This window comes from Hippopotamus amphibius, chromosome 3 (genome assembly GCF_030028045.1).
Source record: "Hippopotamus amphibius kiboko isolate mHipAmp2 chromosome 3, mHipAmp2.hap2, whole genome shotgun sequence".
Lineage (NCBI taxonomy): Eukaryota > Metazoa > Chordata > Mammalia > Artiodactyla > Hippopotamidae > Hippopotamus > Hippopotamus amphibius.
The window spans coordinates 171,702,212-172,278,927 of NC_080188.1; the positions used below are offsets into that span (position 1 = coordinate 171,702,212).

Genomic DNA, 576,716 nt, shown 5'->3' on the forward strand with positions numbered 1-576,716 from the left:
TGGCCTCTTGTGATTCCAGGGGTACAACGTTCCAGGGTCTGGTCTATGATGAAGCCTGGGTTCCAGCCACAACTCACGCCTAGGCCCAGAGAAGGTGAGGAGAACGTCATCCACGCTGAGGGGCCCATCTGACCACGGGGGACCCAGGGTTCTAAAGCCCTTTGATTCATAAAGGTGTCCAGAATCCTGATGGCCGTGGTCTCTGGTCAACCTTGCAGAACACGGCTCACCACACGTGACCTCAATGATTGGCTCCAGGAACACCGCACCACACACTGCAGTGTCTAGTGTTGCCCCCCGCCAGGGGGCTGGCTGAGTTTTGTGTGACTGATTACGGCATTGCCCCACGTAACTGATTTATGGACACCTTACCTCTGCACCGTGCTGGGTTCACACGTCTTTTCTCACTGACACGTCGGTTCCTACGCAATTTCTGATTATTCCTCTAAATAGTGTATCAGATCTTGGCTAGGATCAAGTCCGATTATACTGTTTTGCATGGAATTTCTATCATGTGAAGTTCTAGCACCTCTATTTCAGGAACACAACATAATATTCTGAACAATAAATGGTGAATCTCCAGCTACTGCAATACAGCTAATGTACAGTGAAAAGTCAGAGCAAAGGCTTCGTTTGAGGATCTCAGGCTTTTTTCTCCTGTGTGTTCACCATGACAGGGACGCACTTGCCAGGGCCTCCCAGGACCCAGGGGAACCTGTTACTATTCCCATAGCCGGACCGTTACGGAGCAGCCTGCTGTGTGAGATAAAGAGCCAGCAACCATCAGAGGCTCGCCTGCTCCCGCCAGATACAGCTCCTGGGACTTCCTTACTTGGCTGGTGTCCCTTTACTCTCTTTGGACGGAGCCCAAATAGAGGATGGCAGTTATACTGCTGCCTCTTTCGGCTTCGCTGCTCCAAGGCTCTCTACTCTTGCCATCCCAGTCCCTCGCCTCCTCTCCACCTCGGACACCTCCAAATTCACATTTACCACTGAAGCACTCAAACTGGTGCCATAGCCTCTTTGGATTGCCCTTGCTGGGAGAGTATGATGTGCATGGTGTCCATGGAGGATGGCAAATGGGAGGAGTCCATGGGTTAGTCCTGGGAACAGCCTGCATCCCTCCCACTCACATTTCTTTGGCTACAACCAACCACAAGGCCACACCTAACCAGAAAGCAGGCTGGGATATGTGGCCAAGTGTCTCCCAAGAATAAGAGCAAACCGGTCCAAGGAGCGGGTAGCCAATCTCTGTCGCACCTTCCTAAGGCATCGCATCTCTCCTATTTCACGTTAACAAGTCCCCTTGTAAGAAAACTTGATTTAGGGCTCTGAGTTTGGTGCAGAAGGGAGGCAGCCAACTAGGTCCGAAAGGGAAGATTACACCAGGTTCTTAGGCTGAGATGAGATCTCCTAGCAAATGTGAACTGGCAGAGTTCAGGTTAGGGCTGTACCTCTTTGTCACCTGAATGGCCAATGGGTGCGATGTTGAGACAGAGACTGGGATAATCCTGTTTGTGCAGGGCTTGGCAATATGACAGTCCCAGGCTGTCCCAGTCCCACTCTGCAGAAGGCCCTGCACACCTCCCTCCCCTCCTGCATCAGAACAGGGGTCTGGTCTGGAGCTTCTCTTGCTGTTTGCGCCCCCCGAGGAGCACTAGGGCCTGGCCAAGTTGTCTGACCTTTGCCAGCCCCTTCACTGGGGAATGGGCCCTGCTGATGTCCTCTTGGCTGCAAGTCCATAACCTGCTTCAGAGCAACCTTTGTGTCTAGTCCCATGAAACCCCTGAACATGACCCCTGCCTGGGGATGCCTCCTGCTGGGTCCCACCGCCAGACATGGACCACAAACCAGACTGGACCAAAGTTTTCCAGAACCTGGAAACAGTGGCCACTAGACAGCTTCCTGTGGGGTCCGCCTGGCTGGTGCCTTTTTCACATCTGATTAACTCCCTTCTCTTGGCCATTCTGCCTCTGGGATCATTAGCATTTCAGAGCTGAGTCCATGTGAATAATGGCCCAGATGGTGTGAATCTTCTTCCCTCAGCAGGCGTTCCAGGGCCTGGGCCGGGGAAAACATCTCTGCCCTGGAGCTGTGGGTGGTGATAAAACAAGGAAGCCTGTAGAGCCCGGGGTCACGTGGAGAGGTCAATGAGCTGGAGAAGGCTGTTTACACCAGTCTCCAAACACCAGGAACCAGACACAGATTCTGAGCGCTACTGTGGAGACAGTCAGGGTGAGAAAGCTCCTGGCACAGGCAACAGATTGGACCAGACTGGAAGGCTCTGGCAGGAGGCTGGGCTGTCAGTGCAGGAAAACTTGGTGCATGTAAAGACTAAGAATCAGGCAGTTTCTAGAGATTTGCTTCTTCCTTCTTGTTATGTGTCTGAGCTCTAAACAGGGCTGTGGATTTTTTCGTTTGTTGGCAAAAAGCATTGTATAGAATGTATGTAAATGGGTTGCTTGGTTTTCTGGATTTGAATTCAATGGGTTCCATCTACCTCTTGCATTTCACGCCAAAATATTTGGCTGTTCTGATTTAGCGTAGGTTTAACAAAGCTAAAAAAAACACCCCATATATCTAGATCCACTTGGATAGTCTGCACGTAAGGCTGGTTCTCGTTTAGCTCCCAGGCTCACCGTAGGGAAATTCTGCAGAAGCATCCGATCTACAGGAACAGGTGGAGAGAGCACGGGCTCTGAGTCAGCCAGTTCTCTGATGTGGGGCTGAATGCTGTCCTGGAAGCTGGGCGTCCAGCCTCTTTCTCCAGGCCTCCCGGAAATTAAACCAGCTAACGTGGATTCCTTTTGCAACCAAGAACCTGACTGATGAATGGAGATGGCCCACGTTTCTGCTCAATGTAGCCCTTGAAAACTCGCACGTGTGCAGCAGTAACTCCTGGCAGGTGACCCACGAACACGTTTCCTATGGAAATGTCAGAGACGTCTGTTTGGTGACGTCTCTTGGATTCTCCGGGTTAGTCATTTTAACTAGTGGCCGCGGTAAAAGGGGTCTGATGCCTCACGACTCAAGTCCCCCGTCAGTGTTCACAATGAGTGATTTCACTTGGCTGGTTCTTTGTAGCCAAACGTCATGCAGATCCTTTTTTTTTTGCGTCAAGACACCTCAGATGACGGCCTTTTCCTCAGGAGAGGCTGACGGCTCGGCACCCTGTATGTTGGTTCTGTAGGGAGCACTTTCTCCAGAAGGCCTGTTTCCCTGCTCAGGAGACGGAATCCACAAGCCCACCCCAGCCTTCTTCCTTGGGGTCACGGGCAGCCCCCCTGCCCCTCTCCTGCTCCTCTCCACGTGGTTCTGGGGTGTCCCTGGGCCACGTGACAGACAAACACTTTGAGAAGAACCCCCTGGGCCCTGGGCTCCACTTGAAATTGAGGAAGGAGGCGTAAGTGACACCACTCCTCTGGGGGGCAAACCGTGTGAAAATCATTCCTGGGCCAGACAGCTTGGATGGAATTGAACACTGAAGCGAGCCATGGTCATTTGTCAAGTCCCCTAAACTTACGCGTTAATTTATTCCTAATTCTTGATTAAAACAAAGTGACCCCCTTCTCGTGCCCCCACCCCTCTAAAACCTGTGACGATAAAAACCCACGCAGAAAGCCATGAGTCCCGGGGCCGGCCTGGGTCTCAGCCCCACCCCTCACTGGCAGGTCACCCTTATCCAGGCTCAGGGCCAGGCTGGGTCTTAGCAAGGAGCTAGGACTTCCCTGGTGGGAGGGTGGGGGGGGGAGTCAAGGGAGGGAGGGAATATGGGGATGTGTATAAAAACAGATGATTGAACTTGGTGTACCCCCCCAAAAATAATAAATAAATAAATAAAATTTGGAAAAAAAAAAAAAAAGACTTCCCTGGTGGTCCAGTGGATAAGACTCCATGCTCCCGATGCAGGGGGCTGGGTTCCATCCCTGGTCGGGGACCTAGATCCTGCATGAACACTGCACCTAGGAAGCCTGCATGCTGCAAATGAGTTCTCATGCTGCAGTGAAGATCCCGCATGCCAAAACTAAGACCTGGCGCAGCCTAAATAAATATTTAAAAGAAAACCCAGAGCGGGAGGCTGGGAGGGCCATGTTACCTAACACATGCCAAACTTTCCCATCACCAATGCCTGCCTGTGTCTCTGAAGATGACACGCTCCCCCAACGTCAATGGGACAATCTCCTCCATGCTGGGCCCTGGACAGTGAGTGTTTACCTGTCTCTGGTGTATCGAATGGGTCTTCATTCCAGCAGAGAGGGTTGCTAGCCTGTCCCAGCAGGCATGTTACATACCAAGTCAGCCTTCTCTGTCTGCTCCATCTGGCCCAAGTTCACCTTTACCTGGGCTTGTCACGCTACACAGCAGCTGGAACTGAACTTAAACCTACACATCCTCTACCAACACAGAGCAAGGGCGCGTCCTCTGAGCTGTGTGTGTTTCAGGCTGATACTTCACCACCTCGCAGTGTCTGCAGGTAGCACACGCCTGTTCTCAGAGGTCCTATGGGTTCCTGCCTCGGGAAATAATGGGACATACATAAATGTAACAACTCTCAGGTTTGGGGGACCTCCCTCAGCTCTCAGAACTCAGAGAATTGGAAAAATGGAAGCCCCCAAGTCCCCACAAAGGAGACTTTGCAGAGCCGACCTGGTGTCAATGAGATTCTTCCTGCTGACCGCACTCAGTAACCTTACCTGGCCTCTGTCCTGCTGCTCCCTGCCATAGAAGGACATTCTATGGGCCTTCTATTCTCCTTCCACTTGGTTACTTGTATTAGTCAGGGTTCTCCTGAGAAACCAAATCAATAGGATATTTCTCTATATCTATCTATATCTATCTATATCTATCATCTATCTATCATCATCTATCTATATCTATCTATACCTATCTATCATCTATATCTATATCTATCTATCATCTATCTATCATCATCTATCTATATCTATCTAATCTATCTATCAAGAGGTTTATTTTAAGGAATTGGCTCACATAATTATGGAGGCTACAATCTGCGGTCTGCAGCTGGAGACCCAGGGGAGCCAATGGTGGAGGTTCCCGTCTAAGTACAGAAGACTGAGGTCCCAACTGTAAAACAGGCAGAGAAAGAGTTATTTCTTTTGCTTTTTTTTTTTAAATAAATTTATTTATTTTTGGCTGTGTTGGGTCTTCATTGCTGTGTGCAGGCTTCCTCTAGTTGTGGCTACTCTTTGTTGTGGTGTGCAGGCTTCTCATTGCGGTGGCTTCTCTTCTAGAGCACAGGCTCTAAGTGCATAGGCTTCAGTAGTTGTGGCTCATGGGCTCAGTAGTTGTGGTTCATGGGCTGGACCAGGGATTGAGCCCGTGTCCCCTGCATTGGCAGGCAGATTCTTAACCATGGCGCCACCAGGGAAGCCTTAAGAGAGTTATTTCTGACTCAGCCTTTTATCCTCCCCAGGAGACTGGATGGGGCTCACCCACATCAGGAAGGGCAATCTTCTTCACTCGGTTTACCAATTCAAGTGTTAATCTCATCCAAAACACCCTCACAAATACACCCAGCTCAATATTTAACCAAATTCAGCTGACCCTTGAGCACGGGTTTGAACTGCACGGGTCCACCTATATGAGGACTTTTTCCAGTAGAAATGCTGCCGTGCTACAGTATCTGCACTTGGTTGACTCTCCAGATGGGGAACTGCAGATATCAAGGCTGACTATAAAGTAATGTGCAACGTGTTGACTGCCCAGGGGATTGGTACCCCTAAACCCCACGTTGTTCAAGAGTCAACTGTATCTGAGCACCCTGTGACCTGGTCAAGTTGACATGTAAAATCACCCATCACGTTACCTGTCTCTGCAGCCTTCCTGACCACCTCCTCATCTTCTGGAGCACAGCTTGTTTCCTTCCTTGAGTCCTGGTACATGTGGCCTGATCGCACAGTAACGGAGCTCTGGCTTGGCAACCTGGCTAGACAGCCAGCACATTTAACCTCCTCTCCAGGCCACCTCAGCTGAGGGACAAGGACCCACCACCGTCCTTACTTGTGGGGAGGAGGCGTGGACCACCCTGACCACTGCAGCCCATGTCAGCATTTCCCACCTGACGTTTGTAAAATTGGGGTTAAAAGAAATAAATAAGTAGCCTGGATGCCTGCTTGCCTTTAGGAGGGTATTGTCATACACAAGGCAGATGTGGGACTCCATCCCTTCCCCTTTCTGATTCAGTAGCTCTGACTTGAGGCCTTGATTAGCAGCCTCAGGGAACACAGCCCCATTGGTAGGGAGCCTGGGCTATAACATCATACAGATAGCTTTCAAGTTCCAGGTCCTCTCCTACTAGTTATGTGAACTTGGCACATTTTTTAGCCTCTCTGAACTTGTTTCCTTATATGGAAAATGGGATAATAATAAAGTACCTGCTTCATAGGTTTTGTTTTTGATTTTTTGGCTGTGCCACGGTGGCATGCGGGATCTTAGTTCCCCAACCAGGGATCGAACCCTTGCTCCCTTCAGTGGAAGTCAGGCGTCTTAACCACTGGACCACCAGGGAAGTCCCTAAATTTTGTCTCTTAGAATTAAATAAGGTAAAGTATGCAAGGAGGGTGGCATATGCTTCTTGTGAACTGTAGCTGCTCCAAAGCCCCCTTATTCCCAGGGGCAATGCCTTCCTCTCCTTACTCAGGGCCAGGACCTCTCAGGGCTGGAAGCAGCACTAGCAGAGGTACTAGCGATTCCTCTTCTATATTCATAGCCCTGTCCCCACCCCCAGGGGTGTGAGGATGGGGGTGGGAACTATTTAGGAGACATAGATATACCCAGGCACATGCGGTGTGCACCCAACTAAGCTCCTCCTCCTGGAACCCCTCCCCCTGCAATTGCATACTTAAAATGAAATAAATAAAAAGTATAAGAAGGACATTAATAATGGATTTATTAAGTTATTGAAACTACTAGAAGGATGAAATAACTGCGGAAGAAAATTATGTAAAACAGAATGGAACAAACCAAGACGTTCACATGTACACACATATGGTTACACAAAACAAAAAGAATTCAGTAATTTGAGAGATAAATGATCAAAATTGGAGGCAATGCACATAACAGGAAACATTTACCTTTTCCCCCCAATTTTTTTTTTTTGAGAGTTACGAGTTAAGTTTTATTTGTGGGAAAATGAGGACTGCAGCCCGGGAGACAGTATCCCAGACAACTCCGAGAAACTCTTCCCTTCCCAAATTTATATTGTAGTAAAATACACATAAAATGTACCATTTCAACATCTTTTTTTGGCCACACCAAGAAGCATGTGGGATCTTAGTTCCCCAACCAGGGATCAAACTTGTGCCCCCTGCATTGGAAGGGCAGAGTCTTAACCACTGGACCACCAGGGAAATCCCCTCAACCACTTTTAAGTGTGCAGTTCAGCGGTGTTAAATACATTCATGATGTCATGCAACTATCATCACCATCCAACCCCATAACTCTTTTCACTTTGCAAAATGAAAACTCTGCACCCATTTGTCTCTGAGTCAAACTGGGGTCTGCTCACCCCATAGGGAGCAAAGCCAATCAATTGACACCAAATCGTGGGGAAGGAAAGTACAGTGTTATTGCAGGGGCCAAGCAAGGAGAACAGGCAGCTCCTGTTCAAAAGATCCAAACTCCCTGATGACTTTCAAGGAAGGGTTTCAAAGGCAACATTAGGGGTCAGGGTTGCAGGGTGTATGATCAGCTTATGTACTTCTGATTGGTTGGTAGTGAGCTAATAGGGCGATGTTTCAGAAATCCCAAACATCGACTTTCTGGTTCCAACCAATGTGGGGTCCACGTGCTTGCAGTCAGCATGTAGTCACCATCCCCCACCTGGCAGGGGTCGGGGAGTCAGTTTCTGCAGAACAACTCAAAGATATGTGTCAGATTGTTATCTATATCCCTTCAGGAGGAACTAGGGTCCATGACTGTGTTTTAATGGTTAAACTATTGTTTAAGCTGCTATATTTTTCTCCTTGACTGCTTTTCCTTTGTTTCTGCACTCCCTCGCTTCCCTAATCAGTAGCTGAATGAGTCTGCTCTTTGGAGCTTAGGGAAGGCCTAGGAGAAAAAAGCCTTTTTCTTTTTAACAAAGAAGAAATTGGGGACACAGCGGGGCTTTTGTCCCTGGGAGGGCCCTGCAGGGTCCTGCTCAGTTTTACATTAAACAACTATTCAGGGACTTGCCTGGTGGCGCAGTGGTTAAGAATCCGCCTGCCAATGCAGGGGACACAGGTTCCGTCCCTGCTCCAGGAAGATCCCACGTGCCCCAGAGCAACGGAGCCCGAGCGCCGCAGCTACTGAGCCTGCACTCTAGAGCCTGTGAGCCACAACTACTGAGCCCCTGTGCTGCAACTACAGAAGCCCGTGTGCCTACAGCCCATGCTCCAGAACAAGAGAAGCCACCGCAATGAGAAGCCTGTGCACCACAACGAAGAGTAGCCCCCACTCTTCACAACTAGAGAAAGCCCGTGTGCAGCAACGAAGACCCAATGCACCCAATAAATAAATAAATAAATAATTAACAAAACAAAGCAAAACAAAACAGCTATTCATTCCTTTCTTCCCCAGCTCCTGGCATCCACCATTCCACTTTTTCTTTCTATGAAGTTGACTAAGTACCTCACACAAGTGGAATCATACAATATTTGTCCTTCTGTGACTGGCTTATTCCCTCAGCATAATGTCCTCAAGTTCCATGCATGCTGCAGCATGTGTCAGAATTTCCTTCTTTTTAAAGCTGAATAATATTCCGTTGTATGTTTATACCACAGTTTGTTTATCCTTTCATCCTCAGCGGACACTTGGGGTGCTTCCATGTTTCAGCTATTGTGACTAATGCTGCTGTGAGCATGGGTGTACAAATATCTCCTTGAGTCCCTGTTTTCAATTCTTTTGGGCATAAACCCAGAAGTGGAACTTCTGGTTCATATGGGAATTCTATTTTTAATTTTGTGAGGAATTTCCATCCTCTTTTCCACAGTGGCTGCACCATTGACATTCTCCCTAACAAGGGTTCCCTTATCTCCACATCCTCACCAACACTTGCTATTTTCTGTTGTTTTGGTCATAGCCATCCTAATGGGTGTGAGATGGTACCTCACTGTAGTTTTGTTTTGCATTTCCCTAATGATTAGTGATATTATACATCGTTTCATGTTCTTACTGGCCAACCCATTTACTTTTAAAGGAATAAAGCATTAAAAAAAAAAAAAAGATCAATTCTTAAAACAGCACTTAAACAGAGGGCGAAAAGTAAATGAAAAATTTGAGCAGCCGTAGTTTAGAGTCCCAGGGTTCATGTTCCCCATAAAGTTCAGTGAAAACGTTTCTTCAGGATTAAGGAAGCAAGGCGGGCTGCCCAGTACTGTGTGTTTCCCACTAGGGGGCGCCAAAGAGCAAAGGACACTGGGTGCCTCTCCCCAGGGAATGCAAGGAAGTGTCCAAAGAAGGAAGTCTCCAGTGACCTGCCCAGGAGCCCCACTGCCTCCCTGGCTGTGTGGGGATCTAGAGGAGCTAGCTGCAGTGGAACTTTCCCCTCAAGCAGGACTGGCCCCATGAGGCATAACTGTCTTCAGCAGTTCATGTTCACACTCATAAAATTGTCATACATTGCTGGTGGGAGTGGAAAATGATATAGCCACTCTGGAAGAGAGTCCGCAGTTTCTTATTAGCATACACTGACCATATGACCCAGCAATGGCAATTTACCCCAGGCATTTACTCCAATGAAATAAGAACATATGTCCGCACAAAGACTTGTTCATGAATGCTCATAGCAGCTTCATTCATAAGGTGTGGAAAACACCACCAAATCCGCCAGCAGGAGACTGAATAAACAAGTTGTAGTATTTTCCTACTATGGAATACCCTTCAACAATAAAAAGGAGTAAACTACTGATACATGTGACAAGATGGGTGAATCTTATAGACATTTTACCAAGTGAAATTCCATTCAAACGACATGCTAGAGAACAAATCTATAGTGACAGAAAGCAGATCAGCGGTTGCCTGAAGCTGGGGTGGGGGAGGAATTGCTGCAAAGAGCAGGAGGGAACATTCTGGGGTGCTGGAAATGTTCTATGGTTTGATCGTGGTGGTGGCTCCACTGGTACAAACATCCTGCACACCGATCCGACTGTATACTTAAAATAGGAGCATTTTATTGGGCGTACACCTTAAAACTTTTTTTTCAGGGTTAGAGAAAAATTATTTCTAATAATATATATAATGTGGGAAAGTAATTTATAAAATCATAGGCTTGAAACAGATTATACAGTGGAAATTCCTTTTTCTCTGAATTTTCACTGTATAATCATTCTGTTTTTTTTTCTTTAAGAACTTTTATTGAGATACAATTGACATACAATAAACTGCATATATTTAAAGTGTACAATTTGATTTTTTTTCTTATTAGTAATGTATATATGGCAATCCCAATCTCCCAGTTCATTCCTCCCGACCATCCCACCACCCCCCACCTCTCTTTCCCCACTTGGTGTCCATGTTTGTTCTCTACATCTGTGTCTCTGTTTCTGCCTTGCAAACCAGTTAATTTGTACCATTTTTCTATATTCCACATATATTTGTTAATATATGATATTTGTTTTTCTCTTTCTGACTCACTTCACTCTGTATGACAGTCTCTGGGTCCATCCACCTCACTACAAATGTCCCAATTTCATTCCTTTTTATGGCTGAATAATATCCCATTGTATATATGTACCACGTCTTTTTTATCCATTCATCTGTTGATGGACATTTAGGTTGCTTCCATGTCCTGGCTGTTGTAAATAGTGCTACAACGAACATTGGAGTGCATGTGTCTTTTTGAATTATGGTGTTCTCTTGGTATATGCCCAGTAGTGGGATTGCTGGGTATGTGGTAGTTCTATTTTTAGTTTTTCAGGGAACCTCCATACTGTTTTCCATAGTGGCTGTACCAATTTACATTCCCACCAGCAGTGCAAGAGAGTTTCCTTTTCTCCACACCCTCTCCAGCATTTACTGTTTGTAGATTTTTCTGATGATGCCCATTCTAACCTACACCTTAAAACTTTTAAGTTGACTTAGAGACAAATAAGTAGATGATGCAACGTTTCTTGCACGTTGGAATTTGTGCAGTGTATGAAATCCACTACAAAGATGATTTCATTTAATCCTCATAATACCACTGCAAAATAGCTATTACTACCTTCATTTAGCAGATACGGAAAACCACCCCCTAGTCTTTCCTCTTGTGTTTCTCCTTTACTCTCACACCATATCATACCACTCCCACCACATCTGACACTAGATGTGTGGGGGTTTTCACCCACAAGGGGCAATTCTTTGTGACACCAGCTGGGTGTCCTACAGTTTAACTCGGTTCTCACACTATGTGAAGCTAACATCAGATCCCACAGGTTACGGGCTCAGTCCTACAAGACTCTCCACCCACCCCAGATGCCCGTCCCAAGTCCAGGTTGTTACCTGTGCTTCTGACCAAGTGGCGGTAGATAGGAGAGTCCCACGATCCCCTCCTCAGGTTCAATTAATTTGCTAGAGTGGCTCACAGAACTCAGAGACACATTCTACTCACCAGATTGCTGGTTTATTACAAAAGGATATAACTCAGGAAGAGCCAGATGGGATGAGGCACAGGGAGAGGTATGAGGGAAGGACAGGGGGCTTCTGTGCCCTCCTTGAGTGCACCACTCTCCCCATGTTTCCATGTGTTCCCCAACCTGGAAGCTCTCTGAACCCCATGCTTTTGGAATTTTTGTGGAGGCTTCTTTTTATTTTTGGCTGCGTCGTGCAGCACGTGGGATCTTAGTTCCCCGACCAGGAATCGAACCCATGCCCTCTGCAGTGGAAGCTCGGAGTCTTCACCACTGGACCTCCAGGGAAGTCCCTGGGGAGGCTTCATCACATAGGCCTGAGCACATCATTACCTCTGAAGGATAGGAGGTTGGGACTGAAAATTCCAAACTTCTCATCATGACTTGGACTTTCTAGAAACCAGCCCCCGTCCAGGAGCTCACCCAGAGTCACTTCATTAGAGAAAAAGACACTCTTGTCACCCAGGAAATTATAAGGGTTTTAGGAGCTCTGTGCCGGGTACCAGGAGCAGAGACCAATATATGTTTTTTCTATCATCTCACAGGAATCAAGGCTTAGAGAAAAGCTCTCGAGCTGTGCTTGGCCGGGCCTTGTGGCCACAATGCACATCTCTCACAAAGAGCCCCGACAGTCCTTAGCAGCTCGCTTTGCAGAAGAACACCTGTCTGCTCTCAGGGGGGCTGAGAATGTGTCCGAGTAATAAAGCAAGTGTGGGAGATGCAGCTTGCACTCTGGGGATACAGATCTCCTTCGTCTGGGAGAAAAGATACATAGAGTTGGTGGGAAAGTGAAAGCTGTAGACCCGTAGGTACCTAAGGGTGTATTGTGTCTGGGTGGAAATGCGCTCCTAATCTGGGGATGGGAAGAGAGGCTTCAAGGAGTTTCCACGAACCCTTTTCCTTTCTGCTGCCCACACAAACCAAGTGTTTGTTCTGGGGTCACTTGGGAAGCCTGCCGCTTCCTTCTGTCTGTTCCTTTTATCCAGCTCGGGTTTCCCCACACAATGCAGGTGAAACTCGTGTCCTGGGGAGCAGGGCTGTCCTCTCTCCCCTCATCACCAGCCCTCCGTGTCCAGTGTAAGGCTCCTCATTCATTCATTCATGTACTCAAGGTCTCTACGGACCAGGCAGAGTCTAAGGTAGGAGTGGGAATCCAAAGAGACGAATAAGAGCAACCCGGCCCCCCCCAACCCCCCCACAAACCACAGCGCTGCCCCATCACTGAGAGATTCTGCTGTACTTATTACGGGGTGGGTGCTTTGTGACTGTGCCTCAGTCCCAGCTCTCGAGGAGCTCAGGGACGCGTGGAAGGAAAGAGAAATGCATGTAGACTTTCCACCCAGAGTGCCAGGAGCAGCCCCGGGGGTGGGGGTGGGGGGGATGCTGTGCCGGGCCCCACACTCGCTGCGCCTCCCCAGGGGCTCTCTCCGCTCCCAGAGGGCGGCCTCGCCGGGCCCTCACGTCAAGAGCCTGAGGGCACCCGGGTGAATGGCCAGGTGAGAGGGTCCTGGCAGGGGTGGTGTCTTCCAGGCCGGGACTGTCAGGTCCTCTTCCGTCCCCAGAGAGTGGCCCTGAGAGGCCCCAGCACACACGGGTTCTGCCCCCGGGAAGACGCCATCTGAGGCCATCACTGCACAAAAGAAGATTGTGCAGGACATTATTGTTGGAGCATGTGAAAGGTTTTTCCTCTTTCCCTTTGCCCTTTCAATCAGAGGGGCTGTTTGCCCTTCCCTCCAGGAAGGGTGTGAAGGGGTGGAGGACCGAAAAAAAAAAAAGAGTCTTCCAGGCTGTGGTTTCCAAAAGCTTAGCTCTTAGGGGAACAGAGAGAGTTGTTGGCATAAACAGGATGTGGGGAGGGAAGGAGGGAGGGAGAGAGAGAGAGAGAGAGAGAAGACTAGCTGGGGGCCCATCACCTCCGCACCTCATGCTTTGCAGTGACCTGAGCTTGAATTGCTGCCCTGCTACTTCCTACCCTGGAGTTTTGAGCAAGTCATTTCCTTCTTGGAGCCACAACTTTCTCACCTGTTAAATGGGGATCACGAGGGTGTCTGCCTGGCGCTGTGGTTGTTGAGAGGGTGAGCGGGGAGGAGGGCCAGCAAAGCCTGGCCCACACATGCCAGCTCCTTGTCCCTCCTCAGTCCTCCCTTTTCTCTTCTTCCCCTTGGCCCCTCGGCCCTCGGCCCTTGAGGACCGCAGGGGTCTCACCTATCCTATCGTCTGCCCTCCTCCTCCCTGCCTCCCCAGCTGGGCTCTCCCCTCCCGTGTCTGCTCATGAATTACCCAACCCCTGTGACTTGTCTTCCCTGTGACTTGCAGGACCACAGGGATCTCTTCTGCTTTTCTGCACCCCCAGCACCTCACACACTGGCTGGCCTGCAGGCATCATTGAATAAGTATTTGCTTAGTAAAATCCATCAATTTGAGTAGGAAAGCGGCGGAGAGTGGAGATTGAGGAAGAAATGAGCAGTAGACCAGGTGCAGCCTCTCCCAGAGGAGGAAGCCCTTCCGCCGGCTGTCTGCTCCTGGGTTGCAGCCATGCCAGCCTTGGGGCTGCGACGGTCCCTCTGCACAACAGGTAAGGCCGCCACCTGGGCAGGAGGGCGCCGGGCTCCATGCACGGCCAGGGCGCGGGCCTGCGGGAAGGGTGCCTCTCCCTGAGGCGCCCAGACTTCGAGGTTGAAGGGGAGACAAAGCGGGAAGAAGGTGTCTCCTCTCACCCCTCCCCTCCCACAGCCACCCTACCCATCTGGGGTCAGAGCCTGGAGTTTGCTGTTCCATATAGAATTTCACTCATTCATTTCTTCATTTACGCATGGAACCAAACACATGACGTGCTAGCCGGCGCCAGTCAGGAATGGTCCCCGACGTCACGGAGCTCCATCCTTGTGGGGTTACAGGTATCAGCAAGGAGAGAGGAACCAAGACCGTCACAGGATGTGACAAAAACCATGAAGGAGATGATCAGGCTGACAAGGGGCAGTCACAGGGCAGGCACGCGGGGGATTCTCCAGGTCAAGCGGGCGGGAAGGTTTCTCGGAGGAAGGGAGATTTGGGCCGAGCCTAAGGGCCAAACGAAGGAACCTCAAGGAATAAAGGCAGAGGAAGGTCCCGAGGTGCAGGGTGGATCCTGGTGAATGAGCTGGGTGTGTGGGAGAAAACTCGGGAGCCTGAGGAGGCTTCCTCTGAGGGCAGGCCCAGGACGCACGGGGCTGGGGCTACCGGGACGAGCCGGCCCTGCGGCCCATCTCAGAAAGGTCCGTCTGCCTGCAGTGTGGGGAGCACGCTGTGCTGGCTGAGCACGGACGCAGAGGGAAACCTCGGGGCTGGTGCCAGTCCCAGGGAGGGGATGGTCGCTTGGGCCAGGGTGGCAGTGGGCACGGAAAGAAGTGGAAAGTTCAAGAAGGTCCAAGATACACCCCGGCCGTAGAACTGATAGGATTTGCCAAGACAGCGACAGAGAGGCACCAGTAGTGACTCCTGGGTGGGGCTTGAGATGCTGGGGTGAGGGGTGCCGTGTGATGAGCTGGGGAGACTAGGACAGGCCGGATTGGCGGGATGAACCCTTGCGCGTGTGAGGAAATGGACAGTCGGACACGCACATCAAGCTCAGGGGTGGGGTGAGATCTGGGCGTTGTCACCTCACGGTGTTTAAAGCAGGGTATCAGCTGAGTCAACAGGGTTTTTCAAACTGTGCGTTGGGACCTATTATATCCTAAAGTCAACTTAATGGGCCACAGCCAGTGATTTTTTAAAAATAAACAGGATAGGATTAAAAAAATCAAAGTGAATCATAAGAAAGAGTAATTTCTTTCTATTCCTTTTCTCCTGCCCAGGGATCCTCCAGCTTCTCTCAGCGACAGGCAGCATCTTCCTGGCCTCTGGTGGGTGTGAGAAGCGTCATTCTTTTTGGCACGTGCTTGGTCAGGCCTTGCCCGTGTCCTCCCCCATCGTGCACATCCGTGCCCTTCTGTATGCCCAGTTCTCCAGTTTTAGGTTCTTCTCCTAGGGCTCTGGCTCGAGGCTGGTTCTTTAAGGACTAGGACACCCCCTCTCCTGCCCCAAGGCCCTGGGCAGAGCAGAGCAGTCCTTCCTTACCCAGCCCTCATTTGCTGGCACCTCCACAAGGGGACGGAGTCAGGAAGGAAGGAAGTGAACATTGAGTTCTTGGGGTTTGGGTTGGTTCCTGGGAGAAGTCTGATGTGCGTATTCGTTTGTTCCCTCATTCTTTCATTTTCAATACATCCAGCCCCTCTGATGTACTGGGCACTGGGAATATAATGATGAACAAAGCTGGTTCTTTGCTCCCGAGTTGCCTGAACCTGGTGGTGGAGACAAACAAGCCAAAAGGTCCTTTTCCCCAGGGCCTTTCAGTTCTGATGCTGGTCCCAGCAAGAGATTCAGATCCTTGCTGTTGGGTGGCCTGGGCATCGGTGTATGTGAAAAGTGCCCCGGCTGATTCTGACGTGCAGCCCCAGTTATGAGCCTGTGACACCTACCTCAGGGCAAAACCACGCTCTGACTAACGGCCTTGCCCTGGGAGCCCCACCCACAGTCCTTGGGCCCTGGCTTTACCCCTACCCACTGGGTAGCCTTGGCTAAGTCACTTAACTCTCAGTGACTTGATTATTTTAACTGGTAAAACAGTCCTAGTGATGTTTATCCTAGGGAGTTGTTGGAAAGGATGCAGTGAGCTAACGGCACACGGTGAGCGCTCAGGAAACAGCCTCTGCTGTTACCAAGCGCTAACAAAGGTGCCTTGCTGCTTATAGGAGAGGAGCCTCCCCAGGATGGGGCAGAGGGAAGGGGGAATGAGAAATGGGAAAATGGGGGATTGATGGAGCGGGTGGGGATGGCCCAGTCTTTCAGGCCAAGAGAGCAGCTTGTGTAGAGACCCAGAGGCAGAGCTGTGTGCAAGTGGAGGGCAGGAGATGCGGGGTGGAGTGGGAGAGGAGAGGCTGCGGAGGCTGCCTGTGATGTAGCTGAACGCCCGGGATGCGGGACTAGGGTGGGGGGGCCACGCGGTGACCGCCTCTCCCGCCCCAGCCCGGCAGCAGACCAGCGACAGCAAGACCTTCTGGAGGGCACGGGAGGAGCTGAGCTGGCCGGACGCCCTGCAGTCCTGCCGGCAGCACCACACAGACCTGGCCGACCTGCAGAGCATGAACGCCTGGAGCAGCATCCGGACGCTCTACGCCCTCACCAGCAGCACCGCGGCCTGGATCAGCCTTTTCTTCGACGTGCGCCTTGGTGGCCTGAGGTGGTCCAGCGGCTCCACCTTCAGCACGCCCGTGTGGAGCCCGCTGCCGTTCTTCGAGGAGGGCCTCTGCGCCACGCTGTACTCAATAACCGTGCTCCCCAGTCTAGGGGCCGCCTCGTGCATGGCTCAGAAGCCCTTCATCTGCTATGACGGTGTGTTCAGAGTCATATTCCAGGCCTGGTCTTCCTCCCAGGGTTGCTTCTCAACAGCAAATGAGAGAGAGCGCGAGAGAGCAAGGAGTGGGTTTGGCTCAAGTCTTTCAGACAGAAGATAAGGAACTGACAATTATCTTAACCCTTTTTTTTTGCTACATTCTTCTCTGCTGCCTTAGTTTCTATCTTTTCCATCCCTCATTCCAAAGACTCCATCAGAGAAACAGGTATAAATCAGGGTAGACAGAAAGTGACATCTGGAATGTTCCACGACGTCCCCTCCTTCTGCCAGTTACGGATCTGGGGAAAGAGGAAAAAGAAAGGGAGGGAAAAGGGAAGATCACGCTGGGGATCCTTTTGCATCTCTGCAGAAACCAGAGCAGAGTCCGAGGTCTCTCTGCTCATGAAAGCACAGTGTGGCCTTGTCTCACGGGGCTGGGGGAGTGTGGGACGGGCACGCTCGGGGAGAACCCCTGCTGTGGGGAGGCAGGTGGGTGCATCTGTGCAGAAAATGCGTGTACTCAGTGCACGCGGTGCTGGCTGTTGGGGAACAGCCCCCATCCTTGGCCCCGGCTGGTCCCGCTCTGCCCAGGCAGCCCGTGCCACTGACCCTGAGAGCACGCAGGCAAGGTTACAGACAGCACTTTCCTGATAAGTGCCAGTTTCTGCTTTTCTCTCCGTCAGGCCTGCCCCAAATCCTCAGATAGGGGTATGGAGGGCCAGCCTGATGTGTCCCCAGTTCTCTGCCACACCACGCCCGTCATGGGGCCTTGACATGTAGCCCAGGGTAGCCTAGGTTTAATCGTTCAATTCCCAAGCCAGGAGATAGATTTTTTCCAGGAGGGGTGAGCGTGCCGGGGTGGGGGTGGGAGTCCCCTTGAAGGAAGGGCTGTGTGTGCGGGGCTTTCCCTGCCTCCCCCTGGAGTCCTTGGACTCCACCCAGAAGTCCCACCTGCACCCACTTCTCTGCAGCTCTGCCGGTCCACACACCGGCACAGTTCTCCTTGGCGTCTGCCCGCCCCCCCTCCAGTCTGTTCTGTACAGAGTGAACTCTTAAACATGTAAATCAGACCAATTTGCTTAAACACGCTCAGTAGGTTCCCTCAGCACTTTGAATCACATCCTTTTTGTATCCAACCCGGCCCTGCTTGAGGCCGTTGGCCTCATCTCCCACGTCTCTCCCTGGCCAACCTGGCTGCTTTCCGCTCCTCAAACACACGTGGCCCCTTCCCACCTTCGCTCTGCCTGGGATATTCCTTCCTACCTCTCTGCAAGGCTGGCTTCTTCTCGTATTCTCTTCAAGAGCAAAGATCTTGCTGGTCTTACCCCTGCTATTTTTCCAGGGCCTACAATAGCATCTGTCACACAACAGGTGCTTAATATATACCTATGTATGGAATACACGTAGATAGGAACAAAGGAGCCTGTCTACCCTAGAGCTAGGTTTCTCCCGGCTTCAACTTGGTGGTTCCTGGTGCCCACAGAGGACCCTGGGCAGCCCCACTCCCGCCCCCATAACACGTGGCCTGTTTCACAGATCCTGCCGTGGGGCCCCATACCCTCCTGGAGCCGGCTGTCAGCTTGACCACCTTGCCAGGTACACACCCAGGGCTCCGCCCTTCCTTGCACTTGTCCACCTGGACCAGCCGGCTCCCCCCGCCCCCACCTGGCCCAGGGACCCCGTGGCTTTGGCTCTCCCAGGCTGACACCCAAGCAGAGGCTCAGTGCCTTTGTCATGCAGATGGCCCCAGGGGGCAGGTCCCCAGCCGGCTGGTGGCAGAGCCCAGGCTGCATCCCAGTCTTCTGATGCCCCCCCAGCTGCTCGGGGGTGGGGCTGGGGGCAGCGTCTCTCTACAGTTCGGGCCCATCCACCTGGTGAGGGGGATATTTACTGCCCTGGTATTTCACAAAGAGTTTCTTGGTGTCTGGCGTAGAGAAATTTCAAAGGAAACTCACTCCTCAACCTGCTTTGTAAAGTTGGTTTCCTGCATGTTGTGGAACACGCCCTGTGGCGTGCAGATACTGCAGGCTTCCAAGGCAGGCGGACCTGTGTTTGAACCTCATCTTGCCACTTAACAAGGCATCAGTTTGGGCAAGGCGTCACCCCCCCGAGTCTCCCTTTTCTCCTCTGTAGATGCGGTTAATAACATCTGCTTCTCAGGATCATAGTGAGGAGATTAAAAGATGACACGTGCTACAGGCCAAGCTCAGGGCTGGTGAGGACTAGGTGCTTAAAAAAGGGTGGCTTTAAAAGACCAGTTTAGATAGGGAAAATTAGGGGAATATCAGGCAAATCTTGACGGGGCTTAGGTGAGCAGGAACGTGTCAGACAGTGTGGGAGGCCCTATTTGAATCTGAGGATGTGATGCCCAGTTCTGCAAACAGAGTTGTTTCCTTGAACAGGTCTCTGGAATCGATCCCTCAGGTGGTGCCAAAGCACATCCTTCCCAAACTTTCCTTGTTTAGAATCACAGATGCTTGTGTGCTGCAGATGAGACAGGCCTGCAGGGGCAGGGCAGGCGGGGGCTGGAGGTAGAGGCTGAGTCTCAGTCTGTGTGAGCTCCACCGGAAGTCAGGGCCACTGACCATGGGCCTGGGTCTGCCTCCTGTCCAGCAGCTGTGCCCCTCGCCAGGCTCACCTCTTGTCCCTGGCTCTCCTGATGTTGTGAGCCCGGGCCTATCACACACTCCCTCTATTCTGCCTCTATGGAGCCTCCTGAGAGACAGTGGGGCAGGTACAGACCCTGAAACCACAAATGAGGCTGATCCCAAACCAGGATCTTCCTATCTATCTCCCTCATTGCCTCCCTGCAAAGTTTAACGCTATCATTTAATTGTGTTTACTATTTGCACGCACTGTGCTAAATCATTTATATACATGGTTTCATTTAATCCTTTAACTTAAATACATTTAGGTACTATTACTATCCCTGTTGTATAGATGGAGAAGTTGAGGCTTAGACTTGACTCATAAGACCATATAGCCAAGAGGAGAGTTCTTAACTCCTGCTTCTCCTGTGTGTTCTTTCCCCCAGCTGCTGCTATGCTAGCTCATTCATTCTCCCAATCTGGTATTTAGTCTGCCTGTAAACATGTGGGTTTGATCAAACCTAACACCTGAGGATGGGAAACAAGGGCAGGGGTCAAAGCAGGGCTCTGTCCTGGGGGCGATGAGAGCTGAGCAGGCAGAGATCTGGGACCTCAGGCCTGTGGTCTCTCTGTTCTTTGCCTGCAGCTGAGGTTCAGATCGGCAAACTGACCTTCAAGCGATTTGACCAAGAAAAGGAGTGGCTGGCAGCCGTGAGGTACTGTCGCAGACACCACACAGACCTGGCTGACCTGCAGACGGTGACTAAGGAGACAGACAAGGAGGCCTTGAAATCCATCACGAGCAACACTGAGGCCTGGATTGGCCTCTACTTCAGCGCGGCCTCTGGGTCTCTGAGATGGTCCAGCGATGTGGGTGTCAGCATCCCCAACTGGCTGCAGGTGCCTGAGCTCGGGGCAGGACTGTGTGCGGGTCTCCGCGGCTACTGGAGCTTCTCCCCCAGGATTTCTGCAGTGGCCTGCTCTTCCTCGAAACCCTTCATCTGCTTCCATGGTGCGTGACAGTCACCCCCGCTGGCCCTTGGCCCACCAAGGCTAGACGGGGATGGAAAGTGGGTTTTCTTGGCAGTCAGAGACAGTGAAGATAGACCTAAGGAAGCATTTCTAGATTCCGAGGGCAGCGGAGTTCTGGAGCAGGTTTTAGTTTAATTCTGGGGGATCTTTAAAGATCGGAACGGACCCCATCCAGCCTCAGGGCATTAGCAATTAGCAACAGCAATTACTTATTGGGCAATAACGAGGTTAAATGTGTGGGCTTTGGAATCAGACTTTATCACTTGCTAGAAATAAGGTGAGCGGCATCTCTGAGCCGCGTTTTCCTCACCTGGAAAAAATCAAAATGGTATTGATGACACACCTCGTAAGATGGCTTTGAAGAATGAATGAGAATAAAGGACCCAGCAGAGACCCTGGCACAGAGTAAGCACCCAAAAGATGTTAGCTTCTGTCAGTGTCGTCACCGCAAGCAACACGGGAACCAGAGGCCCACCTGGTTATTCTGGGTCTTGTGTGTGATACGCAGCAACAGGCTTCACCCTGCCTTGTCCTTTCCATCTCTCTTTTCTTCTCTTTCCTCCCTCCCTTCTTTCTTTCCTTCTTGTTTGTATCAGCTTTATTGAGATATAGTTCGCATACCTGAAAATGCACTCTTTTGAAATGGCCAGTGTAGTGAGATTTCGTACGGAAACCTAGGGGGTCTAGTCATCCTTACTAACTTTAGGACATTTGTATCACCCTCCGATGAGAAACTCCTTACCCTTCAGCAGTGACCCCCATTCTTCCCCACCCGCAGCCCTGGCAACCACTTATCTACTTTCTGTCTCTGTGGATTTGCCATTTTTGACTGTTTCTTTTTGTATTTTGGATTTGATGAGAACCGTGAACCTTATCTGTAAAACAGGAGCAGCTTGAAGAGCTGTGGTGAGGAACAAAGACTGTGAACGAACCTATCTTGTGACAGGCGCCCTCCCAAATTTGGCTCCTGAGATGGGAAGCTGGTCATCAGTGTCTGGTGGGACTTCTCACAGGCGTGTCCAGCGTGGCAGACCTGGGGGTGCTGTGTCCCCCCTCATCAGCCCTGCCCTCACACTCACCGTCGGTGTTTTCTTGCAGACCCCACCGTCGGACACCGGGAGTCAGCAGCCCTCCCCCGGCTCTCCTACACGCCCACCTCAGAAGTGACCATGGGGACAACACCCAGGCCAAGTACATGCCCCTGTTTTCTGCTCTGAATGGTTGCTTTAAGCCTGTTCTTGGCTGGATTCTGGGGTCTCCAGGGCCTAGGAAGTGGAGAGGGTGGCCTGCATGCAGCAGCACAGGGTGGGTCCAATGGGATCCTCCCAAAAGGGCCAGGAAGGGACCAGAAAAGAGGTGAGCCAACTGGGTGACAACCATGAGCCACTTATGGGAAGGGATCTCCCTCCCCGTGCGCCCCCGCCCCCCATGGGCCAGCTGGGGTTTGAAGGAGGAGGACTCAGTCACCATTGACCTCCCTCCATGAACTGGGCCACTGAACTTGCAGCTCCTGGGCCAGGGAACCCATGAGAGGCTGTGCAGTCAGGTGAGGTGATGAGGGCCTGGCCTGGGAGAGAGAGGGAAAACCCCCTCATTGCCTAGCTGAGCACCGCTCCCGAGGAAAAATCATGAGAGAGGCCTCCAAGGTCCGGCATCCGGAGAGGGAAGCGCAATAGAGGGGCCTGTCAAATTCCTTCCAATTTGGGGCTTTTCTGGGAGGAGAGAAGATGAGAGATGAGCTGTTGGGACTATGTGTGGGGACATGGCTGGGAATGACAGGGACAGTGTTCTTTTAGCATTTTTAAATTCCTGAAACATCTTCACAGCTATTACCTCATTTTGCTTCCCATGAGTTCTGAAGCAAAGTAGGATAATTGAGGGCAAAATCACAGTTCTCCTGGCGTCTTCACAGATTCCTACATCAGACAAAAGTATTATCGTCTTTTTTGAGGACACACAGAAGTTAGGGGACTTGTGCATAGTCGCACAGAGCTTTATTAATTCCAGGGACATGTGCAAAAGGCAGGGCCTGTTCTGAAGGAGCTGACAGCCAGCTGGGAAGAGGGCTCCTGACAGGCGGTGTTGCCTGTGTGGTCACAGGCACGGTGGGGACACAGAGAAGGGGATTGTCCCGGCTCCTGTAATTATCCGAGGATTTCCTGGAGGAGGTGATTTGCAAGTTACCTTGCAAAGGGAGTGGGAGGGGGTCGGGGGTGTGTAGGGCTGAGCGGGCAGACCCGGATTCTGCGGGTGTGGGGACCCTGTGAGCTGCTCAGGAACTCCGCCTTCCCCCTGGAGGCGACCGATTAGGTTGAGAGGCTGGGGAAGCGCCTGTCTTCTGCTTTCCCATCGGGGTCTCACCTGGCCCGCTGGTCACCCAGGCCGCACCTGGCGGGTTCAGGAGGCCCTCCCCGCTCAGCCCTGTCAGCGATGGGCGTGCAGGGCCAGGCGCGGAAGAACCGCCCGGCCGCTGCAGCGCCCTGGAGCCCGCCGTACTGCGGTCCCTCCCCGGCCGCTCGGCGCAGCCGGCCCCACGGAAGCCTTCTCTCTGCCGCAGGAACCAGCGCCGGCCGCGCGGGCGCCACGCAGGGTCAGGTCCTGGCGGCGCGGCTCCCGCAGCCCACCAGCCCGGAGCCCTCCAGCAGCCGCGCCTCCGCGGGCCCCACCGCGCTCCAGCCCGGAGGCACGGCAGCACCGAGCCCCCCGGCCCACCTCGAGACCCCCGGGCACGGCCGGCTCCGCGGCCGAGGGCCCTGGACCCCGCCGGTCACCGCCCAGGACACGTCCTTCGGCCCCGTGCCCCCGGCCTCCCCGCCGCCCCCCGCGCTCCCGGGGAGCCCCTCTGTCCCCCGGGAAGGGACCGAGACCCCTCTGCCCTCCGCCTCGAGCCCCGCTCCAGACCCCGCGTCCCCGGAGGACCCCCTGACCCAGGGCGGGCCCCGCACGCCGCGGGAGGACGCGGCGGGCCCCTCGCTCGGCTCCCCCCGCGGGGTCTCGGCTCCCCCGGGGGTGGGGGCGTCCCCGGGGTTGGCCACGTCTAGCAGGTCGCGCGGCACGGAGCCTCCGGGGGGGGGACCGAAGAAAGCACCTCGGAGCCTTCGGGCTCAGGCAGCTCGGCTGGGCCCGAGAGCACAACCCCGCGCCGGGAGTGGGCAGCCCCGAGCCAGGCCGCACGCCCGGAGACCGCTGGCAGCCCGCCAGGGCCTGAGACAGGTGCCCGCCCGCCCGCGACGCTGGGGGTTGGGGACACCGCCCTGACGCCCGGCTCCTCCCTTGGGGAGACCAAGCCCTAGCTTCCATGCCCGCCACAAGTCAGGGAGATTGAGTGGGGGCGGGGTGGTGGGTCACGTTTCCCGTCCCTGGCTGCATTCCAGATCACTCCATGGGGGATCCTGCCTGGCCGGAGCCAGTTGAGCCTCTCATCTTCCCGCTAGATAATAATTTAGGGTGGGGCGATTTAAGGGAGAAAAATCTATTTTGGCTAGAGGAGTCTTGACACTCAAGGGTTGGAATGTTGGGTCTTCTTACTGTGTGGTCTTAGGCAAATTTCCTAACCTCTCGGAACTTCATTTTTCTCATCTTTAAAGTGAAGAAAAATACCAGACGTCGAGAGGTATCTTTCAGTGCCTGGCACCAATGAATGGTAGTTATTACTATTCTAATCTCAATTCAGTAGTGAAATGTTTAGTGATTCATTCAGTCTCCCATCTCTGTCCTTATCTTATTGAATAGGCAGGGCTGGCCTCATTCTTATTTTATTAATTATAAATGATTATGCATGCTCACAATTATACATTATTAAGATTGTGCAATCTCACAGGGCAGGGGCTGTTTTATGTTCTATGCCACTTTGTATCTCTCCCAGGCCTAGAACAGTGTTTTGCACACTGGTAGATGATTTAATTCAACAATCATTTCCTGAGGACCTGTTTTGAACAAGGCAGTGGATACCAAGATGAGCAGGACCTGTTTCCTGTTTTTAAAAGAGCTTAGTCTAATAGGGGCTAATAGAGACAACCAGGACAGTTTGACAAGTGCTGCCCCAGAAGGGTGAACCAAGAGCCTTGGCAGGAAAATGACTCATCTATTCTGCCTGGAAAGGTGGTGGTAATTCGACAAAAGGTAATGGAGGATTTCATCAGGCAGCAAAGGCTAGAAGGTTCTTCCTGGCAGAGGGAACGGCATGGGCAAAGATAGGTAGATGTGAAAAGTGTGGTTTGGGAAAGACAAGCAGTCTGATGTGACTGGAGTGTTGGGTCACATATTTGGGAAGGAAGCAGCAAGTGATGAGGGGAAAGAGGTGGACTGAGGCCAAATTCTGAAGGACTGGATCCTGCAGTCAGTGTAGCCATCAGAGGTTTTTAGCAAGTGAGCAAAATGCTCAGCTCTGTAGGCAATAGAAGCAAGGTGGTTATAATGACATGCAGCAGTGCCTGTATCAGGATGCTAAAGGGAAACAGATGATTCAACATTATACATGTAACACAGTCACAGCAATGTTGAAAGGAAACATCAACCTATACTTAGAAAAAAGATTAGAAGGAAGTGTGTGAAAATGTTAACAATGGTTATTATATTCAGGCAACAAGAATATGAGTGTTCCCCACCCCCCTTCTGTGCTTCTGGACTTTACAAACATTCATTTCACTAAAGAAATGTACAACACTCTGGGTGGGGAAAGAGGGCATTTGGAGAGTAGACACAGGAAGTGTAGGTGTGGGGAAAGACTTGTTGCGTGGTCTGGGAGAGTGGAACTGAGGCCAGACCTGGAGCAGTGGAGTGAGGAGGGACTTGAGGGAACTGCTTTTGCATCGTTTGCAAGTGACATTAATTGAAGAAATATAAATACAAACATATTTTGAAATGCTCAGCTTTGTTCACTGAATCTTAGCAATGCAAATTAAAAGCAAGGTGCATTAAAAAATTTTTTCTTACTTACCAGTTTGGCAAAGATTTGGGGTGATAAAGCTGAGAAGAAAGTGAGGAGATCAGTGCTCTCAGACACTGGGTAGCACTGTGCACTGGTGCTCCCAATCTTGTAGTGCATATCCGTCCTGAAGTGTGCATACTCTTTCATACAGAAGTTCTACCCTTGGGAGTTTATTAAAGAAATAATAGTACAAGGTGCACACACACATATATACGTATCCTCCACACACAGGTTGTTTGTTGCAGCATTGTTTATTACAGTGAAAAACTGGGGGCAATCTAATGTCCATTGAAAGCAGATTGATTAAATAAGTTATGGTACATTCAATGAAATACTATGCAGCCTTTAAAGAGAATAAGGTAGATCTTTACACACTCAAATTAAAAAATTCAAGTGTGTGAAGGATATTCTACAGCAAACTGTTAATAGTGGTTGTCCCTGGATCAGGGGAGAGGATACTTTTGCTTAAATATTTTACAGTAATATACCACTAAAACAATATGGTTCAAATATTCCATATTCGAAAAGAAAAAAAAAAAAAAGACATATGCAAGGCACTGGCAGGACTTTGGTGACTGAACATGAGAGCAAGTGAGAGGGAGTAAGGGAGCAGCTGGGGCTCTGTGGGGTCCCTGGCTGGAGAGCCTCAGTAGATGGGCAACCCTAAAGGGGGTTGCTGGGGAGGCTGAGCTTGGTTTTGGATTATGTACTTTGAGTCTGAGGTGCTGCTCCTTGATGGGGATGTTGGGGGGGGGGGTCCCTGGGTGTCATGGTGGGGGCTCCGTGTAGCTGGTGGACCACAAAAGGGCACTGGGCCTCTTGGGGTAGGAGGTACTGAAAATAAACATTCGATCCCGAGAAGCTATCTTATAATACTGCCCAAGCCCCACAAATCCTGATGTCAGAGACACTTTATGAGAGATGATGTAGCTACTGGGTACATGAGCCTGTGGGGTAAGTGAAGGATTGGGAGGGACTGAGCTTCCCACCCCGGATGGTTTCTGCAGGATGGTGGCTGCCTATGCCTGTCTTCTAGTTCAGGGCAGTCAACAATCTCAGACCACCTTGCTTCTGGCTGTATTTTCAGTAACTCTTTTATTTTTCCTTTCTGTAGCTGTGACCAGTGAAAGGAGTGGCACCAATATAAGAGATACAGCTACTGCCACTCAGGCCCAACATATGAGCTCATCTAATCACCCAGATTCCAAAGAAAAAACTCCAGCACCAAAACCAGGTAACTGCTTCTGGTTATCAAGTTCCCACTCTTAACAACCAAGCAATTGAATCTGGACGGCCACTCCTCAGCACAGGGCACTCAAGACCTTTTCATGAAAGACAGCATGAAATGTTGGGAAGGGAGCAAGGATGAGAATCCTGGAGTTAGCTCCCTGACTACTGTGAAAGCTCCGGGGGCAAATCTCCTCACTTTGGAATCTCCTCTTTCTCATCTGCAAAAGGGACAAAAGTAAAAACGACCCAGGGTTGTTTCAAGTACCCAATGCAATAATTATGCAAAGGTACTTTATAAAGTATAAAATGCTATACAAATATAAAGTAATCCTATTATGAGGCTGTAGTTCCTGTGATTATAGCGCTCATGGCTGAAGGTTGAGCTTGTTTATAGGCTCAGAGAACTTAAGCGTTTTCAGGGGTAGATCTGGCCTTTACAAATGTGGGTGCAGGGAGAGGTGAGTATTTCCAGCATGGTGTGGAACATCTACCCAATAGATTTCTTAAAAGCAAGATGGAAAATGCAGAGGGGACAGAAAAGAAAATAATATCCTGAGGATGGCCAGGATGTGGGAGGAGAGCAGCGGTTACTCCACTCAAGAGATTCTTTCCTTTCAGCCGCTAGCTGGTTGTGGTTGAGCATTTTTCTGTCCAGCAGCTTCTTCTTTCTTTTTGAAACCCTGGATCACCATGTAGCATTCATGGTGTCCAGTGGGCACTCCTGACTGCTAAGAACTTGAAGTTTTCAAATGACAATGGGATAATTTCCCCTGAGCCAGGTAGCACTTCATTTTTCAGGGCAACTCTTTGGAATCCTGAAAGCAGATTTTCTTATCCCAGTTCTGATGGACCCAGAAGACATGAAAGACCAATTTTTGAGTGAGGTGAGACTTCTGCCCTCTAATTTTGATCAGTCAGATGACAATGCAAAGCAATGCTGTCAAAGCCCATACATGAAGAGAAAAAGCTTTGGAGGATTAGCACATCTGTTCCCACTGCTATCATTCTGGCGCATGGTGATAGGTTGGTTCATGTGCTCAGATCTTTTCTTACTTTCTCCAACATTTTTCCTGAACTCTTAAAAAAAAAAAATCAATACAGCATAGTCAGAAGGACCTAAGTCTGGGTCTTGGCTTTGCACTTATTAGTTGTGTGACGTTGAGCAACTAACAATCTTTCTGAGCCTCAGTTTCCTCATGAATTAGGAACAATAGTACCTAACTCACATGGTTGGTGTTATGATTAAATGAAATACACCATGAAAAAGTGCTTAGCAAGTTGTCTGGCACATAGTAACTGCTCAATAAACATCAGCTATTATTATTATCAAATTATTGTTCTGAATATACATTTGTTCTAGGCTTCCCCCCCACCCCTTCTGTTTTTTTAAAGTATTGTGAGATGGGAGATTGTGAAAAGGAAGAATTATTCCTAAATATTGTAACAAAAGTCTCAAGCTGATTTTCGAATATGACCTAAAGGCACATTTTTCAGTGATAATATTAAGATGTCATAAGATGTCAGAGCTAGAGTGTTCCTCATAGGCCAACTAGCCAATATCATAATTTTACAGACAAGGAAACGGATTGGCATTAATCTGGAGCTTACTGCAATTTACTCATAAGCCAAAGAAATAACACCCAGGCAATTCATTCTAAAACCTCACAAACTGAAGTTTCTAGGAAGAACGGTACTGTGTGTGTGTGTGTGTGTGTGTGTGTGTGTGTGTGCGCGCGCGCGTGTGCGTGCCAGATAGCAAGGAGGGAACTGGAGAGCTTTCGGTGCATTTTGCTATTGAAGGAAGAATAGGTGCAAATGATGCGATTTGGCGTCTGAAAAATTTTTAGTAAAAGTTCAAGTAATAAGACTGCAGTGCTGAGTAGTAAGTCTACAAAACTCAAGAACCCTTTTTTTTTTTTTTTTTTTTTGGCAGGTATGGGGTACCAAACCAGAAGCCAGCTACCTTTTATTTTAAATTAAAACCAATAATGGGAAAATTGGGGTCAAGGCGGGGAATTCCAGCTCTGGTCACTTTTGTTGGAATATATTTACCCCATATTAATGGAGAGAATTTCTACCTCACACATTTAAAGGATGGAATTGGTGAGGGCAAAGCAGAGTATATGTTATCAATTTTAGCAGCATTTAAAAATCCAAATAGGAGGCAAAAACAAAACAAAACAAACACCTACAGCCAACTTATCCCCATTCCATGGATGGGGACAGAGAAAACATTATAACAGACACACATACAGTGCTCAGAGCAAGAGGTGGACTAATGGTTGTTAACCCTGGATGAACTTAGAATCCTCTGGGGAAGTTTAAAAAAAAGCCTGGCCCAATCCTTAGAAAGATTCTATGTATTCAATGGTGAGTCTACAGGGGCATCTCTACTTTTATTTTTTTCAAGATCACGAGTGATTCTGATGAACAGTCAAGATTGAGAATCCCTGTTAAGTCACTTGTTTTAGTCTCCTTTGTCATCAAACTGTTTTGTGTGTGGGCTGGGACTGGTGGTGGTGGCCTAACAAACTTGATTTATGTACTTTCCTACTGGTGAAGGTGCTAACGGCAAAAGGCAGGTAGCTGGAGGGAGGCTAAGAAAAATAAAGGGTATGGCTGGACGTAAACGGTTCACAGGTGCACAGTTAAGGTCTAAGATGACTAGGAGGTCACAAGATAGCATCAACAATAGTTTCTCTCTTTTTGATATTTCAGATTCAAGAAGTCTTAAAGCTTACATTAGGTCACAAGCAAGTCAGATTGAAATGGGTCAACTTTGAAGTAAACAAGAAATAGCACATGTCTACTGTGACCTGGAGTCTCCTCACACAATTTTCTCTGGATTTTGAGTGAATTTTAGTTTCTTAATTCATAGTAAAACAGAAGTAAAAGTAACTAGATATATGAAGAGGCTAACTGTTGGAATTTCAGACCTATACTTAGCATGTAAGAAAACTACTTATGGGACCTGCATCCCAGGGTTTTAAAGAGTGAAATAGGTCAGCAGAAGATGGGAGTATTTGGAAATAATAACCCTGAGAATTATAAGCAAACAAGAACAAAAAATCCCAACTAAACAACAAAAATCCTGAAACAAACCCCATTAATCTCTTAGGGAATTAAGAGAGGGTAGTACTAGTCTGGAAAGCTAAGTGGGGCCATAATTTCAAATAAAGTGGAGGGCAATTTTTTTTTTTTTACCAGTCACAAGCTGGTAAAGAGACTTCAGATTCTCCAGAATGAGGAGCTCTCTAATGGTGTTATTACAATATATGTTAATGCCAGCTCTTTTCCTTCAGCTAAATATTCTTTACCTGTAAATTGGGAAATTCTAAGACACATTGTTCTTAATATTAACATATACCTTCAGAATAATGTTCCTGCATACATTTTGTTTCTGGTTTTCCTCCAAGTGTCCTAATCACCCAGTTAACATGCTAGAAGTCAGACAGTAATATGTCAAATACAGTAGCAACTTTAGTCTGAAATGTTTAAAGTTAAAGTTTATTTGTATTCTTTGTAGGAATATCAATAAAAGACCTCAAACGTATCTATATCTGTACATGTACAAGAACCGTCAAAAATTATTCACAGAACAAAAATAAATCTTCTTTTAGAACAAACCCAGGTAATGAAATGCAGATATGGGTCTCACATATGGAACAATCTAAGTGCTACCAGCACAAAAATATGGCTTTAAAAATAAAATAAAATCTTGGGTTTTGTTTTTCTAACATGTATTTCTCTTTCTTGAAATAAAAAATAAATTATTTAGAGCTATCATTGTAAAATAGTCATGTGTATTAACACACTCTTATTAAGGCCCTGGAGATGAAAAACAAAATCAAATTTAGGTTAAGTTCCTCACAGGTGTGATTCAGGTTAATGGGCTGCTTGCTGTCTGCTTTAAGTTAATTTTAATGTAACTAGGAAATGTTTAAGCACCAGTCAAAATTTAACCTTTACTGTTTATTTCAAATTTTCTGCAGGTCATTGCGTCAATTAGTATTTAACCTTTTGATGAACTGGCAACTGAAATTTTTCCCTTGCGAGTTTAGAAATGACATAAATAGGATATTTATTCTTAAATATTTGTAGCCCCACACAGATGACTGAGGCCCCTAAAACACAGCTTCTGTGGAAATCTTTCTACAACAGATACATCTGGTTTTAGGTCCCAAACTAAAACATTTCCTAGGGAAAAGCAAGGGCACTGAAAACTAAGAACTGAGTAGGAAATGAAAATGCATGCTGAACGGGGGCAAGAACGGCCACTTGGCTTTCCTTGGGTGGCTCATCGCCAAGCCTTGCTGGGTTGGTCACTCAAACACCTGAGGATTAACTGACCAGGAACCAAAGCTACTTTTTTCTGGATCCTACTCTCACATCAGTGATACTCAACTTTCTATGACTCCCTAAGGTATCAATAATGATATCTAGGGTTCTTGAGACAATGTCAAACCAAATCAATTTCAAGTCACTTTAACTTATATATACATATAACACATATGGTACATTTTAGAGAGGAAAGAACCACTGTCATAAAATCTAACAAAGGACAGCAAAAAACCTAGAAATCTTAAGGAAGTTTGGGAATCACTGCTCTATAAAATGGATTAACATTCAGAAAAAAGAAGCCCTAGGAAGCGTGTGTTTTGTGTGGGAGCTCACATGTTGTCTACAGAAACTGCCCTTCTATGTGTCTATGTGTTTTGAGATTGGGCAAAGGATATTAATCCTCCTGTTACCTTGAACCGTTGGGCTACGACGGCTGCTGTGCGTTAGTCCCCTTTTGGATCATGTATCTTCCTCAGGTTCTTTCACTCCTCATAAGATATTTATTCTGTCTCATGTAAATTTCATCACTTTTGTCCTTCCTAAACTCAAGAGCATTCATAACTGGGTCATGACAAGAGAATGCTTCTAGAACTAATAACCATCACTCAAACACAAAAAGAGATTCTATTTAAAAATTCAACACCCTGGCATACCTTGCTTTTAAAAAACTAGCAAAATAGGTCCTTTCAATCGACATATTGATAAAAACAAAGTATCCCAAATTCTTGGCCCTCAGGTAGGGGGGTGGGAAGGCAACTATTTACTGTTGAAGCAAGCAAGAGATTTCACTATCAGGCCTGAAAAAGAGGAGGGGAATGAAGAAGAAAGCCCTTTTGGTTTTCCATAATCTGGAAAGTGGCCCCTTTCCCTGTAGCTGAAAACACAGGGAAGGCATGGTGTGGGCTCTGGTGCTGCTAAGTCAGGCCCAGTTTCAAGTCTAGTCTGGTGTCAACCCTAGTCAGGGTCACGTGGGCCTTCGGTAATCCCAAGGAGGGTTCCTTCCCCAACTTCCGTCCCACAGCCAGCCTTCTCAGGAACTCCAAACTGGAGATGACTAGAACTAAGCCTAGATGGAAGACAGAACAAACTGTCATCACTCACTTGACGGCAGTCATCCTGCTCTGGGGCTTCCAAACGAGCTGCTCTCAGCCCAGTGCACCTCTGAGGACAGAGTGAGAACTGAGGGTCGGCAGAGTGGCACAGCCATAAATAGGCTAAGATCTAAAAAGCTCTACATTTAAAGTCAAGTTAATTCTCAAGGGCATACAGCAGCTGTTGATGGGAAATCCTACTTTTCCTTTCACGGTCCAACACCGTCACAGGGAAAGACAGAAGCAGGCCAGAGAAAGCTAATTCTGACCAACTCAATGCCACGTGAAAAACGCAAAGTTACAGCCGCATGATTACCTCACTGCCCTGACAACAGGCTGCCCTGGAGCTCAGCAGAACCCTGGTGACGGTGCCTGGAACAAAGTAAGTGCTCAAGTGTTCGCCATGGTTATCTAGTTATAATCTCCCCTCCGTCATGGCTTGTATTGCAGAGACTCAAGGACTATGATGGCTTGAAGGAAATGTTGCTCCTTTTTGCTGCTTTGGCTCAGAAAGCTTATTGCTCCAGTGAAAATAAAAAGGAAATATCAAGTTCTTTCCCTAAATCCTAACAACAGTGACCTTGTTAATGGCCAAGTCTGGTTGTCAGCTAGACAAGCATTTTGCAAGCACTTCACCTGAATTCCAAATTCCATTCAGCCTTGGTCTATGCTGCACCCCACCATGTGGTGATGTGTTAGGTATTAGAAGGAGTGCAAGACGTGCTATCTTAATCCACCTGCTTCTCTTCAATCATGCACCTCCTCCCAGCAAAACAGAGGTATGTACTTATTTGGGCTGAAGAAAAGCTGATTAACCAATACCTCCATAAAAATCATCAGCTGTTGCTGACTTTTTCCATATTAAAAAAAAAATCTTTCAGAATAAGTTCTATAGACTACAGCATTCTCTAAAGAAAAAAATCAGAAAAATATTTGGACAGGAATAGCCTCAAATGATAATCTAAAATTTGACATCTGGCAACTACACTGAACTTCTAGCTTACCTCTAGTTGTATTATTTGTTTACTCTTTTCTCTTCATTCAAGATAACCTGATAATGGAGGGCTGCATAATTTATGCAAACATTTTGGGCATCTAATCTTCCAAAGCAGGAAGCCCTCTAAGAAGCTCCAATAATGCTGACAAGATGTACTGTATCCCTCAAAAACATATTTGATTTTTTGTGTCTCTTTCAACCCCTCAATATGGTTTATCAATCCTCTGTCATCCACAACCACCACCTGAGAGCCTGCAAACCTCCGTGTAAGACATCACCTACGTTACATACTTAAGGCCGCTGAAACTGACCATTCTTTTACCAGGTTTTCTGAAGACTTTTATAAAGAATGGCTAGAGCTGAAAATAGCCGCAAACAAGAACAGACCTATGTTTACGCACCCTCTCCTCAAATACGGAGCACTACTTCGGAATTGATAGTATTTTTTTCCTATTAAAATAAGCGATTTTGGCCACAGTGTGCCCTCAGCTTGGAGGGAAGAGATAAGAATTTGTGAAATCATAATCAAGAGTCAAGAAAATAGACAAGTGCCAAAACATGTGGGCATGAAGCCTGCTGATCAGATAAGCACACCAGGTAGCTCCTGTTTTAGATCTTTGACTGGCAGAAATGGGAGTGTTAGAAAGGGGAAATGTTTTAAAAGGTTGTGGGTTGGGGGCCATGGTGAGGCTCCTGAGATGGAAGGCCCAACACAAAGATCCACCTGAGGGCCATGCTTCAGAGGTCAGAATGCAAGCCTGGGGTGCGGCAGAAAGGGAGGCTTGGTGTCTCTGTGGGGGCTTCACTCAAAAGGTGACATGATACATGTTCTCTTGTCCCCTTATAGGTATTCTGTTACGTGGAAACACTCACTCCAGGTATTATATGGCTTCCTCAGGTATTTTTTTCCCCCTCCTTTCTCCTTTTCTTAAAAAAAAATTCCTTAAAGTTTATAATTTAAAATAAACATCAACTTACTTGAGAAATGTTGTTGCTTTCTCAATATAAACAATTGCTTACCTGGTGTACCCCCCAAAAAAATAAAATAAAATAATAATAATAAAAAAAAAAAAAAAAAAGAAATATATTAACCAATGAAAAAAAAAAAAAAAAAAAAACAATTGCTTAGATCTTGCTTAAAGAGATTCTAACCCCTTTTAACGTTATATCGGACAGCACAGAAGGTAGGAACGTTTCCTATTTGTGCAGTTATACGTACATATGTGTGAATATATGTGTAAGTATACTTGTATATATAATGTCTAACTTGTAACATTCCATACTTCTGATAATCAAGGTTGCATTCAAGATGACATTTCACACCTCCAGAAAAAAGGAAGTAAATTAGCTTCCATGACTTTCTGTCCTACAATAAAGCCAACGATGACAACTAGTGAACCTTGGTTATTATTGCCAAATCTACAAAGAGCATGGGAATAACAGCTGGAACGTGCTGTCCTCCCACTTTCAGTACTTTATTTTTCATTAAGAGTAATCACGACTTTAAAGGGAGCAATGCTTCAGATCTGGATTGCTTTTCCAAATTTTACTGAGGGGATTAGAGAGACAGGAAGAAGCAATTTAAAAGTTAAATGCTGAGATAAAATTACCCTGCCCAGAGATCTGCTAGTACACTGGATAAAATCTTTATCCCAAACCAAAATTACAACTTACAAATAGAAAAAAAATTTAATAGGAAATATTCAGAGTTTCCTGCTATGGTATGGTATGATTAGCCCTTTTCTGTACGGAAGAAAGGGAGTGTATTTCAGATGGCTTACAGATAGCGTATCTGAATAATCTCTCCAGGGGAGAGTAAACCCTGTTGGTGATGACTGCTCCCACTATGAGGGAGCAAAGGGCAAGTGGGTGTGTGAAGATGAAGATGGTTTATAGAGACACAAATATTTATAGTTTTGTAAACTCTTAAGAGGAAAAAGAACACCCTTTATTACAACTGGGGTTAAAAAAAAAAAAGCCCCCTATCTAAAATGGAAAATTCCCACCTGCTACAGACAGAAGGAAATAAACAGCAACAGGAGTTCAATAGAAATCACTCCTAAAGTCCAGTTTTGATACAACAGCTCTTATCTGTGTCCTCTGGAACAGTGTCTCCCCAAATCAGATTAGCAGTCCGTCCAGAACCAGTCTTGGTTGATCAATGGGATAAACTGTTTTGTTTGCATGTTGGTATTTGCATGTTTTCCTAAAGGACAAGGGAACCAGAGTGGGGTTTTTAAACTAGCAGATGAATCCCTGAAAAATTCATTCTGATAATGTCCTATAGCGGTCCGATAATGTCCTATAGCAGTCCGTGTGCTCTATCAGACAGAGACGTGGTCTCTACCTACTGAGTTGCCGGGCTTATCTCTCATTCACATGTAGTTCCTACTTTGCCTCCTCTAACTGCAGTGCTTTCAACAAGAGGACAACAATAATAAAAATAGCAATAATTAAAAAGGTAACCTACATTATTAACTTCCTTTGGGTATATTACAGTGGTATTTTCTGTACATGGCCCAGAACTAAGTTCCCTATGTACACAGAGACAGGGGAGAAAGCGTTGACCTTGGAAGTCTTAGCCTTATGCCCTGAAAGACAAGGTTCCTTTCTTCATTGGAGAGTTTCTCGCCACCCTGCTGTTCTGAAGTAGCAACATTCTGTAAACCTGGTGGGGCTGGGGAGAGGGCTGGGGATAGGAGAGCCGGACATTTCCTTCTGTCTCCTCCCACAGTCTGTCTATTCACAAAGCCCCGTCAGCAGCTGCTGTTTTTGAATTCACCATTCTCCGTGATGGAAAGCTTGGTGGGGTTGGTGGGGGAGATGCCATTGCGGACCTGCATGCTGTACCGCTCCTTCACTTGGGTCAGTGCGCTCATCAGTCTGGTGTTGGCGGAATCCAGCGACACGATCCGTTTTTCCTACAACACACCAATCATGGCTTTATTCTGTCTCCATGCAGGCAACTACACTGTATTCTACCGAATGACTGTTCTAATGCTTTCTATCAAACAGCAGTACACATGATGCTTCCCAGACAAATGGAACGTCTCTTGCCTCTTTCTGCACCCTAGTCAGGCCAGCTTCCCCTGAGCCCAATGGGTCTGTGTTTATTTTCTCTCTTTTTTCCTTTCAGCATAGTAGGATTTTTGTTATTAATCATCCCTTGGAACCCTAGGACATCATGTAAAAATGACATCATGTGTTAGTTCCGACAATGAAACAGAGGTGTCAAGCTGCCTTGCTGTATTAAGTACTTTGGGTCAAAAGTAAAACATGGGAATTAGGTGGCAAAGAAAGAAGCACCAGAGGTTTCATTTCACAGAAGAGAAGTGCATGTGATCTATGGGTTCTTAGCCCCCAAAGGGGGCACATTGGTCACATTTGGAAAGAATTCACATGGTGCTCAAAACTGAAACAATACATGGTGGCAGTTTATAGTCACCAACAAAGTAAGGATGCAACAGCAAGAGGGGGAGAAGCAGCCAAAAGCTCAGACCAAGGAGTTATTTGAAAATGGGAAGGGAGATGTGGCCAAAGGGGGATGCCAAAAACATAACACATGAAAACAGACAGAGAACACAAGCTCCTAGACTCATTCCAGCTCAGAGGTACTCCAGGAAAACTAGCGAATAAGGAGACTGCTTTCATTTTACTTTTCAATCTCGGGGGGAAAAAAAAGCCTTAGAACCAATATTTTGGAATCAAAGACTGTTGAATACACACACACACACACAAAAAAAAAAACCGAGAAAAAAGAGGGAAAAATTGGCAATCTAGAGAAAAGTGGGCTCATCTAAATTAAAAAAATCAAAATCATCCCATCAAAATATTATTAGTCTCACAAAGACTAGGAAAGAAATCCTAATCTTAGCTTCAGCATCTAGGTAAATCATTCTAGAACCTTTCCTACATGAAGTTGCCATTTTTTAGAAAACAAGTCAGCGCTGAGGACAGTCTTTACCTGCGCCTATGAAAAAAAGAAAAAAAAAAAAAAAAAGAAAACCAAAAAAACACCACATGAGGTACAATACCCCCAAAACCAAAAAGAGCTTTCCAAAGCCAAGAAGAGCTTTCCTATCCAGGGAGTATTTTAATTTACTCAGGGAAAAGCATGGTGAGAATGGTCATGGTCCGGTTCAGAGAATACGTATAAGGGCTGAGGGTTAGATGCTGTTCCTTGCTCTTTCAACAGTAGCTCCGCAGGGCCGTGAGCAGCTGCTCTGCCAGAAACCTGCTGCCCCAGGATGCTGAGTGAAGACCACGCCCTGGGGGGAAGTTTAGCTAAAAGCATATACAACAACAGCATCAAGTAAGGCTTCCCTTTAATCTCCTGCTTTGGGGGTGGGGCAGGGATCTGTATGGCAGCAGGGCTGGTGGTCATGGTTTCAAAAGTATGAAAAAAATTAGCTCACACTTATGATCATTAAAAAATTTATTTTCCTTTCTGTGATGGAGAACTCAGGTGGTAAGATACAAAATAATCAGCATTATTAACTAACCACTGATCTAGCATAAGATGCTTTTTACTTTGGGAAGGTAACTCATCTTAAGGATAAGTAAAACTCAAAGAACGAACAAACTATAAGGCTTTTAAAAAATAATTTGAAAAATTATAGCCAATAGAGTTTACTGGGATAACAAGTATAGACGTTTTAAAAGCCAGTAAGTAACGGTTGGCCAGTGGCTACCAGGAAAAAAGCGGTGGGAGCCAGTTCCCTTGCCCATGGTTAGAAATGATCTCTAAGCAGAAAACTGCTGGATTCTCTAGGGTTGATCCAAAGAAATTAGGCATTCAAGAAAAATTGTTTGATTCTTAAAGGGTCAAAAAAGAAGGCTAAGGATGATTGTATTTACTTATTTCCTGCAAGAGTAACAACTTAAGTCATGCAACGCTTCTACTAACCAGTTGAACGTTTTCAAGTGGAGAAGCTTCCTTTTGTAACTCCCCACAAAGCCAACCTTTCTAAGTAAAACAGAAAATAAAAAAATAAAAAAAAAAATAAAAAAAATCAAACAGGGACTGTGGAAAGTCAAGTTCAGTTGGCAAAAGATGCCTTGACATTTCCATTCTGCCTGGATTGAACAGCAAAGCAATCTAGTTGCTGCCGGACAGGAAGGGATTCAAGTGTGGGGAGTGCAGGAGCTGGAATGTGTAGGAGGCCAGTGCACTGGGCCAGGGCTGGGAACTGCTCAGCTAGAGAACGGAGGGGGTTACTTGCCTGTTTGCATAATCTCATCTCCATTTATGACCTGTAATTTAACACAGCGGAGATATCACTTGCAACAGTAACTAGGCAGCTGCTTGCTTCTCCTAGGAGGAAGCCCTTCTCTGTTCTCCATCTGAGTCACATGGAGAGATCCTGGGGGGTGAAAGGTGGCACAGTCCCTGGTCTGACGTTTAAGAAATGGTCCCTTAGCACCATCACCAGGATCTCCATGGTGGTGCTACAAGGTCCCAGACAGGGTCACCAGGGGAGTACTCATCCTCTCCTCGTTCTGGTTAGAAAGCGGCTGACCCTGGTGGGGGCCTTTGGAGCATGAACGGACCTGAGGAGATGGAGAGGCTGAGTTCAGGGACAAGCCTTGTCTGTAGGGGCACAGGGCTGCTGAGAGAATTCGAAACCAGTCCTCTGGTACCTGGCCTGTCCTGTTGTGGGAAATGTTGGGTCCATTGCTAGTATAAGGAGAACAATTCATTTTAGAAATATTTTTTAACTGCCAGTGGCACCAAGACAGATGTCAGGGACATAAAAGTATGGGTTCCCTTGCTGGGAAGGTTTCATCTCCAAACATGTCCTTATTCTATTAAATGATGCCAGAAGGGCTGCTCTGCCCCATCAAACACTTAAGATGTAAGGTTTATCTTTTCAAAGGAAAAGTCATTTGTTACAAAGGACACTAAAGGATTTTCATAGTTTTTTGCTAGAATAAGATTTTAATGTATCGGTGAGACAACAGCTGGAAATTGGGAAACCTTTTAAGGAGATTATAATTTTTTTACAAACTAGTTTTAGTGTTTATCATCTGTGCTGCGCATGGTGCAGTGATTTTCAAAATGTGGTCTAATGGATTCTGCAAGTGTTCTTTAGGGATCCACAGTGAACCTCCAGTAGAAAATTTATTATGCAGTAATACATTTAGCTGAGAGAAGTCCTTGTTGTTGAATGGTCAGCAGGAGCAGCTGGAAAGCAATCTATGGAAGGTTGCCTCCGGTTCCACCAAAACAGTCCACAGAATCAAACCATTTGAAAACCACTGCCTTGAGGTATGGACTCAAACGGTTATCTGTTTTAGCCAGACCATAAGCCTGACACTGACCGATGCTTTGAGGATAAGAGGTCTCCCATTCCTGAATGGTGACATCCTCTTGTTAACTGAGAGAAGGTCCTTACTTTCCAGAGTTTTTGAGCTCTGATGAACCCGATTCCCTTCCTTGCTTTCACCTTCTATGCCTATGACTCCTGCTTCAGACCCAGCCATCTCACCCTAGATGTCAAACTGGGGGGCAGGGGTGGGGTAGCAATCTTGAGAAGCTAATGATGAGGCTGTCCTGACAGGCAACCGAGAAAGTGGAAATACTGTATGCGCACAGCCACGACTATGACCCCCCCAAGCTGCTTCTGCTTAAGACTCACACGGTTTTAGACCAGCTGAAATTATTAAGACGGTCTGTATGATCACATCAGAACTAAAATCTCTTTGGGTACAGTTATTAATAGAACTCTCTTTGCTTTATACTGTCATATTGAAAATCCCAAGTGAACACTTATCAACACTAGTTTTCCTGACGAAATTGCCTCTGTTATCCTGCCTGCTTCTCTTAAGCCTTTCGGATGAATTTTTACAGTATGTCTGTTGAGGAGGCCTTGTCTCTGCTACCTTTCCCTCCCCCACCTTGGGGACACCTAGAAAAGTTTAAAAAAAATGGACCAAGTAAGAACTTTCTTCTGATTCTTAGGAGGCCTAAATATCCAGGAACTACAGAGTTCAAGGGTCCAAAATATTCTGGGAACCGCGCTGACAAGAGAGCACCACAAGTCACACTCGCCTCCCGGGCCTCGTGTGTGTGAGGGAGTATGAGGCCCGTGACACACCCTTCCTGTGGCTGTGCTTTCAGCCGCACTCTCAATTCCTTTGTAAAATAAACCCCATCTGACATTAGCCCTGTCCAGAAACCAGATTGGGGGTAAAATGCGTGTTTAAGAATACTGGGGGCTCTACCATAGACTGATGACTGGCTGATGAGAGAAGAAAGTAGGACAAAAAGTGCTTGCTCCCATTTTTATTTCAGAGCTTAGGGAAATATTTAAGGGTGAGAAACGCAAACCTGGCTGGGTGGTTTTCAGGGAGGTGATATATTCAGTGGCCAGACCAGCCACATCCAAACTGCACCTGCCTTTTGTTATTTGTTTTACTCTAAGAAATACAACCATGGTTTGCAATGATAAAATGAAAAAGGAATTAGAAACATTTCCTGTCTCCTGGGTTTTGCTCTGATCACTGACATGAACCTGTGAGGTGCTCTTGGCAGTCGTCATGCCATTAGTGTCACAGGTAGAAGCTACAGTGAACAGAGGCCCAGGTTCTGATTTCATCAACCGGAAGAGGCTCTGCCAAGCACAGTGCCAACAAAGAAGGGCAGGCAAGTGAATCCCAGGCATCAATGCCAAACCCGGAACCAAAAGAATAACAAGGAAGGGTACCTTCTACAACCCTGTCTTTCCCCTGCAGCTCGACTACTGTTTGGGGTCAGAGGCTGATGGCACAGTGGACGTGACTGACAAGACCGTGAACATCATAGCCAAGCAATGGTCAGTGGAGGTCACAAGCCTGACACATGCAGTGTACTTTTCACAGGTACCCCCTTAGAGAATGCCTTCCTTTCCAGAAGGAAAGAAGTAAACCCCATCATGCACCAGGTTGAGATTTGCTGAGCAACTGCACTAAGCATGCTAAACTTTGCTGGGTTAACAGACTTGTCACCAGTAAAGGAAAGAAAAGGTCACAGAGGTCACAAAGAAACTCTTTTACTCTTCAAAAGGTAATCCTGAGAACTTTCCAATGACCTATTTTCCATTATGTGCCTTGGTATTTGCAAGGGGTGGGAAGTCAGGAGATAGTTATTATAAACAAGGGCCTTGCACTAGATTAAGAATCTGCTTACCTGTGCATCAATTATTTTTTGCTTTGCATCAATAACTGCTTGCATCTCAGCGTGATCCTTCTTCAGTTCCTCTTCCACAGCCATTAGCCTAAAATCGGGCGGGAAGGAGAGACCAACATCTTCAAGGAGAGAGATGGCTAACGTAGAGGACAAGAAACCCACACTCACGACAGCCCAGTACTGTCACTCCTTCCTTGTACAAGATCTGCAACCAGGCTCTATCTTCTCATCCACCTTGGAAAAAGACATCTAAAGTTGATTCTTCTACAGGACTGGATTTTCATCTCCTCAATTTTAATCCCACAGTCATTATCCCCCTCTCTTCTATCAGATCCTTTGTTCAGCACAACTTATTTTATCTTAAAATAGCAAACCAACCCATGAAAACCAAACCTTCTTTTAATCTTGTTACCTTATAACAGCTGACCTTCCTCTGCCCTTGAACAGCTAAGTTGCCTCAGAGCACATTCTACACATAGTAGGTCTACTTTCTCATCCATCATTCACATCTTAAGCCCCTGGTGTTTAACTCCATGAAGAGGCTCTTGGTAAGACTGTTAAATACTTCCCTGCTGCTAAAACAACAAACCTTTTCTATCTTTAAGTTACTTGACCTACCTACAGCATTTAACAACACTGAAGCACAGGGTCATGAACATGCTCTCTGGGACTTGACTGCCTGGCTTCCAATCCCAGCTGCAACACTAAGTGATCCTGGGCAGGTGACTTAATGAATTTGTCGTCTGTTTCCTTATTTGTAAAATGAGAATGATAATAATGCCTACTTCAGAGGCTGGCAGTAAACAAATTATTATTAACAGATTAAACAAATTTTATTTGTAAAATGCTTACTTAGAAAAGTGCCCAGCCCACAGGAAGTGCTATGTAGTGTTTGGTAAAACTGCCCCCTCCCTTAGTCTCCCCGGATGTCCTTGGCCCTCTCCCTTGATTCTCTGGCCCTAAAGACATCCCATGAAACTCCCTTCCACCTCTCTGGGCTTGTTGTAAAAAACCAACTTAGTCTTGGACATTGAATACTTATGTTTTTAAAATTCAGTTTTCCTCTAAGACCTCTCGAGTGAGTCACTACTAAATTTTATTTTTTCTAGTTGTTACAACTAAAGAAAAATAGACTACCTCTATCTTCAAAGGAAGTGCACAAAGGTCTCACATTTAGAAAAGTATAAGAGACAGTCAGCCATCACCTTTGTACCAAGTACCACAGAGGACACACAGAGTTGAAAGTGGCTTTTGGTGCCACTGCTCTAGGGTTCTCTGGGTCCCCATGCCACCTCTTGGCGGCCTGGCTAGCCCACGTCCACTGCCAGGTGGCCTCTAACCTGCTGATGATGCTCTTCATCTGGCTGTCCTTCTCCTCCTGCTGCCTGCGCAGCCGCTCCTCGCTGTCTTCCAGCCGGGCCTTGTACTCCAGCAGCAGCTTCTGCATCTGCTGCTCCTGCACCAGCAACCGGCGCTCATACTCCTCCAGCCGCCGGCTGGACACTCGCAGGCGCTCCTTCAGTTTAGTGATTTCCTGTTCGTACTAGAGCAGAGGAGAAGAGGCGCCACAGACAAGGAGAGAAATACTGGAGTTACACTGGTTTTAGACGTGAGTGACCTATTTTTTACGAAAGAAACCCTGGGCAGAGTAGCTGGATGCTGCCTGAGCTGCCATTCCACGGGCTGCTGATGTTCTTCAAAATTATCAACAGGCATACAGGGTAATGGAGCTCTGCCCACCTCCTAAAATTACATTTTTAATTTTACCTTTGCATTCCAAATCTATATCTTTATGTATCACTCTCCACATTAAACTACCAGTTGCTGCAAGCCACATCCAATCTGTGATGGTATCAAATGGAAGCAGGAAAAAAAAGAGCAAGCACTTAGAAGCCTGACAAATCATTTAAAATAAGCCAAAAGCCAGTTGCCTACAAGAGAAAAGATGTCTGCATCATCACCTGTACTGCAGGGTCTCTGACATGGCCTGACTCATCAGACTGCCAACCTCTCACCCTACTAGAGGCAGCCCTTCAGAGAGCAGGTAGCACTTCTATAATGTTCAGCAACTAAATCAACAAATAGAATTTTATGGCAGAATAGGCTATTGCTGCTTTCTCTCCAACTATAAAAGTATAAAACATCAAGCTCACAAGCTATAAGTAAAAGGCCTACACGTTCTCTGGGGCTGATTAATACTGCCTCTTGGCCCATTTTCTCTCTTTTCCTTTTTATTTTTTGTGGTGAAGGAAAGTACAATGTTTACTGCATAGTGCCAAGCAAGGAGAAAGGATAGCTTGTGCTCAAAAGATCCAAACTCCTCAATGGCCTTCAGGGAAGTGGGTATTTTTTTGTTTTTTTACATCTTTATTGGAGTATAATTGCTTTACAATGTTGTGTTAACCTCTGCTGTACAACAAAGTGAATCAGCTATATGTATATATATATATCCCCATATCCCCTCCCTCTGAAGCCTCCCTCCCACCCTCCATTTGGCCCATTTTCATGATGTCGTTCATCTGCCCAATTTGCTACTGCTTGTTGGAACACATATGTCTGTTTCCTCACTAAAGCTTTATAAAAATTTATATAAACTGAAGCTTTATAGAATAAATTCTCACTAAAGGTTTATATAATTCAATTGGTTATGTGGCCCTTTCCTGTAATGAAGCCGCTGTGGGCTGGGGTTTGAGTAACTGGAAGTCAAATTTCTGGGTGAGGTGAGAAGCATTAAGCTTTCTTGTATACGGTCTACTTAAATTCATTAGTAATTAATGATAAATCTGCATGCTGCTTTGTAAAATGCAATGTATTTTTACATAATATCCCATTTAATTGACAATCAGACAGTTAGCTTCTGCTTATCCAGCATCATGGTCCTAAACTATGCTTATTAATCCAGAAGGTCAAAGATGACAGTTTTTATACAGTTTGAAGATGCAGACTACATCAATAAGCACAGTTTAGGATCATGCTGATAATTAAGCAGAAGCTAGTTGTCTGGTTGTTAATTAAAAGAGAATGCCCTACATGATGTCAAGATACTTGTTTGATAATCCTTCTTCATGTCAACTTTTCTTAACAAAACAAAACAAAAATGAAGCAGTAGTTAATGTCTTTTCTTTCTTAGGTTTGTTTTTTTTTTTTTGGTTAATGTCTTTTTAAAAATCATCTACAGAGTTATAAGTTCTTTATCCAGAAAAGGTGAAAAGGAAAACAAAAATAGATAAAATCATTACAAAGATATAGAAAGGAAGTCTAGCCCAAGGGTAATTTTGACCTTGGTTAGTTACATAGAAACACTAAATAGTCATCTAAAATGACTAGAAATGAACAGCAGAGTTTTCTCCAAATTAAAGCAACCCATATTCAAAAACAAAAAAAAAAAAAAATAGAGCTAATCCTCTCACACCAGGTTGGTGGACACTTCTGCATATTTTCACACACAGACACTGCTGAATTATTATACATAGATACACACATAAGAGTTAACGTCAGAGGTGGAGCTGAAGCTGGGGAGATCATCTTGGCTAGATGACCCTTTGGGTGGCATCAGTATGGGGCAATAAGGCAATAAAGACAGACTAGATTCTACCTTCTCAGCATGCTTGGCTTCATCTTGATTTTGCTCGGTTTCTTCCACATCCTCTTCATATTGCCCATTGTTCAGAACCCAGGCTGCTGTCCTCTCCACTGGGGACATTGTGGCAGAGTCCACAGGTGACTGAACCTGCATCAGAAATACCTATTAGCATCTCCCAAAAGAGCACATCCACAGTTATGTTTCGCAAAGAGAGCTATTCTTGGAAGACACAACTGTGATCCCTATTTTCTGATAAATGCTCTCAGTTCTAAATAATATTTTATTACTGCCAGTGCTGGGGGTGAGGGAAGAGAATATCTGTTTGTATAAGAATAAAATATTCTGAAATACTGTGAACAGAAATCAAATCTAGGAATGTGCCTTTTTTTTTCCCTCCAAAGAGGGAAAGCCAAGGCCTTAAAATTGTTAGCCCAATGGTTTCATTAGGTAATTACCTAATAATAGTACGATAATGACAGAATGAGAGAAAGAGCACAAGTTGATGGCTGATTGCTCAGGTGAGAAAACATCTTTTTAACCAGGGATGATCAGGAACCAAGGAATTGATTAATGCTAAACAACCCACAAGGTACCTATTTATATGCCAAATTCTTAATTTTCACATCAACCATTTAGGGAAAGAGAAAAAAAAAAAAGTGATGTTGGTCATTTTTACAGAGCACTGACTTCTTGATGGGTTAAGGTCGCTCAGAAGTCCACATTTTCCCAGAAAGTTTCTTGATGAATGCATGATCACAACAATGGATAGCAACATAGTCTAAGGGATATTTCTATCCAGTTAGGACAGCTAGATAAATTGCTCTTTTCCAATACAGATATGTAGAGTGATAAGAATTCTGGCCTTGAGCAGCAATTCTGCCACTTACATTGTCACTGAATCTCTTAAATACTTTTTTCAAAATCTATTGAATAGGGCTACCACCACCACCACCACCCACCACCTATGCTGACCATCTCATAGGGAGTTCTAAGGACTGAATAATATAATGCATGTGAAAGTTCTCTGGCAACTACAGAGTACTACAGAGCTTAGATGTTATTACTATATTTATGCTTAGAAAACTGGTACTGGATATGACAATTTATATTAGGCTACTGAACATTAGTGCTTTCTTCCTAAACAATGCTGGAAATAGACAACAAATTCTTCTTCTCTGGCCTTCCTGAGAGAAAGAGAGATAGACAGAACAAAGCATTTTATGTGCGTTAGCCTTTTTATAATTAAAATGAATTTCTACTTTGAGGACCAATACTCTAGTGGAAGGGAATTTTCTCTCCCAAGCAGAGAGCTATGTACCTGAATAATCTTTATGTCATTTTGGCATAAAACCCGGTTAAACTCTAAATATATAGACACTTAAAAATAAGGGGTATTTTGACAACTCTGAGATTTAGAAAGACTAGATGAAAAAGATTGGTTGCAGAGACAAAAAGGTTATTTGGGAGAAACTTTAAAAAATATTCACACAGAAGTAGTATGAGGGTATTTCCTAAAGATTTGAAGAAGAACCTGGTGTGGCTGATTTACAAACAGATTACGGATATGTATTGATAAAAATCAGCTTCATGCCTGAGGCACACACAAGCAACAGAGTACTGTGAATGAACTTTTAGAAATTCCTTCTTTAAAGCCATTTTCTCCTCTGTGTCAAGAAAAATATAAACATGTCTTAAACTTCAGTACCCTCAGTTCTTAAAAGTCTCCCTTCATCTCCACTATGGCAGGTGTGCTTCTCATACTTCATTCATTTGTGTATCATTCTCATTATTTTTGTCATAACCATGTTATCACTGATATATTATTTATCATCTCTTTAAAACAACCTTTTTCAGTTAGCTAAGTCCTTATGCTAAGCAATATTATCAGTAAAATCATGAGTTTGATGTTATATATATTACACATTTATATATACATTTTATATTAATAGTTTGATATTTTCCTAATATGTTAAAATAATTAAATGATTAATTAAATACCTTTAATTAATTAAATTTTGAGTATCACACTTTGGGAACACTGATCTATAGGATATAGTATCATTTATATTAAAAAAGATAATAATTATCTACTTCAAAAGTTATTTTGAGAAACAAATGAGATAGCATGTAAATGCAGTTTGTAAACTACAAGGTTCTTCACACACACAGACACACCCTAGTTCTTCCCCTACTGGATTCTGAAAGTGGAACAGAATAAACTGCTTTAATATTGTTAGAGAAAAAGAGTTTAACAAGGGGTTTAGGTTTTTATTTGATATATGTATACCCGAAAGGCAAAATATTGTGGTTCTGAGTCTTTAAAAATTAATAGAAAGTCAATACTTAAAGGAGACAAATACCTTTTTAATTTTAGAATCTTATCACTTTACCACATAGGATGCAGGAAAGCTGCTTTTCTGTGAAACCAGGATTTTCTATTCAATGGCTGCTTGAGATAAAGTAGCCGCTAAAATGAATAACTTCAATGTTTGGAATTTATAACTTCAAGGAAGCTAATTCAGTAGCTTTTTGCTTTATACTTTAATGATACGTTGCTCGAAAGAACTTTCATTCCCTGTGATTTGTTACAAATAACTATTTATCGAGTGCTAATAAATGCACTACAAACTAATAGTATCCCTTAGAACATATTAAGGTGAGATCTTAGCCCCTAAAAGCATATTAAAAACAACAACTCCTTAGGTAATCTAGGCATTAACTGTAAAGTGAGAATCAGTAAAAACAAGAGTTGGTTCATTTCACTGGTGTTGGTGGTAGCTACCATATCTTCAGAAGGACTAACAATGTCCAGTGAATTATGAGAGAGTGTAACATAGGTACTGGGCATTCCAGTCTATTCCTATTTTATTGGTTGAATTTGTTTTTCAATCACTTACTAATATACCCTAGCACTTTGCATGGCATATGATAGGTGGTCAATAAGTTTTGAAAAAAATAAATCAGACTAATATAACCAATTCTTATATTTATGATAAAACCTTTGCATATTTATAAAGAACAGAAAAGTAATATTGAACAAATCAGAAATAGTTATCTACATTGGAAGACTATGGAGGTGATTATTTCAAAATTTTATTTCAAAATTATTTTTATTGTAATATGCTCTTCATATGAAAGAAATATATACTGTCTTTTACATTTATTGGTCTTATGGTCTTATCTCCTAATTAGACTGTCAACCTTTGAAGCATGGCATCATATATCATAGAATTTTCTTTTTTGGAATGGTAGTGACTATGTCATTGCACAACAGATGCTCAATAAAATATTCATTTATTAATACTTTTGATTCTTTTTGGAATTCATTACCAAAGTATAATTTATTACTAAGAGAAAGATACCCTATGTTTTTCCTCTAATCCTTTGGAAGTACCTCAAAGGCTTTTCCTCAGTGATTGTTCCATCTCCTTTACAAGCTGGATAGATAATAAAATTTATTACTTCTAGTTTATAGTCAAAGAAATTGAGAAAAGAGGTTGGTAAGTGGTTCAGATCCCATCTGGCTTAGCTACAGCCTTAGGAAGAGCATTTTCTCCATTGACTCTCAACAGTGGACCACTGAAAATGAAAGGATCAAGAAAATGAAGGATGAAAATGACAAAATGAAAAGAACAGATTCCTATTAGGAATATCACCCTTATGAGATAAAGTTTTTATAGAGAAAAATAATAATGCTTTAGGGCAAAAGGGCCTGAGAAAGCAGTTTCACGATCCTACAGTTAGCCTGGCTATGCTGAGGATGACTGAGAACAGGACGGTTCCCTGATTATCTACTAGATATAAATAAGACTTGTTGCTTTCAGCTTCTCCATAGTCTGAAATAGTCAGGTTCCCATAAATGAATAACACTTTTGCTATCAGCACTAAATTAGTAAGTAAACTCTGATAATCCTTGAAGAGGTTGGTTAGGAGAGGGTTCAACAAATCCAAATGTGAAAACAGCGGCATCATTCTAATAGGCCAATCAAATACCTATTTAAAAAACCTCTTCAAATTTGAATTTCTAAGGTTAGGTAACACAGTATATCTGTACAACTCACATGTTGTAAATAAAGTCTACTATGTGCACAGAGTACATGATATTAAAAAAAAAAAAAACCCAAGAGGCAAATCCAAACAGAGGCCGAAAAGGGTCAAAAAATTAAAAGGTGGTTTCCTCAAAAATTCCTTCTCTGTAGATTGTTTTGCTAGGATTTTATTTTCTTCCTGCTCAGTAGATGGAGAGGGCTAAAGCTAGTTACACTGCCAACAATGGTTGCTCCTCTATGCTAAGATACAAATGGAATTTGCATGGGAGAAAGCCTCCAATAATTACAGATGCCTACAGAACAATCCCACAAAGAAATCCTCCAGTTTATGGGAGAGAAGAATTCCCCAAAACAATTTGCAATTAAAATATGTAAAGGAATTTAGGTAAAAAATGTGCTGATCATATAGAACATCAGAGGCTTCATGGGAGTGAGATGAGAAAAGCAAGCAAGAAAGAGAAAGATAAGGAACAAAAACAAAAACATAAGTTTGAAAGAATAAACCATCTGCATAGAAAAAGCCAGTGTACAAAAACCAGAAATTTGAACAATCAGAATACAGTGATTTATGCTTTAACTAAATATGACAGCGGCAGCACCAGCAAAGGCACAAACAGAGATTCATATTTAAAGCTGTGCTGGGACATCTTACTGTGGCTATGCCCCACTTCATGCCAGTAAAATACAGACATTCCCAAGCTCCTTAATGGCTGTGGCTCAAATGTATTTTAATTGGTTGTCTGAAGACCATATGCATTTCCTACCTCCCATCCATCCAGACAGCTTTCTATTCATGCACAGAAACATGTTGTGCTCATATGATAGGTGTTATGCTTTCCTATAGCACAAATATTATAAATGACAATTGGTTTCAGATGAACAGACAAAAGGCTATTTAATTGATAATATCTATAAACAGTCAGTCTGAGTCATGGGTCCTGGGAATCGAGGGCAACATGACACAGGAGGGAAGGTAAGCATTCTTCTTTTGTGTCCAGGGCTGGGCCTAAATCCAATTTATAAAGTAGGTGGAAGGCCCTTTCCCCTGTCTTGCTCCTCTCTGCCAATCTGATACTCTTCTCTGCTTCTTATCTCCTCCTCAGGGCCCTCATGCTGCACTAGGCCTCCAGATAGATATTTGCCTCTACACAGTATTCTGTCTCTAAAATTACTTATCTTTCTTTCCTCCTTTCAATAAACAATTTCTCTGAAAGGGGTTAATTTCAACTCGAAGCTAGCATAAAAGTAATGTGTGGAAACTAATTCACAATAAGGTGTGAATGACAGCTTCCTAACACAAATTAAATGTATATATATGACATATATAAAAGCATTTTCATTTAAAGAAAAGGAAAAAATTATATATCATCATATAAATTAATATAATCTTTCTTCCTTTTCTTTAAATGAAAATGTATATTAAATCAAACAAATTGGTAAAATTGGGGAAATATAACAAAATAAAAAAAAAAATTTAAGATTGAAGAAAAAGTCTATTTCTCAGGAAAGAATTGACCAACTAGGAGGTTTTGCCCAGGAAGCTGGCTACCAGAATCAGCTTAAGTTTTTCATCCCTTCTTCTACTTCTGTATCCAAGGGTTCTGTAAATGTTCTTTTTTTTTTTTTTTAAACAATAATTATCAAAGTAGGGGCAAGGGCTCTGATCACAGCAGAGTAGAGGCAGAAGCAGCCAAATCAGTAAATGCCTACCTACAAAAAGGCAAATATACTAAAGAGATACACTGGTGTCTCATTGCAGTCTCCTCCGATCAGTGATTCTGCTCACAAAGAGATCTGTCATAGAACTCTTTTAACCGCAAAGCTCCCTAATACAAATAAAGTAAGATTAGGGTTCAAAAAAAATTCAACAAAACTTTTTAGGAGAAAAATCTATTTTAGATGAATGTAAGATATATATATATATGCATTCATAAGGTTCTTAAGTTTATTTCAAGAGCAAAATATGTATTGGTGCCTCAGAATGTTATATGTAAGGAAGAAACGATTAAATTCTTAAGAAACCATTTTATTTGTGAAGAAAAAAGTTTGATAATCTTATATTAAGTTTAGGTGTGACACCAGCTGGGCTTGTCCATGTGAAAAGAAATATAAGAGATTTGTGTAACTGTTTAGAGAGTACTTGTCAACAACCTGTGTTTCTATCTTTTTACCTTCCTCTGTTACCTTGCCTCTATAGGTGTTCAGTTGTTTATTTTTCTAGCCATTTCTAGGAAAAGGCACATGGGACTTGCTAGTTGCAGAGGGAGCTGGGGGATGGAGTAGAGAGCAGTTACATTAAACTCCTGGCTCAAAATGTAAAACTTTATTCTGGAAACTTAAGAAAAAAAAAATTAAGGAGGATTAATGTCCAGATTCCTGAAATATATCGCAGTTGATTCGGCCTGTAGATTTCATAGCTTAAGTGTCTAATTATTCACTCAACATCATACATCTGTTCTCAGTGCTGAGATCGTAGCTCTGCTACCTGAAGAGACAGAAAGGCCCCTGGCGTGGTTGTTACATCTCCTAAGGGTAGTGAGTCAAGCTACATTCTGCTGCCTCATCTAGCTAGAGGCCTCCCAAACCTTTCCTCTTTCCATTAAAAGGTTGCAGAAAATAGTTTTAAGTGGAAACCCTGCTAGCAATTGGCTTTCCGAATAATTTATACATAAAGAACTGAGGAAACAGCTTGCCTCGGGCCCTCACCCCTACCTGCTGTGTCTGCTGTCTCTGGATCGCTCTCACTTTGGGAACAGGGCTCTCTCTGGAGGAAGAGGACTGCTGCCGGGACCGGCTCCCATTTTGCACAGGTTCGGCCACCAGAGCTGCAGATGCCACCGACATGCTCCCGGTGCTACGGAGAGAAGCGCTGTGTGGCAGGGATGGTGGGGCTTTCGCTCGGGCACCTAGCCCAGCCTGGTCCATTTTGCGGATCTGGGCCTGCCCCGTGCTATTCTGCCGCGGCAGAGCAAGAGGTATGTGTCTTTCTGGCACAGTGTGCCGCCTGGAGAAGTCCTCACTCTGAGTGCTACGTTTGGTGAAATCTTCCATGCTGCTATTGCTGGGTCCACTGAGTTTGAAGTCTTCACTGTTACTTTGGCTCCTGGAACTGGCAGTGCTCAGGTTCTCCAAACTGGAATCCACAGAGGCCTTTGGCATTGCTGGAATCGGGTTATTGAGGTGATAGACAGGGTTCTGGAATGACAAGGGCTGGAGGCTGCCTGGTTGGTTCAAGGCTGGATGCAGGGGCCTTCGCACTTGGGGTGCACTCTGGGGAGTGCTCTGGGTTTCCCGCAGTTGTTTGATGCTGGCCACCTGGGTTATGGAAAGCTGGCTTCCGGTCAAGCGCATAGGCACATCAAGCATGACAGACGCATGCTCCACTTGGGCAGCGTGAGTGTCCTGAAGGTCCATGAGCGAGATGCTTCGGCCGTTAGGAAGGCTACTTTCCTTTTCATCCTTTTCAGAGTATGTCATGCTCTGGGAGGAGGCTTGCTGAACCAGCAATAACGTTTTCCCCTTGAAATAGCTATCTGTGTTGTCCTGGCTTGGAGATTTTAGTTTATGCAAATCACTGTGGAAAAGGAAAAGACCCTTAATTACTCTTGAGGCCAATTCAACAGAGTTAAGATCCCTCAACTCAGGCATATGAATTCTTCAGAAGGCTCACAGGCCCGGTGTGGATACTTATATTGGTTTCTAAACCCGGATTTCACCATCAGAAGTCTTAGAATAAGATCCAACATCTTTAGTTTTTCTCCGAAGGTGGAGAATAATACTGTGTAGACCACTCCATCCCTGTCTTAGATTTTCACTAGAATTTCAATTATTTCCTAGTTAGCTTTTAAACCTCCCAAGGTACTCCAATTCATAGTTAATTGGTTCTGTCTAAAACTTCGAGAAGCTCTGAGTGCACAACCAAAGGGTCCCTACTAAAGGCGCAGGTTTTGCCAATACAGAAAACAAGGTCTAAGCAACGACATTGTATCCACCTGTCCAGCTGACACAGCCAGCTCTAAAATGATTTCGACTGCAGGACATATGCTTTTTTAAAAATAAGTTTGTTGACTATAACTCTACAACATCATTCTAGAAAATAAGTATCCTAGATCGTGTGTATTGTTATGACAAACAATTGGATTTATCTCAGAAGATTCTCTCCAACTGCTTGTGAGTTTAAAGCTGTAAATTCAACATCTAAGTTAAATAGATTTTCCCCAAGTCTCTAAACATTATCTCCATCTGAGATAAGTAGTTCAAATTCTCTCTGAAATTCATACCTGTCAGTAGGGTCTTCAAATATTTTCTGCAGCCCAGAGGAAAGGCTTCCACTGACATTTGGACTGGAGTTATGCTCAGTGAAGCGTCTCAGCTGCTGTTGTATTGGTGTAGGATTAGTCAGAGATTTGGTAATATCAGCAAGAACACGAGGGAGAGGTCCCAATTTTGCCACGGTCGCCTGTAGGAAGGAATTTTCACCCTAATTGGATAATAAGCATTGTGATATCCAGCACAGATTGTTTTGGGACAACGATGCCCATTGATGGAGGGGTGGAGGTTGGAGGGAAGGGTAGGTGTTTGCATATGGGAGTGGCAGGTTCATAATGCATTGTTATGGAGCAGCAGAACCATGGCGTCGAGATGAATGGAGGAGGCGAAACAAGATGCAGCAGACGTTGAGGAAAGAAAGGAAATAGAAATTAGGATTATGCAAATAAAAATTAAAAGACATGCTCAAAACAACCAAACTATTGCCATTCCAACTAAAATAGGCATGCAAAGCAAACTAAATCTTTGGGAGGCTGGTAGGTCAAGGTGGGGAAGGGCAGGGGAAGAACCAAACACCTTCTAACCAAAAAGGACTTTAAGACCAGAGGATTGGCTAGTGTGATGAAACTTCCAAAGGAAAGGGATCATGTGAGGAAAGAAATGCATGCCAACATACAAGAAGGTGTTGCATTCAGGGGTCCAGAGCACTGCAGGGCACACAGTTGATATTGCCATCCACTAGCCATTTAATCTTGGGAACCCTGACCTATCGCCAACTGAGTTTGCATTGGCAAGACAATTTTTAAAAAATAAAATTTAAACAGCAAAGTCAGGTAAACTCTATGAGATGTGTCTAGATGTACTACTGGTTCCCAGGACCAAACAGAGATTAAAAAGGAGAAAGTGTGTTTACACAGCAAAGCCTGTTAAAAAGACCTTGACCCTGAATAAACCAGGTTGATTTCACAAGATAACTGTATCTGCATCCCACTGATGCAGTTATGTAGTGAAGAATAACTTTTTACGATTTGCTTTATCCATCACAATCATTTTTCCCTTTGGGGAATTCTCATTCTCATGGGGTCTTATGGGAACCTTCAGCCATTAGGCAGTTTTACATGGCTGCCTCCGGGTTTTCCTTGTCTTCTCAACAGACTCTTCCACCCTCTCAAATGAGTACAAATGCCATCTGAAGAACGTCTTTACTTGCTGGACTCTCTTGAGCCATGATTCATATCCAAGGAATTTACCCTCGGCAGAGTTGCAACTTAAAATCTAGCTAGCATTTCTAAAAGTGCAGAAGGGGTCCCTGAGAATAAGAAACAGCTTATTATTTTACAAATGTTCTGGGCACCAGTAGACACCCTACCATTTACATTTCCGCAGGAAAGTGGTCTTTGTTAATAGGTTTTACTCCCCCTCCCTCAACGTTTTTAAAGATAATAGGAAAATGGAGGAAAACAAACTATTATCACAGAAAAATAACTTTGTTTTTTGAAGTTATTCTAACATACCACCAAAGATATTTATAAAGTACCTGTAGCAAACAAAAACATCAATAAATAATTATTGTGATAAACCTAGCCAAAGTCAGACTGCTTTCCATAACAAATTCTATTCCTCTTTGCAAAATTCCAGAAGGAAGAAAATGATTGGCATGGTATATATTTAGTTATTAATATGACATATAATAAAATTCTTAGCTTACAGTCAGAAAATAAATGGTTAAAAATAATTGTTTTCTATATTCTTAATTCACACCTGCAGAGGAAAAGAAAACATCAGGATTTTCAGATCCCATATAACGCTATAGGTACTAATAGTTATATTAAACCCTCTGACTTGCATGTTAAAAATAAATCTCATGGTAAGTTACTTAAACACAATAGTCTCAGTATTTTTCTAAGTCCACACTTCCATTAGAAATTACTATATGAGGTTTCATCTCACTCTACTATACATGAATAAGGCTTCACACATCAATATTTGATGTTAGTTTCTAGGCAAATACACACATATTTATTTATAGAAATACATACTCCATTAATTCAGGTAACTACTTAAAAATACGTTAATAATTTCGTGGCTTTCTAGAATTTCCTGGTTTGTAGGGCACATATTTTACTCAGAAATGATAACTATTTCCTCCCAGACTTCTAGAGCAAAAGGTTGCTTTCAACAAGCAGAAAGCACGGATGTGATCACTCTGTAATACTCTCCAGAATCCAGGGACATGAGGGTTCTCTACCTCCCACCTCCTGTGACCCTTCCAGGCTACTTTACCTTATCAAGTTGGGAAACTACTTCCCATAATAAGGAATGCAAAACTGAAAGCTCTCGGCCCAGATCAATGTAACCATCAAAGCCTGGGGTGTTTGAGATGGTGTCTGGATTAGAGATCTCCAAAAGAAAGCGCTTCATTCCACCCCATTCGTGTTCTAAAAAATCATTCATGAATGCCATGTATTCCTCTTTGTTACCAAATCTGAAGTACAGGGAGAGAAAATGAGAAAGAACATATTCAGGAAAAGAAATGTGATCATTTGGAATTGACTTTACACAAAGATATATATGTGTGTGTATATATATATGTATATATATATTATTTTGGGGAGGTAGGTGACTAATTTGTTTATTATCTGTAAGTGATAAATACTAAAACATACATTCTTAATATTATGTTAATACTCAAAAACTTTGAATAGCTTTCTATTCTCTATAGTGTAAAGACAAAATCCTTTTTCCTGGTATTTAAAGCTAGTATAAATATATAATATATAAACCTTCCATATCATTAGCTTTTTCAAAGTCTCCCAAACATATATTATATTTCTTTTCTTCTCTAAGCCTTTGCTCACGCCATTTATTTCTACTAGAGAAGAACTTCCTCCCTTCTTTGCCTATCTAGGTTCTAGCTATCTTCCGGGTCTAGCTGAGTTTTTAATAGAACTTTTCAAATTATATCTTTATCATTTGTCATGTTACTGGTTCTCTGTAAACACAGCTTGCAGTGGATGCAGATATTCCACTGAATGCATAGACTACTTAACCACTCCTCTATAGAGTGAAGATTCAAATTGCTTACAACCGTTTTTGCCATTTTTAATAACACCACAATGAAAATCGCATCACACGAGTGATGAGTTGCCCCGTGTTCATCCAAAGGTTAGGCCTCATGTACTTTTAAAACGGTGTTTTTAAAAAGTGGTTATGGTAGCTACACCTACTTGGCAAAGTTGGCCAGGTTCTGGATGACCTTGGCAATTAGAGTTAGAGTCCGAGATGTGCGGTCATCGGGATACTCCTGCATGAGGTTGAAGAGACTGGGAGACATGATGGCCGGGCACAGGAAACGGAGAAACAACGAGGCACTGATGAGCCGCTCGCTGATGTCTTGCTTGCCACGGTTCAGGCACTGCTGCTTCCAGGATGCAAACACTTCTTTCAACTCACGAGGGAAAACACTGGGGAAGGAAGAAAGACCAAATATAAAAGTACCATAACCTCAGAAAGCACAGGTGATCCCACTCTGGCCCAACAGAGCCAGGCTATGAGGAGGGCCTCATAGAGAGAGCTCTGCCTGGTTCATGGCTGAGAGGTGATGGAAAATTCACAGACGTCCAGATGGAGATCAGAAACCCAAAGCCACAAAACTCAGGAATTAGTGTAAATTTGGTTTTGCAAAGTAGGAAAATGGCATGAGGCTCCTGACTAAACCATCTGGTTTGCTACAGCTCATCATAATCTCTCTGAAGACTGGTCATCAAAAATCTCCCAAAACCTCACCTATTTCTGGGGTTAGAGTAATGATCAAAAATCATTAACACATCTGTTTGACACTAGTAAATACATTTAAAAGTCCTTAAAATACTTCTGGTATTAGAGGATGTGGTGCTAATATTCTGAGGAAACACTATATTTACACAGACAGTTCAGAGGGATGTCTGCTTACAACAGAGGTTTAGATTTTAGACAAAACTATATTAGGGAAACTTTTCATTTTTCCTCTAAGCCCTTCCTTTGGTTGGGAAATAACGGTTAACACTGTGATAACTTTCACATTGAAAAATTCAAGTTCCATAGCAGGGAATGGAAGCACTGACGGCAGCTCACCAGTAAGAGTTGATGATCTTGCAGAAAGCCAGTTCACAGCACATTTTCAGGTTGCTCTGATGGTCTATCAGTTCACTGGATGAACATTTGCTGGGATCCACTTCACAGTTTTCATCTGACTCATACAAAGCTTTGATGAACTCCCCTATTTGACGAGAGAAGATGATGGACAGTATAACTATAGTGTCTTCCTGAATGGAATAAAAGAATTTAAGATTTCTGTACTAAAATGTATAATGGGGAAATTCTTTCTGAGGACTGACATGGAGGGCACAAAAGATTGTTCATGAAGGGTTACTGCTTTGGAACGCAAGCGTTACCACCTCCCATATACTATATCATGTTTATGTTCCTTATCCTAGAAGTGGAAAAACAGCACTTGTTAACATCATCATCATGCTATTTATAAAAAGAATAATGAAACTACTTAAAAAAAGTTACATCTTTAAATCTCTGAAACCACAAACATTTAATTAGCAGGAACTCATTATTTATTATATGGTCTCTCTACCAGGATGAATAATGTTGTTACTATTCTAGAAGAATAAATGACCCAAGCCTGAATGAACAGCCCACCTACGCTTTTAAGTGTTAATACTGGTGCCAAACACAGATTCAAGTAAGGGTCTCTAGGCCTACCTCTCATAACGGGGACAGTTAGTCAACACAGCACACAGCCGAGCATCTCTTTATATAATTTGGATGTTTTTACAAATAAATTTAGCTTAGAAGTCCTGTTCATGTAGCCCACCCTCTGTAGAGATATGCCCAATATTTCCTGAAAGAACAATCCTTACCTTACCTGCTTATCCTCTACTACACTATATCTTGTATGTGTTCTGTTCTATGTTTCACACTGTTTTGTGCTTATTTGTTCACACGCCTGTCTCATCTTTAGGATGAACACCAGTGGAGGTCAGGGACTGGGTTCTATTCATTTTCAGGTCCCAAGCCTATCAAGTAGCTCCCAAAGCACTTTGGGGGCTCAATAAATATTTGTCAGAGATGGTAGTATGGTTTTTTTGGTTTGTTAGTTTTTATAGGTCTTTATGAAAGAGGAGTAGATATTTCAAAGCTCCTTTTAAATCTGTTTATGTTAACTGAAGTTCAGGTTAGTTACTAATAGATTTCATGAAAGTGAGCAATAATTTCTGCAAAAAATTAATTTAGCAGCAACAATATCAAAGAGCATTTTCTACCAAAATGGTTAGTATTAAGGTAAATGAAAGATTTAAAATAATAGCTGTGATAGAGGATGGGAAGCGATTATTTGGAAGAAAAATGCTTGGAGAACAGGAATCTAAGTGACACAAAGAAAAGAAAGTGGTGCAGAGAAAAATTAAAGACTTTGGAGCCACACAGATCTAGGGTCAAATCCTGGACCCATCACTTAACTGACTGTGGGGACTTGAAAAGTAACTTAACTAGTCCTAGTTTTGGCTGCTTTACTTGGAAAGTAATGTTAATAACTCCAACCCTCTAGCGCTATGGCGAGGATCTGAAATAGCACATGAAAAGTGTCTAATGTGGTGCCTGGTACTTAGTAGGGGCTCCATACAGTAAGTATTGTTATACACAAACGTTGTAAATTTAAAATAACTTCTCATAAAGTGGAATAACCTAAATCAGTAAAAGGCTTTTAAAAATATTTACCAACTTTCACAAGATTTCTATTGAACATGTTTTCAATGTCACCTATGCTATGTGCTCCCATACAATTTACCTCATTTAAGGAGTACCTAAATTTAAAACTAAGTCATCAATGTTAAAATACTTCATGTAAAAATCAATCCACCTCTAAATTTATATCATTAAAATTCGGTTTAGTGAGTTATACCTATTCTAGGAAAATAATACTAATATTAATAAATAACTCATGAATTTTGAAAGTATTTTTCTTTTCTTCCTCTTCAAGAAAGGAACCAAATAAATAACTCAAGGGTCCAGAAGTAAATTAACTGTCTAAAGTTTTTTCTTTTTACCTGATTATATTTAAAATCCTCCAAAATAGAGAAAATTCTTTTCACTTTTGAAACTATAACCTATGTCTGATAGTGTGGAAAGTAACACATTGAAAGGTGAACTTTTATAGATCTGCACCTAGAAACTGCTTAGTCTATACAAATTACTGACACAGATTTAATAATCCCTTCATGTCTGTTCTCTTGCCTTTGAAAAAAAAAGATCAGGGACAAAGAGGAGGGGTGCTCAATACGTGGTTTAAATTTGAGTCTGTGCCTAGAATGTTCAATGGTGTGTTTCATTAACTCATTACTATCTAGCATCCAAATTTCATGTGTAGAAATAAGCCAAGAGGTACGGACATGTTATTGCTAAAAGGAAATTAGCAATGGTAGAAATCAGGCTTTTTTAGAGACTTTTCTGTATGTCATAGAAGATGGTGTTTCCTGTGTCTCACAGGACATCAACATGCAGTCTGATTTCAACTGGAAAGGTAAAAGGGGTTAACAGATGAAAGATTTAATTTAAGTCTAACTGAGGCAGAGTCTGTGCTATAAACAGTCATGCTTTTAATCAAGACAAATGAAGACTGGCTAAAAAGCAGGCGGGTATTGTTTAACATGACTGGCAATTTTCAACTCCATCTTCTCTGAGAATTCTTCAGGCAGTCTGGAAATAACATCTATTTTTTTGCCCACAGTGTATGAAATAGAAGACTTTAAATTATTCAGAGTGCTCAGCTGTACTTATTAATTTGATTTTTTGGTTTACTGAGATTTCACTGTGAAGCCTTTTTATTTAAAACTTACGAAATCTTGCTCAACTGTATTATTAGAGGCTCTTGCCATAGCAAGTACAGTATCCTATGATGAAAATAACTGAATCTTTCTCAGGGAACTGAAATTTTTGCAGTTCTTCAGGCTTACTATTGGAAAATCACTTATTACTATTTTGAACCATATAAAATAAGTGTGAATTTACACTGGCACTAAGACACATTCTGTAAGCTGTTTTCAAAACAGAATTTGTCATAAAAATAAAATACAGGAGAAAAATCAGCTACCAAGAGTCCAGGATGTTAAAAGGCTAACTAGAAAAATGGGGCGTTAGATGGGAAGAAGACAGTAGAATCTCTGTCCTGAAGAAGCTTACCAATTAATTTTGTTTGTGTTCTTGGAAGCAGTAGCCATTTTCATCACCGTGACCCTTGCTCCTGGGTTACAAATATGATAATAGAGATCTTTGTGGGGTTACCTGAATTTCTTCCCTGGCTCACAGAATTAATTTTCATGTCCCATTGAGCCAATCAGCTATTTAATTATTAACTGTTCTATCAAAGGACTTGTCTCTCCTTTTCACTTCAGAAATTATTTCATTTGGAAATCCTGTTTAGCACATTGAGTGGTAGAATATGAATATTTGATTTTTAAGAAGCAGATGGTCAACAAATATCTATCCCTTTATCTCCCCAGAATAGAGAATACTGTTTGCGATGCATCATCATTGCTTTTTATAAGGCAGTACAAATCATTAAAGCAAACCATGAGATATAATTTGTGATAGTTGACTGTAATAAGCTTTTTATGTGAGACTACGATTCTGTACCTTTCCTAATGTGAATGAAAATCCATTTTCACTATTCTTCTTGTAAATTCCCATTAGATCTTAAACTAAAGCACATGACTTAGAGAAAAGGAAAAAAATATAAAGATAGGAAGAAGGAGAAAAAATTTACTTCTCCAGAGTAGGAATTAATTGCTGCTACAGTGAGTCCAGTACAGGTAAACAGTGGTCCTGTTTCTTAAGCAGTCATTCACTTTTTACCCTGTACAACATGGCTCCTGTGCTCCTGAGGGCAGTCTCAGCCATCACTAGTCATCTTTAAGTTGCCAAATGAAATAGTCATGTTTTCTTTTTAATCTTTACCTTCCTCAATCTCTGACTCTATTGATAGTTTTTGCTCTTGGTGTCTAAGACTCAGTATTTTCCTGGTTTTCTTTCTTCTTTTTTTGCATGCGTGCATGCACGTTTCCTCTCTCTTTCTCATCACTTCTCTGATTCCTCTGCTTCCTTCTAACCATAAACCAGGTGCATTGTAAGATCTGTCTTTGGCCCTATTCTCTTCCTCCTCCTGTAATCTTGTAGCTTCACTGACTCCCTCCACGTGGTACCTTAGTCCTAAATTTCCACCCGCTGGCTAGACAGATGTCTTGGGATTTCCTACCAAGAACCCCTGGGATTTCCTACTTGAACCTCAAGTTGAATACATGTGAAGTGAAAATATCATTTCTCACTATTTCAAGTCTACTGCTTTTATGTTCTCTTTCTGTTATGAATCTCATCATCCTTCTTGTCACTCACAAAGGCCCATAATTCACTGTAATATCTGATCTCCTCCCCCACCACCTCCTGCCCCATTCCCACAAACTGAAAAGTTGCCAAGTCCTATCAGTTCAACTGCTTTAGTATTGATACTTCTCAGATCCAACTTTTCTCTTACTCTTGGAGACTACCTCATTCAGACTCTTGTTATTTCTTGCCTTCCTTACTACAATGGCTTCTTAACTGGTCTCTGCTTTCAGTTGTTTTCTTCACCAACCCATTGAAACCACTCTGTTAAACTGATTCTATTAAAACACCCTGCTCAAAACTTAAAATGGTTCACCAATGATTACTGTAAAATCTACACTCCTCAGTCAGGCAGTCAAGGTCCTCGACTAATTGGTTCCAATTGTCTTTCTAACCTTTTTTTATTGTTGTTGACGTATCTTTTTCACCTCATTTTCCAGCTCATTGGTTTTATTCCAAACATACCTGGTTCTCTGGCACCTCTACACCTTTTTGTTCATGAGGTTCTTTCCCCTATGCTAATCCCCGCCATTTCCCTGTCCAATCTCTGCTTTTGTAAACCTTGCTAGACTTCGAGCTACACACACATCATAAATGTCACAAGGGAAATTTTATCATTCCATCAAGCTAGAATCAATTTCTTTAATTATTTGAAAAGGCACAGGATTCTTTTTCTCTTTTTGGTTATAGGGATATCCTTATCTCTCTTATCTATCTATATTGTAAGCTTCTTAAGGGCAAAAATTTATCCATTCATTGCACACACCTTACTGTCTACTCTTGATAGTCTCATGTGACTATTGAGTACTTGAAATGTGGCTAGTGCAAACTGAATATGTAATAAATGTAAAATACACACAATTTCAAAAAGTTAGAATGAAAAAAGGTAAAATACCTCATTAATAATTCTTATATTGATAATGTATTAAATAATATTTGGATATATTGGGTTAAATAAAATATTATCAAAATTAAATTTACCTGTTTCTCTTTACCCTTCTTATACTGTGACTACTAGAAACTTTAAATTACATGTGAGTCACATTATGTTTGTTTAGGGTGGTGCTGCTCTACATTCTCTGTGTAGTACTGGGGGTATGGGGGTAAAAAACAATGACACTGTTCTGCAAGGAACTCACATCTGCTTTATTATAATGTATATCAAAGTGCTGAGCACAGAGCCTTACTCTAGTGATTAACACCTGAATTTCACGACCAAATATGGAGTTGAGAGTGGGTGTCCTAGTCGGTAAGAACTACTGGAGAAAAATTAGTTGTGAAAAATTCTGTAGGTCTTGAAGGCAGAAACTGGGAGTTGTGGGAATTGGCAGGAATTTCTCCATTTTTGATGCATGGTAACAAACGCTAACACTTTCAAGACTTAAGTAATATATTTATATCATGATATAAATACCCAAAACACTTTGGGGGAAACAGGTCAACTAGAAGTGACATCTCATTACTAACATGACTGTATACCTCAGAATCTCAGGGACTTGAGGGCATGGGGATATCTGCCTAAGCTGACGAGCTTTCTCTTTTGGTACACAGTGTAAGAAACCAATCTGCTCTTGCTCCCCTGGTGAGTACTGCACAGACCTCTTACAGCTGAAACTCCAACTTTAACATTTTAATAAGCTACAACTAAATAATATGCAGAATTTGAGTTCCATTTGGTTGTTTCATGAGGGTGAAATAACCTAAAAGTTGAAAGGGAAAGAAAAGAAAACAGATGTTTTCTTTCTCCATACCCAATGCATCATGAAGATACTGTTGTCCCACCAACTTGAGGTATTCCTCAATGGATTTGGTGGCAATGGTGTTCTCTCTGAAGATCAAGACATCATGCTCTCCACAACGATCCACCTCAGACATCACCAAGTCCGTCAGAAAATCCTGGTAGAATAATGTTCAATCAGGCAGAAAGCAACTGAATCAATAATATACATTAGGAGAGACTGATGAAATATCAGACATCCTGGGAACGCTGTTTAAAACTAGAGCTACCAGATTCATTTGAAAGAAAAAAGCCAGTGAGGATAAAATTTTAGGTGTCACCAACCTTAAGTTAAAAATCCCTTCAAAGGTTTTCCATTGCACTTTTGATGGAGACTATAATTCTATATTTTCTGCTTTCTATCTTCCCAGCCTTGTCTTGTGCCCTTCTCTCTCTCTACTGTGCTCCAGTCTCAAGAGCTTTTTTTTTCTTTTTTTTTAGGTCCTTGAATATATCAAGCCCCTTCTCACACACAATGTTGTCTATTCACCACAGAGCTTCCTGCAAATGCAGTTCTCAGTTCTGCTTCACTCCCACCCTGGCTCACCCTCACTGCTATGGAGTTAATTCCTCGGATCCTTTGGATTTTAGTTTGCACATCGTGAAGCTTTCTCTGACCAACATTGCCCTCGAACTCCCTAGTTAGTCAGGCCCCCTTACCCCCATTCTCACAGCACCGTATACCTTTTTTAAAAATCTGTGCTTCTCGCTGTAATCACACATTTCTGTAATGATTGGATTAACATCTGTTTTCCCCAGAAGGCTGTGAGCCCCATGGGACCAAAGACAGTGTCTATTTTTATTCACCTCTGTATTTCCAGCATTTAACAGTTTCTGACACATACTAGGTGTTTAATATATAATAGTTACAAATTGGCCCACAAATTGAAATTTCTTGAACTAAATATATGAATTGATTTTCTAGGCTAATTATATTTGTTTGTGTGTATGTATGTATTCCCCATCCATCCATCCATCCATCCATCCCTCCATCCATCCATCCATAGAGAGGGAAGGCATAAGGAGAAATAAAGCCCTCAAGAAATAGCTGCTTCATTTCTCAACAGCCTTAAGGAACTTGGTTTAAAGTTCATTGTTTACTATTGTTCAATTTGAAATGTGATAACATCATGTATTTTGAATGTCATATATTTGCTGGATATTTCAAAGTCTCCAAAATCAAAAACAGAGGGAATATGCTGATTTATTTTAAAATTAAGCATTTTAAACATTAATGGGATTTACTCTGGGGTAGATCAACACTGTAAAAGAGTTGTAGACTTAGGAGTCACTACTAAAACTCTTACGCTAAGGGACAGGAGGAAACTTGGGGGTGATGATAACATCCTGTATCTTGATTGCTGTGGTTTCTGTGGGTGCATAATCTGTCAAAGCTCACTGAATTTTTCACTTCAAATGGGTATAGGTTATGATATGTAAATTGCACCTCAATAAAGCTGTTCAAAAAAATCCTACATATATCCTTGAACCTTGAGCAAATGAAGAACAGAAAGGACATATCCATACAATTTCAAAGATGAGACTCAAAAAATTTCAATGACACCTTTCCTAACACCAGAAAGCTCAAAATTATTATCAGTAAATTCAGCCACCAAAGTGATCATCAGTAGGAAGGCAGTTATATAAGGGACTGAATATTGAACATACTGACATACTCTGATTTGTATAAAGAAATCTTAAAAGCACTTTATTGTATTGTTCAGTTCTAAATAAATTATTCTAGCTGTGAACTCCTTGAGATGTAAAATACAATTTTACCATGACCAATTTGCATATAACAGAGACTTAGCCTAGTTAAGTGAATATGCCTCACAGAGGTGCTAATTACCACAGTTCAGGCTGATCAAAGACTCTCAATTGTTACATCTGAAATTAACACAACACTGTCAATCAACTACACTCCAATAAAAATAAAAAAAAAGATTATCAATTGTTTAGTGTTCTTCATACAATTAGCATATTTCTCTCTTTCTATCATCTTTTTTTACTTCTATCCAAGATGAACTGAGATAAGGCTATCATGAGACAGCTAACAATTAAATAACATCCCTTGGTATTTTAATTCCAATTTTAGATGTTAATCTCATGAAGACTCTTGCTAATGACCAACATGCTTCTGGAATAATTCCTTCTGTGACTGGGGGGGTATAGTCATCAGTCAATCTTAATTTAAAATATAGTGAGAAATAACTCCACACTCCAGAATAACAACACACTCCAGAACTAAAGATAAATAATCTTGAACACATTGTGGGATTATCACACCAATCCTACCATTTATTGTGTCAAACAATTAAAAAGTTAGCTGTGGTATCTATATCTCATGCAAATAAACTTAAATACTTGTTAGTTTCTCCATTTTACTTCTTTACTTTCATAATCTCCATCTTTTCTGGATCTAAGAACCATGAATAGGTTTCCTTCCTCTTTTTTTTTTTTTTTTTTTTTTGGGGGGGGGGGGGGCGACCAACAGCAAAGCCTATTTCTCTAATTTGAATTTCCACAGAAGACATGCGTTGGTTTCTTCATAAAAGGTAGGGAAGAGATTCTGGGTAATGCAACCCTCCTTTTACACTTACCTTGGCTCTGCCAGTACTTTGAAGAATGTGCACTAAGGCACAGGCCAGCTCTTCTTTATTTCTCACGCTAATTACCGGTTCAAGAACAGAACACAACATGGTATAGTTGCTGGTGACAAACTCTGCAAACTCTTTGTATTGCTCCATAGGCAGAATGGTGATAGTCTGAAAACGTGATTTAATCCGAATAGAAGGTCCGCCTGTCTTTCCTTTGTTGGGTGTAGGTGTACTCACTGGGTACCACTTTTCTACAAATTGGCGACCAGTCACACTGGCAGTGGGGATGTTGACTAGCCCTACATAATTATTCTTGTCTTTTTTTTTCTTTTTTTCCACATCTTTATAAATGTGAACTGTGATGCTATGAAGAGGTGGAAGGCTGTAGAACTCAAAATGTTCACCCCAGAAAATATTGTCTGCTTTGGTCTTGCTGGTTGTACGAGCAAAGAGGGTATCATCAAGGCACAGTTCACAGAAATATTTCTTTTTAGGGGCAAGGTCCTTGGCTTCAATAATCCATAAACGGAGAACGTTTTCAGCTCGTCTGCAATTGTCCTATAAAGAAGTAACAAAGTTGTGTTTGAGAGCTGATATCCTGGAAAGAAAACATTTTCCTCCTGAAGTAGGTGATGCTATGTACTTCATTAAGGGTGGTCAATAAATAACGAAGGGAATTGCTATGTCATAGTTAAAGATAATAGCAAGCTCTTAGAGAGTCACATACATTCTATTTTACTTGGGTTAAAAAAATATTATCCTGTAATGGAAGTTCTCATATAGCCAGTCTTGTGACAACTGGATTAGCTTTCTGAAAATAAAATAGAGATAAGTAAGCAATTAAGAAATGTGTTCTAGTCCTATTTCTATCGTGTATTAGCTTCTCACTTGATCAAGTCACTTAACTTCTCTGAGTCCTCTTATCAACACTGGTAAAAGCATGATACCATCTGTAATAAGAGTATTTTGAGCATAAAATGACAAAATGTGTATGTGTCTAAAAGTTCTATAAAATTTAAAATACTACCGTATTTATCTTCAATCAACTTACTGCTTATAGAGTTATACATTTCTTGGACATTCAAAGCCACTATTACCTTATTTGGTTGAACTGTCCTGCGAAGGTTTTCCATCCACTTATCTCTCTCTGAAGCAGAGTTACAGCTGAAGCATTTGCTTCCACTTAAGTAGGTAACCTTCAACATAAAGATTAGAGATAAGGGAAAGGAACTATAAGGCTTGGAGTCTATCTTCCTAGTTGTATCATTTAAGAGTTACGGATATGCCATGAACTCAAATTATACCACGTGGTAACTAAAATGATATTTGTTGGGTTTGTGGTATCTACATGTACATCTACATTCACTTTTTCCTTTGTTATCTAATTAGCATCTACTAGAATGCAGGTATGAAGACAAAAGCCATTGAGAATTCAGCTCAGGAACCTAAAACTGGCCTACAGTTCAGCAAGAACAAAATTAAAAACCTTTAATTAAATTTAAACCTTTAGGGCTTCCTAGGTGGTGCAGTGGTTGAGAATCTGCCTGCCAATGCAGGGGACACGGGTTCGATCCCTGCTGCAGGAGGATCCCACATGCCGCGGAGCAACTAAGCCCATGCGCAACAACTATTGAGCCTGTGCTTTAGAGCCCGTGAGCCACAACTATTGAGCCCGTGTGCTGCAACTACTGAAGCCCACGCGCTTAGAGCCTGTGCTCCGCAACAAAAGAAGCCATGGCAATGAGGAGCCCGCGCACCCACAACGAAGAATAGCCCCCACTCACCGCAACTAAAAGCAAGCCCATGCACAGCAAAAAAAGGACCCAACACAGCCAATAAAATAAATAAATTAATTAAAAAAAAAGAGTAAATCCTAAGAGTTCTCATCACAAGGAAAAAAATTAAACCTTTAAAAATTATCTGTAAATAAATTTGCTCAATTCTGAGTGAATTAAAAAAAAAAACTAAACAGGGAAGAAGTTCTCTAAAACAGCTTATTTCTCATGACTGCCTTCACTATAACATTACAGAAGGCTACTGCATGAAACTGAAAAGAGTCACCAGTATTGAATTACTTTGGAATCCATTTCTCTTCTACCAGGCAACCAGTCTGTTGATTTTTAGTCATTTATTAGGTTAGCCTGACGATTATCATCAATGTCCTTTAAAAATGAAGCATGTTGTCTCTATGCCTAGAACCTAACATCTGGTTTGGCATGCAATCTGTTGAATTGAGTTCCACAAATATGGCAAAGTTCACGTGACTTTTAAACAAAAGAACATCAATAAATGACCTGTCCAAATTGTTAAAGTGCTTCACATATTAACTCAATCTAAGATTATAACCTAGTGAATCAGATCAGATGTTACATTCTGTCTAATATGGTAGCTACTAATCACAAGAGGCTAGCACCTGAAATATCAGTCCAAACTGAGATGTGCTGTAAGTGTAAAACATATATCAGGTTTGGAAGACCTGGTTTAAAAAAAAAAAGAATGTAAAAAGTTTCATTGAAAATTTTATTGTAGTTGCATGTTGGAAGTGGTAACATTTGGGTTTTAATAAAATTTAAAAGTACACACGTGCCCTGCACTGTATTTCTGTATTTCTGCTGGATAGTGCAGGTCCATAAGAAAGATATAAAACACCTCTCAACTTCTGTAACATCTAACATAGGACTCGTCACTAATAACTTTGTAAGTTTGTGCTAATTAATTAAATCATAACCCTAACAAGTATATGGATGGTTTTGAAATTAAATTTGCAAATGGCCAATTGTGTGCATTTAGTTTGGGAGGGGAAATTACCTTATAAAAAGTGATGATCATAATTTTCTGGTGAAGGGCAATCTGTTCATTGAAGAAATCAGGCCCCTACAATGTGCCAGGGCCTGGGCTGAGTGCAGGGGATTACAAAAACAAATAAGACATGGTCCCAGATCTTGAACTGCCCATGTTTGACTTAGAAAAATTATGGTTTTGGTCAATTTCCTCAAAGAATCATTAAGATTTGAGGAGGTTTGGCTTTCAGGAGAAAAACAATAACATATTGTGTGATATCTCTATCAATACTAAAAAATTAAAATACTAACAATAAATTATTATTAATCCTGTGACCTCTGCTGAGAATGCACTACGAACTCATTTATTTTGAAAGCAGACAAGGCCAAAAGGAATGAGAAGCCATCATTAATAACTTTAATCACCAACATAATTAGATTAGCAGATTTCCAATTCTTCCCCTGTAAGGAGGTAATTTTTAGCAACTGCAAACCAATTAAGACGATCAAAAAATCATCAATACTACAGTAATGCAATCACAAGAATACTGGATAGAAAAATCTCTTTGTTGTCTAACTACTCTTCTTTTTCCCTACCCTTTTCTACCTCAAAGCAGAAGTCTTGTCCAAGGATGCTGCTATGGAGTGGCTTCACTGATACGGGCTCCCCTCTCCCAAGATCCAGACATTCCACTGCACTGCACGGGCTTAGCAAGGATTCATGGGAGCGTGACTCTTTTAGTTTAGGCAGCCCACGAGACCTAAAAGGAGAAAAAGATATTTATGGTAGTGTAACTACTTGGCCAACAAGAAAATAAAAGTCAGATGCAATGGAGTCTTAACAACAAATGTATAAATGCCTAAGAGAAAAATAAAGCAGGAGCAATTAATAGTTAATCTGTAATAATAATAGGATCACATTCATTCATATACAAATTACATACATATTTGTGTGTGCACACACTTTCTTTTTTCAACAAGACACAAAATTGTACTATAATTTAACTAGTCTCAAGGGAGCTCAAAGCTCCACCACAGACATTGTTTTTATCCTCATTCCTGTGTTGGAGATGGAGAAATATATACCATCCAAGGTTATCTTACACATTCTTTTTTATGCAAAGGTGTTATCAAAAGACATATTGTTTCTTTTTTCTTTCTTTTTTTTTCATGCTATAGCTTTATCCTCTATTATTCACAAAATAGTAGTGGCTGAATCCTCATTCTGTTTCTTTCTGCTTTGGCAGAATAAACACACATACATACACCCAGAATCAAAGCCAAACTTTTTAGCACAAGACCCTACTTTTCAAACGGTCTGATTTCCATCTCAATACAGAATTCTTTTCTGGCAAGCTTTTGGTTCTATCTATGCTTTATTGTACAAATATGAATAAAGAGTAATATGCCTTGAAGAGACTTCCCACCCTCAAAAGAAATGTTCAAACTCTCATCTAGAAGAACAGATTTTTGTCAACACCATTTAGGCATTCTGGTTGATTTTGTCCCCTAGTTGTTTAAAAAGGAATGTGGGGAAGCATGACTCTTGTCATTACAGGAGCTAGTACTTCACTGCCTTCCCCTTGGAAGAATCAATGAAGCCAAACAATATAAAACACAATATTCTTGAATCCAGAACTGGATAGCTATGCACTTTTACTCAACAATTATAGTATTTATTGACTGAAACACCCAGAGTTAAATACATATATTTCAAGCAGAAGTACCTAGTAATAGGGATAAAAAGAAGTGCTTTGTGCAAAGACATTTGTTTTTGTAAAACACATTAAATAAGCAGCTTCATTCATTTCCTTGAAATAACCATGTTAACATTAAAAGGAACTGAAATACTTAATGCCAGAGTACCTTTCAGTTAAATTATAAAGTAATGAGATATAGGAAACTAGCACTAAAGGCTGCTCTTTCCCGTCTGTTTCCATTCTAACACTGTTTAATCAAACTCCATACAGTAAAAAACATTTAAGCAAAAGGACTTTAGTCCATTCTTCTTTCCACACACAAAACGTGTGTTCTGATATTCAGCAGTCTTTTTAAGGTCAAAAAGTCAATAATCATTTTTACTATTGATAATACAAAGCATGCACAAAAGCCACCTAATGTTTTGTACATAAAAATATAACAAATTAATTAACAGCTCCACATTTATTTCCTTTTGTTCTATTGGATAAAACAATGACGTTATATACTATCAACATAGCATATCAACTATAAATAACTAAATGCAAAAATAAATTTTAATGTAATTACCGTACAACCTTTCACAATATGCTTCACAGGAAGTCTGGTTGAGGCAACAGGATACTGTAACCTTTCCTAAACACATATTAAATCACAATTCCAGCCCATTTTTCCCAGGAGGAGTGCCTTGTAGGGGAAAAGCCTCTCCTGCTCTGGGAGTGAGCCTCTCAACAGGAAAGATGAAGGCATATTTAAAATAGGAGGCATGACGAAAGGCTTACTTTTATTTTTTAAAGTCTTTAGGAAAATATTCTAAAACATAAATTAATTTTATCTCAAACCAAATAAATGTCTACCTACATGAAGCAACTGTACAGCCACCTTGCACTGCACCCCCAAATCATAGTGGTGCCACAGGTCACGGTACAGCAGGTCACTTTCTGAACTACATCTCAGAAAACAACTCTGTGTTTAGAAGACAAGAACCAATAGAAGATGGTTTCCCCTGATGCCTTCAGTTACTGATAACATCTCCGGATAAATGTTTTCCGGGTGTAATTTCAAGTCTTCAGTAGAAGCAGAACAGAAACACACGCAACAGAACATGAAGTCATCTTCAAACAGGCAGCAGGGACAGGTAATATTCTTCTTCTCTTCCTCAGGCTGCATCCAGCCCCTCAGGTAACACAAACAAGGTTCCTGGGCTCTAGGCTGGGCCTGTTGCCATGGTGCTACACCTATAAGGAGATTAGAGCTGAAGACAGCAGGGAGCAGCTGCGGCTTGAGGAGCATGCTCTGCAAATGTGACCATTTTAAGACAGAAAGAAAAGAACAGCAAGGCCCCACCCATTTCCATGAACAGTTTCGGAGTCAAAAGCTGTAGGGAAAAAACTGAGGCAACTCTGGGGGTGGAAGAGAATCTCTTAACTCTGCTAGAGAACAAACCTGTGAAGGTATTGGCCTTTACCCCTACTAAAAGGTATTTGCCACGTCCCACCTTGCAAGTACAATCTTTCTCTCACATCTGTTTTATTTCCTTTGCAGTGCTTACCCTAGTTTAATGTTTCTGGGTATTATTTTCATTAACTTATCTGAGTTACATTTTTTTTTTTTTGGAGAGAGTTGGATAAAATTCTTTATTCACTGTATTTCCAATGCTGAACAAATTTCATTTTGATACTCAGGTTCAACTTCCAAATATAACCATAAACAGATATTATAACCAAGCCACCTGGAATTGGAATTCAAAATTCCTCCTGGTTATAGAAATTTCAGCTGTTAGTATATAGCTCAGGATCTCCTATTGTTCACCATTCATGTATGTTTATGTGTGTATACACACTGACACCCACGAATTGAACACCAAAGTTGCTAATATGTTCAAAATTGCTACTGAATAAATAAGCAAGCCCTTCTTGTATTGGGAAGAAAGTGTCTTGGAGAAGACAGAAGTAATTCCCAGAGAAGCAGGGTTACAGTAAACAGGAAGATCAAGCAGCCTGGGAATGGTGGGGGTGGGGAGGCATTATCTGTGCAAACATTTCTATATAATAGCATTAGTATCCCCAAGTCTCCTCTACATCATGTTTACCTCCTCCTGTTCCTTCTCATTAGTTGATTTTTCTTAGATCTACTAACTAGAGGTTTAGCACCTCTATATGGCACTACGTTTACTTCTCTAATGGAAAGTGGAAATGTGGGTTTATTGAGAGAAAAATAGGAGTTTAAAACAATGTTTCCCAGTCCAATCTGACAATGGCCTTCATCAAGGAAGCTAACCTCAAAAGTGGACATTGTGAATCCCTTGACTACTGGTTCTCTTCCAGACCCCTGCACCCCCACTCCCCAACTCCCACCATCCCAAACACCAGGTAATAATGCAGGGCTTAAATACGACTATTTTTTGATTTAACTGGGAAACTGCTTCCCACAAGCAAGTTTAGTTCTAATTAAGGAACACCATATCCTTTACATTCTTGTTTTAAGGTCAGCAGACAACTCTGAATTCTGTGTAAACTCCCAGAGCTCTAACAATGTGATCCTAAGGGTTGAAAATCTAATTGCTTTGCTGATGAAGATGACCTGCTGCTTCTGACCTATTTAAGAGATAAACTACAAGGCAGGAATAGCTTTCTATTACCCAGTACAGTGAATTAATATATTGCTTTAACTCACATCACTATCTGAAATCAATCTTAAAAGACAAAAGTGAAGAGGTGGGGGGTGGGGAGCCAACACACACACCATTTGACTCACTGAAGAACTAAAAAAAGGACTCAGAGAACTCCGCTTAGTGCCATATTAAGTAAAACACAGCTGGATTGTCCCCAGCTCAACCATCCAATTTTTTAAAAAGCACATTTCCCCTAAAGCGCCAGTGGTGCTTGGATATGCTAGCTCCATCTGCCACATGTTTATAGATTCAGTTCCAAATGTGGGAAACTTTTAATTAAAAATATAACTGAAAAAAAAAAAAAAAGCTTATTGCCACATGAAATCCTGTACTCCAGGGCAGGTGAATTTCTTCTTGGAGTGGCAGTTATGATTCCAGACTGCTTTGCTGAATTCTTGAAAAGACAGCTCAGCCATAAACTGGGTACACAGCAATATATGTTTGTATTCACCAGTATGTGTTCCTAAGGCAGTTTACCTTGTTTGAAAATTTCCCAGGTAAAAATGAATAAAATTTGGTATTCTAACACTTTATCAACAAACTTGCAAAGTGTCTAATCAGTTTTTTAAAAGTTGCATCTGAGCTTTCACTTTGGGAAAAAGACAGCTTTATTTGCTCCCCGGATTTTACTGTTTTTCAACCTGGTATCTGTGAAAACATCTAACTGATGTTTTCTGTTTGAAAGAGCAGATCCTTTCCTACACTACTGAATATAAAGGTTTCCCAACCTGGATTTAAAAAGAAAGAGAAAAGAAAGAATTTAGAGCTCATTCACCAGAGCTCTGCTTCTATGCTAAAAAAATGTCCTCCCTGAGGATCCTGACGGCACTAGCTGCGCTGATTTACCTGCTGCAGTTAAAGCCAGTCCCTACTGCTTATCTTACTCCCTGGTTTTTATGTTTGCTTAAAAAAATACCACACAACCACTCACACAAAAAGCTATTTATGGAAACATAACATGTACTGCTGATTCTCCTTCTCTCTGCTCTCAGCCTCTAGACAGGATGGTCTAATGAGCCCAGCTGCTAATGGTAAAGAGCGATGTTTGTTAGCCTGAGTTTTCACTTAAACTCATGGTAAGGAAATTTATCATCACAGTCAAAAATGACATTCAACCTATTTTGGTACACACACATGAATACTGACAATGATGGCAGACTTAGAATGAAGACAAGATTATAAATATTAAAACATGTTATGAAGGGCAGAAAACTCAACCAGCCTCCAGTATGACAGACCTAGGGAACAATCTCCTTACAGAAACTGTATCATATTGTAATACACCTTTTTTTTATTCTTAAATTGCAAATGGAATAAAATCTACTAGTGCCTATTAAACAGATTCAATGTGAACACAACTATATTGAATTAAAAAAAACACCCATGACACTAAACCAAGCCACACTCATAAACCACTCAATTAAAATACTTAACTAGTGTAAGAGTGAGTGGAAAGATTACGTCTCCCCCCGTCCCCGAATTTAGACTTTCAGTCTCATTGTTACCATAAAATAAGTATGGGTGAAAAGAGGGCAAAAAAGTTAGAGGGAATTCTCTGGCAGTCCAGTGGTTAAGACTCTGCACTTTTACAGCCAAGGGTGTGGGTTCAATCCCTGGTCAGGAAATTAACATCCCACAAGCCCAGCCTCTAGGAAAAAAAAAAAAAAAGTCAGGAACTGATGAAGTTCAATATTTACTTCTTAATCATCCCTAAATTCATGACTATTTGCTTTCCCATCAGTTTCAACCATTATTTGGTTGAATAAATGAATATATGTATGAATCCATCTATCCATTCAATATTTACTTTGTCCACATTATGTGTCAGGCACTATACTAGACGTAGACACAAGGAAACAATGGTGAAGAAGAAAGGCATGGTCCTTGTACCCACACACAGTTTATCATCTAGTGAGTTAACAATCTACTATAATACAATGTGGTAAGACCCAGGAGAAAGGACACAAAAGTGGCTCTGTGAGCACTTGGTATCAGTGAGCACTTGGATCTTCAGTTGGAGATTCAAAGAAAGTTTCTTTGGGGTAAAAGTAATGTGTAGTTGTGAACTTAAGGATGGAGTAGAATTAGCTATATGCAGATACAGAGGTACTGAGCATTCTAGAGGGAATGGCCAGCATGTAAGAAGGCCTATAGTGAGAATACACAAATCTGGGGTGCTTGAGGAACTGAAAAGAATTCAGCACTGTGGCTCTGGTGCACTGTAGATGTGTGCTGGGGCTGAGAGAAGAGGCGTGGGGAATAACAAGCCTTGAGAGATACCTTGATGGGGCCCGTAGTAAAGTGGGTGTTCCAATTCCATCACAAGACCAGCGGATGGACATAGAAAAGTTGTGGGTGGTGGAAGGTGAATGACGTGATCAGATGTGCATCTCAGCAAGAGTACAGGTTGGCTAAAACGTAGAGAAAGAGAGGGGTACGCAGAGGAGAGAGAAATAATGAAAGACTCAGAGACTGGTTCATAGGTTATGATAGTAATCTGAGTAGAGATCAAGAACTAGAAGTGGATGGATTTGGGCGGTAATTAAGAGGTAAACAGGCCTTAATGACTGCAATAATGGGGGCATCAGGGAAAGAGTAGAGTCAAGGATGAGACCCTGGGTAGAAAGATGGTAATGTCCTTTACAGAGATGGGAAGTGAGAGACAATGTTGGTTGAGGCAAGGGTGGAAATAAAATCAAGTTTAGTACGAGTCTGAGGTTCCGATGGAAGTAGATGTTTGCCATAGACTGAATGTTTGTGTCACTCCAAAATTTATGTTGAAATGCTAACCTCCAATGGGATTATATCAATATTAGGAAGGTGACTTTTGGGAGGTGATCAGGTCAGGAGGGTAGAGCCCTCATGAGGGATTAGTGCCTTTATAAACTAGACTCCAAAGAGACCCATTGCCCCATCTGAGGACACAGAGAAAAGAAAGTCTTTTGAACCAAGAAGCAGGTCCCTACCAGACACTGAATCTTCCAGAACCTTGATCTTGGACTTCCTAGCCCCCAGAACTGTGAGAAATAAATTTTTGTTGATTATAAGCCATCTAGTCTATGATGTTTTATTATAGCAGCCTCAACAGACTAAGACAATGTGAATACTGAAAGAGAACATGCAGACTGAGAAAAGATCCTAAGAAAATATCCTGAGAAATGTTAACATTTAAGTCCATAAAACTGACAGAAGAGACTGAAGAATATGAAAGATAGAAGGAAAATCAGGAGACTCAAGTATCATAAAAGCCCAGGGAAGAGAACTCTTAAGAAGGATGGACTGTCCATTACTGCCAAAGATAGAGTGTGCTAAAATATTAATAGTAGCCACCGGGTATATGAACTGAGAGATAATTGGGGACTTTGGCAAGAGCAGTTTCAGTGAAATGATGAGGACAAAAAAAGAGACTGCAGACGGCTGAGAAAATGAATGGATGTGGGAAAGTGGAGATTAACCGATGAAGTCTGATGGTGAAGGGGTGGCAACTGGGAAACAGTTACAGGGAGGCATGAGGTTGAAAGGAGGTTGAAATGGGGTTTTTTCTAGTCATTTTTTCCCCTTAAATAATAAAGTAATAAATGCTTTTGGTAATAAATGCCAAGAGCTCAGAAGGACATAAGGTAAAAAATAAAAATAAGGGTACCTCCCTCAATCTTCTATAGAAAATACTATTAACGACTCTGTGACCTCTCCCAGAAATTTTTTGTACACAACCAAATATTATACATGTACATATATGTGTGTATACATGTGTGCATGTGCGTATGTATGTATACACACACAAATGGGATTCTACCGTACTTTTTTTCCTTAAGAGTATATTTTGGAATTTTGTCCACATTGGCACATACAGATATAACTTGCCTCTTTTTAATGATCACTCTGTATCCCCTTATGTGGGCCTACAGAAATTAAACCAATCTTTGATGACCCCCTAAGTTTTTTCTGTTTCTCTTTTCTCTCTTTTTTTTGATGATTATCACCCAGAAAGTATCAGCACATACATCTTGAAGCACATGTGCCTATATTCATGGTTTAAATTTCCATATGTGAAACTGCAAGATCAAAGAGCACACACATTTCAAGTTTTGATATTGCTAATTTACCCTCCAAAATAGATGTATCAATTTAAATTCCTACCAATAGTTCATTTTCTATACACTATCATTGAAATGAGATATGGCTAAACTTCAAACATTTTTGCCAGTATAACTGGTAAGAAAATGGTATTTCACTGCTATACTATTGCTTTAGTATGAATTTCTTTAATTATGAGGTTGAGGACATTTAAACATGTATAGTGGCAATCAGTTCTCTTTTCTGTGATTTATGAACTGTTGTTTCATATTCTTTTTTTTTAAATAAATTTATTTATTTTATTTATTTATTGGCTGCGTTGGGTCTTCGTTGCTGCACACGGGCTTTCTCTAGTTGCTGAGAGTGGGGGCTACTCTTCATTGTGGTGTGCAGGCTCCTCATTGTAGTGGCTTCTCTTGTTGTGGAGCATGGGCCCTAGGCACGTGGGCTTCAATAGTTGCGGCACATGGGCTCAGTAGTTGTGGCTCACGGGCTCTAGAGCACAGGCTCAATAGTTGTGGTGCATGGGCTTAGTTGCTCTGTGGCATGTGGAATCTTCCCAGGGCAGGGCTTGAACCCGTGTCCCCTGCATTGTCAGGCAGATTCTTTAGCACTGCGCCACCTAGGAAGTCCCTGTTGTTTCATATTCTTAAGCCATTTTTCTAATTGTGTAACTTAACTTACATGTATTGATAAATACTATTTGTAAATTAAGTAAATTTGTACTTTTTCTGTCATATTTGTAATTATTTCCCTCAGTTTATGCTTAGAAAGGGTTCTCCCATTCCAAGAGTATAAGAAATCCAGCTATATTTTCTTTTACTGCTTTTTTTTAAATTTTTCATCCAGACCACTTGGATTTGGGGGGAAGGGAAGATGATAGGAGCATAGTAGGGAGTTTGCTTTATCTTTTACCAAATTGTGAAAATATAATGACCATAAATTGACTCATTAGTTATTATTGCATAGTATTCTACTCTTAGTAAGAGTTGTTGTTTGTGTGTATGTATATGTGTGTGCATGATTTTTCCTTCTTTCTCACTCATTTTCTCAGCAGGTTAGGTTTCCTATCAACACATACAACAAAGAAGATAATGGAAAAGGCACTCAACATGGAGCCAAAAGCCCTAAGTATTCATGTCAGCTCAAATCACTCACTAGCCATGTGACGTGGAACAAATAATTTATTCTTTCTGAACCTTAGTTATCTCATTTGTAAAATATGGATAATGATTTTTGTTCCTATATCTCCCACAGTTATTGTGAGAATCAAATGCAATCATCTGTGATTTTACAAATATCTCATAAACCACAGTACCATACAAATGGGACTATCATTGCAAACATAGTTTTTCACAGTGATATGATATGCATTAGTTCATTTTATGTAAACTATTCATCTGGTTGAGGTTAGGATAGCTATTCCTGAGAATATATTCTTTGCTGGAGGAATATGAAGACAGAAGGAATAAATGTATGGAACTAACTTTTTTTCTATTAAGATAAAAGCATTTTAAGGAATTTAAAATGCTATCGTGATACAATTAGAAACTTCAATTGGGTTTAGTTCACAAAACTAAGAGCTCCTTAATTGGCCCATACCAGTAAACACTGGTAAGGGAAACTCTATAATCTATAGCTAGACTATATTGATTAATTAATGGCCTGGAATCCAATAATTTCTGAGAAGCTGTCATTCTATCCAAGTACACCATAGTGAAGGAGATTCTTCTTTATTACCTAGAATCTGTTTGGATATTTCCCTTTTGTTTCAGGCCAAGAAATTAAGTTCCTTAATAGGACAGGCATTGTGGTAGTGGGTGGGGATACAAAGATTGTTTACACACTTGCAGAGCTTCCCATCTGCTGCAGTAAGCAGAAACATGAAAAGATAAATTCAATAGAAAGCAGTCAGTCCTATAATAAGGTATATACAGCTGGCCATAGGTGGGTATGTGGGGTAGGTGCTTAGTCTAGGATGATGCACAGGAAGAACAAGGAAAAGAAGTCAGGGAGCATATGACTCCTGTCTTGGGTACTGCTGCATAAGTATGAATTAGAAGTAAGCCTGTCAAAGGACAGGATGTAGGAATAGGAAATGGCATTTGGGATAGAGAGGGCAGCAAGATTAAAAGTAGAGAACTATGAAACAGTATAGTAAGTAAATGATGGACTTCAGGTAGGAGATAATGCCAAGAGTTAGGAAATGGACAGAGTCATGTTACATTCTGTACATTATGCTCAAGACTGTAGATTAATAAAAGTATTATATACATATGTAATGAGATATCAAAACTGAAGTTTCAAATTGAGACTCTAAGATAAAATGGGTATGCATGCTGAAGTGAAGTACCAGATAAACTGTAGAATTTACAAAGGAAATATTCTGGAATCAATTCCATTACCTTGAACCTCTCAGTCAGAACAAGACTATAAAAAGTGGTGAGAGTATGGAGAAGGGAAAGGAATTTGTGAGAGAGAACTTTTGGAGAAAGCTGTGAGGCTCATCCCGCCCATCCACCCCCCTCCCCCAACATATACAAGGGTTATTGGTAGGGAATGCATACAAGATGGGGCTTGATTTTATCTGGGAAATCTAGAGGATGAGAAATGACTAACTGTTGGTAGCAGAGCCCAAGTTGATACCTTCGGATTAGGCTGCACTCCTAGAGGTTTGTCAGGGCAAAGGATGGGTGAATATTTCCTGTGGACCAGAGGACTGGAAGGGTAAAGATTAGAAGAGCAAGAATTCCTCCCTAGAAACTGTGGAAGGAGTTGCAAGGAACACCTGGAATACAAATGTACCCACGAAACTTAAAAAACCATAGGTGAGAGTTCCACAGAGCTGAGACATTTCTGAAGAATTCTCCAAAGTACCCCATGATAGAAGAGTCAGCTTTAAGCATCTGCCAGACTCACAGAGTATCATGGAAGGCTAAGATAGTACTGAAACTTTCTTATTCCCTTTTCCTTCTTTTCTGTTTCTCCCCATGCCCCAAATCTGGAGGGCACCTAAAACCATACGTAGTTAAGATGGAAGGGAAGAGTAGATGAAGAGAGAAGTAAGTGGTTTATCATACTTCCTTCTCCAAAAGCAGACAGACTCTCTGCAACTGGCTTGGCTGGGGTAAGTATGTACTTTTGATTACTATCTCGAAGCGAATACCAATAGGCTCTGAGTCAAGACCTTTGATTTAGAGAAACCATGGATTAACTAAATGGATCATAGACCTAAATAATAAAAGCTAAAAATTATAAAACTTCTAGAAGAAAACATAGGTGATAATGTCTTAGGACACACACACACACACACACAAAACCCATAAAAATTGCTGGTGGGAATGTAAAATTGTAAGGGTACTCTGGAAAATAGTTTGGCAGTTTCTTATAAACCTAAACAAGTACTTATCATACAACCCAGCAATTGCATGCTTGCATATTTACTGCAGAGAAGTGAAAACGTATGTGTACACAACTGTTCACAGCAGCTTTATTCCTAATGTCTAAAAACCAGAAACCAATGTTCTCCAGTGGGTGACTGGCTTAACAAGCTTTGGTACATCCATAAAATGGAATACTACTCAGAAATAACAATGAACAAACGATTGATAGATGCAACAATCCGGAGGGATTTCAAGGACATTTTATTTAGTGACAAAAAAAAGAAGCCAATCTTAAATGGTTGCATACTATATGATTTCATTTATTTCGTTTATATAACATTCTTGAAATAACAAAACCATAGAGGTAGAAAACAAAAAGTGGTTGCTAGGGGACAGGGATGGGTGTGGGGAGGTGAGTATGACTGTAAGGGGTAGCAGAGGGAGTTCTTTTCTGGTGATGGAATAATTCTGTATCTTGACTGTGGTAGTGGTTACACAATACACAGGATTAAATTGCGTACAATATAAACACACACAAATGAGTGCACTGGTGAAAACTGAATAAAGTCTGTTGTCTAGTTAACAGTATTGTACCAATGTCAATTACCTGGGTTTGATATTATACTACAGTTATAAGATATCGCTATTGGGGGAAGTGCTTGCAAGACTCTACAACTTCTTACGAGTATACAAATTTAAAAAAAAAGCGTTAAGAAATTAGTTCTAATTAGGAGAAACTCAAGAAGCTGAGTATATACACCCTACAAATGAATACTACACTTACTCTTTGTTATCTCCTGACAAAGAATAAGCAGATTACTTTAAAACCATGCTTTGTCAGTGAGCCTCAGAATCGAAGACATTACTGCAAAGGTTTTTACTTGAAGGACGTTTGAAGGAGTTGAGAAAATTCTATTCCATGTGCTTATTTTTACCTCAAGACATTGGTTAATTTAAGCATCACTTCCAAAGCAAGGTTGGCAACCTGACAGGCATTTGAAATCCTGCAATGCTTGACAATGTGGTATGACCACGGTTTTTCAGCATTTCCTAGTTTTCCAAACTTTTCAAAGTACATTTCAACAAAAGGCATAAATATCAGAGTCTACTCCTATCCCAACACCCTTCCACATGACATGGCTTTAATGTGAAAATGCTGCCAATATTGATTCTAGGAAATCACTTTACTGGCTTTTATGTGATTAGATGGCTGGAACAATGATGACTTTGTGACATCCTATTGATTTTGCCTCTAAAATGTTTCTCCTATCTTGTCTCTAACTCTTAATTCCCACTGCCAACTGCCCTCTTTAGAGCCTTCCTTATTTCCTATAATAGGTGTTTGTTTGTTTGTTTGTGTGTTTGTTTGGCTAATTGGTCTCCCAAACTTAGTCTCTGCAAAACAAGTCATTTGAAATTCCACTGCTGAATTAATCTATACATGGCACAATTCTGATTAGGTCACTTTCTTGCTCAAAAATGTTTAACCCTCCCCTCCCCCCCATTGCTTATACAATAAAATCCAAACTCCTCATCTGACATTCAAGGACTGTCCTGTGTATGCAATACTGGGTTGAAAATAAACTCCATTCAGAATTTTGAAAACATTTCTCCACTGACATTTGATTTTTAATATTCTATTGAGAATTCCAAAGCAATCCTTTTACACCTCCTTTGTATGTAACCTATTTTTTCTTTCTAGAAGCTTAAAAAAAATTTTTTTTAAGCTTTGTTGTGCTCTTTCATGATGATGTGAGTTGTGTGTGTGTGTGTGTGCATGTGTGTGTGTGCTGGAAAGTCTTTTGTCATTTTTCATTCACTGTATTGGGAATCTGGTGGCCTTCCCAATCTCAACATTTATATTTTCTTGTTTTGGGAAATTTTCTTGTATTATTTCTTTGACAATTTCCTCTCCAAAGTTTTCTAATAAAACTTTTCTTTTACTAGAATCTTCTGGATTGATTTTCTCATTTTCTGTTCCACTTTCTGGGAGATTGACTTGACTTTAGCTTTTATATTTTAATTTCCAAGCTCTCTCTCGTTTCATTGAGGTTCCTTTTCTTATAGCATCTTATTGTTTCATAGATGCACAACCTTATCTTTTGAAAATGTTTATTATGTTTTGAAGTTGTTTTTGGCTCTATGCATTGTCTCTGTTTCTTCTGGGGTCTTTTTTCTATTTGTTTTTCTCTCTGCCTTTCATGTTGAGGAATTTCCTCAAATATCTGGAGATTCTTGGCCATCTGTTTATATTTAAGATTAAAGCTCTAAAGAACTCAATGGAAGTTTTGTGTGCTGGAATAGAGCTTACAGATTAACGAACTTCAGTTCAGAGTACTTCCTGGCCAGCTGTTTTTGAAAAAAATAATTTAGCATCTTAATTGAGATATAATTAACATACCATAAAATCTACCCATTTAAAGTGTACAAATTTCAGTATATTCAGAGTTGTGCAATTATCACCACAGTCTAAGCTTAAAGCATCTCATCACTCCAAAAAGAAACCTCATGTCCATTTGCAGTCATTCTTCATTTGTCACTTTCCCCTGCCCTATATCCCTAGCCTAGGGCAACCATTAATCTACTGTCTCTATAGACTTGCCTGTTCCGGACATTTCACGTAAATGGAATTGTACATTATATGGGTCTTTTGTGACTGGCTCCTTTCATTTTGCATAAAGTTTTCAAGGTTTATCCATGTTGTAGCATGTATCAGTATGTCATTCCTTTTTATGACTGAATATTACTGAATTGCATGGATAGATCATGTTTTGTATATCCATTCATCAGCTGACGGACACTTGGGTCATTACCACTTTTGGGCTATTATAAATAATGTTTATGAACATTTATGTACAAGTTTTTGTGGGGACATATGTTTTCACTTCTCTTGGATATACTTAGGAATAGAATTAGCAGCTGAAATTGTAATGAGGGAATGTAAATGTTGGTATCTGTAGGTCTTTTTATCTGGTTTAATTTCTCAAATTTGCTATGTGATAAATGTAAGCTTGGCTGCTGGCCTTCTAGAACTTGGTGGGAGCTGAACCTTTCCAGAGTTCTGGGGGGGTGAGTGGGTAAATCAATCTCTTTCTTATGTTAGAGACTGCTAGCTGTCTTCCTAATGCCCATCTTTTCCTCCTTCCTCAATAACAGACTCTTGTATTATTGAGGGCAACAAAGTATCCAAGCATAACATTTCCCAGTCTCTCTGCCAGATAAAAGTGACAATGAGAAGCCACTGTGTGAGGTTTCAGGGAAATTGCTCTAAAGTGAGATAACTTAGCTGGAAGAGAGGTGTCCTTTTATGGGCCCCTCTCTTCTGGTACCTGAAACATTGATGCTAAAGCTGGAGCTCCAGTAGCTAACTTGTGTTAATAAAGAGATCCTTGAAGATCTTAAGGATGGCAGAGGAAAAAGCCCACAAGGATCATGAACCCTTTGTCCTAGACTGCCCACCCTCAGACTTCTTATACATGAGGAAAACATAACTTTACCTTAAGTCATTACTATTTTGAGTATCTGTTAATGAGCAAATGATCTGAATCATAAGTGCTAAGACTTCTTTTCAAAATTTCCCTCTGCAGGCAACTATGTCTGATTTTCCTCTAATTTTAAGTAATCTATCATTCAGATTTCTCCTAGTTTCATCAAAGATGGAGCTCATATTTCTGTTTCTTATATTAAGTCATTTTTAAGACCCCCCCCCAAAAAAACCCCACAAAGTTTTTTACCTAACAACTTAAAAATTGGAACTTTCCAATCATTTCCTACCTCATGCCTTTATATACCATGAACTACTCAGTATTTCTTTTCAAGCTCTGTAATTTCCTACTCTCTTCTTTTACTCATTATTTCCATTCTGAAGAGTGCTCTCTCCATGTGTCTGTTTCTCAGTTTAAATTATACCTGTTTTTTTAAGGTTCAACTTACAGGCTACTGCCCTCTAAGTTCTTTCCTGATCCATCCAACAAGAAGCAATCTCACTTTTCCTATACCATTTCTTCCTGGATATTTACTTCTTCTATTGGACTCCTTCAGGTGGGCTGTGTCTTTAGTTCTCTATATTCCCTGGTAGCACATGGCTTTCTAGTCTGTACATAACTGTCACAACTAGATATGTCACTGTGTATCAAGAAATTTGGTTTTTAGAAATATTAATTATTTGGCAACATTTTACTCCTTCTGTCTATGCCCCACAATTTCACAAAGGAAATTCTGAGTATAAGGATTATTATAAATTGATCCCCAAAGCAACACTGGTACCAAATTCCATCAGGGCTTTAGAGCAGAGTTGACAACTTGCAGATCATTGGCTAGACAAACCTGGAGGGTCTTTTTAATCAATTAAGTCTTCATGTTAAAATACCCTATGGTCTTTTGCACAGAAAAGCTTACTGATCATACGTCGTAAACCTTCTTTAGATGAAATTAACTCATTTACAGCTGTTTTTCTGCTATCTTAAAGCAGTAACTCAGACCTCATGAGAATAATTTTATCTTTTTAAAATGTAATGAGTGCAGATAAGGTTTGTAGTTATCAAAAACCTTGAAGTATTCAAAATATTATGATCACTACTTCATTATCCTCCTGATACCCCAGCTAGAATATTTCCTCCTCTTGAAGAAGTGAGATACAGTGATTTGAACAGCATCATAATGAGAAATTTAATGAGAAAGAGATCCCTGGCTTCTTGAGTTTAATGTTCTGGTCAAATTTGGCCAGGTAAGCTGACAAAGAAAAAAAACTATGTTGCACCAAATGAAAAACTAAAACTTCTATATAATTTAGAGACATGATTTAAAAACACAAAAAACACATTGGAAGAAAATTTTAACAACATGCATAATAGTGGCTTACAATCCCTAGTAATAATAAACTCCAAATCATAAGAAAAAATATAATAATAAAACACCAAACCATAAGAAAAAGGACAAATAGCTCAATAGAAAAATGGGCAAAGGGATGAATAAGCAAATCACAGAATAAGAAAACCTGTGAAAAGATGTTCAACTTAATAGGCATTAGGGAAATACAAATTAAAACAAAGAAATACCCCCCAACTGCCTTTTTTGTGAGAGGCAATACAGCATAAAGTTTAAAAATGTAGACTCAAGAGCTAGAATTCTTGGATTTGAACTGCAGTACTGCCATTTTCTAAGCTGTGACCTTGTGCAATTTACTAATTTTTCTGTTTCAGTTTTCTCATCTTCAAAATGAGGTCATGACTGTAACTAGGGTTGTTGTGATGACTGAATGATATTTCATTTATGTAAAGTGCTTAGAACAGTGTATGGCACATAGTACATACTGTATATGTGTCTATTATTACTATTTATCTATCATACTGATAAAATGGAAATAGTTGTTTGAAGGATAAAAGTAATTTTTAAAAATTGATGTTTAGTTGATTTACAGTGTTGCATTAATTTCCAGCTATACAACAAAGTGATTCTGTTTTATGTATAAATATATATATATTTATATACACACACACATTCTTTTTTATAGTCTTTTCCATTACCGTCTATCACAGGATATTGAATATAGTTCCCTGTGCTATACAGTAGGACCTTATTGTTTATCCATGCATAAAAATAATCTTAATCTGTTGGTGGGAAGGGAAATTAGTACACCTTTTCCGAAGGACAACTTGATAATGTGTATACTTGATACCTAGTAGTTCTACTTCAGAAATCTAACCCAATCACACAAGGACAGAAAGGTACATAACAAAAATGGTCATTACATCTCTATTTTGTGCCCAAGAAGGGGGAAACAATTAAAATATCCATCAATAGAGAAGTGAAGTACATATATTACAAAAAACTGTAGCTGTTAAAAAGAATTATGTAGATTTATATGACTGACATATAGTTGTCTAAAATATTTATACTAAAAAGCTAAGTCACAAAGTAATACATGTGATATGATCCCACTTATATGAAAACAAGCAAAACATACATATGTGTGCATTTATGCATGGATTTTTAAAAAAGGTTTGAAAATATACAAACTATTAATGAGGTCATTTATATTGGACGAAAAGGAAGGTGAAGTGGGACTTTTGTTTTTTAAGCTATGCTTATGTATTGAAACTTTTTTTTTAAACAGCAAAGACACAAACATGTTTTACTATACAACTTAAAAACTGAAAAAAGGGGCTGCTTACTAGGTTTGCCTAGAGTTTCTGTCGATTTGCTATAAGAATAGAAATTTTTTCTACTTAGATTTAGACACCATATAACATTTTGGAAGAAATGGCCTGATTTCAGCAACTGATGCATGTGACACAAGACCAGGGGTCTTTGGAAAAATCTCTAATCACACCTGTAAGGTTACCAATTTGAAGAACGCAAGTTGATTAAGAGCTTATACCTTAGTTCTATTTATCTGTGTCTTCAGATGATCTGAGGGCAAGAGAGTTTTTTTTTTTAAACTGTGATACATTCAGATTTCTAGTGAGTACATCCCTATACAAGAAGAATAAAGTTTCTGAAAATTTTCTGTATAGGAAACCTCTATAAATGGAATTGAAAAATAAAAAGGATTGTCTAATATTTGAGATTTACTAGCACCTCTTTATTATGCTGCATTTGAGACAGAAAGATACTACTATTAACTGAAGCAGAACAGCATGGAAGGCACCTATAAGGAATTTAAGTCATTGGAAAGACTAAAAATGCACTGCCTATATAATCAGCAATAGCAGACTTTAGGAGAATATAATCTCTTGGTAATTCAATCCAAGAATTCCTTTAGCCTACCTAAAGCAAAACAGAATAGGAGAGCACTTTGTTTGAAATTGAGAAAGTGATATTTAGTGCAAGCTTAAAAAATAAAGTACGCCTACAAAAAACACCTCCTTTTCTCTCAAGTTTATACATGATGCTGCAGAGTTGAAGAAACTGGCTACTGAATTAGGAATGTTTTAGTTGCTGTACTACATCCTTGTCCTTAAAAAGCAATATTCTGAAAAAGTTTGTCATTCTATTTTATTGAGACATTTATAAAATGCTTTGATTTCTTACAATGATGGAAGTTGTAGAATAATAGAAATCTAAGGGGAAATATCAGAGTAAAAGATCTTTTTTTTAAAACAAAGAGGTACAAAAGAGATATTTAACAGCACAATTACACTGAAAATGGAACATACTTGCAAATTTCATAGAACATCTCTAACCTGGTTCAGGGCTAAGAAGAGCTGATAAAGCAGTAGCCTCTCATCAACTCAGTATGGGGGGCAAGTTACTAGATATAGAAAATGAGAGTAATTCTCTGCCTGGCAAATCTATAACCTGCCATTTTAGAGATTATAATCTATATTTCTCTTTGCTGTGCAGATAACTGGAAATAATGGACTTATTGCCAAAAGAAAAAATACCCAAGTATAAATAAGAGCATCATTATGAAAGGCAGACGTTAGTTTAAATCCAGGCTCTACTACTTAGCTGTGTGATCTTATGCAAGTTTCACAATCTCTTTTGCTTTAGTTCCTCATCTGTAAAACAAGGATAATAATACCATCTAGAGTTGTATTACATGAGAGACTACATTAAAAATACTTGGCACAGAGTAAGCACTCAATAAATACTGGTGACGGTGGTGATGTGTCAAGATACAAGTACCATTTCCTAAATTTTGAACACTGTAGAGACATAAAGTACTACAAATGTGTCCTAGCAGACATTCAATCATTATAGAAGGTTGTTATCCTCAGTGAGCTATGCATTTGAGGTTTGCTCAAGCTGGTAGTCCTAATTATTGAGATACAGGCTTCCTTTTCATACACATCTTCTAGATGTGACTGCAAATTAATGAGGCCAATTCTATATACTATACACAAAGAACAATGCAGCAGTGAAGATCTTGGACTTAGAGCCAAATGGCCCAAGTTTAAATACCATTTTTGCTATTTACTAAGCAGTATAACCTTGCACAAGATTACTTCTCTGTTCCTCAGATTTGTCATCTATAAAATGGTGATAAAACTAATATTACTCTTACAGGGTTATTATAAAGATTAAACAAGATAATGCGTATAAAGCACTTAGTACAGTGCTCAAAAAATGTTAGCTATAGCCATCATCATCCCTTATGGTAATCCTACAAAAGAAAGATACACCTCTGACCACTAGAACTTGATTCAATAGAAACAACACAACTGATTCCTAAATTAGTTCTTAGATATCTACACACTCTCCAATATTATAAGATTTTTAAACTGGCTGGATAATTTAAGACAACATTTTGTACCTTGCCTCAATATGAATGAGCAAGACAAAAAAATAAAATTTGTATTGGATCTTTCCAACTATCATAGATGCAAAGTCAAAGAAGACCAAAATGCCTAATCAAAATGCGCTGTAAAATTGCTTTCCTTGTTTTAAGCAAGTGAACTCCTACCTGTCATCTGTATTGCGAAGCGAGGGAAGCCGAAAGCTTGTGTTTCGGTCAAGTTTTGATTGGCTTTTGGTCCTCTTGATGGAGCCTTTCAGGCGCTTGCTGAAGAACCCCTAGAATGAAAAGGCAGAAGGTGATGGGAAAAAAGAACCAAAAGGGAATCTTGCTGTCTCCTAACTCATCTGTACCGTCTTTGCAAATAATACTCAGATTCTTACAATGAAGACCAGAAACAGAATTCAGCTTTTAATATTCTATACTTGTAAAACTACCTGGTAATGTGATAAAATTTTTCTTCTATGATAATTGGGAAAATTAAACTTTTTGATGGACTTAATTTCTTATTTCTTAAATAGTTTCTATACTAGCTACGGTAAAGAAACTTCTAACTTCTAAGGTAGTATGTTGGTGGTCTTATTAGCAGTGGCAAAATTTGGTCTGTATCACCTTGGATATGGTGTTTGTGAAGTTAAATTTTAAACATAGTTTAACTATTCTGAAGTGAAAAGGTATGTATCATTTATGAAACCAACGAAGCATCTAGATTTCAGAAGAACGAAGTGCCTTATAGTTTTTAGCCCTGCTTACCTTCTGCCACTTCTACCAAACTATCTAGGGTGCCTTGAACATCTTCCTAGTCTTAGCACCTGGCAAATACTGGCATTCAAAAAAGTTTGTTGAATAAAAGAATAAATGCAAGAATGAATGACAATGAGCATTTCTTTTAAGAAACAATTCTATTGTTGGCAGATGAAAGAACATCTTGTAGAAGTATATCAAAATGCCTTGACAAAAGATTGTAATTCAAAGAAAAGTATTTTGATGCATGGAAATGACTCTTTCTAATTGTCATGTGATGAATATTAGCTTATTGAGGCTGTGTACAATAAATATTTCCTTAAGGAGGAAAAAAAAATTCTAGACCAATACCAGCACATCAAATCTGTTGTGTTCTTTTAGTTACCACTAAAGCCCATTGTTTTGGGGTGAAGACTACATTAATCATGATAAGCTAGGTTATACTTATCTAATAACCCCACAATCTTAGTGGCACAAAACGTACTATGTATCTATGAGCAGGTCAAATATGCTGGGGACCTAGCTCTATGCTGTCCCCACTCAGGGACTTAGGCTAAGGGAGCCCCCATCTCTGTGCTTCTATAGTTGCTGCCTCAGGATAAAGGAACAGTAGCAAATTTTGTACTTGCTCTTAAAGCTTTATGTCATTAGTGGTCTCATTTTGTTGGACAAAAAAGTCACATGACCATACCTAACTTCAACAGGGAAAGAATGTACAATCCTATCCTGTATCTAGAAAGAGAACTGAAAATATCTGGTCAACAGTAGTGTGGACTACCACAAGCTCCAGGTAGCTTGTAAACACACAAGCACTGCTAGAGAAAAATGGAAACAAAGTTATTTGAATCAGAAGTAGAATTATTTAGCTGACTGAAGAAAAATGCCTGTTATTTCTTATTCTTGCAGCCCAAAGAATAAGAGTAAAAACTAGAAAATATCACATAGACATAATTCCCTAAGCTGTTTTTTGTTCCCCAGGCTACTTTTTATTATAGGTGTATGGAGATTGATTAGAGGGAAAAAACAAAAAACAGGTTTTTTTTTTTTCTTTAAGAACTTTTATAGGGTTATTTTTAAAAGTACCATATTTCTTAGAGACAGGCATTTGCCTGGTCTCCTGTATAATCTTAGCATCATTAGGGAAAGTCACTGTCATCTGTTCTCCAAGGCAAAGGCTTTATTTACTATTTTCTATGATTCAATCAAGAGGAGTCACTGCATTTGCTCATAAATGTAGTCAACAAACCAGACCTAAATTTATAGAATTCTTTTAGGATCATTTATAGTTGGTTCAAAAACCACTGGCCTAAGTTGAGATTCAGCCCAAGGACCTGACCAAATACCATATATAAATACATTTCTAACAAGACTGCAGTTAAGCAGTTACTGAGAATGCACTAGTAAATGTTCACACATACAGTACTTTACCTTCCTGTGGCACTTATTATATCATACTTCATATTTTAATCCATTTATTAAATATTTATTTATGTGTATATGTTATAGAGCATCGTACCAGGTGTTGTAAGGGAATCAAAGATAAACACAGACTCTGCCTTCAAAAAGGCTGTAATTTAATATAGGATTAGAAATAAATACAAATACAAATATAAATGACACAACATGTATTAGGAAGGTACATGCTCTTAACGCCTGGCATATTTAATCACAAAATAAAACTATCATATTTCTTTGAATCTAGGACACCAGTGATTGTAATTCACACTATTATTTTATGTATACTAAGAAAAAAGCTGCCAAATAAACTATAACACAATGCCTTATCACTTAGAATTTTTATTTTGCATTAAAGAAGTTTTTTAGAGACGTATTTTGGCAGGTTTTGTCACATATCACATAGTGTACACATAAAAAGAATATATACAAAATTGGTTAAGGTATTCCTATCTCACAAGTATATACATAAAATTATGGTTGTTTAAGGAATACAGATAAGGGAAAGTTTAAGACTGCCCAGAGTGGTTGGTGATATTTCACAGAGGTAGTAGAATCTACTACAAAATTCTGTTTTCATTTCCTTGGTATAACTGAAATATGGTTTTCACCTGAGAAGACTGTTTAAATTAGAGCCCTATTTGACAGAAGTTTTCCCTTCTCCCTACCCAATATTCAATGGTACCCAGAAAGAGGATTTTCCTAGCTTATCATGACTGTCTCCAAAATTTACTCCATAAAATAACGGTTTGAAGTAAAGCATATTCTTTGTCTTTGAGGTTCGTGCCATCTTGATTTAATACCCTTTATCACTCTTTGCTGTTCTCATGCATTAATCTCTCTTTCACCTTCCTTTATTCACTAAGGACTTTAGCCTCCTAGCTTGACTATTTCTCTGTCTCTTAGCTCCTAACGCCACGCTTGTAAATAACCAGGTAGTGATCCATCTAATAGCCTAGCTTCACAAGTCCTTAACTCCAATAACCTTTAACCTCCTCTCCAGCCACGTGCTCCTAGAAACACACCCTAAATATTATCATTATTTAGATCTTCCACCTCAGACACCTTAGATAGTAATACTCTTATTTCTGACTTTTCTTCCTGATGAGATATGTCTTTCTTCAAATACATCTGCTCTCTATCCTCACAGAAACCTCCAGTCTCTCTACTGCACTGTTTTTCTCCCTGGCCCTGCTTTTCTCTCTATTCAACCTAAACTCCTGGACCAATCACCTGAAGCTATTCAATCACCAATAACCTCCATTCTCTTAATGATCAGCTATCCAAAATCAAAACTGAATCAATGTTTAAATTTGGTCCCATGGGCTTCCTAGGCGGTGCAGTGGTTGAGAATCCGCCTGCCAACGCAGGGGACACAGGTTTGATCCCTGCTCCAGGAAGATCCCACATGCTGCGGAGCAACTAAGCCCGTGTGCCACAACTATTGAGCCTGTGCTTTAGAGCCCGTGAGCCACAACTATTGAGCCCATGTGCTGCAACTACTGAAGCCCACGCGCCTAGAGCCCGTGCTCTGCAACAAGAGAAGCCATGGCAATGAGGAGTCCGCGCACAATGAAGAGTAGCCCCCACTTACCACAACTAAAAAGAAAGCCTGCGCACAGCAAAAAAAAAAAAAAAAAAAAAAATTTGGTCCCATGATCAGGCTGTCCAGGAAGACCACATAGCTGAATGGGCTGATGCCACTAAATATTCACTATCTCCAAGTTTGGCTTTGCTTCTATTATGTCTCTGCCTGGACAACATGCAGTGAGCCTTCCAGCAACATCATTCCCTCTGGGAAGCCTCAGCGTGTATGGTACGCCCTCTTTCCCACTGGCCCCTTCTGAGCAATTCCTTATCAATTCTAAGCATAGTCAGTATGCTCTGTACCATGAACAGCCCTGGCTACAGCTGAGTGGACCAGGATGGGTAACTGACCGACAGGTAACTAACAGAATTGTCCTGGTAAGAGTTCTACCTGTAGGATATGGTATCATCTGGTAGCTACTAACTGCTCTAGCCTGACCCCTGACCACTCCCTGCTTTGTGCTTTAAACACCAGCAACTCTAAAAGCCTCCAATTCTCTACATTCACCATGAATCTCTGCTACTGCTCATATTCCCTCCCTTTTCTCTGGTTAAGTCATCCTTTCAGACTCAGCTCAGGTGTCTATTTTGACATGTCCTGACCCTGTTCTAGATTAGATGCCCCGCTATGTGCTTACAAGAATCTACAAATAGAGCCAGCCTTACATTTAGCACATTGCATACCCACTGATGTGTCCACAGTCTTCCTCACTAAAGTTTGAACTCCTCAGGACAGGGACTAAACAATTTTTGCATCCCCAAGGCAAGGCTGATATCTGGTATTTAATAGGGGCCCAATACATGTTTGTAGATCTGGCAGTGAAATAATAATAAAAGCCATCAAGGTGTTTCTGCTACAAGTGCTACCACGGAAAGAACAGGGAACTCAATCAGGAAGTGTGGCTTCAAATCCTGGGTCCAATTTCCCCTAGCTGAATGACCTTGGACAAGTTACAACTTCTAAATTTCAGACTTCCTATGTGTAAAATGAGGATTAAAAAATCTTCTTCCTAAGGCCATCCCAAAGAATAAGATAACTGAGTGCAAAAGCACTTTTAAAATAATGGAAAATGGGTACCTATAAGAATTAACTGAATATAACTCTAGGATGAGAGACTACTGGACAGGCTAGGTGAAATCATGACTTTTCCTCCTAGAAACTACCACAACAAAGGAAAGCAAGGAAACTAGAAATACATTCCACAATATCTGGGATTTGGGGCTATTTTGTTTTGTAATGTATGCCAGTGCCTATAAGTGATACTTGGTATATCATAAGTGTTCTATAAATATTTGTTGGCTGAATGAATTTACTGAAGGCTTCCTGGGTATCAAGCACAGGCCAGGTGCTTTCCAGCATGTGATACCTTTTAATTCATGCAACAAATACACAAAGCACATATTTAGTAACTTGCTTTAGGTAACACAGTTAACAGGTGAGGAGTTAGAATTTAAATCCTGTATATTGTTAGTACTTAAAAAGTTTCATGTATTCATACATTTATTTGCCAGATACTTGAGATACATCAGTGAACAAAACAAACAAAAATCTTTGCCTTCATTAATCTTATATACCAACCGAAGGAGAGACAATAAACAAATAACAAAATAAATTAGCAAAAGACAAGCACTGTAGAACGACAGAGCTGTGTAAAGAGGGTTGGGAATACAAAGTGGTCATGGCAGACCTTATGGAGAAAGATTATATTGAGTAAAGAAGAAGGAGGTGAGTTAGTCTTGAGTTAGCAGATACTGGACGGGAAAAGCATTCCAGACAACAGGACTAGGCTTGCCAAAGGCTTTAAGGCAAAAGCACACCTAGTGTGATCAAGACAGAGCCAAGAAGTCAGTGTGGCTGGAATGGGGAAAGCAGTAAGAAGGGTTGTGGGAGATGAGGTCAGAGAGGTGACAGGCTGGTGCTGGTCCCGATAGTGGGGTAGAAGGTACAGTGTGCAGATCCTATAGGCCACTGTAAGGACCTCACCTTTCACTCTGACTTCTAAGGAAATCAACAGTGGGAGACAAGACATTCAAAGCAGTCATAAATAAATATGCATTTGCTTTTCTGAGAGAAATACTTCTAGTTATGAAAATTTAATATGATTTTGAGCAAGAATGTGCAACATACGAACAGTTCATTTTCTTCATCAATTATATGTCAATAGCTGAGATACAGAGAAGCTATCCAACTCTTCCCAAGTCACACAGCTGCTAAGTGGCAGAGTAAAACTTCAAGTTCAGGCAGTCTGACTCCGGAACCCTTGCTTTTTAACCACCACATTGTACTAATTCTCCACATTCTAATTTCTCTTCAAATACTCTAGGCACCATAATATAATGCATTTTCCCCATGTGTACTATACTCAATCTCTACACACATCTTATTATAGTATTATATACCACAAAGAGGCAGAAATGCAATATGACAATTTAAAAATATGAGAGAAAAAGAAAACAAACCAAAAAACCTATTAATGTGACATCTTAGAAAAATTTGCTCCTAAGGCTCTATCTGTATAATTAAACTCGGATAAAACTGAAATTACTTTTATATGTAACTGATTCTGTGGTCACTGAGAAAAAAAATCCAAATATAAAATTGAAAAATAGATGGATGCCAATTAGGAAAATGTTTCCCTCTCTTTCACATAAAGTTACGATATCTATGTCTTATGTTAACTTGAAGAGTATATGATGCTCCTATAAACGAACCCTAAAAATCTTAGAGCATAAATGGAAACACAGGAGAAGACTACAAATAAACTTGATTTCATCCTTCTAACTGACACCAACCTAATCTGAAAGAACACCAATAAAACCCTCCAAACAAATTCTACCTCAAACAATTCTCCTTTGAAATGCTGTTGCTACCATCAACAATTCTTAAAAATAATAAAAAGCTTATCATTTAAAACAACTACAGTATCACAGCAATTGATACAACTAAAATGACTTAGTTTAAGTAGTTGGTACTCACTCTTTGTCAAAAATAAGGCTTAAAATTAGCAACTGCCAGTGAAAGAGAAAAAGCCAAATGGTGTCTTTCTCTGGAGCTTGGTAAATGTTAAGATAACAATAAAAGTTGTCCACCACCTGCAAATTGGAGTAACCCCCGAAGACTGAACTTGGCTATCAGGGCAGTAACTGAAATAAAACTGCTGCTATGCAACCGCTCTCAGAAGCCTCAGTGGTGGTAATCAGAGACACTGACTTGCCAGAGTCCTAGCACTGCTGCTGTTCCCTTAAGACATGGAGTAGAGGCAGAGAAACATGTCATCACCTTTCACAGAAAAACACAGTGACGTGCAACAGAACCCTGCTTCAATCCTGTTTGAGACTTTTCCATATCACACAAGGGATTAAACAATTCTAGGTGATTAAGTAATTTTAATAGCAGTTCCTTAAAATGTTATATGACTCATGCTAAGAAAATGTCACCCTGTCAACTAGAAAGAACCCAGGTGAGAATTGTTTTTATTCTTGTTTTAAAGTTTTAGTTTCATTAGTAAATAACCTCTGTGTATTTTGCATATTTTGGCGGTTCATATTATTATGGACTGTAATTACCTGAGAAGAGGGGCCAAGCCATATATAAATTATTCCCTTCCTTGTTTCTTTAATATAACTTAGGAACTTGCAGATGTTTCATAAATGTTGACCAAAATCTAATTGCAGAAAACTAACAAGGAAAAAGGAAAAGGAAGGGTAACTGAAAACATCAAACTCTACTTTTCAGTTATCATATTTTACTTAGTTTATCTTCCAGTTATTGGAAGTCTAAACAGAAAGGGAAACTCTAGGTAACAAGAATAATAACAAAACAATCAATTAAAATGCTTTACAGTTAATTAGCAGTTTCAATGTGAGTAATTTCTCCTCTAGTGGAGCTTTCTGATTTGGGGTTTTTTGTTTTGTTTTTGTTTATTTGCAAATTTAAGAATCAGAGGGGAAAAGAAAAGATTCTCTCATAAATTACAATTGTTTTTCTAGCCCAGAGCTGATGAATCAGAATCTTTGATGTGAAGCAGTGATCTGCATTTTTGAGAAGCATCCAATGAGTCTTTTGTTAAATGAAGTGAAACTTTTATTATGAAACTCTTCAACATATAAAAGCACTGAAGTTAATATAGCAAACATATACCCATTAATCAGATCTAAACAATGCTAACATATTGATATTAGATTAAAATATAAAAGTAAAATATGTATATTATGTGATATAGGTTATAATCATTGTATATAATATAACATGATAATACAGCTTACTGATATGCTGATTTACTAGGGGGAGCAAAGATGATATTAAGCACATCTTTTCTATCCCTAATAATATTCTTTTTCTTAAAGATTCATTTTCACTTGATAGAACACCGTTATGCCAGATTTCCTTTGATTGTTCTCTTCTTGTTAAAATTTTTTAAACTTTTTATTTTCAACTTTTATATACTATGTTTTAAACATCTTTTCTATTAAAAAATTAGGTTCATTGAAGTATAATTTATAAAAGGCAAAATTCACTATTTTTAGGTGTATAACTTAATGAGTTCTGAAAAATGTATACTACCACAATTAAGATATAGAACATTCCTATCACTCAAAAAATTTATTCATGCCCTTTATAATCAATCCCTTTCTCCTCCCTCAGTCCCTAGAAACCACTAATCTGATTTGTTTCTATAGTTTCATCTTTTCTAGAATGCTATATAAATGGAATTCTGCAGCAGGGAGTCTTCTTTCACTTAGCATACTGTTTTTGAAATTTATCCATGTTGGTGCATGTATCAGTAGTTGGTTCCTTTTTATTCCACTATATGGATGTACCACAATTGGTTTATCCATTTGCCAACCGATGGACTTTTGGGATGTTTCCAGTTTGGACCTATTAAGAATAAATCGCTAAAGATTTTGTGAACAAGTCTTTACTTTTAACAGGAGTTAAAAGCCTAGTTGGAAATTCATAAAGGATAGCAGGAAAGAAATGGCAATTAACATTAAGATATTAATGAGGTGAGTGGGGAGGGATCTTGAGAAGGGAAGGAATCTCTGATGTTTTTTCCTTTATATTTGGAAAAATAGTACAGAGAGTTTTGCTTTGCCCAGCTTCCTCTAACATTAACATCGTATGTAACCATAGTGTAACCACAGGAAATTAACACAGGTACCATACTTGATACAGGCTGGGACCTGGGACCCTTTGTTGCACTGCTTGCACCAGGACAAATGTCTCCTCCAGCAACAAAATACAAAGAAACTATAAGGAACTAAAAATAACTGCATACATGCAGTTGGGGCAAATTATGAGAAATAAGATACAAAAAGACCAAAAACCCAAATGCCACTTCTGAGGAGCTGGGAACAAAAGCACCCTGCACACAGCTCTACCAAAGGAGTGGGCAGATCACCTAGGCCAGCCCTCCAACCTGACCCCTGTATCCACCCCTACCCTTACCCCATATAAGGAGCCAGCTCACCTCCCCATCAAGGAGCAAGCAAGGAAACCTGTTACTTATTTTCACTTCTTCCTGCTGCAGCAGGGGCCCAAATAAAGCCTTGCCTGAATTTCTTGTCTGGCCTCATCAATTTGTATTGATTAAGGAGACCAAGAACCCTGGTTGGTAACAAACTGACTGAAATTACAGACTTAATTCTAATTTCACCAATTTTATCACTGTACTAGTTTTCTATTGCCACTGTAACAATTACCACAAACATGGTGGCTTAGACAGTACAAATTTATTACCTTATAGTTCTGTAGGTCAGAAGTCCAACACAGGCTAAAATCAAGGTGTCAGCAGGGCTGTATTCCTTTCTGAAGGCTCTACGGGAGAATGCGTTCTTTGCCTTTTCTAGCTTCTAAAGGCCACTCACATTCCTTGGCTTGTGGTCCCCTTCCTCCATCTCCAAAGCCAGCAATGTTGTATTTCTCTGAAAGGTTCTCAATTTCTAAGGCCTCATGTAACCAGAATGAACCCACAGGCTAATCTAGGATACTCTTCCTGAAGAGGAAAGTTAGAAACTTACACTCAGCTAAAAATAACTCTATGCTTGTTTTGCTTTTGTGAAATATGCTTGCTGCCGGGAGAAAAACAGGATGACCTAACAATCGAATGCAACTTATGATGTTTTGCTAAAAAAGGGAATGTTCTGCACCTGCTCTTGTAAGTTTCTGTTTGGAAACTTCCATGCTCTATAAACATGTGCACTATAAAAGTAAAGCTCACCCTGAGCTGGGGGCCCAGAACTCTGGAGCATTAGCTTGTGGCACTGGCTTAATAAACCTGAGTTCTCCAACCCACCAAGTGTGGTGCTTGGTTTCTCGACAGACCGATTTCTGCAACATTCCCACCTTGAGGTCTTTAGCTTTAATCACAACTGCAACAGTCTCTTTTGCCATGTATGACAACATAGTCATAGATTCTGCACATTACGATGTGTACATCTTTGAGAGGCCAGTACTCTACCTTGCACACTTAATTTATGTAGTTAATTTCTTAAGAGTGGGCATTTAGATTGTTGCCAATATGTTGCGATTACAAACAGTGCTGTAAGGAATACCTTGTACATATCTATTTTCATGTTGATGGAGGGTGTATTTTGAAGGACAGCTAAAAGTAAGGTTGCTGGGTGGAAAGGTAAGTGCATGTGTAGCTTTGCCAAAATCCCCTCTAGAAGGGTTGTACCAGTTTGCATTCCCATCAGTAATGTATGAGAGTGTTTGTTTCCCACAATTTTGCCAACTGAATTTGTCATAGTCTATAGTTTTGGCTAGCCTAAAGGGTGAGGTAGTATCTCTGTTGTTTTAATTTGCATTTCTCTGATTATGAGTGAGCATGAACATTGTTTTTATATGTTCAGAACAATTTTTATAGCTTTTGAGCACTGCCTATTCACATCTTTTTTCAATTTTTCTATTGGGTTTTTGGTCATTCATCCCTCATTTTTAAATAATTCTTCATATGTTGTGAACATTTTCTCCCAGTCAGCTGTCTTTTAACTTTGTTATGATGTTTTTTGCCATGCACTTAAAAAAAATTTTTTTTTTTGCCTCTGGCTTTTCAGTAATCATTCATTACAGAAGAATATTTTTTAAGGTTAATGAGGAATTCCTCTAGGTTTTCTCCTAGTAGTTGTACGGTGTGTTTGTTTGTTTGTTTTTTACACTTAGATCCCTAATCTATTTGGAGTTTACTCCTGTGTAAGGCAGGGGATACACCTTACATCTAATTTTATCTCTTTTCCCAAATGGCCACTCAGTTTTCCCTACATTATTTATTTTGAATACCAGCTCCTCAGGAAACCATTCTTGATTTCTCTAACAGAAGTTAGTCTCTCACTTCTGATTACCTAAGATCTTTTGTTTACACTACTGTTTTCCCGTCTTGACCAATAATTAGTTCTATTCCCATTTTATATCCCCTACTGAGTCTTAACTCCTAAAGACAAACATTATTGAGCTCATCTTTGTATTTCTTCAATGCTTAGGACAAACTGGGCTACTTAATATATATTTGCTAAATGCTAATAATGATTAACCTGAATTATTAAGAAAATTCCAACTCACTCAAGGAAGTAGGGAAAATATCTAATACATCTGAAGAAAAAAAACTCAACATTTTAAAAATAAAACCAAATTTGGTATTTAAAGAGGAAAAATTTGGTATCTGAAATACACACTTCTGTAGACTACCTCAGTTCCTGCTAATGAGGTATATGTTGATTTTCTTATGACTAGAAGAGACTGCTGATCTTACTCAAGTTCACAGAATATGAATATTAAGGAAGATGGCCTTAAGGGATAAAATAATGAGAAATGAAGGGTCAAAACTAAGAAAGAGAACACTCCACCTAAGTGAGGTCTATTAGTCTATTGGACAGTCTCCCAGAGGTTATCATGGAAGCCTGAAAAAGCATCATATAATGTGAAAGACGTTTTTTCATTGTCAGGGGAGATGAACTAGATGAATTTAATTGAAGCTTTCTAGCTCTCATTTCTAGGACTCTAAGAATAACAGCATCGCAGATGAAGGGGGGCTTTGGAGCCTATTAGTTGTTTAAAAAAAAATAAAATTCTTCCTGCCTCTGGTAAAACAAAATGTGCACCTAAAACCCATGTTATGGAAATGGTGATGAGCAAAAGATACAAAGTAAAACAATGTAATTACTCTTTACTAATGTCTATCAGCATAGGCTTTTAGTTATTTTTTTTTAAGTATAGAATAAAGTGGGGGAGGGCAAGGAGAAGTGCACCACGGAAAAGATTTTACTAGGCATATTTATATAACTCCTAGAGGCTATTTCCTAATTATACTCCTTTTTAATGCTGCAAAGATTTTTTTTTCCATTATGAATTTAGGCCCCCAAATATTAACAAATTAATTCTTAGTATATAATACCTTTTAATCTGCAAACCTGCAAGGATCTTAAAATATTTGTGTGGTATTTCATTATCATAAAAAAGGCACCATATGCCTTAGAAGAGGTCAAACAATTTGTTCTTGGTCACATAATGGAGATGCTAGCTGAACATATATTAAACAAATATGGTTTTTGCTACTCTTTTCCCTGTTCTAGGTCCAAATTCTTAAATGCTAATAATATGAAATCCTTGTACTGATACTCTGGCAGAATTAAAAAGGGAGGTGACACTGGCCTTGGATCACATGAGCAGAAGAGTGCAAAGCCTTTTTCAACTGCAGGTAGCTGATTTTAATAGACAAGTGCTCCTGAGTGACAGTGATGGTCTCACTGACTGCATAAGATATGAGCCCACGTGGCCAAGGATAGATCATCAGGTTTTGACCTTCACTTCTGTTCGTTGTAGTATCTTTTTTTTTTTCATTTAAGCTTTAAAAAGCTGAGAGCAGACCACATTCCTACACTTCCAATTATTCTTCGAGTGAGAAGCAAACTAAGATAGTCCCTAGGAGTCACTCTTTCTACCAATAATCTCACAGGGCTTCCAGTGAAAGAAAATTATTTATTTCTACTCACTGTATTCCAGCCTTAATTCTACTTTATTTCACAGATTAATGTAGAATCTTTTTTAAAAAATCCAGTGTACAATGTTGATTAATTTAAAACCATCACCTAATGATGAAGATGCTATGGCATAAAAGGTTAGCGTCTCTGCAAAGTGCATATCTTGGGCAACTGTGAATGTCACCTATTTATTGAGTTTTCATAAACAGATTAGGAAAAAGAAAAGGTCAGTGCTGGAGTTATAAGATGAATAAGATATAGTCTTGATTTTCTAAAAGAGTGTTTTTAATATTGTTATTATTTTTTAAGTTTTATTTTTATTGAAGTATAGTTGATTTACAATGTTGTGTTAGTTTCCAGTATACAGCAAAGTGATTCAGTTATAGATACATATACATATACATCTACTTTTTTTCAGATTCTTTTCCTTTATAGGTTATTACAAAATATTGAGTATAGTTCCCTGTGCTAGTAAGTCCTTGTTGGCTACCTATTTTATATATAGTAGTGTGTATCTGTTAATTCCAAACTCTTATTTTATCTCTCTCCCTCCCCTTTCCCCTTTGGTAACCATAAGTTTGTTTTCTATGTCTGTGGGTCTATTTTTATTTTGTATATAAGTTCATTTGTATCACTTTTTAAATTCTACACATAAGCAATACCATATGATATTTGTCTTTCTCTGACTTACTTCGCTTAGTATGATAATCTCTAGGTCCATCCATGTTGCTGCAAATGGCATTATTTCATTCTTTTTTATGGCTGAGTATTATTCCATTGTATAAATATACCACATCTTCCTTATGTATTCACCTGTTGATGGACATTTAGGTTGCTTTCATGTCTTGACTATTGTAAATAGTGCTGCAATGAACATTGGGGTGCATGTATCTTTTGTGTGTGTGTGCATATATCTTTTTGAATTATTTTCCCTGGATATATGCCCAGGAGTAGGATTGCAGGATCATACAATAGCTGAATTTTCAGTTTTTTAAGCTACCTCCGTAGTAGCTGTACTAATTTCCATTACCAAAACTACAATAATCAAAACAGTATGGTACTGGCACAAAAAGAGAAACATAGATCAATGGAACAGGATAGAAAGCCCAGAAATAAACCCACACACCTATGGTTAATTAATCTAAGACAAAGGAGGCAAGACTATACAATGGAGAAAAGATGGTCTCTTCAATAAGTGGCACTGGGAAAATTTGGACAGCTACATGTAAAAGAATGAAGTTAGAATATTCTCTAACACCACACACAAAAATAAACTAAAAATGGATTAAAGACCTAAATGTAAGACCAGATAGTATAAAACTCCTGGAAGAAAACACAGGCAGAAGAATTTTTAACATAAATCACAGCAATATCTTTTTGGATCCCTCTCCTAGAGTAATGCAAATAACCAAAAATGAACAAATGGTATCTAATTAAACTTAAAAGCTTTTGCATAGCAAAGGAAACCATGAACAAAACAAAAAGACAACCCCCAGAAGGGAGAAAATATTTGCAAATGATGCGACCGACAAGGGATTAATCTCAAAATATAAAAACAGCTCATACAGCTCAATACCAAAAAACCAAACAATTCAATCAAAAAATGGGCAGAAGATCTAAATAGACATTTCTCCAAAGAAGACATACAGATGGCCAAAAGGCACATGAAAATATGCTCAACACTGCTAATTACTAGAGAAGTGCAAATCAAAACTATAATGAGGTATCACTTCACACCAGTCAAAATGGCCATCATCAAAAAGTCTACAAATAATAAATGCTGGAGAGGGAATGGAGAAAAAGGAACCCTCCTAGAAGAGTAGTTTTTAAATTGTCTGGATTATGTATCAAATGAGTAAAATATTGTTGGTGTGCATTCCTAAAACTGTTCACTTATAAAAATAAGAATGTTCTGATGTATGACTATAAAACAGTCAATAACATAAAAATTTTATGAGTAAAATTTTAAAAATCAAACATTTATTATTTTCTTTCTGCAACCCAAATGGATTGTGCTGTGTATGTACACCCCATTCTGGAGACTACTAACTAGAATATTACAGACCAGGGAAGGCAACTATATACATAATGGCCCTATGATACAATGGTATCAGTATTATAATGGACAAATAAATACACATTCCAAAGGAAGAACAGGGAAGGTCAAGGCTAATGTTGCCTACAAGAGGTATGGAGACACTGGAGCTGAGTTTTTAAGGATGAGAATACTTTCAGGGAGTACAGAAAGTGGCTTTACTAAGCAGAACTATACAAAGAAACCTGAGAAAACCTGTTTGAGGACCTCTAATAAAGATGGAGCACTAAGATGGAACACTCTTTGGAGGCTTAAAGAACTGGGAGTAGGGAAGGGGGTATTGGGTATAAAGAAATGAGACTGGAAGGGCAGCCCAAAACTAGGCAATGAAAGGCTCTCTGTGCCAAGTTAACTTTGGTTTTGGTCATCCAGTAAAACATAAGTTAAACGCAAAAGCTTTCAGCAGGTAACCAATGCTTTTTGAAGGAAAAGCTGCCTATGTCTAAAGACATTCAAATGAGGGGAAAGAAGAAGGGAGAGAGGGAGGAGAGTGGAAAGAACCCACCGTGCAAGCCAAATAAAATACAGAAAATTTGGTCATATCCATGGGCGTGGGACCATATAGAGCTACTAAAAGACTTTAAGCAAGAGGGAGTCAAGTAATCATCAGATTTAAATTTTAAAGAGACCTCTCTGGCAGCAGTGTGAAAGCTAAAGTGGGTGAAGGAGGAATCAGAGGCCAGGAGATGAATTAAAATCTCTACTGTATTAGATGGAACCAGCTACATATTTTGAGGGGCTCAGTGCAAAATATTAGGTCCCTTGTTCAAAAAGCAGGAAAACAGTGCCATTAAAGGTACTAAAATAGAAAATGTTTCCCAGCAGTCTCTCTCTCCATCTGCCATTGTATTTTTAATTTGCTATTTAATGTCATGTTCCCTCGGGCACGAGGAAAAGAAATACAGACCTTCGCAGATGCCTGGGGCCCTAGCCCACAACTCACTGTGTGGGTGACCCACTGGCTACTAAGTTGCCCCTCCCCAGCCACCAAACCCATGTGCCATGCCCTGGTCCAGGGCAGGGAAATCGAGCCAGGCTTCTTCTCTTTCCATGGCTGCCACTCCAACTCACCAGGTGCCTGGAATTGGGGATGAACAAGAGGCTTGCCTCAACTGAGTTGTGGTCTTTGGCCACCTGCCAGACACCAGTGAAGATGACAGAAAAGGGCAAGGACAGCCCCACCAAGAGTGTGCAGCCTAATCCCTACCTTTCCTGTGCTTGTGCACAGACCCCGCTACGGTGAGAGAGTGACAGCTGTGGCTGGGTGAGGCAGAAAGAAGAAGGGTGCCTGGGGTTCCAAGGGGTGGGAAAGTGGGGAATGTAGAATCCATCCCAGAGAGGCAGTGGGAGATGGTACTATGCCTTGGTTCCAAGTTCCTGCACATGCTCCATTATCCAGCTGGACTTCACTTACAAAACACAAATCCAAAAATAAATCATTAAGAATTTTGAGATGGCAACCACTGAGCATTAAACGCCATGCAGAGGGCCTTCCTGAGTGCAGTCCCTGGGCACTGCACTGGTCTCATGTTCATGAAGCTGGGCCTGGCTCTTAGGTTTTTGGCTCTGGAAACTGAAGAAATTTGTAGTGCTACAATGTTAGAAATTCAGGGGGAAAACAGTTTTTGAGAAAAGACATAAGTGGGTGCAGTTTGGATCAAGCTTTAATTTAAATTACTCTGGGACACTGGAACTATGTGTTAGGAGGATACTAACAGAAGACTGTTTAGAAGAAGGTTGTCCAAAACAATATCACTTTATATTTCCTCATTTGTGGATCATTAATTACATTGCTATAAAAAGTCATAACATCCCTCTAATATGAAGATCTCATCAGGGGCTTCCTAGGTAGCGCAGTGGTTGAGAATCTGCCTGCCAATGCAGGGGACACAGGTTCGATCCCTGCTCCAGGAAGATCCCACATGCTGTGGAGCAACTAAGCCCGTGTGCCACATCTATTGAGCCTGCGCTTTAGAGCCCGTGAGCCATTACTATTGAGCCCATGTGCTGCAACTACTGAAGTCCACGGGCCTAGAGCCTGTGCTCCACAACTAGAGAAGCCACGGCAATGAGGAACCTGCACACCACAACGAAGAGTCGCCCCCACTCACCGCAACTAAAAAGAAAGCCTGCGCACAGCAAAAAAAAAAAAGACTCAACACAGCCAATTAAATAAATAAATAAATTTATAAAAAAAAAAAAAGATCTCATCACTAGCAAAAGCTAAGAGAGTATTCCACGCAAATGGAAAAGAAAAGAAAGCTGGGGTAGCAATACTTTTATCAGGCAAAATAGACTTTAAAAGAAAGATTGTTACAAGAGACAAAGAAGGACATTACATAATCATAAAGGGATCAATCTGACAAGAAGATATAACAATTGTAAATACATGTGTACCCAACGTAGGAGCACCTATATACATAAAGCAAATATTAACAAACATAACAGGAGAAACTGACATTAAGGCAATAATAGTAAGGGACTTTAATACCCTACTTACATCAATGGACAAATTATCCAGACAGAAAATCAGCAAGGAAACACTTGCTTTAAATGACAAATTAGATGAGATGAGATGTGATATATATATAGTATAAATAATGAGAACATTTCATCCAAAAACAGCAGAATGCACATTTGGTGCACACGGAACATTCTCCAGGATAGATTACATGCTGGGTCACAGAATTCTCAACAAATTTAAGAAGACTGAAATCACATCAAGTATCTTTTCTGACTACAACAATATGAGACTAGAAATCAACCACTAGGGAAAAAAACCTCCAAAAACAGCATGCTAGTAAACAACCAACAGGTGGCTGAAGAAATCAGAGAAAATTAAAAAATTGCTGGAGCAAAATGATAAATGAAAACAGTGATCTAAAATCTAAGGGACACAGTAAAAGCAGTTCTAAGAGGGGAGTTTACAGTGATACAAGTCTACCTCAGGAAACAAGAAAAACCTCAAGTAAACAGTCTAAACTTACACCTAAAGGAACTTGAAAAAGAAGAACAAATACAGCTGAAAGTAAGGAGAAGTAAAGAAATAATGAGGATTAGAGTGGAAATAAATGAACTAGAGACTAAAAAGACAATAAAAAAAACAATGAAACTAAGAGCTGGTTCTCTGAAAAGATAAATAAAATTGATAAACTTTTAACCAGCCTCATCAAGAAAAAAAGAGATAGGGCTCAAATCAATAACATCAGAAATGAAAAAAGCGAAGTTACAACTGACAGCAACAGACAAAGGATCATAAGAGACTACTTGGAGCATCTATATACCAATAAAGTGGACAACCCAGAAGAAATGGACAAATTCCTAGAAATGTATAATCTTCCAAGACTGAACCAGGAAGAAACAGAAAATATTAACAGACCTATTACCAGTTACTAATTAATTAATTACATATATTTATTTATTTTTGGCCACACCGTGAGGCCTGTGGGATCTTAGTTCCCTGACCAGGGATTGAACCTGGGCCCATGGCAGTAAAAGTGCCAAGTCCTAACAACTGGAACATAAGAGAACTCCCTGAATCAGTAATTTAAAAAAACTCCCAATAAACAAAAGTCCAGGGCCAGATGGCTTCACAGGTGAATTCTATTAAACATTTAAAGAAGAGTTAACACCTATCCTTCTCAAACTACTCCAAAAAATTGGAGAGGAAGAAATGCTTCCAAACTCATTCTATGAGACCAGCATTACCCTGATACCAAAACAAGACAAAGATGAAAGAAAGAAAGAGAGAAGAGAGAAAGAGAGAAAGAGAGAAAGAAAAAGAGAGAAAGAAAGAAAGAAAGAAAGAAAGGGAAAGAAAGAAAGAAAGAAAGAAAGAAAGAAAGAAAGAAAGAAAGAAAGAAAGAAAGAAAGAAAGAAAGAAAGAAAGAAAGAAAGAAAAAGAAAGAAAGAAAGGAAGGAAGGAAGGAAGGAAGGAAGGAAGGAAGAAAGAAAGGAAGAAGGGGGGGAGGGAGGGAGGAAGGGAGGAAGGAAGGAAGGAAGGAAGGGAGGAAAGAGAAAGAGAAGAAAATCAAATCACAGACCAAGATCACTGGTAACATAGATGCAAAAATCCCTAACAAAATATTAGCAAATCAAATCCAATAATACATTAAAAAAATCATATACCATGATCAAGAGGGATTTATCCCAGGGACACAAGAATTTTTTAATATCTGCAAATCAATCAATGTGATACACCACATTAACAAAATGAAGAATAAAAATCATATGATTATCATCATAATCATATGATGCTGCATCTATCTCAACAGATGCAGAATAAGCTTCAGACAAAATTCAATGTCATTTATGATAAAAATTCTCCAGAAAGTGGGCATAGCAGGAACATACCTCAACATAATAAAGATCACATATGATAGGCCCACACCTTACATCACACTCAACAGTGAAAAGCTGAAATTACTTCCTCTAAGATCAGGAACAAGACGAGGATGCTCACTCTTTCCACTTTAATTCAACATAGCACAGGAAGTCCTAGCCACAGCAATCATATAAGAAAAAGAAATAAAAGGAACCCAAACTAGAAAGGAAGATGTAAAACTGTCACTGTTTGAAGATGACATGATACTATATGTAGAAAATCCTAGACACCACCAGAAAACTACTAAAGCTCATCAATGAACTCAGTAAAGTTGCAGGACAAAATTCATATACAGAAATCTGCTGCATCTCTATCCACTATCAACAAACTATCAGAAAGAGAAATTAAGGAAACAATCCCATTTATGATTGCATTAAAAAGAATAAAATATCTAAGAACAAACCTACCTAAGGAGGTAAAAGACCTGTACTCTGAAAAGTATAAGACACGAATGAAAGAAATTTAAGACAACACAAACAGATAGGAAGGTATACCATGTTCATGGATGGGAAGAATTAATGTTGTTAAAATGACCATACTACCCAAGGCAATCTACAGATTCAATGCAATCTCTATCAAAATACTAAGGGCATTTTTCACAGAACTAGAACAAATAACTTTAAAATTTGTATAGAAACATAAAAGACCCTGAATAGCCAAAATAATTTTTTCTTGAGAAAGAAGAACAGGGCTGGAGGAATTGCACGCTCTGACTTTAGACTATACTACAAAGCTACAGTAATCAAAACAGTATGGTACTGGCATAAAAATAGACACACAGATCAATGGAACAGAATATAGAGCCCAGACAAAATCCATGCTTATGTGGTCAATTAATCTACGACAAAGGAGGCAAGAATATACAATAAGGAAAAAACAACCTTTTCAATAAATGGGAAAACTGGAGAGTTATATGCAAAAGAGTCAAACTGGACTATGTTCTCACACAATATACAAAAATAAATTCAAGATGGATTAAAGACCCAACTGTAAGACCTGAAACCATAAAATTCCTAAAAGAAAATATAGGCAGTATGCTCTTTGAGATCAGTCTTACTGATATTTTTTGGAGTTGTCCCCTCAGGCAAGGGAAACAAAAGCAAAAATAAACAAATGGGACTACATTAAACTTGAACGTTTTTGCACAGTGAAGGAAACCATCAACAAAACAAAAAAGACAGCCTACTGGATAGAATAAAATATTTGCAAATAATATATCCAATAAGGGGTTAATGTCCAAAATATACAAAGAACTTATACAACTCATCATCAAAAAAACAAACAAGCTGATTAATAAATGGGTGGAGGACCTGAAGAGATATTTTTTCTAAAGAAGACATACAGAGGGCCAACAGACACATGAAAAGATGCTCAACATCACTAATCATCAGGGAAATACGAATCAAAACCACAATGAGGTGGTGTCTCAGAATGGCTAACATCAAAAAGACAACAAATAAGAAGTGGTGACAAGGAAGTGGAGATATGGGAACATTTAACTACCATTGATGGGAAGGTAAATTGGTACAACCAGTATGGAAAACAGTATGGAGGTTCCTCAAAAAATTAAAAGTAGAACTACCATAGATCCATCAATTCCACTTCTGTATTTACCTGAAGGAAACAAAAACACTAATTTGAAAAGACATGCACACCAATGTTCACTGCAGCATTATTTACAATACCCAAGATATGGACAACCTAAGTATCTACTGATAGATAAGTGGATGAAGAAGATGTAGTATGTATGTATATGTATGTTTGTGTGTAACACACACACACACACTAGAATATTACTCAGCCATTAAAAAATAAAATGTTGCCATTTGTGACAACATGGATGGATCTAGAGGGTATTATGCTAAGTGAAATAAAGTCAGACAGTGACAACTACACTATGATCTCACTTATATGTGGAATGTAAAAACAAAACAGACAAAACAAAATGAAAACAGCCTCACAGATAAGAGAACAAATGGTGGTTGCCAAAGAAGACAGAGCAAAATAGGAAGGGGATTAAAAGGTATAAGCCTCCAGTTATAAAATAAATAAGCCATGGGGATGTAATATACAGCATAAGGAATATGGTGAATAATATTGTAATAACTCTGTATGGGGACAGATCATTATTAGACATCAAGGGGATCATTTCACTGTATGCAAATGTCAAAGCACTATGCAGTACACCTGAAAAGAATATAACGTACCTCAACTAGATTTTAGTTAAAAAAATTAATGATAAATTGAAATTAATAGATGTTTAAAATAAAACAAACAAAGCATTTAAACATCCAGTGGAAGGGTACTGGCACTGGTTATAAAATTAAATGGCCTGATGGTAGGAAGGCAACTCAGGGGTATTATTGTTTACCAGCAATGCTTGCACTTTGTTGACTACAAGCATAGCTAAGAAGTGCAAAAATAACCTTTCTGTATATAGCTAACCCTAGCAAATCAAGAAGTTGGCAAGGATTCCTTTATATATTTCTAACTTCCTAATTTCTTTGAAAGGAGAAAGCATCTGATATCAGTTATACTTAGTGGCTAACTATATGCTCTCCTAAGTGAGTATTAGCCCTTCAAAATGTTTATCTCAAGTTGTGATATGAAAGGAGTTAAGCCTTTATTCTCCCATTAAAACAGGAGAAAAATACCCTGGCTTTGAGGAGATAGCCTTATAGTACACTATCCATAAGAATGAACTATATTTGAGTTCATCCTATCCTCTCTCAAACAGCCTTCTTCTCCAGCGCAGGATAAGTTGGAATCTGTACTAGCTGGCACTACTGTGAACCTATTTCTAGGAGTAACCATAGATTGAAGAGGGTTTCCATGTTTCTTTGATTCTTTCAAGTTTAGGATTCTGGCAATATTCCCTGCCATGCCTGCTCCCATTTCCTCCAGGTATTTGCTATCTGCTTTCTATCCCCTCTTAAGGGGTAGTATCTAACTTTAATCCTTTATTCTTTTCTCCAATTTTTATATTTTTAAGGTATTTATCATTAAAAGATTTTAAAATTATAACCATTTAGATTGCAAAATGATTTAAAGGTATAGTTAATATTTAATATCTTCAGACTATAATTTTTCTTTCCTGACATCCCTATGTTTATTATATTATTTTTACCTCTGGTGGTAATATTTTGATAGATATATAACATGAATATATATTCACATACTATATATTCATACATATATGAATATAAATGTACTCTTTACTGAAAGGTATCACTAAAAGGTGATACTATTATGGATTTTAACTCCATGCAGATGGTCAGGAAAGAGAAGGAGGGAAGATGAATAAAGACTCTTTAAGCAGCAGAGGAAAGAACTTTAAGTGTCCTGGAATACAATAGCAATGAGAATACAAAAATTGAAATAGTATTGTAGCTCGGGTGCTATGAATTCAAACTGAATATTTTACCACTAAAATGGAGATTCTTAGGCTGGTCAGAGGTCACTCTGCCACAATAAACCAAGTATTTTGTAAAATTAGACTGGTCATCTGAACTGACTGTGGTAAACACTTAGAAAGGCGACTAATACACAACACAGCAACTTGTTTGTGAGTGATAGTGGGCCACTGAGAAACTATCACTTGCTAGTTTTTCTTTTGTTAAGCTCTTTATTGGAATATAATTGCTTTACACTGTTGTGCCAGTTTTTTTCTGCACGCCAAAGTGAATCAGCTGTATTTATACATATATCCCCATATGCCCTCCCTCCTGTGACTCCCTCCCATCTTCCCTATCCCAGCCCTCTAAGTCATCACCGAATCATCAAGTTGATCTCCCTTTGTTATGCAGCAGCTTCCCACTGGCTATGTATTTTACATTTGGTAGTGTATATATGTCAATGCTACTCTCTCACTTCGTCCCAGCTTCCCCTTCGCCATCCCCACCCCGCCCACCCTGTGTCAAGTCTGTTCTCTACATCTCCATCTTTATTTTTGCCCTGTCACTGGGTTCATCAGAACCATATTTTTTAGATTCCATATATATGAGTTAGCATATGGTATTTATTTTTCTCTTTCTTGCTTACTTCACTCTGTATGACAGACTCTAGGTCCATCCTCCTCACTATAAATAACTCAATTTCATCCCTTTTTATGGCTGAGTAATATTCCACTGTATATATGTGCCACATCTTCTTTATCCATTCATCTGTTGATGGGCATTTAGGTTGCTTCCATGTCCTGGCTATTGTAAATAGTGCTGCAATGAACATTATGGTACATGTTTCTTTCTGGATTCTGGTTTTCTCTGGGTATATGTCCAGTAGTAGGATTGCTGGGCCATACAGTAGCTCCATTTTTAGTTTTTTAAGGAACCTCCATACTGTTTTCCATAGTGGCTGTACCAACTTACATTCCCACCAACAGTGCAGGAGAGTGCCCTTTTTCCCACACCCTCTCCAACATGTATTGTTTCTAGATATTTTGATGATGGCCATTCTGACCCGTGTGAGGTGATACCTCATTGTGGCTTTGATTTGCATTTCTCTAATGATTAGTGATGCTGAGCATCTTTTTATGTGTTTGTTAGCCATCTGCATGTCTTCTTTGGAAAAATGTCTATTTAGGTCTTCCGCCCATTTGTGGACTGGGTTATTTGCTTTTTTGGTATTAAGCTGCATGAGCTGCTTATATATTTTGGAGATTAATCCTTTGTCAGTAGCTTTGTTGGCAAATATTTTCTCCCATTCTGAGGGTTGTCTTCTTGTCTTGTTTACGGTTTCTTTCGCTGTGCAAAAGCTTTTAAGTTTCGTTAGGTCCCATTTGTTTATTCTTGATTTTATTTCCATCATTCTAGGAGGTGGGTCAGAAAGGATCTTGCTTTGATGTATGTCACAGAGTGTTCTGCCTATGTTTTCCTCCAGGAGTTTTATAGTGTCTGGCCTTACATGTAGGTCTTTAATCCATTTTGAGTTTATTTTTGTGTATGGTGTTAGGAAGTGTTCTAATTTCATTCTTTTACATGTAGCTGTCCAATTTTCCCAGCACCACTTATTGAAGAGGCTGTCTTTTTTCCATTGTATATTCTTGCCTCCTTTGTCAAAGACAAGGTGCCCATATGTGCATGGGTTTACCTCTGGGTTCTCTATTCTGTTCCATTGATCTACATTTCTGTTCTTGTGCCAGTACCATACTGTCTTGTCACTGTAGCCTTGTAGTATAGTTTGAAGTCAGGAAGCCTGATTCCACCAACTCTGTCTTTCCTTCTCAAGATTGCTTTGACTATTTGGGGTCTTTTGCATTTCCATACAAATTGTAACATTTCTTGTTCTAGTTCTGTGAAAAATGCCATTGGTAATTTGATAGGGATTGTGTTGAATCTGTAAATTGCTTTGGGTAGGATAGTCATTTTCACAATGTTGATTCTTCCAATCCAAGAACATGGTATGTCTCTCCATCTGTTTGTATCATCTTTGATTCCTTTCATCAGTGTCTTATAGTTTTCTGCATACAGGTCTTTTGCCTCCTTAGGCAGGTTTATTCCTAGGTATTTTATTCTTTTTGTTGCAATGATAAATGGGAGTTTCCTTAATTTCTCTTTCTGCTCTTTCGTTGTTAGTGTATAGGAATGCAAGAGATTTCTGAGCATTAATTTTGTATCCTGTTACCTTACTAAATTCATCAATTAGTGCTAGCAGTTTTCTGGTGGAATCTTTAGGGTTTTCTACGTATAATAAAATATCATGTCATCTGCAAAGAGTGACAATTTTACTTCTTCTTTTCCAATTTGGATTCCTTTTATTTCATTTTCTTCTCTGATTGCTGTGGCTAAAACTTCCAAAACTATGTTGAATAATAATGATTAGAGTGGGCACCCTTGTCTTGTTCCTGTTCTTAGAGGGAATGCTTTCAGTTATTCACCATTTAGAATGATGTTGGCTGTCGGTTTGTCATATAAGGCTTTTATTATGTTGAGGTAATTTCCTTCTATGCCCATTTTCTGGAGAGTTTTATCAATAAATGGATGTTGAATTTTGTCAAAAGCTTTTTCTGCATCTATTGAGATTATTATATGGTTTTTATCCTTCAATTTGTTGATATGATGTATCACATTGATTGATTTGCATATACTGAAGAATCCTTGCATTCTAGGGATAAACCCCACTTGATCATGGTGTGTGACTTTTTTAATGTGCTGTTGGATTCTCTTAGCTCGTATTTTGTTGAGGATTTTTGCATCTATATTCATCAGTGATACTGGCCTGTAATTTTCTTTTTTTGTGACATCTTTGCCTGGTTTTGGTATCAGGGTGATGGTGGCCTCGTAGACACTTGCTAGTTTTTTACTGCAGACTTGAAGGTAGAAAAGAAGGCACTGATGTTCACAGGGAACACATTGACTGAGGTGGGTTCCTAATACTTTAACCAATCATTTAGACTAATAGTCCTCAACCCTGGTTGCATGTTAGAATCATCTGGAAAGGCTTTAAAAAATACAGAAGACTGGGTTCTAGTCCAGAGATGTTGATTTAACTGGTCTGAGGTGGAGCCCGGGCAGCAGTATTTTTTTAAGTTCCTTCGATGATTTTTATGTATAGTGAGTTGAAAACCACTGGTTTAGACAATGAACACTTTCTGGTCTTTATTAACTGGGTGTGAAGCGTTCTGTCTCTTTGTTTAACTTGGAAAAACAAAGATCTTATTGAGGATTCTATTCAAAACAATGGCTAATACCAACTGAGCCTGATATCTCAATACTTAAGAAAGGATATAACATTTTTTCTTTCTTTTTTTTTTAACAGGAATTTAACTTAGTGTACATTTATTCCTCTAAAGCTTTACTTTCTTCTAAAAACTATGCAAAGCTTTCCCCCTTTGACAGTCCTTTGTATCTAGTATGTCTGATTGGGACTGCTCAGGTGTCACTGTGACAAGAACACAAGAAAGGTTACATAGGAATAGTCAGCTACTGCTTTAGTTCAACTTTGCTTTCTGGTTGTCTTGGCATATATTTTAGTGCCTCAGTTCTTTCAGAGCCAAGCTCAAAGCTAATATAAATGAAGCAGCTGCGACTGCATTGTGTTACATTCACAGGGAAGGCCAACTCAGACCACTGTGTTATGGAAATGAGAACACTAAGTGGAGCACCTGGCGTGGAATACAGCAGCTTTCTTTTAGCCAAAGCTAAATTGATGGCATCGTCTCAGGAGAAGTGATACAAAAATCATAAATATCAAGAGTCATTTTATAAATAGAGTATTAAAGAAAGAAGCCTGTTACAAAAACTCAGGCAATGTGAAACAAATATATACAAGATGTTAGCATATTCCCTTTCTGAATTAAAGTACCTGGATAACTTTTCATTAGTTTACTCATTTCTTCCCAATCACTCTTGTAACATCATTTAAATGTAGTTTTAACAATATATAAAACATAAATGGATCTTTTACTTAAAGGAAAACACAAATATAACAAAGGCAAAAAGTTTAGTGGGATGTTAAAGAAAAAAATGAAAAATAGGCTCTTTAAAAAGAGGCAAAAACTATTGTTTCTGAAGAATCTAATAGTTACAACTCAAATCTGCAAAAACATATGTATGACATCTAAATGACTCAAAGAAATATCCACAGAGATAAATCATTAAATAAAGAATCCTATCTAGTTTCACTTACCAATATAAGTAGAAAGAGCATACACTATATACATAAAATACCATAGCCCTGAATTCCAAATATAAATTAAGATCTCTCTTTGTTGAAGAGAAAAAAAAAGGCAACTATTTTGCACAGGTGCACTCCTTTACTCCAAATTATCTCTTAGTGGTTATTAAATGGTTTAGTAATCCATTCAACTACAAACATCATCTGTAACACCAAGAGAGTGAGTGTGAAACATATTCACCTGATTCAGGTTCTTAGATAATTCATGTATATTTTATCCACTCAACAATTATTTGTTGAGTGTTTCCTATGTGCAAAGCTCTGTTGTTAGGCATTGGGGTAGCTACAAAGATAACTCTATTCAATGCTCTGAGGTGACCTAAATGGGAAGGAAATCCAAAAAAGAGGGGATATATGTATACGTACAGCTGATTCACTTTGCTGTACAGTAGAAACTAACACAACATTGTAAAGCAACTACACTCCAATTAAAAAAAAAAGATAAGTAGAAGAGATATTTATTATCTAATGAGGGGCAGAGACCTACAAACAACTGCAATTGGAATTAAGGTGAAGAGATATGGAATCAAAGTGGAGGAAGAACTGAATAACTATCCTTCAGATCCCTGCTTTTCTTATGCCTGTGATTAGATACAAGTACAAATACATTTAAACATTTCCAAAAGCTAAGACTTTACCTTAACCTATAGGTTCAGTGGCCATATGGGTTCCCTCTTTCATTTCTTATGTTCTTATTTTTAAACTTATTGACTCTGCTGTCTACTATCTGCATAAAGATGGATTAGACTAAGTAAGGGATATACGTGAATATACTACTTACTAGTTATCCATTTTAAATTCAGAAAATGTAAATTTGGGGGAATGAGGGAGATATACAAAGATATACAAAGACATATATCCTTTCTGCCTTATCCAGCAGCAGACAGCAGGATACAAACAACTTTTACCCACTGACTTCTGGGGATCTCTCTAAGGCTAACCACTACTCTCAAACTATCAGCAGTGTCAGTTGATAGCCAGGTGTGGATGCTGGACTGGCCTTCTATTGAATCACAGCCCCTTACCTATCACCGAGTTGAGATAGTGATAGCAAGAAGAGTCACTTAGGTTAGAGTCAAGTAATTTAACAAAACGTCCCAATATTTATATATCTTGGTTTAGCTTTTGAGCTAAGACAAATATTTCAATTAAACCAATCTTTAATGCTTTAGTGACCAACAAAATTTAGTTAAGCTTGACAAACAAACCCACTCACTGTCTTGCCCCAACCTACCTCTCCACCCTCTCTCTTGCCATTTTTGCCTACATGCTTTTTGATTCTTGCCTCAGTGAACCTTTCCCATATTCCCTTGAAGCGTGAGTCACCTTATGAAGTCTGTCTTCCCAGAATGCTATTCCCTCAGCCTGGAATACTCTCCTTCCCCTGTCAACTATTTTCATTCAGCCTTTGAAATGCAGCTGAAATACTGCCTCCTTGATAAAGCCTTAGCTTACACAGTGCATCGTTAAAAACTGGTGTCACTATGCTCATCTACCTCCTTATGAATCTGGTCATTTTTCTGTCTCTTGCTTCTAGACGTTAATTTCTCTTGTATGGAAATTCTGTTGTGTTCATTTCTGTTTCCCCAGTACCAAGTAAAGAGCCAAGAAAGTATCAATACTTTCATTAATATCAATTGGCGAATCACCAATACTTTGCCCAAAGTAAGCATTCATTAAGTGGGTCACTGTCAATGATTTCCATCAAGACTTGTTAAAAATCTATTTCGTCTGCCCTCAGTAAGCCTAAAAATAGATCTTGGAAGAATAAGGCCCTTTTGGAGAGTCCACAACTAGCTCCTTTTTGGTCTTCCTGATGGGTAGCGAACGTGCTGTTCACCACAGTAAAGACACCTGAATCTTAGAACCCCAGGTACCTGTGCTTAAATCTCACTCCTGCGCTTTCATAAAGTTAGCATGAAAATGATCTCTGAGGTACTATATAAGCAACAAAGTTAAGTATCTCAAAGTTAGGTTCCTTTTTGTACTGCTTTCCCATATTCAGAATGTCTTTTGTGATATTTATTACAAAAATATTTTGTGTTCATCTGAAAACATACTTCTTCCAGCAATACATTTAAGTGATATAAGTCACATTAGCTACTGGTATCATATGCAGATTTAAAAAATATAATGTACTTCCACAGACATCCAAGTACTGCAGTGTCTCATTTAGCCAGCATATTTTGGTTTCTCTTAAAAGAATATAAATTATTTATTTAGCATTATCAAGGAGTGAGGAACTTCATAAACCAGATTTTTCTGAAAAACAAGTTTTATAAAGCTTCTCATATCTTTAAGATTTTAAATATTCTCAATGGATATATATCACACAGTATTACACAGTTTCCACGCTAAAAAAGCCTGGTACAATCAATATAATTTCACTTTTCCTTGATGATTTAGGACTATTATTATCAATGTCGATTACTGCACTATGCACCATCCATCCTGTAATACAATGGTACCCTTAAGGACTATTGATAAGTATATCGATATTTGTCTTTATCCTAAATGGATTCAGATTGTTTTTACGACTCATTGTTTTTTATTGTCTCTGCCTCCTGCCTCTACTTACTGCCATTTTTTTTTAATTAAAAAATTTTTTTTCCATTAAAAAAAACTGCAGGGCTTCCTAGGCGGTGCAGTGATTAAGAATCCGCCTGCCAATGCAGGGGACATGGGTCCGAGCCCTGCTCCAGGAAGATCCCACGTGCCGCAGAGCAGCTAAGCCCGTGTGCCACAACTACTGAGCCTGAGCTCTAGAGCCTGTGAGCCACAACTATTGAGCCCATGTGCTGCAACTACTGAAGCCCATGCGCCTAGAGCCCGTGCTCCGCAACAAGAGAAGCCACGGCAATGAGAAGCCCGCGCACTGCAACGAAGAGGAGCCCCCACTCAACGCAACTAAAAGAAAGCCCGCGCACAGCAACAAAGACCCAATACAGCCAATAAAATAAATAAATAAATAAATTTATTAAAAAAAAAATTGCAATCAATGTGTTCTGATGGTTATTTTTCCAAACAATTGTCTAGATGAAGGCTTATGAATGGCTAAATTCTACTAGAGAGCTAAGTGCATGGGCTTTGTGACTGAAATTTGCTAGTCAGAGGCCCCTTCTTTCCCTCAATATTTCTAAATCTATGAGGTGGCCGAGATTGTAAAAAAGAATAACAAATGAGGGCATTCCCTGGTGGTCTAGTGCTTAGGACTCTGTGCTCTCACTGCTGGGGCCTGGGTTCAAATCCCTGAATAAGTGGTCTGTGAGTAGTGCTAGTCTGCATGTATATGCATCATTGGTTTATTACTTTTACTCAAAAATAATTAGTCTTATTATTAAAGTAAACCTTAAATTCGCTGTCACTTTACTGTTTCAATATAAATGAAAACTGTTATTGCTAATTAATTCAAATTTAAAAAACCCAGTCATGAACTTCAGATTTAATACAGGAAGTACTTCAATGTTACCACATTGCAGAGGAATATTGTTCTTCAGTTACTGATGTTAAAAAACAAAAACACAAAACTTAAGTATTCACCATTCTATTCTAGTATGACGGTATGAAAACTTCAAGTTCTAACTGAAACCTTTTCACCAAACTCCGAATACAGAATATAGTTAGTTTCACTATATTTGATTGGTTTCATCAGGAAAATAAGAAAGGGAAGGGAGAGAAAAGATGCTTTTTAATTCATGAAAACAAATTTTAAATAGTTATGTCTATCAGAATAAAGAAATTTAGTAAAAGGCAGGAAATCCAATATTTTAAAACTCCTGTCAAAATTTGGTTAGAATATTAATACAACATTTGCTTGTGGTCTTTAAAAATGAGAAGATTTGTAAAAATTTGGTATCACAGTAATAGATATCCACAAACTCTACAAGGCACTGAGTTATAACAAGGGGAAATCTTGCTTCTCAGGATTAATGCAAAATAAAACATTCACTTTGGTGAATTTACAAGTAAATACCAGCTTACATATCTCAGAATACCAGTTCTACTTAAAAGGTCATCCTAACTTTAAAAAACTGTATTGGAATAAACAACACAACGTATTAACTTGGCAGAATTAAGAGAAAAAAATCCTTTTTTTCCCAATAGAAAAGGCTATTTCTACTTTATACTGATTTCCACTGTACCTATAATAATGACAAACTTCATGGATGTAATTTTTTTCAAGTTTAAAAATAATTAATTTTAATAAAATGATATGATTAGAAAGTAACTATCTTTCTTATTCAATAAACAGAGAAAATGGATGAATTAAAATCTGGGTTATTCCAAGTTGTATCAAAGAGGTCCAAACTAGGGCTGCAACTGGTGGTCAGCTGACCTGATCACTTACAGACTTTCCATCTCATCATTCTTTCATATTTAATACTGACTCTCAAGTACTGCCTAGTCAGTTTAAGGAGTATTTTTAACTGGAATATTTCTTCCAGGGTATTTCTTAAGCACTTACATGGTCATCTAAAAGATGGCTTAAGCAAAGCACAGGGCAGGCTTCAGGATTAAAACTCACAGCTGTCTAATTCTCTGATAATTTGCTTTGCAACTTTATGAGCCTCATCATTCTCTGCTTAGGCTTCATTGCTAAAAACATTATACGCCATCCTTTAAAAAACAATCTTTCCAGCATCTTTAAAGAATTGTGATAGGTTTTAGTTAGTAACTTGATAAAGAGATTCTTGAGGAGCAAAATGTTTTGATTTCTTAGCAACTGTCTCTAACTCTAAAAAGAAAGGAGAAAAGCAAAATATTCTTTTAGAGAAGAGAAACACTTACTGGTACTTTGAAGGGTGAGGTATTTGCAGTATCCATAGAGTTGGGTTTCTCTGACGTACTGGTCCCTGAGATACTCCGTCTGCGGGGGGACCTTTCGGCTGGCACCTCTGGAAAAGAAAAAAGAAACATCATTAAAAACCCAAATTTAGGATCTTTAGCTAATCTGTAAAATTAAGAATTTTTTCCTCACAAAAAAAATCAGTTTGCTTTAAAAATACATTACATTCTATCTCTACATAATTTGTCTCTTTATCTCTAAAGAGATATTATCAAGACTCTAGGGAGACTTGGTCACTGTTAAGAATTTGTTTTAGCGTGACAGCTTATATATTCATCTATGCACACATAAAAAGTAATTCCCTCTGAGCTATGTTTAATATCTCTAAGTTCACTTAACATTTGCATCTCACAGTTTATGAATCTACTTCTCTATGTCAGCAATATAGGAGTTAATAGAATCCAATGAAATTTTTTTTATATTCTTGTGAACAAATTTAGCCTAGGGTTGAACATGATTTGATGGTGTCTGCACAAAGGTCAAAGTTCAGTTCTGTGCAGACAAGATGATTCACCAGCTTGCAACCAAAGGTCTATGAGAAGACTAAGAGCTGCTGCTAGGATAAAATAACATATATGCCTATGCAGATATAAAAATAGATCAGCTTCTCCTTGTTCTGGCAATATGACCTCACTAAGATTTTACTCTGGAATCCTAAATCTGTTCAAACTGACCTAACAAGCTTCAGATTTTGCAGATGATGTGGTATTCTCCAATTTAATTACTATACACTATATTAAGGTTACATTTAAAATTTTTTATAGAGTGATACATATATATGCATATATATATGCACATACACAACGCACACACAGATGATAGATATATACATATTATATACCTTTATCACAACTGCTTCCCATCTCCACTTCAACTGACAGACATATAGGAATCCAGCTTCTCAGATAACATTAGATAATCTCAACATGGACAAGGAAAAAAAAAACACACCCTAAAAAAAGTATTCTGTGTTATCTTCCAGATCTTAAAAAATAAGGAGTAAATCGTGACTCCGGAGACTGACATTTTGATTCCTGCTGTTCTCCCTTTAAAAGATAGATGCAGTTTAAACTTCCATTTCTGGCCTCCTGGCCCCTGGGATCCGTGCTACTTCCACTTAAGAGAAAGCGTTTTTTCTCTTGCTCCCTCCCTGTGTCTTGCTCTTCCCCCTCCCTTCCTACAGCTTGCAGAGAGAGCAAGCGAGAAAGCAACACACAGGACTGCAGCTATTCAATCAATCGTTCTGACTGCACATCCTCATTAGTTACTTTCAGGCTATTAGCAGACGCCCAACCACTGCCTCCCCTCAGTTACAGCAAATTTCACTGTATTACACTAATCTGCAGAAGAAAAAAACATTTCCTGAAATTTATATTCAGCTAGTGCCAAAAGGACACCATTTTACACAGACCCAGTAATGCACACAAATCAGTCCCTCCTATGAAAATCCAGTTGGGAGTGCTTACCCTATTACTATCTTTGCATGCTGGACACTGATTTTCTTTTCATGACTAAACATTTCTTCACTGTGACATCCTAAACAGTTAAGACATTGAGCCAAATCGCAACATGCCTAATGACCGAGAGGTTGACAACACAGCATCTTATATGCCTGCAGTACAAGAAAGTTTCATGCTATTACTGTGTTTTAAAATTATGACCACTAACTCTCAACTTAGCTCTAACCGTCAGTGGTTAAATGAGCCTTAATGTACAAAGCCATTTTCAGAATAAGGCACACGAATTCTAATGCACATTTCTAAAAAATGGTAGTATAATTAAGATTCATAGGAATGGAAAAAAGCACTGAGTTTAAACAAATCATTTTGCCAAAGCACACTGAACAGGACCTTCAGACTTCAGGAACATGACTTTAAAGTGTGGTTATCTAAGTCAGGCAATTCTATATGGGGGGCAGGCAGGTGGGGACAGGAAGGTAGAAGAAAATCTCATCTTTCCTGTGATAATTACTGATCATTAGAAGATACATGAGATTGAATATTACAGTATAATATATTTTAATCTCTGAATAATTGATGGAGAAACCAAAGTGAGAGAAAAATAAGTTCCATTAGCAATGATAAAATGATCTAGTAAACAGTTTTCCTTAATTTGCAATGTTCTGGCTAAGGAAAAAAAAAAAAGGAACTTATTTCCTTACTGTCTTCCAAACATCTAATTTTAGTTTTCAGGCATATGAACTCGTTACATAAATATATTTCAGTGCTTTTAGCTATTTGAAATTATTTTGGCTAAAATGAGCAACCACATTTCAAACTCTAACAATATGTACTTTGTTGTACTTTTCTTTAGATTCTTTTTCTGTATCATGAAAAAAAAAAAATCACGACTCTGATGTAGCTTAAAGAATATCATTGGGTTCAAAAAAAATTAAATTATTTTTGAAGTTTGAATAATTGCCATTAAAGAGGGAAAAGTAAGGAAACAAAAGAAGCTAAATGAACAAATGATAAAAGGAGGAAGTCTACACTTCTTGACTTTCCCAGCCCCCACAACAATGCAACTTGCCTGCTAATGCAGAAAAGGCTTTTGAAATATTAAGACTGCCTAGTTTTCAGAAGATTCGTAACTATTTTAAAGCTGAGAGAATATATACCCCCAAGAACCAAAGTCCACTTAGAAACAGGGGAGCAGCATTAGGAAGAGCAGAATTAATAATTTGCTGGATTAGTCACAGGCTGGCCTGCATGTTAAACTGGTCCAGCTACGTTTGACATTAAAGCTCCAAGCAAAAAGGAAAGCTGCTACTTAATGCTCTTAAAGCCACATTTCTGCTGATTTGGATGGAAAATCTATACCAGTTCTAGTCGGCCAAAATTAGACAGCTCTCGGCCCTACCTGCCTCATGCTACATACTACTGCATTATTTTCACCTACTGTAAAAATTAATACTCCTTTCATAGTCACAATATTTAATTATAGTTACTTTAAAATATGCTCACTCTCTAAGACAAGAGATGTAATATTGTTTTGGTAGATAAAGGTCTAAAACTAATTTGTTCACTTTCTCACCCTCTAAAAATAATATTTTTCATCTTCAGATTGAAAGGCAAAAAAAGTTATAAAAAGCCCAGTTAAGTTTTAAATTCTCTTTAAATTCTCTTCATTTCCTTTGCCACTGGGTATGAACTAAGATGAGGTGACAACTTATAATAATGAGAGATAACATTCAATACAGCTCCACATAGGATGATGTACTGAACAAAGAGAACATCTGGGTGCTTTTCTTAGAAGCTCTGCCAACTATCTGTGTGGTTATGTGTGAGCCCTTTCAACCCTTCCTGCTCTGGTCTGCATTAAGAAACTGGGTTATTCAGACTAACCAGAGATGAAGACAAGGTGACTGAGTTTATATGCTTTGACACAAAATTAGCTTTTTGGAAGAATGGGGCTCTCTAAATCCAAAATATATTATTACAACGTCATTTCCTCAAAATACACATTTTCCTCTCTGTTAATGTGCTCTCTTTTAAAAGTGTGGCAAAGTAATTGTCAACTGGATAATTATAAGGGCAAAGGCACTTTTGGTGGAAGAGTGCCTATTCAACAAACAGAACTCAACCTTACCTTTCAGACATAATAGTGTGTTCCTGGCCTTTAGTTTACTTATAATGAGGTCAATGTAACAAATGGTGTTTCAGGGAGGGAAAAAGAGTAGGATAGAGAAAGGGAGATGAAGAGGTACAGTAATTTCACTACAGTAACTATGGTGAATAGGTAGACAGATGCACTGAGAAGGTGAGTGAGAACCAATACTTAAGGAAGTGAAGAGGTCAGCCTTGTAGATTTATCACAGTGAGGGACACTGCAGACAGAGGGAGAACAATACAAAGCTTCTAGGGTAAAGTGCAGCTGGGAGGCCAGTGGGGCTGCTGTCAGTACATGGGGACAAATAATAGCAGAAAGCCTAAGAGGAATTAGGACAGGCATGCTCGGATCATGTAGACTTTGTAGGCCTACACATAAGGACTTAGCTTTTTACTCTGAAAGAAAAACTACCTGGTGAAATGCACTTTGTCCAAAGGTACAAGTCACACAGAAATACTATGGAGGTACACTTATTGGCACTTTCTTAATTTTTCTTTTTTTTAGGATTTTGAAAAATGAATGTGATTGAAGTGATTCTAGAATATTATTATGTTTGGAAAGAAAGTAAGGGAAATGCTTATATTAACTGAGGGTTAAGTTCCAAAGGCCTCTACAAATAACTTAAATGAGAAAAGTATCTGTTACATAATATCATTATGATCAAATATCTATAAATATCAACTATATTTACTTCTTGTTCAGTCACATTTAACCAACTTGCAAATATGTCATTTATGCATATACTTAACATAAACAACATAACTAAAAATGTCATGAATTCTGATAATGTCTATCACTTAGAACGAGTTACCATGTTTTGTTTTGTTTTTTTAAAGTAGAGGAGATGATTCAAAAATACTTTTTTTTAGGAGAAGATGTACTTCAAAATTATTTAAGCACCTCTTTTGTGAATAATATGTCTAAGGGCGAAATATTTTCTATTTTTATGATAATCTGACCTAATGTTAAGTGTTTGTTATGTGCTAACCACTGAGTCTAGTAACTCTCTTAGTTCTTGCAGCAGCCCCCGAGGTAGTAGCAATTTATTACTCTCTTAGATGAAGGTGGAGGCAAAATTTAAAGACGCGAATAACCTTACCAATGTGAAAGTAATTTTATAAAATTCAAAACAAACGATAAACAGAATGAAAGATATTTATAAAATTAAGATATTTATAAAATTATATGAAGAAAGCGCTTTATAAAATTTTAATTTGGTGAACAATGATGTAAGGAACCAAAATATCCTTCTCACAGCAAAATTCTCTAGTTATGACAGACCAGAAAATCATTACATGTTCACAGATGTAGTCAGCTGGCATATAGAGTATGTCTAAATACTTCACATTAATAGAAACTCAAGCCAATTCCTAGTATTTTTGGGCACAAAATTATAAAACATGAATGAATGTGAATGCTCCGTCAATCACAATTTTTCACAGGCCCCATTAATATTATTGACATTATAGTTAGGAAACAAGTGCTCTAATATTATTATCAAAAGGAAATTCTTTAGTTCACTTCAAAAACCTTTTCAAAAATCAACAACATTTCAACAAAGCATGATAGAAAATTAAATACACACCAAAATGTGTTTGTTCACCCATTCAAATCACTGGAATTACACTGTTGCTGTGAATGAATCCACTTCACCATCACCTATTTCCCCTTATATTGCATAAATGATGACAAAATAGGATGTGATAAGTCCATGGCTCAAGTTTTTAATGAAAGAGTTAGGCAAATAACTTATTTCTCCATGCTGTGAATTCTAAATTAGGAGAATTCATCTTCCACAGAAGGTACAGGAGACACTTAAGGAACAGAACAGGAAGGAAGGAGTTGCATTAGGAAATGGGTTTGTACCTCTTCAGCAAGAGGGCCTTTAGTAACAAATGGCAAATGTGAAAGAAAAAAAAGGCTTCATGATGTTTCATACTTTTTATTGGAGGATTCCTTAAAGGTAATGGGAGCTTAAAGATGCAGGTAGAGAACAATTTTATAAAGGAAAAGTGACAAGAGCAAAGAGGAGAAAATTACATCCTGCATTTATATAGTTGCTAACAACATAGCACCTGGGTGTTTTATAGACCTCACCACCTCATTTTCAGTAGGACACTTTCTGCTTTATCCCACTTTTACTGCTGTAAAGCCAAGGCACTGACAGACACTACCAGCTGCTCTGAAGTACAAATCCCCAGAGCCACTTTAATTCATCCAATTTGTATCACTTAGACTGCAGTACTTCACTCAAACAAGCAGTCCTTTCAAGTCTGCATGCCCTATACACATTTCAATACGTACAAACTGGTGGTAAGTACAGAAACGTGGTGAATTCTCACAAAATCAAGTCATCCAATCTCCCCCACCTTTTCTTTACTTCAACAAATTTATTCTCTATTATTATTTTTAAAAGTTCTTCTTGTTAATATAGTAGAAGAACAGATTTCCTTCTGGTTAAGCAATCTGAATACCCACAAGTATTCCATTTCTTCAACTCAGGGCTTCACATGATGATACTGGATGAGATGATAGAGAACACTTTTCACTGTCAACCAGAAAAACTAAGAAAACGGGTTAGGGATATTTAAATGGTTATCTTAAGTTTCAAATACAAAGCATACCTCTGGTTCTTAGTGATAACAACCAGGGATCTTAGTGGTAACAGTAAAAGTGTAACAAGGAAAACTACAACGCCAAACTATCATTTTTTTTCCTTATTACATGCTAAGTGTTTTACATTAATTTTTTCTTTAATCCTCACAATTCTCTGGAATTGGAATTACTGCCCCCATTTTACAGATGAGGAAGCAAGGAGATGTTCTATTACTCTGCCCACGTTTGCAGGGCTGGTAAAGGGCAGAATCAGAATTAGAACCCACGCAATCTGGATCTAGAGACTATACTTTTAATCAGCAATGCATGCTACCCTGTTCTCCTTGTGTTTTGTATAATGGACTGTAATGAAGAAAAAATAAGATAAACAATCATGGAGACTTCAATTTTCTTACTTCTTCCTAAAAATAACTCAAAGAATTTTAACAAGTGCACATGATTCTTCATATTTTAAAAAGAATTAAATCACACTCTTTGGAGGATAATTTACTGCAAACAAAACACCATCAAAGAAAACTCTCAATCCTGGAATGCTAATAAGAACATTCGAATCGAGAAACAAAGAGGGGTGAGGCAATGGGGTAAAGAAGGAGAAATGTTACTTGCTTAACATAATGGTGAAAAAATTTAAACAAAATAGGAATTAAACTATAAAGATTATCAACTACTGATTGCCTGAATTAAAAAATGACAAAAAGCCCTCCAAAAAATACCTGCCCTTAGGGGATGGATGAATAAGCAGAACACAAACTTTTTAGGGCAGTGAAAATGTTATGTATGGTACTGTAAGGGCAGGTACATGTCATTATACATTTGTCCATACCCACGAAATACACAACATTAAGAATGAGTCCTAATGTAAATTATGTTCTTTGGGTGATTATGATGTGTTAGTGTAGGTTTATCGACTGTTAACAAATGTATCACTGTTGGGGGATATTGATGAGGGGGGGAAACTATGCATTTGTGGGGACAAGGGTACAAGGGAAAATCTCTGTAACTTTCTCTTAATTTTGCTGTGAACCTAAAATGGAAAGATAACTACTTAGGCCAATTCTATGAGACAAACATACATAAAAAGCCTTAAGATTTTAGGCTTTATAAGGAACAATCTCTAAATAACTAGAAAGCATTGGTCAGCAAAAAATGACTGTTTTGAACATTTCCATCTAGTTATTTATAAGATTTTCTAAATCTCATAGCTTCATTTTGGTGAATAATATTTTGTCTTCAACTCTGGAAGACAACAGGTCTTTTAATTTACAGAGGTGTTCTAAGACCCGTATCTAAACTTTTTCTATAACTGACTTAAATGTGTTCTCATTATTAGTATGTTTCAAATACAATTCTCAGTAAATCTGATTTATTCATACCATGATTTCAGTGTTCATCTCTGAAATCTTTTTTCAAAAGATCTGATCCTTGATTATGCCACGGTCTTCTAAGACTAATTTCGGTTTTATTCAAAAACAGACATTAAAAGAAAGCATTGAAAGCATTGGAAACATGAACATATTTAAACCTCTAATAAAAGATGAGAACTTAATCATTTACTGAGGACCAAATATGCATGCGGCGCTGCACAAAAAGCAAAAAAGCTTTACAGTGGACCTCACTTATTAGTGAAAGTAACAGAAAAGGGAGGAGCCTATAAAGTTGATTGATACCCCTTTAGGAACCAAACACTGTCAAGTTTCTCTTCAAATATTGGCTTCATTTTGTTCTCTTTATTTCCACCATCACTCTAGTCCAAGACCTTTTATTTTCTCACGTAGATTATGGCAGGACCCACCTAACTTATCTCACTGACTCCTGTCTCTCTCTGCTTAAAGCTATCCTGCTCACCATTACCAGATTAATCTCCCTAAAACATTACTTTCTTGATGTAATTACCTTCCCAGAAATCTTAAAGACAGATAATCAGGCATTGAAAAAAAAACCACCCAGCCCCCACCTAACATAGTCATTCTTTTCTGCCAACACTTTCCAACAAATTGCCTTAGTCCGATGATCTTTGATCTTAAATCAGCCATCTTAATTCCTCTGTGTCTGTCTTTGCTAATCGTTTTCACTTATCTGCCAAATCTGAGGTAACCTTCAATACCAATTTCAATTCATCTGCTTCCATAAAACCAGGCCTAATTATTCACATTTCTTTGACTTCCAAGTAATATATCTATATAAGTTAATATCACTTGATTACATGTTCGCTAGTTTTGGGTACCAAACTATATAAATTCAGGTCTTGTGCTGCAAGATTTGAACAGCGATCCTAAATTTTCAAATAAAATAAATTTTAGTAACTAGAAATCTCTCAATTTTAAGTATTTCTCCCACAATGTTTGCATAATCCATTTGAACTCATTTTGCTTGTTTTGCAGGGACTACTGAAACAGAATAAAAGATAATTGGTAACAAATACATTTTAACTAAACAACTAAAAGTTCAGCATAGTCTGGCCACCTTTTTTCTCCTTTAATAAACACATGGGATCATACAGAATTGCCATTTTTTTGTACGTTAAAATGGTAAAATATCAGCAATTTCACATGGTTCAACTTAATGCATAATAAAATTATTAATAAATGTTCTAGTTATTTCTAATTCACATATGGCATTAAAGTGTATCATTAATCAAGTTTAAGAATCACTCTCATTTTATGTCTATTGACTTGAATCTTCCACTATAACTGAGATTTTGATAAAGAAGTTTCATGGGAGATTAAGTTTTTGCTTCTATGAATCATCATTCTATTTAAAAATTCACAAATTTTCAGGTTTTATTAAGAAGCATTCTTAAATATAAAGTAAACAAATTTGTCTTGATAATTTCTTATTAATTTCCATTTTCTTGAGATATCTGTTCAGCTTGATTTCCTGTAGTTTTTTACTTGTATATCCCTATAAGGAAAAAAATTGAAAGAACTTCCTCTTTTTTTTTTCCCTTTTCTAAGGATATCCCCTCAACAAAGAATGTAATACTTAAAAACTCTACAGTAACCATGACCACCTGTGGGGCTCAAAATGAATTCAACTGCCATGCTTAGGTTTTAGCATGGTTCTTAGCAATTTTTTTTTCAGTTTAGATACTAGAATGTCCATTTATTCATTTGCAATAGAAAACTGAACTATCACTGATTGTAAATACTAACACAAGTGGGATCCAGCATTTACTCTTTTTCAGAAGTCAAGCTACATGAGAAATCAAACCACAATAGGTGGTAGATTTTAAATTACTGATTCAATTTCTTTAATGGTTATAGGTAGCAGGCCTACTTACAGTTTTTATTCCTACTTTAGCCAATTGTAATAAATTATATCTTTCTTTAAAATGTCCATTTTCTTCAATTTTCAAATATATTAGCATAAAGTTCATGATAGTCTATTTTTTAAGTCTTCGATTTTCTGTAATTGTGTCCTTTTCCCATTTCTAACATTATTTCTGTTTTCTCTTTCATCTTGATCAAATCTTGACAGTTTTACCTATGAGTATTTTCATTGGACTTCTTTAAAAAACTCTTAGCTTTATTGAGTCTATTATGTTTAATTTCTGTCTTCTATTTCTTTATCATCTGCTGTTATCTTCATTATTTCTTTCCCTAAACTTTCTTTGGGTCTACTCTTTCTTTTTCTACCTTGTTGAGTTGAATGCTTAATTGGCTCATTTAATTTTCTCCTTTTCAATATAAAAGATTAGGGCTATAAGTTTCACTTAACTATTTTAGCAATATTTTACAAGTTTCGATACATACTTAGTTTCAAGATGTTCAGTTCTAAATATTTTATAATTTCCATTGTTATTTTTTTCTTTGACTAAAGAGGTATAATAAGTAACTTTAAAAATTTCCAAAAAGAAAAGTTTTAAGAGTAAAATTTCTGGTACTAATTTCTGACTTAGCCCATCTATGATCAAGAGAATATGTTTGTATGATATAAAGAATTTGATTTGTTGAGATTTGTTTATGTTCCAATCCATTGTTAGTTTTCATAAAGATTCCATATGTACTTGAGAAGACTACGTAATTGTTGGATTCAGGATCCTATACGTGTCCATTAACTCAAGCTTATTGTGTTTTTCATATCTTCTATACCCTTAATAATTTTTGTAGATAGGATTGTAGATTTATTAATTTCTCCTTACACTTCTGTCAATTTTTGCCCTACAAATTTTAAGGCTTTGTTATTGAGTACATGTAAGATTATAATAACTTTCTAGTGATTTTTATATTTATCATTACATACGGACCTCTTTTATTTCTACTAACAATTTTTTACATAACATTTTCATGGCTATGGTAGCTTTCTTTTAATTAGTATTTGCCTGATATACCTTCTCCCAAAATTTTATGGGTTTTTTTTTTCTTTTCGTTTTTTTGAGGAAATAAATGTATTTAAAATTTTTTACTTATTTTTTATTGAAGTATAGTTGATTTGCAATATCATGTAAGTTTCAGATATATAGCACAGTGATTCAGTCATATCTATATCTATATCCTTTTTTTAGATTATTTTCCCTTATAGGTTATTACATAATATTGAGTAGTTCTTGTAGTCATGTATTTTATACACAGTAGTGTGTATATGTTAATCTCAGCCCCTAATTTATCCCTCGCCCCCACCACCAAAATTTTACTTTTTTTTTTTTGGCTGCACCATGAGACATGCAGGAGCTTAGTTCCCCAGCCAGGGATGGAACCCGCCCCCTGTGCAGTGGAAGTGCAGATCATCAGGGAAGTTCCGCTTATGTCTCTCTTATTTACAGCATCTAAAAAAACTTGAGTCTAACATACTTTACCCTTTTAACATTTTCATATATTGCATTTTCTGATATAGTTGGATTTTATTTTTACCATCTTATTGTGTTTTCTATTTATTCCTATGCTTTTTTTTTCTGATTTTATGTCTTTTCTCAGATTGATCAAGTTTTAAAAATTCATTTTCTCTTCTACTGCTTTTGAAATTATGCACTATATTTTTATTCTTTTAATAGTTGTCTTTAACATTTTAACACGTGTACCTAAAGCCTAAAGCTAATCCTGATTTCTATCCTTCTCTTGAATAATTCAGTGATCCTAAAATACTTCAATTCCAATTACCCTTTTCCTATCTCTGACATTAATGTTGTCCACTATTTCAGTTTTACCTTATCAGAACTGTGGTTATGAATTCTCAGGGAATTTTTATCCTCCCCACTCCCCCACCAGTCCATACTAAGATAAATAAAAGTTTGTCAAGTTTTGGCAGTGAGCAGATTTTTAAATTTCCATTTTCACTCTACAAGGAACCCTGTCCTATGGGGAACAATGGGGTGGGGCTTTCAGTTCTAATTCCTCACTTTGGTCCCTAAATCTATCTCCTATCTTGTGGCCATTAAAACAATTTCCTGGAATTCTGAGACAGGCAAATGCCCCCCAGGGCAATTCACTACTTGGATTTTTAGTTGTTTTCTTTTGTTCTCTTCCTGGGAATTTCCTTTCCCTCCTGAGAGGAGAGTTCAGCCATTTGGTTTAAAACGTTTGTTTCCACAGACTCTGAGGACATAGCGAACAGACTTATGATTGACAAGGGGGAGGGGTTTGGGGGGAGTGATGGAGTGGAAAGTGGGGGTTAGCAAATGTAAGCTATTATATACAGAATGGATAAACAACAAGGTACTACTGTATAGCACAGAGAACTGTATTCACTATCCTATGATAAACCACAATGGAAAAGAATATTAAAAAAATGTACATACATATAACTGAATCACTTTGCTGTACAGCAGAAATTAACACAACATTGTGAATCAACTATAATTAAAAAAATAAAATGTTTGTTTCATTAATATGACATTTCTAGTTGTTTCTGTATTATTTTTCAGGATATCTAGTCTGCCATATTGCCAGATATGAGTTTTAATTTTTGAATATGCTTTCCCTCTGTTGTTTGGTATAATTTAAAAAATCAGATAACAGTTGCTAATACCAAATTATTAACTACAGTCAGTAGAGTCACTTAGACACTTAAAAATATTTAGGTTTTATAAAAATCACATTCATCTTTTATAGAATTATCCTATCACTTGAACAACAATGAAATGAATTCACTTATATTCAGTTTAGAAAATGTAAAGGAGTACAAAATATTTGTTGAGTATTTTCCTTCTTTCTAGAATTTGGAAAACCCATCTATAATGCACTGAATAATAATGGCAAACACTACCATTGTACCTTAAATGGTACTTGTAGGTATGAGAGTAGAGAATAGTGGTAGAAAAGGGGGTAGAAAAGGGGGAGAATAGTGGTAGATCTGCCAGAATAGCTTAGATAACTGTGAAAATGGCCAAATCTCAAAATTGTGGGTATCTGAACAGCATTCATTCATTCATTCATTCAAAAAAGTACTTAAGTATTAGTAATTAAGCACCTACTTAGCACTATCCTGGAAAATGCCAAATATTAAGAGAATATGCCTACCCTGCAGCAGCAGGGGATTGCTTAGATGGGTACACAAATAACAACATAAACAGGTACACAAATAACTAACTACAATGGAAGTCTGGATAAGACAAATGCCGTAAGATTAATACATGGCTGTTATCTCCCTCATTTTTCCTACTTTCCATTGCTAAATCTCTGCATGCATCTTTGATTCCTGTATGAGATTCCCCCTTCTCCCCCTCAAAAGGTTAATTCTGTGCCCTCAATCCCACCCTCACCCCCAAAACTATAAAGGATTTTGTTCTCTCAGTTCTCCTCCTCTCTTGTAAGTTCAATATCTTGCTCTCTCCTGTAACTAAAAATATGCACAAGTCTCCCCAACTTAAAAAAAAAAGGTACATTTTCCTTTCTATCAGTCAGATTCCTCCAGACAAGAGACCTAACCTGTGGCTCTCACTGTCTCACCATCTGCTCTCTTTCTCAATATTAAAAAATTTGACTTCTTCTTCCTCAACTCTAATGAATGAAATAGCACTGATACCTTCACAGGTTGTTGAAAGTCTCCTAATTGTCCAATCCAGGGTATTTTTTGACTCTGCTTGGGCTTTTGTAACCAATGACACTATTGACCACACTGCTGACCTTTTCTATCTTAGCACACCATCCTGGCTTTCCCCTTGCCATTAGGATTGTTCTGTATCTCCTCTTCCTTTTTGCCCCCCTTCCCCGCCACCTCTGGTGTTCCTTCAAGATTCAGTCCCTGCTCTCTGCTTTTTCTTGACAGTTTCTCAATAGTAGATCACCTACAAACGCTTCAACAATCTTTCTTCTCTAGATGGCTCCTAAATGCTGCTCTCTACCTGTGACTTCATTTCTAATCATCAGAACTACATTTCTATCCAGATGTGCACTCGTCACCTCAAACTCAATATATCTAAATAGAAATTACCCTCTTTCCTTAAAAAAATGGCTCCCTTCCCCAACCTCTCTGTTCCTGTTAGTAGTACCACCATCCTGCCAACTTCAAGAACAGTCTTTGATTCATTTTGTTCCCCATTCCTCTAATCAGTCACCAATTCTGCTGATAGATCCTTTGTAATCTCTTCATCTTTTCATCTCAGTTATTCATCTGAGCTGTGCAAATATTCATGTGCACCTGGAATGTACTGGGAGCTGAAAAGACAGAGGACTGAGCCCCTGTTGTGGAGGCATTCACGATCTAGATTAATAATAAATAAGGAAACAATGAATTATAATTTGGAGGGTTAAATGTTAAAATAGAGGCACTTATTTCATATCGGGACTACTGTAATAGCTTTCAAAGAGGTTTAACTGCTTCTAGGTTCTTCCCCCAATGTGACACTTTCAGATATGTCTTCCTAAAACACTATTTTGACCATATCTTTTCCTTGCTCTTGAATCTTTAATTCTTCGCAACTGCTTTCAGGGTAAAATTGTCACTAATTAGCCTGTCATAAAAGATCCTAAATAGTGAGCCACTGAATATCCTTCAAGTATCACCTCTTACCACTTCTTTACATGAACTTTCCATTCCTTTCAAATCAGTTTACTCTTCAGACATGAACATAATTTAATATTCCTCATGACACTCCCTTCATACAACAAACTCCACCATTTCCATAAAAATATATTCTATCTTTTAAGATTCAGATTAAATCCTATCTCTGTAAGGCAATCTTCAGTTTTCCTCATCAAAAGTGATGTCTCCCTTCTCCAAATTCTCAAAGCAATTTTTGCCTTGATAAATCATCTTACAATCAGGTACTGCCTTATTTTATTTTCTCCATTGTTGTCTTGAATTATCATTAGTTTTTTCTCACTTAATTGTACACAGTTCATGTCTTCTCCCCAGCCAAACTCTATGCTTCAAGCAGCTCTATCATATATTTCTTTCTGTCCAGCCATAATACCTAGCACACCATCTTGTTCATGAGCAAGATCTGAAACAGGGTTAAGGTTTTGGAAAGTTCAGTCTGGATGAAGGAACATTGCTGACAGAAGAAACAGCATATGCAAAGGTAGGAAAGGGCAATGTTTGTCCAAGTTAGAGAAAGTTAATCAATTTGGTGCAATGAAGTATCCTCCCTACCTCTAACCTACCACTGCCAAAAGGAATACTGGAATGTCAGGTGGAATGGCCAGAATAAGTTCTAGAGTAAGGTGTTTTATCTGATAGGTGATGTGGGAGCCATGGACTTTTTAAATAGGCTAATGAAGAGGGCACAATTTCATGACGTTTCATCAAACCAGCAGTGCACTAAATTAATAGGAAGGCCTGAACATCAGTTAAGTGGCTATTGTGCAGAGATGAAATAATAAAGCCTGACCAGTACTGAGTGCTTTTCTTTCATCTCCTCTCCTAGAGGGAAATCTGCCATAAAATTCCTTAGGTAAAGAAAGCACAGTTGCATAGGTAATCTGATTCAATGTCCCTTTCAGTTCCACCTATCCAAGATTCACCATAAAGTAGACTCTTTTCTCTTGGCATCTTCATCAGGAAAAGCACATTCTCATTAATGGTAACTACATTAGCAAATAACTCATTGCAAGGACTTTCCTTAATCTCCAAGTTATTCCAAGCTATATCAAAGAGAGTTTGCTCCTAGTTCCTCTGGAGCAGTTTAGTAAATTCCTGTTTACCCACAGATGGAGGTGTTTGCTACCTGTGGTCAGGACTGAGATTCAATCCCTAAACTAAGATTTGCTGACATCCAGAGCTCAGCAGCAGAGCATGGGATACAAAGCTATATACTCACTCTGTAACTAACTTCTTGTTACAGCCCTTGAGCAGAATCATGACTCTGACTTACCTGTGTTTTACCTATTATATATGCTCAGGTTTCCTTCCACTAGGCAGATAATTTGTAGGAATTTGCACTTTTCTTCTAAGCATGTCCTAACATACTTTGTCTTTATTATTCCCATCTGCAGATAAAGAGGGATGAGATAGGAAGGGGCACAAACTAGTACTTTTCATTTGCCCATCTCTATTTATTTGATCAAATCCTTTTTAGATATGGTAGGGTAATAGCCAAAAAAAGAAATAAATTAATCTCAAGGATAAATAATTAGAATTCATAAAAATATCATGCAAGATCTTTAGTGATGACTCCCTTCCTTGCTCACGATGCAGTAGGGTGTAAGTGGTTGGTTTTACTCAGGGATATTGGTATTTGCTTTTTCTTCAGTGATATTTCTCTATGTGTGTGGGGGAAGGGAATGTGAAGCAAGTAGATTTAGAGTGGCTTCAAAGCAATGAGGAGTTAAGAGGTACACATATTTCTTAATGTCACCCAAATACCCAAGATAAGTGAGGCTGTGATAAACAAATCAAGAATAGGATTAATATCTAAATATATATACCTGAGTCTTTATAGAATAAAAAAAAATCCTGATTAGGATGACTCTTTACATCTAAACTGCATGAAAAAAGAAATCATTTATGGAATATTAAAATCAAAGACAACCGAATTAATAAAACAGACATTTACATGTGAAATACAATAAGAGAAAGTAAAATAAGATAGAGATATCTTTTGGAATGGCAGAAGACTTTTCATAGGGCATAGAGAATATTCACGGGGAATAAATTAGAACACCATAAATTGTGCCCATTTAAAATAAAGGTATACTTATATTTAGGGAAATATGAAATAAATCAAACATATAAAAAAGATAAATTTGAAGGCAATTATTAATCTAACAAAAGTACTCACAGGCAGGATTTTTATAAGTTCCAAGCTCTCCTATTAAGATACAATTGTATTTATAACCTAACTTTCCTAGGAACTTATTATACCAATAATTCCACACCTAATAATTGCTTTACTTAGAAATTTATCAGAAAGCACCCGTAAATGGAGTTAAAGTAATAGCTGGTCCACGCGTCCTATTTTATACACTCAGTGGAAATCTTATATATGAACATTACAAATATTTCAAACCTTGCATAAAAGCTACTTCTCAGTCCATATGTTGGCTTTTCTTGCACACAAAGCCTAACTCCCACTCTTACACGGCAAGCCTCATCATCATTGTATTGAAAGGTATAGTGAAACAATGATATATTTTGGCTAGTAGAAGTTCTCTAAATACCACAAACAGCTGACCAGATGACATGGTGAGCCTTGCAGGGAGCTGGCACTCTTTGTTAAAGCCAAGCAAACTGTCTCTTATTTCTCACAGACAATGCTGGTGGCACTATTTCTACAGACAGAAACAAAACTTGAAAAGCAAACATCTTAAAACATATTCTGTTAATTCCTCTTCCCCCTTTTAAAAACACAAAAGTGGATTTTAGAAAATTCGGGGTCTTACTCCCCAAAGTCAGAGAAGTTCAGGCAATAAAGGGTTAAAAGAACAAGCGGAGCCCTACCGTACCCAGAAATGACAGAAGGCTCTTCTCCTCTTCCGTGCTACTATCCAACCACTCGGCCACATCACCGGGGGAAAGGAGACTCATTCTCCAGCTAGAAAACTTTTCCATACAGGGCACAATTACTGAATGATGGAGCGGGAAAAGAAGGATACAGAGACTAAATTCTTGGGGCTCTAACACTTAAATTGCTGGCTAGGCGGTAATAATGAGAGAGAAAATGTGATCCTCCCTCCTCTCTGAATTCTGTCTCTGTGACACCAATCTAATACAACGGGGGGGAGGGGGAGGATATAGAGAGGGTTAAAAGAGGGTGATAGAAGAGAAGGGAAGACAGATTTGTCCTTCAGTCTCTTGTTGTTAAGCTTTAGCCTGAAAGAAAAGCCAGCATAAAACTGAATAACGATTTGTGTTCAATGTCAGGAGAGAGCAAAGGAAAATAAAGAATAAAGATATTCAAAGAAAAAGAAACAGGTTCCTACACTGAAGCAGCTTAGATAACCAGACGGCACAATAGCTAATCAGTTAAGTAAATCATATCATCAAACAAAAACAAAGGCAAAAGAACAAATTCAGCATTTTGTTTTGTTCTAAGAAGAAAGGTTTTCAAATTTCCTTTCAGTCAGCCGGAGAGAACTGCAACCCCCAACCCCTTCCTGCTTTAGCTGTTTCAACAGCATTCCAGCCCCCTTTACGAAGATTTCCTGAGAGCAAAGGCAGGTTGATAAATCTGTGAATAGGAAGCTCTCATCCCTTCCTTTCTTCTGCTCCTCCTCCATCCCTCCCCCCACCTCGCATGGCGACGGCATTGATCGACAATAATGGAATCTGTAACTGACTGCCAACAGCAACATTAAGGATATTACAAGTCCACTTCATAAGAATTCGAGCCGGTGGTCGGAACTTGGGGGCAACTCTGGGCTTGTAGTCAATAGCTTTGTCTTTCTTAGTGAGAAAGAAAAGGGTGTGTGTGTGTGTGTGTGTGTGTGTGTGTGTGTGTGTGTGTGTGTAAAGAAAAGAAGGCTGAAATCTGAAAGAAGTAAGAGAAGTGAGCTTGTTGGGCTGAAGATTCAAAGGTCCATTTACGGAGCAAACAACTGTCCTTCAACTCCTGTCATACTTAAAATGTCATTGTGAAGGAGTCGGATCCAGATGGATTTTTTATGTGATTTACATTACATATTTGCATGGTTTGATTTAGGATTATTTCACAGGCTTATACCTTATTAACAGGCAGAGAAAAATCAAGCAGAAGAGGTATTCTGAGAGACCCATAAATCAGTAATATCCCTGTTCTCTGGAGATTGATTGGGTTTGTTACTATGAGAAAAGAAAACAAAACAAAACAAAAAATACTCTTAAAAAGATAGAGTTCTTCCCTGCATCAGCAAAAAATTAGCTCTGTTCCCAATAACCTACTCTTTCTTTCTATTCTAGCCATCTGCCTTCAGAGCAAATTCTTACTGCTTAAGGTTTACTATCTCAATATACGGCGAATCCACACCCTCCTCTCCACGTTTACTACATTGTTCCTCATCTGGACTCTTATTCACTTTGTAAATTCACCTTGTAAGCTGAGGACACAGCTTTGTAACCCTGGCGGCTAGAGCAGTGCCTGGCACTTAGGAGTTCGCTTAATATTTACTGAAGTTTTGGTTGGCTGCTCCAAAAGTTTCAACAGCTTCCACATTGGCAGGAGATCTTAGGCTGGATATTTTAGGATCTCTTTTTAAAATTAGTCATTTTGACAGACAGTGACTTAAAAGTCACTGCAGCAATAGTACCAACTGATTGAGAAAATAGAAAATATAAAAAAAAGGGGGGGATATTATGAATTCATAATATGTTTAAATAAATCTATATTTTATTACTCAAAATAATTACATAAAATTGAAAACTAGTGACAAATATGTATAGAAGACATTTTATTGAAATGTCTTTCTTGTTTAGCATCTAAGCATGGACTGATAATCCCTTTGTAATAACTTTATAACACACCAGTATCTTTGGAACTCCCAGGTTGAAACCACTGGCCTAGAGCATCAAGTTCAAACTTTCTGGTGTGATAATGGCTCTTGTTTTTTTCCTTGGTAGGGGCCCTCAGACTCTCCTTGGCTCAGCCATGCGTTACTATTTACCTCACTCCCATGCCTTTGCATGTTCCACTTAATCTACACAGGAGCAGGAAAAATTTTACCTGCTTTGTTCACTCGTGTTTCTCCACTACGAGCATTATCTGGCACACGGTAGGTGCTCAAAAATTTTTGTTGATTGATTTTGGTAACTCCTGCGAGGTATCATTCAATTACATATAGTTGACAACATCAAGCTGATCCATTGAGGCTCAGCTCAAACATCACCTTTTCAGGTTTTCCCTGACACTAATGCAGAGTTAACAGCTTTCCCATCCACACTTGCACTGTTATTACTCCCAGCACTTTATTGAAATTATTTGTTTAGGTAGTTATTTCCTCCACTACACCTTTAGAAGGCAAAAAGTGTGTTCTACTAATTAAAAAAAAATGTAATGCCTAGTATATAGTGGAGGACTAATAAATGTTCATTGAATGATACATTACTGAAAGGAAGACTGTGATTCTATATACCAAAGATAGATTAATACAAAAGCATCCCATATATTCCTGAAAGGAACCAGTTTAAATAATGTTGGAGAGGTCTATAATTTTAAAGGGTAGCCAGGAAGGGCATCTCTGAGAGACTGATTTTTGAGTAAAAGGTTGCTAGGTTTTTAGGAAGAGGGGAAAACCAATAAAAAAGGCCTAGAAGCAGCAATAATCACGAGACCAGTGCAGGCAGATTGGAATGACCCTACTAACCTTCATAAAAGCGTAAATTAGTCCTCCTCATATAAAATTTTCCTTACAGATAAAGCAATGAAACTTACCTGACAATGTAACCATTTTATAATGGATTGTACATTTTGCTAAAATATGAGTCAAAGGCATTGAAATACTGTGAGTAGGACTCACAGTTAAGAAATAATGCTTGACTACAATCTTTTCAACAAGTGATCAAATCCTGTAGGTTCTGGTGGTTTATCGTGTGCCTGAAGTGTAGTAAGGACTTAGTCAACATTGGTTGACTTTATTTTATTCATTATTTTCCTAATAATATTGAAAGTATCAGGAAAATGTGATTGAAAGAGTTTCTATTTGAGGGCATCTATGTTTCCGTGTGCGTGGGCACACATGCATGCACAGGTGCATGCCACTCACTGGGCTACAACTTACTAAAGTATTTTCTAGGCACTTCACTAAGTGCTTTACATATAATAACTCATTTAAATTTCTTAAACAGCAATGTAAGATAGGTATTATTTTTATTTTACAGATGAGGAAACCAAAGATCATAAAATAACTTGTTCAAGGTAACACAGGTATTCACAGAAATGAAACTTAAACTTCTCAATATCTGGCTAAGGTTTCCTACTATACTAATCTATACCCTACAAGGATTAATTTAGGCAAGTGTTATATAACTTCTCCCATAGAGGGCCAGACAGTAAACATTTTAGCCTTTGTGGGTCACACAGTCTCTTTCACAACTATCTGAACTCTCCTATTAGAGCACAAAAGCAGTCACAGTCAATATGTTGACGAATGGGTATGGCTGTATTCCAATATAACTTTATTTACAACAACAGCAAAAAAGTTGTGGGGTACAGTTTACGGACTCCTAATTTAGGCCCACACCGTCAATTCAGTCAACGTTTTTTAAGTTATTAATATATGTGTAGATGTCTGCCAGGTCCTTATGATTGAAAAATAAGTAAAAGAATTATTTGCCTGGGTTAAAAAAGTTTTATTTTCATTTTAAAAAACTGAATAATTTTATTATTTTACTTTCAAGACACTAAACACAAGCCATTTCTTTCCTCCCACTTCTTTAGTCTCATGGTCCTAAAGGAAGCGATTTTTGTTTGAATAAAGAGTATAAAACATGTAGCTCTCTCTTCAATTACTTAATATTCCTGATTTTTCCTATAGTTACCTGTACTTATGCTTTCAGATATACTTATTTGACAACATTAGTGATAATTCAGGTGTGAATGAAAGAGGCAAAATCTCTGCCCTCATGGAGTTTATATTCTAGGGGGAAGAGATAATATACAAGATTAAAAAGTAAAATATATATTGTGTTAGATGGTGAATAATGCCAAGAAGAAGAGTATAGCAAGGAACAGGGATCGGTAACATTGGAGAGGCCTACAATTTTAGAGGGTAGCCAGGGAGGGCAACTCTGAGAGACTGACTTTTGAGTGAAGGGTTGCTAGGTTTTTAGGAAGAGGGAAAAACCAATAAAAAGGCGTAGAAGAAGCAATAGACAGGAGACCAGTGCAGGTAGACTGGGATGGCCCTCATCTTCATAAAAGGAGATGAGGTCTGTGAAATAATAGGAAGCCAGATCATGTAAGGTTATAGGATCTTTGGCTCTTGTCCTTATTTAGATGTAAAGACTTTGAGGCAGGAATGATTCATTAGGCCTTATTTTTTTTTCATGTAAGAGCTTTACTGAAATATAATTCACATACCATAAAATTCATTTTTTAAAAGAGGTTTTAAATATGTTCACAAAGTTGTGGAACAATCACTACAACTTAACTGCAGAACATTTCCTCATCTCAAAAAGAAACCTCACATCCATTAGGAGTTATTCTCTATTATTCCTAACCTCTGAGTCCCCAGCAACTACTAACCTATGTTTGTTTGTTTTTTTTTTTTTTTTTAATGAATTTTCCTCTTGTGGACATTTCACACAAATGAACTCACATAATATGTGACTTTTTATGCCTGATTTTCATTTAGTTTTGCTTATGTTGCATCACGTATCACTACTTCATTCTTTTTAATGGCTGAACAGTATTCCACTGACAGACATTTGGATTGTTTCCACTTTTTAATATTATAAATAACGCTGTTATAAACATTCTCATACAAGTTCTTGTGTGGGACCCTTACACCTTAAAAGGATATACAAATAAGATGTATCATATAATCTGGTTTTTCTACACCAGCAATTTAAAAATGCTCCAGCATAAGAGAGTTATTTTCTAATTTTACAAGTACCATGTTTTTCTCCTAATTCCCCTAGGATTTCCATCCTTCTTGAAGAAACCAAAACTACTGAATCCGTCTCTTTTCTCCTACTCTATTATTCTTGCACACAAGAAAAGATTAATACTAGATAGGAATGGACAAAGGCAAGTAATATATGAAAAAAGATCTTTTCATAAATTGATAACTAAAGTCAGCAGAGTTGGAGTTTTTTTGGGGGGAGGGGCGGTAGTTTTACATTATGATATAGTTTAAAACTTACAAAAAAGATACAAGTAGAGTACAAGGAATCCTTATATACATTTTATCCAGATTCACCAACTGTTTACATTTTGTTACCTTTGCTTAACCATTCTTCCTGTGTATATTATTATTATATTGATATATATACATTTTTCTAAACTATTTGAAATGACATTATGCCCTTTATTGCCAACAGCTTCAGTGCGTATTTTCTAAAACAAAGGACATTCTCTTATATAATACAGAACAATTATCAAAATCAGAAAATTTAAAACTGATGTTGGTTGATATTTTAAGGATAAAATTAAATATACCTCTATGTGTAAAATCTACTATACAGGTTATATTTCAATATCATACAAAGTCCTTTATTTGAGAAACGAATTGTCTTCAAACAATGGTGACTGAGAAATCACAAGTAAAACTGACTGCAAGTAAAATTAATTCAAAGTAAGAGTCTATATCATATTCAAATAATGTCTGTTATATTTTTGAAGGATTCCTATTGAACTTATTAACATTCAATATACTGTTGTGATAAAGGACGAGAGGTAAGAATAACTAATTTTCAAAAAAGGCAACCAAAGGATAAATAAAGTGATTGCATTTCCATCCTGATATTCTTTTGGATATGTACAAACTTTTGCCTCTAAAAAGTGTTAAGTAAATGTCAAACCATAACTTATATTTTGGTGAAATATTTTGCTGGAATAGGAATGGAGTTCAACTTTACAAAATCTTTGGTTCAATACATTAAATAGTACTACAGACACACACACACAGACACACACACGTTCCTCAAACTACTTACATATTTTAAGTTATATATCAATGAATGTACTCACCCATTGTTTTCACTTGTCAGAAATGTTATGTTATGATTAGAGCTGAAGAAATAATGAAGATGAATTTGCATTCATTTGGATTTAAGAAGCATCACTTTTGACATGTGAATCACAGAGAAATAAGGATGTTAATATTATAAGAGGCATTCCTATTGTATGATTATTTAAAGCATGCAATAGAAGGTGCTTTGATATCCTCCAGTGAAAAGTGATATCAAAATGTAAAGCAGTTTTAAAAAAAAGGTAGCAACACTATTATAAAACAGAAACTTAAAAGTAACGTGTCAAAGACTAATGGCAGATTTTGTTTGAGGAAGTTGATGACTATCTAGAATTAAAGATAATCAGATTCATTAAACATTAAACCTATTCTTTTAAGAAAAAAAATGTAAATAAAGTGACAACTGTTAATGAACAGATAACTCTTTCTCAAAAAAATCCAGAAAGCAGATAATGTATAATTATCCTTATTTTTCTTCAAAACAAAAAGTTAAACTTTACAACTAATTGGACTCAAAGCAATTCTTGGAGTCTATTATTTAGTACCTAACACAATATCAAGCAAACAGACCCTCAATATTTACTGAGTGAGTGGTAGATGGACGGATAAACCTATACATTTAAGATTATTGCTGCTATGCAAGTAAACTGAAAATATCTTCTTTAATGTCTCTAGAAACAGCAATAGTTTGAACATTCATATCATGAATCATAAAAGATCAAATGTATCATGCACTTACAAAGTACTGGTAGTACACGAAGTGCTTTACATGTGTCAGCTGAAAATCGGCACTTGCCATCTGCCTCTACGAGAATGAAGTCACTAGCCACTGCAGCTGCGGACCTTCAACACACCCTGAAAGGAGTTCAGGGTGGAGATAAGGAATGAGGCCCTCTGTGCTCTATGAAAAACTGGCAGAAAAGGCCTTCAGATAGTTAGATATTTTCAAGGGAAGATTTTATGAGCCCAAATTCTTGCATCTTCTTGTATCTAAAAAAGCACTAAAATCCTTAACAGAGATATCTGCTCCTCATGACTAGCAGTAACCTTCATGAGACTAGCAGCAACTTTCTGCAAAAATGTGTGCTTGATTGCATGTACTCCCCTTCACCAAAATCACATACATACATACTCCCCCCCAACCTCCTCCGTACAGGTGCAGTTCCTCAGAGCTATCTGAGATGCCATCTCCCAGACTATAGTCCTCATTTTGTCCCAAATAAAACTTAACTCACAACTCTCATATTGTGCTCTTTTTTTTTTTTTTCAGTCAATACATGTTTAATCTCATTTACTCCTCATAACACCTTGTGTGGTAGTAATATTTTCCCCATTTTATATCAGGGAAACTAAGGTTTAAAGAAAACTAAGGTTTAGAGAAGTGACAAGTCATACGGCCAATAAGGAGCTGGAGGTGGGGAGTGCCAGGACTTAGATATTCCTATTCCAGAGCTGACCCTCTTCACCACATTTCATATTAGAGGTTTTTTTTCCTGTAAAACTTTTAGGTATTTTGGGAAAGGTTTGAAAGGTGAATAGTCATCAAGTGAGAGGTAAAATTGTTTTCATTGCTCAACGATCTGAGATAGTACAAGAGTAAATAAATTGTGTAGGAATCGAACGATCCCAACAAAATTAGGAAGCCAGATCCTGTAGTTTCTAAAGTGAAGGTATGAAAAGATCAACTTGAATTTCATAGGGTACAGATATTTGTTTTATTCCTTTCTACCAGTATGTGATTCTGATAGCCTGATTGTTTTTCACAAGTATCTGTTAACAAAAGGAAAGTTAGTACAATGTTTGGCACAGGGTAAGTACTTAATACTTGTTAAGTGAATGAAAAAATGAAAATATTTTTCCATGCCTGATCAGGATATGTGACTGGGTTGTTTGACCCTATGGGCATTTTAATGAGACTGTTTGATGCTGTGCTTGACAGATTTACTACTGCTAATTTTACAATGGAAACCATGTCAATTTTTATCCATCATTTAAAGTAATTTTTTCAAGTTAGGGAATGTAACATGCTTGGAGGAAAAAAATATAATGGGTACTAATGATTATGGGTGCATAATAATCATTATGATAATGAATGTATATATCATCAGAAATGTTTTGGCAACTTAAAAAAATCAAGTGGTTTCACATCTATTTTTTTATATTAAAAACCATAACTATGAAAAAATTTCAATAGATTTATTTTCACTTGGATTGTTAAATCACCATACGCAGACATGCCCAAAAAACAAACATTGCAATCAACTCTTTATTTTCCTTTTGGTTAATATCTGAATATGTTGCAAATTGGGCTTTAGTATAAGAATGAAGCAGAACTTCTTTACTATTATCTACCTGGGAAGGTTATTCATACAAAAATGGAACACATACAACTGTGGCATCTAAAGATGAATTGGAAAAAAATCCTGTTCTCAAGAAGCTCATGGTCTATACTTCTCTGGTGGTCTACCCTTACCACACAGATTTAAGGAGACAAAGTACCCTTAAGGTCTTATTTAAACTAGGCTGATCCCTAGTGAAGAGCACATTAAAAACAAACAAACGAACAAAAAAACAAACCAAAACGTACAACCCAAAGAAGGGTAAGGGGATCGTACTTTATTATCTGAAGGAATTTTAGTTTAAAATTGCCTGAACAATCTACTCCCTTACTTAGTTTGTGCACAGACCAATGTGGTTCTTCCCCTCCCTCTTTGAAAAAGAACATTTAGTAGGATATTTTCTATTGCCCCCCACATTTAAAATAAACCCAAAGTGGATTAAATATCCTTAAATTTCAAAGAAAGTGGAAAACACCTGGAGCCAGACACCTCCTCAGGGTTATTGGGAGGTGGCCTCTCTCTGCTACCTCAAGTTCTCAGTCTTTATAAGCAGGGCAAAGAGGATTCAAAGACGATCTTCTAAAATGTCAGTGCTGGTCTGGAAAGGAGTGCTTTCTTTGCCTCTCTATCCCCTTCCCACACCCACCCCCCAACCTAATAAAGAAGCACCAAAAGAATCATTTATAACAACTGGGTGTGTCTGACTAGTAATTCATTCCAGGTTAGAGAGCTGAGGCAGCAGACCTGCTGGAGAAAGGCGGGGGAGGGAGGGGAGGACAAAAACCAAGGTTTAAACTGTGTCTCCTAAAAATTCATAGGCTGAAGTCTTAACTGCCGGTACTTTAGAACAAGACCTTATTTGGAAATAGGGTCCCTGCTGACATACCTGGTTAACATGAGATCATCAGAGCGGACCTTAATCCAATATTGCTGATATCCTTATAAAATCAAGAAATTAGGACACAGAAGCATGCATACAGAGATGATGCCATATGAAGAGGAAGGCAGAGATGGCGGTAATGCTTCTACAAGCCAAGGAATGTCGAAGACTGCCAGCAAACTAGGCAAGGAATAATGTATCTCTCACAGCCCTCGGAAGGCAGCAACCCTGCTGACACCTTAATCTTGGACTTCCAGCCTCCAGAACCATGAGACAAAACATTTCTGTTGTTTAAGTCACCCAGTTTGCAGTAATTTTTTACAGCAGCCTTAGCAAAATAATACACTGATTAAGATGTAGCAGTGGAGCAGCCTGTAGCCTTGTATGTCCAGTTAAGTAAAAACTTGTGTCCCTTTTCTTAATACCCTTTCCCAGCTCCAACAGCTTTTCAGAATCAGAAAAGGAAGGGAGGGGGTGGAAGAAGTGAAAGAATCAGCTGGACATCTCCCACTCAAGAGTTAGGGTGGTGGGAGGGGAGTTTTTGGTTTTTATTTTTTTTATTTTTTTGTAGCTAGGAGGGGAGTTTTTAATCACTGAAAGTAATGCAAAAAACTATTGGCTCCCCATCATATTATTCGAGATTAGTTTTGTAGCACTTATAGCATAGGCAGGGTCTAGGACTGGAGAAAACAACCCCCTTTCCTCCTTCTCTTGGCTTACACACAGAGGCAGACGCAGGGGTTGAGGGGCCTGAAGCTTGTACAATTTGTGGGGTATCTTTAAGGAAAATCTTACAAAATTACAAACACAAATCTATCTTTTCTTGTTTTCTCCCTTTTATTAAGTTCTCCTATGCCGAAAAGATCTTGAGGTTTGGGGCAGCAGAAACTGCCACAGACAGAAGAACTTAATTCAACAACAGTAACACAAAGGTTTGTCAAAGTCCTACTGCCATTTATAATGGAATAATTCAGAGTTCACTGAGGAGAAACTCCTGCAAATGAATACAAGAAGATACGCACAAGAATGTTCAGAGCAGACTGATACTGATAGTAAAATTAACCAACCAGATACCCTGCAGTGAGAGATGGAACCCTAGCACCAAACCCAATCTAAACTCTAAATTTCTTTGGTGTATATAAACCCTGTAAAAGCCATACAGTCGTCAAATAAATGAACACAGCAACAACATGGAGAGATATTAGTCATATAATATTTAAGTGAAAAAATAAGTCCCAAAAGAATATAATAAAACTTGCCCTTTATATATAGTTAAAAACAACTGAAACTTAGAAATGGGTATGAAAGTTAATTCTCCAGCAAATAACCTATATAATCATTATAATCCCAGGTGAAATGTCAACATACTTTTTTCTGGTTTTGGCTGTTGGTGGGGGACAACTTGCTTTTACAGTTCATGTGGAAAAGTAAATGTATGAGTGAAAAGCCAAACACATTTTGAAAAGGAAGAACTAACTAATTAGAAGGAGTTTGCTACATCAGTAAGAGAAACACATTAAAATCTATAGTCATTAAAACTTGTGATATAGGAATAGAACAACAGATCTGTGGAACAGAAAAAAGAACCCAGAAAAAGACATATAGACATTTAGCTGATAATAAAGGGCACTTTTCAAATCAGTGTGGAGAGAGTAGGCTATTCAACAAAAGGTGTTGAGACAATTGGCTATACTGCTGGAAAAAAAAATCTCATTTCAAAAAACCAAAAATAAATTCCAGATAAAGACCTGATCTTAAATTGAGAAAGGCCTTTCTAAGCATGACACAAAAGCCAAAAATTACAATGGAAAAGAGACAGACTAAAAAACATAAAAATCAAAAGTTTCAAATAGGAAAAAGAAAAGACATTTTGAACAAATCTGCAAGGCTATTTAACAGTATCTATCAAGTATGAAAGTGCAAACTACCTTTGATTCTATTTCTAGGAACCAATCCTACAGAAATATCAGCACAAGCAACTGAACATAGATTTATGTACAAAGACATTTAACAAAAAGTTGGTAAAGGCAAAAACTAGAAACACTAAGTGTTCATAAGGAGGGGAGTAGATAAATCTACAGTGGAATAATATGCAGCCTTTAAGGATCTACAGATGTAAATATAATGAAATGAAAAGATGTCTTCAACATATTTTATTTTTGCTTGAAATATTAACATAGCGTACAACTTAAGTGTAGGGTTTAATGAATTATACAATACCACCAAAGCAAGAATCAGAACAGTCCCAGCAACCCATAAGTCCCTAAATACTCCATCTGATCCCAATTCCCCCTACCTAACGGATAACCACAACCTTGCCTTCTGTGCTAAACGTTCTTTGTGTCTATTTACAGTTTTAACACCCAAATGTGTATCCTTCAATATACAGTTTTCCTTTTCCCTTTCTTGAATTTTATATAAATGGTATAACACAACATATATATTTTTGAATTTGGTTTCTTTGCTCAAGATTATGTTTTTAAGATCCATTAATATTATTTGTGTGTTGGTATAATTTTTTCATATTCATTGCCGTATTTTTTTTGCATGACTATCGTACCTTTTAAAAATCTCATTTTATTGATTTTTTTCCCCAGGTTGTATCCACTTGGGGACTATTACGGATGTTTATTTATTCTTGTCCATGTATCACCATGTACATAAATATGTCTTTCTACTGGGCTAGCATTATTTTCAGTTTTACTAGATAATGCCAAATTGTTTTCTAAAGAAACTGTATGAATTTTCACTCCTACTAGCAATGTAAGAGCTCTCATTGCTTTTATACCCTTGACAAGTTTGGTTTCAATAGATTTTAAATTTCAGCCAATCTAGAGGTTGTGTGGTGATATCTTGTAGGTTTAATTTGGGTTTCCTTGATTATTAATCAGGCTAAGCGCTTCTTCAAATGTATATGACATTTGGTTACCTTCTTTTGCAAAGTGCCTATTCAAGTCTTTTGTCCATTTTGCTATTGAGCTTTGTCCTATTAATTTGTAGGAGTGCTTGATATATTCTCGTATATTTTCTTTGTTGGTTTATGTAACTTGTCTTTTTGCTTCTGAACAGTGTTTTTTGATAAAGAGAAGTCCTTAATATAGTAAAATTTATCACTTTTTCCTTCTTTACAGTTAGTGCTTTTTCTGTCTGATTTAAAAATTATTTCTCTATCCTAAAGCCATAAAGATGTTATGATATAGGCACAAACATACAATGGAGAAGAGACAGTCTCTTCAGTAAGTGGTGTTGGGAAAGCGGGACAGCCACATGTAAATCAATGAGGTTAAAACAGTCCCTCACACCATACACAAATATAAACACAAAATGGCTTAATGACTTAAATATAAGACATGATACCATAAAACTCCTAGAAGAGAACATAGGCAAAACATTCTCTGACATAAATTGTACCAGTGTTTTCTTAGGTCAGTCTCCCAAGGCAAAAGAAATGAAAGCAAAAATACACAAATGGGACCTAATCAAACTTATAAGCTTTTGCACAACAAAGGAAACCATAAACAAAATGAAAAGACAACCTATGGACTGGGAGAAAATATTTGCAAATGACATGATCAACAAGGGCTAAATTTCCAAAGTATACAATCAGCTCACACAACTCAATCACAAAAAACCCAACGGCCCAAACAAAAATAGGCAGAAGACCTAAACAGACATTTCTCCAAAGAAGACATACATCTTCTTTGGCTAAGAGGCACATGAAAAGATGTTCAACATCACTAATTATTAGAGAAATGCAAATAAAAACTACAATGAGGTATCACCTCATGCTGGTCAGAATGGCCACCATCAAAAAGTCTGCAAATAAATGCTGGAGAGGGTATGGAGAAAAGGGAACCTTCCTACATTGTTGGTGGGGATGTAAGTTGGTGCAGCCACTATGCAGAACAAAATGAAGGTTCCTTAAAAAACTAAAAATACAGTTACCATATGATCCAACAATCCCACTTCTGGGCATATATTCAGAGAAAACTCTAATTCGAAAAGATACAAGCACTCCTAATGTTTATAGCAGCACTACTTACAATAGCCAAGACAAGGAATTAAGCTAAATGTCCACTGACAGATGTATGGATAAAGATGTGGTATATAAACACAATGGAATATTACTCAGCCATAAAAAAGACTGAAATAATGCCTTTTGCAGCAACATGGATAGACCTAGCGATTATCATACTAAGTGAAGTAAGTCAGAGAAAGACAAATATCATATAATATCACTTATATGCAGAATCTAAAAAAAGATACAAATGAACTTACTTACAAAATAGGAATAGGCTGACACAGAAAACAAATTTATGGTTACCAAAGGGAAAACGGTGGGAAGAGGGATAAATTAGGAGTCTGGGATTAGCAGATACAAACTACTATATAAAATAGATAAACAACAAGGTCCTACTATATAGCACAGAGAACCATATTCAATATTCTGTGGTAAACCATGATGGAAAAGAATCTGAAAAAGAACACACACACACATACACACACAAAACTGAATCACTTTGCTGTACACCAGAAACTACCACAATATTGTAAATCAATTATACTTCAATTTTTAAAAAATATGTTAGGATATATTTTGTGTTATTATTTTGTCCTTTACATTTAGGTCTACGATCCACATAGAACTGATTTTTCTGTAACACGAGAAGGAATCTACTTCCTTTTTTATGATTCAAATAAGTAGTTAAGCCAGTACAATTTATTGAAAAGAACATAATTTCCCCACCACTTTGCAGTGTCAATTTTACCATAAATAAAATGTACATATATGTAACAGATCTGTTTCAGGACTCTGTTCCATCGGTCTATTTCTAAAACCAATACCACTTTGTCTCAATTACTATAGCTGCATAAAAAGTCTTGATATCTGATAGAGCAAGTACTACCAATTTATATTTCTTCTAGAGCTTTTGGTTATACTTGGGCTTTTGTATAGCCATATAAATTTTATAATCCATTTGTAAAATTCCTCTATAAAACCCTCATGAGATTTTTACTTGGACTGCATTGCATGTATAGAGAAATGTGTCAGAAAACTAACATCCTACTAACCAATATTGATTTCAGAAATTACAGCCCCCTTGCAATTATTCTTTCATTTCTTTTCACAATTTAAAACTTATGAATTGTTTATTTCTTGAATTTTCCATTTAATATATTCAGAACACAGCTGATCGTGGGTAGCTGATACCGCAGAAAGCAAAACCTCTGTTAAGGGAGCACTACTGTACTGGGGGGAAAACTACTGATTAAGGAGTTACGAAACCTAGGCTATAGTTCTGGCTCCGTGAAGGATTGCTGTGTGGTCAAGACAAGTTAATTGCTCCATTCACTCCTGTTTCTTTCATTTCTTTTAATAAAGTTTTATATTTCTGCTGTATTGCAAAGTAAATCAACTATACTTCAAGAAAAAATATTTTACTGCTAAAAAATGCTCATCATCATCTGAGCCTTTAGCAAGTTGTAATCTTTTTGCTGGTGGAGGGTTTGAAATGTTGTGAGAATTATCAAAATGTGACACAGAGACATGAAGTGAGCAAATGCTGTTGGAAGAATGGCACTGATAGACTTCCTTGATGTAGGGGTGCTACAAACCTTCAATATGTAAAAAGAAAAAAAAAAAAGAAAAAAAACCCACAGAAAACAAAAAACCCAGTTATCTGCAAAGTGCAATAAAGCAAAGTACAATAAAAAAAAATAAAGTTTTATAGTTTTTTTAGATGTTTTGCAAATCTTTTACTAGATTTATTTCCTAGGTAATTACCTTTTATGTTACTGTAAATAGTTATCTTTTTTAAAAATTCACTTTTAGTTTGTTGTTGGTATACAGAAATGCAGCTGATTTTTATTTACAGATCTTGTATCTAGCAACCTTGCAAACTCATGATCTGTAAAGGTTGTTGTTGTTTTTAAATTTCCTAAACAGACAATTACATCATCAGCAAACTGTTAAAATCTTGTGTCTTCCCAATCCTTATAATACTTCCTTGTCTTACTGTACTAACTAGGACCTCCAGTATAATGTGAAACAGCGGTAGTAACAGTGGGAGTCCTAGTCTTGATTCTCATCTGAAAGGGAAGGCTTTTCACCATGAAGTATGTTTGCTGAGGGTTTGTAGATGCCCTTTATCAGAGTAAGGGACTTCTTTTCTATTCCTGTTTTGCTAAGAGTTATTATGGATGGTTGTTAAATTTTACCAAGTGTGGTTTCTGCACAATTGAGACAACTTTAAGTTTTTCTTCTTTAGTCCACTGACAGTGAATTATACTAATTATTAAATATTAAACCAACTTTGCATTGGTATTATAAACCCAATTTTGTCATAATGTATTATTCTATTTACTAAAATTTGTTTAGGATTTTGGCATCTATGATAACGAATAAGATTGCCCTATAATTGTCCTTTCACTAATATTGCTGTCTGGTGGTATAGAAGCAATGCTAGTGTTATAATACTAGCTAATGTGTATAGTCTCTTTTCTTTTTCAGAAAGAATTTGTGTAATTTGAAATTATATCTTTTTTCAATTTTTTTAATGAGTGAAAGATTCTTTAAATTATATAGTGTTTTATAATTTTCAAAAATCTCACACACGTGATTTTAGATAGTAAGTCCCCTACATATGAACAAGTTCTGTTCCAAGAGCGCATTCGTAATGTCTAATTCGTTCATAAGTTCAACAAAGTTAGCCTAGGTACCCAACTAACACAACTGGCTATATAGTACTATACTGTAATAGGGTTATAATACTTTTCACGCAAATAATACATAAAAAAAAATTAAGAAAACATTTTTAATCTTACAGTACAGTACCTTGAAAAGCACAGTAGTACAGTACAACAGCTGACATAGAGGGGCGGGCAAGAAGAGTTACTGACTGGAGGAGGGAGAGGAGGTGGGAGATGGTGGAGCTGAAGGATCCTTGGCAATAGGAGATGGAAGGGAGGCTGCAATTTCACTCACGCCCGATGGTGATGGAACATATGTTCTTTGCATCTTTGCAAGTTTGCAACTTGATGGTTCATAGGTAGGGGACTTACTGTAATCCCATAATAATCCTTTTTCCCCCTGCTCCTATATTGCCCCTCCCCTCTTCCCTCTCCCCACTGGTAATCACTAGTTTGTTCTCTATATCTTTGAGTCTGCTTCTTTTTTGTTTTATTCACTAGTTTGTTACATTTTTTAGATTCCACGTATAAGTGACACCATACAGTATTTGTCTTTCTCTGACTTCTTTTAATTAGCACAAGGCCCTACAAGTCTATCCATGTTGCTGCAAATGGCAAAATTTCATTCTTTCTTATTGCTGAGTAGTGTTCCATTGTATGAAATTATATCTTTCCTAAATGTTTGCTAGAATGCTTAAGCAAAGTATTCTGGGCTTAGATTTTTATTTGAGGGAATGCTCTTAATTTCAGATTGAATTTCTTTAGCAGTATTAGGATCTTCTTCTTGTGTCAGTTTCAGCAAGTTGTATTTTCCTAAAAGTTTCACTAGTTCATCTAATTTAAAAATTTCCATGAAATTGTTTATAATAACCTGTAAGTATTTTTTACTGTACACAAGATTGATAGCAACATACCCTTTTCCATTCCTGATAATAATTATACTTTTCTTGATCACTCTTGTCAAACGTTTGTCAATTTTATGTCTTTTCAAATAACTAACTCTTTGTTGCTTTTCTATACTGTGTATACTTGATTTAATTAATTCCTATTCTAATCCCTTTTTCCTTCCTTTCATGCTCTTTACTATGGTACTATTTTTCTAACTTCAAGTTTTGCTCTAGCTAAATCATACAAGTTTCTTTTTAAAGAATTTTTACTGAGATATAACTGACATACAATAAACTGCATATATTTAAAGTGTACAATTTGACATTTTTTTCTTATTAGTAATGTATATATGGCAATCCCAATCTCCCAGTTCATCCCACCCCAAACCTCATCCCCGCTTTCCCTCCTTGGTGTCCATATGTTTGTTCTCTACATCTGTGTCTCTATTTCTGCCTTGCAAACAGGTTCATCTGTACCATTTTTCTAGATTCCACATATATGCGTTAATATATGATCTTTGTTTTTCTCTTTCTGACTTACTCCACTCTGTATGACAGTCTCTAGGTCCATCCATGTCTCTACAAATGATCCAATTTTGTTCCTTTTTATGGCTGAGTAATATTCCATTGTATATATGTACCACATATTCTTTATTCATTCCTCTGTTGATGGACATTTAGGTTACTTCTATGACCTGGCTATCGTAAATAGTGCTACAATGAACAATGGGGTACATGTGTCTTTTTGAATTATGGTTTTCTTTGGGTATGTGTCCAGTAGTGCAACTGCTGGGTCACACAGTAATTCCATTTTTAGTTTTTTAAGGAACCTCCATACTGTTCTTCACAGTGGCTGTATCAATTTACATTCCCACCAACAGTGCAAGAGGGTTCCCTTTTCTCCACACCCTCTCCAGCATTTATTGTTTGTAGATTTTCTGATTATGGCCATTCTGATACCTCATTGTAGTTTTTATTTGCATTTCTCTAATAATTAGTGATGTTGAGCAGCTTTTCATGTGCCTCCTGGCCATTTGTAGACAAGTTTTGATATATAATATTTTCAGTATCATTTGGTTCTAACTTCTATTATGATTTCTTCATTGATCTGTGGATTATTTAGGAGTGTCTCTTTGATTCTTTTAAGAAGATAGTTTTTAAAAAAAATACATTTATCTCAGTTGTTTTCAGTAGGAGGGTTATTTGGAAAACCTAGCCGACCATTACCTGGAACAAAGAACCTATAATGTATTTTTAAGTGAAAAATGCCAGTTGAACTACAACATGTATCGTTTGATCCTGATGAAAACACAGAAAAATTGTTTATGTTCATGTGTTATGCATGCGCGCACGTGCACACGCACGTGCACACACACACAGTCTGGAAGGATAAATATGTACAGAAAATAGTAAAATTCCTGGAGTGTGGGGGAAGGAATAGCTTTTATACCTGGGCCTGATATCAGCTATTACTCTTGTTTTTTAAATTACAATTTTATTTAACTTCATTATAATAAATAACTTCAGTTATAATAAATTAGAAAATTATATATAATCAAGGGGGCACAGAACTTGAGACTTTATTCAATTAATTTCTTTGGCCTTCAAGTAGGAGTCATTTGACTTCAGGAAAAATAAGATTTAGTTTATAATGTCTCACAAAGAAGAAGATCCTAAGACTCAGTTTTAGAGCCCCAAACGTACATACTTCTATTTCACTCAGATTCTACATATGCTACATTCTCTTTTTTCTCCTCTTAATGGACAGGGGAAATAGTTGGTAACTATGTTTTCATATATATTTGTATTACTCTTCCTCACATTAAACAACCTCAATGTCTAAGTTTTCTTCAAGATCTTATTTTCTAGCCTTTCCATCACTGAAAACATGTCCAAAATTTTTTAGATGTGGCACACAGAAGAGAACTAGTACTCTAATAAGGACTACAAACTAAAATGGAAAATTACTTAACATCTCTTAAGTGTTATGTTTAAAAACATAAACTAATAAACAAAGAAAAATAAATATAAATAAATAAAAGTTCAAGGAATAAGAGTGGCACAGGTTGCCAAAAATTATGAGGCATTAAATGATACACATTTGGAAAGGTCTATAATTGGAAGGCACGATTGAAAATGGGCAGGAAACTGTCATGATGGGCAGGATATACAATATCTTTAGAGGCCTAGGGACTTCCCTAGAGTTCAGATCATTCTTCAACAGCAAGATAATTTGAGAATCGATAGGTCTGTAACTTTTTAATTCAGTAATTTTTAAAAATTCGGGACTGTCACTCATCAGTTGATGATAAATAGGAGGTGGGGTCACATGTTCATCAACAGCTAATTTGGCATCAGAATCTGGCAATATTTGCACAATTATATTGTGTTTCCCTTTTTTTTTTTTTTTATTAAAAATGGGTGGCAGATTGAAAATGAAACTGCTGCTATCACAGAAAAGAAGCACAGGCCTCATAAAACTAATGTTAATTTAACTGAAATAAAGATGAGATTGTTAACCTGCCAGAATTAGAGTATCATTAACTTCAATGGAAGAGTCTACCTTCGCTTTGAAAGGGGGAAAAAAAGCACGATTAAGAATCATGCACAAAGGCTTGGTGTTTATGATGTGGGTATATATGGTACCCACGTCTTTGTATAATCCTCTACTGTTGGGTGTAGGTGGGGCCTGGGATCTGTTAATATGATGGGATGGCCACTCCCTTGATTCAGTTGTATTATATGGCAAAGATGATGGTATAGTCACTCTTGTGATTATGTTGCATTTTATACTGGACTCCATGATAGCAGACTGGAGCAAGATTCTCTCACTGGCTTTGAAGAAGTAAGTTGCCATATTCTCAGAGTGCCACAGGAATGGGACCCAAATGCGGTCTCTAGGAGCTGAGAATGACTCCCTGCTTAACAGCCAGCAAGAAAACAGGGATCTTAGTCCTACAACTACAAGAGGACTCTGAGCTCCAGATAAGAATGCACCCTTCGAATACTTTGCTTTTGACTTTGTGATACTCTGAGCAGGCAGCCAGCTACACTCTGCTTGTACTTCAGTTCTACAGAAACTATGAAATAATAAATGGGTGTTGTTTTAAGTCACTGAGTGTGTGGTTGTTATAACAGTGATAGAAAACTAATGTAAGTATGCTAACATGAAAACACTAAGCTTGAGTAAAACAGGTGAAATATGAAGGATATAGTGGAGAAGATTACTGTAAATGAATACAGAAATAGAGCTAAACACATTCATTTTAATGATTCAGAACTGGAAGGATAGAATGGAGGGGGGGCGATTTATCTGAGAAGAGAAGAAAGGCATGTTCAAGAATATATCATGTTTGTATTTTTGCAAAGAAAAAGAAGAAAATTAACATTTATTAAGTATCTTCCACATTTCACAGTGATGAAAAAGCTGTTTTAAAATGTTTTATTTTTCTTTCAATAAAACAAGTAACCATGTATCCTTTAAAAGCACAGAAATGTTTTGAAAGCAAAATGATATCAAAGCCAAAAGTACAGAAAACTCCTACTACATCTGTATCATGACCTAATTAATAACTGTATATAAAACAATGTGTTTGGTATGAGTACATTTATATCTTCATATACATTATAGCAATATATACATATATAAATTGTTACTACTATAAAATATTTAAGATATATGAAAATTAGTGTTTTATATTTTTGAATGCTTATGAATGGCACTTTGAAAGCTTATGAAAAGCCTGGTAGTACTATTATTCACATCCTGCAATTTTGTTTTTTTGTTTGTTTGTTTTGTTTGTTTTATTTTTTTTTTTGCAATTTTGTTTTGAAGATGCACTTACAGGCCCAGTCTATCTGAGGCTTTCCCCATCTAACCCTTTAAATGACCCCAAATGTAAAGTCCCTGACTGCATACACAGAGTGGGCACCTTTCAATTTAAGAATAAACATGGAGTCATTCCTCACCCCCTATGTAAACAAAATGGACTTTCAATGAATTTCACACCATCATCTGGGAAGTTTGTTCAGTTTTTTGTTTCTGTTTTTTGGTTTGTTGTTGTTTTTTTTTAAGCAAAATAGAGAGATTATAAAAATATCTTCTCTCAAACTCTTTACTAAAGGATAACATACATTCATAAAAGTGTATAAATAATGAGTGTACAGATCAATAAAATTTTTCAAATGGAACTCATCGCCATAACCAGCATCTAGATTAAACAAAACAGAAGAAAACAAAACAGCCATTACCAGCAACCAGAAGCCTCCCTTATACACCCTTTCCAGTCATTACCCCATTAGGATAATCACTAGCCTGACTTCTATCATCTCAGATGAATTTCAACTGTATAAAACTGGAATCAAATGTACATATATTCTTTTGAGATTAACTTTTCATGTTCAGTATACATTTGTGAGATTTATCCATTCTGTTGCATGAAGCAGTAGTTTGTTCTTTTTTCTTTTATATTTTACATCTTTATACCCATCAGAATAATTAGCACATACTGGGCACAACACATTTTATGTTGAATGAAGATGTGAATGAATGTTAGATGTAAAAGGTCAGTTCTGTCCTCTTGAATATCCCTTTCTGTGTAAAATCTGCTCTTTCTTCAGTGATGTCTACTCGGCTCAGGACTGGGAAAGTGCAATTAGCGTACTTTTTGTGTGAAGTGACCACATTTGTAAGCTTCTTCAGTCCTTTTATTCATTAATTCATTATGCTTAGGTTACTTCACATGACACCTGGTTCAAGTCCTGGCTCTGTCATCTATTAGGTTAGGCAGAAACAGCCTCTCTCTGTCTCAATTCATTTTCTGCTGGTGTTGGAGGGCTGCCTGCAGAGGTGGCGGGCGGCTGCGCTCAGGCTCACCGCAGGAACAGGGACACTGGCAGCAGGGGCTCCGGGAAGCGCTCCTTGGCGTGAGCCCTCCCAGAGTCGGTCTGCCATTAGCCCCACCAAAGAGCCCATGAGTAGTTTGTTCTTTTCAATGCTGTAGAGAATTCCATTGTGTAAGCAACCCACGATCTAGTCATTCTACTGCTAATGAGCATTTGGGTGGTTTTTAAGTTTTAGCTGTTATAAACATTTTTGTACAGGTCTTTTGGTGAACCTATGTATGCATTTCTGTTGGGTACATATATAGGAGTGGAATTGCTGGGTCACAGAGCATCACTCAGCTTCAGTAGATATTGTCAAATAGTTCTTCAAAGTAGTTGTACAAATATATACTCTCATCAGCAGTTTGTGAAAATTCCTTTTGTTCTAGATCCTTGAAACATTGGGTATTTTCTGTTTTTCTCATTTTAGACATTCTGATGGGTAATACTATTTTGGCATAAATTTGTGTTTCCCTGATGAATAATGAAACTGAACACCTTCATATACTGAAGAGCCATTTGGATTGGCTCTTTTGTAAAATGGGCATTGAAGTCTTGCTTTTTTCTCATAGGTATGTAGGAGTTCGTTATATATTATGATTGGATATTAAAATTAAAAATACCTCTTTTCAGATTGTCAGAGAAAAATGTAACGTAGGCAACATCTGGACTAAACCTGCAAAGCCTTAAAAAAAAAATTTCTATTCTCCTGTAACAGATTTGACAGGAGAAAAGAGAAAGAAAAACTCTACCTTTAAATATTTAATTTAAGAACTAAGCAAAATGAAAATGGGCTTATAATTTCTGACACTGGAAGAAGCCTACTGGGAAGCTGTCATAAGTCACAGTACTTTATAGCAATAAAATAGTCACATCCTTGAAGCTCATTATTTCTTATTAATTAAAATTTCATTGTCAAATACATTCTGCGGTTTGTTCACATTTTGCAGTTTCTCAGAAGACATGCTTCTGCGAAAAACTGGTAACTAATTGGTTGGAGGTTTGCAAAGCAGAAATAGAGACACAGATGTAGAGAACAAACATATGGACACCAAGTGGGGGAAAGGGGGGCGGTTGGGGTGAGATGAATTGGGAGATTGGGATTGCCATATATATATTACTAATAAGAAAAAAAAATCAAATTATACACTTTATATGAAGTTTATTGTACGTCAACTGTATCTCAATAAAAGTTCTTAAAAAAATAAACATTTTGGCAATTGAAAAAACAAACAAACAAACAAAAATAATAACTGGTTGGATTTTCTTTTTAAAAAGGACTGGAGGAAAGCCTGGCTTCTGATTTCAAATACCCTTCCATTTACAAACAAAACAAACAAGCAACTTCTAAACTTTCTAAAAAGACTTCTGCCTTTTTATATTACAATAAATTCCCCTTGAATAGTACATTTTGGTTTTGTTAATAAAAATGTATCCAAGAGAGACTGGTTTTCATCCTTTGTAATGACAGCAATAACTCCTAGGATTTCTTCCTCACACTACATTTTTGGTTTTGTTAATAAAAATGGTCAACACTGGCTCCAAATGAAAAAAAAAAAAAGCTACTTCTTTGGAAAACTTATGAATCAAGTATTTACTGAGTGCTGCATTTATAAGGAAAGGAAATGAATAAAACCAAAATTACTAAAAATATATTTCACAATTTTAGCAATTGTCACTGTACAAATATTTACAAGTAAAATAATGGTACTCGTAAAACAGAGTGACATTCATTATTTCAGGAAACTACCATGATGTTTCACTGAGCTTCAAGTGGAGGCAAAAATGCTTCAAGAAAAATCTCAAGATGTATGTAAGCTAATTGTAAGAAAGATAAAATAAAGAGCCTAATTTATTAAAAATCTCCTTATATTTCAGCTGTATAATGAAGACTTACAAAAATCAGACCAAATACTTACTATGATACAGTTTCTTTACCATATGCAGAAAGTAAATAATCTATTACCCTTTGAGTGATTTGTTTCCCATACTTTGAGAAAATGCTAATAAGAAATATAACCATACTGAACAAAATCTTAGGAATAAGCTCTTCATAATGAGCTCCTGGTACACAAAAGATGATTATCCTTCCTTGTTCACAGACACATCACATCTTGTCCTGTCCTTTGACCAAGCAAACCCAATTCTTTCAATGTATTCACACAGGCTAGATTTTTTTGTGGCTATTCTTGCACTCCCTTTGACACATATTCCTTTTTTAAACAAAATGAAATAGATTATTTCATTCATTTACCTGATGCTTTATAGTCTAGATGTGCCTAGAAAAAGGGATTATTGAAGTAGGGACCCAAACATCTTATCTTCTCCTATTTGAATCAAGAGACTAGAAATCAAATCATCTACACACGACCCAATTGAAATATAATTTAGCAAGAAAGTTATAAAATCAGAGTATTAAAAAAAGAAAGAATATATAGTTTTTCTAGTTTTCATATTAACTAAAGGTACTATCTATGAATAGTTAACTATACGACAGTACTGCTAAGTTTTTCCAAAGGTACACTATAGTCCGTGGAATTAAATGCAATACATCAGAGTAAGCAACCTGTCCAACAGGTTGGCTATCCTAGCTGACACTTGATCCTGAATGACACTGGCTTGATACTGGCAGGTAAACTTGCTTGCTTACTTTTGAAAGTCTGACAAAAAAGAGCAAGCAGAACCAGGTCATTTTTCTTCTTCAGAGAACAGAACTGTATTAACCTAAACTAACTTTACAAGTTGCTGTTTCAGCAATTCACTTATTTATAAAATACCGTACACCTGAGAATGACAGAAATGTGGAGTTTCATAGTCTAATTATTGATAAGAACTCCTCTGTGGCTCCTTCTCTACATGTTTAAGTTCAGAGATCTCTTCATTCAGCAGAATGGTATGGTCTGAAGAGGAGTGAGGAAGGTACCAGAGAAGATAAAGACCTTCATCTGAATTTTAATGATGATTCAGTAAGTCTCTCCTACTTGTCAAATATACACAGAGTAAGTATTCTCAGTGGCAATGCTTAAGGCTTCCAAATACAAGCTGACATCATACCCATCATTACATGTGGAACTCTGAGAGACTGAATCCCCATCAGCAGGCGCACGCATGCGCGTGCGTGCATACACACACACACACACACACACACACACACACACACAGAGGAAAAAAAAAATAAAGAAAAAGAAAAGACAGCTGTAAGAAGATTCATATCGCTGAGTCATGACTCATTTTCTTGACTCATTGTTCCGTAGGAAACAACAGCACATAATCAATTTTTCTCTCTCTCTGCACTAAGGAATTAGATATTTTAGAAAGTTAATGCAACTCAAGTGTAAGAATCTAGTGAACCTTACTTCACCACAGTCACCTGCTTCTTCACTAAAACTGACATACAGGGAACTGAAAATAAGAACAACCACGAACAACCACTAGAGAGCGTGAAAGAACAGAAAGAACAAAACCGCTGTAACACTTTGCCTCTTTCGAGGCTGCTGAAGGTCAAGACAGGAGAAAAAGGGGAAACACAACCATGTGGTCTACATAAAAGGATTCCCAGAGTTTTGAGTGGATAATCAGGTAACCTTTATGAGTAAAGAATTAACTTGACAACTCAGAGAGTTTTACATGTCCAGCCTCAAGCCCCTGCTCCTTGGACTCTCTTTCATGTTTACTTCAGTTGAAGAGATTTCAATCTTACAGTTTTAATGAGGATACAAAACACAGAATTATACCCAAGAAGTAGAGAGAAACTGCAGCAGGAAAGAAGTAACTCCTCTGAATGAGACAAAAGTTTTGATCAACTACAGCCAAACTTTTACCAGAAAAATGTCATGGCTATATCGCAGCACTCTTTACTTTCTTTGCAAATTTAATATGTAAACTATATGGATATATAGTTCACGAAAAAAAATTAGAAAAACTAGTATCAAGGAAAAAATCATGAATAGTGAAAATGGGCCGGCCTGCCTTCAGAAAAACAATGGTCAAAAAAAAAAACTGTTTCACATACATAAGAGTTTCTTTCCTCATGCCATTCATTTCACCCTATCCAACTCCCTTCCCATTTACAATTTGTCTTTGACTAAATGGGCACCTTATTAGCACAGTGTTTTTCTCTAAGAGAGAAAGTATGAACCTGCATAATCTGACATTTGTATTCAGGAGAGAAAAAGGAGTATGTGTTTCCTTTTAATATTTTTCCCTTTCCAATGGATGGTAGTAAATTTTATAATTGTTAGATTGATTAATAAAGTAGTTTCTTTCAAGTTAGGTCAGTAAAATACCAGCAATAGATTAATGACCTGATTGTTTCTAACATGTGGAAATACATTAAGGCCACAAGTCCATCTTTATCTACCCAACCATCCATCCATCCATCCATCCATCCATCCATCCATCCATCCATCCATCCACCATATACACACATAACATACACACATATGTCATGGTAGTCCTTTCACATACTCCAGCAGGATAAAAGATGAGAGAAAAATCTAAGCCCTGTGTAACACAACATAAATACTGTTAAGTTGGATACAGCATTAAGTCCTCATTCTCACAGCCATCAGTTCTCTTATAAACAGTATGTTTTAATAATGGATTCTGCAGTAAGACAAACAGTCTCTTGTTTCCTACTGGGTGAAGAACACAGTTTGTAATTTGATTTCCGATAGCCGAGAGCAGTAATGAAACTGTTCCTTACAACTTACTGCTTATCCCTCACACACTTGTAAATCACAATTGCATTTACACAGACCTAGTCAAAAACTGGAATAGCAGGTCAAGCCTTAATACAAAAACACTACATCCTTTCACTGTCCTTACAGCCAAATCAAGCTAACTTGTTCCCAGGAATTGTAAAGAGCCATGACAGATCCTTTTGACAGTGGCTATCTTTAACATTTAGCTCACTAGAATAGTGTGGCCTCTCTCAACCCCACAATGGTCTCCAGAAAAATGGAAAGGGCAGCAACCTCTTTTAGGGACTAAATGAAAATGTATGAAGACAGATGCTCACTGTCTGTTGTGACTCTCAAGATCCTCCACTTAAGTTACCCTCTAACACATAATTCATGAGGTGAAGTAACAGAGGACCCTTACAAACGGAGAGAAACAGAGCTGTCCCTTGGAATAACAGTTGGATAATTTTAAAATGTTATCTTACATTAAAAAAAATATAAACACAGAGAAGGCAGTGGATATGGGATGATGTTTTGCTTCCAGCACATAGATACGAGTTACCCCCTAAAAGCTTTACTAACTTAAAGTATATAGTTGCTAAGTCCCAAAGCCTTTAAAAGAAATTAAAATCAATTTTAATTTTAATTTCACAGATATTCAGATATGCCACAGCTATGTAATTGTTTTTATAAAAGCAACATACAAACTATAGTCATTTTCCTTAACTGAAAGCTGTTTTTCATTCTGATAAATATTTTGTTATATATTTTTGGTTTTGAACAAGAGTATGATATCAATATTGATGACATCCATCCCCCAATATCTCCTCCCTATAAGATTTCAACCTAGGTTTATGATGCGTTTGGTCTTTAGGCAATAATTCATGGTACCTGAGCCAGCAAATACAGTATGGATAAAGCCTAAAGCCTAAAATTATTGATAGTTGGTACCATGAAGAAATCAGTAAACTGCAAATCAGACCTGGATTTTCTTTTCAGTTCTGTTCTAATGCTGTGATCTTGAGCAAGCATCAAATCCCTTAGACCCCAATGGTCTCAATGAAAATGGAGAGTGTGGACTGCAGTAGATGATCTCTCAAGTCTCTTTCAGATTTAACTTTCAATGAGCTAATTAAAGTTTCTAACTTGTCATCTATTGGCAGAGGGTATTAAAAGCCTGCTTGGTAAAAACAAAAACAAAAACACAAGCAAAGTTCTCATTTGAACTCTTCCTGTTGTCTATGGATCCAACCTGTTGAGCTTTCCGAATGAAACAGATTTATTACATGCTACTGAGATCCAAGGAAGGCTGTTCCAGTATTATTAATGGTCAATATATTTTGCCTCCCTCAGAGAGAAATGGGCTTATATCCATTTCCAGGTATCTTAATATTTCATAAAGAATCTGGGGAAGATCCAGAAAAAGAATTCACTTCAAATTATTAAAAAACAAGTAAACTGTTGCAGTGTTAGTATTTTGCTATGATCATTATACCTTTAATTTGTCTGAGTTTCTCAGAAGGCTATTCTTGCTCTGGATTTTACACTGGATGTTGACAGTCTCCACACAGTATTCCTGTGAACTCACAGTAATGAAAACCAACCTATTTTTTGAAAGCCAACAAGCACAAAAGTAAACAATCATTCCATTTGTATAATTTTGAAAAAGCACACATTCCCTTTAAATATATATATATATATAAACTTTTAATTTCTGTTTCAGACAGACTTTAGGAACTCTTACCTGGGGTCTGCATTCTGTGAAGTTTCTGGGTGTTGCTAACATGATCTTTCCGGCATGCCAGTCAGAAACTCAAAACACTTTCTATACCGTACTCGCCGGGCTTGCTAGAGCTCGTGATCGCTTGCTCTCTCTCTCTCTCCTCTTGCTCTGTGCTTCAGACAGATTGGAATGCAGAAAAGCCAGAGCCAACGCCAGTCAAACTCCATCCCGCCCCCCCTCCAGTTCTTTTGCTAGAGAGCACTGAACAATAGCGATCCTTCCAGCTCACAGCGCCTCTCTTTCATAGCACTGGGTGCAGGCAATCTAGTTCAGCAGAAGCAAAGTGATTCACCAAGCAAAGTAATTCATTTCTTCTGTCCCAAGGGTGGATGTGTACATCTGTGTGTTTTAAGAAGTAATTCATTTTTAAAGCAATCTATTTCAAAATCTGTCCTATTTTAGGGGTAGAAAAATAAAACAAATTTCAGAGATTCTTATTTTGAATGTTATTGTGCTGGAATGAAAATATAAACTTTTCAAAGTACAAAATCCAGCTGATGCATATTAGAAGTCTGGTAACACAAATATTACTATCTTAAAATCACTCAGTGTGTCACCTATCACAACAGAAATATTTTAAATTTAGAAAAGAAAATTTTTATTTCCCTAAGACCTTTCATTCAGGTCTTAAGCTAGAACTTCATTTTAAAAATAAATAATTAACAATTAATTTTATAAGTGGAATGGCTCCTAACTGATTAGTCAACAAGTTGTGAAGAAACTATAGATGATATCACTATTCTCAGTCAATATTTTGGTTTGTTTTAAAAACTGACATATTTCCAGGGTTTGTTTTTTTTCTACATTCCAAAAAAGGAAGGCAGGTCAATGATGTAATGTTCATTATTGGTATGATGACCTAATACATTATGCAGCTGCTCAGTTGCTGAGGTTAGCATGTCAGGATTGATCAATTAAAAAATTCACTGTTTGAATCACTGAGTAGATTCCACCTGTCACTTCAGACAGTGGAACAGGACAGACATGAGAAGAGCACAGTTTCAATCTGTTATCTCCCATTTAACAAACGGCTGATGGAAACATATTCTATCTCTATGTGTTTAGGTATATGTATTATATGTAATATATCTCCCACGTACTATAAAGATGTCCATTTACACACAGATATATTTGTATATATGTATACATATATACGTATGTGAGATAAGTGTGAATGTATGTATGCTTGGCACCCTTTTTTCCCCCCAAGTCTCAATGATTCACATTTAAAGTCTCCTTTAATTCCATCATAATGTGGTTTTGGTCATCTGGTTTCATTTTCCTTCAAGGATCATAACACTCTAACACTGCATTTTCCTCTGCCTTTACTTTGGGTTTCCTATTTCTATTGTACTTCAGAAGAATCAGTCCTATAAAACGTATTGCTACTCAAATAAGAATCATAGTGGGGAAAAGACATAAACAAAAAGTTATACAGAAAAGAACAAACTAAGGGTCTGACTATGAAGACTTACAGACCACAGATTCCCACCCTGCCCTATACGAAATAAAACCCCACAACCCCTACCGTCTTCTCACCCAGGTGAGCTTTAAGCTTCATCATTATTAGTCTCATTTATAATTAATCTTAAAATAGTGCAAAGTACCCTGAAATTATTTTTACTTATTATTCCTCAGTATATTTATAAAAAATAAGTCATGATTTCCATCATTCTATCCAAGAGTCAGAGTCTAAGTTGGAGTCTAAGCAGTAAGCCCAAATTATCAGGGAGAGAGATTTCAGCTCAATAAAAGGAAGTCAGAGCCATTGCAAGGGGCTTTCCGAAGGGGCTGTCTGCTACAAGAGACAGTGACTCCCTAACTCTTCCTACACAGGTTGGCAGCCCATCTGATGAATAACTGTAGTGCAGCAGTTCTCAAACTGCTACTGAACAACACTCGTGTTCTGATGATAAAAAATAATAATAGCAATCTTTCCCAAAATGACAGAGAAAGTTCATGTATATGATTTTCTCGAGCGAGTTTTTTCTTCTTAAATATATTTTAAAATGTTAGAATCTACTACTGTTAATTAACCTTAAGGATGCCTGCAGTAGTTTCAATTTCAGATCGCTGACATTTTCAGATATCTGAAGGTGACTTATAACAATAATTTATTGTGTTCTGCAAAGAGAACTTTGCAGTTCTGATACTTGAGTTCTGATACTTGAGTTCTGATACTTGAGTAACTCTGATACTTGAGTAACTGAGAGAAGCACTGCTGAGGAAACAATTTTTCATATATCCAAATATGATGTTATTCCATTAGTCGACACTCTTTAAATGACATTACACATATTTTATTAATTTCTACACTGATTTTTTAAAAATAATATGCATTCCTATTTGTAATCCCGTTTTATACCTTCTAGCCTTGGTGTTGCTTCTTCTCTATCTAGAAGTTCCTTCCTTGCCTGGCCTGCCTGTCATACACTTATGTACCCTCAAAACCCAGATTTAAAATTATATTCTTAGTGTGGTTTACCTTATTTCTTACCCAGAGTTGATTACATTCTCCTCTGTACTTTTTTTTCTCTCCACTAGTGGTTTTTCTTTATAGCCTTCATCATTATCTAACATTATACTATGTACTAATGCTTAATGTCTCTTTTCCCCACCAAAACATAAGGCAGATGAGAGAGGGTCCTTGTCTTGTTTTCAGCTTATTGCTAGAGCCTAGAATGGTGCCGGCTTGATAGGTACTTAATAAATGATGCTCGGATGGATGGATGGATGGATGGATGGATGGATGGATGGATAGATGGATGGATGGATGGATGGATGGATCAAAGAATATATTTCATTTACCAAACCTTTTGTAAGTACTTAGACTGAGGAGTGCTTTAGAATAACCTGAGGACAAGGACCACAGCACATCCATTTTCTGATGCCAGAGCCTAGCACTGCGTATGTACATGTGGTGAAACAAGAACATAAAGGAATTTACCTCAGGTTTGTATGGTTTCAAGTAACTAATTGAAGAAAATCAAGTTATATATGAAGGGAAAACAGCCATTTCATTGTTTACCCAATTAGGACCTACTTATAATAGGTGAAATCCTTATCCTTAGATGTTGCTTCTCAGAGTAATTTTTAATGTCTATGAACCCACAGACATATGTTGTGCTGCCGTGGCCAGGGAAATGCAGCTTCTGGGGTAGAGACTGAAGAGACTGATAAAATCTTAAACTACAACATTAGGGAGGAGTTCCCTAGGAAGCTGGAGAAGCCTGAGGAAATAGCTCACCCTCCAGCCACCAGCTCAAGTTATAAAGCAACTGAAATCCATGTGCATGCAGAATATCCCTCATGGGTCAGAAGAGCCTCATAGAGCTTGAAGGAGCTTTGAAATGATAAGTTGGATCACACAACTAGAACGCTCAATTTGGCACCCAGCGTATTCATTCTGGTTACATGAGGGCACTGAGCCTTTTTATTTCTGCAAGTAGTCACTATACAGTCAATAACTGGTTCCACATTTCTCCCCTGTACAGAGAGTTGGATAGGGTTGTCTGGACTAATCCACCTTGCACAGTCATGATCCAGCACTGTACGTAATAAATGGTTCTATTAGGTTGAACTACATGAAAATGCCACTTGTGTAAGTTAAAGATAGTCAAATATCAATATCAGCAATGATCAAATGAATAATAAGAAAGATTCAAACACTGAATGAAAGGTTAGAGTAATTTTAAAGGCCTCTCCTGGTTCTGGAATTCCACCTTATAACTCAAACATCACTAAGAGCATCAATCAGATTCAAAGCTTGGTCAACACCTTGTCAAAATACGGTCCTATTATAATTTGACACAGCACTCTGTTCTTGTCCTTCTTGGAACTTATATAGTGTCTGCCACGTAATAAGTCTTAATAAATATTTGCTGAATAAACAAGTGGCTTGAAAATAGGTATAAGTGGACTACCGAAGGTTGTATCTATGTGTGTTTCCAAGTTCAATGTCAGCAAATACTCGTTTTGTTTCTAAAAGGCTAGGGTACTTTTTCCTAGTTATAAATCAATCAAATAGTATGTTTTGTGAACTTTGAAGAATATAGGTAGTATATTTTCTCCCTACCCCTTACAAAAGTAATTACAGAATTCTGACATTGGTACAGGTATAGAAGTCAATGTGACAGCCATTAAGAAACCCTAAAACCATAGATGTATGATTTTCTGAAAATCAAAGGGCACAAAAAATAAGCTAGCTACATATAATTAAAAGTTACTTGCACACCCATTTTCTTATCAAACAAAATAACAAATGAGTAAACAAGCAAAAAATCCTGTTAATACACGTCATCTCCTCTTCCAAGCAGATACACGCATCGATAGCAGTGAAACTGAGGTGTGCACCAGTCCATATGTGTGCTCCCTCTCTTGCACAGCAAAGGATTAGAAACACAGCTTCTTCTAACCATAAACACAGTTTCTTTTAACGTCTCCCCATAAACCACACTGACATTCTGATGCTGTGGCCTTCCCACTGCATTCTTTTTAGAGTTCATATTAGAAAAGGACATCATTGTTTACAACTGAAATGACAAACACCAAAGTCACCCTCTTATTCAGAAATGCCACTGAAATTCTAATTATTATTTCATTTTATTTGTATATGATGGGACCACAAAGCACACTTCTCGTCTGATAAAAAGGCATTATAAAGACCAGAGGATCTGTTACTTATAATGGTTAGTAAAGTACTCACAAGTGTTTAGAAAAGGCACATGCCAAACAAGTGACAATTTTTGATGGCTACACAATGTTTTTACAACTTCTGGCTAAGCATTAGAGCTTTGCCTTGCTTTTCCAGCTAAGAAGATTTTGTAGACTGCATTTGCTTACCTGAAATGGCCATTGGTTAGGAGAAAGCATTATAAAGAGCAGGCAAAATCACACATCAGTCACCTTTCTCAATACTCAGGCTTTCATATGAATAGGACCATACTTGAAAGAAAAATAAGCAAAACCTATGTGGAAAAATCCAGGCAAATCTTCTTCTAGTCTTATTTCAGTGTATGAGTAATAATATACTACAGAAACAAAAGCAACATTTCTATTTCTATGAAAAATTCATTAATAAACAGCAAAAAGCAACTAAAAGCATTCTGGGATATTAATGGATACCTCAAAGTGCTCAGAGAATCAAGGACAAGCCTGTGACAACTGGCTATCCTCATTTAAAAGAAGAGCTTAAACTGAATTTTATTAAAGCCCTCAAAAACTTCAAAAATAAGTAAATTTTCTTCAGTGGCTTTAAAAATAGATACATAACTATCTGTTAGGCTTGTTGACTTCCTATTACGCTAATCTGCTGTCACAACTGAAGTAATATTAGTCTATCTTTTCTATATAATGCAGATAACACTTCAGTTTCAGTAAAAATATGTCATTAGGCATTTGTTTTTGCCTCAGTTTTAAAGAATATTTTCAGGACTTCCCTGGTGGCACCGTGGTTACAAATCCACCTGCCAACGCAGAGGGACAGGGGTTCGAGCCCTGGTCCGGGACGATCCCACGTGCCGCGGAGCAACTAAGCTTGCACGCCACAACTACTGAGCCTAGGCTCTAGAGCCCCTGAGTCACAACTACTGAGCCCGAGTGCCAACACTACTGAAGCCTGTACACCTAGAGCCTGTGCTCCACAACAAGAGAAGCCACTGCACTGAGAAGCCCACCTACTGCAACAGAGTGGCCCCCCGCTTGCCACAACTAGAGAAAGCCCGTGTACAGCAACGGAAGACCCAACGCAGCCAAAAATCAATTAATTAATTAATTTTAAAAACAGAATATTTGCAAGTGCCATTTACTACTTACAGAGTCTTGGAAAAGAATTGCCTTGGTTTCATTAAATGTTAAAAAAGTAAACAAACAGGGATACTAGTAGTATCTAGCTCACAGAGTAAAGTAAGTAAATAAATATTTGTAAAGTGCTTAGAACAATCCCTGGCAGAAATCACTATATAAGTATTTGTTGAGTAAAATAAAATAAAAATAGTATTCTGTGTGTTTGGGGAGGGAGGCTATAAAAAGTCAGGGGGGGAATTTGATTTGACATATTCTTTGCCTCAAAAAGCTTACCTTTTTGTGATAAAAATCTTTGTGGATTTCTTCATTTACCAGGACTCACAAGCCATCATTGCCTTGGATTGTCTAAATCGTATTCTTTTCCTTCCATTTATAAAACTGTTTAATTCTTTTACCAGAGAACACTTTTAATGTGTTCATTACATGGTCTAGAGTATATCCCCCTGCAACTACAATCATGTGAAAAAGTCTGTAACTTTGTCAAAAAAGTATTACTCTTACCATGAATATTAGAAATAAGACACTACATACCCTATACTGTAATCGCAGATGCCTTGATAAGAAAATTCTGACATTATAAATTACCCAAGGAGAGGTACGAACGAAATGCTCTTTGAAATAATTTCTCAGTAGGTATTGCAGGATAGTAGCTTGTAGAATTTGGGGTATATATTTCAAGCAGCAACAGCAAAACAAAATAACACATCACTTATGTTCCTCATATTATGGGCTAGTATTAGCTCAATCTTCTTGACTTATCCAATGAAGTAATTCTGAGAAAAGACTGTGTAGGGCTTCCTAGTCACCTGATAGTAATGCTGTAATAAAGTAGAACTGAAATTAACTAGTGCCTTCACTTTAGCAGTCAACAACATTTATACTTTTGCTGCCACAAACGACTCTGGTAACTTGAGGCAATTTAGTCAACAATATTATCAACCAAGATTTATTGAATGTATAATAAATGCTGATCTAAATATTGTCAGAGATAGATTTTCCTGTCCTGTTGGTAGTAAGCAGTACACACAAAGTGGTTAAAGGAAAGGATGTTAAGTTTTTGTCAAATTAATTTTTTGCTGTGCACTTCATTTCTGATTATATATTTACTATCTGTGACTATTTTTTAATGAAAGGAATTGTTCTCACAAAAAATGTGGCATCTAGAATGTTTGTCATAATCTATTAAACTATGCATAATTTGTACTTAAAGTCTGAAATTTCAGTACCCTGCTTAAAACTAGTTGAATTTTAAACGTGTTCATACATCAGTTTGGAACTGAAGGTTTCTTTTCTTACAGAAAATATAGCAAAACTTGTGGAGAGAAAGAAACAAACATTTAATGAGCACCCAGTATGTGCCAACTTTCTGCTGGGTAACAATTTTAATATCTTATTTTTCACAACCCTACAAAGTAGTAACTATCATGCTGATTTTACACATTCAGAAGGTTGTTTCCTTAAATTACACATTGCTTTATTAAGTAATACATGTACACTGCAGGAAAAATGTCAACTATACTTAAAATCAAATAGGCTAATAAAAAAATAGCAACCCCATAACCCACCCCACCAAAGGCATTCCTTCTTTCAATTTTTAGCCTTTTCTTTTGGTATTTATCTCAACATTTCTAAATAAAAACTAGTAGTATAAGAATATTATTTAGAGATGTTGAGATTAAATTGAGAAGGTCCTAAAAGCCTTCCATCCTCTTAGCCCAGTTTGCACTGGACACTCTCTCAGCCAGCTACATGGCTGCCATCCTGGGACTTTCCTTCACCAATATTCTGAGGATTCCCTTCATCTTCTTCTTGTCCTTTTCAATGTACCCCTTCTGCTACTTGACAGATCATTTAGCTTGGCATACAATTTCAGTTTAGAAGTCAGGTTCACTTGGAGCTTTAACAGCACCACTCCATGGCCTTAGCCTCTAACACTGCTGTCAAGAACTTAGATGCCACTCTTATTCAAATGCTGTATTGCATATTTTTGTTTCTGTTTTAAGTCCCTGAAAACTTTTAGGAGGTCCTCCTCATCACATATGTTCTGAAATTTCCCAAAGATGTGCTCTGACATAGATGTGCTTTATTTATTCACTCTGCTGAGCACTTAACAGATTCATTTAACCTGGAAACTCATAACCTTCAGTTCTGGGAAGTTTTTTTTTAATATAAATTTATTGATTTACTTAACTGGCTGTGTTGGGTCTTCGTTGCTGCACACGGGCTTTCTCTAGTTGCGGCAAGCAGGGGCTACTCTTCGTTGCAGTGTGTAGGCTCCTCATTGAGGTGGCTTCTCTTGTTGCGGAGCACGGGCTCTAGGCATATGGCCTTCAGTAGTTGCAGCACATAAGCTCAATAGTTGTGGCTCACAGGCTCTAGAGCGCAGGCTCAATAGTTGCAGCACACGGGCTTAGCTGCTCCGCGGCATGTGGGATCTTCCCCGACCAGGGCTTGAACCTGTGTCCCCAGCATTGGCAGGCAGATTCTTAACCACTGCGCCACCTAGAAATCCCAAGTTCTGGGAATTTTTCCTTCACATCTTGACCCCTTAAACAGTGAGATTTTCCCTGCCCATCTCATATAATGTTCCTCTGCCCCCTTCCCCATCCATAGCACTCTCTAGATCCTGCACCCCACCTCAATTTTCCCCCATTGCATTCGTCACCATATGACATAACGTAGAGCTCTTTATCTTTGTCAGCCTACCCCTACCAGAATGTAAGCTCCACGAAGATAGGGATTTTGGTCTGTACTGCTGACTATTTTGAATGCTTTATTCACATAGGCCAGAACAGTGTGCAGCACATAATAGAAATTTTAAAAATATATATGATGAATGAAAGGATTATCTCCATAAGGAAAGATGATTTGTTAAGTCAGTCACTCTGTAGGGCTTTGAATTGGGAACAAAATCTAGTGTGAAGAGAAAAAAGCAAGACAAGGTCTCACAGCTGCCTGTCAGTAATTTAAGTCAATTTAAAATGAGAAATAGCCAGGACTTTGCTGGTGGCGCAGACAAGGGTTCGATCCCTGGTCTGGGAAGATCTCACATGCCGAGGAACAATTAAGCCCGTGCACCACAACTACTGAGCCTTCACTCTAGACCCCACGAGCCACAGCTACTGAAGCCTGTGTGCCTAGAGCCTGTGCTCTACAACAAGAGAAGCTACCACAATGAGAAGTCTGCACGCTGCAATGAAGAGTAGACGACCCTCTCCACAACTAGAGAAAGCCCACCTGCAGCAATAAAAACCGAACACAGACAATAAATAAATAAATAAATAAATAAATAAATAAATAAATAAATAAATAAATGTATGTGGCACTTGGTTAAAAAATAAATAAAATAAGAAATAGCCAATTGGTAATTGCGATTTGTACAAAGGGATGGGGAAACACTAGAATAAAGTGGATTCTGAGTCATACATATTTGGGTTTGAATTTTGATTCTGCCATTCATTTGGCATTAGTATTCTTCTCTATAAAATGAGGATAATAACAGCACCCATTTCACAGGACTACTGCCAGGAGTAGATGCGAGAACGCATATCCAGTCCTTGGCATGGTCACTATTTTATCATCATTGTGTCCATCTGGCCACACTGCCTGTTTCTTCATATTCATAAGTATTCTTTATTTTTATTTTAAAAATATAAAGAAATAAAACTGATAGAGCAATCAGTGATACTAAGAAACAGGAAGAATCACACTTAAAATAGCCATTTTATGGTATTGTATCCAAAAAACATGATAGGAAGTGAGTTGAGATAAAGTCTATACAGCATACTAATTATTTAATAATTTACCGAATTCATCAGGAAAAAACCCAAGTGCATTAGTTTGCTAGGGCTGCCATAGCAAATTACCACAAACTGAGTGGCTTAAAACAGCACAAAATTCTCTCTCTTGGTTTCCTGGAGACCAGAAGTCCAAAATTAAGGTATAGACAAAGCTGCACTTCCTCCAAAGGCCAAAGGGGAGAATCTTTTCCTTGCTTCTTCCAACTTTTAGTAGCTTCAGACACTTCTTGGCTTGTGTCTATGTTACTCTAATCTTTGTTTCTGCTTCACAAGGCTTTCTCCTCTCTATGTCTTCTTCTCTTCTGACTCTTATAAGGACATTTGTCATTGGATTTAGAACCTATCCAGATAATCCAGGATGGTCTCCAGAGATCCTTAGTTTAATTACTTCTGCAAAGACCCTTTTCCCAAATAAAGTGACATTCACAGGTTCGGGATACCAGGATGTGGCCACTTGGAGATTACGACATTTTTGAAGGCCATCAATTCACTACACCAGGTATATATTCTGTTCTTCCTATTGGATTTTTACTATATATTCCTCTTGGATTTTCTATATTGTTTTTGTAGCTACAAGAATCAGTAAAGTTGTCTTCCTGCCCATCATGCCTTCAGATTCAACAACAGATTATGATGTTATTAATTACAGTCTCCATGGTATTTTAACAGTTTTCTGATATCCAGTTTCTAATTAAAAATACTTTCTAGCCTCAAGAATCCACCTAACTTAAATGGATACTAGAATATAGTGCACTTTAAAAAAAGCTATTAAGAAGTTCTCAATGACAGCAACTAAACTTGGATACATACGAATAGTAGAATTTTAAAGAGTTTGGAAATGTTTAAGTTTCATTCAAAATAGAGAAGAAATGTTAGTTAGAATGAAATTATTCTATTTACCCGGACATTACTACTGCATCAAACTGATCCTTCAGTAAGGGTCTTACAATATTTACATGATGGTGTGACAACAGTACTGCAATGGACTAAATGTTGGTATCCCTCCAAAATTCATGTATTCAAATTCTAACCCCCAACTTGTTGGGATTAGGAGTTGTGGCCTTTAAGGGGGCAATCAGGTCATGAGGGTGGAACTCTCATGAATAGAATTGGTACTCTTATAAAAGGGATCCCAGAGAGCTCCCAGGCCCTCTTGCCACCATGTGAGGATATAAGAAGTCAGCAGTCTGCAACCCAGAAGAGAGACCTTAGCAGACATCAAATCTGTTTGCTGTTTAAACCACCCCATCTACGGTATCCTATTACAGTAGTGGGAACTGACTAGGACAAATACTATACAAGAATGTGTTATTTGGCATAAATACAACAGAGCAGTTAAATTCATTGCTAAGTTTGGGGAAGCTTATGAAAAGTTCAGTATAATTCTAATTTGTTAACTTTGGTTAACACATTTAGTTATGAAAGCTCATCTTTACCTATGATCCTATGCTGTATCACTGATGTCAAAGAAGAGGGCACATTTTCTCCTCACTCCTATTCTGCATGTGGTTTCTTTTTTGGGAGGCTTACGTACCACTGTGGAACTTTCTAGCTTTTAGCAGCTACGCCAAGGCTATTTTTATCTAATTGTTTTTTTGTGCACTGCTGATGATATTCTGCTTTTAAATATATTTTTCACTCTCTTACTTTCAGTCAATCCCAATGTATTATTTCACAGGTTCCCTCCCTAGCTCATCTGGTTCCTAATACACACATCTGAATACTTCCCTACAATTCCTATTTTTAAAAATTAATTACGAAAGGCTTGTTTAAATATGTTTTTGACTCTTTGATGGCACTACTTTGATTAAAGTAAAACGGAAAAAAACCAAAGGCCTCTAAGTTGAAAAAATGAACTGACATAAAGTAGCAACCTTTATTACCAGTGTTCTTTCTAATTCAGTCTCTTATACTTCCTTCCTATCCCAAGAATCCATCTTCTTTTTTCCACCTTGAATTTTTCCTGTTATTCTCTACTCTGTAGAGTTAGAAATAACATGCTAAACACAGATAAAATAAAAATTATTTTGTAAGCAAAGGAAAAAAATGAAATGGATGGGAATTTCCTGTTGTGATATATTAACTATTAATTAAAATGGGAAAAAGTTAATGTGTAAATTTTTGAAGACAACAGGAAAGAAAATTTCAGAGAATTCTGTAGACTTCAGAGAAAAGAAAGTAACCAGAACAATTCAGCAGACACAACAGCTTTATGAGAAACTTGGGAGCTTCCTTTCTTAAGTATTGTTATTGTAGAAATTAGATGGCAGGTGAGTGCCAAAAGGGTCATAACAAAACACGCTTCATCCCCAGAGGCAGCTCCAGTCTGTTTTGGACAGAAACTCAACTAGATTTTCTACCTATCTGATTTACAAATCTTTCTGTTTGAAATATAAACTAAAAAGACTTCAGTAAATAGCTGAGCCAATCCTGCTCCTCTCCCTCCAAAAAAAGAACAGGAGGAGGGGGTAGGGAGGGTTGGGGAGACAGAAGGGGAGGAGGGGTAGAGAGACAGAGAAGGACGAAGAGTGAAGGGGGCGGGGGTGGGAGACCGCTGGCAAAAGTAAAGTAAGCAATGTTTAGATAATTTTGCTCAACTGATCTTTTTTTTTTTTTTTTTTTTACTAGGAAGTACTTTAATCTTTTTTCTTAGAAAAAAAAAAAAAAATCCAAACACTAACAGTTCACGACATTTCAACAACAAAGTATACTGGTTGAGACGCTTCCAGGAGCTCGGGATTCTGGAGTTTTAGGAAGAAAAGCTGGTATCCTTGCTTCACTATAGATGGATGGCATAGGTCATAAATGGGAGACTTCTGGCTACTAAGCCAGTTTCAGAACCCAGTGGAATGACACTTCCTTCTATAGTCTTTTTAATCTTCATTCCTGTCTCCCCTATCCTTCAGAAATGCCACCACATAAAGCCCAGTAGCAGTTAGCTTAGGCTCCAGTCTTCTCCTTGGGTCAGAAAGGGGGATGAAGAAACAGGGAGGTCACTCCTGAGTCTCCATGCTTTCCTCTTCCTCTCCTTGAGGTGGCTCTTCTGTATTCTCCTCCTCTTCCTCTCCTTCCTTCTTCTCTGGTGGCTTCTCATAAGCCTTTTCTGAAGGTGTCACTATCACTCCATCCCAGGTGGATATTTCAGAAGCAAGATAGCTGGCATCACCCTCCTGGCCAAGAATCTTCCTAAAGCCACCATGTGAGAGGATTCGGACCAGAGTCTGAGCTGTGTAGCAGACCATATCCTGCTGTTCCAGAGTCATGACTGTGTGTACTCTGAAGTTGCCACTCTCACAGGGGTCAGTGATACCCACTGACCCTGGCAGGAACAGTCCTGCAGCCAGAATCTGCAAGCATCGTCTGTATGCCACATTTAGGGCCAAAGGCTGTCTGGTGGGGTTGTTCATCACAGCATAGTGCCCAAGTAGGTCAAGCATCCAGGGAGTGAGGGGCTCAAAGCCAGGAAAACGAATCCTCAGGTCCTTCAGCAGTCTGATGAGAACTTTAACTGTGGACTGAGAAGCATTTTCCTCAAACCAGCGGGCATGTCGGATGGCTGCTAAGGCACTCTGCAACACCTTGATATCCAAGTGGAGTTCTGGGTCCAGTTTTCGGAGGTTGGGTGGCACTGTTGTAATGAGAATCTTCACTGTAGCATCAGAAGAACTGATTTCAAAGCCAGTTTCATTGGTCAGCATGGTCAAAACTTCAGAAGGATCCTGTGCCCTTAGGCTCTCCACGACCTTGTTCCCTAGTGCAGCAACGGCTTCCAATGTTGGCAAAATCTTCAGGATTACCACCAGGTCAGCCACATTGTGTCCTGTAGTCATTGTTCCCTTTTTATATGATCCGACTTGTCGGACTTCTTCAATTTGCACTTCAAATGTCCCTGGAGCCACAATCAAATTGTCAATCACATTGTTTATTTTCGTCACTAGAGAAAGGATAGAGGCCTGTTCAGCAGAATTGGGAGCAAGGTCCTGATTCCTCTTCAGCAAGGCCTCACTGAAGGAAGTTTCATCAGGCGCTGGCTTGACCCGGGGAAAGGCCATTTCACACAGATAGAAGTCAAATGGGATATGTGGCACAAAGGGCCTGAACCCTCCTCCGGGGCCTCCTCTGGAACCAAAGCGCCCGCCACGACCACGGCCTCTGTCACCCCTCATGGCGTCCTAGATCCCGAACAATGGAGACCGCACCAACCGCCCCTTTCCTCCCCCTCAACTGATCTTAATCATATATTTTTCCTTTCTGGAAAAGTTTCTATAGCAGCCAAGAGCCTAAATCAAGTCTCGAAAATAAATCTCAAGATGCACTATAAACAACTCCACTCCCACCCTTCTACCTCAAGTTACATAACAGAATGGTGAATTATGACTGTACTTTATAAGAAAGGAATTTGCCAAACTGTGCAAGTAAAAATGGAAAAAACAAACGAGTAAAGTCCTGAGATACAGAGACAGGATGCTTCCTAAGATGCCACACCTCAAATTTCTTTATTGGGTTGATTGTCCAAGCAAAATGAGAAACATAACACTCTATTATCTCACTGGTTACACGGTTTTATAAGAGTCAGAGAGAATCGAAGTTTGTTTCAAACAAAAATTTATGTTGTTGGTCATGCATTCTTCTTTCAAATCACAATAAAAAATCTCATCAGATAAGGAAGCTGAGGCTGAGGGTTAACGAAGAGAAGAGACGGAATTTGAGTCCAGTTAGAGCAACTTCAAAGATTGTGCCATTTCCACTGCCCCATGACTGCCTCTGATAAAAGCAATCCTTCCAGAGAGAATGTAGAGTCCCAGTCATAGGTGTGCACTTTCTTTCCTAAGCAGCAAACCCCCTATTTGCAAAATAACTGCTAAATCTGCTCCTGTGATTTTGATATACTAATTAATCTCTTAACCAGAACTCCAACAATAGCACACACATTTATGCTATCAAACTGAAATGCAGCAGAAAGGATAAAAAGATCATTTTCTATTATTAAAAGAATGTATTTTCTCTTACCATTCTGTATAGGACCAAGAAAATAATAAAAGCTATTTAGAACTAACAGAATCTTTTTAAAAAGCACAGATGTTATGCTCACTAACACAACCACGGTTACAATATTAACCAGCAGCACACTCTAAGAGTTCAGATCTGACATCTGTAACCAGGCGCACTGGACGCTATGACTTAACTTGGACAATGGTGCACACCAACTTTGCACTTATCAGAACCAACAGTTGTGACTGTAATATAACTGTTTATAGTCCTTGTGGCCGCATAATGATACTAATTCTCTAATTTCGTTCCTAAACTATTTCTCTGAAGTGGATGTGGTTTTCCCTGTGGGGGGGTGGGAGAGGAAATACTTCGCATGTCTAAGAATACTTTTCACTTCGAAGTGCCTCAACTGAAAAAGTCAAGCAAGGGTTTCTCTAATGTGTCTCTCATCAGTCATTTGCTCAACAATCACTCACTCACTCAACCTGCAATGATGCACAAAACAACCTGCTAGTTGCCGTGGTGACACTGAAGTAAAGATACAGTCTTGTTAAATAAGAGGTTTCAATCTAACAAAGAAGACACACACTAATAACTTGTTAAAAGCTTAAGGACATACATTCAGTACTAGAGGTTAAAAACGGAGCTGTTTTATTTCACAGAGATAAATGCTGTGAATTCTGATTAGTGGAATAAAGGAAACAATTGCCAAGAGGTGATATCTAATTGGGCCTCAGGACAAATGGGACTATCACAGATGAGGGCGGTGGAGTGAGAGAGCAGAGCAAGACAATCCAGGCTGATGGCCCAAGGTGAGCAGAAGCCCAGGTATGAGAATGCCCAGGAAACTTGAAGCAGTGCTGCATGGCCAGAACCCAAAGTATCTGTGGTGGGTAAAAAAAGATGAAGTCAGAGAGCCAAGTCTGGGTCAGAATACAGAGGATCTGTAGTGTCATTGCAAATTTGGATTTCATCCTACAGATAACAGAGATCCATTAAAAGTGTTTAAAGAAAGAAGGTAATGTGATTCAATTACTGCTTTTAAGAAGATAATGCCAAACAAGCAGTGAAAGGAGTAACATAAAAAGAAGAAAACAGAACCAAGCAGAGATACATGGGTAGTTATTAAGACATCTAGGTAGAAACAAATGAGTAATGTAAAGTCAGAAGGACTAGAAGGATGGCGGTCATATTAACAGAAGCTGCAGTCACAGGAGAACAACAGGCTGTAGGGGAGGGAGTGGATGACAAACGGAGCTTCGCAAAGAAAATGGCTTCAGTTTTGAACATTCCAGTAGAGATGTTCAGATGACCAGTTGGGAATTCAGGTCTGGAACTGAGAAATTAAAGCCAGAAATAGAGACTTAAAAGTTACTGGCACCAAGATGACATTTGGAAACATGAAAATAGGTGAAGTCATCTACAGAGAAAGGACAAAGCAAGCAAAGAAGGGTAAGGATAAAACCTTTGGGTACCTGCACTTACAAAGAGGGAAATAGTCAAGAAGGTACCATGAGGGAGAAACACAACCAAGAGAAAAAAGTCAGAGAAGTCAAGAAAGGAGAGCTTTAAAGAGGAGAGGGAAGTCAATCATTACAGACTCTGAAGAGAGTCAGAAGGTGAAGAGGATAGCAGTTACAAAACTTACCACATCTCTGATACCGCCGAAAATTTCAGTGGCAGATGAAATCAGATTTCAAGGTACAGAAAAATATGATTAGGTAATGAGCACAAATAAGCTGCTTTTTAGAAAAGGCTGATGAAGAACTGAGATAGCCCTAGAGTGTCCTAAATTCTAGTCAGTTCTAGAACCAGCTACCATACTAAAACCTTAGAATGCGCCAGTTCCTGGAGAAGGATGTTAAGTGAACCAGTGAGAAAGCAGAACTGGGAGTGACTCAAGTGTGCTATTTTGGGTTTAACCTATGTAGCTTCTAAAACAGTAAATTTTATAAATTAAATACTTAAAATAAAGTGGGAGGAAGCTGGTTTTAGTCACAAAAGTATTTATGTTGCTTATCACCTCAAGTCTAAGAGGATGCTACAACTAGTATTGAACAAGCATGGAAACTTGCTTTAGTTATTGTCTGGATGTTTATTTGCATAGATTTCTATGTCCTTATTGTCATTTCAATCCAAAATTCTCTTCCTGTTGTTGTTGTTGTTGTTGTTTTTCCCTGTTGTTTTAATTAGTTCATTTATATCAATTTGGTCTTCCTGGAGAAGTCTTCACCACAGCCTTCTGACTGCTCTGGTCTGAACTGGCTGTCATCCTTCTGTGACTGCCTCGGAGCTAGTAACCGGGTTCCCCCTGCAGCATTCTCCTGAGGGCTCCCTCTGTTTCTCCCCTGGGTTGAATCTCCTATCCTATATCCCACATCCTGCTCGTTCTTGCTGAAGAATATATCCCATTAGCCTCAGGAGAAATGATGTGTACGGAGTAATTTTTTTAACCTTGCATGTCTGAAAATATATTTGATCCTCATGTGCGACTAATGGCTTATAGTTAAATACACTGTACATTCAAATAATCTTCCTTCAGAATTTTGAGGGTATTCCTCATTGTTTCCTAGCTTCCAAAATTGCTGATAGAAGTCTGAAGCCATTCTGATTTCTGATCCTTAGTTTGTAATCTATTTTTTCTTTCGTTGGCAACTTGTAAAACGGCCTCTTCGTCATCAGAGACAAAGTGAAATTTCCCGAAAATGTGCCTTGTCGTAGGCACTTAGTAATTCCTTTCAATCTGGAACTTCGTATCCTTCAGTTGTGGGAAATTTTCTTAAATTATTTTGCTAGTGATTTCCTCCCCTTGTTCTTCTTTTTCTGGAACTCATTGTTTTGACTTCCTAAACTGATACTATAATTATTTTCTTTTTTTTCCTCTACTTTCTGGGATATTTCCTCATTTTCGTCTTCCAACCCTTCTATTGAGTTTTATTTCTGTTACACTTTTTTTTTTTAAATGCACAGCAGCATTTTGGCTTTGTGTAACATTCAGTTCTTATCTCATTTATGTAATATTTTCTCTCTCTGAAGATAATTTTTTTTTTTTAAGTTTTCTATTGCCTGCATATCTCCATTCCTCCAAGTTTCTTTTTCCTTTTGTTTTTCATTTTTATTTGTTTTGGATTTTTTTCTTTCAAGCTAGAGGCCTTCCCTCTGATGACTACTAGCCTTGGGAATGTCATTGTCCTTAGGTCTTTCTTCTTGGGCTGGGTAAATATCCCAATGGCACTGATCTCCTGCCTGGAGGGTAAAGGCAAGTGAGGCAGACAGGTGGAGGGGTGTCATCATTCAGTATGCAGGTATTCGTTTTACTCCCTTGTATTTGGTAAAGTGCCCTGTGTTCTCAGTTTTGCCTGGTATGTCCCAGTCCAGGGACATTCCCTTGCGTTTTCTCCCCCAGAGAATTAACCTGTAGCCTTCCATTAGGGTAGAGGTGGCTGTGAGAAGAGCAACTGCTCAGTGGTCTGGGGAAGAGGAGAAGACTGAGGGATCTACTACTATGTGTTCCTGATGCCATCGATTCCTGAGCTATTTGAAGATTCTGTGGTAAAAATCAGGTTGGTTCCTGGCTTTCTTCATTGCTAGATTAAGATTTGGCTTTCTCTGGTCAGCTGGGTCATTTACCATACTCAGTTTGCTTTCCCGCTTTCAATTTATTATTATGTATTATTGGTTTTTGTGGTTTTTTCATCTTTGCCATTCTCCTTATCCTTGAAGGACCATGTCTTTAAAAGGATATCCCTTTTAGCTGTAGTGGGGTTTCTGGGAGGAATACAATTATATGCTTATGTTCAATCCACCATTCTCTCCTCAGAAGTACACGCTGAATCAAAAACCATTCCTCATTGTTTCATTATCATTCCCATCCAATTCTCCAATCACCATAGTGCTTACTAAGGTTAACGCTGCCTTGGGACTGGTCAAGAGAGGCACCTCGCCTGGCATCACATTTTAGAGGTCTCTACTCGGGTGTTTTGGGGCACCAACCTCAACAGAGCTTGACTGGATCAGCCAGGCTGTCCACATGCCTGTTTGTGGGGCCTCTCACGACATGGGACCAAACTTGAAAACTCTGGCCTGAACTTCCAGATCGTTATAAAAGTATACAGTCAAAATATATGCAGTTTATGGTATGTCAACTAATATCTCAATAAAATTCTTTTAAAAAAAAACAATGTTACCTCAATTAAAAAAATATTTTAAAAGTATACAAAGTTGAAGAATATAATGTATTTTATTTAAGTTAAAAAAAAAGTTCATTAGACTAACTTAAATATTAAGACATGATACAGTTTTCTAAACTTAGCAAGTAGCTGGTCTACAGTTCCTTCATGATTTCTCCTTCCTTCATGTCTTCTTGTGTCCTTCCCCAAGTCTTCTGGATTTCCAGCAACCCCGACAACTGCCTATACAAATGACTTAACTGAATCAGAAAAGGAATGCTTTATTTAAGACACCTTCCTGCCACCTGCTGGACATTTTACAAAACAAGGACAAATCAACAATGATAATTAAATGACATGTACCCCTAGTTGTTGGGCAATACATACATTTGTGCAACTAGATGGGCAGCCCTGCCTTGAAATCACCTTTCACAAAACTGAATTAATCTCTACTATTTCAGGATGAGGCTGGTGAGAAAGATAAAAGAGCAAATTAGGAATCTAAACGTCCACTTATAACTTAGAGGAAACTGTGGTCTGACACCTTGACTTAGAACCGATTTCCTCATTTAAAAAATGACTTAGCTGTTAATCTAAATCTAGCTCAGAAGAGTAAAATAAAAAATGGCTTTAGGACCAGCAGGATGGCAGCCACTGAATGAGGCAGGGCCTGGCAGCCTTCTGGGCCACAGGCCAGTCCTGCCTATCAGCCTACCCACCATAGTCAGCCCCAACACAACAGAAGGGCCCACAGAGCCCACATAGGGAGCACCCCTAGAGTATATAGCTCTGGTGACCAGAGAGGGATGTCCTGCTGGGCCTCATTACATGTCTCCTACATAAGGCCACTTACCCAAAATCAAGTAACGTAACTGACCTACCTAATACAGAGAAAGAGAATTAGGCAAAACAAGGAGATAGAAGGATATGTTCCAAAACACAGAACAAGACAAAATCCCAGAAGAAGAACTAAGCAAAGAAGACATAAGCAATCTACCCGATAAAGAGTTCAAGGTAATGACCATAAAAATGTTCAACGAACTTGGGAGAAGAATGGATGAACACAGTGAGGAGTTTAACAAAGAGTCAGAAAATACAAAGAAGAACCAAACAGAGCTGAAGACTACAATAACTGAAATAAAAAATGTACTAGAAGGAATCAAAAGTAGATTAGATGATACAGAGGAACAGGTCAGTGAACTGAAAGACAGAGTACTAGAAATCACCCAAGCTGAACAAAAAAGAAAAAAGAATTAAAAAAAAAAGACACCTCTGAGACAACATCAAGCATACTAACATTCACATTATAGGGGTACCAAAAGCAGAAGAAAGAGAGAGGGAGGGACAAAGAACTTATTTGGGAAATAATAGCCAAAAACTTCCCTAATCTGGAAAAGGAAACGAATATCCAAGACATCCAAGTCCAGGAAACATAGAACGTTATAAACAAATGAACTCCCAAAGAGGTCTACCACAGACACATTATAATTAAAGCGCAAAAATTAAAGGTAACAAGAGAATTTTAAAAGCAGCAAGAGAAAAGCAACTAGTGAGTACAAGGGAACAACCATTAGACTATCAGCTGACTTTTCAGCAGAAATTTTGCAGGCCAGAAGAGAGTAGTATGATATATTTAAAGTGATGGGAAAAAAAAACAAAAAAACCTACACCCAAGAATTCTCCACTTGGCAAGGTTATCATTCAGATTTGAAGGAGAGATAAAAGAGTTTTACAGACAAGCAAAAGCTAAAAGAGTTCAGCATCATTAAACTAACTTTATAAAAAATGTTTATAAACTAGCTTTATAAAAAATACTAAGTAGAAAAGAAAAGATGACAATTAGAAATATGATAATTACAAAAGGAAAAATCTCACTGGTAAAGGCAAACATACAGTAAAGGTAGTAAATCAACCACTAACAAAGTTAGTAGGAAGGTTCAAAGACAAAAGTAGTAAAATCATCTATATCTACAATAAGTGGTTAAGGGATAGATAAAACAAAAGATGTAAAATATGTTGTCACAAACATTAAACATCGGTGGGGGGTGTTAAATGTAGGGTGGTTAAAATGTGTTTGAATTGGAATTCCCTGGTAGTACAGTGGTTAAGAATCTGCCTGCCAATGCAGGGGACACGGGTTTGATCCCTGGTCTGGGAAGATCCCACAGGCGATGGAGCAACTATGCCCACGTGCCACAACTACTGAACCTGTGCTCTAGAGCCCGGGAGCCACAACTACTGAGCCCGTGTGCCACAACTACTGAAGCCTGTGTGCCTAGAGGCTGTGCTCCCCAACAAGAGAAGCCATCGCAATGAGAAGCCCGCACACCACAACAAAGAGTAGCCCCTGCTAACCACAACTAGAGAAAGCCCATGTGCAGGAATGAAGACCCAACACAGCCATAAATCAATCAATCAATCAATCAATCAATCTTTTTAAAAAATATGTTCAAACTTAAGAGATCATCAACTTAAAATAATCACATATAAGTTGTTACATATGAACTTCATGGTAACTACAAACCAAAAGTATATAATAGATACACACCAAAATGAGAGAAAGGAATCCAAACATAACACTAAATTCTATGAGAAGCAAGCCAGGGCAACAATACTTATATCAGAAAAAAATATAATTTAAGACCAAGACTGTAACAGGAGACAAGACATTACATAAAGATAAAGGGATTGATTCAATAAGAAGACATAATAATTGTAAATATATATGCATCCAACATAGGAATACCTAAATACATAGAGCAAATATTAGCAAAAACTGAAGGGAAAAAATGACAGTAAGAAAACAATAGTAGGAGACTTTAACACCCCACTTACCTCAGTGGAAAAATCATCCAGACAGATATCAGTAGGGAAACACTGACCTTTAAACAACACATAAACTATTTGAATGTAATAGATATATACAAAGAACAGTCTATCCAAAAGCAGAAGACACACTCCTTTCAAGTGCACATGAAACATTCTCTGAGATAGATGACATCCTAGGCCACAAAACAAATATCAATATATTTAGGAAGACTGAGATCATATCAAGCATGTTTTCTGAACACAACAGTATGAGACTAGAAATCAACCACAAGAAAAAAACTGCAAAACACACAGATATATGGAGCCTAAACAGTATGTTACTAAACAACCGATGGATCATTGAAAAAATCAGAGAGAGAGTCAAAAAATACCTGGAGACAAATGAAAATGAAAATACAATGATCCAGAATCTATGGGATGCAGCAGAAGCAGTTCTAAGAGAGAAGTTTACAGTGATACAAGCTGGCCTCAAGAAACAAGAAAAATCTCAAATAAACAATCTAGCCTTACACTTAAGAACTAGGAAAAGAAAAGAAAGAACAACAAGCAAAACTCAAAGATAGGAGAAAGAAAGAAATCATAAAGATTAGAAAAGAAATACAAGGAGAGAAAGAAAGAGAGAGAGAGGAAGACAGGGAGGAAAAGAAAGAAAAAGAAAGGAAGGAAGGAAGGAAGGAAGGAAGAAAGAGAGAGAAAGAAAGGAAAAGAAAGAAGCAATGAAATTAAGGTTCTTTGAAAAGATAAACAAAAACTGATAAATCTTTAGCCAGACTCATAAAGAATATGAATTTAAAAAGAGTTTCCAAATAGATAAAATCAGAAATGAGAGACGTTACTGCACAGAAATACAAAAGACCATGAGTTAACTAGAAATGTACAATCTCCTAAGACAGAATCAGGAAGAAACAGAAAATATGAACAGACTGATTACCAGGAAGGAAATTTAATCAGTAATTTTTAAAAAACTCCCAATAAACAATGTCTAGAGCCAGAGCGTTTCACAGGTGAATTCTACCAAACATTTAAAGAGTTAACACCTTTCTTAAACTATTCCCAAAAGCTGAAGAGAACGGAATGCTTCTGAACTCATTCTATGAAGCCACCATCACTCTGATAAAAGCAGCCATGACCAAAAAAAAAAAATTAATGGGCCAATATCACTGATAAACATAACATGCAAAAATCCTTGGCAAATACTAGCAAACCAAATTCAACAATACAATAAAAGGATTATACACCACGATGAATTGGGATTTATCCCAGAAATGCAAGGATAATTCAATACCTGCATGTCAATCAATGTGATACACCACATTAACAAACTGAAAAAAAAAATCATACAATCAACTCTCAACAGATGCAGAAAAAGCTTCCAACAAAATTCAACATCCATTTATGATAAAAACTCTCAACAAAGTGGGTATAAAGGGAACATACCTCAACATAATAAAGGCCATATATAACAAATCCAGAGCCAACATCATGTGAGACAGTGAAAAGCTAAAAGCATTTCCTCTAAGATCAGTAACAAGACAAGGATGCCCACTCTGGACACCTTTATTCAACACAGTACTCAAAGTCTCAGCTATAGCAGACAAGAAGAAAAGAAATGAAAGGAATCCAAATTGGAAAGGAAGAAGTAACACTGTCACTATTTACAGATGGCATGATACTATATGTAGAAAATCCTAAAGATGCCACCAAAAAAACTATTAGAACTAATAAATGAATTCAGTAAATTTGTAGGCTACAAAATTAACATAAGAAACCTGATGCATTTCTATACACTAATAATGATCAGAAAGAGACATTAAGAAAACAATTCCATTTACAACTGTATCAAAAAGAACAAAATACCTAGGAATTAATCTAACCAAGGATTAAAACACTGGTAGGCAGAAAATTATAAGATACTGCTGAAAGAAATTAAAGACAACATGAACAAATGGAAAGATAAACCATGATCACAGATGGGAAAAATTATTTTTAAAATGACCATACTGGGGCTTCCTTGGTGGCGCAGTGGTTAAGAATCCACCTACCAATGCAAGGGACACGTGTTCGAGCCCTGGGCCGGGAAGATCCCACATGCCCCGGAGCAACTAAGCCCATGCGCCACAACTACTGAGTCTGTGCTCTAGAGCCCATGAGCCACAACTACTGAGCCCTTGTGCTGCAACTACTGAAGCCCGCATGCCTAGAGCCCGTGCTCCGCAACAAGAGAAGCCACCGCAATGGGAAGCCCACGCACTGCAATGAAGAGTAGCCCCCACTCTCCACAACTAGAGAAAGCTCGTGCACAGCAACAAAGACCCAATGCAGCCCAAAATAAATAAATAAATAATAAAATAAATCTTTAAAAAATAAAACAATAAAAAATAAATAAAATGACCATACTACCCAAAGCAATCTATAGATTCAATGCAATCCCCATCAAAATACCAATGACGGGACTTCCTAGGTGGTGCAGTGGTTGAGAATCTGCCCGCCAATGCAGGGGACATGGGTTCGATCGCTGCTCCAGGAAGATCCCACATGCTGCAGAGCAGCGGAGCCCCTGTGCCACAACTATTGAGCCTGTGCTCTAGAGCCCGTGGGCCAGAACTATTGAGCTCATGTGCCACAACTACTGAGGCCCACACACCTAGAGCCCGTGCTCCACAATGAGAAGCCACTGCAGTGAGGAACCCGTGCATCACAATGAAGAGTAGCCCCCACTTGCCGCAACTAGGGAAAGTCCATGTGCAGCAACGAAGACCCAACGCAGCCAATAAATAAATAAATATTAAAAAAAAATACCAATGACATTTTTCACAGAAATAGAAAAAAAATCTAAAAATTTGTATGAAAACATAAAAGAACTCAAAAAGCCAAAATGATATTGAAAAAGAAGAACAAAGCTGGAGGTATCATGTTCCCTGATTTCAAACTCTACTACAAGCTACAGTAATCAAAACAGTATAGGACTGGCACAAAAAGAGACACAAAGATCAATGTAAGACAAATAAACCCATGCTTATATGGCCAATTAATCAATGACAAAGGAGGCAAAGATATATAATAGGGAAAAGATAGCCCCTTCAATAAATGGTGTTGGGAAAACTGAACAGCCACGTGCAAAAGATTCAAACTGGACTACTCTCTTACACCATAAGCAAAAATAAACTCAAAAAGGATTAAAGACCTAAAAGTAAGACCTAGGACCATAAAACTCCTAGAAGAAAACAAAAGCAGTATGTTTTTTAACATTGTTCTTAGCAGTATTTGTTGGATATGTCTCCTTAGGTAAAGGAAACAAAAGCAAAAATAAAGAAATGGAACTACATCAAACAAAAAAGCTTTTACACACCAAAGGACATATAATAACATATACTTATATATATATATATAAATTTAATAGCCAATTTGTATATTGAGTGCTGCTGTACACAGTCATTATTTATCAGCATTTAAAATTCTATTATTTAAGAACTTCTTTACAAAACAGAAACAGACTCACAGACTTAGAGAACAAACTTATGGTTACCGGGGGTGGCGGGGATAGATTGGGAGTTTGGGATCAACACACTGCTATATTTACAACAGATAACCAATAAGGACCTATTGTATAGTACAGGGAATGCTGCTCAATATTCTGCAATAAGCTAAATGGGAAAAAAATTTGAAAAAGCATAGATACATGTGTATGTATAACTGAATCACTTTGCTGTACACCTGAAACTAACACAACATTGTCAATCAACTATGTTCCAATATAAAATAAAAATTAAAAAAATAAAATGTGAAAAAAATAAAATTCTATTATTTGAAAAATGGAAGGATATATTTCCTATAATATTAAATCTTCATTACTCTCATTTCCCCTTCTTTCAATATTATCATTACCACCCTGTGTTTTTAAAGAAGATTCTAGCATCTTGAAAATACTTCATAAATTATCTATCAATATAGATACTCCTAACAGTGAATGTCTTGGGAATAAAAAGAGAGTCATCATTAGTTTATTCATAAAGTTAGACCTCAGGCTAATTTAACAGAGACAGTCAAGGTTAAAGCTAAGATGTGAATAATCAATATCCTCTAATAATTTTGATTAAATGACTTACCCTTTCCAATAATTTTATACATGTCTTGGAGAGTATATTCTGCTTTTTAATATTCATTTTTTTAAAAATTTCCTCAAATTTTTATCACTTGGGTCAATAAACTTAGGAAAACATAGGTGCAAGGTTGGTTTTTTCCAATTTAGTTTTCCTTTTATTTGGTGGTGTTACTCTAGATTTTCTGTTTGACTTCTTCATTTACGTAAACATGAAAATTTACATAGCTAATTTTGACTCCAAAAGATTCTTGATATTCTTTTCCTACGCCTGCTAACATGTATCAAAGGCATACTATGTGAAATTATAATTTTAAGTACATTTGCCAGATATTTGTGGGTTTTGAGACTTTTTTCTTATTAGTAATATGTATATGGCAATCCCCCCGCTTGGTGTCCATATGTTTGTTCTCCACATCTGTGTTTCTATTTCTGCCTTGCAAACCAGTTGATCTGTACCATTTTTCTACATTCTGCATATATGCATTAATACACGATATTTGTTTTTCTCTTTCTGACTTACTTCACTCTGTATAACAGTCTCTAGGTCCACCCATGTCTCTACAAATGTCCCAATTTCGTTTCTTTTTATGGCTAATATTCCATTGTATATATGTACCACATCTTCTTTATCCATTCCTCTGCTGATGGACATTTAGGTTGTTTCCATGACCTGGCTGTTGTAAATAGTGCTGCAGTGAACATTGGAGTGCATGTGTCTTTTTGAATTATGGTTTTCTCTGGTACAAAATCCAGAGATTTTATAAGTAAGATCATGGTGTACTTTTAAGATTTTATCACAATGTAATAAAATAGAGGCATGAAGATCTCTGCAGCTTTGAATTACTAGATGTTTGGTTTTGAGTTTGTCAGTTCAATTTGAATGTTGTTTTTGAGAACTGAGAAAGTGTGCACTTATGAGTGTTTGCGGCTTTCTAATTAAACCAGCTTTATGATCACGTTTCTGATGTCACCTGCAAACAAGATTCTTGCTCACTTTAGGCTCTGATTTTGCTTTGCCCATTTGGGCATCAAAGCATTAACTTTACTGGAATGTCAAAGAAATGCAACAACCAGACTGGACAATGTTCTCAATTCACCTCTGTGCCATCCCCTAGCCAGGCAGCAGACAACATGCGGTAGTAGAGACACATTTTCTTCTGTAAATGGATGTGTCACAAAAATGCTGTCCACTGTTCAGATTTCACTTTTCCCCTATTTAACAGTGTTCTTGTAAGGTATCCAATGGTTTTTTTAAAAAAGGTGAATTCACATCAGTTATATTTACATTGAAAATGAGTGTTTACTAGTTCTAGTTCATGTGGTTGATTTATGTACCTCCCTGTATTGTTTGTATGCAAAGACCCTACTATCTGAAGAAGTAATTTCCGTTTGAAAATTCAGCAAATCGTGCTTTTGCATAGTTTGAATTTGAAAAATCTTTTTTTGATGAATAAATTAAAACCTAGATATTGTCACCAGCGGCAAAATAGTTTTTTTCTAGGTTTTCTAAATTTAGAAATGGGTGCTTTAGGCAAGATGTTCACATGCCTTAAGAAAACATCTCATTTTCAATGGAAGAGAATTTGCTGCAACAAAATCTATGTCAAATGCCAGGGTAAATATAATTTTTTTTGCATTTTGGGTAATCTGTAAACTGCTGAATGCAAAAGACTGAGAACTAGTGAGAGGAGTACATTCTGGGCTTAACCACTTCCCACTCTGCCTCCCTACACACACTCTTTTTCTTCTAAGTTCTTGACATTTATTAGGTTTTTTCATCACTGTGAATTTGCTCATGTTGAACAATGTGTGAAGCAGAAATACAGGCCTTCCTATCTTTTTACATTCAAGTTTTTTCACCAGTTTGAAATCTCTGAAGTATAGTAAATTGGCAGCCACTAACAAAAGTTCTTCACAGATCCTTTACATTCATAGGGCTCTTTTCTGTTATGAATTCTCTGAGGTAGAATAAAAGGTGCATGTTTTTCATGAGTGGGCATTTCTCCATAGCTGACTGCCTCACACATGAAATCAAAATGTATGCCATGGTTTTACATCTGCAAAAACCCCACACACTTGACTTACTTATTTGGAAAGAAAATTCTGTATTTTCATTCTTTTTCTCTGGTCTGTCCTTCACTAATGCTTCCTCATCTTCCTAACCTCTAAATATTCTTGAACTTTTCTCTTCTACCTGAATACGTTTCCCTGATGATTTCATTCAAACTCGTGGCTTCAAACACCAGCTATTTGCTAAAAGCCTGCAATCTGTATCTCCTGTCTGCACTTCTCCCTTAATTTCCAGACTCACGTATTTCTACTTATATATCTAATAAGATCCTCAAACTTAAGATGTCCAAACTGAGCTCCTGGTCAGTCCCACTTTCAAACTTGCTTCTCCCAGTCTTCCTTATCTTAAAAAATAACAACTTCATTCTTCTGGCTGCTCTAGCCAAAATTCTTCCCTCTCTGTTTCTCACTTCCCACATCCAATCCAACCAGCAAACCGGCTTGTTGGCTCCACTTCCAAATACAATCTACAATCTCAGCCCTTCCACTACTACCACTATGGGCCAAGTTCTATGATCTCTTATCTAGATTATTGAAATAGTATCCTAATTAGTTTCTAAACTCCCATTCTTGCTTCCCCAGTCTTACTGTAGAGGTCAGTGGCTCACCACCTCCCAGAGTAAAAGCCAAAGCTCCCATGATAGCTTACAAGACCTTTATGATCTGCTTGCCAAAGAGCTCAATGATGTCATCTCCAACTACTCTCCCCCTTGTTCATTCCACCCCAGCCTCACTGGCCTCTATGCTGTTCCTGGAACACTCTCGGCATATTCCTACTTTATATTAGCTGTTCCGTATGGTTCCCACTTGCAGGTATCCACATACAGTATTCCCACACTTTTATCAGATCTTCAGCCTCATGTCACTCAACAGTGAGGCATTCCTTGGTTACCTTAGCTAAAATTATACTTCCTTGACACTTTCGATCCCCGTTCCCTTTATTTTTCCTTTGTACTTATCACCATCTAGCACAGCATATATTTTACTTATTATTCGCTTATTATCTGCCACTGCTCAACAGAATGCAAGCTCCACCAAGGGAGAGGTTTTTATCTAATTTTCTTTTCACTGCCATTATCTCGAGTGCCTAAAATGGCATTTGGCACATAGTCATCACTCAGTACTTATTCGCTGCATAAATGAATGCTTTTAAAAAATAAAAATCAACAAAAGCCATACAATGTACCATAATAATAGCATATACTGTGAACAGTCATCGATAATCTACCTTTCTAACTATGTAAGAATTTTCTAAAGGGAGAAATCATATCTCTTTTCACTCTTAGGGACTGGCATAAACTGTTACATATATAGCAATTACTCAATTAAATATTTGACAGCAGGAAATTTTGCTTCAAGACAAATCACTGGGAAATAAAAATAGAACAACAGAATAATTATCTAATTCAACACTAGACTGACATGTAAGGAATACTGGCTCTAAAAGTAGTCTTTTTTCTCTCTCATATTTACAGGCCACAGCTCCTAGTGCTAATTTAGGACACCCACCCCAAAAATGATCATGGATGGCCATGAGTCAAGATGGCTGCCAGCCTCGTTGTCAAGGACGGAAAGGGGAGGATTGGCTCTGGACTACACATCTTAGACACCTCATCTTAGTTTGTCTTTTGGACGTGTACTTGGAATGTTTAACAATTTACTACATATTTCTCTTCTATAAAATCATAATAATTATTCAGATTATAATTACACTTCCTCAAAATCAACTGACTTGTGGATCAAAGCATGAATAGTCAAAGGATCCTAGAGAAGTGGCAAAGAGAGTCTTCAACGTAACATTACAAATAATGACAGCAAAGGAGCTGAAAGAAGGTGACTCTGAGCTAGTCCAGTTCACATAGAACTTGTATGTGAAATACAAACAGGCTATAAAATGGTTACACCCAGACAGGTTTCCAATATCACTTAAGCCCACACCTAAACTGGTTTCAACACATGCTAAAGAAGTACAATGGATGAGAGGAAAATTTGATTTTTTCACGTATGACCCCTTGGAGAAAAGTGTTTGCTAACCTGCCTAATATCTAGAAAAGCAACAATGTCACAGGATAAAAAGAGAACGAAAGGATTCAAATTCTGACTAAGAATCTGAGTTTCATCTAGAAAATGAAAAGAAATGAAGGAAAAGGCAAAAACAAATAAACAAAACAAAACCCTGATTTTCAAAAATACAACAAAATCACAAAATTATCCATACTAACAAATATAGAAACAATAAACGATTCTGCTTTATCTACCTACTAAATGTCTATGACTAAGTGTCTAAATTCACTAAGTAAATAATAATAATACCGCAATGCAAAACACCAAAGCAACTCCTACTTTTCAAATTCTTTCATTATTTTATTTAATCTTAATTATGTTCCCTTAAAATTACCTGACTGGTCTAATTATCTAAATATCCATTGGTAAGCACACAAAATACCAAAAAGAATCATTTGGTAGGAAACAGGGAAAGAGCTGCTTTGATACTGACATTAACTCCTTTAGTATATAACAACTCAAGTGGGGTTTTTTGATGTCTCCCTTCTGTTACCCACTACAACCATAGTCCTGAATATAACTTACATGGGCCATATAAAATTAGCTCAGCTAAATTAGCATAATCTGACATTACATTATACAAGACAACACCAGTAGCTGTGTGAACAGGGCACAAACCATTCAATACAAAGTTTCCAACCAAAATGGCTCCCCAGTGACTCTCAGTGCCTCAACAAGATCACCTAGTGTTCTTTCAAAATTTAAAGCCAAGCAGTAAAATCAGAAACAACACATCATCAACTTGCCTACGAGTTTATGGCAACCTGCTAATGCTCAGATAAATTTTCTCTTTGTAAAATAACTTTGCTGCTACTTGGTTACAAAGAATAAAACTTTCTAATGATCTCTATCTCTTGGTTAACATACTGTATTTTAAAGTACTTACTTAAGGGTAAATGCAGGATGTTTTGTTTTATTGTAACACTCAATAACAAGTCCATAAATTACTGGATAAAAAAACTAGGAATTTCTTTCCTTTTACATTAGCTTACCCAGTTTAGCGGCGCCCTCTGGTGGGTACTCAGGAAACTGACCCTCGGAAGGGACACTGACAGTTCTCCTCAGGCATCGCCCTTTGGTGGAATCTGTCTGCTGCTCCTGTCCTCCCTCCACAGGTATCTAGTAAACCAAAAAAGATGAAACTTAATAGTGCCATAACTACCTTCTGATTGAATAACATTTTTATACTGATGAAGGAAGAAGTGTGTAATCATCAGAGCAAAAGAGAAGAAATGTAGAAATTAAGCATACACAATGGTTAAAGTATTACCAACCTCTTTTCAGGAAGCTTTTCTTTAAAAAGAAAAGTGAAAGATCAGGAAAAAGTATGTACAAATCACATTCAAGTGTGTACCTGCTTAAGAAGCTCGGAAGACAAAACAAAACACCCACACGAATAAGATTCTTTTACATCAGAAACTGGTTTACAAGTCCCAACCTTGCCCAGTCTCAATAAGGTAAATGAAGTAAAAGTTGACCAGAAAGATTTCGCTCCAAAATTCTCTTAAAAGAAGGCTTTGTTAGATAAAAGTGGTAAAAATCATCCAAATTTTCTCCAATTTTAAGAGTAAGCACTTAGAGATAGTTAATAAAATACTACACTATTTATACATGTGTTTAGTGTATAGATACTTATTGGTACATAAAATGGCATATTTTCTTCCACAAGTGAGATTTGTTTTTGAAATCCTAAAAAATATTTTTTCTGCCATATTTTTTTTGTTTGTACATGTGTAACATGAACTATGAATGGAACAAAAGATCTCTAATGCTGTTAACTATTTTACAATTTATGCACTGATTATCACTGTAGAGTAATGGGATGGCTCTAAGCTCCCCACCCCCCCACAATTTTGGTAATTCTAAAAGACCAAGTCATCTTACTTTGGGGGTAGAGGGCAAAGACTTTTCACAATGAGATTTTATTAGTAACCTCTATCAGACTTAAGAATAGTATTTGTAATGTCTTAAATAGTTTGGCAAAATATGTCAGGAATTATGTTACCAACGTTGTTGCCCAGAATCATACCCTCACCCCTCCCTCAAATAGAAACTAACTGCCCTTATCTGAGTTTCAGGCTCAATTACAAAAGAAGGAAGCTGCAAACAGAAAAACAAGATCTGGTTAGAGCCAACTAGGCCCAAGATGGCAGAAGACCTGATCTCCAGTGGACCTTGAGCCTCAATGTCCATTCACTGTAGTACATTAGCATGCTAAACGACACACCTACGAGCATAGTGTTAGTTGAAAGTTGCCATGACAACTGGAAAAGTCTATACGAGGACTGAAAAGGGGTGTTGCCTCAGTTCTGGGTCTAACTACACCCTTATTCTCACATACCTTATGAATATTCCTTCTTCTCTTTATTCAATTCTCACCCTTTTACCTGGACCCCTCTATATACATGGTGTCTCTGCCCCAATCAGGTTGAGAAGGTGATTTGCAAACTAAATTCTCACACTTCTCCATACTTTGGCCATTGAATAAACCATGTGCTATTCCAGTCTCAACACCAGTTACTGGCTGTGTGAATCTGAGTGGAAAAAGAACCTCCCTGGCCGCGGCCCGACGGCCTAGGCTAGGACCCTGGTGTGGGTCCAGGCAATCAATTCTGTAACAATTGATCATAGTCTCTAATTCTTATGGCTCCAATATAGACATTTTAAACAAATTTCAATAATAATGACTAGCATTAAGATCTTACTGTGTGCAAGGCTAAGGAATTTACATGTGTTGACACTATGAGGAAGCCATTGTTATTATCCCCTTTTTACAGATAAGGAATAATTTGTTTCTCCAGATGATTATTATGGGCATGTCATCTGATCTAGCAAAACTAGAATAGATACGGGTTTAAATGTACATGTTTTCTGCTTTGCTTCAGTAATCCAACTCCTATGACTGGGGTCTAGGGGATGATACCAAGGGAAGCTTTCTCTGTGTTACTGAGAATCTAAAGAGCAAAATTCTAATGTCTTCATAAGGAATGAAAATTCTCATACTCTTTACAGGACTAAAAATTTCCCATTTCCTCATTACCATAACTATGGTTACTGCTTGCACATTGAGAAAACAATGGAATTAAGAAAAGTAAAATTCTAAAAAATAAGGGGATAGCAAATAATAGCATCAGTAAAGATATTAACTCTTCTAAAAGCTCTCTGTAATATAAAACTTTACGAACAGTAATCTAAGTCATCCACCCCTTTCAGGATGGAAATGATCTCTACTTAAATAATTAAAAGAGTAGCACCAAGAGGTTAAATAACTCCCTCCTAGTAAGAAAGGTAAAAATGTATCCTCTACCTGCCTTAAGAAAGAAGGAGGGTAAATCTGGGGGAAAAAAAAAATTTTGGATCTTTGAACAAACAGATGAACCTAAATAAACTATTTTTGTAATAGTTCCTCCAAAACTCCTATTACCTGAAATAATAAAGGTCTAAGCCATAGAGAAAAAAGGAGTTATTTTTGACATTTTAGGAGGGAATGACCTACAATCTTTTCTGTGGAAATTTATAAAGGCCATATCCAGGAAAAAAGAAATGGTTTCTATTATCACATACTTTGTCTCTATTACATCTAAGAAGAGAATAAACAGAATATATCAAACTTCTTATTTGGACCTAAACTCTGCTCACAATTATATTCTCAGAGTTTCAATGGAGACTCTTCGTTTCCCACTGTCGAAACTTAAAATTTGATGAACGGCTTTATTCACAGTATTGCTCTTAAAGTTTCAGGCATTTTATCTCTGACTCAGACTATAAGGGAGAGTAGTATTTACTTTTATTCTAAACATGCATTTCTTAAGAATCATTTGCTTTTACAACATCACTGATTGCTTCTTACATAAATTATTCTTTTAAAGATATTGATCTGCTTCTTAAAAGTTAGAGATATAATATTTCAGGAATCTTCAAATGAACTAAACTGGAGTTTACAAATCTTAGTATAAAGCCAAAGAAAATCAGTTTTATAATAGTCAATTTAAAAAAACAATTTTGTCCATTCTGATTGTTCTAATTTAGTTTACTAGTTCACATTTACTTGTTTATACTGAATTACTCTAAAAATTGTATATCTTGCAGGTTCTATATCTTGAGAGAAATTTTTCTTTTTCTTTCTTGTTTTTTGTTTGTTTGTTTTTAAACCTCTTTTGCCTTGTATCGTGCTTCTTCTGACCCTTCTTTTTCTTCAGGGAGAATGGTGACCATCACTATCTTTGGCTGCCTATTGTCCAATGCCTGAACTTAGCTGCTATATATATATTTTTGGCCCAGTCTTATTTTGTTTGCAATGGGAGGGCTAGTCTTGGACCAGTTACTCCATCACAGCTGGTGCCAAAAGCCTCTTATTCTCTCTTATCCAAACTACTAATACGGTCTCTTCATTGGTGACATTCTGCCCCTTAAATCTATCATTTACATAGTTACCAGAGTATTTCCAAAATGCAATTATAATCATGTCATTCTGAGGCTTAAAGGCCTTCAGTTGCTCTCCTTTGCAGTGGTTTCCGAAGAAGGGATGGTATGTTTGTGTGTGGATGTGACAAGGGAAGTATCTCTGCTTCAACCAGAGCATAATTCAGAGTTTATCTGTTGTTTAGGGCTTCTGCATAAGCTTTTCTACAAAGAAAGGGTTGTTCTGCTAAAAGAGTGTTTTAAAACTACTATCTTATAGAGTAAGTGCAAGCTCCCTGATATAGTATACCACAATTTTATACCAGATTTTCCACAATCTGGCCACTGTATAAGTATCCAGCTGAGACTCTGCATTCTAGAAACACCAAATTGCTTGCATTTCCCTAACATATTCCCCATGCTGTATGTAGTTCAGTGCCTTTGCTTAGTTTGTTCTCTTAGCCTGAAATATTTTCCCTGACTTTCTTTTCTGTTCTATATCTGCAAGGTAAACTCCTATCCATCCTAAGGCTTAGGACAGGCATTGCCTCTTCCAGGAAGCTTCCCTTCTATCAGTCCCCTAAGGGGAGGTTAAGGTACACCTCCCTGAGGTTCCTCCAATAACAGATCTTTCTCTGGCACTATACTTATACATGGAATCATAATTATTCATTTGTGCAACTAATTCTACCTAAGTTAACAGCTTAACTTACCAATCTCCAAACCTTAAAAAAGATCCAACTCACAAATGAATAAATGAATACTTGATAGGCAGAGATGGGGGCCATTTTAGGCAAAGGGAAAAAGCATAACATCAGCCAAGAAGGTGGTAAGCATACTATTTTTTTTACTTTATTTGGAACCAGGAGCAGGTCAATTTAACTAGAGCCCCTTAAGGGGGAGGAGTGGGAGAGAACACCAAAATATATTATAACCACATGGGAGAGCTTTAATACCAGGCCATGCATAATTCAGGAAGCACTGGGAAAACATTCAAGTTTTTAGATCAGAGGAATAGTAGTCTCTTAATTGGTCTGTCTCTTTCCTATCTTTCCTTCTTCCAATACATCCTAGAGATTAATATTCATAACACATAACTTGGATCCCCTTCCTTTCTTAAGCTTCCTTTGGTAACTGCCCATTGCCAATAGCATCTTAATGACACAGACTGCAGTTCTTTGGAATAAATGGATTTCTTTCTTTTATTCTATCCAGTTTACTTGTGCTATTTATCAAATGCCATTTTAAAATTATTTGTCCTAGTCCCACAACTAAATTTGGTACTGGGGAGAGGGGAAAGAATTGTGTCTTATTCTTTGTAACTCCTAACAGTGAATTCTCATATAGGGGCACACTATATATCTGCTGAGTAACTTGAAAGTAGTTCTGAATGAAACATGCCACGGGTAGTTTACCCCAGGATAAATAACACTTGATTTTAAGCTGTTTGCACAAAGCCTAACTGTTATTTTCGTCAATATATCTGAGTGTAAATACTGCTTTTCAAAAGTAAGAAAAATATTTTAAAATACTTTGAAACTGCATTATTACTACCTTGCTGCTTTTACACTGGCATCCAGCTTTTAAAATTCCAAATATAGAAACAGAGTCTGAATGAAAAAAAAAAGGAGCCACATTTACCATTTTTAATGCCTTGTTATTTGCCAAAAGAAAGAAACTCACAAATGCAGCTTTCTTTTGTATTTCTATACTGGCTGCACCCTGGTGGGTTCATGACTGTCTTCTCTAAAATGTTCCTCAACTCCTTAATTCTTGCAAGCAAAATGGAATTCAAATGGCCTCCTACGTCCTCTTTGAACCCAGGATGGTGCCAAGCCAGCTGGGGCCTATCCTGGCATCTAGGCAGGGAAGTATATTTCATGACACATAAGCAATGTCTATTTGGCACAATTTGCACGAAGCAATTTACTGAATCAGTGAATCATTTCTCAAGGTGATACTCCTGAAAGACTTCTCTTTCAGTATTCTGCCCAGATCCACTCTTCTGTTACATTCCCAATTTGGTAACTGGTGTATTTAACACTCTTCCCATGTACATTGCCCAAGCAGACTTTTTCCCATTTCTGACAGGAAATATGCAGAGTTAAGAGAGAGCATTAAAAGATCCCACACACTAAACACATGAGTGATACTAGACTAATATAATCCTCCCACAATCCAACAGTGGCTGGCTAAGGATTCAGTTTAAAACCTTACAGAACCCTCTTAACTGATCTTATTAACACAGAAATAAACACCCCCGTGATAAGCTGATTAAGGTTTAAAACAGCCTTTTAAGATAATTTTAGCAGGAAATTCCTTAAACTCCTTGTTACAAGGAATTCTAAAGTGTTCGATGCAAAACTCCAAGGATAAGAATTATATTCTTCATGATAGTGTGTGTGAAAGGTAAAAAGAGTGACAGTATATTCTGGTCCTTCGATACACACACACACACACACACACACACACAAGATTTCTCATCTTCTCTTATCATGAAATTAACAGAATATTAAATAAAATTCAAGTAGCAGGTATAACAATGCTTTAACATTTTCTTATCCTAGAGATTTAATCCAGTTTTACCAACTTAATAATGATAGAACATACCTGTCTCAGGGCATTAAACTGCTTTTGTAAACTTCTCGCCCTTTACCTGGTCTATTGCACTAATGTAACTCATCTATTTCCTTCCAATCCCTTTCACTCATCTTTTCCATGTGATCAACAGAGTTACTTTTCTAAGAAGCAAATGTGATGATGTCATTGCCCTTTTAAATACCTTTCCATGGTCCAAATCATTTCCACAACAAAGTCCAAATTCCTGAGCATGGCCTTTAAGGCACTTCATTATTCAGCTCTTGCCAGCTATCATTTTTTCTCTTGCAAATTATATTCCAAGAATTCTGAACATTTTGCAGATTGCCAAAGAGATATAAGATGTTTCCTGACTTTATATCTTTACATATACATGGAATATCCTTCTCTTCTTTTCCTTAAGAGACCTCTAGGACAATGTTAAATGTACCAACATTCACATTATAGGGGTCCCAGAAGGAGGAGAGAGAGAGAAAGGACCTGAGAAAATATTGGAAGAGATTAGAGTTGAAAACTTCCCTAACATGGGAAAGGAAATAGCTACCCAAGTCCAGGAAGCACAGAGAGTCCCAGGCAGGATAAACTCAAGGAAAAACATGCCAAGACATATAGCAGTCAAATTGACAAAAATTAAAGACAGAGAAATGTTATTAAAAGCAACAAGGAAAAAACAACAAATAACATACAAGGGAACTCCCATCAGGTTAACAGCTGATTTCTCAGCAGAAACTGCAAGCCAGAAGGGAATGACATGATATATTTCAAGTGATGACAGAGAAGAACCTACAACCAAGAATACTCTATCCAGCAAGGATCTCATTCAGATTTGATGGAGAAATCAAAAGCTTTACAGACAAGCAACAGCTAAGAGAATTCAGCACCACCAAACCAGCCCTACAACAAATGCTAAAGGAACTTCTCTAAGCGGGAAACATAAGAGAAGAAAAGGACCTACAGAAACAACAGAACAATTAAGAAAATGGTAATAGGAACATACATATGGATAATTTCCTTGAATGTAAATGGACTAAATGCCCCAACCAAAAGACACAGACTGGCTGAATGGATACAAAAACAAGACCCATATATATGCTGTCTCCAAGAGACCCACTTCAGATCTAGGGACACATACAGACTGAAAGTGAGGGGATGAAAAAAGATATTCCATGCAAATGGAAATCAAAAGAAAGCTGGAGTAGCAATACTCATATCAGATAAAAGAGACTTTAAAATAAAAAAATGTTACAAGAGACAAGAAAGGACACTACATAAAGCTCAAGGGAATCAATCCAAGAACATATAACAATTGTAAATATATATGCACCCAATATAGGAGCACCTCAATACATAAGGCAAATGCTAACAACTATGAAAGAGGAAATCAACAACATAGTGGGGGACTTTAACACCCCACTTACACCAATGGGCAGATCATCCATACAGAAAATTATTAAGGAAACACAAGCTATAAATGACATAATAAATCAGCTTGATTTAACAGATATCTATAGGACATTACATCCAAAAACAGGAGATTACACATTCTTCTCAAGTGCACATGGAACATTCTCCAGGATAGATCACATTTTGGGTCATAAATCAAGCCTTGGTAAATTCAAGAAAATTGAAATCATATCAAGCATCTTTTCTGACCACAACACTATGAGATTAGCAATCAATTACTGGAAAAAAACTGTAAAAAACACAAACACATGGAGGCTAAACAATACACTACTAAATAACCAAGAGATCACTGAAGAAATCAAAGAGGAAATCAAAAAATACCTAGAGACAAATAATGAAAACACAGCAATCCAAAACCTATGGGATGCAGCAAAGGCAGTTCTAAGAGGAAAGTTTATAGCAATACAATCCTACCTCAAGAAACAAGAAAAATCCCAAATAAACAATCTAAACTTACACCTAAAGAAACTAGAGAAAGAAGAGCAAATAAAACCCAAAGTTAGCAGACAAACTGGGACATTTGTAGACATGGATGGACACAGAGACTGTCATACAGAGTGAAATGAGTCAGAAAGAGAAAAACAAATATCGTATATTAACACATATATGTGGACTATAGAAAAATGGTTCAAATCAACAGGTTTGCAAGGCAGAAATAGAGACACAGATGTAGAGAACAAACACATGGACACCAAGTGGGGAAAGCGGGGAGGGTTGGGGGGGAATGAATTGGGAGATTGGGATACCAAATTGTACACTCTAAATATATGCTGTTTATTGCCTGTTAACTGTATCTCAAGAAAAGTTCTTAAAAAGCAAAAAAAAAAAAAAAAAGATAACCCACCCCAGGCAATAGTTTACTTAATCTTTTCTCTTATGTTAATATCACAATCTTTTTAAAAAAATTATATTGAGGTGAAATTCATGTAACATAAAATTAACCACTGTAAAGTGAATAATTCAGTGACATTTAGTACATTCATGATGTTGTGCAACCACCACCTCTATATCTAGTTCCAAACAATTTTAACTTTTACTTTACCTCAATGTGTTCTCAACAAAATTGCATCTTTGCAACCACAATACTGCACACATAATACAAACTCAATAAATAAAGATGGAATTACATATTCAACAACAGAAAAACATGGATTATTTTTCTCCTCTTTTATTATCTAGTCTTAGAAAAAAATATGTGATTACACCTCTTGTTGTGGGAAGACGCATCACATAAAAAAGAAAAGATAAAAGGTTCATCTCCCCTCAAACTTAAATTTAAAAAATCGATATTCAGGAATCAAAGTTTATAATTTGGCTTTTTCAAAATTTATTCATCAAATATTTGTTGAGAATTTACTTACGTGTCAGGAATTGTTCCAAGCACTGAGGGATACAGCACTGAACAAAACAGACAAAATTCCTGCCTTAAAAGCTTATATAAGAGAAAAGAGGCAATAAACATAAAAAAGAAATTACATAGCATTTTAGAAAGTGGTAAATGCTATAGGGGAAAAAATAGAGCCAGGTAATTAGATCAGAAGTTCTGAATGGAGAAACAGGGAGGGGTCACAATTTTAAATAAGTTGGTAAGAGTAGGCCTTATTGAACAGGTGATATGCAAGCAAAGAGATGAGGGAGGTGAGAAAGTGAGTCATGCAAATATCTGAGGGAAAGGCCAAGGCTAAGGTCTTGAGGCAGGAACATGCCTGATGTACTTAAAACAGTGACAAAGCCATATCCAAGTAGAGGGGTATGATGCGCAGGTGGATATGAGTCTAGAGAAACGGGATGTATAGACTTGAGATAAAAAATTAAGATCATCAGCTATAGAAGGTATTTGAACTCATAAGACTGGATGAGATCCCTGAAGAAGTGAGGTCCACGGATTGAAATCTGTAGCACTTCCCTGTTGAGATTTGGAGAGTAGAAGAGAAATCTGCAAAGATGACTCAGAAGGAACTGCCAGAGAGACAGGAGGAAAACTAAGAGAGCACAGTGCCATGGAAGCCAAGTGAAGAAAGTGGTTCTAGGAGACGGAATGAGTGATCAACTGCATTAAATGCCACTATCAGATTAAGTACAAAAAGAAGTGAGAATTGACCACTGAATTTAGCAATGTGGAGGTCACCAGTGAGCTTAACAAGAGCAATTTTCACAAAGTGGTATAGGTCAGAGTATGAATGAAGCAGGTTTAAGAGAGAACGAGAGGAGAAGAATTTAGAGACAACGAGTTTAGAAGTTTCGAGAAATTTTGCTGGTAAGGGAGGCAGAGAAAGGGGTGGTAACTGGAGGTAGAAGTGAGATTAACAGGCTTATTTTTTCTTTTAAGATGGGAGAAATAATAGCATGCTGATAAGAATGATCTAGCAGAGAGCGAAGAGTTGAAGATGTAAATGAGGTAAGGGAGAATTGCTGGTGATACCTCCTTGAATAAGTAAGAGCAGGCATAAGGGGAAGGGCTTACAGTAGGATTGTGGGCAATCCAACCACAGTGAAAAGAAGGAAATCAGGGTATAAGGAAACAGTTGCTGGTGGATGGGTAGACATGGTAACAGAGTTCTCTTTTGAGTAGCTGAATTTTCTCAGCATAATGAGCAGCGACGTAATCAGCTGTAAGTGAGGGTAACAGAGAAGGAATTAGAAGAGGAAGCGTGAAAAAAATCATCTTAGAGGGACTTCTCTGGTGGCACAGTCATTAAGAATCCGCCTGCCAATGCAGGGGACACGGGTTCGAGCCCTGGGCAGGGAAGATCCCACATGCCACGGAGCAACTAAGCCCATGTGCCACAACTATTGAGCCTGTGCTCTAGAGCCCACAAGCCACAACTACTGAGGCCGTGTGCCTAGAGTCTGTGCTCCACAACAAGAGAAGCCACCGCAATGAGAAGCCCACGCACCGCAACAAAGAGTAGCACCTGCTCTCAACAACTAGATAGAGCCCGTGTGCAGCAGTGAAGACCCAATGCAGCCAAGTAATTAATTACTTAAAAAATCATCTTAGAAATCATTCTGGATTGTGCTACTTAAAGTGTGGTCCAAGGTCCTGTGCTATTCGGCAAATTGTTTGTTAACGGTTCACAATAAACAATTTAGCAACACAGAAATTGAGAGGAAGTGTGCCTGGTGTGATCAGTGGATTCATCTCATTGTACAGCACACTCTCCATGAACATGTACAATTTTTGTAATTCTATTCCATTTTTTCCTATTTTATGACTATTATTGAACTGTAATTTCATTTTTGTTCAACCTAATAAAAATTTGGACTTAGAGTTTTGTCTTTTTAAAACTTCATTTTCCTTCACAATTCATATTATTGTATTTTATTGTTTATGATGAGGTAAAGAAAAAATTGGTCCCTCACCACACACAGATTGAGAAGCACTAGTCCAGGAGAGCTGCACAGTAACTGGACTAGGAAATGTTTTGTGATTACCAAGCAGCATTAGAGGCTCACATGAGATTTGCAGCCATTAGTTTAAAGACTGTCAGCATGTGGAGTGATTTTCTCCAGACACATTATGCTGCATGCAAGCAGGGCAGGATAGATAAGGAGCAAGATTTAACTGACCTGTCACACTGCCACGTGAGTATGATGATGCAAAAAGGGCAAGGAGGGGCTTCCCTGGTGGTGCAGTGGGTAAGCATCTGCCTGCCAATGCAGGGGACACAGGTTCGATCCCTGCTCGAGGAAGATCCCACATGCCATGGAGCAACTAAGCCCGTGTGCCACAACTACTGAGCCTGTGCTGTAGAGCCCGTGAGCCACAACTATTGAGCCTGTCTGCCACAACTACTGAAGCCCACTCACCTAGAGCCTGTGCTCCGCAAAAAGAGAAGCCACGGCAATGAGGAGCCTGCACACCACAATGAAGAGTAGCCCCCACTCGCCATAATAGAGAAAGTACCTGTGTGGCAACGAAGACCCAATGCAGTCAATAAATAAATAAATAAATAAATAAATTTTTAAATGGGGGGGCAAGGAAATCGTATGCAAAGATTAAAAGGACTAATCATGGAATTCAAGCTGGGAGAAGGGGAAGAGAGGATATCAGAGATATGAGGGGCAGAAAAGGTGAAAGGATCAACGGCCCACAGGTCCCAAAGGATTGAAAAACTGTTGGGAAAAGGGATGAGCTAGAAAGATAGCAGGTGATGGTCAGACAGTAAGATGCACACACTTGAGACTATGAAGAAGTTGTAGCAATGGCGTAGGGTAGAGGAAAAGATTCTTGGAGGAGAGGAGTTCGAGAAACTTAGAGCCAGTGTGTTGGAAGAATCATCTCTGCAGATACTGGAACCCTCGCAAGTCAAGGCTGGAGCAGTGCTGGAGATAATGATAACGAGCCCGGAGCTAAAATCAACAAGAAGTGAGGAGAAATGGTGGCGGGGGCGGGGAGGGAGGGAAGCTGGAAGATGACTACAACATGGGACTCAGAGTTTGGGCTTTATAGGGAAAATGAGGGAGAACAAACAGGAAGCAGCCGTGAAAGGCGAAGGATGCCGACTACAGGCAGCATGGCATGAAGGCTGTGGGAGGAAAACGGCCATCACTTGACAGGCCTTCACAGATGACAGTGTCCTCAGGGAAGCTACAGGCTCTCACGAGACCAAGTTAAGGAACTCCTTCAGAGAAGAGGTGGAAGAAACAGCTGATTTGGCTGATGACAGACTGAGCTGCAGAGGGCATAGTGAAACGGTTTCAAGAGGTGGGAAAGGATGAGTGGAAGGCAGGGAGAGCAAAGGGGATCCCCAGAGTCATATGCAGCAAAGAAGATAAGGGGTCCCCAGACGTCCAGGGCTACTCTTGATAGCTGACATAAAAAGGGATGAAGTACATAAGAAACTGTTTTAGAAATCATTCATCACAGACAGTTATTTTATGGGACTGAAGGGGGCCCGAGCCTAGATTACTCAATTAATCAGTAATATTCAATCCGTGGATTATACCTTGGTTCTAGATAAAGCATGCTCTTGACCTTATGCTATCTATCTTCAGGCTATTTAATTTCTTACCATTACTAAATTGAATAAAATGTAGGTAAGGACAAAAGGATGGTACACAATATGTTCATATCACTCCTTATTAACAGCTCTGATAAAAGACTGCTGACAGTCAATTGGTTTAAATGTGCATTTTGAATTATCTGTTTATTTAAGTTGGATAATTAGAAATATTCTATACTAATATTCACTCTACCAATTTTTATTATGTATTTACTTAATAGAAACAAAGCAACATGTACTATACTGATCCAGAAAAGGCTGACCTTTATTGAATTATTTTAATAAAATTAAGTTTAATTATATTACAATACTGGAAAAGGGTCCTGGGTAGGGAGATGGTAACAAAAGCAAGGGACATTTTTCAATGGCTGGAAAAAAAGAATAACCAAGTTCATAGAGGGCACATTAGCCCGGCTTTTGCAAGTAAGAACTACCTATGAAAATAAAAGAAACTGAAATTGTTTTATTGTTATGACCTTGACTTTATGATGCTGAAGAATGCTGAGTAAGAGAAGAGACGGAAAAGGAAAGGGACAGAGGGGGAGTAGAGAGAGAAGAGAAAAGGGAGGTAGGAATCCACAGACAAGAATTAAGAAATGTATTTTTTGTGCACTGCTTCCTCTGAACTAACTTTTCCAGAGGGATGACTTATGAAACTGATATTCTACCTATAGCTTTCTAGTTATTTATACATATATTTTCGGCAATTACTCTTTCTCCTTCATTGAATGAGATCTCTTCTTCTCCTTCCCTCCCATTATCCCTCTTCTTTGTCAAGATCATACTCACTCATTTTTTTATGTTGTGGACTTTGGGAGTAGGATGGTTTTTTGGCCTTACCAAGTCAACTATATGATAAATCACCAATAAGCAAATGAGTTACTTGGATGTGGAATGATTTGTACATTGTAATAGTTTGAGGAGTAAAGCAGTGATAGCGTATGATAAGCTCAAGGGTTTTTTCACTTAGAGGGACAGAAAGTTTATCTAGAACTAGATGTCTGTGCTAATTACATTCTGTCTGCCTCTCCAGATCTACTCTCTGCCCTTCTCTCCCTTGCTGTGCTTCAGGAAACAAATCTCTACAGAACACATCAAAAGCAATCTTTTCCTTTGGCTTCAAGTTAGGTTTGGCCAGTAGGTAACAGTGGCAACAAATCAGAAAGCAGGAAGAGAGAGCTGGCATGTTTGTTCTCCCTTGCTTCCTCCCTGCTGGCCATTTTTGTTTTGGTAGAGGATGTGTTCTTTTGTGTATAGCCATAGCAATTGTTATGCTGCCCTCTCATGCAACTACAGTTCTCTGGGTTCCAGAAACACTGCTCCCTTCCCTTGCCCTGAAGGTCTTTCTGCTGTTGCTAGTTCATGGTACTTCACTGGGGGGGTCCCCTATGCTGCCCACACCTCTGTATAGTCCCTTCGTTAAACTTCTTTCGATTAATCCGCTGACTGTGCCATTTGTTACTTGAGAGGAGCCAGACTGATATAATTTCCAATAGCCCCTCTGGACCACTTTCAGGGCCAGATTTACGCAGTCCAACTCATTCTCATTCCAAATTACTTAACTCAATAACTCTTTCACTATTCCTTAGTGAAAATCCAGCCCGGTCTTGTTGATGCCACTCCTTTGTGGCAATCACATATCATCATGATGATGCTGGCAGTTCTTGAGACCCACTTAACAGTGTATCATTCATAAAGCCTCCATTTTCATAAATGCAACTCATCAAGATGCAGATAAAAACTACATTATTTCAGGAATTTGGTCAGAAAAGGGAAGTAGCTTTTCCCAGTAACATCCACCTCACCTCCTTCTCCTTGTTGAGCAACACCAGCTGGCTGTCTGTGAGGATGCAGTACTTCCGCTCCCATGTTGTTGTGTCGGTGTAGGGTGACTGGCCACAAGACAGACGATGGGTAGGTGGCCCTTTCACATCTATGTGACAAACACAAAAAACAAAAGTAACAAATCATTACCATGTTTGGTAAACTCATATTTCAAATGTGAGAGTCTTTAAAGTCAAAGGAGGTCTAAACATAAATCTAAATGGTAAATTGAAAACTTAAATTCCTCTGAAGAAAATAAAAAGTTATATACAGAGGGAAATTTTGCCCTATACTCTGCAGAAAAGAGGGCTGAAACACTAGGACGAATTGTCAGTACAAACTTTACCCAGTAATCACCACTGTACATGCACTAAAATAATGGGAGGTCACTTCAGAGCAAAACCAGTATCATTCAAAAGAAAGAAGGGGGGGGGGGGGGGCAGTGACTCAGAGACAAGAACAAAAGGTAGAAAGCCTTTAGGAAGAAGATGATACTGCATGTACACCCAATAGTACCGCTGAGCCAGAAGTGAAAAAGTGAAGTTATTGGCAGCCTATATCTTCAAAATGGCCTTATTTCTAGTCAGTCATAAGATTTAGAAATGGTTAAACTATAGCATTATATTACCACTAGAGGCCAGTAAGATCTTAAAAACATGGAAGGCAATTTCCTCAAGGAAAGCGCTAAACCTATTACCATCATGTCTCTCAAAGGTGGAGGCACACAATATCAAAGTTAAATGTTTCAACTCTTCTAAACATCTCATTTCCTATGCTACTTTAATTTTTTTCTTTTATTGAGCTATAATTGACATGTAACATTATATTAGTTTCAAGTGTACAATGTAATGATTCAATATTTATAACTGCAAAATGATGACCCCAATAAATCTAATTACCATCCATCACCATAAAAAATTATTTTTTTCCTTCTGATGATAACTTTTTAAGATTTATTCTCTTGGCAACTTTCAAATATGCACTACAATATTATAATCGCCATGCTGTAGTTGACATCCCCATGACTTACTTAAAAGTGGAAGTCTGTACCATTCCCCCTTGCCGCCTTCCTCTTGGAAATCACCATTCTGTTCTTTGTATCTGTGAGTTTCGTTTTGTTTGTTTGTTTTGGTTTTTAGATTCCACATATAAGTGAGGTCATACAGTATGTGTTTTTTCTCTGTTTGACTTATTTAGCATAATACCCTCTAGGTCCATTCATGTTGTCATAAAGGACAAGATTTCGTTTTTAAAAGGCTGAGTAGTATTCTATTCATCCACCAATGAACACTTAGGTTGTTTCCATATCTTGGCTATTTTCCAATCAGAGTTTTCATGTTCTTTGGATAAACACCCAGAAATGAAACTGTTGGACTGAATGGTAGTTGTATTTTTAATTTTTTGAGGAGCCTCTATAGTGTTTTCCACATCCCCACCAACAGTGCACAAGTCTTCCCTTTTCTCTACATCCTTGCCAATGCTTGTTATTTCTTGTCCCTTTGATAACAGCCATTCTAACAGGTGTGAATGATATCTCATTGTGGTTTTGACTTGCATTTCCCTGATGATTAGGGAAGCTGAACACATTATATACTTGTTGTCCATCTATATGTTTTCTTTGGAAAAAATGTCTTCAGATTCACTACCCCTTTTTTAAGCAGACTGTTTTTGGTGGTTTTCTTGTTTGTTTTTTGTTTGTTTTTGTTTTGTGGGGTTTTTTTTGGCTGAGTTGTATGAGTTCTTCATATATATTGGATATCAACTCCTTATCAGATATATGATTTGCAAATATTTTCTCCAATTCAGTAGGTTGCCATTTCATCTCATTGATGGTTTCCTTTGCTGTACAGAAGCTTTTCAGTTTGATATAGTCCCGCTTGTTTATTTTTGCTTTTTCTACCTTTGTTTTAGGGGTCAGATCCAAAAAAATCACTTAAAAAAATTTTAACATGAACTATTTTCTCATTTTGGCTGTTGAAAAACTTGGAACATATCTTAACCATAAGTACACGTTAGATCCATTGAGTAAGGCTTTTATGATGGTTCAATACATATTAAAAGTTCTTTAGCCATGAAGGACTAATTCCTCTCAGGAGTATACTGCAGGAAACATTTAAAATACATTAGTTATTAATATTTAATTATTACACTAGAGGAGTACCTCAAACTGAAGAAATTAGAAAACAAACACCCATGAGTGCAGGAGAGTTGTAAATAATAAATAAGCACATTTTACCTATCAGGTAAGAATCTTCATTACTGTTACTTTCTATAGACTTTTAATCTTTTTATCACAGGATGATAAGTGTTCCTGGTATTGACTGACTTCAAGGAAATTCAAATGATTTCTTAGATGTTTTATGCTATAATTACTCAAATATGTATGACTATAGCTGGAGATCTTTAGAAAGTAAACAAGTCAGTATCTAGGGAATTAGATGTATGTCTCTTCTTATATTCCCTTATGTGTCCAATATTATCTTCAGTACTCCTTCTGGCTTAACTTCTTTGCTCTCTAAAAGTCTATCTAAACTTGTTGCTCTGCATGTTTGGGGAGCTTATGAACTACCCTCCAAAATAACTCAAAATCCAAGAGTCAATAACATTACCAGGGCATGGCTCGACATGTTACTAATTCTCAGAAGTTCACTGTTTTTCCCTTTTTCCCCTTGTTTTTCCACTTCTGTCTCCTCTGAACCTGGCATGCCAGTACATGCTGCATCAATAGCTTCTCCACTCCACACCAACTCTCTCTTCCCTACACTCTTTTATTTCAAGCATTTAAACTAATTTAAAGCTTTCTTTATACTTCAAATTTTCCTAAAATTATCACAAAAATCTTTAAAGGAACTGACTCAATCATTTTTGACACAGATAAAAGATTCTTGCCTGAACTTAAAAGCCATGTCAAAGCTGTTTTTCTTCACATGATTTGGATAAACAAATGGGTTAGATTTTTACCACAATGTAGGCCTATTTTTAGAGTCAAATACGAAGACCACTTCAACAGAGAGGGATGCACCTACTTTATGTAGAAATGTGGTGGTTTTGTGGCCTAGACAAGTTTTCATTCAAATGACTAACCTTCTTATGTAAGTTGGCCATGGGTGACCTAAACTGCCACCTGCAATTTAATCTGAATAGTAATCTTATGATCCACACTGACCAAGAAGACAGTGATAGACTCTGTCCATAAAAATTAGAATACAGGAAACTATATTACAGCAGGAAACCCAGTTTTCCTGACAAGATACAAATCTGCATCAGCACTGAATTTAGGAAAATCTAGATTATCTTCCCTGTGTCATCCTGAGTAATTCTCTTATATCTCCCTTGTGTTCTCCCCTTCTCCAGCTGCAGCTTTGTTCCTAGTTTCTTCATGGTATTATGAAACAAGACAATGTCTCATAAAGCACATTGGGGACCCTGAATTACTCCTCTCCAGTGCTAAAGGTAGAATGAAATAGGGAGCAATACTTCTATATTTTACATTTTTCTGTCTGTCTAAATTATGAGGTTGATTAGCCATGTTATAAATTTTATAGTTTCACACTTTTTTCTAGTATCTATTATCCACATTTTGATCATTTTATAAGAATGCATGAAAGGAAGAAAATAAGAAAGAAGTTGAATAAGTCAGGTTTTTTGGTTCTTTTTAGCATTTCTGGATTAAGGTTTGTAGGACACTTTAAGTAACAATTTAAATAAATTTTTTAAACCTATCAATTTAATTTATTCATTCTATCTTGTCCTCATTTCCGTGAAGGTTTAATAGTACACTTGTAAAGCTTGAGACTGTATTAACAGGACACACTCAGATTACTGCCTTATTTTACTTTACCAATTTTACCAATCCTCACCTCCCACCCTCTCTCTCTCCTGCTCTGGTGACATACTTCTAATTTCTGACTTCCAATTACATTTAGTATCTAAAATTCACTACAAAATATGATAACTACCTTAGAATTATAAATAAGAATCTTAATAGCAAAACTGGAAAAGAAATTTTAGATTTGCGCTATCCCATTCCTATAAGGATGCTAAGGATATCGGATGCTGGACTTACTACAAAAATTGAATAGTTTTAGAAACATTAAGAAGAATCAGCGGTTACTCAATGAATCCCATTGGAAAGTACTTCTTTGAGACTGGATATTATCATGTAGACTAGCAATTATCAAAATTTTTTGATCTCATGATCCCTTCAGACTTTTAAAATTGAAGACTTCAAAGAGCTTTTGTTTATGTGGGTTATATTTAATCAATATTTACCATATTAGAAATTAAAACTGAGAAATTTTAAAAATATTTATTCATTTAACAACAAACCTACTGCATGTTAACATAAATAACACATTTTTGATGAAATGCAACTATTTTCCAAAACAAAACAAAATAATTAGTGAGAGGAGTGATACTGTTCGAAGTTTTGCAAATCTCTTTAAAATCTGGCTGAATAGAAGACAGCTGGGTTCTTATATCTGTTTCAACATTTAATCTCTTGCTTTTACGTTGTTTTGTTTGAACTATAAGTAGAAAATCTAGACTCACACAGATTTGTAGTTGGAAAAGGGAAGGGTATTTTAATAGCATTTTCAGGTTGTTGTGGATCATCTTTTCTAATACTATAGCAAAAACTGACAATCAGTTGCTCCTTAAAAGTAAGTAAAATGTGGAATTTGACACCACTTCAGTAAACTTTTCATACTCTGTTAAGTTAAAACTCATTGGTGTACCTTGCCCTTTGAATGGATCTTTTTACCCATATCATGACTTTGGGACACCCTGCACTGATCATTTAGAAAAAGATGGTTCACTTAGTTCTGAAGATCTTCCAAACATTGTTGACACCTTTCATTACATAATATCAAAAAATCACATTCATTAATCTTCAGAAAGTCTTGATCATCAGAAAAGTCTTTAAGTGCTGGGAAGCTGTAAAGCTCCATGTGGCAGATTCAAGTTTTCCAAAATACTGATCTTTGTTTTTAGTTTTAAATTTTATCATTGTCAATACTGTTGGTTTTTTCCCCTTAAGAGACAGGTTTGTGTCTTTTTCCCCCCCCAGAAAATGACTGATAAATAACCAAGACTGAATAACTATAGTTTGCCTTTCAGTTGTTCTTTCAAGTAACAATGGTGTTTTCCAGCTCGCTCTGCACAAATGCTCTCCCCGGTGATAACCACCGTACTTTGATGTGCAGCTTAGGCGTACTTCCCCTCTCATCACACAATGTTAAAAAGACAGACTCTAAAGTTGAGATTTAATAAAATTAAAGATTTTCACTGAATTCTCAAGGATATTCTTAAGTAAAACTGGTTTTTTTCCCTACTATATGTGGCGGAGAAGATTACATGACTACTGGTATAGTTTGGTGCCACTGCCTTGATTCCTGAAGCTGCATCAATAGTTTACTCATAACTGCTTTTGTATCAGTGCAAATGTCAGCACAGTAAAAACAAACAAACAAACAGGCAAGTTTTAGTATAAAAATAATTGTAACCTAGCAGATCAGGGGGACCCTCGGTTTCTAGAGTGCCACAGCTCATACTTTAAAAACCACTGCTTTAGATAATAGGAAGACAATGAAAGATTCTAAGAAAATGTGGCAATAGTTTGTAACGAAGTAGGGAAAAGACCAGAGGTCTTATACAATGGATGGGAGACTAATGTAATGACCTGGGTATGAGATGACTACAGTCACAGATTGCTGAAAATGGTAATAGAAAGAAAGCGACCGTGTGAGCCGAATTTTGAAACAGGAATCAACAGCACTGGTAACTCTCTAGCTGTTTGTGGGGGAAGAACAGCACAAAAGAGATGAGAGAATGAAATAGCAATCAATACAAATATAGATTAATAAATGCTCATAAAACAGGCTGTGTAACACTAATTCTGCTTTTGTTTTAGCAGGAAAGTCCAAAACAAAAATTCTTCAAAAAAGGCAGAAAGAAAACCCAAAAGGGAAGCTTTTAAATTTGAATTAAATTTGAGGGATTCAATGCAATCTATTATATCCAAATAATTTCAAAACAGCATTCAAAATACCAATTTATTTTGTCTACCTGTAAATTTAAAAGTCAAACTCTGGGCCTCTTCAAGTACTAATATAAATTTAGTAAACTACTTGGCAAAGAAACAACAGCAACAACTAAAAACCTTCTCTTCTGTGTGTAACCCTTCCTCATAACTCTTCCTTGTAACCAGAGAAGGGAGCAAGATGGCCTGTCGCATCATTTGACCAAAAAGAGGAACCAAAATGATATGATTGAGCTGGAAATTCCATTAGGCTTATCTATAAATATCCACAAAGTAACTTTTCTCTTAGAGGGTAAGCATCTTGTCTCTTCCAGACTTAGAGAGCATCTCAAAAGACTTACAGTAGGAGAGTAAGTAAAGGGATCTGACTGGAAGCAGAAATAGGGATAAAGGAGAGTGGAAAGAACAAGCCTATGATCCAAACATGGAGAGTGTAAAATAAAAGACTGCTGTGGGAAATTTTATTTTTGTATATCACAGCTCCTTAGAAGTTCATCTGAGTTGCTTTTGAATTACATCGTTTACTAGCTACACTGTTTTTAAAAATTCCAACATTATAAATTAAATGCAATTGGTAAAACCCTAAACCCATCCAAAACAAGCTTTACAGAGGATTCTATAAAGAAAATCTTCCAGCTAACACAACCCTAATGTTTCATTCAGTCTCAATAGCCTTTCACCAAGTCTTAGTACCAACCTAAAAACAAAAACAAAAACAAAACATAGTTTTGGGAAATCTAAAATAGGGAAGATTTTAATACATTAAAAGAGAAACACATTTCTAACAAGTAGCTGTCAACTGCAGAGCTCTGAACTGCTGCTGTGGAAAGATCAGTACTTTCATGTATGTGTTTATTCCCATACCAGAGCTAACATGGCTTAGAAAAGACAAATTTTTCCCAATATTCAAATTTTCAATGATCAGACTTGTTTTGCTTCTGAATTTGGCCAGAACTCAAAGACAGAGTGCAAGCATTACTTTATAAAAACCTCAGAACTGGAGTGACCACTTTCTTATAGAAGTAAAAAAGTCTAAATAACTTTAAAACAGAGCTATTCACTTAAACAAGCTAAGAACACATCAATTTCCCTAAATAGACAAAGGGCTATTCTTTTTTTCATCAAAATGTCCAGACAGTTTTAACAGAAGTTCAAGTTTAAATAACATTTCTATTAACAGGCCAACAAACATGCTGTATTTTTAAAAGGCAGTTCTTTATTTTTCTGATAAATAAAAAAAATCCTTGCCCTGCCATAGAGCTTTTAAAAATGTGGTGTATGCTCGGCTATGTTCTATAGGCAATTTCTGCTACAACAGAAGAAATGTTAGAGCTGTCACGTGGAGATGATTTTTAATAATGCCACTAACTGTAGCATGCTGCTCAGCAGCAGTCCACTAGATATTAGAGCTATACGACCACATTATTTTAGAAATGTGTTAATGCTGTCTGCTGGAGACCTAGTGAAGCTGCCATCCATTACTACCATCAATACACTCTATCACTCTCCTTCATTCTTAAAGTATGGAATGGAAAGACAAAGCCAATTAGGACACTAAAATGAAGCTTAATTTTATTTATTGTATCCTCCCATTATCTTTCCACCCACCATAGTCTGTAGTAGGAAACTAGGTAGTTTCCAGAAGAAACAAACAAAAAATTTTCTTAGATTGATAACCATCCAAACACTATGAACTCTGCTTCATGCTGACATACTGTGAATCTTTAAGCTGGCAAACTGCATTATGGTGCATATGACTCAATGGCCCCAGTACATTTAAAAACGGTCACACTCACCTTAGTGAATAAGATATGTTTAAGATAAAAAAAACAGGTCAGATTCAATATGTTTAAGATTAAAAAAAATCAGGTCAGAAATGGTTACCTTTATGGAAATTTAAGTTTTATCTTAAATTCCCTATGAGACCATAACTATTTGCTGAAATGAATTTATATTGTGTCTTTTAACCTTAGCTAACTAGTTTCCTTCTCAACTATGGAGGCTTAATTTCCATGCTACTTGATCATTTGTGTCTAGTCAGGAACTCCCCTATGCTCACCATCACCCTTTTTATGAGTAGAGAGGACAGGGAGGAGATAGCATATGACTCTTCTTTCTGGTGAATTATTTCCTTAGGCCTAAAGTTTGCAAACTTTGCTGCTTCCCTCCCAGTCTCAGCAGCACCAGGGCCTAAGCATGGGGGTTATATTCTAACTCTGATCCATCACAGTTAACTGATAACAATGTAATAAGTTCCTTCAAGGCATGACTGACTTAACATTCTTTATCAAGTATTCCTTGACAAAGGTAACACTTTTCTTTGCAGAAGAACTAATTTTAGTTTGGGAAACATACCTATGATGGTTCCACCTTGCTTCTCCCTTCCACATCACTGGTACACAGTTTGCACTGCACCTGATCACACATGCCATGAAATGAAACAGCAAGCAGATCAGATCATTTCATTTCCCTTCACTTTTTAGATACGCATGAGAAGAAACAAGTCCCATATTTGTCACATTGGGCCAAGCACGGCTAAAGCAACTATATGGCTGGGGTAACTGAAGGGAATGTTATGAATGATGCCACGTTAAGATGACAAATGGCAGTCAATCACAGCTTGCTCTTCAATCCTAACAGACCACTCACATCTACAGTTCATACTCTTACCTAAACAGAAAAACAGAAATACTCAAAATAATTCATTTGTATCCTCATCCTTAGAAGGGAAGAAAAAGGAGGGGAAGGGGGCCTATATCCAAGTTTTCTTAAACAGTCAAGCACTGTGCAAATTTTTTATTTTTTATTTTTTATTTTTTGGGGGTACACCAAGTTCAATCATCTGTTTTTATACACATATTCCCGTATTCCCTCTCTTCCTTGACTCCCCCCCCCCGAGTACCCCCCACCCTCCCCGCCCCAGTCCTCTAAGGCATCTTCCATCCTCGAGTTGGATTCCCTTTGTTATACAACAACTTCCCACTGACTATCTATTTTACAGTTGGTAGTATATATATGTCTATGCTACTCTCTCGCTTCGTCTCAGCTTCCCCTTCACCCTCCGCCCCCTCCCATACCTTGAGTTCTCCAGTCCATTCTCTGTATCTGCGTCCTTGTTCTTGTCACTGAGTTCATCAGTACCATTTTTAGATTCCGTATATGTGAGTTAGCATACAATATTTGTCCTTCTCTTTCTGACTTACTTCACTCTGTATGACAGACTGTAGTTCTATCCACCTCATTACATATAGCTCCATCGCATCCCTTTTTATAGCTGAGTAATATTCCATTGTATATATATGCCACATCTTCTTTATCCATTCATTTGTTGATGGGCATTTAGGTTGCTTCCATGTCCTGGCTATTGTAAAGAGTGCTGCAATAAACATTATGGTACAAGTTTCTTTTGGGATTATGGTTTTCTTTGGGTATATGCCCAGTAGTGGGATTACTGGATCATATGGTAGTTCTATTTGTAGTTTTTTAAGGAACCTCCAAATTGTTTTCCATAGTGGCTGTACCAACTTACATTCCCACCAACAGTGCAGGAGAGTTCCCTTTTCTCCACACCCTCTCCAACATTTGTTGTTTCCAGATTTTGAAGCACTGTGCAAATTTAAGTATCAGAAAATATTAGTCTGGCCCTTAAAACATAACCATGGTGTTATATAAATGATCAAAATTCAAGATCCTTTTTGTATCTCATGTTCCTGTTACTGGTAGAAAAATGAACTATACTAAGAATTAATCTCAAACACTATGTAATACTCATTCTTCCTGTTATATTTAGTACCTCTTCCTATATTAATATACCCCCCACGCCTGCCTCTTTTTGAATTGAATCTCATCGCTTTCCTTTAGTGACAGCTGCTGTGGGGAAAGAATTAGAGCTTCAAAAGGAATGTGATTCTTGGAGGAAAAAGGCGGGGGGAAAAGTAAATAGTTTACCACTATTGGGAGATCAGTTTCTGGGGTTTTCACAATTGGTTACACAGCCAATACTGTGTCATTATCTCACTATGTACGGAAGCAGAAGATGGCAGACTGCATTAAAAAATAAAGCTTATCAAAAGTTTGGCAGCATTAAAAAAATTTTAATAGCTCCACCTCTCTCCACAGTATCAAATGGAATAGAACACAGACCTAAATAGGCATCTTTTCTGAATTGTGACCTGTTTGAACCACAAATCACTGAGCTTACAGTGAAAACTATCAAGGAGATAATATGTATAGGCTTCTCTAAAGAATCCTATCAGTCACTCACTGTTAAAGTCAACAAGCCAATTCAGTCAGCTAGATCCTGACACAACTCAGCTGACTTACATGAGAGTAAGTCATTTCTTTTTATCAAAAAACCAACGACCTCAAATGAGTAAGAGGGAACAAACAACTATAACATGAGACTATAAAGCAGTAAAAGGAAGCACTTAGCATTTTCTCTTCAATAAAATCAACACAAATAGAACACATACCCCTCATATCTAAATCTAATGCATTTCTGAAAATGTGTTGGATGGCAAATTTTCACATAATGGAGACTATATTCTTAAATTTTAAGTGGAAAAAGAATAATTCAGTTCAAGCCCATCTAAAACTCTCAATTAATTTCCCTAATATTAAGTATTCTTAAACCCCCATATACAATCCACCAAAATTTTCTAAATTAAAAATAAACATACAAAATCACTTACTATTTAATAAACTTGTTAGTGAAAACATTTGTGCATATATACGGTATTGGATACAAATTACCTTTTCCTTTTTTTACTACAAACGTGTTCTATAAGGTAAAGAAACAATTATCTGTTAAAGAAGCATAATGAATGTAAATAGCACAACAAAATAAAATTAACTAGAAGGTTTCAAAAACATCACTTTTCTCACAAGTAGGTAAAAATCATATGAACATCAGAACATGTGCACAGCCAAGTTTATATCTTTTAAATTTCTGTCTTTCGTTGCTCAGCTTTTATCATTTCCATCTTTGCTCCTAACATAAGAGCTTTACTAATCCTTCTAGGCTCATCTACTTTTCACAGGTTTTTCCATTACCTTAAAAGATAATTTAGATTGCATGAAATCTTTAAAAAACATGATCACGAAACACAATCCTGTTGTGAAAGCAACTGATTCAAGGACAATCGTTTACTCCATATTCTCTCATTCAGATTGATGTGCAACTTCATGTTTTTGACTAGAACACACACGCAAGTTATCTTTCAATGATATTTCAATGTGAACAGTCAATTTTAGGTTAAAAATTTCCAAGAGACCGTAGCAAATATTTAAATGGTGAGAGTTCAGATATCGAGGGATACATTCACATTATAGACAGTAAAGAGGAAAAAAATGAATATAGGGAAGCAAATAATGATGAGAATCAAGTGGGAGAAGAAATAAAAAAAAATAAAGGTCAACAGGACAAGAAACACATAGAAGAGGGAGAGGGAGATCCTTCGGGAAACGAATCAGAGTTGAAAGATATCTTAAAGGTCAGTAAATCACACTTCCTCATCGATTAATAAAATGAGTCTCAGATATAAAATTACTTGTTCAAAGTGACACATCTAGCATAGGTATTTTACAATTTAGTCTGATATGTAAACTAGGATTTTTTTCTAGCATATCATAAAGCTTCTCCTTGTTTTGCTTCATTTGGTTTTGGTTGTAATTCAGTAAGTAGTTATGTACTGTGTGTAAAGCACTGTAGTCAATCCTGGGGAATCTAACAGTGAACAAGACAGACCAAGCCACTTGAACTGATGGCATTTAAATTTAGTTGAGGGCTTAAATACTGTACAATTAGCATATGATTAAACAATTATAATAAACACTATAAAGAAGCACTATAGGATGCTGTGAGAGCACAGAATGAGAGCTATGGACTTAGTGTGGGGCATGAGTGCAGCTGGAAGCATGGTTAGTGGTGTGTCAATATGGAGGGGAGTGTAAGTATTAGCATTTCAGGCAAATGAAATCACAGGCCCAAAAGCCCTTGAGGAATAAAGTGGTTCTGCTCCTCCCAACAATATGAAAAGGACGCCGCTATGGCTGACGCATGGGGAGCAAGAAGGTAAGTGCCGAGTTCGGGGGTTGGTGAAATCATCCAGACTAAGATCACCCAGAGACCTATAAACCAAGTTAAGGATGTCGATCTTGATCCTAGAAAGGAAAGGAAGCCCCTGAAAGGTTTTAACAAGAGAGTGACACCACTGATTTGCACTTGTGTGAAGAGATGAATGGGGGTTTCATTTACTGAGATTAAGAATTGTGGAAGAAGATCAGGTTTGAGGCAGAAACTGATGAATTTAGTTTGGGTCACATTCAGTTAAAGAGAAACAAAAATCAGTCAAAAGCTAGATCTGTCTATCTAGGTCCAAGATTTCTAACCTTGGCCTACAGAAGAACCTGGAATTACTTCAAGAGGTCCACAAATGCCTTATTCAAATTTCAGTTCAAGAAATATATGGCAAAAAAAAGAAAAAGAAAGAAAAAGAAATATATGGCAGTTACTAGGATAAAATGGCAGACAACACATATAATTTCCATCCTTCTCAAAACCCCACTAAAACTACAGTAAAGATAAATTTATGTTGGTATGTAGAGACAGTGACAATAACCCACAATAACAGAGAAAACAGAAATAGAGAAGAAATAAGTGAAACTTTAGAAGATATAAAGAATATATTCAAACGGTAACTGACTTAACCAGGCCTGAGAAAATTGAGTCCTGAGATAAGAGTGAAAAAAGGTAAGAACCAACACAATTTATACCAGAGAATCCTAAAAAAGTTCAGAGACAGGCCAGCACCAGGTATCTCTCAATGGAGAGAAGAGGTGGTCTAAAATAAGAACTGGGTAAAACTGATTTAAGAATCAGAGTCTCCACAGACATAGAAAACAAACTTATGGTTACCAAAGAGGAAGGGGGGGGTAGGGGCGGTGGGGCGGCAGGGGGATAAATTAGGAATTTGGGAGTAACATATACCCATGACTATATATAAAATAGATTAACAACAAGGACCTAGTATTTAGCACAGGGAAACACACTCAATATTTTGTAATAACGTATATGGGAAAAGAATCTGAAAAAGTATATATATATGTTATATATGCACATATATGTATATGTTTATAATCACTTTGCTATATACCTGAAACTAACACAACATTGTAAATCAACTATACTTCAATTAAAAAAAAACAAAAACGAATCAGAGGACTTCCTAGGTGGCGCAGTGGTTAAGAATCCACCTGCCAATGCAGGGGACATGGGTTTGAGCCCTGTCCTGGGAAGACTGAACATGCCGTGGAGCAACTAAGCCCGTGCACCACAACTATTGAGCCTGTGCTCTAGAGTCTGTGAGCCACAACTATTGAGCCCATGTGCCGCAACTATTGAAGCCCACACACCTAGAGCCCGTGCTCCACAACAAGAGAAGCCACTACAATAAGGAGCCTGTGCACCAAAATGAAAAGTAGCCCCCGCTCGCAGCAACTAGAGAAAGCCCATGTGCAGCAACGAAAACCCAACACAGCCAATAAATAAACTAAATAAACAAAACAAAACAAAAAAAACTTAAAAGCATTAAAAAAAAAAACGAATCAGAGTTCCAAGATTCTCTCTCTGATTATTTTCTCAGTAACTATCCCCCCAACCCAGGTAAAAGAACAGAGGTTTGCTTGCTTGGAAGGGTAAAATAAAGGGTGGACTAAAGGATGACTGGTCACAGTTGAGAAGAGCATCCTGAAAATGTAAAAGGAACGCTAAGAAATGCTTGCTCCAAAGTTCTCTTCATCCCCTATTTGACTCTCGCAACTGGCAGACAGATTTTTACTCACTAGGCAGGCAATTAGAGAGCACTCTTTGGGAATCAGATCAGCTCAAGAGGAAAGAACCAAAGATACTAACCAAAGGGGCTCTCCCAACAAACAGCCCACCCAGACCACCTTACAGTAAAGCCCTCAGTAGACAAGGCCCAGCCCGACTTCATGCTCAGATCTTCCAGGCAATTTTCTCATAACCCATCCTTAATCTGGAGCAGACAAACAAGAATTACCATAGATCAGAGGAAAGCCTCTAGCATAAGAAAACAGAGATCAAAACAAACAGAAAAAGACAACTTGAAGGAAACACAAGTGATACCGGAGGTAAAAAACCAAACAGCCACCATTATCCTCAAAGAGACATAAGAAGAAATGGCATCAATGAAACAAAAATAGGATACTTTTCATAAAAAGCAACATTCACAGAACTGAAAAGAGCTTTTGTATATTAAAAACATGATAGGAAAAATGTAAAACAAAACTCAATAGTACAAGAGGAAGATAAAGTTCAGAAAATAATTCCAGAAAGTAGAACAAAAAGACAAAGAAATGGAAAAGAAAAATGGAATATTGAATAATGATTTTAAACAATATATATACATATAACTATAAGAAAGTTGGGATGATTGTATATGACAGCTAAGTGCTGATCTATCATAACAGAAAATCAACAAAAAGCTCTAAAATCGATGAATAAAAAAGCAGTAGTATATACATATTGTTTAGAAGTAAAGAGATGTATAAATGCCAGAATAAAAAGCTAGAAGAGTCAGAAGTTCATGTCTCAGAAAAAGGGGACAGAGGTAAAGAAAATCAATATATTCTGTTAAGAAAGGGGCAGACAACCCAAATGAAAAATGGGCAAAAGACATGACTACCACTTCATAAAAAAGAATATCAAAATGTCCACTTAACATGTAAAAAGTTGCCCAACTTTATTAATCATCAGGGAAATGCAAATTAAAACCACAGTGAGATATTACTACACAGTCACCAGAACAGCTGTAATGAAAAAGATTACTGTTGGTGAGGATGTAAAGTAACCACAGGTGGGGGTGTGAACTGGTACAACACTTTGGAAAACTGACAGTATTAACTAAAACACAATATATACACATCTAGCAATTCTACTCCTAGATATATACCCAACAGAAATGTGGACACATATCCACCAAAAGACGTGTGTAAGAATGCACATGGCAGCACTATTCCTAATAGTAAAAACTAGAAACAATCCAAAATATCCACAAATAGAATGGATGAATTGTGGATAATTTAGAATATGGAATATTACATGCCAATGAGAGTGAAAGAACTACACGTAACACCATATATAAAGCTCCCAAATACTGAGCAAGAGAATTCAGAAATAAAAGATGTATAATGGCTTATAAAAAGTTCAGAAAGGAAAAAATCACCCACAATATTAAAGTCAGCATCATAGTTACTCTTTGGATGTACAGTGACTGAGAAAGAACATAAGTGAGCTCCTGAGACGCAAGTAATGTCCTGTTTCTTCAGCAGGATCCAGGTTACTCAGGTATCTTGCCTTTATGCAAATTCATCAAGCTTTACATTCAAGCTATTACAGGATTTGTGCACTTTTCTCTGTGTACATTATAATTCAATAAAAATATCTTTAAAGAGATTCTAGATCTTCTATTTATAAGTTGTGTGACCTTGGACAAATTATTCAACCTAAGTAAACCTCAATTTCTTCATCTTTAAAATAAGGATGACAAATTTTAAGGATAAGACAAATTCCTATTGTCTTAGGGATTTCTGTGAGGTTCAAATGAGATAATATATATCAAGTGCCTCACAAAGTGCCTCACACATACTAATAAGCACACAACAAAAGTTTCTTTGTTAGTATTATTATTAACCACTTGGGCATTAAAAAGGTGGGGGAAATCATTATATGGTCCCATTTTGAACAAATCTAACTCATATGAAACATGAATTTAGCTGTGCAGTCAGAAGATTATATTCAAATCTGCCATTTACTATTTCCACGAATTGGGGCAAATGATTTAATCTCTCTGAGACTCCTCTTCTCAATTATAGAAGGGAATAAGATCATGGTACTGCGTGTGTGTGTGTGTGTGTGTGTGTGTTTAGAGATAATTTTTAAAATAGATTAAAAGCAGAAGATAGTTCCAAATGCAGTGTTTGAAACTATGTAAGTCCATCTATGTTTCCATATGCGTATGTGTGAATGCATGAATTATTTTAAAATATGAAGGCAAAAAGTAGCAAAAGCCTCTAGAGGAGCTGAAAGTGAATGCCTGCATGGAACAGAGACCAGCTGCAGCAGCAATGGGTAAGGAAGCTAACTGCTCTTTTGCATTTCAATCATTATAGTACACACTTGTAACTACATACATCTACTACTTTGATTTGAGATTAAATTTTAACTCCAATAAAAATTAATTTTAAAAAGATTAAATTTTAAAATAACTTTATTCAATTAAAAAATATATAGCTAGGTCCTATCAAATTAGAGAATGATTAAAGGCAAGCTCCAAACTTAAGTTGATCAGTATCAAGCTGATAGACAAGAAACAAAACAAAGTTTAAAGCACTTCAATACATCCAGATTTCAACTTCTCTATCATGACACAGAGTGTGAGCAGCAAAGAAATGCTAACTTTGAGTCTACAGATTCTTAACTTCCTCTATTAATAGTTAGAGAACCACCTGTTACTAGGGAACCACTTATTTTTAACTACTTCAAGTCTACTTAAAGACCCTAGGAATCACAAAAGAAATGCTAGCTATAAGGCTTTAATATATATATAGCATTTGGAACATCAAGTTGAAACTTACACTCCTCATATGACTCTCTAAGGTTTTAATTTCCCCTGGAAGATAAGTAATACAGTACTTCAATATACAGGAAGGTGATACTAACTCACAGTGCCCTGGCACATACTGACCTCAGCTAGGATTCTTATATAGAGCTGCTTAACCTAACTCAACCCTGATTTTCAGCATATTTGACCTATTTACAAAGATCTTTGAGAAGAGACTACCAAAGCCAGAAATTTGGCAGTGAGGCTCAGAACCATGGCAGGACCCATGTCCCCAGTTTAGGTTATTTGATTAAGTTAACACACTAGGAAAAAGCCGAGAATGATTTCTCAATTTCTGGCACAGAGAAGAAATTCTAGCTCAATAAATATTAGCTCTCATTATTATCATTGTTGTTGAGAGGCATACTGGTCGAGTGGTTAAGAGCACAGACTCTGAGTAAGACTGCCTGATAAGGAATCCCATGGCTTCCAGCTATGAGATTCTAGTCTAGATATTTAACCTCTCGGGCCTTCAGTATTTTTACTTTTAAAATGGGAACAATACAATTTCTACTTCACAGGGATGTGGTGAGGATTAAATAAGAAATGTCAAGCATTTAGACAGTGTCTGGCATATCGTAAGACTTCAATAATTGTTAGCTCTTATTCTTTTTACATCATACCTGAAATAATGGAGTCGTTTCTTAATCCAATTCAAAACTACTGATGCTAAAAATGTTGAAATAAAATGAGGGGAAAAAAATTAAACAGTGAATGATTTTCAGGATTATATGATGTATATAAATAAATTTTTCCTTGGAAATATTCTGGGAAAAAAAGACAACTACACAGGTTTGCTCTAACAAAAGGAAACTTCCATCTGTTATCATTGGACAGGTTCTGGTAGATCACTGTGCCATGAATCTACACATCATTCTTGATCCAAACTTTACAAAGGAAGAGCCAATAAACCTAGAGCCATTTGGCCACAGAAACAATTATAAGCAGAAGTGAATTTAAGAGAAGAAACACATTCTTTTTTTTAAGACTGGTTTGGTTAACTTAATGTACATCATTTAAGTCAGCCTACCAATTACATCCCAGAGAGAGAGAGAGAAGAAAAAAGAAAATAATCTTTTTAATGGCACTGTTTTAATCTAACCAATTAGCTCAAACACTCTCAGCTCTTACCACTGCACAGCTGATGGCTAAACTTGAGAACAGCAAGTAATCCTCATCGGTTTCTCTACATGCTTCAATTAGTACAAAAACATGTATATACTTCTTAAAAGCAATCACAAATATGTAAAACAATCAGAAATTTAAGAGGTGATTTTTTTTTTTTCTATTTTAAAAAAGTTGAATCCAAACTCAAAAGATTAAGGAATGGGTAGTAAGGTTGTCACTGGTTCTTAAAATTAAAGCCTGAGAGAAAACTCTCTCTCTTCAGGTGCTTTTCCAAAACTATCTGAACTCCTCTGTAGGTCCACAAACAAGAGATCCATTGTGTGGATCTGTAAATTGTGTGACATCACTGAAACACAAGCACCAATTGGTATCACAAACAGTCTGTGTTTCCAAGGATACCAGGAACTTTAAATACCCTGCAATTATGCAAAGCCCAGGAGCACGACCTTCATAACAATACCAGGAGCCTGCCCACTTTCTTTTTTGTCACTGTTTTCAGCAGAGAAAAGGCACTGATTTTGTCCCAATAATTCCTCCAAATAATATTCTCCAGAACATTCCTCAATCATTCAATTATTCATTTTTATATTCTCAACATAATGATAATAAAAAAGGGGATTAAGAATTTACATAGCCCTAAATAGAAAGATTCTCAAAAGGCCAGCCTAGGGTATCTTTAATGAAACCACATTACAGATTTTTAAAATGCAATGCACATAAACACTTCTGATTAATCCCTACGGTAATGTTCCTCTATGTTACGGAGTACTCTTTTAGTAACAGAAAAATAACTTCTTCCTTGTGTGCCTTTCCTGAAAAAGTTATTTTTCCTTACTTAATATTAGCCTTGAGCTCACACATATGGCTTTAGTATGTAAACTTGTTTATTCTAGCTAGGGTAACCACTGCAACACAGAAACACAGGCCAAGTGTGAGGGGATTATGATTATATTATTGTTAAAAGTCAAACAAGTTTGTAATCTTTTATAAAGGACTCTTTAAAAAGGTGGTAATTTAGGGCTAAATTGTTATAAAAGATCTATACCTAAGCTCTTCTCTAATATATGTCTATCCAGAGTTAGACCTAAATATTTATATCATCTTTACATCAACTTTGTGAAATGCTTTCCATTAACTACATGTGCCATGAGATTTTGAACAGTTCCAGAGTTATTTTTCTATTTAGGAGGTAAATATTTTAAGTGAGTATTTCTCCAAATGCAGGCTGAAATGGACAAGGAAAATAGGGAGAACTCACAGAGACTGCAATTAGAGACTTTCCAAGAGCTGCTTGATGAGGATGGCAGCAGCAGAGAGTTTGAAGCTGTAAGAATGGAAAGCCACACCTTGTGGGTTTTCTCCATTATACTAGCTCACATTTGGACTGTTACAATGCCAAGATTACAGGGCAAAGAAAGAGACTTTCTATTTAGCCATTTTTGTATTTTTGTTTTTAGAATAACATTGTTGATGATAAACTCCTTTCAGGGAAGTTTGTATTAGATGCCTATTTATCTTAATTCAAGTTATTAAGTATTAAGCTTATTTTAGGGAGCTTATATATTGCTTGGTACTTTTGAAGATATATATTACATTGTTTTAATCCTTAGAAAAGTCAGAATCTTAGTGAAGAAAAAATTATTTATGCAAGTGATTTATTTAACCATTCTTAAAACCCCTTTTAGTAAAAATAATGTAAAGAATGATGTATTTACGTAAAGGGTCAACTACATGATCCTCAAAATACAGGAGAGAGACATAAAATCTAAAGATTTTTTTTTTTAACTTTAGGAAGCCATTGTGAGCTTTATTTATATAAGTCCCTTAGAGCCTCTAAAAGTAAGAAATATTGCCTAGTCGTCAGTGTCCACAGGACAATTAACGAGGAAGGGTAGAGAAAGGTATCACTTAAAGTTAGCAATGCTCTGGTACAAATCTGAAGCAAAAGAAAGTTTAAAGTACACATCTCAAAGGCAATAATTACAGTAAACAACCAGATCATGGGTAATGTGCCTTCCGACCTTAAAGCTGAATTTTCACGAGGGTGTATATCTTTATCATGCCAAAATTTACATGCAGGTGCACTTCTTTATCCAATAGACCACGATCGTAAGATGTGATTAAACATTACTTTGCTTATAATAAATCACAATCAATTCTCTCAAAATGGGCATCTACTAGAAGTAATTTTTTAAGTGGAAACATCTTATCTTATTGTAAAAGTGCCTAATCTCCTTGATTAAAAACCAGCTTCACCACTGACAGTGCTTTCAAAGTGTCAAATCTAGTCAAGAGTTTGAGATAAGTAGCTAAGAAGCTACTCAATAACTCCTATAATTTCATACTTTCCATTATATCCAAGTAGGAAACAAGAAAGAATGGGGAAAAATGGCCAGGAGCCTGAAATAGAAGGGTAAATGGAAGAAGCAATGTCCACTGAAGCACAGAGCAAAGAAGGAAAAGGCAGCATATTACTGAGGCAGAGTGAATCCTTCTTTTAGCACTGCAGGCCAAGGACCCAACTGTGTGTTTTCATAACTAGACCAAGAACAAGCACATGAAGATTGTCTGGATCAAGAGGGTGAAGCATATGAACCTACCCAATTTCTAGTGGCTTACTGTATAGTTAAACTCTCAGTCCTACAATAAACTAGATAAACAAGATGGCATACATATTATTAACTTATTGATGACAGAACTGAGTGCAGTGTTACATATGATGGACATACAATCAGGATCCAAAATTATCATGACAGCTGAAAAAATATGCTATAATTGATAAATACAGTTTGCATTGTCTGATGTCCTTTATCAGTCTCTGAGAATGACTTTTAATGTAGTATTGTACCATATAGATGTACCAAAATTCGAATGAATTTCCTGATGCTGCAAATATAGGTTCGTACCAATCTTTCGATTTTATAAATAATTTCACAACAAATATCACACCCAAAGTATGTATGCGTCTCTGATTATTTCTCAGAATAAGCTGTAAGAAATGTAATCACTGAATCAAAGGTTTACAATTTTTAAGACTCTTATACACATTTTGCCAAACAATCCTTTGGAAAAATATGTGTACAAATTTACACTCTCCAATGCAGAAGATGAAGACATCCATTTCAACACATTTTGAGGAAAATGCATGTCATTTAAATCTATCAATTTTAAAGGTTACAAAAATGTATGATCTTAAGTATTTACTGAGTACTGCTTTAAGCAAATCATTGTGCTAGACATTAGGGAGAAAAGTACAGAGTCCATTGTGATAGACATATAATCAGATATTAGCAATACAATGTGATACACATGAAGAAGAATAAGAATTAAATGCTCTAGGCAGACAGAAGAGGGAATAATAATTTAACAGTTACAGGCATCCAGTGACGGAACAGAAGATGTGATACTCTTATCAGTGGTTAAGGATAGGGAGGACAGCAACTGGACTGGAAACCTCTTGAAAATGATGGCGTGTATGACTACCAGGAAATTAGGTCCAAAGTATACTAGATGCCTTTTTATGTGGTCACTTTGGTTTTTAACTTTAGAAAGCCATTATCAGGTAAATAAAGTTTTTTAAAAGTTGTACTTGCATGCCTTAAAAAGTATATTTTAAAATGATACATATAAATGCAAACCTATTGGCCAATATTTTGATACAGAGCCAAACCTTCTTTTAGAATCTAAGTCTACTAATTCAGACTGCACAGTATTTTTGCACAAACCACACCCATTATATACCAACTATGATTTCCAGTTATTTTATTCTTTAATGAAAACTTGAAGACAATGATGAAATAATTGGAACACAGAATCTTTACAAACTTTTCCCCCAGTTTTTTATAGTTGATTCATCAGATTAAGAGCAATTACTTGTAAACACCTTCCCTTTATCAAGTCTTTCCAAAATATGAACATTTAACTTAATGGAAACAACTTTTTGCATTCATACTTCAACAATTTACAAAATATTTTTTTTTAAATTTATTTTAATTAATTAATTTGGCTGCTCCCCAGGTCTTAGTTGCAGCATGTGGGATCTTCATTGCAGCATGCAGACAGACTTCTTAGTTGTAGCAAGCACACTCTTAGTTGCAGCATGCATGTGGGATCTAGTTCCCCTACCAGGGATTGAACCCACGCCCCCCGCATTGGGAACATGAAGTCTTACCCAGTGGACCACCAGGGAAGTCCCAAAACATTAAAATTTAATGTAATTACAATAACAAGAAAAAACTGGCAGGTTTGTGAAGAAACTTCATTGATTCTTGGTAAGCTTCCAGCTTTACTGAAATGTACAAAAGTGAGTGTGCATGTTGGAAAGCAGCCCTCCAACCCCAAATGTCCAGTGACAGTCACAAGGTTTCACAAAAGGAATGGGGAGTTTGGGGGGATTAATCATATCAGCTAATCCACCAAGGTTTTATAAAATGCTCCAGCTGTTTTAGCAATGCTACTTATTTAGGCAACAGAAAGACTTTAAGTTATGGAAGAAAAAAGATAATGCAAAATAATTTTATATGTAAGCTAACTTGTTTTTTCTTCTTTGAAAGATTCTAAAAAAGGCTTTGTGTAAATCATTAATCAATTTTAAAATCTGACAGCAAAAGTCATAATGTTAAACAAAATGAAAATTTTTAATATTTAAAATATTGAAATAATATAATTCTAATCAACTTAAGAATAAGATTCAGAAGGACTTCCCTGGTTGTCCAGTGGCTAAGACGCCACACTCCCAATGCAAGGGGCCCAGGTTCAATCCCTGGTCAGGGAACTAGATCCCACATGCCACAACTAAAGATCCTGCATGCTGCAAGTAAAAGGTCTCGCATACCACAACTACAAAAAAGATTCTGCATGCCACAACTAAAGAGCCCACATATGGCAACAAAGATCCTACATGCCGAAACTAAGACCTGCACAGCCAAATAAGTAAATAAATAAATATTTTTTAAAAAAGGAATAAGATTTAGAAAAAAGATCCTAAAGTCACAGAATCTACCATTACATTTTTCCTTTCCCTAAAACTAAAACCAAAAAGGAAACCTCCCTATTAAATCCATTTTCTAAAGAACAACTGTCTTTTATACATCTTTTGTTGGTTTACTATCATATCATCTTTCATATTCAGGTTTAAATTTCTACCTGGCAAAAGACATTTTTCACGTTACTGTTTGACATAGTTTGATTTATACTGAGTAGATGTCTTAATGAGAATGGTAAAAATGTTAACAAAAGTTAAGACTATAGAGGAAGATAAAACTAGAAACATACATACAAGATAAAAGACATCAATCTTTCTTGGATCTCCAAGTGTGCTAAAACAAGTTTTATAAATTTATTTTTAAAATAACAAAATTAATGTCTACTATGAAGGCAAAGCAAGCCTCACATTTGAGGCAATTTGTAAGATCACTCAGTCTAAAATAGAAGATTTTTTTTTCCCCAGGAACGCAAATCACTAAAAGCCTGTTTGTGGCTGTACTCCATACTCTAGAGTCTAAAAAGCAATATAATGGTTATAAAATAAAAATATCTGTGATACCAAAATACATGTAATTTACCTGGGAAGACAGACATTTCTTTTATAATAGCTTTACTGAAATATACTTCACATAGAATAAAACCAACCCATATAAAGTGTATAATTCAGTGCTTTGTAGTATATTCACAGAACTGCAACTACCATCTCCATTAATTTTAGAACATTTTCATCACCTCAGAAAAAAAAGTTTCATCACACTTTCACTATCATACTCAATCTCAACCTCTCAACTCTAAGAAACCACTAACCTACTTTCTGCCTCCATATATCTCACTATTCTAGATATTTCAAATGACTGGAATCACATAATATGTGGGCTTTCACGCTGCATAACATTTTTAAGACTCATCTATGTTATAGCATATATTAGTACACCGTTGTATGTACATACAAATTGGGTTATCCATTCATCAGCTGATAAACATTTGAGTTGTTTCCACCCTTTGGTTCTTATGACTAATGCTGCTATAAACATTCATGTACATGTTTTTATATGGACATATGTTTTCACTTACCTTGGGAAGCTATCTAGAAGTCCAACTGTTTAGTCATATGGTTATTCTACGTTTAATTGTTTGAAGAACTGTCAGGTTGTTTTCCAAAGCAGCTGTACCATTTTACATTCCTACCATCAGTATACGAGGGTTCCAATTTCTCTACATTCTCATTAAATTTGTCATTATCTGACTTTTAAATTCTTTTTGATGGAACCACGTAAGCTCTACTCTCTTAGCAAACTTCAATTATACAATATAGTATTGTCAACTATAGTCACCATGTTATACATAAATTCTCAGACCATATTCATATTGTAACTGAAAGTTTGTACACGTTTACCAAACTCTCCCTATTTAGCCCAATTCTGGCTGCTGGTAGCCATAAAACTACTCTGTTTCTATGAGCTCAGCTTTCTTTTTATTTAAACTAGATTTACATGTAAGTGATGCCATTTAGTATTGGTCATTCTCTGTTTGGTTTATTTCATTTAGGATAATGCCCTCCAACTTCATGCATATTGTAGCAAATAACAGGATTTCCTTCCTTTTCAAAGCTGAAAAACATTCCATTATGTATGTATATGTATGTGTCTGTGTCTGTATTTATTTCTTTATCCATTCATTTGCAGACAAATGTTTCCATACCTTTGCTATCATGAATAATGCTGCACTGAACATGAGAGTACAGATATATCCTTGAGAAAATGATTTTGTTTCATCTGGATATGCATCCAGAAGTGGGACTGCTAGATCATATGTAGTTCTAATTTTAATTTCTCAAGAAACTGCCATACTATTTTCCTTAGTGACTGTATACATTCCTATCAACAGTATTAAAGGGGTCCTTTTATCCACATCCTCAGCAGCATTTGTTTTCTCATGTCTTTTTCATGCTAGCCATCATAGCAGGCCTGAGGCAATCAATATCTTATTGTGGTTTTGATTTGCATTTCCCTGATTTTTAGTGATGCTGAGCACCTTTTCATATACATGTTGGCCATTTGCATGTCTTCTTTGGGAAAGCACCTATTAAAATTATTTGCACAGTTTTTAACTGGGTTATTTAATTTTCTTTGCTATTTAGTTGTATGAGTTCCTTGTATATTTTGGATAGTAATCCCTTACTGGATTGTGGTTTGCCAATGTTTTCTCCCATTTCCATAGTTGCCTTTTCAGTTTGTTGATGATTTCCTATGCTGAGCAGAGGCTTTGTAGTTTGATGTAATGCTGCCTGTTTATTTTTACATTTGTTGCCTTTGCTTTTAGTGTCAAATCCAAAAAAAAAAATCATTGCCAAGACCAATGTCAAGGAGCTTACCCCCTATGTTTTCTACCAAGAGTTTTATAGTTTCAAGCATTATATTCAAGTCTTCAATCGATTTTGAGTTGATTTTTATGTATGGTATCAGACAGAAGATCAATTTCATTCTTTTATATGTGGATATCCAGTTTTCCCAATACCATTTATTAAAGAGGCTATTCTTCCCCCATTGTATATTCCTGGCTCCTTTGTTGAAAATTAAATGACCATATATGCACAGGTTTATTTCTGGGTTCTGTATTTTGTTCCACTGATCTATGCCACTATTTTTATTCCAATATCACATTGTTTTGATTACTGTAGCTTTCTAGCATAGTTTGAAATCAGAAAGTGTGATATCCTCCGGCTTTGCTGTTCTTTCTCCAGATTGCTTTGGCTATTGGGGGTCTTTTGTGAGTCGATATAAATTTTAGGAATGTTTATTCTGTGAAAAATGCCACTCGAATTTTGATATGGATTGCATTGACTCTGTAAGTCACTTTGGGTGGTATGGACATTTTAACAATATTAATTCTTCCAATCCATGACACAAAATATCTTTCAATTTATTTTTTTGTTTGCTTCAATTTCTATCATCAGTCTTCTATTTTTCAATGTACATATCTTTCATCGCCTAAGTATTTTGTTCTTTTTGATGCTATTATTATAAATGAGATAGTTTTCTTAATATCTCTTTCCAATAGTTCATTGTTAGTGTATAGAAATGCAACTAATATTTGTATGCAGACATACCTCAGATATATTGGGAATTGGGTTCCAGACTGCCACAATAAAGTGAACATTGCAAAAATGTGAGTCACATGAAATTTTTGGATTGCCAGTGCATACAGAAGTTATGTATATGCTATACTGTAGTCTACTGAGTTTCTAATAGCATCATGTGATTTTAAAAAAAAGTACATATCATAATTTTAAAATAATGCTATTAGAAAAATGGCACCAATAGACTTGCTTGACACAGGTTGTCACAACCTTCAACTTATAAAAAGCACAATACCTATAAAATGTAAGAAACACAACAAAATAGAGTATGCATGTATTTATTTGTATCCTGGAACTTTACTGAATTTGTTTATTAGTTCTGTTTTTTGACAGAGTCTTCAGAGTTTTCTGTATATAACACTATATCATCTGCAAATACAATTTTACTTCTTCCTTTCCAATTTGGATGTTTACTTCTTTTTCTTGCCTAATTGCTCTGGCTAGGATTTCCAGTACTATGTTGAATAACAGTGATGAAAGTGAGCACCCTTGTCTTGTTCTTAATCTCCAAGGAAAAGCATTCAGCTTTTCATCACTGAGTATGTTAGCTGTGGGTTTGTCATATATGCCCTCTATTATGTTGAGGCACATTTCTTCCATACCTATGTTGTTGAGAGTTTTTATCATAAAAGAATACTAACTTCTGTCAAATATTTTCTCTGCATCTGTTGAGATGATGTTTTTTATTCTATATTTTGTTAATGTGATGTACCACATTTACTGACCTACATATCTTGAACCACTCTTGCATGCTGGGAATAAATCCTGCTTGATGGTAGTATATAATCCTTTTAATGCACTATTGAATTTTGTTTCCTAATATTTTGTTGAAAATTTTCACATCAATATTGATCAGGGATACTAGCCTGTAATATTCTCTTCTTGTGGTGTCCTTGTCTGGTTTTGATATCTGGGTAATGCTGGCCTTGTTAAAAGAGTTTGGAAGTGTTCCCTGCTCTTTATTTTTTGGAAGAGTTTGAAAAGATTTGGTATTAATTCTTCACCAGGAAAGCCACCTGGTCCTGGACTTCTGTTTGGAGGTTTATGATTATTGATTCAATCTCTTTACTAGTAATTGGTCTGTTCAGATATTCTATTTTTCTTGATTCAGTTTTGGTAGGTTTTATGTTTCTAGAAATTTATTTCTTCTAGGTTATCCAATTTGTTGGCATATAAATGTTCTTGGTACACTCATCTGATCCTTTGTACTTCTGTGGTATCATTTGTAACATCTCCTCTTTCACTTCTGATTTTGAGTCTTCTCTCTCTCTCCCATAATCTAGTTAATAATGGTTTATTAATTTTGTTAAACTTTTCAAAGAAGCAGCTCTTAGTTTCATTGATCTTTTCTACTGCTTTCTAGTAGCTATATGATTTATTTCCACTCTGATTAGTTATTTCCATCCTTCTTTCTCTAGTTCCCAGAGGTATTAAGTTAGGTTAAGATCTTTCTTTTTTCTTAATATATGCATTTATCACTATAAACTTCCCTCTTAGAACTGCTTTTGCTGCAACCCATTAAGTTTTGCTGCATTTAGAATATATCACCCCACAACCTTCTGGCTGACAAGATTTCTGCTAAAAAAATTTGTTCAAAGTCTTGTGGTGAGTCCCCTGTATGTAACATGATGTTTTTCTCTTGCTGCTTTTAAGATTCTCCCCGTCTTTAATTTTTGACAATTTAATTATAACATGTCTCAGTGGGGGTCTCTTTGGATTCATCTTCTTTGAAACCTTCTTGGCTTCCTGGATTTGGGTGTCTGTTTCTTTCCCCAGGTTAGAAAATTTTCAGGCATCATTTCTTTGAATAAGCTTTCTGTTCCATTCTCTCACTAATCTCCTTCTGGGACCTCTATAATGCATATATTGGTCCACTTGATGGTATCCCATAAGTCCCTTAAGCTATCTTCACTCTTTTTTATTCTTTTTTCCTCTGTCTTCAAGTTTGCTGATCCTTTCTTCTGCTTGATTTAGTCTGATGGGGAACCCCTCTATTGAATTTATCAAGCCAATTATTCTTTAGCTCTATGACTTCTTTTAATATTTTCTATCTCTTTGCTGCAATTCTTACTTTGTTCATGCATTGCTCTCCTGATCTCAGTGAGCATCTTTATGACCATTAATTTCAACTCTCCATTGGGTAAATCAATTATCTCCATTTCACAAGACCAGATTCAGGAGATATATCTTTTTCTTTTGTTTGGAACATATTCCCCTGTCTCTTCATTTTCCTTGACTCTCTGTGTTGGTTTTGCACATTAAATAAAACAGCCACCTCTCAAGCCACTCCTCAAAGTCTTAACATACTAGCCTTTGTAAGAGAGAAATTTTGGACTTCCTAGGTGGTGCAGTGGGTAAGAATCTGCTTGCCAATGCACGGGATATGGGTTCAAGCCCTGCCCCAGGAAGATACCACATGCCACAGAGCAACTAAGCCCGTGCACCACAACTATTGAGCCTGCGCTCTAGAGCCTGGGAGCCACAACTATTGAGCCCATGTGCTGCAACTACTGAAGCCCACGCGCCTAGAGCCCATGCCCTGCAACGAGAGGCAACCGCAATGAGAAGCCCACGCACCACAACGAAGAGTAGCCCCCGCTCACTGCAATTAGAGAAAGCCCGTGTGCAGCAATGAAGACCCAACACAGCCAATAAAATAAAAAAATAAATAAATAAATAAATTTATAAAAAAGAGAGAGAGAGAGAAATCTTGTCAATCAGATCAATCTGAGCTCCTGGTTGCCTCTTAAATCTTTGTGATTGTCCAAAGCACCTTCTTCTTTTCTTAGTGGCTCCCAGTAATTGACAGTGTGCCAAGACACATCAGTATCTCCAAGGTGTGAGAATTGCCATACAGGCTCCCAGGGATTACAAACTGACTGACCCTTCAGCTCCCCAATGTAGGCTAATTAGAAACCTTTCAGGTGGTGGCTGGGAGAATCAGGACATTCAATAAATAACCTAAGTCCAATCAGGGAGAAACTGGGAGTTGGGTGTTTTGCTTACTCACTCTGTGGTACTTGTGCACCCAAACAGAACCACCTCTATGTTTTGTGTGGTCCGATGCCAAAAGCTTGGCCTCTGTGCACCGGTGCTGAATCAAATCCTGGACACAGAGTTTTCAGTGAAGTAGAAAAGAATAGCTTTATTGCTTTGCCAGGAGAAGGGGGACACAGCAGGCTCCTGCCCCAAAAACCTATGTGTCCCAACCCAGGAGGATTTGATGAGAAGTTTTGCAGCAATGGTTCGAGGGTGGGGTTGCTGATAAGATTAGGGTGTGTGCAGGGCCTATACTCCTCTAATCTGGTCTCAGGTAATCTTCCTGATGAGCTTCTCTGGTTCCTGGCCTTAGGTGGGTCTTCTCTGGTATAAAGAATGCTGATCTCTTTCATTTGTTGGGTTTTAATTCTATAAAGAGCTTAAAGACTTCTTATGTGTATCCCTTGAGGCAGAACTAGGATGCTGCCCTAAGGCTGCACTATTGTTTCTTGGCTGCCTCTCCCTTGTCTTTGATCCCTTCCCTGATTAGCAACTGTTCGAATCTGCCCTTTGGAACTCAGGGAACATCATGCAGGCTGTAGTCTGTTCCCTACAAGAAATAAGAGACACAGAAAGGTTTCCGTGCGCAGGAGTCCCACAGGGTCCTGCTCAGTTTCAGTGCTGGGGTACTTATGAATGCCAATCCTGCTCCCAGAGTGACGTGATATAGGAACCATTCTCTTGGGTGGCAGCCATAACAGTTGGGGTACTAGACGTGTAGACAGGCTCCTTCCAGGGAGATGCTGGCAATTTGATTAACTGCTGGAGTGAGCCAGCTGGGAACAGCAGAGGATGTGCCCACTAGTCTATCAGGCCCCCTCTAGTATCTCAGTTAGCACATGCAGGCTGATTAGAAGCCGGAAGCTCTAATGCGGTGAGTATGTGGTCAAATCCCTTCCAGGCAGCAACTGGAAACTGGCATTTTTGCCTGACTTTCTGGCTGAGCCCCATCACCCCAACTGTGGAAGGGTAGGGGAAGGAAAGCTGCAAGAAGAGCTTGTGCCTCCATTTGAAAACTGGTTTTTTGTTTTGCTTAATATGGTCCTGTGGGACTCATGAATGCCAAGTCCTGTTGGTTATCAGGGCTAGGTGATATGATAGCCCATCCCTCAGGTGGCAGCTAGAAAAATGGGGGCACTAGACAGGTGGACACGCTCCTTTCACGTAGAAGCGGGGGGACTTTTTTTTTTTTTTTAAATAAGAGCAAGCACCAGCGGAAGAATACAGGGGAAGTACCCGTTGGCTATTTCGGTCTCCCAGGAGGATCACAGTCAGCACCTATCATGCTAATTAGAGGCTGTACCCTCAGGCAGCAGCCTTTAAAGTATGCAGTCAAATCCCTTCCAGGGAAAGACTGAGATATGGGCATGTTTTCCCCTGTTCCCTTTGCACTGAGCCCCAGGGCAATAGCTGCAGTGAGCGCTCACACACCCATTAGTAAATACTTGTTTGCTATACTCCTGTGGAAGCCCTATTGGCTTTCAGAGCTAGGTGATTTGGGGGCTGGCCCCTCAGCTTTAAAAATTGGGTCCTAGATATATGATCTAAACCCTTCACTCCTCAGGGAGAGGCTGGGAGTTGAGGCTTCCCTCACAGCTGTATGGTACTACGTCTGGGATGGGATTTATGGCAAGAATTGTCTCAGGCTTTCCTACCTTTTTTGATATGAGTTTTCTCTCAGTTACCCTATATATAGGAGACACTCAGCTAATTTCTGGATTTCTTACAGAAGGAATCACTCTGTGTGTAGCTGTGAATTCAGTGTGTCCATGACGAGAGAAATTTAGAGGCTCCTATGTTGCTATCTTGGTGATGTCTCTCTCACTGTGGTTTTGATTTGCATGTCCCTGATGACTAATGATGTCAAACATCTTTTTTTCTCTCTCTCTGTATTAGTGTTTGTTCAAACGTCTTTTCATATGCTTGCTACCGTTAGTATATCTTCCTTGGAGAAATACCTATTCCTTTGCCCATTTTAAAAATTGGGTTGTCTTTTTATTTTTGAAATGTAAGAGTTCTTCATATATTCTGGATAAAAAATCCCAAGTCATATATTTGATATTCAAATATTTCTTCCATTCTGTGGGGTTGTCTTTTTTTTTTTCACTTTCTTGCTGGTATCCTTTAATGCACCAAAGTTTTAATTTTAAGTTCAAATTATCTATTTTTTCTCTTGTTGCTCATACTTTTGATATCATTTCTCAGAATCCTTTGCTAAACTAAGATCATGAAGATATACCTCCATATTAATTCTTCTAAGAGTATTATAGTTTTAGCTCTTATGTGTAGGTCTTTGATCCATTTTGAGTAAATTATGTATCTGGTGTGAGGTAAGGGTCCAATTTAAATTTTTGTATCTGCCTATCAAGTTGTCCCAGAACCATCTGTTCAAAATACTATTCTTTCTCCACACTGAATGGTCTTAGCATCCCTCTCAAAAAACAGTTGACCTTAAACACATGATATTATTTCTGGATTTCAGTTCTATTCCATTGATATATACTGCTGTCCCTGAGCCACTAACAAACTGTCTTGGTTATTGTTGCTTTGTAATAAGTGGTCAAATCGGGCAATACGAGTCCTCCCACTTTGCTATTTTTGATTTTCAAGATTGTTGTGCATATTCTGGTTCTTGGAATTCCATACAGATTTTAGATTCAGCATATCATTTCTATGAAGACGTCAGCTGGGATTCTGATAGGGATTGCATTGAATCTGCAGATCAGTTTAGGGAGTATTACCATCTTAACAATATTAAGTCTTCTAATTCATGACCCTGAGACTTTCTGACATTTATTGAGATCTCCTTTAGTTTCTTACAATAGTGTTTCGAATTTTTTTCAGAGTAAAAGCTCTGCATTTCTTTTGTCAAATTCATTCCTAAGTATTTTGCTCTTTTCTGATGCTATTGTGAATGGAGTTGTTTTCCTAATTTCATTTTTGCATTACTCATTGCCAGTGTATAGAAATACCACTGATTTTTTGTATATTTATCCTACATCCTGCAACCATGCTGAACTCATTTATTTAATAAAATTTTAGTGGATTTCGGAGATAGGATTAAGATGGCAGAGTAGGAGGACATGCACTCACTCCCTCTTGCAAGAGCACCAGAATTACAACTAACTACTGAACAATCATCGACAGAAAGACATTGGAACTCACCAAAAAAGATACCCCACATCCAGAGACAAAGGAGAAGCCGCAATGAGATGGTAGGAGGGGCGCAATCGCGTTAAAATCAAATCCCGTAAATGCTGGGTGGGTGACTCACAAACTGGAGAACAGTTATACTGCAGAAGTCCACCCACTAAAGTGAGGGTTCTGAGCCGCACGTCAGGCTTTGCAACTTGGGAGTCCAGCAATGGGAGGAGGAATCCCCAGAGAATCAGACTCTGAAAGCCAGCGGGATTTAATTGCAGGACCTCCACAGGACTTGTGGAAACAGAGACTCCACTCTTGGAGGGCACACAAAAAAATGTGCTCACCAGGACCCAGGGGGAAGGAGCAGTGACCCCACAGGAGACTGAACCAGACCTACCTGCTGGTGTTGGTGGGTTGCCTGCAGAGGTAGGGGGAGCAGCTGTGGCTCACCGAGGAGGCAGGGGCACTGGCGGCTGGGGTTTTGGGAAGTGCTTATTGGTGTGAGCCCTCCCAGAGTCTGCCATTAGACCCACCAAAGAGCCTGTGGGCTCCAGCACTAGGTGGTCTCAGGCCAAACAACCAACAATGTGTGAACACAACCCCACCCATTAGCAGACAAGCAGATTAAAGTTTTACTGAGCTCCGCCCACCAAATTGGATTAAAGCTTTACAGAGCTCCACCCACCCAGCCCTACCCATCATCAGTCCCTCCCATCAGGAAGCACACAGGAGGCTCCTAGATAGCTTCCTCCACAAGAGGGCAGACAGCAGTATCAAGCAGTATCAGCAGTATTTCGTCTTGTGGAACTGAAAACCACAGCCACAGAAAGAGAGAGAAAATGAAAAAGCAGAGGACTTTGTACCAGATGAAGGGACAGGATAAAGCCCCAGAAAAACAACTAAAGGAAGAGGAGATAGGCACCCTTACAGAAAAAGAATTCAGAATAATGATAGTGAAGATGATCCCAGACTTTGAAAAAAGACTGGATGCAAAGATCGAAAAGTTTACCAAAGACCTAGAAGAATTAAAGAGCAAACAAACAGAGATATGCAACACAATAACTGAAATGAAAAATACACTAGAAGGAACCAACAGCAGATTAACTGAGGCAGAAGGGCGAATAAGTGACCTGGAAGACAGAATGGTGATCATCACTGATGCAGAAAAGAATAAAGAAAAAAGAATGAAAAGAACTGAAGACAGCCTAAGATATCTCTGGCACAATGTTAAACGCACCAACATTCACATTATAGGGGTCCCAGAAGGAGAAGAGAGAGAGAAAGGGCCCAAGAAAATACTGGAAGAGATTACAGTTGAAAACTTCCCTAACATGGGAAAGGAAATAGGTACCCAAGTCCAGGAAGTGCAGAGAGTCCCAGGCAGGATAAATCCAAGGAGAAACACACCAAGACATATATTAGTCAAGTTGACAAAAATTAAAGACAGAGAAATGTTATTAAAAGCAACAAAGGAAAAACAACAAATAACATACAAGGGAACTCCTATAAAGTTAACAGCTGATTTCTCAGCAGAAACTCTGCAAGCCAAAAAGGAGTGGCATGATATACTTCAAGTGATGAAAGGGAAGAACCTACAACCAAGAATACTCTACCCAACAAGGATCTCATTCAGATTCAACGGAGAAATCAAAAGCTTTACAGACAAGCAACAGCTAAGAGAATTCAGCACCACCAAACCAGCCCTACAACAAATGCTAAAGGAACTTCTCCAAGTGGGAAACGTAAGAGAAGAAAAGGACCTACAAAAACAAAAACAAAACAATTAAGAAAATGGTAATAGGAACATACATATGGATAATTTCCTTGAATGTAAATGGACTAAATGCACCAACCAGAAGACACAGACTGGCTGAATGGATACAAAAACAAGACCCATATATATGCTGTCTCCAAGAGACCCACTTCAGATCTAGGGACACATACAGACTGAAAGTGAGGGGATGGAAAAAGATATTCCATGCAAATGAAAATCAAAAGAAAGCTGGAGTAGCAATACTCATAGCAGATAAAAGAGACTTTAAATAAAAAATGTTACAAGAGACAAGAAAGGACATTACATAAAGATTAAGGGATTCATCCAAGAAGAGGAGATAACAATTATAAATATATATGCACCCAATATAGGAGCACCTCAATACATAAGGCAAATAAATACTAACAACTATGAAAGAGGCAATGCAAGGCAGAAATAGAGACACAGGTGTAGAGAACAAACATATGGACACCAAGTGGGGAAAGCGGGGAGGGTTCGGGGGGAATGAATTGGGAGATTGGGACACCAAATTGTACACTCTAAATATATGCTGTTTATTGTCTGTTAAAAATAAATAAATAAATAAAACCATCTTAAAAAAATTTTTTAGTGGATTTCTTAGGATATTATACTTGAATATTTCATTTTCAAATAGAGATATTTTTACTTCTTCCTTCCTAATCTAAATGCCTTTTATTTCCTTCTGTTGCCTAGCTGCCCTGGCTAGGACTTCTAGTAAAATGTCAAGTTGAGATGAGGTCATACTGAAGTAGGACTCATGTCCGTATAAGGAGAGGGAGATTTGAAAACCCAGCAGAGGCACACAAAGAAAAAGACCATGTGGTGACAGAGAAAGAGACTGTAGTGATGAAGCTAAAAGCCAAGGAATGCCAACAATCACCTGAAGCTAGGAGAAAGGCCTAGAACAAATTCTCCCAGACATCTAGATTTCAGACTTTTGGTCTCCTGAATTGTGTGAGAACCACCTGTGCTTTAAACTACCCAGTTTATGGTAATTTGCTACAGCAGCCCTAGGAAACCAACACAGAGACTCTTACGGTAATCCAGGCACAAGGGATGGTAGATTAGGACCAGTGTGTGGCAGAAGAAATAAAGCAAGGTCATATAAGAGAAATAGTTAGGTGGAAGAAAAGACATGACTTGATGATGAACTGGATTTGGTGACAGAAAGGGAAGACAAGGTGTTATGGAAGAACCCTGAGTTTTTAGACTGCCAAACTAGATGGTAGATTGTGATTTCATGTTTCTTGATATTTGATCCTTTTTCTAAATATTAATCTTTTTGCCTTAGCTTTTATCTAAAACTACATTCTTCAGTTTTCTGGACCAGTGCCTCAGTTCTAATCTTAATAATTAATAGACTATTTCATTTCTCTTTCTATGTAGCATTTCAGAGATCTGCAACTGAAGGAAAAAGACTAAGAGAAACTGGTTGCCATTTACTAAACATCACACCAAAAAGTCCCTTTAAAAATAAAATAAAATTTATCATTCATTTTCTAATCTTCTTGTAATTACAAACATTAAAATATAGTTTTTTATTTAAATATCAATGTTCATATTGCCATCTTGATGGGATAAGATGTTACCATCCTAATATCCTCCTCCAAGTATAAGTGAGTAGCAAGATCCCAGGGTGAGTTTACTATTTGAATATTCATAATATATACCTGGATTATTCCAATTTTACATTTAAAATGCAATAATTCATAGGTTTAGAATATAATTTTTCACAATCCTATTTACAAATCTTAAATTTCTTTCAATTCCTTAGAATTACTTTTGAAATGAAAATCGTTCAGACTAAATCTCAAAGTAAATTATAAGGAACAAAAAAGCCACCTAAAATAATTTTTCAGATTACACAAGTTTTTAATTACCTTAGTCTCTTGAATAACGTAACGTTTTCCCTTTATTTAAAAAATTATAAATTAGCACAGATTCTGGACTACAATTAGAAATCAACTTGGCAAATTTAATACCTTTTCTGACCTGACCATTTGACTCTTTGAACTTTATAAAAATATTTAGCTAAATCTCACTAATTTAAAACAGTCAAAATCTTGTATAAGATTTCATTTCATATACTGCCTCTACCTGCAACCACTACCAGCTATACCATTAATGGTAATGTAAGAATAAAGTAAATAGTTACATTTTAATTTTCTCTAATGGAATGTAAGCATGTGAGGAAAAGAACTGACTTACCTTTTTCTATGCACATAATAGCCACTTGATCAATAATTACTGAACTGAATTCATTAAAATACAATTCTACTGTAGCAGGAGAAGAGACTAAATGTTCTTATAAGTTATCTTTTAGCCCATATTATATTGTCATTATAATTAATCAACCAACCATTCTTTGTCCCCACTTTCATAGTTTTTATTTCTTTGAAAAGAGTCAAATCTACATTATAATTAAAACTAAATAAGTATAAAAATAAGCAATTATTGTTCAGTCATTATAACATACATCCGATTCATATATACATATACATATATATATATCTAATATAATGTGGCAAGGAGGACCTATGTTTTTAAATGATGAAGAAAACACAAAAGAAAATGTTCTAACAGAAGTATCATCACCCACACATTATACATATATAGTAACTTTGGATTACTAGTTGTACTGATGAAAAACTGTATACATATTCAATGAGCAAGTGAATGTCAATGCAGAGATGAATAAAGTTATAAGCTTATATAGCACCTCTCTCCCACAGATCTCAAAGCATTTTCCAAAAATTTTTTTACCATCTTCCATGAAGTGAGCAGATGGCAAAATTCTTCTAGCTTTAGACTGCAAGATGTAGACACAGAAAGGTTAAGCAGTTTCCCAAAGAGTCCAAGTGAGTCAGGAACAAAACAGAAATAGAATCCCAAACTCCTGATTCTTAATCTCACACTGAAGCTACCAGACTTCACTTAACCCTTACCTTTTCTGATCTTAGGATTTTATAAAATAACAGTAGTAATAACACCAGCAAATATAAAACTAAGTGCTAGCCACTGACTGTACTAAAGGCTTTATATGCATAATCTCACTTAAGTCTCACAGCATCCCTGTGAGGTTGGAACTATAATTACTGCCATATTACACATAAAGAAACTGAGGCACAGAGAATTTGAATAAATTGATCACAGTCACACCATTAGTAGGTAGTAAAGTCAGGATATGAACCAAAGTAGTCTGACTCTATAGCCCACAATCATAATCATAAATGCTATGCTACATCGGGGCTACCCACAGGAGTCAGAAGATTTGGAGTCTCATTAAACTAGATTTTGTACTTAGTAGCAATTTGCTCATTACTAGAATGACCACATGTCCCAGATTATACCTGTTGTCCCAAAGTAAATGTTAATAATGTCCCCTTTCCAATCTTTAAAAGCCTCTCTGGGGCTTCCTAGGTGGCGCAGTGGTTGAGAATCTGCCTGCCAACGCAGGGGACACGGGTTCGATCCCTGCTCCAGGAAGATCCCACATGCCACGGAGCAACTAAGCCGTGTGCCACAACTACTGAGCCTGCGCTTTAGATCCCGTGAGCCACAACTATTGAGCCCATGTGCTGCAACTACTGAAGCCCACACACCTAGAGCCCGTGCACCGCAACAAGAGAAGCCACGGCAATGAGGAGCCCGCGCACCACAATGAAGAGTAGCCCCCACTCACTGCAACTAAAAGAAAGCCCGCGCACAGCAAAAAAAGACCCAATACAGTCAATAAAATAAATAAATTTTAATATTAGGCATGTCTTTAATAGTTTACTCATGTAAAATAAAGACACAATCAGAAGACTTCTAAAGTCTTTTTAAATTCTAAAGCAATGCAACAAAATAAAGTGCAAGGATATAAACATACCGAAAGGTTTTTGTGTATGTAAGTATTCATTATAGTCCACACAGTTATACATTTCTTATAGAGATGTAAAAGTTTACCAAACACAAAAATGTTCACTATTTAACTGACTCCTTACAAAACTCAATCCCCACCTGAACAGTATCCATACCCAAAACTTTGTTGATCACTGTTGTTGAATACCGTATGAGTGCAAAATAACTGCAGAGTCAAATTGCTAATCTTGTTAAAAAGAGACAGGATTTCAAAGCTAATGAGAGCAATGTTGGGAAAGAACTCAGATCCCAAGTAAAAGTTCTTATAAAAAAGGATACAGGGGGCTTCCTAGGTGGCGCAGTGGTTAAGAATCCGCCTGCCAATGCAGAGGTCACTGGTTCGATCCCAGCTCCAGGAAGATCCCACATGCTGCGGAGCAACTAAGCAAGCCCGTGTGCCAAAAAAAAAAAAAAAAAAAAGGATACAGAAGATTTACATCATTTAACAACTGAAGAAAATTGACATAGATGATCACAGGTTAGGCACTCTAACCAAAATGTGAATAACAAAGGATTAAGAATGAATCTTGGGGAGTAGCCCGGTGGTGCAGTGGTTAAGAATCTGCCTGCCAATACAGGGGACAAAGGTTTGATTCCTGGTCTGGGAAGATCCCACGTGCCGCAGAGCAACTAAGCCCCTGTGTCACAACTATTGGGCCTGCACTCTAGAGCCCACGAGCCATAACTATTGAGCCACACATGCCACAATTACTGAAGTCTGTGCACCTAGAGCCTGTGCTCCACGACGAGAAGCCACTGCAATGAGAAACCCGCACACTGCAATGAAGAGAGTAGCCCCCGCTTGTCACAACTAGAGGAAGCCTGCACACAGCAATGAAGACCCAATGCAGCCAATAAATAAATAAATAAATTTATAAAAACAAACAAAGAATGAGTCTTGGGCCAGACAAGATGACGCAGACTCCTCTCTTCCTGGTGCTCCCCGCTAAATACAAGTACAAACTTTGGAACTTCGAAAGGTAGCCATAAGACTCTGAAAATGGAAAGAAGACTGACCTATTAGGTATCCTCGGAATGGAATGCTTCTCAGATTAGCTTCAGTAACAAACGTTCAAGTATGTCCCAAAAGGGGTAGCACGAGAGAGGCTACAGGAACTGGATTAAGCCATAAGTTGTTACCAACCTGGTGAACACAGTCTAGTTTCCATGCTGCAGTGAGGACAGTATAGGGTATCACAGAAAAGGATGGACCCAGGAAGAAGAGATGGAGGAACTCCTAAAGGACAAGGTGTGTCTTATGGATGCTCTGGTATTGGATATGCTCAAATCTCTGGGATTGTGGAACTGAGAGTAAGTATAAAGGCTATTTGGTTCATATGTTTTGGCTTATTTATCAAAGGTAGATAATTCTAATTTTTAATATATTTTTTAAAATTTATTTATTTATTTATTTATTGGCTGGTTGGGTCTCTGTTGCTGCACACGGGCTTTGTCTAGTTGCAACAAGCGGGGGCTACTCTTTGTTGTGGTGTGCGGGCTCCTCATTGCTGTGGTTTCTCTTGTTATGGAGCACGGGCTCTAGGCATGTGGGCCTCAGTAGTTGTGGCACATGGGCTCAATAATTGTGGCTCACAGGCTCTAAAACGCAGGCTCAATAGTTTTGGCACATGGGCTTAGTTGCTCCATGGCGTGTGGGATCTTCCTGGAGCAGGGATCAAACCCATGTCCCCTGCGTTGGCAGGTGGATTCTTAACCACTGTGCACCTAGAAGTCCGATAATTCTAATTTTAATTGAATTGGCAGAACATCTTACAACCCCAGGTTGAACAAAAGAAGGTGACCCAGACCTTGCCTCAAACCTAATAACAGAAAGTGGCCTTGTCTAGGCTTGACACTAGACAAACCCAACAGCACTGGAAAGGGGGTATTGACAGGGAGGACTACAGACAGTGAGCAGCCAAGGAAAGCACTCTCCTTCCCCTGCAGACCTAAGACTCCCCTCTCCCACTGAGACACTAGGTCAAGGTACTGGAAAGAAGGATCCACCACAACAAGGGCTCAGACTGGGAACTGTTCTCCATCTCCTACAATCAGGGGGATCCTACCACAGCAGCCAGCCCTGAAAGCCTCTCTGTACCCATGGGCTGGAGACTCCATTCTCCCTTCTAGAAGCAGAGATGGCCTATTCTGGGGAAGCTCATTCCACTCCCCCCAGCCAGCACTAGCAGGGACCAGCAGGAGGCCCAGATAAACCAAGCAGTCTAAAATAGTGCTGCAAAGGATCTGAAAACTAAATTGTCTTTGGAACCATGCCCCTCAATGGTAGGCCTAAAACTACATGGTAAATCTAAATAGGGTGACTGTCTGCTAAAATAAAAGATTTAAATAGGACCCAGAGTTCCCTAATATAACAGCCAAAATGCTCAACATTCAATTAAAAAAATCATCCATCATACCAAGAAACAGAAATATCATAATTCAAATACGAAAAGAAAATCAACTGAGATGAATCAGATGTTGCAATTACCTGGGAAGGAATTTAAAGCAGCCATCATAAAATGCTCTGCAAACAATTAGAAATTCTCTTAGAACAAAATAAGAAAATAGAAAATCTCAGCAAAGAAATCAAAATTATTTTACAAAAAAACTACATGGAAATTAGAGAACTGAAAAATACAATAACAAATTAAAATCTCATTAGCATAGCTCAACAGTAAAATGGAGATGACAAAAGACAGAATCAGCAAACTTGAGGACAGATCAACAGAATTTACTAAAAATAAACAAGAGATAAAACAGACAGAAAAAATACTTTAAAAGGAATAAAGACCAATAAGACAATATCAAAAGATTCAATATTTATATCATCCGGGTCCCAGGAGAGAAGTAGGGATAAGAGTATTTGAAGAAACAATGGCTGAAGACCTCCCAAAGGGTAGGCAAAGACATAAGCCTACAGATTCAAGAGGCTAGATGAACCCAAATAGGATAAATCAAAAAAAAAAAAAAAAAAAAAATCCAATTAAACTTCATAAAGGTAAAGACAAAGAAAAAATCTTGAAAGTGGCCAGAGAAAAATGACATTACCTATAGGGGAACACCAATTAAAATGACAGTGGATTTCTCAACTGAAACCATAGAGGTCAGAAGGAAATGGGACAAAATATTTCAAGTGCTGAAAGAAAAGAATTGTCAACTGCAAATTCTATACCTGGTGAAGCTATCCTTCAGAAATGAAGGGGAAATAAAGACATTCTCAGATGAAAGAAAACTGCAAATCACTAGCAGACCCACCCTTAAAGAATAGCAAAAGAGGGTTCTTCAAACAGAAAGGAAATGATAAAAGAAGTAATCTTAGAGCATTGGGAAGGAAGAAAAAAATAGTGGTAAGTGCAGAAATATGAAGACGTATAATATTCTACCTTCCTCATGAGTTTTTAAAATATTTACTGATTGAAGCTAAAATTACAATACCATCTGATACTCAAGACAATGTTATTTTAAAGTGGAGGGGCCTAAATGGAAGTAAGATTTCCACACTTCACTCACTCAAAGTGGAAAAATGTTGATACCAGTAAATTGTGATGTCACATATGAATATTGTAAGATTTCTAGAGCAACCACTAAGAAAACTATACAAAGAGATACACTCAAAAACACCATCAACAAATCAAGAAACAAACCTGTGGGTGAAATAAGGCTGTTCTCTATCCTGGTGCTTCAATAGTGCTCCATGAGTGAGTGACCAATTGAACTGAGACAGCTAAAGATAAACACCATAGCAAGAGAACACAAAATCTTCATATGCAAAGAAGTTTCCGGACTAATCAGTCCAACTGTGGCCTCTGCATGTACCTCTCTGAATATGTATGTATGTGACAGGGGTGGGGGTGGAATTCATCTGTACTATTATCTGCATTTAGCAGTTAACCAAATGAAGAGTAAAGTTGCTCAAGATACTGCAATGATTAAGTTAGGAGGTTGCTTGTCATACTTGGCTCACTGCCCAGTGCAATCCTTGGTTATCTTTCTCTGGCAGAGAAAGGGAAGGTATTAGCAAAGGTTAATGAATCTCACTCACAATCAAAGCTAGACTTATTCTAGTTAAATTAATGTAAAGATAGAAGGATAGAGATATCAGAGTGGTGGAGGATTTGGGTCTAACTCTCAGGGTCTTCCACTTCTCAATTCCAAATCTACAGCCACCTTTTTAAAAGAGGAAAGAGCTTCCTTCTGGAAATATAATATTTAGCTCCACATATAAAGTGTTTCTCCCCATACATAAAGTGAACTTACTACTTTCTCCACAATGTACTTATCAAATAACACATGTGATAGGGTTTGAAAACTACAAAGAACCCCCAAAACATACAGTACTTTTACGAGTAATACATCTTGTCGATCTTTTGATGTCTGTACATAGAGAGCACTTTATTCTTTAACACAGTTGCTCAGCACTCTGCATTTTATACCAAGGACAGCCAAGATTTACATCAATAATACTCCTTAGAATATGTAAGTTCTAAATACATAGCACTCCAGAAGGAAGCATGATTATCAACACCTAAAATATTCAAGTGTATTCATAAATTCATTCTATTTTAAAATTTCATTTATAAATTGTAAACTATTTATTCTTTCCCCAGAATTCTCCCTTGTGCTTGACATCCTACATTTTAATTTTAAAAGTGTTGTTAAATTAGAACAATGTGGCAAAAGGATATGACAGAACAGCTTAGTCTTCCAACAAATTGAAATAGTATACATTTTTAAAGGAGCCTTAAAAGAACTAACAAATTCTTCTAATGATTTTGTTTTAAAAAACTGTAATAATTGTGGAAAGTAAAATTTAAAAAGGATATCATAACTTGAAAACACACAATTTTGTTCAGAAAAAATACTCCAAAAACAGTTCACGTTTAGCTCTGTTTACTTTAATAATTAGTGCATAGTTGCAATTAAAACCTATATACTGTTTAAAAGATTAAAAAGTTTATTTTCATAAATTCACATCTCATATTTTGCCAAAGTAAATTCTCAGTCATGCTCTAGCTCCCCCTTCATATACACATGTATACATTATTTAGTATGAAATTTTGGCAACTGCTTTAAATAATTTATTTTAAGTGGTATTTTCCCAATACTATTTACTCTTGGATAAAAGGTCCCTTGCATCTAATATGTGAAGTAGTCTAATGCTGAAGAAGAAAAATGGCTATAACTAACAAAAACGGCTCTATTAACAGTGTTTTTTCTTTTTCTTTAAAGATTTTTTTTTTTTTTTGATGTGGACCAATTTTAAAGTCTTTATTGAATTTGTTACAATATTTCTTCTGTTTTATGTTTTGGTTTTTTGGCCATGAGGCATGTGGGATCTTAGCTCCCTGAACAGGGATTGAACTGTACCCCCTACATTGGAAGGTGAAGTCGTAACCACTGGATCACCAGAGATGTCCCTGCTAACAGTGTTTAAATGAACATTCCTCACTGGTTAAAAAAATGTAATGAACACTGGGCTTTAGAAGAGATGGGATTCACAAGAAAATATTAAGTTCCTTTTGGCTGAACAAAACGATACATTTAGAATTCCACAGAGAACAGGAACAGGAAGCATTAATCAAAGGAATACAGTCCCAATCTAGGGACTAATAGCAAATTCTGAGGCATAACAGTGAATCCAATAAATTGGAATGAAGACTAAAAGAGATTAATAAACCAGCTACAATCACAATGTCTACCAGCAATCAACTCCTGTTCACTGTGGTCAACAGTTGTTCATAAAATATTACTTGAAAGGCCAAACTCTAAAGTTAATTCACAGGAAAAAAAGCAACTCAACCATTCATACTAAACATAAAAATAATCAAGTAGAGAAATTTGATTTAAATACTTTGTTTTATTATAGACTAATCCAGGCACCAAAATATAAAGAAATATTTATTACAAATGTTTAAATTGAAAAAACAATGTCATTCATCTCTTTTTAATAAACTAAAAAGAGATCTTTAGTATCTTATTTTAAGGGCACAACACCTCCATTCAGCTCAAGGACCAGCAGTATTACAAGAAGGCCTATTTCTTAAAATCCTTGGTTTAGGAAGCTGTCAAGAGGATGGAGGTAAATAAAAGTTAAATGCTAGAATGTCAATGCCTAGTCTCCACATATTAGAATCATCACACATTCTTAAAGCATGTTTCTTACTCTGTGATTCCGGAAAGTAATACTGTGAAACGGGTAAGTTCTAATAGGTAGTGTTTTGAGCAGTCCCTTGGGTAATGTCTAAACACTTTGATAAAAAATGTTCATTAGAAGTTACTTAAAATACCATCACTACTACTTAGGAATATTAATCATGTTTTTCTTGAATAAAGTTTAAAGAATGGAATCACAAAGTACCCATGGCAGCTATCATTATTTTACCTATACTATCAGTAATTTGTCAGTATATTATCCTGCCAGTAGTATAAAATCTTTGCTAGTTACAATGTATCTACAGTATATAAAGCACTGTACTAAACATATACCAAGTATGGAGTCTGTCTCTCTTTAAAAAAAAAAAAAAAAAAAAAAAAACCTTGGATCTGAGAATAAACCCACAAATGCTGACAGCAACTCATATGTTCTAACCAGCAGATACCACTTTTCTCCAGAACAACAAACCACACACATAGCATTCAAAATACTCTTTATTTTCACCCCGGTTATGGTTATATGCTGTGCTAAATTATAATCGAATTGGTATCCCTTAAGCTTCAAACTACTTTGACATTGATGACAATGCCTAAAAACATGGACACAACACAGGATTTCTGTTTTGTAATGGCAAATGAATAAATAATCATCATGAAATCGAGAAATTATAAACTAAGAAAAAAAGAAACTAAGGCTATCTCAAAGAGAAAGTTCACAAGAGAATGACAGGAAAAATGCCTGTGGTTCACTGACTAAAGCTCAGTCACTAAGAACCTGTATACTCATATGGATAAGGTTTCAAAATCATAGATTCAGAGTCATTACTCATCTTACTCTCCTCTTTGCTTCCTCACAAAGATATACCGAACTTGAGCGTGAGAAACTGGATGAAAATTGCCTCAGGCAGATAAAAACATGACAATCATCCTGGCAATGAAGACAAATCACCATGTTCATTAGAGTCAAAATACCAAGAGAAAACTCTAGATCACACGAAACTAAAAACATACTTATGTTCATATGTTCATTATAGGTGTAGGAAATTGCCAATTACTGAAAGTATTTGATTAAGACTAAAATCTTACAAATACCTTATACAAATATTTATTGAATGTACAGATGTAAAACAAATAAAATGGCAAAACTGTTACATGTTTAGATAGCAGATGGAAAACTAAATGTGACTTAAAGTCTCAAAACACCGAATCATTATTTTGGATGCAGGATATGTCCTTCACAAAACGGAAGGGTAAATACCCAAGAGAAATGAAAACATGTCCATGTACAAACTTGTTCATGAATGTTCAAAGCAGCATAATTCATAATATCCAAAAAATAAAAACAATTCAAACGTCCATCAACTGGACATTAATGGATACATAAATAAAATGTGATATATCCATATAAGAGAATATTACTTGGTCATAAAAAGAAGTGCTGATGGATGCTACAACATGGATGAACCCTGAAAATATTATGCTAAGTAAAAGAGGCCAAACACAAAAGGCTATATACTGGATGATTCCATTGATATGAAATCTTAAAGGCAAATTTATAGTCACAAAGCACATTAGTGGTTACCTAGGTCAGGGGGAGAAGAGGGCGCAGTGGGAAGTGAACGCTAATAGGTACAGGGTTTCTTTTTGATGTTATAAAATTGATTGCAGTGTGGTTGCAAACACCATGAATATACTAAAAACAACTAAATTGTATAAAAGGGCAAGTACTGTGTGATTCCACTTATATGAAATACCTATAGAGTAGTCAAACTCATCGAGACAGAAAGGAGAATGGTATTACCAGGGGCTGGGGAGAGAGAAGAAAAGAGAGGTATTGTTTAATGGATACAGAGTTTCAGTTTGGGAAGATGAAATACTATGAGATGACTAGTGGTGATGGATGCACAACATTGTGAATGTACTTAATTCTACTGAATTCCACACTTACAAATGTTAAAAAATAAATTAAATGTTTAAAATGTTAAAATGATAAACTTTATAGTATGTTACCACAATTCAAAAAAACCCAACTGAGTTGTAACTTTAAATGAGTAATTTGTATGATATGTTAATTATATCTCAATAAGCTGTTAGATAAATTAGTTGTGTACGTATAAAATAAGAATGTTAAACTTGCCACCACACTGAGTTACTCCAAGTCTATAATCGTAAAAGTTTAGTGGCTCTGCTAATAGACTCTGGTTAGCCTGGAGTAAGAGGGTCAGATGTGTCAAGGTCAGGGTGCTAGTGTTGACACACTCATTACCCTCACACTACATCCTCCACTGAGTGATTTCATACTCTGCTGTGACTTCACCAACCATGTATATGGGACCTGGTCTCTACTTTTAAACTTCTGCCTCTTTATTCCTCAGTGCTCATGGGACAGCTATTCCCAGGTTTTTGAAAACCTCTCAAACATCAAATGCTCAAAGAGGGCCACAAAATGGAGGGTGAGAACAGGGGCTTGGAGTCAGAGAGACCTGGACCCAGGGCTTACCAGCTGTGTAGTCTAAGGTAAGTAACTAAACCTTTCTGAGCCTCTGCTTCCTTACTTTTAAAATGAGAATAATTACCTCACAGGATTACTCAGAGGATTAAACCAGATAAATGCATATAAAGTACCCAGAGGTTGAAAAACTGAACATATAAAAAATACTAAACACATGTTCACTGCCTTCCCCTATGAACTTGTTCTACTTTATTCTCAAAATTGCTTAAAGGGGTCATCATTTTCTAAATCTACAAAAACTGTTACTTTTGATTCCTATCTGTCTTCTGCATTATTCTTCAAATTCTATCAATCTACCTCAGAAAAGTCTTTTTAAGTCTTCACCCTCAGTCATTATCATCATTTTAATTTAGGCTTTTCTCATGTCTCACTTGGGCCCAATTTACTTGTGTTTCTCTATCATCAGTCCACCCTCTATACTAACACAAAATTATCTTCCTAAAATGCAAAGCTTATCTCCTACGATAAAAGAGCTGTTAAAACTTTAGCTTGGCCCAGTAAAGATTCAAATAAAGAAAAACAGTTTGAGGGAAATAAAAACAAAAACAAAAAAACTTTAGCTTGGTACCCAGCATAGAATCCTTCAAACACTGACCCTCCACTTTCCTTTCCAGTCACATTTACTCATCTTCATATCCTCTACACTTTTTACTTTGTGAACTTCTCATCAATCCCTAGATGTACTCCTGGCCTTCACACTGTTCCCTCTGTCTAGAATACCCCTAACTCCTTGACTTGACTTGGGAGACTTTTATTAATCCAAATCTATTTCAAATGACATCTCTCAGGGATTATTATTTATCTGTTACGTCTGCCTCTTCACTATGCTGTAAACTAGTGTGGAGTGTGGATAATGGGCTACATCCCTTTCATCAGTGGCTGGTGATGAAGAAAAAATGAAGAGAGTCAATAAAGAAAGGAAGATCTGGGTCCAGTTACATAAAGGTATCAGAGCCCAATATAAAAAGTCATAGGTTAATTTTGCTCCAAGGTAAATGCCAGAGACCCTAGTGTTTGGTGCAAGTCACAACATAAAATTCCAACCAGTGGAATAAACTATTAATCACAATATTTAAAACCAAATCCTTCCTGATTTTTTTTTTTTTTTTGCTTTGCTTTCCTTATTAAGACTTTACTGGAAAATTATGAGCAGCTGAAAACCAAGGAATCTTTATAGGCTTAAGGAGCAAAAAAAGGACCCCATTGCAACTACATCAAAAAAATATATATACATATATCACTTGGACAAGCAGGCAAGTTTTAGAATGGTTACTGAGAATTCTACTAGCTTTCAGCCTACGTCCAAAATTAGAATATCCGATTTTGAAAACTGAGATTAACAACAAATTCTAACGCTGAGAGACAGGTCCAGATTACAAATGTATGAAGAGAGAAATTCTATTCTAGGTTGGAGGTAGCTCAGCACTCAAGATTATTGGGCATAGCCTAGAAAAACTGCTATATAGTTGATGTCACCATTAACTACCATTTGCACCTAATATCTCAATAAAGAATATCTTCTGATTATCTAAGGGTTTGATAATCAATGGCTCTCTAACTTAAATTCCTAAAAAATGAGCATGAAAAAGAACACTGGCAGCCAGGAGAAGGTGAGATATAACAGCTGAATAATCTTTTTATTTTTATTTTTGAAAATGCCACTAGGATATTTTAGATAAATAAACAAATAGCTAGGAAATTTTATTCCTTAGGATGCTGGCTCTCTCCTATAAACTTATTGATTTACTTACTGATTTGATGAGTTTAAGTTAAATTACTTTGTTTTAGATAAGAAAATCAAACCAGTTATTTGTTAAGGAAAGTCTTTGCATATAAAGCACATATTTTTTCATTTTATTATTCAGACTGCTCAGAAATTACATAACCACATGGAAAGAGTGAAATTTGATCATTTAAGCATGAGACAAAAAGGACAAAAAAATTCTACTTTCAAAAATAGATTCGCTGAAAATAAAGAAGAATGTATATGTATAACTGAATCACTTTGCTGTATGACAGAAATTAACATAACATTAAATCAACTATACTTCAATAAACAAATTAATTTTTTAAAAAAGAATAGATTCATTGAATACTTTGATACAAATTCACTGAGGGAAATAAACTAAAATATTCAAGCAAGTTATTTTTATTGATTACACCTAATAATTAGCTGAATTTGAATTTACGTAAATATGAGGCAAAAATAAATATAAATTTTATTAATGTTGGAGGTTATTTTACTTATTTAGCACATATTAATATACTGAAAAGTCACATGAAAATAATTTAAAGACAGCACCAAAATAAAGCAAGATACAGAAAAACAATTATCAATATTAGTGAATGCAAAATACTAAATCATCTTTTTAAAAAATCAGTGAATAATTAAGGCACCATCAATGAATTTACTAGAGATAATTTGCAAAGTATTATATATCATTCTAATATTCCAAAAAGGATAATATTTTATTCAAGGGGCTAAAAAGTAATACATAGTTTTGATCTCAAAATTACTCAAAATAAGATAAAAAAATTACTGTGCAATATTAAAGACAGAAACATAGTCACAGATGACTTACCAAAAAAAAAAAAAAGTGCCAGCATACTTCAGCAAAAAATACCTCAAACTAGTTATCCACCATACATAGGTTATCCTAGACATTCAATGCTAGTAGAATAATGGAAGAATGATTTAAAAAAGTCTCAATGGATGACAATAAGGCATTTAATACAACTCAGTATTCAACTTTAATTGATACTATAAAATATCAAATATAAAAGTTCTTAATGTGAGAAAAAGCATATTTAAATCTACAGTCAAAATCATATTTTCTGCAATAATACTAGTTATTAACTCTAAATATTTAAATAATAATATGAGTAACCAGTGCTTGATACTAAATGTTTAACACTATGGCTCCTGATACACCACCCTCTGCCCCCAGCCCAAACATCATCCCTCTTTGATTTGCAACATTTCTAGAGTATAAATAGTCCCATCATGGCTAATTTTAAGCTATCATTACAATGTCACTATGGGAATTGGGAATAGATGCACAAAACTGCCTTCTGCTTACTGGCTCCAACACATCGCTGGGTACTAACTTCTGTTGAGCTCTTACTATCTGACACGCCCATGCTACGGACTTTACACATCCCCTTTCATTTAACCCTCACAACAACCTACAGAGTAGATATCACTTCATCTTACAAATGAGGAAACTGAGGCTTAGAGAGATAAAGTAATTTGCCAAAGGTCACATTACTGATGAGTGGTAGATGCAGAATTTAAGCATATCTTTAATCACTTTAATTATCATTTTTCATTCATGACCTATTGTTATTAAGGGGTCATGCATGGCCTGATTTGTAAATGGCCTCATCCATTCATCTCCTTATCTGTACTGCAACAAATATCATTAAAACCATAATTCAACCCCTAATGAAAACAATGCCAGTGACTTACATCGACCTATGCACTCCTTCCCTCATGTCTCCTTAGTTCTCCCCAGCAAAGGTAAATCCTAAAGTTGGTGTTAATCATTCTCTTTAAAGCCAGGTTTAAATCCCAAGTATCTCTAAAGAAAACCTCAGATTCTTGACAACTGCATTATGTTGCTTTTTAATAATCTTTCAATATAGATATTATCCTTATTTTAAATATGAGGAAGGTAAGACTCAAAAGTCAAACATAAACTCACCAAGAATTACTTAGCAAACAGATGACATAAAGAGTTTGAAAACAGGTCTTTATGTCTTCCAAAGACTGATCTTTTCACTAAAATACTCCACTTCTACAATAAGGTGGTTTTAAATATCAGATAATTAATCAGTAATAAACTAGAGCTCAGTACAAAGATCAATGTACCTCCTCAACATCTTTAAAATTAACTGTAATACATAACGATAAAAACAGAGCCCAATCATAAGTATAATAATATTGAAGATTAATTTTTTATGTTATTAAAAAATTTGCAAAATTCCAATGGAAAAATTAAAGAAGTCAAGAACAAATGGAAGTGTGTACACATATACACACACACACACACACACACACAGAGCTCTTGGTTGGGAAGACTATATACTGTAAAAAATTGCAATAGTTCTTCTATTAAACAGTTAGCAAATAGGAAGCTAAAGTATTCCCAGAATTTGAGAACCCATTTAGAAAATAGCACTAAGACAAAACTGATTTTATATATATATATATGTATATATAATTAATATTAGAACATCTATTAAGTCTACTGCAAAAAGATTCCTGGATATATCCTCGTGAACATACAGCATTATGATTATTTTAAAGCTACCATTAATTGAGCTCTTACTGTAAGTTAGGTAATGTGCTTGACACATACTATCTGATTTAATCCTTATATCAACTTCATGACATCTGTAATACTAGCTCTATTTTATTGTAAAGAAAACAGAGAATCAGATAGGTTATGTATCAATTTTATACAGAATTTTTTTTTTTTTTAGTTTTCTAATTGGAGAAAAGGCTATTTCATTTTGCAGGAAAAAAATACCTAATTGCTTTCAGAAATAGAAAAATCTGTGAAATAAGAGGAATCCCAGGCAACATTTTAAAACAGACACAGAAACATTCAGAATATTTTAAACAAAAACACTATCAAAAAAGAAAATTACAAGCCAATATCTTTGATGAATATAGATGCAAAAATTCTCAGCAAAATATTAGCAAACCAAATCCAACAACACATGAAAAAGACGATATACCATGATTAAGCTGGATTCATCCCAGGGTCACAAGGATGGTTCAACATACACAAATCAATGTGACACACCATATCAACAAAAGAAAAGATGAAAACTACATGATCATCTCAACAGATGCAGAAAAAGCATTTGATAAAATTCAAAATCTATTCATGATTAAAAACTCTTACGGAAGTAAGTATAGAGAGAATATATCTCAACATAATAAAAGCTATTTATGACAAACCCACAGCCAATATAATACTCAAAAAGCTGAAAGTCTTCCTGCTAAAATCTGGAACAAGACAAGGATGACCACTCTCACCACTTCTACTCAACATAGTATTGGAAGTCTTAGCCACAGTAATCAGATAAGAAAAAAGAAATACATGGCATCCAACTTGGAAGGACAGAGGTAAAACTGTCATTATATTCAGATGACATGATACTATATACAGAAAACCCTAAAGACTCCACAGAAAAACTACTAAAACTGATAAATTCAACAAGGTAGCTATAAACCTGACCAAGGAGTGAAAGACTTATATGCTGAGAACTACAAAACACTGCTAAAGGAAACTGAAGATGATTCAAAGAAAGGTAAAGATATCCTAAACTCTTGGATTAGAAGAATTAATATTGTTAAATGGCCATACAACCGAAAGCAATCTACAGATTTAATGTGATCCCTATCAAATTACCCATGACATTTTTCACAGAACTAGAACAAAAAAATCCTAAAATTTATATGGATTCATAAAAGACCCAGAATTGCCAAAGCAATCCTAAGAAAAAAGAACAAAACTGGAAGCATAACCCTCTCAGACTTCAGAGAGTACTACAAAGTTAGTAATCAAAACAGTGTGGCACTGGCACAAAAATAGATGTGTGAATTAAAGGAACAGAATAGAGAGCCCAGAAATAAATCCAGACACCTATGGGCAATTAATCTTTGACAAAAGAGGCAAAGATATATAACAGAGAAAAGACAGTCTGTTCAGCAAGTGGTGTTGGGAAAGCTGGACAGCCACATGTAAATCTATGAAGTTAAAACACTCCCTCACAACATACACAAAAATAAACTTAAAATGGTTTAAAGACCTAAATATTAGACATGACATCATAAAACTCTTAGTAGAGAACAAGGGGAAACATTCTCTGACATAAATCACACCAATGTTTTCTCAGGTCAGTCTCCCAAGGCAATAGAAATAAAAGCAAAAACAAACAAGTGGAATCTAATCAAACTTACAAGCTTTTGCACAGCAAAGGAAATCATAAACAAAATGAAAAGACAACTATGGACTGGAAGAAAGTATCTGCAAAAGATGCAACTGCCAAGGATTTAATTTCTAAACTATACAAACAGCTCATACAACTCGATAACAAAAAAAAAAGAAAGAAAAAAAAAACCCAATCAAAAAATGGGTAAAGACCTACACAGACATTTCTCCAGAGAAGATATACAGATGGCCAATAGACAAATGCAAAGATACTCACCATAATTAATTATTAGAGAAATGCAAATCAAAACTACAATGAGGTATCACCTCACACTGGTCAGAATTGACATCACTAAAAAGTCTACAAATAAGATGCTGGAGAGGGTGTGGAGAAAACGCAACCCTGCTACACTGTTGGTAGGAAAGTAAAGTGGTGCAGTCACTATGGAAAACAGTACTGAGGTTCCTTAAAAAACTAAAAATAGAGTTACCATATGATCCAGCAAACTCACTCCTCGGCATATATCCAGAAAAGAGGAAAACTCTATTTCAAAAAGATATACGTACCCCAATGTTCACAGCAGCACTATTTATAATAGCCAAGACGTGGAAGCAACCTAAATGTCCATCGACAGAAAAACGGATAAAGAAGATGCGGCGTATACATAGAATACTACTCATCCATAAAAAAGAATGAAATAATGCCATTTGCAGCAACAAGGATGGGCCTAGAGATTATCATACTAAGTGACATAAGTCAGAAAGAGAAAGACAAATACCATATGATATCACTTATATGTGGAATCTAAAATATGATACAAATGAACGTATTTACAAAACAGAAACAGACTCGCAGACATAGAAAATAAACTTATGATTACCAAAGGAGAAAGGGGGTGGAGGAGGGATAAACTAGGAGTTTGAGATTATCTATTTTATATATAGTAGTTTGTATCTGCTAAACAGCAAGGACCTACTGTATAGCACAGGGAATAATATTCAATATCCTGTAATAAACCATAATAGAAAAGAATATGAAAAAGCTTATGTTTATATATTATATACGTGTGTATATATATGTTTATACATATATAAAAATGAATCACTTAGCTTTCAACCAGAAACTAACATTGTAAATCAACTATACTTCAATTTAGAAAAATCTTTAATAAAAAAAAGAAAATTTTAAACATATACTGAAATCATATAGAAAGAAATAATTTGTTACAACTGTTACTAAGTTACAAGTAATTTGCTTAGTCCTATACCTCATTTCATACAACTAAATCAATCCCAGATAGAATATACTTAAGTACCTCCAAAACAAATTTTTAAAATAATTAACTATAAGAATATATTTGTATTGTTAAGAAAAATGTCTGGAATAAATGTAAATAATTTAAAAGCTACAATGCAGAATAACTGAAAATAAGTGAAATATTGCTACATATACTCAAATTCCACTTGCTAGTCAAAAGAAACAAAAGAGAGTCTACCTGAAAAATATTCAAATATCATATTACAAATATAAACTATTTTATGGGAAAATGTACCACTTCACTAATAAAATAAAAATATAATAGCAACATTATATACCTATTAAACTAATAATCATAAAGACTTTTTATTAACTAAGTGCCTAATATGAGCTGGGCATCTTATTTCATTTGCTATTTATAATAACCCTGCAAGATAGTCATCATCATCTCATACTTTAGTGATATGAAAGTGGAGGCTCAGAAAGGTTCTGTGAAACTTTCTCAGTCATGTAACTAGACAACGCATGGGTAAAAACCTGAATCCACTTGTCCAACTCCAAAGATCTTTTCCTTTGCTCACCCTATGCTATGAGTAAAACACTAATCATGGAAGTATAATAAAACAATGCTTAAGTCCCAACTTGGTAAGGTCATGGGGGAAAACTGTACTCATAAATTGTTACAGGCATTAATAATGTGTTATATCTTTTTAGTGGAAAATCTTATAATATATAATGAGCTATAAGATAGTCATATTCCACAGTATAATCGTTCCTGGTATACTTCAAAGAAATAAGCCAAATCGGGGAAAGGGGGATGGGGCGCATATCTATAAGGAAAAATTGTAGTGGGAAAAAACTATAAACAACTGAAGTGTCCAACAGAGCCTACTTCAACATTTCAATATAATAGATTATCAGAGTGTCCAACATCCTCCACAATTTGATTATTGGTCAGTAGATAGGAATGTATATGAAAAAGTCTTAAATGAAAAAAAGGAAGACAACTTATACTGCTTATAACCATTTTAAAAATATACATAATGAGAAAAATAAATTTAGTGACATAGCCTATTTTTCTAAAGCTACTTAACTTCATAACAAATTATTTTGTGTGAGCATGCATGTGACTATGTCAGATAACATTTTAAAATTTATGCTAAAATATTGCATTGATGACCTCATAATTGATGAGAACTTTGTGCCCTGGTGTTATAGACTGAACTGTGTCAACTGTGTCACCCTAAAGTTCATATGTTGAAGTCCTAGGCTCCAGTGTGACTGTGGGTCTTTAAGGAAGTAATTAAGGTTAACTGAGGTCATAAGTGTGGGGCCCTAATCTAATAGGACTGGTGTCCCTATAGAAGAGAAAGAGACACTAGAGTTGCCTGTGCACAGAGTAAAAGTCAAGTGAGAATACAACAAGACGACAGCCCTGACTACAAGCTGAGGAAGCCTCAGGAGAAAGCAACCAGACCACACCTTGATCTTAGATTTCTAGCCTCTGAAACTGGGAGAAAATCAATTTGTTTTTTTAAGCCACCTAGTCTGTGGTATTTTGTTACAGAAGCCCTAGCAGACTAATACACCCAGAATACATTTATTGAAAAATAAAAGAATTATACTGATGTTGGATAATTTTAAATACAGTAAAGTTATATGTAAATAGTATAAATTATTAAAGTTCATTGCCTAAAATTTTTTTAAATGTATTTATTAACTTCAAAGTTGCTTAACAATAGACAACATAAATATCATATGTGACAAAACACTGGATAAACAACTGCAAGACAGCTTAAAAGCAAAAGATGAGTGACAAAATGCTAGCTGGGTAAGGGTTATGCATACTGAAATGCAATGATTCTTAGGAGAAATGGCAGGAAAGGAACATATTTCTCTGCATTTTGCAAAGAGGTCTCTTTTGTTAATTCATTATGATATAAAGAAAACAGAAGGTCCAATTACAGAGAAGATCTGAGGTATTATATAAGTTCTTATAATAACTAGACCTTACCACTATTTATTACATGTACATCTTATGAACTGAGTACTCTATTTTTTCCTCATTTAGTTACTGAGTCCTTAGAATAAGTGAGGAAGTCATTAGTTACTTAATAAAATAATGTGTTATGTTCCCAGTACTGAGAGCAGTGTCTGTTGAGTTAATGTATAAGGTCCTTTTGAATAAGATTTTTTATTAATAAATTCATTAAATTTGAGTGAGACTATTATAAGAAAATTATCTAGAAGAAAAAAAGTAAAGCTTTCTAGTTCCCATGTCAGGAGGTTTTCAAAATTTTAAAAATGTAACACAGGGAGAGAGTATATTGTTATTACTTTAACATTATAGATAAAGACAACATATTAACTGTAACCAGAAAGGAGAACTACCTAAGGTATATTTAATTTCTTTTCCTAGTTTCTTTTTCTTTTTTTTCTTTTTAAATCTTTTATTCCTATCTATACCTACTGACAGAGGAAGAAAAATAATTTAGGAATAAAACTGCCTCCCAGTAATTTCTCCTTTTAAGTGTTATACACATTCGACAGATGTAGTTTACATCCCATGTATGTTTATATTTTATAGTTTCTTCTAAGCTTAACACAGCTCATGACAGTTATATAGACTGTATGGTATTTTGTTGATTTGATATGTCATAATATGTTTAGTTAATCCTCTTTTATTGGGTGTTTCAATTTATTTCCACTGTTGCAAGCATGGTGACATCATCAGACATGGGCCCAAAGCAGCTGGAATTACTTTTGGCTATAAGAAGCACAAGTTTTATTTTTTATATTCTATCATTTGACCTATATATTGTAGCAGGTGAAAGAATATATACTGTACAACTGGAGAGTAAACACAGTACAGTAGAGAAACCTTTGAGCTTTTACCTCTTCAACTGATTAGTGATCCTGAGTATGGTATATTGATTTTCTTAAAGACATCTGTATTCTAATAATCTCACACTTTGCCGTAATACTATAATACACATAATATTTGTGAATAAATGCTACATAAACTATAATTTACATAGTATTTTCAAGTTTCATTTATCATCTTATAAGAAAGAAATTACTATTCCACAAAAGTGTAACGAGAAATTCAGAGATTAAATTTCACAAATGAGAACTGGTACAGATGGAAGTAGAATTCAGTCTCCTGGATCAATTGTACTCTTTCCCCTGTGGGGAATGAGAAATGCAGAAAAGTTCACAACCGCAGAAAATTAGAAAACCACTTCTGTAGACTCTAGGCTGGGTAGAAGTTACAATCCAAAGAGAAAAGGAAATCTCTACACAAGAACTAGCTCCAGTCTTTGTATTAAACAGTACATTTTTGTCTTAAGAGCTTGATTCTCCACTAGTGAAGCACTTAGGAGACATCATAGTTACCGTTAAATAAAAACTACTGATCTGACTGGTAGGAACACTATGTACTGTTCTTTACTTCCTGGACCTGAAATCCCTAGCACCTTAAACTCTGCAAATGCCACCATTTGCATAATTATTATGTGATCAGAATGTATAAAATATTATGAAGTAATAAATATAGGATATTTTATATCACTTTAAGTAGACCATAAATGTGTAAAAAGCAAGGACACATGCTCTGAGCACCTCACACATAAGTGGGCTGTCAACAGGTTGGCACAGTTGCTAAAAACTGAAAGTTAACTATAAAAGTCCAAAACTGTTTGTAAATACAGATATCAAAAAAAAAAACCCTATAGCCTTCTTTTATCAAATGTATACGTGTTAACCACTGAGAGGCATTGATCCTAAGAATTTCTTTTAAACTCTTAATTTCCTTTGATGCTCCTTTACTTTAGATCATCCTATGATCACCTGGCAAGGAAATAGATATACTAGTATCCAAGGAAATGTAACAACCTAGCCTTTCAAAAATTTTAACAGAATGTTAATAAAGGCACATCAAGAAAGACTTTACTCTTTCGGTAATTAGCTATAAGCCAAGAGTAAGAAGAAAATATATTTACTTAATAGTATAATTGAAACTCATCAGGCCAAGGAAAATCTAAGGGAGAACAAGGTTTAGGAGAAATACTGAATTTTTGGCACAATATATTTGGAAAATTACTCAATTTTTCACTGATATTTTTAAAGAAATTAAATTGTATTCCAATAAGAATATTATTCAACAATTCCCACAATTTTAGAAAGAGTTTAAACTTCTGCTGATGTGATCAATCTCATAATAAAAACAAGATAAAGTTCTCTAATGGTAAGAGCATACTCAAAAGTTTCAGTGTTAAGGTTTTCAAAAAAGAAACAAACATAGGTCCTCATTCATAACTGGAAAAGTTCATCAGATAAGGTCAATCATTTCCAAGGTAATCAGATAAAAATTTAAGAGTTCTTTTTGTAGCTTAAAATGCTATCATCAATATAAAACAAGTCCTAAATGAGTTTTTTTTAAATACTGACGATTCTGTTACCTGAAATGAATCAAACACAAATTTCTATTCTGTCATCTAAGGAAATACTCAAGATTTGCACCTTCTGCTCCCATATTCAAACTGTGTATTACTATGACATGAACAAATCAAAAGTCCCACTTCTTAAAAGTTATCAATACAATTCAGCCCCAAATAGTTCTCTCTAATAACATTTGTCAATTTTTATGAAGAGATAATAATAGAAATTCTACCTTTTAATTCTCAACTTTGTCAGGAGGAGATGATTTGATAATTTCTCCCTCTAAATTGCATTTAACATACAAAAGTAGATCAGTAGGATTAAAAAGGGTGAAAGACAAAACAAATAGTTTTACACAGGCCCCAAAATATAGTTCAAGAATATAACATAATTAAAAATTCCTTCTACATCCAGTTTTTACTATTAATTACTATCATTCATTGAGTTTCTAAAGTAGCATTTATTACTTTTTAAAATGGTACTAATTAAGTAAATTATTTTATAATGACCAAATATAATGGTGTAATTTATTATAAAACACAAATATTTAACATTCTAATAATAATTAAATCTGAGCCCTCCCTCTTTCCCCTTATTCATCACAATATACCTTCTCTTACTGGTTCATTGGTTGATTCTCCTTTTAGACTTAGCATCCTGGAGAAGCCATTGGAAAGAGTAGAGAAAATGCCACGGATGAAATATCCCTGCTGCTCAGACTCCACTGACCCCACTGAAGTTGGCCACCGTCTAACAAATCTGATACTGCTGTGGGGTTCTGGCTCTGAAAGAGATCTGCTGAATGGAACCCGAAGTGACTGAGTGTTGACCAGGTTCTGCTCCTCCATTGATGTTCCAAGGACCTCATTAGCAGAGGAAGAAACATTATCCCCAACCATCTTTGGCAGGACCTCTTGTTGTGGTTCATCCAAGTCTTCTTTATTATTTTGCAATTGCTCCCTTTTGCCCCCTTTCCACCTAAAGCTGGGATGTGTTTGCCACCGATAAGCACCCAGTGGCTTTCCCAGGTTGGAAACAGCCTGTTCATTTTTCTTCCTCTTGCTTTTCACTGGACCACACCATGGATAACTCTTTAAGTTTGTTCCTATCTCTGAATGTGCATAAGCAGGTTCTGACAAAGATCTTCGATAGCTTGGAGGACACGGTGATGTTTGTCTCTTAAAGATGCTCATCTTCCACGACTCCATATTTTAACTTCTCAAAACGTTAAATTTCCACTGCTCTGCAGTCTTTGCAGTTGAACCACACTTGTTCGTGCACTCCAAAACATTCAACTGCTTAAGCAGCTTTCTTTGTGTGGCTTTGAACCACAGCAGATGTTGCTGCTTAAGAGCTGGTGTCATGTTATTACCCCATTTTCCCAGATCTCCGAAATTTCAGCAAGAACCCAAAAACCTCCTGTCTGAAGCAAATTATCTTCAGAATACAACAAAAGAAGATCATCTTGCTTCCTGCAGTAGGTTATATTTCTGCACTGAGTTTTCAGGAAATGGTTTTTTTTAAAAATGAGAAGTGAAATAAAAGCGACAAAAAACCCACAGACACCTTCATGAACCAATAGCAGTTAAGCGTTCACTATGTGAATGATACTAGGTTAAAAACAGATTGTGAAAGTACTCAAGCTGACATCCACACTTTCCGGAAGAAGAAAAAAACTTGCCTAAAAGCCTGCTCTCTAAGTGACAACTCTTCAGAATAGTTTTTAAAGTCTGCATGTCAAGAAAATCCTTGCTATTTACACCACAACTTCTCTCAAAGTTAATGCTGTTTATCAACCAACAGATAGTCATATACTGTTTTGTGCAAGTAGGCACTGCAAAGATGAGGAAAAAAGGACAAAAGAATACCAAAATACAAAGCCATTTTTAATGTAAACATACTAGGGAAAATTTTAAAAGCACAGATGGATAGAAAAGAGAAAAGGGATAGAGGATATTTGCTATGAACTATAGCAAAGGAAAAGGAAAGTCTTGAGGCAACATCTTGTGGGAACTGGAACACAGGAAAGTACATACTTAAATGATTTCTAGCAGGGAAAAGTTTGCTTTGTAAATCTAATTGGGATAAGTTGTCTGGAAAAATATTCCCTATCTATTTAACCAAAGAAATTCCTTTATTCCTCTTTGCGCTATTTGCAACTTTTAAAAAAAATAGCTGACTGCTTAGAATTTTAAGGCAAGTACCTTATATTGAACCAAGATCATGAATGCCAAGTTTTGGGCTGGTTAATTTTTTTTTTCAACTGTCTGCTCATAAACTCCTGAAAATAGGGGTTTCGAATGGAAAGCCTGACAGACTTTAGACCACCAATGAAAGAGATATAACATGGCAATCAAATCACTTTGCAAGTTGTATAAAAAAATGATGATTTCATGTGGAAACCTAAAAAACCATCTATTTATTTGTAGAATATGTACAATGAAAAACAGTTCTTATACTAAGTCTCTTTCTTATTACTGCCAAAGAGTAAAGTTAGTAACATACCTATTCTTTGAAACATATTAAAATGTTCTAATTATTTCCATTATCACAAAGCAATAATCTCATCTTCATTTGTTTTATATAGTCTCTAAATTTATACACTTCTAAATGTTGAACTGCTCGGCTTTCCCAAAAGCATAATATATAAATTAGAGTATATTACAACCGTAAAATTTTCCCTTGTCTTAAAAAAACACTTTGAAATGTCCATCTGCATAAAGAGAAAAACAATAAACATTAAGCTCTAATCTCTATTTATGGCACATCAGATAATCCACAAAAACTAATCTGTGATGGAAAATAAACCTAAATGTAAAATATAAAATGATAAAGCTTATAAATGAAATCACAAGAGAATATTTTTCTGAACTGAGGGTAGGCAGATTTCTTACAATACAAAACATAATAACCATGATGGGAAAACATTAACAAATATGAATTCAAAAAATAAAAACCTTAAAATGTCTAATAAGAGATATATTAAGAAAATCAACAAGCAAAATGGGAGAGAATATACACAATACATCTCACAATTTGTACCACAAGATATAAAGAACTCCCACAACTTATTAATAAAATGAAAACCCAATTTTTAAAAATAGGCAAAGAGAGTTGAACAAACCCTTTGCAAAGAAAGCTATATGAATGGTCAATAAGCATATGAAAAAGTACTCAACCCTCATCAGGATTTAGAGAAATACAAATTAAAGCCATAATGAGATATCACTCATTCACTAAAATGGCTAACACTTAAAGGGCTAATAACACCAGATGTTGGTGAGGATGTGGAGCAACCAGAAATCTCATAATTAGTAATGAAAGCATGAAATGATACAAATGGTATAGAACAAATTTGACAATTATTTTTTTACAAAGATAAAGATACATCTACCTAATGCATATCAGTTCCACTCACAGGCATTTACTCAAGAAAAAAAAATGAAAATATACCAACTTGTATTTCAATGTTCACAGCAGCTTTATTTACAATACCCATAAACTGAAAACAACCCAAATGTCCATCACAGTAGAATGGATAAACAAATTGTGATGTTTTCATACAACGGTATACAACTCAGCTATAAAAAGAATAAACTACTAATAACAAAACAATGTGAATGAATACCACAGATATTATGCCAACAAAAGAAACTGGACACAAAAGAGCACATACCGTATGATTTCTACAGAGTTTTAAAACAGGCTAAACTAATCTACAGTGGGGAAAAATCAGGAAAGCAGTTGTAAGTGGTGGAGGGCATTATTAACAAGAAAAGGACATCAGGAAGCTTTCTGGAGTGATGGAAACTTTCTAAGTCTTGATATACATGTGAGTATGGGTGTGTTTATTTGTCAAATTCATCCAACTGTTCCCTTAAAATTTATGCATTTTTCCACAATTAAATTTTACGTAAAAAAAACTGTAAATACTGTACTCTACTCAGTAAGGTTACTTATCCAGTGTAATGGGTTAGCAATTCTGAAAGCACTTTCTGTGTATTTTAGGCTTGAGATAAGGAGTAAATGCATTGAAGAGAATGAATGAATGGATGAATGAATACATATAGACAGACAGACAGACAGACAGACATACCAATACGGGAACAAACCAATATTATGCACCTCCTGATATGACGAGCTATGAAAGAATAGCTTGTGATTTATTCCTGCCAAAAAAAAAAAAAAAAAAAAGGTATAACATAAATCTAATCACAAGCAGCATCAAATAACCTTGAATTAAAGAAAATCTACAAAATAACTGTATCCTTTGCTTCAAAAATGTCAAGGTCAAGAAAATCAGAGAAAGGCTAAAGAACTGTTGTAATCAAAGGAGAAACTAAGAAGAAACAATTGAAAGTAATGCATAATTTTGGATTTGATCCTAAAGTGGGGGGAACGCTATAAAGAACATAATTGGGACAATTGACAAAATTTGAATGTGGATTCTGGATTAGATAATAGAATCATATCAACATTAAGTTTCCTGATTTTAATTATGAAAGAGAATGTTCTTATTCTTAGGAAATTCACACTGAAGTATTTGGGGATCTGGAGGCATGATGTTTCCACTTCACTCTCAAATGACTCAAGGAAAAAACTATGCATGTAAAGGTAGATAAAATATGACCAAAGAAATGGGGCAAACTGTACACAATTACTGAATCTAGGTAAAGAGTATATGGATGTTTCTTGCACATTTGTAAATTTTCTATAGGTTTAAAATTACATCAAAATAAGATATTACACAAGTAAAAATTTTTTTAACTTCAAACTACTTCCTTCGGGTCTATAACAGATATTTTTATTATTAATACTGTAATGGTCCCTATTTCAGAATATCTTTTGAGTAATACATATAACAAAGTATCTAGTTTCACAAGTTTCATGAGGGTAATCAAGATCACCCTACCAAAATACCTCAGTGAAAAATTAAATTAAAACTATAACTTTGAGAAAAGTTGCACCATAGGAGTAGAACTTGAGCCCCAAAGTTAACATTGTAAAATTCAGAGACTCAATGTTAAATGAGAAAATACTTTTACACACTAAATAGGTAAGGTAAAAATAATTGCCATAGTTTCTAAACTTGTCAACTCAATTCTTTTGAGGAACTACGACAATTCTTCTTACCATACACTTCCCTATTTAAGGAATATGGAAGTGGAAAATATTAAACAGCACAGAAAAAGATTCAAGCGAAATCAGAAAACAAAAGAACTATAGACTGAGGAAGTGACAGTCTCTTTGTAGGAATAATCAAAGAAATGAAGAGATTCCTGTCTCTCACAGCTGGCTAATGCTGGATCTGGCAAATGCTTCAAATTATCTTCTATCATTAGGAAAGCCTAATATCATTTATGTTAGTTACTTCTCCAAGTTTTATCTTTCATCTGAATTTAAGACAATAACTTGATACACTTCATTTTCTGAATTTTATCAAATATATATAATGAATTTATAATTTTTAAGAAAATATTCACAGGTTTTATAATTTTTAAAATTAGAAACAATGACACTACTACTGCTGAAATACCACATTCATTATGAATCCTAATATAAAAATTGGCTACTGATTGAAGTGTCATACAAGAACATTACTACCACCTTAAGTATCAACTAATTATTATTAATTTTCTTAATAATAATTTGTAATATTTAAAGCACAGCTTTAAGAACCACTCTGTTAAGTCAAAAGAAACATCTGAATCCTGTAGATAAACATACAAGTACTTATATTCACATAGAGCCATATTTAAAATTGTTATTGAGTGCCTGCCATGTATCAGGCACTAAGACTAGAGGAACATAAAAGAATACAGCACTGTCCCTATCCTCTTGGAACTGCCAGTTGACCAGGAAAGACTGACATTAGGAAGAGGAGCCTATAGAATGTTAGGAAAGTGTGTTGTAAAGGAATTTTTAACCACATCTAAGGCAGAAGGGATAGAACCAATTTCTTTTGAGATTCTCTTAATCTTGAGATTCTATTGTTATACTCAATTCTGCTACAATGTGACACGCACTTCTAAAAATCAGCATACTATACAAAATTGCACAAAATAAAACTTCAAGACTTGTGAGGAAGCTGGGGTTGGGAAGCAACATTCAGAAACAATAACACATAGAAAAAGATAAGAAGCTAATAAAAACTGTAGACCATTTCACACAGGTTAAATGGTTAAGAAACACCTAAATGCTAAAATAAATAGAGCACATTACTTTGGAAAAACCCTGAAGTTTGCCTGTGGAAGTGGTCATCAGAACGGTTGTAGCTTTTGTGTTTATGTGATGGAAGTGATGAAAGGTGGGTTACCTGAAATCTGAAGGACAACTGTAACACTTAAGAGGACAGATGTGGCGCATAACAAGTGCGGGCAGCTGAGGTAGCTGGGAGTTGGTCAAGATGTATGCCTTCAGTACTTGCTACAGCATCATGGTTTACTTGGACATAGTTTTCTGTGTTCAGCTAACGTTTCTCAAACAAATGGCACAGAAACAAACACAAAATTCATGTAATGCTCAAATTGTTCCCTACTATCAATCATATGGTATAAATCCTCATTTTCAAAACAAGCATGAAATAAAATTAAATTTAAAGAATTTTTTTAAAACACCTTAAACGTCATAAAAATAAAAAAATAATTTTATTTTTAAAACACAAACCAAAACAAAACCGAGCATGATAGTAGAACTGACTATATTTTCTCTTTTCCATATAACTGGTATGGTAAAAAACCAGGTAAAAATCAATAGGAGACCTTACCATTAGAAGACAATAAAAGCAGAGGGTAAATAGCTCTTAACCTTAGTAATTTCCACTCTTTAGTTCAAACTTTTCATTTTTTTCTTTTCTTCCTCTTCTCTATATCAGAACAATAAGAACCAAAGGATCAAACTCATGATGTGGGCACAGAAGACCAAGCATAAAAAGATAATGCAATAGATCTGCTTCTAAACCACGCTTCTCACATTGTGTAACATGTAGATGAATCGCCACGAGATTGAATTAAAATGTAGGTTTTGCTTTAGTACACGTGGGTGAGGGCCTGAGATTCTACATTTCTAAAAAGCTCTTGGGTGATACCTATGCTACTGATTCACGGGCCAAACTGTGAATAGCAAGCCAAGATAGATTTGTAAATAAAAGGACTGATGGAATTCTCAAGGCTCCCATAAGATTCAGTTAAGTTCACCAAAATAAAAAATTGTATTGGGACTGAGGGTAAAGTGAGAATATTTCTCGGAAATATTCTGTGAGAGCATATACATCACATAGAGGTTTAGCTCATGGTAGTGTGCTGAGAATCAAAGATACAGCAATCTTCCTTGGAGACATCAAAGACTATCCACAACATATAAATAAAGCACAATTAAAAACTGAACAATCTTCTGCACTTTATGAATTGCAGCAGTTTTTAAATGGAAGGAAGCAAGCGAGGGAAATGTGAATGACCATCAATAGGAGAGTGACAAATCATAGTACATAACTATGCAAAAACAAATATGTGCTACAAAGGAACACTTTTAAAGAGTGATTGCCTGTGAGGAGTACAACTGAGAAATCACCTTAGATCTTTACAGTTTTATTTTTTAACTGTGAGTATATACCATATTCATAATAGTAAGAAAAAACTTAAAACAGAAATTTACGTAAGAGGTCTAAGAGATAAGGTAGAAAAGCAATATATACTATAAAAAAGTAGATTATGATCCCACTTTTTTTTTCATTTCCACTGTCACTTTATTACAAGATGGTTGAATTAATTCAAATTTAAACTGTAACTTGATAATTTTTAGTCAGGTACCAAGTTTTATTCAAAGCAAACTGCTTACTCAAAAGTGATCATGGAACAACTCAAAATGCAGAGCAAGAAGGATGAGAGAAACATCTTACTGGCCAATAGATTGTTTTAATTCTCTCATTATATGAAACAAACTTTTCATTTTTAGGAAAGGGAAACTGTAACTTCAGTAGACAGCAACACAGAGAGATTTTGTCACATAGCCTAGTTTCCATTTAGTCAGTCAACTGTTTCTAGCTGTCTCAATTGGGATAGATGCATTTACAGAACTGGCTGTGCTTGAGCCTTCTTTGCGAGCAGCTTTAGATCTGCAATGCACTTGGCAATTGTCTCCTCCTGCTGCGCAGAGATGCTCTGTACCATGTGCTTCTCCACCCAGTTTATCATGTGCTCTTTTTCCTTTTGACACATCATATTCTGCACAGAGATGTGATATTCCAAGCGATTCTTTACCTCCCTGTATACTCTATGCAGCCGTTCCCGGTAAGTGACCTCCAAGACCATGGCAATGTTATTCCTCTGGACATCAAAAAGGTAATGGCACTTTTGAACCAGTGCCTGCTGCAACTTCTCCAGATCAATTGCATCCTGGATTTGTTTGATGGAAGCCTGTTTCACATCTTCTAGTTGGGCAATTTTTTGCTCATTGAGTTTATCAGCAAATTCCCCAAGAGAGGCACCATATTTTTTAACTACATAGATAAGCAATCCTATTGTTGATATGGCAGAGAAGGTCTCTGGAGTTATCACATATATCTCTTTGGAGAGTAAATATAAGATAAGCCCAGTAAATATAAGATAAGCACACAGGGTCCTGTTACACCAGTTTTAGGATAAAGGAACTGGAAGAATTCCTCAGGGATCAGCCCAAAACGAAATATTCCTCCATATTCAGGAAGAGGTGATACAGGGGCATGACTTGACTGCCCTGTGTGAAAGATCCTTGTTGCCTGCAATACCCCTGGACCGAGGAGGGCTGCGTTCTTCAGAGAGGGGGCTGCTGCGGCGGCGGCAGAAAGTACCAGCTGGGACAGCATCGTCAGGTATCCTACACACACACCCTTCGAGCCCCAGGGACCCAGGATCCCACTTTTATTGAAGATTATCATTAATTTGTCAGTATGTACATGGTGGAATATACAAGAAGAGAAAATCTGGTGCTATTTCTTTTTTTTTTTAACTTTTTATTTTATGTTGGAGTATAGCCAATTAACAACGTTGTGACAGTTTCAGGTGCCCAGCAAAGGGACTCAGTCATACATATGCATGTATCCATTCTCCCCCAAACTCCGCTCCCATCCAGGCTGCTACATAACACTGAGCAGAGTTCCCTGTGCTATACAGTAGGTCCTTGTTGGTTATCCATTTTAAATATAGCAGTGTGTACATGTCAATCCCAAACTCCCTGACTATCCCTTCCCCTCATCCCTTCCCCCTGGTAACCGTAAGTGGGTTCTCTAATCCTGTTTCTGTTTTGTAAATAGGTTCATTTGTATCATTTCTCTTAAATATTTTCTTAACAATAATAAAATCTGTTATTTTTACATTATAAATTTCTGTAATATATGAAATTTTACGAGTGTGTATTCTTACTTCTTTTGAAAGCAGAAAGTTTAAATTAATTTTTTTTTCCACCACACAGCACAGCCTGTGGGATCTTAGTTCCCCAACCAGGGATCAAACCCATACCCTCTGCATTGGAAGCACAGAGTCTTAACCACTGGACCGCCAGGGAAGTCCCTAAATAAATATATTTTTAAATCCTAATCCCCAGTGCAGGATTCCATAACCTCTTTAACTTAGTATTTTCCAAATTATGATCCACAGAACACAACTGAGAAATGTAGGCTTACAACACTATTGTAACATTATGTCTAGATATTCTAGTGTTATTTAGCTTAAATGCTAAAATTCTTTCTCTTTTAAAGGTTAAAATAGGATATCAGTTTCTTATTAAAATGGCTTTTTAGATTTATTTAAACTAAGGGAAGCAAGCAGAGATGAAAAGCTTGAGCTTTCTCAGTTTACAAATACTAGTCTGCCACTGCTTCCTGTCTTAAGACACACCTTTTCTATACTGAAATTCTATCCTATAAATCCCACGTGCTCTTTTGTAATAGAAGACATAACATGCTACAATTAACAGAGTTCTAGAGTTCTGTTACTAGAAAAGAGAGTATACACCTCTTAGATTGACTCATGAAAAGCTTTAAAAATAGATTAATTTCTATAAACCAGAAGAAGACATCTTTCAAAAATACAAAGTCTTTGTTTATACAAAGCTAAGTAATTAATAACAAAACATCCCCTTCCCATCTCCTATCACTGGAGCACATCTGCTTCCCGATGAAACACTTCCTGTGGCAAAAACTACCTCCCTTCTAGTAGAACTCAAAGACACACCTGACACGTACACAACTGCTTCGCATTTAAGAGACAAAGATATGTTTAAAGGGGCTAAAGATTATTTTTAACAGACAACTGTTGGGAGTCAATAATATTTTTTTAATAAGAGAACATTTTAAAATAAAAACAAAAACACAGATGACTCCTGCCATTATTAAAGTCTTTTTTAAAAAATAAAAAACAAAAACTTCTGCTTTTCCTCTAATCTCTCTGATCACACCTTTTGTCTCCTTTGAGGTTCATTCTTCTCTATCTAGTCTCTAAATGTTAGGAGTTCTTCAAATTGGGTCCTAGGCACCCCCTTCTCCATATTCTTACCATGTACATCTTCATTCACAGTTACCACAGCAACTCATACCTTCAGTTCAGACCTCGACTCCTTTGAGCAACATCCTCATTTAGTCAATTTGACGTTTTGTGGCCTCTCAAATTCAAAATGTATAAAACCTAGCCCATGATCTTTCCTTTAAAATCTGGTCTCATTCCAGTGTTGCTTATTCTAATAAAAAGCACCACATCCACTCCACTGCACAAGCCCCAAACCTTAGTCATCTCCTTCTCTTACCATTCAATATCAAATCCATGAGTCTCACTGATTTTCCCTTCTAAGTATTATTTACTCTATCTACTTCTCACCATTTCCTCTATATCAGCCTACTATCACTTCTCACATTATAACAGCCTCCTAAATTAATCTATCTACATCTACTATATGCCCCTTGCAAACCATCATTTCCACTATAGTCAGAATAATCTTTTCAGAATACAAATTTATTGCATACTGTTTAAAACCTTTCAATTGTTTCCCAATACTCATGAAAACAACACAAAACAAACCAAAATTCTTCAACATAGCCTGGTCCCTACCTAACCCACCCCTTCAGCCTCCCTTGAATCCTTTCAGTCCTTCATACTAGCCACTCTCCTTCCCCACCATAAGGCTTTTGCCCACACTGCTCCCTCTATGTGGAAGGATCTTTCTCCCCTCATCAACTGTCTACTCATGCTTCAGACTTCAGTTCAAGTGTTACCACTTCCTGAAGGAGGCCTTTGCTGACCTCCCTGACTAGGTCAAATCTCCTTTTATAGGCCTTTACAGCCGCATGCATCTCCCTATCAAGGTTATAACTATATTTGGACATTTCCTTGTGAGATTATTAATCAACGACTGATTTACCCACAAAACTATAATTTCCATGCCTGTTCTATTGTCTATAGAGTCCTCAATGCTTGACATGTGATAGGCACTCAAAAAATATTTGTTGAATTAATTAATAAAATCTGAGAAAGATCTAAAATAAAAGCACCTAACTTCAGACTAGTAGTAAGAAGGGTCAGTGATCATCTGTTTGAGTTTAACATTACCTCTGATACCAGGAAGATCACATTAAAATACATACGATGGGGGAGGGGGGGCAGGGGAGAGAAGATAGTCAAATATACTGCAGGGAGTTGTTTTCCCAAACCAACCAAAGTGGCACTTTGTTTCTTCAAGGATATGGACAGAGAAGAGTATTAACAGAGGAAAATAAAAGAATTATGTGAAATGAGAAGATAGTAAGAAAGAGGCAAGAAGTGTTGCTTTAATGGTGAAGAATTTTTTTCCAGAAATGCCAATTTAGTTGATGCAGAAACCATTATCTGGCTTTTCTAGGTTTTCTTAAAAATTATTTTTAAGAAAAATTCTGTCATCACTGGAGAGAATCTTAAAAAAGCATAAAGAGATAACTACAAGCACTCAACAAGTTTTATATGTTCTTTAATGAACAACATTCTGATAACCTGAAATAAATAATGGCATTGTACGTTTGATAAATAACCAAGCAGCTTGTACTAAGGTAGACTTAACTAAGCACCAAAACTGAGGATGCCAAAGGAAGGAATTAGGAATATTTTATTATTATAAGGTACTTGTATTACCTGGGAAACAATAGAGTCTCATTTGAAAGTGGACTTGGATTAATTATAAATACATATCGCAAATTCTAGGGCAACCACTTAAAAACTTTAAAAAAAAAGAAAGAAAAAATAGTCATAAAGAATAATCAATCAAAATCACAAAAGGCAAAAAAGGAGTGGAAGACAAATACAGAAACAAAGAACAACGGCAACAATTAGAAAACAGTAACAAATATAATAGGTATTAATCCAACTATATAAAAAATTCCTTTAAACATAAATGGTCTCAATAGTAAACCAATTAAAACACAGAGATTGTCAGTGGGGATCAAAACACGAGGACTAACTATACGTTGTCTACAAGGCACCTGCTTTAAATATAAAGACACAAATATATTAAAAGTAAAGGGATTGAAAAAGATGTGTGCCATGCTAACACATATAACATATGACGTGCTAATCAAAAGAAAGCTAAAGTAGCTATAGTAATTTCAAACAGAGCAGAATCCAGAGCAAGGAGAAAAATCAGGGATAGATAAAGGCTTACATAATGATAAAAGTCAATTCCCTAAGAAAATATAAGAATCCCTAATGTATATGTACCTAACAGCACTGTCAAACTACATGAGATAAAATCTGCATGAAAAATAGACGAATCTCTTATTATAGTCGGAGATTTCAACCACCCCCTATGAGAAATGGACAGATCCAATAGGCAGAAAACCAGTAAGACACTGTTGAACTCAACAGCACCAACAATCAACTGGATTGATGGATTAATCAACTGGATTAATCAATTAATATCTATAGATTACTTCCTCCAACAATAGAATACATGTTCTTTTCAAACTCACATGCAGCATTCAAAGATGGACCACATTCTGGGCCATAAAATATACCTTAACAAATCTGAAAAACTAGAAATCATACAATGTATGCACTCAGACCCACGTGGAATAAACTGGAAATCAGTAACAGAAAGATAGCTGCAAATTCGAAAATATGTGGAGATTAAACAATTTCTTCAAAGAATAACTCTCAAGGGAAATTTTTTTTTCAATTTTGAACTAAATGGAAATGAAAATAAGACATCAAAATTTATGGAAAGTAACAAAAAAAGTACCTAGAGGGAAACTAAATGCATATATTAGTAAAGAAAAGGGACTTCCCTGGTGGTGCAGTGGTAAAGAATCCACCTTCCAATGCAGGGGATGCAGGTTCGATCCCTGGTTGGAGAACTAAAATCCCACATGCTGTGGGGTAACTAAACCAGCGCACCACAACTACAGAGCCCATGCCCTCTAGAGCTCCTGTACCATAACTGGAGAGAGAAGACCCACTCGCCACAACTAGAGAGAAGCCCACGTGCCACAACTAGACAGAAGTCTGCGCACTGCAACAAACATCCCGAGTGCCCCAACTAAGACCCGATAGAGCCAAAAGTAAAAAATAAATAAAAAATAAAAAGATCTATAATCAATAACCTAAGGATACCAGAAAAAGAAGAGAAAATTAAGTTCAAATTGGTTACGTCTAAATATAATTCTTATTGCAACAGTGAAACTCAAATATTTCAAAATTATGATATTTAAAAGTTTAGAGAACAGTCTAAGTCAGACATACCACACTGAGCATGACTCAAAAAAAAAAAAAAATGATAAAGACAGTAGATGAAGTAAGAGAGACTACATCTCAAAAAGGTCATGTTCCAGGAAGAAAGGTAACCTTGAGCTAGGCCAATCCTAACACCAGGGGAGAGCCTCCACCAAGTTGTACTGTTCTGGCAGGAGTTGGAAAACCTGAAGTAATATTTGGTCCCTGGAATTATAGGATTGTTAAGATTATCCCTGTATTCATAGAGCTAAAATTCCTAAATCTCAAAGGGCCTTTAACAAGCAATATTAACATTAACCAACTAGAAGTAAAAGATTCCTCCCATACTTTGCATTTGTGTTTGAAAGTACAGCCACATCATTAGGCAAATAAGGAATCAGTGATGACAACCACATACGCAGTAAATCCTCTTGAGGTGCAGTCTTAGGTAACACACAGAAGCCCAAGCTCCTCTTCATCAGGCTCCGCCTTTATCCTCAGTGAACCAACCACCTTGTGGAACAAGAACAAAGGAACTGATACTATGGATCAAAATAATGAAAATTCCATAAAAAATGAGGAGCCTGGCTAGATGGTCACTTTCCAAGTGTGACCTCATTTTCTCATTTAGTTCATACAGGAATTTTATAAAATCTTGTGCATTTCATAAATGCCAACACATATTTGATGCCCTACATGAGATTATTCCTCAGGCTTCACTTTTTACATTGGTCTGTATTATTATTATAATTATCCTACGATTTACATTCAGAAATTTACCACATCACTCTTAAGTGGTATAGTTCACAACTAGTATCAATGTTCTAAGATTATTTGCCAATATAAATATCAACATAATTCCTACACTTATACCTCAATTTCCTAAGCTTTTAAATTTATAATTATATAGTTATTGTCAACATTTTTTTCTCTCAGCTAAAAATCAACCCTTTCCCATTTTTTTAAAATTCCTATTCGTTCTTGGTATGTTTCATACTTCAAAACAAAACAAAACAAAAAACTCAAGCTTTAACACTCAAACTGTATCTACCTATAAGTGTGATAGGCCATCACCTATTAATGGCAGCCATACAAACCTCAAGCATGTGAGTAATAATGTTAAATTTTTTCATTTCTTCTAGTCACCCTTTCCCTCAGACAATTAGCAACCATCAAGGATATGCAATTCTTGGGGAGTTTGAGGAGAATGGATACATTGGCTGAGTTGCTTTGCTTGTGCTCCTGAAACTATCACAACATTGTTAATCGGCTAAACTCCAATACAAAATAAAAAGTTTAAGAAAAATAAAATAAAAATAAAAATTAACAAATACAAAAAAGGGGGGGGGGATATGCAGTTCTTCATCTGCCCTGCTTAGATTATTTATTATACTGTTGCCATATTCTAGTACCAGTTTCTATATGGGCTAATTGGCATGAGCCATTTAGTAGGTCACAGAGTTCACATAAAAGAACCAAATAGGCAGCAATCAGAAAATGCTATTTGTATATTTGTTTAGTTATTTCAGCTTATTATATGGTTCACTATATTATTTGTTGGGTGAGTTCTTTTGTAATTCACTCATTCAACAGACACTTGCTGAATGCCTCCTACCTCATGATGAACTGAACTAGTTGAACATGTACTCTGCCAGTTTTTGGTGACTTTCAAAATTTTACAGGGACTTTTAGACATGCTTTTCCAAACTGTAGGCCATCTCAACATGTCATAGGATGCTAGAAACATTCATTCAATTACTTCAACAGACATTTTTAAGGCACATATTGTATTCTCAGAGTTCTGCTAAGGAATGGGCATAGTTACAATGCATTCTATACCCCCTTAATGACCTTATAGTCTAGTAAGAAGAAACACACACACACATTAGTAACTGCTAAGGTAGGCTGGTTAGCCCAAAAATATTAAATACACATGGAATATAATAGGGACAAAATGGACACCATAGTCTACTCTGTGGAAAATGAGGTGATAAGAGAATACATGAAGAAAGTTCTATAGAAAAAAACAACAGTCAGTTTTTCCAGGTTTTAAAGGATGAGGAGTTCTTCAGGCCAAGGGGATAGAGTTTGAGGGTAGAAGAAAGGCACTCCTAGAAAAGAGAACAGTACAAGCAAAGCTATAAAGACATAAAACATTTCAGGCATAGGTTAGCATCCAGAGTACAAGGAGAAAGGCAATGAGAGACAACACTATTGTAGAGGTAGACCAAGGGAAGACTAGTGAGTCTCTTTTTTGCTGAAGAATTTGGCCTTCATCTTGTAAATAATGAGAGCTACTAAAAAAGTTTAAGTGAGCTAGTAATGTGATTTGTGTTTAGGCTTCTTTAGAAAGCTACTTCTGGCAATGGTCAAGAAGTTAGATGGCAAGGGACATGGCTCAATGGAAGGAGACCAGCTAGGATATAACTGGAAGTAAAATAATGAGAACCTTAACTAAGACAATAGAGTCAATGATCCCATTCCTAGTTCCAAGCCCTACCAAAGATTTCATGTTATCAAACAACTAACCATGGTGAGAAAGTATCTGGATGAGACAACAACTCAGAGGAGTATGCCTGGCACCAGAAGCAGTTCCTAATTAGGAGCCTTTGTTACCCAAAAGAGGTCCTGAGAAACTACACTATGTTGTTAATAGGCAGAGGGTCTAAAGAGATAAAAAGTCAGAGACCAGGGAAAGACAGAGTTGGAAATTCAGGTTACTAATCCCCTTCTCTTTAGCCCACTTTGGACTGGGACTCCAAAGAGTCACCCTAGGACTAAAGTGAATTACAAGTAAACCAGATTTGTAAAGAGCTTCGCTTTTACTGTTGTAGGTTAGCTCATCAAAAATCTCAAGAACTGAAATTGTATGTGATTATTCCAGTTTGTTAGAACCTCTAGTGTTTGGCAGGAAATAATAAAAATCTTACAGAGAGAAATATAACATTATCCCAAGCCTCAAATTATTTTTAGAAATAAATTTTCAAATAGGTCCACTATTCTTTATCTATACTTTCAGGCTAAATGTGTTTGAGAATTTGGAAGATTTCACATTTTGGAAAGATAACATGGTACATATACCATGTATTGTTACATCACCAGTAGGATATGGGGCATCACCCTGTTATCAATCTGATGCAAAATGTATAAAAATTTACACGAAGTTGGATAAGACTAAATAGCTTTGTGTCACTTCACAGCAGGTCTGGACAATAAATCAGTAATGAAACAACTTTTAGTTGCAGAGCTTTATGGAATTCTATAGATAAAGGACTCTAATGCTATAAATGTTCAGCATAAAATCAGAGATAACAGTGTACATGAGAAGGCAATAAACCATGATACAAACAGACAATAAAAAATACATATCTAACAGAGACATTAACAGAGATATGTATTTGAACTGCAAGGCCAAGTCTATATAATTACATGGTTATAATATATAGGAAAATAAAATCCAAGCTTTGAGATTTAGCAAATTATAAAAAAGTCATAGTAGATAAGAAAAAGAACTAAATAGAAGTCCTAGAAAAACCATTAGATACTGCTGAAGAGAGAATTAGGTCAGAGGAAACTATCCAGAAGAAAGCATGGAAATACAAAAACATGAAAAATACAGAAAGTATTCAGGAGTAAAAATATGGGAGTAAAAAGACCTAGGAGTTACAAGGAGAATGTTTAACATGCTAAATTGGAGCCCCCAAAAGAAAAGAAGAATGAATGAAGAGAGATATTGTTTGAAAGGTAATGACTAAGGATCTTCCATATTTGATGAAAGATATCAATCCACAACTTTAAGAAGTTTGAGAATTTCAAACAAATAATTTTTTAAAAATCCAGGAAATAGAGATGAAGTAGGAAAGATAATTTTGAGCTTTAAAATAAATAACAAGCCCTCTTATTACTGCTCTCAGAGTGATTCATGCAGATATTTGCCTTCATTAAGCAAAAACGGGATGCTATAGGAAAAAAAGCAATTTTTTTAAAATTAGCCTTTATTTGGTTTATAAAACTACCCAGGAATCTTAGGAACAAAAGTAAAAGTCATATTACTCCTGTCTTGATTTTTACCACTAAAAATACACAGACAAAACACTTGAAACACTTGTACATAGAAAAATGGGCAACTGTATTATGAAACCTTATTAAGACTTTGTTCCCAAACTCCCAATCTATCCCTTCCTCCCACTCTTTCCCCCAATAACCATAAATTCATTCTCCAAGTCTGTGAGTCTGTTTCTGTTTTGTAAATAAGTTCATTTGTATCATTTTTTTAGATTCCACATATAAAATTTGTCTTTCACTGTCTGACTTACTTCACTTAATATATATTACAATATTTAAAACAGATAACCAACAAGGCCCTACTGTACAGCACAGGGAACTCTGCTCAATATTCTGGAAGTATTAAATAAACTGGAAAAGAATATGAAAAAGATTAGATGCATATATATGTATAACTGAATCACTTTGCTGTATACCTGAAACTAACACAACATTGTTCATCAACTGTGCTCCAATATAAAATAAAAAAAATTTTTAAGACTTTAACTGTATTTTTAAATCATGTATATGATCAAATATCAAATGTTACAGAGAACACATAGTAAAAAGTAGGTCTATATCCCACCCTTGTCCCACAGTGCTTTTTCCAAGAATCAGCAATATGACTTGTTTCTTGTATCCTCTTATTTTTAATCAATGCACACCCAGCATTTAGGTAGGTGCCTCCTTTTTATTTCTCTCAGGTGATGACATGATATAAAAGCTATCCAGGACTTTGTTTTCTTTTTTACTGTCTCCAACATATCTTGGCAATTATTCTATGTTAGAATGACCAGTTATCTCAGTGCAGGAAAAAAAGCAATTATATTACAAGAAAGAACAGCTGGGAATTCAAATTAGTCAAAACAAAACAAAGATAAAAACAGTCTCAAATACCACCTGAAAAGTAAAGTTGGGAAAATGTCCTACAAATAAGGACCATAAAAGAGAGGCAAAAAAAAGAGGCAAAAAGAGATATGCAGATCAATCTATGAGGTCTAAAAATTAATAAGAATCCAAGAAAGAAAGAATGGGAAAATGGACCGGAGGATATTGTTATATAAAAGAAACAGGAAGAAAGAGAATTTCCCAGAACTGAAATGCAAGTCTTCAGATTAAAAGAACCCACCAATTACTGAATGAAAAAAGACCCAACCAGTGCACACTGCCACAATTTTTCAGACTATTGGGAATAAAGAGATGGGCTTAAAACTTTAAAGGAAGGGGGGATAAAAAAGTTACCTACAAAGGAATGAAAAGAATAAAAAGCACTGGACTTCTCAGGAGTCACACTGAATACCTTCAAGATATTAAAGTATTATTAGACCAGAATGACATGCAAGGACTCAGAAATTTTGATCTCAGTACACCATTTCTTAGGAAGACTTGATGATATGCCTCAGCAAAATGAGAATTCAAGAAAGTGGAATACATGGGATCCAGGATATAGGGTGTCTAATCCAGGAAAGCAATTAGAGGAAATCCCAAAACTAGGTCACAAAGTAGAAAAGAATATAATCAAAGTATGGCCTCATGTTAAAAACAACTATTTTTTATGACTTGACTAAACAGCATATTACAGCTGTTTTGGGAATGCTGTAGTGAAAGTGGGTGATATAAGAGTTCTAATGTCTCATCAGAGGAAGAATTAAATATATAATATCTAAGATCAAGGAATAGAAAACACTGTCACATTACTTATTCAAAGCAACCCAGAGTAAACCATTTAAAGAATTTAAAAGTAGTTGCCCTGGAAGTGAGAAGGGAGAGGGAGAAGAGGATTGTTGTTTTTCATTACAAGCCTTACAATTTATTAACCATATGCATACATTAGTCTGTTTAGCAATAAAAGAATAATCTAATATCCCACAACTCAATGAACATTTTAGTTTATTCTCTTCTGGTATTTTTTAATGTATATATGTGTTAGGAATATGCCTATTTCCTTATAATCGAAATCATAATACTTTTACATAACACATTTCCAATCATCATTAAAATGCTTTAAGATCATTACTTTTATTGTCTATATTGTATTACATTGAATGGATCACCACAATTTACTCATCTATTCCTTTAATGATGGACATTTAGTTTTTCCAGATTTTTCATTGGTTTGTCTTTGTTTTTAAAAATAACACTGTGACAAACAACTTACTATAGATCTTTGTTCAAATCTTTACTTTTCTGGAGTAGATTTCTTAGAAACCGAATTCATGGTTCAAGGACTTTTACCAGAGAGTAGTGACTAGGATGGGATCTTAAATTGAAAAAGAAGATAATGGTGAACTGCGAAGAACATGGATGGACTTTATAGCTAGGCAGCTTTCTATGTCCAGTGTTAGTTCCATTTCTTATTAACTGTGTAACTTTGCTTGGGCTTGTCATTTAACCATTTCCTCATCTCTAAAATGAAAATAATACTTCTCTCAAGAGTTTTTGTGGACATTAAGATAGCATGCCAAGTGTTACACACAAGTATTGTCAAAAACTCTTAGCTGAGAGTTTGACCAAGTAGAAAGGGAAACGTTGAATATTCAAGAGAGAAAATCACTGGTGTAGCAAGGTCTAGTAGGGAATAGGAAGGGAGAGGGAACTGAGGTAAAGTATAGTTTAGCCATTTGGTCTCTAAAATGAGATCTTTAAGAACAGAACAGAATGCTACTCCTCTTTCCTCTCTGGCTTTCTTCATTCCTACCTTTTCTGAAACTTTAATCTAAGCTGACTTGTTTGGGTATACAAAAGTATAAAGGGAACAGAATACACAGAGCAAGAGAAATACACTGATGAGAATTTTATACTTAAGGGAAGGGCAAAGGACTAGAACTAAGGTACAAGGCTGGAAAGGAATAGTCAGTCAAACAAAATTAGTAACATTAAAGAAACCAGAGAAGAAAGAATTTCAAGGGCAGTATGGTCAACAGTGTCAAACAGAAGTCAATAATGTTCAGGATTTAAAAGCTGCCATTAGATTTAGCAACTAGGACCTTCGTGATTTCAGTAAAATGTTAAGTATAGATGTCGGGTTCCAATAAGCTAAGAAGTCTGTTTCTGGCCTTTAACTGAATCATTCAAGAAAAAAAAAAAACACTTTATTAAAAATTCTCTAAGATCTGATATGGCTTGTTAATTCACATGAGCATCTATTTTTCCATAAACATGAACCAATGTTTGACAGTATCTGAATGACAAAAAGGATTCTAAATAACTGGCTTTACTAATTGTTAGACCATATATTTGTAACTAGTAATTCTAATATTTCCTTTCCCTTTTTTATCATGGATATATGTTAGGACCTAATCATGGTCAGCAATGAATTTGCAAGCCTTTATATATTCCCCCAATTATGAAATACAATTATATTCCATTTTCTGGAAGAAAGTACATGATAAATTGTAACTGAAATTAAAATGGCAAATGATTTGTCTCTAACTTCATAAGCATTTTATAAACTAATTGGAAAAACCCATGAAACAATTTCATGAAGGGTGTTAATTCTTTCTGTATAGACTATAGGATGATTTGATCAAATCTTAAAGTCAAGGTTTCTCAAAATACAGTGTTGTACTTTTAAAACTGTGGTAATTTTCAATATTTGGCTTAAGAACAATCCCTTTCAATTTTTTGCCTCCATCAAGATCAGCAAGTAGCTTTCTTCTGGAGATCGTTTTTAAAAATGCAAAAATCTTCCAGTTTGTATTTCCCCCTTAGGAGGCTACTGCATTCTGCATGGGCTTGAGGAACCCTAGTGAAATTATCAGAGGTGCAAAGAGGGAAAGTGTGACCAGGCTACATATGCTTAATGCAGGGTCTGGTTCCCTCTTGTCAGCCTCCTGGTGGTTGAAGCTAGAATTTCTGCCTCCAAATAAATTACAAGAGTATCTATAATAAAACCTGTAGACCTTCACATATTCAATGTGGTATGTAGCTATAGTTGCTTCATTTTCACCACTGTAAAACATGTTCCATTGTATGAATTTACCATCCATCATTCACTTAACTAATCTACCAATAATGGACATTTGAGTTATTTCCAAGATTTTGCTGTTAGGAACTTTCTTATACATGTGTCTTGGTACACATACTCAAGAATTTCTTTAGGGTAAGTGTGTGTGTGGAAATGGAATTGCTGGGTCATAGGCTATGAGCATGTTTGACTTCAGGAGGTAAAGCCAAAGTATTTTTTAAAGTGCTGTACCAATTTACAGTCCCATGAGATGTATTAAATAAGAATTCCTATTGCTGTACATCTTCAATATTAATTCCAAATGTTTACTGATCTGATGATGTGTGATGGTGCTTCCTTGTATTTTAAGCTGCATATTCCTGATTAGTTACTAGCAATTTGTGTTTCCTTTTTTATGAGATGCCACTTGAAGTCATTACTCATTTTCTATTGGGTGGTTTGTCTTTTATTAATTTATAGGAGTTCTTTATTTTAGATGTTAATCTTTTGTTTTATATTGATACACTGCAAATATCTTCTCTCACTTTTGACTTCTCCTTCTCTTTATAGTGCTATAGTAATTTTTAACATGGTTCTAATAAGTGTGAATGGCCCCAAAATTTGCAAAGCAATAGCTTCTTAGGCATATATGATACCACTTTTTTTAATCAATAAAAACAAGTACCACAAAGAGAGAAAATGTTTTTGAAAATTAAAGTTTCTACTTTATTTCTTAAATTAAAAGCCTGTAATATTTTACATCCTTCTATCATTTTCTTTTTTCATTTACTATGGTTATACTGATATCCTCAAATATTTCTGAATCTAGAATGCTCTTAAGTCTTTGGTCTCGTGGTAGTGGATTTGTATCTTTCACATGTTACAGAATCCTAAGATTTACATAAGTCCCTTGAACAGTGTGGACAATACATATTAGTAGTATGTAAAAATATGAATATACATATACGAATCGTATGAATTGAGGGGAAACTGTCAGTAACCTATTTTTTTTTATGATCATAATAAAAGGCTTGGAGTAATGAATCCAATATATTTAATTCAGAGCCCACCACAATTAACTTATTTTTTTTCCTGGATATATAAGTATCACACTTTCAAGAGTTCTATCCAGAAAATAATGTGTAGTTTGATGAAAAATTTTTAGTCTTGATGTCATAAAAAAATGATTCACCTTCTGTGTTTTTCGAGAGGGAAAATAGCAAGTATGCTAAAGGATAATAATACATAGCATTTGTTGAATACTTAACACCTTATATTAATTATATTTTTAAACTCTCACAGCACCCTATGAGGTAGGTATCATTCCCATTTTATAGATGAAGAAAATGAGGCTAATTTCCAAAGCCACAGAGTTAAGTACCAGAGCCACAGTTATTAAGTGGCAGAGCAATATTTAGCAAGAGGCAGAACAGTATTTCAACACACGCCTAGTAACTCTGAGCCCTCGTAATAACCAAAGTTGCACGTTATTGAAAAGATCACTTACAATCAGCTGTTCAAATGCAATTAATTAAATAGCAAGTATTTAATGAACTTTTACTATAGGGAAAGTAGTCTGTTGACTGCTGGCAAATTAGAAGTGGTCTGGATTGTAGGATAGAATGTAAGCTTTACAATCAGAAAAAAAGATGAGGTCTAGCTGGTCCCACCCATGACTGCCTAGCTGGCCGACCCTGAGCAAATCACTTAATATCTCTTGCTCTTACTTTACTCAAATAAAAAAGGGACTATAGTGGAATTGAATTGTGTATGTGTATCTGTGCTGAGTGAAATGGAAGAAGGAGTAGAGTCAGGGCCCAAAGTAAATAAGTAAAACTAAAATTGGGTGGAGTCAAAAATTACCCTTCACTCAGCCATAAAAAAGAATAAAATAATGCCACTTGCAGCAACATGAATGGACCTCAAAATTATCATAACAACTGAAGTAAGTCAGACAGAGAAGGATAAATATCACAAGATATCACTTATATGTGGAATCTTAAAAGAAAATGATACAAATGAAATTATTTACAAAACAGAAAGAGACTCACAGACATAGAAAACAAATTTATGGTTACCAAAGGGGAAAGGTGGGGGAGGGATAAATTAGGAGTTTGGGATTAACATATACACACTACTATATATAAAATAGACAACCAACAAGGACCTACTGCAGAGCACAGGGAATTATACTCAATACTTTATAATAACCTAGAAGGGAAAAGAATCTGAAAAAGAATATGTAAAAGCATAACGGAATCCTTTTGCTGTACACCTGAAATTAACACAATATTGTAAATCAACTATACTTGAATTAAAAAAAAGTCTGCACACATAAAAAAAATAGATTATCCTTGAAATTTCTTAAATCACTCAAACTACAATATCAGAAGTACCATCTTTTACAGTATCCTACAGAACTATTTTTATTTTTGTTTTTCATCAGTTGAATATGGCAGGTAGAGCAACAGAAAAATGGTTGGCAAACATATGGTGGGCATATTGAACCAAAAATATCTACATTTAAACCTTAAAATCATTCTTTGTGTCAAATCCTTACAGTTAGATTTGTTTAAGTTTCATATATGTGTGAAGCAATATAAGTTGTCAGCTACAAGGAAACAAAGATTAGGTCCCTCTCAAAGAGGACATTTAAATCTAGGTAAAGAAGTGATATATGAAGTGCTTGTGTTAGCTGCTGACCAGGGGTGGAGGGGTGGGGGAGAGAGAAAAGAGATAAAAGTAAAAATGTAAAGAAATGAAAAAACATTAAAGAATTTCCAAACAGAATTAAGTTTTATGAAGCATAATGTCATAAAACCATGTCCTCGGTTTTTTAGGACAGTGCTAGATTATTTAATTTTTGTTCTTTTCAATATAGAGGACACATAAAATTATAAACAAAAGCAATTTATTTTACAATTGTAAGACTTTTCCAACAAACTTCTTATCAGAAAGGATAGAAAAGAGGGTCTACGGCATCTATTTAGTCACTTGATAACATGACCTGTTCTTATCCTATGGACCATATTTAAAGAACATTACACAGCTGACAGGTGGGGTTAAAATACAACAGAAGATTATCAGTCAGTGTTTGTGAAGCAGCATCAATAAAGGTAATTGCCACACAAATCCACACTGATTTATGTCACGGCGTAATAATGTGAAATTGTTGGGATGGGTTCCCTCAAATGTGATCCAGATTTAAATATATTTTTTCATTGCTTCTTGTTTGGCTGCAGAAATTTGATCCTACTAAGGGCCTTTACTCCTTTAAAAAATAATTTTCCTGATTCTCAAGTTGTGACTCAGTCTGGTTGTGCCCATCTGCCTCCTGCCAAGGATCAGCTTCTCTGTGGGAACTGGAAATGTGCGCATACCCAAGAAGTGATGCAAGATCTGAACTTTCCCCAAGGGCAGTGCCAGCATCCTAGGACTTCAGATTTCTGCACTTCTTCCCTCTCCTAAACCAGTCTCTCAGAGATGGAATGCAAAGGAAATAGCTGTGCAGCCTCAGAGGGGGATGTCCTGAAAAATTATACACTCACTTGCCTACTTAGTCATACTTTCAAGGCAAAAGACTGTATGCCTCTAAATTCCTCATTATTTCCATCTCCTGTAGCCTGGAGGCTAAATGTAAATTTGTCCATTTGTTGATGGGCTGCTTAAGCCAGGTCAATATAGTCTATCTATCTATCCACCTATCTCTAAATGACTGATTTTATTACTTAAAGAAAATATTAAATCCACTTCAATACAGTTGTGTCATCTATAAACACTTTTAATTTTAAAATAACTTAGACATTTAAAATTTCTTCATTCATGCTTCTATTGCACTACCTAATATATTTTACTCTGTATTTTAGTTAGTGTTATGTAATTCTGACTTACTCACCAGATTTTAATCACCTCAAGCTCAAGTTCCTTTGTACTCTCCAAGGTACCCAGCAGAGTACTCAGTAAGGTATCATAAAATGTACATTAAAACAAATTGAAAGAGTATGATGGGATACCAAGTTGGAGGAGCAAGGAGAAGATATCAGTATAGCACAAAGTAACCTTCAAATTCTCAGGGCACTGGTTTTCAAGCCTCTTCGCCATCTTGACACCCTTCTCCTCTGCCAAGCATTGCTTAAACCAGTGTTGCTAGCGAATTGAGGTTTTTTCCCTCCCAGTCTGTGTTATACAGTAATAAAATGTGTATGTATTGGTCAGCTTTTCTATCAAGAATTATTTTTATAAAAATTTGATTCACATAAGTCTAACTTTCGAGACAATAAACTGTCTTTTCTTTCCAGAAAATGAAATTTTCCTCCATCAAGTATGTATTGACATTTAGAGCCTTAAGATTTTGCTTCAATTTATATATTCAATTCTTATTTCATGCATTAAACAGATTTTTTTACTTATTGCCTGCTATGTGCCACAACCTTCCTAAATCCCCAGTTCTTAAGGACTGTTTTTACATTTTCCTTAAATAAAATAAATGAATTAATAAGACAGTTGATAGAATGAAGGCCCCTTTGGAGTAAAATGTGAGTACAGAGGATGGATTACCCAAGACAGCTTGGGTAAGTCAAGGAAATCTTTGCAAAGAAGGTCAAACTTCAACTGAGCTTAGGCAGGAATTTGTACTCAGTGAAGGCTAAACTGTAAACAGTAAATGGGAAACTTTATTTCAAACAATTTCTATTGAAATCAGTCCTACTCAAAGCTTAGTTCTCAGACCTCTGGTGGTCTACAAACTGTTTGCTATGAGGCTATGTTAAGATGAATACAAAAATAGAGAATAAGTGTTTAGAAAGCTTTATAGAAATTTGACAGAGTAATTTTGTGTCTACTGGATCTAATAAAAAAAATTACAGCTTGTTTTTTATTTCATTTCTCTAGTTATCCATTTTTATTGTGTTTTGCTAAAGTACTGGTTCAAAACAGACTGAAAAAATTTGTTAAACACAGATAGTTTTGAGTAGTGCTATTATTAAATGCTTCTAATTCTGACTCTAACTCTGAAGTTGTTCCCTCTTTTAAGATTCTTTCTGGATTTAGAGGGAACTCAAGAGGCTTATCCCCTGACTTCAGGAAGAACCTCATATATCAATTAGATGATGGTCCATTTTAATTAAGAATCATGCTAACAATTCAGCCATGCTGACCAAACTCCTTAAGCATCTTAGTGGAGTGAGGAACAGCTGGTTCACATTCTTTGGCACATGTTATCAAAAGCAGAAGCAACTAGATGGTGATAGAATACTGTCCTATTTCATTTTTCAAATACTTGAAGCCATTAATTCTTACATGACCCTTCTGTAAGCCAGCCTTGCACCTCTTCAGAATCATCTTTATTCAAAGTACAGAAGTACATACAGAAATAAGACATGTTTGATTCAGATATAAATGCAAATAAAGACAGGTCTTCACTACCTAAAAATTTATGCTCTGAAATAGAAAACACACAGTGAATGTTTATTCCTACTATAAAAAGGGTTTTTTTCCATCCCCAGGCAGTGAAACCAAATAAAGTTTAATATGCAAAGAATCATGTACTGAAAGCACATAAACTCAGAAACAAAATCTCAAGTCAGAATCTTTCACCAAAATCACTAGACCATATACTCTTTGTTCTTTACTTTGCAAAACAGTTCACTCTAGTTGATGATAGATTCTCTCCTGTCAATCTTATCAGTAGCTACTTACTTTTTAGATTTCAACGAATCAGGACACCAGTTTAATTTATCAAAAGGTTTGGTAGCATACAAAGTAGAATTTGATGAAGTGTAAAAAAACACACAAATATTTAAGATACTACCATGTGGGGCTTCACACATTTTCTCTTTCTCTAATTAATCTAATTATGCTTTTAGTTTTACAGAAGCCTGGATATTTATAAGTACCTTCAGTTCTTTTGGTGTCTATTTTTGAGATATTAAAACTATAGACACACACGTAGGAAAGCCCAGTATTAGTGTAAGGTGAGATGAAAAAGAAAAATGGGCTAGACTCACTTCTTTAATCTATTTATTTATTTATTGCTGTGTTGGGTCTTCGTTGCTGCGCACAGGCTTTCTCTAGTTGTGGCGAGCAGTGGCTACTCTTTGTTGTGGTGCGTGGGCTTCTCGTTGCAGTGGCTTCTCTTGTTGCAGAGCATGGGCTCTAGGGGTGTGGGCTTCAGTAGTTGTGGCTTGTGGGCTCTTAAATGCAGGCTCAGTAGTTGTGACACATGGGCTTAGTTGTCCCACAGCATGTGGGATCGAACCCGTGTTCCCTGCATTGGCAGATGTATTCTTAACCACTGTGCCACCAGGGAAGTCTCTAGACTCACTTCTTTGCTATCCATCCATCAAGGAAGAAGAAATACAGTCTGTAGCAAGGTTTCTCAAATTCATTTTAGACCAAATGATAATTCTTTGTTTGTGTGTTTGGTGGCGAGTGCTGGGGGAGAACTGTCCTATGAACTGAAGGGTGTTTAGCAGCATCCCCGGCCTCTGCCCACTAGATACCAGAAACTACCTGAAGCTACCCTTACTTCCTAGTCACAACAATCGAAAATGTTTCCAGACACCACCCCCAGTTAAGAACCACTGACTGACACTATAGGATTATAGTTCCAAACTTTTTTACCCAACACATACTGCCAGTAAAAAAAATTTGAGTATGCATCTCTATCTAGTTATATTTTTTTACATATTGTACTAATGTTACATACATCGTAAAACATAAATTTAAACAGAATGAGATTTTAAAATATCAACAGAAGTGCTAATACTTTTAAGACCTGAACCCAGAGGATTATTTTGTGTACTCCCCAGGGATGTACACACCATACTTTGGGGACAACTGGTAGATTATATTCACAGATAGGAGATTTATTTCTTTTACTGGCTCAGTTACTGATCTATACTGAGACTCTGAGACAATTAGAGTTAATGTAATTCTAATATACAGTATAATAGGTATTACAACCTCTGTTGGAAAATGAAAGAATTCTAAAGCTTTCAAAAAAGTGTATTAATTCTTGATATTATTAAGAAGTATGATCTTGAGACCAATGACTCAGGATGAATTCTCTGGTTGCCTTTGATCTTTCCTTCTCCTACTTGTATATATAAATAGATCAAAAAATGATAGAGAGATGCAGTATTCCTACCAGTTCCCACAAAGTTCCACAACCCTTATTTTCAACTGACTCCACTATTGGACCAGGAATTAGTTATTATATCCTTACATGATAATCAATTTTTATTAAAAATATGTGAGGTATATGCACCAGGGTACATAAGTACTATAATTATAGCTATTGCTAAAAGTCTCTTATTTATGCCATAATGATGTAGCGATATGGTTTTGGAGACTATCATGAATCGTTTACTTATGGTGACTCATGGCTGATAATGATGCTTTGATATCTGTGTAATCACTCCAGATTTTACAAAGATAACATAAATCAACATTTGAAGTAGATGACAATAATTGCTATGGTTAAGTGCCTTTATTTTGGATGCTTCTAACAACCATATGGGTCTTTCTTTTATAACTGGTGCCAGTAAATGTGGGTCCATATTGAGCAAACCTAGTGGTCCCATCTATGAATCACTGAGTCAAAATAGGACAAACATCTGAAGAATAGGGGGTTATATAATTGAGAAATTAAGTACTTTTAGTGACTCCTAGAGTTCTTCACCCTAGAACAATGCAACTTAGTTCATATTTAGGCTAATATACAAATATTTGTAAAGACTGAGTATAATTTAACTTCTATATAGTTATACTCCAGAAATGTCTGTTGAATTAGAATTAAACATAGAATCAGAATGTAACTTTAAGAATTTTACTATTTCTAGGTTTTATTTAAACATGCTTTGTGACAGGAAATATTTTAAATTATCTGTAAAATAAAATTACTTTAGTGGTAGACTTTTTGGTGACATAATTAATATTGTGCTAAAAGCAAAACTACAGCCATCCATTTCCTGCCATGACCAAGTAACTGATACTGAACTTGCCCTCTTGCTGTAAACAACTAGAAAACCAGACAAAATACATGAAACAAGATTTTTCAGATACTAGAAAACAGGAAACACGGGACTGTGATCCCTAGGGAAAGGAAAACATGTCAGATAAACCTTATGACAATCCTGGGTTTTGAACTGGAGGCCTTTTCTGAATATTGGCACAGGCCAGAAGACAGGCAGAACACAATGGTCTCACTGAACCTGAGTAGATAAAAATGGGAGTTCAGGGAGACAGAGGCTGATAGAATTTGCAGGGTAAAGTATTAGAGAAAAGGAAATTACACAGAGAAAGAGATCCAGAAATCTGCATGGGGATCCCTTTGAGTGACTGGTTGCATAATTAAGCTGCATGTGTGGAGGATTAAACTTCTTAACTACTGGCCAAGAAAACTGCTAGGGAGCTATAAACTGGAAAATCCTCACAACTCAGGTCTGGAAGACATCTGAGATCTCTCAAGCCAAAGAAGAAGAAATCTTGTTTAATACCCAAAGCATGTGTAGATATCCCCAAAGGTTATGAATTAGTAGCAGGACTAAATTAGCCCAAGAAAAAAGGCTACTTTAGATCCATCCTAACACAACTTTACGTCAAGCCTCAAAACTAGCAAGCTGATTCTCAAAAAATGTAAATTCAATCATAACTAGAGGAAGACAACAAGAAAGCAAAAAATCAGCAATGTAAAATTCACACTGTCCAAAATCCAATCAAAAGTTACTATCCATGTTGAGAAGTAGGAAAATGTGAAACATAACCAGTAGGAAAATTAGCCAGTAGTTTCAATACCAGAAATGAGAGAGATGATGGACTTAACAGACAGAGACTATAAAAGAACTATTAAAATATGTTTAAGGACTTGAAGGAAGACAAGATAAGAAGCAAAGAAATGGAAGATATTTTTAAAAGGACCAAATGGAATTTATGAAACTGAAAAATACAATGCCTGAAATGACAATTTTACTTGATGGGTAGAAGAGCAGATCAGATTACATTCCACAAAAGAAAATATCAGTAGGGCTTCCCTAGCGGCGCAGTGGTTAAGGATCCGCCTGCCAACGCAGGGGACACAGGTTTGAGCCCTGGTCTGGGAAAATCCCACATGCTGTGGAGCAACTAAGCCCATGCACCACAACTACTGAGCCTGCGCTTTAGAGTCCGTGAGCCACAACTATTGAGCCCATGCACCACAACTACTGAAGCCCACACACCTAGAGCCTGTGCTCCACAACAAGAGAAGCCACCACAATAAGAAGCCTGTGCACTGCAATGAAGAGCAGCCCCCACTCTCGATGAAGAGTAGCCCCCACGCTGCGCAACTACAGAAAGCCTGCACGCAGCAATGAAGATCCAAAACAGCCAATAAACAAAAAAATTTTAAAAAAAGAAGAAAATATCAGTAAACATGAAGAGAGCGCAATTCAAAAATATACCAACTGGAAAGCAGATGTGGGAGACGAGGCTGAAAATAACGACCAGTAGTCTGTGGGACCGTATCAAGTAATGCCTGAAGGAGAATATAACAGGGGAGGGGACAGAAATAAAGTTGAATAAATAAGTCTGAAATCTGTAAAAACTTGAACTGAAAATCCATAAAACCAACAACGAATCCCAAGCAGGATAAAGCCACAGAAACCACACCAAGGCACATAATACAGTTGACCTTTGAAATACAAAGAGGGTTGGGGTGCCAACCCTGCCATATATAACCTGACAGCTGACTTTCCTTATCCCTGCTTCCGCATCACCAATTCAACCAACCACAGATCTTAGTATATACTTACTGAAAACAATCCACATGTAAGTGAAACCCCGCAATTCAAACCTGTGTTACTCAAGGATCAACTGTAATTAAATTGCTGAAAACTGGTTATAAAAGGAAAAATATCCAAGATAGATCACATCTTGGGTCACAAATCAAGCCTCAGTAAATTTAAGAAAATTGAAATCGTACCAAGCATATTTGCTGACCACAGCACTATGAGACTAGATATAAATTAAAGGGAAAACAACCTGCAAAAATTACAAACATCTGGAAGCTGAACAACACGCTACTAAATAACCAAGAGATCACTGAAGAAATAAAAGAGGATAACAAAAAATACCTAGAAACAAATGACAATGAAAATACGACAACCCAAAACCTATGAGATGCAGTAAAAGCAGTTCTAAGAGGGAAATTCACTGCAATACAATCTTACCTCAAGAAACAAGAAAAATCTTGAACAAACAACCTAACCCTACATCTAAAGCAATTAGAGAAAGAAGAACCAAAAAATCCCAAAGTCAGCAGAAGGAAAGAAATTATAAAGACCAGAAATAAATTAAAAAGAAATCAAAGAAATAACAGCAAAGATCAACAAAACTAAAAGCTGGTTCTTTGAGAAGATAAACAAAATTGATAAGCCATTAGCCAGACTCATCAGGAAAAAAAGGGAGAAGACTCAAATGAACATAATCAGAAATAAAAAAGAAGTAACAACTGACACTGCAGAAATACAAAGGATCATGAGAGACTACTAAAAACAACTATTTGCCAATAAAATGGACAACCTGGAAGAAATGGACAAGTTCTTAGAAAAGTACAAACTTCCAAGACTGAACCAGGAAGTAATAGAAAATATGAACAGACCAATCACAAGCACTGAAACTGTGATTAAAAATCTTCCAACAAACAAAAGCCCAGGGCCAGATGGCTTCACAGGCAAATTCTACCAAACATTTTGAGAAGAGCTAACACCTATCCTGCTCAAGCTCTTCCAAAATATAGCAGAGGGAGGAATACTGCCAAACCCATTCTACAGGGCCACCATCACTCTGATACCAAAACCAGACAAAGATGTCACACACAAAAAGAAAATTACAGGCCAATATCACTGATGAACACAGATACAGAAATTCTCAACAAAATACTAGCAAACAGAATCCAACAACACATTAAAAGGATCATACACTGTGATCAAGTGAAGTTTAACCCAGGAATGCAAGGATTCTTCAATATATACAAATCAATCAATGTAATACACCATATTAACAAATTAAAGGCTAAAAACCATATGATAATCTCAATAGATGTAGAAAAAGCTTTTGACAAAATTCAACACCCATTTATGATAAAAACTCTCAAGAAAGTGGGCATAGAGGGAACCTACCTCAACATAATAAAGGCCATATATGACAAACCCATAGCCAACATCATCCTCAATGGTGAAAAACTGAAAGCATTTCCTCTAAGATCAGGAACAAGACAAGGGTATCCACTCTCACCACTATTATTTAAGATAGTTTTGGAAGTTTTAGCCACAGCAATCAGAGAAGACAAAGAAATAAAGGGAATCCAAACTGGAAAAGAAGAAGTAAAAATGTCACTGCTTGCAGATGACATGATACTATATACAGAAATCCCTAAAGATGCTACCAGAAAACTACTAGACTTAATCACAGAATCTGATAAAGTTGCAGGATACAAAATTAATGCACAGAAATTTCTTGTATTCCTATACACTAACAACAAAAGAGCAGAAAGAGAAATTAGGGAAACAATCCCATTTACCATTGCAACAAAAAGAATAAATACATAGGCATAAACCTACCTAAGGAGGCAAAAGACCTATATACAGAAAATTATAAGACACTGATGAAAGAAATCAAAGATGACACAAACAGATGGACAGATATACCATGTTCTTGGATTAGAAGAATCAACACTGTGAAAATGACTATACTACCCAAAGCAATCTACAGATTCAATGCAATCCCTATCAAATTACCAATGGCATTTCTCACAGAACTAGAACAAAAGATTATACAATTTATATGGAAACACAAAAGACCCCGAACAGCCAAAGCAATCTTGAGAAGGAAAAACAGAGCTGGAGAAATCAGGTTCCCTGACATCAGACTATACTACAAAGCTACAGTAATCAAGATAGTATGGTACTGGTACAAAAAGAAATATAAATCAATGGAACAGGATAGAAAGCCCAGAGGCAAATCCACATACATATGGTCACCCTATCTTTGACAAAGGAGGCAAGAATACACAATGGAGAAAAGACAGCCTCTTCAATAAGTGGTGCTGGGAAAACTGGACAGCCACTTGTAAAAGAATGAATTTAGAACATTCCCTAACGCCATACACAAAAATAAACCCAAATGGATCAAAGACCTAAATGGAAGGCCTAACACTATAAAACTCTTAGAGGAAAACACTCTATGACATAAATGACAGCAAGATCTTTTTTGACCTACCTCCTAGAGTAAAGGAAATAAAAACAAAAATAGACAAGTGGGACCTAATGAAACTTAAAAGTTTTTGCACAGCAAAGGAAACCATAAATATGATGAAAAGACAACACTTGGAGTAGGAGAAAATATTTGCCAATAAAGCAACTGACAAAAGATTAGTCTCCAAAATATACAAGCAGCTCATGCAGCTCAATATCAAGAAAACAAACAACCCCATCCAAAAATGGGCAGAAGACCTAAACAGACATTTCTCCAAAGAAGACATACAGATGGCCAACAAACACATGAAAAGATGGTTAACATCACTCATCATTAGAGAAATGCAAATCAAACCACAATGAGGTATTACCTCACACTGGTCACAATGGCCACCATCAAAAAATCTAGGAACAATAAACGCTGGAGAGGCTATGGAGAAAAGGGAACCCTCCCGCACTGGTGGTGGGACTGTAAACTGATACAGCCACGATGGAAAACAGTATGGAGGTTTCTCAAAAAAACTAAAAATAGAACTATCATATGACCCAGCAATCCCATTACAGGGCATATATCTGGAGAAAACCATAATTCAAAAGATACATGTACCACAACGTTCATTGCAGCGTTATTTACAATAGCCAGGACATGAAAGCAACCTAAATGTCCATCGACAGATGAATGGATAAAGAAGATGTGGCACGTATATACAATGTAATATTACTCAACCATAAAAGGAATGAAATTGAGTTATTTGTAGTGAGGTGGATGGACCTAGGGTCTGTCATACAGAGTGAAGTAAGAAAGAAAAAAAAATATATTCTTTGCTAACACGTATGTATATATATATGGAATCTAAAAAATATTACTGATGAACTCAGTGGCAGAGGAAGAATAAAGACGCAGATGTAGAGAATAGACTTCAGGATACAGGGAGAGGGGGAAGGAGAAGCTGCGATAAAGTTAAAGAGTAGTATTGACATTTATACATTACCAAATGTAAAACAGATAACTAGTGGGAAGCAACTGCATAACACAGGGAGATCAACTTGATGACTGGTGATAACCAAGAGGGGTGGGATAGGGAGGGTCAGAGGGAAGCTCAAGAGGGAGGGGATATGGGGATATATGTATAAATACAGCTGATTCGCTTTGTTGTACAGCAGAAACTAGCACAACAGTGTAAAGCTATTATATTCCAATAAAGATTGAAAGGGAAAGGGAAAAAAAAAAAAGGAAAAATAATAAAGTAGGCCAGCAGGTTAGGGAACACAACATGAAGAGGAACAAACATGAGAATAACTAGATTACTCATCAGAAAAAAATCAGGCTTCAAGATGATGGAACTTTTTTTTTGTATAATAAACTGCATATATTTAGGGTGTACAATTTGGTATCCCAATCTCCCAATTCATTCCCCCACCCAACCCTCCCCACTTTCCCCACTTGGTGTCCATATGTTTGTTCTCTACATCTGGGTCTCTATTTCTGCCTTGCAAACCAGTTGATTTCTACCATTTTTCTATAGTTCACATATATGTGTTAATATACAATATTTGTTTTTCTCTTTCTGACTCACTTCACTCTGTATGACAGTCTCTAGGTCCATCCAGGTCTCTACAAATGTCCCAGTTTCATTGCTTTTTACAGCTGAGTAGTATTCCATTGTATGTATGTACCACATCTTTTTTATCTATTCATCTGTTGATGGACATTTAGGTTGCTTCCATGTCCTGGCTATTGTAAATAGTGCTGCAATGAACATTGGAGTGCATGTATCTTTTTGAATTATGGTGTTCTCTGGGTATATGTCCAGTGGTGGGATTGCTGGGTCATATGGTAGTTCTATTTTTAGTTTTTTAAGGAACCTCCATACTGTTCTCCATAGTGGCTGTACCAATCTACATTCCCATCAGCAGCGCAAGAGAGTTCCCTTTTCTTCACACCCTCTCCAGCATTGACTGTTTGTAGATTTTCTGATGATGCCCATTCTAACCGGTGTGAGGTGATACCTCATGGTAGTTTTCATTTGCATTTCTCTAATAATGAGTGATGTTGAGCAGCTTTTCATGTGCCTCTTAGCCATCTGTATGTCTTCTTTGGAGAAATGCCTATTTAGGTCTTCTGCCCATTTTTTGATTGGGTTATTTGTTTTTTTGATATTGAGTTGAATAAACTGTTTATGTATTTTGGAGATTAATCCTTTGTCTGTTGATCCGTTTGCCAATATTTTCTCCCATTCTGAGGGTTGTCTTTTCGTCATGATTACAGTTTCCTTTGCCGTGCAGAAGCTTTGAAGTTTCATGATGGAACATTTTTATGAGCAGAAAAAAACAAAAAAACAAGAACATCACAAAACCAAAAAACTGTCAAAAGAAACTGTGGTACTGAATTCAATATTTAGGGGGGAAAAACACATTTGGGGGACATGGAGCTGAGTGAATTCAGTACCACTTGGAGCTTGCTTAAGTGTAAAACAAGCAGGGGGAAAAAACAAACAAATAAATGGAATTGAAAATGGGAAAACAATAGAGAAAAATCAACAAAACCAGAAGCTAGTTCTTTGAAAGGATCAATAAAATTTCTAAATCTCTACCACAGCTAAGTAAAAAGACAGAAGACACAAATTATCAGTAACAGGGGAAAAAAGGAGAAGTCATTAACTACTGATCAAACAGACATTACAAGGATAATAAATGAATATTAAAAACGACTCTGCCCACAAATTTGAAAACTTAAATGAAATAGTTCTCGAAAGACATACCTTACCAAAGTTCACACACACACACAAAACCTTAATAACCTTATGTATGTTAAAGAAAATGAATCAATAATTATAATAGGGAAGAACAAATCTGACTCCACATTGGATCTGTTTCTTTTACTTTAAACTTTGCATTCTACTGCTTTTGCTACAAGTTAATCACTGAAGGGATGTTGCCTATAGCTTAAGTATACATAAGGGTCCACACCTCCAGGGAACCCTGTTTCCCATGCCTGAATGTTAAGCTAAAATACCTTTCTTTAAGTTCACAGGAAACATCCTGACTCGGCCCATCTGTGAATGGTTGCAGGAAAGAAGAAATGCCCTGCTGAGTCTAACTGGAATCAGGAAATATTTGCAACAACTTAACACCTTTTTTACTTCACCTCCTCACCTCCCCCTCTTTGCTCTACAAAAGAAAGTAGCATTCAAATCTGGTCAAGATGGTTCTTTGGGACACTACTCCACTATTTTCTTACTGTACTGATTTTCCTAATGATGTCATTATTCCTTGCCCCAACACCTCATCTCTTGATTTACTGGCCCGTGGTGTGGAGAGCAGTACAAACTTGGACTGGATAACATAATTAATAATCTTCTAAAAACAAAGAACCAGGCCCAGATAGTTTCAGTGGTGGATTCTATCAAACATATAAGGAACAAGTAATGCTAATTTTCCATAATCTCTTCTAGAAAACAGAAGCAGAGAAACCACCTTCTAACTCATTCTATAAAGTGAGAATTATCCTAACACCAAAATCACAGAGACTTTACAAGGAAAAAAACTACAGAGCAATCTCTCTCATAAACATTGACATTAAAATCCTCAACAAAATATTAGAAATCAAATCCAATAATGTATAAAAAGAAGTATACACTACAAGTAGGATTCCAAGCATGAAAGAGTAGTTCAATAATCAATGTAATCCACTATATGAATAGGATAAAGAAGAAAAATCATAAAATCATCTGAAGACGGGACTTCCCTGGTGGCTCAGTGGTTAAGAATCCGCCTGCTATCATAGGGGACACAGGTTCAATCCCTGGTCCGGGAAGATCCCACATGCCATGGAACAACTAAGCCCATGCACCACAACTACTGAGCCTGTGCTCTAGAGCCTGCAAGCTACAACTACTGAGCCCGCATGATGCAACTACTGAAGCCTGTGCGTCTAGAGCCCATGCTCCGCAACAAAAGGAGACACCACAATGAGAAGCCTGCGCACCACAAGGAAGAGTAGCCCCCACTCACCACAACTAGAGAAAAGCCTGCACACATCAACAAAGACCCAACACAGCCAAAAATTTAAAAAATTATCTGAAGAAAAAAAGATTTGGAAAATCCATATAATATTTTAAATCAACTATATTTCAATTTAAAAAAAGGGAAAAATCCAACACTCGTGAATTTAAAAAATCCTTCAGCAAATTTCCTCAACTTCATCAAGAACATCTACAAAATAACTTACATAGCTACAATCATATTTAATGGTGAGAGAGTGGACACTTCTTCCCTAAGATGGGAAATAAGGTAAGGATGTACACGCTTACCACTCCTATTCAACATCCTACTAAAACCTGTAACTAGTGCACTAAGACAAGGAAAGAAATAAAAGCCATCTAGATTGGAAAGGAAGAAATAAAACTGCCATTATTTGCAGATGACATGGATATCTGTGGACAAAAACAAAAAACAAAAAACGAAGAATCCCCCCAAAATCTCTCAGAACCAGAAAGCAACTATAGCAAGGTCAATTAAAAGTTAAACAAACGTCAATTGCCTCCCTATACACCCAAAAAATGGACAACTGTAATTAGATAATTTTTAAATACCATTTATAATAGCATCACACCCTCTTCCAAAAAAGAAAAGAAATATTTACGTATAAATCTAACAAAATATGTACAGAATCTATATGCAAAAACTACAAAATGTTGATGAAAGACATAAAGAGCTAAATAAATGAAGAGCTATTCCGTGTATTAAAAGACTCATTACTGAAAAAGTGTCAATTCTACAAACTTGATCTATATACATCAACACAACCCCAATCAAATTCCTAGCTAGTTATTTTGTGGATACCAACAAACTGTTTCTAAGGTTTTATAGAATGGAAAAAGACTAAGAATAACCAACATAATACTAAAAAAAAAAAAAAAAAAAAAAGAGAAAGAAAGGTGAAGGACCACACTGCCAGATGTTAAGACTAACTATAAAGCTGCAGAAATCAGGATAGCATGGTATTGGCAAAAGAACAGACAAATAGATCAATGGAACAGAACAGAGAGCAGAAAACAGACCCATACATATATAGTTAACTGATTTTTGACAAAAGCAAAAAGGCAATGCAACAGAGAAAGGATAGTCTTCCAACAAATCAGATGTCTATGTGTACAACAATATCCAGACACAGATCTAACACCTTTCACAGAAATTAGCTAAAACAGAACACAGACCTAAATGCAAAATGCAAAACTATAAAACTTCTAGAAGAAAACATAGGAAAAATTTTACGTGACCAGACGTTTGATGTTTTGCTTTCAGATACAGCATCAAAAATACACAATCCATGAAAGAAAAAAATTGATTAATTAGGACTTCATTAAAATTAAAAACTTGTATTTTGCAAAAGATACTGCTAAGAAAAAAGATAAGCCATATTTTCTGCCAAGAAAATATCTGTAAAACACATACTGATAAAGGACTTGTCTTCAAAAAATACAAAGAATAAAATTCAAAAGTAGGAAAACAACCTATTGAAAAATGGGCAAAAGATCTGAACAGATACCTCATCAAAAAAATATACAGAGAACAACTATGCATATGAAAAGATGATCTATATCATGTGTCATGGGGGAAATTCAAATTGAAACAATAAGCTAGCAGATACAAACTACTATCTACAAAATAGATAAACAACAAGGCCCCACTGTACAGCACGAGGAACTATATTCAATGTTTTGTAATAAGCTATAATAAAAAAAGAATATGAAAAATATATATGTATAATTGAATCATGTTGCTGTACACCAGAAACTAAAACACTGTAAATTAACTATACCTCAATTAAGTTTTTTTAATTAAAAAAAAAAACAGTAAGATACCACGACACACCTATTTGAACAGCTAAAATCCAAAACACTGACAATACTAACAGCTGGTAAGAATGCAGAGCAGAGCAACAAGAACTTTCAATCACTGCTGGTAAAAATAAAAAATGGTACAGATGCTGTGAAATACACTTTGGCAATTTCTTGAAAAGCTAAACATAGTCTTATATAGTCATACAACCTAGCAATCATGCCCCTAGGTATTTACACAACTGTTTAAAACATATCCATACAAAAACCTGAACACAGATGAGCACAGCAGCTTTATTTACAATCACTAAAACTAGAAGCAACCAAAACGTTCTTCAATCAGTATGGCAATAATAAGCTATTAACCAAAAGAAAGGAATGAGCTATCAAGACACATTAAGACATGACATCTTAAATGCATGTTATTAAGTGAACAAAGCCAGTTTGAGAATGCTACATAATCATACATACATATGTATTACTTCAACTGTATGACATTCTGGAGAAGGCAAAACTGTAGAGATGGTAAACAGATCAATAGTTGCCAGGGTAGGAAGGGACAGGGGTGTTGAATAGGTGAAGTACAGGGAATGGTTTTAGGCAGCAGAACCCCTCAGTATGATACTGCAACAGGGGACACATGATACTATACATTTGTCAATGCATAGAACTTCAGAGCATAAAAGACTGCACCTTAAAGGATACAAACTAAAAATAAATCATTTAGGAAGTCAGTGGATCCCAGGATTGAATGCAGAATGTGATAAAACAAACTACCTGGCATAGGAATGAAACAGAAACACTCTCACTGAAGGTGGTGGGAGGTAACAAGTGCTACTGTAAGTAACTCTGGAGTCTATAAGACTAAAAGTAAAAGAAATTATATAAAAGCACTCTATTTTATGTGATGAACTTATTTCCCATAGATGTGGATGAACAATTCTGAAACCTCTACACATGTACACTGAAACTGAACAATTAAATAAATGGGTATCGGTCTATGGGAGCCAGGTTTCTCACTGTTGGAATGGGAATTTACAGATAAGCCATGGAAGGAAGGTAGAATGATTCATATGGTAATCAGTAAGAGTTAGAGACATCAGTATGAACTTATGTTTTAGTTTATATAGAGACAGATGATTACATTTTAAAATATTTACTGATATGTGTATATACACAGGTCAGTATACACACACATATTTCCTTCCTCTGTCAATTTAGACAGCCAAGAAGCAACAGTGCCCCAGTATAAACAAGAACACTAGTGCCCAGATCTTGAGTCCTAATATCATTCTCCAATATAAAAGGAACCAGGGCTCTTTGGAGAAATAGTTGATTCTAGGACTTGGGTAGAAAAAATATAAGATGGGCCTGGAGCATCTTGTAGTGCCAGAAAAGTAAGGAACATTTTCAAACAAAAACAAAATGATGGGGAATGTCAAAAAGGACAAAGAGCCAGCAGAAAGAGCTCCCAAAGGCTAAAGCTAGAATAATGTGAACCACAAAAAATATAAAGCAGTATGGATTGTAACCCAAAGTATAAAACAGTGATATCCCCGGCCGGGGAAACTAAGATCCCACATGCTGCTGGGCAACTAAGCCACCATGCCAAAACTAGAGAAGAGAAAACCTGCACATGACAACTTGAGAGAAGCCCACGCATCACAATGAAAGAACCGTGTGCTGCAACAAGGACCCAACGCAGCCAAAAATTAAATAAACAAACAAACAAATAAAATATTTTTTTTAAAAAAGCTTCTTGACATTGGTCTGGGCAATGATTTTGGGGATATGATGCCAGAAGCACAGGCAACGAAAGCAAAAATAGAGAAATGAGATTGCATCAAACTATAAAGCTTTTGCACAGCAAAGAAACAATAGAGTGAAAAGGCAATCTAAAAATAGGAGAAAATATTTACAAACCTTGTATCTGATAAGGGGCTGATATCCAAAATACATAAGGAACTTCAACAACTCAACAGCAAAAAACCAAACTTAATATAAAAAATGGATAAAGGCCCTGAATAGACTTTTTTCAAAAGACATACAAAATGCCAAAAGATATATGAAAAAGTGTTCAACATCGCTAATCATCAAGGAAATACAGATCAAAACCACAATGAAATATCACCTCACATCTGTTAGAATAACTACAATCAAAAAAAGAGAAAGATAAGTGTTGGTGAGAATGTGGAGAAAAGGGAACCCTTGTACACTGTTGGTAGGAATGTAAATTGGTACAGCCTTATGGAAAAAAGGATGGAGGTTCCTCAAAAAATTAAAAATAGAACTACCATATGATCCAGTGATCCCACTTCTGGGTATATATCCAAAGGAAATAGAACCTGGATCTTGAAGAGATATCTGCACTCCCATGTTCATTACAGCATTATTCACAATGGTCAAGACATGGAAACAATCTAAATGTCAACAGATAAATGGATAAAGAAAATATGAGTTATATACACACCTATATACAACAGAATACTATTTGGCCTTTATAAAGGAGGAAATCCTACCATTTGTAACAACGTAAATGAACCTGGAAGACATTATGCTAATTAAGTCTGACACAGAGACACAAATACTGTATGATCTCTCTTATATGTAGAATCTGAAATAGACACAGTAGAATGTGGTTGCCAGAAACTAGGGAGGTGGAGAAAATGGGGAGATATTGGTCAAGTACAAAGTTTCAGTTATACAAGATGAATAAACTCAGTTGATCAAATGTACAGTATAGTGACTATAGTTAATAATACTGTTTTGTATACTTGAAATTAAGACAGTAGATCTTAAATGTTCTCAACACACACACACAAAGCTATACAAGGTGATGGATATGTTAATTAGCTTGATTGGGTGATCATTTCACAACATATATCAAAATATCAAGTTGTATATCTTAAACATACACAACTTTTATTTGTCAATTATACCTCAATAAAGCTTTTAAAAAAGTGTTATGTTGATAATATGTATGCCTGATATGATGTAATGAAGGTGGCACTTTACCTCTGTGTCTCTCTTCAAAAAACTAGTAACCCAAATCTAATCATGAGAAAAATGATACATGAATCTCAACTGAGGCACTCAACCATTACTCCTTAGAAGTGTCAGCGTCATCAAAAACAAAGAAAGCCTGAAAACGGTCACAGCCAAGAAACAGCTAAAGAGATAATGACAACTAAATGTAAAGTGGTATCCTGGACAGGATCCTGGAATGGAAAAAATACATTAGGTAAAAACTAAGGAAATATGAATAAAGTATGAACTATAGTTAATAATAACGTATCAATATTGTTTCATTAATTGTGGCAAATGTGCACTAGTAAGATATTAAAAATAGGGGGGAAAAGGTGTGGGGTATATGGGAACGCTGTAGTATCTTTGTAATTCTTGTACAAATCTAAAAGTATTCTATCATTAAAAGTTTATGTAAAGAAAATGTAACAACATTAGTAACTATGCATGTTGACTGTCCCTTTCAACAAACACTCAGGCTCTCTTTTTTTCTGGAAAACAGGCAGTGAATTATGAAAGAAAAATAATGCAGTGTACAAAATACAGATATGATCAAGATGCCATTTACCTTGTATTTCTACCTCTTTCTAGTCTTCAGGGTGTGGCTGGCATTCTCAATGTGTAGGGATTAGGTAGGGGTGGGAGGATATCAGCTGGCCTGATATGAACAGGAGGAGGGAAGTGAAAGGGTAGCTGATGTCCCAAAGATCTCTTCTGATTAGGAATTTGGGAAGATGTTATAAAACAGTACAAACTTGCAAATAGAAGACAGTTAAGTCCTGAAGATCTAATGCACAGCACAGAGATTACAGTCAACAATACCATATTACAGACATCAAAATTGCTAAGAAATTAGATCTTAAAGGTTCGCACCACAAAAACAGAAATCATAATTATGTGATGTGATAGAGGTATTAACTAAAGCTACAGTGGTAATCATACTGCAGTATGTAAATGTATCAAATCAACACGTTGTACACCTTAAACTTACAAATGTTATACGTTGATTATATTTCAATTTAAAAAATAAATTGGGAGTTCCCTGGTTGCCTAGTGGTTAGGATTCTGGGCTTTCACTGCCGTAGCCTGGGTCTAATCCCTGGTCAGGGAACTGAGATCCTGCAAGCCATGCAGCATAGCCAAAAATAAATAAATATTTTAAAATTGTATAAATCAGTGGCACAAAAAGCCACTTTTTTGGAAAGATTAATAAAATTTTTTTAAAAACCTCTAATCAGATTAATCAAGAAAAAAAATACAAATTACCAATATCACAAATGAAATGGAGACATCACTATAGAGTCTAGAGACACTAAACAGGTAAGAAAACATTATAAATAACATCATGTCATTATATCCAGTGACTTAGAATGGAACGTATATCTTATCTGATATCAAAACTGGCCAGAAGAATGAAATTTCAGTGTTTTCTTCTCTTCAGCTTCAACTGGTACCTTTGGTTGTAAGCTACAGTTATTTGTACACAAAGTGTGTTTCACTATACTATGAGGATGAGTCAAAAATTATCCATACTCTGGCTGTAGAATTTATTTTAATTAACTTTTAGAAAAAAGGACAAATACATCACTTTTTGACACAATCTCGTTTTTCAATACACTTTGTCCATCTATCAGCAAGCTCTCATATTCCCTCATTAAAAAATGTTTTAGGCTGAGCTCAGAGCCACAAATGCACTGCTATCTTCACTTTTTCATCAGAAGTGAATCTTCGTCCTTACAGGGCTGCCTTCAGGGGACCATACAGGTGAAAGTCCAATGGAGCAAGATCAGCACTATAAGGAGGATGCTTTAACACCTCAAAACGAAGTTTTTGCAGTGTTGACAGTGTGGGCAGAAATGTACATACGTGCACACCCTCAGACCACAAAAAATGAATCACTGCACGCTGCTCTTCTTTCATGCAAATCACAAGTGGGGTATCCATTTCTGCTCACACCACAGTTACAAATGAATTGATGTAACACATTCACACCTGCACAGCAGTGACTGGGGAGATGGTAGCCTTGAATGGAAAGCACTGATAAGACAGTGTGGCCAACAGAAGTTTTAATATAACTGGAGTGCGGATAATTTTTGACTCACCCTCGTACGTTCTTTTTTTATTATTGAAATAACCCTATTCAGGGTTTTTTTAATATTTTTCTGAATAAACATTTTAGATACTTCTAGTTGCAAAGCTAACTATAAAAGTTGCAGCTAAGGTAGGATAATGATACCTTCTTTTCTTCTTTTTCAATACCCTGTTTTTAATACCAGATATTTTGCAAGAGGGGGAAAAGGAAAGATTTATAAAATTAATAATGTGTTGTCTTTCTTGTTGGGTGTTAATGCTACTTGGCTCAACTCAGCCTTTATAATGCTTCATGAAAGAAGCTAAATACCATTAAAATAACTCAGAACATTTCAGTAAAATACATGGTTTTTAAGTGATTGGTTATAAACATACAGAAAAACTTTTTAATCTGGCACCGTATACATCTCAAAGCTACATGTAGTAACAGGATTTTACAGTAGATAGAGCATCCAGATTAATAAATATTTCACAGTCAGTCTCTGTAAAATTAGAGTGAATGAACACTCATTCTAGATGCACTGTGAAACCCTTTCTCTCTCCCCTTGTTATTTATAACAATAAGCAGTTTTGCAAATGCTGAATATACGACAGCATATTGGCTTTCTTTTTTACCCCAGAAAATTGATCATTTTCTGTGTCACATGAATAAGAGATTGTTATTTATTATCTACATTAGCTACTTTGTTGGGCTGTTTTTGTGTGCAATGATGTGGTCATTGGTTGAAGATGGTATGAATAAGAGTGATAAGAACAGATCATCAGTTGCAGGAAGGGGGCTGTCTGAACACAATCTCACTTAAGATAAGGTGGCCATTATTATTTCTATATTCTGTGCAGCCTCTTGAGAATGAAACAATCACAGTTGGTTGCTACCATTTTGATAAAACTTGCCTTACCACTTTACTAAGACTTGTTTCTCTTCCCCCACTCCAACATGGTCTGAATCAGTTGCTCTCAAATTTCAAATCTTAAAGCTCCTTTCTTCCTCCTCTACCCCTCCCTCCCCCTTTTCCCTCCCTTCTCTTCCAAGTCTTTGTCTTCCTCAAGTTAAAAGGGCAGTACTCTACTAATATTTATCCACAAAGGAAAAGGAGTACTGTACAGAAAGTATAGTCTTCAGATTTAGACTGTTATGAGTGTGAATTTTGCCTTTATCAAATTAGTTACTTTGTTTCCAAGGTCTCAGTCAGTGGTACCTAGAGCCTGCTCATATTGCTAGAGGGCCAGTCCTGCCCTTCTCTTCCCAAGTCCCCTTCACTGACTTCATCTGAAGTCACTTGATAGCTTGAAATCAGCCATGATGGGGGCATTTACCCCACAGAAATCAGCAAATGCTTCAAATCAGGGTTTTGTTTTTGTTTTTGTTGTTTTTTACACCAAGGAGCCAGTCGTTGAACATTCACCAACACAGCACTGAACAATGGCTTAGTTTCCACACTTCTCAAACAGGCCGATAATGTGAACCCTGAAAATTTGTTGTAAGAATTTCAAATAATATAAGTAAAACACCTAGAAAATGCCAGACACATATAAGGGACTCAGTATGTGGCAGATGGCAACACTGTTATGGTATCAGAGATTCTGGCTATCTGAAAGTAGAGCATTAAACAAACCATATAAGCCATGAAATCGATAATGAAAAAGTAAAATAAAACAGCCGAACTTTATTTTAGTAGGGTTGTTGGTCCTTCAGAATTTATAAATGGAAAAATTAGCAAAGTATTCCATACAATACCCCTCAACTGAGAACAATTTTTTTTTTGCATCTATTCCAATTTTCTAGGTTCCCTTTTAATTATGATCTCCTCTGTTCAAGTTGTCAGCCACCACTACATATCATATAAATGCAGACTTTTTGAGTAGTGACTTGGAAGGATTCAGAAAGCCACAAGACCTAGGAGGAAGTACCATAAATGGGAAGTCATAAATAGAGGTAATTTAGTAACTGTAATTAAGTGTATAAAAAAACTCTTAGGTTCACCATTAGGATCACCTGTTCACCATTTTTTCTGACATTGAATCAAGATTTTGGCTTCCACTGGAAAAAATTTAAATTAGGTGTGGAAAGCAATATCAAAATTTTTATATTTATTATTATAAATGTGACATTCTCCTAAACAAGGGGACAAAAGAGAAGGGATTATTGTGGACTGTAATCCCTACTTCTGGGTCTTGTGTTTGAGGCTTTCACAGTTTATTTTACTGAAGCCTTCAAAAATTTGAACAAAATCCCTTGCGCATAGTTTATGCATAACAAACTGACTTACAATACTTCATTTAAAAAGATCACTTGGAGGCCTCCAAGTGTCTCAGAGTACAAAGTGTTTACAAATCTGTCTAGAAAGATATTGTTTTTCTTCCTTCATTAAATAATGATTTGAATTTTTTTTTTTTACTGCAGCTCTTATAAATAAATACCAGTTCTTTATTTTGGATTATCACTATGTTGCAAACATCACATAAATGAAATAAATCATTTAAATAATTTTTTATTTTCACATTCTTTGTTTCAAGTCGTTAGTACCCACATTTCCTACTCGGTCCTATATATCCTCTGATGCTGATTTATTACTTGTATTGAAGTTAATTTTTTCATGGTAATCTAATGTCTAAATGTTTGCACTAGTGTTAAGAAGCTCTCAAATTCCTTTCTTATTACCAGCACAAGTCTTACAATAGCTAATGTTCCTAAAGCCAAAAATCAACTCAATAAGCAACACTCAACATAAAATTTGAAAACTGTAATCACAAGACAGACAGATAAAACTCTTCAATATGAGATTCAAGTTTTAGCTATGAATAGTTTGAAACTTTATGGAAATTATGAACATTGAGATTGGAAATGTTTATCTAGTCTAAAACATAATGGTAGTATGAGGCATCATCTATTATTAACTACAAAAAGTATTTACAGAACACTTTAGAATTAATCAAGTCCTGTGGTCATTCATTTAAATTAGCTATTTATTCTACAGTTGTAGGCCTACCTTTCTGGAGCCATCTAACACCACCAATGATCCTTCACACTGATCATTACTTGGTTTCTTTAGTTTTTCTTATACACTATCTATCCTTCCTCATTCCAGAGGGCCTTTCCAATGCTGTTCCTTCAGACTGCAATGTTCTCCCTTTAAATCCCAATTCAAACATCACTTCTTCAGAGAAGTCTTCCCTTATCTCCCAGTGAAAGTCAAGTTCCTTTTCTTGACAGCACTTACCAGCTTATAGTTATACATCCATTTTGTAACTAAACTTTAGGCTCCATGAGAGCAGGGAGACCTTGTCTATTCCTGTTCACCATTATAACCTCAGAATGTAGCATGGTCTCTGGCACATAGTAGGTGAATGAATGAATGATATACACAAATTAATACAAATTAAGTTTCAAGTTATATTAATCAACATTAGATGTAATTCAAGATTATAATATAATTACTGAATCCCAAATAACACTGATCTGGATACAGTACTATCAAAACTTAAGAAAAAGATCATATTGAAGCCTACTGGTACCACTGAGTGTATTAGCTTCTAAAGCTATCACTCAAGCATTTTACTTTTTTCCAATAGCAGAGAGACTTTGAGTAATTCTCAGGCAGTATCATACCCTGTATTCATGACACTGTTCTCTCAACTACTCATGTTACCCATGTTCCTTTAAAAAATTTTTTTTAAAAATTAAAAAAGAAAAAGGATACATTCAGAGGAAGGAGATTCTAGAGATAGCAAATTTCAGATCAGTTTTCCATATAATGGTCTACACTGATAGACTCTTCCAAACAGAACTTTAAAATTACAATTAATATATATGGTTTAATTACACATGGCTTAATTTTATATATGGTTTAATAGTATATGATTAACCAACTATGATGAGTCAAAATTGACAGTCTAAAGCATATATTAAAAAAGATCCTGAGCTCTATTCAATACTCTGTAATAACCTAAAATGGAAAACAATCTGAAAAAGAGTAGATATATGTGTGTGTGTATATATACATATATCTTTGCTGTATACCTGAATCTAACACAACATTGTAAATCAACTATACTCCAATACAAAATAAAATTTTTAATTTAAAAATTAAAATAAAATTTAAAAAGTAAAGACCCTGAGGCTGAGTCTAAGCCCAGAGAAAAGAGAACTGTGAAGGATTATTAATGACATGTCAGCCAGGAGTGCAAAAGCCCAGGAGAGTAACGGCATATATGTAATGTATTTGCCCATCCTAGTTAAATGGCATGGCTTTATTTTATTTATGAGAGAATTAAAAATGTTTATTTATTTTGTGAATCACCTTAACGTTTGTTTATGTGAATATATAACTAGGCTAAATGCCAATGGGGGAAATAGCATAGGTAAAAGGATAGAGTACTGACAGGTAATAGGATAGTATATTGAGAGGCTGTAACTATCTAAATTACTGATTGCCTAGACAAAACAAAGAGGCTTCAACTACATTAACTAGTTCTGACAGGTTTCTTGGACTTGGAAATCTTAGCATGGAATGTTTCCACTCTGAAAATATCCCCACTTTCAGTACCATATGGAAATGAAAACTTTTGACACAATAAGTTTTTAAAACATGTGAACCAAATGGAAAAAAATTATAAAATATAAAGTGTTATCACCACTACTATTGTTTGCAATGATATCACATACCTTCTCACCACCTTTACAATGGAAGAAAAGTACTAACTGATCATAAATTATCTTCTAATAAAGATCAAAGTGTAGTAATAGTCTAACAAAATAAACTGCATTAATTAATTTAGTTTTTAAATAATAACTATAAAACTCTACAGCCATTATTAATGTGTAGTCTATTTCAAAAGACTGTCAATGTTTAAAATAAATATAAATACAAAATAAAATATAAAAAATAAAATATAAAATAAATATGTTTGGTGAAAAGTGGGTACACACATGCACTCACACACATTTATGCTCATCCATGCAGAGTATTTCTGGGTGGATACAATGGCATTAATGGTTAGCTCTGGGAGAGAGGCCTGATAAACTGGGAGGGTCTAGGGTAGGAACTGGACTTCCTTTTCATCATATTTCCTTGTAGTTTTGTAATGTTTTCCATACTCAATATACCTTTCCCCTCTAAAAAGTTAATAAAAATTTTCTAAGTTAAATGAATGGAACTAAGTGGGAATAATTAATCATTCCCATAACTTAACTAAAAGGGAAAAAATGTTAAAATCATGGAAGTAAAAGGGACCTAAGATCACTCTATGCATTTTATTAATGAGAAAATTGAAACAATTAAGAAAATTTTGTTTTCCTTAAGTTAGTAGTCAAGTCAGTGACAACAGCTCTAAAATCTAGAACCTCCCTATTCTCAGTAATGTGCCAAGTACTATATTATTCTACCTCATCTTAGTTATAAAAGTATCAAAAGCGCCACAGAACAGTAGAAACCTTTCTAAAATCATCTCTTGACTGACTCTAGGTAAGCAATTTACAGCAATCAAGATTTGAGAATAATTTTAACTGATTTTGAAAACAGGCAACTCAAGCTGAAATCTGGCAAGGATGATTATTTTTTAAAGTGAGCTCAGGAAGGAGCTGAATTTAGCTCATCAAGGAACTAGCTGCTGCCTGCAATTGTCCTTGGAAAGTAAATGCCAAAGTCAAATGGTTCATGCAAGAACTCTTTAGGCTGCTTAAATCCAGAGGCAGAAGCAGGAAACTAATTAGCCTCTCATTTATTATCTGTTTAGGCCTTCTTGTCTGACCTAATTATAACTTATCTCCAACACAACCTAATCATTTAGGGAATTTGGTCTAGAAACAGCTTAACTTCATCTAACCTATGGAATCCCTAACTTAGGTGCCACCCTGATAAAAGAAGCCCCATAACTCTTCTTCCCCAAAGATATACTTACTTGAAAGATATTTTAGGGCATCATTCAGATTATGTGTTTTAGAAAAGACACATTTTGTCTCAGAAAAATTGATAAATGCTTTTTAAATTTTCCAACTTAATACAGTAGAAACTATTAGGTAAACATTAATCTTGGGTGGCAAATAAAAAAGGAAATATGACAAATATTAGAAAAGAGAATCCTGAAACCAATTCCCAAATAGTAAAGACAGAGAAAGATACAGATAGATAAGAGCTACAGATATTCCAAAAAGATTACTAGGAGGAGATACTACATGACTTAAATTAAGCATTTAGAGAAGTCTAACAATATTGCTGCCATTTTCCAGGAGGGAAAAAACATCATATGATAATGTTTTTTTCATATCATGCTCATTTATTAGGAGACAAAGACTTGTCTTGAAACTTCTTAGAATAAGTAACAGACCAAAGGAAAAGCTGCATCAACTAGGTAAAATTTGTCCTAATGCAACTGCCTGTCTTAAAAAGTAATTTCCATAGGGTATGAACTATGGTCACACATATGGGAATAATTGGAAATAAGGGTAGAGTTAAAGAAAAAAACCCTTTCTTTTTTTTTTTAAATGTCAGACTTGATTATAATACAAAACATTTCTTTTAAGCTTGCTTGTCATAACTGATATACTGGAAAGCTTTACCCAATAATTAAAATTCCTCTCCTGGAATGTGGCAGGATAAAGATTCAATGACAACATGTCAGCTTTTCCTCTAAGTTTTAATGAAATGGTTTCAAGAGATCTAAATTTTCAAAAATGGATTTCCTCAATTACAGGATTTCAGTTCCTAGTTCTGCTAGTCAAAAAGGAAAGAAGTGAAGGTAAAGGTAAAGCTACTCTAATCTCAGTCAACCTAGAGGCATGCCACTGTGCTCCAAGGTTCACAGAAAGAGAACGGACTCCTCCTTCCACACTTGTTAGATTCCATCAGGATCTCAGAGGCTCCTTTAATTATGTATTCAAAACTATGGACCATTTACTCAAATTGTGTAATTTCAGGGAGTACCCTAACCCCAGATTAGGACCCTTTGCCCTAAATAAGAACGACAGGCTTATTCACTATCAGCCAAGGCAAATGCTGCATTTAGATGTATGGTACAATGTGATGATAGCCTTTTACAGTTCACTTATCCCACGTATCCTATGGTAAAGATCATCATCTCCAGAAACAACAATACTATGAAGCCACAAATGCCTTACTAGAGACACTGGACTGTCAGAACTATCTTCCCATTCACCATTCCTCCAGGGCAGTGGTTCAAAATAGGGACTACGTGCCCCTGGAAGCACTCCGGAAATCTGTGAGGGTATTTTCAGTTACCACAGTAACTAGGAGTTGTCACAGAGGTTTAGAGTTCTCTTCTCCCCATCATTCTGGGGAGAGAGGATAAAGAAAGGGACAAGTATGTTAGATACCCTGGAATGCACTGATATTCCCATACAGTGAAGAATGTCCTACCAGACATCCATGTAGGGGAAAACCTAGTTCACAATTATCTAAGCCTAAAACTTAAATCTGTTTCACAAATAAATATAAGGTATTTTTGCACAATTTTAACATACACTGAATTTCTAGGAACACAATTACCAAAGGAATAAAGATTATATTTTGTTTTGTTTGGAACTTTACCAGAGTTATTTACCTTTTTTGAAAATCATGTTACCAATGGCAACACTACTTGTGGTATTTTAATGCCCAAGAAATAAAAAACACTTTTATCAATCTGTATTTGAAAGTACCACAATCAATGGTGATTCTATATGCAAGTGTAAGCATCTGACTACCTCACAATGTCTTCTAGCGTAGTCATACTTGAGCATTTACATATTGAAATACATATTTATTCTAAAGTACTTTTCTTCTTATTTCCCATTTATATTACCTAAGGTATTATAATTACTTTTAACTTATGTGTGAGGTAACATAAATGTACTCTGTATAAATATAGATATAGGTATATTTAATCTGTATCTACACATATATATATTCATATATATATGACTTGTTTCAGGGTAGGGTAAAGAGAACATTACAAAATATTTGCTATAACAAGTGGACGGACAGTGAGTGTGATAGAGTTGAGAATCACTGATCTAGGGATAACAACATTAAACTTAAATGGGAAAACTGCCAAGTTTCTTTATAAGTTGAATATTGTTAAATGATAGTTTATAGGATTAATTTGTGGGTATTTTTGTCCATCTCATTATGCTAGAGGACAGGTTTATAGTCAGCATCTCTTAGACCACCACCATTTCCACAAGTTACCCAGGCCATAGTCAGAAGTAGCCCTTCCTCTCACCTGAACCCTTGACACACTATTACCTGGGCCAATTTGTAGGTATACTTGATTTTGTGAAACTGGATGAGGGGAAGAAGATTAAAAGGACCTGCAAATTCATTAAAAAGACATCTCTTTCATGTATCAACTTTTCATTGACAACTTCTCCAAACAGGGCACAGTCAATAATAGTTTCAAATTTAGTCAGGCCTTGGCCAGATTCAGATTTGGAAAAGGGCTGTCATGAATGAATGTAAGGAAGAGAAGAAAGGAAAGAGGGGAAAGAAAGGGGAAAGGGAAAAGAAAAAGAATCTTGCTCAGGTTGGTAAGGCCATAGATGAAACGGAAGATGAAAAAGGCTATCCAGGAATGGGTAAAATTTATATGCCTATAAACTTCTCAGTGATTAAAAAAATTTTAGGCATAATAAATCTTTTTAAAAAGCCTTGAATGATACAATGAAGTAAGAGTAAAGTTATGGACACAGTTACTCCCATAAAGGATTGTGAAAACAGAAAGCAATTAATACTTGCGGGTGGGGGGGTTGTCCCCTCGCCTAGCACTTCAGTTTCACATCTTCCCCCAGGCCAAAACTTCATAAAATATCTCCAAATGAGCCATCTGATTAAAATAGCTTAAATTTTGATTAAAATAGCTTATATTAAGTACCGGGTAAAGAACTTTTTTTGCCACAGAAACTGTTCACGATCTTTCTACTCTTTCTACTAGGATTTGATCTACACCAACCGGTTCATTCCAATTCCATGGGGACAATATTGCTTGAACAGACAGAGTACAATCTACCCCATTTTCAAAGAGTCTGTCCTTGCTTCCCTCAGAACCACTAACTGCTCAGACTTCAAGACTGAATCTCCCACAACAATATTTTAGGCAAGCTGCTCAAGTATCAATTATTAATTTTTCATTCCTCTGTAGAGAAAGCTGCTCAGATAATATTAGAGTTTGCAGGTTGTATTAATGTTTCCTTAGCCTCTACCCTGTAGACAGCCAGTTACTGATTAAACTGCCTGAGCTCCATGGTATTGGTCCTTCTCAAAACACAACCAGGACCAGTGTGTGGGTAAGAATGAGGAGGAACAATGCACTGACAGATCAGATTACTTTAAAAGGCTTATGTTTTGTTCCTTATCTTTTCAACTTATATCTTCAGGATTAGAAATTGCTTTTGGATGATACAGATATAATATGTGGATAAAAATGCTCCATACTCTCAGGAACAATTGGTGTACAGTGGTATATGAATGTACTGACCGTTAAGTAAATATTAATTATTAATTTATTAAAAATATAAAGACAAGCAAATTTATGTTGAACAAGAAGAGCATGTACCAAGAAATTTAGCCAAAAGGAATTCACTGCTCCCATTCAAACTGGCTGAGACAAAATGTCATTAAAAATAAATGAGAAATGATGAAGGAAGAAATGGAATGATAAAAACTTACAAAAGAACTGATAATTTTAAACAGAAAAACACTCAGGCTGCTATGTATGTACATATGGGCATGCATGCATAAATGTGTGTGTATAAGTGTGTGTGTTTAATTGTAAACAGATGCTGATGTATGAATGATTAACATCTGAAACCTGAAGATCTGAAAAAAGGCTAAAGATAGAGCAGAATTCCTGAATAAATAAGATCTATGAAAAGAGCATGAAATATAAGTAAATAGCATGTCTTTCAGAGGACAAAGCAAACTGAATCAGCTTAAAAAGCGAACTCAGAAGAGCCAAGTGTTAAATAAAAGAACCACCAAAGAACTCCCCTTGAAAAGTATGCTGTAAAACAGGAGAGACGATTTAAATAGTTGCACATGCGAATGAATATTAAAAATATTATAATCCTCCTAAGAAGTGTGTTTCTAATTAGATATTCGCTTTTCTGATTATATATTTTATTGCAATGGAGGAATTAACTATGACTTAACTCTTCCCACAATAGCAGCTGTTAGATTTAACTTAGCAGCTTCCTCTTTTATGATCCTACCACAACACGTGTATACTATGTCTTAACATACTTCTAGGGAAAGACCACAGAATTTCTGTATCTCAATATAGCTAGTTCCTGATGCAATTTACTGTATCCTTTTCTATGTTAAAATAGAGAGGAAATCCTTTAATCTATTCCTTAAATGTTTAATTCTCTGGTCAACATTCTATTCCCTATAAAATGCACGGCAAGAATCCACTTTCCAACGTCTTGGAATCTTTCTTAGGAAGCAAGTAATAGAAAGTATTGCCTATTTTCAACTTATATATTCAGAAATGAGGAAAAGTTTAAACCAAGCAAGACAAATCTAAAATAAATCAGGGTGAGGAGGATGGGGAAGGACAAAGTCACATACTAACTATTTTAAGAGTGGAAATAAATGTATTCATAATCACTTAGCCAAACTGCTAATCTATTTTAAACCTTTCATTCTTCCATGACGTGTATTTCTTTAAAATATAAAAGTGGAATGTTAAGAAGGCAGCACTCTGGCAAGCATAAACACCCTAGTAATTTTTACAAGTTGCTTTTTGGAAAGGCCCACCCACCTAACTCCATCCCCATTTTAAAACTGTGCTGTCCCATAATTAAATAATACAGCCTTCATTTTAAAGGTAAAACTTGAAACCATTCTCTACATTTGGAACTCAACATATGGTTGCAAACCCTAAAATGCAAATTCAATAATAAATAAAACCGTAAGAAAAAGAACTGGTAAAAAAGTAAAAATTCTCCACAAATTTGAGAATTGTAGAGAGGAATCTTTAATTAATAATTGGGTCATAAGCAGACCAATGAGACTTCTGCACATCTCTTGCCTTATACCTCCTCTAAGGGTAAAAGATAAAGACCGTCTCTTTGATCTACTCAAAAGTTAGCATCCTCATTAAACACCCAAAAAGGAAGACAATTAGTGTCAACTATAATGATTAAAAAGAACACCTTTCAACTTCCTAGGTGGTGCAGTGGTTAACAATCCGCCTGCCAATGCAGGGGACACGGGTTCGAGCCCTGCTCTGGGAGGATTCCACATGCCACGGAGCAACTAAGCCCGTGTGCTGCAACTATTGAGCCTGTGCTCTAGAGCCCATGAGCCACAGCTGTTGAGCCCATGTGCCACAACTATTGAAGCCCACGTGCCTAGAGCCTGTGCTCCACAACAAGAGAAGCCACGGCAATGAGGAACCCACGCACAACAATGAAGAGTAGCCCCCGCTCTCAGCAACTAGAGAAAGCCCGTGTGCAGCAACGAAGACCCAACACAGCCAATAAATAAATAAAATAAATTAATTAATTTTTTTTAAAAAAAGAACACCTTTCAAAAATGAACTCATCCAAGAATGAACCTACTGAAATGCCTTACCTGAAAGACATATAAAAATAAATGAACACTTCACTAAAATAAAATCTTCTAATAAGAACTGTCACCAAAGATCCCTTTGGGTTTTTCTAAATTGTGAATACAACTTGTCAATCACAGAGGGAAAAAAGTAACCATTACAGTTGAGTTAGACTTGGAGATATTCAAATATAAATAGACAACAGGCTTTTTTTCTTTGAGAACACACTGGCTTTAAAAAAAAAAAAAAAGATAATCATAAAAATGTCAAAAATTGACAAATGTTACATTTTAAAGGGCAGGTAGACAACTGGTATATGCAGTTGCATATACCAATGCTAAAAATAATTTTAAAGATTATAGCTTCTATTGCTCTAATAAAAGACAAAAACTAAGGATAATTTCAAGGATCTTTCCTCATTGTTTTGGAAATCTTAAATTTAAATAAAAATTAGTTTTGTAGTTAAAAGAATAACTTTATAGAGCCACAATTAACTTCAATGTTACCATACATGTCCACAAAAATATTAATTGGTTTCCATATATGAGCTGTACAACACTTGAGATAGACATGACTATAAAAGAGTTCATTATATGTGACCCACTACCCGCTGCTCATGTGATGGTACAGACCGCCCCACTGACTGCTGTGAAGTTAAACATAAGCTTGTAGACAAAAATCTCAGAAATACAGAGTCCAGTGTGCATTTCCACTAGCTTCCAAAGCCAGCAGTGCTATTGTTGAGACCTGCAGGCCATACTGAAGGCAGAACACACCACAATACCAAATTTTAAAATGACACAGGAAAGTGGGAGTAGAAAATATCATACTCAAAATAGAAGTGCTCTCTCACAGATTACCAGTGAAAATTTCTGATTACGAATTGGTCCTTTATAAAGCACTTTAAAGGAATTACCTCTGGAAATTAAGGTAAAGGTGTTTAGAGAAAAATGATTTTTGGTAATAAGATTTCTGATCAATTTTCTCCTTGGAGGATACATCTATATTTACATACAATAAATATGTAGTGTTTTGCCAGTAATAAGACAATAGTTAACTTTCTGGTCTACCATTTTCACTTTTTGCTTTGTCACAGGATCTGAAAGAAGACTAAATCTTAGCTATTTGAGTGCTATCCCTGATTTCAACTCTAATCAATGTGTTAAAGCTGTAGAGAGTATTTAAGTTTAAAAGTGCACAGGGTTTTATGAAGACTAGAACATACACAGGTGGGTGCTTGAGGAATTTTCTGCCCATTCGGCCAGAAGCAGAATGCCATCTGCTTGTGCTATAAATCAAGCTAACCCTCAGCAGTTTCCAAAGTTGACAAGAAAATCTGGTTGTTTAGTTAACATTGAAAACACACTCCAAATCCAAGATGAACTGTTATTTTTAAAAATGCTCTTAGACATAGTTAAAAACTTGTTTTCCCCTTTAAAAGCAGCTGTCTGTTTTTATATCTTTTTTCCTCATACAACTACTTTAAAAAGAACTGAATGATGTGAACTGCGGATTTCAAAATACTATTCTCAAGTAACTGAAAATCTATTATTTTGATTATCTGAAAAACAAGCTCATCTTTTATACTGGAAATTGTTTCTGTCTTGTATGGTAGATATCAACAATAAGACAAGAAAAAATCACAGTAAAATCATTTCCATGACTATGTTTCACAACAGTTAACTGGAAACTATAAATCTTCATTCTCTCATTCTGTCATTTCTTTATCCTCTCGAATTTAAACTTCAAGTCTTCTGGGCTAAAGTCCACTGTCATTCTGTCATTGTGTTTAAACAGCATAAAACACTAATAACTAGTAGATTATGCACATTCTGAGTGTGCACACTACTAAAAGCCTAAAAAAACCCACTAAAGATGGAAAATATCTTGCCAGATGTTGGTGGAAGGAAAAAAAAATCTCACTGGACGTATCAATTAGAAAGTTTTTTGTTTGATTGTTTTGAATAACAACTAGAAATGCATTCCTCAGAACAGAAGCCAGAAATAACTGTAATAAAACTGTAAAAAATCCACATAAATGACTATAACTCTAAACTAAAAACTGACCTGCGTTCACTGATTTTTTTTTTCTTATTTTTGTTCCCTTTTCAAATAAACATACTAATAATGAGATATCTACCTCTGTCTTTTAAAATTATATAGAACTTTTAGCCATGCCTTATTCACATTAGGCACCTACTGATTTTAGTTCCATGAGGATGTCTATCATTTCATTTTTTGTTGATAACATGCTTTGATTTTTTTTTAAGTGCATTAATTGAAAAATCCACTAAGTGACCACACTGGTATTGTCATATAGCTATTATTGTCACACTTTGCAATACTGAGGTTGATCACAGCACATGACCCATTTAAAAAAAATCATTCTATCTTCTTTGTTTCTAGCACCTTTAGGAAACAAAATCTTGTTTTACTTTCAGGAAGCTGAAAACAGATGAATTCGGCTTTGGTAAGATCAGGCAACACATGGGAAGCTGAGTTTGTTGGCATCTGCGATGGAGATAAAGTGGGTTTGGGGAACCGTGTGTGAGTATGTATGTTTGTGCACGTGCATAAAGAAGGGGAAAGATCGTGAAGGCAATCCTACCATCTCACTCATTTACAACTAAAGCCTTTAAAGAGCAACAGGTAAATACTAGGTGATGTTTGTCCTGGTCAGACACTAGTGAGGAAGGTAACCTTGGACAAGAGACATTAACTCTCTTCTGGAACTCAGCTTCTTAATTAGTGAAATTAGGGGGGAGGTCTAGTTTAAAGTTTCCTTTCAGTTTTAAAAATCAAACATTCATTGAATATCAATTACTAGGAACATAAAAATGAATAAAACACAGTTTTAACCCTAAGGCTGATTTCATGAAAAATTCAATCACCATGTTCACGATAACTACCATACTTCTGGCCCTAAGGCTGATTTAATTAAAAACTCAAGCACCATGTTCACTGTTTCTAAATAATTTTATACACCTACATGTGCACATGCACGCACACACACATATAAAATATTCGAAGAACAAAAGCACGTCTTCTGAAAAAACTTAAAACTCCGGTCTCATGAAATGGGAAAAATAAGTAAAAATGACAATATATCACTCCACCAAAATAAGTAATTTATTAAGCACAGGACTGCCAAGATCTGAAAAAACTTAAAACTCTGGTCTCATGAAATGGGAAAAATAAGTAAAAATGACAATATATCACTCCACCAAAATGAGTAATTTATCAAGCACAGGACTATCCATGCTCAATAACAAGTCATACATATTTTTGTCTCCTTTAAAAAAGAAGAGACAAAAATCCTGCATTTCTAGAAGAAAAGGACATCAACAAATTTAATGATAGCTTATTTTCAGGAAAGCATTTAGAACAAGGAAAGGGAAATACAGTTTAAATACCACACACACACATACATACATATATACACAAACATACATACCATAATGCTATTTATCATTGCAATTCTTGCTTAGATGCTTAAAAATTAAATACGTTTCCCATGAAGACTTGGAGCCTGTTCCATTTGGAAAGAACCAACTTTTTAAATAATTAGAATTAGAAATGACATTAATCTATCTGACTGCTGGCACAATAATGATTGCCAAAACAGAAGAAATGTTATAATTGGCATTCTGAACTCAGAACTGCACCCCATTTTTGCCTACCCCACCCAGTACTGGCAAATAGTAAATAGCATTGTCAAATCTGAGAGCTAATTCCTATATCTATCAGTTGCCTTATCTTCCTTTTATGTAGTGTTTTTTGTGTTTTTATTTTTTTAATTTTTAAATTTTTTAAATTTATTTTTGGCTACATTGGGTCTTTGTTGCTGCGAGTGGTCTTAAGTTCTGGAGAGTGGGGGCTACTCTTTGTTGTGGTGAGCAGGCTTCTCAAGTGTGGTGGCTTCTCTTGTTGCAGAGCACAGGCTCTAGATGACTACGCAGGCTTCAGTAGCTGCAGCATGCAGGCTCAGTAGTTGTGGCTCTTGGGCTCTAGAGAGTAGGCTCAGTAGCTGTAGCGCACAAACTTAGTTGCTCCATGGCATGTGGGATCTTCCTGGTCCAGGGACCGAACCCTGTGTCCCCCGCATTGGCAGGCAAGTTCTTAACCACTGTGCCACTAGGGAAGTCCCATGTAGTGTTTTTTAAACTTTTTATTTTGAAATAATTTCAGACTCATGGAAAAGTTGAAAGAACCGTACAAAGAATTCTCACATACTCTTCACCCAGATTCTCCAAATGTTCTTATTTTACTACATGTGCTTTATCATTATCTCTTCTTTTTTTACAAAATAGCATGAAAAAGAATAGAATACTTAGGAATAAATTTATCAAAAGAAGTGAGAGACGTGTATATTGGAAACTATAAAACACCAGTATAAGAAATTAAAGATGATCTAAATAAATGGAAAGATATCCCATGTTCATGGATTGGATATCATTACAACAGCAACAATCCCCCAAGCAAGTTAATCTACAGATTAAACAAAATTCTATAAACATTCCAACTGATTATATTTTGACAAAAACAGAGAAGCTTATTCTAAAACTCACGGAATTGCAAGGGACTCCCAAATAGCTAAAAACAATTAAGCTATCAGAAATTAGAATGTAACTTCTAAAAAAAGAACAAATTAGAATACTCACACTTCTCAATTTCAAAACTAACTACAAAGCTAATAATTAAGACTGTGTGGTACATACACAGGACAGACATATAGCTCAAGGAAACATAAATAACCCATACATTTAAGAACAACTCATTCTGACATGGGTGCCAAGACAATTTAATGTGGAAAGAATAGTCTTTCCAAATAGGTGCTGGAATGACAGGCTATCCACATGCAAAAGAAAGAAACTGGACCTCATACCTCACACTATACACAAAAACTGACTCAACACAGATCTATGTATATTCTGGATATTAGTTCATTATCTGTATCCTTATATCAATATATGATTTTAAAATATTTTCTCCCATTCTATAGGTTGTCTTTTCACTTCCCTGATATCTTTTGAAGCTAAAAGTTTTAGAAGGAAACATATTCATAATTCTGTGTGACAACAGAGTAGGCAATGGTTTCTTTGACATGACACCAAAAGTACAAAAAAAAAAAGAAAGAAACTGGACTTCATTGAAATTTGAAACTTTCATGCTTCAAAAGACATCATCAAGAAAGTGAAAGAAACGACCTGCAGAATGGGAGAAAATATTTTCAAAATCATATATCTGATAGGGTCTTATATCCAAAATTCTTACAAATCAACCATCAATTTAAAAAACAGGCAAAGGAACTGAATAGATATTTCTCCAAAAAAGATATACAATGTCCCATTATAAGTACACAGAAAGATACTTGGCATCCTCAGTGACTAAAAAAACACAAACCAAAACCACAAAAAGATGCCACTTCACGCCCACTATGATGGATATAATGAAAAAGATGGACAATGACAAGTGTTGATAAGAATGTGGAAAAACTGGAATCCTCTTTCATCACTGGTGGGAATGTAAAACTGTACATTTCGGCATTTCCTCAAAAAGTTAGCACACAGTTACAATATGACCCAGAAATTTCACTCCTAGGCATATACCTAAGAAAACTGAAAACCCATCAACAAGCTTGTTCACAAACATTCATATCATCATTATTCATAATAGTCAAAGAGTGAAAACAACCCCCCACATGTCCATCAACTGATGAATGCGGTATATTCACACAATGGAATGAAATACTGATACATGCTGTAACACGAATGAACCTTGAAAACATTATGCTAGGTAAAATAAGCCAGTCACAAAAGGCCACATTATATGATTCCACATTTGTGAAATGTACAGAATAGACAATTCCGTAATGACAGAAAGTAAATTAGCAGTTGCCAAGGACCAGAGAGGGGGATAAGTGGGCAGTGACTATTAATGCATAGAGGGTTTCTCTTTAGGGTGACGAATATTCTGGAATTAGATAGCAATGATGGTTGCACAAGTTACTGTGCAATATACTAAAACCACCTAATTGCATATTTTTAAAGGGTGAATTTCATGGTATGTAAATTATATCTCCATTTTTTTTAACTTTTTTTATTAATTAATTAATTTATTTATTTATTTATTTTATTGGCTGTGTTGGGTCTTTTTTGCTGTGTGCGGGCTTTCTTTTTAGTTGCAGTAAGTGGGGGCTCCTCTTCATTGTGGTGCACGGGCTCCTCATTGCCGTGGCTTCTCGTTGCAGAGCATGGGCTCTAGACACGTGGGCTTCAGTAGTTGTGGCACATGGGCTCAACAGTTGTGGCTCACGGGCTCTAAAGCACAGGCTCAATAGTTGTGGCACACGGGCTTAGTCACTCCGCTGCATATGGGATCTTCCTGGAGCAGGGATCAAACCCGTGTCCCCTGCATTGGCAGGTGGATTCTCAACCATTGCGCCACCTAGGAAGCCCTATCTCCATTTTTTTAACTATTTTGGGGGCGGGGGGTGGGGAGAAAAACATGTTTGAGATCTTTGTGAGTGAAAAGAGAAAGAAAAACAGCAGGACAGACACTATGGAGAACCCTCACCTACGTGGAACAGAGAGGAAAATGAGGCCAGAGAAGCCATCGGAGAAAATGTGAAGTTTATTATGTCCCAGAGAAGAACACCACACATCGGCAGCATCAAATCCTTTTGGCAACTGATTCTGAGTGATGAACACGCTTAATACAAGTCTCACCCAGTTAAAGTTTTCTTACAACAGAAGCTTCGTTACCACTCTCTCCTCTGTCTCCAGTGTGGGCTAATCCTGTACATTATTGGAAGCAATCAAGCTATCTTCTTTCAAAATATTCTGTAAGTCAGGCTGTTCACTATCTGATTGACCTTTTCTTCATTAGACAGGATTAGTAAATATTTACTCAATAAATTTAATATAAATGGGATCCCTTTATTACCAACCTTGGCCATGATCTCATTTCGTGAGTTTAGTTATTTAAAAAAAAATCCATTCTCTTGACAATCTTATAAAGTAACAATTTTATTACTTTATTCTTTTTATGAAGTTATTTTTTTTCCTCTGGACAAGTTCTACTGTAGCTTTCAAAACTACAGAACAATTCTCTCAGAAATAACTGGAAATGAAATTTTAAAGTTCTGGTCCTTTTGATTTTTGCTTTGGCCACGTTCATCCAAAGTGGTTTTTATGGAATACATGCAGAAGGTGAAAAAAATATATATTTTCTTATTTTTCAGTAATTGTCTAGTAAGTGAAAGCATTTTAGAAAAGAACCAGTGGATGTGAAAATCGTTTGTTTTGAAACACTTTCCCTGCATCACTTTTGTTTTGTTTAATTTTATTTTCTAGGGCATCTGAAAACTACCAGGCTGTAAGCAGACTGTCTGGTCAGCCAAGACAAAGTCTTGGCACCACTTTGAAATAAGATATGCCAGGTCTACCCTCCTGTATTATGTGACTGGCCTAGTTAGAGGATATATATACACATGATAGAGAGACATCATCAATATGGATGCTATGGGGTCATATCTCATGAGCAATGTTTCTTGTACCAATGATGTGCATGCTAAGTTAAAAAGACAAAAATACGAAGGATAAAGAATTCTAAAATAAAAACTCAACATATCCAGTGTAATATTAACTTGCACAATTTAGATGGAAACACCAAGTACAGGCTTAAACTTTCACTCTATTAAAACTGTATTTTATTTTCTGAGAATAATTTCTAAATTAAGTCTTCTAGGGACTTCCCTAGTCCCTAGTCCAGTGGGTAAGACTCCCAGTTCCCAATGCAGGGGGCCAAGGTTTGATCCCTGACCAGGGAACTAGGTCCCACGTGCCACAACTAAGACCCCACGTACTGCAACTAAGACCCAGTGCAGACTAAATAAATAAATAAATAAAATCACCACCATTTATGGATGCCTATCATGTGCCAGATGCTACATAAAAACTGTCTCAAGTTAAATCCTTAAAAATTATATTATTTTCCCCATTTTACAAATGAGGTAAATAAGATTTGGTCAACTACTTTGTCTAAGGACACACAACATATTAGGCAGAGTGGGGTTTTGAATCCAAGTTGGTCTAATTCCAAAACCTATTCCTTCACTATACAATGATGTCCCACCCTCTGCTGTTCTAAAGTAGGTTTGCAAACTCAAATGCCAACAAGAGACTTGCAGTTAAAATAAAATGTATGCAGTGAGTTAAACAGAGAATAAGGTAGCTTTGCAACCAAGCATACACCTGCCTAACCCAACCTGGCCTCTTGATATATAATGTGTAAGCGCAAGAAAGCAGCCAAACAAAATACATCCAACTGGCCACTAATTTTCTGGACACATTAAAAAAAAAATTACCATTTAGAAATTAGCAAAAGATGAAAAGCAATCCTAATAAAAAGTATTTTTTGAAAAATTAGTGGTTTTCATATCAAATGTGCAGGGCTGAAACTGGTTATCACTGAACTAAAGAAAACACTGACTTTCTAAATGATAACTCCTTTAACTTTTGAATCTCATATACAAACGCTGTAGCAATAATAAACTTTATAGTAAAGCATCACTTAATACTGGCAATTCCTTATTTTTATATATAGCATTTACAAAGATGCACTTGAAGGCTGAAAGTGTGAAAGTCTAAAGATAGATATATACGCTATAACAGTGGTAATGGTCGCAGAGTACTAAAAGATATAATCAAATCTCTAATTAAGGCTTTGAGAGCCTGTTACCTGAACACCACCCTTATTACCCCAAACCAGCTACCCAGGGAGCAGCAGACAACCCTCAGAGGCACCTCAATAATCTCTGGCCTTGGGAATTAGAACCATGTATCTCTCCTTCCTATGGGCCTACAGCCCCAATCCCCGCAGGAATAAAAACTGTGTGGTAAAATAGCAGAGGGATGACAGAAAGGGAATGGCAGGACATGAGGGAATCCTGGGTGGATGGGCACCACTGTAAACAAATTCTAGGCTCTGGCTGTGCGGTGATCCAGAGAAGCACCTGGCAATGTAAAATTTCTGGGAGGCTCCCTCCACAAGGCAGGACATAGTGAAAATAGTTAAGCTATTGCCAGCCCAGTCACACTAAGCTAAAAAACACTGTGAATAATCTGGGGCAAGAAGTGCCACAACGCAATAGTTTAAAATTATCAAGATTCAGGAAACAGAATATGGAAGATGGGGATGCAAAAAGGAGTTCAGGAAGTCTATATATGTTCAGAAATAGGATTTTTATGAAAGTCAAGGCCCACCGAATATGTACTATCATTTTATATACACAAAGAAGGCTACCCATAATGTCAGGTATTATGAGAAGAGATGATACTCAGGAGTAGGTATTTAGGCTAAACAGAATTGCAGGTTTATAGATGAAATGCCACAGTGGTCTAGGCATTCACAAAATGACACTGCCAAAGATCTTATACATAATCACATTTTCCAACCTGTCCTAACATTATGTTTATTTTATTCTAATTAGTATCATCCATCTATACACATCACTGAATCAGGTTTTTTAACACTGACCTTTTTCACTGTGTTTTTAAGACTAGCATTTACTGGAAAGTCTAGTAATGTTTCATGCCTTTAGCTCATTTTCTCTCTTCTCCACCTAATCTGCAAGACCTGTTAAATGCCAATCATTCAAAACTCCATCACTTACTCTTCTAAACAGAATCTCTAAATAGCTCTAAAAAAGTCTAGTACTTTAGCTGACACTAATAATGTAGCCACTCTAATTTTTTTCAAATAAAAAAGTATGCATCTGACAACAAAAAATATACATACCCCCAATCCCATCCACAATTTACTGTTATAACCACCAAAGTTCCATATTAACATTCATATCATATTCTAAATTTATTATTTACAAGGAATCCACTAAATCAACACATAACTCATATTCATTCTAGAACTACTTGATAGAATAAAATGGGGAAGAGGACAGAAATCACACAATGCTTACTTAGAGATGAATGATTTTTTTAATGTACAAAATGAAAATTAAATTCAGGTAAATGAGAAAAAATTCTCAAAACAATAATTTATATCACTATTGTTTCTAAACAAATAGCTTCATTTCTTCACATCTATGTATGTGCTTTCAACAGCAACTAATGGATAATTTGGTGGCTCAATTCCAGTGTTTAATCTGCCTCAAATGAAATCATTTTTAAACCTCCAGTTAGAAATTTGGGACTGCAAGTTTCTATTATAAGGAGTAATTACAAGCACCCAGCTGTGAAGTAAATATTACCTAAAAGAACTTCTTAAAATACTCTTTGTAATTAAATACCTAGTAATCATTAAACAAGGCAAGAAATATATAAGGTTTATGGGGAGGTAAGGGACAATGGAGCATGATTTTACAACAGGTTTCTGGAAACTGTGAATTCAACTGGCAGATTACTAATTACCAGGGAGGAGAAGGGATCTTGGTTCTAAGATTTCTGTAACAACTTAGATACAGATGTAATAGTGCCTAACTAAATTGTTCCCTGCATAGGACAGAGGTACAATATGCTCAACAAAGCCCTGTAGTGTATACCACAGTCTGCTGAAACAGTCACCAGTGGTAACCAGTCATTCACAGGGACTTTAAGTAGAACTGACAGAGGAAGTGCAACATATTCCACATAAAAGAAAAAAAAAATTATGCTGGCAAGATGACAGCAATCGAGCAAAAATCTGTCTCCTGTGCTGTAAAAGATGTAGGAGGCTGCTTTAGAACTGACTAAAAAAAAAAATCTCCTGGAAGACACTGACAGATTTTTTTAAAGGTAACATGTAAATTATAACAATAGGATGTCACCACATTTCTAATCTTTTTTTTTTCTGGGTTATAATGTACCAAGCTATGTTCTTCAAGGCAGGGGAAAACTTCCTAATAATATCTTAAATTTTAAAAATAAAGGGCAAGTTTATCAGGGAAAAAAAACACATAAATTATAATCAAGAAATTTTGTTAGAAGACAAAGCATGCAACCAGATGAAGATGACTCAGAACCGAGTCGTTTACATCAGAATGGCATCTATATCCTGAAATATAGAATCAAGGTCCTGTTTCCTGGTACTATATCTAGGTTATTTGTCTAAACCCTTGTTTATACTTTATAGAATTAGATTTTAGTGTAGAACAAGACTGAATCAATGACAGAACCAAAGTGAATGACTCTATTCCTTTCAACAATATATCAGTCACCCAGGCTAAAAATCTGAGAGTTCCTTTTTCCTTTCTTTTATGCCACATAATTAATTACTAAAAACTAAGTTTTCTCTCAAAATGTTCCTTACGAATTAGCATAGCCTCAGAATATCTCCCTCAAATACTGATTAGTTAAATTACGTGGTAGGTTTATCATGTGTCCACTAAATCTTTGATACGCCTCCTTCGGGGGGGCGGGGGCGGGGCAGGGGGAGCTTAATTCTCTTCCCCTTAAACAATGACTTAGTGACTTGCTTCTTCTGACCAGACTATGGAAAGAGAAAAATAGGAACTTTGCAGTAGAGAAACCTGGCATATATCACCTTACCAACTGATCAAAATTAACATTACCAAGTCATATTAATACCATGTATCTCTCTCTCTCTCTCTCTCTTTTTTTGACTACGCCACACAGCATGCAGGATCTCGACCAGGGCTGGAACTGTGCCCCCTGCATTGGGAGCTCAGAGTCTTCACCACTGGACGGCCAGGTAAGTCCAATACCATTTATCTCTTGATATGACACAGTGACAAGGGTTCTTCACAAGTGTGGTATTCTTCCCAGGAAGGCATAAATCCAGTCTAATCATGACAAGACATCAGCCAAACCCAAACTGAAGGAGACACTGTACAAGATACATAACTAGTACTCTTCAAAAGTATCGAGGTCACGAAAAACAAGGAAGGCCTGAGAAAGCATCACAGGTTGGGAGAGACTAAGGAGACATGACAGTTAAATGCAACATGACCTCCCCTTTAATTTATCCTTTGTCTCAGTGCTACAGATGTGGGGAAGAGCACTCATGAGAGTCAGGCAAACTGGGGTATGAACCTGAGTCTGTTTATAACCATACAACTTCTCCAAGTTTTAGATTTGCATCTCAAAAACAAAGTTTAGAGATTGAATAACCTCCCAGTTCTTCCTAGCCCTAACTCTTTACAATTCTCAGTAACAGGTACAAGTAAAATAAATGTGAAGGGATTCTGGGAAGATGATGATGAAGGCTGCAGACTTTTGAATTTCCCTAAATTCCCCCATAAAAACAGAACATCTAGGATACCTAAACCAATAATTTACAAACAACATTTATTAAAAAAAAAGTGATAAAGTGAAATTCCCATGAACCTGAAAACATAAGCAAACAAGGCAATAACAAAAACAGCTACAAGACATGTATAACCAAAGATTCTATAGCAACACTAACTGACCTTAAAGTATATTGGCACATACTTTTATGAATACGCAAGAACCCAGGCAATATAATTCCCTTGAGCCCTTCCTGAAAACAGATTATAAACTGGCACTGTCCAGTAAGTCTCTGCAATGATGGAAATGTTCTTCCTATGCTATTCAATATAGCAGCCACTGGCCACATGTGACTATTAAGCACTTGAAATGTGACTACTATGACAAAGGAACTGAATTTTTAATTTTATGTTAAACAGCTATGCTGCTAACTTTTCATCATGCAGCTGTAGAATGAACATTAGACAACTAAAATGACTGGCATGCCATAAAGACAGACAATATCTAAGAAAATAGTTTGGCAGATTTTTTTAAAGGTTAGTTACAGAATTATAATATTACCAGGCAATTCCACTTCTAAGTATCTGCACAAGAGATATGAAAATATATGTCTGCACAAAAACTTACATACAAAAGATTACAGCGACATTATTCTTTTTTCCTTTCAGTTTTTTTCCAGTTCTATTGAGATATAATTGGCATATAATATTATATGTTCAAAGTGTACAACAAAATTATTTGATATGTGTATATATTGCTAAATGATTACCACAGTGAGTTTAGTTAACATTAATCACCTCATACAGCTATAATTTTTTTCCTTGTGATGAGAACTTTCACGATCTACTCTTAGCAACTTTCAAATATAAATGCAATATTGTTAACTATAGTCACTATACTACATATTATATATCCCCAGAACTTATTTACTTTCTAAGCAAATTTTTTACATTTTGACTGCCTTCATCAATTTCTCCTACTCTCCCATCCCCCTGCCTGTGGCAACCACCAATCTGTTCTCTGTATCTATCTACAGTTTTTTTTAGATTCCACATAAAAGTGAGATCATACAGTATCTGTCTTTCTCCGTTTGATTTATCTTACTTGGTATAAATGCCCTCAAGGTCCATCCATGTTGTTGCAAATGGCAGGACTTCATTCTATTTTACAGCTAAATAATATTTCATTGTATAAAAATATACCATTATAGGTTGTTTCCATGTCTTGGTTATTGTGAATAATGCTGTGATGAACATGGAAGTACAGGTATTTCTTTGAGAAAAGATTTTGTTTCCTTTGGATATATACCCAGAAGTAGATTTGCTGGGCCACACAGTTCTATTTTTAATTTTTTGAGGACCCTTCATACTGTTTTCAACAGTACCTGCACCAATTTACATTCCCACCAACAGTGCACAAGGGTTCCCTTTTCTCCATATCTTCACCAGCATATATTTTCTCTTTTTAATAAAAGCCATTCTGACAGGTGTGAGGTGATATCTCATTGTGGTTTTGATTTGCATTTCCTTGACGATTAGGGATGTTAAACCCCTTTTCATGTATCTGTTTGCCATCCGTATGTCTTTGGGAAAATGTCTATTTGGTTCCTCTGCCCATTTTTAATCAGATTGATTTGGGGTTTTGCTTTTGTTTTTGTTTTGCTATTGAGTTGTATGAGGCAGCATTATTAAAAGACATCAACTGGTGAATGGTCAAACACAATGTGATATATCCATATAATGAAATACCATATTGAGCAATAAAAAAAGAACCAATTACTGATACATGCCACAATATGGATGAACTCAAAAATATACTCAGTACTCAGAGGCAAGACACAAAAGAACACGTTTTTTATGATTCTATTTACATGAAATGTCAAAAAAAAAAAAAGGCCAATCTATAGAGACACAAATAGATTAGTGGTTACCTAGGTCTAGGGGCAGAAATGCGAAGTGATTATAAATGGGCATGATTAGTGTGTTGCAAGTGTTCTAAAATTGTTGTAATAGTTGCATAACTACAAATATACAGACATTCACTGAATTGTTTACTTAAAATTAGTATATTTTACATTATGTACATTATACCTCAATAAAGCTGCTTAACAAAATAGTCTTGCAAAAAAATCTAATCCGATCAAGCCCGTGGAACTACAAATATACAGGAAGTGCAGGGGCAATGACATGTTAATGACACCATAGGGATGCAATCAGCAAAACAGACTGTGGGAAACTGTAAAAAAGAATCAATTCTATTTCTTCAACAAAACATTGCAAGGCAGGGTGGGTGAAAGAGAAAAACAGGAAGAACCTACAAAGTAAAAGAGACTTCTGAATATATCAACAATCAAAATGTAGGAACTTATCTGGATCACACCCAAATAAACTAAATGTAAAATGAAATTATAAGACAAGGGACATATGATTAGTCATTGGATATCAGATGATTTTTAAGAAATGATTAACTTGGAGGGATATAATAATGATTTATAGAGAGTTCTTATCTTTTATAAATACATACTGCAATGTTTATGGATGAAAAATGTATGGGATTTGCTTCAAAATAATCTGAAGTGTGAGTGGGGAGTGAACTGGTATAAATGAAATGACTGGCCACTAGCTGATCATCGTTGAAGTTGACTGATAGTCACAAGGGACTCGATACAATTTTCTCCATTTTTGTGTATGCTTGAAATTTTCTATCAACAAGTTTTAAAATAAGAGATAAGGAGAGATGCATTCTGTTTCTATGCCTGCATAATAAAGTATCCCCAAAACTGGAGATTTCAAAATAATGATAATCATGTATTAGTCTCATAGTATCTGTGAGTCAGGAATTTGAGACGAGCTCTGCCAGTTAATTCTCACATGGGGTCTCCCAGGTGGTTACAGTCAGATGTCAGCTTAGGCTACATCCAACTGAAGGTTTGACTGGATATGGAAGATCAATTTCTAAGGTGTCCCTCATCTTACTGGCAAGTTGGTGCTACAGCTGTGTACAGTTTTTTAAATCTCTGACACCAAATATATGGTGTTTTTTCCAACACCAACTCCCCAATTCCCCAACGCTTAGTGTCCAACAATTCAATTCCATTCTAGCACTAACTACTCAGAGTTAGCACAGAGCCCACAGGTTAAAAGTTCAGTCCTACAAGACTGCTAGGTGCTGGTCACAAGTCTATAGGGGGCACCCATACTTGTGACTGACTGACTCTAAACTAGGGTTCCCACAAACCCCTCTTCAGGTGCAATAATTTGCTAGAACAACTCCCAGAACTTAGGAAAACCTTTTACCTACATTTACAGGTTTATTATAAATGATACAACTCAGGAACAGCCCAATGGAAGAGATGCATGGGCAAGGTGTGGAGGGTGGGTAGGGGGAGTGCCTGTGGAGCTTCCATGCCCTTCCTGGGCACACCACCCTCTCAGCAACACCATGTGTTTACCAATCTAGAAGCTCACCTCATCTCACTGTTCAAAAGCTCCTAAAGGGCTCAAAATCTAGCCTCCTCTTCCTTCCCCGAGGTCAGCTGGTGGGTTGAAAGCTCCCACCTTTTAATCACTCGGTCTTTCTGGTGGCCAGCCCCATCCTGAGCCAATAGGAGGCCTACCCTAAATCACCTCACCTACATAAACTCAGATGAGATCAAAAGTGGCTCATTATGAATAACAAAAGACACTCCTAATATGCAGGAAACTCCAAGGGTCCTAGGGCCTCTGTGCCAGAAACTGGAGACAATGACCAAATATATATTTTTACTACACCTCAGCTGGGGTCCTCAGTTCTTTGATAGGTGGGCTTCTCCACAAGAGTATGTAGGTGTCTTTTGGGTACAACAGCTGACTTCCCCCAGAAAGAGCAATCCAAGCGCCAAATCTGTAATAATGCCTTCCATGATCTAGTCTTAGAAGTTACAAATCATCACTTCCACCATATTTTATTGGTCACACAGGGCCAATCAGCCAAGGTTCAGTGTGGAAAAGGACTATACTAGGGTTGAATATAAGGAGGCTTGGATCATTAGAGGTCATTCTGGAGGCTGGCTATCATACTATACAATCGATTCTCGTTATTTGTAGTAGGTATATTCTATAAAGTCACTGCAAACACTGAATTAGTGATTACTAAACCATTGCTCCTAAGGGAAATAGTTGGTTAAGTTCCTGTGTGCCTCTGTTGACAACATTTCCATCAACTGATCAATATAATCTAGTTTTATGTGTGTTTCTGTTTAAAGTATCTTAATATATATCGTTGACTTATTAACACTGAACTCACAGCCAACAGCACTATAACTCATGCCTCAATGAAGTGTATCTAACATACATGCTTTCTTCATAAAGTACATCACAGCCCTCCTGAGCTTAGGAACACAAGATAGCGCTTAAACACTATGCCTGGGTGCCATTTTAAACAATAAAATCACCAACAAAAAGCACAAAAATAGGATAAAATGTGGAATTAAATAGACAGCAAAAAGGACACACGTTCACAGTATAAGAGTGAAAACAAGAAGGTAGAGGGTTGCCTGTTTGATCTCAGCTGGGAATCTGGACATCCAGGAACTCAAATTTCTTGCTGCTCTGTAAATGGCCACAAACACATCAGAGTATTGATTTTGGGTTACAAATAAAATGTAGCAAATAGGCAAATTCTCAAATACAAAATCCATGAATAATGAAGCACAATTATATATGGAAAGCATAATTGCTTCAAGTCACACATCCATTTGGGGAGTTTCTGTGATCAACTATGTTTACTAAATAGTAACTCCTTAAGGAGTATGGTCTAAAATGTAATACCCTACAATGCTTAAGGGGATATAGAGCCAATCAAATGAATCCTTTTTTAACACGAGAACTTTCAGCAAATTTTACTGATACCCCTCAAATTTTAGAAATAACTAGCTGCTTTTTATTAATATTCATTTTGCTTTTTATTTTTAACCCCAGGTAAACATCTGTAGATGTTTATTTTCTTTTCCACTGGGGAATATTTTTGAAGGAAAAAATTTACCAGATTTTCCTAATGATCATTTTAGGGTTATAAGCAATATTTAAAGTATTGCTTCACCTATAAAACAGTAAATGTACAAAAGACCTAAATAATCTCCCATTCAACCCCCACAACACTAAAAAACAGGCAAACAAACAAGCACTAATTAAAATATACCACCAAAAATATACAGTCATCCCTCGGTACCTGAGGAGGGGACTGGTTCCAGGGCACCCCATGGATACCAACATCTGCAGATGCTCAAGTACCTTATATAAAATGGCATAGTATTTGTATAACCTATGTACATCCTCCCATACATACTTTAAATCATCTGTAGGGTACTTATAATACCTAATAGTGTAAATGCTATGTAAATAGTTGCCTGCAAGGGCAAATTTAAATTTTTCTTTTTAGAACTTTCTGGCATTTTTTCCCCCAAATATTTTCAATCTCTGGTTGGTTGAATCCAAGGAAGCAGAACCTGTGGATACAGAGGGCCAACTGGACCATCACCACCTAGACACAGCTTTATAACTTTACATACAAACTTCACACATTTTGAAACCTAGATACAATAATCTTTTTTGTTTTAATCAGAAAGCTACACATCTTTAAAAATGTTAAGCCCATTCGAAACAAGACTTCATTAAATCACTGCACTGATAACACTGGAATTGTATTCAGGAGACATGAGTTATTGTACTAGCTCTTATACCAGCTTTGGTCAAGCTATTTATCTTCTCAAAGCCTCAATTTCCTTATCTTTGAAATATAAAAATTGACCTGTAATGAGATCTCTTTCAAATTTATAATTTTATAATTACTACTTCCTCATAAATTATAAAATTGCAAGAATCCTCAGCCCTTAGAGATCTATACTTAACTGTCAAAACCATACCTCTAAGGCAGCTGTGCCTGATACTTCCATCTCTCCAAAGATTACGAAAATCCCCAGTGAAGATATCACTCCTCCCCTACTCAAAGATTTTTACAGATCTTACTTCCCTTTCTCTTCCCCTTTTCTCCTACTCCCAAAAGCTCAGGGAAATGTAATACACCTAAAGTCTGAAAGACCCTAAACTACAGTTTAAAAAAATGATGCTGCTGCTGATGGTAATGATGATGAAAGAATTCTGAGCTACAGACAATCCCCACAGAAACAACTAACAGTTCTTATCTCTATACCATGATATTTGAATTCAATCCCTAATGTCCCCATTAATATAACAGCAGGTGATATTTTATCTTTTGTGGAGAAAATAATCAATGGATTCTTATTTTACTTTTAAAAATACAAACACTTAAGTCCAATAGGCTATTATTTCTTAATTGAATCAGACAACAAAATAAGGCTTTTAATTTTTTTTAATTTACTCATTTATTTAATTTATTTATTGGCTGTGTTGGGTCTTCATTGCTGCACACAGGCTTTCTCTAGTCACAGTGAGTGTGGGCTACTCTTCATTGTGGTGCACAGGCTCCTCACTGCAGTGGCTTCTCTTGTTGCGGAGCAGGGACTCTAGGTGCATGGGCTTCAATAGTTGCAGCACATGGGCTCAACAGTTGTGGCTCATGGGCTCTAGAGCACAGGCTCAACAGCTGTGGCACACGGGCTTAGTTGCTCTGTGACAGGTGGAATCTTCCCAGAGCAGGGCTCGAACCCGTGTCCCCTGCATTGGCAGGCGGATTCTTAATCACTGCGCCACCAGGGAAGTCCAAGGCTTTTAATTTTTAAAAACATCTCAGAAAATCTAAAAAAGATGAAAAGTTTAAGGAGCAAGCTTATATAATGACCTAACAAGGAGCTAATTTACAATCTAACTCTCCAAAAGAGGACAATACTTTTAAAAATGGGAAAATTACAAGTTGAACCATCTAAAGCAGAAAGCAACACTAATAGAAATCACAATGTTTATATACTGGGGTTGTGGCAATTTCCAAATCCAATCCACTAACAGCCATCTCCAGCCTAATTGTTTCCATTAGCTAATGAAGGAGGATAACCAATGGTCAGACAATAGATAATTAAGAATCAGAGTGATCCTATTTGTATGTTAAATGTAATTTATTTTAAGTGTAACAGAAAATCATTCAGACTGCACTATTTGATCAAATCTGCCTTCCATTTAGGAAGGCAGTAGAAGGAAAGACGATGGGAAAGTGTTCAAGCAGAATATAGGGTGGTCTTGATTTCATCTTTTTTTAAGGGACTACTTTGTTCCAGTGTGGCTCACAGAGAGAACATGGAATTTCTCTTCAAATGATACTCAAATTGTTTGGCAAAAAGGTAAGTTAATGATTAAGGCAAAATATAAAAAAAAGATAAAGACAGCAAACATCCTTGGGCAAATAACAGTTAAAAGAAGACCCTCAGAAAGGAAAGATTCCCGTGGTTGAAGAGGCACTGAAAGAAATATTTAGGCTAAGGAAAAAAACGAATTAAAACGACAGCAATTTTGGAATTTCTTTCATTGACAATGTGTACAACAATCAGAAACAAACAAAAACCTACTTATGATACATGTTTACTTAATCAGACTTGGGCATGCTCCTTAAGATAAGAGGTTAAAACTCCTACAAGTGGCTAGTATGTTCCCTTGTATACATCAAATACTCAGAAATATCTAAGAACATAAATTGTTCCTATCTCATTCTCCATAACTTAGGAATCTCTGAAAGGCTTCTTAGTTTTCATATCCCTATGTAGCACATAAATTAATGAATAGTTTAGAGATAACTTATGTCCTAGAATAACCTAGCTCAACATGCACATTTTTACACTGGTTTAGATCATCCACATGGCAAAATCCTCCCTAATGAAATACTCTTAATCATCTAGATTTAAAAGGAGTAAGGAAGGGAAGATGAGGGCAGGGAAGCACAAGCAAGCTTGCACTTAGCCAGCACAGTAGTCCTGTTTTTTTCCAGGTCAGAGATACAGAAGATAAGTGGAAAATTATAGTACAAGAAAATGTAATTTGCAAAATTACAAAGGCAATCTCCAAGACTGCCTCAATAAACCCATATATTTATATGCTGATATTCATTTAAGTGTAGAGTAACAGCTTTAAGTAGCCATGGACAACTCTCCAAATTTCTAAACTCTAACCTAGTAAATAGTAAAGAATAAAATAGATGAGACGCATTCAGCCTGTTGATTATGCTTTCAATACAATTATTATTTTTAAATTTGCCATTAAGGAGACAGTAGCTAAATGGTTTTCCTTCAGACAATTTAAGATGTATATATGAAACTTGCCCCTGAAGGGTCAAAATTAAGGCAAAGCAGTTTACCAAGCCTTACTCTTTTTTGTCACTTCTTTTCTCTAATCCCTTACTTATGGTTTTATACCTTTCTTTTTTAAATGAGTAAAGAAAAAAAATGAACATCAGAGGAATACCAGTTACTCCAGTGTAGATGCTTATGGTAAACTAACAATCATTTTATGGCAAGTCTGGAAAATGAAATCCACATCACTTCAGGAATAAAGTTGCTCAGTAAAGTGAGCTTTCTCCAGCTGTACATTATGTATGCAACATTGTTCTCTTACTGTATCTCACACCACCAGGGAAACAGCATCTTGCTTTGTATAATCTCATTTATTTGCCAAAGGGAAACCTGTAAAGCTTACATGTATTTTAATAGTTTGTTCATATTCACTTATCCATTTTACTGCTTACATAAACAAACTTAAGGAGAGTAGAATGGAAGGTAAAGGTGAAGACAAAATAGCCAATCCTCCTAATACAAAAGTTCAAAATAAAACAATGAGTTATAAGCATCTACTTTTGGCATAACCAATTCAAAGGAAGATTTAATTATAGCTGTAATGTTCAACTTTATAAATAATCCAAATTGTATGAAATAAATTAGCCAATCTTAAGAAAGCTGGAAACAACCAAAGCTACTGCTAAAAGAAAGCATTTTATGCTATTAAGTGACTTTGGCATTCATACCAAGCCTTTATATAGACATCTCCACCCACAGGTTAGCCTGACATTACGCCATGCTGAGACTAGGTCGGTATGGGAAAGGTTATTGCCATCTATCACTGTGAAAATTAATAGCTTTGTAATAGTTGAAGAAATAAAGGTATGGCACAGCAACCGTGCAGCAAATATAATTTGCTACCAAAAAAGCGTAGGCAAAATCCATTCATAACATTCCCTTCCCAAGGCCACCTACAAGTTAATTCATTATTTAAATGCCAAGACATCAGCAGGCACACATACTCAGCCAATAAGTCACCATCATAAAAGCTGCACAAACATTTCCAGCTCAATCATCTAAGAATAACAGAATGAGACAGGAACATGTTTCCCAAGCATCTCAACAATAAAACTTGCAACAGCTTTGAAAACAACATGACTGCATGCAAAAATAGGCACAACTAATATTTTTTGAGTGTCTCATGGAATAATTTATATATCCCAAGTTTACTCTAATTTTCTTTTCGAACATCAGAAAACAAAGAATGAAACCTAATTAGAATTGGTATGCACATAACAGCTAAATAAAGCTTGCAAAGGATAATGTCAGAATCCCCTTAGGACTCCAGAGCTTGAGTATGAAGAGTAAAAATAAGAAAGATTATTCCTCTCTATAGTGAAAAATCAAAGTATAATCTGTCTTACTTTCCAGAAGTACCTTTTTAAAGCCCTCTGAATATATGTCCATAGCAATCATCTGTGTTCCTTCCAATAAGGAATTTATAAGAAAGACCTTGCTAATTGATGACTAAAATTAATTTATTACAAACTTGAAATAATCAACAAAATTTTCAGAATTACTTATTGCATCTCAGTAGAAACAAAAGCTATAATTTCCCTGTCTATGGTAGAGAATGCTACTTTCCTATCCAATATGCACTCTCCCTTCCTTAATAATGGAACCCCGATTTTATTTGGGGCAGTAATGCACCTAGTTTAGTTTCTCTTATAGCCAGCTGTGGCCACATGTCTAAATTCTGGCTAATGAGATTAAGTAGAAATGTGTGGGACTTTCTGGAAAGGTTGCTTATATGTAGTTCGTTCAACTAACAGTGGAGTCTTTTAGTCTTGTCCCCTTCTTCTGTGCAGCTATCTGGAATTCTGACACAATGGCTGAGCACAGTGGTCCATGCAGTTACCTTAAAGATGGTTCTTGGAAGATGAAAAAATTTTAGCTACTAAAATGGTTGATGGCCTCCAAAGGGCCACAGCACATAAACAAATACATATTATATCTATGATACTAAAATTTCAGGATGGGGCCTTAAAAGGCGCCTTGAGATTTTGCTTTTCTGGTCCAATAAGTGAAGAGCTCACAAATACATAACTGCCAAAAACTGGAGGCAAAGAAGGTGTCCTTTGATAGGTAACATATAAACAAACTGTGGTATATCCATACAGTAGAGTATTATTCTGCAATAAAAAGAAATGAGCTATCAAGCCACCAAAAGACATGGAGAAACCTTAAATGCCTATTGCTAAGCCAGTCTGACAAGGCTACATGCTATATGATTCCAACCATAGAACATTCTGAAAAAAGCAAAACTACAGACAGTAAAAAGATCCATGATTGCCAGGGATTCAGGGAGAGATGGGAGTAGAAGGATAAAGGCGGGGAACATAGGGCATTTTTAGGGCAGTGAAGATATTCTGTATGATAATGCAATGGTAGATACATGACATTATGCATTTGTCAAAACTACAGAACTGTACAACACAAAGAGTGAAATCTAACCTAAACTAGGGACTTTGGTTAACAATAATGTATCAATCTTGGCTCATCAACTATAACAAATGTACCACACTAATGATGGAAGAAATTGTGCAGGTGTTGGGGGCAGACGTGGGAGGAGAGGCTGGGTGGTATGAGAACTCTCTACACTTTCTGCACAAGTTTCCTATAAACCCAAAACTGTTCAAAAAAATAAAGTGCTTTTTTTATTTGTTTGTTTGTTTGTTTTTTAATGCTAAAGGGTGTGAGTGGTGTGGGGTAGGAGAGATAAAGAAGAAAAGCTTGAGAAGCACTGATTTAGTCTAAAAAGAGAGGATCCAGCTATTTCAGTTTTAAATTTTAATCTGCTTTCAGACATTTTAGAATAATGTAGAACTGGGTTCAAATCCTGGCATTTACTAAGATGACAAGCTCTTTAACCTCTCTCAGCATTGTAAAATGGAGGTAAAAATACCAACTTTACACACAGTATATGTGAAAAGGAAAATCTTATGAACAGCAAAGTTAATAAAAGTTCATTTGTAAAGTGCTCAGACTTTGACACAGAGGAGCTCAGTAAAATGTACCCTTCCACTGTTTTATCATGAAACAGCTAAATTTGTGTACATTTCATTCCCATGAAAGGCAATGCAGTGTCTAAACTATTTTACTTACCTCAATTTACCACAAAGGAAATCACCCCAGAAAAATCTACATTTAAAACTTTTTTAAGTTTTTAAAAACTTAAAATTTAAAAACTTTTTAAAAAGTTTTTAATTAAAAAAAATGACAATTGGTAACTTTATATGGCAATTATAATATGGCATATACTCATGTCATTTAGTACCATATGAAAAGAAATAACTTCCTTGTTTTTTTCCCCCAATATCACAGGCAACTTTCTTATTTGGTAAAAACTAAACAATATTTTGTCTATAACTCTAACAAATCGGTAATCAGAAAGAAGAATGAAATAATGGTAAGGTGTTACATTAGAAAATTCAAAAGCTCAGTAATCTTCTCTCCTTTGTATTTATTATATATCTATAATGTTAAGGAATTCAGTTTTCTTTTTCAAAATATCCAACGGAAAGTGCTTTGTGTTCCACAGATAAAAGGTATTATATAATCCTAAAGTTGTAAACAAATCAGCCAATCACAGTTGTTATATTTTTAACAGATATTAAAAATAGCTAACACATATAGCATTTACTATATAGCAGGTACTAAGTGCTTTATATGTATACTAACTAATTTGATACTCAAAAGAACGCTTTTAGGTAAGTACTACCATCAAGCCTCTGAAGGTGGCTAGTCGCTATGATCTTACCAGAATGTATCAACAAAAGATTTTCAAATAATTTCATCTCTATTGTCATCTGGATAACAGTAAGACAGAGCAATCATAAACATACATCCCAATTTCAGAGCACTTAGAATATGAAAAAAATAAAATGTTGGCAGTTCAGAATCAAACAAAACAGGGCATTTCCATTCCATCTAGAGATGAGGGAACTATAGAATAAAAAGGTCCTGCTATTTGCTCAGGGTTATGTGACCACAACTCTCCATTCTGAAAAGAGACCAACACAGAGATGTCTGTGATGCACTGCAGAGAGAACATGCATGAAGTCAGTTCTAACTCATGCCACTATTCCGAAGAAGTATTTTGTAAATAACTTTTACAGCTGAGATATATCCATATGAGGCATAAAAGAACCAAAAGAAATTATGATAGCCATGTACAAGAGTATATGATATCGTTCATCTGACAAAGTCAAGGAACTTGAGGAGAATTAGCTCATAAGGCTCAAAGTTTAAACTGTTTATCAGTTATTATTCTCCCCTTTTTATAAAGGTGGCCAAAAGATGTTCAGATTCCAAACAGATTCCTTCCCTGTGCAGGCAAATGCAGACATCAATCACCATTTTTCTATTCCTACAGTAATCTGAATGCTTAACTGACATATCTAAAAATATTTAACCTTCATTTTAATTTTGTCATTCACATGGAAAACTTGTGAAAAACATAAAAGTGACAGAAAATTTATATTATAGTTTTAGGAGCTAATATGTAGAGCTCCTCTCAACTGAATCTTGCCAATGACTTTATTCTCTAGGACTGTATTTGGGAATTTACTTAAAAGGACATAACAAGCAGATGCAATGCATATACTAGACTGATACTGGTTTGGAAAAATCAATTGTAAAGGAATCTGGGGTTAATCAGCTCATTAAAAAAAAGATGAAAATTTATTGATATGTAGGGAGAGCTGAAAAAAAGGCAGAATATTAAGTTTGCAGACAATGGTAGGCACGAAAAGGTGGGAATTTAACTTTTTTTGCTTATCTAAATAAGTAAAACATAAAGTATGTACACATTTTATAATTTTCAACAACACACCTAGATTACTTCTATAATAATAATAGGGCCTTTTTTTTAAGGAAAGGAACAAAAGGAAAGGAAACAGAAGAGAAGGGAAGAAAGAAGGAAGGAGAAGAAAAGAAAGAAGGAAGATAGAGGAGGAAGGGGAAGAGGGAAAAGGGAAGAAGAAAGGAAAGGAACGGAAAAGAAGGGAGGGCAGACATGGATTCAGAATTAGAGAGACCTGGTTCAAATCCTGACTGCATCAGGTAAGAGATGTGTAACCATGGGCAAGTTAACCTCTTAACTTCAGTTTCTAGAGAATATCACCTGTGTTATAAAAAATGTTTTTAAGGACTAAATAAGACAATTAAGTGTTATCTAACACTAAAGATTCATTAAATATTAGTCATTTTCTTCCTCTTCCTTCTCCATAGCTAACAGAAGGTACAAAAATACACCCAGCTCCTCTCCTGAGTGCTTCTGGAAAGTGTAGAGTTGGAGAAAAGGGAGAGCATCTCTGTTTCCACAGTGTCTTTGGCAATCCAGAAGAGGAGAGATGGTGGGAAAAAAACAGTACCTGCTACAGACACATTATCTATTTTTACTTAGTTTTTTAAAAAGTAAGTACAATATTTGATATTGGTTTAACCAAATTATCAAAGTCAAAACCATGACATTTTGGTCACAAACAAATCATTTCAAAAAATCCTTAACTCTGCTATTGACTATTCTGAAAGTCAAAACAGGTGACTCTTTGAAAGCATTAGTCAGTATCTAAGGCTGACTCTTCCTAAAACCACTGACAAGATTTTTCATTCTGTGAAATAAAATTCCCAAACTTTCAAACAGTCCTTTCAAAGTTAATAGAGGTTAATAAATTAATCGCCATTATTCCCTACTATATATCCCAGATGCATAGCAACAGAATAATGTTAGCATGAAGAGAAAAAAGGGATGAGTTTATATGCCTTCAAAGTGTTCCAGACAATCTGCTTAGCCAACAGTAAAAGCGTGCAACACTCCACAGAAAAACAACAGAGGGAGACAGCAGAACTCACTTCAAATGCGCAATTCCTAACTTCCTTAAAAATTCAGTAATTGAAAGAAAGAGGACAGAGGAAAAAATAACTTCAATTCTGGGAGCAGAAACAGAACACAGAGGAGGGGGAAAGTCTATCTCAGTCCCTGCAGTTATTTTACAGTTCTTGCTGAGAAAGGATCAGTGATTTACATGGATTTCCTCTAGAAAATTTTATTCACTGGATTTTGAAAATAAAAAAAACTTGAAACCAAGTAATAAACATTGGATTCTCAGATTCTGAATAATAAAAGAAAAATAAATCCCTCTTCTGGGATTAACTGCAGCCTATTGTCTCAAAATTGATAAATCAGAGTTGCAGCCCTTGTGGATTTAAATTCTCCAATGACTTCCACTACCCTCAGAATTAAATACAAATTAATGCTTGCCACAACCTCAAAAAGCTTTAAGATTTGGCTCCTACTAACCTCTCCAATCTTATCCCCACTCTGTGCAAGCACAAAGACTTTGATTAGTTCTCTACACTGTCGAGCCTGTCTTCACCTATAGCTTTGCATATGTTATTCCCACTGCCTGGATAGGGCTGAATCTTTAGGTCTCAGTTTAAATATATCTCCTCAAAGAAACCTTTCCTGACTGCCTTATCTTTTCATTCTACAAGGAAAAGGAGTAAAATAATTAAGATGTACTGAGAATCTAAGAAACACCAGGCAACTCTTCACATGATTTCCACTTAATCTTCACTGAAAACCTCAAGAGATTGGTACTATTTTTATAAATGAGAAAACAGACTCAGAGATTAAATAGCTGGTCCAAGGTCACATAGGTAATACATAACAAAGATTCAAACCTGAATTTGTCTAATCCCAAACCCACAATCTCTCTGCTGTACTATATTGCTGCTCTGTTTAAAGAGAAACTATCTTACTAGGAGGAAATGTTTAATTAAGTATGAAACTACAAAAAGGATTGTAGTTTACAGAAAGATCTATAAACTGACAGTCTGGATAATTAACTATTCAGAACTCTCATTTGGTATCTGTATTTCTTTTATATTAGCAATTAGCTAGCTAGGATTATTAAAGGAACAATGGCTATTTCCCCTAAGACTCAAAGAATTCAAAAGATATATTTAAAATGTTGCTATTTCTCTTCTATATTTTATACATTTGGTATAATAGGTAAATCAAGCAATTAAATTACCTGAATGCCTGAGTTTATACTAAGAGTTCAACTAATACACACTAAGGAATAGTAGATTTCTTTGTCGTTTTAGTGAAGGGAAGATTTGTAGCGTTCTCCAATTAAACTTAATAAACTGAAACAACATAAGGCAAAGTTAACTTGAAAAAAATTCACAAGTAATCTGGAAATATATTTTATCTTGGTTTCTTGTTGTTTACATAAATGCCTAACTTTCCCAACTAGGACCACAAGATCCTAGAGAGCAGAGTCTTTAACCTACATATATCCATAATATCTTGCAATGGAAGGACTCAAAATGTTTTCTAATGCCAGATATTAGGGGGAAAAAAAACAATTTTCTTTTATATCCTGTTAGTTTTAAGATATGTCCACAAATTCTTTAGCGTTCCTCCCATTAAAATATGAAGCCTCATTTTCCTCCCCTTGAGGGTGAGTTGGCTTAGTCACTCCCTTCTAAAGAAAAGAATAAGGCAGAAGTGACAGCATGTGATTTCCAAGACTAGGTCACAAAAGGCAGTGCAGCTTCCTCCTTGCTCCCTCTTTTGAATCACTCACTCTAGTGGCCATGTCCTGAGAACATTCAAACAGCTATACAAAGAGGGCCACTCTGCTGCGACTAAGGCTTCCTGCCAACAGCCAGTGAGGAAGTGAAGTCTAACAACAGTCATATGAGTGAGCCATCCTCTTGCCCCAAACAAACTTTCAGATGACTACAGCCTGGCTGACATCGTGATCACAACGTTATGACACCCTGAGCCAGAACAACCCTGCTAACTGGCTCCTGAATTTCTGGTCCACAAAACCGTGTGAGATAATAAATGTTCATTATTGTTTTAAATTGCTAAGTTTGGGGTGGGGGTGGGGTTATATATAGCAATAAATAAAGAATTAAGAAATCTCTCAATTATTAAACTCCTCTTATTGATACCTATAAACATCTGCTTCAACCTTTTTCCTTTCCCAATATTCACCATAATTTTGGGGAGCAAGGGAGCTATTTGTTTAGAAAAGATCCTCCCACATGATCCTGTCACATTTCTCCCTTATTCAACAATTACCAATAAAGAACATAATTATCTGAAAATAAATGAAATGCCCTTTGGATGTTGAGTGCAGTAAGAAAGATAAGAGGCTTCGTCAGACTTAGCGCCCAGGCTCTGCCAGGACTTTCCTAACTGGTATGATTTATCTAAACGTCAGAGGGATTCCCCCTACTCTCTCTTTCACATGAGCCCTAAGAAAAGGCTTTCACAGGAGCAGGGCAAGAGCCCTACCCACAGGGAAGAGAGCATGAGCTCCATCCAGAACTCTTATGGAAACTCTAATGCATTAAAGTACCTAATTACATATAAGACAAATATTCAAAGTTTTGCTAGACAGTAAGTTACAGAGCAACTTAAATTACTATCCCTCCCACTAAACATGCCTCCCAACCCCCTGCAAAAACCAACAACAAAAAACAAACAAAAAATGACCAACAACAGGGAGCTATTTTCTGGTGGCACTTTTTTAAGTGTGAGAAAAGTAAATACCCTCCTTGGACACATGCCAAATTCAAGTCTGTCCTGCTGTTCACTGAACTGGCAGGTTTATTCATGACTGATACAACGAGACTGAAGTGATCATGGAAAGGCAGGTGACAGGCAGTTCGTTTCATGCCATTTAGAACTTAGAACACCCTCCACCGCCACAGAGAAAAAGAGAGAAAGAGCAGGGAGGGAGAGAGAAAGAAAGAGAGAAAGACAGAGACACATGTCACTGAAGCTATTTCCTCAGGCAAGTTTATGAAGAGATTGGAAGTAAGGAGAGAAACAAAATGGATAGAGTAAAAGAAGGATGACAGCAGACAAAGCACTGAGCAATAACAGACACCAAATTGTACTCTTAGCTCAGAGATTTCACTTCCTTACCCCAAACTCCTGTATGATCTAAAATTCCAAAATGCAAAAGATGAATGAAAGTAACATGAAAGAGGTACAAATCATACAGTTTTAGCACTCATCATCCAAACCTCAAGAAAAACCCATCCTGCTGTTCAAATTCTATCTCCAAGTTAAATACCCAGTGAGAGGGACTTCCCTGGTGGTGCTGTGGTTAAGAATCCGCCTGCCAATGCAGGGGACACGGTTCGAGCCCTGGTCGAGGAAGATTCCACATGTCACAGAGCAACTAAGCTCCTAAGCCCATGCACCACAAGCACTGAGCCTGCACTCTAGAGCCCATGAGCCACAACTACTGAGCCCACGTGCTGCAGCTACTGAAGCCTGCGCAGGCTTAGAGCCCATGCTCTGCAACAAGAGAAGCCACTGCACTGAGAAGCCCGAGCACCAAAACGAAAAGTAGGCCCCCACTTGCCGCAACTAGAGAAAGCCCATGTGCAGCAACAAAGACCCAACGCAACCTAAAAATAAATAAATTTATTAAAAAAACAAAAAATAAAAAAACCCACAAACTACCCAGAGAGATTTCTGCCCTACTTTAAACAGCTATCATTCATCAATTCATTAATTCAACACTGGGGAACTGCTTCTACTATACTGTTACTTAAAGTTGTTATTACTTTCTCTTTTAAGCAATTATTTATATTGTGAAAATAAAACAAGCTCATAGAAAAAAATTTAGAATAGAAAAAGTTATATTTTCCCACCTCCAGATCTTATTTCTATTCCCCAGAGCTAATGGATACATCAATGATGTATCAAAATGACACATCAGTTTCTTGTGTATCCGTAAAATTGGAAATTATTTACTTTTCACGTACTTGTATTCTGTTTCCTTCTGAAAGGAGGAGCCGTGCTTTATATTTACTTGCATCCTACCCAGCACCATGCATACAGTAGAAAATAAATCTCTGTGAATTTGATTTGTTACTAAAAAGTACCTACTGTTCATTTATTCCCAGAATTGACAATTTCAATAAACAAACTTGCCTGCTTGCATACATTTCATATAACTTGAAATGAATAAATCTACAAAAATCTATATATCACAGTGCCAAGAAGATAACTGGAACAAAAAATATGTTTAAATACAATAATAAAATATTTGATCCTTCTGGAAAAAAATCTTGAGTGTCCCACGTGATATCTTTCTGTAGTAACACTACACACATTTGGAGATAATTTATCTAGTAATTTATGTTACCCTGATTTATGATCTACTCACTTTTAGATTAGAAACATTAACAAGGTTGTTTACCTGATTTTCAAGCCTACAGAAGATTAGGGGAAAAAATAAGAGGAATAAAAACAAATATGTACACTGACAGTAGTAAATTATCAAAAGAAAAAAGAAGAAAAAGAAGCCACAAAATGAGGAAACAAAAACTAGAAAAGCAGATATACAGACTCAAAAAAAAAAAAATAGCCAAATTGGGATTTTAATACAGGAATAAACAGTCTTATTGAGGGCATTCTAGTACCATGTAACTGCTGATTTTAATAAAGATGTAGAGGTAATGCTGCATAATGATTAAGAGTTGAGACTGTGGTCAGACTGCCCAGAATCTACAGTAGCATTCTGCCACTCACAATTCATGTGACTGGCCAGTGAAAATTATTTTACTGCCCTGGTGGTAATTCAACTAATCCTTAGTCTAAAGACACTAATATTTAATTTGTGGACTGAAGAGAAAATAAGATAATTGATATAAATGTACAGCTTAATGCCAAGTTTCTGAAAAATACCATCACCATCACCACTCCCAAATGGTTAAATAAATAAAGAGAACATTAAATTAAGTTTGGTATTTACTTTCTAGGAGGGCAAGTCCCATCCAAGAAGCTTGCCACTGAAAGGATCTTGGCATTTAGTGGGTTATACTCTAATTATCTGGAAATTTAATTATACAAATCCATCTCATAACCTAGCAAAACAAAATTACAAATATTTCATTTTTTAAGTGTAAAGAAAGAAGGGAGGAAGGAAAAAATGAAGGAAGGAAAGAATATATGACAGGAAAAGCAAAGTCAGAAGATCAAGATTAATATTTGATTATATCTGCCCTATAAGGTAAAGAATAACCTATAGGTTTATCCCCAAAGCTAACACCCAAAGACTGGAACTAAATCAGATATACTGGAAATGACATATGACTTCTTTATATTTCCCATATGATAAACTATTCAAGTCAAGATAGTACTCAAGATTTAACTAGTATAAAATATAAGAATTAATTCTCTCTCACACACAGAGGTGATGTGGTTGAGGTTACATAAGATTTTTTAGGAAAAAAAAATGCTCTTTCATATGCCAAAATAGTAAGTCTGGCCCAGAGGAATATTTAAGAGCAACTTGCCCTAAAACAGAAAAGAAACTTAAGCATTTTTCTTTCAACATTTATCCTCTGAAAGTTGTATGCTCTGCCAATTATCAATCACATACTACTGGTATTGAAATTTGGGTAGAAGTCAATAACCGGAGACCCAGAATGATAGCAGAATAAAGATGTAGGCACTCATCTTTTAAACAAATTATGTTTAATGTGAGCCATAATTTAAAATGTGTTATACTTTTACAAACTGCCCTGATGAATTTGGATATAATACAGAAAAGACCTGTTCTATATTGGAAATAAAGGTTTTCCTTCTTCAGTTATGCAAGTTCCCATATCCTATAAAAAAATATTAGTACTTAATTCTAAAATATAAATCTTGTTAATAAGCCATAATATTTCATTTTAATTATTCTAACTTACTGTGCTGATACAAAAAGAAAAAAATGTTTCAAGATACATACACCATATCAAAAATTTACTGTCTTACCCTATGGTCAATTGTTTTTCAACAAAGATGCTAAGATCATTTGATGATGAAAAGACAGTTTTTTAAACAAATGGGGACAGGATAACTAGACTTCAACATGAAAAAAAATGAATATATAGACTCTTACCTCATACCATACATAAAAATTTACTTAAAAATCGCTCAAAGACCTAAACTTAAGAGCTAATACTACAGAACTTCTAAAAGGACCATAGATTATCATCACAACCTTAGGTTAAGTAAAGAGTTCTTATACGATATATGATACCAAAAGCCTAATTCATAAAATTAAAAAACTGACAAATTCAAATTCACCAAAATTAAAAACTTTTACAGTTCAAAAGACATCATAAGAAATAAAAAGACAAGTCATAGACTGGGAGAAAATACCTTAAAATCACATATACTTAAAAAGACCTCATATTCTGAATATATCAATAATTCATAGAACCCAATAATAAGATAAACAACCCAATTTAAAAATGGGCCAAAGATATGAATTAACATTTCACTAAAAAGATACAGGAATGTCTAATAAGCATTCAACATCACTGGCAATCAGGAAAATGCAAAGTAAAAGGTATTCAACATCACTGGTAATCAGGAAAATGCAAATTAAACCCACAGTGAGATACCACTTCACACCTACTAGGATAGCTATACAAAACACACACACACACACACACACACACACACACACACACACAAAGAAAATAAATGTTGGGGAGGATATGGAGAAATTGGAAGCTTCGGACATTGCTGGTGCAGTTGCTTTAGAAAACAGTTTGACATTTCCTCAAAAGGTTAAACATAGTTATCATATGACCCATCCCTTCTAATAGTAGGTATACACCCAAGAGAACTGAAAACGTCACAACAAAAAACTTGTACATGAATATTCATAGCAATATTAGCCATAATAGTCAAAAAGTGGCAACAACACAAATGCCCATCGATGAATGAAAAAACTAAGTGTGATATATCTATACAATGGAATATTATTCAGCCACAAGGTGAAATGAGGTACAAATTTATGCTACAATATGAGTGAACCTTGAAAACATTACAGTGAGTGAAAGAAACCAACCACACATTACATGATTCCATTTCTATGAAATGTCCATAAAAGGTAATTTAGCTAGTCAGAAAGTAGATTAGTGGTTGTCTAGGGCTGGGAGTGGGAATTAACTGCAAACAGATACAAGGGAACTTCTGGGGGTGATGAAATTGTTCTAAAATTGGACTGAAGTGATAGTTGCACAGCTGTATAAATTTACTAAAAGTCAGTGAATTGTACAATTACAATAAGTGAATTTTATGGTAAGCAAATTATACCTCAGTAAAGCTGTTTCCCAAAAAAAGATGTACAGCGTGTTATATTTCAAATCACATAAAATAAGACTCTTTTCTGTTATAATGTTACCAACATGAGATACTGAGTAATTCACCTAATCCTTACAATAAGCAAGACTTCTATTACTATCTCCATATCACGTCCAGGAACCTTAGACACATGGTGATTAAATAACCTGTTATTCAGTTAACAAAGTGCAGAACCAGGACTGGAACTCTAATTTGTCTGACTTCAAATAATAAAATCGATAAGTACTTCATTTGTTAATAAAATGCAATAAGCATTTTCTATATGGATCAATTTTTTTAATCCTGAGGTTTTCAACAGGAGAGAAATCACTGAAGAGATTAAAAATACCTAAGAAGTGACATAGAAAGAACACTTCATCGGGGTCAGAAGGCCCAAGCTGGTAAACCTTATATAAAACTGAACTGGGTTATCTCTCTAAAATAAAATGCCTTTCAATTTTGTTGCGCAAAATAAAATGTCTTCTGAAGAAAACAGACAGTTTCTTTTTTTTTTTTAAGGTTTGTTTTGTTTTTTTAATTTATTGGCTGTTGGGTCTTTGTTGCTGCATGTGGGCTTTCTCTAGTCGCGGCAAGAGGGGGCTACTCTTTGTTGCAATGCACGGGCTTCTCATCCCGGTGGCTTCTCTTGCTGTGGAGCACGGGCTCTAGGTGTATGGGCTTCAGTAGCTGTGGCATGTGGGCTCAACAGTTGTGGCTCATGGGCTCTAGAGCGCAGGCTCTACAGTTGTGGCGCATGGGGTTGGTAGCTCCGCCTCATGTGGGATCTTCCCAGGCCAGGGCTCAAACCTGGGTCCTCTGCATTGGCAAGTGGATTCTTAACTACTGTGCCACCCAGGAGGCCCCAAAACAGACATTTTCACCATAGTTTTCCGTAACATAGCCATCATGGTAATCATTTGCTCCCTCCAAATTTTTTAATATGCTTTAGTAAGTAGGGTAGAGAGGCATGCTCTCTGTCTGGCCCTCTTTCCCACTAGTCATTCATTGCAAACTTCTATTCTTCAGGAACAAAGTAACAATGCCATAATTCAACTGAAGTTATGTACAACTGTCCAGATCAGAAATTGAAGGGGAAATATGTCTATGGGCTAGGGGAATGTACATAAGAAAAGTCTACATTTGAGAATAAGTATTGAGAAAAGAAAAACAAATGTACTAAAGACCTTTTATACAAAGATTACCCCTATAAAAATTTATCTCTAGCTAAAAGTAACAATTACAAAACGTAATGTTCATTCCATTTCCTCTGTGTCTTAAGTTTCATTTATATACGTATGTATCTTATATGAAGTTCCAAAAAGATGTGTTCTTCCTAAATAATCTATCCTTGAAATTTTAAAAATCAGAGCAAGCGCTATCAGTGACTCAAAGGAATCATTTTTACTTACTATTTGGGGACAAAAAAGGTCAATGCTGTTTTCGTTATTTCCACAGGAAAAAAAGGGGACTAAAACATCCTTGTGCCTTTAATGCTTCCATTTCAGAATAGAAAGCATTTTTTTTCATGCTGCCTAATTTTTAAGAGGCTGTATATCTCACTAAAACTCAAGAATAACTCAAAGTCAAGAGAAAATGTTGAACTTAAACATACTTAAATATAGTATCTTTAAGTACTAGATAATAGTGATTGTTAGCTTTTTGTTTTTAAAGTGACTTTCTTTCTAACAATCACTATTATCTTTGTTAAGTCTCTATCTTCAAACCACTCTTCCTACCTGTGACACACAGTGGAAATAATAAAATTAATAAAATAAGAGTAGAATCAACCTATAACCTTTGGATCACGATGTGACTGAGGGCAAAAGAAGCTACACAATGAAGGACCGAAGAATGAAAACCAGTCTTAATCTTCTGGCTGCTCTAAGTGGATGTTTGCTTCCCTTGAGGCCAGGCCTCAACCAAACCACTGAGTCAGATTTACTCAGAGTCATGAGGAGGCAGGCTGCACATGACAGCATGCTGTGTAATGCATGACACAGACCTGAAGTATTAAAACAAAGCTAACAAAGTCATTTATGGGGATTGGATGAATGCAACTGCCCCCTTCTTTTCTTCCCTCTCCCCATCTTCTCCCATGGATTATGAAGAATAACTTTCAAAGGGTAGTACAAATAATAATCCCTTGAAAAGGCAGCTAGGTTATAAAATATACTTACTCTTGAAGCTTTCCCACATTTTCATTTAAATAGACTTCAAAAACAAGTGAAAGAATGTTAATAAACTATTCAGTATGACTACATATACATGGCTAAAAAAATTTTTTTAATGCACAAACAAAAAAAAGTACTGCAAAAAAGTACTGCCTAAAAGAATGATGTTTCTTTCCATCTTATCCATATAGAGTGCATATACATAGTGGATAGCCCATTCCAGCTCTCCATAATATTATGCAATAATACTGCCATAGTCTAGAATTCTGATTCTGCCTTGCTATGCCAATCTAGTCAATTAACTGGACCCATCTTTCTACCTATTGCCTTCATTTACAGTCTACAGTGTTTAAAAATATATATCTTTGCATGTGCTTGACACAAGTCACCTAAATTAGACTACAGCTTATTTGAGGGCAAAAACCATGTCTTCTACTTTCTGGTATAGAGTACAGGTTAAGAGCACAGGCTCTGGAACCATACCACCCAAGCTCAAATCCAAAAGCTATCATCAGCTTTGTGACCCTTGACCAAGATATTTACCTTCCCTATGCTTCAGTTTTCTCATCTGCAAAGTCAGGATAACAGCATATGGCTGTTGTAAAACTTATGCAAGCAATAAATTCTGAGTGCCCAAAAAAGGGTCCAGCACACAGTAAGTACCATAAAATATTAGTTACTATATTTATCTGTACCTCCTATAATACCTAGCATCAAGCTTTGCTCCTTTAGTAGATGTTCAAGTATCTGTCAATTGGCCAAAAAATGTACAACTCTTATCAGCAATACAATTTCTCTTATCACCACCATATAATTTATGAACAATGTAGTCTCTACAGTTGAAGAACACCTTCTTTAATTGTTTAAGATATTTTGCTCAATTAGTCTAAAATGTAGCATCATATATCCCTACTTTTTAATCTAGTGCTAGACTACTTTTCATACATAGTTTTTAACAGCAAACTACTAAGACAGAAAATTTTAAATGTTATATTTTTTGCTGTAGTAGGGAGACCAAACTTGATCCAACCCATTACCATTGTGGCTCCAACTCATAAGACAATATAGTTTCTAAGAACTTAAATTCATGGGAGGTTTGCATAGAATGACTAGTTATAGCAAAACTTTTCACTAGGGGTGGGAGAGATGTGAGAAAAAATCATTTCTTTGGTAATAGAACCAGAATCGCAGCTTTTTAAAACTAGTGAGTAAGATGATACCAGCAGCGAAAAGAGGATGCAAATGTGTATGCTGGGAGAGTCTGAGGAAGAGGTTTAAAAATAACTACTGGGCTTCCTAGGTGGCGCAGTGGTTGAGAATCCGCCCCCCAATGCAGGGGACATGGGTCCGAGCCCTGCTCCAGGAAGATCCCACATGCCGCAGAGCAACTAAGCCCGTGCACCACAGCTACTGAGCCTGCGCTTTAGAGCCCGTGAGCCACAACTATTGGGCCCATGTGCTGCAACTACTGAAGCCCACGCGCCTAGAGCCCATGCTCTGCAACAAGAGAAGCCACGGCAATGAGGAGCCTGCACACCACAACGAAGAGTAGTAGCCCCCACTCACCGCAACTTAATGAAAGCCCGTGCACAGCAAAAAAGACCCAACACAGCCAATAAAATTAACTAATTAATTAATTTAAAAAAAACTACTAAAGCACAGAACAAATTCTTCAGTTCGACAGTTCCAGCTATGAAGTATGAGAGAGCAGGAAACCTAGGGCAATCCAATTTTAAACTGGTTAGAATATCACATACATTATCAGAATATAGGAAAGTTTACTGTTTTTTTTTTTTTTGAAAAATAATTTTTCCTAATTTCAAAAGCGAAGCAGATTAAGATATTTTAGAAACATTTTTCACAATGTAACAAAAGAAAAAACACTTGTGATATTAAAACCACAATGAGATACCACCTTACACCCATTAGAATACTATTATCAAAATGAAAAGAGAAAGGAAAGAAGGAGGGAAGGAAGGAGGGAGGGAGGGAGGCAAGGAGGGAAGGAAGGAAAGAAATAGCAAGTGTTGGCAAGGATGTGGAGAAACTGAAACCCTTGTGCATTTCTGTGAGAATATAAAATGGCGTAGCCACTGTGAAGAGTATGGTGGTTCCTCAAAAAAAGTAAACACAGAATTAATACATGATGCAATTCCACCTCTGGGAAGATACCCAAATGAACTGAATGCAGGGACTCAAACAGATATTTGTAGACCGATGTTCACAGTTCATAGCAGCATTATTTAAAAAGCCAAAAGGGGGAAGCATCCCAAGTGTCCACTGATAGATGAATGGATAAACAAAATGTGGTTTATAATACACAGGAATATTATTTAGTTTTACAAAGGAAGGACACTGCCACACATGCTACTATATGGATGAACCTTGAAGACATTATGATAAATGAAATAAATCAGTCACAAAAGGACACATATTCTATGATTCCACCTATAGAGGTACCTAGAATAGTTAAATTCATAAAGACAGAAAGTAGAACTGTGGTTGCCAGGGCTAAGGGGAGGAAGATGGGGATTTGTTATTTTATGGGTACAGAGTTTCAGTTTGATATGATGAAAAAATTATCGAGATGAATGGTGGTTATGACTGCACAAAATGTGAATGTACTTAATGCCACTGAAGTATACATGTAAAAATGGTCAATTTTATTAACATTTTAGCACTATATGTTTGTATGTATTGATAGACAGATAGATTATTCTAGAGAGAGAGAGACAGAGGAAGAGAGAGGATAGTCCCTTAGAAAACAGTTTGACAGTTTCTTATAAAGTTAAATATACTCTTACCATATGAGCCAGCAATCTAATACTCCTAGATAGTTGCCCAAGAAAAATAAAAACATATACCCAGACAAAAACCTGCATGCCAATGAATATATGTGGTTTATTCATAATTTTCAAAAACAGAAAACAAAATATTCGTCAACTTGTAAGTGAATAAACTGTGGCACATTCATATAATAGAACACTACTTGGCCATGAAAAGGAATAAAATACTAACACATTAAAAAACTTAAAAATTAAAAATGGAAGAATCTCAAAAGTCTCATTCTAAGTTAAAGAAATCAGACATACAAAGCTATATACTCTACGACTCCACTTATATGACATCCTGGAAAAGGCAAAAGTACAGGAACAAAAATCAGATCAGTGGTTGCCAAGGACTGTTAATGGGAAAGGGGGACTGACTGTAAAGGAGACAAGGCTACCTTTGGGATGATGGAAACATTCTCTATCTCGATTATGGATGAGAATGTACATGACTGTGTCTACTCATCAAAGTTTATAGAATTATACCCATAAATGGGTAAAACATATTATATGTAAATTGTAACTCAATAAACAACAGAAGCCTGGAGTACTATGATCAACTTAAACATTTCTGCTTCTATAATAAGTATGCTTAATAAGCATTCAATATGTAAGACAAGAGTAATTTTGTACTTTGCTCAAACAGAAGTAAAAATCATATTTCTAGTTTCATCCTTCAAATTTGCATTTTATTCCTAAAATGAGGGGTTAAGTCCATCACAGCAATACACTTGAAATAACCAAAGAGTGAGCAATAAACTGAAAAATGGGTTATCCTAACATAAATAGTTCTTTGGGAACTTATCTTACAAATCATAGCAACCAGACACAGGTGGCAGTTTTGGCAGTTTCTGCCTAGTGCAAACTCAAAAGCACTCTCCTGTACACACAGAATTACCAAATATCACATAAAGCAGAATGGTCATGCATTCCATTGGATGTAAAGTTACTGTTTTCAAATGCCTTCTGTTTCTACTTAATAAAATTATTTTCTACTGCTTCCATGCTGAAATAAAACAATATACATTAGGTAAAATCTGTGTTAATCACTGTGACTGACCATAAAACCAGGTGAAAACAACAGCTAGCTGTTGTTTTCTACATCTGTAGAAAGTGTTGAGGTACTAAATTTTCTACTTTTATGAAAAATTCCATGCCTAGTTATCAGGTTCCTAACTTACCCAAGCTAGCAAGTATATTCTACACTGCATATAAAGAGACACCATCCCGTTGCCTTATGGGAAAAAACACAGGGAAAAACTTTTAGATAAGGTAATAAGAATATAATTCCAACAATCTTCAACAATCAGATACTTCAATTTCCCTTGAAATATAAAGCAAAAATGATCTGATATATGGTACATCTATTAAATATGTAATGCCACAGGAACTGGGTAAAATGCTACATATCCACTAAAAAGGAAATAAGGTTGAAGGAGGCATTTTGGGTGACCAGAACTTCCTTAATGCATTTTTTCTAATTAACATTTGGGCATCAACTCCCCCAGAATATTTTTATGACTGACTGTTAAGAAGGACCTAAAAAGGGCAGGAGATAATTTCTCAAAGACTGAAATACAAAATTCTAAACTCAAGTTTTGGGACTTCCCTGGTGGCACAGTAGTTAAGAATCTGCCTGCCAATGCAGGGGACACGGGTTCAATCCCTGGTCTGGGGAGATCCCACATGCTGCAGAGCAACTAAATCCATGCGCCACAACTACTGAGCCCGTGCTCTGCAACAAAAGAAGTCGAGAAGCCCGAACACCACAACGAAAAGTAGGCCCCGCTCTCTGCAACTAGAGAAAGCCTGTGTGCTGCAACGAAGATCCAATGCAGCCAGTAAATAAATAAAAATTTAAAACACACACACAAATATATTTTTAAAAAAAGAATAAATAAGCTCAAGTTTTTTTTCTCTCTCTATAGAACTTCCTTAATACTGAATTAAAATGCTGCTGCATTTACAAGTTTATGAAGAAAGATTCTACAACTAGAAATATTTCTACTTTAAAAAAGACAATCCACTTCAATAAAGGTGATTTAAAATTTCTTTAAAAAAAAAAGTCAAATAGTCTGATAAAAGCTGGGCATAAAACTTCAGACTATACTACAAAACTACAGTAATCAAGACAATATGGTACTGGCACAAAAACAGAAATATAGATCAATGGAAAAGAATAGAAAGCCCAGAGATAAACTATGGTCAACTAATCTATGACAAAGGAGCCAAGGATATACAATGGAGAAAAGGCAGCCTCTTCAATTAGTGGTGCGGGGAAAACTGGATAGCTACATGTAAAATAATGAAATTAGAACACCCCCTAACACCATACACAAAAATAAACTCGGACTTCCTAGGTGGCGCAGTGGTAAAAGAATCTGCCTGCCAATGCAGGGGACACGGGTTCGAGCCCTGCCCTGGGAAGATTCCACATGCCATGGAGCAGCTAAACCCGTGTGCCACAACTATAAAAAAAAAAATAATAAATAAATAAATAAATAAATAAACTCAAAATGGATTAAAGACCTAAATGTAAGGCCAGACACTATAAAACTCCTAGAGGAAAACATAGGAAGAACACTCTTTGACGTAAATAACAGCAAGATCTGTTTTGACTCACCTCCTAGAGTAATGGAAATAAACACAAAAATAAAGAAGTGGGACCCTAATGAAACTTCAAAGCTTCTGCACAGCAAAGGAAACCATAATCGTGACGAAAAGACAACCCTCAGAATGGGAGAAAATATTGGCAAATGAATCAACAGACAAAGGATTAATCTCCAAAATATATAAACAGTTCATGCAGCTCAATATCAAAAAAACAAACAACCCAATCAAAAAATGGGCAGAAGACCTAAATAGGCATTTCTCCAAAGAAGACATATGGATGGTCAAGAGTCACATGAAAAACTGCTCAACATCACTAATTGTTAGAGAAATGCAAATCAAAACTATAATGAGGTATCACCTCACATCATTAGAATGGGCATCATCAGAAAATCCACAAACAGTAAATGCTGGAGAGGGTGTGGAGAAAAAGGAACTCTCCTGCACTGTTGGTGGGAATGTAAATTGATACAGCCACTATGGAAAACAGTATGGAGGTTCCTTTTGCAAGGAAAACTAAAAAGAGAGTTACCACATGACCTAGCAATCCCACTACTGGGCATATACCCAGCGAACACCATCATTCAAAAAGACACATGCACTCCAATGTTCACGGAAGCACTATTTACAATAGCCAGGTCATGGAAGCAACCTAAATGTCCATCAACAGATGAATGGATAAAGAAGATGTGGTACATATATACAATGGAATATTACTCAGTTGTAAAAGGGAACGAAATTGGGACATTTTTAGAGACATGGATGGACCTAGAGACTGTCATACAGAGTGAAATGAGTCAAAGAGAAAAACAAATATCGTATATTAACACATATGCAGAATATAGAAAAATGGTACAAATTGACTGGTTTGCAAGGCAGAAAGAGAGACAGAGATGTGGAGAACAAACATATGGACACCAAGGGGGGAAAGCGGAGAGAGTTGGGGGGGGAATGAATCGGGAGAGTGGGAATGCCATATACACATTACTAATAAGGAAAAAAATATCAAATTGTACACTTTAAATATATGCAGTTCACTGTATGTCAATTGTATCTCAATCAAAGTTCTTTAAAAAAAAAAGCTGGTCTAAAATAAAAGCGAACCACCCCCCCAAGTTGTAGAGTGTAATTCTAAGAGAGAGGCTGTTGGGACTTCCATGGTGATCCAGTGGTTAAGACTCCTTGCTTCCACTGCAGGGGGCATGGGTTCGATCCCTGGTCGGGAACTAAGATCCCACATGCCTCACAGCATGGCCAAAAAAAAAAAAAGACAGGCTGTTGTCATCTCATACTGTGCACACCTAACAGGCTATCATACATAAAATATAAATAACATACTTTCTTAGTAAAGATTTTGCTAAAACTGTTGAAAGAAAACTTATGTTTAATCAAAATATCTGCCAATAAACACCCTAATGAAAGAGTAACCTAACAGCAACAGCACAACAATTTACCCAGCTACTCATTTACAAAAAAAAATTGGCTTCTTGTCCACTGAACTCTTATTGACAGAGAATATGGTCTGTAAACCAAGTTATATTTTAGAATACAGTCTATAAACCAAATTACATTTGAAAAAAACTTGTTTAATTAAGGCAGGGCTTCTCAAACTAGGCACTACTGACATTTGAGGCAGGAGAATTTTGTAGTAGGGGGCTGTCCTGTGCACTGAAGAATGTTCAGCAGTACCCTGACCTCCACTCACTGGATAGGAGTAGCTCCCCTCCCTCCACCCCAGATGTGACAACCAAAATTGTCTCCAGACACCCCAAACATGTTTGGCAAGAGGGCAAATCTGCCCCAGGTTGAGGACCACTGCTCTAAGGACTGAACAGCTTTGACAGCACTGCAGACTCTCCCTTCTTCTCTCCACTCATAACTTAATAAATATTAACTACCTCTCCTCCCAGTGGTTTTCAAATTTTATACCCAAGGCCCTAGAGGGCCCAGGAAATGCCTTAGAAGAATCTTCTGGGGTTCTGGATATTTCCTTTGGGGGAAGAAATTTTGAAAATCTTAACAAAGATAAACATGTCATACAAATTTCATGCAACATTAAATAAAAAACCTCAAGTTTTTTTCCTTCCTTTCTCTTTTTATATTTTAAATCAAGGCCAGTTTCAGAAAAGCTAACATGTGAAAGAACACTAGCAGTGAGGGAGTACACAGAAGTGGGGACCAGAAGGCAAGTTCAATGTGTAGCTTATGTACATTTCTTCAGTGCAATAGGAAATGAAATGTAGCCTTTAGAAGCTTTACAGTACTTTTCCTACCTGCTTTAACAAACATTAGATGTTCAAAGCCCTGAAATATAAAATGCTAAGTCCATGTTGCATCCTCAGGAGAAACCAATGAATTAATGCTGTAATTATATATTAGCTTTGTTTTAAACCTCTATTAAAAAATCTATTTTTCTCCCCTAAATGATAAAATTTTTCCCCAGATTTATTGAGAAATAATTGACATATATCACTGCATAAGTTTAAGGTATACAACATATTTGATTCTTAAACTGAAAACAGAGGGACTTCCCTGGCAGTCCAGGGGTTAAGACTCCATGCTCCCAATGCAGGGGGCATGGGTTCAATCCCTGGTCAGGGAATTAAGATCCCGCATGCTGCACTGAACAGCCTTAAAAAAAAAAAAAAAAAAAAAGATATCCTATTCTTCCTGCTTTCAAACATCTCCTAATTTAACTATCTTAAACAGAAGAGCAATATGTGTAACATGCTGAGCCATGTGTAAAGGAGATCTCAAATTTTACAGTGCATCCAAATTACCTGAGTGCTTGCTACCATGTAAATCCTAGGCAAAGTTCCCAAAGATTTTGACTGGTGGGAGATGGGGATAGCAAAGGTCCAGAGATCATCATTTTTAACAATCATTCCTGGTGATTCTCATGTAGACTGTCTGAAAGACTCATTTTTAATAACACTGATTGACATGTTGAATGTGGCACCAATGTTTTGTCATGAAATTCTAGCAATCTCTATCCACAGACTATATCATACTTGGTTATTTATTATCACTAGCCTCTCAACTAAGATCTACAAATATAGATTTTAAATACTACACAATTAAATTATCCAGAGTAGTGTGTGAGCTAAGAAATGAGAAGCAAATATTACAGATTTATTTTACGATGAATGGCTAGACTCTAAAATCTGATAAACCTGTATCATCAATTTTTTCCTCATGCAGAAACTACACTTACCACGGCTATAATTTTATCCCCCCAAATAAATGAACCTTTACTGGTTATAAAAATTCTCGCTCCCTGATAAAGGTTTTTCATGCACCGCAGACATACTTGCCTCTAACAGTACAGTGAGTTCACAAATCAGTCATTTTGACTCATTGTCTTCCTAGATACACATTAAAATGACATGCTAGGATGCAAACAGGTAAATGACTTCTCGTGTTATTTTGACATCCAATCATTTTTACTGCATTTCTACTACAGTCTTCATTCCTGAAGACCTAAAAATATTATTTAAGCCAATGGCCGTGTCAATTTCATTTTCTGTAATTTTGACTTAAGCATAGTTAAAGCAGACAGCATCATTTTCCTTTTGACTTAATGTGCCTCCCAAAATATTCAATTTTTTAAAAAGCCTTGGCTTTATAAAATACATGAACAATCCCATACTTGCCTATTTTCTTCTTATACCATATAAAAATAGGATTACTGATAAAGCACACTAATGTTTTCACATTTCACCTAAGATTCCAAACCCACTCAGTTGAACATTTCAAGAGTCTCAGGCTGGTGGTACATTCAGTCACTGATTTTTTTTTTTAGCAGTAACAACAGGAGTCAGCTCCATGGATTCCATGCTCCTTTGAGAAGACTTAGGGTGCCTTTTGTCTTCAAGGTACAGAATACCATAAATAAAAACAAGGCAGTTCTAGAGCCAGGCTTAGCTTTTAAAGGACATCTATCTCCAAAAGCTTCCAAAGTAACCAAGAAATGAAAAACATTATCAAAAAAGATTAAAACCAATAATGAGGTGAGGTTAGTGAAAAATGCTAAAGATAAAAAAGCAGGACAGGGTTTTTTGTTGGTTTGCTCTTTGTTTTAAGCACTGTACAGAAAACATAAAGCAGAGAGAGATCTAGGCTTTGAGGGGAAAAAGTATAATGACAACAAATGACAAAGAGAAAGCAGAACTACTGCACTGGAGTCTCTAACTTTAAGCAAGTCCCAACCTGCTTCAGACTCAGTTTCTTTATCTATCAGCTTGTCTATTTCACAAAGTTGCTATGAGGAACACAAAGGAAAATGTATATCATACATGCCCAAGAGCTACACAAATATAAGTTTTTAATCCCTTAATGAAGAAAATACAGGGGCTTCCCTGGTAGCACAGTGGTTAAGAATCCGCCTGCCAATGCAGGGGACACGGGTTCGATCTCTGGTCTGGGAAGATCCCACATGCCACGGAGCAACTAAGCCCGTGGGCCAAAAAAAAAAAAAAAGAATCATATTGTCATATTCCAAAATCCTAATTGTGCTATACTTATAAGATCTTGCTATTTCCTTCATTCAAGGTACATTTTATTTTTTAATAGAACGAAACCTATTTTAAAATGCAGCTTTACTAATTACTGGGATGACATTTAAGGGCTTTTTTTAAACTAAAATATAAAAACATCATACAATGCTTAAACAGAATGGGTTAGAGTTGAGTTCATCTCAGAAACTGAACCTGATTGAGATGATAGTCCAAAAAGCTATACAGGTTAAATCATTGAAAAGATTACTATTTATAATAGCATCATGACTTTAACGCTCAAAGGGCTTCCAGTTAAATCTGTTAGAGAAAGTAAAAAGGAATATTTTGATCTTTGAAAACACAAAATAATCTCACTCCAAGGTCTTCAAAAGTATCCTTTAATATATGGCATGGATCTGCAAAACTAGAACAATACTTATGTTACCTATCTAATGGGGCTATTACAAGATTAGATTGAGACATATTATCTGTGACTACGTTCTGAACAACGACTAAATCTTACACAAATGTTAGGTATTTTATAAGCCTATACTTAGCTCATCAATTGCAGACTGATTAATTAAGTCAATAACTTGTTATTGACTGATTGATTGATTTTATTTTAGTGGCTGTGTTGGGTCTTCATTGCCGCACCTGGGCTTTCTCTAGTTGCGGTGAGCAGGGGCTACTCTGCTGTGGTGCACGGGCTTCTCATTGCAGTGGCTTCTTTGTTGTGAAGCATGGTCTCTAGGCGCACAGGCTTCAGTAGTTGTGGTACATGGCCTCAATAGTTTTGGCGCGCGGGCTCTAGAGTGCAGACTCAGTAGTTGTGGTGCCCAGGCTTGGCTGCTCCACGGCATGTGGGATCTTCCCAGACTGGGGATCAAACCCAGGTCCCCTGCATTAGCAGGCAGATTCTTAACCACTGCACCACCAGGGAAGCCCAAATCAATAACTTATTTTGTTAAGTAACCTTGAGCAAAAGCATATTTAACTGTAGTTCCTTTAAAAAAAAAAAAAAAGGTAATGTTTAATAATGACTAATGATCTAAAAGTGAAATCATAAAAGACCTTTCCTTTCTACCATTATGTTACCCTAGTGAATTCTTCTTGTATATAGATAGCTTAATGTACACAGAGCTTTAATTAACACTCCCTCATGGAACCCACACCTTCATAAGGTGACAGTAGTAAAGAAATAGTACTGTTAGTTGTGAGACTATCAAATTCATTAAAGTATTTCGGTAAAAAGACAGTTATGGTTAGCTGTGAGATGATCAAAATGAACAAAATTCCCATCCAACAGGCAGCTTTCAATACAACAAAGGAAGTAAAGTAAGTAGAATACCAGTGAGATGACGAAAAGTTCCATGATAAAAATGTAATCAAAGTTTAATAGACATTCAGAGAAGGGAAAAGTTATTTCTAGATATGGGAGAAAGTAGGCAAAGAGATGTCAGCGATGTCATATTTGTGCTAAGTCCTAAAGGATGAAGAGGACTTTGAAACTTTAAATGAAATGCATGTTTCTCTGGAAGAAAAATGCTTTCAGTTCACGGCGGGGGGTGGTCAAAAACTGTATCTCATTAAGTGGTACCAACATCCCTCCAGCATTCATTCACAGTTAAACTAGAAGTTACTTTTCACATCCTTCCCCACATCTCTGTGCCCTGTATCTAATGCTTCACCAAATCTTACCCATTTTAACCTACTAAATATCTCTCAAATCTGTCCACTTCTCTCTTCTCCATCACCATCTCCCTAGTCTGAATTACCATCATCTCCTGCCCAAACTACAAGTCTCCCTGCTCCCCACCAATCTATCTTCTACACTGAAGGCAGAGTGGTCTTTTCTAAAGCAAATACACAAGGCATTACCTTCCAGACCCAAATCCTTGACACATGGCTACTTCTCTAACCTCATCTTATACCATGTGCCCTCTCACTATTTGTGATCCAGCCACCCTGGTCTTTATTCAGAGTTCCTCAAACTTGCCAGGCTCACAAACACCAAGAACATGCTACCCTCTTCATCTGGAACAGCTGACCACTCCTAATTTCCTTCACCTAGTTAACTCCTATTCACTCAGATCTTAGCCACCTCCTTAAGAAAGTCTTTTCAGGACTTCCCTGGTGGTGCAGTGGTTGAGAACCCACCTGCCAATGCAGGGGACACAGTTTCGATCCCTGGTCCAGGAGGATCCCACATGCTACAGGGCTACTAAGCACATGTGCCACAACTACTGAGCCTGTGCTCTAGAGCCCATGAGCCACAACTACTGACCCATGTGCCACAACTACTGAAGCCCACACACCTAAAGCCTGTGCTCCACAAGAGAAGCCACCACAATGAGAAGCCTGTACACTGCAAAGAAGAGTAGCCCCCACTCACTGCAACTAGAGAAAGCCCACACGCAGCAAAGAAGACCCAACACAGTCAATCAATTTATTTAAAAAAAAAAAAAAGTCTTCTCGATTCTCCCAAACTAAATTAGATCATTTAGTTATATACTGTTAGGATACTGTGTACTTTCTTATACAGTATTTGTTAGGATTTAAATTTTATACAGTAAAACCTTGGATTGCAAGTAATTTGTTCTGCAAGTATTCTGCAAGAGAAGCAAACATTTCTAATAAATTTTAACTTAATAAATGAGCAATGTCTTGCAATACAAGTAGTACGGACTGCCGAATGTCACATGATCACAACTGAGCCAATGGAGCTGACCACGGATGAACTGATGGGTGTGCATCGTGAGCAACTACAAGAAGTTATGGAGCAGATCTCGTCTGCAGAGGAGGAAGGGAAAAAGGTGGAGGAATCCCTCACTTCAAATGAGATTATGGAGATGCGTAAAATGTGGGAAACAGCGCAAAATTTTGCAGAAAAGCACCACCAGAATAAGGCTGTAGCAGTGAGAGTAATGAATCTGTTTAACGACAAATGCAATGTCACATTTCCAAGAACTCCTCAAAAGGAGACAAAAGCAAGTGTCACTGGATAGGTTCCTTGTTAAAGCTGCATGAAAAGAAAAAGGTTCCATTGAGGCAACAGATAGCAGTGATTCCGTTAGTGATAGTGAAAGTCGTCCTACACAATAACCCTCCTCTCTCGTCTCCCTCACACCAGCCACAAAGGTTTTAAAAGGTAAGTGTAGGTGCATTTGTTTATTTTTCTTTATATTTTGTATTTTCTTTAGTATTTTGTATTATATTACTGTATTGTAATCATTTTTATACGAATATTTTTGGGTTATGGAACAAACCACCTGAGTTTCCATTATTTCTTATGGGGAAATTCGCTTTGATATACAAGTGCTTTGGATTACAAGCATGTTTCCGGAACGAATTATGCTCACAAACCAAGGTTTTACTGTATTTATTTTGTGTTTATTTGATTAATAATTACCTCCCCGAATAAACTGTAAGCACTATTAGAACAGGATTCACAAATAATTAGACCTGCCAACATACACATTTGTTCCTAAGTCAATACATTTTCTTTTCAGTCAAAATATCTGTGGTGAACCAACAAGTACAGACATCATTGCCCGGCCTACACTACAACAAGCAGTCTGTACGCAAATGCTAGCCACTCACCAATTACTCCCTACTCTTGCTTCCTATTGTCTATTTGGCAAAAATTATTTTTGGACCTAATAATAAGCATGATTTAGTAGCTTGATTGCCTGCTAGTAAGAAAATTAGGAAGTTTAGTCTAAATGTAGAAAAACTGACTTTGCTTGCCAAAAATCAGCGCCTTCAGAAAAGGAAAAAAGTACTTCACTGATTTATTCAGGTCAAATAAACTTTCCCAAATTCCACTCCACCATTTACAGGAAGAGATGTGCTGTGAAATTTGTAGTCAGGGCTATGACATTAACAATTTGAGGCATATCTGGAGGAATTTAAAGTAGTATACAAAGGTTTTTTATTGCACTAAGTCAGATGACCATATGGGTGACACTAAGGAGATACAGTGACCTCATTAGAGCACTGACTTTAAATAAGTAAAAGGCACTAAAGAAACCCAACTTGTCACAGCTTCAATAGCTCAAAATCACACCTCCCTGAAGAGGTGAAAACACCAGATTTGAAATTGCAGAAAGAAAAGAACACTGCTGATCCATTCCAGCACATGTTATCATTCAGGCCCAAACCAAATATGGGTGGACTTCTATCAGTCAAGATGGATTAACAAGGACCGGATTTACCCTTCCGTCTGAAACAACTAAAAATATCACTTTCCCATATTATGTAAATCTTTTTAAAAGATAATCAACTATTTGAAGCAAAAACAATAGTTTTGTGAAGTTTACAAGTAGAAGTAAAATGTATGACAACAAGAGCACAAAAGCCTGAAAGTAAGAATTGTAAGTATAATGTTATAAGGTTCTTATATTATACATTAAGAAGTGTAATATCACTTGAAGGTAGACTATTGTAAGTTAAAAGACATATACTGTAAACTGTAAAGCAATCACTAAAGTAAAACAAAATAGAAAGTGGAATCATAAGAAATACACATTTACTTCAAAAAGCATTAAAAGAGTAAAAGAGAAAAGAACAGATATGACAAATAAAACATAAATAGTAAGATAACAGATTTAAATCCAACCATTTGATTTAAACCTAACCAGTCATTAAATACAAATAAGTACAATCACATTAAATATAAATAGTCCAAATATGATCTTTTATCCAATCCAAACTGAAAGACTGGATAAAAGATCATGATTCAACTATATGCTGCCTACAAGACACCCACTTTATACAGACACAAGCGGGTTAGAAGTAAAAGGATGGAAAAAGATATTTCATGCTAACACAAGTCACAAGAAAGCTAGAGTGGCTATATTAAAATAAGATAAAATAGATTCCAGAACAAAGACTATCGCTAGTGATAAAGAGGACAATTTCATAATGATATTATGTCTTCATCAGGATGACATAATACACCTAAATGTTTATGCTCCTAATAACAAAGGTTATACACGAAGCAAAACTTGACAGAACTTCAGAGAAAAATAGACAAATCCACAATTAAACCAAAGACTTCAACAAATCTGTCGATAATTGACAGCAAATCAAGAACACAGAAGATCTGCACAACACTATTAACCAACCAGACCTAACAGATATTTATAAAACACTCCACTCCACAACAGCAAAATACACATTTAAGTGTATACTATATTCTCAGCCATAAAACAAGTCTCAGTAAATGTAAAAGGATTCAAATCATACAAAGTATATCCTGACCACAAATTAGAAATTAGTAACAAAAAGATACCCAGAAAATCCTCAAATATTTGGAAACTATATAGATGTCTATAAGCCCATGAGTCAAAGATGATACCAAAGGAAAAATGAGAAATTATTTTGAATTAAATGAAACATTCCACAACACGTCTGTAGGAATGGAACTAATGCAGTACTTAGAGGAACATGTACAGCATGGAAATGCCTTTATTAGAAAAGAAGAAAAGTTGCAAATAAATGGCCTCAGCTTCTACATTAAGAAGCTGGCAAAGGGATAACAAATGAAACCCAAAGTAGACAGAAGAAAGGAAATAATAAAGATCAGAACAGAAATCAGTAAAATTTGAAAGAAGAAAAAATAGAAAAAAGGCAATGAAACCAAAAGCTGTTTCTTAGACCAACAAATTTGATAAACTTAAACCTATAAGACTAATGGAGGATAAAATAGGGGAGACACAAATTTACAATATCAGAAATGAGAGAGGAACATCATTAAAGATTCTGAAGTTATTAAAAGGATAAGGAAATATCATAAATAATTTTATTCTGATAAATTTGACAACAGACAAAATGGACACAATCCTTCAAAGACACAAACAAAAGTTCATCAAGAAGAAATGAATAACCTAAATGACCTTATATTTATTAAAGAAATTGAATTTGAAGTGAAAAAAATCTTCCCACACAGAAAAATCCATATCCATATGGCTTCTCTGATGAAGTGTACCAAATGTACAAAGAAGAAATAATACCAATTCTACACAAACTCTTCCAGAAAATTAAAAAAGAAATACTTTACAACACATACTGTGATATCAGCACACTCTAAAACCAAAAATTAATGTAATTAGGGAATTCCCTGGCGGTCCAGTGGTTAGAACTTGGCACTTTCACTGTGGTGGCCTGGGTTCAATCCCTGACGGGAGAACTAAGATCCCACAAGCCTCACAGCCAAAAAAAAAAAAAAAGTAATTAATATTACTAAAAAAGAAAAATTATCTGATCATCTCAACAGATGCAGAAAATGCATTTGCCAACATCCATTCCTGATTGGGGGGGGGGGGCGGGGGGGGGGGCTGGTTACGTATCAAGAAACTAGGAATAGAAAGGAATGTCTTAAAATTGGTTAGGGGCATCTACAAAAACACAAACCTAAGGCTAGCTAACATCATATTTAAATAGTAAAAGACTGACAGCTTTCCCCCTAAGATCAGGAGGGCAAGGATGTCTGCTCTCACCACTTCTATTAAACATTATCCTAGAGGTTCTAGCCAGTGTAATCAGGCAAGAAAAAGTAATAAAAGGTTTCCTGATTGGAAAAGAAGTCAGTCTTTATTTGCAGACATTATATATGATCCTCTATATAAAAAAGCTAATAGAATCTACAAAATACCCACTACAAATAACAAGTGAGTTTAGCAAGGCTGTAGGATACAAGACAAAAGTGCAAAAATCTATTTTAGTTCTATATACTAGCAACAAATAATTAGAAACTAATATTTTTTTAATATACAACCTACAACATTATCAAAAATTATAATATACTTACAGGTAAATCTAACAAAAGACATGCAGGACCTGCACACTGAATGCTTTGTAGAAATTTTAAAAGAGAAAATACAGAGAGTGATGTACTGTAATTAATATTATTAAAATATTAATTCTCCCCAAATTGATCTATAGATTCAACACAACCACAATCAAAATTCCAGCAGGCTTTTTGCATAAAATTGACAAGTTGAGTCTAAAATTCATTCAGGCATGGAAATGACCTAGAATAGCTAAAATAACTTTGAAAAAAGAAAAACAAAGGTAGAGGATTTATACCTGACCTCAAAACTTACTAGAAATCTATAGTAATCAGAATAGTATGCTTGTGAGTCAAGATAGACAGTAGAATGACAGAATATACCAAAGACCCCCCATGCATGTTTGATTTTCGACAAAGGTACAAAAGCATTTGAGGGCAGAAAAAAAGTCTTTTCAACAAATGGTGCAGTAACAATTAGATATCCATATTTTCAAAAATAAATCTCAATCCTTAGTTTGCAGTATACACAAAAATAAAATCAAAATGGATCACAGACCTGAAATCATAAAACTTTTAGAAGACAACACAGGAGAAAATCTTTGCAACCTTAGACTAGACAAAATTTTAAATAAAATATGAGAAGCACAATCTACAAAAGAAAAAGAAAATATCTATCAAAATTAAGAACTTCTATTCTTTGAAGACAGTGTTAAGAGTATGATTAAGCAAGTCACAGAACGGGAAAAAACAACTGCAAATTACATACATGATTAATGACTTGTATCCAGAATACAGAAACAACTCACATAAACTCTGTAAGACAAACCCAATTTATTTTTTATTGAAGTACAGTTGATTTAAATGTTGTGTTAATTTCTGCTATACTGCAAAGTGACTCAGTTATACACACATATTTTCTTTTTCATATTCTTTTCCATTATGGTTTATCCCAGGACATTGAATATAGTTCCCTGTGTGCTACAGTAGGACCTGTTGTCCACTGACAAACCCAATTTAAAAATGGACAAAATATGTGATTTGACATTTCACTAAAGAAAACAGATGAATGTCTGATAAGCATATGAAAAGATACTCAACATTACTAGTCATCAAAAAAATGCAAATTAAGACCACTTTGGATATTGCTACACATCTCCTACAAGGACTTAAATTAAAAAGATTGACCATACCAAGTGCTGGTAAGGCAGTAAAACTGTAACTGTCATACCCTGCTGGTGGTAAAATGACACAAGCACTTAGGAAAACAGTTTGGCAGTTTCTTAAAATGTTAAACATAAACCTACCACATGACCCAGTCATTCCACTCTTAGGTATTTGCCCAAGAGAAACAAAAGCATATGTCTATACAAAGGTTGTATGCAAATGTTCACAGAAGCTTTATTTGTCATAGCCAAAAACCTGGAAACAACCCAAATGTTCATCAAAAGGTGAACTGATAATCACAGAATATCTACTCAATGGCATACTACTAATACAAATGAATTACCTGCTAACACATGCAACAACATGGATGAATCTCAAAATGTGCAGAATGAAAGAAGCAGACTAGAATAAGTATATGTCACATGATTTCATTTATATAATGAATGGGAGGGATCGAGCAGGAGGGTATAGATGTTCATTTTCTTGACTGTGATCATGGTTTCGTGGTTATTTACATATTTCAAAACATATCAAATTATACTTTCAATATGTGTACTTTGTTGTATGTCAAATATATTATATCAAATTGTTTTTTTAAGACGTATGAATTAGATCAGAATGTAACACTATAACTCACTTCCCATTGCTATACTGCCCATAGCTCCAAGAATCACACATTTGGAAGAACTGCAATTCAACTGTAGGAAAGTTAAATTTCAGAACTGATTCACACAGCTTGCTGTGTTTAAATCATGCTTTAAGTTTCTGAGTCCTTGAAATACAAACCTTAGGATATGTTTAAATTACAAAGCGTATGCACCATAAAGATAGCCAGGTTCAAGAGGAACTAAGATGAAAACAAATCAGGACCAACAAGAGGCCAGTGTGCCTGGGCTTTTGGAAAAGAACATGTGAAATCTATAAATATCCTAAAATGTCTCTTATATGACCAAGCTCTGATCAATGCTTGGGTTCACCTGGCTCTATGAAAGGAGATTCTCTTTTCAGAATTTCTGATATCAAAGGGGAAAGCCACTTGAACTGTAAATTCTGGAATAAATAAAGCTATGCCCCGGATGAATACAATTCAGGGTTCTTAATGACTGTGTGGTCTCTCAAATTTCAGTATTCTCACTGGGTTTGTCAAACAAAAATAATAGGCCGACAAAGACATGCTTTTATAGGGAAAAAATATATTTTTATATTTTGTATTACTAATAAAAATACATAAATTTTAGATCGCTAATAGACTTTGTTACCTTTTTTAAATACAGAAATATTCACACCACTCACCCATATACAGCTTTCTTATGTTGTCTACAGTTAATAAAACTTGGACAACTCTACGAAGATGTTCAATAACATCATGACATCCAAAGCATATCCAGCACATTAAATGTCATTATTTTATAGTTACAGTGCTGTATAAAATACATAGGTAAACTACAGGTTCAAGATTCAAATTAATAAACATTACAGTGAGTACTTTTTATAATAACAGCTTAAAGTTTTTATCTGTGAGAAACCAAATTATATAGTAGTTAAGAGCCCAGACTGGAGAGTAAATGCCTGAGTTCAAATCTCACACTAGCCACTTACTTGCTCCATAACCTTGGCCTAGTTCCTTCACGTCTCTACACCTCTGATTCCTCATCTATAAAATGAGGATAATAATAGCATTTAACTCATAGGGTAGTTATGAAGATTAAATAAATTAATAGGCATAAAGAACCTAGAACTGCACCTGGCTCATGGTAGGTACCCAACAAGTTCTACATTATTGTTGTTGTTATAAATCATGCTTATGATTATCACTGTATTAGAGTCTTATACAGGACAATTAATACTTATCACTGCAAATTTGAAAAACACAAACATATCTACTAAGAATTAATATAAAAGGATTTGAATAGACATTTTTCCAAAGAAAATATACAAATGGCCAATAAGTACGTGAAAAGATGCTCAACATCACTCGTCATGAGGGAAATGAAAATCAAAACCACAACGAAATATCACTTCCCACTGACTAGGATGGCTTTAATAAAAAAGAATGGAAAATAACAAGTGTGGGCAACCATGTGGAGAAAGTGGAACCCTCTGCATTGCTGGCAGGGATTTACAAAGGTGCAGATGTTGGGGAAAAGTGGCAGTTTCGCAAAAGCGGGTACAGATAGTGGTGAGGGTTACACGACTTTATGAATGCATTTAATGTCACTGAATTCTACAGTGAATTGGTTACTCTCTCTAGCATCCTCACTTTTATCCCTTCAGCTCCCCAATGAAGAATTCAATACCCATTCTTACCTACATGGTTCCAAAAGAGGCAGGGACACTAGCATAAGAGATACTGCTAAATTCTAAGAGAACTTAGAAAAGCATAAAAATGCTACTTTAAACAGCTCGTGATATATTTTAACACGAATATATTAAACTGGAAACAGTAACTATGAACTTAGATAAAAGAGATACGGTGATTTTTCCCAAAAAAGTACTAGATTGTAACTCAGATACCAATCCTACTCGGATTCTAATATAACTTGAGCAAGAATCATTAAATCATTAACTCTACATGACTACTTCCCAATAAAATGGAGAAAAGACATCATTTTTCATAAATTTGTTGAAAAAAAACAGGGTATTTTGAGATTGCTGGGAAAAAAGCAACTTTGTAAAAACATATCATTGTACAGAATATGCTCACAGGTAAATGGAGTAACATTACTAGTTATAGGGGCTTCCTAGGTGGCGCAGTGGTTAAGAATACACCTGCCAATGCAGGAGACACGGGTTCGATCCCTGCTCCAGGAAGATCCCACATGCCGCGGAGCAACTAAGCCCGTGCACCACAACTATTAAGCCTGTGCTTTAGAGACCGTGAGCCACAACTATTGGGCCCATGTGCTGCAACTACTGAAGCCCACATGCCTAGAGCCCGTGCTCCGCAACAAGAGAAGCCACGGCAATGAGGAGCCTGCGCATCACGACGAAGAGTAGCCCCCACTCACCGCAACTAAAAGCAAGCCAGCACACAGCAAAAAAGACCTAACACAGCCAATAAAATTAATTAATTAATTAATTTAAAAAAAAAAACATTACTGCTTATATAAGCAAACATTATCGCCAGTTAAGCTACAGGCAAAGAAATATTACCATCTTCACAAGGTAATGTGACTATTTCTCAAGGTATGACAATCAAGGTGTACACCAAAAACATAACCTAAAGTGAAAGTAATTAAAAATCTCCTCAAACTGATTTAGGGTGTGCTTGAAAAAGAATGACTTTGGACTTTCTGAGCTAAACAAAACAGCAAGAAATATGGCCATATCAAATCCTCTAGAGTATCTTTCTGTTTCAGTAGGAATCACCACATGTGATGCTGTTCTTTCTTACCCATGTTATCAAACAAGATTCAAAAATTAACAAGTAAATCTTCATTTCTCTAAAAATGAAAACTACCATGAAGTCTTTATGAAGCCAGAAAATACTAAAAGTAGGGACTTTTTTAGATTTGAACCACATCTTTTGTTAGCTACTATGTTGGGCATCTTTTTCAAAGTCTGTTCGTTGACACCGGCTAATCACCAACCACAGGGCAAAACTGCCTCATTTCAAAATTGGAACGTGCACTAGAAAGGCCTTGGGCTTCCTCACTCAGGGATATTCTTGAAATTTACAAATATATAGAAAATTGTACAGAGCCAAGCCTAAGGAAATCATGGGAGCAAGAAACATATATTATATCCTGCCCAAATTTAAATCAAACAAAATCTCCTACAAATTTTCACAATATTAACTGGATACAGGATTCTTCATTTCACTCTCAAACCACTCTATGTCACTATTAAAAGTTAAACTGGTTTGTTCCTTTCTGAGTTTGCTCCTATTACATGCTGAACAAACAGCTAACGGATAAAAGAAAATTTGGGTATGATTTCAACTACATAGCATTTTGGAAAAGGCAAAACTATGGAGGCAATAAAAACATCCATGGTTTCCAGGGGTTAGGGAATAAGAAGATATGAACAGACAGAGCACAAACGATTTTTAAGGCAGTGAAAATACTCTATATGATCCATAATAGCAGATACATGTCATTATACATTTGTGTAAACCCAAAGAATGTACAACACCAAAAGTAAACCCTAATGTAGACCGTGGGTGAAAATGATGTGTTAATGTAGGTTCAGCTGTAATAAATGTGCCACTCTGGTCAGGGATGTTGATAATGGGGGAGACTGTGCATGTGTGGGAACTGGGGGTATGTGGGAAAATTTATCATCTTTCTCTCATTTTACTGTGAAACTACATCTGCTCTAAAAAAGTTAAGTCCTAAAAAAAAAAAAAAGAAATTTAGTTAACTGGTTAAGGGTCTATATAAACTATGCTTTTTCAGAAAAATTCCTATTCCTGCCCTTTTTTTCTCTGAAAAAAATATTTTAAATTACTTTTGTCATTAATGATAGTTCTTGTTGCCATTCTTAGAATTTGGCTTTGACATTATAAACTTCCCTAGAACATACCTAAATGAATCCCATGCTAAAAACTCAGCATTAACACAGTGCTATATAAAGTATACACCTCAGTCATTCATCCAGCTGAAACTAAATGAACCTATATTCAAAGCATAGATGTCAATTCCTTCTTAATACTCTGAGAAACAAAAGAGTAGAAGGAGGACACGATCAACTGAAATGACAGCCATCAACTATGTTCTTCTTGGAGGGTATCTAAAACATTATGTATCTGTATCGGGTTATTTAAGTTGGAGAGGCTTACACAGTATAAATAAGGCCATGGTCATGGATTTGACCTTTAGCAGACCAACTGCTTTGACTCTATACTCATGCTTCCCTCATTCACTTGGATACATGCCATGAATCAAAAGGAGTACCACTGAGAAAAAAACTCTGTCTTATAAACACTAGAACTCTGAGCATGTTTAGTATGTACTAAATAACGTTTAAGGCACTACATGAAATCTATGCAAGCATACTTCAACACATTGAAAGTAGCAATACAGAAGTAGGACTTAAAATTATAAGCCATACTTTCATATACTTGGGGCAAGAACTGCTTTCCAGGAAGGTCACACAAATTTGGCACTAAATCTCAGGATTTTAAAAACATACTCTTTTAGGAATTCAGCCTAAGGAAACAGTCAGAAGTTCAATTCAAAGACTTGTGCACAAAGAGAATCAGTACACTGTAATATAAAGTTTTTGAAAAATATTAACATTTAAAATAGGATAATGGTTAAATAAGTTATGTTAAATTAGTCATTAACAAATTATATTTTCATATAAGCCTCAGTAATAAAGTAGTGTGACACTGGCACATGAATATAGACAGATCAATAGAACATAATAGAAAATCTTGAAATAAACAAATTGTATATGGCTATCTAGTAAATGATAAAGGAGTCATCTTAAATCAGTGGAGAAAAAATGAATTATTCAATAAATTGTGCTAGGATAACTGGAAAGCCGTCTTTCTAAAAATGAAATTGTATCCATATCTCATACCTTATACCAGGATGGATTCCAAATGGATCAAAGATTTAAATGTAAAAATAAAAACAAAGAAGTACTAGACAAACCATGGGAGAGTTATTTTAGAAGCTCAGAATAGGAAAGCCCATTCTAACTAGGACATAAAACCAAAAAGCCATAAAAGACACATTCGGGACTTCCCTGGTAATCCAGTGGTTAAGAATCTGAGCTTCCACTGCAGAAGGCATGGGTTCAATTCCTGGTCAAGGAACTAAGATCCTCCATGCCACATGGTATAGCAAAAAAAAAAAAGATACATTCAAATGCATATAAACAATTTCCTCACGGAGGAAAAGAAAAAACAAACAAAAGACAAATGAAAATAATGGCAACACATGGCAGACAAAGCGCTCTTTACTTAATATACTAAGAGTTCCTACAAATCACTACGAAAAAGATCCAACAACCCAATAAAAATGGACAAAAAGATATGTACAGTCACAAAAAAGGGTATATATTCCAATGGCTCTGTAAGATATCCAATCACATTTAATGTAAGATTTGAAAAATTAAAATTAAAACTAAGACTGTTTTCTTACCTTTTAGATGGTCACGTTAAGAAATCCTTGGGGGCTTCCTAGGTGGCGCAGTGGTTAAGAATCCGCCTGCCAAGGCAGGGGACACTGGTTCAATCCCTGCTCCAGGAAGATCCCACATGCCACGGAGCAACTAAACCTGCGTGCCACAAGTATTGAGCCTGCACTTTAGAGCCCATGAGTTTTGAGCCCATGTGCTGCAACTACTGAAGCCCACGCACCTAGAGCCTGAGCTCTGCAGTAAGAGAAGCCATGGCAATGAGGTGCCCACACACCACAACGAAGAATAGCCCCCAATCGCTGCAACTACAGAAAAGCCCATGTGCAGCAACAAAGACCCAACTCAGCCAATAAATAAATAAAACTTTTAAAAAATAAAAAAAATCAAAATAAAAAATCCTTGATAATTCCCTATGTACAGGGAGATGGGCACTCTCATACATTGCTGGAGAAATATAAATAGGTACGACCCCTAAGAAGAGCAATTTGGGAATATCTTTCAAAGTTACAACTACACATATCTTTAACCTAGCAATTTCACGAATTTTTGTTATAGATATACACAAGCAAAGTGGCTTATATTCAAGATTATTCATGTACTATCACTTGTATCAGCAAAATCTGGGGACTGGTTTAATAAATTATGATTCATCCAGGCATCATGCAGCCATAAAAAGAATGAGAATCACTTTACAAAGGGACAGGAAAATATACCCAAGATATATTAATAAGTATGTGTGGAGGGGAGACGTGAGGGAGGAATAATACAAGGTATAGTTCAATTCCTATAATGGGTTATCATTTCTGTAAAAAAGGAGAAAAAAACACATATACACAGTAAAAACTATGACTATCAATTCAGATACAAAGCAATTAACAACAACTGGCTCCAGACCCCTAGAAGACCCAACCAACTTCCTTTGGGGGTTTGTTCAGTCACTTCATTAATCTCACAAAAAACATAACCCTGAGGACACAAAATCTAGGCATTTTAATATAATAATAAAACAGTGTAAGCTATTTAAAAAAAAAGAGTATAGTACATAAAGGATCCCTCCTTGACAAAAAAAAAAAAAAAAAAACCATAACCCTGCTTTTTTTTTTTTTTTTTTTTTTTTTTTACTGTGCAGGATCTTAGTTCCCAGATCAGGGATTGAACCCGCAACCTCAGCAGTGAAAGCAAGGAGTCCTAACCTCTGGACCACGAAGGAATTTCCAGACCCTGCATTTTTTAAACTAAATTTCTTGGACCCCACTCTTAGCAGAAATTTTTTATCTATCTATTTATCTATCTACTTTTATATGCATGGAATAGGTATGGAATGACACACAAAAATTTCAAACATTTATTAATTGGGTGGGGGGAAATGATTGCCTTCCAGATGGCAAGTGAGGGGTGGGGAGGAGGAGTGAGAGAGACCTCATAGCATACCCTTTTATACCTTTTCAGTTTTGAAAGAAGGAAATGTATTACCTACTTTTAAAATTAAATTTAAAAATAAAAATATATTTGAAAAATTTTTAAACATTTTCAAAACCATAAGAAAATACACTATTAGAAAAAGGCAGGATATAAAATAGATGCAGTATGATACTGAATACATACAAATGAGTATATCTGTACACAGAAAAGACTGGAATAAAATAAAATAGCAAAAGAACAATTATCTCTAAGAGGTGGAATTATGGCTGATTTTAATTTTCTTTGGCTTTTCCTATAATTTGAATTCTTTACATTAAGCATGAATTACATTCATAATTAGGAAAACAGCTTTAAATTTTTAATGATATGAATCAGAGAGGTTAGAAATTAAAACGGAGGTATAAAATTACTGGATATTATCCAGGATTCTAAGAATCATAAATAAAACATTCAAATTTCCTCAAATCATCACTCCAATCACAGAATAAAGAATTTAGGAAAAGATCTAATCTGTCCTCTAGTCTACCTATGAGATTATTCTCATCCTCCTACTTTCTGGATGTTTTGACCATTTTTGTTTTCTGTTACCTAGGTAATGGTACTTCCAGCATTTCCCTTAAAGACTGTGAAACTAACAATCTGGTATTTCTCACTGACCTTCAGCTTTGAAAGGCCATCTCCCTAAGGGAAAGCAGTAAAACCTAGAAGCTATAACAGGAGGCTGAGGAATCTGAGGTTAAGAGTTCTAATCCTGGAAAAACTGTGGAATCTGTCTCCAATTTTGGGAATAAGCTAAATTTCCTGAGCCAATTTCTTACTGAGGAAACTTAAAGGATTATTTTGAAAAATATTTAGGACTAACAGCTTTTTAACTTTTCACACTATTCTTCTGAACTTTGTTTTTTTGCCTTATGTTAAAATTTTTCCTCTCTACATTTTCACTCTCCCAAATAGTATCTGCAAGTATTACCAATCTCTTAGACTTAGGAGCAGGGAGGGGGTACTTTTAGAAAGCCTAATGAAAATGACACAACGTGAGTAGTACTTGAGCCAAGTTGAAGACAATTTATGCAGGAATAAAAATGCAATCAGGATCTAAACTGGATCCTTATGAGCAAAGTAGCCCCAGACAACGAATTAATATAACAGAGTAAGGGAAAGTAAAACAGACTCCTAACACCTGAACCCTGCAGGAAGCGATAAGCAGATAATTTCCATGTACACAGTGCAGCAAATGAAGTTGTGTCATGCTTTCAAGGATTCAATTTTTACTTCTTTTGTTTACTATATTCCCACTGATTCCACTGAGCTAGGCCTCAGGATGTCTTTTTTTCCCTGCTATTTACATATCATGTACTCCTTGATGGCTGCCTTCCCACTAGAAAACCAGCTACATTAAACTTGTAAAAGGTTCTCAACCAACAGGTCTTGAGAGGCACTTGATAGCCTTTGGGAAGAAACAAACACCAGAGAGCAATTATCCCTCTGCCCAGGCCTGGCGAAGCAGTTTCAGTAGTGCCCTCAGCACACTTCAAACTCCTCCTCCTGGTTAACAAGACCCAACACCTCTCTAGTTAATCAAAAATTATTCCAATAGGGCGGGACAAGGGAGCAGACAGCTGAATTTTTTCTGGATTAACTCAGTCATTAGTAGAATGCTTTTTTGTGGTTCACCTACTTAAAAGGTGATAAAATCACTCTGTGCTACTGAAGAGAGCAACTACTAAGAACAATTACATAAACCCTCTGCTTCAATTTACCTCATCCTTCTTTCTAATGAAACAAAGCATAAGAAACCACTGCCTTGGGACTTCTTTGGTGGCACAGTGGTTAAGAATCCACCTGCCAAAAAAAAAGAATCCACCTGCCAATGCAGGGGACAAGGGTTTGATCTCTAGTCCAGGATGATCCCACATGCCACGAAACAACTAAGCCCGTGTGCCACAACTACTGAGCCTGTGTGACACAACTACTGAAGCCCTCGCACCTAGAGTCCGTGCTCTGCAACAAGAGAAGCCTGCACACCACAACGAAGAGTAGACCCCACTCGCCGCTAGAGAAACCCCAATCGCAGCCATGAAGACCCAATGCAGCCAAAATAAATAAACCATTAAAAGTATTTAAAATAAAAAAAAAGAAACCACTACTTTGCCACCATTTCCTCAGTAATCTCAGTAAAGCCTACTCTGTCATATGAATCCCTTTTCTTTTCCTTAGCAAATCAGAAAAATTTATTTCAGTCATCATAATAGCACACAACTGCACATCATTTTTTAAAGTGCATGCACTGAATCTTAGTATCTGAAGAAGATAAAGGCAATCCTTATAAACAAACTATTCTCAGATAAACAGGGGCATTCTAGAACTTCATATTATTTACATCAGAGAATATGTACAGAACCTCAATTCCATACCAGCAATTCCTAAGTCCAAAAAGCTCTGAACACTCTGTTTTCATAACTTCTCTAGAAGTAAAATCTGACCTGCACTGACATGACACTATGTATAGTCTTATACCACACTTAATGTGAATGTCCATTTGTTCAACTGCAGAAATATTAACATGACTGATTCCTGGATTTTGCTCCAGATACCACTAGGGGGTTTATGTCACAGTATATATACCATATTTTCTAAAATCAAAAGTTTGGAATTCTGAAACACTCTAGTCCAAATGGTTTTGGAAAAGAGATTGTGGATACATAGTTTCTATTCTGCAAAAATATTTACACTCTTTGAAAATGAAAGAGCAATAAGCCAACATAATAGAGAGTAGGAAAAAACTAAGACGTTGTAAAGGAAACTGTCCACCATCTGTGACATTATAAAAATACGTAATTTCAATGAAATACACAAATTTTCTCTCAAAAGGAAAAAAAGGGTAGGGGGCCATTTGAAATCAATATAACTTAAAATAGTGTATACCTAGGCCTTCTTGGAAGTTCTAATTTCAGTGGAGAACTGTCTACTACTACTACTTTGTACAAAATGTGTTGGAGATTATGGGAAAATAATGTGTCAACACTCAAAGTCAATGCCCCATCCTCGAATACTGAATTCAAGCTTAAGATCTCAAGGATCCCTAAAACATTAATACTCATTTGTAAAAGTTCAATTAATAGTATTTGAGGAAATTAAAACACTTAAGTAACATGAACATGTTTGGGACATATTAAATACATATTCACTGACTTTCTTCTGGCAACCAATTAGCTAGAGCATGTAAAACTTATAGTCTTGGTTGAGCAATTTCGTTTATCTAAATGTTAACAAAAAACAGGAGTCATGGGGTGCATATTTAAGACATGCAAGAATGAGTGATCTGCTAAGAATATTCAAAGCTGAATTATGCGGAGAACATTCTGTATGAGGCCAGTGAGTTAGTCACAACCAATTCATACTGGACCAAAATGAAACAACTTCCTGGACTTGTTACTGGTTGCAACATTTTAAGGAAACATAAAAACATATTCTCTAAAAATACAATAAAATACTTTTTTAAATTAAAACATCATCCTTTGTTTTAATTTGTGAAGCATAAGCAATATTACTTAACTACAACCAGGTAAGACTTCTGCCCCCATCAACTCATATTCAGTTCATGAGAAATTCTTACCAAATTCCCATTGCCATATTTCTAGAATTATATGATATTTGATGCAGTATGATTAATTCCCTTTTTCTTCTGCTTACTGAAATAGCCTTTAGAAATTTTACAGGAGGTCCCTATCAATCATCAATAAACAATGAGCTATATATTAGCTTAATGGTAGGCAATAACGTTGATGGTATTTATTTTATTAACTGAATATTTTAGATAAGTCCTGCCAATACCATTAAAATTAAAGACAATATGGTTTCTTGGTAATCGCTTCATCATGATAACTATATTTCCCCTCTAGCTATTTTAAGAGCACATACACTTGCAGACCTGTTGTACTGATGAGTGCAGACCTCCAATGCCGGAACTGCTAGAGATTGGTATCTTAAATTTCCCCCAAAGTGTCCTTCACTCACCATCCATTCATGGTAAAGTAGTTAATTTTAACGTTCTCATTGTTTACCAGAAAGCACAGACAGTGAGGCTGGCTTTGCCGCTCCCGTTTCCTTTTGCTGGGCTGCTGAGCTTTTTCAGCCAATTGACTTGGCTTTGAGGCTATAAATATCTGAAAAATGTTCTGCATTTGATGCTCTTGGATTCTGCATCCATATTTAGCTGTTTGTGGCATGCCTTTGTGTAAGCTACGCAACCACCCATACAGTCAGTCAGGTTGAGATCTTGATGGTCAAAGGACAGATGGATCAACATTCAACAGACACAGACTTACCATGGAGGAGACATCAATCTGCTAGACACTGTGACAATGAAGGGAGTGGCAAGATAGGAATACGAAAATAAACAAGACAGACTTCCTGGTGTCAAAAATTTTATAGTCTTGATGGGCATGGGCACAACTTATAATAATACTGGAATAAAACAAATGAAACATTTTACAACTAAAAGAGAATGAAGAATAGCACAGCATAACTATTTTCTCTTAGCTGTGTCTCAAACATGTACATTTGTTTGTGTTCTGAATACAGGTCTACATATTATAAAGCTCTGACCGTATTCCAAAAAAGTTTCCAATCATGACAATATACAAAACTCTGGATATAGGTATTAACTACCAAAGAGCCAGACCTATGAGTAGCAAACTCAAAACAGTGCCCAGTCTTCAAATTTTGTGAGGCAAACTAATAAAATATTGTTTCTAAAAGTTTCTGTAAATAAATAAATACATAAATAAAAGTCTCTGTTAAGATATTGGGGGGGGGGGTATTCCGTTCTTGTTGCTGTTTGTTTGCATACTGATTTCAAACAGAAGTATATTGCAGAGGATAGGAACCTTAGCCAGAAGCCAGCAGCACTTAATACAGCTCCTTACTTTGCACCCTATCTTTAAACCCACACGGCTATTTTAGGTTAGGTCTCAGAAATGAATGAGCTAGATCTGAGATCCCCATCCCCACCTTCCTATCTTGTGAAAACATTCCAAACAAATATACATCTGCCCTCAACATTCCTTCTTTTAAAACTCAGTTCATTGACCTTTTGATAAAAGCGCTCCCCAGAATTCCCACAGTCATGATTTCAGTGTATTAAAGGTTTGCTTGATGCCTGGCCCCAAGAGGCAGGCTGGAATTGGGAGGCAAAGTTGTAGGTTAAATAATAGAGCAGGCCATTGACTCAGACAACTTTAAAGCTAAAATGTACCATGATACCAATTACTCCAGATTCCACATTTTATGTAGAAACCTAGACCCACAACCTTAAAATTACTTGCCCAAAGTTAGACAACAATTTGTGGCAAAGCCGGAATGAAAACCCAGGTTCTCAACTCCCAGTTGCACACTCTAGGCTAAGTTTCTGGATTTCTTTAAAAAACATTTGAGTACACTCATCTCTTTCAATTGTGTAAAAGAACCTTGATGTTCTAAAACAACAGGATTTTGAAAACAAAAAAACAAATAAACAAGAAAACAAAAATGAACTGCTTTCCAAGTTGATTTTCTACATTCTATTATTTTTACTTGAAAGCTTTTCAAAGAGCTATACAACAGGCAGTTTAAAACTAGCTACAGACCTAGAATAGCCAAGAGTCATTCAGATAGTTTTGGAATATTTACATCAAACAAAAGACAATAAAGTAGTATCCAGGATGAGCTGCCTTAGAGAAAGGAAAGTAGCAGTACTAAAGAGTAAATGAAAACAACTTCTGGTTAACTGATAGGGAAGACAAAAAACTCACAATGCAGTAGCAAGTCTGCAAATTAGCTTTGAAACGCACACTATATGTGTGTGTGTATGTGTGTGTGTGAAAGAGAAAATACACATATATATTTAAGAATATATGTACACACACACACACACCTCTAGTCCTAGGAATGGACTACAAAAACAAGCACATAGTTTTATGGGCTACATGCAAAGAACATAATTACCACTAGGTCTAGAAAACCCAGACAGAATAGTTTTAGACACTGAAATACTGAATTGTCATATATACATATTCCTGTAGTAACAAGGCCCTATTTCCAACTTCATATAAAAAACAATATGCAAAACGAAGTGTGTAAGGACAGGAAGGCTAGAATAGGAAAAAGTTGTAACCACAATATACCCTAATCCAAGCTCAATTTCAGATTCTCACCAACCTTTGTTATAAACAGGTGGATGGAAAAATCAGGCACTAAAGTTTTTATCTGCTGAGAATGAACTGGGTGATTTTGCATCATCTCCCCCTTCTTCGCTTTAATTCTTTCAGTTAATTAAAATAACATCAGTAAATACTTATAAACATCCAGCAAAATACAAAGTGCTACATACATAAATTCTTAAGAATTGATTATAAAAATTGCTGGATTTTTAAAACTGCAAGGACCATTAAGAGATTATTTAATCCAATCCACTCATTTTAAAGAAGAGGAATCAGATGTCAAAAAAGTGACATGATCTGTCCCAAATCACATAGCCACTTAGTGGCAGAACTGAGACAAAAATTCAGATCTATGGACTCCCAGTTCTATGATCTTTCTGATAGTGATAGACTTAAAGTCTTGAAATCAACTGAATTATCCAGGAAGACAACTTCAAAGTCACAGTCACTCTTGAATGGTAAACACATACGCTGTTCAGGATTAAAACAAACAAACAAACAAAAAACATAATGTACTTGATCACTACAGGCTTAGATGCACATGACTGCAGGATAGCATCTTAGCATTGTGTTGATCTCAGGTGCTTCAAACTTGCCATCTTATACTCAGCCACATTACTAATGTCTTCTATATTCTTGTGAGCTAAGCCATAAACACCTTGACATTTCAATATTTTGGAACGCCACAGCTCAGTCCTGCATGCCAGGCTATAAATCCTTGGGCTATGGATTTTCAAAACCAGTATGGTTTTAACGCTGCCAAAAGGCTCGCTCTAATAGAATTTCATTCAGTTTTAATTAAAGAGGTGGTTACTAGGAATGCAGAAAGGGAAAGTTTTAGTGTGTTCATCACTTTTTAACTTGCTGAGTAGCAACCCAGTCGCTTTACAAAGAGCACTAGAAACAATAGTGCAATTTGAAAGAATCCACACCCCTTGGACTAAGTGCTTGCCTTTGGAGAGTGAGGTTCAGAAAGAGGTTATAGAATTAGACTGTTCCCACGAAATAAGCACTGTTGATTTCCATTTTATTATCTTAACCTCTGCTAAGCTTTTCCATAACATCTTGCTTTCCGGCCCTGCCTCACTCTAAGAAATGAAACCCCATTCATTTGATTTCATGGTGTGTTCTTCTTGAAGATCGGCTGACACTTTCCCTTGAAGTAACCACCTGAGAATTAAGTCTGCATATCCCAACTCCACCTTAAACTTTACTGCAGATACCTGAAAAGGTCCAACGACCACACTGAGTCATACCTCTCTCCTCAAGTACTAGTCTGGAGAAACTTGTCAGAAAGGCATCCCAAAACAAAAAGGGATGTGGGAAACGGACCCGGGATGGATGGCGACTAAGAATGGGGCTGAAACCAGGGAATGAAATTTCAGCCTGAGCAAAGACAAGAAACATCAGCCTCTAAGACGGCCTTCGGTCCTTACCGTACACCCGGACCCAGCTCTGTTGCTGGCACACGGACTCCAGAAGGATCCGATCCAACATGCCACCGGCCACGGCCCCACTGACGGGGACAACCGCATCCAGCTCCTCGGGGGGGAGAGGCGAGTCGGACTCCAGCCCCGGGAACATCTCCGGCCAGGACAGCGCCTCCGCGACTCCTCCGGACGACAGGGAGAGCTCCATGGTGCCCCGGAGGGACAAGGCGGCGGCGGCGGGGCGGGCGCGCGGCTCCGCGCCCTGCCTGCGGGAAGGGGAGGAGGAGAGCGCAGCAGCGGGGGCCAGGACCCGAGCAGCCGGCGCCGACGCGGCTCACCTCCTTCCCCGCCGCCCACTGCCCGCGGCTCGGGCGCTGCAGCCCACCTGCAGCCGGCGGGCGGGACCCAGGCCGGGAGGCGGATCCAGCGTGGCCCCGGGCGGGGGTGGGTCCGGGCTCAGGTGTGGGTCTCTCCCGGGAGCGGACGTGGAAGGACCCGGGAGAGGCGGCTCGCCCGCCTCCCCTCTCGGAGCCGCCTTCCTGTGCCCCCGCCGGCGTCACCCGCGGGCCGACCGGGCCGGGGCTGGGGAGGGAGTGGGTCCGGGCCGGGCTGGGCTGGGGGCGTCGCCGCCAGGGGCCGCCCCCTTTGACCGGCTCCCGCCGCCGCCGCCGCCGCCGCCGCCGCCTCAGGAGCTCCAAGTGTCCACTCCCTCAACCTTGGGGGGGCGGTGGCCCCGGGTTCTCGCACGCCAGCCCTCAGCACCCACCCCAGGAATGAGCGGGCCCGCCCCCCTAACTCTCAGCCCACGGCTCCGGCTCGGGCTCCGGCTCCGGCTCCGACTCCGCCGCGGATCCCACAAGCCGGGCAGCAGTGGCGACGGCGGCGGCGGCGGCAGGCGGCATCCCAGGGTGATAGGCCGGAGCAATCGAGGGCCGAGAGCCCAGCCGCGTGTGCAGTCGAGTAACGAAGCGGGGGAGGAACTGCTGCCGAAGGCAGGAAAAATCGGACACCGAGTTATTCATCCAGCCAGTCCCGCCTGCTTTCCAAATACCCTCTCCCGGATCCGCCTGCAGTGCCTTTCCCGGTCTCCCGGTCTCCCCGCAGCTGCTCCTGGAAGTGCAGCCGGCGTGGAGAGGCGGGGAGGAAAAAGGGTGCGGGAAATTTAAAAAGAGAAGAGCTTCCCTTTCCCCTCTCCCCACTATTTTCCTTGTATGTAGGCATTCATGTCTTTATTTGGACCAACGTTTCTTATTGGATGGAGAGATCGGAGAGGCTGCTTTATTTTACAGTCACCCTAGGGGAAACGCTTCCTTCCTTCCCAGAGAGGAGAGTTGACAGCGGGGTCTGGGATTGTGGGATTGTGTGGGATGCGCGCTCTGCGCCCTGTCCGCGCTAAAGCTGGATTTATCGGTTTAGAGTAGCATGGTTAAGAAGTGTGGTGTGGATGGATGGACGGGCCCCGCAAGCATATGAAATTCTCAAAAGCCCGGTATCAACCAAACATATTTCTCTTTTTTTGCCTTTGATCTTTGCAATATGTTGGCTTTTTTGCCAAAGCCTCCAATGATGTCACTTTGCGTTTTATTTTCGGTCTATTTGTAGACTGTCTCCCTTGACCTTGAGTTTAATTTTCTGCCCACCCAAGGCGATATTCATCAGTTCAGATTTAAGAGTTTTTGGAAAAGGAATCATTATGATTTTAAAATTGAAAAGTAACTTAGTGTCTTGCACATAGTAGGTCTCCAACAATGTTTCTTGAATATGCCTCAGTAAAACCGAGCAAGGTTTCCGTAAGTATACATTGCTTTTTTTTTTTTTTCTTTTTGACTCCTTTTGGGGGGTTTTGTTTAATGTTTTTCCCCTCCGTTTCTCCCTACTTGGCACAAAGAGACGGGTCTGCAAGGGGACATTTTCGTTTTCTGTATTGTTTGGGCTTATCAAGGGCTATGAGGATGCGTTTTGTAATTTTCTCCAAACTCTTATTTAGAGTATTAGTATTTCACAGCAGGAACCTTAGAGAGAATCTCATCCTGCGTGTTCTTTAATAGGTGAGAAAACTGAGGAACAACCATGTTACCTGGAAAACTAACCACCAGTACAGACAGGTCTGCCATGCTTCAATGATATTGGTTACTTCAGTTTCTTTCCCTCAAGAACCTCTTGTGATTAAGCTTGTTGATATGTGGCTTGGTGATGTATTGAAGTGATCATTTCCAGTCTAGAACCCTGATTTCTATCTGACTCCATGGTCAGACTTCCAAGTCTAACCATCGTATCCCTCAGTGTTTGAGTGGACAAAAGAAAGTGTTGAAGCTAGAGATTTAGAGCCCTGCACTGAACGGAGCTAGAGTGTTTTTATTTACACTAAATTGCTGTTGAAGTCATGGTAACAGAAGTCAGAGCGCAAGGGAATAATGGGCATCAGATGTACAAATTTGAGCATCTCTTTATTAGTCAATATGTAAGGAATTTACTCGAGCAATTATTTCAAAGCAGCATTAAGAGTGGTGTATGAAACATATGAAACAGAGGTTTTTTCTTGTTTTTTGGTTTTTTTCCTAGCTTGCTCTCTCATTGGTACCATTCATTGTTGAGGTGAAGAAAAAAAGCTTCTGCCAATCCCCAGTAATCCTACTGTCTACATCCAGATTCCCCAAATCCCAGTGCCTGCTTCACCTCCGCATTCTGACCCCAGACTGGCTTCACTGGTTATCTAGTTGCTTAAGTAACACTATGTCTGGAATTTATCTAATGTTTATAATTTAAAGAGAAAATACTTCCACAACCTGAACAATAATTCTGTGAGATAAGCAGAACCAGTATTTTTTAAAATCACCATTTAGCCAATGAAAAAAAGAAGCATAGAATTCTACTAAGCAACCTACCTAAAGTAACATAGATTAAAACCCCAGTTTCCTAATTTTTTAATTCACTGATGGACCTGGATTCCTTAAGGGTTTTCTCCCCTTTGGTAGGTAGAATTGTTCTAACAGTTGTGGAACCAAACGTAAACATTTCATGGTTTTTGTAAATGATTATCACTTAAGAAAAATATTGAAGAAAAATAAAACAGGCAAACAAAAGTGATAAACCAATTTGCGTTACTGGGAGGCAGTTAATCCTTCTTGGATTTATACCAGTGGTATCTGCCTGGTATAATCCCAGATTTTAAAGTGAAGATAAATCCTTTGCTGTTGAAGTCTTAGTTTACACTGTAGTTTGCAAACAGGCCTTTGTGTGTGAAATACAATAGAGTTAAAGTCTCATTTCCCTGCCTGCCCTACCCCCTCCTCCTTTTTCCTCCCTCTAGAGCTTCTGACACCAAGCTCACAGAGGTGATCTACATAGTTATTGTTGATGGAATTCAACTCTAAGAATCTAACCCAAAACCCAAGACCAGGGGGAACTAAAAACTGCGGAACTATGGAGGAGAAAAGATAATAAATTCCCCTGGTCATAGTCTGAAAAACAAAGGCTGGCAATAATCTGAGCTTTCCAAGGGAAAGAAGGAAGCCTTGGATTCTGAGTACACATTGTGAATATAAAGGAGAGCTGAGGATTTGGAATCTTGGCTGTCAACCTGAGGACCAGGTACATGTCCAATTTTCTCCTCTGTTCATCTGTCAGAAAACACATAAGAGGGTCCCTCATCACAAATGCTCTTAACTATTTTCTTATATAGCCAGTTCCTTCTAGGCAATCTGGACACTAGCATTAAGCCCCTAATCCCCCAAGCAGTAATGCACCTGTGGTTCACTAGGCACTTCCTTTCAATATTCCCTTTCCCCTTGGACACAATGCTGTGGCACTCTCTTAATTAGACTCTATCACAGTGACCATGCCCAGTTCCTTACGATGGAAGAATTTAGACATTTCTCAAGATTCTGTCTTCCTCTCACCGCATTCTCCAATTCCTTGGTGATCTTTTTACTTGGAGGATTTCAGCTCATTAGCTTGAATAATATTGACTCTAAGATACCCATCTCCAGCCCCATCCACAGTACTCCAGTCAGGAGTCTGTTAATGTTGAACACCTCCACGAGGATACGCATGCTTCCTGTAGTTCAGACTCAATGCATGGAAAGTGAATTCTTTCCCCCTTCCCCCTGCCCAAACATCTTTCCCTTGTTGAATTTCCTTTTTATGTTAGGAGAACTATTCAGTTCTACCTCTGATTTGTTTAAACATGGAGTTACCTTTGAGTCCCCTCCTCTCTCCCTAGCTTGCATAGATCCAACCCATTTGGAATGCTTTCCATTCCCACTGACACCATCCTAGCTCAGGCTTTGTTAGCTATCACCAGGATTACGCATTAGCTTTTTAGCTGTCCTCCTTCCCCTGACACCTTTCCACTTCCAGTTCATCCTACACTTTGCTATAGGTGAATTATCCTAAAGCACAGTTCAGACCAGGTCACATCCAAGCTCAAAAAACAGCTTAGTGTGATCCCAAACCATCACTGCTACCTGACTCATAGCCTATGATCCACCCCAAATGGCTCGTGTTCCCCAGATACATCCAGCACTTTTCTTGCCCCTTGCCTCCTCTTGTTTCTTTTATCAGTAATGTCCTTTCCTCTATCTCAGCCTGCTGAAACTCACCAACCTTCAAACCCCCGTGCCCTCCCCCATCAAATGCCGATGCCCTCTTCCAGCAAGTTATTTCCTATCGTCCAAGCTGGCAGTGATCTCTGCCTCCTCTGAGTTCCCATGGCATTTGTTCATGTCTGCCTTCTGGAATCAATCACAGTTTATAATGTGGCATAGTCTTTTGTGTAACTCCAATATCTGCTATTAGGTTATAAGCATCTTGAGGACAGAGACCTTGTGTTAATTCATGTTTATGCCCTATAATGTCTTTTACATACCAACCCCTCAATGAAACTAGAAGCCAGGAAACAAGAAATTAAACTGAAAAAGAAAACCTGGTTGTGTTCATAGATGTTTGGGGCTGCAAAAGGCACTTAAAAAATCAATTTAATGAACCCGACCACACAACCCCATTCTCTCCCTGTCCCCTCCCCCCTTTAAAAAAAAATATACCAACAGAAATAGAGTCACAGATTTAGAAAGCAGTCTCATGATTGTCAGGGGGGAAAGGAGGAGGAGGGATGAATTGGGAAATTGGGATTGACATATACACACTACTATATATAAAATGAATGACTAATAAGGACCTGCTATATAGCACAGGGAACTCTACTCAATACTCTGTAATGACCTATATGGGAAAAGAATCTGAAAGGGAGTGGATATATGTATGTGCATAGCTAGTTCACTTTGCTGTACAGCAAAAACTAACACAACATTGTAAATCAACTATACTCCAATAAATATTTTTAATGAAAAATAAAAAAATAAAAAATAATATACCTAGACCCAGGAAAATGACCTGGCTTGCCCAAGGTCACACACCTAGTGACAGAGGAATGATTAGAATTCAGATCTCCTGAATCTTAATTCATCAACTCCATCAACAGATTGTTTCTTTCCTGCTCTTTTCTGTCCTTCTCTAAATGGATGTTTTTCTTGTTGATAAACGTTTCCTCAGTAATTTTATTCTTTTACATATTATTTAAGCTTAAAGCATTTGTGCCACATTCCTGGCCCCACATATAATTTTAGCAAAATTATACTTTTTTTTAATAAGCCAAAGGACCGAACAGAGACATCAGAGAAACATCTGGTCTGATTCATCAGGGTAGCAGCAACATTTCTATTTATACATGAGCACAGCCCTATCTTTGTAGCTCTCAGCTGTTCCTCATTGCTCAGTATGTCCCTCTTTTCAGCCTTGTCTGTCCCTCATCAAGAGAGCATCCTGCATCCTGAGTCTTTAGCAGAATCCAATGCAATGGAAGCAAATAGATTCCCTGCTCCCTTGAAGGGGTCTGGATTTAAAAGGAACTATTTCTCTGCTTTCTGTCTTTTTATTCAAGAGCCTAGGACAGCAAGCCTCAAGTGGTTGGGTGACTGCCATTCATTCCGCAGCATTCTGGGTAGAAAGAGTTGGACAAAAACCAAAGCTGTGGCATGAGTCACGTTTGGAAGCAGGTCAGGTAGGAAGGAAGTGAGTATTCTAAACAGGGAAACCGAGGTTGATGTAGAAAACTTAAGGAACGCTGACTCCCCTCACAGCAGCATTTGGAAGTGATTATAAATTAGAAACTGTTGGATCTTAGACATTCATAGGTACCAAGAAAAACGTAAGAATCTTCTTGGGTTTTGTGAGTGCTTTTTTATACCTGGCCCATGTTCTCTAAGAGAAAGTCACTGTTTGTGCCAACCAATGGCCATATTGTTTGGGAAAGGAGTAGAACAGGCCAAAGACAAACAGACCTCCACCAGTCATTTCTTCTTGGCAAAAGCTCCTCCAAAATAATGACCTCACCTCAGCATTCAACTACAGGAATGCAACAAGAATAAAAACACTCAGATGGAACCGCAAGGGCCACTGACATCAGGGCCTCATTAAAACCTTTAGAGGTCCTAAGCACCGAAAATAATAAAGTGCCCTACCTCACCCCATGTACTTAAAATTAAAACATTGCAAAGTGTTAGAGAGAGCAACAGAGTTCTGATTTTTTTTCAATGATGACCACTACAGAACCTGTTTTAGAAATGGCAAATATCAAACTTAAAATCTGTGTGTGTATTTTTGTGTACTCCTGCTTTTGCCAGCCCTCTAAACACAGTATCTTTTCCAGCTTTGCCTGGAATACACAGTACCAACCATCTATTAACTAACACAGTCTATGAAGGGGGTAATCTTTAGCAAATTAATTTCTGTGTTTTTCTAGTAACTATAGGAACACTAAGTTACTTCAGCCTCGTCGAAGAAAATGACGCCTTCCTTAGCACTGTGGTTCTAATGAGCCCTCAAAAGATGCAATGAAAAAGCCAAGTGATTCTTGAGGAGTGATTTTTTTTAGATGATTTCACTGTCCTTATATTACCTCAAGCGAAATACTATCATCATTTGTCAACATGTAGAGGCTATACTGGCCCATTTTCATTTTGTCTCTACTTAATAAGGGTGTTGAGACATCAGTTATAATATTCAGAGCCTAGTTAAAATGACTCTTGTGAGTAAAGACCAAAAGAGATCTAAAATATATCCCTAGGGACTTCCATGGTGGGCACAGTGGTTAAGAATCCGCCTGCCAGTGCAGGGGACATGGGTTTGATCCCTGGTCCGGGAAGATCACACATGCCTCCGAGCAACTAAGCCCGTGCGCCACAGCTACTGAGCCTGCACTCTAGAGCCCGCGAGCCACAACTATTGCGCCCATGTGCCACAACAACTGAGGCCCACATGCCTAGAGCCCAAGCTCTGCAACAAGAGAAGCCACCACAATGAGAAGCCCATGCACCGCAACAAAGAGTAGCCCCTGCTCTCCACAACTAGAAAAAGCGCATGTGCGTCAACGATGACCCAATGTAGCCAATAATAAGTTAATTAATTAACTAAAAATAAAATAAAACATATCCCTAGAAGGCTGTCATCTAAATATGGCTCAACATGGTCATACCTCCTGAAATGTCTCACTGTTAGTGAACAGGGTTGATTGCTATTAAGAATAAGAACTCTGGAAGGTTTTTTTTTGATCATTTTCCACTTGGTCTGTAATAGGACATCGTTACAGGACAACCAGGGAAGAGCCAGAAGTTTAGAAGCTAGTAGTCAGAAAATGGGGTACTGGAGTTTAAGATTGCTGAGGTGTAATGTCTGAGTGATGACGAGACATAGAACGTGGTGCTGGGAAGTAGATAACTGAAGTAGAACGGAAGAAAATGTTGCAAGCGTTAAGGAGGTACAAAAATTAGGAAGCTAAGTTATTGAACTTTTAGGATGGTGGCAGAAGGTGTAATAAAGAGAATGACTGTGAGCTAAGTCTTAAAATCTTTGGGAAATGAAAGGAAGCAACCAGAAGGGTGGTTAGTGGCAGGGAGGAAGAGAAGGTAGTGATCATCCTTAAGAGAAGGATGAGCTTTTACATGAGAGTTGAAAAGTGATGGTCTGGAGTAGCAGTGGGACTACAAGTAGCGAAATACCAACCCCTACACCTCAACTTCCTCTATAGCACAACAGAACAAAGTGTATGAGAAAATGAACAACCCCAACTAGAGGAATTTGCAGGGCAAAACCTAGCCTTGAAGGAAAGCCATTAATTCAAGGCAGGAAGAAATATTAAGAATGTAATTTATTATGACAGAATAGTGATCCAGATGATTCAATGGAAAGGACAATTAAAGGGCTTGTAGAGATAGGTACAAAAAATAAGAAACAAGGGGTTTATAGTGATAAGCTGAAAAAGTAAGAAAGTACTACACCATTAAAAGGACAAGGGTAAAAGGGAATAGGTGACTAGAAGCATTTCCCTTTTAATCAGTGAATGAGGATTATAGGGATGAGAAAGAGCCAGGCTTCAAATATTATACTTTGGTGCACAGCTTTTGGTGTCCCAATGGGATAAAATTCAGTAAAAATGCAGAGATGTGGTGAGGGCTGCCACAGAGTTTCTAAAGAGGCCATGAAGACTTTGTTCTTGAACAAACTGTGTCTCTGTGGTTGGAGTTGTAGCGGTGAGCCTAATTAGAACAAAGCTTCTCTCTAAATTTGTAGCTCAGCAAAGAGCCCATTTCTCCATTTCATGAGAACTCAAATCTGTTGATCTCTTCATTTGATTCCTAGACTCTCTCAGTCCCATGCCCTGCTTGGGACTAAGAACTGCTCGTCTGAAATATTCTCACACCAATCTCCTGCATTCCCTTGCACTCTGTCCTGCAGCATCAACTCTAGATCATTTCTACAGCTTGCTTTTTTCTGCTTCTCCTTCTCAAACAGCTGAGGGCTGGAGAAAATCACATAACCTAGAGTCTTTCTTTGCTACAGATTCAAGCTCATCTGGGCACTCAGAGACTCCATCCACCCCTTAACTTATTTTGATCAATTCCCTCTCGCATTCTTTCCGGTAAAAATACCTAATCTTAGGAGTTCCCTGGTGGTCTAGTGGTTAGGTTTTGACACTTTCATTGCCATGGCCTAGGTTCAATCCCTGGTCAGGGAACTGAACTCCCACAAGACTCATGGCATGGTTGAATTACTTATATATATATATATCATATATATACACCTAATCTTTGTCTCTCTCCTCAAGACCTTCTCAACTCCCGATTCTCATTCTCAAATGTTTCTGTCCCCTATTTCAAGGAGAAAAATCGAGGCCACCGAGCAAGATCTCCTTCAACATCCCCACCCCAACACCATCTTTTCCTTCAGTCTCAGAAAATGAGTGGTCCCTTCTCTTTTTCAAAAGCCAAACTCTCCCACCTCTTTGGGCCTCAGCAATGATCTTCTCTCTTTTTTCTTTCAACCACACTTTCAGCATTGAGGGCTTCTTCCCTCAGTTTTTATGTTCATCTCTCCCATCTAATCAAAAAGCTCCTGACCTATGAAATGCACTGATGTCTGCAACTTCTGTTAAAGTGCATCCATAAAATAAGATGGGTTGATGGATGGATAGATGGGCAGATATGTGATAAACCAAATATAGCATGTATGTATGCAAGTCCTTTGATGACTTCTCCTAGTGAATTTGCCTTTTGTGTCTCCATGAAACTTACATATACATAATATTATACTGAAATTTACTTTTTGCATTCAATATTGTGTTTTAAGATTTATCTGCATTGTTATTTGTGGATCTAGTCCATTCGTTTTCTTTTTTATTTTTATGTATTTATTTTTAAATTTTAATTAATTAATTAATTAATTTATTGGCTGTGTTGGGTCTTCATTGTTGTGCGAGGGCTTTTCTCTAGTTGCGGAGAGTGGGAGCTCCTCTTCATTGCGGTTCACGGGCTCCTCAGTGTGGCGGCTTCTCTTGTTGTGCAGCACAGGCTCTAGGCATGCAGGCTTCAGTAGTTGTGGCACCTGGGCTCAGTAGTTGTGGCTTGTGACCTCTAGAGCACAGGCTCAGTACTGGTGGTGCACGAGATTAGTTGCTCCGCGGCATGTGGGATCTTTCTGGACCAGGGCTCGAACCTGTGTCCCCTGCGTTGGCAGGCAGATTCTTAACCACTGCTCTACCAGGGAAGTCCCTAGTCCATTCATTTTAATTGCTGTGTAGTTTTGTATCATATAAATATTCCAATATTAATTTATACATTCTGCTACTAATGGTTGTTTCCAAATTTTTGTGATTGCAAACAATAAAGCAATCACATCAACAAAGCAATCACAAAAGCGACCATCCCTAAGGGAACTGTCCTTGTGCATATATATGTATAAGTGTTCCTCTAGATATATGTCCAGAAATTGAATTGCTATGTATTATATTAGGGTACACATAGATTTCACTCTACAAAATATTGGCAAATTGCTTTCCACAGTGGTTATACCAATTTACTCTCATTAGCATGAGGGTCTCTTTTTTCACATCCTTGCCAATGTTTTGTATTATCAGATTTAAAATTTTTTGCCATTCTCATATATATGAAAAGCAGTCAAATTTTACATTTATATTTTCCTCTAGAGAGGTTAAGCTTATGCTATTGGCAATCTGGATTTCACGTCTCTGAATTGCCTATTCAAAAATTGACAAGATTTTTTTTTATTGCATTTTTGTCTTTTTCTTATTGATTTATAAAGTTCTCTCTATATGCTGTGCCCTAATCTTTTGTCAGCTTTTTGAGTTGTATTTTCTCTTAGTCTTGTCTTTTAACATCATTTATATCTTTCTCAATAGAAATTTTAATTTTAATTTATCTTTTTTTTTTGTTTGTTTATGGTTTAAGTTTTTTGTGACTTAAAAAAGAGCCTTCCCTATTTGGAAGTAATGAATATATTCTGTCTATTATCTTTGGAAAATGTTATTATTCTGCCTTTCACATTGAAGTCTTTAATCCAGTTGATATTTATATATCTGTACAGTGAGAAGGATCTAATTTTTCCTTATATAGATAGCTAATTGACCCTGAACTCTGTATTGAATAGTCCAGCTTTTCCCCATTACTTCGTACTTTCACTTCTATCATATACCAGATTCTCACTGTGTGGCTCTCTGTCCTGTTCTATTGGTCCATTTATTTATTTATGCTCTAGTATCACATTGTGTTAATTTCTCCCCCTTATTTTTCTTTTTCAAAATTACCTTGCCTATTCTTGGCCCTGAATTATTCCATGTACTTTTTTTTATTGGACATATGCTTTTTTTAACCTTAATTAATTAATTAATTTTTATTTATTGGCTGCATTGGGTCTTTGTTGCAGTGCACGGGCTTCTCATTACAGTGGATTCTCTTGTGGAACACAGGCTCTAGGCACTCGGACTTCAGTAGTTGTGGCACGTGAGCTCAGTAGTTGTGGTTCGCGGGCTCTTGAGTGCAGGCTCAGTAGTTGTGGCGCGTGGGCTTAGTTGCTCTGCGGCATGTGGGATCTTCCCAGACCAGGGATCTAACCTGTGTCCCCTGCATTGGCAGGCAGATTCTTAACCACTGCGCCACCAGGGAAGTCCCTCCATGCACATTTTAAAACCAACTGGTCAAATTCCACAAAACACTCTGTTGGGATTCTGACTGTAAATTTAATAAAATTTATACATTGAGGAGAATTGTCTCTTTATAATATTGAGTTTTCTCTTCAAGAATATGCTATTTCTCTCCTTTGTTATATCTATCAATGAAGTTTTGTGATTTGTATAGATATTAGATTTTTTTTGTTAAATTTATTTCTGAATACATTAAGGCCTTTCTTGCCACTATAGTTTAGGTATTATATTTTCTAATCAGTTATTGCCTATGTATAGAAACACTATCAGTTTTTGAACATTGATTTTGTGTTTATCAAACTTGAAAAACTCTCTTATAAGTATTGATTACATGTCAAAAGATTGTCTTGAATGTTCTCTGTAGATAATCATATTATTTTCACATAATGACTATTTTGTTTCTTTCTTTCCAATCCTCTTTTCCCCCTTGTCTTACTACATTGACCAGGTCCTCCAGGACAATGTGGGATGGACACAATAGTTATGTCTTGTTTCTGAATTTAAAGGGAATGTTTTCATTATTTTACCATTAACTATGATGTTTGCTGTAAGTTTTTTTTTTCAGGATATACAGTAAATTTTATTTTTATTTATTTGTTAATTATTGAAGTATAGTTGATTTATGATAGGTGATTCAGTTTTAGGTGTATGACATAGTGATTCAATATTCTTGTAGATTATACTCCATTTAAAGTTATTACAAAATAATGGCTATATTTCCCTGTGCTGTACAATATATCCTTGTTGCTTATCTAATTTACACACAGTCATGTGTATCTCTTAATCCCATGCCCCTGTCTTGTACCTCTTCCTTCCCTCTCCCCACTGGTAACCACTAGTTCGTCCTCTATATCCATTTCTGTTTTGTGATATGCATTCATTTGTTTTATTTTTTAGATTCCACATTTAAGTGAGAGGCTATACTATAAATGTTTTTTTCCGACTGATTTCACGCTTTATTTTTTATTTTATTTTTGTTGTTGTTGTTGTTACAATAAACTGCATATATTTAGAGTGTACAATTTGGTATCCCAATCTCCCAGTTCATTCCCCCCCAACCCTCCCCGCTTTCCCCACTTGGTGTCCATATGTTTGTTCTCTACATCTGTGTCTCTATTTCTGCCTTGCAAACCGGTTAATCTGTACCATTTTTCTATTGTCCACGTATATGTGTTAATATACGATATTTGTTTTTCTCTTTCTGACTCACTTCACTCTGTATGACAGTCTCTAGGTCCATCCATGTCTCTACAAATGTCCCAGTTTCATTGCTTTTTACTTGCTGTAAGTTTTTGATATTAATGATTATTTGATCTATTTCTAGTTCTCGAAGAAGGATGTTTTAAAATCATAAAGTAAGTGTCAAGGGGTTTTTTTTCCTTTTTTTTTTTTAATTTTTAAAAATACAAACCCTTGCGTTGAGGACTGCCTTTCAATAGATCGCAGCGAGGTAGCTGCTCTGCTATGGAGGCATCTACGAATGGTTTAGCATCAGGTTCCCCACAAACATGTGGTGTGTGACAGGTATAAAGTGAGTGTTAAGTTTTATCAGATGTTTCTTTCTGTATTTATTGACATGATCATTTAGTTTTTTCCCTTAATTGGATAAGACAGTGAGTTACATTAACAGATTTCAAAGAATAAAGTATCATTCCATTTCTGGAATTAAACCCTTCTTGATTATATTGTATTTTTAATGAACTGTAAATATTTTATTTTGTTTCTGTGTATCTACATGTATATGTGAGACAAGCCAATAACTTTCCCTTATGGTGCTGTCCTTATCTGGCTTGACTATCCCTCCTGGGAACTCAAGGGCGTTGCCTCCCTACACACATTTAACCTGTTACTACTCTATGAAAACAGCTTTCAAAATTATTTCTAAGTGGATAAATTTAAAGCCCTATATCGCTATGCTTCTGTTACATAGAACAATTAGTCCCTTCCTTCTTAAAATTTACTCTTCATTTTAATAACACTCTCCTTGTTCTCTCATGCATCTTTGAGCATTCCTTCTCTACCTTCTTTGTTGGCCTGTTTATCTTCCCCCTGGAATCTCCCTTGATCAGCATTCTTCTCACTCTACAAGGTTTCCTAGGTGATCTGACCCATCCTCAATGTTTCAACTACCCTGAGTACACAGATGAATTTCAGTGCTGTACCTTCATCTCAGATCTCTACCTTCAGTTCTAGCTTATCCTGGCTCATTCTGGCTATCCCAAAGTCATCTGGGACTTCATATATTTAGAACAGAACTCTCCACCTTCTCCATTAAACTAATTTCTCCTCCTGTAGACAGAATCTTAGCTCATGACCCCATTACCCATAGCTGTCATCCAAGAGAGAATTCTTTGGGTTCTTCTCCTTCATTTCTCAAGTCCAATCAATTACCATGCCTGACAATTTAACTTCCTCAAGATTATCTGGATTTCCCTGGTGGCGCAGTGGTTAAGAATCCACCTGCCAATGCAGGGAATATGGGTTTGATCCCTGCTCCAGGAAGATCCCACATGCCACAGAGCAACTAGGCCCGTGTGCCAGAACTACTAAGCTCAGGTGCCACAACTACTGAAGCCTGAACGCCTAAGTCCATGCTCCACAAGAGAAGTCACAACAGTGAGAAGCCCGGGAACTGCAGTGAAGATTAGCCCTCACTCACCGCAACTAGAGAAAGCCCGCGCGCAGCAACAAAGACCCAACACAGCCAATAAATTAAAAAATTCATTTATTTAAAAAAACAGAACAAAACATTACTTGATCTGCTCCACCTCTCCACCTTCACTATCCATGCCTCAGACAGGGTTCTCTTCATCTTTTACCTGGACAAGAACAGAAATTTGCTAACAAATCTCCTTTGCTTTGTCTACCTCAAATATAGACACGACCACAGGTGCCACGACAACCACTTTCTAATATTTCTCTTTACAGTCACTGAAGTAATTCATTTAAAATTCTAATCTTGCCATGCCACTTTTCTGCCTCAAAACCCTCTAATGTTTCTTGATTACAGATAGGATGGTCTACATTTTTTAACATGGCATTCAAATCCCAGGGTTATTTAGCCCTTACCTTTTTCTCTAGCTTCATTTATGTGTTAATCTTGTCTGCAGCAACTCAAAACCATGTGTAGCCTATGCATTTTCATGCCTTTGCCATGTTGTTCCTTCTAGAAAGCACAGCTCCACTTCCCTTCTTCACCTCACCTACCCCAACCCCAATCTAATTCCCCACTCCCCATCTCTACATGACTAACTTTTCACATCCTTTAAGATCAGCTTCAGCCCATTAGAAAACCATCTTAACACTGACCCCTCCTGCAGGCTTCTCTAAGTGCCTCTCACTAATGATCTCATAAAAGTCACTGTTATTACTATATTTTGCACTTACCATATAGCATTGTAATTATTTGTTTATGTATTCCCACTGGATGGTGAGCTCATCAAGAGAAGCAATGGGTTTTTTCATATTTAAAGTTCTAGAAGCTGGCAGAGTATCTAGCACAGAAATATTTGTTGAGTTCAATAAATAAACGATTTTGTTGAATTCAATAGTCTCTTTGCAGAAACTTTTGGTCTTTCTGATTATTATTGCTTAAAATTTAGTTTTCACCAGACTTTTCCCACCTCATAGACTTCATTAATTTTTTTTTTTTGCTCTGGCTAACCAACTCTGAATAATAGTGAAAAACAGTAACCCATGAGTGTGACTAATACGGTCTAGACTGGAGTATGGAACCACAGGGGAGAATAGAAACAAGTAAAGTAGGATAGAATGATGAAAGGAGAGGATACAAATTAGAACACATACTGCCTATCATCCCTAACTAGGGTTTTCACTAATACTGTGGTGAGGAGTGATGAATATTTATCAGCAGAATCACACTGATAGTGGCTCCTGCATTATCTGGAAAGTCAGATATAACGTTGAGGTTTACATAAACTCATCTGGAAACCCCATCCCATGTCTTGTGGGGAAACCAAACTCCCTGCAGTTTTTCTGGGCTCCCCATGCTCTTGATAACCTCAAAGTTTGATTTCTGGCTTCTGCTGAATTCCCATTCTTCACTCTCTATCTTGCAGCTGTTCCTTTATCTTCATTTGGCACTGACTCAAGGGTGGGTTGCAGCCCCTCCTCCTAGATTTCCCACCCCAAATTCATGAGAGGCAGCTGTGTACAGTAGACTCTTCCTGGAGATTCAGAGATAATGTTTGCCAGACAGGGGGCTAAATGGCAAATGGGCAGCACTCTTCACCAGCCAATTTAAAACTGAAAATTTGATCTTCCTGCTCTATTCCTACCAACTCAAAGTTAAGCCGCCTGACATTTTGCTCAGCCTTCTATCCCACTCTTCCTCCTGATCTACTTCTCTTTTCTTCTCGTATTTCCCAGTTTCTTATACTGAATGATTCTGTGATTTTTCTTGTTTCTTTCCAACACATACAAAGCCTGTACTTTCACTTCTTAGGCATCTCTCAAGATATTATTCTAAACAAAGACGAGACTTACCTAAAAAGAACTCATGCCAGTTCACAAAATAATCTTTTCTCATTCCTTGACATTTCTGTTTATGGTGTGCATACGCTTATGTGTCAGAGACGTAAAAATTCAATATTGTTCATTTTAATCCATGTGATTGTTTCTTCCCAACTAAATCTTTCGTAAAATCTTTTGTAAAAGAACACCTTTTGGGGCTTCCCTGGTGGTGCAGTGGTTAAGAATCTGCCTGCCAATGCAAGGGAGATGGGTTCAACCCCTGGTCCGGGAAGATCCCACATGCCTCGGAGCAACTAAGCCCATGTGCCACAACTACCAAGCCTGCACTCTAGAGCCCGTAAGCCACAACTGCTGAGCCCGTGTGCGGCAACTACTGAGGCTCACGCTCCTAGAGCCTGTGCTCCGCAACAAGAGAAGCCATCGCAATAAGAAGCCTGTGCACCACAATGTAGAGTAGCCCCCACTCCCTGCAACTAGAGAAAGCCTACATGGAGCAACAGAGACCCAACGCAGCCAATAAATAAATAAATAAATAAATAAATAGAACACCTTTAGTTATTGCTAATAATTGGTGCCCGAGCCAGGTGGTAGCAACCAACAGATATACAAGTTGGTTTACAAATCAAGGAGTAGTCTTTACAGAATTATGTCTAAACTGGGCCTTAAAATAGTCTCAACTTAATGCCTTTAAATAAACATTCGTCATGTTTGATACATCTATGTGGCCAATTGGAATGGGATATTTCTTTAAAATACATATATATATACACACACATATATATTTATTTATTTATTTGGCTGCGCCAGGTCTTAGTTGTGGTTCGCGGGGATCTTCGTAGCAGCCGGCAGGATCTTTTTTTAGTTGCGGCATGTGGGATCTTTAGTTGCAGCACTCGGGCTCCTTAGTTGCGGCATGCATGTGAGATCTAGTTCCCTGACCAGGAATCAAGCCCAGCCCCCCAGCACTGGGAGTGTAGAGTCTTAACCAACAGACCACAGGGAAGTCCCAGTAATGGGATATTTCTGAACAACAGCAAATATTGATGGTTCCTATACTTCCAGAATCCCAAAGAGATTTTCTCTTTTGGTAAGACTTGAATTCATATTCAGCAAATATTTGTCAAGAGACTACTGTGGGTCAGGCAGTGTGGTAAACCCTGGGGACTGAGTGGCGAAGAAAAGTGTTGAACTCCCTGCTCCACTGGAGCTTATATTCTAGCAGGGAACGTAGTCTGTAGGAAGGAAGTAGATACTCACACATTGTGGTGAGTTCTGTGAAGAAAGTCAGCATGGCAAGTTGATAGAGAACAAGTGTGGGGAAGGGGTAGTTTGGGAAGTCCTCTTTGAACTTTGACCTGTTATCTGAGACCTAAGACATCTGAAGGAACGAATCATACAAAGAAATGGGGAGAACAGTTAAGAGGCCATTGTAGCAGCCCTGGTAAGAGATGATGGTGGCTTAGACTGGGGTTGTAGCAGTGGAGAGAAAATAAAGGAGATGTAGTCCAGATATGCTTTGGAGGTACAACTTGTTTGTGGCTTGGGCAACTATATAGTTTATTTTGACACTAAAATGAAGACTACAAGAACAGTTTTAGGTTGGGAAATCTATTGTTCTATTTTGGACCTATACATTTAAGATGCCTCTTGGACATTCTGATGGGGATACTGGATATACGAAGCTGGAGTTCTGGGAAAGTGTAGGGCTGGAAATACATATTTGGAGTAATCAGCACACAGATACTATTTAAAGTAACAGAATTGAATGAGCTCTCCTAGGAAGAGAATTATCCTTAGAGAAAAGGGCCCAGGCCTGAGCACTGAGGCATTCCAACATTTAGAGGTTGTATAGAGAAATGAGAGACAAAAAAGGCCTTGAAGGAGTGGCCAGTGGGGCAAGCTGAAGCCAAGAGAGCATGGTAGTTTGAAGTCAAAGCAAAAGTGGGTTAAGTTAAAAAGTGGGTTAAAATTAAGTCAGAGACAGAGCCATGTTCACTATATGTTGCATACCCAGTGCAAGATTCTGCCCAACCTGTAAGTTTTCTTTGTTTGAAGATAGAGGTCAAGAAAGGTTTCTAACATCAAACCTTCTAGGAAAGGTTTTGCAATCTATTTGGGTGTCTGAAAAGGAAGCAGCTCAGGGCATTTGCACGTATTCTGGTTCTTCCAAGCTGTGATTGAACACAGTAGTGGTAGGCAGTTAAGCAACTCCAGGCTGCCTTCATGTTGACATAAATTGGTTGGCTGCTTCTTAGTCGATAATTCCAAAAGATCTTTGTGATGAGAACAAAGTGTAAAGGCATGATTATAAAATTATGATGGGAGCTTCATAATTTCCATGGCAAAAGCTGGATCATCTTTGTTAATTTGTGCCTAATGCCTTTTTGCAGGAGGCATTAATAACTAGAAATAAAAAGTGGTGCCTCTTTGTCATCCAGTTCCTTGTGGTTAAGTCCAGCTCCCTACTGAAAGTAGGAGCATCAATAGAAAAAAACACAACTTTTCATCTTATCTTACTGTAAACAGCACTGACATTCTAAAAAGCATTCCTTTGATGGCAAATCCTGTGCCAATGTAGGATACAACCATTTTGATACAGGCTGTTTTATTATAGTCAATTTGCTGACACACAGCTTTGACACAGTCATTTTGATGCCAGGAACATCTTGATGTGGTTGCCTTGAAGTGGCTGTTTTGATATGAGAACATTTTGACTCTGCCTAAAAACAAACCAATAAACTTTTCGCTTAAAAAAGTTATTACCGAGTAATGTGCATTGACAGACCTCCTCACCCACTCCCTGGGCTGCATCTCATCTCCACCCCCTTCAATAGAAGCTGGACTACAGAAGTGCACAGGGGGACCTTGAAAGGAGAAAAATCACCATGAGGGATGGAGGAGACTGGAACAGTGGACCCAACTCAGCAATACATCCTGAAGAAAGAAAAAGGTAGTTGTGCTCTTGAACCCACCTGTCTCAGCTCCTTAAAAATGTCAGCTCATCTCTACAACACTGCAAGCGTCAGAAGGAACTCTGCTCTAAGAGAAACTCTCATCCTTACCCCCATCCCCTCAGCTTGCAAGAGCTATGCTATGACTAGGCATTTCTTTTCTTTTTTTCTTTTCTTTTCCAAACAAAACAAAAAACAAGCAGAAGTTTAATAACATGTATACTTCCTGTATAAATGGGAGATACCCAGGAAACTGAGTAACTCCAAGCAGGCATTTCTTTGACAGGACATGTACCATTGAATGAAACACAGTACCTTTGAGCAGCAAGGTTAAGAAGAGCCACAGCCCTGCACACCCAAACAGGAAGCAGCAACTCTAGGATGCCAAGTGACAGATGTGGGCATGGAGGAATCAGATGATTGGGTTGAGCCAGGGTTGATATTTTGCCATTCAGGCCTGAGTAGACAACAGGGAAAGGAAAATAAAATGCCTGGGGCCCCTTGTCTCACTTATATTATCAAGGATCCATCAGGGATCTATTATCAAGTGTCCTATTAATTGAATGGAGAATATAAACTGACTTCCTCTAAAGCAAATTCTTTTTCTCTCTAAGAGCTCTCCCTTTAAGCAATAATAGAACTGAGACACTCTGGGAAACCAGTTAAATCATTAATGCCATTAATGGTATAATTTCTCCAGTACTAGGTGTTCATATCATTTACGCTTATGAAATAAAATATTAAATATTTTCAAAAGATGAATCTTTGTCTATTTCTGCCACCATTATCTCTTTAAAGATTTGAAATGTTACTTAATTGAATTTGAAGATGTACGTGGAGGGTATTGAATGAAATGTAACATGAAAATCTACGCAGTGCACATGATTTATTTCCTAGAAATATGAATTTCCCTTCTCCCCAAACCCATTTACTTCATCTTTTATTGCAAACATTTCCTATTTTGTTTTAATTTCAATCCTTTCCAAATACCCTGATTTCAACTCAGGTCAGCAGATGTGTTAAATTCTATACTATGTGCCAGTCATTTTGCTAGGCACTATAGGGAACAAAAGTATAAATACAAATAAGAAATAGCCTCTGGTCTCAGGGAATATATTGGGGGAGATTAGACTTATCTCTAAACAAAATACAAAAATAGAGGTGTCACTAGGCAATCATGCATTTGAATATCATCTGATAAACTGGCATAATCAGAATGACTTGGGGCCACAATGACTAGAGTAATTAAACCATATTGAGAGAAGGAAAGGGAAGATGGCTTTAACTGTGGACAGCCTGCTCTGTGATAAGCACTGGGCTAAGTGTTTTACATATCTTATCATTTAATCCTCCCAACAGTCCCATTTTACAAAGGAGTAAACAGCAGCTCAGCAACATTAAGTACCTTGCCCAAGGTCACACAGCTCAGAGGCCGAATTCAAACCTGGAAGAATCCACACTCCTTCCAGTCCCTTCAAGGAAGGCAGCAGTGTGGATTACCATTGAGTCAAGAGAAGAATTGGCAATTCTTGACATTAGTGTTGAAAGAATGACTTTGGGTTATTAAAACTATATAAACAGAAGATAAAACACATAGTAGTCATCGCCAATCTAGATCCACCACTGAGCAGTTCAGTGGGCACTTCAATCAAAATGGTTATTTGGTAAATACAACTTTGTATAAGATTTGTTGGGTTGTCAACGAGAGTGACAAAAACATACAGTTTACCTTTTAAAATAACTACACCAACTCTTTAGCTTCTTTTTTTGTGTCTAAGTTTTAAAAAATTTTTATTGGAGTATAGTTGATTTACAATGTTATGTTAGTTTCAGGTGTATAGCAAAGTGAATCAGTTGTACATATACATATACCCAACTCCTTTTTTAGATTCTTTTCCCATATAGGCCATTACAGAGTATGAGTAGAGTTCCCTGTGCTATACAGTAGGTCCTTATTAGTTATCTATTTTATATATAGTAGTGTGTATATGTCAACCCCAATCTCCCGATTTATCCCTCCCCACCCTTACCTCCTGGTAACCATAAGTTTGCTTTCTACATCTGTGAACCTACTTCTGTTTTGTAAATAAATTCATTTGTACCCCTTTTTAGATTCCACATATAAGCGATGTCATGATATCTGTCTTTCTCTGTCTGACTCACTTCACTCAGTATGACAATCTCTAGGTCCATCCATGTTGTTGCAAATGGCATTATTTTGCTCTTTTTTATGGTTGAGTAATACTTTAGCTTCTTGAATGTAGAAATTTACCTTTTACTCCAATGAGAAAACAATAATTATAACCAACATTGATTGAATACTTACTAACGCTAGGCTCTGTGCTGAATATATAGAATCAGAGATTGAGGTCATAGATTTAGAATCAGGTTTAGAGGGTTCAAATCTTGGTTTCACCACCTATTAGTTATTATCTGTACCAAGTTACTTAACTTCTCTGGGCCTTAATTTCCTCATCAGAAAGATTTCATAGTGTCTGATAAATAAACATCTAGTAAGATTAGCTATTATTATGAAATTGGAGTATGTTTGACTACTATCCTGGGTAGTGAGGGCATTTCCTGAGTACACCGACCCATGAATAAACCCACACCCCCTGCTTTAGGGCTCACTGAAAGGTGGGGGTCACACACACAGAGAGTAAGCAGGAAGGAGCCAAGTCTCAGCATGGTGGCCATCACCCCTTCTGAAAGGCCCTGTAAAATAAGGGAAGTCTGCTGTAGAAGAGAAGTCCTCAGGTGATGCCAAAAGGAAGTTGAGCTGGCAGAGCCACAGATGCTAAGCACAATTCCAGGGAAGTCAGGTGGGCTGCTCCCACTCACGCCTGGCTGCTCCAACGAATGCCTCACATGCATCTGATAGCCAGGCTCTGAAATAACCACCAATGGCCCTCATCTTTTAGTAGCCACGTTCTCCCACAGTCCCTCCCCACATTGTATCAGGGTTGATCTATGTAACAGGGCAGAAGTGATTATATGACACATCCAAGATTAAGACACTGTGGCTTCTGTCTTTTCTTATTTTTTTCCCTGCACAGGGTCTTAGTTGTTGCATGTGGGCTTTTCTTTGTTGCAGCATGCGGACTCCTTAGTTGCGGCATGCATGTGGGATCTAGTTCCCTGACCAGGGATCGAGCCTGGGCCCCCTACATTGGGAGGACAGGGTTTTACCCACCGGGCCATCAGGGAAGTCCCTGTGGCTTCTGTCTTGGTCTCTCTCTTCTCTCTTTCAGATCACTTTTTCTGGGAGAAGCCAGCTGCCATGTCTTGAGCATCCTGATGGAAAGGCTCACATGGTGAGAAATTGAGGCTTCATGCAAACAACCACATAAGTGAACTTGAAAGTTGATTCTCCAGCTCCATTCAAGTCTTCAGATGACAGCTGCCCAGCCAATGGCTTCACTGCAATCGCGTGAGAGACCCTGAGTGAAAACCACCAAGCTAGGCGACTCCCAGATTCCTAACACTCAGAAACTGTGAAATAATCAATGTTTGTTTGTTTCCTTTGACTGCTAAGTGTGGGGGTAAACTGTTACAGAACAACAGATAACCAGCAGAGTGTCCAGTGATAGATAGCTTGCTGAGTTAGCTCTCTTTCCTATGGGCTTGGTTCTGATAAGCCTTGACTTCTCTCCAGTGACACCCTCCTCCCTGTACACACACACACACACACACACACACACACACACACAGCATTCTCTCTCAGCTCCTTTTCTTTTTTGGCCATGGGGCGTGGCTTTTAGGGAAGTAAGATTCCCGACCAGAAGCACGACAGTGAAAGTGCTGAGTTTTAACCACTGGACCACCAGGCAACTCCCTCAGCTCCTTTTCTTTCTCTCCAGGAAGGAGGGAATCTTTTCTAATCTTCTGGAAAAATCAATTGCCCAGAGACAACCCTTCTCTTGCTCTTGGGTTCAGATGTATTCATTGCCTGGCTTACTCTTCTTAATGGGTTTAGGGACTCCCCAACTAGGAAGAATTTTTCTTTTCCTTTTTTTCTCTTGTTCTCCCTCCCCCACTCTACTTCAAGGAGTAGACCACAAGGAACAGTTCCAGGAAGGGAATTTGCTAATAACTTAAAAGTTAATATATCAAAGATATTATTCTACCAAATGCATTCTCTTCTTTAACCATCCCATGAGATGTGTTCTCATTATCCCCATTTTACAGACAAAAAAGTTATCTTGCTTTAGGTCATGTAGCTGGTAGGTAGCCTAATCAGGATTGAACCTCAAGTTTGACGGACTCCAGAGCCTGTGCTTTTTTTTTTTAAGATTTATTTTATTATTATTTATTTATTTATTTTTGGCTTTGTTGGGTCTTCATTGCTGCACACGGGCTTCTCTAGTTATGGTGAGGGGGGCTACTCTTCATTGCGGTGCTCAGGTTTCTCATTGCAGTGGCTTCTCTTGTGGAGCATGGGCTCTAGGCTTGCAGGCTTCAGCAGTTGCTGCGCATGGGCTCAGCAGTTGTGGCACACGGGCTCGGTAGTTGTGGCCATACACGGGTTTAGTTGTTCCGTGGCATATGGGATCTTCCCAGCCCAGGCATCAAACCTATTTCCCCTGCATTGGCAAGTGTATTCTTAACCACTGCGCCACCAGGGAAGCCCTATAATTGGTATTTGTTTGTTTGTTTGTTTGTTTTTAAAATTTTTTGGCCATGCCACACGGCATGTGGGATCTTAGTTCCCTGACCAGGGATTGAATCTGCACCTCCTGCAGTGGAAGTTCAGAGTCTTAACCGCAGGACCAGCAGAGAAGTCCCCAGAGCCTTTGCTTCTAACTATCAGGCAATATCACTTCCTGATACCAATTATTCCAGTGTCGTGATATTTGAATCTAATGAAAAGATGAGATTTGTGGAGTCTGTGTACCCACAGTAAAATACAGCACCTAAAATGAATCATTAATGAATATTAATTCCAAGAAATATTTATTTATTTTAAGGCCAGTCAAGTAGCTGACATAGCCACCTATGTTTCAAACTTGTTTGTGGAGTGGGATAAAAAGCTTTCCCAGGCAAGCTCCTTGGTCTCATACAAAGCAGGGAGTTTGGCTAAAAGCGAATATCATGGTGGGGGAGGTTCTCTGACTTCACTCCAGACTCAGCTGGGACCCTCGTAATATGTTCCCTTCCATTCTCCAAAGAGGCTCTCACATGTTCTTCTCTCTCCGCCAATCTGCAGCCATCCTTCCCACCCACACATGTCACTTCCCCTTCACTCTCAGCAAGTGACTCAACACCCACTGATAGGGAAAGTACAAGCCACCCTAGATAACCATCTCAGATTTCTACCACAATCCTGCAGCCTGGTTCCCACCAGACACAACCCATGAGCCTTCTCCGTGGTTACGATGGATGTCCTCTTCCTCCTCTCTGCAGCTAGAGCTCCTGCCTGTCTTTGGATTCCAAACCCTCCTACTTTCTCAGGAATCTATTGTTTTCTCCTTCTCTCTTCACTGCCCACCTTTCCCGCCCCAATGAAATCCTTTCATCAATATTTTAAAATGCTTGTCTCAGCTTAATCAATAAAAACAAACAAGCACCCTTCCACGACCTCTGCTCTTTCTCTCTTCTTCTCAGCCACACGGCTAAAGGAATTGTCCACACTTGGTATCCCTAGTTCTTTACCTCCTACACACTCCTCACTCTGACCACATCTCAGTTCATGCCGTCAACGTTTTTCTCAATTTGTATCACCAAGGACACCAATGACCTCCCATTGCAGAATTCTAGGGACACTGCTCACTCCATTTATTTCTTCCCCTTTCTGTGTTTGATAGTGTTGTTCACCATCTCTTGAACTGCTACCTTTGCTTGGCTGGATTGTCTTTGTACCTCTCTGGCTGTACTTCTTTTAAGCTCCTCTTCCATTGACCGTCCCTTTCCCCCGGAGTTCTGTGTTGGGTCCTTTTCATTTCTCAATCTGTACCCCACTTCCAGTCAAATCTGATGGTCATATCTTTAACTATCTCTAGAAGCCACTCAGTTTCATTTCCTCAACCACTGCCTAGGCCAAGACCCCACCGCCTCTAACTAGGATTACCGCCTGCATTTCCTGACTGGTCTGCTTCCCTCCAGTCTTGTCCTTCTCGAACCCATTGTCTATCCTGTAGCCAGAGCGACCTTTCTAAAGTGCAAAATTTTCAAGATAAAATCCCTTCTTGGCCTGACACATGTGCTCTCTTGTAACCTGGCCATCTGTCACTAAGCTCTCTCCTTTGTCTCCTGTTCCCCCACACAGTCTTCTCTCTGGCCTTGATGAACTGACACTGGATTCTCTGCTAGAAAACTGTCCTTAGTCTCAATCTAACTAACTCCTCCTCTGGGACATCTCTCCTCCACCATTTACATGCTTGCGTGTTTCTCCCTATTGTGGATTAGGCTGAAGTACTGTCCCAGGCATGCTTTTGAGTCTCATGCAAAGCAGGGAATTTGGCTAAAAATGTATGTCACAGTGACAGGTAGCTTGAGTCAATATATCTCTTAAATACTTTCTGATATCCTACACTTCCTTCAAGCAGAGAACATTTGTCTGTTTTCTCTCTTTAGACCCAAGGCACTTGAGACCATGACAATCAAGTACACTGGTTAAGAATTCGGGCTCTCCGGGACTTCCCTGGTGGTGCAGTGGTTAAGAATCCACCTGCCAATGCAGGGGACACAGGTTTGATCCCTGGCCCAGGAAGATCCCACATACTGTAGAGTGACTAAGCCCGTGTACCACAACTACCGAGCCCATGTGCTGCAACTACTGAAGCCCACACTCTGCAACAAGAGAAGCCACTGTACTGAGAAGGCCATGCACTGCAACAAAGAGGAGATCCCACCCGCTGCAACTAGAAAGAAGGCACACGTGCAGCAACAAAGACCCAATGCAGCCAAAAAAAAAAAAAAGAATTCGCGCTCTGGAGCAAGATAACCTAGATTCAAAATCAGACTCTGCAATGTCCTAATTTTGTGACATTAGATGACTTGCTAATCTGTGCCTTAGTTTTGTCATCTGCAAAATGGAGATGATAAAGTACTTATCTCATAGAGCTGTTGTTCAGATTAAATGAAAAAAGCTAAGGAAAGCATTTCGAATGGCACCTGGCACATCACAAGCATTCAAAAGAGGGCTGTTACTACTTTTGAAGGCAGCTACTGTATCTTTATAGAGCTACTCACTAAATATTTATGAAATGAATAAATGAAGGAAATATTTGTATCTAAACTTGTCGTCAATTTCTTAGTGTTAACCCAAAAGTGAATAATAAATAAACTAAGCACCATGCACACAAATTACTGCAATATGGGCTCTGGTCACTTGGAGCTTTTTGGAAATGAGGTCATTCTATTTCTATCCAAGCGCTCAGGGAATTATACTCCCTAGAGGAGGGAGGTCTGAATCAAACAGGACACCTCAAGGTTCTTGAAGGCGTCATGACTGACTCTGAGGTAATGTCTTCTTTACATAAATGTGATTGTTAAAAGCAAGGAAACATTAAGGTAACTGTTTTAACTTGTTTTCTGGTAATTTAAGACTACCGGGCCTTCCATTCTGCCAGTGTCACAGACACCTGTAATCTCTCTAGTCCTGCTTAAGGGGTGGGCTGCGTTCTGAGGGTACCTTCGCTTCCAGCGTCATAGAAGCTAGACTTTAGTTCAGACTTCACGAACTTTTGCGATTTAAAAGTCAGTTTTTAATAACAAAAGTAGAGCCACCAGATGCTTAATTTGATCAGGGGAGAGATAGAAGCAGAATAAAATTATTTAACAAAGGTGGGTCTGTTTCTAAAGAAACTGTCCGAGAGGGAACTAAGGTGGCCTAAGAGACGTTTCAGAGTAAGAGAAAAAGCTGGACCAGACACATGCATGGCACCAAGCTGCCAAATGTGTGTGTGTGTGTGTGTGTGTGTGTGTACATATGTGTATAAATAAATGTGTGTCCCACGCTTATTACTGTTTGCCTCCCTCATTGGCCTCCTGTCTCTCCTAGGGATAGAGAGACACTGACACAGTATTTTTGTCTTCATGAGGAAGGCTGGCATCTAGGGAAATGACCTTGATAGACTGAACTATAAATACAATATTAATCAGAGCAATTTGCTCTTGCAATGCGCCCCCTTTCCCAATATCCCAAAGCAACTCTAGGAGAGCGGCAAAAAAGCACACTCACGAGCCATTCAATGAGTGTGCAAGTGAAGGTCAAATATTCCCACACAGTGGGAAAGTAACCTGAGTCCTGCTTCCAGGCACAGTTATTTCCCAAGATCGGCTACATCTAAATAGATCCCCTAGTTCCTTGTACCAAAGGGTGTCTGTCTTGGTGTCATAGAACAAGGTACTAAGGAAAATAAGGTTAGGGGTTTAAATCACATACAACTACTCATGTTTACTCCCTGAGCAACCCTGACTCCTGGACTGGCCATCTTGTAAACGTCTGTCCTCCAGAATGTCTGGGGTGGGGAGAAGCCTAAGAAAGGACCAGCCGATCGTCCTTAAAGGGTGAAGGAAGCAGCAGTTCACAATCACAGCCTATGGGCAATAAGAACAGCACACATTCATTTGTTCCATACTCTTATTGGACGTGAGCATTATTTTTTAGGTCAAATAGATGCTTGATTTCCACAAGACCAGTGAAAAGAATATTTTCAGCGTAAAGACGGAACACAGAAAGAGGAGCCCTTGGTCCTCCCTGCCTAAGAGCCTCTGCGGCCCACGTAGCTGCTGTTTTACACGTCAAAAGCTGGCTTTTCAGCTGCCAGCGCTGGCCCCTCCACGGGAGCCTGGAGCATTGAGCTGCTCTCCTTCTGCCTCTAGTGACCTGCTGGGTCATAAAGGCTTGTGGAGTTGCTTTGTTTCTTTCTTTTTTTGTTGAACTAAGCTGACAGTCTTCATGCCGACGGGGGAGGACAAGGGCAAGTTAAAATCCAGCTCCAGCCCCGTGGGGAATGAAGGCGCTGAGGCACGTTCCCGGCAGCAGGTGTGAGTCAGACACCCCGGGAGCAGCAAAACTGACTAAGAAGGTGCTGTTTTGTCGTCAATGTTCCCACCACCACCGCACAGAAATAAATAGTTGGAGAAAATGATCCGGAATAAAAGAATGATCCGGCTGGGAGTCAGACTGAATAGAAGGTCCCCACTGAATACTGCTTCATTATGCAACTTCTCCTTTCACGGAGGGATTCCAATTCTTGGTGGAACCCATTGTGACGAGGAAGTGCTGACAGCCCTGGGAACCAGCAACACGGGCCTTTGATTTGTCGCTTTGAAGCCCCTACCCTTGAATTGTCAGTTGAGTGTAAGCAAGTGAACTTGGCCTCCTTGAGTCTCAGTTTTTTTAAATCTGGATCTGTAGCATTTACCTTTATTTATTGATTTTGTAAATTTATTTATTTTTATTGGCTGCATTGGATCTTCCTTGCTATGCGTGGGGTCTCTCTAGTTGCAGCCAACAGGGGCTACTCTTCATTGCGGTGCACAGGCTTCTCATTGTGGTGGCTTCTCTTATTGTGAAGCACAGACTCTAGGCCCATGGGCTTCAGTAGCTGTGGGCACCGGCTTAGTTGCTCCACGGCATGTGGGATCTTCCCAGACCAGGGCTTGAACCCGTGTCCCCCGAACTGGCAGGAGGATTCTTAACCACTGCGCCACCTAGGAAGTCTGCATTTACCTGTAGATTCATGTTTACATATAGTGCCTGAGTTGAGGACACCATCATGCCACTTTTTAACAATGCCCCAAGCTTCCTCCAAGTTGCTGTCTTCTTGTTTGTTTTCTTTTTCTTTTTATAATTAATTTTTATTTTTTTGGTCACAACACGTGGCTTGAGGGATCTTAGTTCCCTGACCAGGAATTAAACCCGAGCCCCCAGAGGTGAAAGCATGGAGTCCTAACCACTGGACCACCAGGGAATTCCCTCTCCTTGTTTGTTTTACACTGAGGGTTTGCCTTTCCATCTCTTCTCTTCTGGTCCCTGTGGGAGGGATGGGATGGAGATTGGCTTTAGGTTTAGCCCACACTAAGGAGGCATCAAAGGAACCTAAATAGACTCAGGGCAGAACTGTCTCATAACCAATTTTTTTGTGAAAAAGATCGAAATTTAACCTCACAGCTTCATTCTGTATCATTTATCATTTCTGTATGCTTAAGCATTAACTGTTTTGTAAGCTAGATGTAGTTCATTTGAAATTAATTTTGAAAGGAAGATTGGCAGTTCATCCCAGAGAGTGGGAGAATTTCTATAAATCCTTTCACTTGCTTCATCATAAAGTCCAGAATTTTAAACAGAAAAACCCCACCAAATATTATTTTTCAGTTTTGTGGTTCTCAACCTAAAGCATACATCGAACATATTTTTGGGCCCCACTCCAGATCTACTAAAGCAGAATCTCTAGGGTTCTTGGGCAAGTGAAATTGCCTTCACTTGCCACCATGTGATTCTGATTCGCGTGCTTGGATGAGAACCACAGAAAAAGTTACTAGGATCAAATGGACCACAGGTGACTCTGGTGCAGCCTTTCTTTTCTCAAGTAACGCTTATTTCTTCCTTCCAGTTGCTCAGGCCAAGAGCCTTGGCGTCATCCTTAACTTTTATTCTCACACCTCACATCCAATCTATCAGCAAATCACGTTGGCTCTATCGACTTTCAAAATACATCCAGGAAAAAAAAATATGTTGATATACCTAGGATGCATCACTTTTGCTGATACCCTAACACAGTCTTTTTTTCTACCAAGAAGCTAGAGTGATTCTGTTAAAATTTAAGTCTAGTCATTTCATTCCGTTGCTCCAAAACCTCCTGTGGCTCCCTCTTTCACTCAGAGTAAGTAAAAGGCAACATTCTGACCTTGGCATTCAGGGCGCTGCTGACCTAGAAGCTGCCACCTGTCCGCCCTCTCCTCCTATACTCTGCTACTCCAGCCACAGATGCCTCCTTGCTGCTCTAGGCACATTCTCATCTCAGGTCTCTTGAATTGGCTCTTTTTCAAAAAAGCTGTGCTCTATAGGCATCCACATGGCTAACTCCATCACCTCTATCAAGTCCTTGTTCATGTGCCGCCTTCTCAATGACTTCCTCATGGCTACTCTAACCACCCCATTTCCTTTATCCCAATTCTCCCAGTGGCTCTATTTTTCTTTTTTTGCCAAAGCACTTATCTTTCAATATATAATCTACTTACGGTGTTTTGTTTATTGTTGATCTTCCCTGGCTAGAATGTAAGCCCCACAGGGCTAGAACCTTTCTTTGTTTCCTAATGCATCCTAAGCCCCCAGAACACTACCGAGCACATAGTAAATGCTCAATAAATATTTGTAGCATTTAATGAATACAAATTCTTGAATCAGAGAGAGCAAACTAGGTAAGTACAGAATATGGCCTCCACAAAGTTCGATTCTAATTGGGTTTGCTGTGATGGGGACAATCATAGCTTATATGAGATTTTAAGACCTTTGTGGTGCTGTTACCACAAATGCCATGAAATATGCTATTCCTGTTTCTCAAATCAAGAACGAAGAGTTGTTGAATTACTTCTACGCTGACAACCAACAGTTAAATCAAAATTGTTGCTGGGACCTCCTTGGTGGTGCAGTGGTTAAGAATCCACCTGCCAATGCAGGGGACACGGGTTTGAGCCCTGGTCTGGGAGGATCCCACGTGAGATGCGGAGCAACAAAGCCCGCGCACCTAAGCAACAAGAGAAGCCACTGCAATGAGGAGCCCATGCACTGCAATGAAGAGATGCCCCCGCTCGCCACAACTAGAGAAAGCCCGTGTGCAGCAACGAAGACCCAATGCAATCAATAAAATAAATAAATAATGTACATACCTTAAAAAAAAAATCATTGCTAGAAATTTTACTTTCACTGCATGTTTGTGTGTTATGTGTTACTAAGTAGGAAGCGGGGTGAAGCAGAATATGGCTTCAGTCCTGGGACCTCCAGCTTCTACCAGATAGGTAGGGGTCAAAAATCAAACAGTCGGAGGATCCCTCTCTGAAATGAGTTAGTAATAGAAACTCAATTCATTGCAGAGAAAATGTTCTTTTAAAAAGAGAGGGAGACTGCCCTTCACATTTCTATTTTAATTTTATTGGACATGATACAATCTCCCCCCAAAATGGTTACCCAGCAGGGCAGAGAGACCAAGAGCATCAGCGACAGCTATGAGAGGCAGTGGCCCTCACCCTTGATGCAAACGGTCTCTGAAACCTTCCCCCCTCCCAGGACAATGCTCTTAATTAGCTGCACCATATTTCCCAGAGAACAAAAGCTCCCCACCCCTCACAGGAAAAGCTTTTCCAGGAGATATCTCATTGGGGAAGCGCCAGGCACACAACAGGGAGAGGAGAACAGACAGGCTGTTCTGGGCTCTGCAAAGAGACACAAACTCTGGATTCCCGAGGGAGTCGCAGAGGTTAGCCGGCACGTTTTTTCTCCACGTGACGAGCATGTGCTTCACATACCCTGAGGTGGCCAACTTCGGAGGCCCCCTTTTCTCCCCCCTCTCCCCTCAGCCACTAGCTGGGGTTAGGAACCTTGGGGGTAGGGGGCAAAATCAGCTGGAATCATCTTCAGAACCGAGCATCTGGGGAGCAGTAGGGAAGGAACTGGGAGTTTATTTCAGGTGACAGACAGAGAGCAGGCCCCTATTTTTTTCCTGCAACTATAATAATATTTCTGGAACAGGGATGCTTGAATCATATGTCTCTTCATATCACTGTGTGGGAAGTCTCAGTTATGAGCCTAACAATGGAAGAGATGCTGGTGCTTTTAGGACTCGGTGGGGGCTGAGCAAAGGAGTCTGGAAACTTGCTGGGCGTAGGGGTGGGGGTGGGATATGGGGGGGTAGGGGTTGGGGGTGGAGGAGTACAAGCAGAAGAGGCAATTAAGGGCAAAAGGAGTGCCTCACCTGAGCCTGTTTAGGGACCAAAGAGGAGAGGGCTGAAGAGTCTCCTCTCCAATAACAGCTTTGCTCCCCCCATTCACTGTGGTTTTTGAAAAACACAGAGAAAAAAAAAAATCTTGTTTAAGTGCCTCTTCCTGAGTAAGTCCACTGTCAGGAAAGGAAAATCCAAAGGCTCAAATAGTCTATTTTTGTGCCCAGAGGCTCCAGGCTCTGCACACAGACTCTTCCTTACTCCGAAGGAACGGAAACTGGGCGTGAGGCCTCCCTGTCACAGAGGCCGGAACTGAGAAACCTGTATTACTCGAAGGCCTGTTCCCCGTAACCTCCATTTTAGGAAATAAGGACATAGTTCAGGATGCTTTGGGACTGGCCTGAGTGGCGTTTGTTAAAAAAAAAAAAAATAAATAAAGCTCCTCTGATGATTCTGTAGGCCAACAATCGCGGCACTACACTTTAATTGGAAAGTTCAATCAGCTGCGTCAGTGTTATCCGGCTGCTAGTCGCTAAGGTTTACTGCCTCTTGGCTACCATGCAGATAAGGCTGAGAGGCCTGATGAAGAGGTTGGATGTGGACTTCAATCCAAAGCCGTAAGTCAGTAATAAGCATAATAAAACAGCAGTTACCTAGGTAGATAAGCCTCTGTACATTTTGCGTAAATTTTCTACACCATTCACAAGTTTGTTGTTTCTCCTCTGTACTGCCTTTAACCAGTCCAAGGGTGGTGCTTAGGGCGTCCAACCGCTCCCCCTTTCAATCCAGCATGGGCCCAGCCTCCCTGTCCCCTTTGCCGGAGATTGCCTTTCGTGAGGACCACAGGGTACACTGTGCTTGTGACAGTCACACCTCTTAGTCTATTCCTGTCTCCTCTGCTATCTGGCCTGTGAAGCCGACCTTAAAAAGAGACCTCTGCTTTTAAAGGATTTCCTGGAGAGCTGGTGACCGGGGAAGGAAGGAAATTGGAGAGGTCCAGTTAGAGGGAGAGACTGATTCTTTTTTTTTTTTTTTTTTTTTATTTATTTATTTATTTATTGGCTGCATTGGGTCTTTGTTGCTGCACGCAGGCTTTCTCTAGTTGTGCTGAGCGGGGGCTACTCTTTGTTGTGGTGCCCAGGCTTCTCGTTGCAGTGGCTTCTCTTGTTGTGGCGCATGGGCTTAGTTGCTCTGCGACATGTGGGATCTTCCCAGCCGAGGGATCGAACCCGTGTCCTCTGCATTGGCAGGCGGATTCTTAACCCCTATGGCACCAGGGAAGCCCGAGACTGATTCTTTATTGGCTAATTAACACTGACCCTGGCACAGGCAGAGCCTCCTAAAATGCAGATCTGATCATGGCACTACCCCTGCTCATAATCCTTCAATGGCTCCCCAGTACCCTTACGGTAATGTCCACACATCCCCATTAAGGTTTACAAGGCTCCGCGTGAGCTGGCCTTGGCTGGCCCTGCTTCCCTGATGCTGTTTAGCACATTTCCCTGGCCCTTCCTCCCCAGCTCCACCAGTTGAATTCTCTACTGAATTTCTTTCGGCTCCTTAAATATCTGCTTCTTTTCTTCCCCAGCTTTCAAACATGTGTTTCCTTGATGCTCCTAACTCATCCTTTAAGTTCTTTCATTGAACATTTCTACCCCAGGAAGCCTTCCTTTACCACCACAACTTGGAGTTAGGTTTCTCTCCTATGAGCTCCCACAAACCTCCTACTAAACCTATCACTTACACACTGCTTTGTAATTATGCATTTGTTTGTCTGTCTCCCCTGTTGGATGGTAAACACCCAAGGGCAGCACTAAGGCGTCTGTCTTGCCCACCGTTTTCTTCCCAGAGCATGGCTAGTGCCTGGCATGTGGAAGTGTCCCACAAGGATTTGTTGAATAAGTGGGCATTATGCCAACATGACAAAAGAAGTCCCAATGTCTCTGCCAGATTTATATTTGCATGTTTATTTAAATGTCTGCTGAGACACGAGGAAGAGCCCTGAATTAAAAAGACGTGTTGTACCTGGGCTCCCCTGGTCCCCCCTTCTCCTTTTCCATGAGATCCTTTCAGGGATCCCAGTGTGCAGTTTTCCCAGTCAGCTCAGGGCCACCAGTGAAGTTCCTTGTTTGTGCATGTACTGGCACCTGTTTGTGTCAGATTTAGTAACTCATTCTACTTTTCATTCATTTGAAAATGAATTTACTATTAATTATAATTATTTTCAAATGATTTCTTATTTATGCCTTATCTTTCCCACATTTTTCTTGAGAGTAGGAAGAATGACTTTTATCAATTCACTTAATACCTAATGTTGTTCACAATTTGTAAGTGTAATGAATAAACATAGGATGACTTAAAGTCTAATTTTTTTCCTTAAGAAACTAAATTTATTACAGTGCCATTGTGGAAATGCATGCTAGATGCATTTGGTGATGTGGCAATGGACTGTTTCTTAAAGGAAACTGTGGTTCCAAGATGGGCTTGGAAAACTGTAGTCCAGAACTATGAGGGCGCCACAGCCCTGGTCGGTTGGCAGGAAGCCCTCAGCCTAGGGAAAATGTTGTTCCAGGGTGCCCTCTAGTGACCCAAGGCACCAGTAGGTCAGAAGCCAGGGCCAGAGGCTCTTGAACTTCAGCAGGAAGCAGAATTCATGCGGAAGCCTAATAAAATGACAGCTGTCAGGATGCCATGCCAGCTGGGAGGCCAGTCTTTCTAATCAGTACCTTCAGGGATCTGATGCATGGTCCACAGACCACACTTTGTGAAATACCGACTAGGTGATACCCATCAGAGAAAACGCTCCAGATATGTAGTCTGAGAACACCCAGGCTCATTCTTCTGCTTGTAGGGATGGATAACTGACTCCTTGCTGACTATTCAAGTATGGACGTGAGTAAGAAAGAGGGAGACACAGAGATAGTCTAGACCTCTGGTATGAAATACAGTCCAGGAAATACAGTCAGCAGCAGTATTTTTAGCTGGACCACTAAGCAAGTGTCTTAAGGAGGATTATGTTACCTTCTCTTGATATCTATTCTCCAGTCTAATGGAGGGAAGCCCCTCTCCTTTTTTTTGCCCTTCCCGGCAATGGGTGCCTGTTTTAGTTTGTTTTGTTTTTTAATAGATTGACTGATTGATTGATTGATTGATTGATTCGCTGCATTGGGTCTGTGTTGCTGCACACCGTTTTTCTCTAGTTGTGGAGAGCATGGGCTGCTCTTCATTGCGGTGCATGGGCTTCTCTGTGCGGTGGCTTCTCTTGTTGCAGATCATGGGCTCTAGGCACATGTGTTTCAGTAGTTGTCACATGCAGTTAGTAGTTGTGGTGCAAGGGCTTAGTTGAACCGCAGCATGTGGGATCTTTCTGGCCCAGGGATCGAACTCATGTCCCCTGCATTGGCAGGTGGATTCTTAACCACTGCACCACCAGGGAAGTCCGGGTGCCTGGTTTTTATTGAGTACACCCTCCATGGCCAACAGTGTGTCAGACTGTTCATGTATATCAGTATATCATCTCTGGAGGTTCCTGGAATCATCACAAGTGAGGCATGCCTTATGCCGTACAAGCAGAGGGAAAGACTGCAGGACAACTAGTTCAAGCATAGGCAACAGCTAAAAACTGCTTTCTTGCATTCTATATTTATGCTCTGTTAAGCAAACTCACTAGAAAGATAAATAGAGCAAAAACTGCATCCTTTTCTCTATTGTGAAAGAGCTAATTCCTACTCAGAGACCAAATAACATCCATCAATGATAAAAAATTTGCATCTCTGAATCCCTATCAGTACAGTCATCCCTTGGTATCCTGGGGAAGTGGGGGAGGGAAGAATTGGTTGCAGCACCCCCAGTGGATACCAAAATTCACGGATGCTCAAGTCCCTTACATAAAACGGTGTAGTACAGTCCGCCTCCATATCCACAGATGCGGAACCCATGGATACAGAGGGCTGGCTGTACTTTTCTTCCTTCCTCTTGATAATTTCAGTTGAAGGCTGCTGCTTTAATTAGGGGTTGTTAGCACATTAAAATGTTTGTTGAACCTTGCAAGGTGATAAATTACTCTGATTTGCAGTCTAGTACTTAGGTCTAATTATTTTATGTACTTTTTCATGTACTAACAGCACCTAATGAATTCAGTTAAATGGTAAAGTCACATTTATTGATTGGACTCTGGGTTGGGCCATGGAAATATAAAGGAGGCTAGGTGAGGCTGAGTGCCTACCTCACAGGGGATCAGAGCCTAGAGAGGACATTATCTCTGACTCAATATGATGAGTACCTTATCAGAAATATGAACCCAGGGTTAAGACAGCACAGGACAATCCCTTCTCTCCATGGGAAGTGGCTGAAGAGAGAAATGCTATCACGGATACACACTAATATTCTAATAATTGATGAGCATTAGAATTTTCATGGGGAGTGGGGAAAACCACATCATTCATTTCCAAATTATCTTGGAACAAAGAGTTATCAAAGCTCTCTTCTTTTCTCACAAATAATGTTTTCTTTCACACTATACCCCCTCCCCCCCCTTTACTATATCTTTAAGACAAAACATGAGGTGCTGGCCTGATGCCATCTGATTTCAGTCCTGCTCATTAGCTTGTCCGGAAAACTTTAACCATAGGCTCACAGAGCCCTTAATGAGAAAGCTCATTAGAAAGCTGTCTGAAATGGGGAAACAAATTACATGTACAACACAGCCCACTCTTTTCCTCTTCATTTCCTTCTCCCCCTCCCAGACTGCGACATTATAAATGACAAGGTGAAGTGAGTCATCAGGTCAGAAAAAGGCACTGCCGGATGGGTCTGTCTTTACCTTGCTGCTTTGATGACGTTGATCTTGCTTCACTGCAGCGGCTAAAATGGTGCCCAAACAGCAGGAGGGCCCTGTGCATGTAATGATGGCCTTGGTAAAGCCTCTGATTGTGTGTATTTGGGTGGAACTTGAGCTTGTAATGGGTGAATGCACACATTGTCTGATTTCAGAGCATCTCCCTAGAAAGCTTGTTTATTCCTGGGGAAAGAGGAAGCTTCTTTCCTCCTAGGTGTATCTGTGACCACATTCTGTAGGTTTCCTCAGGAGTATTACTTCAGAATGGCAGTGATCATACTGGGGCCTGGTCCAGCTACAAAGTGTCTTATTAAGTCACTCCTCTCAAGTGGGGAATTTCATGAGCTAGGATAGGCTTCCTGCCTCCTGGCTCAAAAGGAAGTGATGGTGGTGATTGTCCACTGGGAGGAAGAGATGGGAGGTGGGTTTTGATTTTTTCTTCCTTCTTCTCATCCTGGAGTTTTCAAAAGGAAGGCTACAAATACCAAACAACCCTTCCACACCTGTTTGTGTGGAAAAAGCAATGTGCAGTGTTTGCGGGGGGAAAAAGGAAATCCTTTCCACCACCTTGCCCCTTGACATATATAATTCACTGGAGTTGCGGCAATTACAGTAAAATACTTGGAACATGGGTTTTTTTCTGTGCTGAGGCAGAGAGACTATAACCTTTAAAGTCAGAAGACTAGGGCTGAGGTCCTGCCGTTTCACTTCCTGGCTGTTTGACTCTTGAGAATTTGCAAAAAGCCTCTGAATCTCAGTGCCTACCATGTAGCAGGCCCTGTGCCAGGCACTAAGAATGCAAAAATAAAGAAGTCACTGGCTCCTCCCTGCCGTTTTTTATAATCTCCTGGGGAGACAGACTCATACAGTCACAACTCAGTGTGGGATGTGCTTTACTGAAGCTACAGAAGAGTTCCCAGGAAAAAGAGAGGAGGGGACTGTGTATGCTTTGGAGGTGGGAGAGAAGAGTGAGAAGGTGAGAAGTGATGAGACTATGGTTAGGGAAGGTCTCCCAAAGCAGGAGCTTGAGCAGGATTTTGAAGAAAAAAAGAGTTCACTTAGGGAGAGAGGGAGACAGAGAGAAGGATGGTAGAAAGAACACTGGCTGACAACATTAAAGAAGTGGCAGAGGAAAGGAATCTAAGAACCAAGACCGGGGAGTGGGCTGAGAAGTAGGAGGAGAACCAGCAGAGACTGGCTTCAGATGCTGCAAGAGGCCAACTGCAATGGGGACTGACTGGCAAGCATCCACTGGACCAGTGGCATTTAGAGGAAGAGCACAGTGGAGAGCGAATGGGAGGAAAGCAACAGAGACAGTGAGCATATGCTTTTTATTATGACCATTATTATTGAGGTACAGTTGAGCTACAATATTATATTGATTTCAGGTGGACAACATAGTAGTTCAGTAGTTTTACAGATTATACTCCAGTAAAAGTTACTACAAGATAATGGCTATAATTCCCTGTACAATATATCCTTGTAGCTTATTTATATTACACGTAGTAGTTTGTACCTCTTAATCCCTTCCCCCTATCGTGCCCCTTCCCCTTCCCTCCCTCCACTAGTAACTGCTAGTTTGCTTGCTGTATCTGTGAATCTTTTTCTTGTTATATTCACTGGTTTGTTTTACTTTTTAGATTGCACATATAAGTGATATCATACTCTGTCTTTATCTGACATTTCACTAAGCATACTATTCTCCAGATCCACCCACATTGCTGAAAATGGCAGAATTTCATTCTTTATTATGGCTGAGTAATATTCCACTATATGTATATATACACACACACACATATATACAATATCATTTTTTTTGAAGTGGTAAAGAAATTTTTTTTAAATTTATTTTTTATTTTTTTTAACTTTTTATTTTTTACAATAAACTGCATATATTTAGAGTGAACAATTTGGTATCCCAATCTCCCAATTCGTTCCCCCACCCAACCCTCCCTGTTTTCCCCACTTGGTGTCCATATGTTTGTTATCTACATCTGTGTCTCTATTTCTGCCTTGAAAACTGGTTGATCTGTACCATTTTTCTATAGTCCACATATATGTGTTAATATACAATATTTGTTTTTCTCTTTCTGACTCACTTCACTCTGTATGACAGTCTCTAGGTCCATCCAGGTCTCTACAAATGTCCCAGTTTCATTGCTTTTTACAGCTGAGTAATATTCCATTGTATGTATGTACCACATCTTCTTTATCCATTCATCTGTTGTTGGACATTTAGGTTGCTTCCATGTCCTGGCTATTGTAAATAGTGCTGCAATGAACATTGGAGTGCATGTGTCTTTTTGAATTATGGTGTTCTCTGGGTATATGCCCAGTAGTGGGATTGCTGGGTCATATGGTAGTTCTATTTTTAGTTTTGCAAGGAACCTCCATACTGTTCTCCATAGTGGCTGTATCAATTTACATTCCCACCAGCAATGTGAGAGCGTTCCTTTTTCTCCACACCCTCTCCAGCATTTACTGTTTGTAGATTTTCTGATGATGCCCATTCTAACCGGTGTGAGGTGATACCTCATGGTAGTTTTCATTTGCATTTCTCTAATAATTAGTGATGTTGAGCAGCTTTTCACGTACCTCTTGGCCATCCGTATGTCTTCCTTGGAGAAATGCCTATTTAGGTCTTCTGCCCATTTTTTGATTGGGTTGTTTATTTTTTTGATATTGAGCCGCATGAACTGTTTATATATTTTGGAGATTAATCCTTTGTCTGTTGATTCATTTGCAAATATTTTTTTCCCATTCTGAGGGTTGTCTTTTCATCATGATTATAGTTTCCTTTGCTGTGCAGAAGCTTTGAAATTTCATTAGGTCCCACTTCTTTATTTTTGTTTTTATTTCCATTATTCTAGGGGGTGGATCAAAACAGATCTTGCTGTTATTTACGTCAAAGAGTGTTCTTCCTATGTTTTCCTCTAGGAGTTTTATAGTGTCTGGCTTTACATTTAGGTCTTTTATCCATGTTGAGTTTATTTTTGTGTATGGTGTTAAAGAGTGTTCTAATTTCATTCTTTTACATGTAGCTGACCAATTTTCCCAGCACCACTTATTGAAGAGGCTGCCTTTTCTCCATTGTATATCCTTGCCTCCTTTGTCATAGGTTAGTTGACCGTAGTTTATCTCTGGGCTTTCTATCCTGTTCCATTGATCTATATTTCTGTTTTTGTGCCAGTACTATACTGTCTTGATCGCTGTAGCCTTGTAGTATAGCCTGAAGTCAGGAAGCCTGATTCCACCAACTCCATCTTTCCTTCTCAAGATTGCTTTGGCTATTCGGGGTCTTTTGTGTTTCCATACAAATAGTAAAATTTCTTGTTCTAGTTCTGTGAAAAATGCCATTGGTAATTTGATGGGGATTGCATTGAATCTGTACATTACTTTCGGTCTTATAGTCATTTTCACAATGTTGATTCTTCCAATCCAAGAACATGGTATGTCCCTCTATCTGTTTGTGTCTTCTTTGATTTCTTTCATTAGTGTCTCATAGTTTTCTGAGTACAGGTCTTTTACCTCCTTGGTTAGGTTTATTCCTAGGTATTGTATTCTTTTTGTTGCAGTGGTGAATGGGATTGTTTCCTTAATTTCTCTTTCTGATTTTTCATTGTTGGTGTATAGAAATGCAAGAGATTTCTGTGTGTTAATTTTGTATCCTGCAACTTTACTAAATTCATTGATTAGCTTGAGTAGTTTTCTGGCAGCATCTTTAGAATTTTCTATGTATAGTATCATGTCATCTGCAAACAGTGACAGTTTTACTTGTTCTTTTCCAATTTGGATTCCTTTTATTTCTTTTTCTTCTCTGATTGCTGTGGCAAGGACTTCCAAAACTATGTTGAATAGTAGTGGTGAGAGTGGACATCCTTGTCTTGTTCCTGATCTTAGAGAGAATGCTTTCCGTTTTTCACCATTGAGAATGATGTTTGCTGTGGGTTTGTCATATATGGCCTTTATTATGTTGAGGTAGGTTCCCTCTATGCCCACCTTCTGGAGAGTTCTTATCATAAATGGGGGTTGAATTTTGTCAAAAGCTTTTTCTGCATCTATTGAGATGATTATGTGGTTTTTATCCTTCAATTTGTTAATATGGTGTATCACATTGACTGATTTGTGTATATTGAAGAATTCTTGCATTCCAGGGATAAACCCCACTTGATCGTGGTGTATGATCCTTTTAATGTGTTGTTGGATTCTGTTGGCTAGTATTTTGTTGAGGATTTTTGCATCTAAATTCATCAGTGATACTGGTCTGTAGTTTTCTTTTTTTGTATTATCTTTGTCTGGTTTTGCTATCAGGGTGATGGTGGCTTCATAAAATGAGTTTGGGAGTGTTCCTTTCTGGGCAATTTTTTGGAAGAGTTTGAAAAGGATGGGTGTTAGCTCTTCTCTAAATGTTTGATAAAATTCACCTGTGAATCCATCTGGTCCTGGACTTTTGTTTGTTGGGAGATTTTTAATCACAGTTTCAATTTCATTACTTGTGATTGTTCTGTTCATATTTTCTATGTCTTCCTGATTCAGTCTTGAAAGGTTATACTTTCCTAAGAATCTGTCCATTTCATCCAGGTTGTCCATTTTATTGGCATATGGATGCTTGTGGTAATCTCTTATGGTGCTTTGTATTTCTGCGGTGTCCGTTGTAACTTCTCTTGTTTCATTTCTAATTTTATTGATTTGAGTCCTCTCCCTCTTTTTCTTGATGAGTCTTGCTAGAGGTTTATCAATTTTATTTATCTTCTCAAAGAACCAGCTTTTATTTTATTGATTTTTGCTATTGTATTCTTTGTCTCAATTTCATTTATTTCTGCTCTGATCTTTATGATTTCTCTGTGTCTACTAACTTTGGGTTTTGTTTGCTCTTCTTTCTCTAGTTTCTTTAGGTGTAAGGTTAGATTGTTTATTTCGGATTTTTCTTGTTTCTTGAGGTAGGATTGTATCACTATAAACTTCCCTCTCAGAACTGTCTTTGCTGTATCCCGTAGGTTTTGGATCATTGTGTTTTCATTGTCATTTGTCTCTAGGTATTTTTTGATTTCCTCTTTGATTTCTTCAGTGATCTCTTGGTTATTTAGTAGTGTATTGTTTAGCCTCCATGTGTTTGTGTTTTTTACAGTTTTTTTCCTGTAATTGATTTCTAATCTCATAGTGTTGTGGTCAGAAAAGATGCTTGATACAATTTCAATTTTCTTGAATTTACCAGGGCTTGATTTATGACCCAAAATGTGATCTATCCTGGAGAATGTTCCATGTGCATGTGAGAAGAATTTGTAATCTCCTGTTTTTGGATGTAATGTCCTATAGATATCTATTAAATCCAGCTGATTTATTGTGTCATTTAAAGCTTGTGTTTCCTTATGAATTTTCTGTGTGGATGATCTGTCCATTGGTGTAAGTGGGGTGTTAAAGTCCCCCACTATGATTGTGTTACTGTTGATTTCCTCTTTCATAGTTGTTAGCATTTGCCTTATGTATTGAGGTGCTCCTATATTGGGTCCATACATATTTATATTTGTCATCTCTTCTTCTTGGATGGATCCCTCAATCTTTATGTAGTGTCCTTTCTTGTCTCTTGTAACATTTTTTATTTTAAAATCTATTTTATCTGATATGAGTATCACTACTCCAGCTTTCTTTTGATTTCCATTTGCATGGAATATCTTTTTCCATCCCCTCACTTTACGTCTGTATGTGTCCCTAGGTCTGAAGTGGGTCTCTTGTAGACAGCATATATATGGGTCTTGTTTTTGTATCCATTCAGCCAGTCTGTGTCTTTTGGTTGGTGCGTTTAGTCCATTTACATTCAAGGTGATTATCGATATGTATGTTCCTATTACCATTTTCTTAATTGTTCTGTTGTTTCTGTAGGTCCTTTTCTTCTCTTATGTTTCCCGCTTAGAGTAGTTCCTTTAGCATTTGTTGTAGGGCTGGTTTGGTGGTGCTGAATTCTCTTAGCTGTTGCTTGTCTGTAAAGCTTTTGATTTCTCCATCAAATCTGAATGAGATCCTTGCTGGATAGAGTATTCTTGGTTGTAGGTTCTTCTCTGTCATCACTTGAAATATATCGTGCCACTCCCTTCTGGTTAGCAGAGTTTCTGCTGAGAAATCAGCTGTTAACCTGATGGGGGTTCCCTTGTATGTTATTTGTCATTTTTCCCTTGTTTCTTTTAATAGCTTTTCTCTGTCTTTCATTTTTGTCAATTTGACTACTATATGTCTTGGCATGTTTTTCCTTGGGTTTATCCTGCCTGGGACTCTCTGCACTTCCTGGACTTGGGTAGCTATTTCCTCTCCCATATTAGGGAAGTTTTCAACTATAATCTCTTCCAGTATTTTCTCAGGTCCTTTCTCTCTCTCTTCTCCTTCTGGGACCCCTATAATGCGAATGTTGGTGCGTTTAACATTGTCCCAGAGGTCTCTTAGGCTGTCTTCAGTTCTTTTCATTCTTTTTCTTTATTCTTTTCTGCATCAGTGATTATCACCATTGTGTCTTCCAGGTCACTTATTCATCCTTCTGCCTCAGTTAATCTGATATTGGTTCCTTCTAGTGAATTTTTCATTTCACTTATTGTGTTGCATATCTCTGTTTGTTTGTTCTTTAATTCTTCTAGGTCTTTGGTAAACTTTTCTTGCAACTTTTCGATGTTTGCATCCAATCTTATTTCAAAGTCCTGGATCATCTTCACCATCATTATTCTGAATTCTTTTTCCGGAAGAGTGCCTATCTCCTCTTCATTTAGTTGTTTTTCTGGTGTTTTATCTTATCCCTTCATCTGGTACAAAGTCTTTTGCCTTTTCATTTTCTGTGTCTTTCTGTGGCTGTGATTTTCAGTTGCACAAGATGAAATAGTGCTGATACTGCTTGATTCTGCTGTCTGCCCTCTTGTGGAGGAAGCTGTCTAGGAGGCTCGTGGGTGCTTCCTGATGGGAGGGACTGATGGTGGGTTGGGCTGGGTGGGTGGAGCTCAGTAAAACTTTAATGCAATTTGGTGGGTGGAGCTCAGTGACACTTTAATCTGCTTGTCTGCCAATGGGTGGGGCTGTGTTCTCACCCTGCTGGTTGTTTGGCCTGAGGCGACCAGCACTGGAGCTTACAGGCTCTTTGGTGGAGCTAAAGGTGGACTCTGGAAGGGCTCACACCAGTGAGCACTTCTCAGAACCCCTGCTGCCAGTGTCCCTGTCTCCTCGGTGAGCCACAGCTGCCCCCCACCTCTGCAGGCAACCCTCCAACACTAGCAGATAGGTCTGGTTCAGTCTCCTGTGGGGTCACTGCTCCTTCCCCCTGGGTCCTGGTGAGCACACTTTTTTGTGTGCTCTCCAAGAGTGGAGTCTCCGTTTCCCCCAGTCCTGTGGAGGTGCTGCAATCCAATCCCGCTGGCTTTCAAAGTCTGATTCTCTGGGGATTCCTTCTCCCATTGCTGGACCCCCAGGTTAGGAAGCCTGACATGGGGCTCAGAACCCTCACTTTAGTGGGTGCACTTCTGTGGTATAACTGTTCTCCAGCTTGTGAGTCACCCACCCAGCATTTATGGGATTTGATTTTAATGCGATTGCGCCCCTCCTACTGTCTCATTGCAGCTTCTCCTTTGTCTCTGGATGTGGGGTGGTTTTTTTGGTGAGTTCCAGTGTCTTTCTGTTGATGGTTGTTCAGCAGTTAGTTGTAATTCCCGTGCTCTTGCAAGAGGGAGTGAGTGCAGGTCCTCCTACTCCGCCATCTCTTCTCCCTGCAATATCATTTTTATTCATTCATCTCTTGATGGACATGGGTTTCTTCCATATGTTGGCTATTGTAAACAGTGCCGCTATGAACATTGGTGGGGGGGGGGGGGGCGTGTATCTTTTCAAATTAGTGTTTTTGTTTTTTCTGAGTATATACCTAGGAGTGGGATTGCTGGATCATATGGTAGTTCTATCTAACGAGGATATTCTTAACATTCAGTGGACTTGGCTGTGAGGAGATGAATAGGGTGTTGGCTGGAGAGGGATGAAAGGTGAACAAAGTTTTTCGTTGTTTTTTTTATGATTGAAGGTTGGATGTAGTTATATTATCACAAAACAGGAGGCAGTGGAGAGGGAGGAGTTAATTTAAAGGAAAGAGATGGGATTAAATGGGGTTAATTCTTACCTTGTAGAGTCCTAAGAATTAAATGAAATCTCCTGGGGATCCCTTTGTGTAATGAGATATACACATGTGATTATGATTATCCTGCTATTGAAATAAAACCTCCATGCATCACAAGGCATTTGAGCTCACTTATCATGTGGCTGCTGGGATAGGTAAATCTCTCTCTCTCCATAGCCTTTTTGTGTGGCGGCTGCCTTCCTATTTCCTCTTGCCACCACTTTAGGCTTAGAGCCCAAGAATGAATTGAGCCCTCCTCTACATTTCTTCCTGCCAAACAACACAACTGACCCCTTCCCCTGGATCACAACAGGAAGCTGGGGGTTGATAAGTGAGAAGCAATTAAGGGAGAGGACAAGAGCCTCCTCCTTGTCAGGAGGTGGGACTCCCATCCAGACCTCTTGGAAACTTGCTTTGTCAGTTTGTTAGCTTTTTATGAGATAACTCTGGAGCCTAATGGGCTTTGAAGCAGACTGTCCCCTCACAGATACCTGTGGCCCCTTTTTCATCTCAGTTCTTGAACTGCAAGTCCCAGTAGGGCAAGGATTTTTGTCTGTTCACTGCTATATTCCCAGTGACTAGAACAGTGTCTGGCATCAGGATGGTGTCTAATAAATATTCATATAAATAAGTGAATAAATTTACCCGTTCATTCGTCTTTCCATTGACTCAGTCAAAATGGGCCAACACTAAGCTCATCCTAGATAAACACAGATAAATAATTCTTGCTCTCATTAAGAAAATATACATTCTGTGCCAGGCACTTCACATGCATTAGTTCATGGGATCGCAGTCATTTTACAAATGGGAAAACTGAGACTCAGAAAGAGGTCACTTAATTGAGGATATATAGCTGGAAAGTGGTGAAGCTGAGATTCCTCACTATCTGATTCCAAAACCTATGCTCTTTTTACACCACCATCATTCTTCTCCAGTCTCGTCTCTCACCATTCTCCAACTCAAATCGTAACTTCAGTCATAACTGACCACCTATGATTCCTTGAACATGCCGCATTCTCTCTCATGCATATTTAGCTGTGCCCTCTGGCGAATTCTTCCTCGTCCTTCTTCTAGGAGGCTTTCTTGAAATGATGCTCTCCAAGTTGGATAGGTTGATCTTCTCTGTGCTCTCACAGCCCCCTTTGCAGCCCTTCGTTATAGGACATATCACAGGCATTTTAGAAGTCTTTTTTTTTTTTTTTGGCTGCGCCACATGGCTTTTGGGATCTTAGTTCCCCAACCAAGGATCGAACTCATGCCCCCTGCAGTGGAAGTGCAGAGTCCTAACCACTGGACCTCTAGGGAATTCCCTTAGAAGCCTTTTTTGTGTGTGCCTTTCTCCACTAGATGGTGAGAGGTTCAAGGGCAGGGACTAGCCTCATAATAAGAGTTGCCATTTGTTGAGGGCTTATCTTGTTTAATTCTCACAGCTACCACCTGAGGAGGCTATTATGCTTGTTTTATAGATGAAAAAATGGAGGCTCAGAGAGGTTAAATAACTTTCCCAAGGTCACAATGACTAAGTGGCTAAGCCAGGATTCCAGCATAGGTACATTTGATTCCAAGGCCTAAATTCTTTTCTCTTTATTATGTTATCATCAAAACTATCCACAATGCTCACAGCTTAGCTGTTGGAATAAACAGACAAATACCACCTGAACAATGAGATTAGTGAGCTAATCCAGGTTTATAAAGTTTTTTGGGGGAAGATGTGGAACGGAAGGATTTGTTCTCTCTGGGGGTGATGGGGATGGAAAGCCTTCATAAAGTTGCTAGACTGCTTGGGAACTTGTAAACTGGTTCCATATTGATGGCTTAAGATGGAAAAATAGATACCAGCATTGAATCTTAGTGATTAGGTTTGGGGGCCATGGCAGACATTGCTTAGGTCACCACTGCTTCCAAATGAGTCCATCTGGGAGCCAGGAATTTAACCCAAATGCCTGCTGGTACCTGCTTAAGTGATGGCTGGTAACCAGGCAACCCAGTCAGCACACTGTTTCATTAAAATCCAATTTGTGTGTGTGTGTGTGTGTGTGTGTAGATGTGAATGTGTGTGTGTGAAAACTACTTTACATAATCATAGTTTTAATCTTACACACTCTACTTTAAATTTAAATAAAATCAATACATTTTCTAGCTCGTGGCTTTAAGAAATAGGGTAGTACTCTTCCTGCTCTTGTGTCTGAACTGCAGGCATGCCTGGAGGCCGCTTTCTCTCTATTCTCCTCTTCAGGGAATTCATCTATTTTCTAAGCTTGAACTACTGTAAAATTCCTACAAAATTAAACTAAAACTACAGGCAAAAAGCATGGCTTTAAAATGTATGGTACAATACATTCTTTGTCTGCTGCGGAGGGCATTTGTGAGGGAGGGCACAGTGGGTGGCCGGGCTCTGGCATCAGGCAATTAGGAGGCTTCTAAACTGCTCCATTTCCTAGCTGTGTGGCCTTGGGCAAGTTACTTAACCTCCTTAAGTCTGCATTCCTGATCTACAAAAGAGTGAAAATAATAGTATCCTAGTAATAGGACTATTGTAAGGACTAATAAAATAACGCAAAAGCACTTAGTGACTAGCTTGTTATAAGTTACCAATAAGTGTTAGTTGTAACAATAATTATTATCAGTCTCCTCACTGGCAGGATAAAGCAATTTGGGTGACAGTGATTGATTTGAAACCTATGAAGTACTATGAAAATGTGAAAGATTATTATTGTGTATAGTGTTGAGTGAAATCCAAAGAGCTCGACAGAAGGGGAATCAAACGAGAAATCAGGAAAGCCAGATCCTAATAGATCCTAAGGCTACTTTGGCCGCTAACCCTCAGTGTGATCTTGGGCCAATCTCTCTCTGAGCCTCACTTTCTCACCTGTAAATATAGCAGTTTGCTTCGATTATCTTGATGAGCCTTCCCAGCTCTGAAATTCTATGATTCCATGAGTGCTGGAGCAAATAAGTTATGTAGCCAATCTTACATCATTCTTGGAATAGACTAGAAGGTTAATATGTCCCCAAGTATACCAATGGCCAAAGTCCATTTCTGAGGTTGATAAAAGTTAACCCCCAGCTGCAACAGTCAGAAAGAGCAACCTGGGGGAATTCAAAGAAAAGGCAAACTACAACATGCCTCAAGACTCTTGCGAGACATCTTTTTGGTAGAAGATAATAACATATCTATAATAGCAATACCGAACTAGTCAGAAAAAAAGATCAGATTATGCCTGGCAGCTGTATAATTAGGCAGGAAAGTAGGTGCAAGACCCCTTAACATTTTTGGATGTAGGTTTGAATTGTAATGTGCTGATAGCCTTCCCACACAGCTTGTGGGGCTCCTGGCTTCCTACCTTCCTAATGTGTTCAGTATCTGCTATGTACTAGATGTAGTGGTAAACTGGGCTACTGAGACCCACAGTCTCTGTTCTCAAGGCACTGACAAACTATTGGATAAAGCATTTTAACTGTAGGGGCTACTTTTACATTTTCAGCATAGTCCTGCATGGTATTTATATTATTTAATATTCTTTGTCTATTATTCTGTGAAAGCATAGCTGTCTGTGTATTCAGCTCTCCACCTTCAGCCCTCCAGCAACTTCTAGATGTTAAATATTATCTCTTCATGTGAGCTGTACCAGAAGGAAGAGTCATCTGTTACTCTTTTACTTCCTAATAAGCCCTCAAAATGATTTATAGGGCAGTTATAAATTCTTTCTTTTTCTTTGCAGAGGACGGATCAGTTCAGATTTAGCTACTTGGTCTTATTCTCCCCCAGGACTCAAATTTTATTCTTCCTCTACACTTTCCTACCTTACCCCCACGTAAAACAAAATAACCAGAAATGAGGACAAAAAGCAGACAGTATGGTGTGGTGGCAGCACATTGACGGATAAGCTAAATACTTTTGCTACTATAGCAACTGCTATTAAATGCCAAATCACTTACCTTTGAAGCTCTTTGGAAAAGTGAAAGTTATTTTACATCTAAGTGCTTAGAATCACCTCAATTACCTAAGATACTTTCATCTCCCCCCACGATTCTTCTTAAAGGGACTTTTGCTATTTTCTTCAGATACTGTTATAAATGTAGAATGCAGTATTGACATATTTCTCCAAACAATGATTTTCGTATGCCCTGAGAATGACAAGGATATTATGAAAATGACAATAGAAAAAATTTCCATATAAATACTTAATCAAAAATAAAAAACTTGATGCTTAAAGATACTTCCAATTATCTGGAAAATTGATACTAGGTAACTGCGTGCTCATTCAACAATTCAGTGACAAGCATGTATTAAATGCCTGAGAGTTGCATTGTGCAGAGTACTGCAAATGTAAAGCAAATTAATAAATATCTGTTGCTTTCAAGGAGCTCACTTAAAAATTGCTTGCTTTATGTAAATCAACTACACTTCAATAAAAAATTTGCTTTATATCTTGTATAAATACTTAATATTTTACAAAACATTTTCTACATGTAACAACTCATTGCATCCCCAGATCAATACTGGTTTCACACTTCATAAACTTGAGATTTCTTGTTGCTCACTCTTATTTGGCAAACAGAATATTGATTTTGATGATGATGATGTTCATATTTCTCCACTATTCCTGGTTTGATTTTATGTACCTAATGACTAAGAGTTTATAAAGTGTCTCATGTAAGATAAGCTTTTCCACCTTCTCACCTTGTAGTCCTTGTTCCTCTTCCGCTTAGTTTCTCCCTGAGGGAGATGGGGCTAAAATGACTTCAAACTCCCTGTTGAGTGCTCTTAAGATAATGGTGACCTCTACTACATACCTGTGGTGGGAAACTGGTTTTTGAATTCCTTTCCCACAAAGACTTTACGCTATAATTTCAGTTCATTCCTACTTCATTTTTGCTTTCTATTTTTCCTTTATTCCATTCCTGATCATTCCATAATTCTATGCTATCTTGGACTATTGTTTCCATCAAAAAAATACAAACAGAATTTAGCAATTTAAGGATTATTCTACCCAATGCTTTCACTTTATGGGGGAGGAATTCGGTTCCACAGCCATGAGGACTGCCAAAGCCATACAAATAGGTGGTAGAGTTGGGCTTGAACCTCAGAGGCTATATGCTATTTGACCAGGTGTCTTTTTTTTTTGGCTGTGGCTAACAGCTTTTGGGATCTTACAATAGTTCCCCCACCAGGGATCTAACCTGGGCCCCCCCCCTTCAGCGGAAGTGTGGAGTCCTAACCACTGGATTGCCACAGAATTCCCTGACCAGATGTCTTTTTAAAGACACTAGACTGTCTTTAAAAGCTATCTGTCAAATGAAACATTCTTCCTAGGATAACATTCTCTTATATTTCAAGTATATAAATATTTGGCTGCTGGTGCAACAGAGATCTACCCAGTTTTACAATTTTTAACAGATTATACTGTTATGTTTTCAGTTTTTTCCAGAATGTACCTGTTCACCCAGGAATTATATTCATTGAGTCAATTGTTGAGCATCTACTATGTGCCAGACATAACATAGGTATCGGGAACAGGGAAACTGTTTGGCCTGACTTTTTTTTTTTCAATTAAAAAAAAAAATATTTATTTTTGGCTGTGTTGGGTCTTTGCACACAAGCTTTCTCTAGTTGTGGTGAGCAGAGGCTATTCTTCATTGCAGTGTGTGGATTTCTCATTGCAGTGGCTTCTCTTGTTGTAGAGCATGGGCTCTAGAGAGCACAGGCTCAGTAGTTGTGGCGCTGGGGCTTAGTTACTCTGCCGTATGTGGACTCTTCCTTGGCCAGGAATTGAACCTGTGTCCCCTACATTGGCAGGCGGATTCTTAACTAGTGTACCACCAGGGAAGCCCTGGCCTAACTTTAATTGGAAGTACTCCTTGGATTCATGTAGAATCATTTAACACCGGATTACTAGTAACTGTACAGTTTTAGTGTAAATGGTCCTGGAAGTGTGAGAAAATTAGTAAGAACTGAATCCTAATAAGATATTGAAGGCAGATATTAAAGCTTTTATGCATTTAGTATTTCACACGTGCAGAGGACCCCCCCAATTATTTATTTAGACATTGTTTTATTGAAGTATAGTTGATTTACAATATTATTTTAGTTGCAAGTGTACAACCTAGTGATAAGGTATTTTTATAGATCATACTCCACTTAAAGTTATAAAATATTGGCGGTATGCCCTGTGCTGTACATTACATCTTCGTGTCGTATTTATTTTATCCCTAGTAGTTTGTACCTCTTAACTCCCTTCCCGTTTCCCTTCCTCTCACCCCTTCTTCCATTGTTAACCCCTAGCTAGTTCTCTGTAAAGGAACCGCCAATTATGGTTTTTAAAGTCTCCCGAATTTGCTACAAAAAAGCCAACAAAGTTAATCTCCGGGGATCTATTTCCATTTACTCGGTTTTTCTCTCCCCGCCCCGCCCCGCGCAGGCTCCACCTCCAAGGGGCCCCGGGGGACCGGGGGGCTCGGGCGCCCGGCGGGTGCGACTGGCCCGTGGTGCGGTCCCGGCAGCCTGGGGCGGGTGGCGTGTCCCTGGGCCGCATCGCCGGGCGCCCTTCCAGTGTCCCCGGCTGCCCGGGCGGGGCGGGGCGAGGGGCGTCCGGCTCTTCCTGCCGCGCTCGGCCCTCCCCATCCGGCGACACTTGCGCGGGGCCATGGCGACGGCGGCGTGGGGACGGTGCTTGTCTCGGGCGTGGCTCTGCAGGTGCGACCCAGACTCCCCGCCCGACCCCCCCGAGGCGGCCCCGGGTGCGCCCCCAGTTAACCCGACCCTTGTTCCACGTTGCAGGCGCGCCGGGCAGGGCGGCGGCCGGCACTACCGCGTCGCGCTGTGCGCGGAGTTGAAGCAGCCTCTGGCCGTGGAGGAGGTGACCCCCCGCCCTCTCCGGCCCCACGAGGTAGGGTGACCGCCCCAGTCCCGGGACCCTTGGACGCCCCTTCCCCGCGGCTACTACCCACGTCCCGCGGGCTCCCCTCGCGAAGTGAGTTCCCGAGTGCTTGGCTAGCGGGCCCCGCGAGACGGGAGCGCCACTACGTGCTGGGCTTCTAGAAAGGCTCATCGGGGGTCCCCAAAAGGCCAAAGTGCAAACGGAAGGTTGTTCCCCAGAACACAAATGTAGAAGGCCCCAGAGCTGTTGCCTTAGAAACAGAGAATTCTGATTTGCACACGACTTTGCATAATCACCTGCAAGTTATTGATTTCACACAGATAGATGGACCCCATCCTTTGCTTCCTCTTCTTCAGTATCAGCATCTGATTATCTGCCCTCCCTCCTCCCCGCCGCCAGCCCGCTAACGCTCTGTATTTACGTGATACTGTGCCTTGCGCCCTCCTCTGGTGTACTGCAATGATTTAGGGTGGGTGGGGTTATATTGGCGTTTTGGGCATTTACCCGCATTCAGGGTGGTGGGAAATGTGGTAGCCACTTTGGCTTTGCCTGTTGACCACCTTGGTGACACTGTCATCAGGCGTGGAGAATGAGAACCTCTAACAAGGTGAAGCTGGCAGTGAGTCTCAGGGTTGGGGACTGCTGGTGAGAGGGAGATATGTGACTGCAACCCAGAAGTGTTACTAACATGGACCCTGTGACTAAGTGGATTATTTAGGTGAGCGAAGGACGGCAGCCAGTCTGCTTCCTGGGATTCACATGCTGAAACATGTTCACCTTGAATCAAGGTGGAGTGGCTTGAGGATTTATATGGGCTGTACATATCAACAACAGTGTCATACACACAGTGTGCTTAGGCTTAAGGTCTGGGCTCCTTTGTTCTATTATTTGACCAGACTGCTGTGTCAGGAGTTAGCTCATGAGAGCTGGGACTATGCCAGTTTATCCATCGTTAAATCCCCATAGTCTGGAATGGTGCCTGGCATGTGGCAGATGCTTAAAATATTGTTGAATGAATCCATTTTGCCCATAAAATATCTTCTCATAAATATGGTCACCTCTGTATGATATGGGAAATGTAAACAAACAAATAAATGAATGTCACCAATTCTGTCTCTCAGCCTTCATTTCCTCCTGTGATTCCAAGCCCTGTTGAGTTGGGTTGGTCTATGACAGTAGTTCTTTTAGTTCTTTAACTTCAGGCTGCATCAGAATCACCTTGTCAAAACAGATTGCTGGGTTTTGTCCTCAGAGTTTCTGATTCAATAGGTCGGGGGCTGAGAATTTGAATGTCTAACAAGTTGCCAGGTGACACTGAAGCTGGTGGTCTGGGGACTACACTTTGAGAACCACTGCTTAACAAGGTCTAGAGAAACTGCTGCAGGCCTGCCTCTGCTCTAGCTCTGTCATGAGACACATGTGCTGGGGAATCCTATTCTAGCTCCTAGAATTCCTGATTCCCAGAACAGCTAATCCTGTAACCCTCTGCTTAAAATCTTTTAATGGCTTCCATTGTTCCTACTATGAAGACTAAGATCCTCAACAAACCCTACCACAGCCCTAGGATGCTATGGGCTTTGCTCTCTAGCCCCATCTTTTTCTCCTCTTTGTGCTTTAAGCTCACTGGTTTTCCTTTTGTCCCCACCACGGGGCCTTTGCACATGCCATTGTTTTTGTCTGTGCCTGGATCCCTCCCCCCGCCCCTGTTTTGAATAGTTAACTCCTAGCTGTTCTCAATTCAAGTGTTACTTTCACAGGGGATTCTCCTGACTTCCCCCAAAGGTCAAATCTCCACATTATGTGCTTTCATAGCACCATATATTTCTATCTTTAACATTTTGTGTAGGAGCTGTAATTTAACACATAAAGCCTCATAATTATTTGGTTAATGTCTGTCTACTATACTCTTAGCTCCATGAAGGCAGGAACCTTGTCCATTCTGCCTCATGATTGTATGCTGGTACTTAGTTCAGTACCTGGCATACAGGATGCATTCAGTAAAGATTGTGGTATAACTGAATGAACTTTGTCTCCAGAGATGTGTGCTGCTCTACCTTTCTGCTTTATTTCCTTTGCAGGTCAGAGTTGATGTCCATTTCTGTGGAGTTAACTTTGCTGATATTTTGGTCTGTCGTGGTCAGTATCAGGAAAGGCCCCAACTTCCCATCATACCCGGTGAGTATGAAGGGGCCAAGTGACTGCTTCAGAAAAAGAAGATATAGAGCATTTTCAGAACCTTGTGCTTCGTCTCGGGCACTACGGATGGCAATGTTTGCCTGCTGTCAGTGGTGCCTCAGAGGCGTCAGCCTCGATACTGATAGAATCACAGGATTGTAAGTGCTGTGAGGGAAGTTTCTAGGACTGTCTTGCTCAGCACTGTCCCCACCCCCCACTACCCCCGCCCTGTTAGTACTCTTGTATCTGACTCATAGTAGATGCTCAATAAGTGATTGATTGATTGATTGAAATATAGCTGACATACGATGTTAAGTTAGTTTCATGGGTACTACATAGTGATGTGACATTTGCATACATTATGAAATGATCGCTACCATAAGTCCAGTAACCATGTGTCCCATACAAAATTATTACAATATTATTGACCATATTCCTTATGCTGTATATTACATCCCTGTGGCTTTTTATTTTATAACTGGAGATTTGCACCTTTTAATCCCCTTCACTTATTTCATCCACCGCTCAATACTTTAAAAATGCATAAATGAACAAATACATTTTACATATTATTATGCTCTCCAGAATCCTGATCAGAATCATCATTGGCTGTAGTCATTCCCTTTCATTCCTTGACAGTGCCTCAATTTTGTTTTTTTCACTGAAGGATTATAAACATCTGGTTGAAGCTAAAACTCTCAGTCTTCACAAATAATTCCCAAAGAAACCTAATACCAAAGGATCAGAAAGAAGAAACAACAGTTTATACATTTCTTAGCCGCCTGCTCTCTGATTTGCCTTGTGTCCAATCTGATTACATTTAGATCCTGAATGTGTGGACCAATGACGGATTTTTTGTTGTTGAAATTTATTAACAGATATAGTTTAGTAAATATCTGTGTATATATATATATATATATATATATATAGGTAATATACAGTTATATACTGTAAATATATAGTACATGTATATTTTATACAGATATATACTATTAGGGATACAGTGATTGCAAAACAGTTGCTGTGTTTTGGCCTTAGGGTTTTTGGTTATATCTCAACAATTGAAACCGTTTCCCTCTGTTTGTGTTTGTTGAAATGCTGGATGGGGGGAAGATGTCATACTCAGCTGAGTTGTTTTTCTGGCAGCTCAAGTGGGAAATGTTTGATCATTAAATTCAGAAATTTTGGAGGTGGAAGAGGAAAGGGCAGACAACACCAATTCATCCAACTGAGCCAAGTACTGTATGAATAAATATAGTTCATGTCCTCGAGGGCCTCATAGTCCAGAAGAGGAGACATGGAAACAGATAAATGCAATATGATGAATGTTGTCATTGGGGTGCTGTGGGAGCCCAAGACTCTAGTGATCAGGGTCAAAAGCACTTGTGGACCTGTGATCCTCTGTGTTTTTGCCCATTCTTGAAATTTTCATTTGTGTCCCAGGAAGAATGGGACTGCTATAGCTTTTCAGGTTGTGATCATGAAATCTTAGTTCGCTTTCCTGTGCTTTGGGTACAACATTCTTACCCTTGGAACACAAAGCTCTCATCTCCCTGGTGCTGGGCTTTACAGATAACTTAATCTGTAAATAATTTGTTTTAGGAATGGAGTTTTCTGGGACAGTATTGGAGACAGGCACAGATGTCAGCTCGGTGAAAGAGGTAAATTAGTTGAATCCAGGAAATTGATGTGTGGGTAACTATGAGAAATGTGCTAACCTCATTGTAGCCAAAGGGTCTTGCTTCTCCTGGACTTTGCCAGGAGACCCCAAACGGAAAATGAAATGGAGGCGGGGAGAAGCTAATTCTGAATTGAGGGACGGAAGCCCCTGGAAATTCCTGGCTTCGTTAAACTTTTTATTGCTAATAAAAGGCAACACCTGGGTTTTTAGTTACTGAGAGGATAGAGAATCCTCAAGTTTCAGTCTCTTGTGAAGGAAATGAACGCTGTGATTCAAGTTCATGTCAGTCTTTTCCTTGTTCCATCCTGTCATTGTCCAAAATGTGCACAGATTGGCTTGGCCACCTGATGGGAGTAGTGAGAAAATGGCTGAATTATTTACTAAACAGTAACACTGAATAGATAATTAAGGGAACCTGTGTCTTACTGGGTCCGAAAGAAAGATTTTTTTTCTTTTCTGGATTAATATAGGAAGGGGTAAATGGCAAGGGCATGCATTTGAACATATCTTTAATGGTATTTTCCCTTCAGGGAGATCGAGTTCTTGGCCTGAGTAACTTAAATGGAATGGCTGAAGAGTGCATCACTGACCACAAGGTAGCCCTACCTCTCAATATGAATCCTTGGAGATTTTTTTTTTCTGCTTTCTTTTCTTTAATTTTCAACTATCCATCAATCCCTCTTCTCCTTTCCCTCTCTTTGTATTCTTTTGGTTATATCTTGTTTCTCAGCCAAGCACTTCTTTTTTTCAGTTTGACTACTATATGTCTTGGCATGTTTTTCCTTGGGTTTATCCTGCCTGGGACTCTCTGCACTTCCTGGACTTGGGTAACTATTTCCTTTCCCATGTTAGGGAAGTTTTCAACTATAATCTCTTCCAGTATTTTCTCAGGTCCTTTCTCTCTCTCTTCTCCTTCTGGGACCCCTATAATGCGAATGTTGGTGCATTTAACATTGTCCCAGAGGTCTCTTAGGCTGTCTTCAGTTCTTTTCATTCTTTTTCTTTATTCTTTTCTGCATCAGTGATTATCACCATTGTGTCTTCCAGGTCACTTATTCGTCCTTCTGCCTCCGTTAATCTGCTATTGGTTCCTTCTAGTGAATTTTTCATTTCACTTATTGTGTTGCATATCTCTGTTTGTTTGCTCTTTAATTCTTCTAGGTCTTTGGTAAACTTTTCTTGCAACTTTTCGATGTTTGCATCCAATCTTTTTTCAAAGTCCTGGATCATCTTCACCATCATTATTCTGAATTCTTTTTCCAGAAGAGTGCCCATCTCCTCTTCATTTAGTTGTTTTTCTGGTGTTTTATCTTGTCCCTTCATCTGGTACAAAGTCTTTTGCCTTTTCATTTTCTGTGTCTTTCTGTGGCTGTGATTTTCAGTTGCACAAGATGAAATAGTGCTGATACTGCTTGATTCTGCTGTCTGCCCTCTTGTGGAGGAAGCTGTCTAGGAGGCTCGTGGGTGCTTCCCGATGGGAGGAACTGATGGTGGGTAGGGCTGGGTGGGTGGAGCTCAGTAAAACTTTAATGCAATTTGGTGGGTGGAGCTCAGTGACACTTTAATCTGCTTGTCTGCCAATGGGTGGGGCTGTGTTCCCACCCTGCTGGTTGTTTGGCCTGAGGCGACCAGCACTGGAGCTTACAGGCTCTTTGGTGGAGCTAATGGTGGACTCTGGGAGGGCTCACACCAGTGAGCACTTCTCAGAACCCCTGCTGCCAGTGTCCCTGTCTCCTCGGTGAGCCACAGCTGCCCCCCACCTCTGCAGGCAACCCTCCAACACCAGCAGATAGGTCTGGTTCAGTCTCCTGTGGGGTCACTGCTCCTTCCCCCTGGGTCCTGGTGAGCACACTTTTTTGTGTGCCCTCCAAGAGTGGAGTCTCCGTTTCCCCCAGTCCTGTGGAGGTGCTGCAATCCAATCCCGCTGGCTTTCAAAGTCTGATTCTCTGGGGATTCCTTCTCCCGTTGCTGGACTGCCAGGTTAGGAAGCCTGACGTGGGGCTCAGAACCCTCAGGACTTCTGTGGTATAACTGTTCTCCAGCTTGTGAGTCACCCACCCAGCATTTATGGGATTTGATTTTAATGCGATTGCGCCCCTCCTACCGTCTCATTGCAGCTTCTCCTTTGTCTCTGGATGTGGGGTGGTTTTTTTGGTGAGTTCCAGTGTCTTTCTGTTGATGGTTGTTCAGCAGTTAGTTGTAATTCCGGTGCTCTTGCAAGAGGGAGTGAGCGCACGTCCTCCTACTCTGCCATCTTGATTCTGCTCTCACACTTCTTTCTTTCAGATGCTAAACCCCTTTTTTATATCGGTGTTACAACCCTTGCACAGAGCTTTGTTTGTGTGGAGTGGTTTAATGAAGAAGGGCATTTTGTTTGCTGAGTCCGGGAGCAACCAACTGGCTGTCCAACTGGACCATAGTTAGGTGGTTTTGGTAGAAAAAATGGTTTGGAGCATTGAGCTGCATGTAACGGGTTTCTTCCCCACACCAAGCTTGCGAAAGAGTGAGTCTTGGGAATGTTGCCTGCCAAGGTAGGCGTAGGGTGGGGGTGGGGTATGCATATGTGGGATATGAATGGTGCCCCCTAGTGGTGAACCGTACACTTTTTTTTTCTTTTTTTTAAACCAGCTTTATTTGAGGTAAAATTTTTATACCATCCAGTTTACTCATTATGCTACAGTGGCCTACCTCCTCTATAAGTTGGTTCCTTCCTGATCCAGATGCCAGCGTTAGGATTTTTGGAGACTGATGCACCCAAGTTTTGACCTTGGCCACCGCTTGCTTGGTCTTGACTTCCACTGGGCATGGTTCCTGTCATGTGTTGCCCTTTGCAAGTCAAGTCGTATTGAGCAACGTTTATGAACAGGTGCAGGTGCTTAATCTCTAAGTCACTGTTATCTCTTTCATAGACACTGTGGCAGGTTCCAGAAAGGGTCTCGCTCCGAGAAGCTGCTGCCCTGCCCATATCTTACGGTACTGCCGCATTGGCCCTGGAGCACCGGGCCCGTACCCAGCCTGGGTGAGGACTGTGTGGACAACAGAGGGCTAGATGGTACCTTCTCTGCCCACCAAGAACTTGCCCCTTCTTTTCCCGTCCCTGACCCTTACCTCATGTCTGTCTGAGGAAAGGCCAAAGGAAGGTAGTGACCCAAGATTGGAGTCTGGTCACAGTGGGTATATCCTTTTGTCTGAGAGGGAATGGTAGACTGTGAATTTGGACAACATGAAATTGGAGAAATCTTTCTCTCAAGTCTGACCCTTCTGGAGATGACCTCCTAGAAAACCTTACATTTTAGGGTTGGTTTATTTAAATTCGCGTCACTCTGGTTTTCATGGAGGCCTGTGGTATTTGTTTCTGTGAGGCTTGGCTGGGTGTACCTAACTGGGGTATTTCCAACTCAGAGGTGCTGAATTTCCTCCTTTATCTGGAGCATACCTACAAGCTTCTTGTTCTTTTCACAGAACCTCAGAATTGCTCCAGAGAGATAGGCTTTGTTGAGCAGTGGCTGTTCTGTGATCACCCCCTAAAATTTGGCAATGTTTAGTATGAGAATGATTTTAGGATAGAATTTGCAAAGCAGAAATTGGAGTGGTGGTGCAAAGGAAGACTGTCAAAGAATGAGGAAGAGGCTACCGAGAGAGATTAAGGACTCTTACCTGGGAAGTCTATAAGACTGGACCAAATTAGCACTGATCTAGTACATAACCCAGCAGGAGAGGCTGGACAGTGTATAAATACGTGTACATGTACACGAAGGGTTGAATGAAATGGCCTCTCAGTTCTATTCTTTCTTTAAAATGTCCTAGCTTTAAAATATCTGTGAAATCATATTGCTGGATGATTTTTGATTTCTTGAGTAACACTCATCTTTCTTTGGCACAGAGAAACTGTTTTAGTGACAGCGGCAGCTGGAGCCACAGGCCTTGCCGTGATAGATGTGGCAACAAACGTTCTTCAGGCCAAGGTACTTGCATGTTCGATTCTCCGTTAAAAAAATATACCTCTTGTTTTCAAACATGGAATATATTCATTCATTTATTAAAAATCATGTGCAAGGTACTGGGGATGTAAAGTAACCTAGAGTAGGGTCTTGCCATATATTTGCTTGCAGACTAGTGAGGGGACTTAGGAGTAAACCACTCATCCTTCTAGTTACTAGAAACTGGCAAGGTTCAACTTGCTTCACAGCCTCTGAAGATTCTATCCCTTCTACCTGTAATGCTCTCAACTGTCTCCCCTTGAACTTCAAATTTAAACTCAGGTGTTGCTTTTTCAGGGAAGTATTCTTTGTCCCTCAGGAGATGTTTTTCCCCTCCCTTGGACTGTTTGTATGTGGTCTCGTAGCATCCTGTACTTCTCTTTCATAGTGTGTGGTTAATCCTTTCCTTGCACTATTATCAGATCAAGGTTTCCCTCCAACTGGACTGTGACCCCCATTGAGGCAGGAATAGTGTCTGATTCATTATCGTAATCCCAGCACCTAGCATGGTGCTGAGACCATGGTAGGCATTCAATGATTATTTCTTAAATGAATGAATAAATACATGAAAGAAAGACAAACTCTCTACAGGGGCTTTTCTCGAAGGCTGTGGGTGTCAGAGAAGAAGGATTTCTTGGAGGAAGTGAATATGTAAGCTGACGTTTGCAGGGCTGGTAGCGGTTGAATAGAGGAAGAAGGGGAGGGAAGGCCATTTTAGTGGTGGGAGGACATTAGAAGACAGATGCAGATACTAACGTGATGCATTCAGGGAATTGCAAATAGCATCTCTGGAGCAAAGGATGTGAGTGACGGGGGGAGATGACTCTAGAGAGGTAGGCAGAGATAAGATCGCGAGGCACTGAGGAATTGGAACATTTCTTGGAAGCTATCAGGAGCTATAGGGGACTTTGTAGAGAAATGACATGATCATCTGCATTTTGCAAAGGTCAGTTTGGTAGCATTGGGGATGAGGGGTAGGAGCAAGGTCAGAGGCAATAGGACAGATTCCTGGAGCAATCCAAGCCAAAGGTGATGATACTTGAAACAAGGCACTGGAGGTGATGATCGGAGAGATACCAAAGTAGAAGAAAACAGAGAATTTGGTGACTGGAGAGCATCCTGATATAGTTGAAGGAACAAGGACTTTGATGTTAGCCTGACCTAGGTACACATTCTAGCTTTGTCTCTAGCTTAATAGCTTCAGTTTCCTCATTTGTACAGTAATGCTTTCTCATAGGGTGGTTGTGGGAATGTTGAGATCACATGTGCCATGTGCCTGTTTGAGGGCATGGTGTGTCCAGGAGGATCCTTTAAAAAGGCATCCTGTTATTATTAGACATTGAGTGGGAAGGTGCAAACTAGGTGCGCTTGGAGATTTGCCATTCTTTGGGACTGAGAACCCAAGAGGACATGGTGAGTTCAGTTTTGGACATGCTGAGTGTGAGGTTCCTGTGGTGCCAGCAGTTGGGATGTCCAGAGACTCCAAGATGCTATACAGGTTTGGTGATAATTGGACTGATCTGGAATTTCTCCAGGTAGCAGCTCTCTTTTCTCACATTGACTTTATTTTATTTTATTTATTTATTTACTGGCTGTGTTGGGTCTCGGTTGCTGCACATGGGCTTTCTCTAGTTGCGGCGAGTGGGGGCTACTCTTTGCTGTGGTGTGCAGGCTTCTTGGTGCAGTGGCTTCTCTCATTGCGGAGCATAGGCTCTAGGCACACGGACTTCAGTAGCTGTGGCACATGGGCTCAGTAGTTGTGGCTGGAGGGCTCTAGAGCTCAGACTCAGCAGTTGTGGCGTGGGCTTAGTTGCTCTGTAGCATGTGGGATCTTCCTACCAGGGACTGAACCCGTGTCCCTTGCATTGGCAGGCGGATTCCTAACCACGGCGCCACCAGGGAAGTCCCTCACATTGACTTTCTTTTGGGAAGGACATGTGAGTTCTGAAAGCAGTCTTAGATACCAGGAGGCTCTTCATGGAGTATTAACACATTTCAACTCAAAAGTAAGGGCTTTTAGCACCTTTTTTAGAGGGGAGACCAAAGTTAGTCTCCTTGTGTAGAACCATTTACTAACATTTCTGGGAAGATAAAACTGTACCATTTGTTTTAAATAGTTATAGAAAGTTGAGAGAAAAATTTCCTTTAATTCAGATATTAAAATTAATCTAAGCTATATTTTCTTTAGGTAGCAGTAATGGTTTTAAGCAAAAGCAAACAAAAAATGTTATCATGCCACCTACTTGGAACAGGTCATTTTGATAACACCTTTCATTCACAGCATTTCATATTGCTTTCACTTTGCCTCCACAGCAATTATCTTACCCTTGATCCTCACAGAACCCCTGGGAGAGGGGGAATGTAAGTGTTTATTATCCCTATTTCACAGATAAAGAAAGTGAGGCACCAAGAGAGAAAATGATTCATGGCAAGCCTCACTGGGACCTACAGAGAATCCTGGGATTGGAGTCAGGTGCCTGACCCTAGTCTGGTGTCTGCCCTCTGCGGCGCTGTGTGTGGGGGGCACTCAGTGAAACACAGCTGTCTGAGAGCTCCACTGGGGAGTATTTGAGGGTAGCTTTCAGTTTCAAACAGTTATGGGTGAGTCTGGAATCTCTTAAGGGCACCGATGTTCTTGGATGTTTGAATGCATGTTCTGAATGTCACCTTGGGGCCAAAGTGCTTGGGCTGGTGGGTGCTGCCCAGGGATAAGGCACCTCTAGGCAATTCTTGAGTGTTTGAAACTTCTCTAGAGACTTCTAAACCCCAGGCCTCCTCACAGTTTGGCCCACAGCCATCTGTGCCATCTTTGGCAGGCCTTGGGCATGGCTTTCTACCAGGGTGATGGAGTGGAAAAGCATGGGCTTTGGAATCAGCAGCAATGGATTTGAGTAGTTGTTCTACCACCTACTGCCTGGATGATCCTGGCTTAATTAAACTTAACCTCTCTGGGTCTATGTCTCATCTACAGAATGGCAGTGACTATACTCCCCTGTAATGTTCTTATGAAGTTTAAATAGAATAAATGATTGCATATGTGTAACAATAGATTCAGTTTATTGAACGCTTTGTTTCCCAAGTGCTTTATATACGGTATTCCATTTAATTTAAAAAATATATCTTATTTTTATGGATGGGCTAACTGAAGCTTAGAGAAGTTGGCAGGCAACTTAGAGGTTAAAAGCATGAACTCTAGAGACAAATTACCTGGGTTTGGATCCCAATTCTACCTCCCATGAGCTGTGTGACCTTGGGCAAGATATCAGTACTTAGCTTCTTTTGCCTCAGTTTCTTCATCTTTAAAATGGGGATAATAATAGTATGTATGTTATTGGGCTCTTAAGATTGGATGAGTTTTTAATATATGTAAAGCATTTAGAATAGTGTCTAGAAAATAGTAAGCACTATGTAAGTGTTAGTCTTTACTAAGTAATTTGCCTTAGGTAACACAGCTAGGTAGTAGCAGAGCCAGGATTTGAACTCAGGTCTGTGTGACTTCAAGATCTTTCCACTGAATCATGTTTTACCCTCTGAGAAGCCTTTCCTGATCTTCTAGCTCTAGGTTAGATACCTCTAGCTTGCACTTCTGGAATCCTCTCTTACTTCCCCCATCGTACTGCTGCATCTTGCTTTTTTGATTCTAAGCTTGGTATTTAACTTGCATCCTTACTAGTTGACTCATAGTGGGCACTCAATAAATGATGGTTTTAATTTGCATTTGGAGAAGACATTGTGAGTGTCTCCCGAGCCATCTCCTAGCTAGATCCGTTGGGGTTCCACGATTCCTGGAAATGGGAGCCACGTTGCCAGTGGGGCATGGTGGGGCCAGTGTGACGGTGCTGTGTGATGGGCCTAATGTGTTAAATTGAGGCTGATGCTAGGACAGTGAGGTCATGCTTGTTTCCTTGGTTAGCAACCTTTAGTTGGAGGCTTGGTGGGTGGGGCGAGCCCCTCTTGGTACGTATTCCGGACCATCAGAAGTGTTGTGTTCTTTATGCAGGTAATAGCTGCAGCTGGAAGTGATGAGAAGTGCAAGCTGGCAGTGCAGAGGGGCGCCCAGTCCAGCGTGAACTACAGTCAGGGCAGCCTGAAGGAGGCAGTGGGGAAGCTGGTGGGCAGTGGCGGGGTGAATGTGGTCATTGAAACCGTGGGAGGAGATATCTTCCTGGAGGCTCTCCGCAGGTACGTGAAGTGGTCCCTCTGAGTGGGCTAGACCTGGGGCTCTGCCAGAACCTTTCCAGACCTCTGTCTTCCTTCTGGTCTGCTGCTTTCTCGTCATTGCTGCTCACTTTTCCTGTAGGCACCGGCATCAACGAGAACAGCGGAGTGGGTGGGTGAAAAGGAATAGAAGCAGAGGGAAAATCAGGAAATGCTTAAATATAGCAAAAACAAAATAGCCAACTGGAAAATATCCAAAAAATGACTGCAGACTCTCTAGTTGGCAATATCAAATGCTTTAGAAGTTATACATGTGTTAAATTCAGCTGTGCCTACCCCCTCTAACTACTTTATATACATGGTGTGGGTAATTCTTGAGGGGATCCTTGTTCAGATGTTAGAATTACTGGGTTGGCAGTCTCCCAGTTCACTGTGTACCAAGGTACAGACTCTTTTGATCTCACTGGTTTCTGAAGCAGCCACCTGTGTAGGTGTCTCCTTGACTTGTTTTATTAAAAAAAAAAAATCACTGAAGATTTCGTGGAACTGTTGTATCCATACCAATTCTCATTCTGTTTCAACCAGGGACTCTGAAGTGCTTTGATACTAGCTTCATTTCTTGTGTCATCCTGGCAAGCACAGCTTTGTCGTTTATCTTAGTTTAAAGTAGAAGAAACAGAAGCAGAGAGAGCAGCTTGCCCACAGAAGGGATCCGTGTGGTTCTCTAGCCCCTGTGCATCACTGCACTGTGCCCGCTACTATGCTTAGATAGGAGACAAAGGGAGGAGTGTGTTGACTAAATAGAGAGCCAGGACAGAGAGCTGCTAATACACATCCTTCTCTTGCCTGCTGGTAGTAGTATTTGTAGATTATTCAAAATTCCCTAGAAAAGTATATAACTTAAATGAGTCCTAAAGTAAGCCTTAGTGTAAAGCAAATGATGCTTCGTGAGAGTGTCTGAATTCTTATTCTTGCTTCCTAAGTTCAAAATCTTCAAACTGAGTTGTCTTGGAGCTCAGCATTGGAATGACATCTGTTTACGCCCGATTCCCTTCCACAAAGGAGTTGAAGAGTTAAATAGCCTTGATTCTAAAGTGGGTCCCCTTACAAGACTGGCTAGTTTCTCTGGCCCCCTACTATCTTGCTTTTGGCTTATTTTTATATTTTCCTACTGAGGAATCCAAATTGGTGCAGAATGGTTCACCCCTGCCAGTTTGTAAGGTCAAGAGGAATTCCCAGCTGGGGGTTTAATGCGTGTTGCTTTTTTTGTTACTTGTGGTAAAATATACAGTAAGCTAATATTGAACATTTTAACCATTCGTAAGTGTACAATTAAACATGCTCACAATGACGTGTAACCATCCCCAACAAAAGCTCTGTACCTATTACATAACTGCCCCCCACCCCATCACCTCTGTGCTACTTTATCTCTCTGAATTAATGTACATTGCTTTTTTTTCTCTCATTCTATGTGTTTCTTGTTTGTTTTTTGGCTGCGTTGGGTCTTCATTGATGCTCGTGGGCTTTCTCTAGTTCTGACCAGCAGGGGCTACTCTTTTTTGCTCTGCACGGGCTTTTCATTGCAGTAGCTTCTCCTTGCAGAGCATGGGCTCTAGGCACGCAGCTTCAGTCGTTGCAGCACATGGGCTCAGTAGTTGTGGCACACAGGCTTAGTTGCTCTGCGGCATGTGGGATCTTCCCAGACCAGGGCTCAAACCCATGTCCCCTATATTGGCAGGCAGATTCTTAACCACTGAGCCACTGGGGAAGTCCTCTATGTTTTTTTTTTTTTTTTTTGAAAGTATAAACCTTTAGTGGTGGGACTTCCTAGGTGGCGCAGTGGGTAAGAATCCGCCTGCCAATGCAGGGGACACGGGTTTGATCCCTGTCCCAGGAAGGTAGCACATGCCGTGGAACAACTAAGCCTGTGTGCCACAACTATTGAGCCTGTGCTCTAGAGCCTGTGAGCCACAACTACTGAAGCCCATGTGCCTAGAGCCCGTGCTCTGCAACAAGAGAGGCCACCGCAATGAGAAGCCCGCGCACCACAATGAAGACTAGCCCCCACTCATCGCAACTAGAGAAAGCCCGTGTGCAGCAATGAAGACCAAACACAGCCAATAACATAAATAAATAAATAAATAAATAAATTTATTAAAAAAAAAAACCTTTAGTGGTAATGATAAGTATATAGTCAAATTCAGAATACTCTAATACTGTAATGGTGGTACATTAAGCACTCTTAACTCTAATATAAAAGTTAAAAGCTAAAAAATTTTTTAAATAACAATAGGTATAATATGTTATTGGATATACAATATAAAAAGATGTAAACTATACATCAGTAATGTAAAATGTGAGAGAGTAGAGAAGTAAAATTGTAGAGATATTTATGTGATTAAAGTTAAATTATTACCAGGTTAAAATAGACTAAGATGTTTCATGTAAACCTCATGCTAATCACAAAGAAAAAAATGTGTAATAGGTACACAAAAGTTAAGGGAATGAAAGCATAGTACAAAAAATCAACAAGAAGAACACAAAATAGGAATAAAGGAACTACAAAACAGAACTCTGTGTTTTTTTATTGTGGTAAAAAATATATAGCAAAAGAGTTGCTATATTAACAGTTGTAAAGTGTATAGTTCAGTATTGTTAAGTATATTTACATTGTTGTGAAACAGATCTTTGTAACTTTTGAAACCTGAAATTCTATACCCATTAAACAGCAACTCCTCTTTCCCCCTTTCTCCCCAGCCCTTGGTAACCACCATTCTACTTTGTATGAATTTGACTACTCTTTAGATTCCCCATATTAGTAGAATAATACAGTATTCATCTTTTTTGTAAATGGCTTATTTCGTTTACCATAATGGCCTCAAGGTTCATCCATGTCTTAACATGTGGCAGGATTTCTTTCCTATTTAAGGCTTAATAATATTCTACTGTATGTGTATAACACATTTTGTTTATCCATTCGTCAGTTGATAGACATTTGGATTGTTTCTGCCTCTTGGCTATTATAGATAGTGCTGCTGTAAACATGGTTGTACAAATATGTCTTCAAGACCCTGCTTTCATCAGTTCTTTTGGATATAGACTCAGAAGTGAGATTGCTGGATCATGTGGTAGTTCTATTTTTAATTTTTTGAGGAACCTCCATACTGTTTTCCATATAGCATTTGTACCATTTTGCAATCCCACCAATGGTCCATGAGGCTTCCATTTCTCTAAATCTTTGCCAACACTTATTTTCTTTCTTTCTTTCTTTTTTTGTTTTAATAGTAGCCATCCTAATGGCTGTGAATGTACATTGCCTTTTACAATCTTTTTTTCTTCTCTTTTTTCCCCTCAGCCTGGCATGGGAGGGCAGGATTGTGGTGGTGGGTTTTGCTGGAGGAAACATTGCTTCTCTGCCGACCAATCTCCTGCTCCTGAAGAACATCTCTGCCATGGGGCTGTACTGGAGCCGATACCGGGACCGGAACTTTCCGCTTTTCTCCAGAAGCCTGTCCTCCATAATTCAGTACTGCCAGGAAGGGCGCATCCAGCCACACGTTGGAGCGGTGTTTAAGCTGGAGGAGGTGAGACACTCTTAAGGGATGTGATGTAGATAAGGCCAGAAAATAATCTGTGTCAAACTACTGGATAGTTTCTCCCTAGATACTATAAATCCTCCTCTTATGGAAATAAAGGGTAAAAACACAATGCAGAAAAATGGGGTCTCAGGCTTCAGGGTCGTAGGATTTCTCCCTGTCTCTTGGGCTGTATGGCTGTATACTCAGGCCTCGTAAGCCAGCGGGAAACTGAAACTGTGAAGGCCATGAAGGAGCTGGATTTTGAGGGCTCTGTCTACATCACTGGTGTCTTAAGCAGAGGGATGTGATAGTACTTTAGAAAATAATTTACTCGTGTTCATATGAACTCTGAACTGCACAACATACAAGTCTAAAAAGGAAGCACTTAACTTGACCTTTGATTTTAGAATACAGACTCTTTTAAAGTACAACCAGATGATCTAAGCTGGAGTGCTGTGAACAGAACACCAAACCGTGCTCAGTGTCATATGACTATAATTCATTTGTTAGTCACTGTAGTTAATTTTGTTGGCTATTCAAGCCCTTTTTTCATTCCCTCACAGTCCCATTAATGTGGCTTAAACTGCCTCCAAAGTGTAATTGTGTGCAGGCGTATGCAATATAGTTGTAAATGCGAATCTGTTAGGCATTCAACGGGAAGGTTTTTTTTTTTTTGGCTGCACCTTGTGGCTTATGGGACCTTAGTTCCCCGACCAGGGATCAAACCCAGCCTCCAGCAGTGAGTGTGCTGAGTCCTAATCACTGGACTGCCAGGGAATTCCCGAAGGGTTTTTTTTTTTTTAATTAATTAATTAATTTTTGGGGGGGGGTACACCAGGTTCAATCATCTGTTTTTATACACATATCCCCGTATTCCCTCCCTTCCTTGACTCGCCCCCCATCGAGTCCCCCCCACCCTCCCCGCCCCAGTCCTCTAAGGCATCTTCCATCCTCGAGTTGGACTCCCTTTGTTATACAATAACTTCCCACTGACTGTTTTACAGTTGGTAGTATATATATGTCTGTGCTACTCTCTCGCTTCATCTCAGTTTCCCCCGAAGGGTTTTTTTGTTTTTGTTTGTTTGTTTGGCTTAATTTGTTCCATTGTTCAATTTGTTTGGCTTAATGAATGTCCAAAAAACTGTTTTGGTAATTCTAGTCAGCCATTGATGGAGGCGGTGTTTCGTTCACATGCAGATTAGTGGAGCCCAAGCTGCCAGGCTTCATTACTCTCCAGCCTTACATTTTTATGTTTTTCTTACAATGAGGCACATTCTGGGACTTCTTTGGTGGCACAGTCCTGGTGGGCTTCCTTGGGAGCCCGCCTGCCAATGCAGGGAACACGGGTTCCATCCCTGGTCCAGGAGAATCCCACATGCTGTGGAGCAGCTAAGCCTGTGCGCCACAACTACTGAGCCCAGGCACCGCAACTACTGAAGCCCACATGCTTAGAGCCCGTGCTCTGCAGCAAGAGAAGCCACTGCAATGAGAAGCCTGTGCACTGCAACGAAGAGTAGCCCTCGCTTGCTGCAACCAGAGAAAGCCCACACACAGCAACAAAGAACCAACACAGCTAAAAATAAATAAATAAACAAACAAAAACAAACACAATGAGGCACATTCTTCTCAAATACAGTTCACTTTCCTCCTCATCTCTTTGGTGTGTCCATCAGGAAGGTAATGTTCAGTGGTAAACAGTCAGTGGAGAACCTCACTGGCCATCAGAAAACTGGTTGGATTCTGTTTTAGCTTTTTTTTTTTAATTAATTAATTAATTTTATTGGCTGTGTTGGGATCATTTTTGCTGTGCATGGGCTTTCTTTTTAGTTGCTGTGAGTGGAGGCTACTCTTCACTGTGGTGCGCGGGCTCCTCATTGCTGTGGCTTCTCTTGTTGCGGAGCACGGGCTCTAGGCGTGTGAGCTTCAGTAGTTGTAGCACATGGGCTCAATAGTTGTGGCTCACGGGCTCTAGAGCACAGGCTCAGTAGTTGTGGTGCATGGGCTTAGTTGCTCCACGGCATGTGGGATCTTCCTGGAGCAGGGATCGAACCTGTGTCCCCTGCATTGGCAGGCGGATTCTCAACCACTGCGCCACCAGGGAAGCCCTGTTTTAGCTTTGTCCCCATCTAGTTGCACCTTTGTGGAAGTCCCCTCACCTTTCTGACCTTCACTTTCCACATCTCTAAATTCGAGGAGTAGGCATTCCCTAGTGGTCCAGTGGTTAGGACTCAGAGATTTCACTGAAGGGGGCTGGGTTCAATCCCTGGTTGGGGAACTAAGATCCCATAAACTGTGCAGCGTGGCCAAAAAAACAAATAAATAAAAAAAGTTGGGTAGGACAATATCAGTGGCTTTCAGATTATGCTTCCAACTTGAGCTGTTTGGGCTCTGGGACTACATCTCTGCTGCTGGGGCCTAAGTAGCTGCACATTTTTATTTTTTTATTTATACTTTTAAGAAAAGGGTTTGTGACTTGAAAACCATCAGTTTAGAGGATTTGGTTGGATCTTGTGGCTTTTATTATGTGACTCGTAAACTGAGGTTTGCTTTACCCGAGGCTCACATACACCTGTTGATAGAGGAAAAGGACAGTTAGGCAGTACCGGAGTGGAAACGCGTGCTACTCTGAGCTGTTTCTTCTGTGCTTTGACGTGTTCTAGGTGCTGTTCAGGCATGAAAGAAAACCAGAGGTGCATTATTGTTTTAATTACCCACATTGATGTTCTCTCTTCTCTTAAACACAAATTAACTAATTACTAACCTGCTATCAGCTGTCATTTGCCTTCCTTTACAATGAGGGCTCTACATGTAGGATTTTTCTAGTTCTTCCCACTCTGCTGACCTTCCTGTTATCAGCTGTTCCCCGAGGCCACACTCCCTAACACATTTCAAGCATCTCATGCACACACCATCCACTTACTATTTCTTCCCCTTCTGCTTCTTTCAATATGCAAACTATTTAGAATAATAGTAATAATGGCAGCTCACAGATGTTAGGTGCTTATTATGACCAAGAACTGTGCTGAACACTTTACAGGCATTTTCTCAATCTTCACAGCAACCCTTTGAGGTATGAACCACATGTTACAGATGGAGAAATCAAGACTTGCAGATGCTAAGAAACCTACCCAATGATATGTAGTAATGACAGACCTGGAATGCAGTCCCAGTGTGTGTCTGACTCCAGAATTGGAGCTCCTTATGGCAAAGTCAAACTCTCTCCTCAAACAAGCCAGGAAATTGCTTCTTAGAAACCTTATTCTAGAGTATGAAGTTTATCCATGTGTCATGGAATCACATATGTGGACGAACTATCTTATTGATAAAATGACAAAGAATCTTGAATTTTTAACATGAAGATGATGAAATGAAATTGTAATTAATTTCACTAAACTCAAAAGTCTGGGTAATATTTTTTTCATGTAAGTCAGTTAACATATTGCAAACCATTATTTATCAGAACCTGCTTGGATTTGGAAAATGACCGCTGTACTTATATCTGTATAGTACCAGAGATACCAGTGCTTCCTAGCTTATATTTTCTCCTGAATATGTGGACTTACAGGTTTGACCTTGATAGTTGATGTTAATACTGTTAACGACCAGGGTTCTTGGACTCCTTAATCAATAGAAATTGATGAGGCCACAAAAGAAATTCAGGCAAGGCTTTAGTGGGACTCCTGCTGCAGCACAGGGAGCAAAAACAAGTAACAGTTTCCCGTGCTTGCTCCCTGGGGCGGGGTGAGCTGGTGCCTTAAATGGGTTGAAGGTAGGGGCGGACCCATGGGTCGGCCAGAGGCGTGGCTTAGATGGTCTGCCCACCCCTTTGGTGGTGCTGTGTGCAGGGATTATGCAACGGTACCCTGCTTTTGCCCCTGACACCGCAGAAGTGGCAGATGGATTTTGGTCTGTTTGTATCTTGTTGTTCATCATTTGCCCCAACTGCTGCATGTGTGCAGTTATTTTTAGCCCCTTGTAGTTTCTTTGTATTCTGTTGCTCAAGGAGACATTTGTCCAGGTGTAAGCACTGCAGCAAAGGCTCCCAGGTCCCAGGTGCAGCCTGTCTCAGCATGACCACATACTTTGTACCATAGCCTTTTTAGTAGGCATAGGGTGTGAACTTCTGTAACGCTCTCTGCTTCTCTTCCGTCTACTTGTAATTACTTGTGCGATGCCTGTCATTCCCATAGACCATACACTCCCCGGAGGCAGGGGCCATGCGCTGTTGCACCTCTGTGTCTCCAGATTCTGCCAGGTACTCACATATTTGTTGAATGAGTGATTGAGAGTATGGGGCTCTAGGGTCAGACCACTAGAATTCACACCCCAGTGCTACCAGTTAACTGGCTGTGCAAATGACTGACATCTTTGTGACTTAGTTCCCTCATCTGTAATGAGGGAAGCAGTATACCCAACCTCCTAGGGTTGAGGATTAAATAAGATAATACACATAAAAGCACAAAGTAAACATTTTGAAAGCAAAATATGTAGCCATTATAAAATAACAGAGTTGAGCTTTTTCAATTCCCTGAACTGTAACACTTTCGTACTGACACTTTAGAGGGCAAGATTAGACACACAGTCTTTAGATTTTGAATTTTAACTAGAATTTACTGTTTTCTGAAGGGTTGTATCTGTGACATACAGGTGGATCATGAATTAGCCTGTGATCTGTTCAGAGGATGGCGTTATTTAGATGTGCTGAATCTGCTTTCTGTAGGGAGCTGCCCACACACATCTCCACCTGACACAGTACTTAAACCTTACAGATCTGAACTTGTTTATTATGTGAAGGTTGGATGAGATCACCACGTGAACAGATTTAATGTGGTAGAAATTGTTTGAGGTTTCCTGAGTGTATCTGTAGAATATTCTAAAAAATTAAATTTCTCTCTTAGTTTAGATGGAATATGAATTTTAGCCCGTTGCTCTAGACCCAGTTAATGGGCCTCCCCACATCAGCCAGGCCCACCTGCCCCAGGTCTTGGTCATTTGTCACACTTCTCCCATCCCTGCAGCGATACAGCCTAGTCCCTGTCCCTAGGGTCCATCTCCTGACACTGTTGATTGTCTCATGCTTTCCCCAAGGATAGGGCTGATCTTGGGCAAGGCTGCTGTTTTGCTTATCAGGGCGAGAGCTGCTGAAGCTCTGGCTTCCCCAGAAAGCGTATACGGGGGTCTTGGTGACACAACGCAGGAGTGTGGGGGAGCTCCCTCGCCGGCAGGCTTGGACAAATGAGAGACAGGAGATAAATTGCTTGCTTTTCCTTTTCCCGATGGCTGCTTCGACGTGCCTTGGGTCCCTTATGGCCTCTCTGGAGAGGCCCTGTGTGAATGACAACCAGCTGCATGTCCCTCTGAAGCTATGACCCGTTCAGGACCTTGTGGTTCCTCTTCCTCCTTCCTTGGTTCACTTCACTTCTCCCTCACCCTTGCCTCCCTGGCATTGCAGTGTAGCATATGTTTTGATCAGGCTCTATTTTCTTTTTCTTTTTTCTTTTTTTTAGGCTCCATTTTCTAAGGAACCCAGGCTGACACTTAATTTTGAAATTTTATTTATTTTTGTGTTTAATAATACATGGCTTGACATTTTGCTTTTTAAAAGTCAGGTTTATTGAGGTATAATTTATATGCAGTAAAATTGTCTCTAAATTTGACAAACATATACAGTCAAGTAACCAACCCTCTGTAGTCAAGATATAGAACATGTCCATCACTCCAAAAAGTTCCCTTGTGCCTGCCCCTACAGCCCCCCGCAGCCACTGATCTCTTTTCTCTCCCTATAGTTTTGCCTTGTGCAGAGCGTCCTATTAATGGGATCATACAGTATGTAGCCTTTTGAGTCTGGTTTCTTTGACTTTGCAAAATGCCTCTGAGGTTCATGCATGTTTTTGCCTAAGTCAGTGGTTCGTCCTTTCTTATTGCTGAATAGCATATAATGGTATGGCGGTACCACAACTGCATTTTTCCTTCACCAGGTAATAGATGTCTGATTATTTTTGATTTTTGGTGATTATGAATAAATCTTCTGTAAACATTCATGTATAAGTTTTGTATAGACATAGGTTTTTGTTTACGACTGGGGTTGCTGGGTCATGTGCTAAGTATATGTTTAACTTTTTTTTTCTTTTTTTAATTTACACAGACGTTTAATTGGCTTTATTTATTCAGCAGCAGATCCCCCCACCTGCCCCTACCCAGTCTCCAGTGGTGGCTAGATAACATCATTAGATAAGACTGTCAGTTTAAGGTTCACAGACATAGAGAACAGACGTGTGGTTGCCAGGGGGAGGTGGGGGGGAGGAGGGACGGGTAGGGAGTTTGGGATTAGCAGATGCAAACTATTATATCAATATGTAGAGTGGATAAACAACAAGGTCCTGCTGTATAGCACAGGGAACTACATTCAGTATCCTGTTATCAACCATAGCAGAAAAGAATATGAGAGAGAATATGTAGATATACGTATAACTGAATCACTTTGCTGTACACCAGAAACTAACACAACATTGTAAATCAACTATACTTTAATAAAATAAATTAAAAAAAAGAATGTCAGTTTAAAAGAAATCTATGCAGAATCCTAAAAATAGCAGATGTTGATAGTCCTCAAAAAGGGGCAAGTTTTGTCCCACGCTCAGCCCCTCTCTCTCTATATCTCAGTCACTGAGAAGCAATTCTGTAACAGTCTTTACAGCCTATGATTTTGAAGGCAAGGCTACTCTTATTGCATTCCTATCAAAGCCCATAGTACATAGGTTTTCTTTTTTTTCATTTTTCTTTTTTCTTTTGGTGTATTCTGGATTAGAAACTGGTGCTCCAGAATACACTGTCTGTTTGGACATTTGAGGATTTTGTTTGTACTGGTCTGCAACTATATGTTTTCCTTTTAATAACTACCAAACTTGATCAAAGTGGTTGTATTATTTTGCATTTCCTCCAACAATATATGAGCGTTTTAGTTGCTCTGCATCTGCCAGAATTTAGTATTGTCAGTCGTTTTCTTTAATTTTAGCCATTCCAGTAGGTGTGTAGTGGTATTTGATTGTGGGTTTAATTTGCATTTCTCTAATGAATAATGATCTTGAGTATCTTTTCATATGCTTGTTTGCCATCTGTATCTTTTCTGGTGAAATGCATTGACTGACTTTTAAAAGAAGATTCAGATCAACTTCTATCAGAGCAGTGATCTGATAAATATAGTTCAACTATGACAGCATATCACTAAACATTTCTACCTTTTAAAAACAATCCCACTCAGTCCCCAGTGTACTCATTCATTCATGAGTTTATTTTATTCATCAGCATTCACTGCGTACATTCTGTATGCCAGTGAATAAAAATAAGACTTAAGGAATTTGTTTTTTAAATGGGACAGTCTCAGGACAGTGTTGTGATAGGAGAAAGAGCTGGCTTCTGATGAATCAGCATAATATTTTCAGGGAACTGTAGGTTACCCTGATTACTCCTGTTTGATAAGCTAATTAAAAATTCCAACAGCAGAACCTAAAACAAAGACAGTATCCTCACCCTGCCCCCAAATTCCAGGTTGCATATTTCCAGAGACAAATTTCCAGCCATTTTATCATGGCTTCATCCACTGCAGGGCAGAGAACCAGTGTTCTGGGAACAGCCTTGTATCTGTCTAGGCATCACTATGGAGCAGTCTCCCTCTCGGTGACACAGCCTGTAAAATACAGAAGGGGGAAGATGTCCCCAGGCATCAGGATTATCTATCAGAAGATTCCACTCTAAAGCCCCGTACTTCACTTCCTAGTCTCTGACTCAGAGCCTTATCACTCTTATTAAACATCTAGTCTTTAACACCACCGGTCGTCTGTTTTCCCAGCCCAGACAGAAACCACGAGGTAGAAAGGGACAGAGCTGGGTTATTTTTAGAAGCAGCTATCACAGCAGAAGTGGCAACTAGACAGAGAATTAACAGAACATCAGAAAAACAGAAGACAGGATAATGGATGTTCAAAATTATGAGATTCCCAAATCATGGAACAAAAAAGTTATGTTTCCTTGCCCCCAACCCCCATCCCCATATTATCTTTTAAAGAAGTTAGGTAAATATGTGCTACATTTTTATAAAGATTTATATGAAGAATGATTAAAAGCCTCAGCATTTGCAGGTACAACTTTCTCTTTATGTTAACATTTATTCGCAGAAGATTCCTCATTTCTCTAGGATGCCAGGTGAAAAGAAATATCACTCTCAAATTATGCTTGTTTTCCCAAGTATTTTCTGTTATTGGGCTATGACAGATCCCTGGGAACAAGCAACTTCTAACTGACAGGGAGAGTGATGCAGCTGTGAGTCACCTGGAGATGTACCTTTGAGTTATCGACAGGGTGAAGATGAGTGTTTCAAACATCTGTCTTAGACCTCTTCCATCTCCTCTGAGTATGTCTAAATTTGCATAGATTGGAAAGGTCTCTGTAAGGCACAAAGCCCTGAACAACAGATGTTTTTGAAACCGGGGATTTCATGCTGCAGAGAGATTGCCACGATTGACTTGCTTCTCTGATTATTTTTTATTTATAATTCTTATGCTTTTGGGGGGGCGGTTTCAAGTGGAAAGGCTTGGTTGCTCATGATCCTTTTTCAAAGCATGTTTTCGTTGTTGGACCACACAAGGCCCGTCTTTGGCTTTTATGTTGGTGTATTTATGGCTCTCTCTCTTTACTTATTCCCTTTATCCTCCTTTCCTCCCCTCAGAGTCAGTCTCTATAATGTGTTCGATACATATCTTTGGATTTATATTTCCTTGTAAAACACACAGAATCATTTTGTGTGCTAATTTATTTTCAAGTGATATAAATGTGTGGTAGGTCTTATTCTGTTTTCTATTTTTTCATGCAGTGCTGTGTTTTTTTTTTTTTCTCTTCAGATCTTTATTGAAGTATAATTGCTTTACAATGTTGTGCCAGTTTCTGCTGTACAGCAAAGTGAATCAGCTGTATTTATACATATATCCCCATATCCCCTCCCTCTTGAGCCTGCATCCCCACCTTCCCTATCCCACCCTTCTAGGTCATGGCTTCGCATCGAGTTGATCTCCCTGTGCTCTGCAGCAGCTTCCCGCTAGCCTTCTATTTTACCTTTGGTAGTGATTATACATATCAACGCTACTCTCTCACTTCATCCCAGCTTCCCCATGCCCCCGTGTCCTCAAGTCCGTTCTCTACATCTACGTCTTTATTCTTGCCCTGTCTTTTTTCTCCCCCTGAGCTTAAAAATATCTTTATTTTGAATATTTATAGCTGTCTTCAGATTGTTTCCTTAAAACATTGTGTCACTTTACATTTCTACCAGAAAAGTCAGAAAGTACTCCTTTCCTACTTGTTCAAAGGTTCTTACGCCAATATGTGACTGATTTTAAGACTTTTTTCCCCACAGGACAATGGTATGAAAGAGATTTCTGTTTTCCTAAGCTATGTACTGAGTTAGACAAAGACATATATTTGGTCACCATTTTTTTTAAGCTCTTTATTGGAGTATAATTGCTTTACACTCTTGTACCAGCTTTTGAGGTACACCAAAGTGAATCAGCTGTATTTACACATATATCCCCTCCCTCCCGCGACTCCCTCCCACCCTCCCTGTCCTGGCCCTCTAAAGCATCACCCATCATCGAGTTGATCTCCTTTGTTATACAGCAACTTCCCATTAGCTATCTGTTTTACAGTTGGTAGTGTATATATGTCTATGCTACTCTCTCACTTCATCCCAGCTTCCCCTTCGCCCCCTGCCCCTGCAACCCTGTGTCCTCCAGTCCATTCTCTGCATCTGCATCCTTATTCTTGCCCTGTCACTGGGTTCATCAGTACCATTTTTTTTTTTAGATTCTGTATATATGAGTTAGCATGCAGTATTTGTTTTTCTCTTTCTGGCTTACTTCACTCTGTATGACAGACCCTAGGTCCATCCACCTCATTACATATAGCTCCATTTCAGTTCTTTTTATGGCTGAGTAATATTCCATTATATATATGTGCCACATCTTCTTTATCCATTCATTTGCTGATGGGCATTTAGGTTGCTTCCATATCCTGACTATTGTAAATAGTGCTGCAGTGAACTTTATGATACGTGTTTCTTTTTTTTTTTAATTTCATTTAAAAGTATGTTTAAGATTTATATTTTTATTGATTTACTTTTTTCCAATTTTATTGAGACTTTTTAAAATTTTTTTTTATTTTTTGGGGTGGTACACCAAGTTCAATCATCTGTTTTTATACACATTTCCCCGTATTCCCTCCCTTCCTTGACTCCCCCCCACCCTCCCTCGAGTCCCCCCCACCCTCCCCGTCTCAGTCCTCTAAGGCATCTTCCATCCTCGAGTTGAACTCCCTTTGTTATACAACAACTTCCCACTGGCTATCTATTCTACAGTTGGTAGTATATATATGTCTGTGCTACTCTCTCGCTTCGTCTCAGCTTCCCCTTCACCCCCCGCCCCCTCCCAAACCTCGAGTTCTCCAGTTCATTCTCTGCAGCTGCGTCCTTGTTCTTGTCACTGAGTTCATCAGTACCATTTTTAGATTCTGTATATGTGAGTTAGCATACAATATTTTCTTTCTCTTTCTGACTTACTTCACTCTGTATGACAGACTGTAGGTCTATCCACCTCATTACACATAGCTCCATCTCATCCCTTTTTATAGCTGAGTAATATTCCATTGTATATATATGCCACATCTTCTTTATCCATTCATTTGTTGTTGGGCATTTCGGTTGCTTCCATGTCCTGGCTATTGTAAATAGTGCTGCAATAAACATTATGGTACATGTTTCTTTCAGGATTATGGTTTTCTCTGGGTATATGCCCAGTAGTGGGATTACTGGGTCATATGGTAGTTCTATTTTTAGTTTTGTAAGGAACCTCCAAACTGTTTTCCATAGTGGCTGTACTAACTTACATTCCCACCAACAGTGCAGGAGAGTTCCCTTTCCTCCACACCCTCTCCAACATTTATTGTTTCTAGATTTTTTGATGATGGCCATTCTGACTGGTGTGAGGTGATACCTCATTGTGGCTTTGACTTGCGTTTCTCTAATGGTTAGTGATGTTGAGCATCTTTTCATGTGTTTGTTGGCTGTCTGCATGTCTTCTTTGGAGAAATGTCTATTTAGGTCTTCCTCCCGTTTGTGGATTGGGTTATTTGCTTTTTTGGTATTAAGCTGCATGAGCTGCTTGTATATTTTGGAGATTAATCCTTTGTCCATTGCTTCGTTGGCAAGTATTTTCTCCCATTCTGAGGGTTGTCTTCTTGTCTTGTTTATGGTTTCTTTCACTGTGCAAAAGCTTTTAAGTTTCATTAGGTCCCATTTGTTTATTCTTGATTTTATTTCCATTATTCTAGGAGGTGAGTCAACAAGGATCTTGCTTTGATGGATGTCATAGAGTGTTCTGCCTATGTTTTCCTCTAGGAGTTTTAAAGTGTCTGGCCTTACATTTAGGTCTTTAGTCCATTTTGAGTTTATTTTTGTGTTGGTCACCATTTTGATTTATCTATTATTATTATTTGCACATCCATTATATTCCCATTTTTTTCTATAGTTATCAGCCTTTCAAATAAGTTTTACAAATGATTATTTTTCAGTTGACTTTTGGAGCATATTTTCTTGTCCTGTCTTTTTCTTTTTTTAATAAGTTAATTTTTCTTTCTTTCTTTCTTCCTTCCTTCCTTCCTTCCTTCCTTCCTTCCTTCCTTCCTTCCTTCCTTCCTTCATTTCTTTCCTGCGTTAGGTCTTTGTTACTGCACATGGGCTCTCTCTGGTTGTGGTGAGATACTCTTCATTGTGGTGCGCCGGGCTTCTCATTGTGGTGGCTTCTCTTGTTGTGGAGCACAGGCTCAATAGTTGTGGTTCATGGGCTCTACAGTGCAGGCTCAATAGTTGTGGCATGTGGGCTTAGTTGCTCCGTGGCATGTGGGATCTTCCTGGCGCAAGGATTGAACTTGTGTCCCCTGCATTGGCAGGTGAATTCTTAACCACTGCCCCACCTAGGAAGTTGCACCCTGTCTTTTTAAGATCCACCTGCATTGCTGGTCCTGTATCCAGTTCATTACCTTCCACTGCTGCATAGTAGTCCATGGTGTGCATCTACCATGGTTTATAGATCCACTCCCTAAAGATAAACTCCAAAATTGACTTTATTGCCTGCCACCATAATCGATACGGTAAAGAACAGTCTCATCGGTGACCATTAGGACTTGTGCAAGTGTTGCTTAGGGAGTGTTTTCCCAGGAGTAGGGTTGTTGGGTCACAGGATCTGTGCATGTTTCATTTGACTGCCAACTGCTCTCCAGAATGACTTGCCCCATTTATGCACCCCTTACCAGCAGTGTGTGAGAATTCTTATTTATTCACCACCTTGTCAATGTGTCCACCTTTCTGATTGCTTATTCAGATTGATAAGCATAAAGTGGTATTATTGTTTTAATTTGTATTTCCATGGTTTCTAATTAATGTAAGCATCTCTTTATATATTTGCTAGCCATTCAGGTTTCAGTTCTTTGAACTGCAATTTAAGCCCTTTGTGCAGTTTTCTTTGTGGCTTTCTGTCTCTTTCTCACTAATTTGCAAAAGTTCCTGTGTGACCTGTGGTTCTCAAACTTTAATGTGTACATGAATCATGTGAAGATGCAGATTATGATTCAGTAAGGGTGGGATGAGGCTCAAGACTACATTTCTAATAAGCCCCCAGATGATGCAGAAGCCTGTGGTCCTGAACTACCCTGTGATTAACAAGGTTCTAGGTGTTAGTTTGAGGCTTTGCGAAAGTCTGTCCTTGCAAAGTTGTCATGTGTATTTCACCTTGGTTTAGATTTAATGTAATCAAACACGTCAATATTTTGCCTTATGGTTAGTGCTATTTGGGATCTGTTTAATAAGTCCTTTGTCATCTCTGGGTCACAGTGATTTTCTTTTTTAACTCTGTACTTTTATTTCACACTTAAGGATTTAAATCCATCTGAAGTCACCTTTGTATCGGGTATAAATTAGGTAAACAATTTTAATTTTTCTCCTTATACTGAGCTTGTTTTCTCAGATCCAATAGTTCATTGTTTCCCCATTGATTTGTGGTACTATTTTTGTCTTTTTTTGTTTTTTTTAAGTTTTAAAATTTTTTTATTGAAGTATAGTTGACTTACAGTGTTGTGTTAATTACTGCTGTACAGCAAAGTGACTCAGTTATACATATATATATATACATTCTTTTTCATATTCTTTTCCATTATGGTTTATCACAGGATATTGAATATAGTTTCCTCTGCTATACAGTGGGACTTTGTTGTTGGTACTACCTTTGTCTTATTTCAAGTGTCCAGATATACATGTATGCATCTGCTCTCTGCTTTCTGTTCTGTTCCCTTGGTTCACATATCTGTTCTACAATAGCATCACACTGTTTTATGTTTATAGCTCTGAAGCATGTTTAATATCTGGAAGAATAACTCTTCTACCTGTGTTCTTTTTCAAATGTGACTTAGCTATTTGTGAATCTTCTTCCTTTTAGGTAAATTTTGGAATAAATTTCTTTAGTTCCTCAAAAAATCTGGCTGAAATTTTCAGTGGAATTGTGTTGACTTTAGAGATTAATTTGGAGGAGTATTGATATTTTTACAATTTTAAGTTGTCTCATTTGTGAACAGGGATATATTGCTATTTATTCATATCTTTCATGTTTTTAAATAGAACAAAGTTTTTCTCCTTAAAGACGTGGATTGTTCTGAGTTACGTTAATTACAAGTAGTTTGCTGTTTTTGTTGCCCTTGAGAACAATATTTTGTTTCTGTTATATTTCCCAGTTGATTATTTCTGATATAGAGAAATTTCAGTAATTTTTGTAAGCTTATCTAGTATCTTGTAAGTTTCCTCCGTGTCTTTTCATGGCTTAATAGCTCATTTCATTTTTTTTTTTTTATAAATAAGTAAATTATTTTTGGCTGTGTTGGGTCTTCGTTGCTGTGTGCAGGCTTTTTCTAGTTGCAGCTAGTGGGGGCTACTCTTCGTTGTGGTGCACGGGCTTCTCATTGCAGTGGCTTCTCTTGTTGCGGAGCAAGGGCTCTGGGTGCTTGGGTTTCAGTAGTTGTGGCTCACGGGCTCTAGAGTGCAGGCTCGGTAGTTGTGGTACATGGGCTTAGTTGCTTCGCAGCATGTTGGATCTTCCCGAACCAGGGATGGAACCCATGTTCCATGCATTGGCAGGCGAATTCTTAACCACTGCACCAGCAGGGAAGTCCCCATTTCTTTTTATCACTGAATAATATTGCATTGTATGGATATACTACAGCTTATTTACCCGTTCACCTACGGAAGGAAATCTTATTTGCTCCCAAGCTTTGGCAAATATGAACAAAGCTGCTATAAACATTCTTGTATAGGTTTTTGGGTAGATGTAAGTTTTCAACTCATTTGGGTAAATACTTAGAAATGTGATTGCTGGATCATATGGTTAGACTATGTTTAGTTTTATTAGAAACTGCCAAACCGTCTTCTAAAGTAGTTGTATCGTTTTGCATTCCCACCAACAAAGAATGAGAGCTGCCATTGCTCTACATCCTCATCAGCATTTGATGGTGTTAATTTTTGGATTTTAGACATTCCAATAGGTGCGTAGTAGTATCTCACTGTTCTTTTAATTTGCATTTCTCTAATGACATATGATGAGCATCTTTTCATATGTTTATTTACCATCTGTGTGTCTTCTTTAGTAAAGTGTCTGCTTAGAGCTTTTGCATATTCTTAAATGGGGTTGTTTGTTTTCTTATTGTTGAGTTTTAAGAATTCTTTGTGTATTTTAGATACAAGTTCTTTATCGGATATGCATTTTGCAAATATTTTTCTCCCAAGCTGTGGTTTATATTTTTATTCTTTTAAGTGTCTTTTGCAGAGCAGAAGTTTTTAATTTTAATGATGTTCTATTTATCATTTTTTTTCGTGGCTTGTGCTTTGTTGTTATACCTAAAAAACTCATTCCCAAACCTAATGTGCCTTAGTTTTTATCTTGTTTTCTTCTGGAAGTTTTATAGTTTTGCCTTTTACATTTATATATAAGATCCATTTGGAGTTAATTTGGTGAAAGATCTAAGGACAGTGTCTTTTTTTTTTTGCATCGGATGTTCAGTTGTTCCAGCACCCTTTCTTGAAAAGAGTATCCTTTCTCCATTGAATTGCTTTTGCTCCTTTGTCAAATATCAGTTGACTGTATTTGTGTGGGTCTATTTTTCGGCCCTCTAATGGTTCCATTGATCTGTTTGTTTATTCTTATACCAGCATCACACTGTCTTGATTACTGTGGCTAGTTTTTAATTTATGTTTTATAACCTTGTACTTCTAAAAAAGTGATTTGAGATGGATCGTAATTTCAGTTGCACTGGAAATAGGATAATTTTAATAGAAAGATAAAAATTGTAACAAATTAAATTATTGATTCTTCTGGTAGATTCTTTTCAAAAGCTAGAACATTCAGAAATATTACAGTAGAGTATGGACAAGCCCTAGGACTTTTTACCTGCTATCATTTACCTGACAATATTAAAAATTATAGTTTAGACAGAAAAATTCTGAGGTTAGGTCATTCTTATTGTTTTCCTGTGAGTTTGTGGTGATCAGTTATTTAGTTAATATTGCCTAGTTAGCTATATACATTTTGTTGGCCATGCATCGTAATACTTTAGCTATTTTAAGAATTGAACCAGCAATAGATGTTTGTTGAAATGTGTATAGATGCAAGTCTGACCACAATTTTTTTTTGGATTTTTTTTAGGTAAATGATGCCTTCCTTCATGTCACACAGCGTAAATCCACAGGCAAGGTGCTTCTCTCCCTTAAATAAATTTTCGCTTCAGCAACACAGCCTATCTAAATCTAAACTTATCATCTTCCCAAAAACCTAATTTCCCTTCTGTGTTTTTAAAGGTGTTACCACCTTTCTTAATAACCCAGTTTCAGAATCTTTTAGAGTCACCTTTTATTCTATTTGAATCCCAGTCTCAGCACTTTGCAGGTGGTTACTTAAGGTCTCCAAACCTTCATTTTCTCCCTATAAAGTAGATATTACAGTCTCTACCTTGCAAGGTTGTGATGAGCAATACATGCGGTGATTGGGCAGAGCACCTGGTACGTGGTAGGTGATTAGCACACGCTAGTTACTTTCACTTCTTTCTCTCCTCCTTTCCCAATAAGTTCCTTGAGAGCAGGGACCATGTCTGATTCACCTTTGTACCATACGCGTACCTAGCACAGTGAGTTACCCTTGAACTGAATTGAATTTGAATGATCTGAAAGTCTTCAATTGTGGGATTAAAATAAGAATGTTACCTTGGGAACAACCCAAATATTCATCGACAGACTGATGTGATATACATACAATGGAATATTATTCAGCCTTAAAAAAGAAGGAAATTCTCCCCGAGGTATTTTGCAAGACTGATGGCCCTTTCACTTTACTTCCTCACAGCCTCTGCCTCTCTCTTCTGCCATTTCACTTTACTTTCTCACAGCCTCTCCCTCTCTGATTCTATAAAAAAAACTGGCATCCAGACCCCAAGAAGATAGTTTTTTGGAGACACTAGTCTGACATCTTCTCAGTCTGCCGGCTTTCCGAATAGAGTCGAATTCCTTGCCTCAAAAAAAAAAAAAAAAAAGGACATTCCGACACATGTTGCAGCATGGATGAAACTTGAAGACATTATTCTAAGTGAAATAAGCCAATCACAAAGGACAAATACTGTATAATTCCACTTGTGTGAAGTACCTGGAAATGTCAAATTCATAAACAGAAAGTAGAATTGTGGTTGCCAGGGCCTGGGAGAGGAGGAAATGGGAGTTACTGCTAAATGGGTCTAAAGTTTCAGTTTGGGAAGAGGGAAAAATTTTGGAGATGGATGGTGGTAGTGGTTGTACAACAGTGTACAATTAATGCCACTGAACTGTACACTTAAAAATGGCTAAAATGGCAAATTTCATATTATGTATATTTTACCAAGATAAAAATAAAAAGAAAAGAATATATTACCCTCATGTCTAAGTGAATCCATTCAGAGAAGAGAGCAGGGAGTGTGAGGAAAGTGCCTAGCTTAGGCTGAAGTGAGGTCCAGTCTCTGTCCCAGTCCTTTGGGGAGAGGTCTTTACCTTTGCTTGTTTATAAATATTATTCTCCAACCCTCCCACTGCAGAAGTGATAATCCCCCCAAAGGAGGGGGTAGGGTGGGGGTAAAAACACACACCTGATACCTCAGGGATAGGGGCACTTCTATTTGTTCTTTTTTTTTTTTTTAAATTTATTTATTGGCCATGTTGGGTCTTTGTTGCTGCTTGAGGGCTTTCTCTAGTTGTGATGAGTGTGGGCTACTCTTCGTTGTGGTGCACGGGCTTCTCGGTGTGGTGGCTTCTCTTGTTGTGGAGCACAGGCTCGGCACATGTGGGCTCAGTAGTTGCAGCATGCAGGCTCAGTAGTTGTGGCGCACGGGCTTAGTTGTTCCGAGGCATGTGGGATCTTCCCGGCCCAGGGATCCAACCTGTGTCCCCTGAATTGGTAGGCAGATTCTTAACCACTGTGCTGCCAGTGAAGTCCCACTTCTACTTGTTCTTGATGAGCTCCTGTTCCAATAAACATGCTAAGAGGCTTTGTTTTCTGATAAGGACCTAAGCCATTCAAAAACACCCATCTTCTCATCAAAAAGCTTCTAGAAGAATTGAATTGTAAAATAGAAAGTGAACATTTAGGGAAAGCATTTAAAACCCAGAAGTTAGGAGAAGGAAGGGGAGGGGGGCAAGGGAAGAGGCACCACATGTCTATCGTGGGCCCATGTGGCGCCTCCATGAGAACCAGAGCTCAGGCTGCCGCTTCTTCCGTGCCCAGCTGCCCATTTTAGCCTTCTGGGGCTGCGTGCCCTGTGGTTTCATTTAATAATAAACCTCTCTTCACCTGCCTTGCCCCAAACTTACTTCTTCTTAATGTGAGCTATTTTCTTATTTAAATGAAAGTTAGCTTTCAAAAATATCAAGACACCAACTTTGAAGCTAATTCTAGAATTTCCTGCCCTCCTCTGGGATAACTGAAGACGTGCTGGATAGACCCCGGGAGAGAAGGAAGACCAATCAGGGTTGGGAAAAGTGCACAAGCCCCACTGGGAGCTACCTTTCCCACCGGTCAGAGCTGATCAGTAGATATCACTAGTAATAAAGATCGATTGTCCCCAGATCACTAATGTCAAAAAGACTTAGACTGAAGGAGGCGGTCGTTAAGGAGAGTGAGTTTCTTCAGGTTTAACAAGTATTGGTTAGAACCCCCGATGACCCGTTCTCTGCTTGCCTGTGTTCCTGCTTCATTGGAATGATTCGATTTGAAAGCATTTGACTCACATTTTAGTCATCGTTTGGTTGTTCCACCATCTGAGCCATTAGTTAGTCTGAAAAAAGAATCAATGCAGCTCCAAATGACAGCATTTATTCTATATTCACAGACTTTTACCAGCTCTCGGTTGTAGGCTGGCTGCTGGAGAAATCACTCCCACACAGCTGCTGTTTCTTTTTCTCTAACGGTGGGTCTATCCACCTGCACACACTTCTCTTGACAGCTGAAGTGAGGTTTTGTGCTATTAGCTGTGGAATAATCCTGTCCGCACATCACCCGTGTATTTGTACCTGTTCCTTCCTCTGCGGTCTGCGTGGCTGTAGAAAGCTATCTTTTCTATTGAAATTATGGTACAGACAATAAAAGATTTGTTCTTTGGCAAGTACAGGAAAGTAAAGGTATCTACACATAATCACTTTTATTTAACAACAACAACAAAAAACCGAAACTAAGTAAATTAAGAAAAATTCACAGTATTATTTCTTTCTCTTATTTTCCTTCCAAGACTGTATAACTGAATAAAGAGCAGGGATTTTTCAAAATGTTTATTGTTTATATGGGACATGTGAGGGAAGGAAATGGTTGTATATGATGTATATCCTCATTATGGAATATTAAGCAGTTATTAAAAAGAATGAGACAAACACATGCCGGTATGTCTCCTTGTTCTCTTCCGTGCTGTGTCATCACAGCTAGTTTGAAGATCTGAGCTGGAAATATGCCGATATGTGGAAGGTTATCATTGTTGAGAAATCATACACAAAGTGGTTATTATTTTATTTTATTTTATTATTTTTGCTGTACATAGAAATGGCCAGTTTCCTGAACTTTGGTGAGTCGTATCATTATCTTTAAAAATGGTATTGTTAAAATAATTACAATACCACAGGGTCATTGAAAACAGTCAAACCAGCAAGGAGCTTTTGAGTAGAAAGTGCTGCTCTATTTTTCTCTATCCTATCTCAGTCCATTTCTCCAGGGAACCATTATAAGCAGTTTGGTGTTAGTCTTGCAGACCTTTTTATTTTTATTTTATTTGTATTTATTTTTTTATTGAAGTTTAGTTGACTTACAATAATATGTTAGTTTCAGGTATATTGCAGACTATTTTTAACATATACATACATGTGCATAAATGCATATACACATATGCATACACACAGAGTTTTTTTTTTTAATGAAGACATACATAGGTTTAAAAAATAACTGATCATAATAAAAAACTGTTCTGTAATATACTATTTTTAATTAATCGTATGTCATGGACATCATTCCATATTAGAACATATAGACTCATTCTTTTTAACAGCTGCTTAGTACTCCATGATGAGGATGTATAATCACATACAACCATTTCCTCATTAGTGAGTCTAGTCATATATTTAACAAACATTTACTGATGTGCTTCTATGTTCCAAGCTCAGCACAGCACAGGGAATACGATGGTCAGCAAAAGTTTGCAAATCTGGTGGGGGAGACAAACACTGATTTAAACCATGCCAAGCAGTGCCGTGAAAAGCATGGTGGGGGAATTTAGCTCAGGGAGGCCAGAGATAGGATTTCCTGAGCAAAGACCCTTGAACCTGTATATGAAGTTGCAGGCTTCTAGGAATATGTTTCTAGGAATTTAAATAATCAGGGAAGACAGGAAGAATATGTCAGGACCCCGTGGCACCTGCAAGCATGGTGAGTATAAGGGGCTGAACGCAGGCTAGTGGGGCTGGAGCTTAAGAAATGAAGGCGAGTGTTGTAAGATGAGGCTGGAGGTGGGATCAGGTTAGGCAGGGCTGGTGGGCCCGTTCTGGGTGTTTTGCCTTTACCCTACGAGCAGTGGGATGCCATGGAAGTGTTCTAAGCAGGGATGGAGTGGGGATGGCGTGACCAGAATGGCATAGTCTATAGTGGAGAGGAAGGATTGGATAGGAAGGGATCAGTTAGGATTCTGTGAAAGTCCAAATGAGAAATGACGGTGTCCCTGACTAAGGTGGTGAAGAAGGGTCAAGAGAGAGATGGACAGAATGGAGAGCTGTGTGGGAGGTAAATGTGAAAGGACGTGGTGTTAGATTGGATATAGCAGTGGGAGTATGGGGAGGGAGAGAGAAATGTCAAGATGACTCGTAGGTTCCTGCATAGGTATTTGAGAGGAGGAACATCAAAAGAGAACATATTGAGATGTCTAAGAGATGTCAAGTATGCAGTTTTATACCTTTCTGGTGCTCAGAGTGGAGGTGTGCCCTAGAGATATAGGCTGGGGAGTCACTTGCGTGGAGGTAACACTGATGCTTGCGGTGTGGCTGAGAGTGCCCCTGGAGGGCATCTGGAGAGAGAAGGGAAGAGGGTTTAGATTAACCTTAAACACCTTTCCTTTCAATAGAACTATAGAGTATTTTGTGACTGTGCTGTGGCCATGGAAGTAGACTTAGAGAGAGGTAGTTTGGTGATCAATGTAAATCACAAGTGTGTATGAGGAAGGCTACATTGCACACTGGGTAAAACACCATTCTCTCAACGGAAGGCCATGACTGGGGCTCTAATTCCAGCCGTTTGACCATGGGCTAGACTCATCTTTTTACTTTTCTCATGTGAAAAATGAGGATAATACTATGTTTTTTCTACCACGCATGGTTCACGTGAGGGTCAAGTGAGGTAATGTATGTGAAAGTGCTTTGCAAATTGTCATTTTCATAATAGATTACAAGGTTGCCTAGTAGCAGTGTGTCCAAATTCATTTCAGACTTGAAGCAAAATGTATATTTTTTCAGCCTATGCTGGGCTGACTTGGAGCAAAAAAATGGCTTGTTTTTTTTAAATGTATTTCTTATTGAAGTGTAGTTGAATTACAGTTTGTGTTAATTACTGCTGTACAGCAAAGTGACTCAGGTATACATATAGTTACATTCTTTTTCATATTCTTTTCTATATGGTTTGTCACAGGATATTAAATATAGTTCCCTGTGCTCTACAGTAAGGAGAACTGCTTGATTTTTAAAAGTGTCTCTCAAATAGTTCTGCATCTGATTTTAGCTGAAGCCATTGTGCTCTTTTATGCAGAATAATGGACAAAGTGATGAGGGCCGGAAGATCTGATGCACCTCAAAGACCTACAGAGCCAGGCAAGGTCTAGAGAAGAACGCCTAAATTGATCCAGAGGGTCAGGAGAGCTCCTTGTGAGGGATAATAAAACAATTAGGGCTTTTTCATTCTGGAAAGACCCAGGCTGAGAGGGGAATATAATTGAAATTTATAAAGTAATGAAAATCATAGGATAAAAATATGAACTTACGAAATCCCAGAGCACAAGAACTAGGGACAACTTTATCATATTAAAGAAATAGTTTTAGGGCAAAGTAAAAATAGCACTTCTTTCCACAGAACTAGTGAGTAAATAGAACTTACTACTCTAAAAGTTGACTAGGACCAAACCAATTATGATAAGAGAAAGACATATTGTTGGAGGGTAGAGTCATAGGAGATTACAGAATGAAATTAAAACTATTTGGGTAGGGCTTCCCTGGTGACACAATGGTTAAGAATTCAGCTGCCAATGTAGGGGACACGGGTTCGAGCCCTGGGCCGGGAAGATCCTACATGCCACGGAGCAACTAAGCACGTGTGCCACAACTACTGAGCCCACGTGCCACAACTACTGACGCCTGCGTGCCTAGAGCCTGTGCTCTGCAGCAAGAGAAGCCACAGCAATGAGCAGCCTGTGCACTGTACCGAAGAGTAGCCCCCGCTCGCTGCAACTAGAAAAAGCCCGCACGCAGTAACAAAGACCCAACGCAGCCAATAAATAAATAAATTAAAAAAAAACTATTTGGGTAAATCTCCCTAATCTTGGAGGATGACACCATAGAGACTGACCATTAAGCTTGCCTGTCTCTCTGGCATCTTTGTCCAAATCAGGATTCCTGAGTGGATATGCCAGTGAGGATGGAGAACAGAATTTGAGCTCAGAGGGCCTGGCTGCAAGTTCTACCTCTCTCACCTTAGAGACTCACTTCTTTTTTATGTACCTCAGTTTCTTCAATTGTTTTTAAAAAAATGTAATATTAGCATTAAAACCTCCCTAACTGTTGTGAGAGACTCAAATGAAGGCCTGTTTCTGGAAGTGCTTTATAATTGGTAAGCAGATATTATCTACATGAACTTAAGAATTTCCACTTTTATTGAAGCATTTCTAGTTCTGTGTCCTCCAGTGGGTTCACCTTTATCTTGCCCTTCCTGATCCTGCCTGGCCACCATGGGGAGCAGTATTTCCCAACTCAGAGTAAAGGAAAGGACTGAGGGCCGGGAACAATCCCTCGTCCTCTTGGAGGTAGAGAGAGTCCAGATACCTCTTCTCTCATCCCTTTTTCCTCCCTGAGAAGATGGAGAAGTAAAGCTAAGGAGAAATTTGCAAGCATCTCTTGTCTCCTTCCGATGTTTTGGGTGGTAAGATGTCACCTAAAAAACTAGTGTTCTCATCTCTGGGTAACTTCGAGGGTTCTTGTGGATCTTGGGAAAACTGGAGAAGTCCAATATAGGGGCTCAATGAGGAAAACCATGGGGACTGGTTTCTTATGGTTTCCCATAGGTTTAGGATTTAAGGGAGAGAAAAATAGAGGACTGGCATTTCCTTTCAAGATGGCTATTGCAGTTCGCTATGGCAGGAAAGCTGATGGAGATCTAGAGGGAGAGAGTGTGTCTTGCCTCGAGGGTCCTCTGAATTTTGGGTGTGTCCCTTGGGAATATGACTTAGAGCGGGTAAGGCAACAGCAGGAAGACACAGCTGATAACAAATAATGTTTTCTCCATAGCAAATATGGACTGCTTCGCCAGGTTTCCAAGTACTCCCCATCCACCCTCCCCTGACCTCACTTCCTGTGGGGTATAGTGGAAAGGGAATGGCCCTTGAGCAGCCCTCGATTTGAATGTGGGCTTCACTACTAATTAGCTCTGTGGGCTGGGTCTCCAATCCATGAAATGGTGATAATAGAAAGCCCCCTTATCTTTGGGTTGCAGTGAGGAGCAAGTGAGATTATATTTGTGAAGCACTTAGCATAGTGCCCGGCACGTGACAGGTCCTAAATAAATGTCAACTTCTGTTATGACCCACCAGCACCCTGGACGCTAAGGAAACTGATCGCTGGAATACAGCTCTGTGATAGCAGGGACCAGGATGCGCTTTGCTCGCCGTTGTGTCTGTGGCGCCCACGCAGTGCCTGAAGAAACAAATATCTTCACTTCAAGAACCTGTCATTCCCTTTCAGCGCAAGCTGTGTTCATTCTGAGCTTGGCTGAAGTCTTCTTTGCTCAGTGAAACCGGGTTGTGTTGATCTTGCCCTCCTGGGACCTCCCATGGCACACAAATCAGCCCTCAGGTCGCCAGGGATGTGCGCAGTTGTCTTGTTGCCTTGTATGTGGTAGTCTTATCCTTCAGTGGTGTTCAGCATTTAGGGGTCATTTGCTATGACCAGGGCCCAGGGTTAGAGACCCAACCAAGGAGTATATTCCTTAGAATCAGGACCAACCTCTGATACTTTCCCACCTGCATGGGACCCAGGGCTGGAAAGTGCCCATCTTGTCACAGTCCTGAAGGAAACCATCTGTTTTGTTTTTTTTTAAATAAATTTATTTATTTATTTATTGGCTGCGTTGGGTCTTTGTTGCTGCACACAGGCTTTCTCTGATGGCTGTGAGTGGGGACTACTCTTCGTTGCATTGTGTGGGCCTCTCATTGGGATGGCTTCTCTTGTTGCAGAGCATGGGCTCTAGGCACTCGGGCTTCAGTAGTTGTGGCTCGTGGGCTCTAGAGTGCAGGTTCCGTAGTTGTGGCGCACGGGCTTAGTAGCTCCTCGGCATGGAGGATCTTTCCGGCCCAGGGCTCGAACCCATGTCCCCTGCATTAGCAAGCAGATTCTTAACCACTGTGCCACCAGGGAAGCCCCAAACCGTCTGTTCTTATGTGCTGCTTTTGACACATGACACAGTGGGATGCTTTGCAGAAATATCTCACTCTGAGGTCCTGGGAAACATAGTTTGTGGCACTTAGAGCTTCCTCATTCCTGGTATCTTTGAGTTGATGGAAAAGCTGTGCAGGAGTGGTTATAATATTGCTGATTGTCTCAAAAAACACAAAGCAGCACTCAGAATATCTTTCTCATAAGAACAACATTTACATGTCAGTTGGTGCCACTTTCATGTTACATAGGGTGATGGCTTAAAAGGTTCCCCTTCTTTTCCTTTTGTTCTGAAATTGCAAAAGCCAGTGGTAGAAGCTGGGAACAGAGCCACTGAATTTCTTTCTCCCTCTCTTCTCTGAAGAAAGGATCAAGGTCAGTGTCTTTTTGAAGGGAAGGCAGGTGTGGGGAAGCGGCACCCACACCTGCACGTCCCCTGTCAGTTTCTGCTCCAGTCTCAGGTCCACGTTCTGATGTAGATTCCAGGCCACCCTTCTCAGTTCTGATGGAGCCAGGAACCACTGTGACCCACCAGGGACCCCTCCCTGCAGCTTCCAAGTCAGGGTCAATAACCTAGCCGTTCCTATTGAATAGTTCCCTTTTGACTTGAGCTTGTAACATTTCTGGTATTTTTTTCATCTTTATCCTCTCCTTTTCTTTAAAGGTTATATTTTTAAGTTAAAAATAAGCACAAAGAGACCTTGTGATCCTCTTCTCACTGACCCAGATATTTTAAGAGCTGGAGGACTGACAGCAGCATCTCATCTGGGGATACAGGCCGGCTCTCAGGAGCCAATTAGCTAAATGTAATGATAAAATATTAATCCTATTTCCCACACATAAAGCCCTCTCCTTGTTTTGCCTTACCAGTCTAAACGCTATTCATTCTTCAACGCATTGTAGAAAAAGCTGTGGACTTGAGAATAAAAGACTTGGGTTCAACTCCTAACTTGGAAACTTACAAGCTGTCTGACCTTGGGCAAGTCAATTTATGTCAGTGAACCTCCGTTTCTTCGTGAAACAGAGATACTGGTAATCTCATGGAGTGAGGGCTGGGGGCTTAGGGTCCAGCTCGGTGAATGGGGTACACAGAACAGCCTCCAAAGAAATACTTATCGAACTCCAGAAAGCTCCTGGAGTCTTTCATCTCTGCTATTTTTGGATTTCTGTATTATTGAGTCTATCTACACTATACAATTTAACAATTAAATATCATTGTCTTTAATACGTGGCTCTAGTTTCTTTACGTCCCCAACTGGTGGATAGATAAGTTCTTTACAGGGCAGTGCTGTGCATTTTATTTTTCTTGTGTCAGTGTTACAATAATAGGCACTTAATCCTTGATAGTTGATTGATGGAGTATATTACTTTTTCAACTAAATTTGGGTCTTTAGCACAACACAGGTTATTTTCTTTGTCTTTCTCTCTCCTTCACTGCTTACTGCTAATGGTGAGGTAGCAGGAAGAGGTAGCAGGAAGTCTTTGAGGCTTTCATTATCTTGTCAATTTGTAGCTTCTCATCAAGTATATGCTTTCTGTATATTCAAAGATACTGCTGACCTGCCATGAACATAGAGTGTATTTGAATTGTTTATCTACTACAAGGATGGGTTTTCCCTGAATCAGCTTTGCTTTCTCACTCAGGCACGGTCGAGGATGGTCCACTGAGCTGCACGTGTGCCTGGTGAGGCTGCCCTTTCCCCTACCCAGACAGTGAGGTCTGTAAAGAAGGCCTATTGCTGGTCCTCTTCTGCAGCGATGGGCGAGCGGTGGATTTAATAGAGAACCAAAGAGCCTGTGTTCTTTGGAGAAGAACACGCTTCCCGGCTGTGTTCTTATCCGTGAATTGCCTGTCGTGGGTTGAATTCTGTCCCTCTCCTCCCCCCAAAAGGTATGTTGAAATCCTAGACCTCAATACCTGTGAATATGACCTTATTTGGAAATAGCGTCTTTGTAGATGTAATCAAGTTAAGAAGAGGTCGTGCGGGATTAGGGTGGGCCCTAATCCAATGACTGGTCTCCTTATAAGTAGAGGGAGAGTTGGACACACACAGAGGGAAGACAGCCATGTAAAGATGGAGTCAGAAATTGGAGCGAGGCAGCTGTAAGCCAAGGAATGCCACGGATTGCGGGGGGCCGTGAGAAGCTAGGAGGAGGCAGGGAGGACTGTCCCCCAGGGCCTGCAGAGGGAGCAGGGCCCTGCCGGCACCTTGATCTCAGGCTTCCAGCCTCCAGAACTGTGAGAAAATCAACTCCTGTTGTCTTAAGCCACCACGTTTGTGGCAGTTTGTTACAGCAGCCCTAGGAAATGAACACACTGCTTGAGTCTAAATAAAATGCAAACGAGAGGCTCTCATTAGAATCGATTACTCATCTTCCCCTGAAAGGCCTTGGTACTGATCCAACATGCCTTCCCTTGTCATTGCTTCAGTGCAAGACTCCCAGGCCCCCTTCGCCACACAGCTTTGGACATCTCCTTATTTGACTTTATCTCCCATCCTCCTCACTCCCGAACCCTCCCCTACGTCCCCAGCCTGCTCTCTGAGTGTCCCCCTCACCTTTTTGCTCAGATACCTGACTCACTCCTGGGGACATGGAGGCACCCCTCAAGTGTCCCAAGGCCTGATCATGGGGTAGGTGTCTGCTTTGCTCCTCATGGCCACTCCCAGACCAAGGTTCCTCCCTGACCCTTTCCCACCAATTTGAAGGACAGGCCCTCGAATCTCCATAAACCTCCACGCCGTAGTCCTCCACCAACCTGCGGTCACTTCTCATCCAGGGAAGCTTTGAGCTCTGCCAGCTCACTTCACCCTCTTCACGGCACTTCTGTCCTCACTCTGGTGGTTGGCCCACTTAGGTCAGTCAGTCCCAAAGCTGGGTGCACTCTAAAATTATTCAAGAAGCTTTAAAAAAAAAAAGCCCAGGCACCACTACCCCACCTCCCAACCAACTGAAATGGAATCTTTGGGGACTGGAGGCCTGTGTATTTTTTAAGAGCTCCCCAGGTCAGTCTAGTATGTGACCAAGTTTGAGACCACCGGTGTAGGTGATCCAAGTAACATTCTGGCTTCTTGGATCCTTAACTTTCTTACTTTCAACAATCCTTTCTCCCCACTCAGCCACCCACTCTCACAGTAACACTCTGGTGGGTGTCATTAATAGTACCTGCCCCAACTCAAAACGTTGATTTCTGGCATCTCACTGTGACCACCACCTCCTCACTTCTAGCTCACTCCCTCTAGAAACCCAACTCCAGCCATCCTTCGACCTTACCAGGACCACTAGGCCATCATCCCTACCCCTGTCCACTGTCTGTCATGGCCCCTGACCTTGCCTTCTACCTCACCAACCTGAGTCCGTGGCCCAGCTCAACTCGCCGCCTCTCTCCCCCTCTGCTGCCTGCACCTGCTGGACCCCCTGATAACACCCTACTCACCTGTTCATGTCTGCGTCCAAGCACCAGATCTCAGAATGTGACTGGCTGAAAATACACAGCTGGCTGACTGGTCTTAATTTTATGAACACAGGAGTGGTCAGTGCTGCCTCATTTCCCTAGTTAATTCACTTTCCTGTTCTTTGAGATGCTCTTTTACACCTCTCTCTCTAGACCAGCTTCCTCCAGTATCTCTGGCCTTTTCATGCCTCCAATAGGTCACTCTTGTTCCTCCCTCAAGACGTGCAATTACAGTTCCCTCCGATTCCGCTCTTTCTCCAGGTGCTGCCTAGAGCACCCCTCGCTGGATTCATCTCACCTTCTCAGGGAAGTATATCCCCTGACTCCTCTACCTAAAGTAGCCTCCCATCTCGACCCCGACACTCTATGTTCCGACTCATTTTCTTTAGGGCACTGACTGCCGTCTCTTTATTACATGATGGGCTGATTTTTGCTTGTCTGTCTGTATCCCTTCTCAGCATGTAGGCTTCATGAAGGCAGTTCCCTTCTGGTCTGCCTAGTTCATGGCTAGATCCCCTACATCAGGTACAGAGCCTGGCACACAGTAAGCTCTCAGTGAATGAATAAATGAACAAATGAATGAATGAATGAATGAATAAAAAGGATCTATGTTGTCTCTTTTTCTTTTGTTGTTGTTTTTTGTGTTTTTAATTTTTAAAAATTGTTATTGGAGTATAATTGATTTACAATGTTGTGTTAGTTTCAGGTGTACAGCGAAGTGAATCAGTTATACATATAGCCGCTCTTTCTTTAGATTCTTTTCCCATGTAGGCCATTACAGAGCATTAAGTAGAGTTCCCTGTGCTATACAGTAGGTCCTTATTAGTTATCTATTTTATATATAGTAGTGTGTATATGTCAATCCCACTCTCCCAGTTTATCCTTCCCCGCCTTATCCCCTGATAACCGTATATTTGTTTTCTACATCTGTGTGTTGTCTGTTTTTGAACTGCTGACTTGGGAGGCAATATAAACAGTGATGAAAGGTTCATAGCCCTGGATTCAAAGTCTGGGTTATCCTTGCTCGCTGTGGGACTTTGAGCAAATTACTCATTCTCTGAAGGTTTCAGTTTTCTCATTTGTAAAGAAAGGGGAGGATCTTCTGGGTTGGTGAACACATGAAGATATGAAGAGAGAAGCATGCCGGGAGAGGGCCTGGAAGCTCCTGGCGCCTTCCCACATACTTTGTCCTGTTTGTCTCTCCCATCTGGCTGTTCCCGAGTTCACACCCCAAAATAATTCAAGAGGGATCATGGACCTAAATGTGAAAGCCGAAACTGTAAATCTTCTAGAAGAAAAAAATAGAGAATATATTCATAACCTTGGGGAAGGCAAAGATTTCTTTCATGAGATCCCCAAAGCATTTTTTTTTCTTCTTTTTGGCTGTGTTTTCTGTGTTGTGGGCTTTCTCAAGTTGTGGCGAGCGGGGGCTACTCTTCATTGCAGTGCGTGGGTTTCTCATTGCGGTGGCTTCTCTTGTTGTGGAGCATGGGCTCCAGGTGCCTGGGCTTCGGTAGTTGTGGCACGTGGGCTCTAGAGCACAGGCACAGTAGTTGTGGCGCACGGGCTTAGGTGCTCCGTGGCATGTGGCATCTTCCCAGACTAGGGATCAAACCCATGTCCCCTGCATTAGCAGAAGAGTTCTCAACCACTGTGCCACCAAGGAAGTTCCACTAACTTTGAAAGAAAAAAAAACTGGTAAATTGGACTTTATCAAAATTAAAATTTTCTGCTTATTAAAAGACATTTAAGAGTGGGAAGGGATAAATTAGGAGTTTGGAATTATATATATATATAACTGAGTCACTTTGCTCTACAGCAGAAACTAACACAACATTTTAAATTAACTATACTTCAATAAAAAGGTTTTTTTTAAAACTCTTAAAAAAACTAAAAGGACAATTAAGAAATGAAAAGGCAAGCCACAGACTGGGAGAGAATATTCCCAATAAATTCCTCTGACAAAGGACTCGGGTCAGAATTAGAACTCCTACAAATCAATAATAAAAAGAAAAATAAAGCTCAAAATGGGCAAAAAAGAAAAAAAAGAGAAAAAGAAGAGTGATAACAGGAGCTACTCCATAAGGCTGCTGTGTGGATTATATAAAATTAATGAGTGCTTTTTTCTGTAACAATTCAATTGTTCTTCTTTAACCCCATTTTACAAATAAGAAAACGAAGGCTCAGAGAGATTCAATGACTTACCTGATATCAGTGGAGCTAGAGAGTGGCAGAGCCAGGACCTCAGTCTGGCAGTGTGGCTTCAGAGCCCACACACCTAACCATTGTGGTATACTGCCTCTGCTCAAAAACCTTTTGTGTTGTCTCTCCTGGGAAGTTCAAGATGTTTTCCCGTCACTTGGCTTAGTCTTGTGGTGGGTAAACAGGAGATTTTTTTGTCTGTTATTATAAGAAATTTAGTTTAAAGGATAGAGCTTAAAATTCTTTCAAGAAGAAACATTTGTGCTTGTTGTCTTCTGCTGTCGGTTTTGGTTCAGCAAAGTCTGAGCTAATTCCTCAAATCTGCTGATGATACTGCAAGGTATGTGCCTACGAGACCCAAAAGGGATGTACAGCAGTCATTGCATTTCCTCCTTTTTATTTAATTGTTTAGTTACATACAGAGAGGTCTATGACTTTCTTAATTTACCTGAGATATCTGAGCCAAGGAAATTTCAGATTTATGAAAATATGGATGTACACTTTTTGCCCATTTTCCTAATGTGTCTCTTTTTAAGTGAAGGAAATGTGTGGAAAATGAGACCACTAGGTTGTCTTTGGATCAGGGTCACAAGTCCATGTAAACTAAGGCCCAGTATCATCAATAATAGCCTGAGCAGTAGAAGTATTCTTGAATAAGAAACCTTGGGTTTTGAATATTCTTTCCTATCTTTTTTTTGCATTTATTCCTTTTCTCACCACCCTTGAAATTACTTTAGGTTTATCTTCCTCTCCTGACCTCTCGTAGCTGACATCACCCATGTGGCATTTATTTACACTCTGCTTTTTATGGATTTCTATTTGCAATTCTTCATTTCATCTGGTTGAGTGATTATTAACAAGGTAACAGAGACTAGACTAATTGTAAGACAAGATGGCAAATGCAGGTCATATTTAAATATTCTTTGCATAAATCTGAGGAGGTGCTCTTTGCATACAAAGCAAGAATATGGTAATTATGAGTGTCTTCTCTAGTTATGACAAGTCAGGTTAGGTAGGATCTATTCTTAATATTTACAGCACGATGTTGTGGGATGATCTCTGAGAGCCAGAGCCCCAAGTTCTACTGTGTTTTTGACCTTGGGCAAGTTATGTAAACTTTCTGAATCTCTAATTATTTCTATCTAAAATGATGGGCTGAATTTGAGATCCTTTCAGGATAAAACATTTTGGCCTCTACTTTGAATTATTTTTGTAGTTTAAAAGAACATTTATTTTTAAAACGTTATTTTTAAAACAGTTCTATAATTTAGAAATTTTATCTAAATCAGATCTTTTTATTTAACTTTAAAATTGAGAGCTTCACCCATTCCAGAGTAATGAATATATGATATATGCCTTCTGATTTATACACATATCTACTTAATTCACAGTCCTCATGGTGATGGGACATCTTGAATTTTCTATAACTGCCCGAATTAAAAAACAAACAAACAAACAACTCTGTGGTGTTTCCATATAAATAAGCTAATTTTACATCCAAGTACATTCATATACCTTACTTCATTTAAATTCAGAAAATGTGGCCAGTGAATACATAGTGACCTTGCCTGTGTTTTAATTATATAAAATGTGTTGGTTCAATGAGGTATCACCTCACACCGGTCAGAATGGCCATCATCAAAAAATCTAGAAACAATAAATGTTGGAGAGGGTGTGGAGGAAAGGGAACTCTCCTGCACTGTTGATGGGAATGTAAGTTGGTACAGCCACTATGGAAAACAGTTTGGAGGTTCTTTACAAAACTACAAGTAGAACTACCATATGACCCAGTAATCCCACTACTGGGCATATACCCAAAGAAAACCATAATCCCAAAAGAAACATGTACCATAAATGTTCACTGCAGCACTATTTACAATAGCCAGGATATGGAAGCAACCTAAATGCCCATCAACAGATGAATGGAAAAGAAGATGTGGCACATATACACAATGGAATATTACTCAGCCATAAAAAGAACTGAAATGGAGCTATATGTAATGAGGTGGATAGACCTAGAGTCTGTCATACAGAGTGAAATAAGCCAGAAAGAGAAAAACAAATACTGTATGCTAACTCATATATACGGAATCTAAAAAAGATGGTTCTGATGAATGCAGTGACAGGACAAGAATAAGGATGCAGATGCAGAGAATGGACTGGAGGACACTGGGGTTGGGGGGCGTGGGGGGCGAAGGGGAAGCTGGGATGAAGTGAGAGAGTAGCATAGACATATATACACTACCAACTGTAAAACAGATAGCTAATGGGAAGTTGCTGTATAACAAAGGGAGATCAGCTCGATGATGGGTGATGCCTTAGAGGGCCAGGACAGGGAGAGTGGGAGGGAGTCGCGGGAGGGAGGGGATATGGGGATATATGTATAAATACAGCTGATTCACTTTGGTGTACCTCAAAAGCTGGTACAAGAGTGTAAAGTAATTATATTCCAATAAAGAGCTTAAAAAAAAGCTAAATTTAAAAAAAAGTGTTGGTTATTTGGTCATTGATCAATATGAGCTTATTTCCCAATTTCTGGCTCTGTTGCTGAAAGCAGGGATTGATTGGTCAATTCCAACTCCCTTTTCCTCAACTGGCATTTTCCCAGATGATTGCTGAGTCATCCCTAGAGGCATAACCCGAGGCAGTATGGATCACAGCCGCGTCATAACTTCTCTGTGTGTGCTGTGCCGTGGGGCCCTCCCCCTGCACCACACATCACCGGAGGGTGTGAAGATGTGACCCACCTCTGCCATTAATCTCAAAGGAGAGGAGGGCTGTGTGAGGTCCGGGCTAGAAGAGTGTTTTACATTTCTCTTTGGCGTGGCTTGTCTGTTCCAGATAAGCACAAGAACATCTTCAGAATTCTTGAGTGTATTTGGAACACAAAGGAAAAAAACCAATCTGTTTAAGATTCAGCAGAGGGCCTCGAAGCATAAGAGCTCAGGCAAGTTACCACTTGTCAATACTTTTTACATAATAAAAACAGATTTAGTGTTTGTTCTGATTATATAAATAAAATTTTTTCTTTGAAAAAGATTGAAAGACATAAAATTATAAAGAATAAAATAAATATCATCTGGAAGCCCACCACTATAAGATACCTAATTAGCACTTTGGTAAACTTACACATACTTCTCCTTAAGCATACACGCCATTCACACACAGATAATTTTATAGGAATGGGATGTAATAAATGGTGTTTATTGTGAAGCCTTTAAAAAAGGTTGCTTCCATCCCTAGTCATTGTTCTTGTACATCCTCCCCCCAAAACAAAGGAAGTATTGTTAAATGCCAGGTATATATCTTTTATATACTTTTATCTATATAGTTACATGATCATATATAACCACATATAATCATATATATGCATATATAATAGTATATGGGATAATATTACTTTTTTTTCACTCAATAATATGTCATAGAAACCCCAAACAGAATAATATTATACCTTTTTTGGCTCGTTAATGTTCCAAAGAAACCCCTTCAAGTTAACTGATATAGCTCTAATTCATTATTTGTCATTAGATATCTGAATATTCCACAACATAAATGTCTCATAATCTATTAAAAAATCTTCCTATTCATGAGCGTTCACTTTCAGTTTTCTGCCATTCCAAGCTCATAATTTTTTTTCACCTCAAGCTCATAATTTTTTAATGAACTAAAATCTACAATGAAGTCTCTAAATTTTACTTTTTCACTTTTAATCCTGATTTTTTTGGGGTCAGTTATTAACTTGCTGTCATGATTGTTTAGAAAGTCAACATAATATTTCTTTTGGAATTCTCATTTAGATACATGAAGGGGTATGTGGTTTATCCCTGTAATTCTGTAATAAAAGAGGTAGTGACCTCTTTTACTCAGACCTTCTCGATATGGTGGTCAGATCATGTTTCCAGCCTCAGGATCTACACACAAATCTTTCCGTTGGGAAACTGTTGCTGAAGCAGAAAGGTTCTGGGCAGCTGACGTGGCATCACAGTTTATAGTGTCTGCCAGTTGTGAGTACCAGCAGGCTGTCATGTTGGGACATAGCAGAAGCGGCAGCTGCAACTCCTGATTTAGGGGAAAAAGATGTAAGTACTTATTTTCACCATTAACCAATTAACCTAAACCAAACTCAAACTGAAGGATACTAACAGGAAATATAATTCCCACTAGAGATACTTCTACCAGGTTTATTTGAGAAACATTTTGTTCTAACCAGAGTAGAAAGCTTTCAAGCCGGCACATGGTTTTCAGCAAAACGAAGAAACTCACAAGGTCTCGTTTGAAAAAACAAACTTCAGCTGTGGCTAATGCCACTTTCAAGTCCTAACTCCTCAACATACCTGCATACTCTGGCAGGGGCTGTCCCCTGTGGGATAGAGTGCATTGCTAATGTGTAAAAGGACATATGGTTTCAACTTATAGAAAATTTTTAGGCAGGTTTGGTTATGGGAAGATGAAAGGAGGCTTAACAGTTACAGCGTTTGGGGGAGAGGAGAGAGCCTGTTAAATATTTTAAGGTGGATTCAAGCTGGTGAAAGCTGACTTAGAGGCAATAGTGGAAACTTCTGTTCTCCAGGTATATGGATGACTAGAAGCATGGTGCCTACCAACCCAATGACAAATGAAGCCCTGGCATGGATCCTTAGCTTGAGTTGCTGTTCCTGAGGCTTCCACCCTGGAAATCGTGTCTGGAGTTTCCGGTATTTTCAGAGTTTCTAAACCATGTGTTTATGGGTGGGTGATTTTTTTTTTCTTTCTGCTGAGACCTTTTACTCTGATGCTCAGCTCTTCAAAAAACCTCTCAGAGGACCAACAGTGGTCCACCGTGAGTGTGGTTAACTTACGAACAGATATTTTTGATTGTTACCTCTATGCTGGGGACACCTAAGTGAACAAGATGGAAGAGGTTCCTGGCCCAGCAGAGTTTGCTGCCCAGCTGGAAAAACATATGCTATAAGAGGAGGGATGAACCATGCACGGGGAGTCAGGAAACCTGGATTTGGGTCCTGGCATTGATCCCATTAGCCATATGGCACTCTGGGCTTCAGTTTCTGTGCTATAAAATGAATGGGTGGGAAGGAGAACCCTGCCAGTAATTGATTCCTCATCTAGTGTGAGTTTTCCCTCTGCTGAACAGCTTTTCACACAGCACTGAATTTGCTCCATGTCCAATGTGGGAACGGGTGTTTTATTTATGAAATAGATCTCACATGTCACCAACCAAGTTTTATCAAATTGTGATTTTCTGTAACAGAAACTTGAAGGATCTTTCTTGGATGGGCCCACATATGATATGATATTGGTAGGAGGAAAGATTGTTTCTGAGAAAGATGTCTTAAAGGTAGCGATGCCACACGAACATCTTAAATATCTATTTTCAAATGGTTATCGATTGGAACAGGCACTTTTCCAACGGCTGCTGATTTTTGAGGAGCAAAGACACAAGAGCCTGACACTAAGGAAAAAGAAATTTCTTAAAATAGTGTGACCCACAGGCTATGACTTGAAAGAAATTAAGGAGTCAAAAATAAGCCAGACGGTACTTTCCAATATGATAGAAAATACAAAAAAAAAAAAAAAAAAAAAAAAAGAGAGAGAGAAATAATAGAAAATACCCACCACTGGTGACTGTGTGATACATCATGAGCTTCCTGAAACCCAGCACCATCAGCTCAGTCAATTTTAGCTTTGGAAATTGTGGGTGTCTCATTAACATGTTGTAATAGAATGAAGGATAAGGTCAATTTCTTTAACATCATTAGTATGTATATTTTTTCCATCAGGCTTGCCTAGCCTGGCTCACAAAATTGTCCACATGGACATTCATACATCCCTTGCTGCCTCCCTCCCTCCTCAGTGGCAGACGTGTACTTCCTGACCCCTGAGGAATCCCTTCACTTGGGCTATGAGCTCCATCCCCCTTGGCCTTCTCTCTCTCTCTCTCTTTTTTATGTGCATTAAAAAAATCTTTTTAAATTTGTTTATTTTATTGGCCGCACCGCACAGCATGTGGGATCTTAGTTCCCTGACCAGGGATCGAACCTGTGCCCCTTGCAGTGGAAGTCTTAACCAGTGGAACGCCAGGGAAGTCCCACTTTGGCCTTCTGAGGGACCACATCTATCACTCATTACTTTTATTCCCCCATCTCTTTAGTCTCTCCTCTACACTGGCTTTCCACCATAGGTAAAAACATGTTTGAGTGTCTCCCATTTTATACCAACTAACCAAGCAGCCAATGAACAACCACTTATGGTCCCTCCCTACTGTCAAGTTCTTATATAACTTGATCTCTTACTGTTTTTTGTTCTCTTTACCTCTTCCTCTGTCTTGACCTCTTGGCTTCCTTGATGCTGTTATGACTCTGCCTTCTTAGTCTTTATGAACTTCTCATTCTCTGCATTTTAGCTTTAATTATTTTTTTTTTTTGTTAAAATTTCGATGCCTGTGCTTTCCCTTGACAATCTCATTCATATCTGTGATTTTAATTATGACTTGTGTGCTGATAACACATTAAATCAAAGCACATCCAAATCTTCAGGAAAGAAGCAACGTATACACAAATGAATACCACACACCACACATGTGAGTCCCTGCAGACTTTTTTCAGGAGTTCCTGACTCATATTCACTGCCTGAGACACGCTCAAGCATATTGTCCCGTGGACAGTAGTTCAACTTACTATGGCCCGACCGGAACTTACCTTTCCTCACAAAATCTGCTTCTTCCAATAAAATGCACTCCAACCTTGATCAGGGACATCACCATCTATCATCACAAGACTGGAGCTGTGTAAATACAGTGAACCTCTAAATCCCATTTATTCTGCTTCCTTGTTCTCTCTTGAATCTGACAGCTACCGCCTGCTCACTTTTCCCCTTCCGCCAGTGCTTTAGTTTGTTTGTATTGACTTTAAAAAGGAGGATGATGGTGACTGACTCTTAAGACTCACTCTGCCTGCAGTCTGGCACTCCCCAAGCCATTCTCTATGTTGTGACTTGTCTGGTTTTCTAAAATGCCAACTTGATGGTGTCACTTCTGCTTTGGGTCTTTCAGAAGCCCCTTGAAGTCTTCAGCAAAAATCCAAAGCCTTCACCATTTAATCCCAGTTTGGCCATCTGGCCTCCTTCCTCCCACTTCCCTGAAAGGGCATTATCCTCCACTCTGAATATGGTTGGTCACTGGAGCTTGTCCAGCTGGACTTCTCCATGCATTTGAACTTACTGATTGCTCTTCTGGAACTACCCCCATGCCTCAGTTCACTTGACTGAGTTCTACTTATCTAACAAAGTTTTTTTAAAAATTAATTGATTAATTTATTGGCTGCGTTGGATCTTCGTTGCTGCGCGTGGGCTTTCTCTAGTTGCAGAGAGCGGAGGAGGGGGGCTACTATTCGTTGTGGTGTGCATGCTTCTCATTGCGGTGGCTTCTCTTGCTGTGGAGCACGAGCTGTGGTTCGTGGGCTTAGCTGCTCTGTGGTATGTGGAATCTTCCCAGACCAGGGATCAAACCCGTGTCCCCTGCATTGGCAGGCAGATTCTTGACCACTGAGCCACCAGTAAAGTCCCTCTAACAAGGTTTAATGAGCGTTTTTTCCCCTAAGAAGACTTGTTTGAGTTGGCTGCCCTTCCGTGATCATATAATAATCTATGTAACATTTATCACTTTTAACTAAAGTAATTAATTTACTTTATTTGCCTTTCCAGTTGATGGTAAAAACCTGAAAAACAGAATTATGTCCTTTATTTCTGCGTCCCTAATGTCTACAACAGCATGAGGCAATACTACTTATTCAAGAAACTATTACTGGATGAGTTAGTGGTGGACAGATGGCTGCCAGCAGCTCCAGGTTGATATTCTATCATCTCAGTCAACTCGATGGGAAGCATACTGCTTTCTCAGTAGTTCAAGCCTGAGTTCTGGGAGCATGCTTCTTGGACATGCCCCTGGGCATGTGCTAACTGCCAGACTAATCACTTTGGCCAGGGAGCTGCAGGACTCTTACTGTCAGGTATGAATTTTGTGTCCATTCTTAGGACAAGGAATGGGGTCAGTCCCATACATGCCATATAAACTGAGAGGGAGCAGGGAAGCTCATCAAAGGAAAACTAATGATTTATTACCAGAAGCTGAAGGGTAAGATGCAGGGCAGGCAGAAATAGCACATGTTTGCCACATTGTGTGCAAGCACTCTGGGTACTGGGGAAAGCTGGGGCTATACTCGGCTCTACTTCCTGGCGGAGGCAGCTAGGACAATCTCTGCAGTCTCAGCCCTTATCACTTCTGTCTTTATCCGTCCAAGGTGCTATGACATGATACCATAGACTGGCTGGCTTATAAACAACAGACATTTGTTTCTCACAGTTTTGGAGATTGGCAAGTCTAAGGTCAAGGTGCTGGCAGATTCAGTGTCTGGTTAGGGCCTGCTTCCTGGTTCATGGACAACCATCTTCTCACTGTGTCCTCACATGGCAGGAGGGGCATGGGATCTCTCTGGGGTCTCTCTTTCTCTCTTTTTAAAGGACTTTTATTGAGATACAGTTAACAGACAATAAACAGCATATATTTAGAGTGTACAATCTGGTATCCCAATCTCCCAGTTCCTTCCCCCTCAACACTCCCCACTTTCCCCACTTGGTGTCTATATGTTTGTTCTCTACATCTGCATCTCTATTTCTGCCTTGCATTTCCTCTTTCATAGTTGTTAGTATTTGCCTTATGTATTGAGGTGCTCCTATATTGGGTGCATATGTATTTATAATTGTTATCTCCTCTTCTTGGGTGGATCCCTTGATCTTTATGTAATGTTCTTTCTTGTCTCATAACATTTTTAATTTTAAAGTCTATTTTATCTGCTATGAGTATTGCTACTCCAGCTTTCTTTTGATTTTCATTTGCATGGAATATCTTTTTCCATCCCCTCACTTTACGTCTATATGTGTCCCTAGGTCTGAAGTGGGTCTCTTGTAGACAGCATATATATGGGTCTCTTGTAGACAGCATATATCTTGTTTTTGTATCCATTCAGCCAGTCTGTGTCTTTTGGTTGGGGCATTTAGTCCATTTACATTCAAGGTAATTATCGATATGTATGTTCCTATTACCATTTTCTTAATTGTTTTGTTTTTGTTTCTGTAGGTCGTTTTCTTTTATGTTTTCCACTTAGAGAAGTTCCTTTAGCATTTGTTGTAGGGCTGGTTTGGTGGTGCTGAATTCTCTTAGCTGTTGCTTGTCTGTAAAACTTTTGATTTCTCCGTTGAATCTGAATGAGATCCTTGCTGGGTAGAGTATTCTTGGTTGTAGGTTTTTCTCTTTCATCACTTGAAATATATCATGGCACTCCCTTCTGGCTTGCAGAGTTTCTGCTGAGAAATCAGCTGTTTGCCCTTATGGGAGTTCCCTTGTATGTTATTTGTCATTTTTCCCTTGTTGCTTTTAATAACTTTTCTCTGTCTTTAATTTTTGTCAATTTGACTACTGTTTGTCTTGGCATGTTTTTCCTTGAGTTTATCCTGCCTGGGACTCTCTGCACTTCCTGGACTTGGGTGGCTATTTCCTTTTCCATGTTAGGGAAGTTTTCAACTCTAATCTCTTGCAATATTTTCTCAGGTCCTTTCTCTCTCTCTTCTCCTTCTGGGACCCCTATAATGCGAATGTTGGTGCATTTAACATTGTCCCAGAGGTCTCTTAGGCTGTCGTCAGTTCTTTTCATTCTTTTTTCTTTATTCTTTTCCACATCAGTGATTATCACCATTCTGTCTTCCAGCTCACTTATTTGCCCTTCTGCCTGAGCTAATCTGCTGTTGGTTCCTTCTAGTGTATTTTTCATTTCCGTTATTGTGTTGCATATCTCTGTTTGTTTGCCCTTTAATTCTTCTAGGTCTTTGGTAAACTTTTCAATCTTTGCATCCAATCTTTTTTCAAAGTCCTGGATCATCTTCACCATCATTCTTCTGAATTCTTTTTCTGGAAGGGTGCCTATCTCCTCTTCATTTAGTTGTTTTTCTGGGGTTTTATCCTGTCCCTTCATCTGGTACAAAGTCCTCTGCTTTTTCATTTTCTCCATCTTTCTGTGGCTGTGGTTCTCAGTTCCACAGGATGAAATACTGCTGATACTGCTTGATGCTGCTGTCTGCCCTCTTGTGGAGGAAGCTATCTAGGAGGCTCTTGTATGCTTCCTGATGGGAGGGACTGATGGTGGGTTGGGCTGGGTGGGCAGAGCGCAGTAAGACTTTAATCTGCTTGTCTGCCAATAGGTGGGGCTGTGTTCTCACCTTGTTGGTTGTTTGGCCTGAGGCTACCCAGCACTGGAGCTTACAGGCTCTTTGGTGGGGCTAATGGTGGACTCTGGAAGGGCTCTCGCCAATGAGCACTTCCCAGAACCCCTGCTGCCAGTGCCCCTGTCTCCTCGGTGAGCCACAGCTGCCCCCCACCTCTGCAGGCAACCCTCCAACACCAGCAGGTAGGTCTGGTTCTGTCTCCTATGAGGTCACTGCTCCTTCCCCCTGGGTCCTGGTGAGCACACTTTTTTGTGTGCTCTCCAAGAGTGGAGTCTCTGTTTCCCCCAGTCCTGGGGAGGTCCTGCAATCAAATCCCACTGGCTTTCAAAGTCTGATTCTCCGGGGATCCCTCCTCCCGTTGCTGGACTCCCAAGTTGGAAAGCCTGACGTGGGGCACAGAACCCTCACTTTAGTGGGTGGACTTCTGCGGTATAACTGTTCTCCAGCTGGTAAGTCACCCACCCAGCATTTATGGGATTTGATTTTAACGTGATTGTGCCCCTCCTACCGTCTCATTGTGGCTTCTCCTTTGTCTCTGGATGTGGGTTATCTTTTTTGGTGAGTTCCAGTGTCTTTCTGTCGATGATTGTTCAGTAGTTAGTTGTAATTCTGGTGCTCTTGCAAGAGGGAATGAGCGCATGTCCTCCTACTCCACCATCTTGATCCTCTCTGGGGTCTCTTTTATAAGGGCACTAATCCCATTCATGAGGATTCTGTCCTCACGACCTAATCAACCCCCAAAATCTGCACAAATACCATCAGATTGGGTATTAGGTTTCAACATACACATTTTGGGGGGACACGAATATTCAGTCTATATAGCAACTTCTGTCTGCATTCTAGACACCAACCACACTGAACATAAAACCCACTGACGATGTGCTGAGTGCACAGGTCCTATTCACCTCTGAGGCCTTAACATAGCCATCCTCTTGCTGGGAACACCTTCTCTCTTGCTCTCCCTTTCCTCTTTCTAGGCTAATGGACTCACATCCTTCAGGTCTCCATTGAGACATCTTTCTTTGCTGGGAAGCCTTCTCTGACTAGGTTTGGCAACTCTGCTGTGTGTTTCATCTGTTTCTTACTGCCATCCTCTGCTAGCACTGATCATCGGTATTACCTGTTACCTTGTCTGCAAGTAAACTCCAGGAGGATAAGGATAATCTCACATTGGTCACTTCCTGTGGCCTGCACTTAACTCCTAAGACAATGCTTGGCACATAGTAGGCACTCAGTAAATACATGATGAATGAAGTACTCAGTTTCTCACTCACTTCTTGGTTATTAAATACGAACCAGGATTCTTTCGGGTTCCTTTCACATAGTCCTGGGGCTTAGCAGCTTTTTTAGGGAAACTGTGGAGAGCCAGCCCATACAGGAGAAAATAGTCTTATTACAATGAATAATGAATTAATATTTGTGTCAAATATTATTTATTGAATGAAGGAAATAATTTTTAAAAATCCTCCTGGGGCAAGGCAATATACCCCTGTCAGATTCATTCAGAACATCATCCATCCAATGAATGACATTTTTTTGGATCTTTATTGGAGTATAGTAGCTTTATACTGTTGTGCCAGTTTCTGCTGTACAACAAAGTGAGTCAGCTGTATTTATACATACATCCCCATATCCCCTCCCTCTTGAGCCTCCCTTCCGAGCATCCCTCCCACCCTTCCTATCCCACCCCTCCAGGTCATCAGCAATCATCGAGTTGATCTTCCTGTGTTAGGCAGTTGCTTCCCACTAGCTATCTATTTTACATTTGGTAGTGTCTAAATGTCAGTGCTACACTTTCACTTTGTCCCAGCTTCTCCTTCCCCACCTCCCCACGGCCTCAAGTCTGTTCTCTACCTCTGCATCTTTATTCTTCCTCCGTCACTGAGTTCATCAACACCACCAATGAATGACATTTGAACCAGCACTAGGACATGGTATCATAGTGTCACAATGTCGTGGAGCATAGAAAGGATCACATCCTTAGTGAAAAATGACGTATTCTTTGGAAGCTTGTACGGAAATGTCACAGAAGCAATGTTGGGAAAGGCAGTAAGTATTTACTCAGCATGTAGAGAATCTATAACATTTATTTATGGGCTGCTCCCAGAAAATAATGAACTTTGGCCATCTCCCTTGTGATGACTGCAGGCATTTATGCTTAGAAAAGAAATTTCTCCATCAGCTTGTCGTGCCCTTCAGTGTCCTCCAGAAACTGAAGTTTGAGCTTTGTTTTTTGGCACCATCAGCGACTCCTATGGAAATTGCCCTGATGTGCTAAATTCAGCATTAGAACAGCACTCCTGGGGATCTTGGCTATATCTGCAGTCACTTATTCCAGGCCGAGAGAACAAGAATGTGAGTGCCACTAAAATACGTGTATGCACTCACGCTGTGCACACACGGGCTATTTCTGTACGTGGAACAGCGGGCAGAGGAGTAGAACCAGCAAAGTGGCGTGTGCCTTTACTGGCTGACAAATGGGACAGGGAGGAAATATAAAAATTAATCCCCGAGTTTCTGTTTTTATGAATATATATATTCCTATATATATGTCAAATTGAATGAACCTATTTACAGTGACTGATAGCTTTGAAGATTGTGGAATGGAGTTTTAAATAACTGCCTTTTTGTGCTAAATATATCACATGGCTATTACTAACCAGTATGCTTTTCTGAACAAGGCTTTGACTAGAATTCCTATGATTGATTTTCCTCCACTTGATGACTGATACTGATGCCGCATGAGTTTAGTGAAATTTCTTACCCTTACTGGTCTCACTTTCATTGCCCCCTAAATGGACAAACTCTGCCCATACCACTGGGTAATGTAAATAAAGAGCCAAGGGTGCCCGTCTCTGGGGAAGACAGGCTCTGAATGCAGTGGATTACGATGATGAGAGAGAGGGCAGGAGAAAAAGTAAAATAAAACAAAAATCTCAATAACCTGAGATTAGATTCTAAGTCACTAATAAAAAATGGCTAAGATAACAGTGAAATATGAACTGCTGTGATAAAACAACCATAAGAGCATATACCCCAAACAGCCCAGAAGGGAACTCTCCTGCTATGTTCTTTGACACAACAACACTGGCAACAAGCACGTGGTGAACACTTCCTATGTGTAGGCACTGTGCCACGTGCTTTGCTAGCTCGTGCATTCACCTGGCATCGAATACTCACTGAGCACCCCCTACATGCCACGAACTGTACTTTGTCCTGCAACAACCTTGCGAAGATATCCATTATTGTACAATCACTTAACAAATGAGAACACTGAGCCTGAGAGGTTAAGTAACCTGCTTGAAGTCTCACAGCTAGTCAGGGGAGGCTCTGGGACTCAAATCCAATGTGGACTGCAAAGCCTGAGCTCTTAACCGTTATACTGTACCATGCTCATGAGCTTGGCATACTGTTTAGATTGTCACCCCTTTAACAGCAGGTGAGGAACCCGGAGGAGGAAGAGGCAGAGATTTATTGGAAACCTCTATTTAACGGACACTTGGGTGTTTAATCATTCCATTTCATCCACATCACAGCCCTGTGAGGTACTTTTTAGACTTCATTTTAAAGATGAGGAGACTGGGGCTCGTAGAGATTGAATGATGGTTTCCCAAAGGCACATGCCTGGGAAATGGTGGTGTTAAAACTAAATCCAGGTTTCAATTCCTATTTCCTTTCTCCTGGGCCTTTGCTACTCCTCAAAATGATCGAGTAAAGGAAATTGTACAAGGAAACATAAACGGGATTGGGACTATGTAACCTGGAAAGGAGAAGGAGGCTGAGTGGCATGACATTTTCCCCCAATCAAAGGGTTTAAATGAGTCTGAGTCATGCATGTGTGTTACCATTAAGGAAAAGTATCTCGACTCTAAAATATTGGGGTGTGTTTCTATTAGGAGTCTGAGGACGTACCTTAACTCGAGAACAAATGCTTCCTGTCCCAGGTAAACTGAGAGAGTCACTGGCCTCCTGCGTACCCTGTAGAGTCTTAAATAATAGAGGAATTTTATCCAGCAGTGGAGAGCTTGGTGTGCTATGGGTCTGTAAATCAAAGAGCTGTATGCCTTGTCCTGAGTCTCCCTGGCTTAGGCACTGCTTCACCTGCAGGGATGGATTCCTTCCAGAGATTCTTTCCAGCTCATCAGTTACATGTCTGAATGTCTGCTTTTGTTCAGAATGTGTCTCTCAAACATTTCCATCAAATGGCAGGGAGTGATTCCTGGGGGGTGCAGGATATGTGTATATGAAAGTGTGTGTGTGTGTGTGTGTGTGTGTGTGTGTGTGTGTGTGTGTGTGGTGTGTATGTATCTGTCCCATTGCAAGTATGAAAATTTTTTGAAGTTTCTCATGCTTTGTTGTAAACATTAATACGTATTTGAATTTTATTCCATAATATTCAATAGTACAATATTTGTGTTTGTTAAAAATTAAAATAATATTTTAAATAGCTTATAAAGTAAAATTAGTGCTGATCCTGCGGCATCCTGCACTGTCCCTGGGGCTACAAGTAGTCCAGTGTGAGAAGCATAGGACTAAATTTTCCTGAATTTTCTAATTCTGATGTTCTTACCTTAACCCATTCTTTTTTGTCATATGTAGTTGTGTGACATAGTTTCTCAATTTTCCCCTGATCTCATGGTTCATTGGGGACACTGGGTTAAGTGTGAAGGAGGCATTGTGGATTTCAGAGCAGTAATGGGTAATCAGTTAGCTCCTGACTGATGACTTGTACAGAACGCTTCCTAAGCACTTTACAGCATTTTCAGGGAAATGCTAACTGTTAACATTTATTGGGCATTTACTGTATGTCAAGTAGTTTGTAGTTTTTTAATCTAATTTACTCTTAAACGACAACTCTTTGAGAGAAAAGTTCTATTATTGTCACCCCCATCTTATAGAGGAAGAAAAGGAGATACAAAATAACTTGCCCACGTTCTTGCAGCCAGCAGAGAGCAGAGCTGAGATTCACACTCAGGAAGCCTTATTCTGCCTCCTTCCTGTTGGCTTTGGGGGCTCAGAGGACACTCCCAGCATTTATAGCCTTTTATTTCATTTAGCAGGTGTGTGAGTCACCTTTGCGTGATGGAGCTTGATGTGGGGTTAAAAGTCACAGCAGCATCCATCTGCCACCCACTCATCCTGGTTCTGGGGCATCCATTAAATGGGAGGGGCAAAGAGAGGAGAAAGTGAGGCCCCCTTTGCCAGCCCAGAGCTGATAAGGGAGAATGGAGGCATTCTTCCTCTTTTTTTTAGTTAATTAATTAATTTATTTTTGTCTGTGTTGAGTCTGTTGCTGCACACGGGCTTTCTCTAGTTGTGGCGAGCGGGGGCTACTCTTCATTGTGGTGTGTGGGCTTCTCATTGTGGTGGCTTCTCTTGTTGTGGAGCATGGGCTCTAGGTACGTGGGCTTCAGTAGTTGTGGCACACAGGCTCAGTAGTTGTGGCTCTTGGGCTCTAGAGTGCAGACTCAGTAGTTGTGGCACACGGGCTTAGTTGCTCCGCGGCGTGTGGCATCTTCCCGACCAGAGCTTGAACCCGTGTCCCCTGCATTGGCAGATGGATTCTTAACCACTGCGCCACCAGGGAAGTTCCATTCTTCCTCTTAAGTGGTACACTCCTTCTCTAGCTCTTGGCAGCAGAGGTGGATGCAGGGAGGGCAGGTGTGCAGGCAGCCACAGGGGTGGCATTTAAAGGAGCCCTTTCGTCAGGGCTCACACAAAGGGTCCCCTGGTCCTGTAGAAAATCAACAAAGTACCCAAACCTTCACTTCTAGGACTGTGGTAACGGCAACAGTCCCAGGATTGGCATGGGTAGCTTATGGTGCCTGTGCCAGGCTAATTGTCTCTGGCCCTTAGACCGTGTTTTCCTGGCACGCGTCCTTCCTGGTAACGAAACTGCTGACAGGCACATGCTGCTCTGCCTCCTGCCTGCCACCCAGCTTACCTGAAGGAAGGGGTCAAAGCCCCAGTGGCCAATCCCTGGCCGAGGCCATGAGCTCTGGATCTCCAAGGCTGGCTCCGGGGGCTGGCTTTGCTGGAGTCAAGAGGCTGCTCTGCACTAAACCTTCCCCCCTGACTCCTTTCTGGAGTCAGAGCTGTGAGATGCTGGCTGACTGAAAAGCACCTCAATGTATCAGATGTTTTTGGAAAGGCAGGTGTAGGCATCCAGTCATTCCTGCTTTAACTAAGGTTTTTATTTTGAATTGTGATTGAATGTTTTTCTTTCACTGTCCTATCAGAGAGGGCGTCTTAGGTATTTCTAGGGACTACAGTTTAACGGGATATGCAGAGAATTTGTGTTTCTGTCTCATTTATGTCCCACATGGCATCCCTTTAATCACTCTCTGGTCAGTCCTCTTAACTCACTGCCTCAACATTCCCTTTTCCTTTCTTTAGGAACTCCCTATCAGAGTTTAATTCTATACTCAGGCTGTGAAAACTGCTGGATATGATCTGCAGTAAGGCTGTTGCTGCTATAAATTTCAGATGTCTATTCATTTATAAACAAAATCTTTATTGAGCTCTTGTCACACACCAGGAACCGTGCTAGGCACTGTGGTCATAGCATGAACCAAACCACAGATGCTCCGTATCCCCACGAAGTTTCAAATCCATCTAAGTGTCCAATAACAGCTGCACTTGCTGCCTACTTGTTCCTCTGAGGACATGTTCCTAATTAAAGTCTACTCCCATTTTCCGCACTGGCCAGTCCAAACCTTCATCACGTTTCTCAGGTCTCCCATTACACACTCACCCTGATCTCTAGCAGTCTACTCCACAGAGAGGTCTCAGTATCCGGTTCCTTTTTGTACAAACTTTTCTCCATCCATGCTCATCCTCACCCCCTTTATCTCTTTCTCTGAGGAAGAGATGCTCTTCCTCTTAGCTAGGCTTAACTTTTGCTCCTATACTCTGGATCCCATATGACCAACCTCTTTTGAGATTTATTCCTTCAGCATTTGTATTTCCTTTCTGTATCTCCAATCTCCATATGAATCAGCATATAACTCTCTTTCATCTTGTCCACCCTAAACCAATTCTTCCATGCTGAGTGCCTCATAGTAGTCTTGAAAGAGTACTTCTTTCAAGAGTACTTGAAAGAGTAATTCTACTCGCTGTTTCCTTTTCCTTACTTTCCATTCACTGTATGAGTGATTTCCGTGTCTAATTCCTCACTCCCTTGACCATAGTTCTATTGAAATTGTTCATGTTATGATCATCAGTCCTCCTTGTTGGTAAACCCAATGTGTGGAGAACACTTTCACTGTTGCCTCTCTCAATATTCCTCCTGCGTTTGGTATTGTTAATCACGCTCCCGTTTCTGAAGCCGTCACCTCCCCTGGCTTCTGGGACACCACCTTCTCCCCGCTTTCTGCCCACGTTCTGGCTCTTCACTGTCGTCTTTCACGGCCTCCTGTTTCTGTGTCCAGCTCTCCAATGTTGGTATTCCTCAGAGCTTCTTCCTAGGTCTTGTCTTCTAACGCCAAGCTTTTCCTAGGCAATACTACCCATGCCTGTGGCTTTAATCACCACCTCTCTCTCCTTAGACCCCTTTCTTAAGTTCTACACTCTTAAAATCAACTACTCACTGACCACACTTACCTCTGTCCACAGGTCCCTCACAGTTAGCACATCCAGAGATGCAGTCATCATCTTCCCCCACCAAACTGGCTCCTCTTCCAAGATTGTTATCCAAAAAAGGGGCAGTGTGGTCCCATCTCTATAGCCTGAAAACTTGAGATTGTCCTAGAGTTTTCCTTCTTCTTCATTCTCTACATTCAATAGAATATCAAGTCATGTTGACTCTACTTTTTATACATATATCTGTCCTTTCTCATCCAACCTCTTTGCTGTTGCTCTAGTTGAGGTATTCATTGGTCTTGCGTGTTTGTGGGATAACCTTGAACAGCACATCTCCCTGTTTCTAGTCTTGCCTTTGCCCTTGTGCTTCCTCCTGTTTGAAAAAGTAGTGATTATACCTATTAGAGTAATGATTGCATTGCATATTTGAATTTCTACTTCTCTACTGGACTGAGAGCTTGTTTAGGGCAAGGATTAAATGCCATTTATCTCAATATCCCCAGTGCAAGTGACGATGCTGGGCATGTATTCGGTGTTCAAAAAACATTTGCTTAGTGAATGAGTGAATTCCAGAGTCATCTTCCAGAAGAGCAGACTGAGCATAACTGACCAATCCTGAACCCTTTGGGGCATCACTGCTCCATTTTAGCAACGCGAGTGCATTATTAGTTACTGCTGTGACAACACCACATTTGGATATAGTATTTTTTTTGTTGCTATTTTTCATCCTTTAATTGGCAAATATTAAAAAGAATATCCAACGTGGATAAGAATGTTCAGAAAGGTCTTCTGTGGATTGTAGGTGTGGATGTAAATTGCTGCAACATTTTTAGAAAGAAATTTACAAAAATTAATAAAAACATAAACTCTGACCTAAGAATCTTGCCTTGGATATAGTATTAATCAAAAATAATGTTAGTTAAGTCAAAACAACATGTTCCTCTCTCCCCATATATTTTTGCTTGTTAGTGTATTTCTTGAGCTGTTGTCATTATTATTTCTTTCCTTTCTGTGAAATGGTTTAAAAAAAAAACAAAAAAAACTTGGGACCACCAAGTTGTAAAGATGTATGTTTTTACCTGACAGTTATACCACAGGTAGACTGTCCACTTAAGTTGAGAAGAGTGAATCGATAGCTTGTATTTGTTTTTAAAATTAAATTAATCCTGGATAAGAGTTGCTTTTTTTTTTTTTTTTTTTTTAAGGAGTTAGTCCTTGACCACTAGTTTGATACCATCTCTATTTTGGGTGACCTGTTTCACCAGCAGGCCTGTTACTCTCCTTGACTAACTGTGTAAGTGCTTATAATGGAATAAATTGCTTTTCTACATTAAAAAAAAATAATGTTAGTTGATTTTGTCTTTTAAGATATAAATTTATTATAGAAAAGTTAGAAAATAAGGACAAGCAAGAAGAGAAAAATCAAATCACCCACAATCCCATTACCCAGACAAATAATTACCGTTCATCTGTTGACACAGGGCCTCTCAGTTTGTTTCCTATATTTTTACTTTTAGTAAAGAAATGGGGTCAAGCCTGAGGGAGTGTCTTAGCCGCTGAGCTGTCCCTTGCAAGAGTCAACAGTCATTAAGTCATAGTGCTCGTGGATTCGTGGCAAACCTGACCTGGATCGAGGAGAGTGTCCACATCTTTCAGCACTATTCTGGTGGGAAGAGATTAGTAGCATCATTAGCAGTGATAATGCTTTTGTTAGATAGATGTCAAACTAGGGTACTTACTCCTGGTTGAAGCAAGATCCTCTTAGTGGTCTGACATTTGGAAACGGTGGCAGGGACTGGGAAAGAAAATTCACGACTAGCGATTGGCCAGGGCTCCAATTCCAGTGGGTAGTTGGAATGCAGAGTAGGAATTAGGCAAGAGGACAGAACACTTGAGGAAGGGATAACGTGAAGACTGTGACTATTGCAGCATGTGGGAGCCTGTGGCATCACACCAGGGCACTGCAACCAGGACCTGAGGTGAAAAGACTAATTTTAGCCCAACTCCTGTCGGGGGTGAGCTGCTAATGTATTGTCAAACGGAGTGAATTTTGTTAGAAACCGGGAAGACTTGAGCTGCCAGGTTGAAAGACTTAGTAACTGTTGATGTATGGGGCTGGGAAAGGCAGGGACTGATAAATCCCAAACCTTTTGGAGTGGTGAGATCCCACACGATCTGTTTCATTCCATGACCCATATAACTGTGGTATGCCATATGTCTATATAAAATAATTAAAGCTAATTAAAATTAATTTTGGTTGGTGAGTGTTTGAAGAGTTTCATAATAACTCTTGAGATAATTAGAGATGCTTTGGGATGTCACAAAAGGAGCATTTGGAATAACTGGGCTAGATGTTTAAACCAGAGATGTGCAATGAAGGCTAGTAACAGAATGACAATTCTGTGGTTGAAAGAACACTGGAGTAGAAGTTAGGAGTTCAGAGTTGTAATCATTATGCTGCTAAACCGATTATGTAAAAACAACAACAACCTGACTTTGTAGCACTTGCCAATTTGTGTGGTATAAATACTCCCACCACGGTGGGTTTCAAATTACCAATGGTTTAACTGCTGGCTTACACAATTCCTGATATTTAATGATCAGCTCTCGTAAGCCTGATGCAAGACAGGTCCAATACATCAGTATAATATTAACTGAGCTTTTAGTTAGCTTTGTGATATTGGGTAAATCACTTCACCTCTCTGGATCTTAGTTTTATCACCAACAAAGTGAAGTTGCTAAAATAACCTTTATGGTCTCTTCCAAAGTCAACATTTCAGTAATGTAGCTGGTGTTATAGGTAGGGCAGGACTGACGTCATGCTATAAGCCAAAAGAGTTACATCAGATTTTCCTGAGTGTTATTTGAGACATTGGGACACATAATTTGATATCTGAGTCAGTGTCATAATCAGCTGCATTCTGATTCCTGCCGTCAATGTGTGTGTCCTTCTCCAGTACCCCTTCCCAGGAGGATTAAAACTGGCCGTGCAGCCATTAATGGGGCCCACCAGTGGGGTAAGAAACCATGACTCTGAGTCAGAGAATTCTACACTCGGGTCCTAGGAGTCAGCTGAAGGGCTGTGACAAAACCTTACAGCTTAGGTTCCTTACCCTATCTGACCATGAGACCAACCATGGCGGTCTTCCCTGCACTAATGGCAGCACGAGAGGTTCATTTGCTCGAAGCTTTTTGAAGGCAAGGGCTGTGTGCTTCATATCTATGTGTGTCAAATCCTGATACATAATAAGGACTTGGTAAGTGTTTGCTGAAAGAAAGAATATACAATTTGAGCCCTTTTAGAGCAAATTCTGAGTTTTATATTTTCTGCCAGCTTTATTAAGATATAATTGACATGTAACATTGTGTAAATTTAAGGTGTACAGCATGATGATTTGCTGACTTTTTTTTTTTGGCGAAGCCTCTAGGTGCATGGGTTTCAGTAGTTGTGGTTCGTGGGCTATAGAGCGCAGGCTCAGTAGTTGTGGTGCTTGGGCTTAGTTGCTTCGCAGCATGTGGGATGTTCCCAGACCAGGGATCAAACCCGTGTCCCCTGCATTGACAGGAGGATTCTTAACCACTGGGCCACCAGGGAAGCCCCAAACTTTTTCATTCTTATTACATTTGCTTTGGTGATCTGTGATCAGTGAGCTTTGCTGTTACTATTGTAATTGTTTTGGCATTTTTTTTTTTTAGCAACAAAATAGTTTAAAATTAAAGGACATACATTGTTTCTTAGACATAATGCTATTGCACACTTAATAGACTCCAGTGTAGTGTAAGGGTAACTTTTTTTATTATTATTTTATTTTATTTTTTTGGGGGGTACACCAGGTTCAATCAACTGTTTTTATACACATATCCCCATATTCCCTCCCTTCCTTGACGCCCCCCCCTCGATTCCCCCCCACCCTCCCTGCCCCAGTCCTCTAAGGCATCTTCCATCCTCGAGTTGGACTCCCTTTGTTATACAACAACTTCTAAGGGTAACTTTTTTATGCCCTGGGAAACCAACACATGCGCGTGACTCGCTTTATTGCAGGGGTGCAGAGCTGAGCCCGCGCTGTCTCTGAGGTCTGCCTGTACTCCTCATGCTGACCCTCAGAAGCTAAGTACTGTCATTCCCCCTTTTAGAGGAGAAGCTGGCAGGCTGAGCAGCAGAGCCACCCTGGCCGAGCCACACCGAGCCAGGAGTGGACAGCCCACAGGGGGCACCCTTCTCCCCCGTCAGGCTGCCTCCGGGCTTTCTGCATTTCCTCTCTCTCCGGTCTATGTTCCTTGTTTGCTGTGGGGGTTTGGATGCATGAACCTGGCTCAGCCCACGAGCAGGCAAACAGAAGCAGCCGCCTCTGACAGGGTCTGGCAGACGGAGGGAGCTGGGCTGTACTTTGCCCTCGTGAATCAGCTCCATGGAGGCTGAGCCGTTGCAAAGGTAGCTGAAGGGCTGTAGACCTGAGTGCCAGCTAAGTCTTGGTGGATGTGGCACCTGGACTTTGACAGTGTCCAGGAGGGGAGCAGACACTCCTGAAGCTGCGCCGAGGGAAGGTGGTGAGCCGTCAGAGCAGGTGTGTGGGAATGCTGGCGTCCTTGTTTGCTTTGTCTTGGCTGTGCTTGCTGTGCTGTCACATTAGGAAAGGCAATATTGACCTTAGTGAGACCAGGGATGGTCACTTATGTGATGTGTGTGTGACTTGTCGCTGTAGATGTAATGCCTTCATTTGGAGAATCTTAGGTGCTTCTCGTTTGGGGTCCTTAATTGTAACCTGGGGTCTAACCTGCTGGAGTTGCTATCTTGACGACAAGAATCAACTGTAGTTGACTTTGGCAAAGAGACTGGGTATTCTGCCTTTGCAGTCGGGGAAGGGCCGTTTAGTGAAAATATCTGGGGTCAAGGTGGAAGAAGCTTTCTTTTTCCTGAACTTCCTTGTGTCCAGATGCTATCAAGTTCCATGGGCCTTCAGGAAAGACCCATTTAGGCTTTCACTGTGTCTGGGACATTTGCTGGGATTTGTTGGGAAAGCCTCTCATTGCACCTGGCTTTTTCAAGGAATAGGGCTGACACAGGAAGGAAGGTGCCAGTTTTCCTGAGCTGTGATTGCTGTTGAGGCTGAAGGCTCTTCTGTGCCTTGCTCTTCTGGTATGTTCTGCTTACGGCTCTGGGCTCATAGCTGTGGACCCTGGCTCCATGGCATTTGAGCAGAGGGACATCTTGATTTCAACACACACCCTTTGACCTTCTGTTCTGATCTTCATTTTTATATTGGGCTGGGAGTTTCAGGAATGGGAGCACGTTAACGGGATCCCATCAGAATTTTTCAACCTCAAATAGTTGCCAAGGGAGAAGAAACATGGGGTCTGGCTGAGCGACGTGTTCTCCTGACACGAGAGATCCGTGAGCCGCAGTAAAGTGTGATGTGTGCTTTTTCTTTGGAGGCAGCTGGACGCAGGTGCTGCTCTGTGATACAAACAGAGAAGCCTGGAGGGTAACTTGTCCCCTGGAGCTATTTCCCATTTTGATGAGTAAGTGGGGAAAATCAGTTTGATGCTGGGGAGATTTCCAGGTTTTAAAATCTCCAGCCAAGGAAAATGACTGAGACACGGCTCTCTAGTTTGTCGTGGAAGCAATTCCAAACTTGCGTCTTATCGCCTGCCCCGAAGGAGGAGGGGCAGGCATGGCCAGATTATAGGGCCTGCTTCTTCTAAGACTTTAAGGGCTCAGAAAAGATGTCTCCTGAGGTCACTTTAAGCTTCTTTTTATTTAGGGTATGTTTTCAGCTACTCAGACTACCCTAATCTTTATCTCAGGTAACACTAACTACTATTTATTGAAAAATTACTATACATCAGTCAGTGTGTTTGGCACTTTATGTAAGTATCTCTAACTCTGACAGTGACCCTACCAGCTAATCATTATGGTCCTCATTTTGTGGGGGCGGAAGCTAAGGCTTGAAACATTTAACTAGCTAATAAGTGGCAGAGTTAGAATTTGAACTGTGGTCTAGCTCTGTCTAAGGCCCACTCTATTTCTGTGACAGCGTAGGGCCTCCATAGTAAACAGTGAATAAATATTCACTGGTGGATTATGTGAGCACACATGTATTTAATTGGGATACTTTGATTGTGTTTTGGAGCTTCATCTATTATTGTTCCCTCTCCCATGCCTCCCGCATCTATTGTTGCTCCAAATATATTTTTAAATTTTTATAGCAACATCAATATAATTGTCTAGTCTGTGATTTATTTCAAGAATCTGCTTGAGATTTTTTTCAGATGTCTCTGTATCGGTGCCCGTGTGGTTTGTTTTAGATAGAAGAATTTGGAGGACCATAGGTGCTTCTTTCACAAAACCTAATTAACCATCATGTTTGGATATAGGCCTAAAATGATAATAATTTTTTTCCTTTTTGTTTTGTCTGCAGGAAGATAAAATAACTACACAACTGACTCAAAAGAGGAGAAAATTTCAAAAGGTCAGGGATGGAACCTTGGGTTCGCCAGTGGCCATCTCAGCCAGCGGGGAGGTCCCCAGCACCATCAAAGGATCCAGACCGAGGGCTTTGGAGAGAGAGATACTATCGGCCTATTCCTCACTCTTGGCACAATGGAGAGAGAGCCCATCAAAGACAAAATGTGGGCAGGAGCCCCCAGCCACAGCAGGACCCCAGGGCAGACCACCAGCAGCCTCATTACACATCCAGGCCTGGGGAATTGCACCAGCCTGTGTCCGCGGTTGACTACTACGAAGGCGGTTATCCCAATCAGTTCTATTCAAGGTAGGGTTTGGAGTCTGGAACTGTCTCCACTGTCCTAAATGCTTATGAACAGATTGTTCTTTTCCTTCTTCCTTTTCCTTTTATTTCTCTTCGTTTTCCTTCTCCACCCTACTACACTGACTTAGCTGAATCCTTTCCTCTCCCAAGTTGGATTTTGGTGACTGAAAACATCATATTTTCCTTCTTTAGCCCCTAGGGGAGCTTATTAAAGAAGCCATCACAATGTGATTGGGTGATGGGGGAGATGGTAGAGAGAATGATGAAGTTCAAGACGGCAAATGACCCTCTTACTCTGGGATCACAAAAGGCAATATTTGTAGACTATGGAAAAGCTTTTCCTATGGATCTCTATAAAAAGTCCCTTATCCTCTTTGGATGGCTCTGACCCAGGGTTAGCACTGACCCCACCAGCACCAAGAAGAGCCCTAGTGCCTAGAATAGCACCTAGAGTGTGATGGGCACACAGAAAAAATGTGTATTGAGTGAATGAATGAGAGCTTATAAAAAAATCGACCTCAGAGAAAGCAGATAGCAGGTTGTAGTCTCCAAGTTCAGAACGAAGAGGTCCCAGTGAGGTAATTTTAGGGGAATCTGGAGTTCTTGCTCCTGGACTTCATATTTTACAGAACGTTGCAAACCATCTATTTTCTACTTTAACTTTTTCAGGTGGGGTGGTATTTTCCTGCCTCCAGATTTAGGGTTGAAATTATGCCAATGATTGTATAGAATTTTGTGTCTATGAAATAGTAAAGAATCATTAATTGATATGAATAGGTACAACATGATGTTCCGTTGTTGAATTCTCGAAGGAAGGTGTGTTGAGGACAGAGGCAATAAAAGCAATCAGATTCAGCGTGGTCCAACTTGACCCTTTCGCCTCATTTCCATCTATAATATGTGTGGGAATTATAGTGGTGTGTTGGGTACTTACACAGTCATCTCGGGAAGGGGTTTCCTAAGATGACATCCGGGTAGGGTTTTCTCAGATAATAGCTTGTGTTGTTGGGTGTATGCATTTGCGGAGCAAGAGAGACCATGCAGAAGGAGAATGAAACACTTGGCTACGGTTTTGCTATAAAAATCCCAGCCTTGGTCTGACATAACGGTCCTACCCCTGCTCTGATTCTGGATTTTCTGGTTATGGGATCTAGAATGAACTGTGGCGTTAGAGCAGATTCTAGACAGGGGTCACAATTCTGTCCTCTGAAGTTGTTTCGTTTGTCAGGTCCTCCACTGGTTTCTCTCTTTCCCATGCTCATCCTTGGATGACTGGCCTTGTTTGTGACTCTTTAGGCCGGGCATTGAGGACCTGTATCAGAGCTATCGCTCTTCAGCCCTAAGGGAAGAATATGCTTATGGTGGAAGTTATTACTACCATGGACACCCACAGCAGCTGCAGGAAGAAAGAGGTACAGACTAATCTCCAAGAAGCCTTTGGAATGGTGCAGCTTGGAGCAGAGGGCAAAGGGGCCATGCTCAGAGCCGCACCCTGGGCCTCCTGTTCTGCCGAGGTAGAGCCCCGCCCCCACCTGCTTCTTTCTTGGCCAGATAAGGCCACAGCAAAGACACTGCTGCTAACTGTCTTGAGGAGAAGAGATAGAAAAGAGTCATTTTCCTTTGAACGTGTAGATGATGGTACTAAAACTACTACTATATTACTAGTATCATGCATAGTTTTTCCTTCATCCGTATTTTTCTTCTACTCCTCATTATAGCCAAGATTATAGTCTCTGACCAAGTAACAGTGAAGTCACTTCTTAACAGTGAAGTCATCAAGTGTGTGGCAGGGTTGTAATGTCTGAGCATCCTTAACCCTGAGGGTGCAGATATGCACAAAGAGGAATTTATACCCTCTACCGCCAGTAAGGATTTAGGTATGTGCTGACGGCAGCTTCTGACCCGTGAGCAAAGAGAAACCTGTTTCAACATTAAAAACACAAACATCCGTGCACACACATAGGATGCCCACTGTTGTACAAGTTATAGGGCCATGCTAATTGGTCCAGAGAGGACTGAGATGCGTCTTGTGGAATTTCATGGTTAGCTTTCACTTACCAACTTTATTCAATTTGGCAAATATAGTCCGCCCTCCGAATCTGCGGGTCTGCCTCCAGCTGATGATTGAAAACATTCGCAGGAAAGACAATTCCAGAAAATTCCAAAAAGCAAAACTTGAATTTGCTGCTCGTAGGCAGCTATGTAAATAGTTGTAAAGAGCACCTACATTGTATTTACAACTATTTACATAGAATTTACATTGTATTAGGTATTATAATTCATCTAGAGATGATTTAAAGTATATGGAGGATGTCATAGGCTATATGCAAACACTATACCATTTTATATAGGGGATTTGAACTTCCTCAGGTCCTGAGACCAATCCCACCATGGACACAGAGGGATGACTGAATGTTTTTATACCTGCTGTGCTCCAGTAACTCAGCTTCACAGCTTGCTAGTGTCTTCCTGAACTTTTAGGAATAGGAAGTGACCTGTCTTTATTTTGTTTTCTCTGAGGGTGCAGTGCCAAGGCAAGGGAGTTCTTATATCTGGCATGAAGATTATCGAGATCAAAAGTACCTGAATGAATATCAACATGAAAACCAGAATAGTCCGTTTGGAACAAATAGTGAGACCCAGTTCCAGTAAGTGTGAAAGGAGAAGCCGGTTCAGCGTGATTCAGCCAAACTCAGACTACGTTAGGCAACTCCTATGACACCTGGTGCTGGGCGCTTATCTTCGGAAGCTTGTCTGCTTTCTCTCTGGCCACAGAGATGTGGGAGTAGCCTGGGATGGCCTGGGCCAGCTGTTCACATGGACACTGGGGGGAGGGAGGGATTCTTTTTTTTTTTTTAATGGAATATAATTGCTTTGCACTCTTGTACAAGTTTCTGAGGCACACCAAGTCAATCAGCTGTATTTATACACATATCCCCATGTTCCCTCCCTCCCTCGACTCCCCCCCACCCTCCCCGTCCCGGCCCTCTGAGGCATCATCCATCATCGCGTTGATCTCCCTTTGTTATACAGCAACTTCGCACTGGCTATCTATTTTACAGTTGGTAGTATATATATGCCTATGCTACTCTCTCGCTTTGTCCCAGCTTCCCCTTCACCCCCCGCCCCCCCCAACCTCGTGTCTTCCAGTCCATTCTCTGCATCTGCATCCTTATTCTTGTCCTGTCACTGGGTTCATCAGTACCATTTTTTTTTTTTTTTTTTAGATTCCGTATATATGAGTTAGCATACAATATTTGTTTTTCTCTTTCCGGCTTACTTCACTCTGTATGACAGACTCTAGGTCTAGGGAGGAGGGATTCTTAATTCCGAGAGGCGGTTCCCAAAACCTGCATGAGTTCCCAAACCTGTGAGATTACTTGAGGTCCATCTTAAAGGAGGGCCTTAATTCTATGTTGGCCTTGGAACAGATGTGGCCTTGCAGAAGTTCTCCTGATTGGGTCCTGCCTGGGGCTGTGGTGCTTCTTCTATGCCCACTCCTGTGCCCTGAGAATGGGCTGTCCCCTGGGATAAGGCAAGCAGGGAAGAGCATTTTGTGCAAGCACCTGTCAGGTGCCCTTAGACCTGGTGCCTTAACCCTGCTTGGAACTCACCAACCCAGATGCTCTGATTTAAGTCATTCTGGGATGTCAGGCTACAGAGACTGAGCCTTCTCTGCAGCATTTGGGGCCACTTCTAGTAACTGTACTATGAACCCCAGGAACTCCTGTTTTTCTGGTTTAACAGACTGAGGCAGTGAGAGGGAGAACAAGGCTCTTCCCTGTGGCACACCAGCCAAGCGGACACCTGCCCACGCTTTGCAGCAGAACAGCCTCCAGCATGGGGCAGCTCAGCCTTGCTGGCCTGCCCCGAACCCTGTCTCACCTGCTCCTGTCATTTTGCTGCAGATCTAAGAGTCGGAACCCTTATAAAGACAGTCCCGTTTCCAACTCTGGACAGGAGAGGCCTGGGGACCTATTTCCGGAGAGTCCGCTAACTGGGGCCCAGAAAAACAAGGTAACCTGAAGTGACATGGGGCTGGTGGCCTGTGACAGTGCATCGCAACTGACATCGTCAACAGGGCAGGGCAGGCCCTGGGCGTGGGATGGGGGTCCCTAGGGGCCAGCAGTCTGCTGGCCTCTCAGCAGAGCCGCCACACCTACCTCCTCCTTTCCCTGCTTCCTGTTTCAATCTTCTGAATCTGGGGCCCTGATCCGGCCCTTTTGCATTTTTTTGTCAGGCTGGCTGGATCAGGAAATGTGACCCAAGTCACTCCACATTGGAAAAGAGAAGAGGCTGTCACTGGTATCCCGGTGGACTAGCAATTTGGTTTACCCAGGGAGTTGCTAGACTCTTTTAATTCAGGTCTGAAAGGCAGAACATGAAACCTTTCTTGACTCTTTTATTTCTTTCTTCTAAAATGTGACTGTGTGTATCAGCAGGGCTACAAAATAGAGCTCTTGAATTTTTAAAAATAAACTTTAAATTTTGGAATAATTTTAGATTTATGGAAAAAGTACAAAGATACTACAGAGAGAAGCTCTTAATTTTTGACAGTCTTGTATTGATTTTGTATCCCTGATGGGATTTGTATGGTTTAGGAGGGACAGTTTCTTCTGTACATCTGATGCTTAACAGGGCAGGGAACCTGTTATGACTAATAGTAACAACAGCACAATAACAGCAGCCACACACGCACACAGCACTTTACAGCGTGGACAAAGAGCTTTTGTATCCATTGTCTGCATCCATTGTTTTACAATCCTTCAAGGATGTAAATTCCATGAATTTCTTGTACACCTGTATCCTAGGGAAAGCATAGCACCTGGAGCATAGTTTGTGCTCATTAAACAGTTGGTGAATGAATACAAGAATAAGTACTTGAACTATATAGGGTAGACATGATTATCTATATTACAAATGAAGGTACTGAGCTCAGAGAGTCTAAGTCACTTGTTCAAGGTCACAGCGCTTGGTATTGACAAAGCTGGGATTTGAATTCAGCCCTCCCTGACCCCAGGACCTGCACTCTTCCCACTAGGCCATAATGAATCCTTTAGCAAACACCTGTCTATTGCATGATCCCTTCTTTTCCTTTCAACACATCCACATTCATCACGTTTATTTGAAACTTTGAATTTTGTTGCTTTGAAGAAGCACTTGGGAAGACCATCTCTCTGAAAGTGCTTCTGATTCTTCCCATGTGTTTTCATTGTTTTTAACTTCCAGCCATCACTGACCGAGGAGTCCAACCTTCTCCGACAGCATGAGTCTGGTCTCACCTCCAGCAGCTACGAGCTCAGTCAGTACATGGCAGATGCCTCCGAACTGTACGACCCCACAGCTTCAGCAGCTTGGAGTCCAGTTCAGGCTGGTGGGTACTGAAGTGATCAAAGGAGTTGGCTGAGTCTGATGAGAAGAGGGCTGGGTGGCGCAGCTCTTGGAAAGTCACCTTTACCCCATATTTCCAAGAGCAGATCATTTGTCTGCCTATTTGCGAATGCAGGCCTCCTGGGCAGAGTGGCCAGCTTTGGCTCTCTTTCCCACCTTTTCTCTTGTACTGGAGATTACACCATAGCTGATTCTTGGAAGGGAACACGGCCCCTAGTCATCGTCAGGCTGGGAGAGGAGGCACTCAGAGGTACTGTTAGGTAACAGGTGAAGAAAGTGAGGACCAGAGTTAGTTTGGGAAAGCGAAGGCAGGTCACAACGGTCTGGAGGTAGGAGACTTGCCCTGAATATTGGGGCTATGATAGCCAGAACCCCCAGCCTGTCACCATTGCTGAGAGCCTGGGCCTGGTGCATTATCATTTGGACCAAACCATCAACTCCCTGTGTTATATTCTGACCCATTATCAGAAGCTCAAATCTGACTTGGAGCATGGGCTTCTTCTAATTATGTAGCCCACCTAGAAGCTTATTTTGATCCCGGGTGGAATTTGGAAAGAAATGTGTCTGTGGAGTATTTCTAAAGTAAAGCAAAGCAGTGGCAGTAATGCTAACAGTGTCCACCTGTATCTATTGGCCAGAAAACATCTCAGCAGCTGGTCCCAAGGCACCCATGAAGTTCTACATCCCTCACGTGCCTGTGAGTTTTGGGCCAGGAGGTCAGCTGGTGTGTGTGGGTGCCAGCTCTCCCAGTGATGGGCAGACGGCCCTTGTTGAGCTGCACAGCATGGAGGTAAATGAGATTCTGTGTCCTCGGAATGTCGGCACAGCACTTCGCTCCCTGATTCCCTTCGCCTGAGCCCCAGGCATCTCCAAAAATAAGGTGCTCTTGGAGGCGCCTGGGCCATGCACCCTGTGGATTGGGGTGTGTGTGTGCGCACATGCGTGCGTGCATGAGAAGGAATGGGTTGGGCTCTTCTCTGGAAGAAGTGATGCTAGACTTCTGTTTTTCCTGCGACGCTAGTGGCTCATATTCAGCAGCTAGAGAGCTCATTTTTGTCCTTCTGCTTTCTCCATCAGGCACTGAGCCACATCCTAGGACCACAGCTCTGGGTCCTGATGCTGGACTTGACTGAGCAGTGGGGCACTGGGGGGACATAATCTTGAAGAGCAAACTTGATTTTTTTGTTCCAGGTTATTCTTAATGATTCTGAGGAACAAGAAGAGATGAGGACTTTCTCAGGACCCCTGATCAGGTAAATAACCATAAGAGCTGCAAAATAAGGGCTTTTTTTTTTTTATGCTTTAGATATATGCTGTTTCTTGTATGTCATTTGTATCTCAATACAAGTTCTTAAAGAAAAAAAACCACTTAAAAGGTAAATTATGGACTATTCATAAAAAAGAGTACTACACAACGACAAATATGAGTAAACTACAGCTAAATAAATCAGAATGAAGCCCTTCTCACAAAAACATTGAGGAGAGATGCAAGCCATAAAATAATCACTCCCTCTATATAAAGTTCAAAAACAGGTAAAACTGTTCTTTGTGAATGCAAACATGGATGCTAAAATTATAGCTATAGTCAAAAATATATAAAATTATAGCTATAGTCAAAATTATAGCTATAGTCAAAAATATAGTCAAAAATATAGTCAAAATTATAGCTATAGTCAAAATAATATCAAAACGCTGATTATAACAAAGTCAAGATCAGTGGGGACAGAAAGGGATGCAATTTGGTAGAGGTTATCAAAGGTACTGTCCAGGTTCTAGTTGACAAGGGTGAACATATCATGACTACTCCCTTTTCAGTTATTCTTTAAGCTGAACATATTTTATACATAGAGAGAGAGAAGGAGAGAACAAGAGAGAGAAAGAAACAATCAGAGGTTATCAGGAGAAACACATAGGACAATGTCATACCCAAATTTATACCTGTGACAATAAGAAAGCAGAAAGCAAAGAGGCTATATTAAAATAATATAAATGATTAGGAGTATGCTTTTTTTTTTTTAAAGCTCTTTATTGGAATATATAATTGCTTTACACTGTTGTGCCAGTTTTTGCGGTACACCAAAGTGAATCAGCTGTATTCGTACATATATCCCCATATCCCCTCCCTCCCGTGACTGCCTCCCGCCCTCCCTGTCCTGGCCCTCTAAGGCATCCCCCATCATTGAGTTTATCTCCCTATGTTATGCAGGGACATCCCACTAGCTATCTATTTTATCTTCCTGCCCAGATCAGCATTTTGAGGATTTGGTCTTGGCCTCCTTGAAAGAAAATGTCTGTCCCCATCAGAGTGGAACCTCTGTGCTACAAGTTGGAGCCAAATGTGGCCTGAGCCATTTTGACAAGCAGTTTGAGTGCTGCAAGGCAAAAAGAAAAATTAACTTAAAGGTTTAAAAATCTGAAATCAGTTCTATTTTACAAGGCTACATGGTAGGAGGTTTTAGCGTTCTGTGTACTTAATAGTACTTAAACTGGTAGAAAAGTGGAGCCCAGCCTGGGAAATCATAGGCAAGTGAATCATATGGAAAACATTTTTCTGGAAAGAGAAATATCATGGTCGGCATTTGAGTTACTGGACAGTGTGCAAGTCTGCCCTCTGCAGGATTGAGCTAGAACTGCTTTCACATTCCTAGTCGTGTTTCCTGTAAATATTCAGGATGCTCTTTGCTGTGGAGAGAGGAGTCCTGGCTGATGTCAGAGGTGAGATAATGCGCAGGGAAGCCCTTAGAATATCATCACTACTCTATAAATGTGTTCTTATCCTGAAGCTTCCCCCTCCAAGAAAATGCCCATGGTATTTTGACCGTTCCTTCAAGTGAAAATGAGTGTTGTCCCATTTCTTACCCACAGGTATACAGATGTGGGGTAGAGCACTGACTTGGGTATTTGGACACCCAATACCCACCGACTTGGGTATTTGATCCCAGTTTGATGGATTTCAATGAATGATCTCAAGCAAATAATAATTCCTGTTTATTGAGCACTTATACACGCTACACAACTGGCTAATTCCTTTTTGTATAGAGGTAGACTTTTAAAAAATTTTTAGTTTGAAGTCTAGACGATTTACAATGTGTTAGTTTCAGGTGTACAGCAAAGTAATTCATATAGGTATATATACATACATAGATACATATATATATCTCTATTCTTTTTCAGATTCTTTTCCATTATAGGTTATTACAAGATACTGAGTTGGAGATAGACTTTTTTTAAAAAATAAATTTATTTATTTATTGGCTGTGTTGGGTCTTCATTGCTGCACAGTCTTTCTCTAGTTGTGGTGAGTGGAGGCTACTCTTCATTGAGGCACACGGGCTTCTCATTGTAGTGGCTTCTCTTGTTGCAGAGCACAGGCTCTAGGCATGTGGGCTTCAGTAGTTGTGGCACATGGGCTCAGCAGTTGTGGATCAAGGGGTCTGGAGCACAGGCTCAGTAGTTATGGCGCGTGGGCTTAGTTGCTCCATGGCATGTGGGATCTTCCTGGCACAGGGATTGAACCTGTGTCCCCTGCATTGGCAGGCGGATTCTTAAGCACTGTGCCACCAGAGAATTCCCGGAGATAGACTTTTTAATTATCCCTGTTTTAGCAGAAAGAGCAGAGGCTCAGAGGAGATAAGAAACTTGTGCAAGCTGAGAAGTGGCAGGCTAGATTTAAACCCAGGGCTGTCTGACCCCAAAGTCTGTGCTCTTCCCGGCTACCAAACAGTCATTTCAGGTCTCTGGGCCTCAGTTTCCTCCTCTGTAAAATGGATATGGTGGACAAGAGAATCTCTGAGGTCCCTTCCTGTTCCATAGGAAATAAGTATCCTGTAGCTACAGACTCATTACCCCCGTCCTAGGTTGTCAGGCTTCTGTCCCATACCCAGTCCTGGCAGCACCCTCACACTGTAGGAGGGCCTGTGGTCCTAGCTGGGGGAGGAGTCTGTCCCTCACTCTTTGCCCCCTGAATCTCTCCATAGGGAAGATGTGCACAAGGTGGACATCATGACGTTTTGCCAGCAGAAAGCTGCGCAGAGTCGCAAATCTGAGACAGCGGGGAGCAGAGACGCGGCTCTACTGTGGCAACTGTTGGTTCTCCTTTGTCGGCAGAACGGGGTCAGTGGGACTGCGCTGGTGGGTGGGCAGGTGCCGGCTGGGTTGGAATTTAAGTCTTCCCGGGAGGAAGAAGATTCAGCTTGTGGCATGATGATAAAAGGTAGCATGAAAGAAGCAACAAATGGCCCCAAGGGAAAAAACTGCTCAGATGGCAATGCCAGCTTGCTAATGCTAACCTTTCCCCTGCACTTCTCACTAGCCCGGGCTTATCGCCCAGTTCTTGGGTTACGCACTAAGCAGATAACACACTTATGGGAGTGTGCATATTTCTGGTCAACTTCGTGGCTCCTGACAGGCAGAAAATAACTGTGAGAGTGTGGCTGGAGTTTGAACTACAACAATCCAAGAAGGGGCTGTTTGCGTTTGCACGTCAGCCTCCTCCTGAAGCGGGCAGGGCTCTGGTGCCTTCCTTCTTCACCTGGGCTGCCAGCATGAGGACACATAGGACGCGCCCTCGGGATGGCCCTCTTTGCTTTGCAGTCCATGGTGGGGTCTGACATCGCGGAGCTGCTGATGCAGGACTGCAAGAAGCTGGAGAAGTACAAGCGGCAGCCACCTGTGGCCAACCTCATCAACCTGAGCGACGAGGACTGGCCAGTGCTGAGCTCGGGGACCAGGAACCTGCTCACCGGCGAGATTCCACCCAGTGTGGAGACACCTGCGCAGATTGTGGAGAAATTCACTAAGCTGCTCTACTATGGAAGGAAAAAGGCAAGTGCTGTGCCCACCCCTGCTTAAAAAAGTGATCAGCATCCCTACCACTCACCCCTCCCCCAATTGTATGAGTGACATACACTCATTTTATAGCACTTAAGTTCAGAAAGGTACAAAGGAAAAAGCAAACACCCATAGTCCTACCACCGGAATATCATACCCGTTAACATTTTGATATATTTATTTCTAGTATTTTCTATGCATACATATATTACAAATCAAATTTAATTATATATACATTTACTTCTTTCTTTTCTCCTTAAGAGTATTTGGTGAAATACTCTCATGGCATTAAAATGTGCCATTTAAAAAATGGACTGTATTCCGTTATATGAATGTATCACATTTTATTTAATCAATTCACTGTTGTTGAATATATAGGCTATGTATAATTTTGCCACCCATTATAAATTATACAATCTGAATATCTTATTGTATAAATCTTTGGCTGATCTTTAAATTATTTTTTAGGATAGATTCCTAGACGTGGAACTACTGGGTTAAAGGCTATGAACTTTTAAAAGGTTCTTCAAGATATGGCACATATATACAATGGAATATTACTCAGCCATAAAAAGGAATGAAATTGAGTTATTTGTAGTGAGGTAGATGGACCTAGAGTCTGTCATACAGAGTGAAATAAGCCAGAAAGAGAAAAACAAATACCATATGATAACTTATATATATGGAATCTAAAAAAATGGTACAGATGAACCCAGTGACAGGGCAAGAATAAAGATGCAGATGTAGAGAATGAACTTGGGGACACAGAGCGGGGGGTGAAGGGGAAGCTGGGACGAAGTAAGAGAGTAGCTTTGACATATATACACTGCCAAATGTAAAACAGATAGCTAGTGGGAAGCTGCTGCATAACACAGGGAGATCAACCTGATGATTGGTGATGATTTAGAGGGCTGGGATAGGGAGGGTAGGAGGGAGTCGAGGGAGGGAGGGGATATGGGGATATATGTATAAATACAGCTGATTCACTTTGTTGTACAGCAGAAACTGGCACAACAGTATAAAGCAATTATATTCCAATAAAGAGCTTAAAAAATAAATTTATGATCTAAAAAAAAGAAAAGGTTCTTCACGTATACACTAAATTAGTTTCCAGAAGGTTTGTTTACAAGTGATACCCCCATTAGCTATATCTAAAATATACCTATCCATACCAAATACTTTAAGTCCACTGATGAAGTGATGCCTTGTTTATTTTTTGATTTATAAATTAGACTTATTTATTAAAAATTTTAAATTGAAGTATATTTGACAAATAAAATTGTAAGATATTTCAGGTGTATGATGTGACGGTTTGGTATACTTATACATTGTGAAAGGACTACCCCCATTTAGATAATTAACACATCCATAGCCTCACACATTTCCCTATTATTTTATGCCCTGTTTAATTTTGAAGTTGAACTCACATTTTACAAAAGTCTTAAATATTTGAATATATGATTGAACTCAGTTTGAATCCATTTAATTAAAAAACATCAAAAGGTAAATGGATATAATGGGAGAAATGCTGTCCCCTGCCTCCTCCCAGGCATGCAGTTTCTCTCATTGAAACATCCAGAGATGTTTTCTGCATATATAATTGTTTTCTCCTTTTTTCTCTTATAACATACTACCTTCCTTTGGTCATTTAACAGAATGTTTTAGGAAACTCTCCATATTGGGGATGGCAAATTTTTTCTATAAAGGGACAGACAGTAAATATTTTAGGCTTTGCAGGCCATAGGGTCACTGCTCAACTCTGCTGTTGTCACGTGAAAGCAGCCACAGATATTCTGTGAATAAATGGGTGTGTCTGTGTTTCAACAAAACTTCATTTATTGACATAGAAATTTGAATTATATATCACTTTCATGTGATGAAACATTATCCTTCTTTTGATTTTTTCCGATCATTTAAAAATATAAAAACTATTCTTAGCTTGTGGGCTGTACCAAAGCTGGCAGTGGGCTGAATTTGGTCTTCAGGCCACATTTTGCTGACTCTGGTTCCTTGTAATATGTAAATACCTTCCTCATTATTTCTTGAGGCTGCATAGGTTTCTATAGATAAATTATAATGGGTTCAACTGAACCTCTATAGATTGACATTTAGATTATTTCTAGTCTCTTGGTGTTACAAATAATGCTGCAATGAATAACATTTTGCCCTGTGGAGAGAATATATGTCAGGAAAGTTTGTGGAAGTGGGAGCTTTGGGTCAAAGGGTATGTGGTTTGTAATGGTGATAAGATATTGACAAATTGCCCTTTTAAAGGTTGTATCGATCACTCTACCAGCAGTGTATCAGGGTGCCCGTCTCCCCGCACTGTCACCAGCCCAGTGTGTTTCCAAACGTTTTGAAATGTGCCAACTGAGAGGTGAAAAAATGTATAGCAGTTATCTGCATTTTTCTTATTATAAATGAAGTTGAATATCCTTTAATCGGTGATTGCTTTTTGTCATGCATTTTCCACATTTTTCTGTTGGATTTTTGATCCCCACTTATTGATTTGTAGGAACACTTTATCCATCCAAAATCACTTTTTTGGGGTCATATTTAAAAAGGTTTTTCCTGCTTCAAAATTGAGTTATGAAAATAAAGTCAAAGTACATTTGTGACTTCACCTTTACATTTAAATCTTTAATTGTGTGTATGTGTTTGTATGTGATGTTATCTTTTAAATGAGTGCAAGATAGGATCCCCAGTGAAAATTAATGGGATCAACTTATAGTGTATATATGTATGTACATATGTGTGTGTGTGTATGTGTGTGTGTGTTTTCATTGTATAGTAGGGACTTGCTGTTTCACCAGCGATTCTTTTATTCAGTAAACACTTATTAAGCAGCCACTACTTCTAAGGCATTGAACCCAGTCAGGGGATACAGAAATGAATCAATGATAATCTCTTTCCTCAAGAATGATAAATAATGACCATAACAACAGCAATAATACACTTGATCTTAGCCAAAAGGCCGAGAAGCGATCAACAGCAATAATAAAAGCAAATATTTGAAAAATACTTTCTATGTCCCAGATACTCATTTAACACCTTACACGCATTATCTCATTTATCATCATAGAAACTCTCTAGGTTAGGTTCTAGTCTTGCTTTATGTATTTACAAATGAGGGAAGTTAGTAAATAATAAAGCCAGGGATTAGATCTAGGCAGCCTGGTGCCTGAGCTTGGGCTTGTAACCAGCCACCTCATCACCTGTCACACCTTGACCCAAAAGTACGCGATGGGTAAATAGGGTACTATGGGAGTTCAGGGTGATCTGTGAGGAGCTGGACACCACAATATCTTTACAACCTTTATTAACACTTAACTGGGGTCTTATGTCTGGCGTTGTGTGAGATTGACATCCTCTATATAAGTTCTCAATTTCTTCACTTATTCTTAAATTATATTTTTGGAGATGAAGATTTTTGAGTAAACTAGTAATTCTCAACCAATCATTAGTAACTCCTTTTAAAAATACTGTAATAGTATTATGAATAGTATAACATACCAAAAGAGGAATCTTTTTTTTTCCAAAAAGAGCAATTTTTTAAAGATTTCACCTGTTTTTTTTTTAATTTAAGTACAGTTTATTTACAATGTTGCATTAATTTCTGCTGTACAGCAAAGGGATTCAGTTATACACACACACACACACACACACACACACACACACACACATATATTCTTTTTCTAAATATTCTTTTCCATTCTGGTTTATCACAGGATATTGAATACAGTTCCCTGTGCTGTTGTTGTTTCAGAAAGAGTAATAATGTGAACGTCTTTTTTGCTTCTACTGGATGTGAGGCTGAATTGCCTAGCTGTGATTGTTTAAATAAGATAACATGGGAGATGTTGGGATGACCAAATACATTTTCATTTGCAGGTGGAAATACCTCATTAGTGACCTCCTGTCCAGAAATCACATTATTTTGGGGGCACTAAGGAAATAATTAATACCAGGTCAACCTCACAGATAGATTAAGCTCTTACTAAATTGTTTTGAAAATTAAATAGAGAGGTGAATAGTTGTGTGTGTATGTTTTAAAATTTGCAGCTTCTTACCCATGTCACCAAGGTAATGGTGTCATTAATGTGACATATGAAGTTGATAGTTAACAAGCACTTGATAGTTAGTAAGCAGTCAGTTATAGTATTAGGTGGGGTAGTTAACTGCTGTGTATACTGGCTTAAACATAATAGCAGCCTCGGGACTTCCCTGGTGGTCTAGTGCTTAAGACTCCGAGCTTCTAATGCCGGGGGAGTGGATTCGATCCCTGGTTGGGGAACTAAGATCCCATATGCTGCACGTTGCAGCCACAAACAAACAAACAAACAAACAGCCTCTTTCTCTTCATGAGAGAGGACTGGGCAGGTGAACAGAAGATGGGGCAGCCCTGCTCCACACTCACCCAGGAACTCAGCTCCCCACCTTCAACGTAGAGTCTCTAAGGTTTCCGGGCGTCATCTTCATCCCAGCCAGATGGGGAAGAGGCCACAGAGGATTGAACATGGGGGGTGCTATGGGCCAGACCTGGAAGCTGCACACATTGCTTCCACTCCCATCTGACGGCCCAGAACTCAGCCACACCTTGGTGCCAGGGAGGTGGGAAATATAGTCCAGCTCTTGGGCCAGAAAGGAGAGCCTGGATTTGGATGAGGAACCAGCAGCCTCAGCCCCAGTTGTTAATCAAGAAATAGTTCCTCTACCATGCCCCCGTGAACACCGTCTTGAAACTCGTCTTTTGAGACTCAGTCCTTGCGGTGGGATGCTTCTCTCATTTTTGGTGCTTAGGTTCATAAAAGGATTGTGTGACTTTAGCTAAAGAGATAAAGCCATCTGGAAACTAGGTTTGAGGGGGAGCCAATGAAATCACATAAGGGGTTTTGATAATGTCAAGGCTGGAGAAAGGGACAACTTGGGGAGAAACACCTGCCAGTTAAAGCCATTTCCCTCCCGTTCCTTTCTCACGTTCGCAGGAGAGGCTCTGAGAGTCTTCCTGGAAGGCCGGCCTCTCCTACTCAGAGGGCAGCAGTGCCCAAGCACAGTTGTTTGTCGTTGTCGTTAGGGCAGATGAGGGAGGCGGGACTGAAGGTAATGTCTGTGTTTTCAGGAAGCCTTGGAGTGGGCCATGAAGAGCCATCTGTGGGGCCACGCTTTGTTCCTCGCCAGCAAGATGGACCCAAGGACCTATAGCTGGGTCATGAGTGGGTGAGTTGGGGACGTGCCAAGGAGACCAGTGGAGCAGAGAGGCCTCTCCTCCAAAGGGAAGGGGGAGGGTGGGGAGAAATGCAAGATGCATTGAAGAGCCCCGCCCTGCAAGCATCTTTCCAACTCTGAGTTGGACGTAGCCTTTCTCTTCTCCAGATCCTAATACACGAGACACAGATATATTCTTTCCAGCTGCTAAGTTGAATAAGACATTTTGCTAATGTCTCCCAGGGTCAGAGTTTCCAAAAATTAAGTAGGTTTCTACATTGCGATAGCCTTCTCTGTTTGGGAGGGCCTGCTCTTGAGAGTTCCATCAGTGAGGGGATAGATCACTTAAGGGTAACTGACAGAACCTTAGGACTGAGAGTTAGTAATGTACTACTTGGTCCTGCAGTAGGGGTGTGGGTGCTGGGAAGTAGGGAGGGATACCGGGTAGCAGGGCTGTGAGCGGTGGTAGAAAGGAGTTTATAGGACTGGGAATTAGATCTGGAAGTCTTCATCTAGTGGAGGATATCAAGACTGAAGTCATCCCTTCAGGATGCATGAGGCTACCGGGACCCGGGTGCTGGGGGGACCAGAAGTAATACTCAAACCAGGACGGGATAGGGATGGAGGTGTGCGTACATAGCCAGGAGTTTAGAACAAGGGTGATGAAACAGCTAAAGAGACTCAGAATCAAACGGAGGTGTAGGTGTAGGGAGTGCTGGAGGGGGTCAGCCCTTCAGGCTGCAGTTGGCATGCACGGATTTTTGGGGACAGATGTGTGGCAGAGGTGGGGTGGGGCGGGGGTGCCTCCTGTAAGGAGCAGCCTTGGGTCAGACGGTGAGAAGAATGGTACCTCAAAATTTATCTTGTCATGTTGGTTAAAGCCCTGAAGCTACCTTCTCTGCTTATCTTATACTTCAATCGGCCGTAAGTCCTGTTGGACAGAGAGTCGGATAAGAAGATGGACGCCCCCACTTTCAGTCCAGTCTGTGGGCTGACGGCTGTCACACTACCCGGGAGCCCATTCTTCACGATGGCCTCCATCGGGTCTCTTATCACTCTGACCCGCAGTCTTCCCGACAAGTCGTGACACCACCATGTACTTCGTTACGTTCAGAGACCGGAGTGGTGAGGGGCACGGACTTTTATTAGGAGAAGCATTCTGGGCTCCGGAGGAAGGGTGCTGTTACAAAAAGTGGTGCTCTGAGGGATGAGTTTCCTGTGGGTTTTGGAAACGAACATCCCACAACCGCGCACGGTAGCATACATCTCCACTACAGATTTTTGCCTTGGGCCATTGATATTTGATGGGACCCAGCGAATCGTGAAACGTGTCTCTTACTGAGTGTGCTTAAATCTCACATCAGCCATAGAGCTTATTATATCCTTGTTAAGCAGATCTCATGCTTTGTCATCAGCAGGATCACTTCTGGTTCCTGTTCTACGCCTCTTTGGTTACTGAAAATGACTATTTAGTGCTTGCGAGCAAACACACTAGAGACCTAGGCTAGTGATGAGTCTGAAAAACGCTGCTGAGGGCTGTGGCCGTGGCCTGGAGGAGGGCTGCTGCAGGGCAGTGGGTGTGGAGGGTGGCTGGGGAGGAGGCGCCCACCGTTGGGCTCTCGGGGGTCCTTTACATATTTGTGACTCTCCCCTGTGATGGACGAAAGCCCGTGGAAGTGGTTACTCACGCGTTAGGGCATCAGTGCCAAAATGCAGAAGATCTCCCCCGGTAGTGACATCTATTTGGGGTGTGTGGTGGGATGGAGGTCGGAAAGCAGGATGGAGCTGAGGCACAACTGAAAAGAGAACCTCAAGTTCCAAAAGAAGCTGCTGCAATCAAACAGAAGTAGACGAGGCCTCGTGCCTCGCAGGCGATGGGGTAAAGGCTCTCTTGGCTGGGTCCGCACTGACGGTCGGTCCCCTCTCTCTGCAGCTTCACCAGCACGCTGGCGCTCAACGACCCCCTGCAGACCCTCTTCCAGCTCATGTCGGGGAGGATTCCACAGGCAGCCACGGTACCCCTTGCGACAGGGCGCCCCTCAGCACCCCAGCACCCTAAGGCTTTAGGGGGTGGGGACTGCTCGGCAATGAGGTGACCGCTTTAGAGATGAAAAATAAACGAGAGTTGTTGGCCCGTCATCTCCCATGCGCCTGGCCCTGTGCTAAGCGCGGTGAGGCATGTTGTTATTTCATGCACGGAGGCAGGAGTTATGATCCCTGTCTTGCAGGTGTGAAAAGTGAGATGCAAAAGTGTAAAATGACCCAAGATCCCAGAGGTAGGAGTAGTACAGTCAGGACTGGCCCAGGTCCGTCTGATTCCAGAGACCTTGCGCTTTCCACAATCCGTGGCTTCTGCTGTGTGGTGAGTGAGTGAGAGGACCCGGGGCTGCTCGCCACGCTTCCCACAGCCAGGCTTCCTTTCTTCCCCACCACTGCACGTGGCCCTGTGCGGCTGGACACGTTAGAGTCTGCATGTCATCCGTGCAGGGTGCGGTTCAGGAGAACTCCGAGGCCAGCTTCGTCGTCTTCCCATTATAGGAGACTTGATGTTTTTGTCCCAAGGCATTCCTTCCGTATCCTTGACGTCCAATATCTTTACTAAGATATATCTTGCTGTTGACTGTGTCCGTTTTGGGGGACACAGCACGCTCTTTTAATATGTGCATCCATACCTTACAGTTCAGGAGAAATCTCTTGAATTATATCCTTCAGTATTTGTTTTGTTCTCTTATTTTGATTTTCTTTTCAGGAACTCCCTCTATACACCGACTATATATATGAGGGTGAGTCAAAAATTATCCACACTCTGGCTGTAGAATTTATAGAAGTTTTAATATAACCAGAGTGTGGATAATTTTGGACTCTCCCTCACAGTTCACATATATATATATATATATGAACTCTATACACATATGCATGTGAATTATAGATACGATTTTCGCTTTAATTAAAAATTTTTTTGTTTCAATTCTTTCTTTCCTCTTTTTTGCTGTGTGTCCATCCTCTGTGTCCCTTACTGTGTTTTCATCGGTGTCTCTTGGCTTTTGTGCTCTTTCCATTTTTGTCTTTATTTTTTGGATTTTTCTCCCCCTTCTCTCCTGAGCTCTGCAGGTCACTTTTACCTCCTCCTGTGCTCCACCATCTTTTTCCTCCACCCCATAACTTAGCTTTAGGCCCTTGCTTCATAGAAAAAATTCATTATTTTACTTATATTCATGCTGAAATGTTAGGCGACAACTGTTTGTGGAAACATTTTTCTGCTGAATGTTCTCTCTACCTCCCCCCCTCCTTTTTTATCTTGATGGTATATTTGTACAGATTGTGTACTTGTTCCTTCGCAGGCTTCAAGTTCCTCCCTGGACCAGTTATTTATGGGAGGTTTGAGCTGGGGAGGTGCCAGGGCCATATTCCAGGCCAGCTGGCATTTCCACATGACCTGTTGTTTTCTGTGAGCATCTTTGCTTCTCCCCGGCCAACGGAGATGGCTGTGGGATCCCCGCCCTCTGCTGTTCTCTCTCTCTGCCTCCTAAACCCACCTCTGTTCAATCTCCATTACTTTTGGAAGCCTTTTCTTGTATTTAGAGGCTTGGATTTTTGCTGACACCTAGTTTTAATGAAAATGGACTTCACGCTTTTGCTTTTTTGTCCTTATTGCTGCGGACAATTTCAAGAAAAGAAAAGAGATATGACGAGTTTCAGGCCCCATTGTCAAACCAGCGGGCTACCTTGGAACATGGGGTGCTCCTCCCAGTTCTGCTGAGTGCCTGTCCTCTGCAGTGAAATTGTGCCACCTCACAAAGCACTAAATGCAGGAAATGATGTAATCAACATACAGTCCACTGGGTCTCATTGTTTGCTAAATGTTCCCTACTTTTAGGTGAGAAAAATGAGGAGCCAGAGGTGATGTGCCAATGCAGTATTTGACCCTAGTGTCTGAGGGTTTTCTAGCATCACAGCATCCAGTAAAAGGCTAGACTTTGGTATTTATAATAAGAGGTGTAGCGGAAAAAACATGGCAGCTGGAAAACACAGACATGAGCTTCTGTCACAGGCTTAACGTAGACTCTGCTCCTCACTGTTGTGTAAACTGGGCCTTGCTACTTAATCTCAGAGCCTCAGCTTTTCATCTTTGTGGGCATTTTGATGCCTAACAGAGCTCGTGTAAAAATTAAAGGAGAGAGAGTATCTGAACATATCAAGCACCATGCTTGGCCCACTGAAGTTAGTTAATAAGCGTTATCTCTCTCTCTCTCTCTCCCTTCTTAGACCTGCTTTACAGTGATTTTTTTTCCAAATCACCTTGGGGAGGAGACAGAAGAATTACTTCTAAGTTTTTGGTCTTTTTAGCAAGGGCTTTTTTTTTTTTGCCGGTTCCTTTAGTTCCAGCGAGAAAGAGCCTGGCTCACATGTTAAAATGGGGATAATAATAGTACCTAATGCATGTGGTTGTTCTTGGGAGAAATGCTTAGCACAGGCTGTGGCCCAGGGTCAAAGTGCAGTAAGTGAGAACTGCTATTATCATTGCGATCTATCATCACTGTCCTCATTCACACTGTTTCCCAGATAAACAGAGAGAAACTATAAAATGGGGTCGGATAAAGCATCTTTTGTTCTGTGGGATAATTACAAATACAATAACAAAAAATTGTGAATTGTTTTGACCTCCAGATCTTAGCTGTTACTGTCAATCTCTTGCTCTATCCGTTCTGTATAACAAATTGGAGGACAGAATGCTCTGCAAATCACCTCTTTCCTTTGCTGTGCTTCCGTGTGTGTGTGTGTGTGTGTGTGTGTGTGTGTGTATTTACACCTACATGTAATTTATAAAGTGCAAACCAAGTGTAAGGCACTATGCTACGTGCTTTACCTATCTTATTATGAGTATATTATCAACAAAAACCTGTCAGAGAGACATGATCTCCATTTAAGAGATGAGGAAACAAAGGTTCGAAGATGTTAAGAAGCTTGCTCAAGAGGCAGGACCCCGGTTGAATCCAGGGCCTGTGTCGTGTTTAGGGACTTTACGTTGTTTCTTTATTGCTATTTCCTGCCCTGAATGTCCCCTTCATTCAGAAGGGCGGCCAGTCATTTGTGTGGGGCCTGTGCCCACGTCTCTGGTTACTCTCTACCTCCCCCTTGTGGTGATCCACTGCCCCTGCATTGTCACCAGAGGGAGGGGACATAGTGCTGGCTGGGCCACTTGGCCTGGTCTTCTCACTCCTCAAGAGGTGATAGGAATTAGACTTCATGGGGTTGTGAAGATTAAAGAAAGTGATGTGTGGGAGAGGGCTTTGTAAAACCAGAAAACAGCCGTTTGGTGAAGTGTTAAGGAGCCCAGTTTTCCCCTGTCTTCTAACAGGCTCTCCCACTGAAACATCAGTTTTTTGGGTTTTTTTGTTTTTGTTTTTGTTTTGTTTTGTTTGTTCGTTTTGAATTTTGTCCCTGGCTATTGGAGTTAGGAGCACCAGGAAGAAATTTGAAAATGAGTGACCAATAGTGTGATTTGATTTATCTCCCAACATCCCTGGGTATATGTGTATGCATGTATGTGCGAAATGTGTCTGTCTGCCTATCCATCCTTCTAAGAGATTTGCTTTTTTAAAAAGAGAACTCAAAATCAATGAGTGGCCACATTGCAGGCAGCATAAGGGGAGCTCCTGGCAAACCTGGAAGTAGACAACAACCTTCTTTACCTATGTAAAGGATGGGGCTGCATTACTCAGCCAATTTTCAATTTTTCTGCTGCTTTTCAGTGTTGTGGGGACAAACAGTGGGGAGACTGGAGGCCGCACTTGGCTGTGATTCTGTCGAATCCGGGTGGGGACCCGGAGCTGTATCAGCGCACGATTGTCACCATGGGGGACACCCTGGGTAAGCAGAGACCAGCTCCGTCCCCCTCCTCTCCTCTATCTCCAGGCCAGCTTTAACCACCCCGTGCTTAGATTCTTAGGTTCTGTGTTGGGTGCAAGTCTATGCCTCAGGCTTTCCTTTGACCCAGGAGACAGTGGTTTGGGGACAGAAACTCCTGGGAGAGGAGTGTCCTTCTTGCCTCTCCATGTCCCAGATTTCTGCTGTGAGCCAGAGACTCTGGTGTCCTGCCGCTGTAGGAGGCTCCCCTGAGCAGCTGATTCCTATGCCTAGGTCAGAGTCCCCTGCAGATGGATTTAACACATGGGGGCATCTCCCCTACTGTTGCTGTTAGTCTCGCAGTGACCCGGCTCAACCAGATAGGAAATTCTATTTTTTGCCTGAACTACTCTGGGTAATCGTGTAGTCTTTATTTTTATCATCTCTCTGTGAATGTGGCCTTAGAAACACGTAGGGGCTGTTGAATGTTCCAGATCACTGGTTCTCAGATTTGGTCAAAGGGGTAGAATGTCTAGAAATCATGGCTGTGTGGCACTTTGTGAAATACCGCTCTGCTAAACTTAAAGTAGCTACGTGTAAGGCTGTGCCCAGTCAAATGCCAGGTTGTTCAGCTTTTGTTGAATGAGAAAGAGAACTAACTTTTGTGGAACCTTCTTGGGTGCCTGGCCATGTGCTACGTACTTTACCTATTTGAATTAATTCAGTGTTGAGGTAATGGAAAATGTATGGGAGAACTTTTTAAAACTGGAAACAGTTTGGTAATGGATGTAACTTTTATGAGCACTGGGAAAACTCTTCTATTGTTTAATTCTAGCAGGAGAGGCATTAGTGCCCCAAGAAGCCTAGTTTTAGAAACTGCTACTCCCAGTGGCCTGCTTTTCTGCTCAGGTGTAGGCATTTCTACCCATTTCTCCCCCTCCAGAAGGACTAAAATGCTTTGAAACATCCTCACCAAAAATCCATTGGGGGAACGTGAAATATAGTGCCTTATTCTGGCTGAAGAGAAGTGAAATAATGTCGGAGGCCAAAAAATGTCATGGGAGAGGGAGTAGGGTGTGGGGTCTGTGACTCGTGGCGTGAAAAGCTCGTTGCTTTATTCCCATGAGGCTCTTCACTCCGACCTCCGAGCCCTCTCCACCCCTCTCGCATCCCACCCAGATGGTCCCCATGTGGGCGTGTCCCCTGACCCGGGCTGCTTCTCCTCCTGCAGCTGGGAAGGGGCTGGTGGAGGCAGCTCACTTCTGCTACCTCATGGCTCGCGTGCCCTTCGGCTACTACACCGTGAAGACAGACCACCTGGCCTTGCTGGGCAGTAGCCACAGGTACGGGATCCTCCGGGGGAAACGGAGTGGGAAGGACGCCTTCCCGGGGATCGGTTTAGTCCTTGCTGGGCTTCGTGGCTCCATTTTCCATTGTCTTGTGTGAATTTCAGCTACTACTGGTTCCCTCCTCTGGGATGCTTTTTGGCACAGGTAGGCTCTGGTCTAGGAGATGCTGGGTGGGTGCCGCATCGCACCGCCAGGGGGCCTCAGGCCCAGGCCCTGCTCGGGGAAGCTGCGAACTGGTGCCTGTGGGGTGTATTGTGCCACTTTGGCCACTCGGTGGCGCCCTGGCTCCATGATCAGAGACTGACTCACAAAATACTTGGTGTGAGTGGCGTGCAGGCTTGAGGCTCTGCAGTTAGGCAGCCCTGGACCTGTTCTCGGAGCCCGCCTTGGGCAAAACCCGAAAGCGGAAGAAGTTTGTGTTTCGCCCCCACACCCTGCACTGATTTAGGGCACAAGCTACTCAAAAGTCCCGCCTGTCACTTTTTCCCTGCTGGCCATAACATTAGGCTTTTCACACTGAAGGACCTTAATAAGCCCCTAGATGATGAATAAATGGACAAAAAGACCAGTTTGCTCTCTAGCCACCCTCCGTATTCTGGATCTCTTTCTCTCTCCCTGTAATAGTTAAGGTTTCCTAAGCTCTTACATTGTGCCAGCTGTTTTATTTGCACTGTTTCCTTTAATCATCACACATTTACCCTGTGAAGAAGGTATATATATATTTTATTTTTTAATTTTTATTTTATTTTTATAAATTTGCTTATTGGCTGCAGTGGGTCTTCATTGCTGCACATGGGCTTTCTCTAGTTGTGGCAAGTGGGGGCTACTCTTCATTGTGGTGCACAGCTGCCTCATTGTGGTGGCTTCTCCTGTTGCATGGGCTCTGGGCACGTGGGCTTCAGTAGTTGCAGCACATGGGCTCAATAGTTGTGGCTCACGAGCTCTAGAGCGCAGGCTCAACAGTTGTGATGCATGGGCTTAGTTGCTCCGCAGCATGTGGGATCTTCCTAGAGCAGGGATAGAATCCATGTGCCCTGCATTGGCAGGTGGATTCTTACCCACTGCGCCACCTAGGAAGTCCCCGAAGGTATATTTTTAATCCTCGCTTTATAGACGAGGGAAACCAAGGCACAGAGAGGTTAAATAACTTGTCTAAGACAGTACAGCTAGTGTGGGGTCAGGTTGGACTTGGAATCCAGACTGTAATGCTTTTCCTTGTAGAAACACATCCTCTCATGGCCTGTCAAGGTCATGGTCTCTGATAGCATGTAGTTATCTTGTCAAAGAAGCCAGTCTGGGCCAAATGTGACAATAAGAGAAATGGGTTAATGTCTCCTTCCTATGTTTATATCGTACGAGCATGTTTCTGGAGATACAGTCCCGACCCCAGGGAGAACCCTGGTGATTATGGTTTCAAACCCAACCGCAGCTGTCTGGGCACGCGTGGGGACTCTGAGGGCCCCTCAGGTCACATGCACCCAGTCTACTTCCTCACCAGAATGAGCTTCCAGTGTAGGGACCATCTTTTGATGTTTGGCTCTGCAGTGCTGCCCTCTCTGCCGGACCTTCTTCCTTCAGTGCTCCTGCAACGTCACACCGCTCCCTCTTTTCTCTCTGCTGTTCAGGCTAGGGTGGCCTCTCACAGACACCCACTCTGGGCTCTCTGGCACTAAGGCTGGCTCTCAGCCTGCTTACGGGGGGGACCCAGTGCCCCACGCAGCTGGGCCTGAGAGCAGCTTGCCTTAAGTGACCCTCCAGCGAAGATGGCAGAGATCGCCCCCTCCCCGCAGTCTCTCCCCCCGCCTTCCCCCCAGAGCCTCTGGAGGCACAGATTCTCGTTCCTCTCCTGGAGCTGCCCCAGGGGTCAGCCCAGGACAGAAACTCTTCCATGAGTGAACGCAGCTGGTGCTTGGCTGTCTACTAGGATTTACATCCGTCCCCCACCCGCCCTCACCTCAGTCTCTTGTATTGTTCTTCCCTGGTTTTAGTCAAGAGTTTTTGAAATTTGCAACAACTGAGGCTATCCAGAGGACGGAGATCTTCGAGTACTGTCAGATGCTGGGCCGCCCCAAATCCTTCATCCCTTCTTTCCAGGTAACTGAACCCTCAGGAGGCCACCACCTTAGCTGCGTCACGTGGCTGCGGGTGGCTCGATGTTCAGCCTTGCCGTCTGGCACATAGTGGCTGGGCTGAGGCATCCACTGGACTTTTCCTAATTAGCTGGAGTGTGGGAAAGGTTAGGATTTCTTTCTAGGTCCCCTAAAGGTCTGTATTTTAAGATAGGAAAGCAAAACACGGCAGCAAGCCTCTGTGCTGGGGGCTCCCGCCTCACTCCTGACAAATGAGAATCGTGCCGGCAGCCCTGGGCCTCGCCTCCCATCGGCAGCTCCCTTCTGCTCTTCTCTCTCCAAACGGCTCCACCTTCTCCTTGGCCGCATGGCCATCCTGCCGGGAGTGGGAGCAGGAAGGCCCAGCTGGGGGCTGCTCACCCTTCTCCCTCTCTGCCCTGCTGCTCCCATCTCTTTTGGACGACTGTCTGTAACCCTGGAAATTCCTCCCTGCTTTGTCCTTGGTTCCCATCCTTTGTTCTTCCCCTCAGGGCTCCAGCTGTGCAGAGGCAGCGTCCACATCCAGGTTCTAACCTCTCTTCTCAATCTCTCTACTGGATGCCCTGTTGTCCCCTTAAATCCATAAAGACTCCTTCAGTTACTGTATTGAGAGTACAAGTGGAGGCAGCAACACACACCACTACCAACCACCACCAGCACCGCAGAACACGAAACAAACAAAGCCTTGGAAATGAATGAATTACTGCCTACAGGGCAATGACCCAGTTAGTATCTTCTTTAAGAGCTTTACCAAAGACCCACCTTCTCCAGCAGAGCCCTGCCCGACCAACTCCTTTGGATCCATGCAGGTCTTCAGTCTCTTTCTTTCTATTCTGTAGTCATCCCACCTCTCAGCTGTCTTTGGGCTGATAGCAGTGAGATTAGCTGTTTTTAGGGAATGAGTTCTACATGCCTGGCACTGTGCTGTGATGCTTTGACTGTAATTCCTAATTCTGTGAGGCAGGCATGATTACCCTCCTTTCGCAAAAGAGATTCTGAGGAGCTTCGTGCTATGGCTCACATCTCTTGGGTACCATTTGTTCTAAGGACTTTCGTGGATTGTCTCGTTGAATCTTTACAGTAACCAAGGAGTAGGTCATATTATCATCCCCATGTTAGAGTGAGGAAACCAAGGTGCAGGGAGGAGGTGGGGTAACTAGCTCAATGTTCCACACCCAGCAAAGAGCAGGGGTTTGAACTTGATTCCCAGCCCTCATGCTGCACCTGGCTCTTGTCCCTCGTGCCTCTCTGAGCCCTTACCCGTATCTGTCTGTGCTCTCCCTTGGGCTTGTAACCCCTTGCCCCTGAGTCACTTTCTCTTCTCTTATCCGTCCCCCTGCTGCCTGGTCCTGTGCCCCACATACAGCAGGCTTCCCAGAGAGGTGGGCTGCCTGGTAAGAAGTAAAGAGTCTGGTGCATTTCCATGGTGACCAGAGCCTAGGGAGATTCAGCCGATATGTCTTCCATCCCTTTCTCTATAAAGACGGAACTGCAGGCTGGATTTGGAATTGTGCCCATACACAGATAGAATGCCCCAAATGGCACAAGGCCCTCTTTTAATATCTGGATCCAGAGTTAGAGGAAGTTGGCAGTCAGCTGACTTCCAAGAAGCCTTATCTCCACTTCTCTCTTTCTGTCCCTGCCTGAATGGGCTCATCACTGGCCCTGCTCCTCTTCACAGGTGTATAAGCTCCTTTATGCTTCCCGTCTGGCAGATTACGGCCTTGCATCCCAGGCCTTGCATTACTGCGAAGCCATTGGCACAGCCCTCCTGAGCCAAGGAGAGAGCAGTCACCCTGTGCTATTAGTGGAACTCATCAAGGTGAGCTTCTCAAAGGGTTCTCTGCAGGTGTGTTATCTTCAGTGTTCAGAGAAAGCTACTGTAAAGCAGCTCAGATGCCCCATTTCATCTTCTTTGAACATGCTGTAAAATTGGAGCCCATGGCTGTCTTTGACCACATATGCATGCCCAGATGTGATAAGCAGAGGCCTGACACTACACAAAGAAGGGTGTTATGGGTGGGGGAGGCCGGGGGACGCAGTGAAATCGGGGGACTGGAAACCAGGCGTGTGCTTTGCAAGAAATTCATTCTTGCATCTGTTTTTGTGGTGCAGTAAAACTGCCTGTTATGGTGAACTGTTCTAATTATAAAAGCTGGGCTTAGAAAATATATTTTAGTGATTAAGACAGGAAATGATCCTTATTAAAATGCTTTAAAATGCATGGAATATTTTATCACATGTGAGATACATTCAAAAAGAGAAAACAAAAACATATCAACTTTTAGTTCCTGGGGAAGAAAACAGTCAGGCAAATAGTTGCTCCAATTAATTGAAGAAAAATCCATTAGCCGAGAGTAAAGAGGTAGCCTACTGTCAACTTTTTCTTTGCTCTAGATGAGGCCCAAGTGTTGGCTTCTGTCACCACTGAAATCTGTGCTACTGAGCCCCCTTGATGGCAGATTTCTGTCAACAGGATGATGGTTGTAGGGAGCTCAGGCCCAGGATTGAGGAGCAGGAGAGTTCGGGGACTTAAAGATGGAATAGTCTTGCAACGCACGCAGTCCCTCCGTCAGCAGCACGGGCGTCTCCTTGCCGGGAGCTTGTTAGAAATGCAGAATCTCAGGTCCCACAGACTTCTGGGATCAGAATGAGCCCTTTAACAAGGTCCCTGGTGGTTCCTACGAGCTCTGAAGCTTGAGAAGCGCTGCTCCTAAGGACAGCTTTGCAGAGACGTGAAGCAGAGTTAACAATTTCTTCTCATATTTTATTTAGTATCTAACACCGAGATGGGTTAACTTTCTGTTGTGATTTGGGAAAGCTGTCTGTTGAATTTGCTATTTGGCAATTCTCCTTTGTAATCTGGTTTACAAGTGAGTGAAGGCTCCTTTTCTTTTTTCTTATTGCCTCTCCCCGTGGTCTGGCCATTTCTCTTACTTCTCTCTCTCCTTTTCCTTCTCCTACCATCTGGAAACCTGGTAAAGCTTGCAGAGAGACTGAAGCTGTCAGATCCTCTGGTTTTAGAACGCCGCCGCCACCACCGAGGAGACAAGGACCCAGAGCCAGACTGGCTGGTGCACCTGCGGGGGCAACACGAGGAGCTGCAGGTGAGTGGGGGGGCGGGGGGGCGGGTCCAGGGGGTGGGCCCCTGTTTCCCTCTTGGCTCCCCTAAACGCAGAGGAGGCAGGCACTGACCTTGGCCAGCTCCCGACCTCGTGGAGAGCCGTGGGGTCCCCTGCCACCCATGAGGCACAGCCTGACCCGGGAAGGGGTGGCACTCAGATTCCCCGCCGCTGCCTTGCTCCCGGGTAGAAACGTATTCCTGTGTTCGGTGTGAGACAGTGGGGCCCTCTTCCAAATTATCCAGCCACCCTTCTCTGTGGTCCTGGAAGATACATTTTCTGACCATCAAAGCTTCCATCTCTCTGTGAGGAACAATGGCTGACAGTGGCTCTGTGTCCCTTTCATGTAATGTGGGGCAGTTGCTTAAAAGACTTCCAGGCCTTTCCTTTTTTTTTGTTCTGACAGTTGCAAAAGTGGCTGGTAGTAATTATAACAGTAATTGGGACAGGGCCTCCTCCATTTTCTTTCTCCCTCTGTCGCTGAGAAAGGGCAGGTGGAGAAAGGCACATGCGGCCCTTGCTTCCTGCGTGTGCTGTAGGCTCTGGGGCCCACAGTGTAGTTTCCTCCTCGTTCCCTTCCCTCTGTAAGAGGATGGATGCCCTGGTGCCTGTCTGCTCTGAGCAGAGCTGGGAGGTAGGAAGGGCTGAGGCTCCCCCCCCCACCCCCAGCCCCTGCACTCACCCGAGACCCCGTTACCTCGTCACTCCTGAAGTTCCTCTTTGACTCCATTTTAAACTACGGTTCACTGTTTCCGTTTTTCTTTGTGTTGCTTAAGAGGATTTTACTTTATCTTAATAGCAAAAGTTAGCAGGAGACGCTGGGGATCCTCACTCTGCTTGCTCGGATATCTTGGGAGCCAGGAAACCAACAGGTACCCGAACAATGAACTGAGTGTGTCAATAGTTGACTCTCAGGATTTGATTATACGAGAGAACTCAACCTAAAAGACTATCCCCACCCCGCTTCTTGGAGTGCCTTCCTTGCCTATGTCAGTCTGACCCGGTGGTCCAGGTCCCCTCGCCACACAGCTCCGCTGGCCACAGGCATCCCTGAGGGTTGGCTTCAGGTTCAGGTTTTAATCTTGTGTTGTTATCTAACTGCATCACTTGTGTCAGTATTGTCTCCCCAGATGAATACACTTCTTGAGGCCAGAGGTAGCGGATTACCTGTATTTCCCATGAGCGGTGGGGACGCAGGACGTGCCTGTGGTGTTCAAGCATCGATTGCCACACATGTGACATCGGTGTCAGAGTGTTTTCAGCAGATCCCTCCTTTCCCCTCAGGACGCCTCTGAGTGTTGGGTAGGGCAGACGTTATTACCCCAGTTAGTTCTGTGCCCTTTCCCCCAAGCAGCACTCCCTGGTGGGGTCAGGACAGGGCCTCATCGCTTTACTTCCGGCTGTTTCCCAGCCTTTTGTGCCTCCTTCAGGGATAAGCGAGGGGACAGCAAGGAAGAGCAGGTCTTGGTCTCCGTTTCCCAGTGTTGCGGCTGTGTCCCAGGATCTGTGAGGGTGAAGGGCTACGGGAGAGCAGGCGGGGTGTTTATGGGTGGCCATTTCCACCGGGAAGCAGCCCTGTCTCCTGTCACCCAATTGAGCAGGCGGGTCAGCTGACCACACCAGTCCCATAACCTTGGGCCAACCATTGTCCATGTCCACACCCTGGTCTGTCTTGTCAGCAACACGGCAGAGCCAGAATGAGTACCACCGAGGTCCTTTCCTGGGCCAAGACTCTGCTTCTTTAAAAGCAAAGCCGTCATTTCTATAGTCTGATTTGGGTTTTAAGTGGATCCTTTCTAAGTTTCAGGTACCCAAGTCCATTAGGAAATCCATAAAAAAGAAGGTTTATCCAAAAGCTATAACATGTGGAAGTACATGAGATGGTCATTTCTGCCCTCCCAACCCAATGGTTTAAAGGCTCAGACGTCATACAAGGTGATGAGGGAAATAGTTTTGTAAACTCTAAGTCACAAGCTGTGAGAGGTGTTGCAGTCACTGCTGTGTTGGACTTGTCTTCACATCAATGGCAGCCACATCACACGGCCTGTCTTGTCACTGCTTTCCCAAGAGCAGTATTGTTCCTGGTGTGATTGGCCCACGCAAAAGCCACATTACAGGTCTCACTTCTTCCTCATTGCCCTGTGTCCTTAGGAAACACGTTCTACCAGGATCTTTCTGGACATCAAGGCAACTCGGAAGCCCTTGGGGACCGCTCAGCCCTGTGGCCGACACCAGAGCAGACAGGCCTGGCCCAGCCCAGCCCACAGCAGACCTTTCCCCTCCAGCCCAACTCCTATCCAGCAGGAGGAGGTTCCGGGCAGATGGGGGTCCCGGTGCCTCTTTACTCAGTTCCCGAGACCCATCTGCCAGGGACCAGTGGCGGCGTGGCAGTGCCAGAGGCCCCTGGAGGAAGGGCCTGGGAGGAAGCCCAGCAGATACGGATCAACCCACCCCCTGGTAAGACCTGCCAGTGAGGCAGGAAGCCGTGGGTGAGGAGGTGTGGAGGGGAGCAAGCAGAGGGGGGACCAGTGTAGGGACCAGTGGGGGGATGTGGGGTGGGAGCTGGTAAAGACCTGAGTGATGGGTGTGCATATGATTGAGGGCTGGTACTTCAAGTTCATCTGAGGGAGGTGGCTCTCTCCCATTCCAGCCCTCCCCTCTGCTGGGACAAGCACAGCACAGCCAACAGCAGCCATTCCTGCCCTCCCCTTGTGTCCCATAGTTTCTAGGAGAGAGGCTGCAGAAGGCAAGAAAATGCCACCTATGCCTCGAGCTGCAGTTTAGGCCACGTCCTCTTTCTGAAGTCGTCAGTGTCAGGGACTGCGGGCTGAGGCTCGTGCTTCTGTCCTGTCCCATCAGGCCTTGCACAACACGGGCCGACGGTGGGTGAGCATTGCTGAGTGATGCCAGGGAAGTGCTGGAAACCAAACAGAAAGATCAGATCTTAGACCTTCTAAGACAAGGTCCTGTCCAAGACGGGAGACTCACACAGGGGAAGGTCAGGGAGGGTCTCTGTGATCCAGCTTGACGTGGCCCTGATTTCCCGGGTTCCTGGGGAACGACCTTGGTTCGGGGTGGAGGTTGGGTGAGCAGCATGTCCTGGGGTGGCTGGAAATGAGAAGCTTGTGCAAATGGACTTCGCATTTACTGTGATGCACTTGGGGCTATGGGCTCGGAGCTCCAGCTGCTTTGCAATTAGGAAAGCCAACTGTGTCCCCATCACCCTTCTTGAGGATAGATAGGAAAGGCCCCACTTCGCATCATGATTTCTGCTGTGTTCTGTGCCATAGGAGAGAACACAGTGTCTCCGGAAACCTTCCAGCACCCTGATGGGGAGAAGGCTGTTTGCAAACCACAGGTGAGAGGACAAAGCCCGGCAGATGTGATGCCCACTCTGGCTGCAGGTTTCCTTCAGTTGCCATGGTTTCTCAGCCATACAACAGACCCCTTCCTGGGCCTTGCACCTGCCCTGTCTTCCATGTTGTACCTTGTTTCTCCTTGTTTCTTTCTACACCAGATCCTGAGAGGTGGAGAGGAGGCTTGTTCATGTTCACGTTCAATCCCGTCACCCTGCATCAGGGGGGCGGGGGTGGGGGGAGTGCAGGGCTGGGTTTAGCTTTGGCCTCACACGTCTGCTCCCTCCGACACCCTCTTCTTACTGTTGCACCCAACACTTGCTGTGCTTGCCCTGCCATGGGAGACTCTTGATATTTCTTTATTTTTTTTAATTTTTACCTTGCTTTATTTCCAAGAAGGACCTGTGGCAGCTGGTGGGCTGTCAGGTCTTGGAGGTGACCGTGTCTAGTTAACCATCCCCCAGCTGTGGCATGAATGAACCCCTTCCCCCAACAACAGGCGCTGCTGGTCCCAAACTTAAGATGTTATCTAGCTTTGCTGGGTTGGAGGCAAACTTTCTTAAGTAGTAACCAGGCTGCAGGCCATAAAGCACTTACGCTTTACTTTTTTTTTTTTCCTGACTGAAAAATTAGTACCTTCTTGTTATAGAAAACTTGAAAAATGAAGAAAAAGCATCACATAAAGAGTCAGACTTCACTCAGAATCCCATAGTCAAATATTTTGGTTACTTCCTTCCAAAAGTTTTTCTGTGTACAGGTTTCTCCTGCTATCCGAAAGCAGAGCCTCCCCATGAACCCTTTCGTAAGTCTAAATGGCGTGAAGGGAAGGAAGCAGCTACCTCAGTATACATCTTGCTAACAATGCACAAAATAAATTGAGAGAAAGCACAGATGTTCACAGACACAGTTCAGAGCTATGGTGTCTCGATGCTGAGACGCTGAGAATGGTTTCTGGGAAGCAGCCTGGTGGTGCCACCCTCACTGCTTGGGGTGCGCGCTGACTCTATAACGGCTCCTGGGGCTTCCCTGCTGGCACAGTGGTTAAGAATCCGCCTGCCAATGCGGGGGACACGGGTTCGATCCCTGCCCCAGGAAGATCCCACATGCCGCGGAGCAGCTGAGCCCGTGCGCCACAACTATTGAGCCTGCACTCTAGAGCCCGTGAGCCACAACTGTTGAGCCCATGTGGCATAACTACTGAAGCCCATGCACCTAGAGCCCGTGCTCTGCAACAAGAGAGGCCACCGTAATGAGAAGACCCTGCTCGCCGCAACTAGAGAAAGCCCCTGGGCAGCAACAAAGACCCAACACAGCCAATAAAATAAATAAATAAATAAATGTATGTAACGGCTCCTACGAAACAAACGCTGAACGCTTTTTTTCATTTTTTGCCTTTTTTTTGTAAAAGCGAAAATCCTCTTTGGATTTTTTTTTGGTTAGGGAAAACAGGTACTAATGTAGGTCTTTGGCAAAAGCAAAGTGGCATTAATGCAAAGTTTCAAAAAGTGGGGGATACCTGTCTGTGTATATATATGTGTATATATAAATGTGTATATGTGCACACATACGTGTTTTTAAATGGTTAAGAACATATGTAGGTAAAGCTTTATTTTCTACTTATTTAATACTATAAAATGAGATTTCTGTGTCATTCCTAAATATGATTTTTAATATTGGTGTGGATTTAATATTGGATTTTAAATCCATTGTGTGGAAATACCATCACTCATGCATGTATTCGTTCACAAATGCTGAGTTCCTAAAACACACCTGGCACTGTTACAGGGGCTGGGGATACACAGGGAACCAGACAAAGCCTGCCTTCACAGGGCTTCTGCTCAGGGCAGGTGACTGCAAATGAACCACTGTATGCATAAGGGATGTTACTTTAGATGGTGTGGGCGGGAGGGCATCTTTGAGCTCAGCATGGAGGGTGGACAGCAGCCAGGTGAGTATTCAGGAAACAAGCATTCAAGGCAGAGGGCAGAGAAAGAGCAAAGGCCCTGTAATGGGACTGACGGGGCAATTGAGGAAGAGCGTGGAATCACTGTATCTAGGAAGTGGGGAGAGGGAATTCCCTGGCGGTCCAGTGGTTAGGTCTCAGTGCTTTCATTGCTGAGGGTCCAGGTTCAATCCCTGGTCAGGGAACTAAGATCCTGCAAGCTGTGCAGCGTGGCCAAAAAAAAAGAAAAAGAAAAAATGTGGGGAGCAACAGGGGAGAGGGCTGAGAAACAAGACCAGAGAGGCAGAGAGAGGCTGGGTCGTGCAGGACTTGGTAGGAGTTGGGCTTTTAGTTCATCTTTCCCACACTGTTAAACACTTCAAGTGTGTCTCTTTTCCTTTTCTTTCCTACTTTTTCTCACGACTCCTCCCTTCCCTTTTCCTCACATGTAAAACATAGTGATGGACATTCTAGTGTATAAGCGCTTATCTATTTCTCAAATTATTCAATTAGGAGAAATTCCTAGAAGGAGAGTCAGACTGCTTAGGTTTAAATCCTTGCTCTGCCCTTTACCAGCTTTGTGACCTTAGGTTGCTTAACCTTTCTGTGTCTTAGTTTTCTCATATGTAAAATGGGATGATAATAACAGCACCTACCTCACAGGACAGTTGTAAGGCTGAAATGACTCACTGTATAAAAAGTGCTGAAAGTAGTACTTGGTACACAGTAAATTCTATACTCATTAGAATAAAAAATAAAGTTTTTTATATATTTGCCAAAGTATTTTTTAAAGGTTATACCAATTATCCTTTTTTGAGAGTGCAAAACGTAAATGTAACACAAAAGAACAAATACTGTATGATTCCATTTACACGAGGCACCTAGAACAGGCACATTCATAGAGACAGAGTGGAGGTTACCAGGGGCTGGGGGCAGGGGATGGGAAGAGAAAAATGAGGAGTTATTTTTAATGGTAACAGAGTTTCCACTGAGGTTAATGAAAAGTTCTGGAAATGGAGAATGGTGACGGTTATACAATACCACGAATACACTAATGCACTGAATTGTACACTTAAGTGGTTAAATGGGTAAACTTTATGCTATGTATATTTTACCCCACTCGCAAAATTAATATAAAGGGACATGGGCATATTTTACTCCCCTCTGGTGCATTTGTTGACGGTTGATCTTGAGCAGGTCTGCTAGAAGGTGAGGCTAGGATGAGTTAGGTTCTCTGGTTGTCACATTCCCTGTCCCTCAGGTGTGTGGGTCCCTGCCGGGTGTTCCTGGCTCTCTTCATCTCCAGCGGTAGCGTTCCAGGCCCCTGCTCCAGGCTTGGCAAAGTTCTGGAAATCGGACGTTTCTAAGGAGGTAGCCCAGTGGCCAAAACCCCGTAGAGTTAGGGATAATCTGAAGATTGGGACTGGGCTCTGACCTTGTCCTGAAACCTTTGGCAGATCATTTCTCGTGGCTAAGCCCCAGTTTCTCATCAGCGAAACATGACCCTGTAAAGCTCTCCCCACTGGTCGGTGGAGCGGGTCATTTGAGGGAGTACGTGTATATGTGCTTTTGTAACCTGTCAAGTGCTGTAAAAATGTTACTTCTGTTTTCTTTAATACCAGGTACCACTGATGCCCAGAGCACGAAGTATTTCTGTGAGTTCCACCGCATCAGTCAAGGAGGATGAGGAGGAGTCCTGCAATGAGGCAGATAAAAATTCTTCTGAAAATACTGCCCAGAGAGAAAAGCTCGGAGATGTGAAGGAGAATACGAAGGTGGAGGGTTCTTCTCTTCCCAGATGGTGGAGCAGAGCTGGGAATCTGGGCTTCGGTGGTGTCCCTGCCCCTCCTGTCTCACCAGCGTCACAGTGGGTGGGTTAATCTCATATTCAGAGGGAGAAGCAACCCTACAGACCACAGACAACACCCCCTCCCCTTCCAGAGCTCGGGGTTTGGCTGGTTCAGCTGGTTTCGCTCGAGGCCCACCAACGACGCGTCCCCCTCTGGAGACGAAGACTCATCTGACAGTCCTGACTCTGAGGTAACCTCGGCGGGAGGGCGAGGAATCTCTCTCTTCGGTGGGCCCTTCAGGGGAGATTTCCTCAGTCCTAGGGGGGCCCAGAGGCTGGCATCTCTACCCTGGTCTGGATGAAACAGGTTTTGTGATGGGAGATTGTAGGAAACGGATTGGTCCAGTGAGGGGAAAGGCAGGTGATGAAAGGCCTTAAAAGTTAGGATGCAGAATTTTAACTTTCAAGGGCCAGGAGAACTTTGGGTTGTTGAGCAGAGGAGTGGCATGAAGACGATGGCATCTGGGGGAGGGTGGAGGCCGCCATGTGGGTGCTGCAGGGTTATGAGTGTGCAGGATGGGTTTGGTAACGATCAGGGCCTCCCTCTCTCCATTGAGCAGGAGACCCCCAGAGCATCTTCTCCTCCCCCGCCCAGCCTGGGCCTCTCACTGACGCCTCCCCCAGATCCCCAGTCTCTGCTGGGCGCCAGTGCCTTCTCCAGGGACACAGGTACCACCAAGCTTATGTCCCCCGGGCCATCTGTGATCCTCTCTGTGCTCCCTGGGGGTGGGTGGGGGGTGCCTTCTGGGAGCGGGGACTCCTCTGTCCTGAAATCATTGCTTCCTAGGTGGGAGTGAAGTCCGAGGATCAGCGTCCGGTGCGGGGACCGCTGAGGGCACGGGGAGTGGAGGCTTGTCGGGACCTGAGGTGAGCAGCCCACCCGCTGGAGCCTGGGGCCCACCAGGTGCCTGTGTGTAAACTGAGCTTTCATGTGGGCCGGAGATGCCACCCAGCGAAGGCCTGACTCTGGAGAAATGGTGAAAACTTCTGTATTAGTTTGCTAGGGCTGCCAGAATGAGGTATCAGGGACTATGCCTTTTAAACACCAGAAACATATTTCCTCACAGTTCTGGAGGCTGGAGATCTGAGATGAAGGTGTCGGCAGGGTGGGCTTCTTCTGCAGCTTCTCTTCTTGGCTTGTAGATGGCCATCTTCTCCCTAAGTCTTTACATGGTCTTTCCTCAGTGTGTGTCTGTGTCCAAATTTCCTCCTCGTATAAGAACACCAGTCATAGACGAAGCGAGAGAGTAGCACAGACATATATATACTACCAGCTGTAAAATAGATAGCCAGTGGGAAGTTGTTATATAACAAAGGGAGTTCAACTCGAGGATGGAAGATGCCTTAGAGGACTGGGATGGGGAGGGTGGGGGGGGGAGCTGAGGGAGGGAGGGAATACGGGGATATGTGTATAAAAACAGATGATTGAACTTGGTGTGCCCCCCCAAAAATAATAAAAAAAAAAATTAAAAAAAAAAAAAAAGAACACCAGTTATAATGGGTTAGGGCCCACTTGAATGACCTCATGTTACCTTAATCACCTCTTTAAAGACCCTATCTCTGAATACATCCTGAGGTGCCAGGGTTAGGCTTCAACATATGAAGTTTGGGGGGAACACAAGCTAGCCCATAACTGCTTCCTTAGGTGACGTCTCGAGAATGGCCTCGGGACTTCCCTGGTGGTCCAGTGGTTAAGGCTTTGTGCTTCCACTTCAGGGGTCGCAGTTTTGATCCCTGGTTGGGGAACTAAGACCCCACATGCCACGTGGCACGACCAAATAATTAAAAAAAAAATTAAAAAAAAAATTAGAGAACAGCCTCTTTTCCTGTCCCAGTAGGAGCCAGAGTTCACCAGCATCCTTGGCAAGGGCTGTGATAAACTCTTTTTTTTTTTTTTTTTTTTTTTATGTGGCACACGGGCTTAGTTGTTCCGTGGCATGTGGAATCTTCCTGGAGCAGGGATCAAACCTATGTCCCCTGCATTGGCAGGTGAATTCTTAACCACTGCGCCACCTAGGAAGCCCAGTGTGATAAACTCTTGATAAATTGTCCACATCAGTATGGATTTCATGCCAGTTGCTAGGAAAACATTTTTATTTCTTGTGGCCTGGTTACAGCACTCTTGTAGTGTTTTAGGTCTTTCAAAGAATATGAGATTACTTTTTATGATGCTATTAATACGTTTATTGTGGCCTTATCTTCTCATGCAGCAGCACCTGAGCCTCTGCAATGCCATCCCAGACCCAGGGGTTGGCTGTGCCCATTTGAACCATGATTGTTTGCTCAAGATTCCCTGAGCTGTCTCACATCTGCATCTCTCTCTCTTTTTTAAAAAATTTATTTATTTATTTATTTATTTACTTATTTATTTTATTGGCTGTGTTGGGTCTTTTTTTTTTTTGCTGTGCGCGGGCTTTCTTTAGTTGCGGTGAGTGGGGGCTACTCTTCGTTGCGGGGCGCGCGGGCTCCTCATTGCTCTGACTTCTCTTGTTGCAGAGCACGGGCTCTAGGCACATGGGCTTCAGTAGTTGCAGCACATGGGCTCAATAGTTGTGGCTCACAGGCTCTAAAGTGCAGGCTCAATAGTTGTGGTGCACGGGCTTAGTTGCTCTGTAGCATGTGGAATCTTCCTGGAGCAGGGATCAAATCCACGTCCCCTGCATTGGCAGGTGGAGTCTTAACCACTGTGCCACCTAGGAAGCCACCACATCTGCATCTCTTGACCAAAGCTGATGCTCAGGGAAGCCCTTGATATTCTGGAATCTGGCAAGTGGTGACTAAGAGGATTTTCTTTTATTTTCCATCATAGGATGTTTCCTCTGAGCTCTACTTCAACCCTGGTGTTCTGCTTCCCCCACCCTCCTTGAAAGGAGCTGTCCCTCTCTACAACCCATCCCAGGTCCCCCAGGTAAGGAGGTCCTGAGGCAGAGGGGTTAGGAGCATGGATTCTGGATTAAGGAGATCCGGGTTTATAACTTGCTTAAATCAACTTACTGGGCCTGAGTTCTTGAGCAATGACTAACCTCTCAAAGTCTCAGTTTCTGCATCTGTAAAATGGGGTTAGTAGTAGCTACCTCACCAGGTAGTTGTGAGGATTAAATCGGAGCATGTATGTGAAGGTCCTGGCACTCAGAAAATACTCAGTCAACGTCACTATTATTAATATTGCTCTTGACGTTTCGTAAGTCTTGAGACTCGAGAGAGACAATTGGTGTCAGTGTCAATGGTGTGGTTGCAGCAGTGCTGTGTCCTGGGGGTGAGTGGGTCATTGCAAAGTTTGATTGAAGCTAGACTGCCTGCTTCTGCATGATCTGGGGCAGACTGCTCCTTCTGCTGCATTATTGGCTTCCCTTCTTTATAAAATCAAATTTCTTTCTCCTTATTTAAGAGTGTTGGGTGAAAGTGAATGAGAACACCACCATGGGAAGCCAAGTGCAGCTGAAGGGTTTCTAGGCCCTCAGGATGCCCAAGCTCAATCCAGCCAGTCAGCCCTGGGCAGAGTCCTGCTGGGGGCAGTAATCTAGTGCCATGCTTGTTCTTTTCCAGCTCACCACAGCTACCAGCCTGAATCGGCCAAATCGCCTAGCTCAGCGCCGCTATCCAACCCAGCCGTGATGAGAAGGACCACCCATCCCAAGCTAGTCTCCCTGAAGCACAACTCTTATGTTGTTCTTGTTTCTTAATCTCCCAGCCTCTCTGCCATATTGGGGCCCCCAAGAGGGTCGTGCTAGCCAGTTGCCTCCACTGGGCATAGAGAAGGCAAGGGGCCAGGGTCTCCCAGGACACAGCTCAGTTCTATCTCTTAAGATTAGCTTCAGAATGATGGTGGAAGTGACTTCATCAGAGGGAGAGGTGGGCATAACAGCAGCCTGGAAGTGAGCAGGGTGCTGTGGTGGCGGCTCTTAGAATGTGGGTTCATACCCCTGGGAGAGTCAGGGCCTAAGAATCCCACTGTTGGAATCAATGATGACACCACTGGGCTCAGCAGCAGGAAATGACTGGGGGAGGGGCGTTCAGAGCAATATTGTAGACTAACTTTGACTCCTTCCTCAGCCCTAGTTACAGACCAGTTCATAGCTCTAGTTAGCTAACGACTTTTGAATTTCAGAAATTTGATCATTGTTTCCCATCATTATTCCCTCTTGGGTGACATTTCGGCAGTTTCCCTCGTGGTTTTAGTTTTGTGCACATTTTTTATGTGGTTCAGATTAATTATACTTCTCTCACTTTCTTAGCTGGTCCTATATTTTCACATTCTGGCATCTGGCTATCAAGTTAGATTGCTGTAGGCATCATATTGTCATGGTAACTACTGAACCTAATGATGCAGATGGATGGAACATCAGTGTAATAAAGAATGGAAAATGTTCCCTAAAAATTCACCCCTTCCATAAGAGAGGAGAAATGAGTGCCTGAGATTGTTAATAACTCCCTTCCTCCCTCAGGCCTTTGCGAGTTGATGTTCGGAGGGTTAGAGGAGCCAGAGGGAGGAGGGGGACATCTTGGAAATTTCCATTTCTCCTTTCAAACCCCCAGTAGGAATGACTCTTGCTGTTTGTCAGATTTGCTGAAAATTGTTCCTCACAAAGAACATTTTTTGTATGTGTAATTGTACGTACAGGTTTTGTACCTTAATGTACTACAGTTCTGATGTTGATAGCGATTAAACCAGATAATTTTATAGCAAATGCTTGTCTCTGGCTGATTTTTCCCGAGGGAGAGAGCACGCTGAGTGGTCTCTTCCCTGAAGCGTTCTGATAATGGCTTCATTGTGTGATAGGTGCGAACAGCTGGAAAAAGCCCTTTGTTAACAAAAAATCTAGGGACAGATCCTCAACTTCTAAGTCTACTGTTATTTTTTCAATTAAAAAAATATGGACAAAAGCTCCTCTGATGCAAATTAGTTACTCCGTTAACTAAATATTGCATATTCTGTTCTCTTAATAGTTTATTCATCTCTCAGATTAAAATGGGAAGTATTTGCATAGGGGTTTTGCATCTAGAAGGCACTCAGTAAGTGCTGTTCTCCTTTTCCCTAAAAAAGACTGCAGCCCCTTCAGTTTGGTACGCTGACACCCAGTGGCGGTGCTATGTTAGTAGTCAGTGAGTTTCACAGGCACCAAATTGTTTAGACTTGAATCCTGGCTCATCCACAGTTTGTCTTGAAATCTCAGACAGGGTTATCTAACTGTCTGGTGCTTCAGTTCCCTCATCTATAGAATGAGGAAGATAATTACAATAGTACCTACTACATAGGGACAGTGCAAGAATTGAGTCAAGCTCTTTAAAAGGTACCGAGTACATGCTAAGCATTTTATGTGTGTGTTTTTAAAAAATTATTAGTATATAATGTAATAAGTAAAATTGCCTTATCTTGTTGCCTATGATATTAAACTGTGGATTTTTCATTATTTTCTTTAAAAAAATCATTTTTTGAAGTATAAGTTGATTAATTTCTACTGCACAGCAAAGTGATTCAGTATACATGTATACATTCTTTTTCATATTGTCTTCCATTATGGTTTATCACAGGATATTGAATATAGTTTCGTATGCTATACTACCGTAGGACCTTGTTGTTTATCCATTCTGTATATAATAGTTTGCATTTTTGCATCTGCTAATCCCAAACTCCCAAACCCATGCCTCCCCCACTCCCCCTCCCCCTTGGCAACCACAAGTCTGTTTTGTATGTCTGTGAGTTTGTTTCTGTTTCATAAATAAGTTCATTTGTGTCATATTTTAGATTCCACATATAAGTGATATATGGTATTTGTCATTCTCTATTTGACTTACTTCACTTAGTGTGATAATCTCTGGGTCCATCCATGTTGCTGCAAATGGCATTGTTTCATTCTTTTTTATGGCTGAGTAGTATTCCATTGTATGTATGTATCACATCTTCTTTATCTGTTCATCTGTGGATGGACATTTAGGGTGCTTCCATGTCTTGGCTATTGTGAATAGTGCTGCTGTGAATATTGGGGTGCAAGTATCTTTTCGAATCATGATTTGCTCCAGATATATGCCCAGGAGTTGGATTGCAGGATCATATGGCAACTCTATTTTCAGTTTTTTAAGGAACCTCCATACTGTTTTCCATAGTGGCGGCACCAATTTATATTCCCACCAACAGTGTAGGAGGGTTCCTTTTTCTCCACACCCTCTCTAGCGCTTGTTATTTGTAGACTTTTCAATGATGGGCATTCTGACCAATGTGAGGTGGTACTTCATTGTAATTTTGATTTGCATTTCTCTAATAATGGGTGATGTTGAGCATCTTTTCATATGTCTGTTGGCCATCTGTTTGAGATTTTTCTTTCTTAATACAGGTTATATAATGGGAAGAATAATTTAAAATTACTTCTCAATAGGTATTCTTATGACTAAGCCAGTTTCTCTCCCTGAATCCCACCTGCCACCAATGTTAGGCCATGTGGCTTAGTGCCCTCAGGAGCAATGACATAGGGGAAGTCCTACCCCATAAAAAGCAGCACTTTATGGGACTTCCCTGGTGGTGCAGTGGTTAAGAATCTGCCTGCCAATGGTGGGGACATTGGGCCAGTTTGATCCCTGGGCCAGGAAGATCCCACATGCCGCAGAGCAACTGAACCCATGTGGCACAACTATGTAGCCTGTGCTCTAGAGCCCGTGAACCACAACTACTGAGCCCACATGCTACAACTACTGAAGCCCATGCGCCTAGAGCCCATGCTCCGCAACAAGAGAAGCCACCGCAATGAGAAGCCCACACACCACAACAAGGAGTAGCCCGTGTGCAGCAACGAAGACCTAACGCAGCCAACAAAGTAATTAATTAATTTTTTAAAAAAGAAGCACTTTAGAGAAGAAGAGTGAAGACCAAAGAGGAAGGTAAAGACATCAGATACCTGTGTCCTCACTTCCGCCTCCTGTTTGGATTATTCATGGAAAACGAGTGACTACAGTGTCAACAAAGCAGGCACTGAGATTAGTTACTTCCCAGGCAAAGGTAGTAATATGAGCAGCAGTGGACACATTTTCTGAGGGGAAAATCAGAGGGTTTTATGCACTAGAAAGAGAGGAGGCCATGGCACTTATGCTAATTCATGATTGGGAGCTTGTATTCTGGCTAAGTCAGAAGGCATCCACTAATCAGTGTTGGTTGGTTAAAACAAGTCCTGTTGTTCATTCGTCAGGAAAGAGCCCTCAGTTGGGCCCAGTAAGGGTCTGATGAACTGGGGTCGCTCAGAGTCAGCTTAGCTCTTTGTCAGCTTTTTTTAGTGGTCGTGATGGTGGGGAGGTTGCTAAGGTCATGACTGTTTTAGAGCTTTAGAGGTAAAAACCAGTTGTGGTGAAACAAAGCAAATGCAGCTGTAAGAAGAAAATACTTTGTTCCTCCTTTATAAGGTGGAAGCTTGGGAAGTAGAACAGGTTGTGCTAGAAAGATGCTGCTCGGAATGAGGGGCCTGAGAACACTGGGGCTCTTGGCCCCTTTCCTCATCTATAGCTCCCAAGAGGCTGCAAGTCCAAGGAGAAGCTGGCTTTGGCTTGGGAGCCATAGAATCTTGGCCTAGGGTTTGACCATGGTCTGAGGCAGAGCCTCCAGCTCCCTGCAGCCTGGTGTACATGGATTCTTGCAGGCAATGATCACACAGTGTCTCAAAAGTCCACAAGGGACCAGTTGTGCCCCAGCAGATGCCAGATCAGGGCTGGACCAGACCAGCTACCTGCAAGGAGTAGGGCCAACCCCCATGTCAGCCACAGGCCTTCTTTCCCATCACCATAAGCCATTTTAGGGAGAGGAGATAAACAGAATTCTCTCTCTTTTAAAATAGGAATTACCCAAAGACAGTGTTTAAAAGGGAAGAGACTGAGATATTGTTAATTGGTAAGTTTGTTTTTGCCCCTACTCCGTAATGGGGTGTGAGCTTGGAGGAAGAATAGTTATAGGAAATAAAGAAGCTACATTTTCCTTAAAAAACTGAGTGGTAATATGCAAATTTGCGATCCTGCTATATAATTTAATATTTATATGGAAACATTTAAACCTAATGTTCAGTAATTTGGAAGAGAATAAACCGTTAAATTCCGTTTAAGTGTCTTTATCACATATCACCATTCCTGCCTTCTGTCTAATCCCCTTATATGGCTATAAAACTACAAACAAGCCTTGCTTCCTCAGTCACCTATACACACTCCTCTTTCAGCCCAAACTCAAGCTTCAGGTTGCTCAGGATCAAAGTCTCTGCTAGCTTTTTTCTTTACCCTAGAAATCTTTTCTTTTGTTCCTTCCTCTGAGCAACGAAGAAGAAGGGCAAGAGACTGCATCCACCTCTTCACTAAAATCAGAATATTTTCTTCCCAAGAGGAAATATGCAAAACCGTCTTGTGCTTGAAAAGAGTAATAAGTGTGTAATCTGGGTCTCTCTACTCACAGGGGTTTCTCTGACACTTACCCCGCCAAGAGAGTGGAATGGAAGTGCTTTTTGCCCCTCTTGTTTTTGCATCTTAAGCTGGAAATTGCAAGGTCTGCACGTAATAGGATGTTAGGTACTTACCTGAGTTTTCCTCAAACATGGCCTTCAATACTGCCTGCTCTCGTGAAGTGCATATACCAGGCACTATTCATTCAGATCCTTCGAAAATGGTCTCCTAATGAGATTTAAAGTTATTTTGAATGAGGATTTAGAGCATATTAAACTGTTTTCTTTGCAGATTCCACTAAGTAGAGGAATCTGCTTCCCATACTCTCTTCCTTTTTATGTATATCTCCAGGTAATGGTACTTCGCAGGAAGTAGGTCAACAACGGTGTAACTCAGACTTGACTGACCCATGCAGACTGCTTGTTATTTTAATGTGAGATGCTTTTCTGGTCTTCATCCAACTTAGAGCCGATTAAGTTTCCCATTTTTAAAGAATCTCAAGAGAGAAGGATTCCATGGCTTCCCTTGAGGTTTCAGCCTAGAGTTTCACATTCTCAAACATTAGGAAGCTATTCCTAGTGCTTTATACCCAAATCACTCATGTGGCTCTTTAAGACTCTCAACTGGTCCTCAGCGGAGATGGAAAACAGCTGCTCACCACCACCTGTGCCTGGAACTCTTCCACGTTCTGGAAGCCCATTAAATCACATCTCAGCTTGTGAAATGAAGGCTTACAAAATGGGGTCTTTTCGGACTAAAGTTGGGGATTAAACCAGCTAAATGCTTGGAATCTTTTGGTAGCTATGGTGACCAGACATTCTGAATTGCAATAAAAATAGAAATATATTTACTGAGTACTTATGTAATAGGGGCAGTGCCAGCGTGCAGTCGTTAGTGCCAGACCGTTATCGCGAGACCCTGAGCGCGGCCAACACTTAGCCTCTCAGTGACCCTCGGGGCAGAGGGTGTTGAGAGCCAGGTCATGGCCTTCTCCCTGGGGCCCTCCAGGCCCTCAGGCCTCGGGCCCTGTGGGTGAGCTGGGGGGCCCCGGGACAGGCTGAGGTCTGTGTCGCGCCGAGCTCCAGAGCCCTTGCCACAGCCACCCACTGGCTGGGCCCAGGCCTTGAGGGGGCAATGACCCTCTGCCACCCCCACTTCCTTGACCTAATGGCGGCGGTGGCCTTCATGGGTTGTGGTCTGTGGAGGCCTCAGCAACTGGAGTATATGGACACTGCCATTAAGGTAACAGCTTCAACCAGCTTCAGTCTCTCTTTTCAAGTTTCAAAAGTTGGTCCAGCTTAGATCATTTGTCTACCCCTAGGAGGTGGCCGGAGGTCAGGGTTAAGTTGTAAGGACATTGCACATCATTACTTCTGGTCCTCCTCTGTGGTTGGGCCTATTCTCAAAGAGGGGCAATTGTTATGAGCTGGGAATTAACCTGATTGGTATTTAAAAAAAATTTTTTTTTCTGATTGGTATTTGCTACAACATGTATTCCTATTGATCCTACACAAATGATTCTCTCCAGTTTAAGTGAAAAGCCCGAGGGCAGGCTGGCTCCTGGGTGCCTTGCTCCCTCAGTGATGACCGCTGGGCAGGGTCTGGGGACCCCTGAGGGCGCCGCCAGCTGAGATCTGCCTCCTTAGCTGGGCCTGGGCACTGGCGGGAGGACCCAGACTGGGTGCTGGACGAACGCTCCTGGGCAGGGTAACTGGCCTGCTCAAGGACCCCCTCCTCTTAGCCAGGCCTGGACCTTGGAGGGTGAAACTTGAGCCTTGGGACCTTGCCCTTTCTTGTCAGAACAGAGAGTGACATTTATTTTGGCAGAGGTTTACAGGAACATCGTGACCTGACCTCAAGAGCAAAGGATCTGACACTAAGAAGTTTGCAACAACTAACCAGGCCCCTCTCTAAACTTTCCTGGAAAAGGGCTTTGCTGGAAGCTTTCGGGGAGTTCGGGGTTTTTATGGCATGAGCCACCCGTCTCCTTGCATGGCCCTGCAGTAAATCTTTCTCTGCTCCAAACTCTGATGTTTCAGTATTGTTTGGCCTTCCCGTGTGTCAGGCACATGGCCTTGTGTTGGATAACACTTACTTTGTGTCAGGCACTGTGATATACAGTCTATGAAGTATATAGTAGTATTGCAACATGTTATAGATAGGGAATCTGAAAACTCAAGAGAGAGATTAAGCAATCTGTCCAAGGTCGCACAGCTCGTACAGATGGAGCTGGGATTAGAATCCAGGTAGTCTGGCCTCAGAATCTAGGCTTTCAGCTACATTGTCCCTGGACATACATACATTTATTTGTTCACTTATTCATCAAATATTAATTGAATGATGTGTCAGGCACTGTACTGCTTTCCCAACAAGATAGTCTTCACACTTAAATTACTCCAAGTCTAGTGAAGGAGACATACGTATGAACACAGAAATTACTGCCTAATGTGAGAACTGTTGTACTTAAAAATATATTCAAAGAACTTAGTTACCTTGATATCCTCAGGGGTTTCATCTATGTATATAATTTGGGGGCTAATATGTAATATGTTCAAACGTTAATATGTTAAAATGTAATATGTACCATCTACTGTTGGTTAAGATCAAGGTAAAGTTTGTTGCTATGGGGTAGGATAGAAATTTAAACTTTTGGGCCAAAGTTGAAAGTGGCATTAAGCTGTGGTGGGCATACATGAAGCCTGAAGGAACACAGGTCATGGTGCACTGTGATGAGAAGGGCAGGGAGCAGTGGCATCAGGAAGGAGGATGATCTGACTTAGACATGCCAGACTGCCATCACAGAATCCCTGCTTGCTCCTTCCTGCCTTGTCCAAGATTCTGAGGCAGAAAAAGACTGACTGTTGCAGTGGAACTCTCTGAGGGAATGGTCCGAGGTGAGGAGCATGTGTGATTTTTGTGTATGTGCACATAGGCAGATGCCATCCCATGAGGGCCCCTTCCCAATGGGTCTCTTTTCACCTTTTCTCTTTTCTAGACTTTTATTTCTCCTTCTCCTTCTCCTTCTCCTTCTCCTCCTCCTCCCCCTCCCCCTCCTCCCCTCCCCCTCCTCCCCTCCTCCTCCCCTCCCCCTCCTCCCCCTCCTCCCCTCCTCCTCCCCCTCCTCCTCCTCCCCCTCCTCTTCCCCCTCACCCTCCTCCTGCTCCTCCTCCTCCTCCTCCACTTTCCCTTCTACCTTCCCCCTCCCCCTCCCTCTCCTCCTTCTCCTTCATAATTACCGTTTATCTGGAAGACATCATCTCCATTAAGTGTCGTCCAAGTGCCTGATATTGGGTAGCTATCCATGGAGTCCCATTTACAAGAATAGGGTATGATAGATCCTAGGTCAATAAATCCAAACTTTTGGCTAGAAAATTGTAGCTAGTTTGTTATGTTCCCTCAATCTGGCCTCTTAGAAATCAAAGACCTGGACTTTCAAAACTTGTTTCTGAGTTCTAAGAGCCCATTTTGGAATGAAAGGGATGATCTGACTGTTTCCTCTTCCCTGTCCTTGTGTTCTACAATCATGATTTGAGATCATGAGGAGACCTCCTTGTCCTGGAGTAGAACTAATTAGAGTTTTGGGCTGTAAGATTTTATTTCTACTTCTCTGGGTATTTGGATGAATACCCATGACTCGAGAACAAATCAGAGCCTTAGACTCATGACTTCTTTATGTAATTTTTCAGCTTCTTCTCCTCAAAGACAACAACAAACCAACCCCCAACCTCACAGATGGTGTTACTCATCCTAATAATGCACCTCGCTTAGTACCTCCAGTCGGGATCCGGCTGCACTTGCTTTGTGCAACAGGTGTTCGAATGAGAAGCTGAAGATACATTGACATTTGCTAAATCAAATTAGTTTTTAAATGTACTGGAGTGGTTTGCAATTTGAAGGTAATTAATATTAAGTCCCTAAAATAAAAAAAAATGATTTGCAAAGAAAATGACCACTCCAAATATATGACTCGCTTTGTAGAGGCTGACTTTGCAGTCTCAGGGAAGACACTGTAGTAAGAGCGAGAAGACTTCCAGTTCTAGGCTCACGTCTCCCACTAACTAAACTGGTGACTTTAAGTAAGTTAAATGAATATCTCAGTGTCCCCAAACTTCTCAGCTAAAAACTTGGATTTACTCATTCAACAAAGAATTAGGATTTCCCACGGGATAGATAGGTGAAAATGAGGACTAGCTCTCAAAGAGCTTATAGATGAGATGGGAGACCAAGTGACCAAGTGGATCCCAGGATAGCTGTTGGTCCGGAAGATAGTGATGTGCTGCAGAGGCCACTGATGCCGCCTACCAGGGAGGGAGGTGATTGGAAGTTTCTGGAGGAGGTAAATTTATTGATGAAAAGACATGGACCGGAGAGGTTAGTCAATTTTCCTAAATCCCCTTGATTAAAATTTTGGTTTCCAGGCTGATGGTCTTTTCCTTTAAATATGGGAATATAATTTAAAATGTAAAGCTTTTTTTACCAGAGTTTACATGTGTTTATTCATTAAATTCTCTTAACATATAATGAAGTAGGTATTTTAAAGAAATTAAGCACAGAGTTCAAATAACTTGTATAGCACTGCACAGCTAATGATGGAGCTGGGGAATCATTGTGCAAGGTGCTTCACATATGTTGTCTTCTTTTTTTTTTTATAAATTTATTTATTTATTTTATTTATTTATTGGCTGCGTTGGGTCTTCGTTGCTGCACACAGGCTTTTTCTAGTTGTTGCGAGTGGGGGCTACTCTTCATTGTGGTGTGTAGGCTCCTCATTGTAGTGGCTTCTCTTGTTGTGGAGCATGGGCCCTAGGCATGTGGGCTTCAATAGTTGTGGCACATGGGCTCAGTAGTTGTGGCGCTCAGGCTTAGTTGCTCCATGGCATGTGGAATCTTCCCAGGGCAGGGTTTGAACTCGTGTCCCCTGCATTAGCATGTAGATTCTTTACCACTGCGCCACCTAGGAAGTCCTGTTGTCTTCTTTAATTATTAAAATAACTCAAACAGGTAGCTTTATTAGTCTCACTTCACAGATGAGAATATGAAGGCACAGAGAGTTTAAGTAACTTTCCCAAGATCACACAGTAAGTGGGAGAGCTGGGATTTGAACCTATGCAGTCTGGCCCCAGAACCTAGATCCTTACTTTCTGTTCACTTAGTTTAAAGTGGTTGAATCTGTTCTGCAAACCCGAGCAAGACCACTGAAACTTATTTCCAGTCTGACACTGCCATCTCAGCTAGGGTGAATCTCTGTTCCTCTGTTTTCCAACTGTAGCTGAGGAATATTACTCACTTTCATAAGTGGTTATGCATATGTCTATTTTTTCCATTAGACTTGTGACTTCTCAGGGACGGGGGTGATACAACTTACTCATCCTTATATTTCCAGCAACGTGCACAGTGCCTTGTGCCTAACACGGACTCAGTATTCAGAATAGACCTGAGTGAATAATTTTTCATCATGAGGACTTGAAAACTGCAAGAAAATATCCACAAAGTTATTTCTGGCCTAGAGATTGCCATGTGGGGTCATCCTACTGTTTGATCTATCTCTGCATCTTTAGAAGTTGAGGCAGGTCTCAGTATATAGATAACATTCAAAAAAATCCATGAATGAATGAATGAATTAGTAAGGGAAGCAAGGGCCGCAAAGGACAATCATTGCAGCTTTTGGAAAACTGTCTATTCCAGAGATAGAGATCTCTGGGAAAGGGGGTGCAGGCTCCTTGCAGAGACCCCCAGCAGGCAGCCTTCGTGGCAGCTGATGGAAGGGAGGTGCCCGTTTGAAGTCAAGGCAAGTGATATTCTGCACAGACAGCTCCTCATTTGACCCTCAGGGGCGCTTATTTCTGGCAGATGCATTTCTTGGTTTTAGAAGGTACTTCACCCCTTTACAGCCTGTGTAATTGCTATTGGAATGTTTTGCCCTGGTAGTGTTTTAATTAGGTCAAATTTTATACTAAGGGCTTTTACTTGATGCTGTATTTGCAATTCTAAGACCCCCTACTCTTGGCACTGCCAGGAAACACTCGCATTTTCTAGATGTGGGGACACCCTGACCCAGAGCTTGTTTTTGCATTCTTCCACGGGGTGGGGTGGGTGCGGGGTCCTGGGAGCCAGGCGAAAGGAGACATGTGTGTCAGGAGAATCATCTAAATGCTTCCAGAAAAAAAAGCCCATCTCTAAGTTACCCTGCTCCAAGCGCTGCTTGGATCGAGATTGCTTGGATAATTGCAGGATCCGAGACTGTTCGCGTTTAGTTAAATTATATAGTTTTGCTCCCTGTGGGTTTTACAAAAAAGCCACCTTTTTATTATCTGCCTTTCATCAAGCAGAACACGCCCCTAGAGTTACACCCTTCCTCTCCCCACCATGCCACCCCAATAATGAGAAGGAAGCCATCTGCCAAGAAAACAAACACAATATAAAAATTACACAAATACATAATCCCCAACCCAGAAGGGAAGGAGCAGCTGCCACCTGGTACCAAACAGAAAACAATTTAATATTCATCCAGAAGAGAAGGTCCCCCAACAGGCCGTAATTCCTCTGTGGGGTGGGGGCGGCTGAGGGGAGGTCAGGGATGGGAATCACCTTCGTGGTCTGGGTCTAAATAGGGACATGGTGGGAATTAGTTCAGCGAGCTCAGTGTTGCTGTCCCTGTCACGGGGTGCATTCAGGAGGCACCTGAGGAGGTCATCAATCTGTCACTGGAAAGGGGAGAGGAGGGGGGAGAAAGGAGGCAATTGGAAATGAGCCTCACCGAGGACTTTTCCTCCAGCTGGAAGTGTCGCTAGAGAAATATAGAGCAGAGCCATCCCCAAGGTAATGCAAATGGGGGCTTTTGCCCTGGCCTTGGGGAGCGGTGCCTGGGACAGGTGAAAAGCTGCTCTGCTATCACATTTCAGATGAGCCTCTTTTCTTATTCCCGATCTGGTCTTGGATTGGGATAAAATTTTACTCCCCTCGCCTAAGAAATGCACTTTCCAATGCTTCAGTCGACTCAAGGCTTGCACTGATTTATATATAACTTGTATCTAATTCCTTAATCAAACGCTCTCTGATTGAATAGAAATGCAGTTATTAGAAATTGTGCGGTACATGGAAGCGAAGCAATCTTCCGTTTTATTGATAAATCGGAATGTTAAAACAAGGATGCCAGCCGACATGACAGTTCTTTCTAAGGAATAGGCGGTTTACAGAACTGTGTAAATCAGAAGTGTCCTTAAACTGTGGCTGGGGAGACATGATATGGCAAAATGTCTACCAATAAAGTGGAGTATTACAGCAAATTACCCAGTTTATACATGCGGGTGAAGCTTCGTTTCTCGTGCCATGTTAGAGAGCCAATAAAGCTTGCAAATGTGATGGGACCACTATTTCTGCCTCTGTGCAGCTGTTTATCAGCAGCTTTTTAACACATTTTCACATATTAATGAGGTGGCATAGCAGTTCCAGAATTAGAACAGTGGGATGTATCATTGTCTGCCTTATCTGAAGATATGCCTGCTGTCAGCATCGTTCCCAGGGCACGGAAGATGGAAATTTTGGTGGATGAAGCATGTACATGTGACCCCTCCTTCCCTGTGTCCCCAACCCCCTCATCTCTGATCATAGCTGCATTGGCCCTGGCACTGTTCTTTGCAGCTCTTGCTGCATTTTGCAACTTTGTCTTTTTGTTTTATTTTTTTTCTTTTATTTTAATCAAAGTATAATGGTCTTATATTAGTTTCAGGCATAAAATAGTGATTAAATATTTTTACACATAAAATGATCACCATGATAAGTCTAGTTACCACCTGTCACCATACAAAGTTATCCCAATATTGTTGACTCTATACCCTGTGCTGTACATCATATCCCAGTTATTTATTTCATAACTGGAAATCTGTGCCTCTTAATCTCCTTCACCTATTTCACTCATCCCCCCCCCCCCAGCAATCACTAGTTTGTTCTCTGTATCTATGAGTATCTTTCTGTTTTGTTTTGTTTTCTTTTTTAGATTCCGTGTACAAATGAAATCAGATGGTATCAATATTTGTCTTTCTCTGCGTGACTTATTTCACTTAGCAAAATGTCCTCTAGATCCATCCAGGTTGCTGCAAATGGCAAGACTTCATTCTTTTTTTACGGTGAGTAATGTTCCATTACATATCTCTATCTCTATCTCTATACCTATACCTATATGTCTATATCTATATATACCTATTTCACATCTTCTTTATTCATCTGTCTATTGATGGATACTTAGGTTGCTTTCGTGTCTTGGCTATTGTAAATAATGCTGCAATGAATATTGTTTCATGATTTATGTGTCAATAGGGCTTGAAAATTCTTCTTTGCTTCTCCATTTTATAAAATAGTCCTTAGCATTTAGTAGGTACTCCATAAATATATATATATATATATTTTGTTTCAAACTAGTTTATTTAGCAGTTCCATTTTCACTTCTCAATAGATTTTATGTAATTCTCATATGCTTCTTCACTCATTAGTTCATCTAGTTCTGAAGGGTTACTGAGTGTCATCTTGATCAGCCAACCATCTTCATAACAAGATTTGTTGACAAGTCCTGGATTTTCTGCTAGAGCTTCATTAATTTCAGTTACTTCTCCTGATAGAGGAGAATAGAGTTCACTAGCAGCTTTCACACTTTCCAAAGCACCAAATTCCTCTTGTTTGTTCAATTTTGTCCCAACTTCAGGCAGACTACAGTAAACAACATCTCCCAAAGCTTCCTGTGCAAAATTGCTGATTCCCACTGTTCCAACACCGTTTTCTGTTGTTACCCACTCATGTTTGTCTGTGAATTTACGCACTTCACGACTCAATACAGACTTCGGCAGAACGTCTTCTGTGGAGTCCAGGAGACGATCTCACTGCTTTAGGCAGAACCCGAGAGCAGAGCGGGGCCGGTGCGCAGCGCCCGGACGGCGCCGGCCCGCAGTCCCCAGGGCCGCGGCGGGCAGGGCGCGTTGGGCGCAGAGATGGCGCACTCCATAAATATTTAATCAATGAATGAATGAATGGGTAGGTGGATGGATGAAAGTGTTTGTTTCCTCAGAGACTAACTTCTGCAGGCACAGTCTACCTGTCACTGTGGCTTCAAGGAACAAAATAGGTATGAGGCATGGTTTTCCTTGAATTTGCATACAAATGGTAAAATGGCAAATGAGTTCTTTGAATCACAGAGCTTACAGAGCATTTAACGTGGAGGTTTCCAAACACAGGTCTGCAGCTGGGGCCAGAACACTGCAAAGTTTTCACCAGTTTGCAATGAGATGAGAAAATAAGAATGTAGTAAGTATTCATGGATCTACATGAATTCTCTGCTAGAATTCTGAGATTAGATCTTTCTACTTTATTTGGCATTAAAATGTCCTTTCTGTTATAAAATGATGGTAACAGTGGATGTTAGTCTTTACTTGGCAAAACAAAAAGATCCTAAGTCCCCTGCATTTTGGGAGGATGGGGAGGGGAAGTTTAATTAGTCTGTGAAATCCCCAAACCTGGAAGGCATGGTTTAACTCATCTTTGTGTTTTGAAAAAAAGTCACTGAAATCACCCTATTGGTTTTAAGTGAGACACTGGGCTACTTAAAAGAATTAGCTAATTTCAGACATATATACACCACCAAATGTAAAATAGATAGCTTGTGGGAAGTTCCTGCATAACATAAGGAGATAAACTCGATGATGGGTGAGGACTTAGAGGGCCAGGATAGGGAGGGTGGGAGGGAGTCGCGGGAGGGTGGGGATATATGTATAAATACAGCTGACTCACTTTGGTGTACCTCAAAAATTGGCACAACAGTGTAAAGCAATTATATTCCAATAAAGAGCTTTAAAAAAAAAGAATTAGCTAATTTCAGCAAATGATAAGATGCCTCAAGCCCTATAGGCACCTCACTGTCTTTTCTCTTCAGAGCAGGGATCCAGGCTGGGCCACAAGAGTCTTTTGGTAATGCCATGACTAGGCTATAGGAGATTTCTTAAATCCAGGTCATTCTCTATAGCAGGAGCACAGCAGCCAATACACTGATGTCTAATACATGTTCTTCTGCTGTAGACGTAGTTTCTACTTTGTCTTTAGGTGGAACATATACATGCTCTGACTGTGTAAATACAGAGTTCCTCTCTGAGCTACAAGAATTCTGGTTGGTGTGAAAAAAAAAAAGCCTCTGCACAGACACATCTGCACAATCACGTCTCATTTCTCCAAATCCCTGCAGCTCTTACCGTCTATGCCACACAGCATAGCCCTTGATTTCCACAATGTCTTCTGTGCTCTGTTTATTATTCACAAGTCTTATCTTTCCTAAGAATGGGAACACTCTGTCTGAATCCTGTTATTAATTGATCATTCTTTTTGGTAAACACAATCTTTTCTGGAGGCTGTTGGCTGCTCACGGTTGTATGTATGTCGGAGAGATCAGAGAGTCTGTTGACCTGGTTTCCAGCCCTGGCTCTGTGACTGATGGGTGACAAGTATACGCGTGAGTACTGAATCTTGCAGCACTAGAGTCCTGTCTCTAAGAGGGAATAACAGTACCGACCTGCCTCGCGGAGCGAAGTGTCATATGCATTAACTGCTTAATGAAGCTAAAGCTCTTTGAGAATATAAACGTGAAACATTATCATTATGGTTAATACTTGTCTTTGGTTTTTAAGTTTTTTTTCCTTCAAAGAGGAGAGGCAGAAAGATTATTTAAAGAAATACTGAATAGAAGGCTACAGTTTGTTCTTAATTCATGACTGACTTGGATCAGATTGGCATAAGCAGTGGGAATGCGGTCTTGAAGTCCTGAAGGTAATTGTTTCTACTTCAGGGCGTGAAGACTTCTCTTTCTCCTCCTCCTATCAAGGGAAAAAGAAAGAAAGAAAAAGCTAGGAAAGCTAATGCTCTTAAAAAATAAGATGATTTCCATATGTCAGGTCTGGAAATAGTGTTTCCTGAAAGCTCCTACTACAAAAGAGGCCAAGCTGAGTAGAAAGAGCTGGCTTCTGCCTTGAACATCTTGCCGTGGAAGGACCTAGAAGCAGGAGAGATTGCAATGATTTTTTAAAACCCCTACAGTATTTTAGAATTTCAAGAGTAAGAGGATTCTTGGAGTTCCAATAATCCTTGTCCAGTGCCCTTTCCACTTGTGACATGCATTGGTGGATCCCCAGTGGTATAAGTCTCCTATTGCTGCTGTAACAAATTACCACAATCTTAGTGGCTTAAAGCAACACAAATTTATTATCTTGCAATTCTGGAGCCCACAAGTCTGAAAAAAAGTCCTTAGGGGCTAAAATGAAGGTGTTAGCAGGGCTGGTTCCTTCTGGAGGATCCAGGGGAGACTCTATTCCTTACCTCTTTCAGCTCTGGTGGCTGCCCACATGCCTTGGCTTGTGGCCATGTCACTGCAACCTCTGCTTCCATCATCACATGGCCTTCTCCCCTTCTCTATAAAATCTCCCTCTTCCTCCCGCTTATAAGAAGCCCTTTTGATTACATTGGACCCACCTGGATAATCCAGGATAATATCCCCATCTCAAGATCCAGGCCAAGGGAACAGCAGCGTAAAGGTCCTGAGGTAGAGCATGCTTGGTGTGTGAGTAACAGGCATGAGGTCAGCATGCTGCGGGTGATGCAGGGGGAGGGGGCAGTAGGACAAGAGCTCACTGAAGGGTGGGGGGCTGGTCATATAGGATGTAGGGGCCAAGGTTAGTACTTTGGCCTTTACTCTAAGTGAGAAGAAAACTACTGTAGGGTTTTGAACAGAGGAGTGACTGACATGATCTAACTTACATTTTTTCAAGGAGCACTCTGGCTTCTGGGTGGAGACAGGAGGCTTTTGCAATAATCTAGGCAATAGGTCATGGTGGTTGGATCCAGGGGGTGGGAAATGGTAGAATTCTGGATGTATTTTTCAAGGTTGAGCTGTTAGGATTTGCTGATGGATTGGCTCTGGGGTGTGAGCGAAAGATAGGATTAAAGTTGACTCCTAGGTTTTTGGTTTTTAGCAGCAGGAGAAGGGAGAAAAACTGCAGGAAGAGAGAGATGTGGGGAGAAGATTGAGCGTGTGGTTTGGACATATTAGGATTTGAGAATTACAAGTGGAAATGTGCCAAGCCATGCAGCTGGGTTTCCTAGTCTAGGGTTCATGGGAGAGGTAGGGGATGTCTTCAGAAAATAAATACTCAAAACCTATAGCGTCTGCTTACCTGTTAAAGGACAAAGGCCAAGCCCTTTAATATGACATTTAAGATTTTCTAAAGGTTGGGTTCAGCCTCATCTCTCATTGCGCTCCTACACCCAAGGCTTCAATCTGTGATATTTTTCAAAACTCCTTGCCCTATTGTATGTCAATGATATCTCAATAAAAGTTCTTAAAACAAAACAAAACAAAACCCTTGCCCTTTCATGTTTCAGTCTCTACTCCTGTTGTTCCTTGAATCGGAATATGCGTCCCTCCCTTGCCATCAAAATCCTGTTCATCCTTCAAGTTCTGTGAGCCTCTTCTGATTGCTTTAGTTGAAATCCATCATGCCCTCCTCTGTGCTCCCAGGTAGACAGATGGTGTGTTCTCCATCTACCTTATAATCTGACTACCTGTGTTTGTCTATATCCCCATTAGGTTGTGAGTTCCATGAGGGTAGGGAAGAACCATGGTTCATTGCTCCTTATGTCTCTAAGATGTCTCCGAGATGGAGACAGACAGGGGTGTGATCCTGCAAAATCAGAATCCTCAATCTGTCAGTTTACCACTACTGGTTTATTTATTTATTTATGTGTTTATTTATTGGCTGCTTTGGGTCTTTGTTGCTGCACACGGGCTTTCTCTAGTTGCGGTGAGCCTACTCTTTGTTGTGGTGTGCGGGCTTCTCATTGCAGTGGCTTCTCTTGTTGCAGAGCATGGGCTCTAGGTGCGTGGGCTTTGGTAGTTGTGGCACATGGGCTCAATAGTTATGGCTCGAGGGCTCTAGAGCACAGGCTCAGTAGTTGTGGCGCACGGGCTTAGTTGCTCCACAGCATGTGGGATCTTCCCGGCCTAGGATTCAAACCCATGTCCCCTGCATTGGCAGGTGGATTCTTAACCACTGCACCACCAGGGAAGCCCACCACTACTGGTTTTGAGGTAGAAATGCATGAGGTTATGGTCAGACAAGAGTACACTATTCATGACTACATGGTGTTGGCCAAAACCCCCATGTGGAACCTATAGCCCAGAGAGCTGGCTTCACCAGGTGTGAGTCACAGTTTCTTTTTTGCCTCTCGAAGAGCTCAAGGACTAGACTAAAAACTGGCTTTCTTGGTCCCTTTCTCACACCTAAGCCTTGACCACTCTGTGTGAAGGCAAGAGGGCAAGGACAACTGAATCTAATAGAGAGATGGTCCAGGGAAATACAGCCTAGAGCAGAGCTGGCCTAAGTTAACCCTTGAGGCACTGGGGGATGAGGGTGGTAGGAAGTCAAAGGCTTAACTTATCACGCTAAACAAATACAGGGACACAATCTGGAAATTAAGTGAGGAACTAGATAGGGAGGGCAGAGAGCAGGGCAGGGATGCAAGAGCATTTGACTTGTTGCTTATTGCACAGAATCTCACACCCTGCATCTTGGTCCAGCAGTGCTCTAAGCAGTGTCCCACACCAGTGCACCTCCTCACTGGCAGTGAGCTGCAATAAGGAGAGCCTGATTCCACCACCAGATGGAGCCTGCCCCTGCATCTGGCCCTGATTTTCACCTAGCAGATGCTGAATAAGGTTTCGTTGGATTTGCTTAATTGGATAAATCCTCAGGAATGCACATGTATCCCCAATGGAAAGACTTAGGGGTTTCTCTGTGTCAATGACAGCAAGTATGATAAAAATCTAAGGTGTTCCTGGAATCCTAGTACAAGACATGGGGTAGTGCGTAAGAGTGAGGGCTCTGGAGCTGTGTGATCTTGGACAAGTTAACCTTCGAGAGCCTCAGTTTCCTCATCCATAAAATGGGAGTAATGATATTTCTCACCTCATAGAATTTTTTCTGCATTGCTTAAATGAATTGATACTTGTAAATACTTGTAACAGTGCTGGGCGCGTAGTGAATGTTGGATAAGTTTGAGTTATTTTATACATGTGGGTTAACTAGAGAATGTTAGAGAGTCATATGTTGGAGGATATATCTAGGTCCTTGTTCTAAGGTTTAAAATTACTGAGGAAGGAAGGTTTAGATTTTATCACACTGTCAGTCTCTTTTACCTGAATTTTCACCTGAATATGCAGCCCATATCCGGACAGCAAACATGACTCTTCTTATCCAGAGGGACAATCATATTGGAGGTGGTTATGGGACTGTTATTTAGGCAGCTGTTTTTTGGCATGGTCCCAAGTGAAATGTTTGAGCTGGCTCTTCCCTCAGGCTCAGAAGTCACCTGGCTAATGTGAACTTCAATGGTCCTGGGATGCTCAGCTGGAATCTCTGGCTCGTGTCACACCAAGCAGGTGGTCTGAGACCAAAGGGACAGTAATTGGCAACAATGATTGTTGGAAGGTTACCAAGGCCTGGGAACATTCTCATCAGTGTGTGTGTGTATGTGTGTGGTGTCTCTGCAGATAGGTACAAAGGGTCTTACTAGGAATCTTTGAAGCAGTATTTTCTTCTCAACCTTCCTGAATTTCATTGTTCAGAATTTCATTTTTGTCTTGGTATTTTGAGGATCTTTTCAGTACAAACTTCTGCTCTTTTCTCCCTCCTATTAATATTTGTCTGATCAGTTAGAATTGTGACCTGGGAATCCTACATGCCTTTCTGATGGTGTCCTTTTTAACTCTTTTATTTACCTTTTTAAACCACATTTCTCCCCATTTCTATGAGGATCATCCTTGAGCAGTGAAAACTCATGGTAAGAGACATCTGGCAGGGGCAGAGGGACTCTTAGGTAAATAAAGACTATTGTTTTGCTGGCTGATTAATTAAACCTCCCCTCTCCCCATATTCCAGTGTCAATAACTCCTGTCACTTTCTGAATTCCAAGAGGAGGATTTACTTTTGAAATCAGAAAAAAAAAAGTCAATGTTTAAAGGCCTCTCTTTTTTGAACCCTATTTAGTTGGATCAGTTATAATCTTTTATTTCCCATGATGGCTTTTACACACGAATATTCATTCAACAAATATTTACTAAGTGTCTGTTGGGGCAAGACCCAGTTTTAGGGTTGAAGGGGAATATAAAATATATAATACATTTCTATCTCTCCATCTACACATCTGATATAGATTATACTCTAATGGGGGAACACAATGTATGCAAAAGTGGGGGTCAAAGTGAAGAAACAGTTGAGAAACAGTGCTACAGGACCTCATGACTTCTGCTCAGTTTGTTATAAAGAAACATTTTCTCTTCCTACAGGGGGGAAATAATTCTGATGTCACTGAAGTGTGTGAAGATTCATCCTTCCCCCAAGGGTGTGTGTTCAAAGCAGGTGGTCCACACTTAGACTCTACCCAGAGCTCATGGCTCGCAAGCCCTTTGGATGTACTTTGTGGCTGCCTGTAGGGTCCTGTGCCCTCTTCTTCTGAGAGGAGGCAGCTTAGTATGAGGCAGATCCAGGTTCCACTCCCTGCTCCTCCACCTGCTGTGTGCCTTTGGGTGAGTCACTCAACTTCTCTGAACCTCAGTTTGATCATCTGAAAAACAGAGATGGTAGCACCTACCTCATGATATAAAATGAGATCATATATGTACCATACATGGTACATAGAAAATGAGCAGTACATGTAAATTCCCTCTATTCTTATACCAAGATTTACATTTTCTTTTGTTTTCTTTTCCTTTTTTCTTCTCCTTTTAACTTCCTTTTCTTTTCTCTTGTAGTAGGGGCAAATGCCCGAATTACTTCAATAGTGCCTCTGGGTTCCAGGCACATTTGAGATTAATATCAGCCAGAACTTGAGCATCATTGCCAAAATGTGAGCTCCTTACGCTGGCATGTGGACCACATGAAGGGACTTTTTTCTCAGTGCTAGGTGATGCTAATTGCCATCTGATCTGAAGCCAGAATTGCTTTCCTTTGTTTAATAATTTATATCTTCTCTGAGAACACTGAGCAAGAGTTTAAAACTACAGAAAGGAATGATTTATCTAAATGCCAACAAAGCTAAATGCAGTAAAATCACCCAAACTCCCTTTGTGGACTGCTTCTCACTCACCACCCCAAAGACCAGGTGGCATTTGAGGGAGTGTACATGTAGGCCAGCAAGAGAGCAAAGCTCCTGAGGTGTTACGTCTCTGTCCAGCCTCGCTCTGTAGGTGTCTTCAGCTCAGGCTGGCTGAGAAGCAGGTAGGACTCATAGAAATGAGCATATTACAGTCCCAGGGCCCGCCACATGGGGCTGCACCATATTTCAATTTATTCCTTCATCAAGCAGTTATTGAATACCTACTATGTGGCAGGTCACCTGCTGGGCACTGTGCAAAGTTACAAAACTGGAGATTGCTACTCTCAAGCAGCTCACGGTCTGGTGCAGAAAATATCCATTAATGGTCCGTTATCCTATTCCTCCCCTGCCCCATCCATGCTTTCCAAGTAGCAACAGAGCAACAACCTCCTCCAGTATTTTTCCTCCTTTGTGGCATTTTGGGAGGGTGGGAATTGGGGAGGGTGAGGGAATAAGACTGGAATAACAGGAATAACCATTTAAAGCAATTGCAATGTACCAGGTAGAGAAATAGGCATTTGATATCTAATATGTCACTTGACTGATATCCA

At 39.1% G+C, this 576,716-nt stretch overlaps 6 protein-coding genes and 2 pseudogenes across 19 annotated transcripts; 3 read left to right on the plus strand and 5 right to left on the minus strand.

The window, feature by feature from the left end:
• Nucleotides 1–22,120: 22,120 nt before the first annotated feature.
• Nucleotides 22,121–26,804, plus strand: LOC130850189 (proline-rich protein 2-like). 3 transcript variants are annotated; one of them, XM_057729593.1, is made up of 4 exons: nucleotides 22,121–22,185; nucleotides 23,197–23,290; nucleotides 23,340–23,852; nucleotides 26,684–26,803. In XM_057729593.1, exons 1-4 carry the CDS (start codon nucleotides 22,166–22,168, stop codon nucleotides 26,687–26,689), a joined length of 633 nt encoding a protein of 210 aa, XP_057585576.1. In that variant the 5' UTR covers nucleotides 22,121–22,165; the 3' UTR covers nucleotides 26,690–26,803. The 3 variants fall into 3 exon arrangements, 2 of the variants coding, with proteins under 2 accessions (XP_057585576.1, XP_057585575.1); XR_009052850.1 differs by lacking the exon at nucleotides 22,121–22,185 and adding an exon at nucleotides 24,227–24,282 and having other exon boundaries at nucleotides 23,024–23,852; nucleotides 26,684–26,804; XM_057729592.1 differs by lacking the exon at nucleotides 22,121–22,185 and having other exon boundaries at nucleotides 23,024–23,852.
• Nucleotides 26,805–27,739: 935 nt separating this feature from the next.
• RASAL2 (RAS protein activator like 2) lies at nucleotides 27,740–395,581 on the minus strand. Of its 8 annotated transcripts, XM_057729583.1 has the most exons (20): nucleotides 269,957–270,831; nucleotides 211,164–211,291; nucleotides 196,882–197,008; nucleotides 120,652–120,758; nucleotides 89,114–89,223; nucleotides 69,482–69,635; nucleotides 67,192–67,290; nucleotides 66,098–66,652; nucleotides 63,472–63,616; nucleotides 57,410–57,554; nucleotides 56,524–56,760; nucleotides 55,580–55,781; nucleotides 53,308–53,507; nucleotides 51,740–52,601; nucleotides 44,991–45,125; nucleotides 42,736–42,938; nucleotides 41,396–41,483; nucleotides 38,451–38,481; nucleotides 36,066–36,149; nucleotides 34,345–35,434 (listed from the first exon to the last, which is right to left on the minus strand). In XM_057729583.1, the coding sequence occupies exons 1-20, from the start codon at nucleotides 270,552–270,554 to the stop codon at nucleotides 35,355–35,357; spliced, it is 4,290 nt and encodes a 1,429-aa protein (XP_057585566.1). In that variant the 5' UTR covers nucleotides 270,555–270,831; the 3' UTR covers nucleotides 34,345–35,354. The 8 variants fall into 8 exon arrangements, with proteins under 8 accessions (XP_057585570.1, XP_057585573.1, XP_057585566.1 ...); XM_057729587.1 differs by lacking the exons at nucleotides 34,345–35,434; nucleotides 38,451–38,481; nucleotides 269,957–270,831 and adding exons at nucleotides 27,740–27,876; nucleotides 394,676–395,581 and having other exon boundaries at nucleotides 36,011–36,149; XM_057729586.1 differs by lacking the exon at nucleotides 38,451–38,481.
• LOC130850188 (interleukin enhancer-binding factor 2-like) lies at nucleotides 178,283–179,884 on the minus strand. The gene has a single exon (XM_057729591.1). It carries the CDS (start codon nucleotides 179,827–179,829, stop codon nucleotides 178,657–178,659), a length of 1,173 nt encoding a protein of 390 aa, XP_057585574.1. The 5' UTR covers nucleotides 179,830–179,884; the 3' UTR covers nucleotides 178,283–178,656.
• On the minus strand, nucleotides 277,271–278,215 carry LOC130850191 (ATP synthase F(0) complex subunit B1, mitochondrial-like; annotated as a pseudogene).
• A 50,531-nt stretch (nucleotides 395,582–446,112) lies between the features above and the next one.
• Nucleotides 446,113–489,009, plus strand: LOC130850154 (quinone oxidoreductase-like protein 2). 3 transcript variants are annotated; one of them, XR_009052844.1, is made up of 11 exons: nucleotides 446,113–446,221; nucleotides 446,306–446,414; nucleotides 448,484–448,580; nucleotides 450,183–450,241; nucleotides 450,792–450,857; nucleotides 453,171–453,280; nucleotides 454,145–454,226; nucleotides 458,242–458,423; nucleotides 461,755–461,983; nucleotides 487,941–488,187; nucleotides 488,867–489,009. XR_009052844.1 is itself a non-coding variant. In XM_057729543.1 (10 exons), the coding sequence occupies exons 1-10, from the start codon at nucleotides 446,172–446,174 to the stop codon at nucleotides 487,962–487,964; spliced, it is 1,008 nt and encodes a 335-aa protein (XP_057585526.1). In that variant the 5' UTR covers nucleotides 446,113–446,171; the 3' UTR covers nucleotides 487,965–488,208. The 3 variants fall into 3 exon arrangements, 2 of the variants coding, with proteins under 2 accessions (XP_057585526.1, XP_057585525.1); XM_057729543.1 differs by lacking the exon at nucleotides 488,867–489,009 and having other exon boundaries at nucleotides 487,941–488,208; XM_057729542.1 differs by lacking the exons at nucleotides 487,941–488,187; nucleotides 488,867–489,009 and adding an exon at nucleotides 477,763–479,012.
• A 5,331-nt stretch (nucleotides 489,010–494,340) lies between these two features.
• SEC16B (SEC16 homolog B, endoplasmic reticulum export factor) lies at nucleotides 494,341–556,258 on the plus strand. Of its 3 annotated transcripts, XM_057729539.1 has the most exons (27): nucleotides 494,341–496,034; nucleotides 496,526–496,649; nucleotides 516,228–516,581; nucleotides 517,875–517,990; nucleotides 519,106–519,226; nucleotides 520,487–520,595; nucleotides 521,808–521,952; nucleotides 522,608–522,759; nucleotides 523,161–523,222; nucleotides 525,947–526,082; nucleotides 526,563–526,797; nucleotides 531,923–532,016; nucleotides 533,938–534,019; nucleotides 537,758–537,875; nucleotides 539,083–539,194; nucleotides 541,189–541,294; nucleotides 542,990–543,130; nucleotides 544,293–544,415; nucleotides 545,230–545,302; nucleotides 546,582–546,887; nucleotides 547,721–547,788; nucleotides 551,351–551,503; nucleotides 551,670–551,768; nucleotides 552,138–552,246; nucleotides 552,365–552,444; nucleotides 554,387–554,485; nucleotides 555,124–556,258. In XM_057729539.1, exons 3-27 carry the CDS (start codon nucleotides 516,286–516,288, stop codon nucleotides 555,190–555,192), a joined length of 3,204 nt encoding a protein of 1,067 aa, XP_057585522.1. In that variant the 5' UTR covers nucleotides 494,341–496,034; nucleotides 496,526–496,649; nucleotides 516,228–516,285; the 3' UTR covers nucleotides 555,193–556,258. The 3 variants fall into 3 exon arrangements, 2 of the variants coding, with proteins under 2 accessions (XP_057585522.1, XP_057585523.1); XM_057729540.1 differs by lacking the exon at nucleotides 552,138–552,246 and having other exon boundaries at nucleotides 555,124–555,257; XR_009052843.1 differs by lacking the exons at nucleotides 546,582–546,887; nucleotides 547,721–547,788; nucleotides 551,351–551,503; ... (3 more) ...; nucleotides 554,387–554,485; nucleotides 555,124–556,258 and adding an exon at nucleotides 544,084–544,181 and having other exon boundaries at nucleotides 545,230–545,245.
• On the minus strand, nucleotides 529,676–529,785 carry LOC130850649 (U2 spliceosomal RNA; annotated as a pseudogene).
• Nucleotides 556,259–568,421: 12,163 nt separating the features above from the next.
• LOC130848849 (glycine cleavage system H protein, mitochondrial-like) lies at nucleotides 568,422–568,978 on the minus strand. The gene is made up of 2 exons (XM_057727235.1): nucleotides 568,873–568,978; nucleotides 568,422–568,795 (listed from the first exon to the last, which is right to left on the minus strand). The coding sequence occupies exons 1-2, from the start codon at nucleotides 568,976–568,978 to the stop codon at nucleotides 568,422–568,424; spliced, it is 480 nt and encodes a 159-aa protein (XP_057583218.1).
• Between the last annotated feature and the right edge of the window lie 7,738 nt (nucleotides 568,979–576,716).

Coding starts and splice junctions, on each gene's coding strand:
- LOC130850154 (XM_057729542.1), top strand. CDS start 446,172: ATGGCGACGGCGGCGTGGGGACGGTGCTTGTCTCGGGCGTGGCTCTGC. Junction 454,227..458,241: donor CAAACGTTCTTCAGGCCAAG/GTACTTGCATGT, acceptor TTCTTTATGCAG/GTAATAGCTGCAGCTGGAAG. Junction 458,424..461,754: donor TTCCTGGAGGCTCTCCGCAG/GTACGTGAAGTG, acceptor TTTTCCCCTCAG/CCTGGCATGGGAGGGCAGGA.
- LOC130850188 (XM_057729591.1), bottom strand. CDS start 179,829: ATGAGGGGTGACAGAGGCCGTGGTCGTGGCGGGCGCTTTGGTTCCAGA.
- LOC130848849 (XM_057727235.1), bottom strand. CDS start 568,978: ATGGAGTGCGCCATCTCTGCGCCCAACGCGCCCTGCCCGCCGCGGCCC. Junction 568,796..568,872: donor CGGCCCCGCTCTGCTCTCGG/GTTCTGCCTAAA, acceptor TGAGTCGTGAAG/TGCGTAAATTCACAGACAAA.
- SEC16B (XM_057729539.1), top strand. CDS start 516,286: ATGGAACCTTGGGTTCGCCAGTGGCCATCTCAGCCAGCGGGGAGGTCC. Junction 516,582..517,874: donor CCCAATCAGTTCTATTCAAG/GTAGGGTTTGGA, acceptor GTGACTCTTTAG/GCCGGGCATTGAGGACCTGT. Junction 526,798..531,922: donor CTATGGAAGGAAAAAGGCAA/GTGCTGTGCCCA, acceptor GTTTTCAGGAAG/CCTTGGAGTGGGCCATGAAG.
- LOC130850189 (XM_057729592.1), top strand. CDS start 23,070: ATGGGCGTGCAGGGCCAGGCGCGGAAGAACCGCCCGGCCGCTGCAGCG.
- RASAL2 (XM_057729582.1), bottom strand. CDS start 270,554: ATGGAGTCGTGGAAGATGAGCATCTTTAAGAGACAAACATCACCGTGT. Junction 89,224..120,651: donor CCTCACCCTTCAAAGTACCA/GTAAGTGTTTCT, acceptor TTTTCATTCTAG/GGGTTCTTCAGCAAGCGCCT. Junction 52,602..53,307: donor TTTGAAGACCCTACTGACAG/GTATGAATTTCA, acceptor CCTTTTCCACAG/TGATTTGCATAAACTAAAAT.